The following is a 478,203-nucleotide window of genomic DNA, read 5'->3' on the forward strand; positions in this document are numbered from 1 at the left end:
AGCAGCTGGGGGAACACTGGGGGAAACACGTAAGTCCCACGCCATGGAAATATGTCCCTTGGTGAAATATGGCGTAGGAGCTAAAAACCATATCCGTGCGTGTTAAAGCAAACTTGAAAGGAGGCAGATTGAAAGACCCTGAGCAGACAGACAGGTGGTCACAGGCAGACAGGCCCTGCTTAATTTGCAAACAGACACCAGCAAAGCTTTATAGTCTCTTCTTGGAGCTCCTTATAGACAGTCTGAACTTGCACCCGACCAATCAGAAGTAGCCAGGACAGTTATAATCAATCACTGGGAATCTTCCAAGCCAATTGGATCTTGGTTTTCCTTTTGTGTCTCTGATTACTCTTGGCAGGGCTCCTGAACCTTGTCTAGCTTGAAGCTTCTTGTTTTATTAATTTTTACACCTGTGTGTGTGTGTGTGTGTGTGTGTGTGTGTGTGTGTGTGTGTGTGTGTGTGTAAAAAAAAAAAAAAAAAAAAGACACCGCAAACAGGGCCAGGCATTGTGGCACACACCTTTAATCCCAGCACTCAGAAGGCAGAGGCCGGTGAATCTCGGAGGACAGTCTGGTCCTCCCTCATACTGAACTTCAGGAAGCTATAGTGAGCCCCTGCTTCAAAACAAACGAAAGGGTGTGGGGGATACCTGTAAACAGCAAAGCTCTGTCGTGTGGGCGTTGAGGGTTTGATCGGTGTTGAGTTCATGTGGCTGTCCCCAGAAGTGGTATGGGCAGCCCTTCCCTTTGCCCACCCCGACTTTGTTTTTTTGTTTGTTTGTTTTGTTTTGTTTTAAATATACACATATATTTTAAAATACCCATCTTGGTGTATGTTCATGTGTTTCATTTGTTTAGGTCCCACTGATTGAACCCAGAGCCCTCATGTGTGCCCTCACGTGTGCTAACCCTCAGCTGTGGAGATGGGTTAGCCCCAGCACTGGCTTTACGTCAGAACTAGCAAGGAGATCTTGAAGAGGTCAAGGCGGCTATAGACTCCTCCCCGCCCCCATCCACACACACCGGACTCAGCTTCCTACAAGCCGACCACCTGCTTCCTACCAACCACGGCTCCTTTCCAAACTTGGTTCCTTCCTGCGGCACCAAACCTATTGGTTTCCAGATCTCTGTAGAGGACTCTGGAAGGGTCTGGCAGCCCGTTCAGGAATTACAGGATGAACTCCCAGAGAGCAACTCATTACCTACAAGAGAGCTTTCTCTGGAGAGGACCTCCCCTCCTCCTCCTCCTCCTCCTCCTCCTCCTCCTCCTCCTCCTCCTTCAGATTTACTTATTTTAAGTACACTGTAGCTGTCTTCAGACACACCAGAAGAGGGCATCAGATCCCGTTACAGATGGTTGTGAGTCACCATGTGATTGCTGGGAATTGAACTCAGGACCTCTGGAAGAGCAGTCAGTGCTCTTAACCACTGAGCCATCTCTCCAGCACCAGACAGTATATTTTACTGTTTCTGTGGATCTGTTAAGTCATAACACCAGCTATATAAACACACTGATAAACTGTGTTTCAATAAAACTTTATTTACAAATACAGTATTTGTCTCTGTGGCTGTGGCTTGTGCACCTTCTGCTTGGGGCACTTTTTTTTTTTTGTTCTTCCTTTTAGCCAACAATCACCACTTACTAGATCCTAGTTCATGTGCTTTCCCCAAGCCTTCCTGGATTGTCACATCTCTCCCCCATGATTCCAGAGCACCCAGTCCTGCTCCTGCTTGATGAGTGCCGTTTTCCTGGAAGCTTTGGGAGGAAAGCCATGTCTATGTTACTTGGCGTGGCAATTCTTTGTCCTAACACAGAACCTAGCACTAAGAAATAGTTGGTGCTCAGGTCTCCCAAGCGCTGCCCTGGACTCTTTAACCATTATAATTATCCCATAAGGAGGTACTACTGCTGCCCCCATTGTAGAGATAAGAAACTAAGCAATACCAGGTCCAGAGGAGTGAAGTATCTTGCCCAGGGTGATCTGCTGGTAGGTAGCAAAGACAGTGCTATATAAAAGTGCCTGAATCTTAGCTCCTTCCTGCATCCCAACCTGCTGTGACCAGTTTGGGAGGATGCAGTGTCTTTATGAGCCCCTGGAGTGTGGGGCAGGAATTATAATCCTGATGTGTGCCGGAGACCAGTGGCGGGCTAGCCTGGGAACTGAAGTCTATTTCTGGGCTCGCTGGGTGACAGGTGCTCTCTGGTGCTCATCGGTGGTCACTGTTGACAGAGCCCATCTCAAAAGTGGATCTGTGGCTTCTGCTTGGTGGACAAGCATCTCCTGAGTATTTATCCCTCCCTCAACTCAGTCTTCCTTGTTTTAGCTGACTTGGGGTACGGGGTGAGGGGAGGACTCATAGGTTCCTGGCCACACTGAGTTTCAGGGGCATGCCATGGTGATGTCTGCCCCGTGCCTTTAATTGCACTTTGCACTAGTTGGGAGAGGAAACTGAAACCCAGTGACTTCATTAAACAGGGAGGAAGCACTGGGCAGACAGAGCTGGCCTGAGCTTCCATTGGCCAGGCTCGAGCAGTCACTAAGGGAATCTTGGAAATTCATGGATGGTCAGATACTAAGTCCCAGTGCAGCCTGAGCTTTAAAAAAAAGCTGTTTTGGTTTGGTTTGGTTTGGTTTTTTCGAGATAGGGTTTCTCTGTGTAGCCCTGGCTGTCTTGGAACTCACTTTGTAGACCAGGCTGGCCTCAGAAATCCACCTGCCGGGCTGGTGAGATGGCTCAGTGGGTAAGAGCACCCGACTGCTCTTCTGAAGGTCCGGAGTTCAAATCCCAGCAACCACATGGTGGCTCACAACCATCTGTAACGAGATCTGACTCCCTCTTCTGGAGTGTCTGAAGACAGCTACAGTGTACTTACATATAACCAATAAATAAATCTTTAAAAAAAAAAAAAAAAAGAAAGAAATCCACCTGCCTCTGCCTCCCAAGTGCTGGGATTAAAGGCGTGCGCCACCACCGCCCGGCTTTGTTTTTTTTTTTTTTTTTTTAAGATTTATTTATTTATTATATGTAAGTACATTGTAGCTGTCTTCAGACACTCCAGAAGAGGGAGTCAGATCTTGTTACGGATGGTTGTGAGCCACCATGTGGTTGCTGGGATTTGAACTCTGGACCTTCGGAAGAGCAGTCAGGTGCTCTTACCCACTGACCGGCTTTGTTTTTTAATTTTTAAAATTGTATGTGTGTGTTTCATCTGCAAGCATGTCTGTGTATCACTGGCGCTCCTGGTACCTTCCTCCATGGCTTTGCTATCTTATTTAGAGACTGAGTCTCACAGAACCTGGAACTCAAGGATTCTGATAGCGTAGGTGACCTGCATGCCCTAGGGAACTCAAGTCTCCGCCTTGCCCCAGCACACACTGCTATGCCCAACCTCTCTGTGGGGGCTGGGGATTTAAACCAGGTCCCCAAGCTTGGCCAGCAAGCACTTCACACATTGAGCCATCTCTCTAGCTCCATGGTAGATAAGTTTTAAAAGCCATCAACTCAAAGAAACAGGCTGGACTCTAGCCTTGGAGATAGTTCCAGGCTTGGTAGACCTGATGCCTGGGCTCAGATGCGTCCACACTATTCATAGAACCTCACCTTTCAGAAAGGAAAAAGATGACTTAAGTTTAAGAGGGCAGACAGGATTCTTGGCAGGATGTGTGTGCGTTGAGTCTGTCCTCCTTCTAACCACACTCATGTTCAGGGTCACCAAGACAAGCACATGGGATAAGTAACAATTCTCTCAGCAGGCCTATAAACAGCCTCTGGTTCCCAGGCTAGACCACCGATAAACTTCAGCATGGTTTGGTTTTGTTGAATTATAAGAGGTCTGGAGAGAAGGACGGCAATGGCTGGTTTGCAGAGGACCCGAGTTCAGTCCCCAGCTCCCACATGGCAATCTGACAATTGTCTGTAACCCTGGTTTAAGGGGATCCAGCGCACCCCTTTGGCCTGTGTAGATACCAGGAAAGCCTGTGATGCACAAGTCTATGTGCAGGCAAATGCAAATGATTCATACACAAACAATAATTCAAAAATAAAAATAAACCTTAAACACTTAAACCAGTCAGATAGTCTTTGCCCATCTACATATTCCTAAGATTTTCCATCTAATGGGGGACTTGGGGGGCACACAAAGGTCTCATAAAATAGAGTAAGAAAAAGCAGTGCCTTGCTTTGAAAGGCCCAGCTAGGGGAGGGCTTCGTCCCCACTCCCAGCCCCTTCCACTCCAGGGGCTTGTAGGCTTATCCCAGTCATCTGAAGGGGAAATGGCTACTGCCCCCTCCACTCACCAGATTCTATTCCCCCACCTCAAACAGGAACACAGGGTCAGGGTGTTCACTTTCAAGCCCCAGATTCCGCATGCCACATGGGCAGCACACTGGAGACCGCAGCGTAGATCATTTCCTCAGACAGAGCGGTCGCTTCTCCCGCTCACTGGGGCGGCGCCTCCAGCAGCAGAGAGTGGCCAACGGTTCTCCCCACACCTGAAGCTCTCTAGTGTGGAGGGCAAAGCCATGCATGCTGATAGGCATTCAAAACCCAGCAATGGGGAGGCTGAGGCTGGGGTGCTCTGAGATAGAGGGCATCGTGGGCTACAGGACACACACATACACTCACTCCTAAAGAAACAAGACACGCACAGAAATCTTTGCCTCCTACAACCTTCCTAAGGTTAACCCAGCTGGAGGTTCTGCTTGGCAGACTACCCTTCCAGACTGGCTGATGCACACAGCCCTTCTCTGAAGATCCATCAGGGTCTCAGTTGCACATGCAGTCATCATGAGGGAGAACTGTTGGAATCTGACATGCCCCCTTTAGGTTTGGGTCCTGAATGCTTTCCTCCTCTGGCTTGTGACCTTTCAGAGGGAAGTTTCAGAGTCCCTTGAACACTCTCATGGGATCATTTGATATAGTGAGCTTTAAGAATGTGTGGTTCTAGCCGGGCGTGGTGGCGCACACCTTTAATCCCATCACTCGGGAGACAGAGGCAGGCGGATTTCTGAGTTCGAGGCCAGCCTGGTCTACAAAGTGAGTTCCAGGCCAGCCAGGGCTATACAGAGAAACCCTGTCTCAAAAAACCAAAAAAAAAAAAAAAGAATCTGTGGTTCTGGGGCTGTAGAGATGGCTCCGAGGTTAAGAGCACTGACTACTCTTCCAAAGGTTCTGAGTTCAAGTCTCAGCAACGACATGGTGGCTCACATTCATCTGTAATGAGATCTGACGAGCCCTCTTCTGGTGTGTCTGAAACAGCTACAGTGTACTTATATATAATAAATAAATAACTCTTTAAAAAGAAAAATCTGTGAGCCAGGCATGGTGGCGCACGCCTTTAATCCCAGCACTTGGGAGGCAGAGACAGGTGGATTTCTGAGTTAGAAGCCAGCCTGGTCTACAGAGTGAGTTCCAGGACAGCCAGGGATACACAGAGAAACCCTGTCTTGAAAACCCCCAAAAATAAAAGTAAAATAAAATAAACCTTGGAACTATTTTCTCCGAGGCAGCACACAGAAGTCTGTGGTCGCTAAACTGGGTAATGTGTAAGAGTTTCCCAGGTGGTTCTGGTTTTGAAAGCATCAAAGGGTCATGGAGAGCAGCTGAGCCTTGGCACCATGTGGCACGGTCAGGCTCCCTGAAGGGCCCCCAGGAGAGGCTATGGGTGGAGGTGCAGCCCAGTTGCAGCAAAGACCCCAACATCTTGGAGATCCACGTCCGTACTGTGGAATCACCACCACAGACAGCAAGCAGTAGCCGAGGCATGGAGCTGGCCTGAGCCTATGAGACAAGCTGTTGTCTGCTGCAGAGGGCAGAGCTGGCCAAGCCGCCCGGGTCCCGTGGAGCCCAGAGGACCATGAGTGATCCCGGAGGTCAAGCATTGAACTTTCCACACTTAGACTTTGATTTTGCTTTGATTCCTTCACAACTGTGTGCTGGTTCCATCCTCTGGGAGTAAAAAAGTATTTATCTTGATTTTACAGAGGTCCATGGTGTTTTGAAGAGACTGGAATTTTACAGAGACGTTGCAAAGTTTAGAGATTTTGGAATTTTTAGAGTCTTTGAACTTTAAAGGAGACTTTAGATCTCTCTCTCTCTCTCTCTCTCCCCACCCCCAACCCCCTCAGCTTTAAGTATATGAGTACACTGTCCCTGTCTTCAGACATACCGGAAGGAAGAGGGCACCAGATCCCATTACAGATGGTTGAGAGCCACCATGTGGTTGCTGGGAATTGAACTCAGGACCTCTGGAAGAGCAGTCAGTGCTCTTAGCTCCTGAACCATCTCACCAGCCCCCCAGATTTTTTTCTTAGTTTTAAAATATTTACTATTTTATATTTTTTGTGTATGAGTATTTTGCTTGCATGCATGTTTGAGTGTCTCCTGTGTATCTGGTGAGGTCAGGATTAGGGTTATGGGACTGGCGTTAACATATGGGTATGAGGTAGGTAGATGCTGGGACCCCAGCTCAAGTACAAGCTAACCCCAGCCAACTCTAGCTCAACTTTAGATAGTTTATAGAGACTTATTAAATATTCTTTTTTTTTTTTTTTTTTGGTTTTTCGAGACAGGGTTTCTCTGTATAGCCCTGGCTGTCCTGGAACTCACTTTTGTAGACCAGGCTGTCCTCGAACTCAGAAATCTGCCTGCCTCTGCTTCCCAAGTGCTGGGATTAAAGGCGTGCACCACCACCGCCCGGCTAAATATTTGAAATTTTAAAGGTGGTTGGGATGTTTATGTCATTATATAGTTATATTGTTTTATATTTAGCACACCTTCTTGGGAACAAATGAGAAAGGAACAAGTCTACTTGAACAGTGTTAGGTCTGTGTGTCCAGTTGGTGCTGGCTAGCTTTGCCAACCTGACACCAGCTAGAGTCATTTGGGAGATGGGGACTTTCAGTTGAGAACATGGATTCTGTATGATCGGCCTGTAGGCAAGTCTGGGGGAATTCTCATGTTTGAGAATGTAAGTGGGCCCAGCCGTTATGGGCAGTGCTGATGTGTAAGAAAATAAACAGAGCGAGCCAGTAAACAATGCCTGCCGGCCTCTGCATCCATTCCTGCCTCCAGGCGTGTGATGGGTACTCTTATGCCAACTTGACCACAGTCATCTGGATTAACTAAAAACCCAAGCTGCCGGGCACACTTGAGAGGGACGTTTCGTGATTGGATCATTTGAGGTGGGAAGACCCACCCCAAATCTGGGCCACACCTAGTAGCAGCCTCTAGAAAGGACATGGAAGAAGGAAGCTTTTGCTTTCTGCCTGCTCGGCCCAGGTCTCATATATCCGGCTGCTGCTGACTTCTCTCATTGGCATTATGGCCTACTTCAGAATTCTGCTGTAGACCAATGACCAGCTGAGACATCCAGCCTCATGCACTGAACAGCTATTGGATTCTTGGTCTCTCCCTCAGGTGTTAGCCGTTGCTGGACTGGATGGGTCACTGCTCCACTAGAGACCTTCGCCAATAGGTTCCCACTGCCTTGAGTTCCTGCCCTGACTCCTGGATGATGGATAAACTGTAAGAGGAAACCAAGCCCTTTCCTCCCTGGGCTGGCTTTGGTCAAGCTGGATTACAAACTAAAACAGCAGAATTTTAGGATATAGCAAAACAGTCTTTGTCATGCAGAACTCCCAGGATTCAGGAAGATGGCTGAAATGTACGGCATGTTCAAATTAAAATAACATACTCTATTTTGGATTATGTGTATCTTTCTGTGGATGTGTGCAGCAAAGTTCAGGTGCTTACAGGAACCAGAAGTGGGTGTTGGATCCTCCGTTGTGAGCTACCCAATGTGGGTACTGGGAACTAAAACTTGGTTCCTCTGCAAGGGCAGGACACGCCCTCAGCTGCTGAGCTGGCTGCCCAGCCCCAGCATGTTCTGACTGTATATGGACACTGGGATTTTGATTTCACAATTCTTCTCACTCAACAGTCTTCCTTTGGGTTTCCGCCTGCTACTTTAAGATGTAAATACCAACAAGGTACCCACACCTTTAGTCCCAGCTCTGGGGAGGTAGAGGCAGGTCGATCTCTGAGAGTTCAAAGCCAGCCTGGTCCACAAAGTAAGTTCTACACCAGGCAAAGCCGTAGAGCGAGACCTTTTCTCAAAACACTACCCTGGTTTTTTTTTTTAATTTTTTATTTTTTTGTTATCTTGGGCTAGAGGGATGGTTAAGAACACTGACTGCTCTTCTAGAGGCCCTGAGTTCAAATCCCTGCAACTGCATGGTGGCTCACAACCATCCGTAATGAGATCTGACACCCTCTTCTGGTGCATCTGAAGACAGCTACAGTGCACTCACATACATGAAATAAATGCTTCCCATTATGGGTGGTTGGCTCTTAACTGCTGAGCCATCTCTCTAGCCCAACATCATCATCATTATTATTATTATATGTCTCTAACTCAGTGTCTTTTTATTAAATGACTAAATAGCCATACAGTGTTAGGGGAGTGTGGCCAGGAACTGGGGGGCCACTTCTCAGTCCTCAAAGCCTCTGCTTTCTATCCCGCTGGTGTTTCGGAGGGAAGTTTTCAGGTAAGAAGTCTAAGCTACGAACAGTCAATTCTGGTCCCAGCTGTGAGCCTGCCTTCCAGAAAGGTGCTGTCACTGTGCACAGGTGACTGCTAGCAGGAGCCTACAGGAGCAACAATCACCTCCCACCTCACCCCGAGGAAAAGTGTGCCCTTGACCACGCCTATTGTCCATGACCCAGTGACAATGTCAGGATTGTTTACTTTGTGGGAAGGAGAAAGGGACACTCAGAGTTAACTGATTCTTTAAGACCCAACCAAAAGTGTTTCTGGATAGGACATGGAGCACTAAGTTAAGTACGGGGAGGGAAGTAACCTTAAAAAAGTAAGTTCTCCCCAGACAGCGTCTGGTTCACTGTCTGGGGGGAGGGGGGGCGGGCGGACGGACGCTAGACAGACGGACTGAGGACACAAGAAGCTGTTAGGTCTTCTGGCAGAGAGTCAAGGTGGCCAAACTAGACGAGCCAGTCGTAAACAGACCACCAGGCTTCTCCCCACAGCTGGGGTCCTCGGAGGAGGCCCGCCAACTTCCCTTCCCTGCCTGTCATGGGAACCAGAGGCTGCTGCTCTCCTTGCTTGGGAGGAAGGAACCTGGGGAGGGCCTTCCTGTACTCGCTCATCACACGGAAGGTAAGCAAGGGGGTTTCTTCTGTATAAAAACTGAAATGTCATCGGGTGATGGGGTAACAGGAAAGGGGAAGTCGAAAGGTACAGTCAGGACACCGAGGACCCAATGGGCAGAAGCACAGCCAAGGGTTCCCGTTCACTGAAAATGCTGCTTTGAACACACCCACCTCCCTGTGGGGTGTGTGACGCTGTCACTCAGGATTCAGAGGCAGGGAGGGCTGTCTACAGCCACAGAGCAAGTTCAAAGACAGCCTGGGGTACCTGTACCTCATCTTTTTTATCTTTTTGAGACAGGGTCTCTCTAAATAGCCCTGGCTGTCTTGGCACTATGTAGACCAGGCTGGCCCTGCCTCTGCGTCTGAGTGGTAGGTACTGAAACCTTGTTTTAAACAATAAACAAAATAAAACCCAGGTCTGCGGCTGTGGCTTGGTAGGTAAAGTGTTTGTTGAACATTCACAGAGTGAGGCGAGAAAGAAGCACAGCACACGACTGTAATCAATGCCTTTTATCTCTGAAAACGGAAGCGAGTGTTTTGACAGAACACTATGGCCACTCTATAAGAGTGGGTGTAGGAGCAGTTCACTGTCTTCCTCCGGTGCCACAGGGAAACAGAGGCCACCACAGCGTGTCAGGTGGGCACACACTACAGTCACTCCCGCCTCTCTCAACCACAGCCCCTCTGACTTCATCAACAGCCTCTACAATTGTTACGTAATTAATTCAACGGACCCCAGAACCTTTGTGAATCTTCACACAGTCCTCAGCGTAGCACACGTACAGACAATGCAGTGTGAGTCATTCCAGCCATGGTCTCTCCATCTCCTTATCCAACATTAAACCACAAGACAGACACAGAAACCTACAGAGACTCAGGAGCCCCGAAGCTTCGGAGCCAGCGGCCCCCATCTCGGTGGCTGAGAGAACCTTTTCTTACAACACTACCCAGTCAGTCCACACACTCTAAGCGGCTGCTGCCATACTATGCTCTGCCCTGATAACCTGTACATTTGCTGGCAGCCAGCACTGGGCCCACACCAGCACCAACACTTGCCAAGGCTTGCCTTTTGTGATCCATCTGACACTACCCAGGTCGTCTGCTTCCATAGACACGCACCATGAGGCTGTGAGGTTAGAGTAGGGCTAAGGTCTAGCTGCTGCCCTTGGAGCAGGCATGCCCAGGGCACGTCCAGTGCTGGCAAGTAGCAGCCTGATCTGGGTGGTGGGGCAGAGGGCCTGTGCGTGGCCAGCTATGGTCGATCTCTGAACTTCCCTTTCCACTCTGTTCTGGACCTTTCCCTCCGCTGCAACATTCAAGAGCCCTCGAGGGCTGGCTGGGCGCTTGAGACAGGAGGCAGCAAAGTAAGGAGGGAAGACAGGAGCGAGGGAAACAGAGGGCCTGGGGCAGAGGCTGTGCACACAGTGCCTGGGTTCAAGCCCCACACTATACCCAAGGGCCAGGCAAGCTGCCTCTGTAGACAAGGACTGTCAACACACAGGTATCCGCTCGCCTTGGGTGCCCTTGTCCAAACTGCCCGGAAGGGAACCACACTGCTGGAAGGGACAGGCACAACCATCTGTGGAGAACAAAACTGCAGAAACGCGAGCTAGTTCGGGTTAGAGTATAATCACCGAGTTCCCTCTGTGCAACCACCCAACTTCTAGGAGAGAGAGAGCAAGGAGAGAGAGAGACAGGACTTTTGATCGAAGACTCAATGGAATGGGGGCAGTGTGTGGTGGGTCCACGTGATTTCTCAAGTCTTCCTTCTGCACAGTCGTTAGACTAACGCCCAGGTTTGTGCTGTGAGTGAGCCAGCCCTGTGCAGGCGGCTGCACTGATTGTTCTCGTGAGTGTTTATACAAAATAATCATCTCATCTTCATTTAGTTTATAAACATACACAGTGCTGTCCCTTTTAAATTGAGGAGAGAAAAGAAAGAAAGAAAGAAAGAAAGAAAGAAAGAAAGAAAGAAAGAAAGAAAGAAAGAAACCCCACAAATACTGCAAAGTAGAAAAATACAAAGAAAAAAAAGCTACTTTCGGTTTTGGCAACATTAAAAAGGAAGAGACAGAGCAGAGGTGGCGCTGGCCCGGTCATCAGGTGTGTGAGGAGGACGCTGGGTCAAGTGGGGGGCTTGGTCTCTAAAATTCAGAACATCTGGCATTTCAAACGTAGGAAAGCTCAGCAAGTCAGCAGACCTGCCGAACACCAAAGCTCCCTGACGAAAAGCTCAGCTTCCAGGTTTGCGGAAATTTGGGAGAGGAACCGAGTTCTTACTGGAATGTGGCCTATCGCTGGCTGACAGATCTGACATGGAATGTCTCCAAATGGCAGTGTCTCCCTCTCTGCCCTCCCTGGGAGTGCGCGGAGGAGGAGCAGCCACCGTCCGTGGAGGTGGGCGGGCCTCAGGCAGCCATCTTCGCCAGCTGCTGCTCCAACTTGGAAATGCGCTCGTCTTGACTGCAGATTGTTTCCTTTATGGATTTGATCTCTTTCAGAATCTCATCCAACTTGGCTTCGTTTTGCTGAGAAACAAACAGAACAAGGTGACCAGACAGCAGCAACAAAGCGCATTCCCTTTCTGTTAACTCTGACAGCGCAGAGTGGAGTCTCACGGGGCCTCTCACACGCTTGGGACAGCCAGCTGCAGTCCCCAGGACACCAGGTCTTCCCAAGGCACCACGGAGCTTCTGAGACAGACAAGAGCCCACAAGCCAACTACAGTGCTTCAAAGTGGCTTCCCGGTCCTCCACCTGCAGCTGCTGGGCAGAGCCCTCACCGGGCAAGCCTGGGCACACCAGGGCCTGCAGCCCCCTTGCTCTGCTTCCTGTCAGGAGCAGCCTGCTCTGTAGGGGCTCGGATGAAGAGCCAGTGTCTCCTAAGAGCTTATTAACTGGAAACCTTACGGCACCAAGTACAGATGCCGCTTAAGGCACTGCTCTGCCTGGTTCTCCACACCCCTCCCGGCCATTCTCTCCTGAGGGAGCAGTGCCCTCTGGTGGTAGGTTCCTCAGACCCCTAAGCTCCTGGCAAAGTAGTTGTATTGCTAGCCCCACATCGTGAATCCAGTGCTATGTGTACCACTTCCTTCTCTAAGAACACTCCCTTCCTGCCTCCCTTAGCCCGGCAGGGGTCCTGTCCACTCTCAGACACACAGTAGGCATTACAAAAGCCAGTGCTGGCTGGCCTAGCACACCACAGTCACCCAGAGCCTTACCACACTGGCCGTGTCTGTGGGCTTCTTGGGGGCACAGCTGAGCTCGCTCTTCTTGTTTGCAGCCGGCTTGCTGTCCAGGATGTTCTTCTTGACCACCTTGAGGTCCCTGTTCTTGCCTGGAATGTACCCGTGCTTCAACGATATGAGGATGGGGTCCGCGTTCTTCCCCTCAAACCACTCCTCGGCCTCAAGGGCGGCTTCCGGCCCTGCCGTGTCAGGGTACAGGTCGTCTTGGAAGAGGTCAGACTGGAAGAGGCATGTGGAGAACGCTTGGTAAGCGAGAAGAAAGGCTGGAGCCCGAGTCCAGTGCTGCATGGATGCAGGACAAGCGTTCCCCACGGGATGTGTCTCAACCTTTACTGTCTCCCACAATCTGGAATAGCGGGAAGAGGCATGCACACCACAGGGACCTGAGTTTTCACTTCAGAACTGGGGACATGGAGCTGCAGAGACAGGGTGCTGCTGGCTTGTCTTGTGTTAGTTCTACAAAGCACTCAGAAGAGGGAACCTCAGTGAGAAAACCACTCCAACGGGCCGGCCTGTGGGCAAGCCCACGGTGCATTGTCTTGCCTGGTGACTGATGAGAAAAGGCACGCCTCACTGTGGGTGGGGCCAGCCCTGGACAGGTGGGCCTGGGTGCTGAGCTGGCCATGAGGAGCAAGCAGTGTCCCAGCATGGCCGCTGCATCTGCTCCTGCCCTGACAATGAGCTCAGCAAGGCAGTGTGACTGACAGCTGCGAATGTCGTGAAGTCTCATCACAGCAACAGAAGCCCTAAACTCAGGGGGCTCAGCAGTCACAGGCCTTCGCTGTCCTGCAGGGGACCTGGGTCTGATGCCTGGCCCCCTCATGATGCTCCTGGTTCCAGGGACCCCACACTTCTGACCTTCGCAAGCACCAGGTGGGCATGGAGACAGTGCACAGCAACACATGTAGGCAAAACAGCCATGCATACTAAGACCAAACCCAAACACTCAGGCACTTACCTTCCTGGGGACCGTCATGATAATGGGCTCGCACTTTCTCTCATGAAGCTTGAAGAATCTTCAAAGGAGACAAAGGCAAAGATACAGAGTGAGTGACTGACAGCCCCCAGACTGTTCCCTCCAGCACCCGTGGGATCTGAAGATCACCCCCACTGACCAGCTCAGTGGCTGCTGCAGGCTAGGAGCAGTTTGGTGTGCCCTCTACAGAGAAGAGCGACTGCCCATGCAGCTGGGGACTGTAAGCAGGAGAGGCCAGTGAAAGATGGCTGTAGCCAAGCCAAGTGCTGGGGACCGCACAGCCATGCCCCAGTGACTCTCCACTGTGTCCCCAGACAAGAGAGCACACACACACACCTCACAGGAGGCAGCACCTGCCAGTACAGGCACTGTACGTGGCACACATGGGAACTCAGGATAACTGCCGGGGCTGGCCTGCAGGCCCCTTCCACCTTCTTGTCATTCTTACGGCTTACTGCTACCTCTGCATGTGTTAGCATGTGAGTGTGTGTGCCACAGCACGATGGAGTCAGTCCCCTTCTCCTGCTTTTGCAGGACCCCTTGGATCCAACTCTGGCCATCAGGTCTATGTGGCAAATGTCTACCCACTGAGCCATCCTGCTGACCCTGCCTTCTACTTTTTATTCCAGACAGGGTCCCACACTGGCCTGGAGCACTGCCACACAGGGCAGGCTGGCTGATGGGCGCTCCCAGGCTGCTGTCTCCTCCACCTGCCATCTCTTTATCGCTGGGATTACCATGTGCACCACAGAGATAACCACGGGTCCTGGGACCTAAGCTAACCTAGGCCTGTAAGTAAGATCAGAGCTTTACCGACAGAGCAACCTACTCAGCCATCTACACAGACTTCTTCCCCCCCACCCCCCACGTGTTCCCAGTCGGCCTCGCTCCCCTCACAGCTCTCTGTCCCTGTCTGTCTGCCTTTACCCCTTCGCTCCTTCCCTTCTCCTGAATAATCCTCCTTTATACCAGGTCTGTGGCATGGTGTGGCCTCTCAGGTGACACCTTGGCATAAGCCTGCTGGGTACCGCCCTCCCACTGCAATACATTTTATATCACAGCTCTTGCCCACCTGTCTTCCAGGGACCATTGCCCATAGCCTCGACATGAAGGAAGTGAGCACACAAGACACTGAGCCCTGCTGTGTCCCAGCTGTGCTCCACTGCAAGGACAGGCCACAAGCCACAGTCAACTGCAAACACACTGAGGTAGTCCTGCAGCTGGCCTGCTGCGTCATGAACAACTGGACACGTTGGGTTCAATTCTTTACCTGGCAATTTCACACTTGTTGACGTCAAGGCCCCGCTTGGGCATGTAGCCCATCCCTCGCTGAGGCTCCTTGCTGCTGAATGTGTTGAGGTAGTGGACATATGGGGATTCATCCGTGATCTCAAAATAGCGGATACTGCTGTCACCCTGAGAACCAGAGACAAGTCAGTGCCCACAGTGATGCAGACATTTTCTTTAAGTGGGTGGTACTCACACCACCCAGAGTTCATGGAAACCTAACTTCAGTAGCTGTGCACTGCTCCTCTAAGCACATCTGCCTGAATTACAAGCCACTGTTTCCCCTTCTTCCTGAGAATTCTCCAGCACTTCCTGTAGAGGGCTCCCATGCCTCTCCTCTCCTGGGCCTAGAAATCAGGTCAGGGTCAGGGCAAGAGAGCGAGTGGCGCACAACTGCCCTGAGCACCAGCTTCAGAAGTCAAGCAAGCAAAGCCAAGCGGCTGAGAGCGCAGCTGCACACCCGAAGCCTTACTCCCGGGCCCCAGGAACGACAGGCAACCAGGGGCGATCAATACAGGGTCTCTCTAGAAGAAGCAGCAGCAGCGTTTCAACTGTTTCCTCTAACTCTGGACAGCACCAAAGGCTCTCAGGGCAGTGAATGAAACCCCATGGTTAGGCTGGAGAGATGGCTGAGAGGTTAGGAACACTGGCTGTTCTTCCAGAGGTCCTGAGTTCAATTCCCAGAAACCACATGGTGGTTGACAACCATCTGTAATGGGATGTACACTCAGGTGTACATGCAAATAGAGCACTCATTCATAGATAGATAGATAGATAGATAGATAGATAGATAGATAGATAGATAGATAGATAGATAGATAGATAAAAAAACAAAACAAAAGCTTGCGGTCATCATGTTTGAAGTGGTCAGCTATTTTTTTGGCAAGCTACCCAATGCCAGCAACCTAGTGTGAAAGAGGACAAGCTTTCAGCATGAACGTGCTCTTACACACACACACTCACTCACTCACTCACACACTTTAACATTAAATATGTCAGTTACACTGCCTAGCTTCTAGGGTTCTGAGGACGAGCCCTGGCCCTCTTCGGCTGGCCTGACAGCAGACGCCGTTTACCTTCCCACATAAGTAGATGATGCTGGTGTCCGGATCGTAGAAGGGGAGCAGCACCCCATTGCTAGTGTCCATTTCATGGAGAGCAATTGGTTCCTGCATGTTTTTCTGAAAATAAGTTAAAAAATACACATAAACACACACACAACACACATATATACATTTTAAAAATACCAGCAGAACTTCAAGTCTGAGCAAACACGGGTGACTTCGTGCATGTAAATACAGGTGACCTCATGCATGCAAACACTGTAAATCAAACTCCCTGACGATCAATGCAGACATCATTATGGGTCCACAACAAAAACCATCTCTTTTGAGATGTTTTCTTTTTGAAAAAGATTTTTGTTTTTAAAGGACAGCCTGGGAATTCCAGGCCAACCGTGTGTGTGTGTGTGTGTGTGTGTGTGTGTGTGTGTGTGTGTGTGTGCGCATAAGTGTAGTGTAGTTGCCTGCTGGGGACAGAAGAGGGCATCCAATCCCCTGGAGCTGCAGCTGTGACCATAGGTGACATAATGTTCTTGACCCGAGCCATTTCTCTCCAGCCACCACTTTCTCATTATAAAGAATGGCACGCTGGGGGTGGTGGCGCACGCCTTTAATCCCAGTACTCGGGAGGCAGAGGCAGGCGATTTCTGAGTTCGAGGCCAGCCTGGTCTACAGAGTGAGTTCCAGGACAGCCAGGGCTACACAGAGAAACCCTGTCTCAAAAAAACCAAAAAAAAAAAAAAAAAAAAAAAAAAAAAGAAAGAAAGAATGACACACATTGAGCAGGACTGTGTGCTCCGTCCCTGTGAGGTCTAAGCACCAGTGGAAACCCTGGAGCCCCTTGAGTGCAGGCCTAAGGTGCACTGCTTGCCTGAGCCCCACTGAGGACGAGACCCTCCTGCTAACTTAAGACAGCAAGAGCACAGAGAATCACACTGAGGAGCCTGTGACCCCCTCTGCCAGCCCAAAGCCCCACTCAAGCTGACAGAAACTTGGAAAGGGAGGAAACTGGCTTACTGGGTTCCAGAGCGCCAACTGCCGCTCGCTCATGCGGCTAAAGCCAGTAGTGAAGACGTTGCCGTCCGCCAGGAAGATGGCACGCATAGGCCTGGCTCCTTCGTGTGCTTTCTCCTTCTCCTGGGAAGGGGGCGGGGGAAGCAGATGCAGATTTCACACACTTACATTCACTGTGCAAAGCCCCCAACCCCACACACAGGCCCAGTCTGAGCTTTCCTGGGCAGGACCCTGAGGCCAAGGAGGTGCAACTGTCCCTCCTTATGAGAAAGCAGCGTCACTGAGTGGTCTGGTCAAAAGGGCTCTGGCACACATGTGACCTGCAGGCTGGGGGCAGCCCATAGGTTCTCCAGCCTCACAGGACACACAGAAGGCCACTCCTAGCCTTTCCTGGTTAATGAGCGTGCCCGAGTAGACACCCTTGGGATATGCTGGGTGGACAAACCGGACTTGGAAAGTCCCTGTGGTCGGTAAGACACACCGTGATTGCTGTCCACCCTACACAGTGCTGATAGTTAAGATGCACCATGATTGCTGCCCACCCTAGAGCCTGAGGGGATATGCTTCTGGGCTTCTCACCCACAGCTGCAGCCCTGACAAGACCGCGTGCATCTTCAGGCAGGGAATGTGACTTTGCTGAAGTCCTACTGGGTGTTAGAAGCTGAGTCTCTAAGCCGACAGTAGGAGCTCCTTCCTGCAGGCCTGTAGGGCACCTGGATAGTGTTCTTGGGTCAGGTGGGCATCAACTGGGGTGTGGTCAGTGTAGACCCCTGACAGTCTGGCTGAGCTCATCCAGGCCTGCAAAGCCCCGAGGGCACTCTAAGCTGTTTAAAGCACTGCTGGAACATGTGTGGTAGTGCGCACCTTTAATCCCAACACTTGGAGGCAGAGCCCGGTGCACTTCTGTGCTCCAGGCCAGCCTGGGCTATTCTGACTAAGGTCACCATGAGGGGACAGAGCTGAGCTAAGGCTGGACAACTAGAGAGACCAGAAACTTGGGCAGCCACCTCCCTACTCATTTGATGCCCACACTCCACAAGGACAGCGTGGCTTCTGTGTGGCAGCCTTCAGAGCCCAGGAAAGGCTACTGACCGGCCACCAGGGCTGTGTGCTGGACACACTCACCGCCACAATCTCCTGTTTCCTGGGGTCAATGACTCTCACTTTCTTGTCTTTGGATGCGGTGCAGATGAGACTACCGTTACGGCTCCAGCTCACATTGTAAATCATGTCTGAATGCATATCGTCCAAGTTGATGAGGGCTTCCCCTGTCCCCACGTTCCAGATGATAATGGCATTATCACAGCCTGTCACAAGCAGATCAGTCACCAGGTGGGAAGGGCCCACAGAGCATGCCAGAGAAAGCAGCCAGCCCCACAGGGACAGAAGCATGGGAGGGAAGGTGCTAGAGACAAGAGGCCCCGCCTACTAGGCTGGAGTGATGTGATCTCTGTAAATGAACACTTTAAAGCCAGCCCCATGAGAGCCTCTGTCAACCCAACAAGAAGCTCAGCACAACAGAAGTCCCCTGGGGGTCAGCTGGACTAATGGAGCCAGGCGGTCTGTCTCCTTGGCTTGCACAAGGCGAACAGGAAAAGGGTGAGCTGCATGGTCCCCACAGGTCCTTTCTGCCATGCTGCCCCTCAGCTAGCTTCCCAGCCCATGACCTGCTCTGGAGGTCATCAGAGGGCTGGGGGGGGGGGTCAACAGTGGCTAAGCTGGCACCTTACAATGCCTTCTGTATCAGTAGACGCCCGCCTGGCATTACATTCCTAACCTCACACACCACAAACAGCTCCTATCCTTAGTTACAAACTGATCTGGCCAACTTGCAGAAATACATTAAAACAAAACAAACCAGTATTGTTAAGGTGTAATTCACAATAACCATTACATATATCTAGGTAAGTTCTGACAAATGCCTATACCAAGAGAAAGCTTACTGCCATCACCCCGAAAGCTTTCTGTATTCATATATGCATGCGTGTGTGCTTGGCCCCGCCGTGTAAAGGCCAGAGGGTGCGTCTTTATTGAAGTAGCCTCTCACTGGCCTGGCCTGCCAACCCATGCCAGGGAACTGCCTTTCCTTCTCTGCTTCCGCGGCACTGGGATAACAAAGCTCACCAGCATGTCAGGCTTCCCTAACACAGGTTCTGAAGCCCTGTATTGAATGAGTCACGTCCCCAGCAGGCTGGGCCAGCCTTAAACTTACTGAGCCACCATACCTAGTTGATGTGTTGCTTTTAGGAAAAAGAAAGGGAGGGAGGGAAAAGAACGAATGCACGAATGAATGAATATAAAATTTGAGCAAAGGCAAAAATTTCTGTAAGATGAACTTGGAAATCATGCCACAAGAAGCGGGTGAGTAGAGAGACAGAAAGTGCCAGGGTTCACTGTGGAGCAGTCTAACAGAAAAATTCAAAAGCAGCATTGGTGTTCAGAGCCGGGAGCTGAGCAGACAGGCTGAACTTTGCCAGCAGGACAGTGTGGGCGAGGACAGCATGGCCCGTGGGAAGGCGCTGGAGCACACACATCAAGGTCCAAACCCAGGTGTTTGGAGTCTGCCATAGCTCCTCGGTGCTCCAGTGGGGTCCCACCCATCCCCCCATCACAGGGTGAGGGCAAAGCAGCCTCTGGGCTCCTACCTGCACTGAGAAGCACATTGCGGGCCGTCGGGTGCCAGGCCACGATGCCAACTCTTTTTGAGTGCCCTTCTAGAATCACCACAGGCTCGGTCAGGGAAAGGGTGAGTCCATTTTCCGGGATCTGCCAAACCTGTTGGAACAGGAAGGAGATTATTGGTCTAAAAGCCGCTGTCACCTTTGACTCCCAGGTCACTATGGCCACCCAGTGGCACTAAGGCGCAGGTGACGACTGTGTGCCTGATTTAACTGTAAATCTACTAAGTAAGCACTTGGGAACTTTTCTTTATCTGTGACCTGCCAGGCCAAGGGTGTCCTCAGAACCACAGGTTGTTCACTCTGACTGAGTAGTGTTCTCCTTTCTCTATGGTAAGATTTCCTTTCTACAGTGCGGTAGAAATATTCCCACATCCCACATGTAAACACAGCCCATGTTCACACTCGTGCGCCAGCAGAGGGTTTACCTCAGTGTTCTCTGAGGGATTCCGTCATTTTGTGCTTCTCCCTCACCACTGTCTAGTGGGTACTAGACAGCTCTGAACTATCACGTATTAAATATCATGTGAGTCACCACGTCCCACATTCCTTTATGAGATGGTGAAAATATTCAAAAACTTGTGTTGGTGGGTATATGCATTCATGAACATATTAGAAACCACCGAATTGTACATTTTAAATGAGCATATTCTGTATAAATTGTATCTTAAAAAAAAAACAACCTTACTTGCTGCTGTGTACTTCTGTGTATTTGGTTTTGTTTGTTTGTTTTTTTGAGACAGGGTTTCTCTGTATAGCTCTGGCAGTCCTGGAACTCACTTTGTAGACCAAGCTGTCCTCGAACTCAGAAATCCGCCTGCCTCTGCCTCCCCAGTGCTGGGATTAAAGGCGTGCGTCACCACGCTTGGCCTTCTTCTGTGTATTTGTATGTGTGCGTGTGTGCATCATGCCTCTGTGTGTGTGTGTGCATCATGCCTCTGTGTGTGTGTGCGTGTGTGTGTGTGTGTGTGTGCATCATGCCTCTGTGTGTGTATGTGCATCATGCCTCTGTGTGCGTGTGTGCATGTGTGCATCATGCCTCTGTGTGTGTGTGTATCACGCATGTGGATGTCAGAGGACAACGTTGTACAGTTGCTTCTTTTCTTCCACCTTTGCATGGCTTCTAAGGATTGAACTCACATCACCAGGCTTGCATGTCAAGTGCCTTTACCTGCAGAGCCATCTTGTTGGCCCCATCAATTATATCTTAACGAGGTATATACTTAAGAAAAGAGAGAAAGAAATCCATTTGGGGGTCTAGAGCTGGCTCAGTGAGTGAGCGCTTGCTCTACGGGAAAATCTTGAGCTTGGATTGCTAGCACCAAATAAGGAGCCAGCCGTGGCCATGCATGCCTGTGATTCCAGGACTTGCTGAGGCGGGGTGTGGACACAGGGGGACTCAGAGCTTGTGGGCCAGCTGGTGGGCTCCTTATTCAGCAAGGATGTGAATCAGAAGGGGGTGAGGTAGAGAGCAAGAGGGGCAACGCCCAGCCAACATTGTTAGTGCATTTACTGCGTACAGGCACAGACACACCAGCTGACTGACGGTGACAGGCAGAAGGGTTAGCACATCCAGACTGGACACTGTCACAGGGAGGGGAAGGGAAGGACGCGGCCGAGCGGAGGGAAGCAGACTCAGTGATGAACACTGGGAGCTGAGGGCTCTCTGCCTTGTTTCTTGCTTTATTTAGCGTCTTGCTATGTGGCCCAGTCTGGCATCAAATTAAAAACAACCCTCCCACCTCAAATTCAGAGGCAAGACCCCAAGCCTCAGCCATGCACCACGCCAGGCAAAGATGGAGGCTTTCAGAGTCAAGATACAAAACTACTCCCTAAGAACTGTCGCAGGTAAGTGGACTGGGCCTAAGGCCCAGAAGAGCATCACTGCACAGTGTCCGATCCACAAAGAGTGAAGGTTGACACAATTACCCTCTAAAAACCTGGATCCTCTCCAAGAACAGCAAGTGCCCTTTGTGGCCCAGCCATCTCTCAGCCTGACAATCATTATTTTTTGGATCCTCCTGCCTCAGCCTCCCGGGTGATTTGCATACTGTCATAGCTGGATTCCACTTGAAGCAAATAAAACATCTCGTGCAAATCACAGGAAAATAAACCAACCTCCTGAGGCCCAAACCTAGAGGTCACCTGATGTTCCAGCCCAGCTCCCACCATGTGGTGACATCTGCACAGGCAGCTGAGGCCAGAGGAGAAGGGGCGCTGGCACGGGTCTTGCCTAACTCGCCCTGGCACAGGTCTGCTCCCCTGGGAGCAGGGGCCACTGCTCTACTTTCCAGTAGGGCAGCGGAACCTGGCTGAGTATAATCACAACTGCAGCTGAAGAGAACGCACGGGAACAGGGGGATCACTCTGACGAAAGCGTGATGTTGCAGGAACCTTCATGAACGACTCAAGGGGTTGTTGTTTTTTGCTTCTAACAGCAAGTGTGGTAACTCCACGCTCTACCCCCAGGGGTCGCCCTTGCCTCGGCCTGCTTGGATCCCAAGGCCAGCAACAGTGAGCAGGGTGGCGGAGGCGCAGGGTGTCGTCAGAATCTGCACCCTGGGACTCAGGAGCAGCAAGGCTCAAGCACGAGCTTCCATTTCTCTAAACTTCTCCTTCGCCCATGGCTTGCTTCAGTAGAGGGGAAATGTCAATGATGAAAGCAGAACATTTGTTATAGGACAGAATTTTAATTTTTTCTTATTGTGTATTTTATGTACGAGCACTTTGTTTTCATGAACACAGAAGAGGCCACCAGATCCCATCAGATGGCTGTGAGCCACCGTGTGGTTGCTGGGATTTGAACTCAGGACCTTGGGAAGAGCAGTCTTAACAGCCCCATATGCCAGTGTCTTAAGTCAGGCCGGCTGGTGTCTGCAGTGCACGCTGAGCCGACTTGATGGCAGGTAGATGCACTAGACACAGAGACTTAGCTCCTTTCGCCCTGGGTCCATCACACATCTACTGAGGAGCCGCCACAAAGCAGGTAGTAATGGCTTGGAGGCTGAATGGGAAACTGAGCTCTCACAAACTGACACCCAAATACAGACGGTGCTGGAGTCACACAAACACACCCCAAGTGTGGGCCACCCATAGCAGCGCGCTCCACTGCCCTGGGGATGTGCATTGAGGCGGTCTCGGGGTATGCACTGAACCTGGGGTGATGGTGGACGGTGGGCATGCTAACGTGGCGATGTCCACTGTGTCCAATGCTGTGCTGACTGAAAATGCAAGTGTAGTCAGGACCACACCACAGGAGTTGGCTCCATAGGGAGTCTCTGAAGAAACAACTAAGAATGAAAAGAAGCAGGGGAAAGGGAAGAAACAGGGAAATCAAGTAGTCAGTTTCAACAGAAACCCACCAAATGCACAAAGCATCTTCTAAAAATCGAGCAAACAATGCCTGGGAGAGGCTGGCCGAGGGGCGGGGGCAGCAGAGATGTCTGGGAGAGTCTGAGAAACAAAATGTAAAGACACCAGAAGCCGAGTGATGAGAACAGAGCGAGATGTGAGCTGTGGGCCCTGCCACAGGCAGCACGCCTGCCCCCTGCTCCCCCCCCACTTTCTAGTGCTGCAGGCCTACTTACCACTGTCACTAACTGGCTCTCTGCCTGGAGGGGGCCTGCTACTTCTGGTAATGGCCTGTCAATGTCACTGAAGGTCTTGCTTGGGGACACAGAGCAGAGTGCCACTCTATTCTCATTCTTATGCACATGCTGGCAGGCTGGCCTGGGCCTCTGGGGCTGGGATGCTAATTAGCCACGTTAGCACTGAACCCTTAGGTGCTGGGAGCCAAACTCTGTGTTTATACTGAGGGAGCATGGCCTGGCTTACAGAGGGTTCTGGAAAGGTCAACTGAGCTAATGTTCTGCACAGCACTACCCTAATAGGAAGCTGCTCATGGGGAGGAACACAGAGCTACAGCTGGAAGGCCTAGGTTCTGGACACTGCCCTCCTCTTGGCGGCATGAACCTTCTGACAAAACTGTCCTCATCTGAGCCTGCGTTTCCAAGCGATGTGATGCGTCCTGGTCCTGTCTCCTCTGTGCCACTGCAGTGATCCAATACAAACATGCAGATCCAGGCCTTAGACAAGGCCGAGCACACCTCTGCTCTCCTGTGATCACACACACTTTTAGGTTTGAGCCCCAGAACTTCTGAGAGGACTCTGGTCTTGTAGTGAGCTCATTAGTACCCACTTACATCCCACATGTCATGTGTGTGAAAGCTCTTGTTTATGCCTGGGACAATTTGTGCTGATGCTGTCTGTGAGGGTTGGAGAGTTTTTCTCTGTTCCTGTGGTTAAAGACTGGGACCCCAACACCAATCTGCTTTCTCAGAAACACTCACTGAGCAGGGAGGCAGACGTCAGACTCACCCTCCACAGAGGGTCCAGAGCAACACCTCAGCACGGCAGGGACAAGTCTCTATCCTGTCTACTGAAAGAAAAAAGTCTTTGAGTCTCTAAAAATTCTATTGGATGACACATTACCATAGTAATGTTTTGTTTTGAAAGAAAGAAAGGAAAACAACCTAATCAGCCCCAAAGGGCTTCCAGATGAAAGCGGGGCTCAACCACTGCAAACCCACTGAGGTTCTGAAAACACGCTCGAGCACATGTGCGAAGCCTGCATGCTGTGTCCCCTCCACATGTGAACGGGAGAGCAGGGCTGCAGGAGGCAGGGCAGGGGAACCTGCTCCCATAAGCAAGCAAGGCAATTGGCTTAATGGTTTTATTTTTCAAACATGGCACAAATTTAAAATACACAAAGTGTTTCCAGAGCCCACTCTCCTATCTTGATCACCCGCCGGGAACTGACTACTGAGCAAGACACTAGAGTTACAGCCATGAAGTGCTTCCTTGCAAAAGGTCATGTTTTTACAGAGCCCAGGGCACTGATTTCAAAGGGAGCACAAAGGCGAGAAGGTCTCAAGACGCGAGATGAGGGACTTGCTGCAGAACAGTCTGGAGGCTCCACGAGGCCTCACGAGGTAGCACGTGGCACCTCTGCACTTTCTGGAGGGCAAGCTGAGCCTGGGACTGAGGCTGGATCTGCCGAAGGTCAACAGCCCGGAGGTGATCTGTACCCCAGACACACCACAGGACACCCCACATCAGGGCTTCTACTTCTGTTGTAATGAATAAAGTCTGCTGAGAAAATCCAGGATAGAACCACAGATACACCAGGTACCGTGCTTACCTTTGTTTACTTCTGTAAGATAAGGACCTATGTGGGAAGAGAGGTGAAAGCACTCGCTATGAATAGATAATCTGCGACTGCCTCGGATGGGACAGTGGGGACAGCTAAGGGATCCTTTCACCTCAATCTGAATCACAGCCTCTGCATCTGTGTCTGATGCTGTTCCCAGACAAGGGCAGCCAACAGCAGTGCAACCTGGCCTGACTGTTCTTGGAACTATTTCAATCACTGCCACTTACTGGGGCTAAGATTCCTCCGAGTAAAATACTGAGAAACCACAATCCGAAAAACTCCATAGGACGCTACAGAGTCAAAGAGCAGAGCGCACAATACCAAACCCTGGGCTGGAAGCAAAGGGCAGCTCCCGGGATGAGAGTTTACCTGTTGCCTGTTGGTGTCAGCACTGCTCCAAACGGCAGGCCCTGGCATGCAAGCTGCCCACCACACTCCACTAAAGGCTGCTTAAAGAATATGCCTTTCAAAGGAGAGCCTGGGCTGGCAGGGTGGCTCAGTGGGCAGAAGTGTTTGCTGCCGGCCTGACAGCAGGGTTCAGTTCCTGGAAGCCATGTGAGAACACGGCTGTGATAGTGTACTCCTACTGGAGGGAGACTACCAGCAGACAGGAGAGCTGCCTGGAGACCACCAGCCAGCTAATCCTGGAATATGTGGTGAAGCAGAGACAGGAGGCCCTACCTTAGCAAGGCGGAAAGACAGAACCAATTCCCAAAAAGGTGTCCTCCACAATAACAGGTAAAAATAAAATAAAATAAAATAAAATAAAATAAAATAAAATAAAATACAGAGAATTAGCCAGGCAGCGGTGCATGCCTTTAATTCCAGCACTCCTGAGGCAGAGACAGATGAATCTCTTAAGTTCAAGGTCAGCCTGGTCTAGAGCTCCAGGACAGCCAGGACTGCACGAAAAACTCTGTCTTGAAAACAAAAACAAAAATCAAACATCAAACCAAACAAACAAAAAGCTGGAGAAGCTGGGCAGGATGGCCCACTCCTGTCTGTAGTCTAGCATTTGGGAGATGCAAGCAGGAGAATCCCAAGTTCTAAGCTATAGGCAAATAATGGAGATTGTAGTCCCTCTAACACGGAGAGACACCACTCCAGCACAGTTCATAAAATGAACAGACCCATGTTTATAACTCAGTGGGCTTAAACGATCCAAAGGCAGTTTTTAAACTTTGCCTTACCCCTCAGCTCTGTGAGGGGCCGGCTCTGCTGTACTCCTACAGAATGTTGCCCGAGGTGTTCTTGCTGCCATGTGTCCGTGACGCGCCCTGCACTCACCACACAAGTCCTCATGCATGCCCAGCTCTGCGTGATCCTCTGTCCGCACGCCTGGCCTTACATCAGCTGCCCTACTGTCTATGTGGGGTGGAGGCTGAGAGTGCCCTGCACGCCTAGGAACTCCTCAGTTGGGCAAAGACCCTGGAGCTCTGCCTATCACCTGCAGCTCCAGGGACACTGCCACTTCCACCACTTCCACTAGCCAGTGTTTGAGCAACTATCCAGGGCTCTTCTGGTTTTTTGTTTTGTTTTGTTTTGTCTTTTTTGCTTGTTTTTGTTTTTGTTTTTAAAAAAACGGAGGGGGGAGAGGGGAGGGGGGCTTGAAAGTCTACAACCTCCTGCCAGTTTGAACTGTCCTTAGCACAGGGTGGAGGGGATGGTGGTGGAGGGCGGAGTCAGCAGGGACAGGAAGCCAAGCCTGTAAGGCTCCCTCCGCCCTGACACTTCCCAGCCTGTCAGCACGCTCACTCGGAGCCACTGAGTAGGTGAACAGTAGCCTCTGTGTGGCCCACACTTAAGACAGAAGGAAATTAGGAGATTTGGCCCAGAGCACTGTTCAACTAACAGAATGTTTGCTCTGCCAATGCAGGAGCAGCAATAGAGGATTTCTGTAAGACAGAGGTCTGAATTACAGCTGGTGTTGGAACTTCCCCAAACCTCAAATAAAAACAAAGCTGGTAACAGACCAAAGCACCCCAAAATCCTACAGACGGAAGCACCCTACTTCTCTGACCTAACGGAGCAGGTCGCTGACACACTCTGGCAATGGAGAGAGGGTTGCCTTTCTTAGCGGCCGCTGATCACTGGAGCCCCCTACCTCCACCCCAAGGACTAAAGAGGCAGGCGCAGGCTGAGCCTAATGTTCTCAAAACCCATCAGCAAGGGCTCCTCTCCCCAAGACAGCCAAGACAGGCATCGGAGAGAAACCAGGGTGAGTGGCTGACCCCATTTGAGCAGGTAGGAAATGGGGGAGGACCCCACACAAAGCCCCTCTTCTCTCCCCGCAGAACATAGGAATGGGAAAGGCACAACAAAGACAGGTCAGAAAAGCAAGGCAAGCCCCGTGTTTCTTAACATCAACATACTCTGTGAGAGCAACAAGTCAAACCAAGCCATCTTCTGGAAACTTCTAACAAACACACAGGGATTAAGTGTGAACACTCATATGCATATACTCACACATGCATACACTCAGGCATGCACAAGCATACTCCCACTCCCACAGAGAAAGAGGTGGACTGAAGGAGATGGCTCAGCAGTTAAGAGCACTTGTTGCCAGAGGACCCAGGTTCGATTCCCAGCACCCACACATCAGCTCACAACTGTTAACTCCTGTCCCAAAGGATCTAATGCTGTATTTTGTCTCTGGGTCTTTTGCAGGTCCATGGTGCACATAAACTCAGGTGAGCATACAAACACATAAGAATAAACACAGACTCGGGAGGCAGAGGTAGGCGGATTTCTGAGTTTGAGGCCAGCCTTGTCTATAAAGTGAGTTCCAGGACAGCCAGGGCTATACAGAGAAACCCTGTCTCAAAAAAAAAAAAAAAAAAAAAAGACCAAAAAAACAAAAAAACCCACAGACAGAACAAATAATGTACTCCAAATAAAAAATAACGACAAGATGCTAAGAGGAGCAAAGGCCCAAGGGAAGATGGCAACTGGGCCCCAGCTGTCATAAAGAGACCAAGAGGCCTGGTCTGAAGAAAGTCTAAGAGTGCTGGCCCTGGAGAAGACATCCAGCCCAAAGCACGGCCCACACCTGCTCTGTGGGCTACAGCAGTCAGAGCTATTCTCTGCACTCAGCTGCAAACACCTCCTGCCATTCATTCACCAGGTCACCTTCCCAAGTGCTCAGGCTGGTCTCCGAGGACAGAGACTAAGCAAGGGAAGCTGCAGAGACTGATGTATGGGGTGAGGAGAGTGGCTTGTAAAACAGAAGTCTCCATAGGAAGCCACCGGGCTGCCTTAGCGTCTCACACTGAGAACAGGGCTCAGCTGGTGCTGACAGCACACAGGCTATCTTCCCGCTGCCCACACCGTAAGATGGGTGCTTTCTAAGCACGCTATCACCGGGAAGGCCAGATGGATATCTAGTACACCAGAAGACTGTACCATCACTGCCACCACTGCCTTCACACAGGCCACAATGAGGTCACCAGCACTAGAGGGCCACGTTCCTTGTCCAAAGGCTGTAAGACTTGACTAAGCCACATTAAATGTGTGGTCTACACAAAAGTACAAGTTCTCCGAGGTAACTAAGATGTAAGAAGCAACAGGACCAGGAGCAAAAGCCAGGTGTGCAAATCAAATCCCACTGGGAGACAGAGGCAGGAGGATGTCTGTGAAAGTTCCAGGTCAGCCTGGTCTATATAGACCTTCCAGGCCAGAACTACAAAGAGTGTCCCAAAATAACAACAGCAGTCTGCAGCAAACTGACCAACACTGAAGACAAGGCCAGGTCACAGAGCCTCGGAGCTGGGCATGGTGGGACACACACAGCCTCAGCCCTCTGAGAATGGAGGCAGGACATTGAGGGCTTGAGATCAGTCTGGGCTGTAATACAAGACCCAATCTCAAGAAAACAACAAAAAGAAACCTGGTAGTTTGGGATAATTTTCCAGGATCAGGGAGGCGACTTGAAATTAGGGGGCTGGAGAGATGGCTTCATAGTTAAGATCACTATTGCTCTTGCAGAAGGCCTGGGTTCTGACCCCAGCACCCATGTGACAGATCATAACATAAACACCTGTGACTCCAGTCCCAGGGGATCTGATGCCCTCTGCTGGCCTCTGTGGGCACTGCACGCATGTGGTGAACACTCGGACACATATCGTTCAGGTTGAGCCTCCACCCCAGACAAATGGTGACAACTGGTGGGTGCCTGCATTCCCCCAGAGTCTGTTGTTTGTAACGTGGGAGGGGAAGCGACAGAGCTCAAGATGTTCACATCTACCTGCAGGAGGTTCCGCTTGCTCCTGCCGTAAACTGCAAACACTACCTGAACACCAACCTTTGAATGCTTTCATCCCGGATCTAGATCAGCAGTTCTCAGCCTGTGGGTACTGAGCCCCTCAGGGTCACAGACCAGATATCCACTACATTACGATTCATAACAGGACCAAAATTTCAGTATGAAGTAGCAACAAGAATAATGTTATGGTCAGGGGTCACCACAGCACGAGGAACTGTGTTAAAGGGTCACAGCGTTAGGAAGGTTGAGAGCCATGGTTCAAGATCTTGTCCAGAACACCAAGGACGGGCAGACACACTGTGGTCACAATCACCCCTAGCACTCAGACCAGCATGCACAAACATCACTTTCCATTTAAAGAACCTGGGATGTAGAGAGAACCTCCTGTGTAGTGTATGGCTACATCACCGACCAATAAAAATAAATAGATAAATACCCCTATGGCCAATAGGAAAGTGCTGAATAGAAGGGTATCTATCCCATAAGCAGAAAGGATTCTGGGATAGAGCCAAGCACTGAAGATTCATCCCTGGACACAAAGGAGGAAAATTCATGAGAGCTGAGCAGAGGTGACCAGCCACATGACAGAGTTTAGATTAAACAGAATATTAAGTTATGAGCTAGTCAAAGAGCGAGCCAAAGCTATGGCCAAGGTGTCTGTAAACATAACAAAGGTTCAGAGACACTATTTCTGAGAACAGGGATGCAGCTTACAATAAACACCCCACAATACTGGGGATGGGTGGGGGTGGGGTGGGGGGTACGGAAACAGCCAATTCAAAGGCTAGCAGAGGTGCCTTAAAAACAGGGTAAATGGAAGAATCTGATGCTTACTGCCCCGTCCTATTCCATCTGGAATACCAGGCAACTGAACAGATGGTGCAGTGCCCTGCAAAATTTGGCTCAACTTAGAAAACAGAAAAGCAGCAGCTACGAGAGCCACTCTGGGCTCCTTTACTGAGTCACCAGGTGTAGGAACAACGCTTCAATAGCTGTGCAGACCCAAGAGGACAGAACCACAAGTGCCTTGTGGACCTACATAAACTTCAGGATCTGCACATTTGCACCAAATCCAGACCAGGGCCCTGACCTGCTCCAGAAGGACTGTCAGCAAAATGCAGACTGCTGAAAAGCATGGGTCAGAAAACCAGCGCTCTACATCAGCCGCCCTGGAAGAACGGCGACAGGACAGACAGACTTAAAAGCTGCTGTGCTGTTTTTAAACTGCAATGCCCAGCTGGTGTTTAGAGAGGCCCACGTGAGTGAGTAGCATCTTACAGGAAGAGACACGTGTGACCTGAAGGGTGTGAAGGAGGGAATGTGGGAGGTAGGGTAAGAAGCCACCTGGCCCCCTCCATCCACCTACTGCTAGTGTTTTTGTGGAAGTTGTCTTGAAAGGTAAAGGTCAGCAAGGCTGGCAACAAAGAAACACATCAAACCCGTCTCTTCCACAGCAGTTGGGACTCTCAGCTGCAGGCCCTGGCAGCAGGTCTAACCTGTGCTCCTTTCCAGTAAGTAGCAAGCATATCCATTCATTAGTCACTAATCTAGCAAGCACACACACAGAAGGCACACACACAGAAGGCACACACACAGAAGGCACACACACAGAAAGCACACACACAGAAGGACTCCTTTACTGGAAGCATATTCAATATGCTTTCAGCTGCCAAAAGCCCACGAGGAAAATGTTTAAATACTACAGTCCAGGAACTAATTTGTCTATGTAAACTATTCCACTAATAAAGCATCGTAAGCAGTGTTTTGGTCTACAGACAACAGACAGAGTCTAAAAAACAAACAAAACAACAAAAGAAGACACCAGGAAAGACAAGGAGAGAAGTGTGCTTCTCCAGGCTCCCCGAGGTGAGACTGACTCATGGGGTTAATCTTCACTATTTCAGGGCAGCAGTGGCCCCCATGCCTCTGTCTAACCTCGTTAATGTATTGGTAAGTGTGTGCCTTAGGGCTTCTACATCTGTGATAAACACCATAACCAGAAGCAATCTGTGGCAGCAAGTGCTTCCTCAGCACGGCCCATCACTGAGGGGAGTCAGGGCAGGAGCCTGGAGGCGGGAGCTGATGCAGAGGCCATGCTTGCTCCTAATGTTCAGCCCGCTTTCTTATGGAACCCAGGACCACATTCCCAAGAGTGTGACTGCCCATAGTGATCTGGGCTCTCTGTCAATCATTACTTAAGACAACGCCCACAAGGCCAATCTGCTGGGAGCATTTTCTCAATTGATGCTCTTCCTAAATGCCTCTAGCTTGGGTCAAGTTAACGTTTGTGATGATTTGTGTATGCTTGGCCCAGGGAGTGGCACTATTAGGAGGTGTGGCCTTGTTGGAGAAGTCCTGGCACTATGGGTGTGGGCTTTAAGACTCTTGTCCTAGCTGCCTGGAAGTCAGTCTTCTAGCATCCTTCAGATGAAGATGTAGAACTCTGCGGGAAGCAGATGCGGCTGCAAGGGTCAAGATGTTTACTGCATTGCCCGCGCATTCGCAGCAAGGCTACATGCGTGGGCTGCCTGCCAGGCTGGACTGTTCCTCGTGATCCGCACCTGTCAGCCTATCGGTGACCGACCTGAGCTCATGTCTGGAGCGTGTGTGAATTCTGATTGGATGAGGTGGGGTAGAGCTAGAAGGAGGTCAGTCAGCACGATATAGTGTTTTAGCCCTTGCCCTAAGTAGAAGCTAGTTGTAGTAAGAGAAGCAGTTGTAAGGGGAGTTTTTTAAGAAAAGTTGGAAGAACAAGTAATGAAGCTGTTGCGTGAACCCGACTTGGTGTCCGTGTCGTTCCTGTCGCTACGGGAACGAAGGACCTGTAGCAGAACTCTCAGCTCTACCTGCACCATGCCTGCCTGGATGCTGCCATGTTCCCACCTTGATGATACTGGACTGAACCTCTGAACCTGTAAGCCAGTTGTAATTAAATGTTGTCCTTTATAAGATTTGCCTTGGTCATGGTGTCTGCTCACAGCAGTAAAACCCTGAGACAACACCCAACCAACCAGCACACACTGAGAACTGATCCAGGTCACCAATCTTGCTTAGAGGGAAAGTCACACTCAGGGACACAGTCCTGAAAGGCGCCCCGAGGCAGCAGTTGGAGGCTGAAGCAGGGGGATCGGCAGAGTCTAGGGGTGTCAGGATGGGCCACCTAGCAACAAAGCTTTCAAAACACACTTGCTGGTGCTGCAGAGATGGCTCAGTGGTTAGGAAAGTTGGCTATTCTCACAAAGGATCTGGGTTCAATTCCCAGCACCTACATGGGGGCTCACAACCATCTCACTCCAGCTCCAAGTACACTGTCCTCTTTTGGCCAGTGTAGGCCCCGTGTTTACACAGTGTGCCGACAGACATAAATGCACCCAGGTAAGTAAAACACCCACACGTGGAAAATAAAGGCTCTTCTCCAGCAGCAGAAGAAAACACCTTCCGGCATGGGCTCAGGACTAGTCCTTGCTCCTCCCCCACTCCCCGATCCCACCTTATCTCATTATCTGCAGTGAATGACAACACTTGCTGTGTGTGGTATCTTGCTGCACAGTGGATGACAACAGTCTTTTTCCACCTTTTTTTGGTAGGAGTTGCACAGTCAAATATCATTAATAAAGTTATTAGAAAATCATCTTACTTGCACCCAAATCTTCCCTATAGCTATCAAGTGTTGGTGAGCAGCCCCTCTCTCAGAAAAGAAATAGCACAACTCGCTGGCGCAGGGGCTTGTAAACAGCTCACCTCTCACAAAGCCATATGGTATAATCCACCGTATGGTATAATTCAATGACGCCAACACTGCTGGGACTCCTACACGTGTGTGTGCGTGTGTGCACACAGAGCTGAGACGTGCGTGTGTGTGTGTGCGTGTGTGTGTGTGTGTACGCGCGTGCGTGCGCACAGGAGCTGAGAGCAGGACGTGGGTCCCGTGGTTTGTGTCATGCCTCACCCTGGGGACTTACCATAACAGTGCAGTCCTCTGAGCCGCTGGCAATGACCTGGTCATTATGTGGACACCAGTCTATGTCCAGCACTGGTCCTGTGTGGCCACACACTGTAGGGTAGGATTTGTCAATTCGTCCCGTCTGAAAGAAGAGACAAATGGATCATGTAACACAGTGTGACATCACCGCATCAGCACCTGTCAGTCACTGCTACCCCAACCTCTTGCTGCTGTAGGTGATCACAGTCATTTTCACCTCCAAAATAGTCACTACTAACGGCACTCCATCAGTTACAAAGACCTAAACTCCAGAACCAAAATATTTAGTCTGCATTAAAAACATTGCAAAGAGAACTCGTGAGTCTTTTTACCCAAGTACAATTCTATAGCAGCAACATTGTTGTAGACAAGTTCTACAAGGGGACCCTTGGTATTACTCAAAATGTAAAATATAATTCCCTTTTTGGAAATTTATTTTATTTTAAATTCTGGGGTCTGTGTGTACAGAGGACCTGGAGGCCAGAGGCACAGGATCCTCTCAGAGCTGGAGCTATCGGCAGCTGTGAGTTGCAACCTGAACTCAGGTCTTCTCTGTAAGGTCAGTCTGAGCTCTCGACTGCCAGGCCCCTTCTCCAGCCCCTTCTCACCTTTAGTTAAGGAACAAGCTATTGGAGCATACATGCATGCCAGTGGTGTTGGAAATAAAGGGAAAGCCACAGCTGCCGTGCAGAGGCTTGAGGGCGAGGCTGGAATGCCTCGTCAGGTTGGACCTTACCACCCAGTTCCACATCCCAGTAAGAGGAAAATGTTTACTGTTACTCTAAGTCACTACAAGGCGCCCATGTTACCTGTTTGAATCTAACACGTCAACCTACCAATCTGGGACCAACTAAGACAACTACTGTGCCACCAACAAGCACACAGAAGCTCTTTCCTTTCACTGGTAGGGGTGGCGGTGGTTGGCTCCAGGAGCAGGCACGAAGGAGACTCCCTGCCCTGTGTGACAGACAAATCCACACACCGGTGCTGCTCTCTGACTGCATCCATCATTTTCCACATCGGGGCGGGCTTCTTGGCAATTTTTCAAGATAAGTAAATGCTGCTTGAAGTCTGACACAACCAACCATGGGGCTCTTCAGAGAGAGAGGGGTGTGCTAACCTGACAAGCCCACATGCTCAGCACCAGAGACATGGGCTTGAATCCAGGCCCCACTGCTTAGAGGTTAGCCCACGGGAAGCCAATAGCTCAGCACAGTTCATCACCTGCAGGAGAGGGGGCAGCGAGACCCATCTCCCAGGTTTATGGTAAGCTCCAACAAGAGAACATGTTTAGGGAAATCAAAAGTTCACATTATTGGGCTGGAGAGATGGCTCAGCAGTTAAGAGCACCAACTGCTCTTCCAGAGGTCCTGAGTTCAATTCCTAGCAACCACATGGTGCCTCACAACAATTCGTAATGAGATCTGAAGTCCTCTTCTGGAGTGTCTGAAGATGGCTACAATGTACTTACACATAATAAATAATCTTTTTTTTTTTTTTTTTTAAAAAGGTCCCATTATCCCATTATGGTGACCAGGATAAGTATATAGAGAGATGACTAATGGCACCTTGGACATAATGAGGGCTCAATAAAACCATCACTGTCAGTTCTTCTAGTGGAGTATTCACATTACCCCACCACTAACTCACTGGTACAGGACAGTTGTGAATTTCTGTTGATGAGACATAGGGCTGGATATATAAGGTGTGACCCTGTACTGTAGAGTCAAGGAGCAAGTGACAGTGGCAGTGTGTTGTCACAGCATAGGCAGGCAAGGGTTTCTGCTGAGAAGCAATTATGCTGAGGCTTAAAGATTCTCCTACCCTGTGCCTTTGGTCTAGGTTTCTTCAGAGACGACCCTTTCTGGGCAAAAGTCACTAAATACAGGGCTGAGGACCTGGCTCAGAGGTAGACTGCTTACCTAGCACACACAAGGCCTTGGGCTTAGTCCCCAGCACTGCAAACAAACAACGAACGAACGAACGAACGAACGAACAAGAGAGAGAGAGAGAGAGAGAGAGAAAGAGAAGGAAGGAAGGAAGGAAGGAAGGAAAGAAAGAAAGAAAGAAAGAAAGAAAGAAAGAAAGAAAGAAAGAAAGAAAGAAAGAAAGAAAGAAAGAAAGAAAACAGGGCACACCGGTTGACACCACATCCTGAAAGATTCTAGCAAAGCACAACGGTGTTCAGGCCATTTATAACCACAACTGTCCAGGCCATTTCCCATCTGCGGGCTCTCGGCCACCCTCCTCAAGCTGTTGAACATTACCCAGTTTTCCATCTGTAACAGAGTGCCGCCAATGACTTATTCTTTACCATTAGATGTGACAACCAAGGGCCAGTGTGTGTCAGGAATGTTAAACACACCAGCCTGTTCCTTCAAAGGACCCTCGCAGAAGGCTAGGCGCTGATGTGGTTAACCTGCTGACCTTTGCCCTGTCTTCCTCTTGACCATTATCATGAGCTTGTGCATCTATAGGATCTAGAAGGTCCTACATGGAAGGTGTCACATATGGTCAACCTATAGAACTCACCGTCGTGGAAGATGTTACATACAATTTACAGTTTGGAGATAGTCAGGTCCTCATCTTTACTGTGTACACAGGATTGAGTTAACTGTCCCCAGAGACGATTTCACTAACTTATGCTTGAATATACCTTTAACAATCAACTCAGGGTCAGACTCCTGAAGTCTAAGTCACCACCAGCTACTTGTTATGTTGAACCACACCGTGACCTCCTGGATCACTACTCTGCCAGACAGAACCTGGCTGCTAGGCTGGTGGCAAGCCCCCATCCACTGAGTCACCTCACTGGTCACCACTGATATTTTTTTCTCCACCGGAAGTTTTTCTGCTTTATTGTCTTGTCCCAGGCTTCTGTATCTCACGCCTCACCCCAGCAAGCCCCACTTGGCACTGTGACAGAAAACACAGTACTGAACTTGAACTCCCTGGAACAACAGGTAGCATTGGTCTGGGCTACGTGGGGCTGCCGAGGAAAGCCAGACAAGTTGGAATTGACCCTGGAGTGCCAAGCCTAGCAAAGTAGTTTAACTACACACGAGAAGTTTCTCTAGTCACCCCAGCTTAAACAGCACCAGCTACAAGCTAACAGGTAGGTGTCCACACGTAGCCTTTAAGTGTGTGAGACCTCTGAGAATAAGCAGAATGTCTGCCATTCCCACCTGAGGTGCAGCAGCCTGCAGCAGCAGAGGACCAGGCTGTACTCCCAGGATCCTGCCTAATGCTGAGGGACAGCTTGCACACTTCCGTTCGACTGAAACCCAAAACAACAATAAGCAAGGCGCTTGGCACTTTTAATCCCAGCACCTTGGAGGCAGAGGTAAGTGTCTATCTGTGAGTTCAAGGCTGGCCTGGTCTGTATAGCAAGTTCTAAGCAAGTCAACAGATATAAAACAAACCACAACAAGTAATGATAATAACTAGTGCTTTCTCAGGTGTGGACAAGACCACTGATCATATGGAAACTTAATTATTCAGAAATAAATGGAGGCACAGTACCCAAGAGGTGGCGATCTGAAATGTCACTGGCCATCAGTGCTAGGCTTGGATAGAGAAAACATTTCCCACTAGGGCACGGACTGTGCAATGAGCGCAACAGTAACCTGCGATCCCTGGCAGCCGGCCATCAGAAACATGGCGTTAATAACACCGGATACTCTGCGAGCAGCTGCTTCCTCCGGCTGTGATGTCACCATAAATCCATCCAACACACACAGCAGCGTCACACCACAGCACTGCACAAAGGCACTGATTACACACAGTGGGGAAGGCATGGGCAGAGGGAGGGATGGTGTTCTAAGTGCATGCAGACGGGATGGCAGCTCTCCTGTTCTCATGGTTTATAGCCTCAAGGTACCATCTCACCCATAACAAAGTCAAATTAACAATCAGACTTTTTACCAGAGTATATGCTATTAAGATGTGATGATGAGACCCAGCAAGACGGCTCGGAGGTGAGAGGTGCCTGATGCCAGGCCAGGGAACCTGAGTTCAATCCCAGCAACCCCTGCAGCAAATTTCCTTCCACCCTCCACATGTGTGTGCACTTGGTACCCACTGCAACTGGTAAACAAACAAAACAGCGCATCCTGCTGCACTCTGGTTACTATGACAGTGGACTAATGAGTAAGGACAAGCAGACATCACCGGGTAGGACACAGGGACCTTGGGGCACACAGTTTCCATGCACCCCAAGACACATATTCACTTGCCATTCCATGGGCAATGAGGGCCGTGTCTACTCTGAGGGTCTGCTCCATACCCTGTGATGCTGCAGCCTGCCTCAGCAGCATGTGTAAGTAACAGCGAGCCATTTAAAGCCGTTTTCCCAGTATCCTAAAAAGTGACATTTTAAGGACTTCTCTCCAATTTTCCGATTTTTATATAGAATAATTTCATTTTATTAATGCTGCTTCATTAAGGGTAAGTCACCTCAACCGCACCATCTAGTCAGAGTATAAAATTCTATTTATTAGTCATGTCTAAGGTGTGCATGCACGTGGTGGGTGTGCATGCCATGGAGGTCATAGAGAGGTCACAGAGCTGGGGGGTGCGTAGCTGACTGGTCTGGATTCTGGTACTGTGTCACTCAGCATCCATCCTTTTCTAGGATGGAAACTACAGCCGTTTGTGTTTTGAGCCTTCAATAAGGTTTTAATTCACTCACACGGTACACCGTGCCTGACCAGCCACAACCCCAAGTGGCTGAAATTACCGGGAGTTAGCGCGGTAACTGTCAAACCATCAACAAGATTCTAGAGGCTGTTCCAGGCCCTAGTTCATGAACTCATGGGACAGTGGTAAAATGGGTCGGGACCCTGGCACACGCGCATGAGTACCTGACAGATCGAGTGGCCTGCTCTGAGCCAAGCAACATGAACCCAAGGGAAAATTCAGCCTCGGAGGCGTGCAGACAGCTGGCACAAGGCAGAGGTGTAAGGGCACAGTTTCCACGTGGCTGGCCCGAGCTTACGGTGACTGCTCTGAGCCTACCCTAGCCAGCAACCCCCAGCAGAGCAGTAAAGCTGAGGCCAGCACTGCCATGCGCTTTGGGTCTGGGGTAAGACCTTTAAATTTCAAACCAAGACTCAGCAGGGCCTTTGGAGAGAGTGAGTGCTCGCCTGCCTCTTAACAAAGCCAAGTCAATTAGAGAGCATTTCCTGTCCCTGTCGTGGGCTTGGGAGGGTGGAAGACAGGGAAAAGTAAAAACAGAACGGAAACGTCAGCAATCATAAAGCCTTATCTAATGGCTCTAAAAACGGAGCGTCCTAACTGAGCTGACTATGTAAAGGCATTCCTCTTCAAGAACTTAAAACGCAGCCTAAGTCTCTAGCTACAATGGATTCCCCATCACTTCCGAGAGAAAACCATAGTGGCTTCCTCTGTGTCTAAGCCTGTGTTGCCTCTGCCTCACACTTCCCTCTTGGCACTAAGGCCACGCTACAATCAAACTGTCAATGTATACAGTGTATACAACACAGGAGATTCCTCAGACACTACCACAGAGGAGTTCCACCCTGTGAAGAGGGACAGGGGCGTTCTCACTCTCACAGACCCTCAAGCCCCAAGTCCTGTATTGTGTGCTCTGTGGCTTATACAAGATCATACAGAGTAAGAGCATTTCATTCCTCACACACTGTGCGCTCTCTCATCAGTCAGTCAGGCACAGTGGAACTGGTGCTAGGATGGACCAATGAGCAAAGACGGGTCCCTTCCAGCCCAGAACCATGTAGCATGTTAACGCTCTCCTAAGTCCTTGTCCAATGCTAGCAAAGGACTCCAATGACAAGCAGCACAGGTCCCCAGTCTCAGATGCTCTCTCAAGATGCTGAGATAGCCGCACAGCTCATCCTAGCTTCTATCCCAAAGTTCACGGTGAAACAGCCCCCCCCTTCCTCCCATCTTCTATGGACCTGGGCAGCTGCCTCACTTTCCTGTCTTTTTCCAGCTCCTCAGCTGTTCCTGTGCCTGTGTTCCACACTGGGCATGGCCAGGCACCTGTGAGGGTCCAGAGCACCAGGGCTCAGGACTCTTGGGAGAGGGACGGGCAGCCCAGCATTTCCAGATGTTTGCTTTTTAAGGGAAAGAATGAGGAGCAGGCCCATTGATGTGCCTGCATGTCAGTAACAGTTCATTTCTGGCTTTGGGGGAATAAACTGAGGACTCGTGCTCTCCAGCTTGGAGGATGGAATCAAACATGTGCTCGGAAGCAGAGGAAAGTTCCAGCCAAGCATAAGGGCTCCATTCACATGCGCAGGTTCAAAGGAGTCAGGAAAGGGCACCATTGAAGCCACTTCTTTTTCTCCAGCTTCCTTTCCCTATGACAGGGCTATTTATGTGAGTACATGTTCTGTGGAGATCTGTGAGCCTCAGCTGCTCCACAGGGAGGAGCCGTGGTGACTGCAGATGGCAGGGGTGGCCTCAGCTATGGAGGCGCACACCATGTGTGACTTGCTGATGAAACCCATGGAGGGAGCTCTGCTGGAAGGGAACAGAGGCAGCAGCCTGGGGGCAGGGGTGTTCTGGAGTAAAACACAGACTGAGGCTGACCTACTCTGAGGTGAGCCAGCATCTCAGGCTGAAGGGAGGTATAGCCTTGGGAGAAACCAGCCTGAAGTGTGGACACACAGGTACCCTTCCCATCAGAGGCATCCCCAGAGCTGGGTTTACCAACTTCCCTTTTCTTCCCTTTGTCTATGACACAACACAGAAGAACAGCGTCAGAACCAAGGTCTCAGCTGAACAGTCACAAGCATGAGAAGTACAGGTCTAAGTGGGGGATAGAGGGAGCGCCCCCATCATTAAGGAGAACGGAGGCTTGTCTAGTCCATTCTAGTGAGCAGGGGGAGGCGCAGCCTCTGGTACTCCAGAGTGGGAATGAGGAACAGGACAGTCCTGCCTTGGGACCACAGCAGGACAGTCTCTGTCTTGTGAACAAGCTAGAGGAGGAGAGTACAGACCCAGCTCTGTGGCCTGTGTCCCTCATGCAGGACAGAGCTCAGCCAGATGAACCAGCCGACGGACGAGCCTCATCCCTGGCCTCCCAGCTCAGCCTTCCCTGGACTCTACACCCAACCAACAGAGACCTTCATGTTGGCAAGAGCAGCTTGCCACATGTGTAGATGACATTGCAAAAACATGTTCAATCCAAACTGGGTGGACTTTTTAAGAACAACCAGCATGTGCTCAGAACCCTTTCTTGGCCTGAGTAGGGGTGGCCTGGCATGCCCAGCAGGGACTCTCTTGACTCCAGAAGCCCAGGAAAGAGTTAAACATCCTCTGCACTTGACATGGTGGCTTCTCACCACACACTTCCAGATCCCACCATTTTCCAAGCAGCTGTGCAGCCAATCAAAGCAGAGGAAGGAAATTATCCTGGCCAGCTGTCAGCCACTGAGCACTGATGGCCATATATGGTAAAAAGCACTGTCAGAGCTTGTCTGCTGCTGGGACGAGGCAGTGAGCGCAGTGTAGCAGAAGCTGGATGAGGTGAGGGTGCACAAAGGACAGGCTGCCTGCTGCTCATCTCTGGAGGAGTGGGGGAGGGGACACATCATCTGCTGGGCACACTCTGGGTGAGTCACAGCCCCGGGGCACACTGTGAGGTTCCTCGGCCAGCCCTCTGTGCTTCATTGTTAACTGGGGGGGGGGGGGGGGGGGGGGGGGGGGAAGAGCAGAGCAGCCCTCCTCCCTGCTCCTTCCAATGAGACTAGAGAACACAGGCACAGAGAGAGAAAGAAAGGGCCCTTCTGTGGCACTTCATGTGGTAATGAGGCCACGCAGCACTCATGTGGCTGGCAGCTCAGGACACAATTTACAAGTCATTGTTCTGCACCTGGTGCTCTCCCCCTGAATTACCAGACCATCCCCCAGCCTTTGGAGACCCTCACACTTCAGAGTTTAGGTGCTAAAGGCATCGACAGAAGCCGTTTCAGTAAGCAGTGAACTGGCAGGTCACAACACACCAAGAAATGGCATATAATAAAGCCTTCCACAGTGTCCCACAGCCACCCCTATACAGTGGATAATCAGCACCACGTCTCTCGGCCTGTTGGTGTGCGTATTCAGCAACACAGCAATGCCAGTCTGGCAGGTGCAAGCACAGTGGCCAGAGAGCAGCTCCACGGGAGGGAGCCTGTGAAGGGGGGAGCCCATCAGTGTGGCTGCCGGCCGGCAGGCAGGCAGACACAGCCCTCCCTCGACAGACAGCTGCCCAGACGGCATCTCTACCACGAGGCACAGGACACACTGAGGCTGGAAAGCTAGCACCGCTGAGGGGCTGCAGCACCAAGGCCAAGCTACTGCCTTGCTGAGCTTTCTTTCCAGGGACAGAGTGCACAGAAGGTTCAACCGCACCCCAAGTCCCTAAGGCCCCCAGACCTTCACATTGTGGAGAGAAATAACAATGATTTACACCGAGAAGTCACAGGAAGATTTAGACATGGAAGGTTGAGAAAACACGCCTGCAGCCTGGGACAGTCACTCCCCCCCAGACTCAAGTTCTGAAGAACTGGAGAGGCAGCAGTGCCCCGAGCTCAAAGATGACGCTTCAGGAAGGACAGTCTGCAGACAGCTGCATGGCATGGACGATGGAGTCTCACTTGTGTCTGACTCAAGCTGCTGCCTCCTCCCGAGATGGCTAAAGGGGAGACACCGGGCTCACTGACCTGGCACAGGACCTGAGCACTTGTCCTGGTTCTTCACCTGCTCTCAAGGAAAATGTCAATTTTACACAATTCATGGGGGAGGAGGAAGAGGAGGAGGAGGAGGAGGAGGAGGAGAAAAAGAAGAAAAATAACCCCCCAACAACAACAAATGTGTGATTTTTCTGCCATAAGCTACTTCTGACTCACGTGTTGGTTCATGACACAGAGATGATCATATCCATTTCCTCTAGCATCCCATTTCCCACATGCCAAGAAGCCAAGTTCCAGTCTGGAAGAGGTTGTGGCCACCGCCCTTGCCCTTCTCACACTGTACCCCCCCCCCCTCCTGGATGCAAACTCACAGAATCTGAAAGCTAACAATCTCCTTGTGAAGCCCTCCAGCCTCGGCTGGGAGTCAGCACTGAGGGCCTGAGTGCTTCATGCAGTCACAGGGTCAGCACTGGGCAGACCCAGGGCAGCTGTTAGAGGAATGTTTAAAAGCAGTTACCGACGCAAGCCCCTCCTGCCCACAGGCAGAGCTGGCAAAGCAATGGCCCTGCGGCCACTGGCAGCAGGGGTGGCGCTCGCTCCGAGCCCATACAAGCTGTAAGAAGCTGCCTATGGGGAAGTTGCCATCACGGGCAACTTGTCGGATCTAGATGTCCGTTTCCTCAAACAGTGAGATGACCTTGTCCTGCATCAAGACTTTGATTGAAGTCACACAACAGTGCTGTCTAAGGTCCTGCACACACGCTTCCTCAGGGCTGCCCAGACCCTCCTCATCGGTAGTCACCACTGTCAGGCAGAAACCAGGCTGCCCCAAGTTTTGTGATTCCTGGACAGTGACATCAAGACTGATGCTGTGCATTACAGCCTGTTGGGGACTGTCCACATGTATTGCCCCCATGATGAAGTGACTGACATCCTCAGGGGTGCCTGAAGTGGAAATTCCTAGGTACTTTGGAGACTCAGTTATGTCATGTGATGTTGTGCTGAAGCAGACACGGGTGAGAGGATGTTGTGCTGAAGCAGACACGGGTGAGAGGATGTTGGGCTGAAGCAGACACGGGTGAGAGGATGTTTGGCTGAAGCAGACACGGGTGAGAGGATGTTTGGCTGAAGCAGACACGGGTGAGAGGATGTTGGGCTGAAGCAGACACGGGTGAGAGGATGTTGGGCTGAAGTAGACACGGGTGAGAGGATGTTGGGCTGAAGCAGACACGGGTGAGAGGATGTTGGGCTGAAGCAGACATGTGATGTTTAGAAAGAATTTAAATATAACCACAGACAGTGACAAGGCTCTTGCATTGGTTCGCCTTGCACTCAGTTGCTGATCTTTGTATGTTGTAACTTCATAAAGAGTAACTCGCCAAAGAACTCATGATATTCTAGCAGCTCTGGCTGGTGAGACAGAGGTTAGCCACCTGGGGTGTGGCCTTCAACACAGGGCCCAAGGTCAGGCTGCAGGGTGAAACTGATGCAGCCTTCTGGACTGTTCCAGATGAATCCACTTGACGCATTCAGCAGGTCAAGGGTGGAAACTGTTCTCAACAATTTATGAAACATTTCCTGATTGCTTACAGGTGCAGCGCTGGCAACTGCAGGGGCAGAGGGACATACAAAGACAGCTCTCTGGCAGAAGGCAGATGATTCAGAGGGCAAGCAGCCCTACACTGTAGCAAGGAGCACAGGGGAGCACCGCCAGTGGCAAGGAGCATGGGGGGAGGGGGCACAGCTCAGAGAACACGCAGCCTCATGGAAGGACTTCCTTGAGTCCTCACAGTGCTTACAGTGCCCTGACCCGTGCTGGTGAAGGAATGACAGATTCCTTCTCACACAGAAAAGGGGGAAGTAGACATGGGCTCTAGTAAAGTGCTCTGGGACCAATAAGTCACTGTGGAGTAGGACAAGGACAGAAAAGAAACCTCAGGGCTCAGCCTGTGTGGGGGACAGGCAGCTAAGACATGGTTAGGAGGGACTCGCTGAGAGACACGTGAGGAGCACAGCGTCGTTCCATCCCAGGGAGGCTGGAGTTGCACCTGTGCCTGTTGAGTGGTGGTTTCAGCGAGACGCTGGCTGGTGCCTGTGTGTGGCTACACCCATGGTAAGCTTTGCTCTGACCTAGAATATATTCTTTGGGTTGCGTTTTTTTTTTTTTTTTAATTGTTTTTGTTTGTTTGGTTTTGTTTTTTTCAGATAGGGTCTCATCATGGATCTCAGACTGGCCTGACTCAGATCCTCCTGCCTCAGTCTTTGAGATCTCAAATGACAAGATCCTAGAATGGGTATTAAATCTGGAGAATGGCAGGAACTCACAGGAGGCATGCATCCTCCTACAAAGTGCAGGGAGTAAAACAACTGTGTAGTGTCCACTGCAGTGCCACGTGTCCCTGTGGGACCTCAGCATCATCTACCCCTTGCTCTCCTGTAAACACGGTGGAGCCGAGAGTCTGCTCTTTTCCAGCACAGGACAGGCATTTGGCTGTCTATTCATCCCTGGTGTTTGCAGCTCAGCCAATGCTGACAGGAGATGCTCATGAGGTGCTGCCCAGTGTTGGGGGTCTCACGGCTTCAGCTCTGGAGACACAGATGAAGAACCAGGAGGAGAATTCCGGTTACAGACTAGCTAACTTAAGAGTCAGGCGGCTGCACTTTGAAGACCTGGAGTATGTGACCTAAGTCTGTGGGAAAGGAATATTTACTAGGTTCAAATAATGATGTATTTTTTTTCTTTTAGAGAGTTCTCTCTGCATAGCCCCATTGTCCTGGAACTTGCTCTGTAGAGCAGGCTGGCCTCGAACCCACAGAGATCCACCAGCCTCTGCCTCCCAGGATTACAGGCGTGCAACGACTCACCCAGCTATGAATGATGAGTTTTACAACTTATTCCACGCAGGAGGGTCTCAGTCTTGGGTACACTAACCCTGCGGTGCTGGCACCTCACACAGAAGAGGCCTGCCAGATCATAAACCAGAAGCCATGCCAAAGCAGCACACAGCTGGATTAACATCTGCATGTCAAAGCAGCACAGAGCTGGATTAGTATCTTCACAGGGAGGACAAGGGTGTCTTCCTATTTTTTTCTATTTACTTATTTTTACAATGTTTAAACAAGAGAATATAATAACCCAGCAGGGCTCCAGGCAAAAAGCACTCGGGGCTGAAAAGATGGCTCAGCAATAAAAAGCTGTTCTTTTGGAGGACCAAGGTTCAGTTTCTGGGGTGCTGGAACAACAGCTGAGAACTCACATCCTGAGACACAATCACAGGTCTGTGAATCAACTGGGAATGGTTTGGGTTTCTGAAACTTCAGAGCCCACTCTCAGTGACAGGCTACTCCAAATCTCAAGCAGTTCCACCAACCAGGGACCAGCATTCAAATGAATGAGCCAACTGGATCATTTCCCATGCAAGCTACCGCTGGGAGTGACTCTGAACTCAGGTCTTCTACTCGGCCTGCCAGGTGGCAGGGTCATAGGTGTGCATTGCCATGCCTGCTCTGTGGCTGGGAATCAAACTCATGGCCCTGTGTGTGCTGGACAATCATCCTACTGGCTGAGCTACAACCCCAAAATTATGGTTTTAAAGCATGCTTTAAATTCCATTCAAGCTTCAGGGGCGTACACTATACAAGAAGACCCTATCTCAAAAAGGATGTTTATATTCACACACACACACACACACACACGCGCGCGCGTGTGTGTGTGTGTGTGTGCACTTACTCTCTCTATCTGCATCTGTTTTAAGGTCACTCATAACTAACCAGAGGGGTGTGGTGGTAGACAGCTTTTCATGCCAGGCTTGGAAGAGCACTCCCTACTGTGCATCCTCCCTACTGTACATCAGGCCCTAGCCTGGATGGGGTGGGGTAAAACAGATAATCAGAAAGCCACTTGTCTTAGTTAAGACTACTATCAATGTGATGAAACACCATGACCAAGAGCAAGCTGGCAAGGAAATGGCTGATTTCAGCTCACATTTCCAGGTCACGGTCTGTCACACAGGGCAGGAACCTGGAGGTGGGAGCTGACACAGAGGCCATGGAGGGGTGCTGCTTACTGGCTTGCTCAACCCTACTTTCTTATAGAACTCAGGACCTCCAGCCTGAGATGGCTCCACCCACAATGGCCTGGTCTCTCCCCTCCATATTATTAATTAAGAAAATGCCCTACAGCCGGAGCTTATGGGGGCATTTCCTCAGATAAGGTCTCCTCCTTTCTGATGACTCTATCTTGTATCAAGTTGACATAAAAATAGCCAGCACGACTCTTACTACTCACATACGCAGTGTAAGCAAACACTGTCAAAGACTTCAGTCTGAGAATACCTGATTTACACTTGTTGCCTGCCTATCAAATCACCCAAAATCCAACTGCTTAAGATAGGGGCTCTTACAGGCAAGCCAGATAACCTGAGATCAATGCCCTGGACCAACCTCGGTATCTCTATCTATATATCTATAGAGATAGATTAAATAAAAGGCACTGCCCATCTCACTGCAGGGACAAAGAGGCAGTATGCCACAAGGTTAAAGGAGCCCTGACCATGCCCATCCCATCATGCCCCACCCCACTCTAGACAGTCACTACTCAGAAAGCCAGCAGTCACTCCCAGACACAAATGACCTTTACAATCAGAATGGGGAAGGAAGGGCACCAGGGGGATGGGAGCCCGAGGTGTGGATCCTCCATCCAGGTGAGGAGCGCAGTTCTCAGAGCACCCCTCCACCTTACTTGTCTCAGGCAGGACTGGCAGGTTTTCTGAGGTCCAAAGTTCGAGGGTGCACCTTAAAGGAAGTGCTTTGTGCTGGAGTCTTCATGACCAGCAGCAGGGAGGGGTGCTTGCTTCAGCTGTGCGTCACGACTGAGCCAAGCAGACGGCTCAGGGGACTGAAGGCCTGCGTGGGCACTTGTAGCACGGGAGAAAGCTATCCCTCGTGCCAGTCAAACACAGAGCCATTTTGTGCTTAACAAGACAGCCTTGTCTTACTCATCCTCTGAAAGACTGGAGAACAAGAACACACACCAAACCACACCTGCAGAGATCACGGCAGATTGGCATGCCACGGCTTGAGCCGTGTTACCAAAGAGTTGGGGCGCATGCGGGCTGATCCAAGCCACCACACCTTAGCTGGGGACCTACTTACTCTTAAAGCAATGGCCTCTGACGAGCCAATGTGCTGACCGCTTGTGTATGTGCTGGTGCTTGTATGTGAGCACAGGTGTGCGTGTGTGTGTGTGAGCACAGGCATGTGTGTATGTCAATATATTTGTCCCTGTTACTGTTTCCATCTTGGATCTTGGAAGTCTTAGAAGACAGAGACTGTCTAACGCATTTATATATTCCCAAACTCTAATCACAAGACACTGAGATTACAAGTCTTTGCTACCCCTCCCCCCCCATCTTGGGGTGGGTGGGGTGGGGTTCTGAGACAAGGTCTGGCCATGTAGCCTGGCTGGCCTGGAACTCACTATGTGGGCTGCCTTACAAGTGCTGAGACTAAAGGTGTAAACCACCACACAGGGCCAATAGAAGCAATCTAATAGGATAAAGGTTAGAAAACAGTACACAATGCTGGGGTAAGGGTGCAGGGTGGCAGGCTATAGCTTGGTGGCACAGGACTTGATTAGCATGAGTCAGGCCTGAGGTTCAATTCTCCCCCCACCAGGGCAGAAATGCTGCAAAGGGCAGTGCTGAGCCTACAAACAGCAAAGCAACGCTGACACATGATGGTCAGACAACAATGAAACCTGACCTAGTAACAATCAAATATCAGCAGCAATGTAAAATCCACAACCCTCACTCAGAAACCATCTATTATTACAGGGTAGGTATTTCCTGCCAACAGTGAGGATGGTCCTATTTGCTTCAGCTACTGATGCTCCAGTGACCAGGCAGCAGCCCAGAAGGGCAGAAACATCAGGTCAAGTGACCTGGGGCTCGCAGCCAGGCCTTCCACCATAGCACAGGACTGACCACCACCCTCACCTGCAGGACAAAGCCACACAGACAGAATCATAGCCGAGAAAGGCCCAAAAGATAGGCACCTCCCAAAGCCAACATGTGACTGAGGCATAGTAACGGGGGGGGGGGGGGGCTGGAGGGATATGTGTGTATACGTGTGGAGGTATCTTCTCTTGCCTCCCCCACCCCCGTTTTGAGACAGTGTCTCCAAATGAATCTGAAGCTCACCAGTTGGATAGATTGGCAGCCAGAGAGCCCCTAGGCTCCTCCTGCCTCGGACCCCTAGTGATGGGGTTACGGACAAGCATCACTGAGCCTGGCTTGTCAGAGGATGTTGAAGATCCGAAGTCAGGTCCTCACGCTAACTCTACCCACTAGGCTCTCTCCGCAGTCAAGGACGAGTGGGCACTCTCATTCCGACAGAGATGGAGTGATACTGACTAATGCAGGCCACTAACCTAAGTAAGAACCACGTCGCCACACAGGTCTCTGCGAGCGCCGTGAGGGCCAGAGTCTCCCGTGGTCTGCAGAAGCACAGGCGGGCTCACAGAGCCTTTTGTGGATGTGGAAGCTGGAGGAACTGTCTGAACCCTGTGCAAGATTAGCCATTCAGAGTTTATTTTGGGCTTCTTAATTGGCTTGTTCCATTTCTTTGAAGAAAAGAATGTCTTGAATTCGTTCCTCAGTTTATAAAAAGAAAAATGCTTTAACTCCAGGCAGACCGTGAGTTCCTGACCTGGCTGACAGGCCGTGGCTGTCCTCTCAGCTGGCTGGCCTGAGCCCTAGCAACAAAAAAGTCAAGTTCCTGAGCACTCCCCACTACTAATAAAGGACTACACATGCTGGAGACGGCCCAGTGGCTAAGGACATGTCCAGATGGCGTAAGTTCTAGTCCCTGCACCCATAGCAGGGGGCTCGCAACTATCTGTAGCTCCAGGGGACCCAATTCCTCTATCGAAGCCAAGCACAGGTACTAACCAGAACAAGCTAGTCCCGGACATCTGAGAGTACAGGAACCGGAAGCTTCCCCACGTGATGTCAAGCTATGCTCTTGAGGTGGACGCTGACTTTCAGAACCCACGATCCACAGTGAGGCGTGCCCCAGTTTCCCATTGCGGCCTGTAGATTTTCAGCGCAAGGTGACGGCTGGCTGTACTCAACACCTGCACTTCCACGTCATGTTGTGGCACTACACCCTTAGCTCTGGAGCTCAGGACTTTTCCTCCTACAAGCTAAGGAGAACAGGCACACAAATGCTCCATCTTACACCCAGCTGGGGCGGCTCAGGAAAAGAGCAGTGCGCCCCTGAGAAGGAGTGCACACAGAGCCAGCCAGTCAAACAGTATAAATCCTGGGCTGTAGCTTACTACTGAGACTCGGGATAAACCGTGAATCCTGTGTTGGGTCTGTCTGTGTAGACACCTCCAGCACCCGCTACTCTGGCAGCAGGGCTGGGACCAGGGTCATATACACCTAAGCAACAGGACAACGAAGTCACAGAGCTAAAACCCATCCCTTGGGACATTTTCTTGAGCTTGTGGTCAATTTACAACTCAAAACCCGAAAGGCCACAGGCTGAAGAGATGGCTCAGTGGTCAGAGCCCTGGCCGAGGACCTGAGTTCCTTGTATCTCCAGCTCCAGAAGGGGATGTCGCTCGCTCACTCACCTTGTGCAGAGGGAGCACCAGGAAGGCCCCTCCCCCACTCGCTTCTATGATGATGGCCACGAATCTGGGGTTGACGGCACAAAAGGAACTGTCCCAGGTGACTCGGGAGACACGGATGTCGTCATAGCACTGGTCATTCTTCACCGCCTGTCCAAAGACGTGGCGGAACTTGCTCTGCCGCACCACTCGCCGCATCGTGTCTGTGAAAAGAGAGCAGCGAGAAGTGTGTGAGAGCTGCGTGCACCAAAGCTGCGCTTCCACACCAGGCAAGCTGGAAACAGCACCTCGGCACGGCCGGCGCTCCTGGAAGGTGCAAATCCCAGATCCTGTGCAGAAGAAGCGGGGAGAGCACGGCAAAACAGGTGGCAAAGCTCACAGCATCCAGAGGCAGAAGAGAGTGCTCACTTCAAGAGAAGGATCAAGGCAGGACCTGAAGGGAAATCCACCTTTCGGGGTGGGTGGGAAAACACATTCCACCCTTCCTACTTTGGAGATAGGAAACCACCTAAGCGAAGGAGCTTTGTGGGTGGGAAGCTGAAGGAAATCCTCAAACAAGACGTGATTTGGTGGCTTTCTCCTCAGCCTGCCAGGGTCGGTTTCCAGTTCTTCAACACCCTCCCTCACGCCGACACCAGCATCCCTCTGTCTGAGCACTGTGCTGGCTCCTGAGTCACTCCACACCACCAGCTATGCAGGCTCAGGAGCAGAGAGGCTGCTGCCCTGGCCCCCTGTGCTGCCCACAGAACTACCCAGACCGCCCGCTGGCTGCCAAGGGCCAGTGAGGAAATCTGACCTGAGGCTGCCACAGAAGTCAAGAGCCGGGTCTTAGAACAAGGAGCTGTAATTAAACGGGAAGTGGCTGATGAAGGCCTCAGGGACAGGGAGTCTGCCAGCTCCATTCTAGCCAACGTGAAGAGCTATACACTGGGCTACAAGCCACAGCAGCCAAAGCCTGAACTGCATGGCAGAGGCAGCTGGACAGAAGGAAGGGAACACGCCAGTGTGGAGGAGAAAAGAGACCAGGATGGAGGCTCAGGGTCAGGCAACTCAACTGCTTGTAGAGGAAGCTGGGCATGGGGATTGTGGGTGACAGCTGGCTGGGGCCCTGGGACCTCTCTGGGGAGCCAGATGGGCATGAACATGGGAGGCTTGGTGCTTCTTTCGGGCCCCAGGCCCCACACCTCAGGTTTCTAGCCAGCACTTGATGTAATTTTCCCGTCTGCTGCTGTACAGCATTCTGTTCAAAAAGACAAATGGAACTCGGATAAAGAAAGCTAAGTGGAGCCGGCACACAGCCAAACCCTGACAAATTCACAGAAAACTAGACCGCTGTGAAGAGAAGAGGCCAACAGCTGTCTGTCTGTGCCATGTGGGACCTGAGGTGGGCAATGCTATTTCTCGCCGTCTACATCCCTCCCACTGCTAGACACAGAGAAAGTTTATGCCAGAGCCTCTGTCCACCTTTGCAAGGCTTGTGTAGCAGTGTCCTCTCTGCACTGCTGGAGCATGTGGCTGGGCAGAGCTGGAAGCCCAGTGGCACGACCCCACACCCTGCATTCTGTAACCCAGCTGCTATCTGTCCTTCCCTGCTGCCTCCTGGGACTGTACACTTTGAATGCTTGGTACGAGATGCTAAGGGCTTACACTGGGCCAACAGCATTCACTGTGGAACAGTGTGAGTTCTTCCTTCAGCAGTGAGTCAGACACAGCTTCTACTGTGGCAAAGACTCAAGGAACACACCTCCATACTGGTCGCTCTCCAAAGCCACCACCTTTTCAGCCATTCTACAAGTCACCATTCTACAAAGGCTAGAGCCCCCACCAGCACATCCAGCAAGCGTTTCAAAAGATAAGGCTCAGTCAGCAGTTAGAGTGTTTATTGCTCCCTCAGAGCCCCCACATTTGGTACACACACACACACACACACACACACACACACACACAAGCACAAAACAATTTCAGTTAGCCGGATATAGTGGCACATGTCTTTAATCCCAGGCACTTGGGATGCAGACGCAGGCAGATCTCTGAGTTCAAGGCCAGCCTGGTCTACTGAACAAGTAGGCAAAGCTATACAGAGAAACCCTGTCTCAAAAAACAAAAAAAAACAAAACAAAAAAAAAAACAAAACAACTCAATAGAAAAGTATGCAAAAACAAAACCAAACATGTCTGCAGGTCTGTCTTGCTCGCGCTCTGCGCTCTCTCTCTCTCTCTCTCTCTCTCTCTCTCTCTGCCCCCCACCCCCCCACACACACATACACAGGGAGATGCACACATAGAGGGGGATGCACGGGCATACACACCATGTATAAGGAGAGAAAGGGAGCCCACCAGAGAGCAAACCCAACAACCAAGCTCAGAAGAGAGAAAGTGGGTGTCACTGAGTGACTGGTGTCACGGAGTGACCACTGTGGATGTCCCTACACTCACCGAGCATCTTGTGTGGAGCTCAGAAGGACAGAGGCGTGTTGTAAATCCCTAGCAGAAGCAGGAAAGAGAGCGTGCACACACACATAAACAGATACATATGCAGAAAAGAGAGCGTGCACACACATAAACAGATACACATGCAGAAAACAAAGTGTGCACACGCACATAAGGACACCTGCTGCACAGCCTGGTGACCTGAGTGTGGTCCCCAAACACATGTGAAAATGGCAAGAGAAAACCGCATCCACAGTGCTGTCCTCTCATCTCTGTACATGTTACCACACACACATACATACACACACGTGCCCCCACATACACACACATAGTATACACACAGACAGGTACCCACACATACACAGTGTACACACATAAACATACAACAACAACAATAATAATAATAATCACATTTTTAAAAAAGCACTTCAGCCCCAAGGTAAAGCCATACTTTCTCTAGTCAACTGACTTTCAACATGAAATGAAACCACTCACGGGGCATGGAGTGTCAACAAAGGGCGCTGACCCAGCAGGCCAGCCCTGAAAGCAAGCAAACAGAAAGATGCTGGTGATGGAATGGGTCAGGAGCCTGGACACAGGAACTGAGCCCACAAAGCCCCCAGGAGACACAGCAGCGAATCTTCCTGGCCCTGGACAGCAAAAGCAGCTCACGTCTGACACTGTGCAAGCAACATAGAGACGGAGCTGACAGGGCTCAATGAGACGGAAAACTGACCTCTCCAAGTCAGCCTCTGACCTCCACACGTACACCATGGCACACACGTCACAGCAACACACACTAACTAAAGTAAGTAAAAATATACACCGACATTTGCTGCAAACCCTAAATCGAATAAGGCATTCACTGATACCTAAAATATATAAAGAACTTATTGAAAAGGAGACAGGATAGATAGGGAGGACAATTTAAAATCCTCAAGGTAGACTTGCCAGGCATGCTGGAGGCAGGAAGATGAGGTATTCAAAGTCAGCCTCGGCTACAGGCAATCTTGCTTTTGCCTACTGTATGTGAGACCCTGGGTATATAACCAGCACCATTCCGCAAATGGGCTGAAGGCTCAAAGGGACATGCATCTGTCCAACGCACACAGAAGGTCTGTCACTTAAAAAGTGAAAACCAACCCCTCCATGAAAGGGTCCTTTACCCCAGCATAAAACCCAGCAGCCAGAGAATCGCTGATGTAGGATGGGCTGCTCTGGATCTCTAGGGTGTCGGGTGGGCTGAGCTTTGGAAGGGCCTTTCGGTGCCTTGTGCTCTAACAGATTTCCATCTGACCTGGCTCTTGAGAGAACTGAAAATGAATACATGACCTCCCCCTCCCCCAACTCCACTCCCACCCCCACAACAAAGGGAGAACCCTGAGTGCTGCTATTCGCTGGTCTAATAGATAAACTGCTCTTGCCACAGAGACCACTGCTCAGCGTGAGCGCATGCACCAGCACACCCTACGGCCCGGAGAGACCCTGGCAACAGTACAGTGCCGGGAGGCGGTACAGAGACCTACAGAGCCTAGCTAACCCTGTTTGTGTTAAGCCTATAGTAGGCAGATACAGATAAGTTTGGGGGCTGTGGGTTAAGAGCTAAAGACAGAGGGCAGGAGGCTGTTTCTTAGGACTCACTTGCCCAAGCACCTGGCAAACGCTTTAATCCCAGAACTCGGGAAGCAGAGGCCAGACTAGTTTATTATCAAGTTCCAGGACAACCAAGGACACGGAGCGTGACCCTGTCTCAAAAATAGGCAAACAAGACTTGTGTATGTGTGTGTGCGCCCGCATGTGCGTATCAGGCACACACGATGCCTGCAGAGGCCAAAAAGAGGGCATCAGATCCCTTGGAAATGGAGTTAAGGTGGTTGTGAACCTCCATGTGGGAGCTGGGAATAGAACCTGGGTCCACTGCAGGAGCAGACAGTGTGCTTAACTACTGAGCCATCTCTCTCCAACACCACAGGCTTCTCTTAAGGGTCATGAAATGTTCCCAAGCCTCTGTGGTAATGGTTGCACATGTCATTAGTTTTGTTTTGGTTTTCTCTATCTTACGCTTTAAGTGAATGCAATGCACGTACAAAGGTGTTTGTTTTTAATCTGCACAGAGTCCAGAACTGACTCTAGTCCTCACTGATTTGTAAACACTAGCAACTGTTACTTAAGAGCCCACTAAGTTTCCCTACCCGAAGGGAAAAATCCAACAACCAATGCCCTACTGACTAGGGGACATGAGGATAACTTCATAAGAAAGAACACTGGTAACCAAGAACTCTACAAAACTCTGTGTTCTCCCACCTCAGCAGCACTAATACCCTTTCCAAACAAAGAAAAATCTGAAAACGATTCCAAAGACTTGAGCTCTCTGTAAGAGCCACCAGTGTTGACATATGGCATTCAAAACTTCAGCTGGAAAACTAAGATGTCAAAAACAAACTAAAAAAAAAAATTAAATGTCTTATCAAACTTTGATTTTTTTAAAGTTCTCTCGTCTAAGTGATCAAACAACAAATTTTATTTTATTTTATTTATTTTTTTTTAAAGATAACTTTTTTTTTCCATTTATTTATTATATGTAAGTACACTGTAGCTGTCTTCAGACACTCCAGAAGAGGGTATCAGATTTTGTTATGGATGGTTGTGAGCCACCATGTGGTTGCTGGGATTTGAACTTGGGACCTTTGGAAGAGCAGTCGGCGCTCTTAACCACTGAGCCATCTCACCAGCCCCCAACAACAAATTTTAAAACTAAAATATTTTGTAAGGGAAGCCAATTCCCAACTGTATGAGAAAGAATTAATGAAGCAGTCCTGGACTAGGAGATCCAGATACAATTCTAAACGCCCTGCCAGAGAGAAGCTGCTCATGAGGTCAGGTTGTGAGCACTCCCCCCTGCACGTGACCTTTTCTTCACAGATGTTGAGAACGTCTCAGACGTAGTGGGCAGTGAGCCAGGCACGGAGACGGAGGCGGGAATTGAAGATCGGCCTGGAATTGGGAGCAAGACTCCAAAGATCAACAAAACGATAGATAGGCCAACAAGGCAGAGCTCGGCCAGTAGAGCACTTGGCACATAAGGAGCAGGGCCGACTCTGTCCCCAGAACTGCTGCAGAAGAGCTGGGATAACACACTGGTGACCCCGTGCCAGGGATCCATGCTGGCCAGAGCCAGTTCTGGGGGACTGTCAAAAAAAGGAAGAAAAAAAAAGGCAGGGAAAAACGCCCAAGAATGGCCCCCCTGAAAACACACATGCACCTGCACACTCACATGCACACACATACGTACACAAAACTATTTAAAAGGATAGCGTAGTTGAGCCATTGAGCAAATTAAGGAAAGGCTCAAAAGATTTCACAACAGATCCAAGCAGGAGACAGTGTAAATATGTCTTTTGTTTTTTTAAAGATTTATTTATTATATGTAAGTACTCTGTAGTTGTCTTCAGACACACCAGAAGAGGGCGTCAGATCTCATTACAGACGGTTGTGAGCCACCATGTGGTTGCTGGGATTTGAACTCAGGACCTCTGGAAGAACAATCAGTGCTCTTAACCGCTGAGCCATCTCACCAGCCCGTAAATATGTCTTTTAATTCCCACAAAATCTAGCTGGTGCACACCTTTAGGTCCCAGAACTTCAGAGGCAGAGGCAGGTGGATTTCTGAGTTCAAGGAATGCCTGGTCTACATGGTAACTTCCAGACCACCAAAGATTCTATGGTAAGACCCTGGACTTATGCACAGATGTGACGGCACTGAAAGAGGAAAAACAACAAAATACAAAAGCCAGATGTGGTATCACTCACCTGTAACCTAGCACTTGAAAGGCAAAGGCAAGATTAGGCTATCCTTGGTCACAAAGCAAACTTGATGTTAGCTTGGGTTACCTGACATGCCTGCAAGTTTTATGTTAATTATGGATATTTGAGAGGAAGGAACCTCAATAGAGAAAATGGCTTCCAGAGGACAGGGCTGTGTGCAAGAACATTTTCTTAGTGATCAATGGGGGAGGGCCCAGCCATTGTGGGAGGGGCAATCCCTGGGCAGGTGGTTCTGGGTTCTATAAGAAAGCAGGCTGAGCAAGCCATATGGAAGGAGCAAGGCAGTAAGCAGCACCCTCCATGGCCTCTGCATCAGCTCCCGCCCCCAGGTTCCTGCCCTGCTTGAGCTCCTGTCCTGGCTTCAATGATGAACTGTGACGTGGAAGTTCAAGCAAAAATCCCTTTCCTCCCCAGTTGCTTTGATCACCACATTTCTTCACAGCCAACACAACCCTGCCTATTACACCTGAAGAGCCAGCCAGGAGAGAGAAAGCTTGAGCCCCAGGCCCACGCTAAATGTCCTCTCTAGGGCCGGTGTCAATCTCAGAAACATGGCCATTTGTCTCTCCGCCCTGGTTTCTAGGTATAGCTGAAACCAAGAGAACTGATTACCCGGTAATCCGGGCTTTAATTTTGTTTCTTAGACAGGGTCTCTCTGTGCAGCCCAGGCTAGGACTCACACTTGCAGCCTTCCTGCTCCTGCATCCCAAGGGCTGGGACTTCAAGCCTTGCCACTAGGCTCCCAAGGTAGGTAGGCAGGCGGTATATACCTCAGCTTTGACTCCAAATAAAGGAAAGGTAAACTCTGAAAAGTCCTGTTCATTATACCTAACATGGGGAAACAAGAAACAGATTTGCTTGTGTTGCGGGAAGCATCCTAAGGAAGGAGCAAGACCAACCAGCAGGGACCCCCACGGCTTTGGGCGGCCTCTCCGGCAATGGCTCTGCAAGCCCACAGCAAGCGACATCTCAGGGTTCTGCGGTTACTGCACAGGGAGAACGGTGACGTTTGAGAAGGGAAGACAGAACGACACTGCAGTGGCAGAGAATAAACTGTCCCTGAAGCACCTGAGTAAACGTTCCTCCATCTGTCTCCTCCAGTCTCACTTTAAGAAAAGGCCCACCACCCCAGCGTTTTCCTGTTGACTGAGGCACTGTCTGTCTACAGAGTCACACAGACGTGCTTCTCTGGCCTGTGTGAGAGGAAACACATCCTGAGGGAAATACAGGAAAGCTCCCATCAGCAGAATCCTGCCAGCGGCTCCGCAGACGCCATTCCAGGGCATCAGTGAGGAATGCGCAGAAGACTTCCAACCCCCCCCCCCCCCCCCCCCAGCTAGCAGCAACCTCAGAAAGGCTCCAGAGACTCTGTGAGGGACGGCCAGGCCCCCAAGAAGCTGCTGTTTCCGTGACAGGCACTTTTCAACGCAGACTGGATGTATTATATTAAAAGAACAGTAGGGAGCTAAGAGGTGGCTCAGCAGTTAAGAGCACTGGCTGCTCTCCCAGAGGACTTGGGTTTGACTCCTGGAACCCACATGATCGCTCCCAACTGCCTGTAATTCCAGTTCCAGGGGACCCAACGCCGTCGGCACACAGGCGGTACAAAGACATGTGTATAGGTCAAACATATAAATAAACAGTAAAAACAAACAAACAAACAAACAAAAACTACAAAAAACAAACACAAGAGCAACACAACACAAAACAAAACAAAACAAAAAAACCAGTAAGGTATCAGCTGAGACAAATGTCTTAAACTCTGGAGTCTCTTTTAAGAAGAAATGTAGTGTCTTTTAAGAAGAAATGTAGTGACCCTGTCCACCCACGTGGGACAGATTCCCAAGAGAAGACGATCACAGTACATGCATGAGATTCCTGATGAAACACCGAGTCCGGTGCTCATCACTTCTGGGTAGGAGGTGGCTGGCCTTTAATTTGTCTGTCAATGATTCTCAAAGAAGCTTTATAAATCACACATTTTCACTGCATTCAACACTAACAGTCACAGGAGACATTTAAAGGGAAAAAAAAAAGGCTGTGTGTAGTAGCTCACACCTTTAATCCCAGCACTCTGGGGACAGAGACAGGTGGTTTTTATGTGAGTTCATGATTCAGCCTGGTCTACAAAAGTAGTTCCAAGCCAATCAAGGCCACACATAGTGAGGCATAGTTCAAAAAAACAAGACTTGCCTAACTTAATATAGATTCGTTTTTATGGTTTATGTGTATGGTTGTTTTGTCTGTATATTTGTCTGTGTACCACATGTATGCCTGGCGCCTGAGGTCAGAAGAGGATGCGAGATCCCCTGGAGCTGTAGCTACAGATGGTTGCAAGTCAGTATGTGGGCGCCGGGAATCAAACCCAAGTGCTCAGCAAGAGCAACAAGTGCTCTTAACTGCAGAGTATCCCGTACTCACTAATAAAAACTTTTAGAAAGAGGGCCACCTGCACAGCAAGTTACACACAGGCAGCTCAGCTAAGCCGAGGCTCTGGGGAGTGGTAGGAGGGAGCTGTGCTCTAAGCTTGCTGGACTTGCTAAAGGCAGTCCCGCTGGAGACTGCTGGCTCCCTAACACACATGCAGCAAGCACAGGGTAAGAGTCTGTGTGTTCAGCATATCACGACAGAGAATGCTAAGGACAGTCAAACCCATGAAAGCCTTCAAGTAACTTCTCTCCAGCCAGGGACGTCTGGGCCGACGCAGGTTTCAATTACACAGCCCAAAACAATCTGGCTCTAAAATGTTTCTAGAAACAAAGACAAGAAAATAGACTTAACCGGTGGCTGCGGGGCCAGCCTGGGCCACAGGAAGTCTGAAGGGGAATCGCAAAGCGCTTGCTTCCCGGATCCGCATTTTCCAGCGCTCTCAGCGACATCACACAGCTGGCTCAGAAAGAACGAAATACTGAGAGTCACAGTGACCCGGAGCTACAGAGCATGGCCAGTCGGCTCTCCTGCTTTCTCAGCACTAAAGTCCACATCACACGTCCCCTCTGCTTCTCAGTCAGTAGACGACACTCATCAGAGCCCTACCATGGGGTGCTGCCTCGACGGGCACAGTCCCACTTGCTGGCTCAGTGATCTTTAAATATGAAACGACAATGAGCCAACACTTTATGAGCATTGAGAACAAACGGAAAAGCCAAAATTCAGAATACAGTCTGGATAACCTATACTGAGATGAAGCAAAGAAAGCATTAGTCTCACCCACGGGAGTAAATCCTCGCTTCTGATTTTAAAAGCTCTGTTAAGTGTTCAACTGTCTGAGATCATAAAGCACTAGAAATAGTCACACACATGCACATGTGCATACACAGGCATGTACACAGACATACGTGTGCACACGCATCCACCAAAAATGCAATTCCTAAAGGCTACATTGTGCTAGCAGTTCTCTACACATTCTGAAGCTTCCTAGACCCTTCATATTTTACAACTTGTACTCATTTTAAGAAGAAAAAAAAAAGCTGGAGACTACCTGAGGTGAGACAAGAGCACTTACAGGGCAATCTAAGAAAACGACAATGTCATGCAAATGCCTGCCTTTTCGCTGTGGCAGGAACTGAAGCAGGGTGAGATGCCCAGGAAGCAGCTCTGAAGACCAAGAACTCATCTCACACCTGCATCCAGAGACCCTCTGAAGACCCAAGGGGCATTACAGACACGGTAAGTCACCTAAGCCGGAGCACACAGAGGGTCTGTAATTATTAAAGCAGGACACTAGCAAACAGCAAAGATGTGTGTTCACAACCCCTCCCCTTTCCTAATCTCTGCTTATCACCAGTATCTTTATGATAATAACTGCCTCTACCCCCTTGGCCTGCATCTGAAGACAGCTCAGCCTCTCCCTGCCCCAGAGAACACACGGTGGCAGCCCAGAAACCATCCATGGCTGCAGGCGTCTCCCAGAGGCCTCTGTGAAGAACCAAATTGATCCCAAGAGTCCTCAGGCTGAGTGCAGAACTTCTGCGGATATGAACAGCTCAGAGTGCTTCGGAACAGTCCTGCTACACTGATGACCTACTTTCCTTATCAACAACAGGGAAGGGAAAAAAGGCTGAATATGACTGTCCAAACTTGCTCGGTCTGTTCTGCATTACTTAGTCAATGAAGTTTCTCTCGCAATAAAATCTCAATAATTCTTTGGAAATTTTATTGTTTCAAGAAATGAAATGACGAGATTCCCTGATCTGAATAATAGGATAAAATAAGAAGGCATGTTTATAAAGAATGTTGTTAGGAGCTGGGCAGTGGTGGCACACGCCTTTAATCCCAGCACTTGGGAGGCAGAGGCAGGCAGATTTCTGAGTTCCAGGCCAGCCTGGTCTACAGAGTAAGTCCCAGGACAGCCAGGGCTACACAGAGAAACCCTGTCTCGAAGAAAAAAAAAAATGTTGTTAGGATCAGCCACAGATACAACTAGCAGCGTCAGAACACACAACGAAGCCAGGCGTGACCCAGGATGCTGAGGCAGGAAGGCTGGGAATGTGAGGCAGCCTGGCAATGCAGTCAGATACTGACTTAAAGACACAGACAACTTCAGCTGAACACGCCTGGTGTCTTTCCCCTGTGCATGCGGGGATGTATTTTTTTTTTTACTTTTATTGTTTTTTTTTTTTTTTTCAAATACAAATGTTACTATAAGTTTAAGTTTCATTTGGGTCAAGCAATGAAAACACCCAAATGTATTTTAACCATTATTCCCCCGTGATCATTCCACTTTAAAAGATTCTGATGCTGAATTGAATTCTATTTCACTTGTCTGAATTGGCAGCATTTTCTGGACCCAGCTTCCACCAGTGCTGGTCCTGGGCTTTGGCTCTCTAACTCCATTCAATTCTAAGTTTCCATGGGGTCACTTGGAGCACCAGGAGTGTTGCAAAGGCCCTCTTGCTTGGTCTCAGAATCCCCTAGCACTGCTCGCCATCCCTCTCAAAGCCACAAATCAGATGTGGTATTTTGGTTGATTTGTGTAGATGTCAGTGCTAAAGCAGCTAGTCCAAGTGCACTGCTTGTATTTATGTTTTAAAATAGTTCCAATCATGCTTTCTTAGTGAGCAATTCTGTGGCATAAGACTCTTATGGCACAAGATTCTTAACCTCTAGTTGCATCTCATTTTTTTTGTTAGTCTTTATCTTCTGAATAATTTTTTTTTCAATATTCCCAATTGCTAGTTGCCAAGGAGAATTTACAAGTGAAATTTGTTTAAATTGACAATGTTTTAGCTACAATATTTTTCTCACTGAGGACATTTAAAAGCTCACAGTCAGCATTTTAACCATTGGGCCACCATTCTTATTTACTATGTGTTCTTGAGACACATTATTTAATAATGTCTATTTTTATTTAGTGGGTGTTGTATAAATTTAAGTTTATTTATTGCAAACTTTGAGTATTGTTGAATAGAAGCTTTAATTTTGAACATGTGTCTTTATTTAGTTGATATCTGAGATAGCCTATCTTCTGAGCATGGTATTTATGAAAGCTATTCTCCTTCTAGAAAACTCCAAAATAGAAACTTTAAAAAAAAACTAATTTTAGTAAAAATGTCAGATTGTATTGTCCTAAATCATATAACTGGACCATACAAAATGGCAAGCGGGGATGTATGATGAGGAGTCACAGGACGCTGCGGGGGACCACAAGACACTGTGGCTCTGGTAACTGACAAGGTCATCCTTGACTGCCACCTACCTGCCTAAGTTATTCTGGTCCTCTGGTTATTGTTTCTTCCGCTATAAACTGGAAAACTGTTTATAATAAAATAGAATGAACTGTTTCTTTATCATCATGCAAAGCCTAAGTCTACACACTCTGTCCATCAGTCCACACCTCCCTAGGAAAACACACGTGGGTCACGGAGAACAAATTCATTTCCAGCATCTACAGGGTCACACACATGACACACTCAAATGTGAGTGAGGGTCCTTATCCTTCTAGTTCATTTCTTCAACAACAACTTTGGCCTCAGTCACGTGCCACACTGGACACCGCAGAAGACTGACAAGCACCTGCTGTCCCAGAAGCTAACGCCATGGTGGACGTGAACTGGCCAGGAGGAGGGTAGTGGGATGGGGCATGGCATCAAGGATGGCTTCAGGAAGCCTGAAGGTGGAGCCCAGAGCAAATGAGGGGAAAGTGGGGCAGGACATCAGCATGTCGGTTCACACGAGGCTCTAGGCCAAGTTAGGGATTTCACCTTGTGTACTGCAAAAGGTTGGGAGGCACATGCGCTAATTCCTCTCCTTCTCTCTCTCTCTCCTTCTCTCTCTCTCTCTCTCTCTCTCTCTCTCTCTCTCACACACACACACACACACACACACACAACTGTTGAGGAGCCCAGTGTCTGGCACAATCACTTTAGCATTTTAAAAGTTCCCTTGAATACAGCTGGAGACTGGACATTCAGGCAGGAGCTTCTGAGAGCTCTAGGGGATGCACTGTCTGAGCCAGAAGTACCAGTCCCAATTGAATCAGGAAAAAGGGATGGAGCCACAGGACACCACCAGCTGGATTTCAAACACTGTATTTGATAAGAGGGGCATTAAAATTGATTCTAGCATTAGAAAAAAAAGTATTAGTGTGACTGCAGAGGCATGTGTGCTACTGAACATATATGGGGGTCAAAAGACAACCCACAACCTACCTTGTGGGTTCTGAGGACTGACCTCAGTGGCCAGGCCTGCATGGCAAGCACTTTACCGGTGAGCTAGCTCACTTTTGATCCAGGCAGTGTACTCCCAGAGTGCACTCCACCTAGAGCAAGAGGCAAGGATGGCTGACCTCCAGGGTCAGCAGTCAAAGACCCTTCTTATACAGCCAGGTGCAAAAAACCATCACCTTTTCAGATGGGCAACTGCATCTGCCACTTGAGGCTGGGCTACAGCTCAGAGGTGAAACATCTGCTTAGCATGTGGGCAGCCCCAGCTTCAGTAGTCAACTGTAACACACACACTCACTCCTTTGCCTGAAATAAAGTGTATTGAAAGGAAATATACTGAGGAGACTACTTGAAAATAAAAATAAGGCTGGGCATGGTGGTGCAAACTTTAACCCCAGCATGAAGCAGAGGCAGGCAGATCTCTGAGTTTGCTCTGATCCAGAACAAGTTCCAGGACAGCCAGGGCTACACAGAGGGAGGGAAGGAGAAAGGGAGAGAGGAAGGGAGGGAGGGAGGGAGGGAGGGAGGGAGGGAGGGAGGGAGGGAGGGAGGAAGAGAGAAACGAGAGTTACACCAGACATTCACACAGACACACACACACACACAGACACACACACACACACACACACACGTGGGAAAGACAGACAGACAGACAACAGAGACAGACACTAAAAGAAAAATTCTCTAGCTGCAAAGAACAGTGGGAAGCATAGCATCAAGTGGCAGGAATACTCTCATAAGCAACCACATTTAGTCTGTAGGAAATCGCTAAGAAACGACAAGAAATAATAAACACATACAGATATACAAATATAGTCATCTTTTAAAGTTGCCAGAATGACATATAAACACCCACAAATACACAAACGCAATTATGAAACGATCCATTTTTGTAGCCATTTCTAACACTGAAACCCACCTTCCAAACCACAGTGTATAAAGGAGCTCTGAGCAGGACGCTGACCAGGTGAAGCAGTGATGATCGCCCTACCCAATTCACCCAATTCTAGGGCTGGACTAGAAGTCCCCTTGGGCTTCCCTGGTCCCTACTCCTCCAGGGTGCGCACGCAATGAGGACATTGGCTGCCCTCGTATTAAAGGCAGAGGCATTGCAGGGAACGCTGACCCTTACCTGGATGCACACTGGGCTGTTCCTGAGTCCACTTGGACAATGACTTCAGATGATCGAAAACGCCAGCCAGGAAGTGAGATTAGTTCTTGTTTAAAGCTAAACTCACTGGCCAGAGCTACGAAACAACACTGTAAGAATTGCTAGCTGGGTGAGGTGCTGTAGCCTATGACCTCAGAACTCCAGAGGCTGAACCTCAAGACCAGCCGACGCCACACAGTGAGTGTGAGGAAGATGGAGCACCTGCTCCAATCTCCAGCACACCCATGGGGTGGCTGTACATGCCGGAGCCCCAGCACAGTGGGCAGGTCCTGAGCGATCTCTGGCCAGCAAGCCTAGCTGCAATGGCAGCTTCTGGTTCAGGGAGGACCCTCTCAAGCCAGCAATGCAGAGAGAGACCAACAGAAGAGGACTCCTAACACTGCTCCGGCCTCCATACCCACACATGGCTACAGACACTCATGTGCACTGCCCAACATACAAACCCCCAATGCTGACAATATTCTGAATTTGTTCAAGAACTTAATCAAGTAAACGTCCAGTACCCAAACTGTGGGCTGGCAAGATGGCTCAGTAAGAGTTAGGACGCCTGTGGATAAACCTGATAACCTGCGTTCCTAAATTCCCCCTCCCAGATCCACTGGAGAAAAACAACTTCTACAAGTGGTCCTCTGACCTCCAACCTTCAGTGGCCCAAGTACTACGCAAATTAATACAGGTGATTTTTGTTGTTGTTCTTGCTTTTGTTTCTTAAAGAAAATAGATGTGAGTCTCTACGTACAGGTGTGGCCGGCAATTAGGTATTCTTCAGCTAACAAGGGTGTAGTATCAGCTGCTTGCCAGCCAGGGTATCCTGAGAAACAAAGGCACAAAAAAACCTGATCATTCTATACCTTCAAGAAATACAGACTATAATGGTACCAGTGTTCCCATTCTCCAACTAGAAAACAACTCATAGTTCGCTTAGTTTTTAATTCTTACTACCTTAAGGTGACTGCTTAGTGCTGGTGGAGACCACAGACTGGTCTCTGCCTTTGTAGCTTCATGTCTAAAGTATACTTTTTGGTTTTATTTGTTCGTTGTTGGTATCTTTGTTTTGAGACAGGGTCTCACTCTATAGCCAGACTGACCTCAAATCACTCTGCCTCTGACCCCCTGGTGCTGATACTCCAAGTATGAGCTGCTATTCCAGGTTACTGTGGGATCTTACACTCTACTCAAACACACTGAATGGCAACAGGTTCTAGTGGCACGATCTCTGGCAGTGTGAACAAAACCACCCACATTTGCACTATTTTTCCCCACTCACTCCTGATTTAGTCCAAACCAGCACCACCACACACCCTCAGACGCTGCCCTGCTCTGGACATCCCACAGCAGGGCTTCCCAACAGGCTTACTCATGTGCACCCACATCCAAAGACTACGCGTGCGAGATGTTTACAGAAGCTTTGTGCTGGGCTTTTAAATCGTGCCAAAGGCCTTGAGTCCCAGCACCCCAGAAGCAGAGACAGAAGGATCTCTGCGGATTTGAGACCAACCTGGTCTACATAGCAAGCTACAGGACAGCCAGGGCTACACAGAGAGATCCTGACAAGACAACAAGCTGGGCACTGATGGTGCACAGCTGTAATCTGAACACTTGGGAGGCAGAGGCCAGCCTGGTCTACAGTGTAGTTCCAGGACAGCCAAGACTATGCAGAGACCCTATCTTGAAAATAAACAAGTTAATTAATAAATTAAAAACAAATTAATAAATTAAAAAATTAATAAGTTGTACACTTTCAAGGTCAGCTAAACTGTAACAAGCTTTATAAACCAGAAACCACTAACTTGTCCCGGGAAAAATCAAGCTCCCGAGCCTTCCTTCCTCCACTCTGCACGTAGTGTCTGAAAGACAGCTTAGACAGCTGCTCCGGAGCCTCCGTAGGGGAGCACCGGAAGGAGTTTACGGAGGAGCAGAAAGCCAGGCAGAGAATGGGGTGCCTCTGGCACTGCAAGCCTCAGGTGCCACCCTTCCCTAATCCTCTTCCCAAAGGTGTCAGAAACCGCCGTGCTTCCCACGATAGTCCCCAGATGGAGAAAAGAGTGGGGAGGAGGACGGTCATGACCACCAGCAGACTCACTCCCTTACAGATGACAGGACACACAGCCTCCTCCCTTCCAGTTGCAGGGCACCTCTGTGTAGGCTCAGCCTGACCCCCTCATCCACTCAACTGTTCTCCTGAAACCTTGTTACCCTGAACACATACATACAGTTCAGAAAGAATCTATTCATCAACAAGGAAATCCTTTTTCAAAATTTTTGAGCTGGAAAGACGAGCCAACTGTTAAAGCACGCACTACTCTTGCAGAGGGCCTGAATTTGATTCCCAGCACCCATGTCAGGCAGCTCGGACCTGTCTTAACTCCAGCTACAGGGATTTAAAACCTCCAGCCTCTGTTGGTCTCATCACTCATACGTACCTGACACACACATATAATTACAAATAAATACAGTCAGGCAGTGGTGGCACAAACATTTATGGCTAACACTTAGGAGGCAGAAGCAGGCCAATCTCTATGAGTTCAAGGCCAACCTGGTCTACAGAGTGAGTTCCAGGACAGCCAGGACTACACAGAGAAACCCTATCTCTGAAAAAAACCAAAACAATAAATATTTTTCCTTAAAAAATCGTTAGCATGAGATTAACTGATAGACCATTTGCCTAGCACAAAGCCCAGGATTTGATTCTCGGCACTACATAAATGCTTATTTATAATCTCAACATCCAGGAGATATACACAAGAGGATCCTAAGTCTAGGGTCACCCTCCAGCACAGGGCATCTGTGAGTGGACTGACACACAGCCTGTCACTGGTTAGTCTGTGAAAATGATCATCAATAAGCACGAGAATAGCCTGAGCCATCTGCTTGGCTCCCACCACTCCGAGGAAAGGGTAGACACGGAGGGCTGCTCGGAAGAGGCAGGAGGCCTCCGGATACAGGTCCTGCAGAACAAAGCTAGGAGCTGGATCATGGATCCTCTCCTCTTCCACAGGGCTCTTGGCAAGCAAAACCCAGAATTCCACCACCACCATTAACAGTTTAACACTGCTGGGAGTTGAACAAATGCTCTCCCTGGGGTTTATAAAGCTGAATCTGTGTCTAAAAAGCCATCTGAGCCCCAAACACCCAAGTCAGTCTCCAGACTAGTCCTGAGTCAAAGTGGGCCTGCAAACACTGCCTGCCTCCAGACAGAGGAAGACTCCATGGGTCATAGCTAGTTCCCCTCACCATGTAGCTCAGCCCAGGGCACTCACGACACCTCACGCTGCATGAGACTGAAGTGGCAATCTTAGGGGGAAAAATCAACCCAAGACTTCCAACTTCCTGCTGAAGCTTTGCTGTGAAGTATCAGTGGCCAGCACAGAAGAGAACCCGGAACAGCCAACCACCCTACTCCTGAGAGGCTACGGGCCAGCTCGCAGACCCAGAGGAGAGACACTTGTCCCGAGAACCTGCTGACCCAAGTTTGATCTCTAGAGTCAAGGCAAGAGAAAGGAGAAAACCAACTCCACACGGCCGTCTTCTACTCTGTACCGCGGCACGGCACCGCACATGTACCCTGCTACACACATGTCATGCACTCACAAACACACACACGCAGTAAATTCTGAAAATTAAAAACAAGATAAAACCAGACAACACATCTTACCAAGCATCATCCAAAGAGTGGTGGCCTGCCCTTGGTTGGCTCCGGCACCTCTCTCGCTTGCCAAGTGAAACTAAGACGACAATGTTAAGCTAAAGATACTGCTAACCACAAAATGAGCTCGGTGGCTCACTTGGAAAGCAAGTTCTCATAAATCCCTCATTTGGCTCTCAGCTCTAGGAGGCCATCCTCACGGGCACACACCCTACAGGGACACACAGGCACACAGAAAAAAATATCAATTTTTAAAATAAAACCCGAAATCCCTCTGCTCAATCAAGTAAAATTTTAGTGAAAATGTACAGATACCACCCAAAGTCTTTATGCCCTTTATTTTTTTCAATACAGAAATTTCACTTGAAGTAGCTCTGGCCCTAGTTCTGTAGAGCTTGTCTACTTAATAAATTTCTAGAAATACTGCTAGATTAACTTATTTTTATTTTACAGGCATGAGTATTTTGTCAACATGTCTATCTCTGTCCTGTATGCTTGCCTGGTGCCCTGGGAGGTCAGAAAAATGCTTCGGATCCCCTGGAACTGGTGTCATATGTAGCTGTGAGCAGCCTTGTGGGAGCTGGGACTCAAACCCACTCCTTGAGGGCAGCCAGTGCTTTTAACCACAGAGCCATCTCTGCGGCCTTAGCAATCTAAAAATTTTTTTAAGATTTATCTATTTTTTATTTCTTTATTTTTTAATTGGTTATTTTATTTATATTTCAAATGTCATTCCCCTTTCTCGTTTCCCCTATTTTTTATTTCTATGAGTACACTGTAGCTGTCTTCAGACACACCAGAAGAGAGCATTGGATCCCATTACAGATGGTTGTGAGCCACCATGTGGTTCCTGGGAATTGAACTCAGGACCTCTGGAAGAGCAGTCAGTGGTCTCCAGCCCTAGCTATCTAATATTTTTATGGGAGAAGTGTTTAGTTCTGGAAAGGTAAATACTTGTACGCATGTCAGAGGCCTTGGGCTCTCCCTGCTCCATCCCTTCCTTTAACATAAGTGTTCATACATGTGTCTTTCCTACTATGTTAGGAAAATGGCCTGAGAGTCCATATCAGAGGCTGTATAGAAATACTTCACATAAGCAACAGACATAAATACTGACCAAATGATCTCAATTTTGGTCCAAAATGAATAATTGGATATAGACTTATTACAAGTGTTTAATTAGAGCTTTTTCTTAAATCTGAGGTACACTGCTTTTAGCATCTCTTTTCTTTGTGTGCAATATAAATGTTAATAAGGTTTTCTTTTTTTTTTTTACTGTATGTTATATTGAAATAGACACTGCAATAAAAACATAGTGAAATTTAAAAATACAAATAAACTTCAGCACAAATCTCCCTGCTTAACGGCGATGACAGCTCGGGTTCATTCACAAGTGCCCGGAGACACCACTGGGGCAACACACACTCTTATATGAATAAATCAGTCTCGATTCCTTAAGTCCCTAAGAATGAAAGGAATTAGAATCTTTAACTGGGAAAGAATGCTGACGGTTCTGAGAAGGAATTTAAGTGTGTCTTGTGTGAAATAAGCAAATAATGATTAACCCCTTCGTCCTCAGGAGAGCTGCTTCTGAATCCTGTCAAGCACCCATCCAGTGCCAAAAGGGAAAGCAGCTCGCCAAGTCCCCTCACCGCTCTCACCATGCTTGTCCCAGAATCCACTCCAGCTCTGCTCTCCTGGGGTGGCGGCACTCAGCAGCTGTTAGCACCTAGGGACTCACAGTGGCTCATCCAGCAAGCCACTGTGTGATTCACTCACAGGCAGGCTGTCTGGGCTGCCCCGTGGGAAGTGTGATTGTCAGTTGTTCCAGCAACAGCCCCATGTGCTGTTCCTACCCCAAACTCAACAAGACAAGCACCCTTTTTCCCAGCAAGACAAGAGATAAACTCATAATTAACAGGCCTTTAAAACATACAATGTGATCACAGTTTATCTTATTGAAAAAAAATGACTAATACTAACTGCCTTCAACCCCCAGCACCATTAATTAATTAATTAATTAATTAATTAATGAAAATCAGCCAAATGTGGCCAGATACACACCTGCCATCCCAGCACTCCAGAAGGTAAGGAAAATGGTCTGCGGGCCATCCTGGACTATAGAACAAGTTCCTGGCCAACCTAAGCAACATAGCAAGACCCTTCACAAACAAAACTAGGAAGTGAAGTCTGCAGCAAGACTGGCCCCACTGCCACATGTACCCAGCAAGTACCCAGAGTCCTAAAAACATGGCCCGACTGCCCATGTTTTAATCCAGGCGCAGCCAGAGTATGTGAGCAGGGCCTGAGGCAGGAAACTGCAGTGAGCCCTAGACCTGCTGTTTGTAGGTCTGGCAGAAGCACAGCGTGCAAGCTAGAAGGTGGCAGACATTAAACTGGGTCAGACACTAAAACTGGCAGGGTCAGATTATAAAAAGGAAACTGATTTTAACTTAAGGGCCCGTACTGTACGTCACACCCACCTTATCTTCACACTGCAAATGAAATAGGGGTGTGGGGGTACAGCTGAGCTCCAGCTCCTGGGTGAGTGCGTTGCAGAGGCTTCAGAGCAGAGCAGCCTGGTGTCTCCAGCTCTGCCCGTGAGTGCCAGCCACTAGGAAGCTAGAGGCTGGCAGCTGGGTTCATAGAGGTCTACAGCGGTACCTCCCAGGCAGCCAGGATGAAGACTCTCAGCCCCTAAAAGGACACACTCCTTAAAGAGTGGCTTGATACTGCAAGGTATGTCATTCACAGTTTAACTCTTAAGATTTATTTCATTGGTTTTATTTTTCTTCTTCTCTTTCTCCACATTTGGTTTTCTGAGACAGGGTCTCTCCACACACCCTGGTTATCCTAGAACTCGCTTTATAGACCAGACTGGCCTCAAATTCAGAGATCCGCCTGCCTCTGCCGCCCAAGTGCTGGGATTAAAGGTGTGCGCCACCACTGCCTGGCTGGCCCTTATTATTTTAATGTGCTTGTTGTGTACACATGCGCAAAGGCCAGAGGTGGTGGGGCCAGCCATATCAGAGCTCAATGAGTGCCTCAGTGCAAGCCTTCCCCACCCTGAGGTACCCAGTCAAGTACTTGGGATTAGGTCCTTGTCCTTAAGACAGACAGATGGACAGCTAAACAGATCAAATGACCACAAGCATAACACGGAGACAATGAACACGCGTTTGAATAGGCATCTCCAGACAGATAGGTGTGAAACCCAGGCCTCAGTTTCATCAAACACACACACACACAAACACACACACGTCCCTAAAGTTAAACATTCTTCCCTTTGTGCCCAGGCCAGAGGCTAGAGACACGACTCCCACGTGCTCCTACTGCTCTTTGAGAGATCCCAAAGTGTAGTTTCTAGAACCCATGACAGGCAGCTCACAACTGCCTATAACTACAGCTCCACAGTGGGTGCAACGCCTTGGGCTTCACAGGGGCGCCTTCTTTACAACCCTGTTGCTGCAGTGAATGAGAGATAATCCCCAACTGGTTCCTCCTATTGCAGAAAGATAGTATGGGAAATGTTTTTAATTAGACTATCAGAAATGAGCCTAGCTAAAGAATGTTTCCTGCGGTCAAGTCCTGCAAGAGACATTAAAACAGATAAACAGAGGATGAAAAGACCCCTTAATTTCAGCACTTAGGAGGCAGAGGCAGGGGATCTCTGTGAGCCCCAGGCTAACCTGATCTACATACTGAGTACCAGGACAGCCAGGGCTACATGGTGAGACCCCATTTCAAAATAAACAAGAACAAGGGACTCGAGGTTCACCCACTCTTCTGAGTGCGCCAGGCAGGCAGGCAGGCAGGCAGGTGCTGCCGCTGACCTGTGTTCATCAAGGCCAGCCTGTATGCGCCCAGTGGCTCAATCACATCAAACTGTTGGCCCTAGTGAAAGAGACTGTGTCAGAGGGAGGAAGCCCAGACAAGGCCTCAGGGAGAGGTCTCACTTCAGATTTGCAACTGAACACTTTTGACTTGGATGCCAGAAAGGCGCCCGCCCTCCATGCTCTTTCTGTAAAGGTAATAAAGATGTCAGCAACCAGGAACCTCACTGTCTTCAGGATCACCTCAGCTAACTTCTCTAAATTATCATTCATTAGCCCAGTAAAAACACCCAGTGGGCACTGGTGACTAAGCTATGAACAAGAAGGCAGAACCTCAGTGTATGGCATTCGTCCTGGCTTCCTCTACCTGCTATTCAGGGCAGGGGCAACATCGGCTAGTGTGAAAGAGTTGTCAGGGAGTCAAACCTCCCGAAGGACAAGAAGGACCCAGAAAGTGGGAGGGAGGGAAGGAGGAAGGGAGGGAGGGAAGCATGAGCAGGCACCTCAGGAGACCTGAGAGTGGCCTGGAGAAGACTCAGGAGCAACAGTGCGAGACTGAAGACATCACGACACAGACTGCAAATGAACCCTAGAGACCACATAAAGCTGGAAGTTGTCTTCTGACCTCCAAAGGCACTCTGTGTCATATGCGCCTACATATGTACACCATCCACATTCACACACACACACACGTACATATGTGTACACACACACCATTCACATACATGTACATCATTCATACATGCACATCATTCATACACACTCATCATTTATACACACGCGCACACATACATCCCACTCACAGGCACACATCACACACACGCATACTCATCATTCATACATACACTAAGTGAAATAAAAATAAATAAATAAATCTGAACTTACTTTAAAGGATGGGCATCTACAAGATTTAAAAGAGCAACCTTTTTTGTTCAATAGCCCTCTCCGTGATTAACTCAATCCTATCCCCCAACATCTCTTACATTTGGCTTTTAACTTCCATTAACTAAACTGCCAGAGTACTTGGGAGGTTGAGGCAGGAGGATTGGTGTTAGGATGAGGCCAGCCTGGGCTACAGTGAGACTCTGCTGCAAAACCAAAGAAAAAAGAAAAAGAAAAGAAAACCACCAACCAGACAGACAGATAAAAATGTGATTTAAGGTCTGAGTGAATAATTTCTAGTTTGCAAGAACTGACTACTTATGAAAATTTAGTTGTGTGCTTCAGTGGGCAATATCAGAAAAAAACTAACCCACAAACGGCAAACTGTGTGACTGAAAGGGTGTTTATAAAAAAATCTCTTAGAAAGTAAAACAATCTCTGTTTTAAAAACAGGTGAAGCATCTAAATAGCGAGGTCTCCACAGAAGACATGCAAGTGCCCACTGCTCTCACGAAACACTCATCACGATCGCGGATGCAACAGAAGCCAGACCCACAGCGTACTCCTCCCCACTCTGAGGCTGACTAGAACCAAAAGACAGAGAACACAGTGGTCACCGTGAAGAGACACAAAAACTGCAGCCTTCACTCATTGTGGGTTAAAAAACCGCCCAAAGCTGCAGCTGCTTTGGAAATCACAGTTCCTTTGGAATGGCAGTTCCTTCAAAGAGTTAAATACAGGCTTATCAGATAACCAGCAATTCCACTCTCAGGTCAACACTCCAGAGAAAAGAAAATACATTTTCACATAACGAGTGCTCACAGCCGACTTACTTGTAGTAACTAGCCCAAAAGGCAAACACCCAAATACCCATCAAGTATGAATGAATAAACAAAACATGGTATGGCCATACAATGAAATATTATTCAAGCATAAATAGAGTATTCCACATTCACTACAGAATGCATAAATCTTAAAGTATGCTGATAAAATGAGTGACAAAGACCACCTACTAAAGGCTGTACACATGTCTGTCTGTCCTAGGGTGACATATTCACAGAGGCGATCAGTGGAAGATCACTGAGAAGGAAGAAGGCTTGTGGGAAGCTGTAGTGCCCAGGGCGCTTCTCGCCTGGGTGGGGAAATACTCTCAACTGAGTTCAGTGGTTAAATGGCTGCACTGCTCTGTGACAACCCCACGCCCCCGTGAGCTGTGCACCTTAGGTGAGTTAAGTGCATGGTATGTGAGTCATAGCTCAATAAAGCCTCTGTAAAACAAAAAAGAGCCCACTGTGCGCTGTCAGGGGACGAAGCAGGTGCTAAAATAGTAGTGAGTCTTGCCCGTGAACTTCAGAATCTCAACTAGGGCAAGGAAAACCCAAAAGATTCCATTCCTCAGCATCTAGGTCCTAGGCTGTGCTGAAATATTCATGAAGAATTCCGTGTTTTCATACAGTAGCCATCTCTAGTTTAAAAGACACTGGCAAGTACCAGAAGAGTTCTGATAGCTCCCCGACACAGGGAAGCCATCGGATGGAGCACAAGCCCAGGGGCCTTCAGCACCGGGTCAGTAGGCTGAGTTTGAATGTAGCTCGCACTGGGCCACCCCACCCCCACCCCACCCCACCCCGGGAGAGGTCAGGCACTTCAATTACTCTGTTTCTAAAGCACCGGTTTGTGACATATCAAAATACTAAATGAATGTTGTGCTCTCGTAAAAAAACTGAGTCTTCCACACCCCCACTTATTTAGCTAAGAAACTAATAACATCATTTCAAACATTCTATCACATAAGCACTAGAGCGACTCCCCACACAGCTGGAGTGGATCCCAGAAATAATGTTTAAAAATGGTATTTAGCAATCCGGAATCTAATCCTAATTTATACACAGACACAAATACTGATTAGCGTGATCTGGTCGGAATAACAAATAACCATGAAAACTCTAATGCTTCTGCAGTGACATTTCTCCAGGATATTTATGTTAAATAAATTCATGACACTTAAGAGACTGGAAAGATGTGACTAAGATTAAGTTAGAAGCACTTGCTGCACTTCAAGAAAACCCACGGTCAGTACTCCACCTGGGCAGGTGGCTCACAACCCTCTGCTACTCCAGCTCCAGGGAATCTCATGTCGCTGGCCAGCAAGGGTGCACATATATGCACATAACCACCAACAACACCAACACACACACACACACACACACACACACACACCTTAAAATAATAATTTTTAAAAACCTTGTAAATTCATCAGGCTTTAATGTACTGTCCACAAGTAAAATACACATGCGCTCGCGCACATGCGCACGCACGCACACAAACACACACACACAGAGAAAACATGTTCTGATTTCTTAAAAAAGTATGTGTCTGTGTGTGTGACTGTCAACTACCAAAAGACAGAGCACTTGTAGAGCTATGATATAAAGCAATTCTGCTCTACCACATTTTTTTTCCTGTTTATATATGTTTCAGTTCTAGTTACTATTGCTGTGATGAGACACCAGGACCAAAACAGCTTGGGGAGGAAAGGGTTAATTCAGCTCACACTTCCACATCACAGTTCATCATCAAAGGAAGTCAGGACAGGAACTCTAGCGGGCGGGAACTTGGAGGCAGGAGGCTGATGCAGAGGCTGATGGAGGGGTGCTGCTTACTGTCTTGCTCCCCATGGCTTGGTCAGCCTGTTTTCTTATAGAACGCAGGACTGCAAGCCCAGGGGTGGCCCCGCCCACAATGGGCTCAGCCCTCCCACCATGAATCACCAATTAAGAAAAGGCCCCACAGGCTTTTCTATAACCTCAGTCTCACTTTTTCTCAACTGAGGCTTCCTCCTCTCTGATGACTCTGGCTTGTGTCAAGCTAGACAGAAAACCAGCCAGTACAATATGTAACCGCCGCCTAGATTCGATGTTTAATGTCAGGCTGGCTATCCAAACATCACTGCGTGTGACACACACTCCCCAAGTCTCCCTAGGTCAGTGTTCTCTAACATGTCCAGAACCAAGCACTGTGTTCAGCTGCTCTGAAGCTGCGGACAGACAGGAATATGAACTACCATTTGCCTTCACACCCGAGAAGGAGGCAGGAAGCAACTACTTGTACTTCATCATGTTCTTCCCTCTACTAGCAGGCCCTGGTGTCAGGGTGCTGCCAGACAAGGACAATAAGACGCTTTATTATATAGGGTGACTAAGAGCCTCGCAAGTACTGTTTTAGAATATAATCCCGGTAGGGAAGGCCACGGGATGGGAGTACAATTATTTCGTGCCAACCATTTCCAAAACTAAACATATTGTGGCCCTGCGAATAAGCACGCTCTGCGGTCAATTCTCTTTCAAATGCTTACAGGAAGCAATTCCGGGAGAGACGAACAACTTGCAATTTGCTTCTCACTCTGAATCCCACGACCGAAATGTGTAGAGCAAGCCGTTCTGACACCACAAAACAAGGGCAGCCTACATGAAGGCCAAATATAGGATGTGATTCTAAACCACGACGGAGAGAAAGCCTGCATTTCCTTTTCCAGCCTGCAAAAAAAAACCCTTTGAACACTCCCAAAAAAGGACGTCGGGGCCGGCACCTCCCTCCGGGAGGAAGCCCCTTTCTTCTCCGAAAGCCCTGCAGCCGGCTACTTCCCCCCAGCTCATTCACATCACTGGAGATAGATAGGGCTGCTGTGCGTACGCCCGCCGGGGGACCGGCGGCAGAGCTGGGCTGGGCGTCCCCACCCTCCACCTCTGATGTCATCCTAGCCATCTCGGCGCGGCTGAGCCCCACCTGCCCCGCGGGTCACTAGGTTCCGCACCCGGGACAGGGTTCCTCCTCCAGGCCACGCCACTGCAGCCCGCCCCCGCCCCAGGTCTTCAGGGTCCAGGAGGCCATGCACTGCGAGCCAGGCGGAGCCCCGCCCGGGCGCGCCCCGCACACCGGGGGTCCCCCGCGGACCCAGCCCCACGTGAGCGCTCGGCCGCAGGCTCTTCGCAGCGCTCAGACACCGCCTCACGGCTGCCGGGCCCACGGCTGCCCGCAGACGGCCATTCCCCAGCCGCAGCGCCCGGGGCATGCGCGTGCGCCCCGCACCACTCGGCGCCGCCGGCTCCTGTCAGCCGAGAGCTTCACACGCGGGGTCCCGGAGGCCGGCCCGCCCGCCCCGGGCTCGCTCCGGAGCTGCCCCGTCCTGAGCGCGCGCTGCTTACCAGAGCCCGGGTGCCTGAGGCGCCGCCGAAGTCCCTGCTGCAAAGCCCCGCGAAGCCTCCAACCGCTGCCGCCTCCCGCCTGGCACTGAGCGCCGCGCGGGGGAGGGGCGCGGCCGCCGCTGCCCAGGCCTTCGCGCGCGCGGGCCCCGCCCCCGCGCCGGGGCCGCGCCCAACCAGCGCCGCCGAACCACGCTTCACCACGCCCACTTCCGGAAGGTCCCGGTTAGATGCCCGGCTCTCCTTAGAGCGCCCCCTGTGGTGGCGCGGGGAGGTGCAAGGAGACTCGGAGCCCACGCCCGCTTTCCGGGGCACTTGAATGGCCGGGTGGCCACGCCCACGGGCTCCTTCCAGCCCCACCCAGGTCTTTAGAACCAGAGCGGGCGTTCTTAAGCTCCACCCACGGCCCTGCAGAGCCTCTCTATGAGGATGGTCGTTTGAGCGCATCTAACTGCCCACCGAGTCCGTGAGCAGGGCTTGGTTTCCCCCCGCCCCCAAAACCTAGCTTCCCCCAGTTGAGCGCCGCAAATCCCCGCTCGGATTTCCTGAAGACCCGGGGAACCTATGATCATCCTATTTGCTGTACCTCAAGCCCCGCCCACAGCCCTGAGCGTACTTAAACCGTAAGCCCCGCCCCAAGTTCTTAGCCCCACCTCCATCAGGGCTGGTTCAACCCTCTCACCCACGCTCTCTCCCACTACTCTCCAGGGCAGGGTGGCAACCCTTGGGCTGGACCACACCTATGAGAGAGAGCTAAGGAGAAGCAATGAAGACTCCCTGGCTAAAGTCCCTCCATATGAGCACGTGGATATGTGTCCTAGCCCTGTTACTCTCAAATGAAGTGACCCAGGGACCATTTCACTCACCTCTTTGGATTTCAGTTTCCTAATCTTGAGTGTAAGGTTATCCCACTATTAGCCAAAGCCCCTTCAGAAATATCAAGCTTTGAAATACCAAGATCTAAGGAAACTGCGTCCAGAGATCTGGGCCAGCTGAGGGGTTGGGCCATTTATTTCCCAAAGCAAGGCATCTTTACAATTCGCAGAGGGATGAATTTTCACTTTGTTTTAGCCTCAGAGATGTCCAGGAATCTGTGGTCGGCATTCAGTGGTAGAACCCCTGAATTCTTGTTGCAGGAATTAAGATAAACTGCCACCTCAAAACAGAAGGCACACGCCTTTAGTCCCAACACTGAGGAGGCTGAGGCAGGTGGATCTCCGTCAGTAGTTCCAGGCCAGCCTGGTCTACATACTGAGTTCCAGGACATCCAGGGATATGTAAAGAAACTCTGTCTCTAAATAAGTAAATAAAATAAAATTAGGCAAAGTGTGTGTGTGTGTGTGTGTGTGTGTGTGTGTGTGTGTAAATTATGTGTTGTGTAAATCTAGGTCTACCAGAATGAAGCAGCTTGCTCAGCAAGTTTTTACTCTCTGCAAAGCTCAATTTTTAAAGATTGGTGTGTTTATTTTACGTGTATGCCTCTGTGTATGTAATTACACCACCTGCATGCAGTGCCCTCATAGGTCAGACCAGACTGAGCTAGCCTGAATCTGGAGTGTCCGCAGGCTGTCAGAGGACTACTGTGGTTCCGGGAACCAGGAGTCCTCTGAAAAAGCAGGAAGTGCTCTTGATTGCAGAACACCTCTCCAGCGGGAGCTAGGTTTCTTTATCTGTGACTACAATAGCAGCCCCTCCCAGGCAGAGCTCAGTTTCTGGCTTCTCTCTCTCTCTCTCTCTCTCTCACACACACACACACACACACACACACACACACACACACACACACACGGCACCTATTGCTGTCAAGGCAGCGACTCAACTGTATGGAGAGTGGGTTGTGTTTTGCCTCTAAGCAGCTTATGCTAACTGGAGGGACTCAGTACTTCGTACCCGGCAAGATTTGCCACTCCACTTAAATGAGGTAGAGGCGGTAATGCTCCTGTTGCAGTCACCAGGCATATGGTGATGTAGAAAAACCAGTTGCTTTTGTTATGATCATTATACTTAATTAAACAAGGGGACAGACAGTGGGGGCTGAGTGTGTCGGGGAGTCCAGAGAGCACAGACTGCTTGAGAGAGAACTGAGAAATACAGAGAACACGAGCCACGCCTTTGGAAACAGAAGCCATCCAGCTGATGCTGCAGAATTGTCAGAAATTCTTTCAGCAACCCAGTGGCCATAGAAAGACTTCCCAAAATCCAGCAATAAAGATGAAGACATGGAGACTTGGAGGCATTGACTTGCCAAAAATTACCCTGCATGGACCAGGTAGAATCCTCATCTGTCTGACAGCACAGCCTGCTCTCTTAGCTGGTTAGTGATTACCCGGACGGCCTCAGGGGCAGGGGACGGAAGAGAAAAACCATGGACTTTGGATTCTGACAGGCTCGTTTAATTAAGAATGAACTTAAGTCCTTGTGTTACAGATATTAGACAAATCAGTTTCTCTTGTCTTATAGAGGTGTGTGTGTGTGTGTAGTGTACATGCAACTATGTGTGAAGTGGGTGTATGCATGCTGAAATCAAATGAGGACATCAGGCACCCTGCTCTGTCAATTTCCACCCTATTCTATTGAGACTGAGTATCTCACTGAACCTGAAGCTGGGCTGGAACCCTTCAAGAAGCCCCAGAAGTCCTCTCTACACCTCCAACAGAGCTAGGCGCTGGGGGGTGGGCAGGGCAGGGGCAGGGCTGGGGGAACTGCAGCTGTCTCCAGCATTTAAGATAGGTACTGGGGATTTGAACTCAGGTCATAAAGCTTGCACAACAAGAGCTCTTACCTGCTGAGTCCCATTTCTCTACTTTTTCTCCTCTCTATATAAAAATGCAAATGCTTCAGGAAGTAATTTGGAGGAAAGAAGAGTTTGAGGTTTCGTTTGTTTGTGACCATGAGGCTCTAGCCCAGGGCCTCTACCAGTGAGCTCACCCCAACCCTCCCAAATACCCCGACGCATGCATGTTGAGCACAGATACCTGTGCACATGAGGAGGCCAGAGGACAACATTGGAAGTCTTTATCACACCCTACCCTATCTCAAAAAAAAAAAAAAAAAAAAAAAAAAGCTTACCAAGTATTGACTACTGTTGTGTAACAGTTTCCTCCAAGATTGAAACATTTCATTCTTCTGGGAAGCTCCTTAAGCAGAAAGATAAACAACTTACAATGCTTCAAGGAAGTCCCTGAAACTGACCAGATTCATTTGCCCCACCCTGCTGGAGTAAGCAATAAAAGTGTGGTGAGTTTCTCTCAGCCAAGCCCAGCTACAAAGAAGACTCTGAGATCAGACCAGCTGCCTGGAAGAGGTTTAGACCAACCCAGGCACCTGGAAAGAGCACTCTAACCTGTCGAAATACCTGCAGGCTGTGCAGTGTGTTCCAGGTCCCCAACTTTGTGAGCTGTCATCCATGCTGGAATGGGCTTTGGTGATGTAGCTGTCTGTACTAGCTGATTTTGTGTGTCAACCTGATACAGGCTGGAATTATCACAGAGAAAGGAGCTTCAGTTGAGGAAATGCCTCCATGAGATCCAGCTATAAGGCATTTTCTCAATTAGTGATCAAAGGGGGAGGGCCCATGGTTGGTGGTGCCATCCCTGGGCTGGTGGTCTTGGGTTCTATAGAAAGCAAGCTGAGCAAGCCAGGGGAAGCCCTCCATGGCCTCTGCATCAGCTCCTGCTTCCTGACCTGCTTGAGCTCCAGTCCATGACTTCCTCTGGTGATGAACAGCAGTGTGGAAGTGTAAGCTGAATAAACCCTTTCCTCCCCAACTTGCTTCTTGGTTATGATATTTGTGCAGGAATAAGAAACCCTAAAACACTGTCTTTGAGTCCTTTCTGCTTCTGTAAGTAACCCTTCACACATATTCCTGTATAACCCCAATAAACCTCATTGTTCACCAAGCTGACTTTGGTGGTATCTATATTTGGGTCTGTCTTGGGTTCCCTATCTAGGATGCATAGACATGTGTGTTCTCCCCGGGGAAAAGTTTTGTCACACAACAGCTCAATTGGTTGGCCATCCAGCTCTAGGGGTCTACCTGTCTTCACAGCCTAGCTCTGGAATTAGAGGTGCATGCTACAAACTTTAATTTCTGCACAGGTGTTGGGAATCCAGGTTCAGTTCCTCACACTTAAGCACTTTACCTGCTGTGTGTGCTATCTTTCCATCCATCCGTCCTCCCCCCCCCAGTCTTTGAAGGATGAAATTATAAGTAAGGTACCCAATTCCCATAGATGGCACCACAGTGCAGGTCTCAAGAGCTGAACTTCCCGCTGCTGTCTGTTTCTGCTCCTAGTTTTATCAGATTTCTGAGTTCAAGGCCAGCCTAGTCTACAGAGTGAGTTCCAGGACAACCAGTGCTATACAGAGAAACCCTGTCCCAAGAGAGAGAGAGAGAGAGAGTTATACTGAGTCGGAGAACAACTGTGCTGGAGTCGAAAGTCCCACCACATGAACCTTAGCATGTGAGTTCACAGATGTGGAACCCATGAAGCATCGAGGATCAACCACGTATGTGTGAGGACATGTATCAAACTCCTGTTCACTGTGGAAGCACCCTTGCGTCGCAACAGGAGAAGCTAGGTGAATACACTTCAGTGCTCTAGACTAGCGATGTCATCAGAGAAACAGGGTGTGTCTAGCTGCAGGAGACATACTGCACCCCATCCAAGAAGCAAAGATGACTCCCAGACCCAACTTCTACTCAATCCATCATGGAGTCAATGTCTTTGGCCTTCGAGTGTTCACACCTCTAGGAAGATCTGTGGCTCAATAGAAACATGGTATGTGGTCTCAGACTACTCTCTGTGAGGGAGAGTAATCGGGTTACCAGAAGCTATGGAACTTTCTCAAGCAGGAAGGACTGCTCTAAAAGAATATGTGTTACTTTTGTTGTTGTTGTTGTTGTTGTTGTTGTTGTTGTTACTTTCTTTACATTACTTGTTTCTCTGTGTAGCCCTGGCTGTCCTGGAACTCACTCTGTAGACCAGGCTGGCCTCCAACTCAGAAATCTACCTGCCTCTGCCTCCCACATGCTGGGATTGTTACTTAATGGTGTATAAAGACCTCCTAGATGTGCTAGTCTCCTTGGAGACTCCAGGGTGCTAAAGATGTAGCTCAGGCTCCTGAGAACCAGACAGCCAACAGAGTGGAGTCAAGTTCAAGCAATAAGGTCTGAGAATCAGAAGCTTTTTTTTCTTTTTTAAGATTTGTTTATTTATTATGTGTAAGTACACTGTAGCTGTCTTCAGACACACCAGAAGAGGGCATCAGATCTCATTACAGATGGTTGTGAGACACCATGTAGTTGCTGGGATTTGAACTCGGGACCTTCTGAAGTGCAGTCAGTGCTCTTAACCACTGATCCATCTCTCCAGCCCATCCCAAATCAGAATGAGGATGCAGAAGACTAAAGCCCTAGCTCAAACAAGCAGAGGAAAGCTGGTTGTGGTCGCCCAGGCCCTTAATCCCAACAAATGGGAGGTAAAGCCCTGAATGTCCTCTGGACTATGTAATAAAGTCAACCTGGGCTAAGAGATGCCCTATCTCACAAACAAACAGGAAACAGGAAGATGGAGAAGAAATTCAACCTCCCTCAGGCTTTGTGTTCAGGCTCTTTCTGGGCTATATGATGTGTATCCACAGGGAAGATCATGCACTCTACTTCCCCCAGCCCCCATTTAAATGCTTATTTTTACATATGTCTGCATTTATTTATGTTTGTTTTTCAAGAGGGTTTCTTTCTCTGTGTAGCCCTGGCTGTCCTGGAACTCACTCTGTAGACCAGGCTGGCCTGCTTCTATCTCCTGGGTGCCGGGATTAAAGATTTGCATGGCTATTTCAATGTGGGTGGCATACACACTCAGCATCCAGCACTTGGGAAGCAGATGGAGGCAGGCAGATCCTAAGTTCCAGGGCAGCCTGAACCCATTGCCTCTGGAAACCCCTGGCAGACTCCCAGACACACCCAGAAACCGTATTTAATGAGCTACCAGGACATCTACTGTGTAGTCAAGTAGACACACAAGACCATGACGATGGGGCTAAGTTTTCTGTTCCCATTTCCTGTTCAGTGTTTACTCATTTTCCCCGCAAATGCCTTCAGTGAGCGGTTGGCTGTCAGTCAGACAGGAAAAGAATTCCATACATTCACAGTCCCCAAGTCCGGTGTCTCCCTTTGACGGTCCTCAGCAGAGCGCCAGATGGAAGGGGTTTCCAGATAATACAGTATCGCAGATTTTCCAAAACTTGAATGAGAATCTTGTCACCCAAATTGCTTGGTTGCCACAAGAGTCTCGTGACATCAGTAATAAAGCTAGCATCTGCATGCTTCACGCAAAGGTGCCCACTGCACATCCAAAGCACGGCCAAGCCTGCACTGCTCAAATAGGAAACCCCTGCCACTGAATAAGGAGAATTAATGCTAATTAATACAGCAAAGGCTTGCACCAGTGGCTCTCAACTGCAGGCCCTTGTGTTTCCTCCGCCTTTCCCTCCTTCCCCTGAGAGATATGCCGTGATACTTAGAGATATTTTAGGTTGTAGCAGGCAGAAGGGTGGGCCTGGATTCTGATGGCAGATCCAAGGACCACACCTACAAAGAAGTGTTAGGTCCCAAACATCAAGGGACCCCCAGCTATTCAGATGTAGGGAACCATACTGGGTCTTACTGGGTGAGGGACTTGAAAGAATATAGCTGCAATACCTTATACAGTCAGGGACCAACCACATGGTAGGAACAGCACGATGGCTCAGCAAACTGGGGCTTGCACATAAGCCCGAAGATCTCAATTCGATCCTGGCTCTCCAAGGTTGGGCAAGAGAGAACATAATTCCACCAGTGCACCATTGGTATGGATGAGCCTGCATTCACATACACACAAGCTTAAATAATTAATTTAGAAAAGGATGCATTGCCAGGCATTGGCAGCACGTGCCTTTAAAGCACTTGGGAGACAGATATAGGCAGATCTCTGGGAGTTCGAGCCAGCCTGGTCTACAAAGCAAGTCCAGGATAGCAAGGGCTACACAGAGAAACCCTGTCTTGAAAAACCAAACAAACAAACAAAGGAATCCCAGCCCCCCAGGGGGCAGAGGGCATGGGCTATGCTCTCCAATGCAGTACTGCAGCCTGCTGACCCAGGCTGTGACCTTGGCCTCATCAGCCTGTCTGACCAATGCAGCCACTTTGAAGCTCTGTAGAGATGCAGTGTTGGAGACCCCAAAGCCAAGCTCAAGGCTGCAGCTGCTTTGAGAACATGTCATTTGCTGGGGGGAATCTTCAGGGATAGAGCGGTACCCAGTGTGCCCCGCCATCTGGCCTGCCCCATTTAGTGACTGACAAAATGTACCATGGATGTTCAGCATTCTAAGAGCTTGTTCTATGAAGCAGGAACTTTGGATGAGACAGAATATTAAAGATAGCCTTCCCCACCACACTGATGCTAGAGGCCCTGAGGCCAGCATTGCACGCACCTTGTCTGAGTTCAGCCCTCCCACCCCTCAATACTATCATGAGGATATAATACTTCAGGGGTAAAAGCCAACAGTCTGACTGAAAGCTCAGACTACACAGGAATAAATCCTTATGACCATTCATTCACCAGTGATCCATCCTACCTTCTGATGCCTCACTGTCCTCATCTGTAAAATGGGACATTTACTGTGTGAGCTGTCCGGGACTCTGAAAGACTTCATGTTTCTATAGAGACTAGGTGCAGGAGAGATGCTCACAACCACCTGAAATCCCAGGTTCAGGGTGATTTGAAGACCCTGGCCTCCATAGACACCACCTGCATTCAGGAGTACATACATATGTGCACACGTGCACACACGAATATATGCATACACAGGTAAAACTAAAGAAGAACCATATAAAATCATGAGGGGATGGATAGACAGATGGTTCAGCAGTTAAGAGGGTGGTTCACTCTCCTAGAAGACGTGAAGTCAGTTACTACTACCCATGTCTCCCAACTGTGACTCCAGTTCCAGCCTCTGGCAGCAGTAAGCACCTGCAGGTGGATCTCTATGGGTTGAAGGGCAGCCTGATCTACACAGCAAGTTCCAAGCTATCCATGGCTACCTAGTGAGACCACAGATAGGTAGGTAGGTAGGTAGATAGTTAGGTACATAGATACATAGATAAATATGTAGATATGTAGGTTTATACATAGATAGATATATACATATATACATACATACATACATAAATAGATATGCAGGTAGATACATACATACATAGATAGGTAAGTATATAAATACATGGGTAGATACATAGATATACACATAGATTCATAGATAGATACATACATAAATACATAAATACATAGGTAGATACATAGATAGATATATACATAGATACATAGGTAGATACATAGATACATACATAGATTAGATACATAAGTATATAAATACATAGGTAGATATATAGATAGATACATAGATAAATACATACATACATAAATATATAAATATATAAATACATAGGTAGATACATAGATAAATACATAGATACATAGAAACATAGGTAGATACACATATAGATACATAGATATAGACATAGGTAGATACATTGATTGATAGATAGATACATAGATAGACACATAGATACATAGGTACATACATAGATACATAGATAGATTCCTTTTCAAAGAGAAACTTGGACAAGACCTGGCATGCCTCATGTGCTGAGGGAGCACTGGTCCCCACCATGAACATTGTCATGTGCATAAGGGACCTGAGCCTGCAGGAGGGGACTTCTTCAATCACTAGCTTCATTTTACCAAGTCAGTGCTGGGGTGGAATTCTGGAAGCTGCTCTCACAGACATTCACAGCCTCATCCTTTCGAGAAGTTCCCGGATGACCTGTTTGCCATCCAGGGTTTCTGCCCTAAGTCAATGGGGATGTACTGGTCAAGGTCCCATGAACCTGAGGGGATGGCAGCCTGAATTGACAGAAATCACACTGGGTTGTGATGGTTACCGGATACTTTCTTCTATAAAGAGTAACAGTTGTGTGTGTTGTGGACCTCCTTAGTGCTATATACCTCCCTACATCCATCCATTGCTTCATTAATTTGCATAATGATTCAACAAACAGTCCATTGTGGGCTCATTTTACAGACCAAGAAACTGAGGCTCCCAGTGCGGCTGAAGACATGTGATTCACACCACACAGCTGGATTCAAAGATTGATTCTGTCTTGCTTTGTGACACAGCCTCACCAAGGTACCATGGGATTGTCTAGTAATAATTATATGGTCACTGGGCAGGGTTATCACACTCTAGGCTGGGTACTAGCTCATGTTCATCTCCCATTGGATCCTTGAGATATATCAAACAGCCAGGCCTATGCTAGTGTGTGGCTTTAGCAGAAGCAGGAAGATCTGTGAGTTTGAAGCCAGCCCGGTCTACAGAGTTCCAGTCCAGGCAGGGCTACACAGAGAGATCCTGTCTCAAAAAACAAAAACAAAAACAAAACAAGAACCAAAAGAAAACTTAAACAGAGCCGGGCGTGGTGGTGCACGCCTTTGATCCCAGCACTTGGGAGGCAGAGGCAGGCAGATTTCTGAGTTCGACGCCAGCCTGGTCTACAGAGTGAGTTCCAGGACAGCCAGGGCTACACAGAGAAACCCTATCTGGAAAACAAACAAACAAAAGAAGAGGAAACTAAGTAAGGCTCAGAGAGGTCCAAAAACCTGTCCAGGGTCACACAGCTTGTAGGAAGTGTGACTGGAATTTGAACCCGGGTCCAACTGAAATGTCTGTGGCTTCCTTATGGCATCTGCCGCTTAGGTAAACAAGGTCATGTCAAATACCAAGGAAACTCCCACTCCTTTAAGTTTTTCCAAATCCTCTGATGTCTTGGATGCTGAGTAGATAATTCTTAGAACCTAATAATAACGAATCAAGGCCCTGATATGTCTAATATGAGGGGCAGAGAAAAGGAAGCCCCTATTTCCTTTTTGTACTGCGTATTCCTGCGGCGAGGTCACCAATGAAGCCAGATGTTTTTGCTTACTCTACTCTAGAGAATTCAGAGAAGAGAGGAATTAACTTAAAACAGACTGGGCTTGCTTGCTGCCCAGCACGGTCTATCAGATGGTTTAGCTGGGCACGAGTAACAAGCTGTGAACATCCTCTTGTGGACACGCTCACGGCCACAAATCAAAACCCACTCTCCACGAGGGAGCAGAGCAGAAAAGGGCGAGCGGCTACAGGGCTGCAGGGCTGCAGACGTGGCATCCAAAACACACCCTACAACACAGGAACTCCTATCAGAAGGTTATGCAATGTCACACATGGGACAGTCCCATGACAACAACAGGAAGCAGCAATCTGGTGACTGGGGGGACAGGGGTGGGGTGGGGAGAGACTCTGGAATGCTGGGTCATAAATCTTAAAGGTGCTCCAGTCTTTGATCCGTTATCTATTGCTGTAAAAGAACCATCTAAGCAGAGAATTGCATGAGGATCTGGACGTCCCACTGCAGTGGGCTTGGCTCTGGTGTGGTCTCTCCTGGGGTTGTAGTCTGCCTGAGGTTGTAGTCTGCCTGAGGACAGCAGAAGGCTTGAAGGCCCATGGCTTCTCCCAGGTGGCTCACTCAGCCAGGCTGATTGAGAAGCTCAGGAGACTGAGGCAGATGGGCGAGGCGGTTTGCTAGTGATTCCAGCGTTCTGGAGGCTGTGATATCTTTTACGACCTAGCATCACCGGTTCTATCTTGCACCCAGGCCAGCTTTGGCTCAATGTGAAGGCTAAGAGACCTTAAGGGTATACCCTAGGAGGGCAGCTTGAACACTGAGACCTGACATCAGTTACCCTCTGCTGAGGGCACACCCCTGGTTTACCGATGCTGAGGGCATGCCCCTTGGCTAACAGATGCTGAGGGCACACCATGCCCCTTGGTTTACTGACACTGAGGCCACGCACCCTGGTTTACAGTCAGCCACCTTGCCACTGAATCCTCACACCAAGCAGCCATAGAACAGTCTGGTCTCTTCACTTTCCTACAGGGACAAAAATCCCATCACAGGGTCTTATCATGACTCTATCCAAATTACTTTGCAGAAGTCCTGCCTCTAATCCACCGTACTGCGGTTGGGACTTTAACCTGTGGACTTTGGGGAGACACGTAAAAGTGAATGTTAGCAGGCGTAGTCTTCTTGAAAGTAGCCTGCCATTTCTGAAAATATTGCCCACAAAAGATGACGCAGGAAGCCCTGGGTTTGATTCCCAGTACTACATAAACAAGGCACAGTGGGGAGAACCGGCCATTTTAGCAACTCAGGAACTGAAGGCAGGAGGGTTAGAACTTCTAGGCCCTCTTTTTCCCCTTTCTCTTTCTGCCACCACCTCCACCACCACCACCCCCATCCCCACCCCCACCCCCACCCCCAATAAACCTTTCACATGTGGAAAAACAAACAAAAAACAAAAAAACCTCTAGGTCATTGTTGGCTACATAGTGAGTTCAAGGATAGCCTGGGTTACTTGAGACTCTGTAAAAAACAAAACAAGAGAAAAGGAGAAGAGAGAAATAGAAAACTATAAAGGAAAGCAAGAAAAAGACAAGAAGACAGGAATTCGGATTGTTTTAGGCAAAAGATATTCATGGCAACTTTAGTTTCAATAGAAAGAATGAAAGAGTTGTCTTAAAGAGGGTTAGTATTGTAATGAAATGCCTTGGGCAGCCGATCGTTGTGGCGCATGCCTTTAATCCCAGCACTCGGGAGGCAGAGGCAGGCGGATTTCTTAGTTTGAGGCCAGCCTGCTCTACAGAGTGAGTTCCAGGACAGCCAAGGCTACACAGAGAAAGAAAGAAAAAAAGAGAGAGAGAGAGAGAGAGAGAGAGAGAGAGAGAGAGAAAGACAGACAGACAGAAAGAAAGAAAGAAAGAAAGAAAGAAAGAAAGAAAGAAAGAAAGAAAGGAAGGAAGGAAGGAAGAAATGCCGCAAAGCAAGTTGAGGAGGAAAGGGTTTATTTGGCTTACACTTCCACATCATACTCCATCATTGAAAGAAGTCAGGGTGGGAACTCTAGCTGGGAACCTGGAGGCAGGAGCTGATGCAGAGGCCATGGAGGGGTGCTGCTTACTGGCTTGCTCCCATTGGCTTGCTCTGCCTGCTTTCTTATCAAACCTAAGACCACCAGCCCAGAGATGGCCCTGCCCACAATGGGCAGGGCCCTACCCAGTCAATCACTAATTAAGAAAAATGTCCTGCCCTAGCTTGACTCTAGCTTGTATCAAGTTGATATAAAAGTAGCCTGCAAAAAAAAAAAAAAAAAAAAAAAAAAAAAAAAAAGGGCTGGTAAGATGGCTCAGCGGTTAAGAGTGCCGACTGCTCTTCCAAAGGTCCTGAGTTCAAATCCCAGCAACCACATGGTGGCTCACAACCATCCATAACGAAATCTGATGCCCTCTTCTGGAGTGTCTGAAGACAGCTACAGTGTACTTACATATAATAAATAAATAAATATTAAAAAAAGAAAGTAGCCTGCACAACAAAGGCCACTGTGACACCATCTTATGACCCTGGCTGAGTCAACTCTGGCACTCCTCATAACGGAATAAGATTATTCGGCATGCAGATGTCCAGAAGAAGAGGACCACTATCCCTGTGCTTTGAGCAATGGTGATTTCTGCAGATGGGTACGTGTTGCATAGTGTAAGCGGAACACTGAAGGTCAGGGAGCCCCCGGGGTGGACCTAAAGGAAAACTTAGGTTTGCCTCTGTCTTCCCCTGATACTTCCTCCTCCATCCCCAGACAGTTGGCTTCCCGAGTGGCCTGGCATTTCTGAACCAGGCTGGCTTTTCAGATCAGAGGCTCAGCAGCCACCTGCTGGGTTTGCCCTCGAGCAGTGGACTAGCCATCTGGTTCCAGGGACCGACCATCTTTCATACACCTCTCTAATCTTCTCTGTCACCCACACCCATGAAGAACAGAGCAGCCAGGGCTGGGAAAGGCCAGAGGTCCTCCTTGTCTCTGGGTTATTAGCAGATGGGTATCCTCTGCTCTGGTCCCCACCCCCACCCCCACCCCCAGGCCAGTGGGAGACACCAGCCATGTTCTTGACCCTTAGCACATTAATTATCCTGGGATTGCAAAGAAAATGAGCTCTTTCTGGAAGAAATCTATGGCCCCATCTGGCTCAATATTCCCTAAGGCTCCCAGGCCTGAAAAAGCTTTTTGTGGCTTCAAACACAGGTTTCTTCCAGGCAAACTGCTGCACCCCAGTCAATGTCACTGGGCCCACGAGGCTGATCCAATAAGAGAGGCAGACATTAACTACCGAAGCACACACACACCCTCTGTCAGTCAGCAAGCTAGAAGTGACAAAGACAAAGGGTATGCTTTTCTGCTATGATCGTAGCACCCATGGAAGCAGCTGGTGGACCAGACCAGCTGTGCTGCCAGAAGGGTTGTCTCTGGCAGTGATGCTTCTTGGGGAAGCCACTTCAGCTCCATTTCCTGGGGACACAGCATTCCCCATTTCCTGTCCTCTGTCCTTGAGAAGAACAGGCCTGATGTGTTTATAAAAAAGATAAAGAGGCATTAGAATATGTTCTATGGGGGTGTGGTGAGCTGTGGGGGAAGGGGTGCCTCAGCGTCCCCATGTGGAGGCATCCCTTCCCCCAAGGGACACCCCCCGCCCCCGAGGGACCAGCCACACATGGTATAGTAATAGAATAGAGTTTATTCAGGGCATGGGGAGAGGAGGGGAGATAAGAGAGTAGTAGAGGCAGAGAAAGACAGAGAGAAGGAGAGAGTAGCGAAGTAGAGGCCAGCCATGACCATGTGGAGAGAGGGGGAAGGGAAGGGGGAGGGGGGGAGCAAGAGGGCAAGAGGCTAGAGAGAGAGGCAAGAGAGAGAAGAGGGGGCAAGCAGCCCCTTTTATAGTGGACCAGGTCTAGCTGGCTGTTGCCAGGTAACTGTGGGGTGGAGTTTAGACAGAATGCTGACAATGCCTACCTCTCTCTCTCTCTCTTTTTTTTTTTTTTTGGTTTGGTTTTTCTAGACAGGGTTTCTCTGTATAGTCCTGGCTGTCCTGGCACTCACTTTGTAGACCAGGCTAGCCTCGAACTCAGAAATCCACCTGCCTCTGCCTCCCAAGTGCTGGGATTAAAGGCATGCACCACCACGCCCGGCCTTACCTCTCTGAATGAGATAGCACTTAAGTTCTAAGCCAAGTGTAGGACATATTAAAAGCATTAAATTTTTTTTTTTAAAAAATGACCGCCACAATTATGTAATTGTGCTAAAGGGGAGGAAGCAAGAGGACGCACCTGTTGAAATTCCCACAAGTCCTTGCTCATTCTCAATAAGCTATTCCCACTGGGTAATACGAGGTGCTTTTTAAAATCACGCCGTGGCTTGTTTCCGAAAGATGAAAAAGTGTGGGAAGCAATCTGGAGGAGAGCCCACCAATGGACTCAGTGCTTGGGGCAACTGGCCCTTTACCCTGGGAGAAGGTGCTGCATGTGTGTGTGCATGTGTGTGTGCATGTGTGCCTGCCGAGAAACCCCAACCCCAACCCCAACCACAACGTCTTCATCTCTCCATCTCATAGCTGGTGTTTGTTCAGGGGGTCAACTGGAAGAACAGGGACGGGTTTTAAACACATAACAGATACTGTCTTATTTAGCAGCACACATGCCCGCTCATGCGTGCACTTGCACATTCACGTGTGCACACACATACCAGTATTGCCTACCAGCCTCAGCAAATCTTTTTCATCTCAAAGAAGGAAAAGATGTAGCCTTTTCTCCTTCGGCACCAGGATCTTCTCTCTCCGGAGCCATTGGCAACCGGGTCCCAGGTCTGGATGCGGGATCCGACCTGCATATTTATGTGCACTGGGCATGTGCACTGCACTGGACTCTTGACACCTGCCTGTCCTGCCCTATCCTAACTGCATCTCTTCTCTAGCCCATTCTCTCTGTCCCTGACCCTTTTCTTCTTTATCCTTGCCTGAGTGAGTGAGCCTACCATGCCTGCCTCAAAAGGCCTACAGCTCCAGGCTTACACCTCTGGCAGTACCTGCCCTCCTCCTTCTTCCCTCCTCCCCACCCCTCCCCCCTCCTTCTTCCTTCCATCTTGCTCCCTTTTTTCCCTCCTCACTCTTCTGTATTCTCACCTTCTCTCCCCTCCCTGCACCCCCCCATTCCCCTTCTCTCTCCTAGGGATCTTACCTGTCAGGGTTTAAAGATGGAGATGCCGGGGCTGGTGAGATGGCTCAGTGGGTAAGAGCACCTGACTGCTCTTCTGAAGGTCCAGAGTTCAAATTCCAGCAACCACATGGTGGCTCACAACCATCCATAACAAGATCTGACTCCCTCTTCTGGTGTGTCTGAAGATAGCTACAGTGTACTTACTATAATAATAAATAAAATCTTTAAAAAAACAACAACAACAAAAAAAAGATGGAGATGCCTCATCCTAAAATAATCTTGAAATCTCTTCCTTGACATGACAAAGCTGCAAGGTGACTGACCAGTTCATTGAGGGAATGAACAGTGCCCCAGGGAATGAATGCAGTGTTCCCCAGGGAATGAATGTAGTGTTTCCCAGGGAATGTATGCAGTGTCTCCAGAGAATGAATGCAGTGCTCCCCAGGGAATGAATGCAGTGTTCCCCAGGGAATGTATGCAGTGTCTCCAGAGAATGAATGCAGTGCTCCCCAGGGAATGAATGCAGTGCTCCCCGGGGAATGAATGCAGTGTTCCCCAGGGAATGTATGCAGTGTCTCCAGAGAATGAATGCAGTATCTCTAGGGAGTGAATGCAGTGTTCCCCAGGGAATGAATGCAGTATTCCCCAGGGAATGAATGCAGTGCTCCCCAGGGAGTGAATGCAGTGCTCCCCAGGGAATGAATGCAGTGCTCCCCAGGGAATGAATGCAGTGTTTCCCAGGGAATGAATGCAGTGTCCCCAGGGAATGAATGCAGTGCTCCCCAGGGAATGAATGCAGTGTTTCCCAGGGAATGAATGCAGTGTCCCCAGGGAATGAATGCAGTGCTCCCCAGGGAATGAATGCAGTGCTCCCCATACCTGAGAGCAGTCGTTTAAAGCAAGGCCACCTTGCACTGCCTCTCAGTTCCACACACGCTTGTTGTTCCACTTTCTGTCATGTTCTGGTGGTGCACATGAGGTCTTTGCCACATACGCATCTGGGCTTTGCAGGGAAGGATGGTGGCCACCCTTATCTCAGCCTCCCAACCATTAGCTGAATGAACGTTGCTTAATAAATGATCTGGTCTCAGGTGTTCTATGATAGCAACAGGAAGCAGGCAGCCCAAAGCAGCTCAGGGAACAAGCCTCACACACCCCACCCACCCACCCCCAGCTGCAGAGACCCAAATTATGACACACTCTTGCTTCCTCTACCCACCCTTGTGACTCCTCACAACCATCTCCTGTCTCCATCCTGCCATCTCTCTCACATGCAGGTCAGCTAACCACTCAGTGTTCTTTCTCAGGCTCTATGCTGGCTTTGGCTCTGGCCACCAACAAGCTCACTGAGTCACCTGAGCCGGTCCCCACTGGCTTCCTTCTTTCTCTCCAAAATGTTTCCCACCCAAGCCTTGAGTGCTGTCTCTAGCACAGTGCGCCTTCGACTCTTTCTGTGTTGGGGCCAGTGTCCTGTGTGTGTGCTGTCCTCTAGACACACATGTGGCTAAGGTCACTTGAAATGAGGCTCAGGTGACCAAGGAACTGAGCCATGAGCCATGAGCCATAGTTTACTTCTTTTTTTTTGTTTGTTTTGTTTTGTTTTTTGAGACAAGGTTTCTCTGTGTAGCCCTGGCTGTCTTGGAACTCACTTGGTAGACCAGGCTGGCCTCGAACTCAGAAATCCGCCTGCCTCTGCCTCCCAAGTGCTAGGATTAAAGGCATGCACCACCACCACCACCCGGCTTGTAGTTTACTTTTTGTAAAGTTTGGATGCACGGGTCTGGAGGGACATGCTGACCCTGCCCCGTGGAGTTTCGAGCCCACCCCCATGCTCCAGGGCCCCCATGCTCAACTCCAGTTTCCTGATAATGACCTACAACATTCATCACGGCCGGGCCTCTCCCATCACTTGTCCTGGACACTGTCAGTCACACTGGTTTGCTTAGAGTCTGTGGAAATGAAACGGGAGCACTAGCTCCCGCCTCCACCCAGAACATTCTCCCCTACACACAACCCCCACTCTTTTATCTCACTATTTATGGGTTCCCTTCTGGCTTCTTCCCCATGGTTTGGAAACTTTGTGTCATTGTGAGGGGCTACAACAGTGCCAGGCTGCCCTCACTGGCTGGCTGTCCACCTTTGATGTTCTCCAGAGATTCCCCAGGCTAACACAGGAAGGGGCTTTACGGGGAAGAGGGATGGTGGCCAGCAGGAAGGGCAGGACATGTGCCCATTTCCTTTAAGAATCAGCCATTGCGGGGAAGGCTACGGAAATGGTGAATAGCCTTGGAGAGAGAGCATGAAGCTTGGAAATCCCACAGGCAATGGAGCAGGTCTCCCTCTAATGAGCAATGTGTCTAACCTCCCGCCTTCCTGCGCTCCAGCCACAGCTGCCAGCCAACCCAAGCCACTGGCTGAGCTAGCAGCCTGTGCTAGCCAGACTCTCTTGTCCCCGTGGTAACCTGCCAGAGCTCTCTCTCCCTACCTTCCCCTTCCACCCCCAGGCCAGAGTCTGCCGGAGGGTCTGTTCTCAGCTCTTCTAAGACATACAGCGGTCTGGGATGTCCAAGAGCGAGAACCTGTCATCTTCATCCCTGGCGCCCAACAGGGAAGGTGATTCCCCACCCATGTGTAGACCGGGGAGACCCCTGCCCGGTCCACCCTAAGCACAGCTGGGCTGCAGGGAGAATGGTTAAGGCTCAACTGAAACCAGCAAGAGAAGTGGTTCTCTTTGGGCCTCCATCTCCCACAGTTGGCACAGCAGAGATTGATGCACTTACTGTATACTTCACACTTTCCTACATCCATCCTACCACCAGAGATGCCAACATCCTCACCTAGGAAGCATCACTCAGGATGACAGAGGGACTTGGGGACAGTCACATGACAGTGATGCTGCTGATAGGTAGAATCACACTCTCCTGTCTAATTGACTGGGTCCCCTTGAGCCACCTTTGGAGGGTCTCTACCCCCTCCCAGGTCATCCCCACATCTCTGTGACCATCCATCCAGAGGAGCTCTGCCGGAGAAAGACCAGTCACCACCACAGCCAGCACAAAAGGCCGCCACAGAGCACAGCCTTGTGTCCACCTGGGCTGGAAAAACATGAAAGTCCTGTGGGGAAAATCTCGGAGTGAGGAGGATGTTCAGGGTATACATTGGGAGATTCAATGCTTTCCAAAAAAAAATCTGTGTTCCTACTGTGTACATGTGACACTGAGTGTGGCCTTAAGAAGGGGATGGAAGCTGGGTGTGGTGGTGCACGCCTTTAATCCCAGCACTTGGGAGGCAGAGACAGGCAGATTTCTGAGTTCGAGGCCAGCCTGGTCTACAAAGTGAGTTCCAGGACAGCCAGGGATATACAGAGAAGCCCTGTCTCCAAAAACCAAAAAAAAAAAAAAAAAAAAAAGGGGGGGTGGAAAGAGAAGACCACACCCTTGGTCTCTAGTAGCTCATTCAGGGTCACTGAAGTTCATGCTCTCAGGTAGTTTAACTACACAGGTGTCTCCTTAATTTCTGTCACAACCCAGTGACCTATGCTCTTATCTACCCTAAGTAAGGAGTCGGAGACATAAAGTCTAGAAAGCACCATTTGGCCCAGGCCACAGAGAGGTCATCAGTACCGAAATAGAGCTTTAAACCCCCAGAGATGGACTTAAGGGCCTGAATCATCTGCTTGCAGTGTTGCTGAGACCTACCGTGTGCCGGTCATTGAGATCCAACTCTCCCTCAGACTGCATGTCTATTATTTATTTATATCTATTTATTTATTTTATTTGTGAGTACATTGTAGCTGTTAGACACACCAGAAGAGGGCATTAGATCCCATTACAGATGGTTGTGAGCCACCACGTGGTTGCTGGGAATTGAACTCAGGACCTCTGGAAGAGCAGTCAGTGCTCTTAACCACTGAACCATCGTCTCTCCAGCCCTGCATGCCTGTTTTTACAAAAGTGAGAACAGAGACTCAGAGAGGTTATGTGCATCCAGGAAGTGGCAGAGCAAAACTGTAACTCAGGTCTGCCCTGCTCCCCGAAACCTCTCATGACCAAGAAAGACAGAGAGATAAGCTCCTGCATTCATTTATTAGAGTGATCTTCTTTAAGTATTCAATTCAATTCAACAAGTATTTATTGAGCACATACTATATCTGGCACGGGTAGACCATGATAACCCTGCCCCAGCTGCTACCTTCAGGGAGTTCACTGTCCTGGGAATTCTCACAGGGTGCTCACACAGAAAGGCCATCTTGGCAGAGTTTAGAGGAGGTCCTTCCAGACATGGCTTATTGGAGGAGGCAGTTCTGTGATTCTGTCTGCCTCTAGTTGGTCTACCTGTGTAAGTCATTTGTATTCTAAGCATCCCCTGAAGGGGTGACCCACATTGTCCAGTGTGACTAAAGAAACGTCATCCTTAACTAAAGATCCCAGCCAAGCCCCCATCACAGCTGCAGCTATAGAAAGTGGGCTTGTCTCAAAAAAACAAAAAAAAAGTAAGAAAGAAAGAAAGAAAGAAAGAAAGAAAGAAAGAAAGAAAGAAAGAAAGAAAGAAAGAAAGAAAGTGGGCTTGAGAACAGGGTGATCATCACACTGTCCTAGTCAGGGTTACTATCAACGTCATAAACACCACCAATGCAAGATGGGGGAGGAGAGGGCTTACGGGCTTACTTGGCTTATGCTGCCTCATCATAGTCCATCACTGAAGAAAAGTCAGGACAGGAACTCAAGCAGAGCAGGAACCTGGAGGCAGGAGCTGATGCAGAGGCCATGGAGGGTGCTGCTTACTGGCTTGTTCCCATGCTTCTCATCCTGCTTTCTTAGAGAACCCAGGACCACCAGCCTAGGGATGGCCCCGCCCATAACGGGCTGGCCCCATCCATAATAGGCAGGGCCCTTCCCCATCGATCACTAATTAAGAAAATGTACAGCAGTTGGACTTTTTTTTTTTTTAATGGATCGCTTCAGGAATTTGAGTGTCATCCTTGCATAGGGGCCATGCTAATCTTCTCTGTATCGTTCCAATTTTTTTTTTTAATATATGTGCTGCCGAAGTGAACACAACTGCAATTGGATCTTATAGAGACATTTTCTCAATTGAGGTTCCCTCCTTTCAGATGACTCTAGGCTTCTTGAGTGGGTAAACAAAGTGGACAGCCTTGGAGCCCAGAAACAAAGCCCAACAGATGGGTCACAGACTTGGGGAGCAGAGGGTAGCCACCACCCCAGCTCACCTATGGCTTTTCAGAGTGAGGATTGACTTGGCTTTTTAGAGTGAGGATTGCCTGTGGCTTCAAGGAGCCATTGAGGACTTCTGGTACCTAGAAAAGCAGCTAAGGGATGGGACTGGGGATTATGGACTGTAGCGTTAGTGGCGCAGGCCGGTAAGGCATTAGACCCCAACCTAATAACGGACTGGCTAAGACTGGACGAATTGCAGTCTCAAGGCTAGCCCGGACAATTTTTCTAAGACTGTTAGAAAAATAAGGAGGCTGCCTAGCCTGTGTGAGGCCCTGGGTTCAATCTGCCTCCTTTCCTGTCCAAAATAAATCTACTTTGCAAGCCGGGCGTGGTGGCGCACGCCTTTAATCCCAGCACTCAGGAGGCAGAGGCAGGCAGATTTCTGAGTTCGAGGCCAGCCTGGTCTACAAAGTGAGTTCCAGGACAGCCAGAGCTGTACAGAGAAACCCTGTCTCAAAAAAACCCAAAAACCCCAAAAACCCTACTTTGCATATTCATGTAGCCATAGCATGGGTGTGGGCGGGGCGGGGCGGGGCGGGGCGGGGGAGTGTTATATCACCTCTCCGTGCCTCAGTTTCTCTCTTAGAAAACGTGTCACTGGACTGGAGAGATGGCTCAGCGGTTAAGTTCAAATCCCAGCAACCATATGGTGGCTCAAAACCATCTGTAATGAGATCTGAATCTGTAATGAGATCTGATGCCCTCTTCTGGATGACAGCTACAGTGTACTTACATGTAATAAATAAGTAAATAAATCTTTAAAAAAGAAAAGAAAAGAAAACGTATCACTAATACCTGTGACCTCATCACATGGGATCAACTCAGCCAGCCATCTAGTTTGACAGATCTGTGCAGACCCCTTCCAAGTCAGGGACTCCCGTTTAGTCTGCAGGTGTGTAACACTCCTCAGGCACGGGTCCTCCTGACTCCTCAGCACGGGTCTTCCTGGCTCCTCAGGCACGGGGTCCTCCCGGCTTAGGGTCACTCCTCCTCCATAACCTACAACTGACTGTCACCAAGACTGTATTTTATGGACTATCCATGAGAAACATCAGCAGCTCCTGAGACAACAGGGCAGTGAGTTGCATCTTGGAGAGACATAGGTTTGGGAAGTTCTGTGGGCGTGGCCGGGAGCGGGTCCAGGCAGGAAGTCAGGAAGCCTCTGGCCTGACTCAGGATCTCCTCTCTGGGTTTCAAAGAAGAAAACAGAGAATTAGCACTGGGTGTGGTAGCATCCATAAAGCCAACACTAGGAAGGCTGAGGCAGGGTAATTACTATAGACTTGAAGCCAGCCTGGGTTACAACGGGGTGAGACTTTGTCCCAAATAACAACAATATAAAAACAAAACAAAAAAGGTAGGCAGAGAGATGGCCCGGCTGTTAAGATACAGGCTACCTTCCAGAGGTCCTGAATTTGATTCCCAGCATCCACACAGAGGCTCATGAATTTCTGTGACTCCAGTCCCAGGGGATCTGATGCCTGGCTGACCTCTGGTATACACACACATACACACCGGCAAAATAGCCATACACAGAAAATAATAACTAATAAACACACTGCGATACAGCCTGCAACTCCAGCACTGGGTAAGTGGAGGCAGGAAGATCAGGAGTCCAAGGTTATCCTCAGCTATGCAGCAAATTCTAGGCCAACCTGGCTACAGGAGACCTTTTCTCCAAACAGCAAACCAAACTAAATCCAGAAAAGGAAAAAAAAAAAAAAAAAAAAAAAAGCAAAAGGGAAAAAAAAAATCCCAAAACCAAAAATAGAGAATTGAGAACTCTTCAGGAAATCTGCTTGAGTTAGATATGCAGCAAGCCTTGCTTCCCAGATAAATGTGTGTGTGTGTGTGTGTGTGTGTGTGTGTGTGTGTGTGTGAACTGTGCACATGTGTGCGGGAGATCTGGGACGTTTTTTTTTTTTCGGGACGTTTTCCTAATCCCTGCCCAGCTGCTGACTTTGTTCAGTCTGGTGCCCAGCCCGCCCAGGCCCTTCTTCGGCCAGAGCTCTCCTGCCAGGCGCCACCCCAGCCTTGTGTTGTGGCAGATGTTTTCGGATATACCATGGCAACCGCAGAACAGGATGTGCCTCTGCCTCTGGACGGCAGCAGCGCCAAGCCTACGCTCCCAGGCTGCCCTGTTCTCCTGTTCAGGATCCCTCCGGGGAAGAACTGCCCAGGACCTGGTTCTGGCTTTGAGAGTGGCAGATCCTGTACTTTGGATAGGGTCTGTCAGGACGGAGGTGTGCACATCCCTGCTCAAGGCTGCTTCTCTAGTGACCCTGTGTTTGTGACTCTTGGTCCTTAAAGGTAACGAGGAGGCAGGAAGCAGAGGATCTGGTCAGTGAATGGGTGGCCCATTGTTCTCAGACCATTATAGCTTGTCCTTGAAGGATGACTTGCGTCCCAACCTGGACCAACTACTTCACATTGTACATAAGACCGCAGCTCAGAGGGGCGTACTATGTGTTCATTGTCCAGTGATTTTCTTTTTCTTTTTTCTTTTCTTTCTTTCTTTTTTTAAGGTTTATTTATTTATTTATTTATTTATTATAAGTACACACCAGAAGAGGGCATCAGATCCCATTACAGATGGTTGTGAGCCACCATGTAGTTGCTGGAATTTGAACTCGGGGCCTATGGAAGAGCAATCAGTGCTCTTAACTGCTAAGCCATCTCTCTCCAGCCCATTGTGATTTTTTTCTATGTGTGCATGTGTGTGTGTGTGTGTGTGTGTGTGTATTTTTGGGAGGTGAGACAGGGTTTTTCTATATAATCCTGGCTGTCCTGTGATATATATATATATATATATATATATATTTTTTTTTTTTTTTTTTTAAATAGGATTTCCCTATGTAGCCCAGGCTGGTTTCAAACTCATAATCCTCCTGTCTCTGTCCTCCCAGCCATACAGCACAGAGCATGTGCCTGTGTGGAGTTCTGCATGTATTATTAGCAATCCTCATATGAGCAGACATTGCTGGCCCCACCGATAGCTCTGTCTTCACTACATTTTGTGTGCACAGCTGTTTTGTTGAGACAGGGTCTTAGTATGTAGACCAGGCTAGCTTTGAATTTAGGATCACCCCCCCCCCCTCCCTGGCCTCAGTTGCCTCAGTGCCAGGATCCACATGTGTGTGCCTATTTCAACCTCGGGCCCTACTTAGATATCCAATTTCAAGAACCATAGGAAACTTGGCTCTGATACAGCACTTTGGGGCGAAGAGCCCCCTCCCTCTTTTTCTTTACCTCTTTTCTGTTTTGTTTTGTTTGAGAAAGGACTCCACTATGTAGTTTTAGCTGGCCTGGAACTCACCATATAGTCCTGGCTGACCTCAGACACATAAAGATCCACCTACCTCTGCCTCCAGAGTCCTGGAATTAAAGGCATCCACTCCTGCCCCACCCTACACCCCAATTCTGCCAGAATATACCTTTTAAAAAATTCTTGCAATGGAATCTCACTTAGCCCAGGCTGTCCTGAGTCCATAGCCAAGATGAGCGTTAGATTTCTGGTCTTCCTGCCTCCGCCTCCCAAGTGCTAGGGTCACAGGTGGGCACCACCTCTCCTGGGTCCTCAGTTCCCTCCTGTCCTTAAGTTGCTAGTTGTCAGGCCTTGTCCCGACTGTGAATCTCCCTATCAGCTTGATGCTCCCAGCCCTTTGAACTGTTCCTGGCTTTTCTACATCTTCAAGAAGGTGGGCAGAGGCATGAGAGCGTCTCAGCCTCTGGGACAAGGTGAGACAAGCTTATCTTGAAAATGTGATTTCATGTAGCTCAGGCTGGCCTTGAACTTACTCTGTAGCCAAGGATGACCTCGAATCTCTGATCCTCCTGCCTTCACCTCTTCAGGGCTCGGCTTGCAGGCACATGCTATCATATACAAGTTACTGTTTACTCCCACCCCCCATCCCCACCCCCCACCCCTGCCATGGTGCTAAGGGTTGAAGTTCAGCCTTGTACCCACTAGGAAAATTCTTGATCCTTGAGTCACATCTCAACCTTGAGAATCGGGCTTTCAGTATTAGATGCGGGTACAGGTACGTCCTCCTCCGGCTTGGGAGTGAATAAATAAGATGCTATTGAACATTTTTATCTGCTGGAACAGTTTACCAAAAAAGTAATCTCAGGCTGAAACTGGGTTCTTTACATGTCTACTTTAGGATACATAGGCAGTTTCCCCTTAAAACATACTGAATACTGTGCTGGAGAGATGGCTCAGCGGTTAAGAGCACTGATTGCTCTTCTAGAGGTCCCAAGTTCAATTCCCAGCAACCACACAGTGGATCACAACCATCTGTAACGGCATCCGATGCTGTCTTTAGGTATGTCTGAAGACAGCTACAAAGTGCTGATGTACATAAAATAAATAAATCTTTAAACACACACGCACACACACACACACACACACACACACACACACGGTGAAGACCATATGAAAGAGGCATAGCCAAGGAGCATGGGGCATGAAGTGGTGCCGACTTCGTAGGGCCTTGGTCCATCTTCCCATAACACACAAAAAGACATCAGGGGCTTTAAAGATGGCGTGGTGGCTAAGGGCACAGTTGCTTCTCTGAAGCCCTGGGTTATGTCTAGTCCTAGTACCTGCAAGGCTAATACCCAATCATCTGTAACTCCAGCTCCAGGGGATCTGATGCCCTCTTCTGGCCTCCTTGGGCATCCACACAAAGACACACATGCACTCAGATAGATGGGCAAAACACTCACATGCAAAAAGAAACAAAACAAAACAAGCAAACAAACAAAAAAACCAAAGCTCTTGCCAAGACCAGCATCCTCAGGCTTAAACAAACATGGGGTTCCTCCCTGGGACAAAAACGCTTGCACTACTGCAAGCATGATCTGGGATTGTACCCAGCCAGCCCTGCGATGGTTACTCTGCAGATAAACCTAAGGGAAAGGCAGCCGGCTGAAGGACATTCTTGCAGGGCCAGGAGCGCATAGGTGATCTGGTCTTGAGAACACCCACATGCTGTTGGGGGTGTGTATGGATGACTGTGGGTGTTGTCTCAAAGAATGTATAGAATGTGGCTGTAACTAGCAGAGCGCAAGCTTGTAGCACTTTCTTATCTCAGTGGTTTCTCAGTATAGCTATCAGAATTTCCCAAGGCATTATGGGAAAAAAATACTGGGATCTGCCCCTGGACCAGCTGTTCTCAATCCTCCTAACGTTGGGTCCCTTGCGACCTTTAACACAGTTCCTCCTGTTGTGGTGACCCCCTCCCTCACCCCCAGACATAAAATTACTTGTCTTTGTTTGTTTGTTTGTTTGTTTTTCGAGACAGGGTTTCTCTACGTAGCCCTGGCTGTCCTGGAACTTACTCTGTAGACCAGGCTGGCCTCGAACTCAGAAACCCGCCTGCCTCCCAAGTGTTGGGATTAAAGGCGTGCACCCCTCCCCCAACCCTGCTCATTGTTACTTTGTAACTGTGATGTTGCTGCTGTTATGAATCATGAGGTAAATATGTGATATACAGGATAGCTGATACTCAACCCCAGTGAAAGGGTTGTTCAGTCCCCAAAGGGGTCTCAGCCCATAGATTAACAACTGCTATCTTAGACTGATTTGGGGCTGGAGCCCAGAGAAGTGCAAGTGGTATCTCTTGGCATCTGAGAAGGAGCAGGAGAGATGGCTGGACACTGCAGAGGGCAGTTGGTTCCCAGGATTCGCACGCTGACTCAGTGATTTCAGCTCCTCGGACACTAGGCACACATGCACACAGACATACATGTGAGCAAACCACCTACATGTATAAGATAAAATCCTAAAGTCTTTTTTTTAAGCCACATTTTTGAGGTCAGTGCTACAGTTGGATCCGTATTAGGTTTGTGGCACCAACCCCTCCCCTCCTTTCTCTCCATGTTCCTTCTTTCTCTGTCTGGGGTGGGTTTAAGGGCCTTGCGCATGCTGAATGAGTACATTGCCCACCAGGTTCTATGCCTGGCCATAACTCAAATCTCACTTTGTAACCTCCTGTACTGGCTGGTTTTGTGTGTCAAATTGACACAGGCTGGAGTTATCATGGAGAAAGGAGCCTCCCTTGAGGAAATGCCTCTATGAGACCCAGCTGTAAGGTGTTTTCTCAATTAGTGATAAGAGGGGGACGGCCCAGCCCATTGTGGGCGGGGCCATCCCTGGGCTGGTGGTCCTGGGTTCTATAAGAAAGCAGGCTGAGCAAGCCAAGGGAAGCAAGCCAGTAAGCAGCACCCCTCCATGGCCTCTGCATCAGCTCCAGCCTCCAGGTTCCTGCCCTGTGTGAGTTCCTGTCCTGACTTCCTTTGGTGATGAACAGCAATGTGGAAGTGTAAGCCGGATAAACCCTTTCCTCCCCAACTTGCTTTCTTGGTCATGATGTTTGGTGCAGGAGTACAAACCCTAAGACACCTAGGCTGGCCTGAGTCTCAAGACATTCCTCCTGCCTCAGCCTCCCAAGTGCTGGCGTTGCAAATGTGAGCCCCCATGCCCAGCTCTGGCTTCAGCCAAGTTTTTCTTTTTGAAACAAGGACTCAGTGTATCCTAGGCTGGCTTCAAACTTGCTAAGGAGCCAAGGATAGCGACCAACTCCTGGTCCCGGGGTAGTGGGCAAGCATCACTGCGCCAGGTTAACCTTTTGCTTAAGATTTCACATTAAATTATTCCCGGTTAGTTTTGGCTTACAGGCAAGTTGATCAGGGCTGCTCACGGGGCAGCTTCACTGTGGTGAGGTAATGCATTTATACTGATCGGTCTCTTGTGAGTCCAGTTGAGTGACAAATTGAGGGGACCTGATGAAGATTTTAGCAACTGTGGGTACCGGACTTTGAGTCCTCCTGATGCACACAGGAAGTCCAGAGTGTCTGGCATACCTAGCCTTTGGGTTGGGAGGTTGGGACCGAGGCCTCCTTCACCAGCAGTGATGCATTGCAGCCAACATGGGGAAGAGTGGGAGTCTCCCTGGCTCTTCTGGACTGCACAGTTAGGGCCAGGCAACAATTTTACACCGTGACAGCCTGAGTCTCTCCGTGACCAGGTGTTGCGTCTGGGATCCTAAATGGTGACTCAAAGACCACTCGGTGAGGAGTGTCACAGCTGATGTTAACTGAGGTGAGGTCTAGCAAGCGCAGGATCACGGGGGTTGTTTCCTTTGGGTGGATACTGGGGACCACTCTGGTTCCTCCCAGCAGCTCCCCCCATTTCCAGTGGTTTTCCTCTGCAACAGATTGCCTTGCCACGCACATAGCCCAGTGCAGAAACCTCTGCACTTATACTAAAAGTATAAACCATCTTGGGTACTTAGCTCATTATTTTAGGGATTTTTGGGGAGTGTGGGGGGAAGGGTTTTTTTTTTTTTTTTTTTTTTTTTTTTTTTTTTTTTGATACAGGATGTCACTCTGTAGCTTTGGCTGGTCTGGAAGTCACTGTGTAGAACCAGGCTGGCCTTGGGCTGAGATATCTGTCTGCCCCTGCCCCCCCCTCTCTCTCTCTTCTTTTTCTTTTTTAAAGATTTGTTTGGGGCTGGTGAGATGGCTCAGTGGGTAAGAGCACCTGACTGCTCTTCCGAAGGTCTGAAGTTCAAATCCCAGCAACCACATGGTGGCTCACAATAAATAAACAAACAAATCTTTTTTTTTAAGATTTATTTATTTATTATATGTAAGTACACTGTAGCTGTCTTCAGACACTCCAGAAGAGGGCGTCAGATCTTGTTACAGATGGTTGTGAGCCACCATGTGGTTGCTGGGATTTGAACTCAGGACCGTCAGAAAAACAGTCAGTGCTCTTAACTGCTGAGTCATCTCTCCAGCCCCCTGCCCCTGCCTCTGAAGTGCTAGGATTAAAGGCGGGCACCACCAGGCCCAGGGTGTTTTCTACCTATCCAATCCCAGCACTGGGAAGGAGAGCTCTGGGGTGATGCCCGCGCTGCTCCTCTGGGTCTAGCTCCTGCAACTTGTTGTGAAGAGTCTTGAACACAGTAGGTTCAACAAATCTAAAGAATAAAGGCACCCACGGCAATGACAGGAGAAGAACACATGGACATCTTGGCAAGTGCCACAGGCAAAGCATAGCATACACAGGACATTTATAAACGAAGTGTTTATTCTCATCACGAGAAGCGCGCAGACTATATATATATACAGTACACACCAACAGAAGTAAAAAAAAAAGTGCACTATGCCTCTTCTACTGAAAATTCACAGTACAAAAAGATACTGCCTTTTAAATATATAATATATATATATTAAAAAAGAAAACAAGGAGAAAAACAATTAAAAAAAAATCAAAGTTGTGACTCAACGAGGGAACCCGGTGCCAGTGGCCTTTGAAAGGTGAAGGATGCAGTCTGGTGAGGCTCCTCTGGGGTGAGCTGTACCCCATGATTTGCAGCAAGGAGCTCAGGACACAGGCAGAAGAGGAGGAGGGAGTGTGAAGGGTGTTAGGGGGTGGCAAGCCTCTATAAACTAGAGGGTGACCTTGAGGGGCTAAGGGGAGGTCTTGGACTGTGGTTCAGGGAGTACTGGTCCTGCACCACCCCTGTGCTACCTGGCAAACCAAATCATGTCCCTCACCGGCTACCTCGGGCTGCGGTGTGTGCTGATGCATGCAGGCATGGCCTGCGGGGACCAAGCAGCCGAGTTTCTAGCAGGCTCTGTGGAGTAGTCAGGACCCACAGTGTCAACTGCAGAGCAGATTAACACAAGTGGATGGGGGTAGGGAGGAACTCACGTGCTAATCTTAACCACCAGGACCAGACAAAAGTACCCAGCCTCGAAAGACGAGAGCTGAACGGTTGCGCATAAATACACAGTATTTGTAAACCATTATTAAGGCACTCAATTGTAAAAAGAATAATTACAGGGTAGAGGAGGAAGCAGCTGTCTTCTCATGCAGCAAGGCCAACGGCCAGGGCAACAGAGGCTGTGTCTAAGATAGGGACTGAAAGAGGAGCTGTGGTGTCTACTGCCAAAGGATCGCCCTTCTCCAGATGGCCCCTGGTGGCTCCTGCAGATGGGTCCAGGGTGATTTCCTTGCAAAGCTGGAGACCACAGTGTGTGCTAAGGAACAGCACACACCAGGTCTGATGGAGTAGGATACACTTACATGTATATAGATCTATAATGCACACACAAGGTCTATGTTCATACACTTATGTACATATATCTCCATACACACTGGACTCTCACACCTCCACAGTAAGAAAAACAAAGGGCTTTGGATAGGGGAACACCAATGACCTTCATCTGGTCTTATGATCAGCAGGAACCCAGCCGTTAGGATGGGAAGGTGGGACCAAGAGTCTCCCTCACCAGCAGTGACATTGCAGCCAACACGGGGAGGACTGGGAGCCTCCCTGGCTCTTCTGGACTGCACAGCTAGGGTCAGGCAAGTGGTCCTAGGTACTCTGGTTACCCTGAAGGGGTTGAACGTGCCTCAAGAGCCCTGCTAAGTATCAGCCAGCCCATTGGGGTTAGAAATCAACTCTCATACCAACCTTGCCAGCAGGTAGAAAGTAACTCCCTAAAGGGGTGATGTGTGATGTCTCTTGTGATCTTGTTCTTGCTAAGGAGAAATGGCTCCTGAAGAGTGGGAGATTCACAAGCTTTCCGGGGTGGTCCCTGAGATGGGTGCACAAAAATACAGGCTGGCTGTCAACACCTAATCTTTCAGAACTTAATTCCATCCTGTAGAACCCTCTGGGCTCTTCAAGGGCAGAGGATGCTGGGCCTGATCTTCAGCTAGAGCAAGCTGCTGAGCAAGGGGAGCAGAGGGGTGCAGCTATCTGGGTACCTCGGAGAGACCAGCATGGCTGAGCCGCATGGATGAGCTGTGTGTGGTTGGTAGGGCTTCTGCACTGAAAACATGGGGGTGAGGATCTGAGAAAGACACCTGGCTCTTTGTTCATTCGATCAGGCTCCCACCTCTGCCCAGTATCTTCTCCCTTACACTTCAGGAAGCCTTCTGTGTTGGTGTAGAGCAAGGCCCCCACATGGTTCAGACTTTGGGGGGGGGGGGGGCTATGTAAAGTTCCCGGGCCATCCAGCTGAGCAGAAAGCTCTTAGTTCAACAAGGGCATTCAGTGAAAATGGCAGTCATCAACGCTGCATAAATCCCTCTACCTCTGCTTGCTATGATTACACACAAAGCTAAAATAGCCAGGTGTGGAGCAGCTCCCAAAGCTAACTTTTTTATTTTTGGCGGGGCGGGGGAGGGGTGGTGGTCAGCGTCTACAAAGCTCTGGACTCAGTGATCCACTGCGTGGCATCACGAGAGTGTGCCACCAAGCCTAGCTGGAACAAAACTTTTCCTGAGACAATATGGGAGTTGCCACCGTCTTAGCTTAGCAGGGAGAGTTCCAAAGTAGCCTTTCCATTAAATGCCAATTCACTGTGTTTACAGAGAGAGCCAAGGAATGAACAGGATCCCGCCAGGGATTCCGGTCTGAAGATGGGGATCCGCCCCCCTGCTGTTCGCACCGTTGGCTGATTGGCCAGTGCTTCTCAAACAGGTGTAAGGTAGTCTGCTGGGAGCGAGAGGCCTGCCTGAGTTCATCCTCCTGTCCTGACTCTTTCAAAATGAAAGTTTTCAAAAATCCTATCGCTCTTGCAGATGGGATTAAGAAACACAGTGGAAGCCTATCATTACCAAATCTAAGGAATTATTTTGACACAGAAATTGACCCACCATGTGAAATTGAACTTGGCGATGTCATTAAACTTGGCCTTTTTTTTTTTTTTTTTTTTTTTTTTTTGCTTTTGTTGGCTGAGGGAAGAGTGGAAGAAACCCACAGGGTTTCAGGAATAAGTGGATGATCGCTTTTTAAGGTGACTGGTATTGACAGTAGTGGGAAAATAAATCCCTATAAAATAACATACATGTATTTAAAAAAAAAAAATCATGCCAGGGAGAAATGTTCTGAGACAGAGGTCACAAAGACCCCAGACGAATGAAGAGAGAACTGGCCCAGATCCTGGAGACACCCAGAGCGTTCACCAGGATGGCGGTCTCTCTTCTTCCTTCTTGCCCGAATCCCAGGCTGTGCCAAGGGACCTGGCTGCAACCTCCAAACCATCCGGACTCCGTTGGTTCTAACCAGTGTGGGAGGACCCCCATACGCATACTTCCGGAACATATCCTTGAAGACTTTGTGGTCTCACTGAGCTGTCTGGCTGAGCCAGCCAACTGCAGGAAGGAGCTGTGGTCATCTCCACAAGGACTCCATCTGCTCAAGAGGTAAAGGGGTAGGCTGGCAAGTTTGGAGTGTGGGAGGGAAGGAGTTGGTCTGTGATATCCAAGGAGCAAAGGCAGCCTTCAAATAGAAACCCCGTCTTCCTGCAGTGTTACAAGCAGCCTTGGGGCATCAGCAAGCTTTCTGAGAGGGCTCGCAGCAGACATCTGAAGCAGGTAACACCATCTCTGGCAAGGTTACTACTTCTGAGGTAGAATCTCACTTTGTGGCCCAGACTGGCCTTTAACTCATGGTGGACCTGCCTCACCCTCCTGAGTGTAGATCACAAGCCTGCGCCATTTACCCTTCAAAATGTAAACAACCAAGTCTGAGGCATGATGGGATTATACCTGTAATCTCAGCATTTGGAAGGCTGAGGCAGGAGGACTGCTGTGAGTTTGAAGCCAGCTTGAACTACAGGGTGAGAGTCTACTTCAAAAACCAAAATACCCAAACCAAACCCTTGAGAGACAGAGGCAGATGCATCGCTGCTGAGTCCGAGGCCTACCTGGTCTGCAGAGAAAGTTCCAAGACAGCGGAGGTACATGGTGAGACCCTGTCTCAAAAAACCAAAACCTAAACACATTAACAGAGCCCAAATGGATATGTGACCTCACAGGGCTGTGCACCATCGTTGGCTAAATACCAAGTCAAGGCTTTCTGCTGGTCTGCCTCTCTGCTTGTCTCTCTTCAAAATCCTTAAGGAAAAAAAAAATTTAAAAAATCCTTAAGCACCCTTTTCATGATGGGCACCAGTCGAGGCCCATGATATGAACCCAGAGCCCAGGCCTCCTGCTTCATTGAGCTAATCTGTGCTCACACCTGTGCTGTGGCCAAGCCTCCTTTGTCCCATCATTACAGCAAGGGGGAGCCGGAGGAGACAAGGAAGCAATATTCTATTCTCTCCACGGGAAGGGACTCTGGTAAACATCAGAGCAGCTTTTCAATAGACTCTCTCCTCTCAGACTGGCTCTGGGGAGGGACTTGTAAGAAAGTATCCGTTGCTGACGCTGCCTTTCCTCTCAGCAAGTGTGGAGATGGTTCCTACTGAGCCATCCTGGAGGGTTACCGTGTGGTCACAGCAGGATGATCCACACCCCAGGCCCACAACCTCCGTTAGCAGCAGATGAGGCTCGCAGTGCCTTCTCAGTGACTGGGTGACATAAGCTTGAAGGGAAGCCAACAGCTGAGGACCCAACCCCACCAGGATGGAGGATTAGACGGGGCCACTCTCCCTAAGTGCTTTCCTCTGATGATATCACCTAGCTGTTCTTGGGACAATCAGGTTCAAAGTCTTGACATTTCTGCGGGTCCCCACCCTCAAAAAAACAAAACAAAACAAAAAAAAAAAACAACAAAAAAAACTCCAAACCCAAAACCCCCCACAATTCTCTTGGAAAATCCCTTCTGGACATAGCATTGTTCTCAGAACGAGCCTTGGTCATTACCGTTTTATAAACAAAAATGCACAGTGAGCAGAGAGGTAGGCCTTGTGTTGCCCTCTGAGGATTCTCCCTCGAGGACGGGAATGAGCCGGGATCGTGGGCTGCAGTGACCTCGCCAATGTGGTTCCTTGACATGTTGCAAACTGTATTTTGTATGTCCGCACACATTTTCTTTTTCTCTCCACCAGGCTGGCCTAAAACTCACCATGTAGCTGAAGATGACTTCTAATCCTTCTGCTTGCACCTCCAGTGTTGGAATTTCCGTACGCGTGCGCAACCGTGCCTGGTTTTACGGTTTCTGGGCATCAAAACTGAGAGCCTGGTGCATGTCAGGCACACACTCTTAACAACCAAGCCGTAGCCCTGGCTTGCGTGTACATATCTGAATGTGACTCTTGGCTGACAGTTTCCAGGTTGCCCAGGTCCTACACCCGGGTGTCCCCCCTCACGGGATCTAAGTGGGGAAAGCCCAGAAGACTGAAGTCATTAACACAAATCAAGACATGAGAGTAGATCAGGACATGATGAAAACCTTACAGAGCTGAAAGCTAGTCAGCTTTTGTTTACCCTCGACGGGCTTTTCAAGTGTTCTGGGGCAGATTTCCCTGATGATTTAGAGGTTGCAGCGGGGTCCCTTGGCGCAGACTGGGGTTCGGGCAAGAAGGAAGAGGAGAGACCACACTTGGCGTCCTGCGAGTCAGCGATGGTGGATGTGTCAGCCTCGCTGGACAGGTCCTCCGTGGAGAAGTTGAGACTTCCCAGCTTGGCAAGGGAATGGGACCTTTTCAGCGGGGACGACACGGTGAGGCCTGCCAGGCGCAGCCGCGTCTCGATCTCCTGCGCCCGCTGCTTCACCAGCCCAGGCTTCCCTCGGACGCTGTGGATGCTGTCGCTGCTGGAGCTCCGGGTCAGGTTGGAGCTGATGGAGGAGGAGGTGGGGGTGTAACACACGGTCTTCAGGAAGTCCTTCGAGAAGTTACTGGTGTGATCTAAACGGGGGAGGGTAGACGTGGGGCTCTTCTGCAAGGTTCCCCCTACAGGCTGTTCTTCCGACCCAGCTTGGCTGCACAGGGCTGGGTGTGCGGGCTCCTGGCTACCCTCCTCCGGGATGCTGGCCTCCAGCCTGCAGGTGGCGCTGTCCCTGCAGGCAGCTGGTGAGTCTGAAGGCAGGCTCTTCAACCTCTCCAGCTCTTTGGTGTGCTTTCGGACCAGGCCTGCCTTCTGCAGTTGGATGATGGACTCCTGATGCTGCATCAGGTAGCTGTTGGTGGTGGGCTTCTCCGCCTCGTTACTGAACAGAAGCCTCAGGTCCTTAGCCGGCTTGGGATCTTTCTTAGGCGACGGTTCTTCCTTCGCCGACACCTCCATATTGGCAGCGTTCTTGTCACAGTGAGGATTCTTCAACTGGAGAGATTTTGGAAGGGCTTTTGAGGTCTCTCTGGAAGGCTCTAGAAGGCTTGCTGGTGGTTCCGGGGCAGCCCCGGCTCCAGAGCCACTGACATCTGGCTTCCTGGAGCCTGCTGGTAGTAGGAATGGAGAGGTGTTGGCTGGACCCGAGGCCGGCCTCTCCGGAGCTCGGGACCTGCTGCTCGCGTGGGCCATTGGGGAAGACGTGACATGGGGGAGGAAGGTTGGCTGGGTGCAGATAGCAGAGGAGCTGGGGTCTTCGTGTCGCTCCATGTAGGCCTCGGGAGTCCCACCAGCTGTGGGGTACATGCAGTCGGCACAGGATGTGTAGGGAGGCTTCACTTTGCTGAGAATTCCAAACATGGCATCGCGCTGTAAGAGACAGAGCACAGTGAGGCGGCAGCATGAGTGATCCCATGCGGAAGACCGAAGGCACAAAGAAGGTGTCCCTGGCGGGGGAGGGGAGGGCAGCTGGCACCGTGGTGGGGGAGGGGCACTGCTTTCATTTCATTTGTTCAGGATTACAGACGTTTTTAGGGGGCACACTGGATCATGAATAGAAGTTAGCACAGTGTAAGATGTCAGTCTTGACTTTCCACAAGCCAAGACAGTGCCCTGGGCAAATCTTAAGCTATAGAGTTGGGACAGAGACTCCCAGGACCCCCTTCTCGGTCTGTTTCCACCACCCATCAGGCTGACCCTTCCCTGGTCATGGTCTGGTCTGGAAAGCAGGGTACAGGCACTGGGGAGCAGAGCAGACTGATCGGGCTGGAGAGCCAGCTCACTGGTTAAGAGCATTAACTGCTCTTCCAGAGGATGTGAACTCAGTTCCCAGCACGGATGCCAGACAGCTCACAGCTGCCTGCAACTCTTTCTCCAGGGTAGCCAACGCCTTTGCCTTCTGTGTCCACTGACATTCGTGTGCATATATCTACACGCAGACACACCATTAAAAATAGCATCTAAACGCAAAACAACTAGGGGCTGGAGAGATGGCTAGGCTGTTAAGAGCACTGACTGCTCTTCCGAGGGTCCTGAGTTCAAATCCTAGCAACCACATGGTGGCTCACAACCACCTGTAATGGGATCTGACGATGCCCTCTTCTGGTGTGTCTGACAGCTACAGTGTACTCACATACATTAAATAAATAATTAATTTTTTAAAAACCCAACTAGAAAGAACTGACCAGAATTGACACCGATCACACCATGCAAAGAAGGTTCTCCTGGGCAGAGGGAATTTGCCGTTGGGGGCAACTGAGGTCTGAATACAGCAGAACCCTTCCTGGGGCGGCACGCAGCGTAGCTCAGGGACCCATGGTCCCCGAGATGGAGGGAGGGGCAGAAATGGTATTTGGACCATTACCAACACAAACTCACACATACGTAACTACATGTTATGCTGTCCCCCAAGGGACTTGCCTTTGGTCACTGGGGCATCGGTGAATAGGACAAGGACTTCTCTTTGTCCTCTCTGTAATTGGCGAGGAAAGATGTAAGGAGGGTCAAGGGCAGCTGAGGGAGCCAGCTCTCTTCCAGCTGCTCAACGGGGAGAACCCTCAGCTAGTGGGAAAGGCAACCTTGAAGATGCTGTGTTGGGGGGGGAGGGGGTGTCTCTCATAATTTTGCTACAAGTGCAGCCTGGGAACCTCATTCCACATTTTCAAGAGGTTAATGTCACTCTGTGTAGCCAACTCCAGACTCAGGCTCATAGGCTGTGTTCTTACCCACCGGCCTAGCCTGTCACCTCTCCCTCTGCTTAGAGTCCCCTGTGCTTTCCTGGGTGTCCAGGACACGGCACACAGCCACTCCAACCTGCTAGGGAGGCTCAGCCACCTCTGTCTTTCACTCACACCTCCCCACAGTATACATGCAGCTACCGTCCCTCACAGAGAGGGTTCTCTGCCCAGATCACAGTTCCCTGGTTCAGCACCGCTCCTCAGCCTGGGCCAGACAAATGATGATGACTGTTCTCATCAGTCCATGAATGGTGTGCCACATCTCTGGGTCATCCTCTGTCCTCTCTTGTGCCCTTGCTAGTAAGTTGGCCCATCCATGCGGGGCTCAGAGACACAGAGCAGGACCCCACACCAGCCTGACACACTACAGTGAATAAAAGGAGCCCGGCACACAAATGGCTGTACATATCTGGGTCTAGTTCTGCTAGGTTCTGGTGCCAAGTCCGCTGAGCCCCTACCCAAGCTGCTTTCCTGGTCACCGTGCAGTGACTCACGGTCAGGCCACTGGGGCTAACCACAGTACAACAGTCCCAGACAAAGGCATCTTGCGGCATCTGTCCTCTCTGAGGGAAGTGGTGGGCAGTGGGGGAGGCATGCAGTTCCTCTTTGGTTTGGAACATATTTCATTACTTAGAGGCCAGCAGTGAACTGCCTGGGGTGGCTAGACCTTTCTTTCTTTCTTTCTTTTTGTTTTGCATTGTAGCACAATGTTAAATACAAACCAGCTTTCTACCTCAGTGTCCCCACTGAGAGTCATCACTGCCTGTGGAGTGGCAGAGATGGTCAGGGAACACGAAGTTCTTGGTGCCAAGCCTTTGGTGAGTACCCGAGGGGCAGAGCCCAAGAGCGCTGCTCCCTTGACCCTCTGCAAGGACAGCCCTGCTTCTCGGTCACTGCCAGATGCTGGAATAAGGAAGAGGGGGCCTGGGACCAGTGACTTTCTGATCAGCCTGAGCTTGTAGCTAAGGCACACTGCACAACACCCCTCAGGGATGGCAGCTACAGGGGGACACAGCTCACTATAACTATGAGCTGGAAGACGGGATGCCTGGTGAAGCTAACACACATGCACTGTCATTCTGTTACAGCGGACCCCTTAGGAAAGAGATGACACCTCTGGGGGGTGGGGGTGGGGTGACCAAAAAGTTGGGGGGCTGTAGATGGTGTGGAGAGATGAATCTGGAACAGCCCCCATATCAACACGGCATGAACTGGGACAATGGCATGACTCAGGAGCCCCACCTTAGATAAGGGGGGTATTGCAAGGTTTGGGTGTCCCCTATACGTGTATCCACTAGCTAGGCACATGCTACAGAGGAAGGTATGGCAGTCCCCCACCCTCCGAAAGGAAGCCTGTGGGCTGGAGTGAGACCTGTACAGTGAGAACTACAGGCGGGGTAGAGGTGTCACGTCATGCTGTTCCCACAATGATCCCCAGCCTACCTCCAAGTCATCGGGACAGCTCCTCTTGCTGTTGTTGTTATTTAGGTTTTCCTGGTCGAGCAAGCTTCTATCGAGCTGGGTGGAGGCCCGCCTCCACCTCCCCGTTCTTGGGCTACCGTCCTTCTCCAGCTCCTCCACCTGAGGCAAGGAGTCACTGCGGGGTTTGGAGTTCCCAAACTCCAGTTTCCTCTTTACGTCCTTTTCACACAGCCTGGCACCTTCCTGGGGATGCTGAACCAGCTTGTGCACCTCCACTGGCTGAGACTCCTCCTCCTCTAACAGAGCATCCTTCTCGAGATCCTCTAAGTGGACCAGGCCACCCGTTTCATCATGGTGGGGAAGGAGGAGGGGGTCCGAGAGTCTTCGAAAACAACAGGGGAGAGCGGGTCCTCCTGGGGCCAGACTTCTCGGGAGCCCAGGGTGGGTGGTATCATCCAAACAGGGCAGCTGAGCGTCCAGGGCTCCGTCCAAGGTCTCTGGCAAGAACTCACTGGGCTCTGCGATGGTGTCATCTGTGGGCTGCTGGCGCCATAGTTTGTTATGCCGCTGTTTGCTGTGGGGAGAAAGGGCAGGAGGTGAGCGGAGAGCAGGTCCTAGCAGGCCAGAGAGGAGCCGCCAGTGTAGTCAGCGGGGGGGGGGGGGGGTGGGGGGGGGGTGGGGGGGGGGGCAGGAAGCCAACTTCCCTCTGTTCACTCCCAGGGATGAGACTCACCGCAGCCTACCTGAGCATCCTTCGGGACTGTTTACCATGCAGTAACAATGTAGCTGATACAGAGACAGTTTTGACCTGAGGTCGCCCCTCCCCTTCCCCCACCTTCCTGATGGTGCTCATCTTACTGTGTGAATCTAGTCACACCACGGAGGGCTCTGACTCCGTTTATACACGACCCCATGAGAGTAACAACCTTTTCACACCTACAGTGTGAGAAAACTCAGGGATCAAAGCAGAAGGTGTGTCAAGCTCTCTGCACACTGGGGTAATGAGGCAAACATGACCATCATCCCCTTGAAGATCCCAGAAAACTCCCAAGTATTTGTTTCAGGCAGAGACTACAGGTCTGTTCTAAATGATGTCCTCTTTTTCTTTCTTCTTTTTAAGGATCAAGGTCTAGCTGGAGAGATGGCTCAAAGGTTAAGAGCACTGGCTGTTTTTCCAGAGTTCAATTCCCAGCAACCACATGGTGGCTCACAACCATCTGTAATGGGATCTGCCGCCCTCTTCTGGTGTATCTGAAGACAGCTACAGTGTACTTACTTAAATAAATCTTTTTTAAAAAACTATTTATTTATTTTATGTATACACTGTTGCTGTCAGTACTCTTAGTCGCTGAGCCATCTCTCCAGCCCATAAATAATTCTTTAAAAGAAAAAGAATCAAGGTCTTTAGAGCTCAGGCTAGCCCCAAACTTATATAGCCAAAGCTAGCCTTGAGGTTCCTGATTCTTCTACTTCTTCCCTTCCAAGTGCTGGGATTATATGCCTGGCTTGAATGAATTCTGGTATTTTAAATTATTATTTTCATGTGGAGATAGAATCTCTGGCCTTGTGTCTGACTGCAGGCATTCTATCACTGGGCTCCATACCCAGCCTTATGGCATTAAAGAAGAAAAGAAGAAGAAGGGAAAAAAAAAGACAGGGCTGGAGAGATGGCTCAGCGGTTAAGAGCACTGACTGATTTTCCAGAGGTCCTGAGTTCAAATCCCAGCAACCACATGGTGGCTCACAACCATCTGTAATGGGATCCAATGTACTCTTCTGGTGTGTCTGAAGACAGTGTATTCATATAATAAATAAATAAATCTTAAAAAAAAAAAGACAACTTTTTTTTACTAATTCTTGAGAATTTCATACCATAGACTTGATCGTATTTACCCCAGCTTCACCACCCCAATTTGTGTCTTTTAAAACAACCCACTGAGTCTAGCTTATGCTGCCATTACTCATCAGTGTAGACCATGCCAGAGCATTGGGTGACCCACCAGGAGCCCCCCACAAGAAGCATCAACTGGCAGTGGCTGTCAAGTTAGGGGCAGGAGGCTGGTATCGCTTTTATGACACTTGTGAAGGTATAAGCCACAAATGAAAAAGAGAGAAAGAACTTAACAATGACAGAGGTAATCCCCAAGATTGCCTCCACCTCCTGAGGGCTTCAGGGTAAAATCAACACTGGGGTGGGCGGGCTGAGATGGAGAAGCAACTACAGCAATGGCCACTGCCCCTCAACCCAGGGTCTTATTCATGTCACAGTGGGTTGCCTTATGTACTCCCCCCACTGACTGTAATTCAGGTTTACACTGTGCTGTTGTGGGCCTGCAGTACAGGAAGGTGGCAGGTGAACTTCCTGGTCAGACAACCTTCACTTTAGTTCCCTACGCTAAGGGACAGCAATGCCTAATTTCCCTCTTCCTCCAGCTGCCTGGAGACCGGACAGACACTCTGAAACAGTGTAACAGCCTCTGCAAAAATGGTTACAGGGCTTCTCCCAGCCTGTTCACTCCTGTAGGAGCACCCTTGCTTCCCCAAACTTGCCCAAGGAGCTGAAGGACTCCGCCTCTGGATTCCTTCCAACTCTACTTAGAAATAATCCAGGAGGCTGCTTGTACAGACTGGACACGGAGCTGGGAGAAACTGAGTCCTCGGATACTGGTACCTGCCTCAGCAGCGTGGGACCTCCAGGGAAACCCTTACAGCCCTGACAGGGGTCCCTGCAACAAGTGCTTTCTCTTGTGACAGTCAACACATGTGGGTGTCAACCTCTCTCCTGGCACACCTGAATTCACTGTGTGACAAGAGACAAATTAACCTGTCAGCGGTGCCTCCCTCTGCTCACTCGAAATACAAGAAGCTCACCAGGCAGTGGTGGCACACGCCTTTAATCCCAGCACTTTGGAGGCAGAGGCAGGAGGATCTCTGAGTTGGAGGCCAGCCTGGTCTACAGAGTGAGTTCCAGGACAGCCAGGGCTACATGGAGAAACCCTGTCTCCAAAACAAAACAAAACACGCCCCCCCCCAAAAAAACAAACCAACCTAAGCAGCTGAATTTTACTTTTCTGTGGGGAGCAGATTTATCAGCTGCATGTGTGAATGTATGGGAAGTCAGCCTGCACAGGACCTGTACTGATTGCTTGTGCATCCTTAGAGAGCCAGGCCAGTTTTTAAATTGAGGTAAGGGTGTCACCTGGACCACTTCTATCTACACAGCCTGGCAGGACAGGTCCCAGTACTGCGGCCCTGCCATCTCTGTAACTGTTCAGAATATACACTACTCACCAGTCTCTAATTGTCCGCCACCGTAGTCTCCGGAACTGTTCATGGTACAGAAGGAACACCATCCACCACTCTCTCTCTGTCCTTTCCCTGGCCTCTGGGAAGATCGCATTCTCCATCTCTAGGGACCTCATGCAAGCATGGGGACCACACAGTTTTTCCCGAGAGCCCCTAAGTTTGCTCGGAATATACTGCACGTCAGAATTGCCCTTTGATGGGGTAAGGAGATGGGACCTTGCTATATGGCAGGGCCAGCCTTGAACTTCCGAGTCCGGCAATTTCCTAGCTTTAGCTCCCTAAGCAGCCTCGCCCACAATCAGGAGCTCCTTCATCCAACTGCCTCTCTTTGTTTGTTGATCCATTCATCCACCAATAGACTGGTGGGTGTCTTCTGCCTTTGGGCTACTGTGAATAACCCCACCATTGACACAAACAACCTGGGACCCTGTCATTTCTAGTCTTCTGGGTGCACCCTTAACTTAGAAGATGGAACTGGGCTTCTGGGAGACTGCGGGGCTCATTTGTGGTGAATCAGACCAGTGGCCTCTTCAGCCTCGAGTTTGGCATAAAGCAGGTACTTAGGAAATGGAGACACTCAAGCCCACACCACATACCGGGACATGCCTTGGATGAGCAGTTAAGTACTGTCCCTCGCCCAGAGAGACAAGCTTTCTACATGTGCCAACAAAATCAAAACGGATCGCTCCTGGAAACCGCTAATCAGAGCCCAAACAATAGTTGTTTTTTACAAGCCAGCTCCCGGGAGGCTGGCTGCCAGTTGTGGGAGCTCCTGCCAGGCCTGGCCCGCGTCGTCTGCCAGCCTGTGTCTAGGTGCTCTCTCACCTTGCATCCAGGATGCCTTCGTACTCAGACAGCTGCCTCATAAAGCCTGCGTTGGGCCGAGTGATACTACGTTTCTGCTTCACGTAGTTATACGCTTTCTCCAGGGGCCAGCCGAACTCCTTCATGGCGTAGGCAATGACTGTGGACGCAGATCGGCTGACGCCCATCTTGCAATGGACCAGGCACTTGGAATGATTCCTTCTGTGGGGATTGAGAGTAAGGATTAATAGTCCCACCCCCCTGTTACCTCACGGCTCCAACCCTTCTCTGTCTTAGGTCTAACACACCTTCTACAGGAAATATCTTTGCCATGAGATCTACTAGCACACAATGGGAGAACAGATGAATCTGCATGGCCTGGCCCAGCTTTCCAATGCGTGCTGCAGGAAACCCAGAATCTCCTCTGTTGCCACCGGGATAGGTGAGGCTACCTACAGTGGCCTCCTGGGCAGCTCCTGGACAGTTAATGGGAGTTCTACAAAAGCCACTGAGCTTTGACAGCAGATGGAGGCCCTGAATGAGCTATTGTCGGGAACCAGGGCCAGCCAGAGAGACGAAAACGCTGCGCCCTGGGGAGAGAGAGCGAGCCTGGAGGCATGAGAGCAATCTGGCCAAGAGAGATCAGAGCCAGGGGGAAGATGGAGCCGATCTGCCACTTTTAAGAAGGCTGTGCTGGCCCAGGCGCAGCTGATTTACGAGATACACAAGGAACAGTGACCCTCTCCTTGCTGGGAAGGTGAAGGCATGCCAGGCTGGCAGAGGCTGCAGCCGGGAAGCTAGGGTGGGGCCTGGCAAGCTCCTGTTTCCTATACCAGGTTTACAATTCCAGCCCCCGCTCCCCTACCCCCTACTTCGCAGCTCTAAACTCACAGGCAAGGAGTCTGTGCTCTGGAAAAGCAAGAAAAAGTAGGGTTTGGTAAGGATACACCTTGTAGCTTTGACTGGGAGGTTTCTAAGTAAGAAGGTTTTTCTCCACAGCGCGGGAGTGGGAGTTGGGGAAAGGGGGTGGGCAGAGTCTTTGCTTTGAACGCCAATACAACAGCTGCTCCAAAGGAGAGTAAGGAGGGGCCCCAGGGCTGCCCTGTTCTACCCCATGGAACTACCCCAGGAGAGGATACAGCCTGCATTCCTTGGGGGAACTGTCCAAGAGCCCTAAGACCAGCATATACCGGCCCTTTCCTGGAGAGAGCGCCCCATTGGCTTTTGGGTATTGAAGCCTGGCTGGTGTCTGCACTGATGCTGAACACTGGATTCAATGTCACACTCAAGGGCAGGTGGAAGAGAACGTGAGGGCGCCCTATGGAGAGGGCTGATTGCTACTTGCCCACTTTAGTGCCTGGTGTTCTGTAGCTAAAACAAAGGTCCACCAGACAGTCCTACCTCCCCTAAGATCCTGTCTGCCCACTTCCACTGCGAGGTTAGCTTCCTTATCTGGCCCGCCACTCATTCCTGCCGCTGCCGTCCCTCCCAAGGCCGCCTTCCCACACACTTACTTCGCTTTGTTTATGAAATGATAAGCTTCATTCCAGTGGGCAAGAAGGTCTGTGGTCTCCTCATCGTACACGCGGATGTTATGGTACGCAAACAAGCCGGGGAAAAAATTGTCTATTTCTCTAGTGACATTTAAAATGTAGTCAACTCTGAAAAAGAAGCAAAGGGCCCAGAGAGCCAGCCAGAATGAGGAACAGGGAAAACAAAGTAACAAAAACCTGCGGACAGAAAGTCAAAGGATGTGCAGACCACAAGGCATGGCTTTGGGAGAGAGGTTTGTTTGTTTTTTTATTTTTGCTTAGTGGTCATTTTTGCAGGAGTTTTATTCATAGGACAAGAATGTCTTACTCGAAAATAACCCATGTCATATCAAAACCCCCTTACTTATTAATACATTCAAGACCAGCTTGGGTTATAGAGCAAGATACTGTCTTAAAAACCAAACCTCTGCTCTTAAAAGAGTTAAAAGGCAGACTGTGCCTTCTGTAACTCTTGTCCTATTTGAGAGCATCTGCTAACCCAGACTCCACAGCCTCCACCCTTAACCAGTACACTCATTTCCTGAAAACCAAAACAATTTTGGTAACTGGAAAGGGTCTCAAATAGCTTTCACCCTAAGTAACAACATCTCAAGAGAGTTCCCTGAATCATGCATTTATTCCCAGTAAGACGAAAGCGTGAGGTCTGACCGCACGCTGGCCAGGCACTCTGCTGGGGGGGTGGGGGGTGGTGGTGGATACCTCTGACCGGAAGTTCTAAGGATATACTTTTAAGCTCTGTTTAGTCTCAGTTTTCAACTGCAGTTGGTTCAAGAAGGCCAGCTTATCAGACCACAGAACGGTGGTTTTGTGACAGCTTCCTTGAAGGGCTTAGCTCAAAGGTTCACTCCTGCTACTGAGCACTTCTCAGAGACAGGCAAGTTCCTGCCCAGCGATGACTGTTCGGTCACGAGAAGATTCCCACCAAGAACCAAAGGATTACCAGGGGTGGCTCAGTTCTCAGAGTTGCTGACTCGATACAAGGCCAACAGGGGTGTGTGTGTGTGTGTGTGTCCATGCAATGGTTTGTTACAGTAACTCTCCAACAATGGTTTTCGGCAATTCTTCTGGGGAGTGGGGCTGTGGGAAGGAGCTCAGAGCCTGCCTAGGGCCAGGCTGTCCTACATTCCCCGGTGTGACTCAGCTGCTCCAAGACCCCCACAATCACCTAAGACTCCAGGAAGGATCTACAAATCATGGGTTACTGTGTGTAGTACTCTGAAGCACATGAGCCCCTCCAGCCACTGCAGAGACCGGACAGAGGCCATGAGGCGGGCAGGCCAAGGCAGTGGCTACCTACGCTGCCTGGAGAGATGGGGAAGACGGGAGCAGACTTACCCTGAGCCCTGCAGCTCCTCCAGATTGGATGCATTCCACTCGGAGCCCTGGGGGACAGATCATACAAAGCTCTGTGAGTGTTCACACTCCAGTCTCAGAGCTGCTTTCGGCACAGATGGGGGACGTGACAGTGGGGCCTCAGCCTCAGAGCAGAAGGAAGGATGGAAAAGAACCAGGAGAGGGAGAGGAAGGAGTCTAAGCAGGTTCCTGAGGCCCTTGGGCATCACTGAGGGTGACAGAGAGGAAACAGAGCCTTGTTGATCCCCCAACTTCAGAGACGTTTGCGTCATGTCCCCCAGTCTTCTTATTCTGCCATGGGCATAGCCCACTGTGTCGTCCTCACCATTAGATACAGAAGGAACCCTGGGTCCCTTTCCTGGTAGGTATTTGATACTTTAAAAGTTCCCAGAGAAACCCTGTCTCAAAAAATAAATAAATAAAAATAAAAATAAAAAGTTCCCACCCTCTGACGCGGTAATTATGAATTTCAAACAGTGCTCCCAGGAACTAGTAACACAAATGACCACAGATCCCAATGATGGGCACTTCAAAATAAACCATCCCACTACACAGGAGGCAGAGGCAAGAAGATTGCCATGAGTAAAATAATCATCACGGTGGTGCAAGTAGGCGACACTCAAAGAAAAAACCAAGACAAACAAACAAACAAACAAACCAGAGAGACAAAGTCTACTTGGAACAGCACAGGCGCAGCCTCCTCTTTCTACACAGGCATCAGAGAAAGCCAGTGTGGGGCCCACGTTCCAATTCTAGCCCTATAAGAAACTGAACAACAGGGGCTGGAGAGATGGCTCAGTGGGTAAGAGCACTGACTGCTCTTCCGAAGGTCCTGAGTTCAAATCCCAACAACCACATAGCGGCTTACAACCATCTGGTGCCCTCTTCTGGTGCATCTGAAGACAGCTACAGTGTACTTATGTATAATAATAAAAGAAGAAAAAAAAAACTGAACAACAAACTAACAGCAAAATGCTGTGGGTGACAACCTCCCTGTGGGAGCTGGAAATATTTTTTTTCTCCTTTAAAATGATTTGTTTCTAAGTCTGTAGCTGTCTGACTGGATACATGGATACACTGTATCATTAAAAACGTCTCTATTTCTAGTCAAGGAGCACCGAATAGAAACACAAACAGCAACCAGGGATGCTCTTGAAAATGCAGCCACCTCAGTCCTGGCAAGGCCATCCCTGTCTCCATATCTCCGTCTCCTTGCCTGCCAACTTCCTCTCCCGAGCTTCCCAGGTCATCTGGGGCTCAGGGTTTGATCATCAAGCAACGTGAGCTGGATTTTCACATCTCAGGGGCAGCCTCGTGCATAAAATTCCTTTACTATCACTCATGGAAAGACTTCACAAGCGCCACAAAGGCTGTGAGTCCTTTGGCTGTGACCGCCACCTAGTGGACAGAGTGGAGGAGGCGGCTTTTCACTGTTCTCAGGGAGGCCAGCCAGCACACACATACCCTCTCTGCCTTTTCAAGTTATTCAAACCCAGACTCTCACATCTCAGTGGATATAGCCTGAGACCTGTACATGCAGGGAGAGTCACATAAAAACAAGAACATAAAAATCTATACATTCAATGCTCAGGAGGCAGAGGCAGAGGATCACAAACTCTAGGCTAGCCTGAGCTACAGAGTGAGCTTGTCTCAAAACCTACTTAAAGCACACACACACACGTGTGTGTGTATGTATACATATGTATGTATGTATGTATGTATGTATACACAAACATCTATTTATGAAGACTGAAGTTTCCCCTCAGTGGCTAACGCCATCGTCCTTCAATTCCCGTAAGGAGACACTTTCTCTTCTAGCCAGTTATGGCCCACAACCAGGCCTACAGAACCTGCGCTTGCAGGCTCCAGAATGCACTTCACTTAGTCATCCTAACCGCTCTATGAAGGAAGAGACAAGTTGACTCAGTAGAGTGGGAGGGCACAGGGCAGGAAGTTGGCCTTGATGTTTTGTTTTTGTTTTTGTTTTTTTTTTCCCTTTCTTCCTTTTTGTTTTTTCCAGACAGGGTTTCTCTGTGTAGCCCTGGCTGGCCTGGAACTCACTGGCCTTGAACTCAGAGATCCACCTGCCTCTGCCTTCCAAGTATGGGGATTAAAGGCATTCGCCACCACTGCCCTGCTTTGGCTGGGTCTTTCCATTCAACTTCATGATCTCCTAGCTAATTTTAGCAACCTGCTTGCCTCTGAAGATTGGCCAGTTGCCTTCTACGGATATTTACGGTCTGGAGACACCAAGCACAGGAGACGTGGGGGGAGGGGAAGAGTGCATCCTTCAGTGGGCTCAGAGAGGAACAAGTAAGCTACCTTTGTTTCTGGTAGGTGCTAAGGCACAGCCTCATCTGGGTTGTACGTGTCTCTGAGCATGGTCCCCAATCCAAGTCCCAAAATTAGGCCCCCAAACCCGGTCCCACTAGAGCTAGGCTTCTTACAAGATAAAGATGGTCAAAGATGAGGGAGGGCTTGTCCATCTGGCCCAGGATGAGCAGCATCTCGTTATCGATGAATTCCTTGAACTCCTTCAGGTTGCAGTTCATTTGCTTCTCCAGCTCATTTCGGATCTGTGGGCGGGACAGACAGGAGTGATGTGGGGTGGAGCCTATCAGAAGTGATCTGCTCCAACAGGAGCCCACTTCAGCACAGGCATGAAGCCACAGGGGGAACTGTGTGACTGGTTTACAAAAGAGTGTGAGTTTGTCCTCATTTTCTTTGGCCCAGGGTGATGCGTTTAGACACGGGTAGCACATCTGTGTGGGTTTCCGGAGTTCAGTCACTCCACCTCCAACTTAACCCAGCAGGAGGAAGTCCGTTGTCCTCAACAAAGAAATCTGTTTTTTCCTAAGGTTTTTTTTTTTTTTTTTCTATCGAGTTTAAAACACAGGTTTACAATTAAGCACCAAATATACTGCAGTGAGAAGGTAAAGTCGCTCCCCTGTAGGAGAAGGCACCACAGCGTGATTTTTAAAAAAGTACTAACCAGTGAAAGACCTGGAAGATTTAAGGCTGAGGTAGGAATTTGAGTTTGAGGTCAGCCTGGGGGGCCACAAGGTGAGTTCCAGGTCAGTATGAACTATAGAGGAAGACCCCGACTCAAAAATACCCCACACTAACAAACAACAAATAAATGGGCATTTCTCATGTTGCCACATTCCCAGCCCCAGTTAAGTATATAAATAAATAAATATAAACCAAAAACTATATATTTTTAAGATTTTTGTTTTATAAGGCAGGGTCTCACAATGGTAGCCCTGGCTAGCCTGGAACTCAATATGTAGATAACAATGTCCTTGAAGTCAGAGAACTTCTGTCCTGGTCCTAGGATTAAAGGTGTGTGTGCCCCAATGCCTGGCTTCTAGATTCGGTTGAGTGTATGCAGTGCACCATGTGCCTGCAATGCCCGCAGGGGCCAGAAGAGGGCGCCAGATCTCCTGGAGAGGGTTTTAGCAGTGAGCTACCATGAAGGCACCGGGTATGGATCTCAGGTGATCTGAAGGAGCAGCCAGTACTCCTAACCTAGGGGCCATCTCTCCAGCTCCCACAACATCTTTTACTATATTTATTATTATTATTATTATTATTATTGACAAAGGAAAAACTGACCAAGGAGAAATTGAAAAGGCATAGGGAAAAGCCTGAGGTTTACATCCCCTGTCCAGCACAAGGCCGAGGGGACACACAAATGCAGCGAGGGGACACACAAATGCAGTAGAGGACGCAGAAGACTTGAGGTTCCTTGGAGGAACCCAAGGACCTTCTACAGCTGTCCCCAGGGCTCAGGGAGGGCAGTCGAGCTGCCTATGGTCTTTTGCAATCAGACTAAAGCCAAACTCTAAGCCTGGGCCCTCCACAGACTTGGTACCACGGCAGAGCAAAGTGTGGGGGAGCCTCCAGGGTGCACAATAAATGCACACATAAAAAACCCAAGAGATCGTGAGCCTGCCTCTGTGGTGAAGACAAACTCACGTGTGTGTGTGTGTGTGTGTGTGTGTGTGTGTGTGTGTGTGCCTCCTATGGGCTGAGGGTTGGGGAAGCAGGGAGGGAGGGGAAGGGGAAGGGAAGGGTTAGGGGGCGAGGTAGGCGAGGGGGAGGGTGTCTTACTTCCTTAGAAGTCACATTTTCAAGGTCCTGGCTCATCATGATGCTCCGGAGTTTGGCTTTAATGAGGCGCTCAGTTCTTTCGCCCTCGGTTGGCCTAGGAGGAAAAGGTATAGGAAGCCGCTATACATTTAAACATCTATACTATATATGTATGTGTGTGTGTGTGTGTGTGTATATATATATATATATATATAGAGAGAGAGAGAGAGAGAGAGAGAGGAGCCCCCCCCCACGACCCCTCACGTCCTCACGGGTCTGACAGTGGCTTGCCCAGGTACAGGGTATTGTGGGTGTGTGTTCAGTGTGAGCAGACAGAGAAGACCCATCTACAGCCCCACAGGAGGAGTCAGTGGGTAGGGGACTCGCTCTCCGCATAGACCACCTATGGTAACTGCCAACAAACAGCACGGGCTGTCAGTCTCCATCTGACACTTCTACCTGGGGCCATCGCTGCATCCTCATCAAGTCCTCCCATGAAATCAAAGTCTGTGCACTCTGCATGTCTATATGCCAGTCCTGCTAATCAATTAACTCCCGGGACCATGGAGTGAAGACCTGGACAGTCAGTCCACTCCCCCTGCTGACTTCAAATGCCTCAATCGGCCACCATCCTTCCATCTCTTCTCATGGCCTCTTGGTTGTGTCTGGTCATCTGAGCAACTCTTAAAACCAGTATCGCGTTGCAGCAGACACCTCACTCTGAGGGAATGGAAGAGTGTGGCCTCAGGTCACTCTCAGTGCTGTGAAGGCAGACACAGCCCTCTGGATCCAGATACCCATGACGGCAGACTCTGCATCCACAATTCTAAGTAAACTTAGGATTGGCAACCTAAAGGGACAAGGCTTAGGCAGAGCATAAATGGGAGCAGGGTGGCATGTTCCTGTGGTGAGCGTATGAAGTGGGGAACTGCTCCCCACAAATGCACACATGGAGTGTATTGTGCATGCGCGTGCGGGCACACACACACACACACACACACACACACCCCTTTTAGAGCAGTGGTTCTCAACCTGTGGGTCACGACCCCTGTAGGAGGGTGACGTCAAAAGACCCTTTCACTGGGGATGCCTAAGACCATTGGAAAACTCAAATATTCACAACAGTAGCAAAGTTACAGTTATGAAATAAATTCATGGCTGGGGGTCACCACAATGTGAGGAACTGTATTGAAGGGTCACAGCATTAGAAAGGTTGAGAAACTCTGGCCCACAGGCACAGGTTCAGGTTAAACCTGTTCTGGAAGGGGGTTCTCAGTCAAGGGGCTGTGAGGGAAGCCAGACCCTGAGAGGGAGCAGTGTTGATCAGTGTGGGAGGAGCCTCAGCACCTACTTGTCCACAAACAGCGCGGGGGAGTCGGGCCGCGTGGACTCCAGGTCCTGCATGGCATTCCACTCATTGATGCAGCTCTGCTCCGAGCTGATGCAGCTCTCATAGTAGGTGGCCCAGATGAGCGCCACTCCTCCTGGGAAGTAGTTATGCCTCCGGGCCACTTCGCAGGCCTTGTGAAGCACTTGCAGGGCAGACCTGGGAGGCAGGAAGGAGAGAGGAACTCAGGATGGGACCTGTCCACAGGGGGGGGGGGGGGAGGGAGCGCAAGAGGGCGCAAGGCGGCTTGGGTTCTGTAGCGGTGGAAAGGCAATTCAGAAATGGCTCCCTCTTGGAGGCTCTGCTAGCGAGGTGTGTGAGGGACACACAGTAGCTAGAAACAACTGTCAACTCCCAGAGGCTGTATCAATTAAGCTCGCAGGCAGACAGGATATCCCTCACCGTTTCCAAAGGAATAAACAGTCGCCAGCAGCAGACCCCATCCCATAGCCCCTAACTCTCCCAAGCTGGTTGGGTCACATTCCAGCAACCAACTCTAAAGCCTTCAGGTCTGTAGGCAGGGCTGTACTGCAGGCGTCTAATGGCAGGAAAGGTCTTTAAGGAACAGCAGGGGCTCCTGAGTGCACTGCTGACCTGCGCCTCAGTGTGTAACATCTTGGGGGAGGGGAGGAGGGGGCTTTACAATATGTAAGCTTTATTTAGTTAGCCACTTTTATTTCTTTTGACAAAACAACAACAACAACAAAAAAAACAACTCAAAGCTGAGAATTTCTCAGGGAATGGGCTGCTGAGGGATGCAAAGGCACAGGCAAAAGGGTCCCCCTGTCGTCGTGTCCCTCCCCCCCCCCCGCCCCAAAGGGAGGTGAGAGCTCCTAGGATGTCCATGTCCCTCAGACACAGCAAAACAGCCCAACTGTCCTTAATTCTATCTGTCCCACCATCCTGGCAGGATGAGGAAATAAACTTGAGCCAAGTGTTTATTAAATTCAGTTTTGGTTCCTAAGAATTTAAAAAAAAAAAAAAAAGAAAGAAAGAAAAGAAAAGTGGATAAAACCAACCACGGCTGCCACAAACGATAATAATTAATAATGATAGTAACAACTTGGCCACAGCGATTATCCACTGGGGGCATCACCTGCGGGTCAGAACGCAGACTTCCTCAGCCCCGCCCACCTCAAATGGCCCTGATGAGCCCAGCCTAGAGTAGCAGAGAAGAGGAGCCCAGCACTAGCCAGGTAGCCTGTGAGTGAGCGAGCTCTCCCCTCCCTGGACAAGAGCAGTTGTTTGGAAACACGCTCATCTTAGCTGGAAGTTTTTCTTCCTTTATCCCAGCTCTTCTGTTTAGCCCGAGGGAGTGAACAGCTTTGAACACTTCAGTGTGACACTGGGTCTACAAACACGCTGAGCTATACCTACAGTGTATAGTGTGAGTGTGTGGCCCCAGGCTGGACACACCCATGAGAGAGCTGTAAGAGGAGGCTGGTCCAGGAAGCTGCGGCAGTGCCAAGTTCAGCCACCATAGAGGGTCATGCAACCTTCCCTGGGATCCTGGCCCTTCAGCTGGTGTGCTGTGGCCTGACCACCAAGAGAATAGCAGCCCAGCTTGCTTGCTTGCTTGCTTTCTCTTTTTTTCTTTCTTGTTTTTTTTGTTTTTGTTTTTGTTTTTTTTCCGAGACAGGGTTTCTCTGTGTAGCCCTGGCTGTCCTGGAACTCACTTTGTAGACCAGGCTGGCCTCGAACTCAGAAATCCACCTGCCTCTGCCTCCCAAGTGCTGGGATTAAAGGGTGCACCACCACCGCCTGGCTACAACTGGCTTTTCTATTCATTCTGTCGAGTAGAGAATACCTCTAATGAGTTCAAAGCTCCCCCCGCCCCCAAACACACTCACCACATGGCCTGGACAGACACTGGCTTGAATATGTGCATCCTGCCCGCTGTGCTCACACTGAACCCGCTGAGGATGGAAAACAGGCGATGAAGTGAGAGCTGAAGCTTCAGTCAAGTCACTCGGACTCTGGATTCAGTCCCTCCCCAGACTTGGGACCAGCAGGTTTTCTGCTGTCCAACAAGGGCAACCTGGAGTTTTGCTGTCTGCCAGGTGCATCCTTAGTACCCCAAAAGTGAATTACCCATAGTGCCCCCCTCATCTGTGCACTCTGGGCCACAGCCCCGGAAGAGTCTTGAGTACTCAATAAAGCAAGTAGATCCCATAGGGACAGACGTGTGTGTGTGTGTGTGTGTGTGTGTGTGTGTGACACCCCTGCAGTGACACTCCCTGAAGAATACCCAGAACGGGCCTGACCACACAGGGACACACCACTGAAGTGATCAGTCTGCCACACAAGATTATTCAAAGGTCTGGACTCTATTGGTGCTTTGGGGTACAGGGAAATGGTAAGTATATAAAACATTTGTTTTATGTGTATGCCTGCACAACTGTGTACCAAGTGTGTGCCTGTCGCACACAGAGGCCAACAGAGGGTGTAGGGTCTCCTGGAACTGCAGACAGGAGGTTGTGAGCTGCCATGTGGGTGCAAGGAACCAAACCCACAACTTCTGCAAGAGCAGCTAGTGCTCTGAGCGCCCACGCCATCTCTCCAGCCCCCCCAGAAAAGAATTTTTCAAAGTGTGTCCATACCCGTCCCCATCGAGGTGAATCTTGGTGTCGCTCCAGAGTCGAAGAACCATTCCGATCGTGCAGCTTTTGCTAAGTGGGAAAGAGAAGATGTCCGAGTTCGTGTCTGCCCCTGTGCAGGCAGGCTTCCCTCTGTCTCTTCACCACCTGCTGGCCTGGCATCAGCTGTGGGAGCTATGGTGGGGAAGGGCTCCCATCCTGTCTGGGCACTGTCCCACTCACGGCTGGATTCTAGAGGACACAGGCCTGGGGTGGCCGTTACTCCACAACTACAGAAGCTCTTGGGGTACCGAGGACCAGCAGCTGATCTCAGTGCCCCTCCCCCCACCGCAGTGGGGTGACCTGGTAGAGTGTCACACCCAACTGCAGACAAGTAATCAATGACAGCCCATACCAGGCTTTTGTCCTGGGTAACAGGAGATGGGAGGACCCCAAAGCTCCACTGCTCACTCAGACTCCTGTCTGTCTGTCTGTCTGTCTGTCTGGTCTCCCTTTTGTACTGCTGCCACTTCACAAACTAGTTCAATCCGGTTCTGTCTTGCCCACCCTAACGGTGAGCTGATACATTGGCGCCACTGTAACAGAGCCTTATCAGAGGGTCCCTCAGATGGTGAGGAAACTCTTGTGGCATTTAAGAACTGGCTCTTGAGAAACCGAGGTGATAGTGCCCGAGCAACACCACAGCCCTCAGGAATTTCTATCTTTGCCTTGAGGGTTACAGGCTCTGGGCGCAGGGGTAGTTGTGTGGGAGGGAAGGTAGGAGGGAGGGTAGGAGGGTGGAGGGGGTTTAATGTTATTCCCTCCTGTGCCCGGGTGACTCCCACTCCAGAGATAGTGTCTACCTCGTGCTATCCTGCCTTTCAGTATGCGAGGGAAAGGAAGTTTTAAGGTGGTAGTTTTCAACCTGTGGGTCGGGACCTCAAAGACCATTGGAAAACACCCGATATTTATGTTATGGTTCATTAACAGTAGCAAAAATCACAGTTACAAAGTAGCAATGAAAATCATTTTCTGGTTGGGGGTCACCACAACAGGAGGTGCTACATATATGGATGGGTTGTAGCATTAGGAAGGCTGTGAACCACTGGTTTAAGGCTTCTAGGTTAAACTAGAATAAGCCTCTGGGCTGGCAAATTCCCTGCTTTCGCTCTTGCTGGTCTATGCAGCATCTGCGACTAGCTCTACTCTCTCGATGGAGATGTGTGCTGAGCCTCACAGAGCTGGCCTCTTTTAGACACAGCAATAGGGAAGAAGCTGGTGACTAGGACACTAGTGAACTGATGTCTCTGAAGGACTAGGGTCTGGTACACTCGTTTATGACCATGACAAAGAATAATTTCATGAATTCACGACCACCTCCATGGCTGTCATTACCATGTAATGACATTCCCGTAGAACTCATAATGAAGTTAGACAGTGAAGAAGGCGGGCCGGGGGGGGGGGGGGGGGAGGGAATAACAAACAGGAAGTGGGGTTAGGAAAACTGCATCTTCACGGGTGACAAATGATGCTGAAGGGGCAGGGTGGGAGCAACTGTGGGGGAGGGGAGCAGGCTGTAAGTCCCTGTGGCCAAGAACAAAGAAGCTAGCTGAACCTGAGCCGGCCTGGAGGTGCAAGCATGCGTAGAACCCGCTTTGGTAGAGCTTTACACATTTGATAAAAAAAAAAAAAAACTGATGGGCAGAGGGTGGTACACACACTCCCGGTGTTCAAAGCATACCTGAACCAAAGCAAGAGCTAACTTCAGATCAGTCCCAAGGCCTAAGGAGAAGTCTGGAGTCACCATAGCTTCAACAGACTTTCTACATGGTCCCTGTATGTTCCCTCTCTGGGAACTCATAAGAATATTTGGGGGGGGGTTGTCAACATGTACTAAAGCCCCTAAAGCCCAAAAATCTCATGGTCAAAATTTAGGAAAACAGACAGAGTCTCCCTATGTTGCTGGGGAGTCCCAGGTAGAATATGAGTCTGGTGCTCAAGGGTCGTGAAGGCCAGTTCTGTCCTGAGCCACCCCTCCCCGATGAGATGCCCCCTTGGAGAACATGCATCCCAGTTGCCTCCATGCCCATGGCAGAAAAGGAAGTCAGTTACTCGCCGATCTCTCAATCTCCTATTTTTCTTAAATTTTACTTTAATTGCTTACTTATATGTACAGATGTTTTGTCTGCACACCAGCAGGGGGCATCGGATCCCACGGGACTATGGTTATAGGCCATTGGGAGCAGCCATGCGCTGGGAATTGAACTCGGGGCCTCTGGACAAGCAGCCATTGCTCTAACCTACAACTGCCCTGGGGTTGGCCCAGCAGCCAGGCTGTGGCTCTAGCACAGGGTCTCAATAGGGAGACACTGGCCTGAGTGTAGAACTCGCAGCAGAGTGGAGACGACCACAGGGACAGAGGGACCCAGGAGAAACAAAGCCAGGAGGCTGAGGGGTGGGGAGGAAGAGCAGGACATATCAAAGTGGGCGGGAACGAGGGTGCAAGCCCATAAGAGTTCAGCTAGATGCATGAACCTGGGTGCAAATGAACATGAGTAATGACCTTCTATGGCCTTGGACTGCACCAACAGGTCACATCTCTTGTACTGTACTCCTGTCACATGAGTGGGCCAACAAGTGCACACAGGATAAGCCCCAGAATGAGTGAATAAGCAAAGGTCACGCAGGAGAACTGCAAACACCAGGAGAGAGACACGGGATGTTCTCCAGCACTGTTGCCTCCGGTCCCAAGAAGCCACTCTTGGACTCCACCCTTGTGCCACAGAACAGAGCATCACAGTGACAGCCAGGTATCAGTAGTAAGAACTCCACCCGGGAGGACCAGGACACTGGCCCCTGGGATTCTAGACATTTCTCCCTCCCCTGGCTGCATACGATCCTGGGAGATGCTGGAGTCTACTGGAGCCAACACTGACTGTAAGGGGACTCCATAACACTGCCCAGGACAAACTGAGTGCCAGACCTGTGCTCTGCTCTGCAACACAACAGCGATGATCAGAGAGACCTGACTCCTATGAAGCTCCTACAGCGAGCGTCAAAAGGAGGGTACAGGGGGCTGGAGAGATGGCTCAGCGGTTAAGAGCACTAACTTCTCTTCCAGAGGTCCTGAGTTCAATTCCCAGCAATCCACATGGTGGCTGTGACCATCTGTCATGGGATCCGATGCCCTCTTATGGTGTGTCTGAAATCTTTAAAAAAAAAAAGAGGGTACGAGCTACAGGAGACAGTCCCCCTACGCACACACCCTGTTCAGGACTAGAATAGGTTACCCAGACCATCTCCATGTGGTAAGAAAAATTCTTGTCCCTGGAATTTCCTACAGAGCTGGGCCATCATCTGAAAAACTGTAATTGACACGTAAAACGTTAGCACCTTAGCCTGGGCATGGAGGCACGTGCCTGTAGACATACTACTCGAAAAGCTGAAACAGGGGGAATCATGAGTTATGTGCGCATGTACGTGCCGTGTATGTATGTAAGTGCGTACTCACACATGCGCTTCAAAAAAGACAGCTCCTCCCACTTCTGTGAGCCCCCTCTCTGGCAGTGCCTCAACAGCGCACCACACCCCCCACCCACGCAACTCAATACCATTCCTCCCTCTTGCAGGACGGCCGTCCTTCTGAGTACACCCGCTGTTCTTTCAGACCAGTCCCCAGCGCACAGAGCCACGGACAGCTCCGCTCCTCCCCTCATGCCACACCAAACTTTCTCACGATGCCAGAGGGCAGGGGAAGACGAGTCACCAAATGAGTTCATCACCCACTGATTGTATTCCCATCTATCATTCCACAAGTCTTAGTCACCAGCCTATGACACAGCAGCTTAATCATAAGGAGACCCAGCTGCAGTCATGTGATCTCCGGCTCGGTCTTCTTGTTATTGACTCCACGTGAAACACCTGGCGCCCTGCACACCCTTGCCCTCACTGTGCTGCCTACGGCCTTGGAATCCGTCTTGGAACCACCCGCCTGCCTGTACTATCACAGAAGCCTGATACGTGTCACTGCTAAGCCTCTTGCCTCCCTGGTAGTGACACAATTCTCTGTGCTGAGTTGACCGTGTGCTGTGGCATCACTGCTGACCTGGGGCCTGGCCTGTGGCCTCCAACACGGTGTGCCTCGTACGGTGTACAAGGAAAACCCCTCCACTTATTGATAAGTAGGGTAATGGGTGGAGAAAGCAAGCGGAGCGTCTGCTCTGACAGATCTAGGGTTCGCAACAACTTCCCACACTTGGCTCGCATCATACCATGGTAGGGTCACAATGGGATTTATTTGACCTTGAGGCTTGGGGAAACACAAGCCTTAAAGCTTTCACACAAGGACATGCCAAAAACAAACAGTGGGGCCCAGTAGTGGTGATAGTGGTGGTAGTAGTGTCTTTCACACAAAACCCTCAGAGCTTACTGTTGGATCACACACTTCAGGAAACATTCCTGTACAGGATGCCTTCACAGCTGTGAAGTATCCCTCCAATCTGTTCATGTCTAGAAGCTGGGTCCCCAAATCTGCGCCGTTTGAGGAGGTGGTATATTTATGAGCTGAGATCTGGTGGAAGATGGCGCCAGGTCCCACCCTCAGAAAGAGTGAATGCTAGCTAAGCCTAGCTCCCACTGCGGCTGGCTTCCTGTTTGCCATGTGATCTCTTCTGCGCAGACTCATGGCGGCAGGAAACTAAGGGCTGGGAAGACAGGCCCTATCCCCAGAGCCTTGCTGCTTCCCACCCCCCCCCCCCCAATCTTCTGTAGGGACTCATCGCAGGACATCAGGAAAACCTCTAGCCAACAGTGACCCATCTGCTCTGATGGGAACTGCCATTCCCCAAGACTCACCTCTCCTTACTGGAAAAGTCAACTCCCAGCAGAATATTCTCCTCGGTGTCCTGGCGCCCGCTGGTGTATACCACGACCATGTAGCGGACACGGTCGGTCCAGACACTCTCTAGGCGCACGGCCTGCAAACGGAGGTCACCTTGCTATAGTTTCTTCCCTTCCTCCATCCCCCAAACCAAGACCTCACGCCCAAATCAGGGAAGAAATGAAGACCAAGTGCTTGTGAGGAGGAGCTGAGAGCGCGTGTGTGCCTCAGTGCCTGACACTGAGGGGACAGCCAACTGCCTGCAGTCAGGGCACAGGAGGCATGTTCAGGCTGCATTCACGTGTAGTAGAGGTGCCACAGAGACCTGACACATCTCTCTTCTGGCCCCTTTGGGGAGCTAGGCAGAGAACCCAGAGTGTCACACATCCCAGTGATGCCTCTACCAAGGCGGAGCAGCCCTCCAGTGCCCTGACTTTGATAACAGTGTGAAGGAAGGCATCCTGATAGACAAGGTGCGCTGAGTGCCACACCCTCAGCTCTCACCAGCTTGATTCTGTCTTCACAACGCAGGAGGTTGATCATCACTTGCAGGTGCTGAGGCAGATCACCTGCGGGGCCGACAAGGAGAGGTTTAAGTGGCTACTCACCTCCTCCCTTAGAAAAATCACACCACACCACACCACACCACACCATGGAAGGCTGATTCCAAAGGCCTGGGTGATACAGTGGTACATTCAACAAAGACTTTGGGACTCGCAGCCCCTGGAACATGTTATCTATCATACTGGAGCAAACATTCCTTGGCAAGGCGTGGAGACAGAAACTGTAGTCGTGGCTGTAGGAGGCGTGCACCACGGGCTGAACTGCGAGGAAAAGGACTAAGTGCATTTGTCCTCTTCAAACTCTTGGGCGTTTTCCACACAAGCCAGATGTTACTTCTGCATCTGGGAAGTGTATGTGGGGGGGGGGGGATCTACCTGACCACAGACAACAGCTGTGAGCTGGGTGTCCAGAGAAACTATTTGAGGAAAAAACAATTGATTATTCTCTGTTCACAAAAAGGAAATTACTGATGTGTTCTCTTTTTCCTTCATTGCTAAGAGAAGTAAAAAGATAATAATCTAGGGCAGTGGTGGCGCACGCCTTTAATCCCAGCACTTGAGAGGCAGAGGCAGGCAGATTTCTGAGTTCGAGGCCAGCCTGGTCTACAGAGTGAGTACCAGGACATCCAGGGCTACACAGAGAAACCCTGTCTCAAACAAACAAAACAAAAAACAAAAAACAAAAAGTAATCTAAGCAGCAATCCTCCTGCCTCGGCCTGTTAGGATCTAGGACTGTGGGTGCACACCACCATTCCCAGCCAGAAAGTCATTTTTTTAACAAAAAATGTGTACGTTCCTGTGGTGAGGGTCTGTGTATATTTATGTGTAGTTGCCTGCAGAGTCCAGAAGGAGGGCGTTGGATCCCCTGGAACTGGAGCTGCCCAACAGAGATACTGAAAAGTGAACTTGGGTCCTCTGCAAAAACAATGCGCACTCTTAACCACTGAGCTCTCTCCCCTCAGACGCATATTCACTTTTGTCGGATAGAGTTTAAATAGCCCAGTCTGGTTTCAAACTCACAACCCTCTTAGGATGGAATTTGAACTTCTCTGGGAGGCATCCCCCTGGGATGGGGTATGAAAAGCATGCAGGGCCAGGGAGCACGTTCATTGGAGGTCGGTAGGGTACTCCCCTGTGTCTAGCTGCTGGGGTGCAGTGCTGCCATAAAGCAGGACATAAGAGCCCAGTTCTGCTTTTCCACACCCTGAGGTCTGTGTGCCCTCTGAGGAAAGGCTCGCCGGGAAGCTGCTCACCGGGATGATGGTGTGACTATTAACTCAGTAAAACTACCCTTTCCAACAGCGTGCAGCGCTCAAGAGAACTCAGTTATCCTTTTTCTTTTGATTCCCCTACAGGGAGCTGAAAGTATGGCTCCTCTGTGCAGCACTTGCCTAGTCTAAGGCTCTGGGTTCAGTGCCCAGCACTGCAAAAACAAAAACAAAAACAAAAACAAAAAAAACAAAAACAGAGGACAAAGTAACAAAGGGACCCTGAAACACATGCTGGGACCCCTGGAAGGACAGGGTTGCCTACTGAGGCAGATGGCCCAGGAAACCACAACGACCGGGCCTGCTGCAAAAGCAAGTTATACTTTTAAGGCACAGAGGTGTGACACTGTCCCGCTGCCCCGCTTGTCGGGAGGGGACAGCTCACAGTAAGTGTAAATAAATAAGTAAATAAGGTCCACAAAACACAGACAACAGAGCCGCAGAACACAGCCTCCCTCGAAGGCTGAATCTGGCCTAACCCCAGAGAATTAACCTCTGGCCACTCTCCACCGCGGTGAGGGAGGCAATAGGAAAAGGGAACACAGTGACGCCCTTTGCGGGTCATCTCAGGCCAGCCAGTGACCACCTCCCTGGCTGTGTGCATTCAAGGGAAACTAAGACCAGCTTTCCCAGGGTCTGATACCAAGTAGCTCCTTTGCGGATGCAGGCCAAGCTCACTCACATTCGGGATACATTTCACACACCACAGACACCAGCAGATGTGGAAGTGACAGGCTGCTTAGCTTTTTCACACCAGAAGTCACATACACCACTCGCTAGAAAGGCTGGCATGGGATGTGTGCGTGTGTGTATCTGTCTGTGGGAGCCAGAGAACAACCTTAGCTCATCAAGGAGCTTTCACCTTTTGTACGAGACAGGATCTCTCACTGCCCTGGAACATCATTAGCTAGGTTAGCTGGCCAGCGAGGTCTCAGGAGCCACCTGTCTCCACCCTGGGGTGACAGATGGACACTGTCACACCTGGCCCTTTCTGTGTGGGTCCTTGGGATTCGAACTCAGGTCCTACTCTTGAAGGAAGCGCTGTATCGACTGTGCTCCTGGAGTGCGTTGATAATGTTGATAACGGATTTCTTTTTATTTTGTTACTTTGTTTTTGAGGCAGGGTCTTGCTTTGTAGCCCCAGGCTGCCCTGGAACTCACCCGTTTCTGAGGGCTGGGATTACAGGTGTGAGCCACTACACCTGGCCACATGCATAATCACTAATTTCCCTATTATCCGAGGCATTGGGTGCCTGCTGCTAAAATTAGAGAACAGAGGTTCAGAAGGCACAGAGCCAGGTTTACAGAAGCGGGGCTGGCTCCAAAGCAAGGATTTTGTTTGTCTGATTGTTTTCAACAGAATGGCTTCACTAAGTAACACCGATATCCTGAAACATATACTGTGTAGCCTAGGCTGGCCTTGAACACACAGTGCTCCTGCTTCCACCCCACACCCTGACTTCCAGCCTGTTCCAAATCAAACATCGTTTCCATACATCAGGATGCCTCTTTGCGCAGGACGAGGACCTTCTTAGATGACAACAGACCTAAATCTTGGTTGCCCGGATCAGTAGTGTAAACACAGGTAGAGCTCTGGCGCTTGCCATAAACTACTGGGTGTGAATTACGCCTCGGCACTTAGACCTAAGATGAAGTTGGGTGAGCAGAGTCCAAAGGGGGAAAAATCATCACCGGGCAAGGAAATGTCCAGTTGCTTCCTGACACCAGGGCTCTTTTGAAAGGCAGAGGGGCCTCCCGGCCACATGGACATTCAGACCCCAACAGCTTCCCTCAGTAAGACCCCAGAGGCCATGATAAGTTCCAGAGGGCCCCTGTGCCCAGGCGCCTCCTGAGTTCTACTTTCAATCTGCCTTCATTTCTGGAGTCGAGTAGCCTAAGAAGACCAGCCTTGGTACTCGACAGGCACTACTGCTACCCATTTGTTTTGGGACCTACATTATTATGTATATCAATTATTTGGCTCTCTCCTGTCTTTTCCAACAAGTAACCATTATAGGATAAAGACATCCTGTCAGATGAACACTCATCGGTGTCACACCCCATTGATGCTCAGGTGAGGTACCAAGAACCTGGAGGCTGTCTTTGAAGGGACAGCTTATAGTTGTGATGCATGCTGGTCCATCTGTCCCAACCTCACCATAAACTGAGACATTCAGTTAACTGAGAGAGAACACATGGGGAGTCTTTGTACCCCAACAGCTGTGCTGCTCATTATGAACCCGCAATGCACCACTTCCCTGGCCCTAAGACCCAGCAAATGACTTCCCACCCACTGTGGCACGGGAGAGGTCCCATGAATGCTTCCATAGTCACCTGCATGCTTGTGAGGGTGCTGAAGACTCCGCTGGCCCTGTGGGCTGTTTCCCTGCTGTAGGAAGAGGGCAGCTCCTTTCACCATGAAAAAGCTCTCACTCAAGCTGGGAAAAACAAAAACAGAGCACAGTTAGAGCGACTTCGAGAAACACGCCACTCACGATACAGAGGGAACGCTTAGTGCGGACAGCACACGCAATGGGATGAACGGACACGCAACAGAAATAAGTGGTGCTGCTGCAGTGCTTAGGAACTTAAGATGCTACAATCCCCAAACCCCAAACCCCACCCGGTTCAGGTGAGCTACCCCAGGCCAATAGCTCCATCCTCCACAAGCCAGACAAGGCTCTTGGTGGAACACAGATAACCCCATCCCAGCAGAAGGCGGTGTGAGTCAGTCTGAACTTACACTCTGGTCTTTGCTTCTGACCCTCCACTCCCACCTGCTGCCTCCCAGACACTTGTTGCCCCGTCAGTGTTTCCTGGAGAAGACCTGAGAAGGCACACACAGACGGCCTCCCAGGGTATCTGCATTCTTAGGAATACCACCTGAAGGTTGGGGGCTGAGGGCAGGGCCAAAACCATCCTTAGTGGGGATGCCTTGTCTACTACGCCTGTGAGCCATCTCAAGCTCACCCACACAGAATTTGTCAGCAGGATGAGTTTTTGGCCTTTGTTATTTTAACTAATAAAAAATGTTCATATTTATATTCAGCCCGTGACTTAAGGAGTCAGAATGAGGGGCAGGTCTATGATTTTCATTGCTCTCAAGGCTAGCCTGAGCAAAGAGAGAGTGAAAAAGATCTGGGGATAGACAGCTCAGTGGCAGAACATGTGTTTAAGGTACAAAGACCCTAGGATCAATCCCTAGGGTCACAGCAGACACACACACACACACACACACACACACACACACACACACGCAGGCAGACAGATACACACACACAGAGATAGGCAGGCAGACAGACAGACAGACACACATTCAGGCAGACACGTACATATACACACTCAGAGATAGGCGGACAGATACATAGACAGGCAAACAGATATATACACATAGGTGAGCAGACAGACAGACAGACAGGGAGACAGACACACACACAGACACACCTGCGCAGGGAAAGAAGGATCAAAACAACAACAACCAGCCACAAAAACCAAACAACAAAAAACTTTCTTCCAACTCTTCGCTTATAATTTGGTTAAGATCCTCCCGCCCCTCTTCCAGGGCTGGTGAGACGGTTGGGTGGTTCAGAGCCCTGGCTGCTCTTCCAGAGGACTCAGGTTTAGTTTCCAGTTCCCACTCGGAGGGTTACAACCATCTGCAACTCCAGTGTCAGATGTGGCCTCTGAGGGCACAGCACGCAATCCTTAAAGCAGGTGAAACATCCGCATACATAACATTAAAAAAATTAGCATCTTAAAAAAATCCTTCAGCTCGTACAGACACTCAGACTGACAAAAGACAGAAGCCTCAGCTTGTAACTATTACCAAGCACTCAAAGCCTACGACCAAGCCAGGAACTGAGTGAGCCACAGGACACAGCACTGGGGCAGATCATCAGCACCCATCACCGTCTTCTCTGGGCTTCTTAGCAGTTCCCAGATTTCCCAACACATATCAACTTTTTAAAATGGCTAGTTTTGATTTTCAGAGAAACATAAAACTCACACTCTAACACACGTGTTAGCTTTCATCGGCTCTGCGAGAGGCCCTGTTTAAATGACTGAGCTGTAAGGTACCGTTCTCCTGAGTAATTGGCTAACACGGATGACCTGAAGGTCAAAACATGTTAGGAAAACAGTACTTTTAAAGAAACTTGGAATTAAAAAGATTCATTCCTGGAGAGATGGATGATATTATCTACAGCTTGAAAAGGCAAACTCCTCTTTGATGAGCCCCATGTCAGTAGCTAAACATGACCATTTAGAACTAAAGGACCCTGTGGCGGCAGCGGCTCCTCAGACAACTTGGCTTCTATAATGGTGGATCCATAGTAAAATCTGAACTCTTCCTGGCTAAGTTCTCATGGTAAGGAAGTGGAGAGATGGCTCAGCAGTTAAGAGCTCTGACTGCTCTTTCAAAGGACCAGAGTTCAATACCCGGCACCCACACAGCAGCTCTCCAGGAGATCCGACACACGGACATAGCTGCAGGCAAAACACCAAAGCATGTAAGATAAAAAATAAATCATAAAAGAGACTGTTCAACTGAACCAACAAAGCTCGGCTGGACTCTCAAGCAAGGGCTTGAGAACCTGACAGTGGGTCATGTGACACCCAGCCAGCTCTGACCCACACAGCACTTCCTCATGATCCTCCGTAGGCACACCTTCCTACCCCACACAGCCACCCACCTGCACTGAGGAAGTCAGGGTTACAGACCGGCAGGAATCCCTCTTCCACCGCTCCTGGGAGGAGTTCTCTCTGGCTCTCAATGGGCAGGTGAGAACCGGCCCAACCCTTCCCCACTCAAAATTTTAACAACAAAGCTTTCAGACTGATTGGAACTCTCCATGGACACCCATCCAGATCTCCCAGGGCTGAGACCCAGGGAGCGTAAAGCAGCCATCTGTGGATCAAAGCAGCCCAGGGGTAATTCTCAAGGCAGCGTCGACTCCTTTTGTTCACAGTTCAAAAAATAAAAAAAAGAACTCGGACAAAAAGGACTGGACTGACCAGAAACCAGAGCATTCTGGAAACTGCCAGACATTAACAGTGTGACCTTTGCCTTGGAAACCAAGAGCAAAAATTCCCCTCGGTTTCCCTTGCATTTCCTTAGGAAAAAAAAAAGGGGGGGGCGGGAAACATTGATAATGAGTGGGCGGGGCTCACCCCGACACCCGCTCTGAAGCCGGCTGTTCCTCTGTCTGATAAGGAAGGGGAGAAGTGGCCTCCCCCTCCACCCATGCAGTTCATTAGTGTCACTGGCTGGTTTTGTGTGTCAGCTTGACACAAGCTGGAGTAATCACAGAGAAAGGAGCTTCAGTTGAAGAAACGCCTCCATGAGATACAGCTGTAAGGCATTCGCAATTAGTGATCAAGGGGTTGGGGGCAGAGGGGCAGCCCATGGAGGGTGGTTCCAGCTCATTGTGGGTGTGGCCATCCCGTTATGGGTGGGTCCATCCCTGGGCTGGTGGTCCAGGGTTCTATAAGAAAGCAGGCTGAGCAAGCCAGGGGAAGCAAGCCAGTAAGCAGCACCCCTCCATGGCCTCTGCATCAGCTCCTGCCTCCAGGTTCCTGCCCTGCTTGTGTTCCTGCCCTGACTTCCTTTAGTAATGAACACTACTGTGGAAGTGTAAGCTGAATAAACCCTTTCCTCCCCAGCTTGCTTCTTGGTCATGGTGTTTCATTGCAGCAATAGAAACCTTGATTATGACAATTAGTGCCCTGGAACCACCTCAGTTGCTGTCAACAGCCAGCATGCATGCTGCAGGGAGCCCCAGTGCTCTGAGGTCTTCAAGGTCCCATGTTCTGGAAATAGATGGGGAGATAGCAGAACACCGGTGGCCAAAATGACCCTCCGCCTGAGACTTGAGATGCTGTGTGACAGACAGAAGGCTCTGGAGCATGGCCAGGTATGGAATCAACACAAACAAGATGGAGAACAAGATAAGGCCTGACTTCTGGCCGTGCCCAGTCTGGGCCACTGTTGGCACATAGCCGACTGTGTCCATAGGAAGCTGAAAAGCGCTGTCCTTTGCAATGGACAGGCAACACCTGGTTTTCTACACTGAACCCCTACCAAGAAGCTCAAGGTCAAGCTGTGGCGGGTGGCCTCGGCTGTGCCCCATCCCCGCCCACACCCCTGCCCCCTGCCCAGCTCTCTGTGACAGTCATGCCAGTAAAGGCTCATACCTTTTTCTGAGTGCCCAGGCTAAGAATGCATACCAGTCTGCCAAACCTTCATCCCAAATAGTGAGAAATCGTCTTTCCACAAGAGACTTTAGGGTCCTAAGAGTTACAGAAAGCCTGACTCAGGCAGAGGAAGCAGCCTACTCCACTGCTCTAGGAAAAAATTGCAACCCCTCCCAACAGCCCCTGCTCAAAGCTTTTATCGCCAAAGCACAAGTAAGTTCTCAGACACAGCCTGCTGCCCTCGGGAAAAACCTTGCAAGATCAAAGTTTCTAGAAGTCAAGAAGGTGAGACAAACACAACCCCCCAGTCCCCACGGCCCCACTCTCACACAGGCAGGAGTGTCCCCTGTGGCTTACGTACTAATGTGGGCTGGAGACCTCCGAACGGCAGAGGTACCGCGTTGGCCGGAGGAAGACACAGAAGTCAGAGAGATAGAAAAGATCCATGGCAGCGGCTGTCACATCCGCAGAAACCCTGCTGAAACACACGGTCCCTGAAGGGGCCCGGCCATCCCCACGGCACAGGCCAGCCCAGCCAGAGGCACTGGGGCTTTCCAGGGCGGCGGTGGAGTGCTGCTTCAAACTATGGTCCCACCCAAAGAGCAAGTGACTCTTGTGGCACTTGTCTCCTCTGATATGGCTTAAAAAGGCCCTTGTCCCAGCATTTCCTGATGAAAGGGATCTATTCACAGAAAGCAGAGCCGCTGAAGGTCCCCTCCAGTCACAGCACTCCCACGGGCTTTACTGCGGGCTTTGGAACAAGCGATGGATGTACACACGAGGAACCAGGAGGGAAAGCAGCTGGCCACCGAGCAGCAAGCACAAAGCACACCTCAGCCTAAAGACCCCATCCTGCGTCAAAACCACTCTCGGGAGGATGTCCTGGGCATTGCTTTCTTTCAAACCCCAACCCATACCACCCAGCGGGGTCGTGGGCGGCTTACACTTAGTCAAAAAGGGCATTTTTCAAAGGCAGCTTTACAGCCTAAGAAAATGCTTCAGTCACCATTTATAGCCACTCGAGGTGCCTGGTGACATTCTGGTCCCCTCAGCTGGGGACACTGCATGTGGGAAGGATCATGCGTATTTCTGTGATGATCTTTGAGAGGTGCGGTACGAGGTGTCCCAGCAGGCCAGGCTGCAAAGCCAAAACAAGTCTCTGACCTCAAAGGGGTGGAGGTGCTGAGAGCCTTAATTTACAGATTATGGGTGTGAGTCAGGAAGAAGTGGGGACCTGGGCCAGTTGCTGGCAAAGGAGCACTGAGCAGGAGTCCCTGGGAGATCAGGAGTCCTTGGGAGGATTCTCCTGGGAGGTCAGGAGTCACTGAGAGGATTCCCTTGGGAGGTCAAGAGTCCCTGTAGGTCTTGCCCGGAAGCTTCTCCCAGCTCCAAGTAATCATGCAGGGTCCCCACTAGAGTGGTAAGTGAATCACAGGGGTTCTTATTCAGCTGATGTGTAAACTATTGCTCATCCAGGAACACAGGCCTCACAGCTGGGAATGACTCCCTCCACTGACCCACACACGTCTCAACCCCGCCCCCTTGGCTCCTGGCAGCTTCCTTCTCCAGAAGAGTCCACACTAAGGCAAGCTGCTACCTCTGTACACACCGGCCATGGTGACCCACCAGTGTCACCAAGAACCCAGGATACAGATGGTGTCCCAGTCCCTGTTCCAAGCATCGAAATGCAGAACACACAGCAAGACCAAGGGATGGATCAGGGAAACAATGCCAATCAGGGAAGGCTTAGCTACAGAATGCTTCCATGAACCCAATTAGATGCAATGAAGGCGGTCATGCCACGCCCCCAACTCCTCCTGTCATGTGACTGTCCCTGGACGCTGAACAGAGAGTTTGGCTGGGAACTGTACACACTTTCTTTGGCCAAATACCTTCAGAGTTCCAAGCACTCATGACTGCTAGAGGAACTCAGACACTAGATGACACGGGATTGACCACAGTGACAGCAGACTGGACCTTTGGTAAGTCCCGCTGCTGACAAAAACGTTCTGGTGGATGTCAGAGGGCAGAGGCCTTCTTTCTGAGGCTCATCTTTATCCATCCCCAGGACAGTGAGGCAGACCAAGATGGCATCATTCATGCTGACTTACACCTCAGGAACAGGAAGCTACTTAATTTTAGGAATTTTTTAAACAAATCACCTCACTTAAAAAAAAAAAAAAAGGCACAGTATATATATAGCTTAAAGTCTAGGGCTCTCTAAAGAATAGGTGCTCAATGGGCTGGACTGCTTAAAGCTGAGGTATCGCTGGGCAGTGGTGGCACATGCCTTTAATTCCAAGTGTGTGTGTGTGTGTGTGTGTGTGTGTGTGTGTGTGTATGTGTATACATGTGTGTGCCATCACAGCTCACGTGTGGAGGTCAGAGGACAGATGGCTGAAGTGAGCTCTCTTCCCACCACATGGGTGGCAAACACTTTTGTCAAGGAATTAAGTTTACCGGCTCTACTCTAAGCTTCCGAGACAGGCCTGTGGTGCATCCACCAATCTGTCAGTACAAGAAGGTCTTGGCGCCCAAATGCATGGTCCCTGCAGGCACTCAGAGCAACCTTGAGGAGTGCTTTACAGTCTAGAGAGCTCGCCTCTCCACGGCTACACCTAATTCTTACAATTCCATTCTTCTGACAAAAGATCCATGATGGGGGAAGAATTTGCAGGTTGTAAAGCAAACAGGAGCAGAAGGGGCTGGAGACGCTCCCAGCGCCACATCCTTCCTGCTCCATCCCTAGGATGGGCAGGGCTGCCTGATCTGCAGCTGGTTTAGCCTGGTTTACACAGACTCGCAGTCCCAGTCCTGGCAAAGTGAAATTTAGGATGCAGAGACAGACAGACACTATTTGGAGACAGATGAGGGAAAGGCTGCGAATTGGAGAAAAATTCTTCCCAGTTTCTCCACAGCAGTCTCCTGATGTTCAGTGTCCCAGAGAACCCTCACTGCCCTAGACCGCTCCTATCTTATGCCTCTAAGCAAAACATGGCAGGGTCTGGTTCCAAACGCCTTCTTCAGGGTGTAAGAAAAGACATCTTCAACTCACGCTCCAAACTGCTCCTTGAGAGAAGGAAGGAACACGTGGATTCTAGGCAAGGCGTGGTGCTCCCGAAAGGGGTTATGGGCAGAAAAATGTTGGCCTGGCCAGTTGCTAATGTCTTTGCTGCAGGGCTAAGTATTGTTTGGCTGGAGGCGTGGGCTTCCCTCAGAGAGAAGGAATGTCCAGAGGCACTGTAGAGACAGTCAGAGACATTCTCCAAGCCAACCACACAGCCTTCCTTCACACCCAGCTGGCAGAGCTGGCAGCTAAGACTATCGGCAAGCTCACAAGAGCAAGACTTGTTTCTGCTTAGGTAAGATAGCCAGTGAGTGGGGTTCACAGATCTGCAAGCCTTAAGGCAGTCCATCCACGACGCTCAGGAGCTGCAAGGCAGTCTGCTACTGCAGCTCCTCCCTCATCGGGTACACCAGGCCCTGAGCCTCTGTACAGAGGGTTGAGGTATAAAGACTGCATTGTGTGGGAAATGCACGGCAGCAGAAGTGACCCAGCCAGCCAGAATCAACAGGCACGTGAAAGCAGTATTTTTGAAACAACTTAAAAATCCTCAGAAATGGGTGGTTTCAGCCGCCTTAGGGAGTCATGGCTTCCTAAGGTACACGAAGCTCCATGCCACACTCATTGGTCACTGGCAGGCAACCTTCCCAGGATTCCATTCTTTCCATCCCCAGGACCCCCGTTTGAGTCCAGCCTGGTCTACTTAAGTTCCAACAGGGGCTACAGAGTCTCAAGGAAAAGGAGACAGTGGCGGGCTGCCTGCTGAGTTCCTGTGAGCCCTCGAGTTCAGGCCTCAGCACTCCATCCTCCACTCAACCTGCAAGAGCACAGAACACAACACAACAGCGTGGGAATGTTCTGCCTGCCTCTGGCCCCACACCCAGGCTGCAGGGCTCCTCATCACTGTGGACGACATTCCTCCTTAGCCCTAGAGCGTCCTACCGTGTGTCACCACCCAGAAGTAAAACTCCAGCCACCTACCTCCAGCAGTCACAATTAGCCTTTCTGTGCACGTGCCATCCCCTCATCCGACTTTGGAGTCAGGCTCTAATTTATGATCTCCCACATCCCACAGGGCATCCTCTGCTGTGGTCCTCAGGAGCCCGTCTACTTCCGACTTCTCCAGGTCTCTACTCATAGCCTCCTTGCCCATCTCCACACAGGATGCTTGACATCTGATGTCAGGCCTTCTCACGGAAGCTTTCCGTGGCTGCTCTATCAGAGATCCACAGTTCTCTGTACCAGTGCCTTGTCCAAGGTCAAAACCCCAAGCTTTGTTCCCTGGCCCACTGGTGGTAAATTGTTGTCAACAGATAATTGGACTCGGTGTCCAAGATACATCCAAGGATCCCAGCTAGCAACATAAGTAACAGGTCTGAAACATGAAAAGGGAAAACAAGGGCCCTCACGGATATTTAATCAACCCACCAGAGGCCGGGATGTAGCTCGGTTGGTAGGATGCTTGTTGAGCAATCATGAAGGTCTCTGGCCCGCCACAAGCCAGGTGTGGTGATGCACACCACAGCTGTAATCCTGGCACTCAGTCGGGTGAGGGAAACCAGGTGATCAGAGTTCAAGGTCACCCCTTCAATACACAGCAAGTCTGGAGCCAGCAAAACAAGGATCATCATTAACAAACCAACTAAATTGGACAGTACCTAGATACGTCCGGATGTTAACATAATCTCGAAGTATCTTCCCCAGGATATGCTTAGTGGTAAATAAGCCAAGTGATCAATAAAATGAAATAAAAATAAAAATAGAAATAAATAAATAGCCGGGCAGTGGTGGCACACGCCTTTAATCCCAGCACTTGGGAGGCAGAGGCAGGCAGATTTCTGAGTTCGAGGCCAGCCTGGTCTACAGAGTGAGTTCCAGGACAGCCTGGGCTACACAGAGAAACCCTGTCTCGAAAAAACAAAATAAATAAATAAATAAATAAATAAAAGCCAAGTGATACCACCACTAGAGTTTGCATGGGTGTCCAGCAACCCATGGGTCAAGGGCTCAGTCTCTCTCACACTGCTGCAGCCCAAGTCTAGTCAGAAGCAATTATTAACACACTCACTAAAAGATCATATTACTAAATGATGGTCTCAGCCAAGCATAGCATTAATTCCAGCATTCATGATGCAGAGGCAGGAGGATGACTGGGAGTCCCAGGCTAGGCAGGGCTACATAGTGAGACCCTGTCTCACACAAACAAAGCAACAAGGACAGAAACAAATGATAGAAACAAAGTGTCCAGGTCATCAGGCTCAGACTGTTAAATGTCCAGATAGAAAGCACCTGTTACGTGCAAGGAGCAATTTGAAACAAAGTATCCAGGTCATCAGGCTCAGGGACTGTGGAAGGTCCCAGATGGAAAGCACATGTTAAGTGCGATGAGCAACTCTGAGCTGGATTCTCTTCTACAAAGGACATCACTGGAATAGCTTTTCTATAATCATGAAATTTTTCAAAATTAAAAAAATAAACCCCTTAGAATCCATGCTCCCCCCCCCCCCCCCCCCCGTAGTGAACCTACAGCTGTGCTACACCCTGGTCCATTTACCAGATCATCTTTTTTGTTGCTGTTTTGTTTTGTTTTCCCAAGCATCATCTCCCTTGCTATACATCACAGGCTGGTCTTGAACGCCTGACTTTCCTGCCTCCACCTCCTAAGGGCTGCAATTACAGGCATGTACACCACACAGACTGTCTGTTTTTAGTTAGCTATTTCCTGGCTTTGCTTTCCAATGCTTGGGTCACTGAGTGGTCTCTTGCCTGGGGCCCCCTTTTCCATTTGATGTTTCCCAGAACACAAGCGGGACCAGGGTGCTCTGCTCGCCCGGTGCTTCTCGGTCTAAGAGGGCTTTTTCCTGGTCCACCTAAGAACTAATTTTATCACTGTTTTGCTCTGAGGCCACCGTTTTGGGGCAATGGGAACCTAGCCCGCCCGAGCGGGGTCTCTCCCATTGTGAGGGGCAGAGTCCGGGAGCCTGTCAGGAAGCGACTCATCATCCCACACGTGCATGACAGCTGCCATGGCTGCAGCTTTGGCACCAACTACTACTACATTTACCTCCTAAGACCGCCATTACCCTGGCTAACTGGAATGATGGGGAGGCAAAATCGGCACCCAAGACACACACCTAAGGCAACCTGCTGGCTCGTCCCTCCTCCTGGGTCTCCCTATGGGTATCTATCTGCAGGTGTGTTTGAGAGGAAGAGCTCTCCCAAAAAAACTGACCAGCCTGAGCTCTTGTTTGGATACAGGTCTTGCTCTGTTACCCAGGGTGGGTCTTGGTTAGGCAAGTTCAAGTGACACTCCTGTCTCAGACTCCTGAGTATCTGGGACCAAAGGTTTGCTGGTTTTACAGATAATACCAGTCAGGCAACAGATGTTTTACTCAGGGCTGGGGGAAGGGTAAATTTTTCTTTCACTTTGACCACCAGAAAACTTGAAGTCAGATTCGAGGCCAAACTCTTGTAACTATCCATGCCCAGAGTTTCATTTTGACACCATGCACTTGTATGTGTGTGTCTCTGTGTGTGTGTCTGTCTATCTGTAGGTTGGAGGACATGAGTTAGCTCCCTGGAACCCAATGGCCCAAAGTTGGAAGGAGAGAACTGACTTCTTCAAGGTATCCTCTGACCTACACACACACACACACACACACACACACACACACACACACATTTACCCTAGATGTCAGGTTTGACAAGCATCTTGCCCTACTGACCCATCTCGCTCAAAGATGGCTCAAGGGTTAAAGACACCTGTTGCTGAGCTCAAGGACCCAAGTTCAATCCCTGGGATCCACACAGTAGAAGACAAGCCCTTCTTTAAATTGTCTTCTGACTGCTTCATGCAAGTTGGGCCATGTGCTTCCATCTGCAGATGCAGACAGGCAACAAACAATGTAACAATAGTAAACAACAAACAAACAAACACCATTTTGCTAGACCAGAAAAGAGAGGAAGAAAACAAGGTGAGCCAGAGTGTTTGTTTCCAAGTTCAAACCCCTTGGCCCGTGAGTCAGCAGAACTCAGGAGGAAACGAACCTAGCCCAGGGGTTCCCCTGGAAGGCTCCACCTGGCTGTGAATGTCTTCCCGGGTGAGATCACTGGGAGCTTTAGCTAGCAGGTGGCCTGAGTGACTGTGGATAACACTACAGAGGACAACAACAATCGTTCTTTCACACCAAGGCTGGATAACACCAGGTTCCCCTCTAAATCTCCCAAGAGCAAGGGACGATGAGAGGAGAGCAGATAGGTGGCACAACGTCACAGCCACCCAGGTAAGTTAAGGAAGTGGGACAGACCTCAACTTGAGGCCTTACTGTGCCCACACAGAGTCCATCTGCTGCCAACTGTACGTGCTTCTGTGGCATCCATTATTCTACTGAACCAGCCAGAGAGGGATCGCCACATCTACCCCGGTTGAGGAAGGCATCTCACACTGAGCACGCTGGGAACAGGAGCCTGTAGCCGGCTCCTATCGAATGGCTCCTTTTCTACCTTCACTAAGAAGGTCCCAGTCACCTCCTCCTCAGGCTTGAGGGCATCAACTGGGCCACCCGGTCACCACAGAGCTGCCGCCGGCACCCAGTTCCATCTACAGGCCTGCATACAGCAAAGATGAAAGCTGAGATTCAAGTCCTCCCTTTGTAATCGCTGTAGCTGTGCTGACAGCCCTGCTCCCATCTGAGTGTCAGCCAAGGACCTCCTATTGAAGCCCAGGGTCCAATTCCCCAGGGGCCAGACCAAGTCCCACAAGATTGGGTCATAACCTTGACTCGGGCACACACCAAAAATGTCTGACCTTGTTCACTGTGGGAATCAACACTCCCGAGAGTGTTATAAACCTAGAGGATGATTAAACACACACAGAGGGGTATTCAGTTCCTTAGCGGGAATAGTTAACATGGTGACCTCATGGAATGAGGCCGGTGACTGGTGACTTTAGGAGCCAGGACCTAATCTTGTCTTTGAACTGAAGTGACAGAGGCTGAATGGCAGACATCTCCTTTAGAAAAACTTGGGCTTCTTGGCACTTTCTCACAGCTCTCTTTCTTTTTAAGTATTTAATTTTTACTTATTTGTGTGTGCGTGCGTGTGTGTGTGTGTGTGTGTGTGTGTGTGTGTGTAATTGTCAAAGCATGCACATAGAGCTCTGAGTACAACCTGTGACAACCTGTGGAATTGGCGCGCTCCTTCCACCAAGTGGGTTCCAGGGATTAAACCCCCGGTGTCTCTACCTGCTGACCCATCTCCCCACGTTTCTCTTGTTTCTGAGACAGCATCTGTGTAGCCCAGGCTGACTCGGAGCTTTCGATCTTCCTGCCTCTATAACCTGAGCACTGTGATAGAAGGAATGTCACCGTCACTGTGCCTGGCTTCCCAGCCTCACAGGGGGATGAAAACCCAAGAGAGTCATGAGTGAAAACAGCCTAAAGAAGCACCTCTGTGAACACCCGTGCTCCAGGGGTGGGGGGGTGGGGGGGGTGGGGGTGGGGGATGAGAACAGTCCCCTGGTATTCTTTGAAAGTCTAAGGACCGGAATGTCAATCATTTAATGAACCACACTAAAGTGTAATTCATGTTAACTGCAGCAATGAATTTAATTAAGTGGTGGTAGACTCAATTTAACTCCTCACCTCTGCCTCATCCGTCTCCAGTATAGGATGTTGCTCCAGAATTTAAAAGTTTAATATATGTTGAAAAGAAATTCTGAATTTGGGAGCAGGGTTGGGGGAGGGTATAGGGGACTTTCGGGATAGCATTTGAAATGTAAATGAAGAAAATACCTAATAAAAATTGGACAAAAAAAAAAGAAAGAAAAAAGAAATTCTGAATTTAAAATAAAATCTTCCAAACTGCCAGGATGGTTCAGCTGTCAAACCTGATGACCCAAGTTAGATCCCCAGAGATGAGAAGAGAGGGACGTACACAGGAAGACACAAGCTGGATATAACAGATATGTCTGCACTGAGGGCACCATGCAGACGGGAAACACAGGCCTTCAAATCACAGTTCGTTCACAAGATGAACAGTCTGACATCCACTGTCCATCAGACACCCAGGGCACGCCAGGCACTGAGGCTCGGGTCAGGAAGAAGAGTCCTTCAAGCATCTCTGGCCCTGCCGGGCAAGCCTGACTTCTCAGGACCACAAACTGGTATCACAGAGCAACAAATGTATATGGCTCCAGTTACTTTTCTATCCAGCGGCCACTCGAGTGGCAGGTGACTGACACACTGACCCAGTGATATTCCTGCTCAGGCTATCTCCTTCTCAGGAGGCACGGACACAGAGGCCGTTGAACACCTCAGAGGACTTCCCCTGGCAGAGTATCAATAGAGGCTCCAACCCCTCTGAAATAAACCAGTGAACAAGGCAGAGGGAGATCTGCACGGGTGCAGGCCACAGGCAGGGTTTTCAAAGGGCGGGTAGCAAACAGTCTGCACTGGCCCAATGAGACACGGTGGAGCAGGGACAGAGGACAGCCACACTTCCGGCAGCTACAAAGAGTAGAATACCCTAGGGAAGCCCAAGTCAAGACCACAGGGGAAAGAGTGTGTGGGAACTGCTGATAGAAGGGATGAGGGAGTTCACTGCTTAACTCTGAAACAAACAAACAAACAAACAAAACAAACAAGCCAGACGGCCAAGCCTGCTGCCCTGACCCCAAAATCCACTGGCCAGGAGACAAGAATGACAGAAAAGGTTTAAGGAACGTGTTTGCGGACCTGACTCAGAAACACAAGATGGAAGAAGGAAACCCCACTCCTGAGCCACACTCTGGGGATGACACAGCTGTGTCACCTCCCCAGTGTTCCACCTGGCACAAAACCACCCGTGCCTCGTGCCAGCCTGTGCGGCTCTCAGGATCAGGATCCAGGATCCAGGAGGCACTGCCAGCAGGGCTACCTGCTCACCAACTCCCATGGTCTTAACCACGCTGCTTCCAGAAGAGGCCAGCCGCTAGGTACATATGAAGAATGCCAGGGGGTCACTGCAGGCTTGAGGGCCTCCCCTCAGTGTCCTTCTCCTTCAGCTGAGTGTGAGATAAAGCCTGGCATTTTCCAGAAGGTCTTCAGAGAAACTGTCAGAGTTAGAGCCTCCCAAGTGCTGGGATAAAGGCACGCACCACCACTGCCCGGCAAGGAGGTTTTTTCTAGTCTACATATGAGCCCCCCACAGACAAAGGCCAGAACCTCTCAGGGTAAAGAGCCTGGTACAGGGGCGGGGCTGGGATCCACACAGACTTACCTAACTCAGGGCCCCATACGCTCATCACCCACAGCGAGTTCTCTCTCATGTTTATAATTGATAAGAGTCCCATCTTTAGCCCCATCAACTATGTAAATACGGTGTGTGGGAAAAGAACCCGGTTATATCAGTAACAGAGGACACCGGAGGTGAGGGATATGACAAGAAGCACAGAGAGCTGCCACATGAGGGGCAGGTGACCCGCCTTCATCACAGAGAGACAAGAGGTGGACTACCTGCTCTCTCTGGTCCCAGGGAACCTATGAGTGAGTCTGCTTACTGAAAAAAGACCTGGCTTAGAGAAGCAGGAGCTGTCCTGTGGAACCCAAAAACAGCATTGCAGTATTGGGTAGGGGGGAAGGTATGGGGGGGTGGAGAAAGGCAGACAGAGATGTGGGGGCTGGGAGAGAGAAGCAGGGAGGACCATAAGGAGAGCATTAAAAGGTGGCCGGCTGTGGGATGGGTCTAGGAGCAGTATGGGCCAATGGCACTACCCAAGAGCCAGGGTCTCAAAACAAACAAACAAACAAAAAGACACAAAAGGATGTGAGACCCAGAAGACTAAACCGGGTCCAACAAAGTGCTGCAACCAGCGAGCCAGCCTAATCTCTTAAGAGCACCCCAGGAGAGCAAACCAGTACAGCTGTCCCTCAGTAGCATAGGGGAAGGGAGTGGGGGATACCCCCTCCCACAAAAACAAACACACGGCTGTGCACACTTTGTAGCAATTTGCACTACTACCAAAATAAGGGTTTAGTTAAAAGTCGCTACACTGTATTGCCTAGTGAAAGACAGTTAAAGAAAAAAAAAAAAGAAGAAGAAGAAGAAGAAGAAGAAGAAGAAGAAGAAGAAGAAGAAGAAGAAGAAGAAGAAGAAGAAGAAGAAGAAGAAGAAGAAGAAGAAGAAGAAAAGCTACTGGCCTTGCCAAAACCTTAGCCATAAACACATGCCAGCAACAATGTAGGGCTTAAATCTTCAATCCACAGCTGTTGACACTAGTAAGCAGAATCCAAGGCTACAGCAGTCCAACAGTAATCAAGACAGAAGAGGGCCAGCCAGCAGCATCTACTCCCACCCCACCCCACCCCACCCCACCCCACCAGCTTCCCAGTCTTTCCCTCTACCTTTGAGGTACAATAAAGGTTGCTGACCACTCAGGGTCAATCCAAAGCAAAGGGAAATCTCTCCCTTGAGCTTCTGCCTCAAATAAAACCACCTGGGCACATTTGTTTTGTTTTTCTAGGGAGTGGGATGGTCTGGGGGATGCAAATGAGCAGTGTCTGTGAAGAACAGCAGCCAGAGGCCAGACCTGGACCCAGAACTTCCTTGTTAGAAAGCAGGATGTTGTCCTCTGCCTGAAAAGGGAGGTGAACTGTCAAGGCTCTGAGTCAAGAAGCCTGAGAGGCAGGCTAAGAGGAAGAGCAGAAACCAGAACTCCCTGCTGCACGCCCGGACCAGGAGAACTCAGGACCCCACTCCTGGGGTTCTCCCTGGGGCCACAATGACTTTGGGATCCTGCTGTGAAAAGGGCTTAGCTCTTCCTGGATGGATCTGATAGCTCCTGGCAGCAAACTCAAAGAGGAGTTCTAGGTTCTGGTCCTGGGACTGCCTAAAGCCCTTTCAGTCAGGTTCCTTGTCTGTGGGTCCAAAAGAACTGACTCATCTGGACAGACTGACTGGACCCTGGGCTACCAGCCTGGAGGCACAACGCTTGCTCGAAAGTTCTCCCCCCTCCCCCCACGGCTGTCTTTGTTTTTAAGCAGGGTCTTGCAATGTAACCCCAGTTGCCCTTGAACTCTGTAGGCCTCAGAGAGCTTCAGTCTCTAGAGAGCTGGGGTGACAGGCCTACACCACCACACACAAATACTTCACTGGAACACAGAGGTGTCAAAGTACAGAGACACCAACCCCCATCCTATGTCAGGCCTCCCCAAAGTGCCAAACCAGGAAACTTTCTCTTTTATTAGTGAGAAGGGACCACAGACAGACACAGTTTCTTATCACAGTTCTAAGTTCTCGGCTATAAAACATCTTCAAGCATCCTGCTAATTAAGGGCAATTAAAGACAAAGCTAGCTCAATGCTCTCCCTGGCCCAGTGCCCAGAGAGGAAGGGATGGACGGGTGGAGGGTAGAAGGAATTCTGACCCCAGGGAAGGGTCACAGGAGCAGGGCACAGGAAGCTGCAAAGGCTCTGGGGGCCCCACCACCCTCATCAAGTTCTCCTCCCAGTTCCGGGCCTGCACCCAACACGCAGATTCCACTGGCTCTCCTCCTACACACACAGCCTGTGCAGCAAAAAGCAGCCCATTACTGCCCCCAGGAGCCAGTGTCTCCGGCCCTGGAACCTTGACCTGGGCCACAAGCTGCCTCAAAGCCAGGCATGAAGAGCCCTTTACACAGTCTACCGTGACTGGCAAGGCTCTGGTAGCTGTACTCTCCATCACTTTGTTTTCTGCAGGTCAGGGCTCCCCACCACCACCCACGGCATCTTCACAAATAGCATGTTTCCCGATCAAAGTGAGAGGCTTCCTTCCATCACTCAAATGCACACAGTCCAAAGACAGGCCAAACGTGTTTCTAGAGCTTCTTCAAGAGTTTGGCAGGAGCCGGGCGTGGTGGCGCACGCCTTTAATCCCAGCACTCGGGAGGCAGAGGCAGGCGGATTTCTGAGTTTGAGCCCAGCCTGGTCTACAAAGTGAGTTCCAGGACAGCCAGAGCTATATAGAGAAACCCTGTCTTGAAAAACCAAAAAAAAAAAAAAAAAAAAAAAAAAAGTGTTTAGGCAGAACACGGGAGAGCATTACTGAGCACAGCACTCAAGACAGTAACTAAGCACAACACTGGGCACAGATAGCACTTGGCACAGTAACTCAGCACAGCACTCAGTGGTGTGAATTGCCCTGCTACTGTTGTATTTATTCTGATGTTAATTCTGCTTCCCCAAAGAACAGTCCCTCTTGAGGAAGCAGATCTAACCCTGATCATATTCATGTGATCTCATGTGAATTTTCTTGCCATTCTAGCTACTCAATAAAAGCTAGACCCTATGATTGGGCAGTGGAAGGGAAAGGTGCAACAAGAGGTTCTGGAGAGTGATGGGAGAGAGTACAGGAAGAGGAGGAAGCCATGATGGAGCAGAACCATGTGTCCAGGAGAAACCACAAGTAGGGAAGGGTCTTATAGCTGGGGAATAAGTTAGTAGTTAGATCTGCCCAGTCTAGGCATATAGCTAGACTTCAGATGGGCAAAGAGAAGGAGGTCTGAATTTTTGGCAAAAAAAAAAAAAAAAGTCCAGATGACTTTGGTGTCCCCTACAGTAACTGGTGACTAATATCTTTTTTTGTTGTTGTTTTTCAAGAAAGGATTTCTCTTATGGCCCTGGCTGTCCTGGAACTCACGGAACTCACTCTGTAGACCAGGCTGGCCTCAAATTCAGAAATCTATCTGCCTCCAAGTACCAGGATCAAAGGCGTTTGCCACCACACCCACTTGGTGACTACATCTTATGGGAATTTTACAAAATGTATTATCATTTCATGTTTCTAGGGATTTTGCCTGCATTTATCTCTATGTACCTATGCACACATGATGACCAAGGCCAAAAGAAGGTGTCAGGTCATATAAACTAGAGTTACGAGTGGTCGTGAGCCACCACACTGGTGCTGGGAACCAAACTCAGGTCCTCTGCAAGAGCAGCCAGTGTTCTTAACTACTGAGCCATTTCCAGCCCTTAAGAACTGTCTCAGTAGGGAACTGCAACCCTATAGGTGGAACAACAATATGAACTAAGCAGTACCCCGGAGCTCTTGTCTCTAGCTGCATATGTATCAAAAGATGGCCTAGTCGGCCATCACTGCAAAGAGAGGCCCATTGGACTTGCAAAGTTTATATGCCCCAATACAGGGGAACGCCAGGGCCAAAAAGGGGGAGTGGGTGGGTAGGGGAGTGGGGGTGGGTGGGTATGGGGGACTTTTGGTATAGCATTGGAAATGTAAATGAGCTAAATACCTAATAAAAAATGGAAAAAAAAAACTGTCTCAGTGAGCTCGGCTACCAATCAATCCCAATCTCACACGACACTTTTAATCCCAGCACTCACTCAGGAGGCAGAGGCAGATGGACCACTGAGTTCAAGGCCAGCCAGGTCTACAGTGAGTTCTAGGACAGTCAGGGCTACACAGAGAGACCTCATTTTGAAAAAAAAAAAAAAAAAAAAAAAAGCAAGCAAAAAGAAGTGATGTTCTGACTTCAAAAGTAGCAGCTTGTCCAAAGCAGAATGAAAAAACAGAGGGCATAGTACAATGATTGTTAAACACAGACAGGAACTTCTGCAAGAAAATATATCAGGGGCGACGAGAGGGCTGAGCGGGCATAGGACCTTGCTGCCAAGCCTGAGGACCTGAGTTCAATCCAAGGGACCCACATGAAGAAATGAATGCTCCAAACTGTTCTCTGATACACACACACAGACACACACAGACACAGACACGCTCACACACATGTAACAACAACAAAGGAAATGAAGGGCACAGAAAAAATACAGTTATTTGCCTCCTTTTGCAAATGACATCCCATATCAAGGCAGTTACAGGCTGCTGGTGTTTAGTGGTAGAGCCTTTGCTTAGCCTGCTTGAGACCCTGTGTGTGCTCAGCAGTTCTTCCTCCCCCTAAGCAGGGAGTAGCCAAGCACATACGATTTTTACTTAATTGTTCATTTACTGTGGTGCTGCGGATGGACCCAGAGCCTTGTACGTGATGGGCAAAGGACACATCCCAGGTTTTTTGTTTGTTTACTATGTAGTCCAAGCTGGCCTTAAAACTGCAACCCTGCCTCATCAGCTCCTAGAATCACAGGTATGTACTACAACCAGTAATCTCTACAGTAGTATTTCACCACGGAGCTTGGGCTGGCCCGGAACGTGCTATGTAGAGCAGGCTGGCCTCGAACTCAAAGAGATCCAAATCCCTTCTGGTAAGATTACGAGCTTGTAGCTTGGGCTTCCATGAAGACACGGTTATAAAACCATTTTTCAACCGTACAACAGTGCTCTTCACCTACTTCCCGGACCTAAGGACAAACGCCAAGTGGACTTACCTGAGGTTCAATTTCCGTTCTTCATCGCTGCCAGCCTCCAACTACAGGGAAAGAGAGAGAAAGTGTGTGACCTCACAGCCGCCACTATTAGCTCTGACAGCAGACTCCCCGGTGCCCGGCAAAGATAAAGGCATCCAGGAAGGAGGCTGCCGTGTTCGAGACACACCCCCTGCCCTCTCCATGCCAACCTGATGTGTTGTTCCTCTGAGTCACTCTCGCTCCACATTTTCAGGTTTCCTAATGTTTATCCCTATTTCTGTCTCAGCCGCCTGAGCCGAGCCCCATGGGCTCTGTTTCCCAAGGCTCTTTCAAGCCCTAGACTAGACAACACACTGACTCTGAGTCTTATTCTGGTTTTGTTTTTACAGGAAACGGGATTACCGTCTTAAGAAAACCTATTTCTTTGTGGAGCCAGGCACACCAGCAAGCCCGAGGAATACCACTGAAAAACTCCATCCCAAAGAAGGTCCACACACCTGTCACCCTGGCTACTTAACAGGCTAAGGCAGGGGAACCGTTTGCCCCAGGGATCTGAGAGCAGCCCAGATAACACAGCAAGCGGGCATGTCCAAAACCAAACTGAAACGAAAAGCCACGCCAGACAAGACTTCGGCCATGGAAGGTATCCGGGCATTGAATTCTAAATATCTTAACCCCATCACTACTTACTCCCCTCCCCACCTCTCCTTTCTGGGCAAAAACACAAAATGAGAAGAAAACACAAGGTGGTCCAGGAGGAGTTGGCGTGTTTTTTTTTTTAAAGCACCCACTGTGTGGAAGAGAACATCAGAGCAGTGTGACAGCCAGGACAGACACAAGACTGACTGGGGACCAGCCAGCCAGCCAGAGGTCAAGGGCAGCAGGAACTGGATCCAGAGCTAAGGTAGGAAGGGAACTGGGCAGTATGGGATATACATCAAGAGGAGACCATTTCCACCAAGAATGAGTATTCCATAAGGTGTCCCCCTTATATGAAGAGTCTATGTACAACTTTATAGATGTACACACTGGGAATGGACCGCGTTGGCTCCTGGGCTGTAAAGGAGAAGGGAAAAACCAGGGCAGGCCCCCCACACATTGCAGCACTAGACAGAAGCAAACAGCAGCAGCGGATCACCACATGTAAGGACTCCTTCAATAAGGGCCACTGGGGCATTTTTTTGGAGGGTGCTACTGGCATCTAGTGGGCGGAGCAAGAGGATGCTGCTGAAGGAGAAGCCTCCACCTCTGAGTCTCAGGGTCAGCAGCGAGGCTGAGAAGCCCTGGTCCCAAGTGCCTGGAGACTAGCCTGTGCCCATGAAAAACAGACCTTGCACATTGGTCCAAAACAATGTTGCTATACACCTAGGGGAAACAGTTTATGTATCTCTTTCTCAGCTCCCCTTGATCTCACAAAGGAATTCAATAAGGTCAACAGGAAAAGGACAAATACGAGATAATTAAAGATCCAGAAAGTATGGGGAGGTGATGGGGGACAAAAGTAAGAGGACAAGATTGCTGTGGGACCAAGAGCTGTGATTTCCCTTGGTTTCCCAGGCTTCACTGCTAACCTAGCTCTGTCAGGAAACCGCTGTCTCCCTGACTCATAAAAGAAGTGGCATTTGGATAACAGACTGGGGGAAAGAGGACACGGGCTCCGCAGCCATTGACTTCTTAGTCACCATCTGAGGTTTTCCACTGAAAGGTGATGTAAGGTCAGGAATGCCAGAGAAGCAGAGAGAGACGGCATCATCCCCAAAGAAACAATCCAGGCCCATCCGAAGATCTGACTTGGAGAGAGAGAGGAAGCCAAGTGGGAAAAGGATGGGCGGGAGGCACAGCCAATCGGGATTCCAGTCTCCCAGCACAGGGAGCACCTGCTGTCTACTCTCTCTGCCTTGCTCCTGACCTGGGCACATCGGGAAGGCAGCTTAGCCATCCCAGGAACATCCCAGGTGACAAAGGCATGCTCAAGTTAAAGAAAAGCCATCTGGGATTTTAGGGTTTGTGTGTACTTGCAGGTGTGACTGGTATGTGTTCACATGTGCATGTGTGTGTGTATGTGGCTGCTGGCGATGTCATTGTCTTCCATATTGAGTCAGGGTCTCGCTCACCTTGCCCATTCTTAATTTCACTAGCCTGGCCATGCAGCCTGTACTAGGGGTTTCCTGCCTCCACCTTCCACATTCCTAGGATGTAAAAGTCAAGAGGGCTCTGGGCCTCCTCACACTTTAAACATTGGCTTTCTTCTGGGCTTTCTCTTCTGTTAATTGGTCATTGGGAGATCATCATATAATGATTTAAAATGGAGGCTGGAAGGGGGCTGCAGAAGAGAGCTCCGCAGTTAAAAGCATTTGCTGCTCTTCCAGAGGACCTAAAAGCAGATGCCCAGATCCACAACCTGCAGCTCACAAGCCCCCTGTAAGCCTAGCTCCACAGGATCCAACATCCTCTTCTGGTCTCCGTGGGCACCTGCATATGCCCAGAAGCAGACAGAGAGACAAACGCATGCACACACATGCATACACACCTTAATGTAATTTTTAAAATGTAGGTAGTGTGCGTAGTGCCAGGCACACACAAGGGTCTGGTTCAAACATTTAGTACTAAATAACATTAATAATAATAATAATAATAATAATAAAATGATTTTTAAAATGTCCTAATCAGTGTCCTGAAAAAAATTTACCCCCCATACAATGAATTCTTATAGAAAGGAAAGAAATGATTAGACCCAGTATGGGCAAACCTTGAGACCAGCACGCTTAGAGGGAGAAGCCAGACAGAGGCAACACTGCATATTTCCTGTTATATGAACTACAGCGTAGGCAAATGTAGAGAAGTAGGGGACGCCCCGGGGTGGGGGTGAAGCAAAGACAAGCGGTAACTGAGAAGGGCGGGGCGCTGAAGCTTCGGGACTGAGTGGCTGAGCGGGTGTGTCTACTAACGCTGACTTACATACTTCCAAAAGGTAAAGCCACAGGCTGTGAGTTACATCTCAACTAAAAAAAAAAAGATTAAAAGCCTAAAAATGTGTCTAATACAGGAACTGGAAGCGACCAAGTGTTAAATTCCCATAACATTATGGAAGTTGGCTAGAAATCCAGGCTGAGAGCCAGGTGTGGAAAGCTCTTCTGAACTGACAACATCTGAGACGCAGAGGCAGGGGGCCAGCCACAACTACATGATGAAGGAAGGAAGGAAGGAAGGAAGGAAGGAAGGAAGGAAGAGAATTTCGGCTGCAAAGGCCTGTACTGCCCCTCCCTGCTTCCCTATGCTCCTGTAGTTTCCTAGGAAGAACACAAGATAAAAGGCACTTTGTAAACTGTTGTAGGGGAACCGAGCTGTGTGGGAAGAGAGGCCTTACTACAATCTAACTTCTCAGTTGCCCTGCCTAATTGTGTGCAAAGAGGAGGCAACCAGAACCTTCTGCCTGCAGATAAAACTCATGAAAGAGTCTCAGACAGAAAGGGCCCTGGAGGCTTAACCTCACAGCCATTCTGCAAAGATGCCTGCCAGTCCCCGCAAGACGAGCCCAAAACGCACCAACACGGGCACGCAGGGGTGCTGAGCCAAGTCTCACGCAGACACACAACCCCGGGAGAGGGCCCAGATTCCAGCTGGCAACTTCCTGGGCCTGCGGGGCTAGCCCAGCACAGCGGGGCGTCCCCTGCAGCCGGCTGGGTCATCCGGGGTTTACTCCGAGGCCTTAAGCTCATCAGGGGAAGGGGGTGGGATGAGCCCGGCTGGGGTAGCACAGCCTGGGGCAGGCCGTCCTGAGGACCCGGACGCTCCGGTCCCCATCTACCCCGATTAAGCAGCATGAGCTCAGGCCCCGAGCGGAACCCGAGACCCTGCAGCCCAGAGCCGACCAGAGCCTTTCCTGGTGCCCTGCGATCTGGAAGCATCCCCCCCCGCCCCCCCACCTCCGCGACCCCAGCCCGGCGCATGCTCAGTCACCGGGACGCGGGGACGCCCGCACCCCAAGGGCGGACGCACCTCCGCCTCACACCTTGTGGGAGGGTGCGGCCGGGCTCACCTCGCTGTTGCTTGCGGAGGAAGACGCGGCGCTGGGCGTGGGAGAGCGCTGAAGGGTCACCAAGGCCATCGCGGCGCGGGCCCGGCCCGGGGCCTCCAGCAGCCGGCCGGGCAGCCGCGCCGGGCCCGCCCCTCGCTCCCTCCCTCTTCCCTCCTCCCTCCCGCAAACTCCCCACCCCCCACCCCCTTCCCCGGCTCCGGAGTCCGCCGGGCCCGCAGCGCTCGGGCAGTGATGCGCATGCGCCAGTGACCGGCCTGGGGCGGGCCCCGCCGCGCGGTCACGTCCACTCGCGCGCGCCCCCGCGCTGGCTGCAGCCGCCCGGCCTGGGCCCCTCCTCCGCCGCTAGACTCGCGGGCAGCGTAGGGAAACTGAGGCCTCCGAAGGCAAGGCCAGCAGAGCAAAGCTGCCCAGAGTTTGTAAAAGACTCACTCGTTTATTCTTTCAAGGAAAGTTACTCTGCTCATACAAAGTGCGGGGCCTCCCCCCACCCCACCCCACCCCCGGGACTGTGAAATCCGCTTGCAGAGTTGCTTTGCATAGGATTGGGGTGTAGCCCAGTAGCAGGGTGTCCCGCCGGCCTACTCAAGGTCCTGGATTCCAACGCCTGCACCACCAAGGGCTGATCTAATCTTCGAATTCCTTCTGGTGTCTAGAAACGCAGACTAGTGGGTGGCGAGAGGAAAGGCTTCTCGAAGGAGTAGTACTTGCTAGGAGGCAGGATTTCCGTGAGCTGGACTAACCCACGGAGGGAGAGAGAACTGTGGGCCGGCCAGAAGCTTGCCCGGGGACAGCAGTGGGGATAAGCGGGCGCGTTGCATTGGCTTTGGAAAGGTTGCCAGTGGGCCAGGGTGAGGGACCCCAGCAAGGCGGTACTGGGCAACTTGATAGAAACTTCTCTTTCACAGAGCCCCGACCCCTACTCTGGACCTCTTGTGGTACCCAAGCCTTGCTAATCACAAGTCTCCAGTCCCACTCCATCATCCTCAAAGCCCGAGAGGAAACCTGGCTCCTCCCTGCCTCTTCCACCGTCTTGAGGGTATCAACAGTCTCCATCCTCAAATAAGGATTGTCTTTCTTTTTAAATTTTTATTTATTATTATCTGTGTGTGTGTGTGATATGCGTATGAATACATGCATGAATCAAATTCAGGTCACTAGCCTTAGTGGCAAGGCTCCTTTATGTACCATGTAACCAACCCTTAAAGGGGATTTTCAGTGGGGTTACCCCGCAATGTAAGGAAGTTTCCAGTTGCTCGTATTTAACAGACGCTCCTGCTAAGTGCAAAGAGTCTCGGTTTTTAAAGATCTGAGAATGGCGCCATTAACTGCCCCCTATGTCGACACAAAGCATCCTCTGCATTTTCAGAAGGCAACTATGTCAAAACAGGACTGAGTATACTTTTTGTCTGTGAATTTGGTCCACAGTTTTTCAGCACTAAGTAAGACAGGTTTTGAATGGCAATACCCAGCAGGGCTCCCCTCTGTTTGGAGCTATTCTTTGGCTGATAGATGATCACGAGTGTTCCAGAATGCCAGCTTTGTGTGTGTGTGTGTGTATATCTGTGTATGTGTGTGGGTGTGCATGTGTGTATGAGTGTGTGTATATGTATGTGTATACATATATGTGTGAGTATGTGTGCATATGAGTGTGTGTATGTATGTGTGTGTGAGAACATATGCATGTCACAGTTTGACCACCTGCAGAGGTCAAGACATCTCTGCGGAGTCAGTTTTAAACTCATAAAGTTGTGGATGTCATCAATTAGAGCAGAGACGACCTTCTCAGCCCTCCGGGAGCATCAGGCTCAGGATTCTGAGACTTCCCAGTCTCGAAGCCTGTATGGTCTTCTTATGACTCACATTTGAATGTTTGGGGATCCCCAGAGAAGACAGCCCCTAGAGATGGTGCACTGATTAGTTTTATATCAACTTGACATAAGCAAAAGTCAGAGGAGAGGAGGGCATTTTCTCAATTGAGAAAATACCTCCATAAAATCTGGGCTTGTAGAGCATTTTCTTAATTAGTGATTTTTGGAGGAGGGCCCAACCATTGTGGGTGGTTCTACCCCTGGGCTGGAGGTCCTGGGTTCTATAAGAAAGCATGCTAAGCAAGCCATGGGGAGCAAGCCAGTAAGCAGCACCCCTCCATGGCCTCTGCATCAGTCCCTGCCTCCAGGTTCCTGCCTTGCTTGAGTTCCTGTCCTGACTTCCTTTAGTAATGGGCTATTGTGCCCTCTCCCCAGCTCTGAGCAGGCTAATCAGACCTTAATTGCCACAGTCAGTCTTTCACCAACCTGGGTGGAGTCTTCCGACCAGGGTGGAAGTCTCCTGCCTTGTCCACCAACAGCAGCAGACTGCCGCTGAGCTGCTGATTCTGTTGTACAACAGAATCCAGCCGAAACAAAGGATGGGTCTTTGGGTTTCCCCTATATAAACTGCAGTGCTAAAACTTAAACTTTGAGCCACGATCAGAAATCTTTTGTCTTGGTTTCCTTCTTCCCTTGCAGGCCCTTCCTGTTTCATTCCCAGCCTACCTTTCAGGTGTACCCAGTTCTCCGTGGCCGCTGGACAGATATAGGCTATGATGTGGAAGTGCAAGCCAAACAAACCTTTCCTCTCCAAGTTGCTTATGGTCCTGGTGTTTCATCCCAGCAATAGTGACCCCGACTAAGACAGGTGGGTCTGGAATTTTCCCATATCTCCCCATTCCATGGCAGGGGCCTGATCTAACGCTCTTGGTTTCACCTCTGCCTACACCCCTGCCACAGGGCCCTACACAGCATGCTCTCTGTGGGGCTAAAATCCTTGTCCTGCTGCCTTGGCCCTGCTACCTCATCCTGCTTCAGGACCCCTCCCCAAACCAGCTCCACCCCCTCTTACTTCTTCCTTCAGCTGAAAGACTCCTGGGCTAGTTGGACATCACCTCACCAGAGCCTTCCCAGAGCCCTGCCCCCAACTCCACACACACAGAGTGTCAGGCTGCATACCATGCCATTACCTCTGTATTAATCACCCGGTATCTTAGGCATTCAGCCAGGAATATTCCTGTGAAAGGGCTCAAGGAGCAGGCTGGGATTGGGCTGAGGCAGGGGTGGGAGAGTGCCAAATATTTAAAGACATATTCTCACAAATTAGTGACAGATACTATTTTGATTTGCTATTATTTTCGTGTGTGTGTGTGTGTGTGTATGTGTGTGTGTGTAATGGCATGCATATGTAGATGATCGTGGAGGCCAGAAGAGGGGTGACATACCAACAGGCAGTTGCCAGCTTTGGAGCTCTGCTCCTCTGCAGGAACAGCAAGCAAAGATGGCCAATCCACCTCCCCGGCCCTGAGATGGCATTTTAGCAAAGCAACACTAGTATGTGAATCTGCATGGACCCAAACATCAGAACATAAAGAGACAGAATCAACACCAGATTTGTGATTTTTTTCTTTCTCTCTCTCTCTCAGCAAGGTGTGTTATTGATTTGATTGTTTTGATCTGAATGTGGAATCTTGGGGCTTGAGAGATGGCTCAGTGGTTAAGAGCACTGACCACTCTTCCAGACCACTGGCTTCAGTACCCAGCACCCATAGGGCAGCTTATAGGCATCTGTAGCTGTAGTCCTGGGGAACCTGATGCCTTCATGCTGGCCTCCTTATGCTTCCATACACATAAAACGAGATTTTTAAAATTTTAAAGATTAAATCCTTTTTTTAAAGAAAAAAAGGAACATAGATTTACTAAAGAACAGCGAGACCTTCCAGGAGTGGGAGCGGCTGCAGGGAGAGATGCTCTAAAGGATGTGGCTTTGCTCTGGAGACCTGTAAAACAATAGGAAGGAGATGCCATGAAAACTCTCCTCCAGCATCCTCTGCTACTCTGCCAATGCAACGTTCAAGGAACCCAGAGGGGCACCAGCTAGAAGGAGTAACTCTGGAGACTCCGTGCAAACCATAGAATTTCTGTGTGTGTGTGTTTAATCATGTTTGACCTGAGCAAAGTTTAAAAAGCAAAATTAGGGCTGGAGAGATGACTCAGTGGTTAAGAGCACCCTCTGCTCTTCCAGAGGTCCTGAGTTCAATTCCCAGCAACCACATGGTGGCTCACAACCATCTATAATGGGACCAGATGCCCTCTTCTGGTGTGTCTGAAGACAGAGACAGTGTGCTCATATAAAAATCAATAAATAAAGCCGGGCGTGGTGGTGCACGCCTTTAATCTCAGCACTCGGGAGGCAGAGGCAGGTGGATTTCTGAGTTCCAGGACAGCCTGGTCTACAGAGTGAGTTCCAGGACAGCCAGGGCTACACAGAGAAACCCTGTCTCAAAAAACCAAAAAAGAGGGCTGGTGAGATGGCTCAGTGGGTAAGAGCACCCGACTGCTCTTCTGAAGGTCCAGAGTTCAAATCCCAGCAACCACATGGTGGCTCACAACCATCTGTAACAAGATCTGACGCCCTCTTCTGGAGTGTCTGAAGACAGCTACAGTGTACTTACATATAATAAATAAATAAATCTTAAAAAAAAAAAAAAAAAACTAAAAAAAAAAAAAACCAAAAAAGAAAAAAAAAAGCAAAATTATTTTCAAGTCACTAAGTGACCCAGCCTAGCCTCCAACTCAAGATCTTCCTGCCTCTTCTGCCAAAGTGCTGTGATTACAGGCGTGTACCACCGTACTCGGCAAGATTCATAACTACTAACAGCAGTGTGGGGGCTTGAGAGAGAGCTCAATCTATACAGTGCCTGCCAGGCTGAATCTTTTTTTTTAATACAGATTTATTTATTTTATGTATATGAGTACACTGTGGCTGTGCTGATGGTTGTGAGCCATCATGTGGTTGCTGGGAATGATGGTTGCTCTCTCTAGTCAGCCCTGCTCACTCCAGCCTCAAGATTGATTGATTGATTGATTGATTGATTATCTAAGTACACTGTAGCTGTCTTCAGACGCACCAGAAGTGGGTGTCAGATCCCATTACAGATGGTTGTGAGGCACCATGTAGTGGCTGGGAATTGAACTCAGGACCTTCAGAAGAGCATTCAGTGCTCTTACTCGCTGAGCCATCTCTCCAGCCCCTGGGTTTAAATCCTTAACACCTACTCAAAAGCAGGGTAGAGGAACATGTGTCTGCAAACCCAGACTTAGGGTTGGGGGAGCAGACAAGAGAATCCTTGGAGTTCATTGACCAACCATCAGCTTTGCAGAATTCAGTGAGGAGTCTTATCTCATAAAACCAGGTGACACGTGGTTGAGGAGACCTTACTACTTCTGGTCTCCACATACATGTAAGCACACCTGTACACACATGCAAACATGCCTGCACACACATGCAAACATGCCTGCATGTGTGCATACCACCCGTTACTGAGTTGTCAGTTCTTATCTACGCTCTATGTAAGGCGTTGCTTGGTACACGTGTTAGAGATGAGGTTTGGTAGCAGGTAATGTCACCAAGTTTCACCATCACCACAAGGTAGGTCCTTCTACCCCATCACTTCCTCCTGGAAGACTTTCCTGCACCTGGCTGGACCTGGCTGGGTCTGACTGGATCTGGCTGGACCTGGCTGGGTCTGACTAGATCTGGCTGGGTCTGACTGGATCTGGCTGGGTCTGGCTGGGTCTGACTGGATCTGACTGGGTCTGACTGGATCTGGCTAGACCTGGCTGGATCTGGTGGCAATGCTGTTTAAGGCCTGTTTTATGTATACTCTGGTTCTTTATGGGGTGTTTTGCCTTTTTGTGGGTTTTGTTTTTGTTTTATTTTGAGACTGAGTCTCACTATGTTGCCCTGCCTGTGCTAGAACTCACTATGTAGACCAGGCAAGCCTTGGACTCACAGAGATCTGCTGCCTCTGCCTCAGGGTTAGTATTGGGACTGAAGGCTTGCGCCACCAATCAGGTCTGGTAGGGGCTATGGGCTCTTGTCACACGGAGTGACTCTCATGAATGAGGAAGTAGCTACACAGAGTGGTTAAGCTGCTCGCCAAAGGTCACAGTACCAGGAACCGGTGAAGCCCTGTGGCTCTGCATCAGAATTCAAACAGTGGCTGTGCCTTCAGGACAGCTTAGGAAGGGGAAGGTAGGACAACTCTCATCGTTTTTTTGTTTTGTTTTTTGTTTTTGTTTTTTTCATTTTAGGAGCAAAGGGTTTGTGACTTCTTTAACTACTAGTTCAGAAATTAAATTCCTAGTTCCTAGAGCCCTGGAAGACTGAATCGCAGCCCATAAAGATGTGTATATTCCTAGTCCCCAGAGCACGGCACCCTGTGGAGACAGCACGAGGTGTGTTCAGTGTTGAATGAGTGTAGACAAGTCACCTCACAGAGGAGGCGTGCTGAGTTTATGGATGTTCAGTTGGGTTGAGGTTTGAGTAGGTGGCCCAGGAGTTCATGCTGAATGCTACTGTAGCTCCTGTAGTGGGGGTGGGGTGGGGTAAGTGAGGGTGGGAGAGTGGGAGTATGGTAGGGTGGGAGTTGGGGTTGGGGTATAGGATGGAAGTGGGATGGAATGGGGGTTAGGGGGTAGGAGAGGGGTGTAGGAAGTTAGGGGTAGGGTAAGTTAGGGATGGGAAGGGGAGTTTGTATAGAAGTCCTCTTTAGGGCTGAGCACTTAGCTGTTTCAGCTCTTTGACCAGTTAGTCGTCCCTACAATTAAATGTTGGCCATCCAACATTTATATCTGGCCAAGGTTGAAGGCAACACTAATCTATGCATATAAGCATAAATATTCAGAAGGTAGTTTGACAGCATGTCATTTAGCAAAGTGTACTGGCTGGTTTTGAGTGTCAACTTGACACAAGCTGGAGTTATCTCAGAGAAAGGAGCTTCAGGTGAGGAAATGCCTCCATGAGATCCAGCTGTAGGGCATTTTCTCCATTAGTGATCAAGGGGGGAGGGCCCAGTGTGGGTGGGGCCATCCCTATGCTGGTATTCTTGGGTTCTATAAGAAAGCAGGCTGAGCAATCCAGGGGAAGCAAGCCAGTAAAGAACATCCCTCCATGGCCTCTGCATCAGCTCCTGCTCCCTGACCTGCTTGAGTTCCAGTCCTGAATTCCTTTGGTAATGAACAGCAGTGTGGAAGTGTAAGCTGAATAAACCCTTTCCTCTCCAACTTGCTTCTTGGTCATGATGTTTGTGCAGGAATAGAAACCCTGACTAAACACAAAGCAAAAGTAGTAGGCTCCTCCCTATGACCTGTGACCTATGACCTCTTGAGCTTTTGACCAGGTTTACATCATCAAGCCTGAAATCTCTCCAAGACAAAAGCAGTTGGTCACCCACATAACGTCTGTGCCAGTATTGCTGGGTGAGCATATCTCACCTGGCAGGCCATCATGGCAGGGTGCAGGACCATCTCTGTCTTTGTCTTTTCTTGGCCACTGGCCTTCATGGCACCTTTCAGCACTGTGAGAACTACCCACCAGGGAGTTGTTTTCAGGTAAATTTCAACCTCACTGTCCTGTGTTCTGTATTCAAAGTGTGTTGTATCTTAGCAATTGGTCCTACCATTTAGTTCTGGTAGGTAGCCAAGAGCAATGGTAGATTGGTTCCTTGACCAATACCTCGTAAAGGGGTATCCCACAACTCTAGAACTGAGATTTTCATGTAATAACCCATCCCCGTAGGGTCCCTGTTAGAATAGCCCTCCTATTAGAAAACAATAATGTTTTAAGAAGAATCTATGTAATCTATAATATGGCATTGGCTGGAGAGATGGCTCAGTGGTTAAGAGCACTGACTGCTCTTCCAGAGGTCCTGAGTTCAATTCCCAGCAACCACATGGTGGCTCACAACCATCTGTAATGGGATCCAACGCCCTCTTCTGGTATGTCTGAAGACAGCTGCAGTGTACTCATATACATAAAATAAATAAATAAATTTTTATAATATAGCGTGTAGGTGGACATTGCAGAGAGGTTTTTTTTTTTAAACATTTTCTCTTTCTTTCTTTCTTTCTTTCTTTTTTTGTTTTGCCTGCATATGTGTGTGTGTGTGCAAGGGCATCAGATCCCCTGGAAATGGCATTACAGATGGTTGTGAGCTGCCGAGTGGGTGCTGGGAATTGAACCCAGGTCCTCTGGAAGAACAGCCACCACTCTTACCCATTGAGTCTTTCCAGCCCCAGTGGTTACATTTTTAGAAGTTGATCTTGGAGCAGCAATTAAATGAGGGCACTAGAAAGACATCCAGGAAAGCTGCTCGAAGGATCAAAAAATAAGAAAGGAAGCCAGACAGGATGGTTCGTTCCTGCAGTTCCAGCGCTTGGGATGCTGAGGCAAGAGGATGGATGTCTATAGTCCAGGTCTGTCTGGACTAACTAATGAGACCATGCCTCAAAACAAAACAAACAAATAAAAGGAGAGAGAGGGAGAGAGAGAGAGAGAGAGAGAGAGAGAGAGAGAGAGAGAGAGAGAGAGAGAGAGAGAGAGAACAGGAGCCAGGAGGCAGAGTACTTGCCCAGCACAGGAAGCCCTGGGTCTCAACCCCAGCGTTCACCAGGCAGCATGGTCCAGCACACCTGTAATCCTGGCACATAGGAGGCAGAGGCAGCAGGACCAGACCTTCAGGGCCATCCTTAGCTTGGCAGCAAGTCGGAGGCCAGTGTGGCTGCCGAGAGACTCTAACCGGACTCCAGGCAGAGGCCTTGTTTACTGGCCACATCTCCTTCCTACCACAACTTCTGACTTGAGAATTCTCTCCGGTTCTGTCCTAGCCTGAGTGTGTGTTGTTCATCAACCAGGCAGTGGATGGAAGGACCTTCTACTCTGGCTTCCATCTCTCTGGGACCTCTGACTTCAAGGGTTATCACTTTGAGCCTCTTCTGAGTGACCTGGGCAGGTAATGTCTCACTGGAAGACTGGAGGGAGAGGAAGAGAGACAGAGACAGAGATCCAGAGAGATAGAGGCAAAGAGACACCAAGAGACAGAGAGATAGAAAAACAGAGACAGAGAGACATTGAGACAGAGACAGAGTGATAAACACATAGAGACAGAGAGACAAACAGAGACAGAAAGGGAGATAGAGCTGTAGTTTGTCTAGTTTGGGCCTAAGGACATTCTCATTCAAACTTTCTGACTGGTCATGTCATAATTTCCAGTGGGCATATGCAGTAGAGTGGAACCAGCACTGGGTCCTTCGGCAGACACACACTTGGCTCTCAGGCCACTGGATCCCAACTCTGATGTGATGGTTGTGAAGAACACCACATACCTTAAAGGGCTGGTTTGGCCAAAGTGCTCAGAACTGCTCTCTTCTGATTGCTCAGACACAGAGCTCTGGGGGATAGGAATAAGGACCGGACACAGTGCAGCTCACTCTCATGAACCTGAGTCCATCAGAGTCACCAGGAACTTTGCAAGGGTTGCAAAGTCTGAGAGACTGTTCTAAGAGTGGGAAGCAAGAAGTGGAAAGAGGGATGTGTCTTAGGTGCTTGTTATTGTTATGTAAGAACAGGCTAGGGCTATACCTCAGAGGCACTGTGCCTGCCTAGCCTGCCTGTGGCCCTGGGGCTCTCTCCCCTGTTACAAGTACTTCCTTCACCATCCTCCTATGCAGCGGATGTTGCAGAAGTAGAAGCAGGTAGTAGAGACTGGACCATCACACCTCATCTCCCCTCCCTGGACCTCATTCAACATCCTTATCTGTTCAGCCAGATGTGTTGTGGTCACACCATCTCCTGGTTGGAGGTCTAGCCTTGGCAGTAGAAGGACCTGGGATCCTGCTCCTTCCTTCTGTCTCTGGGATACTGAAGCAGAGAGCCACACATCCTCACAGCCCAGGCAGGCATCTCTTCTCAGCCTCATCTGTCCAGCATCCCAGAACAGCAGTGAGCTAGCTGGCTGGCCGGGAAGGCCCTGTCCTGTGCCTTTGGCCCACGGTGGCCCAGGAAACGGTCCTCCCCTCTGCTGGGGTGCAGCAAGGGGCGGGTGTTGGGGGTGGGTGGCAGGGGGCGGGAGAGGCTCATCTCCAGCTGGCTTGTGCCTCTGAACTCCTCCCTCCCCCCAGGCCTGTCCACAGGGGCTTGGGATCAGCCAGAGAAGTCAGGCTGCTCACTAGAGCGAGGACACATAAGGTTCCTTGGCCAGACTGAGTCCTACTTCTGGAGGAACACAGTGCCCAGCCCCACCCCTTGCTCTGTGCCCCCTCCATTGCCGAAGACTTTGACCTTGTGTTTCATTCCTGGCTGGTGGGCAGAGGGCTGAAGTCAACACAGCCCAGAGAGTCAGGAGCAGTCCTGCTGGAACCTGCACCCCAGGTTATTTTTCTCCCGACACCTGGCACCAGTGGTAAGTGAAGATCTATGCTTGAGCTGAGACAGGGGACAGAAACAACATGGTGTCTTACCCAGAGTCCTCTCCATGTCAACAATCCAGGTTCAACATCAGCGCCTGAGATTGGTGACCCAAAAAAGGAGAGACTTGGGGAAAGGTCCCCCTGAGAGATGACACTGTACCTCCCCTGGCGTACATGTCAGAAGGGAACCCCAGGTTCAGAATGCCACCTCTCCAAGTCTCAGTTTTCCTTCTCCAGAACACGGAATCATTGACCAAAGTTTTTTTTAAATTATGCTATTGGTTGGTTGGTTGATTTGGTATGGGGTGGTGGGAATTCACATGTGCCACGCTCTGTAGGTGGAGGTCAAAGGGCAACTTTTGGGACTGTGTTCTCTCTTCCCACCATGGGGATCTCAGGAGTGGAACTTAGCTGGTCAGGTTTGGTGGCAGGCACCTTTACCAGCTAAGCCATCTTGAAGTCTCTGTGTGTGGGATCTTAACTCGTCCGTCTCACAGGGTAAATTTGAGGATTAGAAGATAGATGGATAGACAATGCCCAGCACTGAGCTGCATCTAATAAATACTCCCTAAACAGTCTTTATCAGTCTACTGGGGAGGGGGCTTGACTATTAATGTCTCATAACCGGTATCCCAATTTAAAGATAAACTGGACGATCAACCACACAAGGTACAGCCACATGGTGTGTGGAACCCTGCAGAACTGGCTTGTGTTCATCTTCTGTGCCTCCTCATTCCGGCTTTTTGGTTTCACTAGTCCTTCGTGTTCTCCATTAAGCGCACGTGACAGTCGGAGGCGCAGGCTGCCTCCTCTGATTGCTTTCTAGGGGACAAAGGTTATAAGCAAAGAGACAAAGAAAGTCAGTGCCGGCTGATGGCTGCTGTGAGGTACATTCAGGCTGAACTGGGTGAGATCTGGAGTCCCACACGGGCAGTGCGGTCTTGAGTTGTGCTGCCTTGGCTTCAACTTCTGTCGCTGGTTTAGGATGATTGAGGAGGCCATCTCTATCAGAGATGGGGAGCTGTGAGGGGGGAGGGGTTGCATTGTCTCCATTGTGTTTTGTGTCTTAGTGATGGTAGGGTCCAAATAGGCTCTCCTGTCCCATGCTTATATTGACTTTATAATCTCTTTATCTCTCTGTGTGTCTCTCTCTGTCTCTCTGTCTCTCTGTCTCTGTCTGTCTCTGTCTGTCTCTGTCTCTCCCATTCTCTCTCTCTTCTGTCTATCTATCTTTCTCCCTCTCTGATGAATGCTGTAACTTCGCTGGTTCATCTTCCAGAACACACACTCCAAGCATGCTTGATTAGAATAGCTGGCCATAAAGTAGAATTGCACCACTAACATAAAACTGTCAGCAACCACCAGGAAATGGTTGACTTAATAACAGAGCTATGCATGAACAGGCCCAGAAGTTCATTAGTGCATGCGTGAATGATGTTACCTGAGGTTAGATCATGGCTTGTATGGTCTGGCTCCTGTTCCTAACGAGGACCTTTATACGATAGGTACTTTAATAACAGCTACTCTCGTCAGTGTCAAATGTAAGGAAGGGCTCAGAGTCTTTCCTTCTCAATCCTCTCCCACTGACGGTCCCACAAATGATGCATTCAGGTTTCAAAACAGCCAGACATAGGCTATTTGTTTGCCCCTGCCTCATCCTTGGGTTTTTCAAATCATGTGACTAACCTGAACACAGGGAATCACAGTTGGGCTAGCCTGGGCTCTGCTTGTCTCGAACAGGTTGTCTTGGGTCATAACCTCAGTGGCCTCCACTGAAAATGGGTACATCTCCTCTAGGGTTGTTATGAAGATCTCAATAGGTTACGTATTGACAGTTCACACAGACACACAGACACACACATACATAAACTCACACAAAGAGGGACACACAATCACACATACAGATACATAGATATATATACACAGGCATGCCCACAAAGACAGACACACACACAAAGATACACATACACACAGACACATGGACACATGCACAGAAGCACACAGAGGGACATAAGACCACACATACAGATACATAGACACACCCACAGACACACCTACACACAGAGAGACACACACAAACACACATACAGATACACAGACACACACACAGATACACACACACACACACACACACAAGCTGGAAACCAGGCAGCTGCAGCCCTCCCCCAACAGAGACAACTCTTTTCCACCCCCCACCCCCACCCCCATCCCCACCCCCACCCCCACCCCCAGAAAATGATCCTCATCTCACAGCCCTGGCTCAGGTAAGGTCTCGCCTTTCCTTGGTTTCCTATCTGCACAGAGATATCTAGTTCCTCCTTGAAGTTCCGCACAGTTCAGAAAGCTCGGAAAGCTGGGACCCGGGTGGCGCTCGCCTCTCTCCTCCCCTTCCAGCTGGTTCCTGAGGCCATCATTAGAGCTCGACTTCACATGGCTCTGGGTTTGCCCTCCCACAGCCAAGCTTTGATACAATGTTTCTTCTTTGTCTTTTTTTTCCCCCCTTTCACTTTTGAGGCAGGAAGTTACTATGTAACCTCTGGCCTTGAACACGCAATCCTCCTGCCTCAGCCTTTTGAGCACTAAAATCACAAGTGTACACCACCAGGTCTACTTCTCCGGTCCCCCTCCCCTTCTCCTTCTTTTTCCTTCCCCTCCCTTTTCCCCCTTATCTTTTTGAGACATGGAATTGCTATGAGGCCCACACTGACCAGGAACTGGTAGCATTTTCCTGCCTCAGTGTCCTGAGTTCTCAGATTAGAGATGTCTTTCCCTGTCTAGAGCCCCCAAGCCCCATCAGCTCTCTCCCCCCAGCCCACCCCTGTCTTTTCCTGGGTTTCTCAGTAGTGTGAGCATGGGAACAGAGCATCAGAGAGAGCAGGTTAGGTTCTCTCTCCAGCTCCTGTCATGACCTCGAGCTGACGCTTCTTTCTGGGTGCCTCAGTGCCTCATCTGTAAACTGCTGCTTGTATGAGCTCCAAGCACCCAAGAATTTCCTCCTTGGTGTGTGTATCCACTGTCTGTCCCAGGCTGGGATGAAGGGAGAAATGGCTAAGAGCTGTCCTCCCACAGAGTGTGCTGCTGTAAGGAGCCGAGGGGCTTTGTCAACCTGCAAGTGTGCAGACAGCGGGCAGGCTCAGTTTACATGGAGCAGCTCCCTGGCTTCCTTGAACTCTCTTGGCTCAAACACTGAAAATGCACTGCCCGGGAGGGAGCACCCTAACTCTGGGCAGGCTAGGAGCTACTCTCTTATCCAGACGAGTCCAGGGACTCTGCCAGGCTCACACAGTCAGAGTGTCAAAGGTAGGCTAAGCTAAGCATGTCTGACCTGCTAATCCAGCACACTATGAGCTTCTAATATTGTGTACTATGAACTGTGTATTGAGTACTTAGTACTAAGTATGTGTACTAAGTACTTGTGCTGGGTACTATGTGCTGTATACTGAATACTTGTTCTGGGTAGTACTGTGTGCTGTATACTGAGTACTTGTACTGCTATATACTGTATGCTGTGTACTGAGTACTTATACCTGGTACTATGTTCTATGTATGGAGTACTTATCCTGTATGCTGTGCACTGTGTACTTGTATACTAAGTACTAGTACTGGGTACTTTATGCTGTGTACTGAGAACTTGTACTACTATATACTGTGTGTTGTGTACTGAGTACTTGTACCAGGAGTTCTGTATACGGAGTACTTGTACTATATACTGTGTACTGTGTACTTGTATACTGAGTACTTGTACTGGGTACTGTGTGTTGTGCACTGAGTACTTGTATTATTATATACTGTGTACTGTATACTGTGTACTGAGTACTTGTACTATCATATAGTGGGTACTGGGTACTTGTACTGTATATACTGGGTACTGGGTATTTGTACTGTATATACTGTGTGCTGAGTGCTGAGTACTTGTACTGGGCACTAGTTACCATGTACTGAAGGTCTCCCAGGCACCATAACAGGAACCACTGCAGAGCTTGGCATTGAATCCTCAAGACAGCTGATGAGACTGGAGCTACTCCTGTTTTGCTAATGAAGTGGTCTGGGGGAGAGAGAAGGGGGAAGAGGGGAGGGAGGGGGGAGGAGGATGGGGATGGGAGGGTCCGTTCCCTAAACCCCCAGCACCCAAGCACAGGCTTCAAGCTGCCACCTTCTGTTTATGGACTTGGTACCAATTTGGCGTCTGAAAGCCCAGCAGAGTCCAGCTTTTGTGGCCTGCCGCCACCCTCGCTTTGCAAAACTAGGCCATATTGAGAATGATCCGCTGTTCAGGGCCCCAGGCCCACGTTGCCAGGAGCCAGGGTCTGAGGGAGGCCGGCCGAGTGTAGAGGGGGCAAGAGTTTGGCCCTTCCGGACACACACAGTCCCCTTGTTCTGCCTCACAGGAGCTGTCTGAATAGAGCAAGGTCAAAAGCGGCTAGGCCTAAGCATCTGAAGGTGTAGCCCGCCCTGGAACCCACGGCAGGCCTAGTCTTCTGCCAGAAGAGCAAGTTCTAAGGGCAAACCCCGCGTCAGGCATGCACAAAGCCCCGTTGGCTAGCTGGCAGCGTGGCGCATAGTAGAGGTGCAGAATTTACTTGAATTGGAGTTAAATTCCAACACCAACACTTACTGGGGATGTGTGTGTGAGAGGCACTTTTCCATTCTGAGCCTCAGTTTCCTTATCTGTAAAATGGGACTAAAACAAAGCAGCTCTGACCTCGGAAGGACACTGGAGGCTTAGGTACAAGAATATGTGACTCTGGGCTGGTGAGATGGCTCAGTGGGTAAGAGCACCCGACTGCTCTTCCAAAGGTCCGGAGTTCAAATCCCAGCAACCACATGGTGGCTCACAACCATCTGTAACGAGATCTGACTCCCTCTTCTGGAGTGTCTGAAGACAGCTACAGTGTACTTACATATAATAAATAAATAATAATAATAATAAAACATTTAAAAACAAAACAAAACAAAAAAAAAGAATATGTGACTCTGTAGTTCTGGCACAGGAGCACAGTAGGTGTTTGCTGAGGTCAGCTCTCTGTAGAACTGGAGCTGTTTGGCCACTGGTGTCACATTTGTCCACCCCTGAGCTACGTCTGTCTAAGCTGCAGCTCAAGGAGCATGGTACCCAGTGCTGACAGCTAGCAGGGGTGAGCTCTGCTATTTGAAGCCAGTACTTCCTGACCACCAGACCACCAGATTACCCTGAATACCAGTGGCCAGGACCAACCTCGGTGGTGGGGCACCCAGGGAGCTGCCACGATTATCAGCCAAGTGACCTTAGGCACGTGATTCACACATGCACACCTCAATGCTTCTCCTTGTAAGCTGGGAACACTGAGGCTAGAAAGATGGCTCAGCAGTTAAGAGCATGGTCTGCTCTTCCACATGACCCAGGTTCAGTTCGGGGGGAGGGGGTGCTCCCAGCCATCTGTATCTCCAGCTCTTTTTCTTGCCTCCACCTGCACTCTGCATTGAGGTGCACATACACACATGTGTGTGTACATACACATATGTAGACACGTTTTAAAAAAGTGGAAATCATAGCTGGGCAGTGGTGGTGCACGCCTTTAGTCCCAACACTTGGGAGGCAGAGGCAGGTGGTTTTCTGAGTTTGAGACCAGCCTGGTCTACAGAGTGAGTTTCAGGTCAGCCAGGGCTCTACAGAGAAACCCTGTCTCAAAAAAACAAAAACAAAAACAAAACAAAGCAAAAAAATTAAATCGACCTTGAAAAAAAATCAGATGACTGCCTCTTACATTCTAGAATCTTGGGTTCCTGCTCGTCGGCACCAATGGAAGGGACTTGGCAGAGACTTGGCAGTTTATGGTGCTCCCTAAGCTGCCAGGATCCCACGGTGACGGTGGTGATGACAGGGACCCTCCAACTTCTCTCTTGCAGGCTGCTGTGATGCGCGTGGCCGTGATCGGAGCAGGAGTCATTGGGCTCTCCACAGCCCTCTGCATTCATGAGCGTTACCACCCAACACAGCCACTGCACATGAAGATCTATGCAGATCGATTCACCCCGTTCACCACGAGCGATGTGGCCGCCGGCCTCTGGCAGCCTTATCTCTCTGACCCCAGCAACCCTCAGGAGGCGTGAGTAGGGGTTCCATTGGTAATGTGGGGGCCCACGGAGCTGAGGCCACAGAGGGATCCTCTCACCACAGTCTTCACCACCAAGGACAAGTCCCTAGTGGAAGCCTTGACCTGGCTCACCATGTGTCCTAGAGCTTTCAGGTAGAGGGGGTGGGTTATAAGTGTGAGGTCATCTATGGCTATATAACAAGACTAAGACTATAAAATAACCAGGCAGGAAAGTCCACCTACCTGTAATCCCAGAACTCAGGAAGCAGAGGCATGGAGAGTCATGGGGACTAACCTGGTCTACATGGCAAGTTTTGGGCTAGCCAAGACTACATAGAGAGACTATTTTTAAAAGATATTTATTGCTGGGCAGTGGTGGTGCACACCTTTAATCCCAGCACTTGGGAGGCAGAGGCAGGCGAATTTCTGAGTTCGAGGCCAGCCTGATCTACAGAGTGAGTTCCAGGACAGCCAGGACTACACAGAGAAACCCTGCCTCGAAGAACAAAAAACAAAACAAAACAAAAACAAACAAACAACCCCCCCCAAAAAAAAGAGAGAGAGAGAAATGTCCAAAGCTCACAGCCCTCACACAGCAGCAAGTAACAAGCAAGGTAGATGGTGAGAGACAGCCCCAAGTCTGGACTCTGACCTTCCCACAAGGACCACAATAGGTACATGCACTCGAGTATATGTGTGTGCATGTGTGTGTGTGTGTGTGTGTGTGTGTGTGTGTGTGTGTGTACAGGAAATAAAGAAACACTGCTGAGGGCTGTGGACCGCCCATTCTGTGATGAATTCTGAGCACGCGGGCCTGTGCTTTGCTGTTCTTCCATACAGAGGGGTGGCTCTTAACTCCACAGCACTGATGAATCCAGAGAACCTCAAGGCCAGAGGATTGATGAAGCTGACTGACGAAGGCACAGACGGTCACAGTGTGCGCTTGACGATGTGGTGTGACAGAGCATATTCTGTCAACAGCAACCATGACAGTGATGAGCTTGCCTCCGATGTTCCTTTATTTTATTTTTGAGACAGAGTCTCACCACATAGCCCTGGAACTTGCTATGTAGATTAGGCTGTCAAACTCCCAAAGATCTGTCTGCCTCTGCCTCCTAGGATTTTAAAGGTGTCTTTCTCTATGCATGGCCTTGATGTTAGCTTCTTGAGGATCTGTAACTACAGAGAAAGAACTAGGCACCAGTCCCAGAGGCTTCAGACAGCACATACCAGAGAGCGCTGCCTGACTGGAGTGAAGCCTATGAGCTGTGTTCCTGGGGAGGTGCTCGGTACTGGGCTTGACCAGCTCAAAGCAAGGTCAAGGCCTTTGCAGTGTAAGCCCAGGCCCCAGGCACCGTCCTCAGGGATGCACAATGGGGATGTGTTTCCTCCTGGTTTTCTATCTGGGAAGCCAGGTGTGGGGGAGCTGTTTGGAGCACTGTAGGAATGGACTCAGTGGATGTCTGAGTGTTACATATGTCTCTGTCAGCGTCACCATAGTGCTGTTCAAACTGTGCATTCCGAGCAGTTGTGTGCCCAGGGTGTTTGGTGACCAAGACTCTGGTGCCATTTTGGCTAGGAATAAGTTTGGAGTCACAAAGAAAGTGACCAATATTCCAAGTGAAGTGTTCAGACAAAGCTAACTTTATCTTGATTAAGAAGTTGTACTCGCCAGACGTGGTGGTGCACGCCTTGAATCCCAGCACTTGGGAGGCAGAGGCAGGCAAATTTCTGAGTTCGAGGCCAGCCTGGTCTACAAAGTGAGTTCCAGGACAGCCAGGGCTACACAGAGAAACCCTGTTTCGAAAAAAGAAGAAGGAGAAGAAGAAGGAGAAGGAGAAGGAGAAGGAGAAGGAGAAGGAGAAGGAGAAGGAGAAGGAGAAGGAGAAGGAGAAGGAGAAGGAGAAGGAGAAGGAGAAGGAGAAGGAGAAGGAGAAGTTGTACTCATGGGCTGGAGAGATGGCTCAGCAGTTAAGAGCACTGACCACTCTTGCAGAGGTCCTGAGTTCAAATCCCAGCAGTCACATTGTGGCTCACAACCATCTGTAACGGGATCTGATGATCTGATGACTTCTTGTGAATCTTTTTTTTTTGTTTGTTTTGGTTTGGTTTTCGAGACAAGGTTTCTCTAAGTAGTCTTAGCTGTCCTCTATAGACCAGGCTGGTCTCGAACTCACAGAGATCTGCCTACCTCTGCCCAGTGGTAGGATTTAATTGAGTAGTCTAAACAGAATCGGTCAGTGCACAGGAAGCAAAGGAGGAAGGTGAGGGAGTCTCAGCTCCAGGTCATCAAGCCTTAGAAACAGCAGAGTCTTTGTATAACAAAGATTTTACTGAGCGTGTGTGTGTGTGTGTGTGTGTGTGTGTGTGTGTGTGTGTGTGTGTGAATACATTTACATAAGGTCTTACAAGGCAGGCAGCTAAGAAGTCGTTAATTCCTTGATGTAAACTCAGGTTTTAAATAGTAATTGGTGGAAGAGACTCAAGTATGCTCTCTCTTACACTTCCAGGGAGTGGAGCCAGCAAACGTTTGATTACCTGCTGAGCTGCCTCCATTCTCCAAACGCTGAAAAAATGGGCCTGGCCCTAATCTCAGGCTACAACCTCTTCCGAGATGAAGTTCCGGTGAGCCATGGGGCATATAAGCCATGGTATAGAGAAATTACAGAAGGAGACCATTCTGTGGGTAGAAAGAAAGGCTTATTAATGGGACCAAGTCACCAAAGCTATTTATGTGGGGGTGGGTGGGAGGGGTAGTGGGAGACAGAGAGAAGGGCGAGAGATTGTCTAGACTGACTGGAACCCCAAGATAATTGACCCCTGAGGGTAGGTTAAGAGACTCTCTTGGAGGACTAAGGGTGGTTCCTATTTTGCTTGTCTGATGAACAGAAGCCCACCTTTAGGCTTGTATACCCAATAGCAATCTTTCTGTTTACCCTGCCTAAATCCTTCTGTTTAGGACAATGTTACTGGCACTGCTATTTGGAGGGGGATTTGGACCTAAAGGGGCATAGACAGAGCTGGAGCCCTGAGCTGGAGGAGTACTCAGAAGTCATAGATTTATGGTCCAGATTAGTCTGTCTGTCTATCTATCTATCTATCTATCTATCTATCTATCTATCTGTCTGTCTTTTTTATTAGTATTTTCTTTATTTATATTTCAAATGTTATTTCCTTCCCTAGTTTCCCCTCTGAAAAACCCCCTCCCCTCCCTCCCTCCCTCCCTATCTATCTATCTATCTATCTATCTATCTATCTATCTATCTATCTATCTATCATTTATCTATCTATCTATCTATCTATCATTTATCTATCTATAATCTATGTAGCTATCATCTAGCTACCTATCAACTATATACCTATCATCTATCTATCAATTCATCTATCATCTATCTAATCTAATCTATCATCCATGTATCATCTATCTATCTATCTATCTATCTATCTATATATCTATCATTTATCTAATATATCAATCTATCACCTATCTATCATCTATTTATTTTGGTGGTGTTGAGGGTCAGGTCTTTGTATGTCCTAGGCAAGTATCTTGCCACAGAGCTATGCCCAGTCTCAGGTCCACTGAGACTTCTGTCTCTACTCTACTCCTGGTCTTACTCTGATGATAAGTGAAGGGAACAGACTTGAGGCTGACTATGTGAGTTCAGATTTCAGCTCTCCCTCCTTGCCGTGAGATTCAGACAAATTACTTGACCTCTCTCAGGTCATTGAGCCTGTCTGTAAGGATGCACAGCATCCACCCCAGTGGCTGGTTGGGAAGGTGAAACAACAGAGCCAGAGAAGCAAAGGCTTCAGGCAGTGTCTGTCCCAAGCCAGCATCCTCTGAGTTTCTGTTATTCCAATGATCCAGTCCACCTGCCCCTGTGAGCCCATCTCTGCTTCCTTCTCAGGACCCTTTCTGGAAAAACGCAGTTCTGGGATTCCGGAAGCTGACCCCCAGTGAGATGGACCTGTTCCCTGATTATGGGTAAGACTCCGGTCAAGTGAAAGGAAGGAAAAGGAAAAGCCATGACTGCTCCTAGGCAGTGGAGGAGAAGGTTTATTATAGATACATGAGTTAGTGTAGCCAGAGGCAGACACATCCGGGAGAGTCTAGAGTGGACATGGCCAGCATGAGCTGGGCCCCATGAGGAGCAAGGGGAGGGGGAAAGAAAATGGAGAGAGGGGGACCAGGTACAGCAGCCAGGAGACCAAAGGTGTAGATGGGGTATGGCAGCCATACCCTGTAACAGGTAGGGACTGAGGGATGCTGGGAGAACCTGGAAGCCAGGTCTGCTTTGCTATGTCCTGGTCTCGACCATTTGCACCAGGGTCTGGGACTTAACACCTGTCATGGGCAAAGACACTGGGGCATGACAATTCAGACAGGACCACGTAGAAGATGGCAAGATCAGGAGCTCCAATCTCCCCCCCCCCCCCCGTCTCTGCCCTGGACCCCCTGGTAGTCTTTCTGATGTCCAGCCCCTTCCTGTGCTCCAGGTGTGCTGGGTTTTGGGATGATGCCAACCAGCTTTGCACACTAAACACAGGTTATCCATGAGGAAGGGCTTGCTCTAGCTCATGTGGTGTTTGTCACGGCAGCTCATTATCACAATCGAGCAATGAGAAGGGGCAATGGGGGTTCCACCATGGCCTTTGAAGGAAGCACCTGTTGGTTTAAGGATTATTCTCTGGGTCTCACCTTCTCATCCCATCAGCTCTCTACACTGCCACCTCAGAGACTGAGCCTGTTCCTATGTCCCTTGAGGGACGTTCAACATTTAAACCAAAGCCCTCCACGTTGCTAAACCACTCTCAGATGAGGAAACGGAACTTCAGAGAGTCTGAGTGACTTCCCAGGGCCACACAGCCATGTGACCAAGCTCAGCCCCTGTGCTCCTCACTTGACCTCATCCCCCAAACCTCACATCTACTTGCATATCCCAGGATGTCATTAGGAAATTTCTCCTTGCAAAGAGCTAACCCTCACTGTTACCCCACAATGCTACCTAGTGGCTCAGCTCTGTCCATTTTTGGGCACTCAGAATAACACCAAGCCAACCTTCAAACAGCAGACTCTGACCTTTTTTTGTTGTTGTTGGGTTTTTTTGCCCGCTCTGACTCTAGCTACGGCTGGTTCAATACAAGCCTCCTTCTAGAGGGGAAGAGCTACCTGCCATGGCTAACTGAGAGGTAAGACCTTAATCTTCCTTTGAGAAGGAACCGATCCCAGGGACCAAGGTGAGAAAGAGTAGTAGACAAACTCCAAACTGAAGAAGACCTTGGGGGGTGCCACGTGGGAGCTGTCCCTGGTCCTGATCACTACTGCGGGCTGAAGCCATGGTTCTGCATCCTGCAGAGCATCAACCCACTTGGCAGATTTCGGTTGTTATACTTTATGCTCATACGATAGTTCAAATTGGATTGAAATGTTCTTCTAGATCTATTTACATGGTTTGCATAAATTTTCTTTAAAATGTTTCTCTTCCTTTCCCTTTTTCTTGTCGAACTGCTCTTGTCAGCGTCCCTAGAACGATGTTAAACGATGCAGGCAAGAATGGATGTCCCTGTCTTACCACTGATGTTTTAATATAGATCTTATAGCGCTGCACATTAGTGAACAATAGCTTGGGGATCACATGCATTTATATTAAAGTAGACTTTACATGTTCCCTATATTTTGTAAAGATTTTTAAAAACTCTGAAAATGAATGGAGACTCCCGTGGGTCTGGGAAGACTTTTTAAAATATGGCCCTCGGGATCCTATTCTGCATTTACTAAATCAAAACCCACAGGGCAAGGGTGCAGATTTGTTTTTCCTTTATCTTTGTCTTTTTGAGACTACATATCCCTGGCTGGCCTGGAACTCACAGAGATCCACTATCCCTGCTTCTTGGGTGTGGGGATTGATGAAGACCCTCATCTCACGTCTAGTAGGTTCAGAATTTTGTCAATACATTCTCTGGGTGAGTGTGGTTATCAGCCAAACTTGGGAACCGTGTTGCGTGAGACCTCTCCTGGGGAGACACATACATGACTACTTACCCCACATGGGGAACTCACAATGGACTAAAGTGATTGTTGCGTTGAACTCCAACTTGGTGAGCCAACGAATTTATTGAGTTAGTAACAGGAGTATGGGTAAGGGGTCAGTTACAGGAGTTGAGATGACTCAGTGGCTGTTACATCAAAAAAACCCATCCCAATGCAGGTGTGAGCTGCAACCCCGGAACTCCCTGCTCATCTCTGCACAGCTGCACAATGCGAGAATCTCCCCTGGGCTGCTCAGCTGGCCATTACTTGCCTAACCTTGGGGAGGGGCCTCGTGAATCCTGTGTGTTCTCTGACATGTGAAGTTTGTTACTTTGTGTATCTAAGAGAATCCCCACTCCTTCCAGGAGAGAATGTTACAAACCGAGGAAATTGTAACACAGCAAACCATTGCCCTGATGCTTACTACTCTTGTCCTTGGAACACTGGGACCCCTTGCCAGCCTTTTACCAGGTGTCCTACCATGATGAAATTGCATAGTTACCCTTCCAATTGTTAAACTTTCTAGGTTTATTTTTTAAAGATTTATTTATTTTATGTATATGAGTACACTGTAGCTGTACAGATGGTTGTGAGCCTTCACGTGGTTGTTAGGGATTGACTTTTTTTAGTACCTCTCTTCACTCCAGTCAATCCGGCTTGCTCTGGTCAACTCCACTCACTCAGGTCCAAAGATTTACTTATTATTATACATAAGTACACTGTAGCTGTCTTCTGACACACCAGAAGAGGGGGTCAGATTCCATTATAGATGGTTGTGTGTCCCATGTGGTTGCTGAGATTTGAACTCAGGACCTTTGGAAGAGCAGTCAGTGCTCTCACCCGCTGAGCCAGGCCCACTTTCTAGTTCTTTTGATGGGTTTTCAGATACAGAATCAAACCCATGGCCTCAGATCCTCTGGGAAGACATGCCACTACTGAGCCACATCCACAGAGCCCTTCTCTGGGTCTTTGAAAGACAGGGATGAGCCAGGCATGGTGGCGCATGACTTTAATCCCAGTACTTGGGAAACAAAGGCAGGCAGATTTCTGAGTTCGAGGCCAGCCTGGTCTACAAAGTGAGTTCCAGGACAGCCAGGGCTATACAGAGAAACCCTGTCTCGAAAAAAAACAAAAAACAAAAAACAAAAAAAAAAAAAGAAAGACAGGGATGGATGCTCCAGGGCCTACTCAGGTGTCATGCTCTGACAAAGGTGCATATGACATTGGCTCAGCTCTGCCTCCCCAACCCCAGTTCCCTAAAGTTCGTCCCTTTTGATATAAACCGACATGGTGACAACAGACTGTAATGAGAGACACAGTCTGGTCTTGTGTCCCAAAGTCTCAGTGAACAGCTCACTCCATGACCTTCAGGCAGACCCTTCTCCATCAGTTCAGTGATAGGCTGGAGCCGCCAGAGTAGGCCTTGCTTTCAAAGAGGTATTTTTCAGATCAGTGGCCCAGCTGGTGCTCATGAATGGAAAGACTTTACAGGGGCAACTGAGGGGAGTTAATGTCCCCACGGGAATGTCCCCTGTGCTGCCCTCTAAGAGGATGTGGCAGAGAAGTGAATTTGGGGGAGGTTTTGATCCGTCTTCTCATCCCAGGTTAACTGAGAGGGGAGTGAAGCTTATCCATCGGAAGGTGGAGTCTCTCGAAGAGGTGAGTGGCAGGGGTGTGAGGGGATGGAGGAGGGAGGAAGGAAGATACTCCCTGCTGCTGGGTCAAAGACCCCCTTCTTAGACTCTCAGGACCCCTGTAGGCCTGTCCCAGGCTCTGACCCCTGGAGGACTTGGGCATTCTGAGGGAGATGTCTGCCTTGATATTGGTGGTAAGAGAACAAGGGAATCGCAGTGGCCAGAGGGACTGGTTATATCTGCCCCCAGACATGTTTTAGAGTTGGATATGCCTTATCCTGGAGTCAGCTCTACTCCACTCTCCAGTCCAGACCCTTCTATGCTTCCTGTGACATCTGGGTTGATATTTCTGCAGTGTCCAGGGACTCAGCTCAGAGCACAGGCACACCATCACCACATGGTGATGAGGTCAGGGTCACTATATCCTAACAGCTCAGCTGACTTGACAAGTGCTCTGGCCATAGGCAGAGTTGAAGCAAGTGTCCTGGCAGAGAGAAGGCAAGAGGACAGGCTAAAAAGGGGTCTCATGGAGGGTGGTGCCATCTTGGCTGGATGTGAACTTTTCTTTAAGATTTCAGGAAAGTTCACTTTCATGGTACTTTCTATCCAGCAGCCTCTCCTCCGGATCACACAGTGTCCTTATGGTAGCCTGTGAACATCATTGGCTTTGTCAGCCAGGTGGTGGCAGGTGGCGCACGCCTTTAATCCCAACGCTTGGGAGGCAGAGGCAGGTGGATCTCTGAGTTTGAGGCCAGCCTGTCTACAGAGTGAGTTCTAGGACCGACAGGGCTACATAGAGAAACTCTGTCTCAAAAAAAAACAAAAAACAAAAACAAAAAAAAAAACAAAACAAAATAGAAGAGGAGGAAGAAGATGAGGAGGAGGAAGAGGAGAAGGGGAGGAGGAAGAGGACAAGAAAGAGGAGGAATGGAAGAAGGGGAGGGGGAAGGAGGAAGAGAAAGAGGAGGAATGGAAGGAGGGGAGGGGGAAGGAGGAAGAAGAGGAGGGAGGGGAAGAGGAAGGAGGAGAAAGAAAAGGAGGAAGGAGGAGGGGGAGGAGGAAGAGGGAGAGGAGGAGAATTATTGTCAAATGAGAGCAACTGAGACTTGGGGGCTAAAAGGGCATTTCTGTGGTCAGAAACCAAGTGAAAGTCAGTGAGGAGATTTGGAGCCAGGGTCATCTGATCCATACCTGGTCCATACTGGCACACCTCGCCCAAGTTCCCCACGGAGCAGGCAGCCGTGATGTACGAAGCTGGAGGACAGAGGGGAGAGGGCACAGCACAGTCCTTGCCCCTTCCTGTCCCTGACTTGTTCTTGCTGCCAGGTGGCAAGAGGAGTGGATGTGATTATCAACTGCACCGGGGTGTGGGCCGGGGCCCTGCAAGCAGATGCCTCCCTGCAGCCAGGCCGGGGCCAGATCATCCAGGTGAGGAGACTCTGTGGTCCATGAAGAGCTTGCCCTGTCTGCTTGCCCTGTGCCACTCCAAAGCTGGTGCCACTACAGGGTCCATGTTGATGGAGTGACTGCAGACTTAGAGGAAGGGACTTACTGAAGAAATAAGGACCAGCCTACTCCCTGCCCTGGTGTTCTGGGATTTTGTGCAAAGTGCATGTAGGGACCTTTTCCCCATGTAGGAACCATAGCACAGCCCTGAGTTACAAGAAAACAGAATCTTTATGAGGTGCTTATCAAGGGCCAGGTAAAGGCGCCTAAACACCTTTTTTTAGTTGATCAGTTAGTCTGTAGCACAGCCCTTTGAGATGGTCCTATCATATCACATCACCATCTTAACCAAAGCACAGAGATGTCAAATAACACATGCAAGGATGCAGCACAGAAAACAGTGAGCAGAGGGTTAGAACCCAGGTAAGCCAGCCTGTGGGAGTCACCGTTATCCTATGCCTCTTGTGCTATGTGGGGGTGTACACGCTTGCCATTTGTGGGCACACCAATGGGTGTGGCCATATGCATATACGGATGTGCATGCGTGTGTTTGTAGGTGTGCAGGGGTGTGTGTTCCTTGGGTGTCTGTTTGCTCTTTGAGCTCAGGTTTTCCTGTGGATATGTGGTGAGGGCATGGGATACTCCAGGGAGCATGGGAAGCTGCCAGGTGATCCTCCAGAAGTCCTAGGTCAGAGGGGTCACGAGAGAGCTGAGCACCGAGGGAGCAAGCAGAAGGGTAAACCGCTGACCTTGACCTCACTCCCTGACAAGATGCATCTGTCTTCACTAACAGGTGGAGGCCCCTTGGATTAAACACTTCATCCTCACCCATGATCCTAGCCTTGGTATCTACAACTCTCCGTACATCATCCCAGGGTAAAACTCCGACTGACCTAAGGTCATACAAGGGGCAACTTCATGGTGTCGTGACAGCCCATCCACCCAGCCGGTGTTTTTCTTCCAGGGTTTTATAAATAAGTTTAGGCAATGAAATCCCTGGATTGGCGAGATTTCGTCCTGATTAGACTTTACCTTGAACATTTCTTCTGGTAGCAGAAGTGGTAAGGCCAGGGCAAAGGGACTGAATACACAGGCAGTGACATCGAAAGTGGTTGGAATGTTGTAGAGGGCGTGGGAGAGCAATTGTTCATAATGTTGGTGGTGGCGACAGCGTTAGGGGATGGCAGGCTATTGGTGCTGAATTACGCCATTGTGGCAATGTTATCAGTGGGGAATGATAGTCCTGACAGGCACGGGGGTGTTTGAGTTCAAAGTCAAGGAGATCAACTAATCGATGGTGGTGGAGTGGGAACAGTATCCGCTATTGATGAAGACCAATCGGGTTTCTAGTGTGGCGGAGATGATGGTTTCAGAGCTGGTGATAGGCAGTATGGTGGTGTGGCGGTGTGCTGCCTGCCTTGGTGGTGATTTTATTGGCATGGTGGAGATGTCAAGCCGTGGTGATGTTGCTTTGGTGATAGAGACGGTGACAGGGTCGGTGTTGACATTGCTGGTGGTATCGAGGTGTTGATAGAGATGGTGGTACTGGTGATGATGGTGATGACAGGGATGGTGATGCTGGGGATAGTGACTGGGGGCGGGGGAGGCTGTGTGTGTGATGGAGACCTCAATGGGGGACCTCAGTGGGGTATGAGTGGGGTGTGTTTAGCAGGGGCGGCAATGCTGACAGGAGTGGGTGACTTGGAGGATGCGATAGTGAGGGAGAAGGAGAGGGAGAGACACCTCTGTCTGGAGGATTTCATTTTCCTAAGCCCTCTTTATTTTTATATAGTTCCAAGACAGTTACGCTCGGGGGTATATTCCAGCTGGGGAACTGGAGCGGGTTAAACAGCGTCCGTGACCACAATACCATTTGGAAGAGCTGCTGTAAACTGGAGCCCACCCTGAAGGTGGGGAAGGGGGGGTGCCCTCAGCCAGGGCAGTTTGGTCCTGATGGGAAGATACCTCCATAGAGATAAGTGGGCCAGTTAACCCCAGAGAGAGACTGGTATGTGGTACACAGTACATATACTGGGGTATACAGTAAACAGTACACAGATCAGGTGTCTTAGGGTTTTACTGCTGTGAAGAGACATCATGACCAAGGCAAGTCTTATAAAGGACAACATTTAATTAGGCCTGGCTTACACTTTCAGAGGTTCAGTCCATTATCATCAAGGTGGAAGCATGGCAGCATCCAGGCAGGCATGGTGCAGGAGGAGCTGAGAGTTCTTCATCTTCATCTGAAGGATGCTCGCCGAAGACTGGCATCCAGGCAGCTAGGTTGAGGGTCTTAAAGCCCACACCCACAGTGACATACCTATTCCAACAGGGTCACACCTACTCCAACAGAGCCACACCTCCTCCAACAGGGCCACATCCACTCCAACAGGGCCACACCCACTCCAACAAGGCCACACCTCCTCCAACAAGGCCACACCTACTCCAACAAGGCCATACATCCTAATGGTGTCACTCCCTGGCCCAAGCATACACAAACCATCACACTGGGTTATACAGTACACAGACTGGGGTACATAGTGTATGGTACACAATACACTGCAGCCCGTGAGAGTGCTTGGAAAGTCCTTGCTGTGCACTAATGCCACTCTCACTGGTCCTTCTGAGAGTGCCCCTCATAGGGTGGCTCTCAGTCCTCACAGAGAGCAGGTGTTCTTGCACGTGAGTCTGCATTTTCACATCTGCCTGATCTCAGTGACAAGAGCAGTGGGAAATGGTGTTGTGGTTGGTGGTGACCAAGTGCAGGGCTGGTGATGGTAACATGGTAACACCAGGACAGTGACTGGTGGTGGAGGCTGTCATTTCCATAGATGAACTAGCATATGGTGGCAGACAGTAAAGGATATGGCCCAGGTAGGTAAGACGCGCTGTGCAGCAGTTAGCTGGGTTTGGATCCCAGAAATCATGTAAAGACAGATACAGCAACCCACGTCTGTAATCCCCATGCACCTATGGGGTTGTGGAAGGTGGAGACCACGACTCGTCAGGCTTGCACTCCAGCCAGCCCAGCACACACAGTAGTGAGTAGAGCTTGTTTCAAACAAGGCAGAAGGTGAGGACTGATACCTAAGATTGTCCTCTGACCTTCATGTGCACACTGTAGCATGCACACACCTGCACAGGCACACTCATGCACGTATATACTTGCACACATATACACTTATACACACTCACACAAACCCACACATACACTCACACACAGTACACATACATATGCACTTATACATACACTTATATGAGCACATATACACACATACTAACATACAATACACATACATATTCTTATACACACACTCACACAAACCCACACATATACACTAACATACAATACACATACACATATACTTGTATACACACTCATGCACATATACACTTATACATACACTCATACAAACCCACACATACACACACACTAACACACATAACACACATTCATACACATTAACACACACTCACACAATACACATACATATACACTAACATACACTCACTCAACACATACATATGTGGGGCATTGGGCTATGCACAGATGGCCTGGTTCCAGTCGAGGCTAGATCTTGAACCCCTGGAGAACCTGATGGGTGGTAATTCTCACCGACATGGGACAGCAGGTGTTCAACCATGTCTCCTGGAACCTTGGCTCCTGTCAAAGTTACCGCCCCCTCAGTCTCCATAGGAGAAGCGTGGCTAACAGTCACATAGATGATGTCCCAAGCTTTTGACCTTCAGGCTAAACTCTTCTCCAGTTACCTAGCAACAGTAAAGATAACAGCCTACCATATGAGGGCCTGCTTGACCCCATCTCGCTCTCTTACTCTCTTTATTCTCTCCTCTCTCTCTTCTCTCCCTCTCTTCCTCTCTCTCCCACTTACTCTCTAGCCTTTCTTCTCTCTCTCCCTTTCCTCCTTCTCTCCTCTTGGCCATGGCCAATCTCTCTCTCTCTCTCTCTTACCTTCTCTCCTTTCTCCCTGCCTTTCTATAATAAAGCTCTAAAACCATAGACTGTCTCTGTTCATCAAGGCCTGCTGCGCTTACTCTTGCCTGTGTGGGAACCTCTCTTCCTCAGCCCTCTCTTTCAAAACCCCGGGGCTACAGGGTGTCTCTCCAGGGCCCCTGGTATCGGGAGCTGCCCCTTGTCCACCACCCCTTGTTGAGTGGGGTCAGTGGCTTAGGTGCCCACCTGGGGCCGAGTAGAAAGCGTCTGGCAGCCCTCTTGCATCCACCTGCCCAGAGCATAGAAGGAACTCTGGCTAGACGTGGGTTATCCTCCCCTCCTTCCCCTACACCCCCTTTTAGTTCCCACATATATATATATATATATATACACTTATACATACACAAACTCACATGTACACACATACTAACACACAATATACATACATATACACTTATACACACATTTATACTTACATACGCATTCACACATACCGATTCATATACACATTTACATTCACCCATACAGTCAACTCACACACACACAAACACACACACATACACACTCACACACTCACATATTTACACACTCACACTGTGGGATGACTGCTAACTTGTGATTAAATACTTTGGTGACTAGTACAGGAGGTAGCCATGAGATTCTAAAAGCTAACTCACAGTTGCTTAGAATGTCAGCCAGGACACAGTCTAGATAAAGGTGACACACTTTTTTTTTTCCCAGAATGCAAGAATTGTGGGTGAACTCACTGGCTTCCGGCCAGTCCGGCCTCAGGTCCGGCTAGAAAGAGAATGGCTTCATTTTGGATCTTCAAGTGCAGAGGTGTGTTGTGTCAGGGGAAGCGGTGTCCACCCTAGCTCCAGCAACAACAGCGTGGCCATTCCCCAGGAAAAGTCACATTGTGAGATCAGAGCTAGAGGTGGACACCCTCCCCTCTCCCTTTCCCCCACCTTCCTCCCCCCTTCCATAAATGGGGACACTGGAGACTTGAGATGGGAAAGGGCTGAGTAGAGAGACATGGTACTTTATGCCAGACCGCAGGGTAATACTCAACTTTTCAGGGTCTACTCTGAAGCCCTTTGGATAGGATTAGCTTTCTCAGTCCTAAGAGAAAAAAAAAAACCAAAAACCAAACAAACAAAAAAAAACCCCAGGACCTCCATTGGTGGTATTAGCAGCGTAAGCCAGACCACTGGTGAGGAGCTTTCTCCTCTTATCTCAGATAGGGGTGCATGGAAGGTATGTATGTGAATGTGTGTGCGTGTAGACAGGGGAGTGTGTAAAGATGATTGTGTGCATGTGTGGAAGGGGCTGTGTATGTCTCTACAAAGCTGAACGTGTGGAGGTGTGGCAGCGGACGGCTCTGACAGCAAGATTTTCTGGTCCTGCATTTCCTGTACTGATGGATGAAGCACCCGCACCTTTTAAGCAGAGTGTACGAGTGAAGTGACTCATCCTACACCTCATCCTACACCTACATCCTCAGACAGTGCCCTTAAGCTAGTCACAGGCCCTGCCCACCACCCCAGTAAGCCGCTGATGGAGCTCAGAACATCCCTGTTACCCAAGGCTCTATAGAAGGCCCCTGGTCTTCCTGTATAACAAAACTTTCCTGACCCCTCCCTGAGCTCCCTCCTGCACCTGGCCACCATCTCTCTTGTTTTTCCCAGGTCATCCACAACTATGGTCATGGAGGTTACGGGCTCACAATCCACTGGGGTTGTGCAATGGAGGCGGCCAACCTCTTCGGGAAAATTCTAGAGGAAAAGAAGTTGTCCAGGTTGCCTCCCTCCCACCTCTGAGGACTCTAGTGATCACCGTGTGCCCCAAGACGACACCCCCCCTTCGGCCAATGATATGTGATGCTCCTGGATGATGCTCTCTCCCCAGCCCCACCCCCAGCCACTCCCCAACCCACCCCGACCACTCCCCCAGCCCCGCCGGCCACTCCCCCAGCCCCACCCCTGGCTTCCTCTGGCAAAGGCATGAAGGGAGGAAATCTTGCTGCTCCTGCCACTCATCCACTGCTGCCTGGTCCTTCCAGTGCAGTGATTCTTGCTGGTCCTAACCAAGGCTTGGGTGAGATAGGCTGCGTGGTGCAATTCTTCTCAAGCCGTAGTGACTGTACTGAGGCTGGTGGTACCGGGTGGCAGGACCTGCGTTCAGACCTATAAGGAGTGGTCTGGATCTTTTGCTTAGAACTCTGACGAATGGTTCACAACACACTCCATGCGTATCTGTAGTGATGGGAGGAGGGGGTTAGGAGCAGGACGTTGGGGAGAGGAGGAGGAGTTGGAGGAGGAGCACTCCACTGGTCAACATTATTAAAACACTGGATATCCAAACTCTTCAGGATTGATCCTGAGACATGACTTCCCCTCATTCTCACCACCTCCAAGAACACTGTGGCCTTGAGGAGAGTTAATCTAGCTTGTATGTGTGAGAGGAGGGGAAAGGCAGGAGGGTATGGCTCAGGCCTTAGAGTAGGCTCTAAGGTGCTCTACCACTGAGTGGAACCCTGTCCTCTTGAGGTCTGAAATCAGAGAAACATATCACCTTGGACACAGTGAATATCTTCTTCCTAGCCTTTGTTAACATATTTGTCTATGTATGTGAGTGTGAGCATCCATGGTCATATGGATTGGGGACAGAGGACAACCCATAGACATCAGTTTTTTCCTTCCACTGTGTGGGATCCGGGGCTCGAACCCAGGTCATCAGGCTCAGCAGCAAGTACCTTAACCTACAGAGTCAGCTCAATGTTCTACCACCATTTTCTGAAATCCTCTTGCATGTGGAGAGAAACAGACAGCATTCCCACCAGTAAATGGAAGGTTCTGGAACACGGCTGCTTAAAATTAGGTCCCAGCCCCATTGCTGGGTTTCAGAGGTAAGGCAGTCTCTCTCTCTCTCTCTCTCTCTCTCTCTCTCTCTGTCTGTCTGTCTGTCTGTCTGTCTCCATCTTTTTTCTCCCTCTCTTTGTCTCTCTGTGCACATACGAGTGTGTGTTTCATTTTTGAGGGTGTCTCATGAGACTGTCTCCTCAAACTCAATACATTTCTGAGAATAACCTTGAACTTCAGACCCTCCTACTTCCACTTCCCAAGTACTAGGATTGCAGGTGTGTACTTAACTTTGAAAAAATAATGCTTCAAGAGTTCCTTTTTCTCTTGGGTAGAAATTATGCCCCTCTTCATGTAGCCCCTGGAGAACGCGCCCACCACACCACCCCTCAGTGTCTTTCCTACTGGATCTGGGTTGTTTGAGGATGAACACATGAAAAGAACCTGCTGGGGGAAGTGGGGGGGGAGGAAGAGGAGGGAGAAGAGGAGGAGAGGAGAAGCAGACGAGGCAAAGGGAAGACTGTTTCCTAGGAGAGCTGAACTGCCCAAGAATAACTTGAGACTCAAGAAAATGTGGCTGGGTGTGGTGGTACCCAGGGGAGGAAGATCAAGAGAATGTGGCTAGCTTGGGCTACACTGTGAAAGTCTGTCTCAAATATCAATAAAATAATGAGGAGGAAGAGGAGGAAAAGAAGGAGGAGGAGGAGGAGGAGAAAGAGAAGAAGAAGAAGAAGGAGGAGGAGGAGAAGAAGAAGAAGGAGAAGGAGAAATGTGGCTTTCAGAACAGGGTAAGGGGTGGACACCAAACTGTCCTCATGAAGAAGAGGCCACTGTATCTATATCCCATTAACAGAGTTGTCTCCTTTGAACTCAATGCTGCCCACCAGCCAGGCCATTGCACCTCCTAGAGAGGATGTTGTGTCAGAGTAATTCCTTAGATGGAACAAGTTAGTCGACTTTCAAGTAAACTGTCACTAGTGCACCGTGGCCAGTGACCAGATTTAAATCCCATAGTAATGTCCGTCACCAACGTTTTAATAAGAGATGAACAGCGCAGCGCACATTTGGCTTCCTTGCAATGTGTCCATTGAGCAGTGACCAGTTTCCTCCGGCCTTTAATGGGGCCTGGCGGTCTCCTTCCTCCCACTGCGAGTTTCCTTCCTGAATTTCAGAAGGCGGCTCATGTGTTCCGGAATCTGGGAGGATGCGTGGACAGCCCCAAGACAGACCTACCTACATCTTATCCTTCCTCCTCCTCTCTCTCTGAAAGGGAGATCCTTGTGCCAGGACAGACTCCCAGGGCCTGCCTCTGTAGGGCCAGCATTGCCCTCGACAGAAAGAAAGCAGAGGCAGACCCAGAGGGGGCAACAGGTTCCTGGTCCCAGGACTTAGTGATGCTTTGCCCTAGAGATCCCTCCTCAACCCATGCTGCCACCCACACAGGGCAAAGTCTGGAAGCCTGAGTAAACTGGGACTCGCCGTCTAGTAGGGCTGAGCGGGGAGCCCAGAAAGGCCTTAACTGCTCCAGGAGCGACTCTGGCTTCAGCCTCCCCATCGCCAGGCCTCAGTCTCCAAGTCAGGGAATGGGTTAACAACTTTCTGCGTCTGCTGCCTGGCGGGTATGTAGCTCTCCCCAGAAATATCACTGGACCCTCTGCAGCCAGAAACAGAGACTCCACAAGGGGCCAACAGGGGCTACTTGGCTCAAATTCCAAAGCACTTTCATTGGCCAGTTTCTACCCCCGCAGGTTGTGGAGAGGCATCTAGAGGGGCCCAGCCAAGGTAGCAGCAGGGGGTGGGGGTGAGGGAGTCTCAGGCTCCAGAAGAGCTGCTCCAGCCAGACACTAGCTAGCTTGCCTTAATTCCAAAGAATTCCTGAGGCCAGGGTGCAGGAGAAACATAACTGGACAAAATGGCGGGCGTCCCAGGGGTCTGGGCGGAGACTATCTATGGAGACCTTTGGGCAGTGGCTCTCCAAGGGTATGACTGGGTAGCAATGTGACATCTGCTCAGCTGGCTCTGAGCACCCTGGGACCCTCCCTCACTAGCAGCTTCCCCATGCAGATCCACGGTGATGTGCAGCCCATCCCCCACCACAGAGAACCCCCTGGAGTGAATGCTGCCCCATCTTCCTGGGGCGCATGACCCTCGATGATGAACATGGTCAAACACAGTGAAGACACAAAACCCTGTCGGTCCACATCGCCCTCTCGGGGGTGGGGGGGAAGTTCTTGATGTCGGCAGTGACCATAAGTGGCCCAGCTGGGCTCTGCCAGCTCTCTAGGCTCCAAGCTCAACTCCCAGGGGTCACTACTCCTGAGAGCCAGAGTCCGACCTGGGGACACCTGCGCTGTTTGTCCCTCGGCCAACCATCTCTTGGCCCCACTCCCGGTGGCTGGACTCCTGCAGTGCTCGGCCTTTGGTCTCTATGGGCAGAAAGCAGGAGGCCACGCCAGCCAGGAGGCAGCAGCCACTGTAGACAGCCAGGGTCAGGTACACGGAAGATTCCAGCATCACCTGCAGGGGGAAGAGGAGGGGAGATGCAGAAAGATAATAACGGCTTCTCAGAGCTGTGGGCAGCACGTATGGCACGTATGGGAGCACTCCACCCCCACCCCCAAAAGCATAGTTCCATAGTCCTCGCTCTAAGAGGCTGAAGTAGGAAGGATTGCTTGAGTTCAAGGACAGCCTGGGCTACAGAGTAAGGCCCATCTGACTTAAGATTCCCCACATCGCCAGGCATAGTGGGTGCCATCACCCCAGCGCTCAGGAGCAAGAGGATCCTAAGTCCAAGTTCTTGCTAAACACATAGTAAGAGTCTGTGTCAAAAACCCAAACCAACCCAACAAAAAAATCCAAAGTCATTGCTATGGTCTAGCCTGTGCCAAACTCCCCATCTGATGACAAAGGTCAGATTTCGGACAGGTCAGAGCTCTGTGCTCTGTCCCCGGGGGATCGGTATAGAGTGAAGACATCTAAAGAGACACATGCTGTCCTCCCTTGGGCTATCAGATTCTTTTGAGACAACAGTTCTCCAGAACTGGGAATTGGGATTGTGCCAGAAGTCTTGTGCCAGGAGGAAGAGGAGGTAGTGGGAGCCTGGTGCAGGTCAGAAGGAGCCTGTGCTCTGGGAAGAGATGACACAGAGTTCCGAGGGCTTACAGACTACCTATCAGCTGGTGCTGGTGGGAAGAGACACAGTGTGACGAGGACCACTGAGCTGTGTGAACATCTTTGCCTCTCTCTGCTTAAACCTAAATCTCACATCAGGACCCCAATGATGGACTTGGGGGAGGTCATCGGACCCCTTTATTGGTTTCTCTCCCCAGCATGGCTGTGGTGAGTGCCTGTCTGCTTTTCTTCTCTCTCCATCTTTTTAGTCGGCACACTGAGGATAGCTTGTTAGGATCCAGGCTTTGGCCCTGACAACTCGGGGGGGGGGGGGGACATTAGATGTAGAATGGACAACAATGCTGAGGATGGATGTCAGCACCCCAATTTGCTGAACCACCCAGAACGAGTAAATCTGCACAGACAGATTGCTGTTTGCTAGGGGTGGGAGCGAGCCCTAACGGATAGAGGGGCTTGGGGTGTGGTCATGAGACTGCTTTGGAGGTAGACAGAGTAGGGTGCACAGCATTGAGAGTGTGCGGATGCCGCTGAATGATCTGTTAGAACACAGCCCCTTCCGGTGCTGTTGGGAAGACCCTCGGAGACCCAGCTCCACGCCTCTGCAGTTTCTTCCCCCAGAAATGAGGTAACTCACCCAGATCATTCAGAACGGGAGACAGACACCCGTTTCGTTCTATTGCAAACTGGCGTGCGTTGCTTGTTTATGGGGGTTGATAGCTTAGCCCCCGAACTCTGCTCTCAAGTCTTCCTCTTAAGCCTCCCCAAACTAGTTGGGACCACCTGGCCATGCTACCCCACCAGTGTATGCAAATTACTCTGAGTCCTTTCTTTTCTGCTCAGGGAAGACTGAGCAACTTTGAATATTATTCCAGGCTTGTCTGAGTCCCTGCCTGTTGGCCTTGGGCCTTTTATTCTTCCGAGACACTGTTCCCTCCTGGGGTCAGTTGCTGGGAAATGCTGTCCGATCTATAGTCACAGCCGGCTGCTACCTGGATCTGTATCTGGGGCAACACTTGCCTGAGCTATGAACGGAGTAATGAGAGCGCCCACTCTCGCCATGCCGCTGCAGGTGCCCAAACCCAGCGCCCTCGTCGCCGTGGGATACACCTGGAATGTCAGGGTGTTAGTCGCAGGTCATGGGAAACTCAGGAACTCCTCACCCCTTCCCGCCCAGTACTGATGGGGTAATGCCCGTGGGCAGGATGGGAGCCAGGCAAAGGAGCTAAGAGGTTCCTCCAAGGCAGCGAGCATGAGGTTGGCTGTGGGCAGGAGCCCATTTACCTCCTCAGGTTTTGTTGCTGGGAGGTATTCCACAATGGATTTTCTTGTTAACAATGATGGGGGAGGGGTGTGTACAGAGGGCCTGCCTGTCATGGTCTGTCATAACAGAAAACAAAAAAACCTATGCGAACAGTTCAATAGCAATGGATGGATACCATGTATGATACACGACACACAGTTAATTACTGATGTATGTGTAATTGCCTAAGCATATGCTTGATACTCAATACAAAATGAATGTAGTACGAAGGGATTAGCACTTCAGCTGTGTGTGTGTATGTGTGTGTGTGTGTATTTGTTTGTTTTTCTGCTGGAGAACTTAGGGAACCTGACAATGACCTCTTTCCGGCATGTGCGACTTCAGCCACATCTTATGCTCCTTCCGCTCCTCCCGAGCTATCAGAAGCAGGGCACAGAAGGGCGCACTGCACTTCCTGGATATGCTGCTGTGAGCAACTTTGTATGCTGTGTGCATCCGTGCGTGCTTGCATGCACTTAGTGGCCAGAAGAGGGCGTCAGAGCCTCCGGAACTGGAGTTATAGGCAATCGAGAACCGCCCAAAGAGGGTGCTGGGAACCAAACTCAGTTCTGTGTGTGTTCATAACCACTGAGCAATCTCTCCAGCTCCTAGTCTGGGTTCTCAAAGGCTACACAGAAACCTATCACTCAGCTGGATCATCGCCTATTTAATTGGTTCTTCATGATCACCTATAGCCTTCCAGTTGAGGTTTAACCAGGCTCAAAAAAAGAAAAAAAAAATTGTTTTCAGTACTGGGGATCAACTCCAGGGCATTGAGCAAGAAAGGCAAACACTTCGGCTCAGCTCTCAGCTCACCAACACCTAGGAAGGCTGTCTCCAGAAAGGTAGGATGTGAGCTGCCCTGAATTCCGTTCACTTTAGCTCTATGCTCTTAGGCAGCCTCTGGAACTCTTACTCTGAGCTTAAAGCTTGTATGAGCAGGAAAAAAAAAAAAAAAGAGGGGAGGGAGATACAGGTGCCCGGACCCAAGAACCACTGAAATTCTGGGCAGACAGCATCCTCACCCCACCCCCACCTTCATTCCGTCCCCAGGCTCCACCCCTACCCCATGCCCCGCCTCCTACTCCTCACCCCACCCCATGCCCTAGGCCCCACCTCCCACGCACCACCTTCCACTCCCCACGCCCCACCCCCACCCCACTCTCAGGCACCTCTCCTACCTCAGGCGTGTAAACATAGGCTGCTTGGAAGCCTCCAGAAATAAACGCTCTGGCGATGAACAGTAAGAGGGTTAGCACATTTCTGGGGAGGAGAAAACAGCAGGAGAGAGGTAGGGGATTGTTTTGTGTCTGATTCTCTCTGCCATCCCACCTTCCCTGGAAGAACTGACACCTGAGTCTGCAGAGGTCCCCCCACCCCACCCCATCCTGGCCAGCACACCTGCACAGACACACCCCAAGCACTGCCATTGAAGATCAGCTCTTGCAGATAATTGGTCTCCATCAGGCACGCCCCCGCTGACAGACTGGAATGCCTGTGGTCCACAGCTGGGGTTGACTGAAGTCCCCAGCTGAGCCTCAGCGACAGAGCCCAGGCCTTGGGTTGTAGCAGGACAGTATTTGTCATTTTTAGACTACCCCAGATCCCCTATCCTTGGCTCTACTGCTCTTCTTGATAACCCAGAATACCAACTCTTCACAGACCAAGTTCCAGCCCCACCAGTGGCCCACTGATTCCCAGTCGGGATTGATCTGGGGCCCCTCAGGGATCACGTGTATATTCAGGGGCTCTTAGGAGTTGGAAAAGTCGAGAAATGAGTCTTCAGTATAGGGCCTGTTTGAAACAAGGTATCTTTCCATCAGACAAATCACCTTTAACACAACCTCTGTGGCCACTTTGTACTCTGGACTCCTTATATGGAACTTAAAGCTTGTATGAGGCTAAGAATGGCCCCCACAGGCTTATATATTCAAATGCTGGGTCATTAGGGAGTGGCTCTACTTGAGAAGGATTAGGAGGTGTGGCCTTGACTTCAAAAGTACAAAGCCTAGTCTTGCTTTCTCTTCCTGCTGCCAGCAGATGGAATGTAGAACGCTCAGCTCCTTCTCCAGCACCATGCCTGCCTGCCTGCCTGCCTGCCTGCCGCCATGTTTCCTGCCAGGATGATAATGGACTAAATCTCTGAAACTGTCAGCCAGCCCCAATTAAACTTTAACTCTAACCTTGAGGTTCTTAGAGACACATGGTCCCTTGCTGCCCTGGGCAGAGGCTTTGACCTTGAGCCTGACCCTCTGGCCCATCACGAGGTACCATGAGCCTAACTTAGTCCTGGTGAGGGTCTGGGGGCAGGGGTCCTCCTGACACCCACCTTCCAATGCAGATGAACAGCAGGAGGCTGCAGAGGGAGAAGATGATGAAACACAGAGCCATGGTCTTCTTGCGGCCCAGGCGGTCGATGACCCACAGAGTCACAAGGACACCTGCCAGGAGAGTAGGATGAGGTAGCCCAGCTGCTTCCTAATGACCCAACTCATGCCATCCTCTGCCCCTGAGAGTGGACCAGCCTGGAGAATCCATTAGCCCCAGGTTCTGGTCCAACTCAGCTTTCAGACATTCAGACTCTGGGCCAATGCCTGCTGCATCTCTGTGGGATTTGGTGAAGGGGACCTGGGAAGAGGCCACCCCCAGTTGCTGTGATTTACTCAGAGCAACCAGCAGACAAGTGTGTACTGTTTTAGGTCTCTAAGGGAAAGGATCATGGGTTAAAAGGCTACTGATACAGGCATTGACAGGAGCCTCAAGGATGGTGTCTGCTGCAACCAGGCAGCAGAACACCAGGGCTGAGACTCATACCTAGTTAGATCTAAGTCTTCTTGTTAATACTGAGTTGCCTTGTAACCTGGAGCTGGTCTTCTCTGAGCCTTGGTTTCTTTATCTATGTATGGTACTAGTAAAATGGTGCATCCTATTTCCATAGAGACAGCACAGCTTAGTACTTTTAATTGGTATATAATATAATATATTATTATTATATGATAATAATAATAATCATATTTTGAGAATATATTTATATATCTATTATTCGTCAAAGGGTCTTCTAAATTAAATACCATTGGCCACCTTTGATCCCAGCATTCAGGGTGTTGAGACAGGAAGATCTCTGTGATGTTGAGGCTGCCCTGGTCTACATAGTGAGTTTCAGGGTAGCCAAGACCACACAGTGAGACCTAGTCTCAAAAAGATAAAAGAAGCCAGGCAGTGGTGGTGCATGCCTTTCATCCCAGCACTCCGGAAGCAGAGTTCTGGTGGATCTCTGTGAGTTCGAGGCCAGCCTGCTGTACAGAGTGAGTTCCAGGATAACAAAGGCTACACAGAGAAACCCTGTCTCAAAAACAAACAAACAAATAAATAAAAAATGTTAGCAGAGCCCTATTTACCCACATTTAATTATTGCTTATTGGGTGTCAGGATCTATTCTAGAAAGGTGATGTGTGTTCTGAACAAAAGGAAACATAACAAGAAACAAAGAGTCTACATTTCAAAGCCGTCATGTCATGGGAAGCTAAAACCATCAAACAGGTGCTCTCCCTTCCTGATTCTACTGAGGGAGACATTTTAGAGTGGCTGTCAGTGGCACAGTTCTGAGCTCTGCCAGCAATTGGGACATTCAGTGTCTTAGGCAGATTCCTACATGGCCCTGGGACGAAGGTGTAAGTTCAAGGTGTTGTCTGTGGAGGTGACCCAGGCAAGATGGTGTATTGAGGACTCTGCCTGGCTTTGGGTGAGCAGAGAATAGTGAATGTGGAAAAATGGGAAGTGGTAGGAGGAGCCAAAGTGATGTTGGACTCCTTTCATTCCTTTTAATAGCATTGGTTCAGCACAGGATCTGAAATTGTCCTTCTCGGATGGGGAGGAAGCGGGGAATAAAGAAGGGAGGGAGGGAGGAAGCAGGGAGGAGGGAGAGGAAGGGAGGGAGGAGGCAGGGAGGAGAGAGAGGAAGGGAGGAAGGATGTTTAAGTTTGGAAGTTTGATGCCCCCCTTCCCACATATGTGGCATTTTCCAGTACATCTGGTGATTGGGGGAGGGTCCTCCGTGGCTCCGTCTCTCTACAAGACCTCAGCTGCTCCTTTGCTCTAGGCTACCCCTTCAGAATTGTTTATACAACAGCTTTCAGGAGCAAGGACATTGTCCCTCTGGAGCAATGACAGAGGACCTGGCAGCCGGTTACAAAGTCCTGTGCTGCTTCTTAAGCGCGAGGTTCCTTGGTGTCCTAGTTTTTTGGACATGGTTTGAGGGTGTGTGGCTAGGAATCACGTGCTTGGTCCTCAGTGTAGTGATGTCAAGATGGATAGTGGCTTCTTGTCGCTCCTTCCATGGGCCCTCTCTGCCATGCTACCTTCCATTAGGAGGTACTGGCCAGAGCAGAGCCAATGCTGGTTTCAGACCTGAGCACTAAGTCCACTTCTTTGTAAAGTACCTAACCTCAGGCATTTTGTTATAGTAACAGGAAAGAGTCCTGCACCGAAGGGGGGTGGGCGCCTCAACAGATCTTCTAGCTGCATCTTCCTTATCATGGATGCCTACTGCCCTTGCTACAGTGTCGAGCTGCAGTAAGGTTCTGTACACTGCCTTAGTCTTGCAACTGTGTGGCTGTTTGCTGCCACAGCCCAGGAGGTAGCCTGCATGCAGAGTCCTACCCTCCTGTCTCCACTGTTTTGTTTTGTTTTGTTTTGTTTTTTGTAATATGTAGCAAAGGGACATACTTATTTTGAATCCTGAACAGAGAGCCAGTTTCTCTGGCCTAGCCTCACCTGGGAACTCGGACAGGGTGGTCCACAGCAGGTCCATGTAATCCTCTTTGCTCAGGTACTCACAGGCCAAGCTGCATTTGGCTTCCACTGCCTTCTTCCGGCTGGAGACTAGGGTGGAGAGAGAGAGAGGGGCAGGGATGGTCGGTCACACGGTTCTGCACAGCAGTTTCCTGGCTCCTGTCCCTTCTTGCCTGTGAACGATGGGCTGGGTAGCCAACCGTAAAGAATTCCAGTCTCCAGGGTTAGGGGGTTGCGATGCTGTGAAGACAGGCTCAGGGAAGCGCCCCGAGCAGAAGACACAGCACTAGCGTGACCTCTGTGAACCTTGCTTCTGCCCACTAGTGAATTTTTATGCATTTTCTCCCATTTTGAGGTAGGCTGTGTTGGCCTAGAGAGCAGAGAGATGGACTGCCTAGTGGCCAATGGAATCCCAGGGCTGTGTTACATCAGACAGACAGACAGACAGACACACACACACACACACACACACACACACGCTAACACAGGCAGTACACACTAAGGTGACTACTGGTTTCTCCCATGTGATAATGAGCCTTCTGTATAATTAGCATCCCCAAATTGCCTGCTCCCACCACACCACGAATTGTCATCTGGGAAACCCAACCCCACAGAAAGACAACGAAGATGTCTATTAAAGCCTCTTCCAGGGAGAGTCTGACCGGGTCCTGAGATTCTTGCTCTTCCCCTCCCGGGACCTCATCTCCTGAGTAAGCCTCTCCACTAAAATATACCCATAAAACAAGGAGCCAGAAATCCACCCGTGTGGCTGTGGCGCTTCTGTCTCTTGAGAACCCACACCCACCCTGGGGGATGTGCCCATGTCCCTAATCCCCATGTCCAACACAATCATCCTGAAATACCTTACAGCACTAACAAGATCCAGGCTTCACCAGACCTCCTGGGATGCTACCCCCACCCCATCCCCGCCAGCACCCAGTCACTGGACCCCCCACTGTTTATCCCAGGAAATCTCTAGCTGGATGAAGGGAACATTTCCCTACAACTGATGCATAAAAAAAGTATTTATATGCATGCACACACATGTATAGGACACATACACGCATTCTCTCTCTCTCTCTCTCTCTCTCTCTCTCTCTCTCTCTCTCTCTCTCTCTCTCTCTCTTTCTCTCTCTGTCACACACACACTTGCATCTCTTGTATGGGGTTGCTTCCCTGCTAGGCTACACTAGAACTGCTTAACCCTCAAAGCCCCCTGGAAACTAGAAACATTTACTGTGTGGCTCTTTGACAGAAAGAGCCAGCCAACTGCCGCTGCCTTCTGACGGCGCAGTGGGGCCTCTGATTGGCTCAAATGTCCACTACCTGAGGATTGTCCCCTCTGCTCAGTCAGTTACCCCACCCCCACCCCACCCCCAACCAGATCTGCAACTGGGCATTTCTGCAGGGCTTAGCTCTGCTACTCATTAAACATCCCCAGTTAGCGCGGACAGTACTGTCTCTTCAAATTCGTATACCAGTCAGATCTTTCATGAGTGAATGATTGGATGAATTGTGCGAGATACTGAACCTGGGGCCTCATGTCTAAGTCATGCTTTACCACTGGGGTCCCTTCCCATCACCCAGTGTATAAAACTACCGTCCACAAGCCCACAGGTAGGGTGAGTGGGCAAACCCTGGAGAAACTTGGTTCCTTTATCTTCTGCCTTGACTTCAGTAACAGAGTTTCAGTGTTGCCTTCAAAACAGAACTGACCAGAAGGCTGAACACTGGCGGGGTGGGCGCACCGCATCAATGTATCCTGTGATTCCTACTTCATAGTGCAACCCTCTGGGGAGCTTTTAAACCTGACCAATGTGTGGGCTTCCCCCATGCTGACTGAACTGCTCTGGAGGTTTAAATGGCTCTGGTGCTATGTCAGAGTTCCCAGGTGATGGGTGTGGACGGCTGGTAGTGTGCTTGTCCAGGAGAGAGGCTCTAGGTTCCACCCTACGTGGAGAATTCCCCTGTGGGGCAGGGATGGAGCTCAGCTCTGACTGATTCATTCCCACGGGCAAAGGGCACATCAGCCACTTGCCCAGCCATCACACGCAGGAACCCGGGAACCATGCTTTGGGCCCTTTGGGGATAAAGGGGCCTTGGGAAGATTATTTCAGCTGTGTTTAGTGACTCTTCTTCGAAGCTGTTAGTGAAAGATGAATCAGGAGACTCCAAGGCTAAGATAGTCCAGTGTTTGGGAAATCTTCTGTAGACAAGCTCCAAACTGCTGAGTTTCTGACCAACCAGGAGCTCCCAGGAGGGACTCCAGGACACTCTACTGACCTATCCAAGCTAGGAGCCCTTTCTTGTCACACTTGTGTGTGAAGCTGGTGCCCATGTTCCTGGGAACTGCGGCTCCTGTCTGAGTTCCAGCCTGGCTCCTGCATCATATCGGGCCCCAGGGATAAGCGACAGAATCTAACCCATGGGATTTATGGAAACATAGTACATTCTGTTTTGTAGAATGAAATGTCTTCAATTTTACAGTTGCTCTTTCTTTCTTCCTTTCTTTCTGTTTTTGTTTGTTTGTTTGTTTGTTTGTTTGTGTTGAGGGGGGCTTGTTTCGAGACAGGGTTTCTCTGTGTAACCCTGGCTGTCTTGGCACTTACTCTGTAGACCAGGCTGGCCTCAAACTCACAGAGATCCACCTGCCTCTGCCTCCTAATTGCTGGGATTAAAGGTGAGCACCACCACTGCCTGGCCCTACAACTGCTCTTAGAAAACCCAATAGAAGCTGGGCATGGTAGCTTCTGTGTGTTCCAGGCCAGCCTGGTCTATGTAGAGAGTTCCGGGCTAGCCAGGGCTACATAGTGAGACCATATCTAAAAAGCATATAAAGCCCACCAGGGAGCTAGGCATGGTGGTTCATTCCTGTAACCCAGCTTTACCTAAGCATGGACTGCATGCTGATAATCCCAGCGCTAAGAAGACTCAGGCAGGAGCCTGATGAGTTGGAGGCCAGCCTCTGCCTTAAAAACAAAACAAAAATTCGGTATTTTATTTATTTAGCTATTTTTTTTTTTGTGGTGGGGAATGGACCCAGGGCCTTACACGTGCTAACTGGGGGTGCCCCCTTTGCTCTTAGAGTGGGTTCTCCTTGGTGGAGTGCAAGCAGATTATTCTCTCGTCAAGTGAGCTTTATCAGAGATGCCTCTGGCTATCCGTACACTCTGCTCACTCCAGAGCCCGAGCCCTGACAGGGTGGGACGGGTGGGGCACATGCCAACTCTGTCATCACCAAGTTGCCCAGAGTCTCCGGAACTTGGAATGCATGCCGGGACCATGAGGGCAGTAGCTTGTAGGGGATCGAGTGTGGCTGCTCGTGGGGTGGGGGCAGTGAAGGTGGGGGGGGAAGTAATACTTACTGCTGCAGACGTCTCCTGCCTGGAAGAGTTCCGTGGTGAGCAGAACCAAGCCGTAGTAAGAGAAGGCATTGGAGAACCTGCAGAGAGCAAGTGAGCACAGAGATGTCAGAGACATCCAGGCATCCGGGAGGGTCTGCTCCTTCCTTCCCTGGTCTTGCCAGAGATCTTTCTATGAACCATTCTGATGGGATGATTCTGTGTTGTTGGAAGGACCGAGTCAGACAGGGTGACATTCCCAGTGGCGCACACAGGGCCTTCTTTCTGGGCTGGCCCGAGGGAGTGAACAGGATTTTTTTTTTTTTTTTGAATTTCACAGTGTGGCACCACATTGTCATTCCTGCATGGAATCTGCATGCAGGGTGCACAGATCCAGAACACTCATAAGACAGCCACTCGGGGACTCAGATACAACCACAGGCCGAAGGTGAATTTCACTCGTGGTTATAGTGATGGTGGCAAGCAGCAGCTTCTCTGGTTCAGTCAGCCTGACTAAAGCAGAGCTGTTCTGATTGGCTAAAAACATTCCCATCATCCGTGACATCTCTTTCCTTTAGCCCAACCTGTGTTCTTGGCCACTGTAACTTCAAGCACAGCATTGCTATAAGATGTTACGTGGAAATGTCAGACGCAGAAGGTGGAGGAATCCTCGCTTGGTTCATGGTGGTGATACGTCCATTCTCTACCGTGGCCTTTCTTTTCTTTTTCTTTTCTTTTTCCTTTTCTTCTCTTCTCTTTTCTTTTCTTTTCTTTTCTTTTCTTTTCTTTTCTTTTCTTTTCTTTTCTTTTCCTTTCCCTTCCTTTCCCTTCCCTTCCCTTCCCTTTTCCCTTTTCCCTTTTCCCTTTTCCCTTTTCCCTTTTCCCTTTTCCCTTTTCCCTTTTCCCTTTTCCCTTTTCCCTTTTCCCTTTTCCCTTTTCCCTTTTCCCTTTTCCCTTCCCTTCCCTTCCCTTTCTCTTTCTTTCTTTCTTCCTTCCTTTCTTTCTTTCTTTCTTTCTTTCTTTCTTCCTTTCTTTCTTTAGACAGGGTTTCTCTGTGTAGCCCTGGCTGTCCTGGAACTCACTTTGTAGACCAGGCTGACCTTGAACTCAGAAATCTGCCTGCCTCTGCTCATTTGGTCAGATCTGAGAACTGAGCCTCCGAGTGCCATGGGATGTAAACCAACACTCAGTGGTGGCTCAACATGGGGAAATAGAAACAAGAGTTGCCAGAAGCAAACAAATAAACAAACTACTGTGCTGAAGATCTGCAAGGTTGACAGGCTGATATGGAAAGCCAGAATTATCCTAAGCTATCTGAATAGCCATGTGCTTGCCCACTACCTGCATCTGACCCAACATTCTCACAACTGTCAAGTAAAACCATTGCAATGAATTAACTCAGGGGACCACTTGCTTCTACCAATTAGTAGATTGATAGGAAGATAGATAGACAGATGATAGATGGATAGTTATATAGACAGACAGAAGATGATAGATTGATGATAGATAGATAGATAGAGAGATAGAGAGATAGAGAGATAGAGAGATGAATAGATGATAGATAAATAGATGATACATGATATATAGATAGATGACAGATAGATGATATATATAGATAGATGATAGATACATAGATAGAGAATAGATATAAATACATAGATATATAGATAGATGATAGATAGATAGATAGATAGATAGATAGATAGATAGATAGATGGGAAAAAAGCTAAGAATGCCATCAGATTGCAGTAACTGCTACTGGGAGACTTGGCAAATACCCTGACTTATGGCTTTCCTATTTTTGTGACTGTATTTCTTTATTTAACCACTTCCACATGGGGCCACGTTATATTTGCTTCTGAATAAACTGTATTCTCTTGGAGGTAAGAGCTGGGTTTAACATGGACAGGATTAAAATTAGCCTCTCACAAACGGCTTTTGGGATTCAAAGTCCAAGTGAATTACAGATTCTTTAAATATTACTTAGTTTCTTTTGAATTATAGATTCTTAAATTCTAGATTTTAGTTCTGTCCAGTGCCCCCCTTTCTAAAATCCACACAGATGCCACTTTGTACCGGGCACACAGCAGGTGTCTAATAAGTGCTCGGTGAATGGCTTTGGCGCTTAGGGATGCAGAGGCAGAACTCAAGGCTGCCTCTGTGCTTAGCAAAGTCTTTCTTCCCTCGTCCCTGTAATTGACCACGCTGGGAACACCTCTCCTCTAATCAGTGCCTCTGTTCAAAGGTGAAAGGAACGCTTGGAAGGAGGTTAAAAATAGAACACAAATCGTCCAGCCACCCAGCCCATGGCTGCAAGCTAGATCTGCTGGGGGGGGGGGGAGATGGAGGGAGAGATGGGGGGGACGGGGGGGGGGAGAGGAAGAGGGGGGAATGAAATTGGACTTTGGACTTGCTGCAAAGAGAAAACTAATCACTCTCTGTGTCTGCCCCCCTTCCAGTCTCCTCCCATGGCTGTCACTTAAGAAAAATTAAACTGGGGGATTCTGAGAATGGCCATGTTGGCCACAGCTTGGTTTTCAAGGATGGGCTGTGTACCACCAGTGGTAGCCAAGGCAACAGGTCCAGAAGGGAAGGCCCTGGCTGCAGTAGACAGTGACTTCTTGCAGAAAGGTCCCTTGGGAGTTTTCTTCCACTTTCTTTGGTTTCATCAACCCCATCATGTGGTCCAGGCTCCTGGACCCTCAACCCAGCTGCCCCATCTCTCTGCTACACAGGTTTTGTGCAGCCTTCCTGTATCTTTACTGTATCTACCTTAGAGAGCATCGTTAGGGATGGCTGGCAACGCGTTTTCTTGAAATTCAGAGACAGAAACGTCTCCTTTAAAAGCTACTTATCTGAGAGGCCCCACGTCAAGTTTAAAACACGAAGAAGTGAACAGATCTTGTGGTACCCGGATGCGGATGGATCAGTTGTGTGGTACTGACAGCCTAATCTCAACATTCTACAAGCAGAGGCCAGATCTTCATAGCAAGCCGCCTAGCTTCAAGTGAGAGACACTGCCTTGATTTGTAAGATTGTGAGAGACTGTGACAAATGCCTGATGTCATCATTTTTGGCCCTCCCATCTACACATATTCATACACGCATGTGCAAACATTTGTGCACGCACACATGCACGCAAGATAAGTAAGTCTCAAAGTCCCAATCGATCAAGTCTGGTGGCTGAGCTCACAGCGGGCAGCCCCAGCAGTTCCTAACAGTGTGTGGTGGGAGGGCCTCTCGGTGGGAGGGGCTCTCGGTAGGAGGGGTCATGATGGGAGTGGCTCACAGTGGGCAGCCAGCAGCTCTCACCATATAAACCACAGCAGCAGAGTTGTCCAACGAAAGTGGGGTGTGAAAAGGTCCCTCATTTTGCCTCGGTCTTCCTGTTTCAAGACAAGGATATATGGGTTATTGTCTAGCCTCCAGTGCATAGGACTCCGCTGGAGCCTGGTGTACACACACATACAAACACACACACACACACACACTTACACGCAGAGACACACAAATACACATACACAGAGATATACAGATACAGACACAAACATACACAGACATAGACACACAGATATGCACACACACATAGATACACGATACACAGACACACAAACACATACATACACACAAACACACACACACAGACAGACCCACAGACACACACACAGACACTGACCTGTCTGGAGATGATAAGCTTTCCCAGAGGCATGGGGGCTCCATTTTCCGTTGCAATCCGCTTTAAAGTAGCGATTGCCTTTTCCTGGTTCCCGGACAGCACATCGTACCTAGCACTCTCTGGCAGCCACTGGGAGTGGGGGAACAGGAGACCCAGGGTGTGGCTGGTCAGTATAGGACAGAGCACGCCCTCCTGGCCACCTTCTCTCATTTGTGTGGGCTTCTTTAAGCAGCAAGTCTCTGGGGTGAGAGACCTGGCTTTGAACAGAGTCCTCTGTAAGGTACTGGGTTATAGGACCCACTTCCCTCTGATTCCTCCTCGTTCAGGTGTTTACAGGGTTAAACGGGGTAACAAAAGCATGAAGCTGTCATCACCACTGTGGTTGCTTTTAGAGTTCTGGGGTCAGGTGGAGCAAATGAAGACCACCATTTCAAAAAATCTCCCCCTCAAGCCAGGGAGTGGGGGCGCATGCCTTTACCCCCAGCACTTGGGAGGCAGAGGCAGGTGGATCTCTATGAGTCTAGCCTGGTCTACAGAGTGAGTTCCAGATCAGCCAGGGCTACACAGAGAAATCCTGTCTCAAAGAAAAAAAAAAGTGACAACTTTAGACATACTTACGAAGCACAGAACAGCGAAGAGTAGTAGTGGAGCGGCCGAGAGCAGGAGCAGCCAGCGCCAGCCCAGGCTGGGCATCACAAACACAGCCAGAAGCACCTCGAACACGGTCCCTATGGCCCAGAAGACCTAGCATGGGAGAGTGAGAGTCAGTGGCAGGGTAGTGTGGTCCATACAGGTAGTGTGGGGTACGGTGGACGGGATTGGCGCATCCTGCTGTCGCCCCTCCCACGCTGCTCACGTAATACCCACGCAGCACCGCACAACAGGACACCACAGCGAAGCAGGAGGGAAGGATCAGTAGTCTGTGTCACAGGTATGGCAGGGGGCATGCAAGGGACTTTGAATTCTTTGGATGTTTTTTCCTAACCATTTTAGGTATGCACTGATATCGAGCACGTCCCGCCGGTCCTGCGGCCACCAATGCAGTGGACCACCAGCGGTCATTCTGTGAAAGGAAACTCTCTCCACGACAGTCAGCCCCGACTCTGCCCAGCCCCAACTCCCTGGAAGTCTCTGTGTTTTTCTCGTTGTCCTTTTTAAAAAGCTTTCGAGACAGGGTCTGGCTATGCAGCCCAGCCTAGATTTGAACTTGAGATCCTCCTGCCTCAGCCTCCCAAGTGTTGGGATGATGGGCGTGTTTAAAGATGCCTGTCCTGTCATTTTGATTTTGCTTTATTCTGACCACCTGCTTAGCAGAATCACATGGCACTTGTCCTTTATGTCTGGATTTCTTCAAACATAATGTCCTGGTGGCTCATGGACACTGTAGCTTGTTATAGTTTCCTGCCTTTTGAAGGTGTGATGCTACTATTACATATTGATATACCACATCTTCCCTGTGTGTGTATGGACTGACGGACAGGAGAGCTTCCATGGAGAGGGAATCTTGTGTGCAATGTATGCAAGTTTCACCTGTCAATAAAAAAAGCCTCTGGTCAATGAGCTGAGGCAGGCTTAGAAGGTGGGGCATCCGGCAGAGAGGGGGTGGGGCATTCTGGGAAATAGGTGCAGATGACAGAGGAAGACCGGTGTATGAAACTGAGGACCAGGTCACATGGCAGGCCGTAGAACAGAGCAATGATTCAGTTATGGGGTAGTCAGGGAAGGAGCCAAGGCATTTGGCCTAGGTGTTTATTCATAGGTAAGATGTCTCAGAGTCATTATCTCTGGAAACTTGGGCGTGGGTAGAAAGCCCTGGTTAGACTTCCGTTCTCTCTGCACATGACTATACATATTGTCTACTTTTGTCTTTTGTCTCCTGACATCAGCTTTCCTTCCCCACAGGCTCAGTCTCCACCCCTAGGGTCACCTCTCTCTCACACAGGCTCAGTATCCACCCTTAGGGTCACCTCTCCCTCACACAGGCTCAGTATCCATCCTTGGGGTCACCTCTCCCTCACACAGGCTCAGTATCCATCCTTGGGGTCACCTCTCCCTCACACAGGCTCAGTATCCATCCTTAGGGTCATCTCTCCCTCACACAGGCTCAGTATCCATCCTTAGGGTCATTTCTTCTTTTCACAGGCTCAGTATCCATTCTTGGGGTCATTTCTTCCTTATCCCCCAGGTTATTCTCCTTCCCCACCTACACCCACACACATACACACACACACACATACACACACCCACACACACCCACTAGGTTCCCTGCCTGTGGCTTCCCACTATGTTCTGCTAATAGAGAGTCCAGGGGATGAGAGGGAAGCCAGGGTGGAGGAGAAACCAGGACTGACTTACTGCCCTGCCTCCTCCCCTGCAGGGTGGTCTCTGCAGAGGGTCTGGGCTGCCCTTGGACCCTCCTGGTCCTTCTGGAGTGGGCTTGGTGACAGAAACTTCACTACTGTTGTTGTTTTAAAATCACAATTGTTTCTTTCTTTGCTGAGGGGGTGGTGGGAGTCACAATTGGAGAATTTTAGGGTGAAGTAGTTCTCCCCTTACATAACATGTAAGGAGACACAAAGTGTGATCACGTGGCAGAACAGGCACTGGTATGCCGAGAATCCTCTGCAGTCCCTGTATGGCTGGGCCTGACAGCTACAGAGTGAGTTCAAGACCAACCTGGGCAATTTTTCAAGACTGTGTCTTGAAATAGAAAGGACAAAAAAGGGCAGGGATATAGCTCAGTAGTAGAGCACCCACCCAGCATGTGTGAGAGCCTAGATCAGTGGTTCTCAACCTCTGGGTCATGACCCCTCTGTGGGGGTCAAAAGACCCTTCCCCTGGGGTCATATATATCAGATATCCTGCATATCAGACATTTACATTTCTATTCATAGCAGTGGCAAAATTACAGTTATGAAGTAGCAATGAAATAATTTATGGTTGGTAGTCACCATAGCATGAGGAACTGTACGAGAGGATACAGTTAGGAAGGTTGGGAACCACTGTCCTAGATCAACCTCCAATTGAAGAAAGACAGGGAGAAGGTGGGAGAGATGGCTCAGTAGTTAAAAGCACTAGCTGCTCTTGTAGAAGTCCTAAGTTCAATTCCCAGTAACCATAGGGTGGTTCACAACCAATGGAAAACAGTGTCCTCTTCTGGTGCATCTGGAGATAGCAACAGTGTACCCACATACATTAAATAAGTAATTAGAAGAAGAAAAGAAAGGGAGGAAGAAAGAGGGAAGGAGGACAAAGCATTTATACTATATATACATGTGCATAATTTTCAATTGAGTCTTTGTGAGCCTGTGGCTACATACATTTGAAAGCTGCTTCACAGTCAGTAAGAATTCCTGGGAGACCTGTCACCCCCTCCTTACCTCAATCAGCAAAATGCACTTGGCTCTGGCCTTCATGGGAAGGAACTCGGCGTACAGCGTCACCCTAGGTAAGTGAAGAGACAGGGGTTAAAGAGTGGGAAGATGACAGATTCTGAGTTCCCTCCCTCCAAAAGTGATCCGTGGATTCCTACGTTGGAATTTCCTGGTATCGTGGCTGAAGTCAGAAATTCAACCAACGGGTTCTTACTGTGTAGCTCATGGCTGACTTCAAACTCACTATCTTCCCGTCCTGTCTCCCAGCATGCACTATCATAGTCTGCCAGTGTGTGACTCCCTTGTCCCTGGGAAGCAGATTTTCACAAATGGCTCCTGCATTTTTATTTATTTATTTTTTTGTTGTTTTGTTTTTTGAGACAGGGTTTCTCTGTGTAACTCTGGCTGTCCTAGAACTCACTCTGTAGACCAGGCTGGCCTCGAACTCAGAAATCCGCCTGTCTATGCCTCCCAAGTGCTGGGATTAAAGGCGTGCACCACCACTGCCTGGTGGCCCCTGTGTTTTAAACCAACTCCCCCCAGATGACCCTCGAGTTCTGGCATGCTTTCGTCGAGGTCTGCAGAAACCACAGAGTCTGGAGAAAGTCTGGCTGTGGGTTTACGGGCAGCTGTGTTAGCAAGTTGATAAGGCTATGTTGTGTATGGCCTTTTGTCCCTCCATTCTGGGTTCCGGATGTCTGTCTGTGCATCCCTGGGGACAGCCATGGGGGGATTACATGGAATTGCTCCCGACAGTTGCATCTGGGGTGTGCAAAGCTACCCTGCTCCCTTGCTGTCAAGTTGTTATTCACTGATGGATGGAGTTGGTGTCTGGTAGTTTGCCAGGACATATTCAGATTTGCCAAGATCTTGTCCTCCACAGAACCTCTACCCACCTGCTGTAGCCTCTGGCTATTTCTACCTGAACAGACCACCATGGCATTGGTGACAAATGTAATTTTTAATTTGTCCTTCCTTTTCCATTTTGTAATCACATCCTTATTCTAAGAGTGAGCTTTTCTGGGGCTGGCGAGATGGTACAGCAGATAAAGGTCCATTCTGCTAAGCTCAGTGAGCTGAGTTTGGTCCCTGTTCATCCCTAGGACTCCACATGGCAGAAGGAGAGACCTGACTCCTACAAATGGTCCTCTGACCTTCGTAAACATGGTTATGTAGGAAGTCACCAGGAAGGTGCCCTGGACCTGCCAGTTTTTCTCCAGCTGTCTCTTCACCTGAATGGTGCTCTGTGGCTGCACACAGCGCTCCCTACTGCACACAAAAGCTATTGCTCTTTACTGTCTCCTGTAATCTGCTTATTCTCATGAAGATACTTGGAGCTTTAATGAGATTTTTGTTCTTTTTTTTTTTTTTTTCATTTTATAACTAAGATGTCACTTGTAACGATAGAGTTACAAATTAGAATCCAAATCTTGGGGCTGGAGATCGCAGCACCCATATGGCAGCTCAAAACAACTGCCTGCAACTCCAGTTTTAGGGGATCAGCTGTCCCCTTCTGACCTCTGCAAGTACTGCACACACACAGGTGCGTGTGCACACACACCTTCAGGCAAAACACGTATAAATATAAATCTTTTTTTAGTCCATCTTTTCCCTTTGATACTAGAGATTGAGCTCAGAGCTATGTTCAAACTAGGCACGTGTTCTCCCACTGGGCTATATTCTAAGCTACCAAATCAATTTATTTTGGAATTATTTTTAAATAATTGTTTTTAATTTTATGTGTGTGCAATTCCCATACTGACTAGAAGAGGGAGGTAGAGCCACATCCATTATTCGCTATTCTGCAGAGGGGCTGAGAATTAAACTTGGTTCCTCTTCAAGAGCAGTAAGCTCTCTTGACCTCTGAACCATCCCTTCAACCACAAACCAAACCCAATATGCTTCTCCACCGACGTAAAGTGAGACTACGCATCTCACAGTGACTTCTCCATCCCACTGTCCAGCATCAGTCAAGTTTGATCTGAATTGATTGGCAACTGGCCTGCAAGGTTAGGCTACATGAGACTTTGTGGCTTTGTCTTCCTGTCTTGGATCCCAGGTGGCTGTGCCTGGGTGAAGCCAGATGGAGCCTTTAAGTTCATCGAATCATCGAACGCATCTGCTGACTGAAAACTCGAGCAAGCCCCTGACACAGTAGTACCGCCTAACTGCCCAAATGCAGGCTGAGTTAAGTAAATCACTGTCTTAAACCCTGAGTGCTGGGTGGTTCATGACCAGCAACCACTACCTCTCCCCTTCACTTAATGAGCACCTGACTTTGATCAAGCCTCCCAGGAGCAGGGTTTTCTAATCAGCCAAATAGGGGCAGGGCTGGGATACACATCGTCTGAAGACGCATAGCATAGCTGTCCCGTGGACATGCTTCCCGGTACCGTCATTGTCGGCAATGAATACGGTAGCTCTTTTATCGAGAGCATCAATGTGTATTTGGGGGAAGGGAGCCCCTTACAAGTGATTTGATTTGCCTTCCCATTGTTGTGGTTTGGGTGCCTGATGCACATGCGCAGGGATTTTATATGGTGGCTCTTCATTCTCAAGCAGGAGACTTGATCCAGTTTTAGTGTCTAGGGGGTGGGGACTCAGGGTTGGGACTGAGGGTTGACCAGGGTTAGACAATAGCGTTAGGGTCAGTCCCAAGATTGAATCTGGGGGGAAAGGTGGGGAGAGTCTCACTAACCTGGAACTCACTGTGTATCCCAGGCTGGCCTCACAGCCGTAGGGATTATCCTTGGCTCCGCCCCCTCAATGCTGGGGTTATGGGAGAAAGACATCACACTCTCCTTTCATCCTGGTTGGCTTGCCAGGTTATGTCTGAGCCAGCTCCGCAGCTGTTACTAAGGGAGCCACTACAGATGCATCCTAGCTGTTACTAAGGGAGCCACTACAGATGCATCCACCAGCCTTGAGCCTGGACTATAAGCTGAGATAAACCTCCTTTCTTTATAACCTGTCCCGCCTGTGGCGTTGTGTTCTCAAAACAGCTGTTACCGTTACATTCTGGCTGTTGACTTATTTTTAAAATAACACCCCAAGACGCTGTTGTTCTGACTCTCTGGCTGGGTAAAGTTACTCTAAATGAATGGAAACTCTTAATATTACCTAACTACCTAAAAATATTGTCCCCTAAATGTCTCTCAATAAAGCACTTAAGGGAGCCATCTTTCTAACTAGATAAGAGTGCTGTCTAATTATGACATAATTAGGTTTATGTAAATGACATCAGAAGTGCCAAGGAGCCAAGGCCCTCTTGGGGCTTCGTATTTCTCCTGTAATTTGCCTGCGGGGTTTTTCCCCCCTCCTCACAGATAAAACAGCTACCTAGTTACATACGTGAGAAAGTAAGTGTGGATGTTTTAAATCTCACGGTGGCCATTAGCAAGCTGAGGGATGGGGGAGGGGCACAAGCCACTTCATTGTTTAAGGCACATTGGTGGCTTTGCTGAGCCCTATGGTGGGGCGAGATCTTTGTAAAGGCTTCGGCAGATCTCCGTGATTTTGCATGTAAAGACTGTCCATGCGGTGAGAGAACCACCTAGTGGAGATGTCGTTTAAAGGGTAAATCAGAGAAAGAAGTCTGTCTGGGTTGCTCAAAGACAAATGTGATGAGGTTTGTGTGGAGTTGGAGCTCGTAAGGAGAGAACTAATAGAAAATGAAATCGTGTGCTAAGACTTCTGGAAGACTCTGCAGCCTGAGGAGTGGTCACAGAAGATGTCCGATTTGAGCAATACAGGTGAAGATGATCAAGCTGTCCTAGGGTGGGGAGTCTCTCCCTAGACTAAGGAGGGTCTATTTACCTCCATCAAAAGGTTACACTAGTGGTGGAGATGGTTTGCTCAGCCAGGAACTCTCTGGGCAACTGGGTATGGTGGATGGAGACTCAACAGCTACAGCCACATCCACAGTGCCAATCCAGGGCTTCCATGACCCAGTGAGCCAGCAGGTGCAGCTGCAGAGAGCAGAGCCTTGGCCCCGGTGACCCTGAGCAGGTCTGAGCAAATTAAGTCAGGCTCACTGAATAGGTCAGACATAGAGAAGAGTAGGGAGGCTTCGGGGATATGGAAACATAGTATCTCAGAGAGACTGACCAAGGGTTAAGGTGAGCTAATTAAGTAGTGCCTCTGTGTACCCAGCCTCCACCTCTGGAGGAAGCAATTGATACAAATGGATACAAACAGATGGCACATGTGCACTGTATTAAACCTCACCTAAGTTTGACTTTAGTACCGTCTCAGTTCTGAGCTTCTGGGCTCTCCTGACACCTGCTGAGAACAGATGACAGCAGACATTCAGGTCATCTTTGTGATGGGACAGGGTTTCAGGGATTTTCCTGGTCACGTTGCCTTGTCCTGCCTAAACTCTGGAAAAGGTTCAGACATGTAGATGACATAATGCTAAGCTATGAGTGGTCCGCAGATTTGGAAAGCCAAAGGAGAGGCAAACAGGTACGGGGGTATTTCCGTTTGCCTTACGATCCTACTAGGGCTCAGTTAATTGAAAGAAGAAAAGGAGGTTGTTAAAATGATAACTGTGAAGAAGTCTGAGTCCAAAAGGTACCCTACATGGATGGAAAAGGACATAAGCCTCTTCGAAGCCATAAGATTACTGAATGGGAGCCTCGGTGACTAGGGCGGGCTACCTCCAAGTGAGCTATGGACCAGAGGAGCCCCTCAGGCCCCTCAAACCATAAAGGCTATTGCTACTGCTGTTGGCTCTGTGCAAGAACGAGACAGTAAGACCCTATCACTGAAGATACCACATGCTCGGACTTTGACTATAGGGCATGGAGAAATTAACCCGGAGCGAGCTGGAAACTCCCACTCTCCTGGCTGGCTTTCATGGTGTCAAAGGAGCTAGGCAAGCGGAGAATGGCCACCAACATTCCTGCTTGCCTATGGACCTTGTGTGCTGAAATACAAATGTGCCAGGCATGATGTGTCTGCTTGTGCAATAGTGGCTCAGCTGTCGTGGGTAAGAACAACTGCCTTCTGATTGGATTTAAGACCTGCTCTGCAAGAGGGAGTTCGTATCTGGTACTGCAATCCAGGATAAAGATCTATGGCTGGGAAGGTCATAGGATACAATGGAGAAGCCACTTCTATGGTTTTTCTAGACGAACGTGACGTTCCTGTCAATCTGCCTTCCACACGCGTGTTTATGCCTATAGATCATTATTGTGCCTTTTTGACTGGTGAAGCTCCCAAGATCAAGTGACTGTTACTATGGCATGCTAGCCTGTTTCTTAGCCATAGGTGGACAACTATAATCACTCCTTTCCAAGGCTCAGGGGTCCTTGGAGAAGATGAGGCAGAAAGAATTTAAGAGATGGGGGAAAGGGTGGAGTGTTGTGTAACAGTTTTCTCCAAGACTGAAACATTCCACTCTACAGGGAAGCTGCTTAAGCAGGAAGATAAACAGCTCCGTGTAGCTTCAGGAAGTCCCTGAAACTTACAAGACTCACTGCACCTCGCCCCTCCCCAACCCCCTCCCTGGAGTAAATGGTAAAATCTGAGCGTTACACTGAGAGGAGCGAATCCAAGCTGAACTGTGAGGAAGACTCCTGAGACCAGCTGCCTGGAAGAAAGAGAGACCTACTGAGCTGCCGGAAAGAGGTTTAAACCAACTGGAGCACCTGGAAAGGACACTTCTCCAACCTCTTGAGCTGCCTGCAGGCTGTTCAGTGTGCTCCAAGTCCCCAGATTTGTGAGCTGTCACCCTACCTGGGGTAGCCTTGATGATGCAACTAACCATCTTGGAGTCATTTCTGCACCTGTAAGTAACCCCTCACCCCTATTCCTATAAGTAACCCCAATAAAACCAAGATGGACTTGGGTGGTAAAGGGACCCTGGCCAGCTTGAATATGTTGAGTGTGGCTCTGGCAGGCCTTGCCCTTCTCCCCCATTCCCTCTGCCTTGCTAAAAACCCTTCGATTACATTCCTAAACTAGCCTCGAAGGTCTGTTCCCTTATATGGCCACTTCCTCCTCCGGAAGCTGACTTCCAAGGTCCAGCTATCGAAGTATTAAAGTCCAGCCATCAAACCCCCCTTTGGCTCACCTAATTAACATACCCAATCAAAACTTCTCACCGCACCCTGGCCCATTCTAACAGAGTCCTCCCTTTTTCTCTTAAAAGTTACACCTGCGAGGTCATTTGCCTGCTGTTTTTCTCCAGAAAGCAGCCACTTTTAACTTTTCTTGTGAAAACAGGTCCTCCGGTGTGGTTTGTGCCTAATTAAGGGTTCCAAAAGGGAATCCTGGCTGTGCAGAGGTCTCCTTCAGGTGGTAGCTCTACTTTAGTCTGTAGTGGGATCCCAGTCTGGGGTGTGTAGGTCTCCAGGACAAGTTCTGTCACACAACACCTGGTGTGCTCCCCTCCCTCCCTGTACCAGGGACTTTGGGAATGACACATCTCCCAGCCGCTGGGAAGAAGCCTTTCTTCATGAGGTGCCCTGCAGCCAATTTGGGGTGTAGTCTTTTCTTTGATCTAGTCACTTGTAAGTCTTCATTTACTCATAAGCTTCCAGAAGTTTCTCAAAGTTTCTGATTGTTTGAAAGTATCCTTCCTTTGTTTACAAGCTCTGCTAAAGATTCCTATCACCTCTGCGCCCCTCTGCGCTGTTTTCAGGAGATTTGTGAGCAGACATTTAGGGTAGCGAACATCTGCTGTAGCATCCAGGGAGGAGGAATTTGACCTGAGCCGCTACAGTTCCTCCAGCCACCAGGGGGCGCTGCTCGGTGGCCAGTGGTCCATATGCAGGAATTCTGGGAGCTGGGCTACAGTTGTGCCACAGGTCACCAGCTGCTGCCGGCCCAGATTGTTGGCTGTGTTCCTGTTAATGGCCTCTGCTTAGAGCTCCAGTGGTTTTTTAATTCCTGGATTGTGTGAAATCATGCTTTTCCACTCCAGGAAAACGTGTCGGGTGCCAACTCAGATAGATGTCAGGAGAAGTCATCATCGGGAAGTCAGGGGAGGGAGTGGAACAGGTTCAATGAATTTCCAGAGGCAGGAAGCCACGCCTGGGTGTTAGATCCTCATGGTCAGTCCCCCCTTCACACTACACTCTGTCTGTCATCCTCCTGCACAGGATTTGACTTCGTCAGTTCCTGTGGGAACTGGACTGGTGCCAAGCTCTGACTTCATAGGAAAATGTTTGTTGGTTTGTTTGGAAGCCTGGTGTCAGGTACTTGGACTGTCACTTAGCTAAGGACGACTCTGAGCTTGCAATCCTCCTGCCTCCAGCTCCTCAGTGCTGGGGTCACAGGTCTGAGAGACCACACTCGATTTGTGGGTGCTAGGGATCAAACTGAGGGCCTGCTGGGCAAACTTGAAGGTGGCCAAGTGTCTCGTCTGCAGCGATGCAGCCTTTGACAGGGCATGTGTAGAGAAAGGAACTGATGCAGAGAAAGGATCAGGGTCTCCCCTGAGATCACAGCACAGAGTCAGGATTCAAACCGAGGCCTTCTGGTCTACAGAGACTGTGATGTCGCCACACTGATTCATGGTGAACCTGCCCTTCCTAGATTGTCTCTCCAGACTGTCCCGAAGGAGCCCCAGCAGAGAGTTGTGATTGTAAAGTTCATGGTATATATATGTATATGTGTGTGTGTGTATGTATGTGTATATATATATATATAAATATATATATATGTATATACATATAATGCATACATATCACATGCTGTGTATATATGTGTATGCTATGCCACCCCTGGCACTGATAGTCTGAGGAATGGATAGGCTCCAGCTTGGACATGGAATGGAGCATGCAGAATATCCTTTTAAAACCAGCATTCCAGGCCAGGTGTGGTGGCACATGCCTTTAATCCCAGCACTCAGGAGGCAGAGGCAGGTGGGTTTCTGAGTTCGAGACCAGCCTGGTCTACAGAGTGAGTTCCAGGACAGCCAGGGCTACACAGAGAAACCCTGTCTTGAAAAACCAACATAAATAAATAAATAAATAAATAAACAAACAAACAAAAACCAGTATTCCCATTACAAAGGAAAGATTGTTCTAAAAGTTGAGAAGGCATTGAAGCTGCAGTGGTCTTTGCTGACATCATGGAGTCTGTGGGGGTGGATTTGTGTGGACTTGAGTTTAGCATCTTCCACCGGTCTTGGCTCACAGAGAAAAAGCTTTCATGCCGGGACTGTTCAAGAATCCCGTAAAGTTTTTTTTTGTTGTTGTTGTTGTTGGTGGTGGTTTTGTTTTTGAGACAGGATCTTATTCTGTGGCTCTGGCTAGCCTAGAACTTACTATGTAGACCCGGCTATCCTCAAACTCTTATAGAGTTCCATCTACCTCTGCCACCCAAGTGTTGGCATGAAAGGCTTGTGCCTCCACAACTGGCCAAAAGTCCCACACTCAACCGCAACAGCTTAGTAACTGCTGGAGGCCATGATGTATGGATGTTAACCGGGCCATCAAAGTTGGGTCTGGCTTGTTGTGACTTCTCTCTTAGGGCCTTTGGGCACTGCTGGTGCTGCTGTTAACTGAAGGATACTGATGCTGCTGGTGTTCTGTCCCACGTGGCTTCAGGTTCCAGAGGCCCTGCACGGCCATCCCCACATTCCAAGGCAATGAGGACACAGAGTCATCCCCCTTATCTCCAGGGTGCTGGCGCTGGTAGCTAGACCTGAAGCTGTTCAACTCCCTCCTACATAAATGATGTCGTATTTGATAGAGACGGGCATGCTCACATCTCGGTGTGCTGTAAACCACCTCTGGATGGCTGATAGCCCAGAGCAAGGTACAGATGCTATCCAGATGTCTGCTGTTCTGTATGCTTTAGTGACTAATGGTCTACATGCTCACTTCTTCCGTGAGGGTTTTTAAATCCAACATTGAACCTGTGCATGCAGTAGGTGGCTATGCCAGCCCTAGGTATTTACTTACGACTGGGGCACCCCTCCAATCCCAAAGCCCACCAGGCCTCGGAGCACCAGGATCCAGCTATACACGGGCGCGAAGGCGCTGAGGATGCCATAGTACAGGGTCCAGAGCACACTGATCTTCAGCCCCTGTGGAGAAGGAGACACAGAATCACAAGAGCCTTGAGCAGCTCCAGGTGGCACGTGTCTACAGGCAGCGAGAGTTACCAGTGAAGGGTGGCACAGCTCAGGCTGGGGCTCCTGCTTTGGGTTCTAGCCCTGCTGTCACATACGTTTGCTTGTTTGTTTGTTTGTTTGTTTGTTTTGGAGACAGGGTTTCTCTGTGTAGCCCTGGCTGTCCTGGAACTCACTCTGTAAGACCAGACTGGCCTCTGCCTCCAGAGCACTGGGATTAAAGACGTGTGCCATCACTGCCTGGTGCCATTTTTTAAAAAAAGATTCATTTATTTATGTATGTGAGTACATTGTTGCTCTCTTCACACACACCAGAAGAGGGCCTTAGATCCCGTTACAGATGGTTGTGAGCCATCAAGTGGGTACTGGGAATTGAACTCAGGCCCCCTAGAAGAGCAGTCAGTGCTTTTAATCGCTGAGCCATCTCTCCAGCCCCCCACCCCTTGTTTTTTGAAAAAGTTTCCAGTGGGCCTGGAGAGATGACTCTACAGTTACTAGCGCTGGCTGCTCTTCTAGAGGACCTGGGTTGGATTCTCAGCTCCCAATGGCAACCCAGTTGTCTGTACCTACAGATCCAGGAGATCTGACACCTTCCTCTGGCCTCCAAGGGCACTTAGACCAAAGCTAATCATGGACCCACCGATGACTGGAAAATCCCAACTTTGAGCCAAGACAAACCTTTATTTTCATAAGCTGAGCTGTCTTGGGCATTTGTCACAGCAAAGGGTATCTGACTGACACTTTGTGCCTGACACTGCCAGGGCTTCCAGCACGGAGACCTGTGCTTCAAATGAGCCAGGCCTTCAGTTTCTCCCTGTTACCTCCAACAGACTGGGACCTCCTCAGGTGTGACACAGGGCAGGTGGTAACTGAGTCAGAGAACCTATCTGGCCAAGAGTTACCATGGCAGACTCTGCGTCCCAGTCACTAGCTGATCCAGGTTTCAAGGGAAGCCACAAACCACTCGATGTTTATTTTTATGCAAAATATGTCAAAATGGAGGCAACTGATTGAACGTCCTATAAAACCCTGCGAGGGGTAAATAAAACATGGGGGCTAGGGTGTAGCTGTTAGGATGCATAATTCTCATGCAGCTAGGGTATAGTTCAGGCGCAGGATATACGATTAGCGTGCTGCAGACAGACTATGACATCACCCTAGCACTGAAATCTGGAACACAAGGGTATGTGTTTGTTCTCTGTATCGCCAGTTTGTAAAACGGACCCAGAAAGCCTGGGACGGGGTGTTCCTGGATTGCTTTCTGCTAGGAGGGCAATGTTCACAGATCACAGAGACTAAAGGTTCCTCGCAGGCAGAGAGTTCTAGTGTGTGTCTGGAACCTCCTTAAAGATGTCACTGTGCTAGGTGCAGTGATGTGCTCACTCACACGTGGGAGACCGGAGGATGAGAGTCAGGAGCTTGAGACCGTTTGAGGCCATCTTGAGTCCCTATCTCAAAACAAAAAACCAACAGCGTCTTTGTGGTGGAGTGGCCCAGTCACGCTACCCTCACTCCGGACCGTAGCAAAGACTAGAATGTTCTATTGTGCATCGGCAAAATCCTGTGCGTATCACACACACACACTTCATTTTGCTTTCTGGGACAGCCTCAGGTAGTAGCCCAGGCTAGCCTCGGACCTCAGGTAGCCCAGGCTAGCCTTGTGTGCTAGGGGTGATCTTGAACTGCTGACTCTCCTGCTCCCTCCTAAGTGCTGAGGTCACAGGCATGTGCCACCCACATTCAGTTTTATCCAGGGCTGACTTAGAAGATGGCCTGCTGTGTGCTAGACAAGTGTTCTACCCACCAAGCTATACTGCAGCCCAGCCGACACTTTCTGGTTAAACCCCAACCCCAAGTCACTCTTTGTCCTTTTTTTTGCCACCTTCATTTTGCAAGCAGGGAAACAGGCTCAGAGAAGTAGATGGACTTCCTGGAGGCTGCCTTGTTCCACAAGGGTGGGAGGGTGGGGTGGGGAATGGATCTCTCTCTCTCTCTCTCTCTCTCTCTCTCTCTCTCTCTCTCTCTCTCCTTTCCATAATTAACATAGCCCCCATGCCATAGGAACTTCCATAGAAACCAAAGCATCTCACTGTGTGCAGACACCCACATGGGCATGGAAACCTGCCACCTGGACCAGGAAGCCACTCTGTGGTTGATCTTGATGGTCGGTTTCCTGGTGTGCCCAGGCCCCTGGATGAGCCCGAGAGGCTTCGTAATCACAGCCTGCTCCTTTGTTCCTGAGTTTGGATAGAAACTCTGACTTGGAAGGAGAAGCCCTGCCTTTGGGGACTTGGTGGGGGGACACCTCTCCAGAATTTCTGGCTGGTCACACCTTGTTGGTGTGATGCTTCACTCTCCTGAGAGCAGAACACATTTAGGGGACAGCTGTCTACGCAGCCTCATTAACGAGGGACTGATGGGCTGGCTTCTCTGGGGGAGGTCAGGGTGAAGGATGTGGACTCTGGAGGGAAGCAGAGGCTTGTCAAGCCCTAAGAAGGGTAATAGACATTTATGGAATGATTTGTTTGTGCTGAGACCTGTGCGCAAGCCCCTTCTCTCTTTGGAATCACTCCGCAGGGAGTCTGAGCCATCTCACGGATGTGAGAGGATGGAGGGTCAAGGACTCTGTCCACAAGGAGCAGCAGAACCTGACCCCAGGCAGCCTGGCTCCCGCCCATGCTTTCCACAGAGAGCCTTCCTTCCCCTTTGCCAAGATGAACCAATCGAGAGGGAACTGGATGGAGCCTTAGTGGTCTCAGGTGCTGGGAAAAGGAGGCTTGGAATTAACTCTGCAAGTGACAGCAGTGTTGGGAGCCGCCATCTTGTCTCCCTCATCGCCACTCATGTGATAGACAGGAATATTCTTTGTGGTGCAGGCGCCGTAAGCATGCTGGCATCTGGACAGCATTCCTGGCTTCTAACTGTGAGATGCCAGGGAGATTATCACCCCCCCTCCCTCAGTTTGTGACAACTCAGTCTGTCCCAGACATTGTCAAAATCCTCTCCCATGTATTGAGGAGCAGTCTTCTAGAAGGTGCAGAAATGGGGTTAGAGTTCACAGATTTTGTAAATGTCACTATTGGAAAATCCCTCTATGAACTTTTAAAATCCAAACTCTTGGGTTGGTGAGATGGCTTAGTGGGTAAAAGTTCTTGCCAGAATGGACTCCCAAGATGTTATCTTCTGACCTCTACATATGTGCTATGGCACAGGAGCATGTGCGAACACACACACACACATACCCAGAGAGAGAGAGAGAGAGAGAGAGAGAGAGAGAGAGAGAGAGAGAGAGAGAGAAGCATTAAATGCAAAATAACTAAAATAAAGTTGAGGCCAAAACTCCTAGCCTTTTGTGATGGTTTGTACATGCTTGGCCCCAGTGAGTGGCACTATTAGGAGGTGTGGCCTTGTTAGAATAGGTGTGTCATTGTGGGCTTAAGACCCTCACCCTAGCTGCCTAGAAGTCAATATCCTGCTAGCAGCCTTCAGATGAAGATGTAGAACTCTCAGCTCCTCCTGCACCATGCCTGCCTGGATGCTGCCATGCTCCAGCCTTGATGATAATGGGCTGAACCTCTGAACCTGTAAGCCAGGCCCAATTAAATGTTGTCCTTATAAGAGTTGCCTTGGGCCAGGCATGGTGGTGCATGCCTTTAATCCCAGCACTCGGGAGGCAGAGGCAGGCAGATTTCTGAGTTCAAGGCCAGCCTAGTCTACAAAGTGAGTTTCAGGACAGCCAGAGCTACACAGAGAGCTACATGTCTTGAAAAAACAAACAAACAAAAAAGAGTTGTCTTGGTCATGGTGTTTTGTCTGTTCATAGCAGCAAAATCCTAAATAAGACAGCCTTCTTCTCTCTCTTCTACAGGACTGCCTATGATATTGGATATGAATCCTGGGTCTCAGTGGCGGGAGATGCACACTCTTCTGACAGAACCTCAACTGAGGACATCTGTGAATTTTTAGGTCAGTAAACTGCATCCCTGGGCCATCAGTGGGTCAAGTGCTTGCCTTATGTGGTGGTCTGAATGAGAACGGTTCCCATGGGCTCATATATTTGAAGGCTTGTTCCCCAGTTGGTGGAACTTTTTGGGAAGGATTAAGAGGTGTGGCCTTGTTGGAGGAGGTGTGTCACTGGGTGTGGGCTTTGAGATTTCAAAACCCTCTGCCAGTCCCAGTTATCCCGCCCCACCATCTTGTGTTTGTGGGTCAGATGCACGTTTTCAGTCACTGCTCCAGCTCCGTGCCAGCCTGTCTACTGTGATGGTCATGGACAGGGAGACTTCAAGGCACTTACACAATGAGGTCACATGGTCGGGAACAACCCTGAGTTCAGATGACTCATGACATCACTGTGACACCCTGCCTCTAGGGAAATGGTGGCTGGTGTGAAGTACAAAAAGGAATAAAAATGCAGAGAGCAAAAGGAGGAGTGTTGCGCACCCTGCCAACCGTATGGCACTCTTTGGGCCCAAGGTTACAGACTGGAGGAGACCATCGGAGACCCCAGTATGGTCTAATAAAGTAATATCAACTAAAGAAGGGAAGCACTTATCCAAAGCCTTGGAGGTACCAAGGGAGGAGTGTGGCAGGAGGCCAGTGAGATTCCAGCTGCCCTTCCCCTCCCTCACCCCATCCCCTAGCTCCTCCCCCACCCATCCCTCCTGTTTGCAATGCCATTTCGCCCCCCACCTCTCCCTCATTCCGTCCCCTCCCCTCCTCTCCCCCTCCCCTCCCCCACTAGCACCAATGGTGTTGTGTTTATTTCACATGAGGCAGGATATCTCTCTGTGTAGCCCAGATGGACCTCACACTTATTACAATCCTCCTGCCTGCGTCCTCTGGATGGTAGGACAACTTGTCCTACCCACCATGCCAATCACAAACAGTTAAACCAGGCAGTGATCCCAGCAGATCAGTGGGGTATGGACGTCAGGCTGGGGAAAGCTCCTGCCTGGAAGATTGAGACAGGACCTATTTCTCTAGGACAGTGGTTCTCCACCTGTGGGTCTGTTCTCTACCCGTGAGTTGCAAACCTCTATCTCCAAAAAATATTTATATTATGATTGGTAACAGTAGCAAAATTATAGCTAAGGAGTAGCCATGGAAATAACTTTATGGTTGTGGGGTCAGCACAACACGAGGACCTGTGTAGAAAGCTCACAGCGTTAGGAAGGTTGAGGACCCCTGCCCTAGGACAATAAACCTGACATCACCTACCATCTGCTGCTCTGGCCTCACATAAGGGGCACAAATTGGCATCGAGAACACCCCCTGCCTCTCAAGCACCTTCTTCAGTCCACAAGGCTGCACAGAAGCCACGACCCTCCCCTGCTAAAGCCTCAGAGCCTGCGCTGGGCCCCTATGGTGGCTGCGCCCCAGTGTGTGCATGTTGAGAAGAGGAGCCTTACAGTTTTCCTGCCATACTGGTCCGAGATGTTTCCCCAGAGCGTGGAACTGGACATCATGCCGATGAAGACCACCTGTGGGCAGACACACGGTTTCTGTGAGCAGCGCGGGACAGAGGGGACCAGCGACCCGCCTCTGACATCACCCCCAGAGCACCACAGAGCAGATAAACCTGCCGCTGAGCTGGGACAGTGCCTTTCTGTGTAGTCCGGACTGGCTTCAAACTCTCAGTCCTCCTGCCTCGGCCTCCTGAGAGCTAGGATTATAGGTGGGTGCCACCACAGCCTCCTGTAGACAGGTCCTCAACGATCACAAGGGGGACAGCTGTGCTATTCTTTTTTTTTCTTTTTCTTTTTCTTCTTCTTTTTCTTTTTCTTTTTTGGTTTTTTGAAACAGGGTTTCTCTGTGTAGTCCTGACTGTCCTGGAACTCACTCTATAGACCAGGCTGGCCTCGAACTCAGAAATCCGCCTGCCTCTGCCTCCCAAGTGCTGGGATTAAAGGCGTGCGCCACCACCGCCTGGCTTGGCTGTGCTATTCTTATGTCCATATCTCAGATGAGGATGCTGAGGCTCAGGAATGGAAAGTCACATGACCAGGCTCCCACTGCCATTGCTGTCTAGATTGTGACGGACGTGACGGCTCAGGACCTGGGGTTCTAGAGCTTTCTTACAGCAGAATTGCAGGGATGTTAGTTTTGTTTGTTTGTTTGTTTGAAAACAGGCTTCTCTTTATAGCTCTGGCTGTCTTGGAACTCACCAGGCTGGCCTCAGACTCAGAGATCCACCTGCCTCTGCCTGCTGAGTGTAAAGGTGAGTTTTGCACTTTTGTTTTTGTCATGGGCTTGGACTGTATAGCCCAAGCTAGCTGGTCTTGAACTTGAAATTCCCTGGTCACAGTTTTCATGTGTGCAGCACTATGCATAGCTTCTCTGTCGTAATCTCCCTCCTCCCCTCCCTCCTCCCTGACTCCTTTCTCCCCCTCTTCCCCTTCCTCCTCTCCTTCCTTCTATTCTCTTTTTTTGCTCCTCTCCCCCTTCCTCCCTTTCCTCCTCTCCCTCCTCCTCCCTTCTCTCTTTTTGCTCCTTTTCCCCCTCCTCCCTTTCCTCTTCCTCTTCCCCTCCTCCTCCCCTCCCTCTTTCTGCTCATCTTCCCCTAGCCCTCCTCCTTTTCTCTCACCACACTTCCTCTCCCTCCTCCCCTCTCTCCCTCCTCCCTCTCTCCCTCTTCCCCTCTCTTCCTCCTCCCTTTTCCCTCCTCCCCTCTCTCCCTCCTCCCCTCTCTCCCTCCTCCTTTCTGTGTAAGACTTCTTACTGACTTCTCTCACCCTTGGCTTTCTTTCCCACAAACAGAGAAATCACAGAAGGGCAGAACTCTTCCCATAGGACAGAGAGGGTCAAAGAAACAACATATGCAACCCCCCTGCACTGGGCCAGGCCCATCAAGGGTCTTCTAAGTCCTGGTTATGAGCCTACAACCTCATGAGAGAGACCAGCAGGAAAAGGTAGCTTTGTGCTGCTCTGTAGGGAGAGAGAGTGTGTGTGGGGGGGGACTGGAAGAGTCTCGTATTTTCTCCCCCTCCCCCATCCCCCACCCCTGTCACTTTCCAGCTTTTACAGCACTCTCCTGGGGAGGATGGTGTCTCCTGCCCGCAGCTGGGCAAGGTGAGGCTTGTGTGTATGTACACTGACACATGCTGGTGGGATCCAGACTTTCTGAGGCCTCCGAGGAGCTAAAGCGCTGGGCGGGTAGATCTGGCTCCTCACCTGCTGGGGTGCTCTACAGAGGAAGGGGGCCTACAGGAAGCCAAGTTGACATCAGCCTTTCCACCCAGGGCGACTGCGCTGGCAGGTTTTATGTCAGCTTGACACAAGCTACAGTCATTTTAGGAGAGGAACTCTGAGTTGAGAAAATGCCCCTACCAGATTGACCTGTGAGCAAGCCTGTGGTCCGTCCATCCTTCCTCCCTCCCTCCCTCCCTCCCTCCCTCCCTCCTTCCCTCCCTCCCTCCTTCCCTCCCTCCCTCCTTTCCTCCCTCCCTCCTTCCCTCCCTCCTTCCCTTCCTTCAACTTTTCTTTTCATTATTTCTCTTTTCTTCTTTGTTTCTTTCTTTCAATTATTTATTTTGGTGTTTCAAGATAGGGTCATTTCAAGACAGGGTTTCTCTTTGGGTGGCCCTGGCTGTCATGGAGCTCTCTCTATAGCCCAGGCTAGCCTTGAACTCACAGAGATCTTCCCACTCTGCCTCCCTAGTGCTGGGATTAAAGGCATGGACCACCACCACCTGGTTTTGTGGTACATTTTCTTTCCTCTTCTCTTCTCTTCTCTTCTCTTCTCTTCTCTTCTCTTCTCTTCTCTTCTTCTTTCTTTCTTTCTTTCTTTCTTTCTTTTTTTTTTTTTTTTTGGTTTTTTTGAGACAGGATTTCTCTGTGTAGCTCTGGCTGTCCTGGAACTCACTCTGTAGACCAGGCTGACCTCGAACTCAGAAATCTACCTGCCTCTGCCTCTCAAGTGCAGGGATTAAAGGCGTGCGCCATCACCACCTGGCTTTGTGGTAAGTTTTCTTGACTGATGATTAATGTGGGAGGTGCTGGCTCACCATGGGTGACCGCTGCCAGGTGACCTCGGTGCTATAGGAGGTGAACTGAGCCAACCGTGAGGAACAAGACAACAAGATGAGAAGCTACATCCCTCCATGGCCTCTGCTTCAGCTCCTGCCTCCATGTTCCCACTTGGAGCTCCTGCCCTGACTTACACAGTGATAGATGGCAGTAGCAAGGGTCTGTAAGCCGAAGTAAGCCCTGTCCTCCCCAGGTTGTTTTAGGTCATGGTGGTCATCAGACCAGTAGAAAGCCAACTGGGGTAGCTTGGCTCTTTTTTGCCGAGCCCTGGAGGTGGCAGGAGACCATCCCACAGGACACAGGGGGTAGGGTGGCAGTGTGGGGAGTCTGTGAGCTGCCAGGCCACCTACCGAAGTGAGCAGCGCCACCTGCCAGCTGGGGAGTCGCCACTCGCAATGCAGCTGAGGAGCCAGGATGCTCAGAATCATCATCTCCATGGCATCTGCCATCTGTGGGAGCAAGGGATAGATACCATGAGGCCACTGCGCACGCACCCCGCCTGGCTAACCCTGCTGCTTCCTGCACGAGGCAGCTGATGGGCTGGGTATGTTTTCCCCCCAAGTCATGCATCTGCTTGCTTTCAAACTTTATTTTTTTAATTTTGTATTCATTTCTCTTATGTGTAAGGATGTTTTGCCTGCATGTAAGTCTGTGCACCGTGTGCATGCAGTGGCAATGAAGGTCAGAGCATGCTGGATCCCCCTGGTATTGGAGTTACAGGCAGTTGTGTAGCACATGTGGGTGCTGGGAGTTTATGCGTGTGATTGTTGTTTTTGTGAGACAGGGTTTCATATTGTATCCCAGACTGGCCCAAACCACAATCTTCTTGTTTCCACGAGCCATCTCTGGCCCCTGCAAGTTGTCCTCTGACTACCACATACATGTTCACCATGGTGAACACACACACAGGCACACACACATGCACAATCATATACACATGCACACACAGGCACACACATACACACAGAAACATACACATGTACATACATACTCATATGCACATGCATACTTATATACACAAGTACACACGTTCATACAATCTCACACTCATACATACACGTACACATGCACACGTGTACATACACACAGACACAAACACAGGCACATACCTACTCATACACACATTCACACACCACACACATACACATTCACACACATGTGCATACACACATACACACTTGTACATACATATTCACATTCACACACATGCACACACATTCACACATGTGCACACACTCACACACAGCCTGAACTCACACAAATACACACTTGCACACATACCCATACACACACTCACACAGACATACATGCAGCACACACAATCACACACACACACATACATACACAATCACATGCGTGCACACACACACACACACACAATGTAGATGTGTTCCCCCAGTTGTATTGAGAGAGCATCACGTGTATAAAAGCTGAGCACACGTCTCCCCAGAGGCAGACAGCAAGGTCCTTTGTCTTTGGATGGCTGGCCACGTGTTCCTGGAGAGTTTGCATATTTAATGGTACTTAATGAACACCATGTTTGAATATATTAGCACATATGAAGGAGCCCCAGTTACTAAATGCCTCAATACTACTTTATGACTAGACAGAATACTGGAAAGTTAAGAACAGCTCTATACACAGGCCATGGAGCATGGGGCCCAGTCAAGGTCTGCCTCTACTTAGAGAAATGGCGGCGAGTCCGTTTAGAAAAACGCGTGCCTAAGTCACATCTCGAGTCCCGCCCAGAGAAGCAGCTGCAGCTGGATTAAAGGTCCATGTGCTTTGGGTCATGGCTAAGGGGTCCTTAGCAAGGGGTGTGAACACCTTGAATCAGGACACATTCTTCATTTTATTTTACTTTATGCAATACTGGGGTTGGAGCCCAGAGCCCAAATGGCAAATGTGTCTGTGCCTCTTTCCCTGGGTATGCACCTGAAGCCCTCACCTGACAGGAGTCATGAGCCCCCAGGAAGATCCACTTCCATAGCCAGATGCCCACTGGGGGATCGGCCGGCCATGCCCACCTTTCTCCCAGCATGCACCTGGGCCATCACCACACATCAGCTTTGCTGATTGACATTCAGGCAAAAGTTATATGTGGAGGGACAACTGTGTTATCCGTGTGGCTGTGGGACCCATCTTAGCAGCAGGGGGTCCTATGTGAAGCATTGCACCCAGATACTTATTTACCCAAGCCAAGCCTGTGAGAACAGAGAGCTTCCACTGAAATCTTCCAAACCCAATGGCTTCCACCGCATCTTCCACCATGAAAGTGTCTGGGAAGGAAAAGGGGGAGGAGAGAAGGGATCAACAACACATCTTGTATTTGTCATCCTGTGGCATCTGGGGTAGTCCCCAGACAGGTTAACTAACTGCAGCACATGCTGCTATAAGAGCTAACATCATGGGCTGGAGAGATGGCTCAGTGGTTTAGAGCACTGACTGTTCATCCAGAGGTCCTGAGTTCAAATCCCAGCAACCACATGGTGGCTCACAACCATCTGTAATGGGCATCTGATGCTGTCTTCTGGTGTGTCTGATGACAGCTTCAGTGTACCTACATACATGAAGTAAATAAATATATTTTTTTTAAAAAAGAACTAACATCATAACCAAAACCTTCAGTATCAGCACCATCATCACCACCATCAACAATATCAGCATCATCAGCATCACTGTTGCCAGCATTGCCCTTCTCAGCCAACCGTTCGCTGATGCAACTGTCATGGATTGTGATGTCACCGGACCTCCCGAAGTTCCAGCCTCCACTTCCGTGTCACCCTTTGGTACTCAGAGCCTTCCCAACTGCTCCTCCTCAAGAACTTTCTACCACCAGGGCTTTTCTCACCATCAGTGGGATTGGCAAACTCCTTGGGGACAGCGGCTCCATCATCCAGCTCGATGGCTTCTAGGCCCACTCGGACCCCCTCAATCTGGATGTCATGCTCCCCGGAAGCCGCATCGTCCTCTGACCGAGCACTCTCCCCTGTGCGTCGGAATTTCACCACCCTGGAGACGGAAGCAGACGTGATTGGGATGGCCAGGGTGCTCACCCGATGGCCTTGCTGTGGGGCCTTCCCACCCGAGGCAGGTAACAGGCTTTTCTCACCGTCCTGAGCTCTGGGCGGGTAGGCCTGGCATTTAGGTTGAATTTGGTCGGTGGGGGGTGGGGAACTGGAGTTCTGATCAGTTGACAGTTGGACGGTTGGACTCTGCACAGAACCAGCAGCCGGGATTCTCGTGTGTACGACTGTACCTTTGTCCTAGGCCTGGGTCCTGTTGTGACACAGAGTCATGCACTGCCTTAACGGTTCCCAGAATGCATCGGTGGGGATGTCAGAATGCGTATTTATACAGACAGACCGTGACAAGGTCTCCTGGCCTCGTGGGTCAACCGCTGTGTGTGTGTATGTCTCAGAGCGTCACCTTGAGGTGTGTCTTGGGGGCACTTGTTTGGGCCTTTAACCTCTGTCTGTGACACGGGTGAGGACTGGGTCACACTCAGGTCTTCTGCAGGGAAGTGGCTCTGTTTGGCCTTGATCTAAGGGGACCCAAAACTTCAAATTGGGAGAATTTACACTGAAACCCACATTCCTCCGTCTCTCGACCGTGGCATGGCCATAACTGTGTCCTGACCCTACTCTCCTTTTCTTTAAAATGGCCTCCAACCCTGAGGGCTCTTCTTCTCCACTCTCCCGGGCTTCTCCTCACTCCCCACTCTGCCCATTCATCTGGCAATGAGGGCATTTAAGACTCTGAGACAGAACTCTGAGCTGTGCCTCTCCTTCCTCAAACTTATGTATCCTCCCTGTCTCTCCCCCTCGCTCCCTCCCTCCCTCTGTCCCTCTGCTTTTAATAAAGACAGGGTCTCACTGTGCAGCCCAGGCTAGACATGAACGTCAGATCCCACCCCCACCTCAGTCTCTCTAAGTACATCACAGCTGTGCCTCGCCACCCCTGGTCCAGACTAGGCTCTGTCTTGCCTCTCTCGGGGGAAGGGTGGCTGTTTCTTCATCTGAAGCTGAGACCCGAGTGAGCTGTCTCCTTACAGCCTCTTCCTGCCCAAACACAAGGCCTCTGCTGCCAGCCAGCCCAGGTCAGAGGTCACAGCACCAACAGTCAAGAGAGCTCTACCTCCCAGCTCCCAGGGGAGAGAGCTGTGCGGTGCAAGAGGCTCAAGCCTGTGACTGAAAAATCACAAACAGTGGAGAGGCCAAGTGAGCAAATGAACCCGTGTTTGAAGAGGCAGAGGGGGTGGCAAGCTCGGTACAAACTGATGATGATGGTGGTGGTGATGATGGTGGTGGTGATGGTGATAATGGTGATGACTATTATTATTATTGTTATTATTGATACAGTCTCATGTAGCCCAGGCTGGCCCCAACTTCATCATACAGCTGAGGATAACTCTGAACTTCAGATTTCCCAGCCTCCACTCCCTGAGCTCTGGGGTGCCCTGCATGTGACACTGTCTATGCTGAGACTCAAACCCGGGGCTCTCACACGCTAGGTGAGGGCTCCCACAAATGACTGTCTTGTGGTGTTCAAGTCTTGACCTCTCAACTCTCGAGACATACCGTGTTCAGACATGGAATGTGTTTTCTTTTAGAAGCAGAGGGAGGTTGCCCCGCTTGGGAAGTTTCCAGAATACATTCATGCTGGATTACAGGGGTGTGAGGACAGCCAGAGTCTGCATCCTTAGCTACGCCGTGCTGGGAAGGGGGGCCAAGGGCCGGGTGGGGTGGTTAAGTTGAAACCTGTGGCTAACAGGTCTGTCTCTGGCGTTCCATGAACAGTGTGGGACCAGTGTGCTTTGTGCAGCCTGGCTGGCATTTTCTTCCTGCTCGGTTTGTGAGGCCGGTCTGTGAGGTTGCTGTTATCCCCATTTTACAGACAGGAACAGTGAGGCCCTGATGTCATGTGACATGCCCACGGACACACAACCAGGGTTCCAGCCTGGATCTGTGTGGCTCAAAGTCTCCTGTTCCAGGCACACTAGAAGCCTGACTCTCCGTACCCCTCACCCATGTCTGCCATAGCTCCATGGACTTCAAACCTTTGTGTGGAAAATTCTTTGCATAGAACTATTTCAAGCATATAAAATGCTCAGAAATCCCCTTTCTCCTTTCCACTCAACACTTCCGGAGGGCCGAGCCGTGCCGCGAGATACCACCAGCCCTGGGGTTCATTCAGCTGATGCTGCAGACTTGTCAGCATTCACAGACGACCCTCCCTCAGTCATACGTGCCTCAGTATTCAAGTTAACCCCCGAGAAAGAGGCCTGTCACCACCCCCGCCCCCACATCCTAACACATGGGCTGTGGTAACTGGGTCGAGTTTTCCAGAACAGCTAGAACTTCATTTCTTCTTCCCACTCTGTTTTCCACGACGTCAGATGCCCATAACATGACCCCGGCCACCCCAACCCGTGTAAATGTCCTGTTCAGCAGCATATGGAGAACACTCACAGCCAGTGGGCGCCCTTTCTCTGGACCTGGTTCACCTTTACATCTCAGACCCTGTCCCCTTGAGCCCCAGATCCCCACTGCTTCTACACCCAACAGATGTCACTCTGTCTCTGCAAAAATGAGTGCCCCAGGGAGGCAGTGAACCAGCAGGTGGTTAGTCCTGCTCCTAGTCAGTCCTCGGAACTGAATCTAGGGCCTTGTGCATTTACGAGGCAAATTCTGCATCGCTGAGATACGCCCATCTCTCTTTTTACTTTTAAAATTGTCAGTTTCACTAAGATACCCGGGCTAGCCTTAAACTCACTTGATAGCCAAGGCTAGCCTTGAGTTTGTGATCCTCCTGCCTCAGCTTCCTGAATGGCTAAGGTTACTGGCCTGAACCCCTCCCAAGCCCAGCTCCCCACTCCTTTGTAAAGGCTGAATACTATTCCATCCTATGGACAGACCGCTGTAGAGACAGACTTGGGCTGCTCCCATCTTTTGTTCCTTGTGAAGAAAGCTGTGACAAACATGGTCTTACAGATTTCTGAGCCCTTGATTTTACCTCATTGGGGGTAAAAACTGATAAATGTTTAAAATTTTGAGGAACTGCCAGAGTGACTCACCCATGGGTCCCTGTTTGGGCAGGCGCTCTCCAGTCATTGCTCGTTCCCATTTGAATGTGGACAGCTGACCAGTGCTCCTTAGCAGCCCGCCCACTGGGACTTCATCTGTGTTTTTCAAGTAGAGCTTTTAAATTTAAAATCGCATCTGTGTGTGTGCTCACACTGGCATGCCCACGCCACATCACGAGCTTGGAGGTCAGCGGACAGATTCCAGGAGGCCCTTCTCTCCTTCTACCACATAGGACCTGGGCATCAAACTCAGGTTGTCAGGGCTGTGGCAGGAATCCTTTCTACTGAGCTACCTCAATGGCCCTTTCTTTGCATGCATCGAGCTTTCCAGGGCTCCTCGGATGCCAACTTTGGAGCAATGTCGATGCATGTGCTTTTAAATGATCTGTTTTTCAGGTTTTCCCATGTTGCCTGTGCTGACCTCAAACTCACCATTCTCCTGCCTCAGCCTCTGGTGTGTGGGGATCTGAGTCGCGTGTTGGCATGCTTCTTGATGTCCTTCCTCATTCTGGGCAGCAGATTCTTTTGGTTTTTTTCAAGACAGGGTTTCTCTGTATAGCCCTGGCTGTCCTGGAACTTGCTCTGTAGACCAGGCTGGCCTCGAACTCAGAAATCCACCTGCCTCTGCCTCCTAAGTGCTGGGATAAAAGGCGTGCGCCACCACGCCCGGCTGGGCAGCAGATTCTTAACAGCTATCAAACTTGCAAACATTTTCTTGAGTCCACGACTGGTTTTTCCATCTGAATGTGTGATCGTTTGACACAGGAAGGTTTTTTGTTGATGTGCCCTAACATCTGGTTTTGCTTTAATTACTTGTGTCTTTGTCAAGTCTAGAACAGTCACCACCCTGGACCCTGGACTCAAGGCCATGACGTGATCTCCTGTTTTCTTTTAACTGTTCAATTGCACGTGCGCGCGCGCGCACGTGTGTGTGCGTGTGTGTGTGCATGTCCACGTGTGTGCATGTTCATATATGCATACCACGGCATACTTGTGGAGATCAGAAGACAACCTGCAGGAGTCATTTCTGTCTTTCTACCATGCGAGTCACTAAGATTGAACTCAGGTCATCAGGCTTGGCAGCAAGCACCTTTACCCACTGAGCCATACTGCCAGCCCCTCTTCGAAATGTGTATGGGGTTTTGTCTTTGATGAGCTTGGAGTTGATTTTTGCAGATGGTGAAAGTTTAGGGCTAACCCTGTTCCTCTCTGTCCTCTCTCCGTTAGGCAGTTAGTTGAGTTAGTTGTGCAGCCTTGTGGAAAGCCACCCATTTTTAGAGCCTCTGCTGGCTTCGTACTCCATTGAAGTGTGTGTTGAGGCAAGTGCCATGCAGGTTTGGCCCACATTTGATAATCAGGGCCCTTGAAGCATCTGTGGGCTTTGTGTTCTGGTGTCCTCCGAGTCTCCAAGTGAGTTCTAAGGTGGATTTTCTTGTTTTTGGAAAGGATGCAAAGTAGATTTCTGGGGCCAGAGATTTACTGAGAAAAGTGTCCTTCGGAGAACACCCACTGCAAACCGGGGACTGGGGGACAGCGAGAGAAGCGGGAGAGACTCCACCAAGTCCCTAGGGAGGTTGCAGCATGGAAGATCCCCATTCAGAGGTGTGAGGACCCACACACAGGCCAGTCTTTGGCTACAGCACCTCTGGTTCAAAGGCTGTGACTTCCAGACTAGATGGTGGCCTTTGGACATAGGTCGCTTTTTATTTGAGGAAGCCTCTAAGCTGCCAACACTAGAAACAGCTGGGCAGATGCTAGCCCAGGAGAGAGATCTGCATCCCCTATAAATAAGGTGATTCTGAGGTGCTACACAAATGTGAAGAGTTGTCGGTAGAACGCCTCAGTCAGCACCAAGTCACACAGCTAGTGATAAAGCTTGTTGACAGCCAGGAGCTGCTCAAGGCCCTGCTGGTTTGTGGGTGCTCATGAGCTGTGTGTGTGCACACGTGTATGTGTGCATGCATGTATGCACGTGTGTGTGCATGCATGTGTCTGCCCGTACCCATGTGCTATGGGTGTGCATGTGTATGCATATGTATATGTGCACATGTGTATGTGCACACATGTATATGTGTATGTGTGTGCACGCATGGGTACATGTTCATGTGTGTGCACACGTGCTTGTACATGCATGTAGAAACAATAGGCCCTTGTCAGATGTCTTTCTGTACCGTTTTCCACATTATTGCTTTTGATGCCTTTTTGAAATCTTAATTTATTTTTACTCTATATATGTGGGTGTTTTCCCTGCATGTATGTCTGTGTCACGCGCATGCAGTATCTGTGGAGGCCAGAAGGGGGCATCAGAGCTCCTGGAACTGGAGATGGCTATGAGCCTCCATGTGGGTGCTGGGAACTGAACCTGGATCCTCTGGAAGAGCAGCCAGTGCTCTAACCACTGAGCCACCTCCCTTACCCTTCTACCTTCTTTTTCTGGTGATGATCTTTCAGTGAATGTGGAGTTCAGGGCTGATCAGTGCTCCAGGTGTTTATCTGCCTGAGTCCACCTCCTGGCACAAGGATTATAGGTGCACAGTATATAGGAAATGGGAGCTGGGGCTCAAATTCGGGTCCACAGTTTGCATAGCAAGTGCTTTGCAGATTGAGTTATTCCCCTTTGCTCCCCCAGCCTCTGATAACCCTAATTTTTAGAAAAGTTAACTTCAGTTACCTTGATAAGCAACCTATGAGCTTGGTTCCAGATCACCAATTTGAATGCAGTGCTCCGAGGCATGAGGGACTTGCCCTGGGCCACCCAGGCTAAGGGAGCTGGGCTCCCAGCCCGGCTTTCTCTGCAATCACAACCCTTGGCTGGAGTCACTTGGCCCTTGGTCGGTGTCACCCCATGCATCTACAGGTGATGAGGCCTGAGCTGAGCTGGTGTGACCAGGCAGACCACCCCAACAGAGAGCCATGCATTCTCTACAGCCAGAAACCAAGCACACAGCTCAGTCCTGTGTGACATCCCCAGTCTGTCACTATGGTACAGGGGTCGCCAGAACCCTCTAGCTGTTTACAACGTACATACCTAGGCCCAAAGGTCTTCCCTGGGGGCTGAGAGTGTTCATTTTGAAGTTCTTCGGAGCTTATTGGAATCAGATAAGCATTGGTCATTTTCTGGGACCCTTCACCATGAAGCTAGGTTGCCAGAGAGACGCAGAGCCAAAGAACCTCCAGGTCCCCTATGGCCAAGCAGGTTGTCTATGGCTCACCCTCTACCCAGGAAGCCAAGGACATAGCCCTCTGACTAGTGTCCCACCAGTCTGGAGCGGGAGTGTCCCATGCAGCTGGACAGCACGTGTCCATTACAAGAGGGGATAAACTGCCTTCGACGGGGACACAGCAGAGAGAGTGTTTGTGAGAGGACTTGGGGAGGGATGCTGATATAGACCACAGAGGCCTTTGAAGCGAGGACCATCCTGAAAACTGGCTTTCATGCATCCTGTCTCGATGGGAGCATTTCCTAGCACCCATGGACCAAGCACGCCTGTAATGGATGGCCAAGTTCAGGCCACCGGTGGGTGGTGGGTAAACAGCAGGCTCTGAGAAGGCCTGAATGTTTAGGGGCCAGTATGCCCTAGACAGCTGGCCTGGGCAGGCTCTAGCCTGCCATGTCTGTGAACTACAGAGGCCCTCCAGTGATTAACACAGGCCACAGAGCACAGGGAATCTCCCCACCCAGATGAAGAAGCCAGTCAAAGAGAACTTGAGAATCTGGCACATGTATGCCACGTCCAGAGCTGGGGCTATCTGGAGAGACAGAGGGCAGGTCACTGGTTGCTAGGAGCCAGATGGTTGCCAAGCAACAGGGAGTGACTTCTTTTTTTTTTTTTTTTTTTTTTGTGGAGGAAAGGGTTTATTCTGCTTACACTTCTTTTTTTTTTTTCCATTTTTTATTAGGTATTTAGCTCATTTACATTTCCAATGCTATACCAAAAGTCCCCCATACACCCCCCACTCCCCTACCCACCCACTCCCCCTTTTTGGCCCTGGAATTCCCCTGTACTGGGGCATATAAAGTTTGCAAGTCCAATGGGCCTCTCTTTGCAGTGATGGCCGACTAGGCCCTCTTTTGATACATATGCAGCTAGAGACAAGAGCTCCGGGGTACTGCTTAGTTCATATTGTTGTTCCACCTATAGGGTTGCAGTTCCCTTTAATTCCTTGGGTGCTTTCTCTAGTTCCTCCATTGGGGGCCCTGTGGTCCATTCAATAGCTGACTGTGAGCATCCACTTCTGTGTTTGCTAGGCCCTGGCATAGTCTCACAAGAGACAGCTATATCTGGGTCCTTTCAGCAAAATCTTGCTAGTGTATACAATGGTGTCAGCGTTTGGAAGCTGATCATGGGATGGATCTCTGGATATGGCAATCACTAGATGGTCCATCCTTTCGTCACACTTCCAGATTTTGTCTCTGTAACTCCTTCCATGGGTGTTTTGTTTCCTATTCTAAGAAAGGGCAAAGTGTCCACACTTTGGTCTTCGTTCTCTTGAGTTTAATGTTTTTAGCCCAGAAACTTAGGATACCCACGATATAAGATACAATTTGCTAAAAACATTAAACTCAAGGGAGTGACTTCTAAGTGGGGATCAGGCTCCCATTTGGGGCAAGAGGGACTAAGCTTTGGGATACCTCACATGCCACTGTGTTTTACACTTTAAAATAGTTAAAACAAATTTTGCATTATATTTATTATCCTGAAATGAACACAGCCCACCTAAGCTCCCAAGTCAGGCTGGAGAACGTCTGTTCATTTATTCAACAAATAATTACTGACCGCACCAGCCCAAAGGGCACCTCTGGCTTTATAAAGGCAAAGGAGAAATGGGAGACCTATCCAATCATAGTCAACCTGCCCTAGGAGGGGTCTTGTATCACAAAGTCAGATAGCTGGCCTGGCACAGGCATGCACCTGAAGTCCCAGCCATTTAGGAGAAGCAGGACAACTTAAACTGAGCAGTGAGATCTTATCTCAAAACCCAAAACCAATTCACCCCCATCCCGTGTGTCCATCTGCGTATGTGTACATATGTGTGTGTGCACGCACGTGTGCCTGTATGTGTGTGTGATCTGCTATAATAGTCACAGAAAATGAAAATGAAATTTGTTGACGGCAGGTCTTGTTTAATTTTGTTGCTGTGATTTTTTAAAAACCCTGACATAAAGCAAGAGTTTATTTCAGATCGCAGTTACAGGTTATGGTCCAGGATTTGGGGGAATCCAGGCAGGAACTCCAGACAGCTAGTGCATGCCATACCCACGGTCAAGAGCAGAGATGAGTACATGCATGCTCCATTGCTACTCTCTTACATAGCTCAGGTCCCCCTGCCTAGGGAATGGTGCTACCCACAGTGGGCAGGGTCTTCACACACTAGTTAACATGGCGGCTCTTCACAAACATGCCAACCCAGTGTAGACAACCCGTCATTAAGACTCTTCCCTAGTGACTCTAGGTTATATCAAGTTCACAATCACAGCTGACCACTGCAGGGAAGAAATTTACATACATTTACATTTATATAAATATTTACATATGAACTTATTAATCAGTTCATTTTAGAGATAAAGGGAAGATCAGCAGACCACGCCTGAATCTGTTTTAGGGCCTCCCAACTCCTCGCACATCCTCTCCTCAAGGACTGTCAGTGGCTCCCTACCTCTGCAACTAACACTGATGTGTGAAACTTTTGGGGACTGTAACTGCACGGAGTCATTCTGTTGACAGTTCATCTCAGGGATCCATATGTATGTTGCTATGACGACTGTGATGTAGCATGACAAAGCTCATCACATACCAGGCCCAGGGTCGCATGGGTTATTTAACCTTCTTTTTCACAGAAGGAGACATTTACACTCAGATCTGCCAGTCACCCCATGACACACAGCAAGTGGCTGGCCTGGATTTCCGTTCGGCCATCCTCTGAGTTTCCATCTCTTCCCGGCTAGCATGCCGTTGTTGGCTGTTTACCTTGTCTAAAATTAGAAACGTTCTCCAGGAGGGGAGAGATTTTTGTATGCATGGAATATCCACTTAAGAATGCATGTCATGGGCTGCAGAGTTGGCTCAGTGGTTAAGAGCACTTGTTCTTGCAAAGGACCCCGGTTCGATGCCCAGAACTTACACAGAGGCTCGCCACCTCCTTAGGCACCAGGCATGCATGTGGCAAACAGACTGGTCAAAGGCCCAACAACCCAAATGTGTGCTGGTAGTGGATAGATAAACTTCAGCGTATCCATACAGTGGGATATTAGATTCTGTTTGCTTTTTGTTTTTGTTTTGTTTTGCTTTTTGAAACAAGATTTCTCTGTGTAGCCCTGGCTGTCCTACAACTCTCTCTGCAGACCAGGCTGGACTTGAACTCAGCGATCCGCCTGCCTCTGTCTGCCTCCTGAGTGCTGGCATTAAAGGCGTGCGCCCCTGCCACCACAACCACCACCACCTGGCTCCATACAATTTAGAACAATCTTAAAAGCATCACACTAGGAGACTGAGCCAGACCTAGGACAAGTGCTTTGTGATTCTGTTTTTATGAGGGGATCCAGAACGGGCGACTTTAGAGGTCAAACGTCAAACAGGTGGTTGGCAGAGACTGGAAGGGGGAGAATGTTTTTATCATTTGTTTTGTTTTTTGAGAGCAAGGTTCATTAAGTGGCTCAGGCTGGCTTTGAACTCACCGTGCTCCTGGCTCAGACTCCTGTTGCCTGTTGCTACAGTTAGAAGTACAGAATATCAGAAGAAGAGAGACGCAAAGCTTTGGGGAGGGATGTGGTGGTGGCTGCGTGCTATCCAGAGTACATACTGCCACCGCATCCTCCAAGATGCCAAAATAGTTTCATTCACGTTTTTCTACTATAGACACGCCCCCCCCCTTTTGCACATCTCCTCTCAGTAGACGTGCATCCCATGCCTTCTCACAAGCGGGTCTGCACTGGCCAGTGGAACTTCCTAGTTGGATGTGTGAGAACAGACCTCTGAGACCTGACCCCAGAGACTCAAGACATTTCACTGTGGTCCTGAGCCAGGCTTCCTGCCTCCCATAGGTGCTTGCAGAACGTAGGTTGAGCTGCACTCACACTTTGGTGGTCTGTCTCCTGCCTAGGGGTGGCTGGGTCATGGGTTCAAGCCTCAGCACCTTGTAAAAAGAGACTGTCAGGTCTTGGCCCCATCCTACAGAATCAACATGTACAATTTAACAAGGATTGCCCCGAGATGGCGGGAAATGGCAGTTCCTGAGCGGAGAAAACCATCCTGTTTTCCTTTTAGACTCGTGAGTGTTCAGCATTTCTAACTGGCGTGGCAGATTGCTTCTGTTCCATGGACTTCCTGAGCGCCTAGTCAGGTCCACTTTGCACCGTGGCATGCTCCTGGCAAAACTGTGCATATTCGTGGATGACTTTGTCCGTGAAATGGGAGCGATGGGCTGATGGGACCAATGTGAGGGGCGCACAGGCTCCGATGGGTGGGAACGACCCCTCCCTGTGCTCTCTGTGAACACACAGTTCCTCCCTTTGAGAAGGAACTCTGGCTCTTTGTCTTTGGGCAGATGTGAAAGAGAGGCCTCGGATGTCAAGTTAGACACAGCCAGCCGGGTTATATTTCAAGATCTGCTGGGCTCCCCCAAAAAACTGTATTTCTCATCTGTGTGAGCCCAGGTTTCCTCGGGAGGGGAGGGCGTGTGTGAAAGAAAAATCAAAGAGAAGCAGCGTAGGCTGAGTGACGGGGCCTCAAGACAGCCTGGCTCTGGCTGTTCTGATTTCTTGGCATTTAAACACTATATATATAAAAAAATAATTTACCAAAATAGCCAGCGATGTTTTTGTTTGTTTGTTTGTTTGTTTGTTACTTAAGGAAGGGAAGAGCTTGAGAAAACAGCTATCCTGTGTGATCTGCATTATGGGGAACCTTAAGTCAGGGGTCTGTGTCTCTGGAGGTGCTGGACTAGCAAGTGTCTGTCTATCTGTCTGTCTGTCTCTCTCTCAAGATTTATTTATTTATTTATTTATTTATTATATATAAGTACACTGCAGCTGTCTTTAGACACACCAGAAGAGGGCATCAGATCCCATTACAGATGGTTGTGAGCCACCATGTGGTTGTCGGGATTTGAACTCAGGACCTCTGGAAGAGCAGTCAGTGCTCTTAACCACTGAGCCATCTCTCCAGCTTTCCCGGAAGTTTATCTCTTCATCTGAGCCTCTGGCCCTTCTTCCTTGAATAGAGACTGAAATAACAAAGCTTGAATCGACTGTGATCATTCCAGGGTAGCATTTAGGGTCCTGCAGAGAGAGGGGGTCCACCTCGGAAGAGAGTTCTCAGTACCGCCACGGACTGCCTTGGCTTTCCTCTTCCTAACCATGCCATTCAGGAGCTGTGTGACCCAGGGTAGGTCCTGTCATCAGTTTCAGGGCTTTAAGTGGAGATCGAAGTCGAAGTCGGTGCCTTGCAGGGTTGCCATGGGAACCGAAAAGTACCACTGTGGAGACAGTGTCTTGAAAAGACTGGTAATTTCAGGGAATGTTGGGCCAGGGCTGGTGGTGTGCTCAGTGCTGGTCACAGAGTGGGACAAAGTTCACATGGCTGTCACCCCTGTGTTAATGAGATCACTGGAATCCCTTCCCCTACAAGGGGACTGAGCGCTCACAGCTTCACAAGACACAGGGATGCCTCAGAGGTGGCCTTCGGTGTAGTGCATGCCTGCCGGATAGGAGGGGGCCTGCCCTTGAGATCCTAAACCCACTTTTTAAGAAGCTAGGTGTGGGGGCACAGGTGACGGGGCTCTCAGATGTCAAAGAGGCTGGGATCCAGGAATCCAGCGTGGATAATTCTGGAAGGTGGTGAGAGAGGAAGAATGACCAGAGGGAGGCTGTGTGGGCACGAAGGGACTGTGGTCAGTCAGGGCTGTGGGGTAGAAGGTTGGAGCGTTCCTTCAGACCGCTGTGACTGCCTCTGCATTCTTCCAGTCTCCTGGGGGAGACACCTGTAAGTCAGGTGACTAGAATCCCAGTCACACACACACACACACACACCAACCTTGTCCCAGGTGCCTGTGTTGTTTGGCATTGGGGTCCCTGGAATGTGACAGTCATTGGTGACACTGCAATTCAAGCAATAGGAACTGACAGGTTCGCCAACAAATGGCCTTGCCTAGTCTCCTTCAGAGCCAGCATGAGACTCACTTTATTTTTATGATTTAATTTATTTTTATTTTATATGCATTGGTGTTTTGCCAGCATGTATGTCTGTATGAGGGTATCGGGTCTCCCTGGAACTAGAATTGGTGTGAGCTCCCATGTGGGTGCTGGGAATTGAACCCCGGTCCTCTAGAAGAGCAGCCAGTGCTTTTAACTGTTGAACTATCTGTCCAGACCCCTGGAGGGGGCCCTTAGATTGCTGTGGTAGGGAGGGACCTCTCTTTTCAGTTACTGAGATTCTTTTTTTTTTTTTTTTTTGGTTTTTCGAGACAGGGTTTCTCTGTGTAGCCCTGGCTATCCTGGAACTCACTTTGTAGACCAGGCTGGCCTCGAACTCAGAAATCCGCCTGCCTCTGCCTCCCGAGTGCTGGGATTAAAGGCATGCGCCACCACGCCTGGCTGTTACTGAGATTCTTTACTTTTATCTTTTTAATTAATTTATTTATTATATGTGTGTACACTGTAGCTATCTTCAGACACTCCAGAAGAAGGCATCAGATTTTTGTTACAGATGGTTGTGAGCCACCATGTGGTTGCTGGGATTTAAACTCAGGACCTTTGGAAGAGCAGTCGGTGCTCTTAACCACTGAGCCATCTCACCAGCCCCAGTTACTGAGATTCTAATGTGAAAGAGGAAACCACTGGTCAATCTGGATAGAGAGAACAGAGAACAAGTTGGGTGTGTAAGGAGGGAGACAGACGGGCTGAAAGCCCGAGTGAGAAGGCCCCTTATCAGCCAGAAACGAGGAGGTGATGGATGTAGTGGAAGCTATATAGACAGACAGGGACCCACATGACTGGATCAAGGGACATACCTAAGTATGTATGCTTTGCCTCGGTAGGCCGCTGACAAGCCTGAGTAGTATGGACTTATTACTCCTAAGGGTTTCCAGTTGATTGGCAGGTGAAGTGAGGTTTGGAGGGGCAGTGGTGACTGTACCAAGATCTTAGACACTGTGTGCACCAGGACCTTACACACTGTGTGCACCAGGACCTTACACACTGTGTGCACCAGGACCTTACACACTGTGTGCACCAGGACCTTACACACTGTGTACACCAGGACCTTACACACTGTGTGCACCAGAACTTTATACACTGTCTACACCAGGACCTTAGACACTGTGTGCACCAGGACCTTAGACACTATCCACACCAGGACCTTACACACTGTATACACCAGGACCTTAGGCAGTTCTCAGCACACAGGGCCATCCTGGTCTACAGAGTGAGCTGTGGGACAGCTCAGGCTACACAGAGACACCCTGACTCAAAAAAACCAAAAAATAAAAAAGATTTATTTTACTTTTATGTGTGGTGTGTGTCTGTGTGGGTCTGTGTGTGTCTCTGTATGGGCAGAGGCCTTAAGAGAATGCTGGCTCTCTGAGAGCTCCAGCCCCAGCCTTACAACCTGGGCACTGGGAACTGAACTTGCCCTCCATGAGACCAGCAGGCACTCCTAACACCCAAGTTAACCCCTTAACCCCTCCAGCCCTATGACTTTTCTTAAAAGACAGCCTGGCCTCAAACTCATCATCCTCCTGCCTCAGCTTCCCAAATGCTGGGCTTACCGGTGTGCACTGTTGTGCTAGACGCCAGCATGCATGTTCTTAGCCCACAGGCAAGTGTTTCCCTTCAGAGACCAAGAGCACAGAGAAAGTCGGTTAATCACTGGCTCTGCATCTTACTCAGTCCAGATGCTCAGCGCCCAGCAGGGTGGCTCAAGGTCCCTGAGTTCAGTAAGATCCTGAGAATGTCCACGGAAGACAGAAACTCACTGTTGATGTTGGACACTACGCCCTCGCAGGTCCCTCCCACTCCTGAATTCTGAGTTTGTCACTCGTGGAACTTTTAGTTTTCTGTGGGTTTTCCTTGTGATGCCTTATCACCCTGCGTCGCCTGAGGAGCACTGATCTTACATCTGAAAAACAGATGACTAACTTACAGTTGTTTTCATGATCTTCCTTACTGCGACACACCTGAGAAAAAAACAGCTTAGGGAGGAACGATTAATTCTGGCTCATGGTCTGAGGGGACACAGTCTGTGATAGCTGGGGAGAGGTACGTGGGCAGGAGCAGGAAACAGGGTCAAGCTCTAACCGCAAGGCCCAGCCCGGGTGACTTAGTTCCTCCAGTCAGGCTTCACCTTCTTTTTTTTTTTTTTTTTTTTAAATATTTTTAAAGATTCATTTATTTATTATATGTAAGTACACTGTAGCTGTCTTCAGACAATCCAGAAGAGGGAGTCAGATCTTTTTACGGATGGTTGTGAGCCACCATGTGGTTGCTGGGATTTGAACTCTGAACCTTTGGAATAGCAGTCAGTGCTCTTACCCACTGAGCCATCTCACCAGCCCAGGCTTCACCTTCTAAGAGCTGCAGAGTCCCTTAAAGCACACGAGGACTTGGAGACCAGAGGCTTCAACATGGGCCTGGCCCTGCAGCATGTGAGCTTCCCTTGCCGTCTGGTCTTCCAGGGTTCCCAGGAGAATCTACCACCAACCTCTGCTTGTGTATTCTACGGCGTGCCTACCTAGCCCAGAACTCAAAAGTCTTCCACACTTCCTACCGTAAACCAGCTCTGAAGCCTGGGTGCCCTCCAGTCAGGCTAAGCACAGCAGTGAGTCACTTCCGGGAGCCATTTCTCATGGCTGTCGTGAAACACAGAGGGGAAGCGACTTAGGGGAGAGAGGATTTACTTTGGCTTATGGTCTGAGGGCACACTGTCTGTCACTGTGCCAGGGAAAGCTCACTCACCTCTGGAGGGATGAGGAAGGGCAGAGAAGACCAGAAGCAGGTCCAGGCTATAAATGCCAAGGTCACCCCCCCCCCCCGCAGTGACCGCATCCTCCAGCTCAGCCCCACATCTGGATGGTGCCACAGATCCCCAAGTCCAAGCCGCCATCCTCAGACCAAATGTTCAAATAGATGAACCGGTTGGGACGTTTCACATCCAAACCAAATGATCACAGAGATTGGCCATTCAGGAGACTCATACCACGTTCTCTGTACTCTCTCAGGAGTGCCCACTCCAGGAAGCACTGGGCCCCCGAAGCTGGGTCTCCTTCCTGTCCCCATCTCACAGATGCTGAAGCCGAGGCCTGGGAGGAAATACACCTGCCCAACCATCCTACAAAGTCAGCAGGAAAGTTAGGTTTGAGCCCAGGGCTGCTTGAACCTGATGACCAGCATCGGCTCCCAGCTGGGCCATCAGCAGGGGTGGGGAGTGGGGGGGGGGTGGACAGCTTCCAAGGTGGTTCACAGTGGCAAGTTTTGTTTAAGCTCTCACTTGGGCAGCCCTGGCTGGCCTGGCACTCACAGAGATCCTCCTGCCTCTGCCCTCCCAATTCCTAGGATTAAAGGCATGTGCCACCATACCCAGCTGGAAGGTTTTCTTCTTGTGTCTACACAACGAACAAGGACTCTTTTGTTGTAAGACTGAGTTCTTGCCCGGTTGGCTCTCAGAATCTCTTGCTAAAGGCACACTGGGGATGAGGGATGGTGCTGGGACTGCTGAGGAAGCAGGCATGAGGGGTACGGTGGGATGGAAGTCAGGAATGGGGTTCCAGGTGAGATCGGAAGGTGTTCTGGAGGCCATGACTAGGTAACTTGTTGTGTAAGGGGTGCCCTCATGGGGACATGGACAATGTTGGGAGACAGTATCAAGAACTGTAATTGAAGCTGGGGTGAGGTAGGTTGTGGCATTTAGTGGGTGGAGACATGGCTAAATACCTAACTATGACATTAGGTCTAAAATGTCAATCATGTCAAGAAATGCTCCTGTTACGTGTCAGGGAGTGTCACTGTAAGGCCTGTTGTAAAGACTTGCCAGCCTCTGAGAGGTGGTGGGCCAGTGGGAGGAAGTTAGGTCATTCATTGGAGGCAGACCCCTCAAGGGGTTCCAGGCTCTCAGCCACCTTCCTGTCCTCTCTCTCTCTGCTTGCTTGATCCACTAAGTTGAGAGGCCTTCTCTGCCACACAGCCCTGCTGCAAGGATATATTTGTACCACAGTCCCAAAACAATGGAGACAACCAGCCATGGGCTATCCCAAGGCAAAGGAACCAATTGGCCATGGACTATCTCAAGACAATGGAGCCAGCTAGCTATGGGTTATTCCAAGGCAGTGAAGCTAATTGGCCATGAGCTATCCCAAGGCAGTGGAGCCAACTAGCCATGGGTTAAGACCTCTGTAACCATAAGCCAACCATCTCTCCTACTTTTAGGTTGTTTTCTTAGGTGATTTTGTTGGAATTACGGAAATCTTTTTAACCTATCTGAATTAAGGAGTGAAAGAGAGAGAGCATAGCAGTGGTGCCCGCCTTTAGTCCCAGCACTCGAGAAATAGAGGCAGGAGGATCTCTGTGAGTTCAAGGCCAGCCTGATCTACAAAGTGAGTTCTAGGGCAGCCAGGGCTACACAGAGAAACTGTCTTGAGAAACCAGAAACCGACCAACCAACCAACTAAACAAATAAAGGCAAAAGAGAAACAGCTAACAATCACAAAAGAACGCTGACATAATGCAGAATGCGCCAGGTGCACCCAGATAGAGCGGTTACACCAGGGGCCAGCACTGTGGGTAAAGGGGCTTGCAGCCAAGCTTGCTGACGGAACCAGCAGGCACCATTTTAAGTGAAATAAGCCAGGCACAGAAAGGCCAAAAGACAGAGTCTCTGCAGCCTGTCGATTCTGAAAGTTAACTTGGGGAAAAAGAATGTACCACTGGGTACCCAGGGCTGGGAGAAAGGAAGGGCTGAGGGGCAATCTCTTAGGGGAAATAAACTCAAGGGAGCTTGAAGATGGTTAAAAATAGATTTTGAGTGTTATCACCATAGGAATATAGAAGAAAAAAAGAAAGTAAATGAAATAATGGGAACAGGTCGAACTCTGTCTCTGAGTAACAATGTATCCGTTTAATGTATCCTTTTCGAACAGTGTGTTCTATGTGGGTGCTGTAAATGTGGGCAGATGTCAACATCTTTAAAGACGGTTATTCTGTCAGTAAGTAAAGTTCCTCGACTTAGTCAAAGGAAATGGGGGGGGGGGACAGAAGAGCCAGCGCAAGGAAAGGAATCTGGACTAGTGGGATGGCTTAGTGGGTAAAAGGAGCTTGCAGTCAAACCTGGTGACCTGAGTTCTATCCCCTCAGCCCCACAGGGTGGAAAGAGAGAACTAACTTCCAAAAATGGTTCTGCGACCCCCACACACATGGGCATACACATGTGCATGCCTGTACACTACATATAAAGTAAATAATAGTTTTTAATAAAATTATTTTAATACATTATTTATTAAATAATTAAATTATTCATTAAGTAAACAGTTTATTAAATAATGAAACTATTTAATAATTAAACTATTTATTAACTAAATTTATTAAATAATTAAATAATTATTTTAATAAAATAAATAATAATTTTAAAAAGTAATAGATGAAAGAGATTAAATAAATAAGGAATCTATGTCTGGTTTCCTTCCCCAGGTGGCTGGAGTCCAGCAGTTCTGTGTAGCTGTGTTATACAGCCCTGCCCCCACACTTGGAAAGCTTGTGGGTTCCCTTCCCTCTGAACCTTTCTCTGGAAAGACAGTGGCCCATGAGTGGTGAGGGCTGGGTTCAATTCCAGCAGCAAAATAAATGAGTCCATATATTGGAAGGAAAGGACTGGCAAGATGGCTCAGTGGGTAAGGAGGCTTGTGGCACAAGCCTGCAGATACAGATTCAATCTCTAGAGCCAGTACGAAGGTGGAAGGAGAGAACTGATTCCACAAAGTTGTCCCCTGGTCTCCACTGGCAGAACGTGTATGCTGTGGCGAACGTACCTAACACACACGTTCTGCCAGTAGTAATACAATAATAAAACTGTTAAGTGATTAAAGACTACAAAACAAGAAAGGTTAGCTTGGAGTTACCCTTGGAGGATGAACGGAAACTGCTTTTATTCTTCATTCATGCAAAATATACGTAATAAATTTTATCATCTTGCTGCTTATGATAGCGCTCACCTGTAATCTCTGAATCCATGATTATAGGAGGTGGGAGAGGCTCAAGAGCCAGGCCAGCTGTACTGGCTAGTTTGTATCAACTTGACACAGCTGGAGTTATCACAGAGAAAGGAGCTTCAGTTGAGGAAATGCCTCCATGAGATCCAACTGTAAGGCATTTTCTCAATTAGTGATCAAGGGGGAAAGGCCCCTTGTGGGTGGAACCATATCTGGGCTGGTAGTCTTGGTTCTATAAGAGAGCAGGCTGAGCAAGCCAGGGGAAGCAAGCCAGTAAGTAACATCCCTCCATGGCCTCTGCATCAGCTCCTGCTTCCTGACCTGCTTGAGTTCCAGTCCTGACGTCCTTGGTGATGAACAGCAATGTGGAAAGTGTAAGCAGAATAAACCCTTCCCTCCCCAACTGCTACTTGGTCATGATTTTTGTGCAGGAATAGAGATCCTGACTAAGACACCAGCCTTGGCTACATAGTGAGTTCAAGGCTAGCTTGGCCTGTAGGAGACTGCATCTAAAAGGCAACGTGAACAATTCCCATTTTAGCCATTTTCAGTGCTGAATGGTGCGGCGCAGTCACGTGACGCAGCTGCCGACAGCACCCTGCTGCACTGATCTTTTAAAATCCCCAAGTCTGTGTCCATTAAACGCTGCTTCCTGTCCCTGTTTCCCACCAACTCCCTGGCAAGCTCCATTCTACTCAGTATCTCCAAAAACATGCCTACTCTGGACTCATCTAAGCAACTTCACGAAGCACTTGTGACCCATGAAGACTGGCCCATTTCCTTTTACATCCCGCCCAGGTCATGCCACAACCTGGACCAGAATGCTTTTCCTTTTGAAGGCTGAATAGTATTCTGGTTACATAGATATACTATACTATCTCGATGTGTTGATGGATAAGAGCTGTCTTTATGGTTTGGCAACTATGGATGACATCACGATGCACTTGGGTGTGCAAACGGCTCCTCGAGACCATGTATCCATTTCTTTGGGGGTATGCGGTCATCAGTATCTACAGGAGCTGGTTCCAGAACCTTTGGTGGAAACCATAGTCTGGCTACGCGATATGACATGGTATGGGGTTTGCACACGGCCTCAGACATCTTGTGAGCTCTAGTGCATCCGCAATTACTTATAGTCCCTGTCCCTGGTCAGCATCACAGGCTGTGTTGCTAAGACAACAGAAACAGCCTGTGAATACTGACTGGGAGACAAAGCTCTTCTCCGTCTCGATCCCACAGTTGGTTGGCCCTGTGGATACAGGCCCCGGGCTGGTGGAACTGCTAAAGAGGGTAGATTCTTATTCTTGAGTTTCTGAGGCCCCAGGGCACCATTTCATGGTAGCCCAGCCACTTCCGGTTCCAAGAGGCACGGGGCGTAATTGTCACCTGTCCAGGGTCTCACTTCCTTCGTCTTCTGGTTTGGGTTTTTTCTTATGGTCACCAACGGGTGTACGTGAGAGAGGACAGCAGTTGTTCTGGAGAGTGTGCACAGAAGCTACAGGAAGCTTTTGAGCAGGTGACAGCATGATCTAACATCTAACAAAGTCCCTCTGGGAGCAACGGCGAAGCCATTCCCAGCGCCCCCATTGTCCTCTGTGGGGCCCTATGTACACGCGCATGCGCACATCCTCACACATAGGCCCACGCATAGAAACTTTTTTGAAAATTGAATCTAAAACCAAAGCCCTTCAGCTGGTGGGATGAGAACAGGCCGTTGGGAGGCAAGGGCATGAGTGAGAGACCAGCAAGGAGAGGAGTCCTGCTGAGAACAGATGGGACAGCGCCTGCGGGATCTGGTGACTGTAGAGAGCCCGCTGACACTGAGGCATGCAAGCAGTGAGGTTTCCTGAAGACCAAAAGCATGCGAGAGAGAAGAGCCAAAGTTGACCTCAACAGTTTGGCCCACGTGTGAGGGAGGTGTGGCCGTCATGGGAACCACTGAAAAGAGGAGGGGTCCCGAGTTCAAGTTCACGGGCCGGAGCAGAGCTTGGTGGCTAAGGTCATTTGCTGATCTTGTAAAGTACTATGGGTTCCTTCTCAGCATTGTGTTGTCGAGAGGGTCACAACCTCCGGGCCCTCTATTTCTCAGGGCTCCAAAGCCCTTTTCTGATCTCTTCTCAGCACGCATGGAACACACAGAACGCATGCAGGCACACATACAATCATAACACACATACATTTAAAAATGTATAAATATTTTAAAAGAGTTCAAATTCAAACACGTGCTGTCACCGCACTGCAGGCGGGCATTCCTGCAAAGGAGGTTGTAGCTGCTGCTTGCTTTATTTTGGGACCAGAATGAAGTTCAGCAACTCGAACCAAAGCAGGGGGTAGGGGTTGGGGGGGGGCAAGAAATGACAGAAGCATTTATCAGAGTCCCATGGACCAGTGTCCTTCCCTGCTCCTACAACAGGTCAGCCACACAGGGGCAAGCAGGCTCCCAGTGTCACAGATGAGCATCTAGCCTCTCAAAGATGAAGACAAAGACCAAAAACCACCCCGGTGGTAAGTGTCAGAGGCAGAATTTGAGCCCAGCACTTATGGGGGACTCAGATCCCCCGTAAGAGTGAGATGTCAGTAGAGCATGGAGACCTAACTTCACAGCATCCTTTAACTCCCGGAGTGCCCTGGCCCCATGGTCTTTTGCGAGACACACCATGCTCTTCCCACTCAGGACCTTTCCTCACAAAGCCTCTCTCTCTGGAATGCTCCACACAGGTATTGTTTCTGAACGGCTCCTACCCACACCTGGAAGCTCCTCTTCATCTCTTTGCTGTGGAGAATCACGATCCCCGAGCAGCCCTGGGTTGTACACGCATCTGAAACAGCTGTCACAGCTAGGAATGTGGCATACTCGATGCCCACCTTGTCTCCCAGGCCAGCGCTGTGTGGCAGAACCTGGCAGACCAGTGCCGTTACAGGAAACGTCTACATGTGTGCCCCACACAGAGGTGGTCCCTAGCTACAGGTAGCTATCGTGATGCAGTGTGCATTTGAAATCAAAGGGGCAGATTTTGTATATTTATTTCCTCTATGCATTTGTCTCAACCCGCTTTAACTATCAACAGGACACACAGCCTGAGAGGAAGGCCTTGGTTGAGAAGTTGCCCAGATAAAGTTGGCCTGTGTGCCTTCTGGTGGGGGAACGATTTTGATTGTTAATTGATGTAAGAAGGTCCAGCCCATTGTGGGCAGTGGCACCATTCCCTAGGCACATGGTTTTGAACTGCATCAGAAAGCCAGCTGGGTATAGGCTGGTCAGCAAGCCAACAACAGCAACCTGCGTGCTTCCTGCTGTACTTTGGTTGTGCGGTGATTTCCCTGAGTGGAAGTCATTCTTCCTGGACAACAAATGAGCTGCTTCAAGTTCCTGCCCTGACTTCCTTTGGGGATGGACTATGATGCAGAACTGAGTCCCCCAAACCCCTTTTCTCCTCAGTAATGCAGGGTGTCTTGTTACAGCTGCAGAAACGTAGGTAGAACAATATCATACCACGTAAATTATTTCACATGTAAATTATATAACTTATATTAAGCACATGTGGCCAGAGGCTACCATACTGTGACTGTACGACGGCATCTTCTTCAAGGCATATACCATTTTATCTTAGCCATCTATCCAATCCTTTGTACCAAGGATAGTATCAAAGTTAAATTATTGAGTGCCCAGGCCCGGTGGCACACATTTTTTCATCCCAGAACTCTGGAGGCAGAGGCAGGGAGATCTCTGTGAGCTCTGGGACAACCCGGTCTACACAGTGAGTCATCTGACAGCTGGGGATCGGTGGCAGAGCTCTTGCTTGGCATGCATGAGGCCCTGGGCTCCATCATCCCTGAAAAGAAAAAGCCCTAACCCAGAAAAGAGAAATCTCACAAGCCTGCCTCATACAATAAGGAAGATCAACATACAGACTTGCGGCTGCTCCATACCCCACATGCGTGTCACCTGCAGTCAGCAGGGGAACAACAAGAGCCATCCGTGGTCTCAGCTGGGCCATCCCAGAGCTATGTGACAGGTCCTCCAGGTTCACCAGAGGATTGCTTTCTTAGTGATGCTCGCCCTGCTCCCCTCCCCAGCCCTGAAATCTGCTTACAGGCTTATGGTCAATTAGCACCCAACCTCCCGCAGGACCGCGTCTGTTCCAGAGTCCACTCCTGCCAGCACTCTGGATATTTTTTTAAACCACATTGCTCTCAGGAAATCTGTTGCCTGCCATCTGCATATGATATATGCAGGGTATGGGTCTGAGAAACATCTAAGTCGTGATGTGTAACCCACTCAGATTCACACGGCTGTCTGTTTTCTTTTTAGCTTCCTCTTTTTTTTTTTTTTTTTTTTTTTTTAATAAACGGGAGGTCAGAGCATTTACAGGCTAATTCTGACTTCAGTCAAAGGTAGCCAGAGGCTTTCTATTTAAAAGGATGTTTGTTTTTTTTATTTCGTTTATACGTATGTGTGCCTGTATGCCACCTGTGTGCAAGTCACCTCGGAGGACAGAAGAGGTGTCAGATGTCCTGGAACTGGAGTTAATGGTGGTTGAGCTGCCCAGCATGGATGCTGAAGACCAAACTGGGTCCCCTGGAAGAACAGCAAGAGTTCTTGACAGTAGAACCCATCTTTCCAGCCCCTGGGGTTTTCAAGCAGCAATTTTGGGGAGTTCAGCAATAGTAATCTACATAGTTACCTTTTATAAATGTCTCAGGTGTAATGACAATAGGAAATAGATACTGTCTATCACTTTATATTGTCAAACATTCAGAACACATCTCCTTTAACCTCCAAGATAAACATATGAACCAAGTTTTTTTGTTTTGGTTTTTTGTTTTGTTTTGTTTTTGTTTGGTTTTTGTTTTTTTGGGTTTTTTTTTTGTTTTGTTTTTGTTTTTTTGTTTTTGTTTTTGGTTTTTTTTTTTTTTTTTGGTTTCTTGAGACAGGGTTTCTCTGTGTAGCCCTAGCTGTCCTGGAACTCACTCTGTAGACCAGGCTGGCCTCAAACTCAGAAATCCACCTGCCTCTGCCTCCCGAGTGCTGGAATTAAAGGCATCTGCCACCATGCCCGGCTATGAACCAAGTATTATGACAGCTATTCTTTCAGGAATTGAGCCCGAGTACCCAAGTGTGCTGACCGCATACTGAGCTGCAGTCCACCTGACCCCTTCTTCTGTCCCCATCTCTTCATAGCTAAGGAAACCAAGTCTTAGAAAGGTTAACTGACTTGAGGTCAAGATTTGAACCCAAGTCTGCCTGACTCAGAGCCAGTCTGCTCTGATAGTAAGCCATTTAACCTCTCCCAAGGTTAGTATCTGTTCTTCTATCTATAAAACATGGAGAGAATTGAGGGAGGTGGGTCCAGACAAAATTTCTCTTTGTATACCCATGGCTGTCCGGGAACATGTTCTTGTAGAGCTGGCTTTGAACTCACAGAGATCTGTCTGTCTCTGCCTCCCGAGTGCTGAAACTAACAGTGTGTACCCTCCTCCCCAGATAATGATGGTGATGGTGATGATAATGGTGATGACGATGATGATGAGTGTTTTTGAGACAGCATGTGGCTCAGGCTGGCCTAGAAGCTATCCAGACTCAGTCCCTCAATTGCTGGAATTACAGGGCAGGCCTGCATCTCAACCTAGCTTCAATTAATTACATATATACATATATAAGTTTCCCTAGTCTCATAATTTCTTTCTGTATATTTCACACCACGGATGGTACCCAAGGCCCTGTGCATGGTAGACAAGTGCTCATTTCGAGTGTGAATGAGACAAACCCTGGTTCCCCAGTTTTCAGTCTCTTTTAGCTATGGAAAAAAAATTAGTATGTAATGTCATGATGCCTACATTCTGGAAAGCTAAAGGCACATATGTCCTTTGCCATGATCACATGGTCTGCTGGGGTGTGAAAATTCATTCCACTAAAAGCTGACATCCCAGTACGTGTTCTTATTCTGAGCAACATTGTTTCAGTTTGTGGGTTGCCTTTGTATTCGGGGTGATCATTGGGCTCTGGGAACACAGTGTTTGAGCTCAGGGAGCGTGGCATGATTTCCTTGAGGAGGGCTGTCTGTTCTGAGAGTTATATTTTTTGCTTTGGGGTATTAGAAGCGGGTACCCTTTAGCATCGTGAAATGAAGCTGTCATTAGTTGGGGGGTATTTATGGATCTATTAACAGAAGCGTAAAAGTACAATTTTAATTCCTGAAAGCTGTGTAATGAAAAATAATTTGACCGAATTGAGAAGTAAATATGGCAACCCCCACAAACACTCAAGAGTCTCAGAGAGCCAGACCAGTCACACTAAAAGTCACTTGAGAGGGTTCCTCCGTGGCTTGAGGTTTGGGGGGGCACACCATTTTTAAAGTTACACATGCTAACAATACCCAGTCCTTCTCAACAGACCCAAGCAGAATTGACTTCCACCTGCCAGTTAAAAATTAAAACGGGAATCCTGGAATTTGCTTTAACAAAACACCATTGCTGTGGCAGGAAAGCTATCTGTAAATACCTCTGAAGGCCTCTCTGTCTTTTCCACTGCCTCTCTGTGGTTCCCACAAGATTCTCAGTGAAGTAGGTATCCCCAGAAATTTTCCAACCTCAAAGGAATGCATTCCTGGTGTGTCCAAGCCAAAGCATACTCCAGCTAGCTACCCCCCCCCCAACCTTTCATTCAGAAGACAAGAGTCTCAAGCCAGGACTCACAAGCCGTCTCATTCACGTGCTACACAAACAGCCTCTCCTCTAGGAAAGCATACGTGCTGTTTAGAAAGCAGTTTGCAACCTCACACCGTTCCTTTCCGAAAGACCTTGTAGGGGGGAAAAATCAGGAATTGCATAGTATAGGAGAAAGGCTGGAAAGGGACAGATGTCAGCCCTTGTCAATTCAGCCCACATTTCCAAACAGCATCCAATGCATTCTCACAGCCTAGACCTCAAACCCCCTTCGGGGTTGAGAGCGATTTCCAAGGGAAAACACAGAAACTAAGGATTCCCACAAGGTCCTGACAGATCTTGGGGGGGGGGGGGTAGGGAAATGAATGAGAAACAGAAGCTGGGCTGAGAAAATGGCTTGTCTCCTCCAGGCCCAATTCTTCCGTCTGTAACAGCATTTTCCAATCCAAGAGGCCGTGCGGGGATGCACCCCTGCAGGCTTTGCTCTTCTAAAGGGCGCCCTGCCAGCCTCCCTTCGCCCCCCGCGGTACTCACGGCAACTGCCTGAGCTGGAACAGATCCTCCTCCATGTCCGCGGTGCGCCAGGGCGAGCCTGGGCATGACCCTTACATGGTGGAGCAAGGGCCGGTGCTCCGGCTTTCAGCACCGGGATGCTGGACAGCTCTACCGCTTCCTCGCTGGGCAGCTAGCTGCTGGGGGAGGGAGCCCTGCCCGGGAGACAAAGCCAGCCGCTGCCACCGCCGGGAGACCGACAGGAGTGGGCGGAGGACGAGGGGAGGGCTGCGCGGTGGAGGGGGCGGGGCGAGCCCTGCTGCTCCCAGGAGCCCACGGTCCTCTGATTGGGGTGTCTGCGGGACACCCCGACCGTCCAGAAGAAGCCTCCCTCCCTGAGTATTTGTACGAATTGATTAATGTCCGTTTGATGTCCCGGAAGCTTAAGCTCTAGAACGGAGTATAGATTTCTGGAAATGTACTCCACGTATTACACTGCACCTATTAGGTGCCACCAGGCACTGTAGCACGCTGATGGCAGAACAGTTTGAAAAGATTGTTATCACAGAGCTGAGGGCCCAGAAAAGGATCCTGTTGGGTACTGAAGGCTAGAAGGCGGAAGGGTAACTCAGTTACTCAGCCAGCGTTGTGATCTTTGCGGCCTGTGATTCAGAAGTAAACAGCAGAGTCCCTGCCTTGATGCCCTTCCCTTTGAATGAAGATTCTCCACCCTCCCTTGAGCTCCTTGAATTTTCTCAAATGCATCTCAAGTGCCCAGAGGCATGTGCCTGACACATAAGAGCATGCTGGGTGAACATCCATCATGCCTGGGTGTGGTGGCACAGGAAGGGCGAAGCAGGAGGATCGTGAGTTCAAAGGCTGCCTGGGTTACCAGAAAGCTTGGGGACAGATGGGGCACATATCAAACCACATCTCAAAAGTTAAACAAGCCAGGCATGGTGGTACACAACTTGGATCCCCAGCAGTTGGAGACAGAGGCAGGTGAATCTCTGTGGGATCCGGGCCAGATAGGGCTACGAGGTGAGATGCTGTTGGGAGAGAGAGAGAGAGAGAGAGAGAGAGAGAGAGAGAGAGAGAGAGAGAGAGTTGTGCATAATCAGTTGACTCCATCCAAGACCATGAAGCCCCCTGGGTGTGGGTCTGCTGTCTGTACATTTAAATAGCTCCTCAGAAGCCTAGAGAACTCCAGGCTCTGGTGTGAATAAGTGGAGAAAGGAGAAAAATATTCACCTTCCAAGATGGTGACTTCCATGCTTCCCATGGACAAGAGCCATGACTGGATGGAGGATCACAGGGACAGAAGGAAGAGAGGAACGTTCTTTCCTAATGTTTTATAAGTTCTGTGTATGTGTGTGTACGTATATATGTTCATGCCTGTTGGGGGAGTAGGGTACCTCTAGAAGCCAGGAGAGGGTATTTGATTCCCTAGTCTTTGAGTTTCAGGCCCCTGATACAGGCCGTCTGGAAGAGCAGCAAGTGTTCTTAGCTGCTGAGCCATCTCTCCAGCCCCCACCACCTTTATATTTATAGTATGTGTATGGCTGTTTGACTGCACTTATAGTATGTGTGCCTCATGCACATGCATATACTTACAGAGACCAGAAGAGGGCGTTAGATCCCCTAGAGCTGAAGATACAGCTGGTGATGAGCAACCATGTGGATGCTGGGAGCCAAATTCAGGTCCTCTGGAAAAGCAGCCAGTACTCTCAACCATCTCTCCAGTCCCCTGTAAAAGAAGCTATTATTTGCCAGAAATGATTGTTGTCTCTGACGTTTACTGCCCCTGTCTGCTAACCTAGGCCTGGTCCTGGAAGCTTCTAGTCTCTGTTCAATCTAATCTAGACCTAGAAATGTTTTCAGCATCTGAGACTTGCTGCTGAATAAGCTCACCCTTTCTAGCTCTTTCTGAACTCTGGCTGGGTGGTCCACTCAGCAGTTCTGGCTCAAACTCCGCTCCAAGCTGATTGATTCGATCTGGTTTCTTATGGTTTCTCCTGAAACACTCAGCTTGGCTTCATACTAACTTTGGAAGAGATTTTTTTTTCTAATCTTCTGGCTCCTTCTCATTCTCTGGCTCATTCTGTCTCCACCTGTGTCTAGCTTGTCTTCTCTGCAACCTGTCTCTGTAAAGCTGCCTCTTCACCTTTTTCTCTGAGCTGCTCTCTATTAAGTCACCTCTATGTCCATCTCTTCTGAAAGTTGGGCATATCCTATTCTGTCAAATCTTTCTGTGATTCGTCACTTTGTCTGCCACTCAATTAGACTTCACTTTCAAGCATGTCTGCTTCCTTCTACAAACTAACTTTACCTTTATTGTTTGGGTATGCACTAAGAGTGTGTCTGCATTCCAGACAGAGGAATTAAAGGTGTGTACTAAGGCTGAGCCACACAACTAGAGAAAGGTTTTACCAGTAAGCAATGTAAGTTCAGGGTTCACAGTATCATCAAATTTCCTGCAAAGGTCCCTTCCCCACAACCATCTTGTTCATTCATTTATCTGTTTATTCATTTATTTATTTATTTTAGTATTAACAAAGTGGAAAAGGAGTTGGTATATAGTACAAGGACACCAATCTGAGAGATCCAGGCAGTCAGACAGACATAGATACATACAGACAGAATGACAGCACACACTTAAGAACCTCGGACCAGTCCTGTGATCCTCAGCCTTGATAGACTGAGGCAGGAGGTTAGCCATGAGTTTGAGGCCAGCTAGGTCAACAGAGAGAGACCTTGTCTCAAAAACATAAAAGCCAAGGGACGAGAGAGGTGGCTCCATGGTTAAGAGCACTTGCTGCTCTTCCAGAGGACCGGAGTTCAGTTCCCAGCACCCACTTTTAGGTGGCTCACAACTGCTTGTAACTCTAGTTCCAGGGGATCTGATGCTCTTCTACACACATCTGCACAGACGCACAGACTCACAGACACACAGACAATGAAAAAATTAAGTTAGATGAAGTGGAAACAACAAAAACTAGAAACAACCAAACAAAAACCTTGACAGTCCAGAGCAGGGTGTCTCAAATACCCAGGGTGTTCTTCACCTCTCTTGTTCCCAAGATGCATCACAAACATTCCCGTGGGACAGGTCCTGCTCCGTCCTCATGTGTCAGATGAGGGAACAGGTCTCAGAACAGGAACTAACTCGCACAGAGACACTCGGGCCAGATAGGGGTAGATCTGAAGCTACAGCTCCGTTTCTGGGGACTGTGCCCCTCAGGTTCCAGGCTTTCTTTGAGATTCCCAAGCAAAATCATGCTTTGTGGGGTTAATCGAACATGCCAAGTTACTGAAAATGTGGGCCAACTAAAATAAGTTGAAGACAGAAAATAAGTGTAGTGTGGTAGCTTGCATTGCCGTGGAAAATGCCCAGATGAACAACACTTCAAAGGTAAAAAGGTGTGCTTTGCTTTTTTTAATACCCCAAATTTTCAGAGATGTCAGTCAATGCTCATCTAGTCTAGGATGAGATGACAACAGTATTGTAGAAGCCAGTGACAAAGAAAAGCAGCCTGCAGCGACACAGCCAGGAGGCAGGGAGGAGCTGAAATCCACATGAACCATCAAAAGCAAAATACTGGGGCCTGGAGACCAGGACTCTAGTTCAGTTCCCAGGACCCACATCAAGTGGCTCACAACTCTCTGTAACTAGAGAACCACAGGTTCTGACACCCTCTTCTGGCCTCCTCAGGCACTGACCTGCTCGTGTGTGTGTGTGTGTGTGTGTGTGTGTGTGTGTGTACATGCCGTGTTCATATGTGTGTCGTTTCACGTGTGCATGCAGGGGGATGCATTTGTGTGTGTGACACTCATTACCTTCCTTGATGGTTCTCTTTAAGGTAACTAGTCCTTATTTGACCCATTTGCTAACCCTGACCTGACCTGACCCGTTTACTGACATTTTTACTTGAATCCAGAGCTAGCTGTTCTAGCCAGTCTGTCTACTCTCTTAGTTTTGGGATTCCTTGCTGTGGTGGTTTGTGTATGATTGGCCCACAGAGTGACACTATTAGGAGGTGTGGTGTCATTGAAGGATGCATGTCACTGTGCAAGTGGGCTTTGAGACCTTCCTCCTAGCTGCCTGGAAGGCAGTCCTCTGTTTGTCTTCAGAACAGGATGTAGAACTGTCAGCTCCTCCAGCACCATGCCTGCATGGATGCTGCCATGTGTCCCACCGTGACGATAATGGACTGAACCACTGAACGTGTAAGCCAGCCCCAATTAAATGCTGTCCTTATAAGAGTTTCCTTGGGCTGGAGAGATAGCTCAGCTCAAGCGGTTAAGAGCACTGACTCCTCTTCCGAAGGTCCTGAGTTCAAATCCCAGCAACCACATGGTGATTCACAACCATCCATAATGAGGTCTGACTCCCTCTTCTGGTGTGTCTGAAGACAGTTACAATGTACTTACATATAACAATAAATAAATCTTTCTTTCTTTTCTTTTTTTATATAGAGTTGCCTTGGTCATGGTGTCTGTTCACAGCAATGGAAACTTAACTCAGACACTTGTACCCGCCTCCGGCACACCAGGACTTCAGGGATTTCCCCACTCCCATCTAGCATGTATGGGTTCTGGGGAGTCAAACTGTGGCCTTTATGGTTGCAAACCAGTGTTTTACGCACTGACCTTCTCCCTACCCTGTCACGGCTTCCCTTTACCTCATATTTATTTGTCACAGCTTGTTCCACCCATGCTCAAGTCTGCCTCACCTCTGAGGTACACCAGATCCTCTCACCTCTGCCCTACACCAGATCCCTTCACCCCTAAGCTACACCAGATCCCTTCACCTCTACACTACACCAGATCCCCTCATCCCTGCTCTACACCAGATCTCCTCACCCCGTTCTACACTAGTTCCCCTCATCTCTACACTACACCAGATCCTCTCACCCATGCACTACCCAGGTCCTCTCATCTCTGCTCCACACCAGATCCCCTCACCCCTGCTCTACACCAGATCCCCTCACCCTGAGCTACACCAGATCCCCTCACCCCTGCTCTACACCAAATCCCCTCACCCCTGAGCTACACCAGATCCCCTCACCCCTGAGCTACACCAGATCCCCTCATCTCTGCTCTACACCAGATCCCTTCACCCCTGCTCTACACCAGATCCCCTCACCCCTGAGCTACACCAGATCCCCTCATCTCTGCTCCACACCAGATCCCCTCACCCCTGCTCTACACCAGATCCCCTCACCCCTGAGCTACACCAGATCCTCTCATCCCTGCTCTACACCAGATCCCCTCACCCCTGAGCTACACCAGATCCCCTCACCCCTGAGCTACACCAGATCCTCTCATCCCTGCTCTACACCAGATCCCCTCACCCCTGAGCTACACCAGATCCCCTCACCCCTGAGCTACACCAGATCCCCTCATCCCTGCTCCACACCAGATCTCCTCACCCCTGTTCTACACTAGTTCCCCTCATCTCTGCTCCACACCAGATCCCCTCACCCCTGTCTACACCAGATCCCCTCACCCCTGAGCTAACCAGATCCCCTCATCCTTGCTCTACACCAGATCCCCTCACCCCTGAACTACACCAGATCCCCTCACCCCTGAGATACACCAGATCCCCTCATCCCTGCTCTACACCAGATCCCCTCACCCCTGAGCTACACTAGTTCCCCTCATCTCTACACTACACCAGATCCTCTCACCTATGCACTACCCAAGTCCTCTCATCTCTGCTCTACACCAGATCCCCTCACCCCTGAGCTACACCAGATCCCCTCATCCCTGCTCTACACCAGATCCCCTCACCCCTGAGCTACACCAGATCCCCTCATCCCTGCTCTACACCAGATCCCCTCACCCCTGAGCTATACCAGATCCCCTCATCCCTGCTCTACACCAGATCTCCTCACCCCTGTTCTACACTAGTTCCCCTCATCTCTACACTACACCAGATCCTCTCACCCCTGCTCTACACCAGATCCCCTCACCCCTGAGCTACACCAGATCCCCTCACCCCTGTGCTACAGCACCTTTGGCAGCATGATTCCTAGCCACAGCTGAGTGGTTGAGGAGGTACACTTCTGTCCTCAAGGCATCTATTGCTCGGTTGGGGCTGGGATGCATGAAATTCTGGCTTCCATCCCCAGCACTGAATAACACTGGTTATGGTGGTGTGTGCCTAAAATCCCAGCAGTCAGGAAGACCAGGAATCCAAGTTGTTCTTGAGTTTAAGGCCCTGTCTCAGAAAATCATATACATGCATATATGATATAATATGTATGACACAATATGCAAACACTTGTTAGTAACTTCTTCTCAGTTATGGATTCAAATGCTGTTGAGTTATTATGTAACCCTATGATAATTATCTTGGCCAACTGGAAACACTCTTGAAGAGTCTCAGTAGGAACTGTCTATATCAGCTGGCCCTGTGTGTCTTTATTTTTATTTTTTGGTTGTTTGAGACAGGGTTTCTCTGAGCAGTCTGGGCTCTCCTGGGACTCCCTCTGTAGACCAGGCTGGTTTCAAGCTTAAAGATCCATCTGCCTCATCTCCCAAACTTAGAGATTCACCTAACTCTGCCTCCTGAGGGCAGAGATTAAAGGCATGCAGCACTGTGTATCTCAATTAATTTAATTGATATGGGAGACCAAGCCCACTGTGGGTGTTCACATTCTGTAGGCTGGGGCACCTGAACTGTGTCAGAGTAGAAAAGTTAACCTGTGCACCAAGCAAGCAAGGAAGCCTGTGAGCAGTCATATTATTGTTATTACTATTCTTATTAATATTAAAATTTCATCTTTATATTATAATCAATCATTTATCATCATCACTCTACTCTTGACTGTTGGTGTGCTGTGACTTAGTCCCTCAAGTTCTTGCCACTGTGGCTTCCCGACAACATAGAGTATAACTAGGAATTGTAAGCTAAAAGAAACCCCTTTGTTTCCTCAGTTGATTTGCCCAGATACTTTATCCCAGCAGCAGAACTAAAACCAGGACAGATTTCCACTGTACTCCCATGTGTGTTCTCAATGTAACCAGAAGCAAGAACCTGAGCACTTGTGCACTGATGCTTAAAAACAACACTAGTCACAGAAACCAAGAAGTGGGACCTGGGGTAGAGCTCAGCTGGGACAGTGAGCATCCAGCATTCCTGAAGCCTGAGGTTCCGGTTCCCAGGACCGAATGAAAAGTGGCTTTGATGGCACAAACCTTAAATCTCAGTATTCAGGAGGTGGAGGCGGGAGGTTCGGAATATCAAGATCGTCAAACCATGGCCATCAACAAAGAATGAAGTCTGATAGGAACTACACTTCAGATCCACCCTGAAAATGTTATGCTAAATGAAAAAAAGCCAGGCCCAAGGGCCAGATGCTAATGAATTCACACAGCACAGATGTTGAATCCATAAGGATAGAAGATGAAATAGACATCACGGAGAGAAAGAAACAAAAGATCCCTGTTTAATATGTGTGATTCCTGACTGGGGAATTTAAACGTTCTATAGGGAATGTCAGTACGTTGCTCACACTGCTGAGCTTCATACTTATAAACTGGGCCAGTGAGATAGGTCAGCAGGGAGTGGTGCTTGCTGCCAAACATGATAACCTGGGTTTGAACACGCATGGTGGAAGGAGAGAACAGAATTCCTGAGGCTGGTCTCTGACCTCCACATGCAAGTCATGACACATGCCTCCCCAATAATTTTTTAAATTGGCTAAAGATTGTAAGATGGTTCCGTTGCTGTGGAAAACAATCTAGAAGTGTCTAAAAAAAAAGAATTAGCATATAAATCTATAATCTCATTACTTGATATATATCTGGAAGGGCTGAAAACAAGACCAGAAAGAGAGGGTTATGTGCCCGAGTTTATTGCCAAGAAGTGGAAACAACCTGAATGTCCATTGAGACATGGACAGGAGAGAGAAACTAGTACTTACAATGGAATATTACTTTCCTGTAAAAAAAGACTTTATGCCAAGTGAGCTAAGACAGTCACCAAAGAACTCTGAGCGACTCCTGTCCTGAGACAGCCAACCTCAACCTCACAGGAATAGAAATAGAATGGAAATTACTAGAACAGAAGACAGGAAGGGGGAGTTACTCAACACACACAGTTCGGCTTTGAGAAGAGAAATGGTATAAAGATCTGCAGCACATACAGCAGCATGCCCACACAAGAGAGGAATCTAAAAATTCTAACACCTTTTTTATTGTATGTATGACAGAGGGAGATTTGCAGCTGATAAATATCTAGTTTGTTTCCATGTTTTGCTGTTTTAAAGAGTGAATTCACAAACATTTGTGTGGGACTGTTTAGGACTTTGTATAAACCTAATAGAAACAGATTTCTAAGACACTGCATTTTAATTTATTGCATTTGTGTGTCTGTGCACTTGTGTATGCATGTGTATATATGTGTGCACATGTGCATGCAAGTGTATGTGCATGTGTTTGCATGTATTTGTATGTATCTGTATGTTTATAGGTGTGTGTGTGTGCACGCGTGTATATGTGTGCTGTGTGCATGTGAATGCATGCATGTATGTGTATACGTGTATGGGTATATATACTGTGCATATGTGTGCGTATGTGTAGTGTGCATGTGTATATATATACGTGTGTGTGTGCGTGTGCATGTGTGCACATATGCATGTGTGTGTATTGTGAAGTGTGCATCTATGTATAAATGTGCATGCGTGTGTGCAGGTGTATGTGTGTGCATATACGAGTGTAAGTGCAGGCATATGCATGTGTATGTGTGCATGTGTTTGTGCGCGCGCGCGTGTGTGTGTGTTGCGCACCACAGCACACATAGGAAGGTCCTGATAACTTTGGTTCTCTTCTACTGTATGGTTCTGGGCACTGAACTCAGGGTGTGAGATTTGGGGGCAGCTGTTTTTACCTACAGAGCCATCTTGCTAACCCCACATTTTAAAAAATCAAAGCTAGAGCCATCTATTTTTAAATTTTCCAGTTTAATAACAGCCTTTCCACATGAACCAAGCTCCGTCCTGGAGGCGGAGCAAATGCGAAGGCTCATAGCTTCCGAAGTGGTCCCCGGGCCCCGGGAAACCTCCCTTAGCAACGAATCAGGCTGCGGTTGCTAGGAGCAAAGGAACCGGGGAGGGGTCGTCCGTTCACTATTTCAGTCCGGTGTGACTAACTTCCGGTCCGTCCTCCTGGCTTCTTCCCCCCTCCGCCGAAGCGGGGTCGCCACCGCGGGTTCCTCCACTTTGCGAGCCTCCTGTCTTGGGCTCCTCATTCCGCTGCGGCGGGCGGGCGAGCGGGGGGCGGCGGCGGCAGCGGTAGCGGCGGCGGCAGCGAGCGCGATGCTAAGTTCCCGGGCGCAGGCGGCGAGGACGGCGGCCGACAAGGCCCTGCAGCGCTTCCTGCGCACCGGGGCGGCCGTCAGGTGAGTGGGTGGGGGTGCGGGGTGGCGGTGGCGGCCGCAGGGCCTCCAGGCCTGCGCGGACCCGGCCGAGGCGGAGGCCGCGGCCCGGCGTCGCCTCCTCGTCCCTGCTGTGGCCGCGGCCTGCGACGCCCCGCAGCCCCTCGCGGTGACCCCAGACTCGGGCTCCGGGCACACAATCTGCACGCCGCTGCTCCCCCGCAGTTTGTCAGATGCCGGTCTCCCACCTCTGCCATGCTGGAGATTCTCACTTCTGCATCCCAAACCGCTCCGGTTCCCAAGCTTCCGAAGGCTCCCAGCCGCTGAGCTCCCCAGGCTGTGACAATTCCAGGCTCTTCGTTCCTGCTAGGACCCCCGTCTGCACCCCAGCCCGGTTGATCTTCCCAAGGCCTGGGGCCACACCCCCGTTGCTCACCCTGACTGCTGGGACCTGTTGCTTGGGTTGGCTACCTTGGATACCGGGGCAGGTCTAACAGCATCTTATCCGGCTCTGAAGCCCCCCACCCCGTGTTTATTCCGCCCAGCGGCCCTATTTTACCAGGTGGGAAGGAAGGCTTGATTGGGCCTTGCGGCCTAACAGCTGACCTGAGAGCAGGGCTGGTGGCCAGCTTAATCTCACCCTCAGGCTCACGTACCGTCTTCATGGTACGGTTCTGCAGAAGAACTAGTCAATCAACACCATGCCTCGGTTTCCCTCGTTGAGTGTGTGCCGAGCAGGTGTGCTGTAACTGGCCCCCTCCTTCTCCCGCTGACTGCTTTTTAAGCCAAGGTCTGTGCACATTCTATGGACTCACCCTGGAAGAACAAAAAGATTTGAAACTGGTAATTAGCTGTGACATCGGAGAATGCTGGCCGTTGTCTGACGATTGCTGTTGTCACTAGTGATCCTTTTCAGGGAGTGTTTATTCAGCTGAGACCAATATTCATGCAGGCAGAATTAGGGGGACAGATCTTAGTGGTAGAGCATTTGTCTGTCCTGCATAAGGCCCTAGCTAGGGTCAGTCCCTGGTACCAGGGGAGGTGATCAACTTCATATAGTCCAAGCATTAGGTAAGAACGTATTACACACATGTCCACATGCAACATATATGTGGGTACATGTTACACACACGTTGCACGTATGTGTGGGTTGCCTTACTTGGAGATACAGAACTTTGTATAAAATTGTGTTTTGAATTACTGCTGCAGTTTTCTTAATTGTGGGAAAAAAGAATAGTGTCCACCTTCAAGTCTAGCCTGGAACGAAGAAATCTTTAATCGTATGAACATATAGATGTCCTCTTGTGGTATTGTTTCGTATTCTCAAAGAGAAATCCATTTTTAAAGCCAGGCCTGGTGCCACCGCTCTGTCACGAATTGCTCATGAGCCAGGAGGACTCTTGAGTTCAGAGCCAGCCTGAGCAACAACAACAACAACAACAACAAAACCCTAATTAAGTAAATAGGGAGAGCTTGGGGAGATGGTTCAGGTGTTCGACTGCCTATTGCATAAGCAACAAATGTGAAAACCAGAGTTGAGGTCACCAGAAGCCATGCGAGCACCAGGTGGCCTGGCATATTTCCTGCATCGGGAGGGAAGAAGCATGAGAGAGTGATGAGCTGTGCCAATGAGCTCTGGGCTCCCCACCCGAATGAACAAGCTACAGAGTGGTGACAAGGACTCCCAGTGTCCCTCCCCCTCCCCCATTTTCTAGTTAAGTGCTCAAGTATCCCAAATTCCAAGGCAAGGTCTTATTGGTACATATTACCTTAGATTTCAAGCTTGCTGGTTGGAGGGCTTATTTTGATGTAACATGTCACCTTCCTGCCACTGTCTGTACCAGCCTGCTGTTGGGAGACAGAGTGACAGTCCACGTCTTCTCCTTTTCAGATACAAAGTCATGAAGAACTGGGGAGTGATCGGTGGGATTGCCGCTGCCCTGGCAGCAGGGATCTATGTTATTTGGGGTCCCATTACAGAGAGGAAGAAGCGGAGAAAAGGTAGGGATGGGGCCCTGCATCGAGGTCTTGGGTTTGACTTGAGCCTCTCTTGTCTGTTTGAGTGGTTGGCCCTCTTAGCTTTAAAGCGAGGACCATGGTCTACGAAGTAGAACTCCCCACCCTGTGGTGGGAAGGCTCTGTTTTTTTGTTTTTTTTGAGACAGGGTTTCCCTGTGTAGCCCTGGCTGTCCTGGAACTCACTCTGTAAACCAGGCTGGCCTCAAACTCAGAAATTCATCTGCCTCTGCTTCCCAGCTTACATGTGAGTTTAAGACATGCTTTGTGCTGGCCCAGTGGCTCATGCCTCTAACTCCAGCACTTGGGATGCTGGAATAAGAGGATGCTATGAATTTGAATCCAGCCTGTGCTTTATACAGCAAGTACCAGGCCAGAGTGTGACATAGGCAAGACCCCATCCCGAGGAGGGGGGTGAAAAAAGGCAGGCCATTGTGTTTCAAGTGGCTCAATTGTTGTTACTAGTGTGTGGTTATGTTTCAGTCCTGCAGCTGACTGATTACATCACAGCAGTGGTTTCTCTGAGAGACAGGAGGGAAGGAGGGAGTGGGAGAGGGGAGCTGAGGGGATGGTCATAGAGAAGTTCCCTGCATGTTTTCATGAGCACTCTTATGTTAAAGAGTTTCTAAACAAGGCCTGGTGGCCAGCCTGGGCTCTGTGTACTGAGCTCATGAGTTTTGGCAGAAGAGGAAATGAGGGCATCTTGTGAGCCAGTCAGTGCTGCTATCTCTGCAGGCAGACTGACCAGTGTCTTTCTCAGTTGCCGTGGGAAGAACAAAAGCACTGTCCCGGGAGGCAGTACAGTTGCCAGCTATTGTAGGGCACTGCTCTCTAACTAAAGGAGAGAGCGTCCAGGAGCGCATGAGGCAAGGAGGAAGGCATGGCTGCTGCTGCCGCTGCCGCTTTTATCCGTTTCGTATCTGCGCCGGGCACCTGGAAGGGTTTCAGAGAGAACACAAGACAGAGGCCCACACTGCGGCTCAGTCTACAGCATAGCATGTCCCGTGCCCAGGCTCGCTCAGGGTGAAATCCCGACTGAGGGCTCCATGCATAGATGCCGGGTCCCAGAAGCGTGAGGAAGAGGAAGGAAGGTCTCCCCAGTGATGCATTGTCCTCTTCCTCCCGCGCCCTCCCTAGGGCTTGTGCCTGGCCTTGTCAATCTGGGGAATACCTGCTTCATGAACTCGCTGCTGCAGGGCCTGTCTGCCTGCCCTGCGTTTGTCAAGTGGCTGGAAGAGTTTACCACCCAGTACTCCAGGGACCAGCAGGGGCCACACACTCACCAGTGCCTGTCCTTAACACTGCTGAACCTCCTGAAAGGTACTGGGGACCTGAGGGAACGACCATTTTCAGTGTCTAGCTGACAGAATAAGAGGCTTAGGGGAGCCACTTTGTAGGAAAAGACGTTGTGGGGGAGGGGTGTGCACTGAGAACCTAAGAGACAGCATCAGATTGGGAAAACAGTTGTATTTGTTGTGTGTGCACGCAGCACACATAGGGAGCTCAGGACAACGTTGGTTCTCATCTACTGTCTGGTCCTGGGGACTGAACTCGGGCTGTGAGGTTTGGGGGCTGGTGCCTTTACCTACAGAGCCTGCTCACCAGCCCTACTTTAAAAAAAAATTAAAAATGGAACTATCTATTAAAAAAAAAAACAACTTTCAGTTTAATAGGGGGTGGGGAGGGGAAGGGAGGAAGGGGGAAGGGGAGGGGAGAGGAGGGGAGGGGATAGCTTGACCTCTCCTGAAGGTACTTTAGCAGCATTCAGTGAGCCCGTGCAATGTGGTCAGGTCTGCCAGGCCTGCTAATCTCACTGCCACAGTTAGTGTCTGGGAAAAGATGTGGGCACTTTTTTTTTTTAATTTTTAAAAGATTAATTAATTTAGTCATTTTATGTGTGTGAATACACTGTGGTTATCTTCAGACACACCAGAAGAGGGCGTCAGATCCCATTACAGTTGGTTGTAAGCCACTGTGTGGGTGCTAGGAATTGAACTCAGGACCTCTGGAAGATCAGTCAGTGCTCTTAACCACTAAGTCATTTCCCTAGTGCTGGGATTCATTTTTTATTCATGTGTATGTGAGTCTGTGTGACCCTTCCTTTATCTCCCACTTGAGCAGCACTGAGCTGTGCTCCTGCACTGTGGTCAGAATGGCAGTCGCAGTCTGTGGCCAGTGGGTTCCCTGTTGTTTTGTTTGTTTTTGTTTTGTTGTTGTTGTTTTGTTTTGAGACAAGTCTCACTGTGTAACTCTGGCTGTCCTGGAGTTCACTCTGTAGACCAGGCTGGCCTCAAACTCACAGGGATCCTCCTGCCTCCGCCTCCTGAAACTGGCATTCGAGCCGTGCATCACCACACCCTGCTTAGATGAGTTTTACTGTTCATGTATCTGTGTGCATCTCTGGGTATCCATGGCCCTGAGAGGATGCCAGGTTCTTAGCTGGAGTCAGAGGTGGCGAGCCCCCTGATGCTGGTGCTGGGCTCTGAACTCCAGGCATTGTGTCAAACACTGCGGATCCCTCCTGCCCCGAGCTGCCTAACTCGCTAGTGACACTTTTTCAGCATCCAGGCTGTGTGTGCTTAGCCTATGGCTGCTTCTGTGCTTCATGCGCAGAGCACACTGTCCTCAGGGAAAGGAGCTGAGCGCTGGTGTACACAAAACTGTGACTCCTTAGCAGACCCACCTGCATCTTTCTTTTGTTTATGTTATTCGTCATCATCATCGTTGTTGTTGTTGTTACTTGGGAAGGGATCTTGTGCTGCTGCCAGGACTGGCCCCACCCTCGTGGGGTCAGGAAAGCCTCCCACCCCAGCATCCTCAGTAGCAGGGACTATGTGTGGCCTATGCACTGTGCCACACAGACTTTTCTGTTGGTTGGGCTTTATTGTGATTCTAAAGTGAAGCCTTCAGCTGCCCCTTCAGCACCTGGTGGTCAAGAGCACACAAGCAGGAGCAAAGGCTGCAGCAGTGGTCACCCTGGTAGTGAGTGCCTTCCAACCTTGAGAACTATGAGTTCAGACCATACTCAGCCGGCTTATAACATCCCTCTTTATCAGATGGTAATTTGTAACTTTCTGAAATCTTAGATTCATTCAACAAACATGACTTGCTCACTCCGCACTGTGTGAGGCTCCAAAGAACTTGAGAGAGCTGCAGTGTCACTTGTCATACTGTCACCTCTGCATGCATGTGTGGCACTTTCTTATGCTCTGACTCAGTTGTCTTCCTCTCTTGTACCCAGCTCTGTCCTGCCAAGAAGTCACCGAGGACGAGGTCTTGGACGCCAGCTGTCTGCTGGACGTCCTGAGAATGTACAGATGGCAGATCTCGTCCTTTGAGGAGCAGGTGAGCACTCCGACAGCAGGAGACCTGGGAGACAGACGCCTTTAACCTAGGGACTGGGGGAAGGGGTGCATGGACACGTATGCATGGGGGTGTGCACACGCCATGGGGATCGAGCCCAGGGCCCTGAACATGCTAGGCATGTCTTCTTGTTAGATCTCCTGATGTGAGCAGAGAGCCAGCGTCTCACTGCTGTCCCCACTAGAGAGGACACAGCACTTGTCACTCAGTAGGTAGACAGACGCTGGCACTGGGGCATTAGACAGTGGCCAAAGGGAAAAGCTGCTGGCTTCCCACTGATGCCCTCGGGTCGGGAGAGAGCACGGTTAGTGTGAGACGCTCTTTCAGCCCTCACCCTTGCTTCAGAGGAGGCTCAAACTGTCCCCAGACCTCACAGCCACGGGCTTCATTCGGGATCTTCTGCCCTCCCTTTTGCAACTTCACTGTGGTCTTTGGAGTCTGCTGTGCCGCCCTCCGAGGCCCAGGCCAGCAGACTGGGGCCCTGGGGTGAGATGCTCCAGCTGCACGCACCTTCCCCAGCTGCTCCTCCTGTCTGCTGTCAGCATCCCGACCTGGACTGAGGCAGGGAGGCAGCCCCTCCGCAGCTCTGCACGAGGCTGGAGCGGGAGGGTTCTGTCGCTTGTTCTCACTGATCTGCAGCCCTGTGGCATGTTTCCATCACGAAGTGTGTGACGAGTGTCTCTGTGACGAGTGTCTCTCTGAAGGTTTATCTCACTGGCTGCACTTGCGAGCTAGATGTGTTTCCGTCTCCATTTGGAAATGACCCTTAGCTATTGCTCTGACTCAGCCATCTTTCCTGTGTCTCAGCTGAGAGACTGGCTCCAAGGACATTGTGACTTTTTCTAAGTTCCACCTTCTGTCAAGGATGACTTATACCAAGTGACCCTTGGGTCAGTGCACAGCAGTGTGTGGGCAGCAGCGGTGCGGCCGCGGGAAGGAGGGGAGGAGGGGGCGTCTGTGTTCTCTTGTTCTTCAGCAGGCAGAGCGCCTGCTCTTGGCCATGCCCAGCACCTCAGCATCTAGTCAGTCCTGACCAGCTCACACTGACAGGCAGTCCACTCTGTGTCTAAACCAGGAGCTGTAGGAGATACACTGGCTCAGTCATTCCTGAGTGTTACCTGGGTGCACCCCCATGACAGCCTGTAAGGCTCAGAGAAGCAGAGTGACTTCCCTGTCACCTGCTGTGTTGGCAGCACTGAAGCACACACTCAGCTGCTGCGGTAATTTCTTACCCCAATAATCCGGCATAAAAACACACAACCAGTTATTATATTTATAAGTCATATGCCTGGATTGGGCAGAGCTATCACTAATCTATTCCCCAGCTATGAGATCCCTTGTTATTTGCGGCTTCTCCAGGCCACGTAGTTCTGCTCCATCTTCCTTTCTCTTCCTCTTCCTCCATCCTCTCTCCCTCCTCCTCTCTCTCTCAGACCTCCAGTCCCACCTTTCCCTTCCACTGTGCAGTCATCAGCTCAGCCTTTACTCGACCAATCAGAATGGGGAGGGTCAGTGAGGTCACCTGAGTGCAGCTCTTGTCCTCATGGGGGGGGCGGTCAGGAACCTGGAGGCAGGAGCTGATGCAGAGGCCATGGAGGGTGCTGCTTACTGGCTTGCTCAGCCTGCTTTCTTAGAGAACCCAGGGCCACCAGCCCAGGGATGGCCCCACCCACAATGGCTGGGCCCTTCCACATCACTCTCTAATTAAGAAAATGCCTTACAGTTGGATCTTCTGGGCACATTTTCTTTCTTTTTCTCTCTCTCTCTTTCTTTCTTTCTTTTTTTCTTCCTTTCTTCCTTTCTTCCTTTCTCTTTTGAGACAGGGTTTCTCTGTGTAGCCCTGGCTGTCCTGGAACTCAGTCTGTAGACCAGGCTGGCCTCAAACTCAGAAAACCACCTGCCTCTGCCTCCCGAGTGCTGGGATTAGAGGCGTGCACCACCACTGCCCAGCTGGAGATATTTTCTCAATTGAGGTTTCTGTCTCTCAGATGTCTCTAGCTTGAGTCCAGTTGACATAAAAGGAGCCAGCACAGAAGGGACACATTGTTGACATTATTTGCAGCTAAGGAAAGGGGGAGGGGCTGCTGCAGGGACCCAGCCCAGAATGGCATAGCTCAAGTCTGGCCTGGGCAGGGGCTGAAGAGGTTTGGAGTTTGGGTTGTGCTTAGGAGCTGGAGCCTTGTGGGGGAGGAAGGCAAGCCTGAGATTCTTGGGAACATGTGGAGCCCTCAGTCTTCTCTAGAAGGCCTTGTGCACAGGTGGGGTGGGGCTCCTTTACTCTGGCAGAGCTGACCATCAGAGGCTGGCTGTGGGCCTTGCAGAAGCTTACTCAAAAGCTCAGAAGCCGGGTTAGCTCTGTGTCCAGTGCTTGCCTGGTATGCACATGGCCCGGCTCTTCTCACCAGCACTGGATAGCCACAAATAAATAAAAACTGGCAGATCTGATGCCTGTGGCCTGAAGCTAAGCTCAAGTATGGGACTTGCTCTTCCTAGTTTACAAGTCACTCTGGTGCCCACCTGAGATGCGATCCAAGGTCTCAAGGCCCAGCCTGAGCAAGGGAGAGAAGGAGCTGCAGAGCAGCCGAGCAGGCTGCATCTTTGCAGAGGTGGTCTTTCAAGTCGATCTGTAGAGGCACATCCTGCCTGCATGGACACTTGTGGATATATTCTGAGAACTGCAGGCAGAGTCTCAACAGGTGTTTGTAGGTTAGAATCCATGCTTAGAATCCCTCACAGAGGCTGTGGTGCTCTGAATATGCCTAGACCATGGGAAGTGGCACTATTAGGAGGTGTGGCCTTATATGAGGAGGTATATACTTACTAGAGGAAGTGTGTCACTGTGGGGGTGACTTTGAGTTCTCCTAGTGCTCAAGCTCCACCCAGTGCAGAAGTGAGAGTCTCCTGTTACTGCCTTTGGATCAAGATGTAGAGCTCTCAGCTCCTCCAACACCATGTCTGCCTGCGCACTGCCATGCTTCCCACTGTTATGGTAATAGACTGAACGTCTGAAACTGTAAGCCAGCTCCAATTGAATGTCTTCTTTTATAAGAGTTATCTTGGTCACGGTGTCTCTTCACAGCAATGAAACCCTAAGACAGAGATTGGTACCAGGAGTGGGGTCTCCAAGGCGACTTCAGCTTACAGCCTGTTCCAATGTCTGGCATAATTACCAGCACCAGGCAGTTGTGTGTCATGGCCACTAGATCACCCACTAAAAAGGATTCCTGACGAACAGATGCAGTGCTGATGATGACATTGCCAGCTCTGAAGAAAATTCCACTGCAGGATGTGATCAACCAGCCCAGCAGCACAGATGTGGACAGGGGAGTCCTGGAGGGTTACACTGGAGAGAACACAACTTGGAGAACTTCCTCATTGTGCTGAGAGGCAGCACAGAAGCTGTGAGGGGTAAAGGGTCTGGAAAAGTCCCGAGACTCGGTCCCCAGGATTGTGTGTTCTTGTACCTCACTGACCATGGAGCCACTGGCATCCTGGTGTTTCCTAGAGATGATCTTTATGTCAAGGACCTGATGGAGACTTTTCACTACATGCATGAACACAGACTGTACTAGAAGATGGTGGTGTTTGTTGAAGCGTATGGGTCTGGCTCCGTGATAAACCACCTGCCCAGTGATGTCACTGTTTCTACAACTGCCACCACCAACCCTGCTACTATAACAAGGACAGGAACGTACACCTGGGTGACGGTACAGCATCAGCTGGATGGAAGATTCTGACATGGAGGATCTGACCAGAGAAGCGCTCGCTCCATAAGCAGTTCCCACACCAGCCCCAGCCACATCATGCAGTGTGGGAACAAATCTGTCTCTACCGTAAAGGTGAAACAGTTTCAAGGTATGAAGCAGAGACCCAGTTCCCCATCTCTCTGCATCTAGTCACCTGCCTTGACCTCACCCCCAGCCCAGAGGTGCTCCTGGCATCCAGGAAAGGAAGCTGCTGAGCGCCATCAACTTGAAGCAATCCCAGATCTCATCGGGACGATCCCGAGGCTTCTGGGTGCCGGGCACATCACTGAGGTCTGTGCACAAGATTCTCTCCTTGCTGGTAGGATTTGGGGCTCCTGCTGAGAGACTTGTGTCAGAGAGAGCTATGCTCACAGGATGCTGTGACACACTTCCTGCAATTAGGCCACACCTCTGCAGTTCCTGTGGGTCAAGCATATTCAAAACACCACAGGAGCCAATAGGCAGAGCATCGTAAACCCCACCAGTGGGTGAAGAGATGAGGGCAGACCCTTCCCATGGCCGCAAACCAGGGCTTCACCTGTGCAACCGTTAAGCTGCATCTTCAACCCAAACAACAATAGCAACAATTGTTTGTTAAGATTTCTTTTTGTAGCCGGGCGTGGTGGCGCATGTCTTTAATCCTAGCACTTGGGAGGCAGAGGCAGGCAGATTTCTGAGTTCGAGGCCAGCCTGGTCTACAAAGTGAGTTCCAGGACAGCCAAGGCTATACAGAGAAACCCTGTCTTGGAAAAAAAAAATCTTTTTGTTTTATGTGTTTGGTGTTTTGCCTGACGTCCACCACATGTGGTGGCCCTGGTGTTCACACAGGGACCACAAGAAGGCCTTGGATCCTGTGAAGCTGGGGTTATAGCAGTCGTGAGTCACCGTGTCGGTGCTAGGAACCAAACCCAGGTCTTCCCAAAGAGCAGCCGCTCTTATCCACTGAGCCATTTCTCCAGCCCCACAAAATTTTTAGACAGGCCAATCCAGCCACACCCTAACAGGAAAGGGTTCTTCAACATACTGCTTTGTGTGCATGAGCCTTGAGGACACTGTGGCCAGGGCATGCTTGTTCTGCTGTGTGCAGGGCCTCAGAAGCGCAGCAGCAGTGACTCTGCTTCCCTTCACGGGAGCTGCCAGGTTACCAAGGGCAGCAGGTAGGATGCAGGGGTCAGGAGCAGGGCGGGTGGTTACTGTCCGGAGGCTCAGTCGGGGATTGATGGCGGTGCTGGTCACACAAGGCTCTGAGTATTCTCAGTGCTGCTGCTGCACACCTGAGCACGTGGAGGTGCTTGATTTTGTGCTGCGTGCATCTTGCCTGCTCTTTTAAAGCAAGCCCCTGCTGGAGTTGAGGGCACGTCTCCTTCAGTTATTGGGACTCAGAGAAAGCAGAAAGCATTCTGCCCAGTAAGGGTTAGGTCTGTCTGCTGCACGTGGCCTGGGTTCTGACCCTAGCCTGGCCTTGTGAACCTGTCTTCAAGGAAGCTTTGTCCTTTGATAGGATGCTCACGAGCTGTTTCATGTCATCACCTCATCACTGGAGGACGAGAGAGACCGCCAGCCTCGAGTCACCCACTTGTTTGATGTGCATTCCCTGGAGGTAACGTCTCAGTGTTGGTCCATGCGTGCTCAGTAAGGACAGGGCACACAGTCTGTCAGTGTTCACACTCAGTAAGGACAAGGCACACAGTCTGTCAGTGTGTGCATGATCAATAAGGACAGGGCACACAGTCTTTGTCAGTGTTCACACTCAGTAAGAACAGGGCACACTGTCTTTGTAAGGCCAAGATTAGAGAGTAAGAGAATTAAGACCCAGTATCCGGGAGGCCGTGGCCGGCAGAGCCTGAGCTGCACTCCTGCTGTTGTGTTTGCTGGAGGCGGCAGGCTCTTTAAGAGGATTCATTGCTGCAGCCTGGGTTGTGTTTGAGGAGAGAATGGTTTCCTTTTCCTTGTTAATAGAGGGGAATAAGGGCTGCTGGGCTCTCTGAGTGAGTGCTCATCTTTCTGTAACAACATAATATTTAGGTCAGTGATAGGAGTTGACTGGGAATAGGGAAAAGATATCCCAGAGAGGAGTAACATGGTTTTGTATAAAGGAACTCATGCAGAATCCATCCAGAAGGTGGGTCAGAGCCACTTCAGAATGCTGGGCTGCGGGGAGCGTTGCTGCTGGTCCCGGAACTTGTAAGATTAGGGCGGTGAGGGTGGTTAAAGGGCTGCCGTCAGGCTCTCAGTCTCCTCTTTTCCCTACAGCAGCAGTCAGAAATGGCTCCCAGACAAGTCACTTGCCACACGAGAGGTAGGCGTTTTCCATTGACAAAATGCGTATTTAAAGAAATGAATGAAAGCAAACTGTGTACCTTTCAGATAGGACGGCACTGTGCCTGTGTCCTGCCAGTTGGACCTGGTGCACCTGCTCAGGGCCTGGTGCATGTGTCTCCTGCCCTGTGCCCAGCTGGGGCTGTGCTGGACCACCGTGCTTTTGCTTCAGAATGCTATAGCTTTCTTGAGAAATCTGCATTTCCTCCACACTTGAGGTCAGGGCAGCCTCTGGGCGGCAGCCGTGCCCTGCTGGTCTTTGGTCCCAGGCAGCAAGCACAGCCTCTCATCTGAACCTCAGTGGATCTGGGGGGCACTCACTCACCCATTTCCACAGTTACGTTTACAGACCAAGTGTGGGCTCACACCTGTAACCCCCAACTGAGAGGCTGAGGCAGGAGGATTTACTGTGTCTTTAAGGCTAGCCTAGGCTACATAGTTCCAGTTCAGCCTGGACTATAGCATAAGATGATATTTCTGTGACTCAGAGAGACTGGGAGAGATGAAGTGACTTTCCTGGTCACATGACTAGTAAGCAAGGTCAGGCCATCACTCAGGGCTGCTTGATTGTAGAGAGAGTGGTTCCCACAATGCTTTGTCCACCAGCCCCATCCTAAGCAAGGAGCAGCCCCATTCTCTAGAACTTGTTTATTCAGGTCGTTTCCAGAGCTTCCCTCACTCTCTGCAATGCCTGTGCCTCCTCCTGCCCTCTCTAACAGTGGGCACGTGTCTCAAGACCTTACTTCATCCTTAGGTCTGCTCCCATGCACGGCCAAGTGCGGAGGCCTTAAGGCTCTTCCGTGAAGATGGAGACTGGCAGTGCCCGAGAAGGCTCTTGCTGCACATTACAGGACCATTTTCCTAGAGGGGGAGCGGCTGCTCTGTGCGCAGGAGGGTGGCGTTAGGGTGAGCCTGGGGTGACTTGGTGTGTCATTGGTGCTTTGCATTCCAGGGTCCCCTCACCCCACGACCAATCACTGGAAGTCTCAGCACCCTTTCCATGGAAGACTCACCAGTAACATGGTGTGCAAACACTGTGAACACCAGGTAAGCGGCTGCCCGTCCCTATGCTCCCAGGGGGACTGCTTCAGTCATGATGCAGGACAGGGCCGTGGTGCTGGCTGGCCGTGTGTGTGCATGTGTGTGTGTGTGTGTGTGTGTGTGTGTGTGTGTGTGTGTGTGTGTCTGTCTGTGCGCTCAAGTGTGTGTGTGTGTGTGTGTGTGTGTGTGTGTAGGGGTGGGGAGGCGCACCATCTGTGCGGGTGTCCCCTGGTGCTCAGGCAGCATCTGCCCCAGGAGCAGCAGAGCTGCTGTCGACAGATTGCAGGTCCTAGGTCTTCGTGTCTGTCTGCTCTTGGTGGGCACAGCAGATTCGAGGAGTGGGAGGGCCTTGCTTTGCATTTGAAGGTCCTAACCTTTTTTATGGAAACATCTCAAAAGTGCAAAGAGAGTTTTACAACTGTTAGTCAGTCTTAAGACATCTGACACATCACACACGTGAGCGTTCTCTCCTGAACACCACAGGACCACTGATCTAGTTTCTGACCTGCTGGGTTACATGGTCTGGATGGTTGGACCTTCTCTTTTGGGGTGCATAGCGCCTCCTGCTGTTTAGAACCCAATGCTGCTGTGCCACATGGCCCTGACAAGTAGCCTTGTCTGCCATCACTTGGGGATGTTTACATTGTTTCCACTCTGGGGTCTTTGTGTGGTTGTTTTCTTAAATGAAAGAATACTAGGATCTGGCAGCTGCACGGTTCCCCAAGGCCTCCGTGCCTGTGCCCGCTGTGGTGTCTGACTCCTGAGGCTAGCCTGCCCTGCAGATGTATCCTTTACCTCTCAGCGAGGGCTTCACCTGCTTCCCTGGGAATAACAAGCAAGGCAGACTTTACACAGATGTGTAGAATGCTGAGTGCTGGTTTGAGACGTGCTCTAGTGACTGCCACAGTCAAGCCAGCGTCTTCTGAAGTCATGGCCTTAGCGCGCTCTCGCGTGTGTGTGTGTGTGTGTGTGTGTGTGTGTGTGTGTGTGTGGTGACAACCCATCAGGATCCTCTTAACATGCGTGAGTGATGACAATTCATCAGGATCACCTTTCAGTAAGTTTTACTTATGCTTATTGACAGTCACCGTTCTGGGCGCCCTGAAGGTTATGTCCCCATGCTACCTTCCACCTGGACAAGTTAGCAGTCTGCGTCTCTCTGAGTTTGTCATGAGGCGAGGTTCACCTGTGCAGTCAGAAAGCATAGTGCTGCTTGCCTTCTCTTGGGAGAACAGTCTCCATCGTGGAGAGGGGTATTCATCTACCCCTCTCCTTACCCTCTCCTCTGGGGGTGGGGGGCGGAGCTTGCTTCTGTGCCCTGGGCCAGAGCTGCTGTGGGCGTGGAGCCACAGTTGTCTTCATACTGTGCTGAGCTAGGCTACTCTTCCTTCACACCAGAAAGAGATTGGATCGATCATATGCTAAGTCTGTTGGTTGGTTGGTTGGTTGGTTGGTTGACTTGAAACAGGCGGTCACTGTTGTAGCCCAGGCTGTCCTGAGACTCAGTCCTTCAGTGTCCCATAGACAGGGACTGTAGGTCACCAGACATGTCTAGTTGTCTGTAGTTTTTTGAAGAATCTCCACTTTGATTTCTGCAGTGGCTGCCCAGTTCTTGCCACAGTGTGGCACAGTTGCTTTCTCCAGCCTTTGCCAGCACATCGTGTCCTTGTGTGCCCATGCCCATGTGTGTGGAGTCCAGATGGAAGTCTGAGGGCTACTTGTTTCTGGAGACATGATCTCTCACTGATCTGGTAATTTACTAAGTCAGCTAGGCTGGCCCCTGCCTGTCCCCACCTACAAGTGTGTGCTACAAACATGCCTGGCTTTGGTTTTTGGATTGTTTGTTTGTTTGTTTTCTTTTTTCTTTTATGTAAGTACGCTGTAGCTATCTTCAGACATGCCAGAAGAGGGAATTGGATCCTGTTACAGGATCCTGTTACAGGTGGTTATGACCCATCATACGGTTGCTGGGATTGAACTCAGGACCTCTGGAAGAGCAGGCGGTGCTCTTAACCGCTGAGCCATCTCTCCAGACACCCCCCCCCACCCGCCTTATTTTTTGTTAAAAGAATGTAGGTTCTGGGGACTAAACTCAGGTCCCTTTGCTTACACGGTAAGCGCTCGACCCCTGAGCCGTCCTGGCAGGCACTTCTTGTCCTTTGCAGTGCCTGTCAGCCATGTCTGCGCTTCCTGGAAAAATGTTTTTTTGTGTCCTTTGCTGATCTGTTTGTCTGCTTTCAGTTCCTCCCTCTCTCACCTCCCTCCCTCTTTCCCTCTCCTCCTCCTTCCTCTTTTCTTGCCTTTCTCTCTCCCCTCCCTTCCTTCTTTTCCTTTTTGGTTGTTTTTGGAGCAGGGTATCATGTAGCCCAGGCTAGCCTCTGGACTGCTGCTCCTGCCTCTGGGGTCCTTCCAGGTGTGGTATCACAATTGTCACCACACCTGGCTGCTTGTGTTTTTAAATGTCACTTGCCTTAGTGTTTGGGGGATGGGTGCTTGGCTCTCACCCCCATCAGGCGCATGGTTTGCAGAGGCTCTCTCTTGCTCTCTAGGTACCTTGTACTGGCTTCACTGTCTTGTGTTGGTTGACATCACCTGTGACTAACACGTTAATCTTTTTGAGAAGATTCATATATTGTGATTTGATATGTCCTGGCTACGCATCTCCGATTTTTCCCCAGAATTTATTTATATCTTGAAGGTGTTGCAAGTGGAATTAAGAATGTTGTATTTTCGCCGGGCAGTGGTGGCTCATGCCTTTAATCCCAGCACTTGGGAGGCAGAGGCAGGCGGATTTCTGAGTTTGAGGCCAGCCTGGTCTACAGAGTGAGTTCCAGGACAGCCAGGGCTACACAGAAAACCAAAAAAAAAAAAAGAATGTTGTATTTTCTGCTTGTCGCCACTTCATGGAGTTGTGTTGGTTGTTGATCTGTGTTATATCTTGAGATCTTACAAATTTTATTTTTTATTTTATTTTGTTTTTCACAGTATGGGGACTGAACGCAGGGTGTGCCCTTGTAAGTGAAAGGCCAACACTGTCCCTGAGCCACACTCGGTTCTGGACCCCTTGTGGAGTCTTTGCAGTAGCTGACCTGTCTAGATGGGAGTTGTCTGTCTCCCCGACAGCTCTCTGCCCTTTATGTCTTCTCTCTGCCTGTCTCTGGCAAGGCCACCAGCGTGAGGCTGAGTAAGGCGGTGATGGCCACTGTGTCTTCTAGGAAACACGTGACAGGTGTTCCCAAGGTGATGCAGCTTAGTCTTGTCACCTTTGTGTTGCACAGAGCGTTCCTTTTGAGTCCCTGTCGGGATGCGCTGTACGTGAATGTGCGTGTGCGTGTACGTGTGCGTATGCATATGGAGCCTGAGGCCCAAGGTGGCCGTCCTCCGCTGCTGCCCTGACGCCTGGGCTTTGAGGCAGGGTCTTTCTCAGAGCCTGGAGCTTGTGCTTTGGCTTAACTTGGCCATCAGTAAACCACAGGGATTGTCTCTCCAGCTCCGCAGCTGGGGTCCCAGGTGTGCCTGCCACACCCAGGGGGGAAAGCACTTGTCACCAAGCCTGACAGCCTGATTTTGACCCTGGAACTTACATGGTGGAAGACGACGACTTGACTCCCACAAGCACTCTTCTTACTAGTGCATGCATACTTTGTACATAGGTGTACTCATGTGCATACACACACACAGACACAGACACACACACACACACACACACACACGGTGGAAAGCCTTCCTTCCTGTTAACTTCTCTGCTGAGACTCTCTCTCTGTCTGTTGCCTTCTCACGATTCTGCTGCCCTGGATCACACTTGCAGCACGGGTGTGAGGTCTGTGGGGCCAGTTTCACACCAGGCTAGCTCTCGTGGTTAGTTATTTCCCCTCTCTCCTGTGGCACTCGGTGTTTTTATTACATATTCAATACAGTAGACTCTGGATTCCGAGGTCCCTGAGAAAATGAGCTTTCAGGCGGGGCACACACCTCTCCCAGCTATAAGGAGACAGGCCTGGGAGTCACAAGGCTGGGCCAGCCTTAGCTGCCAGTTGAAGGCCAGCCCGGGCTACATTTGACCCACATACCCACATACACCAAAAGAAGAGGAGGAGGAGAGAAGGATGGGGAAGAAGAAAATGGATTTTGTTCTGACAGGCAGTTAATTTGGCCCATATCCCAAACTCTTCTTTTTCTTAGACAGCAAATGCCCTGTTCTGTTCTGACTTCCGCTGTTGTGTCTGCCAGGACCCTCAGGGTCCTCTCGCACCTGTGTGGCTCTGTGGGCAGCTGTGGAATAGGCAGGTGTGCACAATTCAGGGGTTATCCTCTCTGACAACCCTGTCTGCCTGCCAGCCCTGACTCTGTCTTCTGCCATCTCGGTCTTGAACTGTGGCTGCTTCTCTAGCACCGTGCAGCGTAGGTAGGCAGGACTCACGCAGGAGCCTGTTTCTGCCCATGTCTAGCCATCCAAGACATCCTGCTTTTAGAGCTTTTCCAGTGGTTGCAGGTCTGAGCTACCCTGTCACCTTACACAGGGATGCTGCCTAACACAGCAGGACCATGCGTGCAGACATGCATGTGCCACTGTGCTACTGTTGTTAATGCATTTTCTCTCCACGGACGTCCACGAGTGTCTGATGACTCCCTAGGCTTCAGCTACTCCCGGTTTGGTGCTCTCAGTGGAACTGTTGGGCATCCTGGTACTGGTGCCAGTCCCTTAGATATTAAAAAAAAAAAATCCCCAAGCTTCTGGGCTAGGTACATACTCCAGGGTGATCTCCTGCTGCTGCTTAATGATGCTGTGCACGGTGTCCCCTCACTGTGTCCCTATTTGACTGCTATGCACTGTGTCCCCTCACTGTGTCCCCATCTGACTGCTGTGCACTATGTCCCCTCACTGTGTCCCCATCTGACTGCTGTGCACTGTGGCCCCTCACTTTGTCCCCTCACTGTGTCACTGTCTGACTGCTATGCACAGTGTCCCCCGTGTCACCATCTGACAGCTGTGCACTGTGTCCCCTCACTGTGTCACTGTCTGACTGCGGTGCACTGTGTCCCTGTGTCACCGACTGACTGCTGTGCACTGTGGCCCCTCACTGTGGCCCCATCTGACTGCGGTGCACTATGGCCCCTCACTATGGCCCCTCACTGTGTCCCCTCACTGTGTCCCCATCTGACTGCAGTGCACTGTGGCCCCCATGTCACCATCTGACAGCTGTGCATTGTGTCCCCTCACTGTGTCCCTTCAGCTGACTGTGTCACTGGCTGCTGTGCACTGTGTCCCCTCACTGTGTCCCCGTCTGACAGCTGTGCACTGTGTCCCTCTGTCACCGTATGACTGCTCTGTACTGTGTCCCCTCAATGTGTCCCACCACTGCGTCCCCTCACTGTGTCACTGTCTGACTGCTGTGCACAGTGTCCCCCGTGTCACCGACTGACTGCTGTGCACTGTGTCCCTATGTCACCATCTGACTGCTGTGCAGTATCCCCCATGTCACCGACTGACTGCTGTGCACTGTGTCCCCTCACTGTATCCCACCACTGTGTTCCCATCTGACAACTGTGCACTGTGTCCCTGTCTGACTACTGTGCTCTGTGTCCCAGTGTCACCATCTGTGACTGCTGTGCACTGTGTCCCCATCTGACTGCTGTGCACTGTGTCCCCTGTGTCACCGTCTGACTGCTCTGCACAGTGTCCCTGTGTCACCGTCTGACAGCTGTGCACTGTGTCTCCTCACTGTGTCACTGTCTGACTGCTGTGCACTGTGTCCCCCATGTCACCGTCTAACAGTGGTGCACCGTGTCCCTGTGTCACCATCTTGACTACTATTCACTGTGTCCCCTCACTGTGTTACCATTTGACTTCAAACACTAACCTGCAAGCCTGACGTGGTGGCACACACCTTTCTTTAATCCCAGCACTCGGGAGGCAGAGGCAGGCAGATTTCTGAGTTCAAGGCCAGCCTGGTCTACAAAGTGAGTTCAGGACAACCAGGGCTATACAGAGAAACCCTGTCTCGAAAAACCAAACACTAACCTGCTCCGTTTGTCTTTTGATTTCTGTGATATGTCTTTCAGAGTCCTGTTCGGTTTGACACCTTTGACAGCCTTTCTCTCAGTATTCCAGCTGCCACTTGGGTACGTACTGATCCTGTGGCTTATTTGAATCTATTCCAGACACCTTTCAGTCCAAAGGGCTTTGGGTGATTTGGTGTGGCCCAGGTACTAATTGTCATTCAGATGTGTGGCTGGCTAAGCCTTTTCCACTCTGATCTAAGGTCCATGTTGTGGGGAGAGAAGGTGACAGTTTATCTCACTGAAGACTCATTGGCCTTTGGACACTTGTGTGTTGGGCACACATCTCAAACTCTAAGATTGTAGCTCTGTGTACAAATGCAGGTCCCCTCAGCTCTGCTTCTCTCCTGAGCCCGTGTGAGTGCCCTGTTCCCACTACCCCTCCCCTCCTGAGCCTGTGTGAGTGCCCTGTTCCCACTACCCCTCCCCTCCTGAGCCTGTGTGAGTGCCCTGTTCCCACTACCCCTCCCTAGTGCATGTGCTCAGCTAGCCCTCTGAGCTGTTCTAATTGCCTGCCTCTGCTCTAGGGGCACCCACTGACACTGGACCACTGCCTTCACCACTTCATCTCATCAGAGTCCGTGCGAGACGTTGTGTGTGACAACTGTACAAAGGTATGCATTCCACAGTGTCACCTCCCACCTCCAGGGCCTTCAGACAGGGCCACAGGGGCTGAAATCCAAGGATATCTGGGGATACTGAGGTTCTCTGGAGCAGGGAGGGCCAAGATGTCTAGAATTGTCCCCAGAAGCTGTATACATGAGACTCCAGAGTGAAGTATACAGGGCTGGGAGGAAGAGGCGGGCCTGGGGGTTTATTTACTTAATAAAGTAGAGCGCTTTGTCTGCATGTATCTGTGTGTACCATGAGAGTGCCTGGTGTCATGGAATCAGAAGAGGGAATTGGATCTCCTGGAGCTGGAGTTATCTCTGGTTGTAAGCCCTATGTGGGTGTTTGGAACCAAACCTGGGTCCTCTGCAAAGGCTGCAAGACTGACGTCTCCAGCCCTCTCTCCATGGAATATTTTAGTATTTAAAAGGTTCCCATTTCAGTGCTGTGTTTCCTTTGCCTTCTCTGCTCTCTGAGGGTGGAGCTCACAGAGCTCACAGCCCTGCAAGCCGCCACTCCAGGGCTCCCCAGACATACTGTTGCTATATTGCAGATTGAAGCGAGGGGGACACTGACCGGGGAGAAGGTGGAGCATCAGAGGAGCACCTTTGTTAAACAGTTAAAACTCGGAAAGGTGGGTCATCCTCGCTTGTGCTCCCCCCACTCCCAGGGGGAAGGGAGGGGAGGGGCTCTGTCTGCCCCTGCACTGTCTAAGCACTTCCTTCTCCCTCTGCCTGCCCACCTGCAGCTGCCACAGTGCCTCTGCATCCACCTGCAGCGGCTCAGCTGGTCCAGCCACGGCACGCCCTTGAAGCGGCACGAGCACGTGCAGTTTAACGAGTTCCTGATGATGGACTTCTACAAGTACCGCCTCCTGGGACACAAGCCCAGCCAGCATGGCCCCAAAGCCACCGAGAACCCAGGGTCTGCCCCAGAAGTACAGGACGCACAGGCGGCCCCAAAGCCAGGTGTGTGTGTGTGTGTGTGTGTGTGTGTGTGTGTGTGATGAGACGGGGAGTGTTAAGTACCACAGGCCAGCCGGTTGACTTGGCAGTAAAAGCAACCTCATTTGGAGCCTTGGAGCCCACGTAAAGGTGGAAGGAGAGGACAGACTGCACAGAGTTGTCCCCTGACTTCCACACAGCGTGCATGCAGTAATGATAGTACATTTAAAAAATGTGAAGACATAAATAAAAGCTATCACAGATGGAAAGGCACACTTCAGGGCGACGCTGCAGGGCTGCCATCTTGCTTTGACCTTATACAGCATTTCAGAGCCAGCTTGGACTGCATTATATGATCCTGTCCGCAGCTAAACAGAAACCCAGACCAACTGTTCACACAGGTCAGCTGCCATCTCTATAACTCCGGCCCTTTTCTCCCACAGGTCTGAGTCAGCCAGGGGCCCCCAAGACACAGATTTTTCTGAATGGCGCCTGCTCCCCGTCTCTGTTGCCAGCCCTGCCTTCCCCGGTGGCCTTCCCTCTGCCAGTGGTTCCTGACTACAGGTGAGAGGGGCTGCCGACAAGCCCGGCCTGGCACCGGGACACACAGTGGGGGGGCAGTCAGTCCCCTCTTTCATGTTGACATTGTTTGTTACCTAGTTATTTCCAAGACATGAGTGTGTGCACATGTGTAAAGTGTGCAGAGAACTGTTTCTTGGGCCTCCAGCTAGGCAGTCAACACAAACCTTAGCACTTGGACGCATGTTGTACTCAGGGCACATCCTTGAAGTTAACAGCCGTAGTTAACAATTAGGTGTGCCTGTGAATGCTCACACTCACCTCCTGTAGTGTAACACACAGGGCTCTTTAAGCTTTGGCTTTGCCTACAAACCCCAGGTCTGTCATAAACAATTGGTGTTTTTCCCACCCATCAGCTCCTCCACATACCTCTTCCGCTTGATGGCAGTTGTCGTTCACCATGGAGACATGCACTCTGGACACTTTGTCACCTACAGACGGTCACCACCTTCTGCCAAGAACCCTCTCTCAACCAGCAACCAATGGCTGTGGATTTCTGACGACACCGTCCGCAAGGCCAGCCTGCAGGAGGTCCTGTCCTCTAGTGCCTACCTGCTGTTCTATGAGCGAGTTCTGTCCAGGGTGCAGCAGCAGGGGCGAGAGTATAGGTCTGAGGAGTGACAGGCCAGCCCAGAGCCAGGGCCCATGGTGAGGTCCACACTGTCCAGGATAAAAGCAAAGGCATGCCACGTGTACACGTGCAAGCCAGCCCTCTAGAGCCCTCAGCCTTCTGTGTATTCTGAGAGCAGGCTCCACAAGGGAGCCAGACCCACACAGCACTGCCAGGGTGAACTGGAAGATGTCCTGTGTGTCTAGAGCGTCTTACCTGACAGAGGCAATGAAAAGAAGCAGATCCCAGAAGCCACCTTTTCTCTGCTGTAATATGCTAGGTGTTCTCAGAGGGCAGCCTTTGGCTAGCCCCTGACATTTCACCATAGATATTTATTTTTAATAAGGAGGCCCGTAAATATTATTGACAAGAATTAGTGAAATTATTAAAGGCAACAATTGAGAAGAAAAAGTGCCTTTGTTTCCCATTGTTGTGAGACCAAGCGTGACCTGAGAGTCACAGCTGTGACGCTGGGAAAGCCTTGTCCTTCCAGGCTCCTCAGAGGCCAAAAGAATAGTTCAAGAATGCCTAAAACAGTGTGGTGGCTCAACCTGGCATCCCAGCACGTGGAGACTGAGGCAGGAGGATCACTGCAAGTTCTAGGCCAGCCTGGGCTCCATCATTAAAACCTTATCTCCTCCCAAAGCCTCAAGACACCTCCCACCTCTGGGGACGCCTTTTGTAATCTCGAGTTCCCTGTGCCGCCCACGGAGGACCAGGAGTGATCACTCTTCCTGAGCTGTGTCATCTGCACCTCTGATCCGCTTCGGAAGATGGCTCGCTTCCTGTTAGTAGTTGCCCACGACAGGGTTTACAGGCCAGAACCTGGGCAGGGTGACCTGACAGCTGGGGTAGGAAGAGCAGGCCCTAACCCAGGGTGGCAGTCTCTCTGGACCTTGCTTTCTCAGTCAGCCTACGGTAAGGACGGAAGCAGCATGATACCTGAGCAGAAGTGGAGCAAAATCCTGCAGTTTGGCTTTAGGGCCATGCTCTAAGAGTGTGTGACTCTCATGGTTTCAATAAGCAAACGGTACACTGGGCCTCTCCCCTTTCCAGACTAGCCTCATGGACAGCCAGGGGGGGATCGTGACGGCACTGACGTACCTAGATGTTAGCTAAGTGTGTAATTAAAAATGATACCAAATTCAAACTGACTCTTCTGGTCTAAGGTTTGGAACCTGACCTATCCAAAGGTCACTGAGGTAAGGCCAAGGATGTGTTTTCTCTGCCGGGGGTGAGCTGGCAGACATTCCAGATGTGCCTAGGCATCAGCTATGAGATCAGATCTCACTGTGCATACTGAGGACTTGAGACTCTGAGACTATGCTGTGCTGGACTCCACGACACAGCAGCCCCACAGACCTGGCTTCCGGGCTGAGATGAACACAAAAGCCGGCAGTCACTTGTGACCATAGAGCACCGTGCAGGGCTGTGGGCCCCAGGCACCAGTCCTGCTGCTCCTGAGGTGGCTGAGAGGACAATTGTGTGCGTGAGCCGCTGTAGATGTGTCACCCTGACCGAGCGCTAATGTCCTTCCTCATTTTGTAAATTATTACATTAGGTAATGACCAATGATGGCTCCTAGTTTTAAGTTCTTCACAGTAGGCACCTACTTCCCGGAGAAACGTAAGCTAAGCTAGTACTTCCGCCGTAGGCTGCCGAGTGTGGACTTGCTGAAGCCTTTGTACCTGCTGAGCACTACTGCAATAAAGACGGTTTTGTTAGGAAACAGCCAAGTGCGGTGCTTTAGTCCTTTATGTACCGCAGGCTACCTGTCAACTTGTGAAGATGGCCTGCCTCTGCCTCCTGGGTGCTGCCACGCCAGGCCTGACGGGTGGTCTTTTTGGTGGGTGTCCCATGGCATCCTCCTCCTGGGTGCTGCCTATGTTTTTATAACCTTTCCTGTTCTCTGTGGTAAAGCAAACACCAACTCCTTCCAGCTAAGAGAAAGCACAGAGCACTGACTATTAAAAATGGCTCTTAGGGGCTGGACAGATTTGTCTCCACATTAGTACCTGTGTTGAGCAGCCCACAACCACCCATAACTATAGTACCAGGTGATCTGGCACCTCTGGCCTCCCTGTGCATGCACATAACACACACATATGTCCACATATGTGCACACACATGCACACACCCCCCCCCAAATACAATAATAAATAAAGACATTTTATTTCTTAGTAGGTAAAATTTTCCGAAAAGTCAAGTTGACCCGCGGAGCCAGGACCCTCTTGCGGATGGGGAGACTGTGGTACCAGTGGGTGTTGGTTGGGGGGTTCATCATCAGCAGGCTTCCGTGTGCCAGCTGCAGCCTGACCACCTCCACTGTCCTCCGGGGCCTCTTCCCTCGAGAGTCTTTGTGCCGGAAAATGAAGTCTCTGCAAGCGCCAAAGGAGACAGACGCGATGGGGCTCCCCGGAGCCAGTTCTCGCTCGTCATCTCTGTGCTCGCCGATGTGGTCGCAACCATCTTTGTACCTACAGTGGGCAAGCAAGCAATCAGTTCAGAAGAACCTCGCTCCCTCAGCTGCTAATGGAGCTGCCTCACTCTCTTGCAGCCTGCAGCAGTGCTGGCTTCGCAACCTCGTAGCCTGGCAGGCGCACAGGTGAGCCCGGCCTCGGGTGTCCGTGCTGAGTGTGCTGCTTAGAATGAGAATGGTCTCTGCAGGGTCCTGTTTGCACACTTGGTCCCCAGCTAGTAGAACTATTTGGGACCAAGCAGGTGTGACCTTGTTGGAGTAGATATCATTGTGGTGGGGCTTGGCTTTGAGGTTTCAAGAGCTCTCACCAGGCCCTGTCTGTCTGTCTGTCTGTCTGTCTGTCTGTGTCACTTGTTCTTGCCTGCTATGGTGCCAGTGCCATGCCTGTCTGTTCCCCCTGCCAGGATGATCACAGACTCACCCTCTTAAGACAAGCAAGCTCAATAAAGAAAGCCTCAGCACAATGCTTTCTTTTTTAACAGTGGCATTCCTCACAGCCATAGAACACTTAATAAGTTGCTTCTTACAATACCTGCAGGCCTCACCCATCACATCACATAGCTACGCCTTCCAGGTTCACAGCCCGAAAGCCTGTCACAAGCTCCTCCCCACATTTGCTGACCACCCCCCCCCCCCCCCCGCAGTTCAGCCCTTCCCTCCACACCCTTCCCTCTCCATCTCCGATCTTCAGTGGCACCCACCGTAAGCCCCCTCTGCTCTACTCTGAACACTGGGTATCTCCGGCTCTCTAGCTAGTTACCAAGTCAGCCGTCCCAGCCCCTGGGAGCCTCCCTCTCACCACCTAAAGTGAAATGGCTTCCCCTTTAGCTCAGGCCTCGGAGCCAGGCTGAATCAAGACGCCCTGTTGGCTGCTATACTGGAACCCATTCTAGGTGCTACGGGCACCTACAGGGTTGAGGCTGGGGGTGTGTTGAGCATCCTGGCACACAGGTCAACTCCGTACAGCAAAGTACTTTGGACCCCAAATCCAGCCCTATCCCCAATCCTATCAGTATGTTTAACTTTCCCAGTAACAGGTCCAACCCCTCTCACATCTACACACAAGCTCTGTGAAGACTCCCCTCTTTAAAAAGAAAAAGATAATTGGGCATGAGTACAGTTATTCACGGAAGCCAGAGGTGTTGGATCTGCCAGAGCCAGGACTGGGAACTGAACTTGGGTTCTCTGCAAGAGTGGCACGGCCACCTGTCTAGCCTGGTGCACTATAGAAGGGTTGTCACAAAGGAGCACGGCTTTCCTCGGAGGAAGCCTTACCTGTTCACGAGTACAAAGTTGAAGGTCTGTCCTGTCACCTCGCAGACTCGATCTCGAACACGCTCTAGAACAGGAACCCAGGGCTTTGGTGTCAGGGTAAGACCAGAAAACGTGTACGTGAGGCCAGCATCGCCATAGGTCGCCTGCTTCCTGGGAACACTGTGCCACTTTCCGAACACCTGGACCTTGGCCAGTGCACCTGCGTAGAAGAACGGGAGTTCCACCAGTGACCCTTGGGTGCAGACAGCTCCGCACATTCAAAGGTGGAGAAGCAGAAACAACGTTCCCTCTGCTCACGTTGTAAAACGCCATGTTGGGAACCTCTTACCCTAAATCATTGTGGCTTGTCCCAAGTATTCACTCTGGTGCTGAAGTAGACAGAACACAAATTCCAAGCCAGCATGTCTCAACGAAAGAGAGAGATGCCTCAGTTGGTAAAGTGTCCACCACAAGGTATTGCTCAGTATGCCTCGAATCCCACTGCTGGAGGCTCACTGGCCAGCTGGCCTCACTGGATCTGCAAGTTCCAGACTCAGGAGAGGCCATGTCTCAGTGAGGAAGCGGTCTCCAGCTGGGCTTTATGTCAAGGGGCAGAAGGAATGCACATGAGTATACTGAAAATCCACTGGATTCTGTGGCTTCCTTGTGCAGACACATGAGACATGTAGACACACTATGTGCAGACACACAAGGCATGTGGACACAATAGCATTAAAACCAGCGGGCCACAAAAACAAAATAACATGAGAGCACCACAGGGGCTTGGGACAAAGGGGTTCTGTAGGAGTCAGGGTGATGAATCGGGGGTGTGTGAAAACAGCCAAAATGCATCATACACATGCATGAAATTGCTGAAAACAAAACATGGGTGACTTGTGATAAGTTATTTCTCTGCCACGGGTGAAATGGGCCAAGACAGATTAGATAATACTAAATGCAGTTTCTTGGGGCCAGTTCACTGGCCAGGGAATTCACCATAGGGGAGGAGGAAGAGAAATAGAAATAGAAAAAGAGCTCGAGTGTACAGAGAGAAGAGAAAGAGGAGAGACCACAATGTCTGGATCATATAGGGAAGAGCCTCTGGGGGAAGGGCTGCTCAACCCCTGGGCTGGAAACAGGGTTGGGGGCAGGGTATGTCAGGAAAGGACTTGTGTGTGGGGGGAGGAGGGGGATGCTGGAAGAACCTGGAGGCCTGGTCTGCTTTGATATACAAAATACACACTCCCTTTGTCCCTGGTCCAGAACCAAATCCTTCTAAGAGAAGGCCCCTGAGGCCATCATTCTCCCCTTCCTTTTTAAAATTTTGTTTTATTTTATGTATTTAAATATTTTATTTTGCTTGCTTGTGATGTCTGTGCCCTCGAAGGCTGGACAAGGGCACCACAGTAGCTGGAACTGGAGTTACAGAGGATTGTGGGCTGCCATGTGGGTGCTCAGACCCAAACTTGGGTCCTCTGGGACAGCAACTAGTCTTAACTGCTGACTCATCTCATACATTTATTTAATTATGGTCTTTAACAAAACAAAACAGGGTGTCGACAGGCAGTGGTGGCGCACGCCTTTAATCCCAGCACTTGGGAGGCAGAGGCAGGAGGATTTCTGAATTTGAGGTCAGCCTGGTCTACAGAGTGAGTTTCAAGGCAGCCAGGGCAACACAGAGAAACCCTGTCTCGAAAAAACAAAAACCACTGAGGCCTAACCTTCGCCTCCAGCTATTTTGAATCAGTATCACGAAGATCCCAGAATGGTTCGGTTTGGGGGTTTGTTTTGCTTTTTTTGTTATTTAGTTTTTTAACTTCCCAGGTAATTCCAATCAGTTGCCAAATAATTTCGTTCTAGACCTCGTGGACAGTTCGTATGCCAAACCATAACCTAACCTAACCAGAGCTGCCCAGACCGTGACCTAATCCGTCACAGCCGGAAGTTCACGCTTCTCCCAGGGAAGGCGCATCCTGTCCTCGCACAAGCCTAACGCACGTAAGACCTCCGCCTACCAGTAAAATACTCCACTTCTTGCTCCAACTCTCGGAAAATCTTGTCTGCCTCGGCTTTGCCGAATAGGACGGTGTAATCACAGCTCAGACCTTCCGCGCGAAGGTGTCGCCAGTCCGGGCTCTTCAGGTCGCCCGAGGCTCCTCCCGTCGGGGCGGGCTCCTCCCCTCCCCCTTGGAGGTCGCGGAGGTCTGGCCTCACCAGGAACTTGTCCATCCCGCCGCCCACTCACAGCTCAGACGCGTCCTACAAAGGAAACAAGAGCGCATTAAACCTCCTAGGAGGTGCCTGGCGGGCATCATCCAGGCGGGGAGCCTGCCCTGTAGCTTAAGTCTTCCTAGCACAAGCTGACCCGAACCACGCTGTCCTCACGCCCCAGGCGCCCATCGGTAGGAATCCCGGGCACGCATCCCCAGGCCCGCCCTGGAATGGAGTACTTTTAAAGACCCGTCCGTCCTCTTCGGAATTCGAGAGCTTTGGCTGCAAACGGCTGCCCAAACCCAAAAGGCTACACATGGGAAGACGCAAGCGCAGAGAGGCATGAGGCTCGCCCAGTTACCCAGAAAAGCAGGGTTGCCTCTGCCCTGCGGCCCCGCGGGGTAGGGGCTGGCACGGGCGAGCAACCGGGCTCCACCGGAGAGCCCGGAGCGGTGGGTCAGGTCTCTGCACAGACACACGCAGCCCCAGGAACCCTCACCCCGCCCCTCCCGCCTACGCGGGACTTCCGGGCACAGCGCCCCCTGCCGGTCTCCCTGCGCACCGCAGGATGCTGCCTTCACCTGATGGCTCAGCAAGGTTAGGCCTGTGGACCAGTTCTGGGGTCTACGAGCCTAGTGTGCTACAGCATACTGTCTGGGGGGCTTGAGGGCAGTGTATGAATCTGCACTCCTGACAAAGACACAGCATTGTCTGACCACTACAGTCGACATGGAGAACAGTTATACCATCCCATAGAATCCTTCCTCCCTTAGGTTCCGACATAATTTGTCAGCTATTCCTTGCTTGCTCTTCTTCACGATTCCACATAAATGTGATGGATTAGAGGCTGTATAGCCTTTTGCGTTTGACTTATTTCTGTAAGCACACTGCTTTTAGATATAACCGTGTTTTAAAATCTTTATTTTATTTTATTTATATGAGTACACTATTGCTCTCTTCAGACACACCAGAAGAGAGCATAAGATTCCATTACAGATGGTTGTGAGCCACCACGTGGTTGCTGAGAATTGAACTCAGGGCCTCTGGAAGAGCAGTCAGTGCTCTTAACCGCTGAGCCATCTCTCCTGCCCCTGCCCCCGTGTTTTTTAATCTTTTGGGGGGGTTGTTTTTGTTTGTTTTTCTTTTCTTTGTATGTGTGTGTGTGTGTGGTTTGTTTCGAGACAGGGTTTCTCTGTGTAGTCCCAGCTGTCCTGGAACTCACTTTGTAGACCAGGCTGGCCTCAGACTCAGGAATCCATCTGCCTCTGTCTCCCAAGTGCTGGGATTAAAGGCGTGCGCCACCACTGCCCAGCTGTGTTTTTTAATCTTTAGCTTCAAGTACAGCCATTTTATTTATATACTATGTATAAACATAGAGGACATTTGTACCGTTTTTCTCCTTCCATTGCTGGTATGGAAAGACCTGTGACAGTCATTTCTTGCTCCTGGTGGCACAGAAGAAAAAAAAATCACCATAAATATTCAAGCTCAAACTTTTCTGTGAATGCTGAGTTTACTTCATTGAGAAAACGCCCTGGTCCTCGACCAGAGGGAACGTGTTATATCTCTCTAAAGTGCTGCCTATGGGAGCACACGGTGCTCTCTGCTGTCACACACCAGCAGGGCACAGCAGGTCCTGTCTTATCCACGTTGTATTTTGGAGATGAAAACAAAAAAGGGGCAATGTGATAAACAAGATTTCTTTGTACAATATGGAAGTTGTGAGCAGGGTGACAGGCTAGGGAGTAGGGGGGGATGGGGAAGAGGATCTTACAGGGAAGAATCCTAAGCCAGCATTGAAGCTTTCCAGGTAAGGGACAAAATAACATAGCATGCGAAGATTTTAGCGGGACGCTGCGGAAAGGCAAACCGCCTGGAGAACTGCTAAATTGGGAGTCTAGTCAGTTCAGATTGGGAGGCTGTAGCCCAGACTAGCCCCTAACAGCTTGTGTAGCCAAGCCTTGTGCTCCTGATCCTCTTGCCTCCACCTCCCAGATGCTGGGCTCACAGGGTGTGTCACCACTCTGTGACACACGGCGGCATAGGAGGGTTTTTCCAGGGCAGCGGTCGGTCGAGGTTTAAATTACACTTGCAGTGGCACACGCCTTTAATCCCAGCACTTGGGAGGCAGAGGCAGGCGGATTTCTGAATCCAAGGCCAGCCGGGTCTACAGAGAGTTCCAGGACAGCCAGGGCTATACAGAGAAACTCTGTCTTGAAAAACCAAAAAAAAAAAAAAAATAAAAAAAATAAATAAATAAATTACACCTGCAAAAGATCACTCAGTAGAAAAGAGTAGCTGGGATTGTTATATTAGAGGGAAGGATATAACTGAAAGCTGCACAACTGAATGTATGTCTGACGTGAGTGTGGGAGGTAAAAAGTACAAGGGGGTGTATGGCTCAGTGGTCAAGCGGTTGCTCAGGATGCACAAAGGCCCTGAGTTCAATCCCCAAAGGGGACTGAAAAGGAGGGAGGGAGGTGTATCTGGGGAAGTGGAACATTTCGGGGTTAAAGGCCTTCAATCTTTACATCAGTAAGACTTGGAGAAAGCCCCGCTTTAGAGCTAGGACAGGTAGGTAGGTAAGCAGCAGGCTCCCCCTACCTCCTAAGCCCCACCCACCCGGGGGCGGGGCCTCAGCCCCTCCCACACATGCGCGCTGGGCCTCACCGACCCCTGCCCAGCCAGCCTCCCCGCCCCCAACGGGAGCCCGCGCAGGTGGCAGCGCGCCTACCGTGAGCACGGCTGCAGGAGTCCCGGAGGTCCGTGCTCGGCGCAGGCATGATCGGCCAGAAGACCCTATACTCTTTCTTCTCTCCGACCCCCACAGGGAAGCGGACCACGCGCAGCCCGGAGCCGGTCCCAGGGAGCGGAGTGGCGGCCGAGATCGGCGGCGATGCCGTGGTGAGACGAGCGGGGTAGCGCGGGACGCGGGGGTACGGCGGGGTCCCGGGCAGGAGCGCCACGCACGCCGCTTGCTCGGACAGACTGGGACACCTTAGGGGTTCAACACAGCCGCGCGCTGTCGGCCGCCGCCACGCCGAGGCACTAGCCAATAGGGATGGGGCACGGTCGCCGCAGAGCCAATCAGTGTGCAGCGTGCCCGCCCTGCTCCTCGCGTGGTCCAATCAAAAGCGGCAAGGGGCGGGAGCTGTTTTGCCGCGAAAAGCCCACGTGGAAGGTCTTGGGTGAGGCGCGCGGGGCAGCACCAGGCAGCGCGAGACTGCGGTGCTGCGGGTCCCGGGCAGGAGAGCCGCGCACCCCGTTTATCAGCCAGACTGGGACACCTTAGAGGTCCAAAACAACCGCGCGCGTCCACGGCCGCCATGCCGAGACATCTACCAATGGGGACGGAGCTCGGCCGCCTCAGAGTCAATCGGTGTGCAGCGTGCCCACCCTGCCCTTGTATAGTCCAATCAGAAGCGGCAAGGGGCGGGAGGTGTTTTGCCGCGAAAAGCCTGCGTGGGAGCGCAGACGGGTGCAGCGGGTCCCCTGCTCGGCTGGACCATGGGCGTCTTGGGGCGGCGGTCTTTGCGGTTGGCGCGGAGAGCGGGGCTCCGGAGCCTGACTCCCAACCCCGACTCTGACTCCCGGCAGGCCAGCCCCGCCAAGAAGGCCCGGGTGGAGCAGAACGAGCAAGGCTCGCCGCTCAGCGCCGAGCAGCTCGTCCGCATCCAGAGGAACAAGGCCGCGGCGCTGCTCAGGCTCGCCGCCCGCAACGTGCCTGCCGGCTTCGGCGAGAGCTGGAAGCAGCAGCTGTGCGGGGAGTTCGGGAAGCCGTACTTCGTCAAGGTCGGTGGGCTCGGGTCCAGCCAGCCTCCCCCGTCCCCTCCCTTTCCGTGCCACACTTGACAACGATGCCGGTGTGTCTGGGTTACATGAAGGGCAGGAAGGTGGCGTCGTGGCTTCGTTTTACGTGGAGGAGGGCGCATAGAAGTCACAGGACAACTTGGGGAAATATCTCACTATCACGTGGGTCCGGAGGTTAAATCAGGTTGGCGGGCTGGGCGCCAGCTGCCTTCGTGGCTTTTTGTAAGCCACCTGGTTTACCCCAAAGCCAACAAACCCTGGGGTAGTGAACAAGAGTGAATGAAATGACCTTTGGTCTTTTATTAGAAGTCAGGAAAGACGATCGAGGCCTTAGGCTGTAATCTCAACCCTTGAGAGCTGGGGGGCTGGAGGTGAAGGCCAACCTCAGATTCTGTGCTATGGGAGGCCCTGTCTTTTAAAAAGAAGAGGGGGCGGAGTTACTGTGAAATGAAAATAGTCCAGCCCAAGAGGGGAAAGGGTGCTATGCTGGCTTCAATTGTTTTTTTAAAAAAAGTTTGGGTTTAAATCATGCGCGCACACACACAAATAGACGAGGTTTCAAACACCTTTTATAAAATAGGTTTTCAATCCTAATTCTTAGTTTCTGGTAAGAATGGGCTTTTAAACCTCCTTTTATCTTTTAAACCAGCTAATGGGATTTGTTGCTGAAGAAAGGAACCACCACAAGGTCTATCCGCCCCCGGAGCAGGTGTTCACATGGACCCAGATGTGCGACATCCGAGATGTGAGTGGAGCTGGGGTCTGGCTAGAGAGGAATCTAACAGTGTTTCAGTTAAGCCACGGGCTGTTTCGTAGTGAGTGTGTGATGGTAGACATGGAAGGTGCCGGGTTTGGTTGTGTTCCGGGTAGAAAGCTGTGTGTGTGTCCAGCTGTTTAGTCTTTTAACCAAACAAAGAAAATGCATGTATACATTTGCTTGTGTGCTTGCTTATTATTATTATTCCCTTGTTATAGTTAGTGCTAGTTTATCTCAGTCTATTGAGTGTAGGCAACGCAGGACTGGAAAAGTGAGGTTATTTCTGCTCACAAGATGTGTTGGGAAAATTGTGGCCCCCATATACTAATAATCTCAGCACCTGAAGGTTGGAGCCCAGCCTGGGCCACTTGAGACCCTGATTCAATAATACAGAAGTCAAAAACAAGGGCGGTTGTATTTTGCACAGACTAGAAGGGATGGCCTGCAGGTACTAGATTCAGGTTGCCTACCTAGCTTGTGTCACTTCCCTGCATGAACGACCATCCAACCGAGTGGCTCATTCTGACCCACGGGTGACTTGAGTCCCTTGGTTAGCTCTGTCTTCCTTGTCATGGCTTCTTTGTCTTCCTCATCCAGTCTTTCTCAGAGCTGGTAAAGAGATAAAGAGAATGAGTAGGTCTCTCACAAGCTGAATAGTCAGCTTTCAACAACTGTCAGCTGGGCGTGCAGATCTGGGCAGAGACTGCATGACCTCAGGCTTAGAGAGCCACATCACTCTGTAACTGTTCCTCTCATCTGCCATGGCTTGAGCCAGGACCTCTGACCTGTGCCCTTTTTTTTATTTGGAGAAAGATCTACGTACGTCATCAAGACTGGCTTTGAACATACTCTAGTTCGGGCCTACCTTAAATTTCTGGTCTAGCTTGGTAGTGGTGGCGCACACCTTTGGTCCCACCACTTGAGAGGCGAAGAGGCAAATATAGAGGCAAATATAGAGGCAAATATAAAAAAAGATATAAATATATTTTTGAGGACAGCTTGGTCTACAGAGTTAAGTTCCAGGACCAGACAGAGAAAAACCCTCTCTCAAAAAAGTATAGGGTCTCAAACAAACAAAACCCCAACCAACAACAAAACTCTTCAGTTTAGTTTGTTTGTTTGTTCTGGTTTTTTTTTGTTGTTGTTGTTTTGTTTTTTTCCCTTTGGCAGTGCTGGGAGGGTCAAATTCATGGTCTTGGTTGCTGTGTTTCGCCATTGAGCCACACATGGGTAGTCTTGGGGTTTTAATGCCCCACCCTCACCCCACAAGTACCTGGAATTGTAGCCTGAGCAGGCAGCCCTGGTTCATGTCACACAGTACAGGCAGAGTCGTTCCCGGGACTGCCCCAGAGCGCTGAGAGACACAACAACAGAGAGAGAGAGAGTGTGTGTGTGTGTGTTGTCACCCTAGTGCAACTGGAGGATTACCCTTTCTTTGCACACCACAGCACACTTGTAGTCAGAGGACAGCTTAAAGGAGTTGGATCTTTCCTCTGCCATTGGGTTCTGAGGTTAAACTCAGGGTATGGGGGAGTGAAGCAGCTTTACCCACTAAACCATCTCAACCCTGGAGTTTACGTTTGTAAGCAACACATAGTGGTTGTTGTACAGAGTGTGGTGGCATTGTAGTCTGTTTGGCACATGCATTACTTCCGACTCTTCATTTTTTATTTTTAATGTACATTGCTAATTTGATGGCGTGTGTGTCTGTGTGAGGGCGTTGGATCCCTGTAACAGGAGTTCACAGTTGTGAGTTCCCATGTGGTTGCTGGGAATTGAACCCAGCTCCCCCGGGAGAGCAGCCAGGACACTTAACCTCTGAGCCATCTCTCCAGCTCCTGTCTTTGTTTATAATAAAGATTTGGCTTTTTTTTTTGGCCTGCATTTGTCTTTGCTGCACATGTATGCAGTGCCTGCGGAGGCCAGAAGAGGGCCCTGTGGGTGCTGGGAGGCGAGCCCAGGTCTTGTGCAAGAGCAGCCAGTGCTCCTAACTAACTGCCGCACCATACCATCTCTGTAGCCTTTATCTTTACATACTGGGAGCCTTCTGGTCCTCAATCGAACTTGTAACTATTTTTGGAATATGTAATTGTTATCAGCTGCGGTTACTGCAGGTTACCACTGTGTGCTGTGGAGCACTGGAAGTTGCTCCTCCAGCCTGCTGGCCCTGCCCCTCCTTCCCAGGCTCTGCTAGTAGCTGTTCTCTGACTGCTTCCATTTCAGTTGGTCAGGAGGCCTGAGTGGCGCCTATAGGCTCTCACCTATTGTCTGCCTTTGCCAGCTCTCCCGTGTGTCACCTGCCGTTACTCCAGTACGTGTCTAGGCCATGTGAACTGTGGAAGTACAGTATATGGGGCGCTCTTTAGGCAGGACTGTGTCATGTACCCCAGCCTTGCCCCTGCCTGTCACCAGCCCTCGTCTCCCCTTACACTGTAGGCAGGTAGGTGATCTCTGCTTGCCGGGGGCATCTTGAGGCTTTTGGTTCTTTCCTCTGTCATTGTTAGTGGCCCTGGAGATCTCACGGGTTAGTCAGTTAGGAAGCAGCTGACTGCAGGAGCTGTGAAGCAGGTGAGCGGCTGCCATGCTTCGCCATGCCTGACCCTCAGTGAACCCCACAGCTCACACCTCGGAAAGTGGAACACGAAGCCCTCATTCTTAGTTCTTAGACACCTAGGTGTCTGGCGAAGGTTTCTGTTAGAGAGCCCACAGGCTCAGGGAAACCAGGTGTTCTGTCCCCAGTTGTCCTTGACCTGCCACCGGAGTCCTAGAACAGGAAGGAGAAAGCCTGCAGCTGAATTTGAGGGTGCTAGACATAGAAAATTCTAGAAAGGAGCCTGGGCTACAAAGTGAGTTCCAGGACAGCCAGAGCTATACAGAGAAACCCTGTCTCAAAAAACCAAAAAAAAAAGAAAAAAAAAAGAAAATTCTAGAAAGGACAGGGACTGTGTCCAGAGGTTGACCTTTCAACACTTAAGAAAGGTACTCGTCCTTGTGGCTTGCCAGGCACTCCCACGCCTGTGACCTGGCCTCATTGTCTTGGTGCTGTGGAGTACCGGAGTCTAGATGCAGATCTGGGGAGGCTTAGGTGGCGTTCTTTGCCCAGCCGTGGTTTCCCATGAGGAGAGACAAGTGGACGGCCTAGACAAGCTTACTGTGACAACATAGGAAGTGGTGGTGTAGGTATAGGAGTGTAACCGTTTGACTTCATCTATGAGGGTGGCAGCCTGCACTCATGCGGTCCACAGGCTGCAGGGACCCTAATGCATAGGTAACAGAAATGGTTAGCTTGCTGCCGCCTCTTCCCCACTCCCACCCTGAGTGATGGCGTGGGCTAGGATGGTCCCTCCTTGGTGTGTTTCCTGGTGGCTCCACTTGTTCTGGGTTTTGTCGTGTGGGAAGTGAAGAGAAACACCACACTGCCCGGAGGCCGGATGTGGGGTGGGTGAGACTGTCACTGGGGATGCTGGTGTTTCCCCGGTCCCCTGCTGTTTTAAATCCTCAGCTGATCAGCTACTGGGCTCCGATGTCTATGTGTTTCTTTAACTGAACCTGGTATTGTCTGATCGTATTCACAGGTGAAGGTTGTCATTCTGGGACAGGATCCCTATCACGGACCTAATCAAGCTCACGGGCTCTGCTTCAGTGTCCAAAGACCAGTTCCACCCCCGCCCAGGTATACCCCCCCACCCCCTGCAGATGGCTTCCGGCAGGCTGTTCCTGGCATCCTGGCAGGCTATAGGTGGCATTATTGGTATGGACTGGGTCACCGAGGACTGGCACTGCTTTGGGCTTTTGTATATACACTTAGGAAGTAGGTTGTGAATGCAGGGCTCACTTAAGTCTTCACGTCACTGACCTGGTTTCCACTCTGCACGTAGGTGGAGGTCTGTGCCGGGGTGACCTGACAGGGCTGGGGTATTAGTCTTTGCCAGTGCTATGGTTGCTGATCCCTCCCAGGCTGGCTTTGTCTCTAACCTTTTCAAGCCCATCTTGGAAACTCAAATTTTACAAACTGCTGGGGATTCTGGTTGACTGTGCTTTTCTTGTCTCATTTTCAGTTTGGAAAACATTTTTAAAGAGCTGTCTACAGACATCGATGGTTTTGTTCATCCTGGCCATGGGGATTTGTCAGGGTGGGCCCGACAAGGTAACCAAGCCAGACTGGGCTTATCTGAGAACAATGCTGGTCCCAGCCCCGCCCCGGGTGTGTGTGTGTGTGTGTGTGTGTGTACATGTGTGTGCATGAGTACTGGTTTTGGTGGAAGGAAGGCAGAGACGATACATTCCCTGGAGCTGAAGTTATAGGCACTGTGTATCCAACGTGGGTGCTGAGGATTAAACTCCGGTCCTCTGTGATTATAGAGTGTGCTCAACTGCTCAGCCACCTCCGTCCCGTTGCTTATTTGTAAATCATGGCCACACTGCAGTGTGGGAGGGGGTAGGCTCTGATGAGGCTTTGGGGGGGGGGCGGGGGAAAGGCCTGTTACACCTGTTATCCTTGGCCGCTCCTGTTTCAGCTTGCTTGCTCCTGGCCGGCTGTTCTTGGCGTCTAACAGATTGGTTTTGTTGCCATCAACTATTTGGGACCCATTCTCTTTTCTGGTTCTTCGGTGTCATTTAGGATTTGTATTTTTCTGAACACTTAGTTTTTTAATACCTCAAACTAGAAGATGCCAAAAGGGCAGACATGAAACATAACACCCTGTGTGTGACTCACGGGTCCCTCCATGCCGCTCCTGTTGAAACAGTGTGTGTGTGGCCTGAGTTGGGTCCTGCCCTGGGTCTGTTTATGGGTAGTGTGGTAGTCTCTAAAGGATGGTCAGTTTGTCTGAGCCATCTCTAACCTTCCCCCCTGTGCTCACAGGTGTCCTCCTCCTCAACGCCGTCCTCACTGTCCGCGCCCACCAAGCCAATTCCCATAAGGAGAGGGGCTGGGAGCAGTTCACGGACGCGGTCGTGTCCTGGCTGAATCAGAACCTGAGTGGCCTCGTCTTCCTCCTCTGGGGCTCTTATGCTCAGAAGAAGGGCAGTGTCATTGACAGGGTATGTCTTCTAACTCCATTAACAGAGAGCCAGGCAGCCCTGGGGTGCCCGCTCATGTGCACAGCATAGAGTCTACCTGTGGCTCATGTGATTCCAGAACCTCGGAGGGCGAAGTGGGAGGAGTGCCCCGAGGGCAAGCCTGGGCTATGGAATGAGACTGGTAGTCACAGTTGGGTTTCCACTGACAGCTGAGTGACTTCAGACTCCGAGGGAATGGGTGCTCAGTGTGGTTAGCAGCGAGCAACAGAAGCGTCAACCTGCTGTGCAGTGGGGGCACCACAACCCTGGCACCCCTCGTTTGCGAGTTTTCCAATGCTTCATGAATGAGTCAGATGTCCTGCTTCAGAGAAACTTGGAACCTTATAGGAAAGCAATTCCACTGACTCAGATACGGCTTCCCCCAAGTGCATAGGCAGGGAACCCTTAGGGCAGAGCACTTCATCTTCTCCTCCCTGTCTCTGCATCACAATGGGTACTCACTGACAGAGCCTGTCACCTGTCACTGAGGTGAGGACCAGAGCCAGCCGTGTGGCTGAAGATGTCCCAAAGCTGCTGCACAGAGGCCCTGCCCTCGCTCCTGGGCTGGCCGCCAGCATTTGTCTGTAGCGATGGCTGTGGGTGGGTGTAGACAGTAGGGCAGAGGTGGGAGCATGGGTGTGGGGAGGAGATGGGAGGGGAGGGGGAGTACTCCCAGGTAAAGAAAGGGCTTCCAGGGGCCAGGCAGTGAGACTGAGCCTGGTGTGTCACACACATCTCTGGCTTTGAGGGGGAGAGCACTCCCCCAGTGTGATGTGAGCACTGGGTTTTGTGAATTCTGGGCATACACACACCTTAGGTGGGCGGGGCGGGGAGTTCAGGGCTGGCTGGAGGTGTGGTGACCGCTTTACACTCTGACCTTTTACAGAAGCGTCACCATGTCCTGCAGACAGCTCACCCCTCCCCGCTGTCGGTGCACAGAGGGTTCCTGGGATGCAGACATTTTTCTAAAGCCAATGAACTGCTCCAGAAGTCTGGCAAGAAGCCCATCAACTGGAAGGAGCTGTGACCCGCCCACCCGCCCACAGGCCGCATCTGTCCACAGCGGTGCTTTCAGCTGCCGCCGCAGCTTTTGCTGGTTAAGTTCTAAGTTCCTTGTGTGAGTGGAGAAATGACACGGATAGATCTCTATAGGACCATCATGAGCCAACCAGGACACAGAAACTGCAGCTCTGGCAGGCAGAACCTCTTGCCTGGCACTAGGTTTGAACTCTCCAGGCCCGGCCAGGTGGCTGTTGAGACACACCTACTTCTCAGACCAGCGGACACACCCTCGGTCCCGTGTGCTGCTCTGGGGTGGGAGGAAAGATCTGCACCTTTGGACCAGCAGTTTGGTGCCTGCTGCTGTCCGCTTTATCCTTTAGAGTTAGAGATTTCAAAGTGTGTGTGTGTGTGTGTGTGTGTGTGTGTGTGTGTGTGTGTGTGTGTGCTTCAAAAGGCCCTTTTGTCTGGAAAGGAACCCTTGGGTGTTGGTGAGTCCTGAGAAGTCTGGCTTACAACTGAATGAGCTTCCTGATCACAAAGGGGGCGGGGTTCTCCCTGGGTTCACAGTGGCCGCTCTCCACCCTGCGTCTTGCCTTTGCCTTTGCAGGCTCCGAAGTTGAGCGAAGCAGGAATGGGATAGATTTGTTTTTAAGTGAGGGTGGGTGGGTTTCCTGGTGGCGGTGGAGTTGTTTCCTCCTCTCTGCAGACAGCAGACTGCCGCGCTTGGTGTGTGTGGTGCTGGGGATCTAACTCCAAGGTGCTGTTTCTTAGGGGCTGAGTTCACACAAGTTGTCTTTCTGCAACACTGGAGAACGTTATTTTTTTTTACAAGGTAGGCAGGTACAGTAATTTCTTTTTCATGCTTTTCTGAAAGACAATCTTCACTGAGTTTACAAGCTGGATTCCGTGAGTCCAGCTGGTTAGAGCCGTGGCCTGCCTGACCAGGCTAATAAAAGATGGTTGACAATTGGCGGTGTGCCGACTATTCTTCAGTGTTTCACAAGCCCGAGCTCCTGCTGTCACCATGGCTACCACTGATTGCAGGAAGGGCGACTGTGTCCTTGCGCCCTGCTTGTAGCTCTCTGTGGTTCCACCCACTGCCCGCCAGCAGCTTGCTGCACTGCTGCCAAGGACTGGTTGGCCAGAGTAGGGGATCTGCTGGGACCCAAAGGGACAGCTTCCTGACGAGGAAAGTCACTTCTTTGGGGGTGTTGTTGGCTTGCCCATCCATCCTTGCCAACGTCTGCCCTGTCCTGTGAGCTTCTAGACTCTTCCCTGGGAATATGAAGTTCAAGTGTGACTCTGACCTGTTGGTTTGCTGTTTAGGCCTGGGTTGCTGAGTTCCAGCATACAAAACACACAGCCTTTACATTTTTATTGAACCTTAAGCAGCACAAAAGCTGGGCAGCTGCCTACCTTCTGTGCTGTGAGAATCTACTTTCCTACCAATAACCCCGAGTTATTACTATGTTTCATCTGGAATGTTCTTAACTCCAATTGGCCAGCCCCCAGGGCCATGCACACAGAACAGAAGAAACTCATGTTTCACAGGCTTGGGGGGGGGGTGGGAGAGGAGGAGGGAGAAGTTGCCATGGGTCATGCCAAGAGTCAAGAGAGTGTATATGGTCCTGTAGGCATCTTCATTCACCAGTGGGTATTAGCTTGGGGGCCACACTGAACATCACAATAGACAGTAAAAGACCCTCAACAGCGTTTGTGAGGAAGAAAGCAAAGTGCACCAAGGGACGGGGTGTAGCTCAGTGTGCGACGTCTGCACACCAGCAGGTGCGAGTTGTAGAGAGCAGCTATGTTAACAGTAGGGTTTGACATTGTAGACCAGGCTGGCCTCGAACTCAGAAATCAGCCTGCCTCTGAGCCCAGGGTGGCACCACACAGCACGCAGGCTGAGCCTCCTACAGCAATCAGAAAATGTATAACTGGCTTGCCTGCAGCCTGATCTTATGGGAGCATTTTCTCAATTGAGGTTTTTCTCGCAGGTGACCCTTGATGCTGTCAAGTTGACGTGAAGTAAAAACTAGCCAGCACACCCATGCGCAGACAGGTGGCTCAGTGGTTTAAAAGCTCCTGCTGATCTTCCAGGGGACTCAGTTCCCAGCACTCAAGCCAAGTGGCTTGGAACCTCTAACACTTGAGCTCCAGGGGAGATGGCGCCTGGATACCTGTACTCAGGTGCACACACCCACTCAGGGACTTGTGGAACAGAATAAAAACATCTTGGGCCAGGCAGTGGTGGCACATGCTTTAATCCCAGAGACCGACTTGGGAGACAGAGGCAGGCTAATTTCTGAGTTCGAGGCCAGCCTGATCTACAATGTGAATTCTGCCAGGGCTATACAGAAAAAAAACAAAAAATTCTTAGAACACAGAAGGGACTGGTGGATAGATGGCTCACTGAGGGGGTGCTGAGGACTTGAGTTGGTACCCGAGTCCACATAATGGAAACAGCTGGTGTGTTGTTTTATGAGTGCACACATAAAATAGATGGTTCATATGGAAGTGGCTGAAGAGGGCTTGGCAGAAGAGGACCCGGGTTCCATCCCAGCATTCATAGCGCATGGTTCACAGCTGTATGTCACACCAGAGAATACAACACCTGGACTCACCTGTCTTGTGTGGACATAAGCATCTATACACAGCTTAGAATAATAAAGTGAAATGAGTTAGTTGGGGGCAGGGGACTGGTAAAGACTGATGGGCAGGGGACCAGCAGGTAGGTAGAGGGCTCCTGCCAGGCCTGACCTGAGTTCCAGACGTTGGACTCACAAGGTAGGAAATCTGCTGAGCCCCACAGACCGTGTGTGGCATATGCACACAACTACTACACCACAAAAAGTGTTTTAAAAGTTTATAAGGGTGTGGTGATGAATGTCTTTATCCCATCACTTGGGAGGCCGGGGCTGACAAATATGAGTCCAAGGCCAGCCTGGTCTACATACCAAATTCCAGGACAGCCAGGGCTACATAGCCCCTGTTTCAACTAAACCAAGGTGAAGCCAGGTGTGGTTATATACGCCTTTAACCCCAGCCCTCAGGAGGCAGACACTTTGCCAGCCTGGTCTACAGAGAGAGTTCTAAGTTCTAGGACAGTCAGGATTACACAAAGAAGCCCTGTCTCATTTGCAAAGCAAAACCAAGCAAGTTCAAACTGGTATGGCACATACCTGTCACTCCCACAACTTTGCAGCCAAAACTTTAAAAAGTCAATGTAATGGTGAATAGATGAAAATAATACTTAGCCGGGTGGTGGCACATGCCTTTAATCCCAGCACTCGGGAGGCAGAGGCAGGCGGATTTCTGAGTTCGAGGCCAGCCTGGTCTACAGAGTGAGTTCCAGGACAGCCAGGGCTACACAGAGAAACCCTGTCTCGAAAAACTAGATAATAATAATAATAATAATACTTTAGAAACCACACTGGCTTTGAATTCATGGCAGTCCGGTCTCAGCTTCCCAAGTGCAGGAATTACAGGTGTGTGAGCCACCATACTTGACTGAACAGCTTAAAGGACATATGGCCCAACCCCAGTCTGCCCCCTAAAGAGACACAAGTGAATCACTAATTATATACAGGGAAAGTTCCTTGAGGATGTAGTAGTAGGTTTTGGGGGGGGGGGGTCTACTCTGCAGTTTTGTAGTTCAGCAGTGTCCAAAAATGACCAGGATGGCTGGGTAGATTGAAACCTTTTTTTTTTTTAAACAAATATTTCCCTTAGGTAATTTTATTCCCAAGTTGTAGTTGTAACAAGGTTGATTTATAATAGAGAATATATTTTATTTTATTATTTTTTTTATTAAAGATTTATTCATTACATGTAAGTACACTGTAGCTATCTTCAGACACACCAGAAGAGGGCGTCAGATCTCGTTACAGATGGTTGTGAGCCATCATGTGGTTGCTGGGATTTGAACTCTTTGGGAGAGCAATCGGGTGCTCTTACCCACTGAGCCATCTCACCAGCCCTGATTGAAAGCTTTTATTTAGGTTTGTAGCCATCTAGTTGCAAAACTGCTGGACTCAGAAATGGTCAGGAGCTGCGTGTACAGGAGTTCTTGAAGCTTGAGGGTGTTTGGATGGTAATGTGAATTTAATTCCATCTGAATGTGTCCCAGTCGCCTTTGTCCCCAACCCCAGCATGTAGTAAATGAGGATGCTGCCTGCTTGAGACAGATTGCTAAACCTCATATGCCCTGCTGGTGGGTGGGAATAAAAGGCCCAAGAAAAATGTCCCTAATTCTGGTCAAGCTGGAGGTAAAAGAAAAGTTTCCGGGTCAAACCAAAGCAATGCATGGTCTACACAGCCAGGTAGCAGAGACATGTGCTCCCCCCTCCCCCACCGTGTGTAGATCTCGCTGTCTCTGAGTAACACACTGTGGATAGCTATAATGACGATTCTGGGTTGTCAACTTGACCATATCTGGGATGAACTACAATCCAGAATTGGAGGGCCCACCTGTGATCCAGATCTTGAGGCTGGAAGACGCAGGTTTCTGACCTGGATCTTGGCATGGAGGTCTTGAGGCATAGTGGCCATGAAAAGCTTTGGCCTGGGCAAGGTAGGGCATGACTTTAATCCCAGGAGACTAAGGCAAAGTGATCTCTGAGTTCAAGGTCAACCAAGTCCCAGATTCAGTCGTAGTGGTACACACCTTTAATCTGGGCCACACCTTCTGCTGGAGGTCCCCATAAGGACATTGAACAAAGGAAGATTTGGTCTTCTTCACCGGCTTGCACTTACTTGCCGGCACATCTGTTGGAACCTACAGAAGACCAGCTGAAACACCCAGCCTCGTGCGACTGAGCAACTACTAGATCCTTGGACTTCTCATTCAGAGCTGACCGTTGTTGGGTTAGTCAGAGAGCAGACTATAAGTCATCACAATAAATTCCCTCAATATAGAGAGGACCCATAAGTCCTGCGACTGTAGAGAACCCTGACTAATACAGAAGTCTGTGAAGACTTACCTGAAAGAAATGGTCCCTGTCACCTCCCTTGGGAGCAAGGAAGTCAGTTATGCAAATACCATCCCGGGAACCTCAAGTTGTAAAGTAATTGTGTGAAAGTTCACTCCCTGATCATGACCTGAGTGAGCCCAGCAGGGCCAAGTCAATGCGGTTCTGTTGGTGAGTTCTTGATTCTCCGAATTCCCTGCCCTCTCCAGTGTTCTCCAGGGAGTAACGCCTTGGCTTTCCAATGGAGAAGCAAAAGCTAAGGGTATGTATGCGATGTGGCTTTTCAGCTTTGCTGAACCTTCGGTGATGGACAGGGTAACAGGGAGACAGTTAAGTTGGCCAGGCAGCCTCGGGGGACCTCCCAGCTAGAGCTGAGGAAGGGTTGGAAGCTTCCCTGGAGAAATCTCCGCAGAGCCCTGGTGTTTTAATTCGGGCCTCAGGCCTTGTAGCACCTCTAGAGTTCACTGATAAGCTGCAGCTGGTAAATCCACCTGCACCTCTTGCCCCCCCCCCCTCCCAGGACCATTTGGAATGTGCGACTCTGAATCTCAGGTTTGAAGAGAGCACTTTCTACTCAGATCCTTGTGTTTAGTGTAAAGAACTCAGTAGCCGTGCTAGCACTTCTGCTTGTCTTCTGGAAAGTACATCCTTTGAGACGACACAGTAGTACAAATAATGAATTCCATGTGGCCTTTTCAGTGTTTATATAGTGTGTGCGCAAATGCGCGTATGTGTGTGTGTGTGTGTGTGTGTGTGTGTGTGTGTGTGTGTGTTTCAGGAGTGGGGGTGGGAGGAGTCATCGTCGTCAGATGTGTCTAACGATTTTTCCTTTGGGTGTGCGTGATATCTATGCACACAGGTTTATAACCCTGAGCTATTACTTACTAGGTTTCATCCTGACTGCTCTTAGCTCCATTGGGCCAGCCCCCAGAGCCATGTTTTTACGGTTCAGCTAACCCATGACAGCTCCTCCTGTCCTGCACACTCTTCTGTTCCACGGCGGGTTCTTTCTTCTCCTCCCTCCTCCCTCCTCCCTCCTCCCTCCTCCCTCCTTGGTAGCATCTTTATTCACCGGTCACAGTAAGCTGGGGGCAGGGTCACTCAATATCTTAAGTTCGGACTCTCTAGTCTTTGGAGTAACCAGTCTGGATGGGTGGGTACCCAAATTAGCATTAGAATACAAGCAGCATTAGGCCAACCCACTGTGCGACCCTCACACAGTAGGCATTTCACCCACAGAGCCCCCAGCACTCTCAGGGATGTGCAGAGGATACTCTGAGGAACAGTCTTTGTACTAAAGACTGTTGACAGCCACGCAGCAATCCATGTCTGTGTCTGTGACAGCGTGGATTTCTCTTGGTTGTTTTCATTTGTTGTTGGTTTTTTTTTTTGTTTTTTGTTTTTTTTTTTTTGTTTTTGTTTTTGTTTGTTTTTTGAGACAAGGTCTCATGAGGTAGCTCTGGCTAGCCTGGAACACAACCTGTAGGCCAGGTTTGCCTGAGACTTCGGCAGTCCTACCTCTGGCTCCTGGTGGGATCACAGGTGTGTGGTGCTATTACCTGGAAGGAGGTAACAGGGGTCATCAAAAGGATCAGCCAAGTGCGGTGGTTCATGATTGTCATCCAGCACCCCAGAGTTCTGGGTTCCACAGGTTCTAGGACAGCTGGGGCTGTATGAGTTAGTTAGCTTAGGCTACAGTGAGATTCTGTCCCTAATAAAACACATTAGCAAGAAGAGCAGGTTATGGGACTGGAGAGATGGTTCAGTGGTTAAGAGCGCTGACCGCTCTTGCAGAGGTCCTGAGTTCAATTCCCAGCAACCACACGGTGGCTCACAACCACCTGTCATGGGATCTGATGCCCTCTTCTGGTGTGTCTGAAGACAGCTACAGTGTACTCATAACTAAAATTAAGAATTTTTTTTTAAAGAGCAGGTTACAAGCAAGGCACACTGGGAGCCCAGTGTTAGTGCCTTCTCAATCCTGTGGTGAATGGCAGATGAGAATGAGAGACCTCAAGGCCACGAGCAAGGAATGGTCTCCTGTCAGCCTGACGGAGCTCAGTGATCTTTCCACTCTCAACACCCTTCATAGGTCACTGGGGAGGGTACCAAGGTCCTGAAATGCTAAGTAAGCAAGCTCTCTCTCTCTCTCTCTCTCTCTTGGTTTTCCACGACAGGGTTCTCTGTGTAGCCCTGGCTGTCCTGGAACTCACTCCGTAGACCAGGCTGGCCTTGAACTCAGAAATCTGCCTGCCTCTGCCTCCCAAGTGCTGGGATCAAAGCATGGGCCACCACTGCCCGGCTAGCAAGCACTCTCTTGCCAGCTGCCCCCTCAACGGGAGAAGGAATGTGTTTGATGAGGTTATCCGAAATGCCTTCAGTCTCTCTCGCACGCACACAGCTCTTTCTAGCAGGTGGGCTTTCCAGGGAACCTCTCTCAGGACCCGTGAGTTCCTTTAACAGTCTAAGAGCGATGCTAGGCTACTGGTTGTCCAGTATTGGGCGTGCTTAGCCCTGAGACTTCATACAGGTGTATAGCCAGTGACGACGCAGCTTGAAGCAGACATGAGTAACAGCAATGACGGCTTGAAGTTCTCTTCTTGCTCTTAAGTCCACCGGAAAGAAACCTAGTGTTTGCTGATTTTGTTTTTGCCTTCCTGGAAAAGGAGCTCACAAGTGAAGTATCCCACTCAGGTTAGCAGGGGCTGCAGTGGGCAGACCATCCCCCTCACTGAATCTGTGCGCATCGCTGTCTCGTGGCACAGCCGTGGTCACAGAAATCGGTGCTGGTGTGTGGCTTCTGTTTCCCTGCCAGTCCCAGTCGGGGTTGAGACCTGAAGATGACCTTTGTCCCACATGCTCCAGAACACCCTGTGACAGCAACATGGGCCGGTTTCCTCTGCTCTTCTCAGCTGTCCCCAGCCAGCCAATCCGGAATAAGACAGCCTTGTTTTTTCTTTTAATCTACCAAGTCCCAAGATATTAGAGCTATTCCACGAACACGGGGTGTGATTCCAGAGGGTCTCGTAAAAACCTTGTTGGGGAGAAGTGCCAGGCCACCTTTGGGGGAACTTTCCTCCCTCCCTCACTGTGGACTCACGGGCCAGAGTGACCTTCCCCTTATTGCTTATGACACCTTGGCCCTTAGATGGCTCTTATTTAAGTCTCTAGGAATTTTGAAATAAAGGGAGCAGTGGGGTGGGGTTGAGGTGGCAGGACTCTCAGGGCCCCGGTGCAGCCCTCCTGGGCTGCTGGAAGATCTGTTTCCTCCCAGCCTGGGTCACTGCTGCCTGCAGCTCAGTGCCTTGAAGGTTAAATGCCCTGGGGGATATTTTTAAACAGCAGGGGCTGGTTAATCTAAAAGTGACATTTACAGTCACAGCGGAGAGCAGCCTGCCGGGGCAGCTTAGATCCGGGCCCCAGCCAACAAGGAGCTTGAAAAATGTCAACCCTGGAAACGCAGTTTGGAAGCCATGGGGAATGCAAGGCCAAAGTGTGAACACAGTAAGTGAGCCCACCCCTGCCCCCCGGGGGCCACGGGCCTCAAAGCCTTCCCTGTGGGATGGTGTGTGTGTGTGTGTGTGTGTGTGTGTGTGTGGAGAGAGGGCTCGTAGTGTCAGCCCCAGACAAAAGCAGCCACTTGAGAGTTTTAGGGGACACAGAGAGAACTGCTGAGCAGTCTGTTATAAAAGCCAGTCTCTGGTTCCGTGTTTCAGGTTGAATCTGCCGCTTTGCCCTATAACTGCCGTGACTATTATTTTAAAATAAAAAACGGACTTCCATGTAGGTGGCTGACCATCTCTACTTGCCCAGGACAGGGTGATTCCGGGGGACTCAGAATTATCTTTTATTGTGTCTTTGGTTGGTGTTTATTTACCCAGGATGTCCTGGAACTTGCCAAGCCATCTAGGCTGGCCTTGAACTCACAGCTGCCCTCCTGTCTTAAAACAAAACAAACACTGGCTGCTCCATTCCTCAGTGGAGGCCCAAGTCATGACTGGAGGTGCATGTCTGGGACTTCCTTCGTCCATGATTTGCTCCAGAAGCTCTGGTAGTGTTGTGGGTGTGCTTGTGTCTGTATAGGACTTGCGCGTGCACCTTTTATAATGTTTTGGGCTAATTCAGAAATGCCGGAGGTGTCAAACCTGATTCTCAGGCTGTGTGGGCTACGGGCATGCTTGTATTTTGAAATGGAGGTAGCCTCTGGATCTTCCTCCAATAGAATCCTGGCACTCTCCTGTTCTAATGTGGCCTCTGAGTCTTGAGTCAGGAATCTCACTTTCAGGGTTGGGTTTGTGTGTCCCTAGTGGGGTGTGGGAGCAGTCCGAAATCACAGCAACCTGAGAAGGGCACACACACATTCAGTCTTTCTTACTCTGTGTGTGTGTGTGTGTGTGTGTGTGTGTGTGTGTGTGTGTGTTGTGGCTGTGGGGTACAGCTTGGCAGCTAGGCTGTGCACCTTCATTCTAGGAATCCAGGGCTCCGGTCACAGAGTCCAGGCTGCTGAGGGATTGCTCTCTGTATGGCAGGTCTGAGCAGGGTGCTCAGTGAGATGACCTTGAGATTCCCAGGGCAGCGAGAAGTAACAGGTGCTCTTTATCCCATCCCTAGGTCAGAGCGCTAAGCTGCAGAGAATTTCCCCGATGGCTCTGGCCAGTCAAGTGGTGGATGGTGAAAGTCCCACCCTGGTTCAGCTTGCTCCTGCTCTTCTCTGAGCCCTCTTAACCACCCCACACCTGTGTGTTCTCTATAGGAGCAGCTACTCTCTAGGAAAGACCCTTTAGCTTGCCCAAGCATGGTGTCAGTCCACCTTTTTTTTTTTCTTTTTCTTTTTCTTTCTTTTTTTTTTTTTTTTTTTGGTTTTTCGAGACAGGGTTTTTTTTTTGTTTGTTTGTTTGTTTTTGTTTTTTTGTTTTTTGTTTTTTGTTTTTCCAGACAGGGTTTCTCTGTGTATGTAGCCCTGGCTGTCCTGGAACTCACTCTGTAGACCAGGCTGACCTTGAACTCAGAAATCTGCCTGCCTCTGCCTCCCGAGTGCTGGGATTAAAGGCATGCGCCACCACACCCGGCATCTTTTTTTTTCTTTCTTGAACATATCTGTTTTACACTTATTTATTTATTTGTGCAGGCGTGAAACATGTTGCAGGGTATTTGATCACATGGCGAACCCCAAGATTTGTGTTCCCTACTGAAAATACCTGTCCCTAGTTGTGTGGTTCAACCCATAGCACACACCTGTAATCAATCCCTCTGGCTGGAATACAGACTTAATAATCCTTTAATCCCAAACAGTGAAGGTAAAGTTACGTTTGTAGAAGGAAGTGATGGCTAATTGAGTGGCAGACAAAGTGACGAATCAGAGAAAGATTTGACAGAATGTGTCAGAGATAGGATACGCCCAACTCTTGAGAGAACAGACAGGAAAAAGAGGCTACTTAAGAGAGAAGCACAGGAAAGGAAGAGAGAGAAAGAGACAGGCAGTTGTACAGAGACAACGTGAAGAGAGAACAAGCCAGACACAGGTGAAGATCGAACGAGCCAGAGAATGAGAAGGAACCAGAAGATTAGAACAGATTAGCAGTTTCAGTTTGAGGCAGAGCAATTCAGGAGAAGCCGAGAGAGAGGAGCCAGATTGAAGCAGTCAGCTTGGAGAGGCAGTTAAGCCAGGACAGCTGAGTTGAACCAGCCAGTTAGAGATCAGAAAGAGCTAGAAAGGGTGAGCTTATTCAATAAATAGTAAGTCTCAGAGGCTGACAACATTCTAGGCTGAGATGAAACTGTACGAGGTCTAGAAGCTTCCATCTACTACATACACTTCCTGCATGAGGCCTAGGTTAGCAGACGAAGGCAGTAAGCATCAGAGACAATAAACAGGAGAAAAAAGTGACTTGTAGAACATGTGAAGGTCAGAGGGATCCAACCTGGACCCCGGGCTTGGCAGCAAGGACCTTTCTTTACCTGCTAAGCCTCTTTGTTGGCTCTCACTCATGAGGTGGACATGATTTGTGAATAAGATGGGTATCGAAGGATGGCTCTGAGCCCCTCGCTGTAAAAGCTTCAGTACTCAGGATTGTCAGGTCCGGGGAACTGCGTCACCTCACGGGAGGTCTTCCTTACTCTGAAGGACAGACGGTTGCAGCTTTACCTTACTACAGGGTAGGCGCAGTGATCGAGCAAGGTGGAGCCGGGCTGTGGACCAGTCTGGGATCCATGTGGCCTCTGGGGAGCACCGGAGACTTTGTGGTAGGACCTCTCAGAATCTTCTCATTGTGGGGCACCCGAGGGAGGGATTGTCCATGGTGCCACTTGGCAGAGATGAGGACCACCTCACAGGATCTTGGGGACCTCTGAAGAGTCATGTTGGATGTGTTCCTGGTTTCTATGCAGGGTCCTGGCAGACGGGGGTGTGGTATGGGCGGGAGCTGTGGGCAGGAGCTCAGAGTTCTGTGTACCTCAGTCTTCCAGGCTTCTAGTTGAATCAGGACGGGGGTGGGGGCCAGGAACGGAATAGAATTAGATTGACTGTAGGCTGAGCTAATACACTCAGCCCAGCTCAGTCCCAGCTCCCCTATTTCTGATGCTGTACCCTGTTTTCTCCTGGGGGACAAGGAGGACTCCTGGGCCTCATCCCATGTCCTTGAGCAACAGGGATCCAGAGCACAGAGGTCAAAGGTTCAGTGGATGCTGAAGTGGGATAAAGGGTGTGTGTGGGGTGTGTGTGTGTGTGTGTGTGTGTGTGCTCCCAGTCAGCGCTCCATGTCCTCAGGAGGCTTCAGTGGTGAACATCTCTCGTACCTGCTCTGGGCTTCCCAGTCAATACTGGATTTGCGATTTCAAAGGAAATGGTTTACACTGTTACATTGTGTCTCAAGTCTCTCAGTTAACTGGGAGTTCTGTAGTGAAGAAGCAGGCCCAGGTTTTTTTTGTTGTTGTTGTTAAGATTTATTTATTTTATGTGTATGTATGTGTACACTGTAGCTGTTGTAAGCCTTCATGTGTTGTTGGGAATTGAATTTAGGACCTCTGCTCCACACCAGCCCAAAGATTTATTTATTTATTATTATAAATAAGTACACTGTAGCTGTCTTCAGACACACCAGAACAGGGCCATCAGGTTTCATGACGGATGGTTGTGAGCCACCATGCGGTTGCTGGGATTTGAACTCAGGACCTTTAGAAGAGCAGTCAGTGTTCTTACCCGCTGAGCCATCTCGCCAGCCCAGGCCCAAGCCCAGGCCCAGGCCCAGGTCCAGGCCCAGGCCCAGGCCCAGGCCCAGGCCCAGGCTTTAAGCCTAAGTCTGATCTCCTGGAGCTCACTCTCCTGCCTGCGAGATCCATGTACACAGGACAGCAGCCCACACGGCTGCCACCTGGGATGAACCACGAAAGTCTGACAACCTACCACAGATGCCCTGAAGTGGGAGGAGAGGCAGGACTCCTGAAAGTTGCTCCGACCTACTCACTCGTGTCACATCGCGCACACACGTGCTCGGGTGTCACATGCGTGCTCATGCACATTCACACACTCACAAAACTGTGTGAAAGTCTGTTTTCTGAATGATGAGCCATGGGGGGGTTGGCGCTTTCATCTTGAGTGGCAGTGTGTCATCCTGACACATGATGCTCTTTTGACCCATCAATGCCCTAGGCCTCTCACGCCCCGCACCCCCACGCCCGCCATGGAAAGCCCTGGGACGATCCCCGGTTTACTCAGTACCACGCATGTTCCCGTCCCTGCTATTTCTCCTAGGGTCCTGGTTCATTTTGGTGGGGAAAGTACTTAAGAGTTACAATGTAGATAGTTTTGGCTCCCCTGTGTGTAATAGGCCAGCCTGGGGAAAGGGAGATGGGCTTGTGTAATGGCCCAAGGACTCTCAGTGGCTTGAACTTGATCTTAGATAATGTTCTCAGCATAGTGTCTGGAACACTGTAGCCCAGTTAGCATCAACCAGTTCTTCTGCCCTCTGCCTTCCTCACGTACAAGAAAGCCAGGATTTGGGAGCTTGGTGAGAACTCGGGCCCGCACAGCAGTGAAAGAGCACTTGAACCCTCCCCTCCAGGCACATCCACGCGAGGTGATGGGCTGTGTGTAGGGTTCTTGGGGTATTTGAGTTGGTTTGTTTTTTTGAGACAGTCTGGTATAGCCTAGGCTGGACCCAGGCTTGTATGTAGGAGAGGCTGGCTCCTTATCTTGCTCCCTCCACGGCCAAGTACTGGGATTATAGGCATGTTCCACCACGCCCAGCTGAGCTCCTGTTTTTGTTTATAAATGTTTCCATTAAACAATACTGGGGAGGTGTGTGTGCAGAAGTCAGAAGACAACCTGGGGAGCCAGTTCTCTCCTTATTCCACATGGGGTTCCAGGGACGGAACTCAGGCCGTCAGACTTGGCAGCATGCGTCTTTGTCTCCTGAACCATTTTACCAGCCCCAGATTTGGGGTTTTGACACACACCCTGCTCCCTCAGGCCACCCTGCTCCCACTCAACAAGGTGGAACTGGGATTCCAGCTAGAGTCCTCGGGCTTCGTCCTTGTACCTGGAATTTTCACCTCCCTGACCTTGCCAAGTCCTCATGGCCTTCAGAGCCCCCTTGACCTACACAGCCTTCCTGTTCTTCCGAGCCTCCCTCCCTCGTTGCCGCCCCCACAGCAGCCAGGGCAGCAGCCGGAAGCTGCAACACAAAGGTGCAAACAGAATCAGCACCAAAGATCTGCCCAGGAGGCAGCGGGTACTGGGCCCTGACCCGAGTGTCGGATCTAGAGCGGCTTGTAGGTTTGTGTATGGGAAGGGAAAGCCCGGGAACAGGCTGTTCTTCCTCAGGGAGGCCGCCCTTTAACCCTAGAGAGCTCTGTTCCCACCAAAACCCAACGCCACGCCGTCACCTCAGTCTCACCTCTGGAGGTTACTTCACTGCACACAGACTAAAAGGTGCAATAGTCCTGCCCCAGGAGCAGCCTGGGGGAGGTCTCAGCCTGATGGGAGAGAAGCCATCTCTCGTCTATACATTTACCAGGTAAAGCAAAGGGTGAGGTTCCCCAGGGGCAGCCAGGGAGAGGGCCTTGACTGTCACGGTGGTCACGAGTGCCAGCCTAAGCAGTTGGAGCTCCATCAGCCACCAGCCTGCTGTGGATGCTACCGCCACTGTCTGTGTCCTGCAGGCGGGGAAGTTAGGGCTCATGCTAACTCTCTGACAGTAGTCAGAGCTTGAAGGTCAGATGGGCTCTCCTGGCATTAATCGCGTGCCGGCTGTGTGCTGGGCACTGTGGTTGTGCCCTTCTGAGTCAACATGCCCAGAGTTTCCTGGGGTGTGAAGTCACATGAGTGTTAAAAAAAATTTGATAAACCGTTTTTTCCTTTCCAAGACCTGAATGACAACCCTGAGACCAAATATTTATGAATAAGTGCCTATGCTATAAGCTTTGGCTCATTCCCCAACTAGCTTGTAACTTATTTAACTATTCCAGGTCTACCACTCTCCTTCCCTCCCATCCCCTTCTTCATTAGCATTTCCTCTTCGGATCTTGAGTCTCTCCTTTTATTGGCTCACTATTTCCCAGAATCCTCCCTTCCTGCCACTGTCCTTTCTCCTACTTCCTGCCTCAGCTCATTGGCCATTGGCTTTTTTTTTTTTTTTTTTTTTTTTTGGTTTTTTGAGACAGGGTTTCTCTGCGTAGCCCTGTCTGTCCTGGAGCTCACTTTGTAGACCAGGCTGGCCTCGAACTCAGAAATCCTCCTGCCTCTGCCTCCCGAGTGCTGAGATTAAAGGTGTGTGCCACTACGCCCAGCTGGCCACAGGTGATTATTTCAAAGCGTTTCTCCCTACACCTGTGCCTTCTCCATCTAAGCTGCACCGGCTTTCTCATCTCTGATGCCCCAACACCTCCAACGCTGCCCATGCGCAGTGCTCCAGTGCCCAGGGGACTTCGCACCAGCCACAGCTGCTTATTTTCTGCTTGCTCCAGGCCTGTCTGCTGGCCTTCTCTGGAGTCCCATGCTCTGGCATGTGGTAATTCTGGGACTTATTGAATAATGTCCCTGATGCTGCTTTTTCTGTTGTTTGTGGGTTGTTTTTCTTTTGGGTCCTGGTCAAGCCCCACCCTGAAGCACAAGGCTGGCTTTGAGTGAGCATGCCGCAATCTTCCTGCCTAAGCCTCCGGGGTACAGGGGGAACAGGTTTGAGCTGCCACAATCAGCTCCTCCTAACCTGCTGAATAACTGAGCTCCACAGCCTGCAGCCTCTGCCTATTACGTATACTCTCCATGTGCGTCCAAGCTGAGTGACTGCAGGCAAGCCACGCCCCCTCCCCCGTCGCCAGAGTGCGAGTCTCGTCTTTAAACCCGTATAAGAATAATGCTTTCCAGGGAGCTGGAGACGGGGCTCAGCGTGTGTTGCTCTCAGTAAAGGAGTTTGCTTCTCTTGTAAAGGAGTTTGCTTTTCAGCGCCCACATCTGGCACTTTACAGCCCCCTGTAACTTCAGCTCCTGGGGGATCTGCTGCCCTCTTCTGGACTCAGCGGGGAAATGCACTCATGCTTAAACTTAGACATATACACATAATAATATATATATATTTTTAAAGAGAATACTCTTTGAGTGAGGTGTGATGGTGTATACCCATAATCTCAGACCTTGAGAGGCTGAGGCAGGAAGGCCAGTGTTAATTCAAAGCCAGCCTGGCTACATTGTCAGACTCTGTCCCAAAGAGAAGTGGGCGGGGGTGGGGATGAAGTGGGGGAACAAAACAAAAAAGTAAAGAGCACATGTGGTAGCCCATGCTTTTAACCCCAGAGGCAGAGACAGTCACATTCTGTGAGGTCAAAACTATCCTGGTCTACATGTCAAGTTTCAGGCTACCCAGGGTCACATAATGACACTTTATAAAGAAAAAAAGCCTTTTCTTTGTTTGGCAGAACACCCCTGGCTCCCTGAAGCCCTTTCCAGGAAAGCCCAAAGTGTGGGGTCTGTTCCTGCTCCTTTGAGTTCAGTCCCTTAGACAGTATAGATTTAGAGGCAAGCCACCAATATGACTTCCTTTGGAGACAAGAGGATTTATTTATTTTTAGTTATTTGTATTTATTTAGTTTGTGTGTATGTGTGTATATATGTGTGGGTGTGGTCATTATTGCATGCGTGTGATCGTCAGGCAATGAGCAGTTTGTGACGGCCTTTCTCTCCTTCCACCGTGTGTGCCCACGGTCAGAGCTGTCTGCCTGTTTCTGTTTAGGAGAACCACTAAGACTGTCACTGAAAGTGACCACACAGGGTGGGCTGATTCTCACAGTAATCCTAGGAGGTGGGTGCAGGTGAGGATTGTCTCTTTTCTAGGTGAGGGACCCTGGCTCAGAATGAGGTCAGAATCTGCCCAGGATAACGTTGTTCTTAAGTATCAGAGCATCCCACTCTCTGCCCCAGGCTCTCAGTGAAGACGGCACGGCACGTGTGCTGCATGCGACATTGGGCTTCTGGGTACTCAGACAGGAAGCATAGTGGATACCTGGTCCCCCTGCATCAGGCTGCAAGTAGGAGTGTCTTTGCAGAAATACCATGGCCTGCGATACCCTTGTCCCCATAGGCAGGGGTGTGGTTCAGCCATCCCCAGGGGCAGTGTTTACCCTAGTGGTTAAAGTTGGCTACGTGCTACCCTTTTGGCAGCCAGGGAGCCCTTGGCCACCCACTCTCTATTCTGATACTATCACCTCTTTTTCTATTGTGTCCAGTATGGCCCATCCCAAGAAAATGCTGCACCATGCGTTCTCCTCTAGACAGGTGCTCAAGGGCAGAGGACAGGGACAATCTTGTAATGTCGCTCACCTAGAGGCCACCTGCACCCATTGGTGGGAACATTTTGAACAGATTCCAGAGAAGCCGGCTTAGGCAAGGAGAACGGTTGCATGAGTGTGAAGTAGGTTTAAGTACGGACGTGTAGCAAGCCAGGAGGAGGTGGCTTTCTGTGCTGGCAAACCCCAGATTATGGAGAGAGAGCCAGGTGAGGGCTGAGCCAGCGCCAGGACTGTGGTGGCAGGTAAGTAAGTGTGCTGCAGGGAATTCCAACTCCTGGTGCCTCCTCTGAGCACTGGCCAAGCCCCTCCCCTGTGGCCTGATACAGCACACCACAGCCTCCTGCTGAAAGGTGACACTCAGAAGGCCGGGCTCCCTTAGTCACCCTGTGGGCACTTGTGAGACTCTCCTGAGAATGGAACTGGTGGCCACGTCCCCAGTGTTGGTAAGTGGCCCTAAACATTCAGGAGCTGAACCGGGTGGGAGAAAAAAAAAGTCTCAAGTAGAGATGGGGACTGTAGGATGCTGTCCCTGTCCCTCCAAGACCTTGACTAGACAGAGTGAATGTGTTATTTTGGGAAGGGGACAAGCCCTCCACCTGCTGCACCATGGTGTTGGCCACTGGCCAGTGCTTGCTGGAGCCTGGCAGCTTCCTGCATTGGGCATGGTAGGCTAGATGGCTCCGGCACCAGACAGTTGTTGCTTGGGTTTGAATGGCAAGAAGTAAAAAAATAAGCCTAGGGGGTGTGGCTGAGTTGAGCATTTACCTCATGTGCACAAGGTCCTGGGTTTGAGTATAGCCCTGGGGGAAAAAAAAGAAAGAGAAGAAACAAACTAAAAAGAACTTTGACCAGCAACCAGTTTGGGGGTCAGCTAGGTCAGGTCAGGGGAGAGCCACCTCCCAGGGAACAGATGCTCCCTGGGAGGTCAGGCCCTTCTCGAGTCTCTGCTGTTCGGACCACTGCCCAGCTGGTCTGGGCAGCAACTGTTGAGATCTGGTTTTGCTGTCCTTTCTGAAAGGCACACAGCCAGATGTGGTATCTCTCAGCACAGCTTGTGGCGCCTTGGGTCCTATAAGAATTATCTGTATCTATGTGTTGACAAGGGAAGGTGTGGGTGTTGGGTCAGTATCTGAGCTGGGCTGAGTGTTTGAGCTTCTCTGAGTCACAGGTGTCCAAGCTATGAGGTGGAAGCATCAGGTAAGGACAGGCTCGTGGAACGGTGATATTCTGGGATGGGAGGGATGGGGCGAAGAGGCTGAAGGCCCTCCGCGGGCACAGGTGTGTGGAAATTGAGTGTGTGCAATGCCAGGGCAAGGAGGGAAGTCTGCATTTTTTAAAAAAAATTTTTAGAGTGAAAAGCAGGCCCAGAGGAAGAGGTTGGCAGCTTTTTCAAACAGTTCCCCCACATGTACACACTTGGTAACCTCTGTCCTGGCGACCCCGGTCCTATGCTATAATGAGAGAGAGAGAGAGAGAGAGAGAGTGAGAGAGAGAGAGAGAGAGAGAGAGAGATAGAAGCTCATTGTAGTACACAGCATTTGGGAGGCAGCGGCAGGTAGGTCTCTGTGAGTTCAAAGCCAGCCTGGTCAACACTGTGAGACCTTGTCTCTAAATAAATACTTATTTAAGTAAACAGGGAGAAGACACCTAGGGTTTCCACGTGTGTAACCCTGGCAAAGCCTGGCATTAGAATCATTGCTTCCTGTCAGGACAGAATTTACATTATGGAGTGCGTTGAGGCCAGTCCCAGGGAAGAGCTGGTTGCTCTGTTCATTAGCGTCTCCAGGTTTGATCGTGGCAACTTGCTCCAAGCCCCAGTCACCAGCCACCTTTGCGTGTGCCCGTCTACTTAGGCTCAGCCCCCTCTCCTCTCACCACCTGCCTCTCCGGGTTAGTCTCCCTACTGCTGTGTCTGATGCTGGATGCTTTCTGAGAAAAAAAAAAAAAAGTTTATTTAAACTCAAAGTTCTGGAGGTCAAAGAGCATGGTCCTAGATTCTGTTTGACTCTGGTAAGAGCCTTCCAGTGGTCATAAGATGGTAGATGGCCTCCTCGTGGGCACAAATGAGGAGTGAGACAGGAGGCCAGCGGGATTTGGGAGCCAGGCTTACTTTTTTCTTTTCTTTTTTTTTGGGGGGGGGGCAACTCTTTCCCACAAAGACCTCTGTCACCCGGAGACCAGCACTAGTCTTTTCTGGAGTAGGCTGTGTCTCCTCACCAATGTCGTCCCAGCTGGGGACAAGCTCCCAGCACATGACCCTCTGGGGCACAGCATAGCCATCGTCCCAGGCCACCTGCTGTTCTAGGCAGCTGTCTGTTCTCCCAGGCAGCGAGCATTTCCTAAGCAGGTCCTGTGAAGTTTGCATAACGCAAAGCTTGCGCCATCTCCTGGGCTTCCCAGCCAGAGTAGGCACAAGGGCATCAGATCACCGAAGGTCCATTCCAGCTCAGTCTCTGTATTGCTCCCCTGCCCTGCCCTTTCCCCAGTAACCATTTAAATAGGTTTTCCATGTCTGTTATTTATTTATTTTTATTATATATTCTTTGAGACAGGGTTTCTCTGTGTAGCCCTGGCTGTCCTGGAACTCATTTTGTAGACCAGGCTGGCCTTGAACTCAGAAATCTGCCTGCCTCTGTCTCCCAAGTGCTGGGATTAAAGGCGTGCACCACCACTGCCTGGCTATGTCTGTTATTTCTAACATGGCACTATTTCATATGTACACATGTGGAACCTGCCAGTGTGGCCTTCCCTGGGTCAGGGTCTCTCTCTGGCTCCTTTCCTGTAAAACTATGGAGTGGCATCAGCTTGTTCCTCTTGGTTCCCAAGTGCACTTGCCGAAACCGGACCTCTAAAATGCAAAAGTCCAGCTTGGTTCATGCCATTGATTGGTGCTCAGTTTGTGCATAGGTTCATTCATTCATTCATCCATCCACTCATTCATTCATTCAGTTCCATTGTTAAACATTTACTACATGTTTGGTTCCATGTCAAGCACAAGGATACATGAGTAAATGGCCCTATGGGCCACCTCATTGTAAGGGAAGATGGAGACCTCTTCCATCCTGCATCTCCCCCAACAACCCCCAAAGTTACCATAATGGCATCTGTGCCTGTCGTCCACAGTTAAGGCAGACTGAGCCATGAGAGAAAACGGGACAAGAAGAGACCATGGCTATGTAGTGTGTCTGTGTGTGCCATGGGACTGGTCTCTCAGCAGAAGCCAGGGATGGAAGGTCCCTGATCCCTGTCACACCCTCCTGCCTGAGGAACCAGTTGAACCTCTGAGGATGCCAGGGTTGCTTCTGCAACCTTCTGGCAGTGTAATCTCCTGGCAACGCTGTCTGTTGGTGAACTCTCTTTCCTGAGGGCTTGTGTGAAAATGCACTTTCAGGATGGTGGCCTTCCTTGCTGATGCTTTTACAGGTTAGCAAGGGCAAGAGAGGTAATGTCCGAAATGAATGGAGCATGCGATGGAGCACACTGCTCACCTCAGCCAGGAAGGAAATGAGAGAAAACACTTGCTGGCTTTTGACGGCAGGGAGTACTCATCCAAAAATGATTCCGTGTGCCCACGTGTGCTCTCTCTGTCTTTACATCTCTCTCTTGGTCTGTTTCTGTTATGACCAGGCTGCGGGATGTGTCATTGTGCTTTCATTTTTAAATTATTTCGTATTTCTTTTCTTTTCTTTTCTTTTCTTTTCTTTTCTTTTCTTTTCTTTTCTTTTCTTTTCTTTTCTTTTCTGGTTTTTTGAGACAGGGTTTCTCTGTATAGCCCTGGCTGTCCTGGAACTCACTCTGTAGACCAGGCTGGCCTTGAACTCAGAAATCCACCTGCCTCTGCCTCCCAAGTGCTGGGATTAAAGGCGTGCGCCACCACTGCCTGGTCTTATTATTTTTCAAAACAAGAAGATGGGTATTTTGCCTGCATACCTGTCTGCATACATGAGTGCCTGATGCCCACGCAGAGCAGACAAGGGTGTTATATATGGAGCTGCGGTTATAGATGGCTGAGAGCAGCCGTGCTGAGAATTGAACCTGAGTCCTCTAGAAGAGCCACCACGGTTCTTAACCTCCAAGCGATTGCTCCAGCACCCAGGGATTGTATTTGAAGTGTGTGTGTGTGTACATGCACAGATCACCACATGTACAGACACATGCCAAGAAAAAACAAAAAAACCAAATTCAGTCCCTGGCTCACAGTTTCCCCACTGCAAAAATCATAGGCACCTGGGCGTTTGTTTCCACAAAAGGTTTACATTTTTCATTTTTTTTTTAAGATTTATTTATTTATTTCTTATATGTAAGTACACTGTAGCTGTCTTCAGACACTCCAGAAGAGGGCGCCAGATCTCGTTACGGATGGTTGTGAGCCACCATGTGGTTGCTGGGAATTGAACTCAGTACCTTTGGAAGAGCAGTCAGTGCTCCTACCTGCTGAGCCATCTCGCCAGCCCGGTTTACATTTTTAGAATGACATTTGTTTATTTGCGAGTGTGTGCGTGTGCACCCGTGTGCACAGAGGTCAGAGGATGTCTGTTCTCGCCCTCCACCGTACCGGTTTTGGGAACTGAACTTACCATATCAAGCTTGGCAGTGAATAGCTATTCCCTGAGCTGTCTCAACAGCCCGAATTTTAAAACAAATGTGATGAAGTCAAATATGTCAATTTCTAAAGTGTTGTCCACACCTTCTGAGCCACATCTAAGAATCCATCAAGCAACCATCTTAGGAAAGGGTTGAAAGTTTTCTTGATTTTCTTAGACTATAGGGCCTTTGGCCTGTTTTGAGTTGATTATGATGTCACATGGAGCAGGGGTCCAGCCTCATCTACTTGATTATGACGTCATAGAGAGCAGGGGTCCAGCCTCATCTATCTGCTTGTGACAAAGACATTGTTCCAGTTCAGCAAGTGGGGGTGATTCTTTGTGGCCTTGTCCCAGGCATGGCTTCTGTCTGAGTCTCACGTCTGTGCCCTCTGTCTCTGCTTCAGTACCATCACTCACTGTAGCGCCACAGTTACATATTTTCTTTGGGGATCACACCTGGGGCCTGTGCATGCCACAAGAACCCAGCTACTGGGCTGGTGGCCCTGTAGAAGACTGGGAATTGTTTATGATTTGGAGGAAAAAAAATTGAGACAGTGTTTCTTTTCTTTTCTTTCTTTCTTTCTTTCTTTCTTTCTTTCTTTCTTTCTTTCTTTCTTTCTCTCTCTCTCTCTCTCTCTCTCTCTCTCCTTCCTTCCTTCCTTCCTTCCTTCCTTCCTTCCTTCCTTCCTTCCTTTCTTTCTTTCTTTCTTTCTTTCTTTCTTTCTTTCTTTCTTTCTTTCTTTCTTTCTTTCTTGTTTTTTTCGAGACAGGGTTTCTCTGTGTAGCCCTGACTGTCCTGGAACTCACTTTGTAGACCAGGCTGGCCTAGAACTCAGAAATCCGCCTGCCTCTGCCTCCCAAGTTAAAGGCCTGTGCCACCACGCCCAGCTCTTAATTTCTTTTTAAGATTTATTTATTTTATGTAGCTGTACAAATGGTTATGAGCCACCATGTGGTTGCTGGGAATTGTACTTGGGACCTTTGGAAGAGCAGTCAGTGCTCTTAACCGCTGAACCATCTCTCTAGCCCGAGACAGGGTTTCATATAGCCCAAGTTGGCATCAAGAATCTCCCATCTATGTGGCCAACAGTGACCTGGAGCCTTCTGATTCTTTCTCTTCAGTCTTCCACATGCTGCAGTTCTAGACCCGTGTCAACATTCAGAGTCTTCTGCAGTCCTGGGGACTGAACCCAGGGTCTTGTGTATGCTGGGCAGACACAGTGCCTACTGAGCCCAGCCTCAGCCCTTCCTTCTTTTAAACATTGGTTTGCCTGTTGGAACACCTTGTAATCTCACGTCGATCTTTGTACCACATCAGGTGGTGCGGCTAGCTCAGCAATAGCAAGTTTTCAACTCCTTGGATACATTTGTGTGTGTGTATAATTGTAAATTGAATTTCAGCTTGCTAGTTGCTCATGTGTAGAAACCCGATTGATTCTAGTGATTTTTCAATCCTACAAATGAAACTATAGTAGTTCTCAACTTTTCTCTGTCTCTGCCTCTCTCTGTCTCCTCTGGATCTTTGGGGCTGTCTATGTGAGGCCAACCCGTCTACAGATGGCCTGTCTTTCCTTTCCCCAATTCATGTAGGTGTTTGCTCTAGGTAGAACTCCTGTACGGGTGGCTCTTCCAGTCTTTCTTGTCATTGGTTTTGAGGTTCCCGTCTGTTTCTGGTTCCCTAAATGACTTTTTTTTTTTTTTTTAAAGTCATGAAAAGGTATGGGATTTAATCGTGTGTGTGTGTGTGTGTGTGTGTGTGTGTGTGTGTGTGTGTGTGTGAAATGACTGTGTGATTTATCCTTTGTGCCAGTAATGTGACCTGTCACTTGACATTGAGTCACCCTTGATTTGCTTTTCTTTAAAAAAGAAACTTGATGACCTTAAAAGAAAATAAAGGCCAAGCCTCGGCCGTACCCAGAACTAGACCCGTGCCAGCAGTTCAGGGATCTAACTGCCAAGCCATCATGAGGTTTGCACGTGGCTCCAACTTTTCCAGGAAATCTTGAGAACTCTTCCCATTTCCCTAAAGAACATTTTGTTGAAATCACAAGGGAAGATGCTGTTTAGATACCTCGGGGATCTGCCTGAGCTGTGCGTTATGAACTTTGTAGAGTTTATGCCCATGATGGCATTGGTTCATTTATTTCTTCTTTACAAATGCTTGGGATAGCCTAAGGCCTCGCACAAGTCAGGCGAGGACCCTGCTGCTCAGCTAAAACCCTGGCAGGAAGATTTGTTTTCCAGATGTTGAGACGACATGTTCAGGTTATGATTTTTAAAAAGATTTAATCATTTGAGGTGTGTGTGCGCTCACATGTGTACAAAGCATGTATATGAAGGTCAGAGGACAACTTTCCTGGGTGTGTTGTGCCAGGAAGCGTCATGAACCACCAAAGACCACCAAGGGACTGATTCCAATGCAATCACATTAGGGTCTCGCAGTTCAAGCTCCAGCTTGGGCTCCCTGGCAACCCTGACACAGGAGAATGGGAGCCTCAAGCCCAGTTTCAGGCAAGCGGTTATAGAGGCAAGACCCGGCACACATCTGATTGGAGAGCCATTATGGTCTTTAACATAATTGGCTGGTGCTGGAAGCCAAACCCTAAACTTCACTTCTGTTTTCCTCCTGATTGGTGGTTGTTAGGAAGTGTCTTGTAACCTGGAGGTGCAGATTGGTTGGGGAATATCCTAGAAACTGGTGCTAGGTACCAGCCTGTTAGTTAACTCGAGTTCAACCTTAGGTCAGGTTCTTGAAGATGGAGTCTGAACCCCAAAGATCTGGTGTGTCAGGTGTTGGCTCTTCCCCCGTGTGGTTTTTGTTTTTGTTTTTGTTTTGAGGCAGTGTCGTTCTTATTTCTTCCACTGGGTCGCAGCACCCACACATTTCTGAATGAAGCTCCTGTCTCTCCTTCCTCCTCACTGTCTGAAGGAATGCTGGCCTTAAAGACATGAGCCACCACACGCAGCCTTTCACTTGGATTCTAGGGATTGAACACAGATCAGCAGCTTACTAGCATATTTACTCGCTGAGTCATCTCCCTGGCTGTCTTCAGACGCATCAGAAGAGGGCGTCAGATCTCATTACCGGTGGTTGTGAGCCATCATGTGGTTGCTGGGAATTGAGCTCAGGACCTTCGGAAGAGCAGTCGGTGCTCTTACCCACTGAGCCACCTTGCCACCCCCCACCCCCATCCCCACCCCCACCCCCATTTTTTTTTTTTAAATTTAGGATATTTCCTTCAGACAGGAATTATCTGCTCATCAGAGGGTAGAGCTGTGAGAGGAAGTGCAGAAGGAACATTGGTGTCCCCTCTTCTCCCCCCACCCCAGGCTTGCTCAGCCCTCAGTGATGGGCGGTACTCCAGAGCCCAAGGTTTTGTTGAGTGTCCCTTTTAGTTATGACCGACTAGGTCAGGTGTACTTTACCTGGATCCAGGATGCTCCCTGCAGGTCGAGAGGACAGCAGAGACACGGAAGGAGGAGACAGAAGCCAACCACAGCAGCGATACTTATCTCCCTGGGGAGTTGATTCCAGGAACATTTACAGATACCAAAATCCCTGCCTACAACGTGTGTTTGCCTCATGCCTACACAGAGCCTGTGCACACTTGAATCTCAGGGTGATTTATATATAGTTCCTGGTATGATGCAAATGCTAGGCAGAGAGCCATTAGGCTGCCTTGTTTACAGGAAAATGATAGAAAAGTCCGTGTGCGGTGCAGATCCAATTCTTCCAAATGTTTTCAGCACTACAGAGAAACTGTCAATGTAGCTAAAGCCATTTATATAGCATGCAAGTAATTTACACAGCATACAACTCATTAGCATAGCATGTAAGTCATTTACATAATATGCAAGCCATTTACACAGCACATAAATAATTTACACAGCACATACTTTACACAGCATGTAATTTACATAGCATATAAGTAATTTACAAGCATTTTAATCATTTACCTAGCACACAAGCCATTTGTATAACATACAAGTCATTTATATAATATATAAATCATTACATAGCATGTAAGTAATTTACATAGAATATAATCCACTCATGTTGTGAACAAATTAGCAGGGGCTGGAGAGACAGCTCAGTGGTTAAGAGCACTGGTTGCTCTTGCAGAGGACCCAGGTTCAGTTCCCAGTATCTGCATGGTGGCTCACAACCATCCGTAACCCTAGAACATCTGATGCTCTCTTTTGACCTCCAAGGGCACCAGGGACACAGGTGTGCATGCATACATGCAGGCAAAATACTCATATACATAAAATAAATCCGTACAAAAATAGAACAGGTCGATGCTGCTAGTGTGTTCAGGTGCCGCATGTTGTCACAGTCTGCCAGCATCAGGACATTTTCATCAACCCAAAAAAGAGATAACTCACGTTTTAGCTGTGACCCCCACCCCCACCCCCACTGTCCCTCAGTAAAGATTAATCGTTCTGTCTGGTATGGACTGGCTAGTGTGGAAAGCTTGAAGAAGTGATGTTAACCCGTGGTTACGATTCATGATTGGCATTCAGTTTTCTGGTTCATCCATATTGTAGTGTGGCTCGCACTGCACTCCTTTTAATGACTGAATACCGAGTAACGTTCTGTTGTGTGGATGAGCCACACTTTGTTTATTTATCAGTTAAAAGATGATACTTGAGGCCAGGCAGTGGTGGCGCATGCCTTTAATCCCAGCACTTGAGAGGCAGAGGCAGGTGGATTTCTGAGTTCGAGGCCAGCCTGGTCTACAAAGTGAGTTCCAGGACAGCCAGGGCTATACAGAGAAACTCTGTCTCAAAAAAGATAGTTTTTTTTTTTGTTGTTGTTGTTGTTGGTTTTTTTTTTTGGAAACAAGGTCTCAGTATGTATCCCTGGCTGGCCTGGAACTCTCAGGGATCCATCTGCTTCTGCCTCCTGAGTGTTGCTGGACCTTAAAGAATACTTGAATTATCTCCATGTTTTAACAAAGTCCTTAATGGTACCTTCTTTAGTTCTTTCTTGTGTGGCTTATGTTAAGCATGTGTTGGTATGTGATCTTAAGACATCTGAGACTATGTCCTTTATAAGGAACAGATATGTTGGGGGCTGGAGAGATGGCTCAGAGGTTAAGAGTACAGGCTGTTCTTCCAGAGGACCCAGGTTCAATTCCCAGCGCCCACATGGCAGCTCACAACTGTCTGCAACTCCAGTACCAGGGGATAAGACAAACACAAACATACATGCAAGCAAAACATTGGATTAACATAAAATAAAAACAAATACATTACAAAAAAGGAACAGATATGTCTATTTTTTTTTCACCTGAAACTGGAATTAGAGCTGATTGTGAGGTGCCATGTGGACCAGGTCTTGTGCAAGAACAGCCTGTGCTCTTAGCTGCTGAGCCATTTCTCCAGCCCCAAGAGCATAGAGCCTCCATTCCTGGTTTGAGTCTGGGAAGGCCAAAGTTGAAAAGCTTGTGTTTAATGAGAATCTTCGGTGCCTCATCCTGTGGCAGAGACAGATGGGCAAGAGAGCACGAGACCCACCCTGTGACAGCAGACCTTTTCCCACCGCCGTGGTTTTCCTGCTTGCTCCCTGTAGTACTGTGTCATTGCCGATCACACATGAACTCCGGGAGCACACATTCAAACCACAGTGTATACACATATCTAGGTTAGCAACGTGCCCTGGGCCACAGGCACGGGAAGCGCTGAGATCAGAGGAGAACCCCATCTCTGCTCATTGTACTTCGTCCAGTACAAGGGACCCCAATAGCCTTGCCCCACGCGCCGTGTTAGGAGAGAAGTCTGTTGACCGTAACTATAAACTCTCTCTTCCCTTGACAGGTTGCCTGAATGGTCTTGCTTCTCTTTCTGACTTGCCTGGTTTTCTCCTGCCTGACCTTTTCCTGGCTAAAAATCTGGGGGAAGATGACAGACTCGAAGCCGCTCACCAACAGTAAGGTGGAAGCCAATCTCCTTTCAAGCGAGGAGTCCCTTTCAGCCTCAGAGCTGTCAGGGGAACAGCTGCAGGAACATGGCGACCACAGCTGTCTGTCCTACAGAGGTCCCAGAGACGCCAGTCAGCAGAGGAACTCCCTGCCAAGCTCATGCCAGAGGCCTCCGAGGAACCCACTGTCTTCCAATGACACCTGGCCCTCCCCAGAACTCCAAACCAACTGGACAGCCGCCCCGGGCCCAGAGGTTCCAGATGCTAATGGGTTGTCCTTCCCAGCCAGGCCCCCGAGCCAGAGGACAGTATCCCCCTCCAGAGAGGACAGGAAGCAGGCACACATCAAGAGACAGCTGATGACCAGCTTTATCCTGGGCTCCCTGGATGACAACTCCTCTGATGAGGACCCTAGTGCCGGCTCCTTCCAGAACTCCTCCCGGAAGAGCAGCAGGGCTAGCCTGGGCACTCTGTCCCAGGAGGCTGCATTGAACACAAGTGATCCTGAATCTCACGCGCCTACTATGAGGTAACGGACCTTCTCTTCATACTGGGAATATGATTTAGGAGTAAGGTTTGTATCTCTGATTTTGCAGCGGGATTGGCTTCCTTCCTCGGCTCCTCCCTCTGATCTTCTAACGCATGTGTGTTAGAAGCCATGTTGAAGGGGTAGCCATGTAGAAGAGCAGAAGGCAAAGCCTGTCTTCTTTGCTTCTTGTTCCCTCCTTTCAGAATTACTGATTGTGCACCTGCTGTGTGCACCTTCTGTATGCACCTGCTGTGTACACCTGCTGTGTGCACCTGCTGTTTGCACCTGTTGTTTATACTTACTGTGTGTACCTGCTGTATGCACCTGCTGTGTACACCTGCTGAGTGTTCAGGGTTCCATGCCAGGAAAGTGGCTTTCTAGAGCTCTCAGCCAAGCTGGGCACGATGATCTTGTGGGTGACAAGTTACCAGTTAAAAAACTCCAGGTGATCACTGGAGGGAGATCTCCCTGCCTCCTAATGAGACAGCACTTCCTTCTTTCCCTCATCCAACAGTAAACTAATCCCCACTGGTGCCTAGACTGCAGAAGCTCAACTTCTGTCACCTACTATCAGCTGTATCGTCAAAACCAAAACCTGCAGTCACTGCAGGTGCGGCTCTGTGTGTGCGTGCGCATGTGCATGGGAGCGTGCCCATGCAACAGTGCAGGTGTGGAGGTCAGAGGACAACTCTATGGTCAGTTCTGAGAGTGGAGCTCAGGACATTGCGCTTTGCTGAGCCGTGTCATTGTCCTTGTCTTATGTTGAGGCGGGGTCTCTCACTGAGCCTGCTGCTCCCTGCTGCAGTACACTGGCTGATGGGTGAACCCCTGGGAATCCTTGCTTCCCCTGCCTCCCCAGAGCTGAGTCACAGATGCCTATTGTCACATCTGGCTTTAAGGAATCCAAACTTGGGGTCCTTATGCCTTTGTGGCATGCGCTTTCCCATGGAATCACTTTCTAGCCTCCCTCCCTCCCTCCCTTCCTTCCTTCCTTCCTTCTTTCCTTCCTTCCTTCCTTCCTTCCTTCCTTCCTTCCTTCCTTCCTTCCTCCCTCCCCCTTCCTTCTCTCTCTCTCTCTCTCTTTCTCTCTCTTTCTCTCTCTCTCTCTTTCTTTCTTTCTTTCTTTCTTTCTTTCTTTCTTTCTTTCTTCCTTCCTTCCTTCCTTCCTTCCTTCCTTCCTTCCTTTCTTTCTTTCTTTCTTTCTTTCTTTCTTTCTTTCTTTCTTTCTTTCTTTCTTTCTTTTTCTTCCTTCCTGTGTAACAGAAGGTGCCCTTGATTCTCTGATCTTTTTACCTCTGCATCCTGAATGCTGGGATTTCAAACATAGGCCATCACATCTGGCCATTTAAAAATTCTATAAAGTTATATAAAGTGTAAACAACCCCAAGTAGCTAGTAGTTATCATATCAGTGTGAATCTAAAACCTAGTGGTCGGGCTGGAGAGATGGCTCAGTGGTTAAGAGCACCGACTGCTCTTCTGAAGGTCCTGAGTTCAAATCCCAGCAACCACATGGTGGCTCACAACCATCCATAATGAGATCTGACGCCCTCTTCTGGTGTATCTGAAGACAGCTACAGTGTACTTAGATATAATAATAATAATAAATAAATCTTTAAAAAAAACAACAACAAAAACCTAGAGGTCAAGGAGGCTCTAACTGTGTGAATTGATTTACCAAGAAGGCAGACTTGACAAAGTTGTAACATTGTTGTTGTTTCCTGAATCTTAGAGTCTCAAAGGTTGTGAGGATTCAGATTCAACAAATTAATATTTCCAAGGTATTTAGCAAGAAAACAAAGCACTGACTAAATAGCCTGTTAAAAATGAAGGGAGCCGGGCGTGGTGGTGCACGCCTTTAATCCCAGCACTCGGTAGGCAGAGGCAGGCAGATTTCTGAGTTCGAGGCCAGCCTGGTCTACAGAGTGAGTTCCAGGACAGCCAGGGCTACACATAGAAACCCTGTCTCAAAACAAAAACAAAAACAAAAACAAAAACAAACAAACAAACAAACAAAATGAAGGGGGGGAGAGCTGGGTGTGGTCATGAGTGCCTGTGATCCCAGCATTTGGGAGCCTGATGCTGAAGGAATAGGAGTTCAAAGCTTTCCTAGGCTATATAGTGAGTTCCACGAGTCTCTGGATAGTTTATACAGCCAAATCCTGTTGTAGCAGGGGAGGAGGGAGGGAGACAGGCACAGAGGGACAGGTGGTGCAAGAAGGAGAGGAAGGAAGAGAACAAAAGAAAGAGACAGGTGTGGTTTCGAATACCTGTTTTCTCCCCAATCACGAAGGTTACACACAGTTAGGTTTGTTTAAAACTCCAGCTGTAGAGAGGGCTTAGTCACTGAATGTGTTCTGCTCTAATAGAAGACCCGAGTTTGGCTCCCAGCATCTCATGTCCTCTAGCTAGGCATGCTGGCACCCGTTTAATCCTTTATGACAGAACTGTGTCAGGAAGGACTGAGCCTGTGGCTCTTTTGCCCTTTGTAGTTTCTGAGGCAGAGGCAGACAGATTTCTGTGTGTTTTGAGGCCAGCCTGGTCTACAGAGTGAGTTCCGAGACAGCCTGGGCTACACAGTAAGCAAGCGAGGGAGGTTCTGTATCAAAACAACAACAACAACAATAACAACAACAACAACAGCAACAACAACAACCCTACCACCACCACCACCACCAGAGACCAAGCCTGCTCTGTCAGTCAACATTTTCTCCAGCGCGGGAATGAGTATTAAAAAGAAAAAAGACGCCGGGTGTGGTGGCGCACGCCTTTAATCCCAGCACTCAGGAGGCAGAGGCAGGCAGATTTCTGAGTTCGAGGCCAACCTGGTCTACAAAGTGAGTTCCAGGACAGCCAGGGCTACACAGAGAAACCCTGTCTCGAAAAACAAAACAAGGGGCTGGTGAGATGGCTCAGTGGGTAAGAGCACCCGACTGCTCTTCCGAAGGTCCAGAGTTCAAATCCCAGCAACCACATGGTGGCTCACAACCATCTGTAACAAGATCTGACGCCCTCTTCTGAACAGTGTCCTTACATATAATAAATAAATAAATCTTTAAAAAAAAAAAGAAAAACAAAACAAAACAAAACAAACAACAACAAAAAAAAGACAGACAACATTGTAACGTGACCCCAGTCAATTCTGAGACTGAAGGCAAATTTTATTTTCCAATCCACTTTTTGTACCATTTTAATTACATGCAAGTATTTTGGGCAAGCAGTACAATAAGGAACTAACAAAGCAGCATGGAATTGTATGTGCTGTGCTGCCATGACAGTTGTTTAAAAGGGCTCGTCATAAGGACCAAAATACTTGAGCCCACTTCCTCGTCCAAGCCCAAAAATCTTGCCTGAAGCCTAGTTCTTTTTTTCCACTCTAAGACTAAAACTCTTGCCTTACCTTACTTCTCTATTACAGCCTAATGTTAGATTCTTGCTGAAACTTCCTTCCTTATTATGCCCTAATGTCCGATTCCTGCCTGAAGCTCATTTCCTTGTCCTTGGCCAATGTCAGACTCCTGCCAAGTGGTACAGTTCTTACCCACTGAGCCATCTCACCAGCCCCTACTGTGAATTTCTTAAAGATTGTCCTGTCCCTGATATGATTATGTGGCCCTTGGCCTGAGAGATTCCATTTGGGTTTGGTCTGGGGGAGCCTGGAGATCAGGCCACATCAGCCACCTCTAGATATTTTACGTAACAACAGTGTGGGTCAGGCATTTGGCCGGCCAGACACTTGTGGCAAGCTGGAGCAGGGAGGGTGTGAAACTTGCCCATAGAAGACAGGTGTGTGAACAAGCCTGCGTCAGCAGAATCCAGGAGACCTCCTTTCTTCTCATTTTTCCTGTTCAGTTGCTGTCTCAGTCTGTTTTTTTTTTTTTTTACTATAACAAAATACCTGAGGCTGAGTAAATGGAAAGAATAGAGGAGGTTCACTTGATTCTGGGCAGTCCAAGAGCAGAGCAGACCTGTGACCCATCCTCACACAGAATCCTAATACGGCAGAGGCGCCCCAAGGGAAGACAAGCCAGAGTGATAACTCAGGCCTTTCTTCCTCTTCTTATAAAGCCATTAATGCCATCGCGGGATGGGGGATCAGATCCTCATGACCTCATCCAACCTTAATTCCCCAAGGCCCCATCTCCAGATATGAATTCAGGCTATGAATTCTCCAGCAGGAGAACTTCAGCCAGATGTGGTGTGGGTGGGATATACACACACCGTGGCCACTGCTAGCTAGTCCCCGAAAATCTTGAGGTACCCAGCCTCTGGAGAAAGAAATCTAGACGAGATGTTTAGCTGAGTGTTTTAGGCTTTTTCCCATTTCAAAGACAGATAGTGGCGGCCCAGGAGATGGTCTTGATATCTGTCCAGGACTCTGACCTTAGGACAGAGCTTTGGCAGAGATGGCTGTGCCTGGGGCTCTGTGGTCCTCTGTGGTTTCTGATCAAGCCCTGCGGCAGCAGCTCTGCTTCACCTTCATGGGCTTCTTCCTGCTGGACCCGCCGCAGCAGGTGGAAGCTCCTGCCCTTCCTGCCTGTCCTCCTTTTCCCAACCCAAAGCCCTCCTCTTTCTGGCTCCTTGTTTCTTTCACACTAAAGGTTTCTTTGTTCCCATCAGGCCTGACAGTTCTGCATCGAAGCTGTATGTTCTCTTCCTCTTCCTTCTCCTCCTCCTCTTCCTCCTCCTCCTCCTCTTCCTCCTGCTCCTTTCTTTTTCCCTTTGCTTTTCGAGACAGGGCTTCTCTGTGTAGCTCTGTCAGTCCTGGGATTTGCTCTGCAGACCATGATGCTGTCCTTAAACTCAAAAGTCTGCCTGCCTCTGCCTCCCAAGTGCTTGGATTAAAGGCAGGCAGCCACCATTGTGCCTGGCTTGGGACTTGCACTTGCAATGGCAGACATGTGCTTTGGTTTGGCTGTCTGTCAATATCTTAGTATTCCTGGAGATACAGAGGAAGGACTGGCCTTTTTACTTTGTAATGTGCCCAGCCATCCAGGGCTCCCTTACCCTGACCCACCTTTAAAGAATCCAGCTGCTAGCTTCTATACTATCTGCTCTGTGGCTCTCACAACTCTTGGTTCTGCCTTTTATGTCTTTATCTGGTTCCTTCTGTGTCGCCTCTCTCCTGTGCTGGGTAGCAAGTCCCTAAGTGTAGGGTCTGTCTTTCCTCACCACCATGTGCTGGCTGAAGGTAGGTAGGCTTTGAATATTGGCCAGATGCATGGATGAAACCAGCAATGTGTACCCTCTTCAGACAAAATCTGCATTGGGGGGGGGGCGTAGTAAATACTTAGACAAACATGGAAATCAATGGATGAATTGTTGGTGGATCAATGAATAGACGGATAGACATATGAGTAGGTGGGTGGATGGATGGTAGATGGATGGATGAATGAACAAGTGGTTAGATAGATAGATGAAACAGAGATGGACAGATGTAGGTTGATAGATAGACAGATGGATGGGTGACTAGATGGATGGACAGATAGATGGATGGGCAGATGGAAGGATGGATAAATGAATGGGTAGAGGAATAGATAGATGAATAGGTTGGTGGATATTGATTCTCTTTGGCCTTTCCCTGGACTTGGTTGGTCCTTGAGGGCTGAAATTCTCACACAACTCACACAGAAACAGAGTCAACAAGCACATCACAGGGTGTGGCAAAACAGCCTCTGACACTGCCTTTGTTCAGGGACACACCATGGTGTTGGCTGCATGCTGTGGGGTCAGCAGAGTGGGACAAGACAGGTTCAGGATCACAACACTGCAGTGCTATGAGACGGAGCGTTCTTTACTGGTGTGAGCCCCCTTACCCGCAGGCCTACTCATCCCACTGCACAAACATCCGTGTTATAATGAAGAGGACAGCTTTGCCTTTCTAGAAACCACGTTCCAAGTCCCAAAGCACACTGGGCCCTGAGAGTTCAAAGAGAGGACTCTGCGCGTGTGTCCTGTGCAGGAGCAGTCCTTAGCACACATGGGCACAGAAAATGCTGGGATTTCACAGTTGTACTTGTGTGTGTGTGTGTGTGTGTGTGTATGACTGTGTGTATGGTGGCATGTGTGTGGTTCTATGTGCAGTATGGGTGTTTTAGTGTGGGTGGTATGTGTGTTAGTATGTGTGATTGTATATAGTATGTGGTCATGTGTATGTATGTGCTCATGTGTGTGTATGTGGTATGTGTAGTACGTATATGTGGTTGTGTTGAGTGTGTGTGTGTGTGCCTATGTGTCACAGAGTGTGTGCAGAGATCAGAGGCCAACATTCTGGAGTCACTTCTCCTACCTTATGAGTCCTAAGGACTGAACTCAGGTTGGCTGAGGCTGACCTTGACCTCCTGACCTCCTTGCTTCTGTCTCCCAAGAGCTGGGGCCACAGGCTCCTGTTTCCATAAGCAGTTTACACAGCGCTGGAGACTGCGCCTGGGCTTCCTGTGTGTTGGGCAAACACTACCAGCTGAACCGGAGCACTACCCCTGAGTTTTCTTTTGGTGACAGCCAATTGTACAATGGTTCTGTAGATCAGAAGGTGCAGACAAGAGATTCAACCCAGGTCACACTGCAGGGTAACGACAGGCCAAGATTGTCAATCCACAGTTTTCTACCCCACAGCTAGCCACTTGCCATCAGGCCCTTGCTGACCTGTCTGTTTCTTGTCACTGACCAAGATTTTCCCTCTGTAATACCCAAAAGTTATATTTAGCTGCTCGCCGGGTGTGGTAGCACACGTCTTTAATCCCAGCACTTGGGAGGCAGAGGCAGGTGGATCTCTGAGGCCATCCTGGTCTTACAGAGTGAGTTCCAGGACAGCCAGAGCTACACAGAGAAACCCTGTCTCAAACAAACAAACAAACAAACAAACAAAAAATTTAGCTGCTCATAGGCCAAGAGAAAGGCTTAAAAATGAGGCAGGGCCACAGCCCCATTTGAGCTACTTCAATCAAAAGCACAGCTTTTTAGGGAAGGTGACTCATGCCTGTAATCCCAGCACTTTGGGAGGCTGAGGCAGGAAGGTCAGGAGTTCGAGGCCAGCCTCAGTTACATGAGATTCTGTTTGGGCAGTGGGGGGAGCTAAGGGTGGGGTGGAGGGTGGAGGGTGGAGGGATAGCATTTGAAATGTAAATAAAGAAAATATTTAATAAAAAATTTCGGGGCTGGTGAGATGGCTCAGTGGGTAAGAGCACCCGACTGCTCTTCCGAAGGTCCGGAGTTCAAATCCCAGCAACCACATGGTGGCTCACAACCATCTGTAACAAGATCTGACTCCCTCTTTGGAGTGTCTGAGGACAGCTACAGTGTAATAAATAAATAAATCTTTAAAAAAAATTTCAAAAAAAAAAAAAGAGTGGGGTGGAGAGATGGTGGGGTGGGGGCCACAGCCATTGGTGTTTGCACGAGGCAGAACAAGACACCAGGGTGTGTAGTACTCCATCCTTCCCATCTTTTATTCCTCTTTTTTTTTTTTAGAATTATTTTTTTAAAGATTTATTTATTATTATAAGTACACAGTTGCTGTCTTCAGATGCACCAGAAGAGGGCGCCAGATCTCATTACGGGTGGTTGTAAGCCGTGGTTGCTGGGATTTGAACTCAGGACCTCTGGAAGAGCAGTCAGTGCTCTTACCTGCTGAGCCATCTCGCCAGCTCCCATCTTTTATTCCTTAGTATTAAATACCGATAGAGGAAAATCCACCAGGGTGTGATGGCAACCACCGTAGTCGAGCCTACTAGGACAGCTAAGGCAAGAGGTTAGCCCAAACCCAAGGCTTTGCCTGGGCAGCTGTGGAAAAACCAAAAAAGAATTTGACCCCAGTGACTTCTCAGACTTGCGTGTTTCTGATGACCTTGGTGGCGTGGAGGAGTACAGATGGAACCACTGGGATGTGCTGCATCTGCCTGCCTCTTCACTTTAGGGTAGCGTTGGGGGGCTGAGGCAGAAGATCATGGTTGTAAAGTGTCACTACCAGGTATACCGAGAGTCCGGGATGTCAACATACCATAATGCTGAGATCAAATCTCTCTGTGTGCTGCAATTTGCTTTCTCCTGCCAAAAAGAATTCGGGCAAATTCACATCAAGTTTGCCCCAGCTGCTGCTGCTTGATCTCATGGTCCGGCTGTGTGAACCGCTGTCCCTAGAACCCCCCCCCCCCCCCCCCGTGAAAGTTGCAGGCGCCTTTCACGCTGTCAGCAGGAAAGTAGGCTATCCCCCAGAACATTGAGGGAGTGTCGGGAGTTCGGAGATAAAACCTCTCTGGCTGCCAGGAAGCTGCAGAGCAGGGCTCTTCTGTAGGATCCTGAGCTGGGCAGGGAGGGCTGTTTTGAGTATCTTCATTTCCCCCCCCCCCCCGTTTTTGATGCGGTTACTTTAAATTGGGTCGGTGGGAGGATGGATACTTTTGGATACTGGTGGGTAACTTCCAAAAAGAAAAACATTTCCCTTACCTCCCTCCTTCTCTTCTTCCCTCCCTTCCTCCTTTTTCTCCTTTTTTGAGGAGGAGAAGTTAAAACCACGGGGGAACCTTCTAGAAAGTCCTAACCGAGAATTTTGCTCACCCGTTTTATTTTCCTTCAAGTGTCTAACATACGATCTAACACATCTAACCTCGGAACCTGGGCAAGGGTCCCAGTTGTGGAGGCAGGGTGCTTAGTGCCCCCTAGAGGGAGACCCCGGACTTGGAGCTCAGCGCACAGTGCTTGACCACTAAGCCACGCCCCAGCCCCTCCCCCAATGGCTCATGGAGATGCTCGTTTGGATGATCTTCAGATCCTACTTAAGTACAGTCCTGTCCCAAGGATTCACGTCCATCTCTGGTCCACACCTTCCTCATCTGTGCTGCTAAGGAGCGGTGGGGATGAGACGGGGGCTCCCGGGCTTGTCCGCGTTTTGTTGATGCGTAACAGGGGTCCTGGTGGCCCCCGACAGTAAAATCGCTTGCCACCAATCCTGATAATTCAATCTCCAGGACTCAAGTAGTGGAAGGCGAGGACCAATTCCTACAAATCGGTTTTTTTTTTCTTTTTTCTTTTCTTAAAGATTTATTTATTTATTATATGCAAGTACACTCTAGCTGTCTTCAGACACTCCAGAAGAGGGCATCAGATCTTGTTATGGATGGTTGTAAGCCACCATTTGGTTGCTGGGATTTGAACTCAAGACCTTTAGAAGGTCAGTCGGTGCTCTTCCCCGCTGAGCCATCTCTCCAGCCCAATAAATCGGTTTCTTTATCTCCACACTTGCTGAGGAAGGGCCACTAACCGCCAATAAACAAACAAACAAACAAGTGAATGAATGAATAGTAAATAAATAAATAATAAATGTAACTTAAAAAGTCAAGTGCTTCTTGGAGGGATGTCTTAAGAGGCTCTGAAGCGACCTCCCTCTTCTGAACAGTTTTCAGTATTTTCCTCGGATCCCTCCTACGGGTGTCCAAAGTCTGGACGGCAGTGCAGAGGGCTGTGGAACCCACAACCGCCACCTCTCGGGAGGGGTTCTGGGGAGGGACGTGAAATACATCCTTGAGTCCTAAACTCAAGGTCAGGGGCAGAAGTATGGCGCAGGGACAGCCCTGGAGGAGGCGGGGTCTGGGCGGGACTAGTCCCTGGGGTGTGACCTGGAGTGGCTGGGAGCAGGATGGAAGGTTTGGCCCATGGGGCGTGGCCTAAGCGGATGTGGAGGGCGTGGCCAGGCAATCAGCATGGGTGGGATCTGGGTGCCCGGTGAGAGGTGTGGCCTGGGGAGGGCGTGGCCAGGCGGGCCTTGGTTTGGGTTTCCCAGAGTCTGGAACAGTTCGGGATGGCCGGGGAGGCTCGCTGTCCCGCGACCCACAGCTGTCACAAGCTGCGGCCAGGGCCCCTCCTCGAGGACGCCTCAACCTCCGCCTCTGGTGGCGAGCTGGTGACCCTGCTGTGCCTTGGGAGCCGGGCTTGCTCGCTTCCTGTGATTAGGGGGTGCAAACTGCACATCCCCCGCCCTGTTGGGATTGGCCCGGTAGGCTGGGCAACATGAGCCCTGCCAAATGCAAGGTCTGTTTCCCTGAGCTCGCAGGAAAGTAAGTAAGCCCGCGATTTTAATAACTGCTTTTGCAAACTTAACGCACCCCTCTCCGTCCAGGTCAACTGTCTGCCCCTTAGCACCTCGCCTTTCCCCCTTCTTCCGCCCCAAGAGATGCGAGCTTAGCTTGGCCGCTGCAGGAAGAATCCCACCGCTCAAACTTGCGGCCTAGGTGGGCAACCAGTGACGATGTTTGGAGAGCTCTGCCCACCACACAGCTGCCTCAAGATTGTTCCCTGGGACGCACTACTCTTCCCTCCATCTTCATCCCTTTGGCCTTGAGAAAATAACGTTTGTGGGAGGCAACACTTATTGAGGCTGAAGCCTTGGGAAAACCCAGACATCCTGAGCAGGCTTTGTATTTGAGGTCACTTTCTGAGCGTACCCCACTGTTTTCCTTTTCTCTTTCATTTTATTGCACTTTAAACCACTCACCAAAGGGATGCTGTATTCGCTGCTGAGAATTCAGCCCGAATAAGGGAGTGCGGTACACATTTATAATCCTAGCACTGCTGAGGCAGGAGGATTGAGTTAAGAGGCCAGCTTGGGCTATATAGGAAAACCCACACACGTAAAGCCCCTCCCCCCCCAAAAAAAGCCCAAATGAACAAACTAAGGAAATTATAAACACGAAGAGGAGTAAAGATATAATTCCACCTGGATCAACAGCTGATACTTGACAAATCTTGTTTTCAGAGCAGATGTTTAATTTATAAAATTGAACCATATTTATTGTAACCTATTAGTCTTTTTAAAAAAATTTATTTTATGTATTTGAATGCTCTATCTGCATATACACCTGCATGCCAGAAGAGGGCATCAGATCCCATTTCAGATGGTTGTGAGCTACCATGTGGTTGCTAGGAATTGAACTCAAGGTCAGGTTAGGAGCCAGTGCTCTTAACCGCTGAGTCATCTCTCCAGCCCCTTTTTTTTTTTTTTTCCTTCTTCTTTTTCTTTTCTTTTTCCCAAATTGGCTCTGCAAATTATGAGTTTATCTGCATTTATCTGGCCTGAGGGCAGTGGTTCTTATGCTTTTAAATAATTAAAAACAATCAAGAGAAGAACACTGTTCATGTAAAAAACAAACAAACAAAACTAGGAGGAATTCAAAGGCCAGAGTGCATAAATAAAGTTTTATTGGCACACAGCTTCACTCGCTGGTTTCTGGGAAGCCTGTGGCACATCTTGCTAGAAGTCCTCAGTAGTGACAGAGGGCAGACTTTATAACACCTGAAGTATCAGCTAGCTGTGACTTGCCATGCTTGTAGGTGTCAGCCAATCTCACATGCTACAACATCCAATCTCTCTGCCTCCAGAGGATTGGGATTAAAGGTGCACCACTGCACTCTTACTTAGCCCAGGCTGGCCTTGAACTCACCATTCCACCCAAGGGTACCTTCAACTCCTGCTGCTCCTTCTTCCTCTGTTTTCTGAGTGCTGGGATTACAGATATGTAGTCCCTGTTTAAAAAAAAAAAAAAATATATATATATATATATATATATATATACATACATATATATATTCTGAGTGCTGAGATGGATATTATACACACACACACACACACACATATATATATATAAAATGTACATATGTTGTATAGATATATAGCCTGCTGATGAAGCCCCCATGTCAGCCTAGCTCAGGGTCAGTGTGCTGTTTTCCTAAAAAGCCAAATAGTAAATACTTTGTGACAATACAGCCTTTCACAGCTACTCACTGCTGTTTCCTGTGGCAGTAGCTACCTGTTTATATGGGACTGGCTGTGTTCCATTAAAGGACCTTGAAATGAGCCGTTTGTATGATTTATTGTGTATCATAATATAGAATTCTTTGGACCCCCCCTCCCCCAGAACCACTTAAATCTGTTTAAACCATTCACAGCAGATTAAGATCGGCCCAGGGACTCTGATTGTTCACCCTTGACCTGGTATCATTCCAGAAGGCATCCGGAGGTTGTATGGCCTGAGAAATTCCCAAAGGTTGGGCTGGCAAGCCAGGGCAGCAGACAATTCCTGGAATCTACCCAGTGGAAGGGGAGAACTGACTTCTAAATGTTGTCCTCTGATTTCTTTCCACATACATGCAGCCCATCCACAAATAAGTTAAATTAAAACATTGAAATAGAAATTATAGAAGGTCTATTTATCTGGTATCATAGTTATATGTAAGATTTGATTTATTTCTATGTGTGTATATGATGTGTGTGTGTGTGTATGTGTATCTGTATTTGCTGTGTGTGTGTATGCATGTGCATGCATGGGTGCATGTGTGCATGTTATGTGCATGTGCATGCGAGAGTGTGTATGCCATCAGAGGCCAGAAGAGGGTGCCAGATCCTCTGGAAATGGATTACAGGTAGCTGTAAGCCACCTGATTTGAGTGCTGGCTTCCCAAAAGGAACAGCAAGCTCTCTTTAACAGCTGAGCCATCTCTGCAGCTCCTGGGATCCCAGTATTGAGTTGTCTGTAGGAAAGTAAATTCAGTGGCTTCCCCTGGCTCCAAGTCTTCTCCCTGCATTTCCATTACTGACAACAGAAACTCAGCACTCACACTGCCTTCCACCCATCACCTGGTGGTCAGGATGGTAGAGGGCAAGGGATTTGAGTGTTGGAGAACGCCAGGGCCCTGGACAGGGAGGCAGCTGGGACATTCCTATCAGGGACAAGTCTCCTTCAGTGTACAGCCTGTTTATCCTTTTCCAGATTCTTTGTTCTTCGGTCCTAGGACAGTACCCAAGGTCTGCTGCACCATAGGCAAGTGTCATATTGCTTAGTGACACACCCACCTCCCTAGATGCTTCATGTCTGCAGACTTGCCTGACCCACCCCGAGAATTTGTTTTGTTGAAACAGTCTGTCTATGCTGCTCAGGCTGGCCTTGAACTCATGATCTTCCCTCCTCTGCCTCCCAGGAACTGGGATTTCAGGTGTGCACTACCACTTCCCCCTTTGGGTCCCCTGAATATTTCATCCTATGAGAGGAGGCACGGGGTGTTGTAGGGGCATCTTGAGGTCACAGGGGCAACCGATTCTACATCAGAAACTTGGGGCGTTTCACAGCTGGAGCTCTGCTGGTGTCTGTGGCCATGCTGTGTATTTGCACAGGGTTGAGCAACGTCTCTGATCTCACCTCCATACCCACACTCATTTCCAGAGACGACCCTGCAGTGCTTCGCCTTTGTATCCTAGTCAATCTTTCCTACCTCAGTATGAAAATCTGAGGTGAGATAGAGTTGGGTTACCAGCCCAGCTCTGCTGTTTGTCAGCTGCGGGACTTGAGGCCAGAGGACCTCTCTGAACCCCTGTCTCATTATTCCGAGCAGGAGATGGCAGCCTTTTTTATCCGGAGCAGTCGCATCGAGAAGGACCAGTCTGTTGTTTGCCCTTGAAAACATTGATTTCCTTCCATCCCCAAACAGCGCTGCCCAGGTCTTATGCCCAACAGCTGACTGGGTCTGGTGCTTGGCAGCTCCGTTGTTGATCGCTTTTCAGAGTCATTTCCAAAGCCACCGTGGAACATTTTGGCCCTCGCCCTGTCCTTCCTCCTTCCGCCTAAGGTCAGGGCTTAGCTCTGGGCCAGAGGCACGGCACTTAGCAAAGGTTCTCCCTTACTTGGCTCCAGTGCTGGGGGACGGTCGTCTGTCTGGAGCCAATGTTGGTTGGCCTCCAGCATTGTCAGAAAAGAATCAAAATAGTCCAGTCCCTGGAGATGGAGCCTGAGACAAGGCCTTCCCCACAGTCTTGTATGTGCTCTGGGTAGTTGCTGGCTTCCTGGTGAAGTGATTCCATTACCGACCTAAAACCAGTGTGGTACCACAGATGGTTCTGGGCCTTGAAATGGTGATTTTCTTTTCCATCAAATCGTATAAATGTGTCTGAGAGTGGGAGGGGTCAGACTTTCTGACACAGAGAGGCATCAGCCTGTCAGGGAAAGTCACAGACAGGAGAGACTGGTGTTCAGATGGGGGTTTTGTGGAGTGGGCTAAGCAAGTGGCTTGTTGCTGCTCCTCTTGGACCCTGACCCAGCTGGTGTGGCTGCTCATTGAGGGTGTACCACGCGCCACACCGAGCCCTCTATGTTCTGTCTATGGATGGTCCAGGCCACCTCACTTAATCCTGAGCAAGTGTGCAGCCATATTGAATGTGGTGCCTGATATTCTCCCCTTATTCCAGGTGAGGGAGTTGAATGCTTCAAAGGGAAGTGGAGTGGCTGTGGCTTTGGAAACCAGAGACCTGGCTGAGGAGAGGAACGATTACTACTGTCTTCTCCCTGGGGTCAGCAGGACGTGGTGTGTCAAGAGACAGGATGTTCTCATGAGGGGACATTTGGGTTGAGAACATGGCTCAGACAGTATTTCAAGTTGGGGATCTGAGTTTGGTTCTCCCAAACCCATATCAAGATAAATGTCGCCGGGCGGTGGTGGTGCACGCCTTTAATCCCAGCACTTGGGAGGCAGAGGCAGGAGGATTTCTGAGTTTGAAGCCAGCCTGGTCTACAGAGTGAGTTCCAGGACAGCGAGGGCTAGACAGAGAAACCCTGTCTCCAAAAAACCAAAAAAAAAAAAAAAAAAAAAAAGTCTGGACTAGGAGGTGGAGGCAGGAGGATGTGCGGAAGTTACCACCAGCCAGTGCAGCCAAATCGGTGAGCCCCAGGCTAGTGAGAGATTCTGTCTCAAGGGGGGAGGGTATGTGGATGGCATTCCAGGGGATAGCACCCAAAGCTGTCTTCTGGCCTTCATACGCATGTTCACACGTGCACACACATGAACATACATGAACACACATGAACATGTATGCTCTGTGAGAACTAAAAGGGAACATTCACATAACTAGTATCTCAAGCAAACCCCGGGACACCGACAATGTAAGGGCCGGGATGGAGAGCCATGCTGCTTGGGTGGTTAGGAGGGTGGTAAGAGAATGAGTAGGTTAGTGGGCTAGCCTCAGAACTGCAACAAAGCATATAATGTAGTAGGTTAGCCTCTGAACTTCACCGTCTAAACGTCAGCATATAGTAGAGAGAAAAAAAGAGGTAAGGAGATGTTTGAGTCCCTGGTGTGAGTTTCTGGATGGAGAAGGTGGGGTTTGGGGCTATATCTCAGAGTTCTTCCCGTGTCTGTGTGAATTGGGTTTCATTCCCAGCACCATAAAGAAACAGGACACCAGACTGAGAGGACCTGACAGGCCCACAGCCTCACTGACAGAGACAGACGTGGCTGTGTACACCATGACACCATCAGATACAGGGGATAGAAGAAGACGAAGCTTTGAGATATGGGAAAGCCAGGCCGTCACCAAGGATCAAAGATTAAACCCCACTAACCAAGCAAAAACCCTTAGAGGCTCTGACAGGACAATGACACAGGCTTCGAAAACTCAGCACAGATCAAACTAGTGGGCTGAACCCCAGGGCAGAAAAAAACAAAACAAAACAAAACAAAACAAAACAAAACAAAACAAAACAGAACAAAACAAAACAAAGCAGTCTCCAAAAAACAGTCACCAAACACACAAGGTGGCCAAGCCTTCCCCCTCCTCTTCTCCACTTCCCTAGCTTTCTCAGAAAGCCACTTGAGGATGTCTTCCATGAAAACCACAGGGCACACCAGGGAGGAGGAACAGACAGACACAGCAGAGCATCCAGCAGATAGATAGTCCAGGGCTCCTGGCAGTGATAACCAGGAAGCCAGGGAGAGTCGGGATACCATCATTGCACGCTGCTGAATATACACAGTGTCTGATATGAAGCTGCCAGGGGTGTGCTCCAGCAAAGCAAGGAAGTACCCCCAAAAAGAGGGAGCCCCCCAGTCACCCCAAATTAGGATCCTGCTCTGAGGAAAGACAAAAAAGAAGGACAGACATCCATGGTTCCGAGGCCTTAAGAACAGCCATTCAGCAGTGTGTGTCTGTGTGTGTATCAGATGTAGAACACTGCAGATGTGAAATGCCAGAGCCAACAGCAATTTTCTTTCACGGGAGTTACAGGGGAAAGGGGCAGGGACCACCCTCCGCACTGTGTTCTGATGTGTGTGTGTGTGTGTGTGTGTGTGTTTAATGATTTGTTTTGCGCATGTGTACATGTGTGTGTGTATACATGTGTGTGTGTATATACATGTGTGTGTGTGTGTGCATATGCCGTGGTGCCCGTGTGGAGGTCAGAGGACAACTTTTAGGAGTTGGTTCTCTCCTCCCATCACGTGGGTCTTGGGGATTGAACTATTGAACTCAGGTCTTCAGGCTCGGCAGGCAGCCAGTGCCTCTACCCACTTAGCCATCCTGCCTCTCTGGTCACGTGATTTTTCGTTTGTTTTTCAAGCTTTTACTGAACCTCAGCAGTGAGTTGTCACCCATACTGACCTTCTCGAGAGGTTTCTTCTTCTTCTTCTTCTTCTTCTTCTTCTTCTTCTTCTTCTCTCTCTCTCTCTCTCTCTCTCCCCCTTTCTTTTATTTTTATTTATTTTGTTTTCCAAGACAGGGTTTCTCTTGTGTGGCCCTGGCTGTCCTGGAACTCACTCTGTAGACCAGGCTGGCCTCAAACTCAGGAGATCCACCTGCCTCTGCCTCAAGAGTCTATTTATTTTTATTATATGTGTATGAGTGCTTGCCTGCACATATGTCTGTGTACCATGCATGTGATCCATGGAGGTCAGAAAGTGGGTGTGTGTGTCAGACTCCCTGGAACTGGAGTTACAGCTGGGAGCCCCATGTGGGTGCTGTGAACTGAGTCCTCTGTAAGAGCAGCTAGTGCTCTTAGCTGGCGATTCTCTCCAGGGAGAAAGATTTGATCATGCAACAGGGATGAGGGTCACCACAGTCTAGAGGGTTTGGTGGGTCCCCTTCCTCTCTGCGTTTCCCATACAGACACGCACAGGCACACTGACCAACATGGAAGATTGCCTTTGGCTCAGAGGCTCCCTTCCGTCTCTATCCCAATCCACTCACTCTTTCCTTCATCTTAGTCTCTCTGGGGTGGAGGTTGGGGGTGAGGTGGGGGGGGGGTTGGGGGATTAGTGGGTTGGGGGTGGGGTAGGCGTGATCTTCAGCTAGACCTCTCTGGTGCTAGATCAACCTTCCCACATTTCCAGGCCCAGGGTGGGGAGGGAGGGTGTGTTTGGATGTTCAGGAAGGAAAGCAAAGATGTCACAAGGACAACTTCTGTACTGTGCTCTTTTTTGTGGGGGTGGGGTTGTTTTGTTTTGTTTATGTATATGTATACACTGTAGCTGTCTTCAGACACACCAGAAGAGGGCATCCAATCCCATTACAGACGGTTGTGAGCCACCATGTGGTTTCTGGGAATTGAACTCAGGACCTCTGGAAGAGCAGCCAGTGCTCTTAACCACTGAGCCATCTCTCCAACCCCTGTACTGTGTTCTTTAAAACAAAAGTTTTGTAAAATATATTCATGGAAGCTACAGGGGCTAAATTTGACAGGTGGTAGATGAAGAGTCAGAGTGTGTGGATCCCCCTTCCTGACCACAGAACACCTGCCCCTGCTGTAAGTTCCCAAATCAGGACCATGTCAATCAAGTAAGGGCTGAGTTATCTCAGGGCAGGGACAGTGGCACAGGCCTCCTAGGGTAGCACTGTCTGGCCTTGAGTCTTCTTGTTCATCCAGGTTTGTGTGTGTGTGTGTGTGTGTGTGTGTGTACGTGCGTGTACACAGGGTATTTCAGGGTATGTGAGTGTATGTGAATGTGTACAGGGTGTATGTATGAAGTATGTGAGTGAGTGTGTGAGCGAGTGTGTGTGTGTATGATACTCTCTGGCCACTGGCTTTGCCCGTACAGCTCCAGGCTCCTGTCCTGGGGACCCCAGGCTTCCTCCCTCACGGCTGCTATTTTTCCTTTGCAGGCCCAGCATGTCTGGACTCCATCTGGTGAAGAGAGGCCGAGAACACAAGAAACTGGACCTGCACAGAGATTTCACCGTCGCGTCCCCAGCCGAGTTTGTCACTCGGTTTGGAGGCAACAGGGTCATAGAGAAGGTAGAGACATGTCTTATAGGCTAGTGATTGAGGGGGCCGGGCCCTTTTCTTCTTGGAGGTCCAGCATCAGGCTTTTTCTTCCCACTTCAGAGGTCGAGGACGCCTCCTCTTGGGACATCTGTTTGGGCAATGAGTGCTTGCCTTTGGGAGCTTTTTACACACACACACAGCATGGGTGAATTAGCCCATTCCTCAGAAATGGAGACTGAGTCTCTGGCCTTGATCAAGAGGCTCCTGAGTGCTTTGGGGAATGGAGCCACTTCCTGGGTCGACGGTAGGAGAGCAGCGAAGCTGCTGCCAGCCACTTTCAGAGGTTAGGGCTTCTTAGAGGAGAGGAGACCACGAACTACAGTGAGCAGGTCCCTTGGTTATGTCTCCTGTGTTCATGACAAGCTGTGGCCCAGAGGTGGGATGCAGGTTGTCCAAGGTTAATAAGAGGAGTCGAAGGGATTTGAACGTGGCTTGATGGTTCCTCCGTCTTGCTCCAAACACTCAGGGTCTCCTGGGAAAGAACATTGCTTTTTTTTAAGATTTATTTATTTTTTTATGTGAGTACACTGTTGCTGTCTTCAGACACACCAGAAGAGAGCATTGGATCCCATTACAGATGGTTTTGAGCCACCATGTGGTTGCTGGGAATTGAACTCAGGACCTTTGAAAGAGCAGTCAGTGAGCCATCTTTCCAGTCCCTGTTTTGGATTTTTTTTGTTTTGTTTTGTTTTTTTGTTTTGAATTTTGTGTATCCCAGGCTAGCCTCAAACCCCAAGGATAAACTTGCCCTTGTGATAATCCCACCTGTACCTCCCAAGTGTGTGCCATGACGGCCAGTCTATGCAGTACTAGCCACTGAACCCAGGACTCCTCCACTTCTAGACTCTGTATTTTGGACTCATTAGGAGACTGTTTTGCTGCGGCGGACCGGGCTCAGTCAGCCCCCCTTAATCTGCAGAAAAAAATTTGGGGGTCCCGGTTTCAGTTGGGCAAAGAGTTGGTGACAATATTAACACAAGGGAGTGTGGTATCTGAATGTAATTTGTCTCAAAGTGAGCAGCAGTCTTATAAGTGACTTTTACACAAAACAGGGAAATGTGTACTTAAAAGCTAACAGGAACCAGCTGGGATAAAATTCAATGTTAACATCTGGGATCAAAAGCAGCCCCACCTAAGGTCAGCTTAATCTTAGAAGTCAGGGGTAAGGGCATCGTGCCCTTGCCGTAGTTCCTATTCTAGTCTATTGTATAGTCCACCTTCCCCATAGGCCATTGTAAATTCCTGTGTATGGGTGTAACTCAGCTATCTATAGTTCTAAGTATCTACTCTGGTTCCTCCCTAGACCCCAATCTTCCTTCTTCCTAGATAATGGTAAATTTTTGCATATGGGAGTAGCTTGCCCTGAGATTTCTAACTCTTATCCAGTAAAATACTGTAAGAAAGCATGCAAGACCCTCCACATTATTGCAGGGACAAATCTGGGGCATTCTAGCTATGGGGATGCCAAATTTCCAGGGGACCAAGTTTCCGTGAACTTTTCACCTCTGGACTATATCCAGGTTTTTGGGGCCTGTCACACGTGTCACTACTGGAATGGATGTAGCGTTTTGCAGCCGGCTCCACTGTGGCTGGTGTTTCGTCCTCAGAACATCACAGCTCACTAGCCTCAGGTAGCCTCTGCCCGGTGCTCTCACACTTTCTGACTTAGTAGCTGATCCCAGCTTGCCCTCAGTACTGGAGATTCATGAGAAAGCCTGTACCTGGAAATGAGAGTGGAGAGATCTAGCTCCCCCCAATGGGGCTCCAAGAATGTGTCTTCCCTTGCCACCTCCAGCCCTCTGAACCAAGCCTTGCTTTAGCAATGAGAAAGCCACGTTAGGCTGTACTCATTCCTTCCCAGTGGTGGCCCTCTCCAGTGATGCTCACCCTGAGTGATTCTCCTCCCCAGTGGTGCTCCTCCCCAGTGGTGCTCCCAGCAGTGATGCTTCTCCCCAGGGGTGCCCCTCCCCAGTCGTGCTCCCCTGCAGTTTTGCTTCCCTGCAGTGGTGTTCCCCAAAGACTTAGCAGGGCCATGCAGGAGAGCCAGGAGCCTTGGTCAAGGCCTGAGGTCACAGTGTGAGCTTGACTGGGCCTGAGTTTCCCCATCTGTTAAACAGAGGCAGTCACATCCCACACTTCAGAGGAGGCCAGGCCTTAGCAGCATGGCCAGGGTTGTGTAGCAGTGGGAGAGAACACAGGAAGGAACTGCTCTGTGAGTCAGAGCTTGAGACCAGAGGCCTAATTACCTGTGGAGATTGGGTATTATTTATTTATTTTAAAGATTTATTTATTTATTATATGTAAGTACACTGTAGCTGTCTTCAGACACTCCAGAAGAGGGTGTCAGATCTCATTACGGATGGTTGTGAGCCACCATGTGGTTGCTGGGATTTGAACTCCAGACCTTCGGAAGAGCAGTCGGGTGCTCTTACCCACTGAGCCATCTCACCAGCCCGGGTATTATTTATTTTGAGACAGGGTTTCATTCTGTAGCCAGGATATCTGTGACCTTGAAGTCTTTCTTCAGTTTCTAGACAGATTCTGCCTGGATTCTTTTTCTTTTTCTTTTTTTCTTTTTTTCTTTTTTTTTTTTTTTTAAGATTTATTTATTATTATATGTAAGTACACTGTAGTTGTCTTCAGACACACCAGAAGAGGGAGTCAGATCTTGTTACGGATGGTTATGAGCCACCATGTGGTTGCTGGGATTTGAACTCTGGACCTTCGGAAGAGCAGTCGGGTGCTCTTACCCACTGAGCCATCTCACCAGCCCCCTTTTTTTTTTTTTTTTTTGAGACAGGGTCTCACTGTGTAGCCCTGGCTGCCCTGGAAGTCTCTGTGTAGACCAGGATGGCCTCAAACTCAGAGATCTGCCTGTCTCTGCCTCCTGAGTGCTAACATTATGCCCAACTCAAAAGATTTATGTATTCTATATTATGAGTGTTTGTCAGCATATGTATGTATGAATGTATGTATGTATGTATGTATGTATGTATACATGTATATATATATACATATATATATACATGTATATATATACATACATATATGCAGTGTGCATGCAGTTTTCTCAGAGGACAGAAGAGGGCGCTAGATCCCCTGGAACTGGAGTTACAGATGCTTATAAAAGATCTGCTGTGTAGGTGCTGAGAACTGAACAACCCAGGTCCCCTGTCAGAGCAGCCAGAGGCCTACCGAGCCATCTCTCCAGGCCTGAGAGATGCTGATGGTCTTTCTTTAGTGCTGGGGGATTGTCTTAGTTAGGGTTTTACTGCTGTGAAGAGACACCATGACCAAAGCAACTCTTATAAGGACAACATTTAATTGGGGCTGGCTGACAGGTCCATTATCATCAAGGCAGGAGCATGGCAGTGTCCAGGCAGATGTGGGGCTTGAGAAGCTGTGAGTTCCACCTCTTGTTCCGAAGGCAGCTAGGAGAAGACTGACTTCTAGCCAGCTCGGATGAGGGTATTAAAGCCCACGCCCAACCAAACAAAAGAAACCCAACCAAACAAAAATGTATAGTTATTGCTAAAGGTTTGTGTGTGTGTGTGTGTGTGTGTGTGTGTGTGTGTGTGTGTGAGCACATTCTATACAGCACTGGATCTGTCTCCATCTCTGCCTCCAACTCGTCTGGGTCCCCGTTCCCCAAATTCATGACCTCTTCTGTAATTATTGTTACACACACAAACACAAACACACACACATACACACACACACACACACAACTGGGCTACTGGGTCCATTTAGTGTTATTTCTATGTGCAGGCTCCCAGAGCCTTGGGATGTTATGCAGGAAGGAAGGTTTTCTTACCTCTCCTCTCAGCAGCCATTGGCAACACACACACACACACACACACACACACACACACATCTATCTATCTATCTTGGAATTTGCTCTGTAGACCAGGCTGGCCTTGAATTCACAGAGATCCTTCTGCCTCTGCCACCCAGGTGCTCAGTGATGCTTTTAAAAATACCAAATCAGAGCATTGACAATGCAGAAGAAACCGAAGGGCCGTTTGAAGTACGGGTTTAGAGAGATAGGTTTTGAGCCCCTGCTCTGCTGGCTCTGTGACACTGAGGCGATGTCTCAGCTTTCCCGGTGTCTCCCTCAGGTGCTCATCGCCAACAATGGCATCGCTGCGGTCAAGTGTATGCGCTCCATCCGCCGCTGGGCCTACGAGATGTTCCGTAATGAACGTGCCATCCGGTTCGTGGTCATGGTGACGCCCGAGGATCTGAAGGCCAACGCAGGTACCTGAACTTGACCACTCGGCTCAACTCCATGCTATCCATCTCAGCCAGCCCTCACCTCCTCCACCCTGCCCAGACAGATCCCTCCTGGACCCTGGAGCTGTAGGCTCTCTTTCACTGTCTTCTTCTTATGTGCTCTTTTGCATGCCGGCATGCATATCATCCATTTTAAAATTTTAATCACCACACAGCGTAGCAGGTGTCATTATGGCATCTTCAAGGAGAATTAATTTTTGTTCATTCTCCTTTCCCACTTCTTTCTCATCCCCACAACCCCCCTCACTTCCATTCCCCATAACAGTTTCTTTAGCTGTCTTTCCTGCAGCCAGGTGTGTTGTTTTATTTGTTAATCTCTGTGGCTTATTTTCCTTTGGTCCTGTTGAAACCAAACATACTGTAAAGTCAGCAATTTGCTTTTTAGTGCTTTTGTAGACCCTCCCCCGCTCAGAGCCCACGATGCTCTTCCTGGTGCCAGCAACCTCATCTTTGTCCGCATCCCTCAGGAATACAGGCTCAGCTCTGCACAGACACAGCCTGCTTGTTACTTGGTCCCATTTAACAGATACCACAGTAGAGGCACAGGAATATAGGTTCATTGCTGGCATAGCAGCCTATTGCCAGCAGGGGGCACTCTCCTGTGGGGTCCTCTTGTCACCTCACACTGACATTCTCCACATGGTTTGGCTCTGGTTGGCTCCGATTTGTATACCTTGCCCTCTAAGTCTGGGCAGACAAGGTGGCTGTCAGGCTGTTTCCTAGATCCTCCCCAGTGCCTGATGCTCACTACTTGGCAGCATCAGGGAGGCGTGGCTTTTTCTGGCTTTCTTCCTGTCTTGGGATTCCACTGCAGACGTTTTTTCAGGATTTGGGGGAATTCCAGTCTGATACACCAACCTTCGACTTCGCATTGGGTTTGGATCTACGGGGCAGACACTGCTTGGCGATGTCCCTCCCCGTTACCCTTTGCTCTTTATCGTGGATGGATTTCTTTTTTTGTGTGTGTTTTTGTTTTTGTTCTTTTGATTTTTCGAAACAGGGTTTCTTTGTGCAGTCCTGGCTGTCCTGGAACTCACTCTGTAGACCAGGTTGGCCTCAAACTCAGAAATTCGCCTGCCTCTGCCTCCCAAGTGCTGGGATTAAAGGCATGCAGTAGGATACCCCCACATATATGGAGCCCTAGGTTTGAATCCTCATAACACACACAAAAAAAAACCCAGACGAAGTGGCATATTACTGTAATCCCAGTCCTTGAGAGGCAGAGTTCAGAAGTTCAAGGTCCGTCCTTGACGTCATAGAGTTGAGGCTAGCCTGGGCTTCCAAGAGACCCAGTGATCAAACTAACCACCAAACACCACTTTATTTAACAATAAAACATTAAGATGGGCCTTAAGTAGGACTAATAATACCCATCCCCGCCTTTTCCCTTTTATCCTAAAGCATAGCCATTGCCATAAAAGTAAAACTCTTGATTTTCTTCTGATTTTGTGGACGACACCCATGGTCACCGCACAGTCCCCAGGGCTGCCCTCAACGGCAGGATGCCTTGCACCTTACCAGCTCTTGTCTCTCTGCCTGCTTCTTCCCACCCTCTCCTGTTTAACTGCAGAGTACATCAAGATGGCCGATCAGTACGTCCCTGTCCCAGGAGGACCCAATAACAACAACTATGCCAATGTTGAGCTGATCATAGACATTGCCAAGAGAATCCCTGTACAGGTGATGGTTCACAGCTCCCCAGGGGTGGCCACGGGGCGGGGTGGGGATGGGGATGGCCTGATGGGACACAGCAGTGTGCTGGGTGCAATGCAGCAGCAGGTGGGGGTTGGGAAGATCCTTGTTCACGCCTCTCTGTGTTTGCAGGCCGTGTGGGCTGGCTGGGGCCACGCTTCGGAAAACCCCAAACTTCCAGAGCTGCTGTGTAAACACGAGATTGCTTTCCTAGGTAACGTGTGCCCTCCGTCGGATTGGGATGTGCGGAGTCAGAGGGTCTTTCTTGTGCTAGAGGGTGCTTTCCTCACGGCGCAGGATCAGTTTGCTTCCTTGGGAGGGGAAGGGGTGGGAGGCCCTGAGCGCGTGTTAACCTATGGCAACAGGAACCACTGTGGTTATCGAAATGGAGTGATGCTGTGCTGAGTAGCACCTGTGCTAAGTTTCTGTTGGTATTAAGGTACCAGCCAAGCTGGCCCGAGCATCACGTGTCTGAGAGGGCCGTATCTTTGGGCTGCTTTTTGCAGGACCAGAGCCTCCTCACTTTTTGTTAGGTAAAAATGACTCTGTGTCTGGTGGCAGTGGCGGTGGCGGTGGCGGCGGCTCTCGGGATTTTCACTTGTGGACGCATTAGACAATTTGGTATGCACACAGTTGGTCCTGTCACATAGGGCCTGCTCACTGTGCCACGCGCGGGCTGGCTCTTTGAGCCTTTAGTGTGCATCCTTCCTGCAGATGCTTGGTTCCTCCCAATGTGAGTCTTGCATCTGCTACAGAGCTCAGTTTTCGGTTTTCGCTTGGATAAGGTCCAGGTCTAGATGCTGGAAGCTGAAAGAAGGCCCTGAGCGAGGGAGAGCAGGCAGAGAGCTTCCCTCCATCTCCTTGCTCTCCCGAGTCTGGCCACCATACCGTGCACCCGGTCAATGCTCTGCCTGTCAGTGGCTGACCCTATTCCATCCTCCCTTCCTGCTACCTCAGGTCCCCCCAGTGAGGCCATGTGGGCCCTGGGAGACAAGATCGCCTCCACCATCGTAGCGCAGACACTGCAAATCCCAACCTTACCCTGGAGTGGAAGCGGTAAGGGGTGCAGACCTTCGGGGTGATGGGAATGTGTTCTGAAAAATTCTTTTGTGTGGAAATTTTAGACAAATGAGAATGTGACTACCTTATATGGAGCTTCGGGCATATACTGGTGGTGGCAGCTCATGTCTGTAATCCCAGCGATCAAGAGGCTTGGGTTGCACAGTGGGTCTCAGGCCAGTCCAGGGCTGCAGTGTGAGAGCCTGGTTTAAACACTATCACCACCTCATACTCACACCCACACTCCCACACACACACTCTGACACACACACACTTTAACACTTGCACTAACACACATATATCCACTAATACTAATATACATACACTAACATACATACATGTACATACACACTCTAACACACATACACACACTAACATTTGCACTAACACACATTCACTAATATACACACTAACACACACATGCACACTCACTCACACACACTTTAACAGTTGAGCTGGAGCTGCAAGTGTTCATAACCCTGTCTATGTTTCTTAAACATTGACTCCCATTCAGAGTCCTGAGACACTGGAGTGTGGCCGCTGGGCTGTGTTCCTGCTGTCCTGAGGAGGACACAACCCTCTTTGTCCCCTTCAGGTCTCACAGTGGAGTGGACGGAGGACAGCCGGCACCAGGGCAAATGCATCAGTGTCCCCGAAGACGTTTACGAGCAGGGCTGTGTGAAGGATGTGGACGAAGGCTTGCAGGTAGTGGCAGATGTGCAGGGTCTGCGTGGTCACCATCTGATACAAGCTTCCCTCCGCCCTGGGGTTGGACTTGTTCTACCTCTAAAGGGGTCTGTCTGTCCTTTTCCCCCAGGCAGCAGAAAAAATAGGATTTCCTTTGATGATCAAAGCCTCCGAAGGCGGAGGCGGGAAAGGTATCCGCAAGGCTGAGAGTGCAGAGGACTTCCCGATGCTTTTCCGACAAGTGAGTGCTTCCTGCCCTGCCTTCCCTGTCTTTGGGGTTGCTTCCGTCCATTCTTGGCTGATGGTTTCGATTAGCAACATCTCCTAAAGCCAGGTCCACGTTTGCAGGTGCTGGGTTTTGTTGGTTTATTTGTTGTTTGTGGTGTGTGTGTGAGTCTGAGTGTGAGTGTGTGTGTGTGTGCATGCGCTGTAGTGAGAGTTTGTTTCCTTAAAAAATACAGAAATATTATAAGAACACACTTTCATTTTAATCCCGGGTGTGGGCTGTGGGGTTGCTTCCTACTGTCCACAGCAGCGGACTATGATTTGCCTCGTGCAGGGGCGTGGTTTCACCAGCTGCACATCGTTTCTGCGATTGTGTGATACTGGGAATCCTGGGAACTTTTCAGAGGGTCTATAAATGCTAGCCCCCCCCCAAGGGTTGTTGTTTGTTGACTTTTGTTAAGTAGTCGAGTGCAAAGAAAAAAACAAGAAGAAGAAATGGGGTATCTTGACAGTGAAGATTAAACTTGCTCCAAGGACCTTGATGCCCCTAGTCAGCAGGAAGCAGTCTAACGATGATGTGGGTCACCCCCTTTCTGACCCTTGACTTTACTTAGAATCTCTTTCTCTCTTCTCTTGTGTTAGGGGGTTGGAAGGGTGGAGAAGGGTGGAAGAAAAAAAATCACCCACAAAGTAGCCAAAGCCAGCTACAGGACACCCTCAATTGCTGGTCCTCCACCTGTTTAAGACAGGCTCTCTTGTCTCAATATTTTTGCTGCTGTGCACACTAGGCTAGGTGCCTATGAACATGAGAGCTTCCATGTATCTTCCTGTCCCAGGATGCTGGGATTACAGATAAGTGCACTAGTGTTTATAGTTCTAGGGTTTGAACTCAGTTTCCCCACACCACTGAGCCACCCTCCCCCTCCCCAGCTCTTTTTTTTTTTTGGGTGGGGGTGCTGGGATGGTACCCCAGGTCTCTCACCTTCTAGGCATGCTCTCTGCCAGTGAGCCACACACCCACCTTGTGGTGTATTCTGAAGCGGATGGCACAGCGCTGCTCACAGCCCACAGCTCCTTTGCAGCCTTCCTTCAGATAGGCAGGTCTGTGCCTTGGGGTGGCTCCGAAACGGTCTCCTATTTGCACAGGGTATTTTGGGGTTCCTTTTAAAGTGTCTAGATGCTCGGTTTCCATGTGGGTATGATATCTGTGTTGCTTTTCTCTGCCAATGCCTTTGATCGGCAGTGTGCTCAAGTCTGGTACTCCCAGGCCATAGTCCCATAAGAGATGGTGTGTATTTGACTTGTACTGATAGGCCGCCTTTTTCCAGCGAGGTGTGCAGGAGACAGCTTGTGAGCCCTAGGCAAGCACTGTACCAGTGAGCTACAGCTCAGCCTTCAGCTGTGTGTCTCCGTCCACCTCCCTGGCCACGTTTGAGAGAAGGATTTTATGTTGCTTAAGATAACTGCAACTTTTTTTTCCCCTTAAGTTTTATGTGTAGGGGTGTCCAATTAGGGTTTTACAGCTGTGAGCAGACACCATGACCCAGGCTACTCTTACAAGGACAACATTTAATTTTGGGGCTGGCTTACAGGTTTCAGAGGTTCCGTCCATTATCATCAAGGTGGGAACATGGCAGCATCCAGGCAGGCATGGTGCTGGAGGAGCTGAGAGTTCTACATCTTCATCTGAAGGCTCTTGGCAAAATACTGATTTCCAGGCAGCTAGGGTGAGGGTCTTAGGCCCACTTCCATGGTGACACACCTACTCCAGTAAGGCCACACCTCCTCCAACGGCCACACCCACTCTAACAAGGCCACACCCCTCCAACAAGGCCACTCCTATTCCAATAGGGTCATACCTTCTAATAGTGCCACTCCCTGGGCCAAGTATATACAAACCATCACAAGGGCTGTTTCATGTGCCTGTATGTGTGGCAGTTTGTCTGTGCACCATGTGCCTGCATGGTGTCCACAGAGGCCAGCAGAGGGCCTGGAACTGGAGTTAGAAGCGTGGGTACAGGTTACACTAGTCCACATAGTCCAAGGCCAGCTAGAGTTACAGTGAGACTCTGACAACAAGAGAAGCTTCCTGGAAAGGGACTTAGTTAAGCCTGTACACGTTGTATGCCCTGACAATACACTTTAAGAACTTTCTAGAAAGCGTTTCTGTGGTCGCGCTCTGGGCACGTGTGAGTGCTATATCCCGACCGCAGTTCCTCTGCTGTGCTGTGCCTGCTGAGCTGAGCAGAACCTCAGGAAGTACGTCTAGAAACTTTGAACAGCTGCAGGGATGGGTCCCATCTCTCTCCACCCAGGTTCCCGCAGCCCAGAGGTGGATGTGGGCATGTTTTGTCTAAAGAAGTGTTCTATGTACTATAGAATGTGCGGAAGAAAAGTAGTTTGCACCCATACCCCACCCCTCTGTGGATCTGTATTTGACAGATAAAACTGCACATGTTTAAGGTGTTTAGTGTGACATCCCATCCTGCATATATTCCCTGGGGTGATTCTCACGGCCAAGTCAGTTTACAGACATGTCACCTCACATGTTTATGTGTGTTTGGGAAGAGTGCTGAGATTTATCTGAGTAAATTTCAAGTACATAATATGTTAATTACCTGCACCATGCTGCTGCACTCCCAGAGAACTAAAATCAGTGGGGTTCTGTTGTTTTTATGTTTGCTGTGTAGCTCAGCCTGGCCTTGAACTTTCCGTATAGCTAAGGCTAGACTTGTGTTCTCCATGTAGCCCAGGCTGACCCTAAACTTAGCACACTCTTCCTGCTTCAGCCTCATGGGTGCTGAGATTTCAGGATCTGAGCAGGGTATGGACATTGTATGCTATGTAACTAAGGAAATGGTGCCCTGTTTTATGTACGGTGTTTGACTTTAAAACGATGAGAAAGCATACCACGTGTCTGTTGGAATTAAAATGAAATCGAGGAGGGAGTGGAGTATGGGGTAGCCCCTGCCCATATCACGACTATTGTTGAACTTCCAGAAGCTTCCAGAGCTGGATCCTCTCTGATCCGACACCACCCGTGCCTCCCCAACAGGTGCAGAGTGAGATTCCGGGCTCGCCGATCTTTCTAATGAAGCTGGCCCAGAACGCACGGCACCTGGAGGTCCAGGTCTTGGCAGATCAGTATGGAAACGCGGTGTCACTGTTCGGACGGGACTGTTCCATTCAGAGGCGGCACCAGAAGATCATTGAGGAGGCTCCGGCCACCATCGCCGCGCCTGCCGTGTTTGAGTTCATGGAACAGGTAGGTGCCTTTGGAAGAGTGGGCTTAGTCGGCAGACCTGGCTACAGGCATGGTGGCTGGAAGGTGGTGATCTAGGCATCACACAGATGTGTCTGGTCGCTGAGGATTGCCATGTGGCAGGTCCTTAGTGTGCCCCTGGAAAGGGAACAGGTGCTGACATTCATGGTGACCTGAGATTGCCGTTGGCCTCTGTCTCTGCAGTGTGCTGTCCTCCTGGCCAAGATGGTGGGTTATGTGAGCGCGGGGACTGTGGAGTACTTATACAGCCAGGATGGCAGCTTCCACTTCCTGGAGCTGAACCCACGCCTGCAGGTGGAGCATCCGTGCACTGAAATGATCGCAGATGTCAACCTGCCTGCTGCGCAGTTGCAGGTGAGGACCTTCGAAGCCGGGCCCCAAGCATGTTGTGTGAGTGTGAGCACATGTGTTGTGTGTGAGTGTGAGCACATCATGCCGTGTCAGAAGATGTTTTGTAGGTTCTCTTCTTCCCCCACATGGGTCCTGAGGATTTGAACTCAGGTCATCAGGCTTGGCAGCAGTCACCTATATCAGTTGAGCCATCTCACTGGCCCCAAAATCGGTGTTTTTGGCATTCAGATTGAATGTCCATCAGTATGGATTTGCTCAGTTATTTCTTCCTGGTTCAATTCACACTAATTTCTGCAGAACATTCTGGCATCCTTTTGTTTTACTGAATTCCACCACATGCTCACGTGCACCAAGTGGAGGCCGTGACATGCCTGGGCTTTCCTTGTTGCTTTCATGAAGCCTCCGTGACCATCCAGCCAGCCTTGTGGTTTCTCTCTGTAGCTCCAAGGGGCTAGCCTCAGGCTTAATGGCGGAGCTCCTCCTGATATGATGCTCCTAGTTGAGTCTTCCTTTGTTCCTGCCCCCCCCCCCCCCGCCCCCCAGGCTATCCCTGTGTGGCCTGGAACTTGTGATCCTCCTGCATCAGCTTTCTAAGCACTGGACTTCAAGTGTCTGATACCGGGATCAGCTGACTTTCTTTCTCTCCTCTCCTGTTCCCCTGTGCATAGCACTGTCTAGACACTATAGGCTCAGTGTGTCTGAGAGTGTTAACTGAGCCTCCTCTTCTTCACATCCACTGTTATAGGCTCAGTATATCTGGAAGTGTTGACTGAGCCTTTTCTTCACATCCCTGTTACTCTTCATGTCTCAGGGCCAGGATCCTAGCACACTAACCTGTGCGATGGGTTCTTCCTTAGATCGCCATGGGCGTGCCCCTGCACCGACTGAAGGACATACGGCTTCTGTACGGAGAGTCCCCCTGGGGAGTGACCCCCATTCCTTTTGAAACCCCCTTGAGCCCTCCCATTGCCCGAGGCCACGTCATTGCAGCCAGGATCACCAGCGAAAACCCAGATGAGGCAAGTGTGGGTCCCTGTGTCTACACCAACTGCAGACTTGTGGCGAAGGGTGGGCCCTGGTCTTTGGTGTGGGTATGCTGGCACTCAGAATTCTCAGCTTATACCCAAGAAACTCTGGGTGGAAGCTATTGGTCATAGCTTTGGGCTTCAGCAAGCACTTCACATGGCCCCTCACTCCCATGGCCTCACTGGGTGGTGGTCATGTTCCAGCCTGCCGGGGTCAGGTAAGCCCTCCCAACTCGCCACACGGTTCCCATCTTTGGCTTGTGTAGCCAGGTTTGGAGCCCAAGTTCTGGGGTTTCTTGGTTTCTGTGCTCTTTGCTGTAGTCCTGTGTTTTAGGGAGCCTGTGGGAGGTCCCCTTGAGGCTTATTCTTCTTCCTTGGGTCTTGAAAACAATTTAGCTGGCTTCATTGCTTCCAAACCAACCCCTCATTGTTCTGGGGCTCACCAGTCTCTTCTGGTTTCTGTGTGTGTGTGTGTGTGTGTGTGTGTGTGTGTGTTATGAGTACACTGTTGCTGTCTTCAGACACACCAGAAGAGGGCATTGGATCCCATTACAGATGGTTGTGAGCCACCATGTGGTTGCTGGGAATTGAACTCAGGACCTCTGAAAGAGACTGCTCTCAACTGCTGAGCCTTCTCTCCAGACCTTCCTGTTTTATTTTTTAATCAAAGATTGTGTGTGTGTGTGTTTAAAACAAGGCCTTTCTATAATAACTCTGGCCTCAGACTCACAGAGATATGCCCAATTCTGCCTCCAGAGTGCTGGGATTAAAGGCATGTGCTACCATACCTAGTTTATTTAAAATTAATATATAATATATATTATATATATGTGTGTATATATGTTTATATATATATATATACACACACACACAATATACATACACACGTATATACAAATATATGTATATATGTGTGTGTATATATATACATATATATATATATATATACACATACATATATGTGTGTGTGTGTTTAGTTTATGCATATGAGCGTTTTGCTTGCTTGCATGTGTGTACACCATACGTGGGCCTGCTACTGGAGGAGAGCAAAAGAGGGTGTTGGACTTCCTGAACTGGAGTCACATATGTTCATGAGCCACCGTGTTGGTACTGAGAACCACATCCAGGTTCCCTGCAGGAGTGGGCAGTGTTCCTAACCACTGAGTGTCCTTCCCACTCTTCACTTACATTTTTAGCTATGAAAATGTCCAGTCTGTGAGTGCTGTGGGGATCGAACACAGGTCCTTCTGCTTGGGAAGTCAGTGCTATTTGCGGGACTGGGCTATCTCCCCAACCAAGTGCTCAGAGAACTGACTTCTGTTTCTCTTTTTCCTCTGTCTGGGCTCCAGGGCTTTAAGCCAAGCTCGGGGACAGTGCAGGAGCTGAACTTCCGCAGCAACAAGAACGTGTGGGGTTACTTCAGCGTGGCCGCTGCTGGGGGCTTGCACGAGTTCGCCGATTCCCAGTTTGGGCACTGCTTCTCCTGGGGCGAGAACCGTGAAGAGGCCATTTCGTCAGTATCTCCGGTTCCCTTCCCGTTCCTCCAACCCCGCTTCCCAGTTCTAGAAACATTCAGAAGTACTTGTGTATAGGCCTGAATACCTGAGTTTGACCCCAGACTCCACAAGGCAGCTGGAGGTGCATGCACACGCATACACACACATACACACACATACACACACACATGCATGCACACATACACCAAACTCCTGTGACCCATTTATACTTGCAACAGTGTGCATGCACCTGCACACACACACACACACACACACACACATGCACACATGCACACATACACCAAACTCCTGTGACCCATTTATACTTGCAACAGTGTGCATGCACCTGAACACACACACATGCATGCACACATACACCAAACTCCTGTGACCCATTTATACTTGCAACAGTGTGCATGCACCTGCACACACACACACACACATGCATGCACACATACACCAAACTCCTGTGACCCATATATACTTGCATCAGTGTGCATGCACCTGCACACACACACACACACACACACACACACACACACACACAGGTCCTTCCCTATGCATCACTTACTGTTTTAAGTACTGAAGTTCAAGAACAATTCTCTTCCTCTGTTGGAGACCTGTGGTGAAGAGCAGGGAGCCCACCAGGCCCCTGGGTCTTGAGTGTGCAAGAGAGCTAACTTCAAAGAGACCCTAAACCATTCAAAGCTGTCTAAACGGTGCCCAGCACTCGGCTCAGGAGAGGGTGGGGGCACCTTTAACACCTCATAGTTTGCACACCATCTTTACTCCAAGACTCAGTTTCTTCTGGGGTTCCTCTTCCTCCCTGCTCTCTACTCCACGCTTGTGACATGGCCTGTGATCCCTGCTTAGCAAATCCTGTCACAGTTAAACAGACTGAGAAACTCATATTAACCCAATACTCCCCCTGTCTTTCCTCTTAACATCTCCCTGCCTCTACACCAGTCCAGGAAGGTGAAACGCACTTTGTGTTGTAGTTAAGCATCCTGTGCTGCCAGGCAACCAAACCACTCTTCAGAGCGTAAAGAGCCCAAAGGCATCGAGAGTATTTCATTTAAAAAAATGTTAGACTCTGGTCTGGCTGTTTAACTGTGAATTGATTTAGGGTGAGAGTTTGACAGTTTTGATGGTGCTGTCCCTCTGTCAGCTTAGGCTAATTCATTTTAATCGTGTTCCGTGGCAAACTGAGGTCCTCCGGGAAAGTGGAGGGAGACTTGCAACAAATGAGACTTAATTAACGGAAGGAAGTGGGTGGGCCCGGCATGTTCCCGGAGAGGCTCAGACTGTGGCGCTGTCTGCAGCTGCTACAGACTTAGAGAAACTCCAGCTTATACTGCTGACAGAGTCTAGCAGAGGAAAGCACTTGCCGGACTCTGTGATTGGCTCCCTGATCCGTGCTATAGACAAACCCCTCTGTGGCAGTCAGTCTTCCTCAGTTGCGTGGCCGAGTTACATACAGATTTAGGTCCTGAGACTGACCTGTGGCTTCATGTGACCTCCCCATGACACACCTGGACAGAGCAGCCAGGGGACAGGCAGAAGTGGCTTTTATGAGACAGGAGATGGGAATAGACCAAGGGGAGGCCGAACAGGCGCTCAGTCAGAGAGGCCCCACCCCTTTCTTCGAATCATTACCTATCAGGATGATCTAAACTCTGAGACCTGTTGACTGCAACGGCATTATGTGGAGCATCCCTCAAGTACTGCAGGTGGCAAGGTTATCACCCCATTTTTCAGACGAGGTAACTGAGGCCCCGGGGTGGTTAAGTTACTCAAGTGAGGTCACTCAAGCCGGTCCATGTGCCTCCCGTGCGCTCAGACGCACTGAAAAAAACAAATCCCAAACTTCCCAGGAACCGTGGGTAAACGTGGAAACCAGTCCTGTGTCTCTCCAGGAACATGGTAGTGGCTTTGAAGGAACTGTCCATCCGGGGTGACTTCCGGACCACTGTGGAGTATCTCGTTAACCTTCTGGAGACCGAGAGCTTCCAGAACAACGATATCGACACGGGGTGGCTGGACCACCTCATCGCTCAGCGGGTGCAGGTAAGAGGCCGCTTTACCTCTCCACCCTCCCTCCCAGGGCGGGGTGTGGGTGTACGCAGAGATCCGTGCTTCCCGCGGGTACTGAGACCTGGAGTCTTTTTCTAGGCAGAGAAGCCGGACATCATGCTTGGGGTGGTGTGTGGGGCCTTGAATGTGGCAGACGCGATGTTCAGAACCTGCATGACGGAATTCTTGCACTCCCTGGAAAGGTAGGGCGCACAGTCTTCTCCTTGCTCTCCTGGGATGTGGGGACAGCATGGAAGGCAGGCAGAATGAGGCTTTTGCTGTTGCTGTTGTTCGGAGATGACTCTCGATCCTCCTGCCTCTGCCTCCTGAGTGCTGGGATCACACGCATGTGCACCACGCTAGGTGGTGGGCTTTGAGGGCGGGTCAGTCGCCACCGAGCTGGGACTGCTCTCCTGTGGCCTGCGGTTCACACTGCCTGGGAGAGACTACTGGTGGATATGGGGAGGCTTGCGGATCTGGAGGGCCCGTGGGGCAGGGTGAAGCTGGCGAGGAGGCTTCTGCTTGGATCACTGTTGGGCAGGACTGTCCTGCCTATGCATTGAAGGGTGACAGCGGAATTTATGTCTCCTGCCTATTAGAGGCCATGAGAGGCCATTCCCTGAGTGTCCCAGCAATAAGAACAAATTATCCTCTCTTTAGAAGTGACAAAGGAAAGACAAAATGTCCCCACAAAAAGCATGAAAGACAAAGCCAGTAGTGGTCACTTAACACCTATGATTGGCAGCCCATGTACTAGAGGGTGGCAGGCCACAGACTGGACATCTTTACCTCGTTTATTTATTTATTTAAGATTATTTATTTATTTATTTACTTATTATATGTGACTACACTGTAGCTGTCTTCAGACACTCCAGAAGAGGGAGTCAGATCTCATTATGAGATGGTTGTGAGCCACCATGTGGTTGCTGGGATTTGAACTCCGGACCTTCGGAAGAGCAGTCGGGTGCTCTTACCCACTGAGCCATCTCTCCAGCCCCTTTACCTCATTTATAAATACACATACATATATTAATGATTTACTCTGTAGACCAAGCTGGCCTCGAACTCAGAAATCTGCCTGCCTCTGCCTCCCAAGTGCTGGGATTAAAGGCATGCGCCACCTTGCCTGGCTCTATTCAGGTCATAGCACAATACCACAGAGCAGGAGCTTACAGTTCTAGAGGCCGTGACATCCAGGGTCACGGCATGGGTCCATTCAGTAGGTACCAGATCCTCTCTGAGATCTGTGTCCCACATTTGTAATAAGATTCGACTCCGCCTGGTTTGCTGATGCCCAGGAAGGGCCAAAGCCAGGTGATAGGCAGCTTGTTTGATACTGGGGATGGAGCCCAGGGCTTTGTACACAGGAGCACCTGTTCTGCCATGGAGTTCCACCCCAGCCTCCTGAGAACCGTGGAAGATGTCACTGAGTGAGCCCAAGGCAGTGCTAGAGGGATCTCTGCTCTTTCCTGGACTGATGGCAGGCACGGCTTTTCCTTCAGGGGTCAGGTCCTCCCTGCTGATTCTCTGCTGAACATTGTGGACGTTGAATTGATTTACGGCGGCATCAAGTATGCTCTCAAGGTAATTTTGAGCCTGCTGGGAGTTTGTTTCATTTCTTCTGTGAACCTGGAGTGGAGCAGGGTCTGAGCAGTGTGTCCCTCGGGACGCGCTGTGTAGTCCACGGTCTCGAATTCTTAACAGTCGGAGTATAGAGGAGGAATCTTGAGTGGAACCCAAAGAATGCTGTCTTTTATCTGAAATCGTTTGTGTATGTGTGATGTAGTACATGTGTATGTTATGAAGATACATGCATGAGGGTAAGCCTTGGGCTGGTATTCCACTGGGATGGAAGTGCGGAGCCTGGGCCATAGCTTACTGCACATGCCTCCCTTTTGGGCAAAGCTCTACTGCACATGCCTCCCTCCTGGCAGAGCTCTACTGCGCATGCCTCCCTCCTGGCAGCCCTCTCTGCACACACCTCTGTCCTGGGCAGAGCTCACTGCTCATGCCTCCCTCCAATGAAGCAGCTCTCTAGAAAGCCATAGTCCATGTTCAGGTGTCTCTCTCTCTATTCAGGTTTTTATAGCAAAGTGCCATAGAGCAGGGTCTTATAAAAAGCAGAAGGCATTACTCACAGTTCCAGAGGCTGGGACATCCAAGGTCATGGCATGGATCAATTCAGGATCTTCTGAGGGCCTGTTTCCTGGTCTCTAGTGGGTGCCTTCCTTTGCTGTGTATCTTCATGTGGTAGAGGAGGCAAGGCAGCTCTTTGGAGTTCCTTTAAAAATTTTAAATTGAAGCCAGGCGTGCACGCCTTTAATCCCAGCAGTTGGGAGGCAGAGGCAGGTGGATTTCTGTGAGTTCAAAAGACCAGCCTGGTCTATAGAGAGAGGACAGCTAGGGCAACACAGAAAAACTCTGTCTTGAAAAACTGGGGAAAAATTGTTTTAAATTGAATCTATTTATTCATGTGTGTATGCATATGATATGTGTGTGAGTGATGTACGTGTGTGTGTCTGTATGCATGCATATGTGTGCGTGTATGGGAATACCACAGCATGTGCATGAAGGTCAAACTTCAGGTGTTGATTCTTCTCCCACCACGTGGGTCTCAGGGATCAAACTCAGCTTGTCAGGTTTGAATCAAGCGCCTTTGCCCCTGTGTCATCTCACAACCCCGGGATCCCTATTATAAGACTACTCGTGACGCACGTACCTGAACCAGCGATCCCATTTCCTAGTAAGATCTCGTTTGAGGCTTGGTTTCGGTATTGGAATGTTGGAGGAACATACGGTTTAGTGGACTAGGTCCCTGATGAAGCCTCCACAAGACGCCCCACCCAGCGTACAAGCTGCAGTCCCTGCCAGCCACAGTGCTACATGGGCCCTGTGTCTGCAGCCTGAAGCCTTTGTCCACACTCAGGGCAGTAGTAGACTGCTAGTCTGTGCATCACCATCATGGGGATTCTGATGTGAGCCTGTCCCCACAGGTAGCCCGACAGTCCCTGACTATGTTTGTCCTCATCATGAACGGCTGCCACATCGAGATCGATGCCCACCGGCTGAACGATGGGGGGCTGCTCCTGTCCTACAATGGCAGCAGTTACACTACGTACATGAAGGAAGAGGTTGACAGGTGCGTGAGGGCCGCGCTGTCACATGGCCACATGCATGCGTGCTCTCCCTCCCACAGCATGGAGCATGCGCAGCTCTCTGTGGGCGTTGAAATACAAAGCTGGCCTCTGTGTAGGCCTGGGGTTCTAGATAAAGCATGTGCTGGTTCATTGTGGGGCATCTGGAGAGGGTCCCCTCCTGGCTGGAACTCCATGCAACTGGCAAGAATTAGAGGGGAAGGGACCCCAGGCAATGCCTTTATGGTTACCAGAGGATTTAGAGCCAAACAGGACAATAGCAACTTGGTGGCTCCATAATTTGTGGGCTAAGTGAGGAGGTGCCAGCTGCCCTGGGTCTGAGCTGCAGGGTCCACATCCCTGGAGGATGGGCGTGGAACAGATGCAGGATCCAGTGGCTGGTCAGTGAGCCACCGTGAGCAGCGTGCTCAGCTAGGGATGAGGGCATGATGTCACCACTCCTGGGCTTCCAGCCTAGGGCAGGAGATGAGGCACTGAACAACAGCAGTGGGAGGATGCTGGATGCTGCAAGCTCAAGGCATGAAGCATTGATTGCATGATGGGTCCAGCTCCCATTGGCTGTACCTTGCTGAAGTCACAGTGGTACTTGGATGACCCAGGCAGAGGAGGCCACCCAGACCTTCACCAAAGAGAACAAAGTGTGTGTGTGTGTGTGCGCATGCGCGTGCGCAAGTGCCTGTTAGAGCTCACTTCTGGAAGCTAGGTCAGCAAGGGGTACCTCTTTCTTAATCCCCAGTATTTTAGAGGAAGATAGGTTAGCATACTTACACCGTCTTGTAACCATGTTCCAACTACTAAGAATATTCAAGATTTCTCCTAGGCTCTCTGCCCAAAGGCCGGCTTCCCCAGTTTAATTAAAGGAAGGATTTGGAATCAGTTAAGAGTTATTGAATAGTTTTGATTGATTTCTTGATGGATTAATTTCCCTGTGGCAGGGCTTTGGGGGGGGGGTGGATTACATCAGTAATAGAAACTGATTTTCAGCTAGAAGAAATAAAGGCCCTAATGTCTCACAGAGGGTGACGGAATGCCTGCCTTGGGAAGGGGAGATTCCCCAAAAGTCTGGCGCCCTTGCTGGGCCTCATCCATCTCCCACATGCCCCCATCCCCACCCCCGTAGTTACCGGATCACTATCGGCAATAAGACTTGCGTGTTTGAAAAGGAAAACGACCCCACTGTCCTGAGATCCCCCTCGGCTGGGAAGCTGATGCAGTATACGGTGGAGGACGGAGACCACGTGGAAGCTGGGAGCAGCTACGCGGAGATGGAGGTAAGCAGCACAGAGCCTGCTCTGGAGCTATGGGTCTGAAACCCCATTCCTCAGCCAACGGGTCCCTCAGCCAGTGAGCCTTGGTGCACTCTTCGGCATGCAGGGTTCAGCCCAATTCCTTGTGATATTCAAAGGGTACTGTTTAAAGGAGCTCATCTCCTGGGAAGGAGCAAGAATTGCTTAGTGCCAAGTGGTGGTGTCACATACTTAGTCCAAGCACTCAAGAGGCAGAGGCAGGAAGATCTCTGAGTTCTGGGCCAGCCTGGTCTACGGAGTGAGCTCTAGAACAGCCAGGAATACACAGAGAAATCTCGTCTCAAACAAAACAAAACAAAACAAAACAAAAAAACTGCTTAGCCATGATAACAGTAGTGATTAAAACCACAGGCCATCACGGACTGAGCACTGACCATCCAGTGACCACTGACCTAAGCTCATTAAATATATGTGCATACTCACATATATGTGTGCATATATACATCTATACGCATGTATACATATATATGTGTATATATAAAAATAAAATATATGTATATATATGTATGTGTGTGTGTGTGTATATATATATATACATATATGTGTGTGTGTATATATATATAAAACTGTGCTAAGGACGGACCCAAAGACCCAAAACATGTCAGACAAGTGTTATAGCACCCCAACCCTGTTGTTTATAATGTTAGCAAGTTCCTGAGGCCAGCACACATGTGATTCCTGTTGTATGCATGAAGACATCAGACCCAGGAGGATGAGCTGAGGGTCTTGCTTGCGAGTACCCAGAGCCAAGCTCCAAGCCTGGGGCTGGCTCTCCGCTGTAATAAGCGAATGGCTGCTATAGAGAATGCCTTCCTGTGCAGGCCGGGTTTTTCACCTCAGGTATGTGAGGGAGAGGACTAGCCACCAATTTACAGAGGGGACACTAAGGCTCATAGACAAAGGCAGCTTTTGGAATTCGCAGAGAGGATAGATGGGGTTCTTGGGCACAGGGACAGCTGAACATGGAGTAGCCTGGTCCTGTGGATCCACGCCCACAATCTCATGTCTTAAGCATCTTCAGATTCCTGGTCAGGCAAATGAGTTGCAGGATAGACTTCAGGCAGGTGCTTCATTTTCCAAAGCACTCCCTGGAGCCCTCCCTCAACCATGGGCATGGGATTAAATGTCTGCTTTATACAGCTGGGGGTGGAGAGGGCAGCAGAGGGCAGTGGGTTGTTCAGCAGTGGGATATTGTCTTAGGGTTTTACTGCTGTGAGCAGACACCATGACCAAGGCAACTCTTATGAGGACAACATTTAATTAGAGCTCGCTTACTGGTTCAGAGGTCTATTATCATCAAGGTGGAAACAGGGCAGCATCCAGGCAGTCATGGTGCAGGAGGAGCTGAGAGTTCTACATCTTCATCTGAAGGCTGCTAGAAGACTGACTTCCAGGCAGCTAGGATGAGGGTCTTATAGCCACCCACACACACCTACTCCAACAAGGCCACACCTCCTCCAACACGGCCACACCCACTCCAATGAAGCCATGCCCACTCTAACAAGGCCACACCCCTCCAATAAGGCCACACCCACTTTAACATGGCCCCACCTCCCAACAGTGCCACTCCCTGGGCCAAGAATATAGAAACCATCACAGACTTATTCTGAGAAGTAGGTCCCAAATATGTCCTTTGTCGTGTGGACATTGTATAGCATATTTGCACAGACCTGGAAGATGTCAGTCACTTGAGGTGTTGCGGTGAGCTCCAAGCATGGGATATGAGAGTCTGCTGCCGACAGTGTCTCAGCGTTAAGTGTGTGCCACACTTTACCAGATGGGTGGTGCCGCAACCCATTCACACCGGCATCGCTGCCCCAAACACGCGACACCTCAGGCGTGGCTATGGTGTCATTAGGTTATCAATTGCCGGGTCAGCATCCTTTGAGTCACAGCATCCTTTGAGTCACGTGGCAAGGCCACCATCAGTGCAATCTATTACACTGTGACTGACTTTATACTAACTGCTATGAGTAATAGGATTTAACTGTGTTTCTGAGATTGAGGGCTTCCTTTGAAAATAGGAGGGGTCTGTAGCTGCAGCTAAGCGGTAGTTTGTCTCTCTGGCATGCATGAGACTCTAGGTTCCTCCACCAGCCTCAGCTTCACAAATCGAAAAGGGAAAAGCGGTCTCTGTGTCTGTGAAATGGGTGGCACACACACCTGCCTCCCTGGCTGGCCTTGTAGACGGAGCCCATTTCAGGATGGTGCCCTTGCCTGGTGCACAGCGGGCTGGGACAAATGACAGGTTCCTTGTCTTGTACATGAATGGCGCCCAGAGATTTGCTGTCACTGTGATGCAACCCCAGCTCCACAGCCTTTCGATGTCTCTGGGTGCCAGCCCGGGGAACCCTGACCTGTCCTCTCTGCCACACAGGTGATGAAGATGATCATGACCCTGAACGTGCAGGAGAGCGGCCGGGTGAAGTACATCAAGCGGCCAGGGGTTATACTGGAGGCTGGCTGCGTGGTGGCGAGGCTAGAACTCGATGACCCTTCAAAAGTGCACGCGGTATGTGGCTCGGGGTCCTAGCTACTTTGGCTGGCCCAGCAGGTCCCACCATGTCATCCTGTTCTGAGAGAGCAGACCATTGTCTCTCAATTCCTGTCCAGTCCGCATCATTCACAGACATGCTCTGCTCAGGCGATGATGTAACATGGCAGCCATGGCACTTGTTTGCTCCGTTCGCTTCCCAGATTTTAATCTTGCTTGGAGCAAAGACCAAGATCCCAGCAGAGGCCCCTCCTCTATGATGGCTGTGGTTTTCCCTCTATCTCTTCCCTCCTGCCTGGAGCCTGTTCCCTCTGGCTGGAAGGACCTGCCTCAGGCATGGCCTGCGCACTTTCGAGGTGACAGGTGATATGATTTCTCACCCCACCCATGACCCATGAAACTACCATTTGCTTTCTCTCAGTGCTGGGGATAAATCCCAGGTCCCGATCATGGTCGGCAAGCACTCCAGCATTGAGCTCCACCTGGCCCTTGGGTTTAACATTTTGTTAACTGTTACGGTTGTTGTTGTTGTTGTAGGTGGTAGTGGTGTTATGATTGTGTGTGTGTCATGGTTGAAGGATAACTTTGGGGAGTTGGTTCTCTCCTACTATGGGTTCAGACTTATATATAAAATATGTCCATATGTATATGTAATGTGTAGGGATAATCATGTCAGGTTCTGTGAGCGATCTGGGGCCACCTTTGAAAGATTATTTTCTTCAATTAGTATGTGCTATATAAACCAGATTGTATCTTTCATGCAGCTTTAGATTCGCAGGATTAGAGATCCTATGACGGGTTCTCATGTTCCATGCACCCCATTTCCCTATTATGAATCTAACAATATTTAATTGCTATTAATGTAATTATTGTGATTATATGATCCATTTGTCACAATGAAACCTCCATTGATGTGTTATTAACATAATACTCTACTCAGATTTCCATAGTTTTTAAGATGGTGATTAAATACACATAACTTAGTATCTTCACCCCCCCCTCTCTTTGTGTGTGTATGTATTATGTGTATGATATGTGTGTGTGTATGTGTGTGTGCCCATCTATGTCTACATGCTAGGGATTAGAACCCAGGGCTTTTTTGTTTGCTTTTTTTTTGTTTTTGTTTTTTGTGAGACAGGGTTTCTCTGTGCTGGGATTAAAGGCGTGTGCTACCACGCCTGGTTTTTTTTTTTTTTTTTTTTTTTGGCTTGTTCTTTTGAGACAGGGTTTCTCTGTATAGCCCTGGCTGTCCTGGAATGGAACTCACTTTGTAGACCAGGCTGGCCTCGAACTCAGAAATCCACCTGCCTCTGCCTCCTGAGTGCTGGGATTAAAGGCGTGCGCCACCACTGCCTGGCTAGAACTCAGGGTTTCATGCGTATTGGTTGTCATCCCCTGCGCTCCCCTGTTACAGCCTTGCCTTCTCCATTTTGAACATTCCAGGTGTTAAACTTGTGTGGTTGAGCAAACACCACCACTGCTCAGACCCTTCTTTTTATAAAACCAAAACCCATACCCTGGCAACCACTCCATCTGCATCTTCCCCTAGGGATCCATCTATTCTGGGCTCCTCCAATGACAGGAGTCAGGCATCTCTAGCCAGTTTGTCACTGGCTGACTTCACTTTGTGTAGAGCTCAGCGCTAGAGCGTGTGCATTGCATGTTCAAGGCCCAGGCCTGGAGAGGTGACTGTGATTAAGGGCAGTTGCTGCTCTCGTAGAGGACCCAGATTTTGATTCCTGGCTCCCATGCCAGGCAGACACAACCGGTGCCCCTGGCCTCCACAGGCACCTCACGCATGGGAACATACCCCGCTTTCGATACACACAACTAAAATCTTCAACCCAAAATAAATTTAAACATTTAAATCACATTAGTGAAGCCAGGCATGGTGGTGCAGGCCTGCAGTCTTAGTACTCCAGACTGAAGCATGAGGGATGTGAATTCGAGGCTAGCCTCTGCTGTGTTGTGAGACCGAAAAACAGCCAGAACCTACAAAGTAAACCAAGAAGAAAATAGGGAAATAGTTATTATCAAAAAGAAATTTAGAACAAAACCAGAACTAATTCCCTCTAAAACTGGAGTATAAGTCACCTGTTTTGTGTCATTTGCAAAGGAGATAATTTGAAAACCCTGGGTCCAGGCTAGAACTTAGCAATGTAGGGTTCCCGGGATGTTGTTGTCTCTTGCTTACGTCTCAGGTTTCAAGTGAGTAGGTCGGTGGTTTGTCGGGTCAGTGCTTTCTCCTGGTCTATCTGTGACCCGTCATCACATCTCATAGGCTTGCTCATCTGTGACCCATCCTCGTGTCTCACGCACAGGCTCCCTGGTCTGTCTGTCACCGTCCTCCTGTCTCACAGGCTCCCTGGTCTGTCCGTGATCCTTCCTCCTGTCTCACAGGCCCAGCCGTTTACTGGGGAGCTCCCTGCCCAGCAGACTCTGCCCATCCTCGGGGAGAAGCTACACCAAGTGTTCCACGGCGTCTTGGAAAATCTGACCAATGTCATGAGTGGCTACTGCCTGCCCGAGCCCTTCTTCAGCATGAAGGTAAGGGCCTGCGGGACCCAGGTGTACACAGGGCCCTGTGTGGGGCGCCATTGTCACAGAAAGGCGTCTTACCAGCTGAGGTGCTTTGGGTGACTCAAATTGACCTCTCTGTCTCCATTTCAATCTCGAGTGGGGAGAGTGGTCATTCTACCTGCTTGCTGCGGCTGTCTCTAAAAAAAACAAAAGAAAAGCAGCTGAAGAGGGCCGAGCTGGCTCAGTGACCCCAGTGCTGAGAGCACCCGTGTTTGGTGGGATGCCAGCACCCATGTGGGGCAGCTCCCCGGAGCCAATACCCTTTTCTGGCCTCGGAGGGCACCAGTGTTCATGTGCACAGCCCACATGCAGACACAGACACATGCATTAAATTTAAAAATAATAAAAATAAACTATAAAGGAAAATGGCGCCAGGCCTTTAATCCCAGCACTTGGGAGGCAGAGGCAGGTAGATTTCTGAGTTCAAGGCCAGCCTGGTCTACAGAGTGAGTTCCAGGACAGCCAGGGCTACACAAAGAAACCCTGGCTCGAAAAAGAAAATGGTCAAGAAAGATGTTTGGATTTTACTTGGCGCTAAGCAAGTGACCAACAGCATAAGCTTGTCATGTGATCTTATCTACCCCCCCTTCCCCCCCCCCACACCCATGCTGGCTTTCTAGTTACCCAGAGAGGGTACAGACTCTCCCTGAGTGGGGAGACTGGGGCAACCCTACTCTAGGTTACCTCAAAGGCTGCTGGGCCCAGATCTCCATGAGTCACGAGTGGCTACTGTCTGCCGGGAGGCTTTCTCCATCCTTGAGTGGGTCTAGTCGGGTGAGTGTCCACGGCAGACTGGGATGCCCATGCGAATATTGGTACTCATTGCAGACGGGGACGCCCATGCGAACTGTGGTGTCCGTGGCAGGCAGGGATGCTCACGTGAACGGTGGTGCCCACAGCAGACGGGGACACACACATGAACAGTGCTGCTCACGCATATAAGAGGTGGCTGACATGGTTGTCTCTCTGCAGCTGAAGGACTGGGTCCAGAAGCTCATGATGACGCTCCGGCATCCCTCCCTACCTCTGCTGGAGCTACAGGAGATCATGACCAGTGTGGCCGGCCGCATCCCCGCCCCGGTGGAGAAGGCAGTCCGCAGGGTGATGGCCCAGTACGCCAGTAACATCACCTCCGTGCTATGCCAGTTCCCCAGCCAGCAGGTGCGTTCCCCCGGCGAGCCACACCTACGCCCATTCCTGTGTCAGGCCTCTCCTAAGCTGGGCTAGCACCGAGTGTCGTGGGCCTGCGGTTTCTCTTTAACCTTTCCTGTAGAACTCCTGTATTTTCTCCCAAGGGCTAGGCTTTTGAGGCGCACCCCAGTCCCCAGGTCTCGCACCAGCCACTCAGGCTCACGGGGAGGTCTCGGGTGCAAATAGAGCTAACTCTTTCCCGCCCAGCTGGCTCAAGTCATTAGCTGTGGAACCTTGTCCCTGGGTCACCGGTTTTGAAGCCCCGTAGCTGTGAGCTTCATGCATCTTAGGACTGGAAACCATTAGTGTATATATCCCATTAGTATACAAACTAATACGTTTCCTGGCCCATATAGTTTATTTCCTCTGTTGGGCATTCCAAAGTCATTTCCCATACACCTCTACTGTTGCCACCTCCTCACCCACACACCTCCGCCACCAGAGAGGCTAAGTCAGGCCGTTCCTAGCGGTCAACCATTCTAAAGGCGGAAACTGTTTGTTCTGTTTTTTGCAGTGCTGGGCCTCAGGCACGCTAGGCAAGCACTCTACCACTGAGCTACATCCCGAGCTCCTGAAGGTTGGAATATTGCTCAGCCATATAGAGGAACGAAGTTCTGATTCATGCTCCCCCACAAATGATGAGCCTTATGCTAAGGGCAAGAGCTGCTCATAGGAAATGTCCGGAACAGGCGATCAGTGTAGAAAGGAAGTCTATTAGTGGCTGCCAGGGGAGGGGTGGGGGGAGGCGAGGACTGGCTCCCCACTCTCCAGATATACCACAGCTGGAGCAGGAAGGCAGTTGTACCCCAACCGGAATTGATGAGGCCCCACCGAGAGAGGGATTCGCTTGGAACTTTTCTGGAATTTCTCAAATTTTAGTTTTCTTTAAAAATCCTTTTTTTTTTTTTTTTTTTTTTTTTTTGGTGGGAGGTGAGATGGCTCAGCAAGTAGAGATGCTTGGCAAGGAAGTACAGTGGCCTGAGTTGGACCCTTACCCTCAGAACCCATGTAAGGGTAGAACCGATTCCAGGAAGTTATCCTCTGACCTCCACATGTACAGTGGTGCATATATCCTCATCCTCATATATACTACACACACACACACACACACACACACACACACACACACACACACACACACGTGTGCACATATGCATGTGCACGCACACACACACTAATTTAAAAAAGGCATGCCAATCGCACGAACTCTGACCCTTCCCCTCCTACGCTCACACGGTTGCTGGACACTCCGTCTTCTTCTTAGTCCTGTCTGGAGCGTGGATCGAACATCAATACAGTTTGACCACATCTTTGTGAGATTGTTGTCATTCTGGGCCCCTGGGTCCCCAGGAAGACATTGAAAGGGTGACCAGGGCTGTTACACAGAGGCCAGGTGGCTTGGGTTTTTGAGTGCAACCAGTCTGGGACCTCCCTGGGAGCCCATGGTGGGTCCCCTCATAATACTGCCCCGTAGCGACTGGATCATGTGGCTGGCAGTAGCCCGACCTGTTTTGTGTTCTCATCCAGATAGCCACCATCCTGGACTGCCATGCCGCCACCCTGCAGCGTAAGGCGGACCGAGAGGTCTTCTTCATGAACACACAGAGCATCGTGCAGCTGGTCCAGAGGCAAGTGCATCCCAGGCCCTCTGGAGGCCTGAGTAGCCTGTAGGAAGCCCTGACTTCAACCCCCAGCTCAGGGCGCAGGAGGCAGAAAGAGAGCCCATCCCCCATGTTTGGAAATATTATAGAAGAGAGAAAAAAATGTTGAGGGAGGACACACAGCACTTTTCAAACAGAAGGGAAATCTGCAGAAAGTATTTCGCAAATGTCTTCAAGTTTGACTTTTGAAAACAGTTTTGTGTGTTTGGAAGTTTTTGTTTTGTGGCTAAAATCTGCTAAAAATCCTCCTCTTCCTCCCTCCTCCCCTTGCACTATTGCTTGCAACCAGGGCTTCGTACATGCCACGGAAGTGCTCTACCACCGAGCTACATCCCAGCCCTTGGTTTCTCTGAGGAAGGGTCAGGCCACCCTCCAACTCATAGTCCTTACAGGAAGAGTGCTCTTGCAAGCATGGACCATCATGCCTGTGGTTCCTTCCCCTTCTTAAAGTCATAACGCCGAACTGAGACAGTCAGGTGTTCAGGTGAAGATAAGGCATGGCGACAGGGCTGCTTTTGGTTCCTCAGATACCGCAGCGGGACCCGTGGCTACATGAAGGCTGTGGTGCTGGACCTCCTGAGGAAATATCTAAACGTGGAGCACCATTTTCAGCAAGGCAAGAGATGCCACCCCACCCCCACTGGTGTCAACCACAAGCTCTGGGCGGGGCGAGGGGGAGGTGCCACAAGCTCTGGGCGGGGCAATGGGGGAGTTGCCACAAGTTATGGGCAGAGCAAGCAAGCAGGGAGGTGCCACATGTTATGGGCAGGGCAAGCAGGGAGGTAGGTGTCCTGAACTCACTCTTCTGGGTCTCCTGTGTCCCCACAGCCCACTATGACAAGTGTGTGATCAACCTGAGGGAGCAGTTCAAGCCGGACATGACCCAGGTGCTGGACTGCATCTTCTCACACTCCCAGGTGGCCAAGAAGAACCAGCTGGTGACCATGCTGATAGTAAGATGGGGCCCCAAACCCTGGGTGGGGGCGGTCAGGGGCTGGTCTCCCTCCTCCTCCTCTCTTTCCTTCCTCTTCCTCCTCTCCCATCCTCTCCCCACACTCTTCAGTTCTGTCATGGAACCAAGGTGCGACACATGTCAGGCAAGTTCTCTGTCACGAAGCCACATCCCCAGCCTAGTCCCCAACTATTTTCTAGAAAGGTCCAGAAAATAAAGACATAGACCTTGCACGCGTTTTGGTCTCCAACCTAACTGCTAAACTCTGTCATTGTTTATGGTGTGGCTGCACAATAAAACTTTATTTGTTATAATAGGCAGTGTCACAAAGCACCTGGCTCTGTGCCAGAACTTTCTTGGTTGCTTTTAAAAATCTTAATTAGTTTTCAAGATTACATATTAAATTCATTTATTATTGATGTTGTTATTACTAGTATCATCATTAATTCTGACGTTAGGGCTCCCTATGTAGCATAGGCTAGTCTCGAACTCCTCGTCAAAAGAAAACCTACTTAGATTCCCAAGGAGTTGGGACAATAGAAGTGTACTGATAGACACATTCGTGCTAACTTCTCTCCAACGCAGACTACTCCATACCTAGTGCAGTTTGGTACCCAGGAAGCTGGATTAGTGACATCCTTGGCAAAGGCCACTTTAGAAGGAAAGGGTTAGCTTTGGCTCTTGCTTTAAGGGTACAGCCCAGCATAGCGAGAGGCCATGGCAGCAGGTGCGCATGGCAGCTTGTCACGTGGCATCCACAGTCAGGAAGCAGACACAAATGAATGGCATTGCTCAGTTCTCTTTCCCCTTTGCATTTGGTCCAGGGCCCCAGCCTAGGGAATGGTGCTGCCACACTCAGTGCGGGGCTCCCCGACTCAGTTAACCTAATCTGGAGATGACCTCACAGACAGGCCCTGTGCTCTGTCTCCTAGTCAATTCTAGATCTTGCCAAGATGGCAATCATGATTCCCTTAGGTGTCACTGATGCTCCCAGTAGGGGCTTTCCAATGAGCTGTGGCCCTGGAATGGACTTCCTTCCTCATCTTATTTCTCAAGGTCTTTTATCTGTCACAGAGCATTAGCAACAATGAAAATAGAATACAGTGCCATTAACCGAATTGTGCAAGATCAGCTGCTTCCAGGACGTGAACAGGAAAGGAAAAATAATATTGTGAGCTTTTGTATGTGAGGGTGCCAACCTGGTGTTCTAATGCACACATGTGCATTGCACACTTGAATGCAGGTGTCCAAAGAGCCAGAAGGAAGGCATCAGACCCCCTGGGGTTGGAATGACAGGTGGTTGTAAGCTCACTGATAACTTAGGAACCTAACTCAGGTCCTCTGCAAGAACATTAAATGTTCTTTATGGCTGAGCCATCTCTCCAGCCCCTTACTGAGTACCCTTTGAATGGTGGCCCTCTTAGCCTAGCTGCTGGACAGCCCTGGGCTCTGTGTGCTCCTTACAGCCACAGGGCTGGGACAGTGAGAGCAATGCTGTAGCTGTCTGATTCTATTGTGAGGGAGAAGGTAACAGCCCATTAAATAGGAAAGCAGCAAGGGCTTTTACGATTGGGACAGCACATTTGCATAGGTGTGAGGTGACTCAGCCTCCACTCTATACGTGGCAGGGTGTCTTAGAGGACAGCTCGGGCTGATCTGGGTGGTGGATCACAGTGGCTCAGCAGCCCCCACATCCTCCTGTCACAGATCTGTCTCCAGTGGATGTTTAGGGAGTCCCTTCTCTGAGCTGTCCCCAGGCCCCTCTTACAGCGAAGACACTAGAGGAAACACAGGGACCCTGTGCACACGGCCCCATCTGCAGCAGAATAGCTCCTCCTCGCTCAGCAGAGGGGACTCAGACCAGGGCCAGGAGATGGCTCAGAGGACAGAGCACCTGTTGCACACGTGCGAGGACCAGAGTTTGGATCTCCAAAGTCCACGTAAAAAGCCGCTGGGGATGGTGGCCCACTTGTGATCTCAGAACTCCAGAGATGGAGGAGATAAGGGACCCCCAAGGCCAGCAGCCTAGACCAGCCAGATCCGTGAGTTCCTTAGTCCAGATTCAGGAGAGACCCTGGCTCAGAAAACAAAGTGGGGCACAGTGGAGAAAGACTTCTGGGGTGGGCTGGTCCCGTTCCCACACGCATGTGTATACACATGCATGCTCATTCACACACACGTGCTCCCCAGCACAGCCCCTCGGGCGTGAGGGCATATGTGGTGTGCATAAGTCAGTGAATGAATGAAATGAACCTACAGTAAAAAGAGGCAAGGGCTCCCCCCCAACCCCCGCCGCCCCTGCCCCAAAGACAGGGTTTCTCTGTGTAGTCCAGGCTGGCCACTGGCCTCTCCTTCCTGAGATTAAAGGTGTGAGCCACCATTGCCCAGGTAAAGGCGTTAAAAACAAAACAAAAAACCCCAAAAAACTGGCTAGATGTGTTTAGAGAGTTGAGGCTAGGGCTGGAGAGATGGCTCAGAGGTTTAGAGCACTGACTGCTCTTCCAGAGGTCCTGAGTTCAATTCCCATCAACCACATGGTGGCTCACAACCACCTGTAATGGGATCTGATGCCCTCTTCTGGTGTGTCTGAAGAAATGTACTCATACACATAAATAAATAATTCTTTTTAAAAAGAGAGAGTGAGTGAGTTGAGGCTAGATTCTCTCCCTCCCTCACCCCTTTACCAACCCTCCCATCCCTCCCCACCCAATCCTCCCCCCATCCCCTGCTCCAACCCCCCTCCACACACACACGCGCGCACACGCACACACACACACACACACACACACACACACACACACCAGTCAAGTGCTGGCCCCTCGGGCAGAGCAAAGTCAACTTTGGTTCTGTTGCTGCCCCTGAAGGATGAGCTGTGCGGCCCAGACCCCACCCTGTCAGACGAGCTGACCTCCATCCTCTGTGAGCTCACGCAGCTGAGCAGAAGCGAGCACTGCAAGGTTGCCCTCAGAGCCAGACAGGTTGGTCGGGGAGCACGGGGAGCACGGGGGCCGGTGTCTGTGGCTCTCCCTCCTCCCAGCTCCCGTCATCCCTGTCCTCTCTCCTCCTGTTGGCAGGTCCTGATCGCCTCCCACCTCCCCTCCTACGAGCTGCGGCACAACCAGGTGGAGTCCATCTTCCTGTCCGCCATCGACATGTACGGCCACCAGTTCTGCCCAGAAAATCTCAAGGTGAGCCTCAGGGACAGACCGTGGGTTTTTCTTACCCTCAAGGAGCCCCCCAGTTTTAGTGACATCCAGTTCAGAGTGGCTAGGATGGACGGTCCCAGGGAACATCAGCAGGCTCTGGGAGTTGTAGGTATGGAAATCTGTTTGCACAGGGCAGCAGGATTGAGTCTTTCCTGGCCAATACAGGGTTAACATCTTTCTTTCTTTCTTTCTTTCTTTCTTTCTTTCTTTCTTTCTTTCTTTCTTTCTTTCTTTCTTTCTTTCCTCCTTCCTTCCTTCCTTCCTTCCTTCCTTCCTTTCTTCCTTCCTTTCTTCCTTCCTTCCTTTCCTTTTTTCTTTTTTTTCTGGAGCATAGCAGGAGGTGGGAGCCCTTTGCAGTGGGAGTGGGGGATCTGGGGTGGGGGAGTTGGGATAGTTGTGGGGGGACTAGGGTAGGGACAGGGAACTGGGATAGAGGTGGGGGCTGGCACTGACTTTATCTTTCTGGGCTCCTGCCCGGGCCCTAGCTTATCATAAACTTCCAGGCACCCATCAGTGTTTGAAACTGGGACCCTGCCCTGGGCACAGTCACCCCGCACTCCTTCATTGTTCGCTCTCCCAAGGCTCTATGGGACACTGCAACAGTGACCGTGACTTGTGCCTGCGCCTCACCCCACCCCACCCTCCAGCTTCTGGGGCACGCCTACTCATGTTCTTTTTGCTTTGTGGCCCCTCATGTTTCCCATAGAAACTAATACTTTCAGAAACGACCATATTCGACGTCCTGCCCACTTTCTTCTATCACGAGAACAAGGTTGTCTGTATGGCGTCCCTGGAGGTAAGGAGAAACTGGGACACACACTCCGAGACCCTATGTTGTGCGCCTTGCAAATGTGACCTTTTCTCTCTAAGGAAGGGGTTTCTGTTCTCTCACAGGGGCTAAGTTGAGCTCAGAGATGTGAGGTGATTTTCTCAGGGCCACACAGACAGGGACAGAGCCAGGATTCACACTTCATTGATTTTCTTGCAAAGTCCACACCAGTAACACTGCCAGGGTACAGCTGGGCCACACCCCAGTGCTAAGCCAGATGCACCCTGTCCAAACTTCTTATCCATGAGCATTCAGTATCTTAAAGGCTTTTCTGTCTGGAGCGGAGGACACAGCCACCTCCCTTGTACAGGGAGAGGCTTGCCTGGCAGGGTGTCTGACAGGCACTCTGTCCCAATAGATTCCTCTCAGGATTGCAGTTTGCCTCTGCTCCTGCAATGAGGAACTGACGTCTCCTGTTCAGGAACTTCCTTGCCCCAGACTGAGTTAAGTCACTAACAGTCTTGTCTCACCCTGGACCTCCAAGCTCAGTGTCTCCACTCCCCTGCCTTGTCCTGCATCTTTTAGACTCTGTGGGTCACCCATGCCATGCCAGCTTTGCCTAGGTCTTCACAGAGACTGGTTTGGCCTTTTGAGACTGTGTCAGCTGCAGGGGCCCTCACTTTCGAGATCCAGCACACACCCCATCAGACGTTATTTTGACAAGGGTTATTTCCCAGTTGTATCTGTGAGGGTTTTATTTTGGCTTTTAAAAAGGTTTTTTTTTTTTCCCCCCTCTGAGACAGAGTTTTCTCTGTGTAATCCTGGCTGTCCTGGAACTCACTCTGTAGACCAGGCTGGCCTCAAACTCAGAAATCCATCTGCCTCTGCCTCCCAAGTAATGGGATTAAAGGCGTGTGCCACCACTGCCTGGCTCTCATTCCCTCCCCCCCCCCCCCATGGCAGCTTCCATGCTATAATGGCAGAATCTAGGGGCTTCCTCAGGAATGAGGTCTGCCAAAGTCTGAAATGTTTGCTCCTAGGCTCTTGAGAACCCCCCTTTCGTGTAACTTAGAGAGCCTGCAGCTGCCCTGTGCACAGAGCTTCGCCCTGGTCTCTGTGAAGGTTCAGCGTCCTCCCTCTGCTTCCTCAGGTTTACGTGCGGAGAGGCTACATCGCCTACGAGCTAAACAGCCTGCAGCACCGGGAGCTCCCAGATGGCACCTGTGTGGTGGAGTTCCAGTTCATGCTGCCCTCTTCCCACCCCAACCGGTAGGGACTGGTTTTCCTTGTTTCTTTCCTCTCTGTCTCGTCTTCGGGAGGATCCAGCAAGTATGCGTGGCTGCTGGGCAGACCCCTTCCCAGCCATAGGTCTCCTGCAGTCTTGCGTGCTCATCTGTGGAACGAGGACAGCCACCCAGTGTCATCTCCTGTCAGGGACCCACAAGTGCTGCCTTGAATGCCCATCAGTGGACGTGAAGTGACAACCTAATTAGTTAGTCACAAGGTAGTGTTCAAATGTGGGCCAGTGAGATGGAGCAGAGGGCAAGGGCACTGGCCTGCAAGCCCAAAGCCCTGAGCTCACTCCTTGAGACTCACATGATAGAAGGAGAAAATGGACTCTTGGAAGTTGTCCTCTGACCTCCACATGTGCACACACACACACACACACACACGCACATGCACACACACGCATACACTCACGTACTCACACACTCACGCACACACACTTATAAAAACAAAATGTTAAAGTGCTGAGTCGTCATGTGTGGGTCTTGGCTGCATATTATACAGGGCTCTACAACATTCTATCACTGCAGTGGACTGTGTTGTCCCAGACCACTGGGGAAAGTAAATGAGCTAAGACCACACCCCAGGACAGTGCCTGGCACAGGTGAAGCTGTGGTAGCAGTCTCGGGGCGGTTTTGGTTTGCACTCTTACAAACAGAATTGCTGTCCTGTAACACTAGTGGGGGGTGGGGGTGGGGAGTGTGAGAAGCCTCTATGTGTAAAGTATCTTTTATTCTCCTGATGTAATTGTTGTCTCCGAGGTTTACTGCCTCTGTCTGTTAACCTAGGCTGAGTGCTGGTTCTTCCGGCCTCTGTACAATCTTGTCTAGGCCTAGGATGTTTAGGCCTAGGATGTTTTCAGCCTCTGAGACTTACATCTGAATCAGCTCGCCCTTGCTAGCTCTTTCTGAGCTCTGGCTGGCTGATCCACTCAGCTGTTCTAGCTCAAACTCCTCTCCAAGCTGATTCAGTCTGGCTTCTCGTGGCCTCTCCAGAGTTGCCCTGCTTGGCCTCAAATTAACTTTGGCAAAGATTTGTTCTAATCTTCTGGCTCCTTCTCATTCTCTGGCTCACCCTGTCTCCAGCCTGCCTCTGAAAAACTCTCCCATTCAAATGGCCTCCTCTCTCTGCACTGCTCTTATAAGTAGCCTCTCTTTCCTCTCTTCTTTGGTGAGAGTTGGGCATATCCTGTTCTGTCAAATCTTTCTCTGATTCGTCACTTTGTCTGCCACTCAATTAGACATCGTTTCAAACACGGCTGCTTTCTTCTACAAACTTATTTTACCTTCATTGTTTGGGATTAAAGTTGTGTACTAAGGCTGAACCATACCACAATCAGAAACAGGTTTTTCCAGTTAACAGCACAATCTCGGGGTTCACAGTGTGATCAAATACCCTGCAGCATCTGTGCTCTTGGTCCCCTCAGCCCTTCCATCAGCTGACCAGAAGTGGCCTTCATCTCAGTTTTGAAGAAAAGAGTCCCTGGATCCCCTCTCTCCCACAGGCTGAGCATAGGAGCCAGGGCCTGAATCATAGTCTCACTGAGAGCTCTGTTGCTGGCGCCTGCGGCTGCTGGGAACCAGAAGCAGGACCAAGGGTGTGGCTTGTCTGTGTCCTCTGGGAGTGTTCTCATGGGGACGTCTGTCTGACCGCACACTGCTCATAGTCTCTTTAACCCCTCTTATTTCAGAAGCCCAGTAGAGTATGGAACCTTCTAGAATGTAGTTATATCTCCCCACCGAGATCCAAAGGTTCCCTCCCTGCCACTATCCCTGGTACCTCTGTCTTGGAGTCTCTGTGGGTTTCTCAGAGGCCTTGCTTGTGGCTAGAGTGGAGGTCATGTAACTTGGGTTCCAAGAGTCAGAACTCATATATATGAGGCAGGGTCCGTGTTTTCCTGAGCAGGTTTTCCTGGTTCTCTTGTGCTTTTGTTTTATTTATTATCTTTGTGCGTGAATGTATATGTGTATGTATGTGTTGTATGAGATGTGTGTGCATGTGTGTGTGATGTGAATGTGTGTGAGAGGGGTATGATGTATGTGTTCATGTGTATTTGCATGTATGTGTACATGCATGTGTGATGTGTGTGTGCGTGAGGGAGATATGCATATGTGTGACACGTGTGCCGGCATGTGTGTATAAGAAAGGTGTGCAGGTGTGTGTGTAAGAGAGATGTGTGTGCAGGTGTGTGTGTAAGAAAGATGAATATGCAGGTGGGTGTATGATGTATGCATAGGTGTGTGTGAGAGAGAGACATGTGCAGGTATATATGTGTGTGTGAGAGAGACATGTGTGGAAGTACATGTGTGATGTGTGTTACATGTATGCAGGTGTGAGATGAGTGTGCAGATGTGTTTGAGAGACACATATAGAATGTGTGTGTGAGAGGTGTGTGCAGGTATATGTGTATGGTGTGTGACGTGTGTATGCAGGTATGAGTGTGTAAGAGAGTGTAGGTATGTGTGTAGATGTGTGCAAGAGATGTGTGCCAGGTGTGCATGTGTGAGATGTGTGTGTAAGTATGTGTGTGAGATAGGTGCAGGTTTGTGTGTGTGATTGAAAGAAAGGTGTGTGGAGGTCAGAGGACAAGTCCCTGGGGCCTGCTCTTTTCTTTCACCCTTATGTGGGTTCTGGGAATGGAACTCACATCATCAGGCCTGTGAGGCAAGAGCCCTTCCACCCTTCCACAGCCCCTCCCTCAGGACTTTACAGGTGTTTCTCTTCCTGTTGCTTTTGAAAGAGCACGCCTTATAGATGAGAAGGAAGGCCCCCAGGAGGCGGCTCCAGCGCCCCGTTTTTTGTTTTTATCTGTTTGCTTTTTTAACCTTTCTTATTTTTTCTTTTTTAAAGGCCTGCAGTTCTTTTTGCCCCATTATGAGACAGGTCTTGTATTGATTCAGCTTTTTTAAGGATGGTAGTCTGTGAGCATGGGTGTGTGCATGTATGTATGTGTATGTGCAGTCAGTACCTGTGGGGGGTGTGTGTGTGTGTGTGTGTGTGTGTGTGTAATGCAGCATTTTGAAATTGTCCCACAGGAGTTGTTTTCTCTCTGACTGTTTTGTCTGAGCAGGACCGTGACTTCCCTAAGGGACATGGGGGTCACGTACTATTTCAGGGGGGACCTACATACATGCCCAGGCCTTCCCAGACACACCCAGAAATGCACTTCACCATTCTGCAGGGTGATTCTAACTCCAGTAAAATTAGAAAGGAAGATCAATCATTACCATGAGTTTGTGAGGTATCTGAGCTTGGTTGGCACATGGGCTTCTTATTGGCTTTTGCCCAGATAGGCTCTAACCTGGGTCTGGTAAGGCGGAAATAGCAGCGCTCAGGAGACAAGCAGCGTTTAAGGCCAGGCAGACCAACACACAAGACCCTGGGTTGGTTGGTTTGTTCATTTTGAAGAAGAAAATTCCCCGGCTCCCAGGAAAGGATAGAGGTAGAGGCTTGGAATCCACTATACCGTTGGCTACAGCAGCACAGGCCCAGCAAAGCCACATTCATTTAGGCAAAGGGGACCTTTCCCAAGTCCCCATACACCAGCCATGGGCCACCCTCACAACAGCCCTCCTTCCTAGGAAGGGCGGGGTGGTTCCAGCTTCTATGAACATTCTGTTTTTACACTTAATGGATTCATCCCTCCCATACCTGATTCCAGAGTCCTCACATGCCTGTTTTGGTTCCTGGGAACAGTGGCTCTCTAAACCCTTAACAGCCACTGACTTCATCCCAAGACAGGGGAAAGGATGAGGGGATTGGAGGCCTGGGGCAATCCTGGACCAAACTTGCCTCCTCCCCAGCTGCCTGAAGATGGGATCTCCAGGGGAAACTGAGGCTGGGAGCGTACCTCTTCTGTGTGTCTACGTTTGCCTCTCTGGATTTCCCTCGGGACTGTGGCTGGACTGAACTTGTTTATATGTGTGCATCACTCATTCATGTGACTAAACTCGCTTATGCGGTCATCATTCACTCATTCACTCACTCACTCACTTCCTGTGTCCTGAGGAGTCTGATGCGACCCCCTCAGCACCTGCCCAGCAACCTCAAGTCCTCCCTCGTAGCCCCCATTTCAGACCCTACCTATCTACGGAAGCATCTTATCCTGATCTGGCTTTCCAAAGCATCCGTCCCAGGAAGAGCTTTGAGGGCCGAGTTGGCAACAACTGCCCCAGTCTCCCTTTCTCCTCAGCCTCCCTCTCTCCTCAGCCTCCCTCTCTCCTCACCCTGCAGGATGGCCGTGCCCATCAGTGTCTCCAACCCCGACCTGCTGAGGCACAGCACAGAACTCTTCATGGACAGTGGCTTCTCCCCACTGTGCCAGCGGATGGGGGCCATGGTGGCCTTCAGGAGATTTGAAGAATTCACCAGGTAGGGTGTAGGGGCTGTATGGGCTTCTCCAGCCCCAGCCACTCATTCATTAACACTTGGGCTTGGGGAGACCCAGATTCGGGCACCGCAGTTAAGAATTACAGACTCGGGCTGGAGAGATGGCCCAGCGGTTAAGAGCACTGACTGCTCTTCTGGAGGTCCTGAGTTCAACTCCCAGCAACCACATGGTGGCTCATGACCATCTGTAATGGGATCTGATGCCCTCTTCTGGTGTGACTGAAGATAGCTACAGTGTACTTATATAAATAAATCTTAAAAAAAAAAAATTACAGACTCCTCGGGGAGTAATAGGAAAGGCTGGCCCATGGGACTTGGCTAGACAGGAGCCCAAAGTTCTAGCATGCTGTTCTACCACAGGGACTGGCCTCATCCTTTAGAGGCAGGGGTCCCTCAACTTTCTTCTGTCCTACCCCACAGGAACTTTGATGAAGTCATCTCCTGCTTTGCCAACGTGCAGACAGACACTCTTCTCTTCAGTAAGGCGTGCACTTCCCTGTACTCAGAGGAAGACAGCAAGGTAAGCCCAATGGACAGTGTTGGGGGGCGTGGCAGGCTCTAGCCCCGCCCTCTTGCCTCAGCCCCTGTTTCTCTCTTGCAGAGCCTCCGAGAGGAACCCATCCACATCCTGAATGTGGCCATCCAGTGTGCCGACCACATGGAGGACGAGGCGCTGGTGCCAGTCTTCCGTGCCTTTGTACAGTCCAAGGTATTCCCCTCGTGCCTCTGGGGTACCTCGGAGGACAGGCTGTCTTGACCTTTGTGTTGTTGCTGTCACAAAATACCTCAGGCTGGGAATAAAGTCAAAGGTTGATGGGGAGGGCAGGAGAGATGGCTCAGTGGGTAAGGGGCTCTCACTGCTCTTGCAGAGGATTCAGGTTCAATTCCCAGCACCCATGTGGCAGCTGGCAACCATCCACAACACTGTGGTACACAGATATACATAGGAGCATGACACTCATAAACATACAATAAATCAAGCGCAGATATAGCTAGATGGGTTTTGTCTTAGGGTTTTACTGCTGTGAACAGACACCATGACCAAGGCAACTCTTTTTTTTTTTTTTTTTTAAGGCAAACTAGGACACCTATCAACTGGCAGCCAAGCCTTTTTTTTTTTAATATATAGATTTATTATTATATCTAAGTACATTGTAGCTGTCTTCAGATGCACCAGAAGAGGGCATCAGATCTCATTATGGATGGTTGTGAACCACCACGTGGCTGCTGGGATTTGAACTCAGGACCTTCAGAAGAGCAGTTGGTGCTCTTAACTACTGAGCCATCTCTCCAGCCCCCAAGGCAACTCTTATAAAGACAACATTTAATTGGGACTGGCTTACAGGGTCAGAGGTTCAGTCCATTATTAAGGTAGGAAGCATGGCAGCATCCAGGCAGGCATGGTGCAGGAGGAGCTGAGAGTTCTATATCTTCATCTGAAGGCTGCTAGCAGAAGACTGGCTTCAAGGCAGCTAGGATGAGGGTCTTAAAGCCCGAACCCACAGTGACACACCTCCTCCAACAAGGCCACACCTACTCCAGCAGGGCCCCTTTTCCTAATAGTGCCCCTCACTTGGTGTAGCATATGCAAACCATGACAGGTTTTTACCCTGCTAATTAAAGTTCAGACCAAAAGTGGACACTCCTGGTCACCCCCACAAGACAGTGTGGCTGTGTCCTGACTCAGTTCAATCTGCTCTTGTGTTTTCTGTCCATAGCATTGGAGTCTGAACCCTTACACATATGCCTCATAACTTCCAGTGCACACAGCATCAGTATATAACACGGCCATTGAATTCAGACTGAGGATATAGCTCAGTGGTAGCGCTCTTGCCTGGCATACTATGGGCTCTAGGTTCAAATCCCGTTACTACCAAAAAAAAAAAAATCACAAAATGTACAACTTGATGCTTTTCAACTATGCACACTGTCAGTTTGAGAACATCACCTGAGAAGCAGAACCCCGAGCTCTCTCAACCTTCTCCCCAGCCCAGCAGAGGCAGCCACCGACCTACTTCCCGGCTCTGTAGACTCGCTCATCCTGAATGTTGGCTGCTAGGGGAGCCTTTGACTGGCTTCCTGCAGTTAGTGTGCTTGTGGAGTTCATCCATGTAGCAGCATACGTCAGCACACCAGGCCCTTACCAACCAAATAATCTTCCGCCGTATCTGTGCTTTTCAACGCAGAAGCACATCCTTGTGGATTACGGACTCCGAAGAATCACATTCCTTGTTGCCCAAGAGGTTAGTCCCAGTCCTTAGTCCATCGTCTTCCCTGTTCTCTGAGCCTCAGGCCGGGTACTTAATAATTATTCTCAAGGGTAAGTTAGAAGCAATTGGGACCATGTTTCCAGATGATTCCTTGTGGAAGCAGACTGAGCCATTTTTAACGATTACAAAATTAGCAGGGGCAGGGCTCGGAGTCTACTTTCACTGAATTGTCTTTTGCATGGATTTCTTTTGGCAGAGAGAATTCCCCAAGTTCTTCACGTTCAGAGCGAGGGATGAGGTAAGAGCGAAGGTGTTGATATTATTATTTCTGAGTATCCTTCATGTGCCCCCATGGGCATGCTCAGAGCCTAAAGTATGGGCCCTCACTTTTCCCTGGAATCATGCCGCCACAAGGATCCTCATGTATCCTTTAGCGAGCTTGGGCACACAGGGCTCCTGCTCACTTGATGTATTTTGCGTTTGCTGCTGTACTCAGTAAGCTGGCTGCCTGCTTTATAAGTAAATCTCTATTGGTACACAGATACAGCCGTTGGATTTGCTGTCATGATTTTCACAGTCACTGAGCCTGTATGGCTCATCACCCTAAAACTTTTTTGCTGACTCCCGTTCTAGAGCAGGTGGCCTTATGAGCTCAGCGCTTTGTATTTTGATGGTTCTGGGTCTGTTTTACTCGAGTAAACAACATCCTTATTTGGGGGTAGCGGACATAGGGACTTGTTATTTTTCTCTTCAGTTCAGTTTCCAAAACTGCCAGTTGATTCCTTTGAGAAACTTTCTTCCATAAAGAAGCCAGGTTCAGAAGTTGAAGAATAAGAGACGCTGACAGACAGCAGCCTCATGGCTCTGGCATGTCCTGGGGCAAGCAGGGCATCCTCAGGAGTTGCTTTCGCAATGCCCATGACCTGCAAACCCCTTGAGCCTCAGAGATTGCTAGTGACGAGGTACCCCAATAAGGGCTCGTTTCTGAGCACCAGGCTCAGCAACATGCAGCCTGGGTCATGCAGGCATGCTGCTGTCACAGTGACAAATGGACTGTCCTCTCTCTGGCTGGCCTACAGTTTGCAGAAGACCGGATTTATCGCCACTTGGAGCCTGCCCTGGCCTTCCAGCTGGAGCTGAGCCGGATGCGCAACTTTGACCTGACCGCTGTGCCCTGTGCCAACCACAAGATGCATCTTTACCTGGGAGCCGCTAAGGTGAAGGAAGGGTTGGAGGTGACCGACCACAGGTTCTTTATCCGAGCCATTATCCGGCACTCAGACCTGATCACCAAGGTAAGGTGACACAGGGTGGCTCCCTGTCCCCACCATAGTGCTTGTCCTTCTGCTCTGGCCTTCTCTTTTCAAATTCCCATCTGGGCTGCATTCTGGGGATCAGGAGGTATCCTGACTCCTTGCAGACACATCAGCTAGCGGTACTTCAGTCAGATTCTTATTTTCTGACATTTTCTGGGTAGAAGAGAGTGCTAAAGGGATAGAAAGATGCTGGCTTGTTCAGGGAATTTCTTGTATTTTCTGATCAATGACTGGTAACGATCACATTGTGAAAATTCAAATGTTATTACAAAGTCAAGCTGAGGGTGGGACGGCGTGGGTCAGGAGATGAAGCACTCACCGTTGTGCAAGCCAGAGGAGTTGGGCCCAGAGCCCACATGAAAACTACTCAGGTATGGGTTCCCTGTGATCCCAGCAGAGACAGGGAATCCCCAGGACAAGGAGGCTCACCAGAGTGAGCAAGCTTCAGGTCTGGTGAGACACCCTGTGCCCAGAAAGAGTGGAAGGCTGGGGGCACGGCCCACAGCTGCTTGTAACTCCAGCTGCATGGGATCTGTCACCCGGGGACTCCATGGTCACTGCATGCACTCACACATACGCCCCCCCCATACACACAATTTAAAAATTAAAAAAATAAAAGGAAGCAGAGAGCAATTCATAGAGGATACCATCAACTTTAGGCCTTAACACACAAGTGCTCACATGTTCCTTAGCACTGGTGTGCACACATGGACACATAGCACACACATACATCATACAAATATAATACCACACATACATATGCTTTTAAAAAAATCACGTGAGAGTGCCAAGCCAGATGTGGTGGCGCACGTCTTTATTCCCAGCACTCAGGAGGCAGAGGCAGGCAGATCTCCGAGTTCGAGGCCAGCCTGGTCTTCAGAGTGAGTTGATGATCTTTCTAGAACCAGAGTCCCAGGACAGCCAGGGCTGCACAGAGAAACCCTGTCTCAAAAAACAAACAAACAAAAAAAAGAGACCAAGAGTCCTTCAGTGGAGGGTCAGGCCTACTGATGATCCTTCTGGAGCTGAGTCCATCCCTGTATGGAATGGAAGGTCAGGGCCAGTGTAGGCAGGACACTCAGACAATTGTGGTTTTACTTGTGGGCAATGCTCTATGTGAACAAAGACCCATTCATGAGGCATCCCATTTAGTTACGTGCCCATGGACATACTGGGTATGTTGGGGATGGGAGGAGGGCTGATTTTAAAAAGATCAAATTGGCTACTGATGAATTTAAAAACTACAAAATTACATGTATGTATTATGTATGTATGTATCGGGGGTATATGCATGTACCGAGGGTGAGAGGAACCACCATAGCACATGTGTGGGTGCAGGAGGACAATTGTGGGGGTCTATTCTCTCCTACTGTGTGGGATCTGGAGACTGAACTCGGGCCGTCAGGCTTGGCAGCAAGCCCCACTACTCCCAAGCATACCCTGATGCCACAGTGTAGATGTCTGAGGAGCAGGGTGCAGAACACGGCTCACAGCCTCAACAGCTTTCTGCCCACAGCAATGCTCTGCCATCTCACCAGACACGCCAGGAAGAGGGGGAGCATGAGCTAGGTACAAGGCCACCGGCTGAGGCTAGCCTCCTTGCTCTCCCTTTGGCAGGAAGCCTCCTTCGAGTACCTGCAGAACGAAGGTGAGCGGCTGCTGCTGGAAGCCATGGACGAGCTGGAGGTGGCGTTCAACAACACCAGTGTGCGCACTGACTGCAACCACATCTTCCTCAACTTTGTGCCCACAGTCATCATGGACCCGCTCAAGGTTGTACCGCTGCGGCTTTCCTGGGCCCCGGGTGTGTTTTCCCACTGTTCTTCATGCCACATCGCTCTGGGGTCAAGTCTCCCGGTCCTCCAGGCCCAAGTTCTAGGATTGTCTCAACCAGGGTTTGACTGCTTCAAACAGACATCATGACCAAGGCAACTCTTATAAGGACAACATTTAAGTGGGGCTGGCTTACAGGGTCAGAGGTTCAGTTCATTATCATCAAAGCGGGAGCATGGCAGCATCCAGGCAGGCATGGTGCAGGAGGAGCTGAGAGTTCTACATCTTCATCTGAAGGCAGCTAGCGGAAGCCTGGCTTCCAGGCAGCTAGGATGAGGGTCTTAAAACCCACACCTACTCCAACAGGACCACACCTCCTACAACAAGGCCACATCTCCTCCAACAGGCCACACCCACTCCAACAAGGCCACACCTCCTCCCACAGGGCCACACCCTCTTATAGTGCCATTCCCGGGCTGAGCACATACAAACCATCACCAGGATGAACACATGTGGTTAGCTGAGAGTCAGGGGAGAACAGACCCGCTAGAATGTCCAGATGTTTGGGCTCAGACAACACGTGTGTCTAGAATGTCAGGCAGAGCTTATTCCCTCTCTAACTCTAGGATCTGCTGTTGTAGGAGAGAGCCTAAGGTCTGAGGCAGGGGCACTGTGCACAGGCCAATACTTCAGGAGACAGACCTTTAATTATTGGTGATTCTAGAACCAGAGAAGATGTCAGTATCTGTAGGAGTCACAGGACCCACATGGATGCCCTGGCCTGACTGGTCCACGCAGTCCAGAAGAAAACTGTGATGGCCTGGGAGGTAGAGAGAGATAGGGTGACTCGTCACCCCATCACTGAGGATATAGCTCAGCAGCAGAGCACCTGCCTGGAATGCACAAGCCCCTGTGTCCCATCCCCATCGGTGGTTAGCCGCTAATAGTTTCTGTCGCTGCTGGGCTCCTTGCCTCCTGCACGCTTCACTGTGCCCTTGACCGTGTGTGTGGGTCAGGCTCTGACGGTGCTGCGCTTCTTTGCAGATCGAGGAGTCGGTGCGTGACATGGTCATGCGCTATGGCAGCCGTCTGTGGAAGCTCCGAGTGCTGCAGGCCGAGGTTAAGATCAACATCCGTCAGACAACCTCAGATAGTGCCATCCCCATCCGCCTCTTCATCACCAACGAGTCTGGCTACTACCTGGACATCAGCCTCTATAGAGAAGTGACGGACTCCAGATCCGGAAATGTAAGGGCGCACCAGCTAGGGTCTTGAGCCCAGATGTTCCAGGCATCAGTGGAAGCCACCTTGGATCATGGCAGCTTCCAGTAGATGGCTTCAGGGCGTGGTGGATGTGGTAGTTTTCTGTTTGTCCATCCTCCTAAGCAGAACCATTGGCCCCCTTGGCAGAGTCCATCCTGGGGCCACGTCGCCGGTGGGCAGTGGAGTGTGTGGCCATTAACCGTGCAGAGCTCACTGCCACTGGTCCGACAGAGAGACATGTTTCCCCCAAACACCTTGCAGAAACGAGCCCCAGACTATTTTACATGTGCATGCGTGTATCAATACACATGTGTTCCTGCCTCTGTGTGTATCCACGCACTCTTTAAAGTTGAAATGATGAAACTCAAAACTCTCGAGTTGCAAAGGTAGTGCAGAACGAAATATTAGCTGAGGTCTACGCTAACCCAGCTTCCCCCAAGGACATGATGCAGTTGACCATAGCGTGCTACCTAAACTGTAAAGTGACACAGGTGTCCTTCTGATTGCTCAGGTACAGACCGCACGTAGATTCCCATGGTTCTTATCTGCATACCTTGTGGGTGAGGCTCTGTCTCCCACAGGCTCAGTTCCCACGCGGCAAAGGGCGTGATCTCTGCACAGTGGATCTGCCTCTCCACTGAACTTTTGTTGCCAGGACTCAGGTTGGGGTGGGACTCAAACCTAGGTCCACTAGAAGAGCAGCCAGTGCTCTTAACCTCTGAGTTGCCTCTCCAGCCCCTTCCCGTCTTCTTTCTTTCTGTCCAGATCATGTTTCATTCCTTTGGCAACAAGCAAGGTAGCCTGCATGGGATGCTGATCAATACACCCTATGTCACCAAGGACCTGCTCCAGGCTAAGCGATTCCAGGCACAGTCCCTCGGGACCACCTATGTGTACGACTTCCCAGAGATGTTCAGGCAGGTTCGTCTCACGGGCTCAGACGTGAAGCCTTTCCCCTCCTTCCATGGGAATCCATCCCTTGTCCTAAGTTATGCTTCTGAGACCGGTTCTAGATGAGGTCTTCCTAGGACGAATTAATTCATGCTGGGATGACTGACTTCATGGTACTTTCTCTCCCCGAGACAAATTGAACTTTAGCTTGTTAAGTGATGTGCTATATAGAAGCTTAGGAAGCAAAGGGAATCGGGTGGGGGGGGGGATCTCGTAATCAATAATGACGTGTGACAAATTGTTCAACATTTTAATCTTTGCTTCTGGGTTGTTTGTGTATTTGCGTGTGTATGTGTGTGTGTGTGTGTGTCTGTGTGTGTGCGCGTGCGTGCGCGTGCAACATCAGGTATTTTCTTTGTTCTCCATCCTGTTTTTTGAGATAGGGTCTCTCAGTTAACCTGGAGGTTGCCACCAGGTTTTCTCCAGTCTCCATCTCCTCAGCTCTATGGGATTAACCCTGGTCCTTATGCTTTTGAGGACCCCACTTTACTGCCTGTGCCATCACCTCCAGCCCCTACTTCTGATCTGTTTGCACGTTTATATGTTAACTGCTGCCTGCCAGCCCTACTCTGAGGCTAGGCAGACCCTGGAACGGAGGCGGGACATGCATGCATGTGCATATATATATATGCAGTGTACATTTTGCTTTAAAGTAATTAGTCCCTTGATAACCAAGAAGTCACAAAAACAGTACAGGGAAAAAAGAATGAGCCATTTCCCCAGGGACACATTCTGATAAGTCACAGTGTGCGGTGACACAGGAAATCGACACTGGTGCAATTGATACTGGCTTTGAGGAATCTTAGTCCTACCCTGATCCCAGTGTCTGGGATCCAGGTGCAGTGGCACCTGTCTGCAGTCTCAGCTGTTCAGAAGGCTGAGACAGGGGCATCACTCGATGGGAGTTAGAGGCCTGCCTATATAACCTAGTGAGAGTCTGTCTCAGAAGAAAATATTAGGTTTTTCTGACTATCCATTTAGACCAGCAGTTCCCAACCTGGGGATATAGACCCCTGCAGGGTTTGAACGACCCTTTCTCAGGGATTGAATATCAGGTATCCTCCATATCAGATATTTATATTGTCATTTATCACAGTAGCAAAATTAGACTTAAGAAGTAGCAACAAAAATAATGCTATGGTTCGGGGGAGGGGTCACCGCAACACGAGGAACTGTATTAAAGGCTCACAACATTAGGAAAGTTGAGAGCCATTGATTTAGATCCTGTAGAAAGGAAGGGGTAAGGGACATAAAGTATCACCCATCTGTGACACGCCCACCAGACCCAGCATCTGACTCCCCTGGCACACATGGGCACATGAGTGCAGGGTTTCTCTGTTCTTCTTCTTGTGCATGCATGCCGAGTTTATTCACACCATGTTACATGCATCCAGGGGCCAGCTGAGCCCAGAGGGTGTTGGATCCCCTGAAACTAGAGTCATGGATAGTTGTGAGCTTCCTAATGTGGGTCCTGGGGCCTCTGGAGGAACCATAAATCTCTCTTAACCATTGAGCTATCTGGTACCAAGCTGAGTCAATACTTTGAAAAATACATTCTGGCTGGAGAAGTGGCTCAGTGGGTATCAGGCTTGTCACACGGGAGTGACAGCCCGAGTTCAGACCTCCAGGGCACCCACATTAAAAAAAAAAAAAAAGCCAGGCATGGGAGAGTGCACGAGAAATTCTGAGCTCTTGGAGGCAGACACAGGGGGATTTCTGGGACTTGCTGGCAGTCAGTCTAGACAGTAAGTGAGCTCGGGGTTCAGTGAGTGTGTGTGGTGTGTGTATGTGTGAGAGAGAGAGACAGAGACAGACAGACAGACAGACTGTCTCAATAAAAGGGGATGGGGAGTGTGATTGAAGACCTGGCACTCTGACATGTCACCTCCAACCAGGAAGGGCAGCACTTTCCCTACCCACGACTACAAGCTTTTCCTCTCCCCCAGGCTCTCTTTAAACTGTGGGGCTCCCCAGAGAAGTACCCCAAAGATATCCTGACATACACAGAGCTGGTGTTGGACTCTCAAGGTCAGCTGGTGGAGATGAACCGGCTTCCTGGTTGTAACGAGGTAGGAGGTGAACGTGAGGCTGGGCCCGGCAGAACTCAGCTGGGGTCAGCTTGCTTTAGATGTCGTCTGGAAGAACCTGGAGGCATTTCAATTAGCCTTCATCTCATTCCCAGGTGGGCATGGTGGCCTTCAAAATGAGGTTCAAGACCCCGGAGTATCCAGAAGGCCGGGACGCCGTTGTCATCGGCAATGACATCACCTTCCAAATCGGCTCTTTCGGCATAGGGGAGGACTTCCTGTACCTGCGAGCGTCTGAGATGGCCCGGACAGAGGGCATCCCCCAAATCTACCTGGCAGCTAACAGCGGGGCCCGTATGGGCCTGGCTGAGGAGATCAAACAGATATTCCAAGTGGCTTGGGTGGACCCAGAGGATCCCCACAAAGTACGTCAGATGTGGGGGTGGCGGTGTGATGCTTACCTAGGTAGATCATCCCTAACCCAAAAGCCTCCTTATGAGAAACACTTCCGGATCCAAAGCTTAGGTATCAGTGTGACGTCCCAAACAGAAAGTCTCACCCAACTTCACTCGCTGAGTTTCAGTCAGAACGCAAGTACCTGAAGATGCTGTACGTGAGGTATCTGAGTAACACGGGTGAATGTTGTGTTTAGACTTGGTACCTCACTCCCTGGATATCTCATTATATGCAGATATGCCCGCCTGAAAAAAAATTCAAAATCTAAACTGCTTCTGACCGCATGCAGGTAAGAGAGGCAGAGCCCACATAGCATTGATAGGGTGTCAAGGTTCCTGTGAGACGGTGGGAAAGGGGCTGTAAGCCCACTGTCAGTTATGTAACTCAGATTCACTGAGACAGGCACAGTGCCACATGTGTGTCTGAGCCGTGGGGAGGCTGAGGCAGAAGGATAGAGTTCACAGCCAGGCTGGCCTATGTAGTGAGACCTGTCTAACTCACACACATGCACACACACACACACACACACACACACACACACACACACAAGCAACATCAAGAAACAAATGCTTTGGGACATAGTGATTATCAGGAAATGGCTTAAAAACACCCCTTTAGGGGAATGACAGCAAGAACTTGTAGATATGTAGGTGACATGCGATGGCTTCTAAATCCATGTGTACCCAGAATGCAAAGTGAGTGATGTCCCACACCAGGGCCTTAGATCATGTGTGTCTGCACATGTGGGTGCATGTGTGAGGGCACACATGTGCATATGTGAGGGTGCATGTGTGTCTGCACATGTGGGTGCATGTGTGAGGGCACATGTGTTTGTGTGTGCATGTGTGAGGGTGTACTGTATACATGTGTGTGTGCACGTGAGGATGCATGTGTGTGTCTGTGCACACTGTGTGTGTGCACGTGAGGATGCACGTGTGTGTCTGTGCACACTCTGTGTGTGCACATGGGTGCTAACGTGCATGTGTATATATGTAGGTACATGTGTGAAGGTGTGTGTGTGTGTGTGTGTGTGAACAGGTCCTCCTCTGCTTGGGATCTGCCAGGGCTTCTAGGCTAGGTGACAAGCAAGCTTCCAGGGCTCCTTCCTCTCCACCCCCTCTCCTGTCACTGTAGGCACTCAGCCCTGATGTGAGGCAGCAGGGTGGGGTGGCCACTCTCACACAGAACATGTCCTTTAGACAGTGACGCTGTTTCCCTACAGTAGAAAAAAGCACTTTGGGAGTCAAAAATTAATTTTCTATTTTAAAAAAATATATATCTTTAGGGTAGTCTCAGTTTAAACATCTGAAATCCAAAATGCTCTGTAACCTGAAACCTTTTGGTCACTAATCTCATCCCTAAAGTACCAAATTTTACCCACACCTGTGCTCATAGGATGGGTCCCCATGAAAACACACAGAAATATGACAGTATGTTATGGGGTTATATATAGGCTCTCCATAGGCCATTTATAGGTTACATATAGGTTATACCTTTAGCCTCGCAGTTCTCAACCTGTGGGTCACAACCACTGGAAAACACACATTTCTGATGGTCTTAGGAACCCTTGACCACAAATTTATTTTCGTTACTGCTTCATACCTGTAATTTTGCTACTGAGCTCAGTTCCTAAGATCAGAAATATGTGTTTTCCAACAGTCGTGGCCCACAGGTTGGGAACAGCTGCTGTACACAATAAGTGCCTACCAAACATGAATGAGACGATGTCTCAGTAGGTAGAAGCAAGTATTCCAAAACTGGACATACTTACATCTGAAACACTTCCAGACCCTCAGATTAGGGCTGTCCGACCTGTATACACTGACACACATGTACACATGTGGGCAACACATTTCCTAGACAGTATGTAACCAGACAGAGTGTGAGGCTGTAAGGAAGAGAGAAGCTCAGAGTAGCCCCGTGGTTGGCGGGTGGTGTGAGCCTGCGGTGTGTAGCTGTACAGCTGATGCTGTCCACAGCCGCCATGGACGTTGTTGGCACCTTAGACCATCTGGTGGTCGTGGAGTCCACGGAACAGGACCCAAGACTCACTGAAGTGTGTTTTTAAGGGATTTAGATACCTGTACCTGACGCCCCAAGACTACACCCAGATCAGTTCCCAGAACTCAGTGCACTGCAAGCACATCGAAGATGAAGGCGAATCCAGGTAATCTCGGGGTTGACAGTCAAGCCCTAGTGTAGTCACAGTTCACCTTAGCTGCCTGTGTGCGGTGCTAATATCTTAACCAATTGGGACAATCTCCTGGTTACCTCCAAATGATTCAGTCCTCCCTCCCTCTCTCCCTCCCTCTTTCTCTCCTCTTTCTTTTTCTCAGTTGAGCTTTCTAAGTACTAGGCAGGTGCTATACCGTTAAGCTATACCCTCAGTGATGCATCCTGTATTCAAAATAGCAGCTCATGTGGGGAAAAGATTGGGTTTTAAAGGTTCGCCTCTTCCCCCCTTCCTTCCATTCTTTCCCTCTCTCCTTTCCTCCCTCCCTTCCCCTTCCATTCTCTTCTTCTCTCCCTTCTTCCTTTCCTCCCTCCCTCCTTCTCTCCCTCCCTCCCTCCACCTTCCCTCCCTTCCTTCCTTCCTCCCTGCCCTGCCCTATCTGTCTTTCTGTCTCTCTGCCTCTCTTTCACTCTGTCTTTCTTGAGACAGGGTTTCTCTGTGTAGCCCTGGCTATCCTAAAACTCATGCCATAAAACAGGCTGGCTTCAAACTCAGAGATCCACCTGCCCCTGCCTCCCAAGTGCTGGGACTAAAGGTGTGTGCCATCACCACCCAGTAAAAAGTTCACATCTTATGACCAGTTATCCAAAAAGATACAGTGGTCCCTGGGGGACCTCTCTCCACAGACCAAAGGCTAGGCTAGTTTCCTGTGGGATGTGGGGTAGGGTGTGTCATTATCGACGTCCGCCTTAATCTTTAGGAAGCGTGATACCCAGGGCCCTGAGCCCCATCTTCATTTTGCCTCTGACTGTTTTGGGTCCCAGTGTTTGACTTTGCTCGACACCCCCCCTCCCCCCAACCCCAGACCTGTGGGAAACGTGCACTTCCTGTTTTTGTTTTGTTGTTGTTTTGAGAGGAGCCTTGACGTCAGCCCTGTTTGAACCTTGCAGATACGTCATCGTGGATGTCATCGGGAAGGATGCCAACCTGGGTGTGGAGAACCTGAGGGGCTCGGGCATGATTGCAGGAGAAGCTTCCCTGGCTTATGAGAAAACGGTCACCATCAGCATGGTGAGCGCCTTCCTGCTCTCTTCCTTCCTTTGCTTCTCTTCTGTGTGAGCGTGCGCATGCATGCACACCCGAGTAGAGGCCAGAGATCAACATCAGGCATCTTCTATCTATCGATTTTCACCTGACTTTGGGGGGAGCAGTGTCTCTCTGATTCAAGAACTTGCCAATATGCCTACAGCTGGCCAGGCAGCCCCCGGAGCCCCCTGTCTCTGCCTCACCAGCACTGGAGTTAGAGCTTCGAACTGCTGCGCCTGAGTTTTTTGTAGCCATTGAGAATCTAAACTCTCATACACGTCCTCAGCATTCAGTCTGCTCTTCTCAAAATTGCTGCATGAGAAAACAGGTTTCTTCGCCCTCCTCCAAGGAAGAGACTTCTGCTATTTATGCTCCTGAGAATAATACACCTGATTACACCGCCTTCATAAAGACAATCCTTAAATCCTCTGCAGACAGTGAAGATATACCAGCATAGAAACCTCTCCAGATGTAATGCTTCATTCACAACAGAGGTGTAGTGCAAGAGACACAGGAAATGGTGTATCCTAGAGGAGGACACCAGAGAGCTGAGACAGCCAACTGGGTAGCCCTAGCTTCTGAGTGTGGCCAGCTGTGAGAGCATACCTTTCCTCTTCTCCCTCTTCCGAGGATTCTGCCAATGTCCATCTCTGCTGCTTCTCCCACTTCTTGATCATCCATGCTTCCTCTAACATCTCTGTGATCCCAGCCATCATCATCTCTTTGGACGGCTCCCGCAGGGTGGCCTGGATTTCTGGGATCTTCACAAGACTCTGCGTTGCCTTCATCACCTCTGTGCTCTTCTGCAGAGAGCCAGCCACTCTCCGGGCCGCTAGTTGGTTTCTCACGCCCATGAGCACAGAGTTCATGTGTGCTTTGGATGCAGAGAGCTTGCTCACAGCTTTCCTTGACCTGATCTTCTCCTTGGCCAGAACCACACAGACTTCCTTTTGGCCCTTCCTTTGGCTGCATCTTTCTTTCTTTCTTTTTTTTTTTTTTAAAGATTTTTTTTATTTATTATATGTAAGTACACTGTAGCTGTCTTCAGACACTCCAGAAGAAGGAGTCAGACCTTGTTACAGATGGTTGTGAGCCACCATGTGGTTGCTGGGATTTGAACTCAGGACCTTGGGAAGAACAGTCAGTGCTCTTACCCGCTGAGCCATCTTTCCAGCCCCGGCTGCATCTTTCACAGACGGTTTTACTGTCTCTTCTCGTCTTTGGATATCTCTTATTTGCCTGTCGACAACGCTCATTTCCTTTCTGATCCTCAGTGGCCATCCTTTTTTTTTTTTTTTTTTTTTTTTTTTTAGTTTTTGGAGACAGGGTTTCTCTGTGTAGCCCTGGCTGTCCTGGAACTCACTTTGTAGACCAGGCTGGCCTCGAATTCAGAAATCTGCCTGCCTCTGCCTCTCAAGTTCTGGGATTAAAGGCGTGCGCCACCACTGCCGGGCTGACTGATTCCATTCTTTTCAGATACAAATCACGATGTTTACTCCTTATGACTATGACAAAAACACAGAATAATCAATTTATAAAGAGAGAAGGTTAATTTGGAGTTTCAGGGGGGCCACGAGATCTCGTGGTCTTGACAACTTGAGCCTCTTATGGGGACATAAGGCAGAGCATCGTTGCTCAACCAGGTAGCCAGGGGCAAAGGAAGCTGCTAGTCTCTCATGATTCTCCTGGTGACAGTCCTCCAGTCCCCCAGGGACCCTCACAGGGCCCACCTCTTAAGTTTCTACTAATTCTAACTGGGCCTCTGAGGAGCATTTCATTTGCAGATAATAGCAGAAGCCAAGCTAGAGCAGGTACTGGAAGAAAAGGAGACTCTAGCCAGAGGTGGTATATACCTGTAATCCCCACACCTGGGAGGTAGAGGCAGAGGCAGGAGGCAGGGGGATCATCTTTTAGAGAGTTCAACCAGCTGTGGCTGTGCAGTGAGATGCCCCTCTGTGTGTGTGTGTCTCCGTAGGTGACCTGCCGCGCCCTTGGAATCGGGGCTTACCTGGTGAGGCTTGGCCAGCGGGTGATCCAGGTGGAAAACTCCCACATCATCCTCACCGGAGCCGGTGCTCTCAACAAGGTGCCGTAGGCAAGGGCAGGGGAGAGGTGGTGTGGGGACCCGGTTACATCTCACTCAGCAGCTGTCTTTGCCGGTGTTCCACTGCTGTGAAGAGACGCCATGACCATGGCAATTCTTAGAAAGGACAACATTTAATGGGGGCTGGCTTACAGGTTCAGAGGTTCAGTCCTTTATTGTCACGGCGGGAAACATGGTGGCACACAGCCGTGATACTGGAGGAGGTAGCTGAGAGTTCTGCATCGGGATGGGCAGGAAACAGGAAGAGACAGTTGGCCTGGCTTGAGTGCCTGAAACTTTAAAGACCACCCTAGAGACAAACTTCTTCCAACAAGGCCACACCTCCAACAAGTCCACACCCCAGCAAGGCCACAACCCAGTGAGGCCATGCCTCCATCAAGGCCACACCCCAACGAGGCCACACCTCTAACAAAGCCACTCCCCCAACAAGACTTCTTCCAATCTGGCGATTAAAGTGGCGTCACTTTGCAGGAAACCGAGAAAAGCCCCACAAGTAACTCTGCATCTTGTATGCTTTGGGGCGCTTGTGTTCTGGCTCACCTGCAGTTAATTCCCCTTGAGCATGTTTTGTTACCTGCAGGATTTTCCACGTGGCTCTGGACTCTCTGTGTTTAATTCTCACGCAGAGCCCACGGAGATGCTCCACGTGTGGTTCTTGCAGCAGCACCTGGGTAGACCCACTACAGACCTGCTGCGGAACTCTTTAGCTGTCCTGATCTCAGGGGCGTTGATGGTTCCCAAATTAGACTGCATTTTAGAATTGCCTAGAGTTCTTAGAGACACAGAGACCACCAATGCCTGGCCCTCCCCCTGAAGACCCTGAAGGAATTGGTTTGAGTATAGCCTGCCAGCGTTTTAGAATCTTCCAGGTCATCCTGACAGGCAGCCATAGCAGAGGACTCAGCAAGAATGGGTGGCTTTGCTAACCATGCTATGTCAAAGCAGGTCCTGGGAAGAGAGGTCTACACGTCCAACAACCAGCTAGGTGGCGTGCAGATCATGCATACCAACGGGGTCTCCCACGTCACCGTGCCAGATGACTTCGAGGGGGTCTGCACCATTCTGGAATGGCTGTCATTTATACCGAAGGTGCGGTGTTCCCTGGCAACCTGAAGCCTGGGCGCCTGTGGGGGTAGGCTCCTCCCACTCTCCCTCTCAGATACCCAGCCTTGTGCGTTGCTTTTGGGGAAGCTCTGAAGTATGTTGTAAGGACGTGGGGATGTGGGTACGCTGTCTGCCGATCCTTTGAAAAAGGTGATGTTGGACAAAGCGAGCCTCAGACCTCACAGACAGCCTTCATCTGTTCCTGGCTTCCTCATCAGGAGCAGTAATCGTGGGGCAGCCTCCCAATCTTTCTGAGCCTTCGTTTTCCTCATCTGGGAAGTGTGTTACCATGGTGATGAGGGGGCCTGATGCCCAGGGCCTCCCCTGCAAGGCTACCCTGGACTATACTGATCAGTTATCCCTAGTCACCACAGGACCAACCCTGATTAGTTATCCATCGTCCCATGGGACTGCTCTAACTAGTCTTGACTAGGTAGGTATTTAGGTCTCCGTTTCTTCAATTGCTCTGCCTAGATAATGCTGGTCCCGAGTGGCTCCCAGACTCTATCTGAACTCTAACACACTTAAGTTTCAGAAAAAGGTAGACAGCAGTTACTACCGTTTTCTAGCTGGAGCAGTGGCTTGGAAGCCCCAGTGAGGGGCACTGTTGCACAGCTAGCAATGTGCACAGAGGGGAAAGTACTCGGATGCCACCGCAGGGACAGACTGGACGGCCCTGGCCTTCTTTTCTAGGACAATCGCAGCCCGGTCCCCATCACCACTCCTTCTGACCCCATCGACAGGGAAATTGAATTCACCCCAACCAAAGCTCCCTACGACCCCAGGTGGATGCTTGCAGGCAGGCCTCACCCAAGTAAGTCCCTAAGTTTGTTCCCGGGGGGGGGGGGAAGGGGAACCCCCAGACTTGGGGCTCTTTAGTGGATCTACCGTAAAGGGCCTCTTTGATGGAAGTGTTTATGTATTTCCCATCTCCCAACAGGGGGTGGGTATGTGTGAGGTCAAAGGCAGGACTGGAGACTGGACTCTGGGCTTTTCCTGGGCCATGGACCAGTACGGCTTGCAAACAGCTCAGTGTCTGGAGCCAAGGGTTTGAGTTCAGTGCTGGCGAGGTCTTCCCTCCCTAAGTGCTCAGTGATGCCACCTCCCTCCTGCCTCTTTCCCTCTGGCTAGACTTCACGAGGGAGAGTGGCTTCTTTCACATACACATATGACATCATTGTGCACGCACATGCACGCACGTTTTCTCCCTCCACGGGGAATACCTTTGTCTCTTAGAGGTATGCTCTATTACGAGGATCGCCCAGATGGGAAGGCTGAACTGTCCTGTCATCCCTGGCCCAGGTCTAGATGTTCATGTGCCTTCAGCTGTGTAGTTGTGCAGACAAGGGCCTCTCCACAGCAGAAGGATCCCCATGGCTTCTTTGTTTCATAGAGCTCTCCCTCCAGCGGTATCTCCCACTGTGTGCTGTGTCCTGTCAAGTCAGCCCTGAGTCCCAAGTCAGAGGCTGAAGCAGGAGATTCCGTTCCCAGGCATCCAACCTCTACTGTGCCCTTGAGTCCCCTGCTGCCAGGCCTTGCAGTTCTTGTCAGAATGACAGCCATTTGTCCCCACCATGGTCCCCAACCCCAGCTCTGGCTGCAGTACCAATGTGACCGTGTGTCTCTCTGGGACACGAGGTGGCCTGCTTCCTCTCAGGGATACTGAGCTGTAGCCAGTGGGCCAGAATAAGGTTCCAAGGTTGATGGTCCCTTCCTGGAATCTCACCTTGTGGGGAGAAGGCATTTTCTAACCCTGCCACCTCTGAGGAGGGGCATCTGGGGCTGTGTATGGGGTGTCAGCACGTCTGGCATTATATGAGCACTTGGAGGGAGTTTGAATACCCCCAGAAATGAATTCCCGTCTTGATGTAGCTTTTGTAATCATGGTTTTATTTTGTGTTTTGTTTGGGGGTTGTTTGTGTGTTTGTGTGTGTGTGTATATGTACTCTGTGTGGTCTTAAGTAGAAAAGAACACAGGCCTATTATAAGGTCAAAGCCATATCAGTGTACCCCGCCAGGCAGACCTGGGCCTCCCCAGCCCTCAGCCAGGGCCTCCATCCTTTTGCCCACAGCTCTGAAGGGGACCTGGCAGAGTGGATTCTTCGACCATGGCAGTTTCAAGGAAATCATGGCACCCTGGGCCCAGACTGTGGTGACGGGACGAGCAAGGTAACTCGAGACAGGTGGACTGCACATGTCTGCCCACCAGGCATGGGGCCTCTCAGGCACTAGGCTGGGGCTGCCAGGGCCCTCTCTTCTTGGTCCATAGGTTTTTCTGAATGCGAAGAACAAAATGGAGGAATGGGGAAATAGCTAAGAAGTGCTTGCCACGCCAGCAGGAGGGCCCGAGTCTGGATTCCTGGCACCCACATGAGAAGCCGGGTGCTGCATATGATATTAGAGCTAGGGTTAGGGAGTCAGAGCCCAGCCACGCTGCTCGCCACTCTCAGGTGGAGAGCTCCAGGTAATGACTGACCCTGTGCCATAATATGAGAAGAGAATGAGGAAGACAGCTGGTAGTGAACTTTACACACAGGTACACACACATGCACGCACACATGCACATACATGTGTGCATACTTACCCACACATGCCTACATGCCATACACATAGGCACACGAACACATGCATGTGTGTACACAGCATACACATGTATACACATGTACACACACATGAACACATGCACACACACATGTGCACATACACATGCATGCACGCATGCGCGCACTCACACACACACACAGTGTATGCTTATACACCTCACACAGACTCCAAAAATAAAAAAGTAAAAATAAAAATGCAAGCTGAACACTGAGGAAAGCTGGGAGCAGGAGGGGTGGTCCTCCCCATCCAGTGCCAAACAGTCATTCCTGAAAACATGCATACATGTAACCTCACATGGCCTGAGCGGGTTACAGTTAGGAATACATACGTATATGCGAATACATATATACATGCAATAGCATTAAAAGGAGAGGCCATGAGTTTAAAGGAGAGGTGAGAGGGGCATATAGGAGGGGTTTGATGGAAGGAGGAAAGAGAAGAGAAGCATTGTAATTAAATTAGGATCTCAACAATAAAGGAAAGAAAGCCAGTTTGGAGAAACATGTCATGGAAGGTGAAGCCACCTGTGCAGTGGGAGCCCACCTGGGCCTTAGAGCCTCTGCCACCTACTGTGGGGGCTGGGACCTTCGCCCCAGATCAGTCCCACAACCATAGGGCCCCCCAGGAGGTGTTTCCAGAGATGAACAGCCCACCTCATCATGTCATACCCATCTCTGTGCCACTCCAGCCACCAGGGCACTCTTCCCCTCCAGTGTGGCCCAGGCTGGGTCCTCTAACTTACCATTCGGATTCCCAGCATGATGTCATCGTGACATCACAGCCACAAATCCAGGCTTCACCATGCTCCACCTCTATAGCCTGGTTTGTTTCATGGAGATGTTAATGCAGTCCAAAGGATTGCTGCAGCCACAGGAGCAGTGCTGTGCTGGGCGCTTCATGTGTGTCACTGGGTCTCACGGGCAGTAGACAGCACAGTTATAGGCACAGGACCGTGAGATGGCTCAACAGGTCACATGCTTGTCCCACAGTTCAGTTCCTAAGATCGGCACGAAGGTGGAAGACAACAGACCCCAAAAGGCCCCTTCACTCATTCAGCACAGCACATGTGTACACACACACACACACACACACACACACGTTGTAAAGTCATGAGTCATTGGCCTTTAGTTATATGCCTCCTATTTATTTTTGAAACCCTTTCATACAATCCTTGAATGAACCCCTCCACCATGGAGCCCTCCCTAGGAAGAGACCACCAACCTGGTAGGGTAGCACGGGTAAAGGACAGAGGTGCAGCCGTGGCTCCAGGTGTTGATAGCCCAGGCTGACAGGTGGTGACATCATGGTCCCATCTAAGCCAGGCCCTATGGTACTTGATAATGCTCATCCCCTCCCTGGTTTTGAGTACCGGGGCTGGAACCCAGAGTCCCCCCTTGCCCCCGTGCATGTCAGGCAAAAAGCTGTATCACTGAGTTGTATCCCAACATCCTTTGCTGTGTGTTTCAAGGCAGTGTCTTGTTGTGTGGCTCAGGCTGGTTTTGAACTCTTGATCTTCCTGCCTTGGCTTCCTAAGTAGCTGGGTCACAGATCTATGCCACCAATCCTGGCTTGCTTCAGCCTTTTCCCTGTGTGACTCAGTTCGGTGCCCAAGCTGCCCAGGGTGTAACTGCTGGCCAGATGTGATGATTTAAGTCATAATTCAGGACGGGGAAATGGCTAGGTTGCAAAGCACCTGCCTGGCACATGCCAAGTCCCAAGCTTCATCCTAGTGCCAAAAAATCTGAAGTGAGAGGAGGATGCTGGGAACTGTGTGTGCATGGCCCGAGGGGAAGATGTCTCCTGTGGGTTCAGCACCGTCCTGCCCTGACTGTTCTCACCCTAGCGGGGCACCTACAGCTCCGCATGGTCCTTAGTGACTCGGTGCTGCCCCTTTGCCTTGCAACCAGCTCACCCCACTTCCAGCCCTCGTTGCCACCTGAACAGGCCTGGCAGCAGATGGGGTAGACCCCGAGGCCCTGAGCTCTGCCTGCAGGCAGCCCAGTGCTGAGCCCTTGTGTGTTCGCCTTGCAGGCTGGGGGGCATCCCTGTGGGAGTGATTGCTGTGGAGACTCGGACTGTGGAGGTGGCTGTCCCCGCTGACCCTGCCAACTTGGATTCTGAGGCCAAGGTGAGGGGCCGGGAGCCGTGACCACTGGGGACAGGAGTAGATCCTTTCATCTGGTTCAGAGAAGCCTCTGAGAGCCAGAGAGCAGAGGCCTCAAGTAGAGATTGGTCTGGGGGCTCTGCCTTTCTCCCTACCATATCTCCACGGGACACATATTCCAATAGTCTGGGTTTCTTTCCAGGATGGTAATGGTCCCCATTCCCCCTCTGCTTTACTCCTGTTCCTGGGAGCTGCAATGAGGTCTCAACTACTGTGTTGTCAGGCTGAGCACGAGAATAGGGGACCCATTGAGGTCCTAAGGTTATGGCCATGCTTTGGGTCTCTAGGGAGCCCTGGCTTTGGTACATGTCCTAGTAAGGGTTACTATTGTGGTAAAACACCATGAGCAAAGCAGCTTGGGGAGGAAAGGGTTAATTTGGCTTACACCTCCACATCACTGTTCATCGCTGAAGGAAGTCAGGGCAGGAACCTGGAGGTCAGTGTCTGACCTAAGTGACTCTGTGCACAGATCATCCAGCAGGCGGGCCAGGTGTGGTTCCCGGACTCGGCCTACAAGACGGCGCAGGTCATCAGGGACTTCAACAAGGAGCGCCTGCCTCTCATGATCTTCGCCAACTGGAGGGGCTTCTCCGGAGGCATGAAGGGTAAGCCGGCCCTTTCATATGTGTCACTGTGGTGTCTCTTGATAGTCCCGGGAGTTTCCTGGGGTCACGTGATGGGCCATGCAGAGAGGTCTGCTCTGCGAGTTCCTGGATGACCTGGGTAGTCCTGTGTGGATGAGGAAGGCGTATGTCCATCCACCTTCCTCAGAGCTGAGCTATAGTTGCAGTCTCTCTAAGTCACCAAGAATGTCCAGAGAGATAAGGTTCCCAGGTACTGAGGAGCTGAGGTGGGAGAGAGGCATATCTGGGTGACCTCTCTGCGTCCCCAGACCCTTCCTTTGTGAATGGAGAGGACCGCAGCAAGGGTCCCGTGCACTGGTCCCACCTGTAAGCTGTTGTCACGGTATTGTAGTGTCACCAGATCGGGTGTGGGGATGTGGAGCAGAGGGGGCTGCGTGTACCAGATAGGTGGGTGAGCTTGGGCGTCCCCATGCTTGAGTTGACAGATGAAGACACACTCACTCATGCAGGAGAATAGCCTGCCCAAGGTCACATGGGCCCTGAGGGAGGGGACCAGACCTGGACCAGACCAGACTCTCCAAGCCTCCCTCAGGAGCCCAGGGCAGAGAAGGCTGCAGGAGGCTTTGTGGGTGCGTCACTGGGGCCCGAGTCTCCTAAGCAGGCCTCGCTTTGTAGACATGTATGAGCAGATGCTGAAGTTTGGCGCCTACATCGTGGATGGTCTCCGCCTGTACGAGCAGCCCATTCTCATCTACATCCCTCCCTGTGCGGAGCTCCGTGGGGGCTCCTGGGTTGTCCTGGACTCCACCATCAACCCCCTGTGCATAGAGATGTATGCAGACAAAGAGAGCAGGTGAGCAGGTGTCACCTACAGTGTCTTGGCAGAGTTAGTTAGGGCTCCAGAGGACAAACCCAGACCAAGGTAAGAAGCCGGCCGCGGCAGTGTGCACTAACCTGGGCCCTGATGGTAGTGGGCGTTGATTGGGAAATCCCTGGGGCTTGCTGGCTAGTCCGTCTAACCAAATCAGTGAGAGACCCTGCCTCAAAATGTAAGGTGGACCCCTTACATTGACCTATGATCTTTACAGGCATGTACGCAGATACACATACACAACACACACAAAGTCATAAGGCGTTAAAAGAAATAAGTAAGTAAAGAGAAAACAAAAAGAGCCCAGGGCAGGAGTATCTGTCCTCAGCCCCTCCCCCTGTCCTCTCCTCTGTCCAGGGGGGGTGTTCTGGAGCCGGAGGGCACGGTGGAGATTAAGTTCCGGAAGAAAGATCTGGTGAAAACCATAAGGAGGATAGACCCAGTGTGTAAGAAGCTCGTGGGACAGCTGGGTAAGTGGGTCCCACACTCTCCACCCCCAGGTCCCACAGGCTCCACCCCCAAGCCACACAGGCTCCACCCCCAAGCCCCACAGCTCCACCCCCAGGTCACACAGACTTCACCCTCAGATCACACAGGCTCCACCCCCAAGTCACACATGTGCCATGCCCAGGTCACATAGGAGCCACCTGCAGGTCAGCAGAGGCGCCAATTCTAGTGCATTAAGGGTAAAATGAGCGTGTATCAAACTGTGAGACCCCAAAGCCGGCCCACATTTGCAATCGGCCCGTTCCACAGGATGCTGCAAGTGGCAGATGCAAGTGGGAAGTTTCGGTTTGTGTGTCCTCGGTGAGATGGCTTGGCAGAGGGACCCAGACATGAAAACGAAATTAATTTTCAGAGCTGTGTTCTGACCACAGCCCATCTCTGGGGCCGGGGTGGAACGTTCCTTTGTGGCAGGCTGTCTGCACCCAGAGGTTCGGGCTCTGGCGCGATTGAGGTGAGGGATGCTCATCCTGTAATCACATAATCAGCGCGCTGTCCCATATGCATGGCGTGACACGGTTGAATCAGTTGGGGTCCACGGGGGACACCAGAACATGGTGATGATAATGTCCCTTTAGAGTCCCCAGCCAGAGAGAAACACTTTTATAGATTTTATTTGGTGAATGCCTTACTTTGCTTCACTCCTCTGATGTCAGTCATTACGGTGTGTAACGTCCAGATGACCAGGGCCTCTGGGATTTGGCTTTGCACCTTCGTGACTTTGGGTTTGTGTAGAATTGGCATTTTTGTCTGGAAACATCTCTTATAAGGTTCTTTTCCTTTTTATTACATTTATTTTGTGTGTGTGTGTGTCTGTATGTCTGTCTCTGTGTCTGTCTCTGTCTCTATTTCTTTCTCTGTGTTTCTCTCTGTGTGTGTCTGTCTGTCTGTCTCTCTCTCTGTGTCTCTCTGTGTTTCTCTGTGTCTGTTTCTCTGGTGTGTGTCTGTGTTTCTCTCTCTCTGTGCATGTCTGTCTGTCTGTCTCTCTCTGTGTATGTGTGTGTGTATGTGTCTCTCTGTGTTTGTGTTTCTCTCTGTGTGTATGTGTGTGTCTGCCACAGCACGTGTGCGGATGTCAGGACAACTTGCAAGAATCTATTCGCTCCTCCCACCATGTGGGTCCCGGAAATCAAACTCAGGTCATTAGGCTTGGCAGCAAGCACCCTTTCTCTCCTGAGCCATCTTGCTGGCCCCCTTATTAGGACTCTAAGTGTGGATTTCCTTGTTAAACAGTGCTGTCTTCATCCCTACCCATCCCCTCCCCTGGCAGAACTGTGGCATGGAGTTAGCATATCTCCACTGTATTTATTATCTGTCTGAAAACAAGAGCTGATGGTATGCTGAAGCCCGGGGCAAGGCTGGGGTTTTACCCAGATGCTGTCTCGGGGCTGTGATTGCATTTCCAAGGCTGCAGGACAACTTAATTTAGGAGCAGTGTTGGCATCGCAGCCCGGACTCTCGCAGGGCAGGGCCTCTTGTCTGTGGTTTTTCAAATAAAACAAAAACCCAAGAAAATCCACCCCAGCCCCCACATGGCTACCCCTCACAGCCCCTGAAAATCCTAACTGCTGTCTGCTCACCTGCAGGGAAAGCCCAGCTTCCCGACAAGGACCGGAAGGAGCTGGAGGGCCAGCTGAAGGCCCGGGAGGAACTGCTGCTTCCCATCTACCACCAGGTGGCAGTGCAGTTCGCAGACCTGCACGACACCCCGGGCCACATGCTGGAGAAAGGAATCATTTCTGTAAGGGTTCCCCACGGCCCCCACCGGATGCAGAGGAATACAGAGGAGTTTGGGATGGATTCAATTCTGGGCTCAGGGGGCTGTGTGGGCGGTTCAGTCTGAGCATGTCAGTAGGAGCCGGCAGGCGCTCATCCCCCTACACTGGACATCCCCGCTTATAGGACAAGGTGGGCAGGAACCAGGTAGCCATCTTGGGGCACGGCCTTGGCCATTTCCCTCCCCCTCCCCCACTCCTCTGTGGGTGCTCAGGCGGCCATGTCCACAGGATGTGCTGGAATGGAAGACTGCCCGCACCTTCTTCTACTGGAGGCTGCGCCGGCTGCTGCTGGAGGCCCAGGTGAAGCAGGAGATACTCCGAGCCAGCCCCGAGCTGAACCACGAGCACACACAGTCCATGCTGCGACGCTGGTTCGTGGAGACTGAGGGCGCTGTCAAGGTGGGCCTGAGCAGGGAGAGGGAAGCCCCAGCATGCAGGCACCAGGGGTCTGGGGGCTGCTGGCTGCCGCACCTGCAGCAGCATCTCTGCCTGAGGTAGACTGTACCCATTGATCCCCAGGCCTACCTGTGGGACAGCAACCAGGTGGTGGTCCAGTGGCTGGAACAGCACTGGTCAGCCAAGGACGGCTTGCGCTCCACCATCCGTGAAAACATCAATTATCTGAAGCGGGACTCTGTCCTCAAGACCATCCAAAGGTGAGTAGCGTGGCGTGAGCTGGGTCTAGGTGGGGCTTGTGTCATGGCTAGCACATGACTGGTGAGGACCCTGCCCCAGACCTGGGGGCTGAGGATACTGGCTTCCTCCCTCACAGTCATTCTGTAGCCTCCAAGGAGGTGGCTCACAGGACACCTGGAACCCTGCCTGGCGTATAAAGCTGGGACTCAGGGGTATGTCACTCCTCAGATCATACCACACAACTGGAGACTAGAAAGGGCTATATATGCCACCTTGAGGCATTCTGTCTCCAAGTCAGAATCCCGTGTAGGATTGTCTGTCCCCTCTCTCTCTACCTCCTTCCCCCACTCCCCCCTTCCCTGTGTGAGCACAGCAAGAGAAACTCTGGGCTCTGGCCTACTCAAGAGCAACATGGTGCCCTGGACAAAGACACTTAGAGGCACTGAACTGAGTGACAAAAGTGACCCCGCCCCCTGTCCCCTTTATCTCTCCTTCCCTGTAGTCTGGTCCAAGAACATCCAGAGGTCATCATGGACTGCGTGGCCTACCTGAGCCAGCACCTCACGCCAGCCGAGCGGATACAGGTGGCTCAGCTGCTGTCTACCACGGAGAGCCCAGCTTCCTCCTGATGAGCAACTCTGGCCATCCCCAGGACCCTGGACGGTGGGATGGCCATGCGGCAGGCCTTCGAGGGACACGGGCTTATTTTGGGAAAACTCACGGAGCCACTCCAAATGTAGCTGCGGTTCCTGACCAGCGACTTCTGGACAGAAGGCCCCTGGGCCCCTGCTAAGGCGGGCCCAGCCTCTCCTCACCTGGGGACTTCAGGGTTTGTCCCAGTGGATAATTCTGCCACTGCCTCTCTGAGGCCAACTGAACCAGGCACACCGAGTTCCTTGTGGTTTTTGCCTGAGGTGGGGATCCGGTGTCTGATCACAAGACACTTGTTCTACCACGTTGGTTTGCACTCAGCTCCTTGTGTCCCTCAGCCGAGTAAATGGGCCAAAGAGAACGCCAGATGAGACCCAAGAAAACGTCTTTTTGTGATGAGGCTTATTAGACACTTAGCAAGAGCAAAAATGATTTCCTTTTTTGTTGTTGTTGTTGTTTTTCATTTAAGAGAATAAAGTGACATTTTATTCTCCAAGTGGCCCTAGTGAGTCAGGACAACCATCTGTCCCATTAGAGAGGTTCTCCAGAGATAAAGGACAAACAGACAGGACACCTAGCATTCAGCATGGCTGGAGGAGAGTTACTGCCTCGGTTCCCAGGCTCTGTAAGCCCTCTCTTCCCAAGTGGAGCAAGGACTGGACCTCCGTGCCTCCTGCAGATTGGCCACCCACAGGGTACTGAGTGCCCTACTGCCTGAGTGCAGAGAGGCTGTCCCTCACCCCTCCCAGAACCTCTGGCCAATATACTTCCTCACCTTGTGCCTTGATACCACGGCAGGAGCCAACAGCGCTGGACCAGTGACCCAGGGCTGTGCCTCGAACACTCTGGATCCGCTTACAGAGACTTTCCCAGCACTGCCAGGCACCGCAGCATCAGGACCCGAATGAGATGCTCCGGCCAGGGGTGGGGTGGGGATGTTGGGGTAGTGGAGAACCCCACTCTGTCGCTGCCCTTCTTGGGGGATAAAGGGTTCTTCTGGGCAAGGTCCTCTTGATGTGGAGGAAAGCCCAGACCGACACTGGCTGCCACCCTGACCACTTGGGTGCGCTGAAGAGGCTGCTGAAAGAGCTGCAAAATAAACTATTTTTTTTGAAGGAAGCTTCTGGCCTTGATTTATTCTGTGGCACAGAGGAGCCCAGCAGTTGGCAGGTGGGGGGGAGGGGGTAGACGGTTCTCAGCTCCCCTCAGAATCTCCCTCTGTCAAACACCGAAGGGAGGCCCAGGCAGCTTTCACACCAGTTCCCATCCCTTTCCATCACGAGGATGGCATGAGCTCAGAGAGGTCAAGACACTTGCCCACAGTCACACAGGATGGAACGGAAGGTGTCCAGTCTGTTTGACTGTCAAGCCCAGCCCCTTCCTTCTGTGACACAGAGGTGTGGTATGCCTGGACTGGTGATCTACACTTGGAATTGTCTGTCCCTGAAGTCTTGCCCTGCATAGGAACCCCCCCCCCCATTATCCCTAACCCAACTCCCCCCCACACACACAGCTTATCTGTTCATAGGGACTGCTCAGTCTTGACTCTCAAATATCAGTTACTACTTTTCTTCTGATCCAGCATCTTTCCCAGCCAATCAGAGTTCTCCAGCGCTGCAGGGTAGAGAGAACCTGTCCCACAGAGGGAGGTACCAGAGAGACCCAGGCCTATTGGTCATTTTTGGATGCCTGAATCAAGCCAGGCCTGAAGCCAGAAGGAGCCTGTTCGGGTTGTTTGTATTTAAAATGCTCTCCCTAGTTTGAAAAAGAGCCACAGCCCAGAAAAAGGATCAAGACTCTCCCTCCTGTCTGCCAACAGCTCCTCCACTAAGGTGCGGCACGTGAACCCCCATTCATTCAGAGTGTCGACTAACTTGGTCTAGTGCTGCGGTCATGTGGCTTCATGTGTGCCATGTGTGTGCCATGTATCCGTCATGATGGGAACTATTTGGCCATAGTCCTCTATTATATCACCCCTAGCTTTTACAGTTGTACTCACACACACTTGCACAAACACACACTCATGCACAACTCCAGTGCACACACTTCCACAGGGCACACTCACACACACAAGCATGTTTGCACACACTTGAGTGCACACACTCATGCACGCATGCCCGAGTGTGACACACTCACACGCACAAGTGCGTGTGCACACACATACTTGCATGCACACACTTGTGTGCACAGACATACACACTTGCAAACGATGATCCCTGAGCCTTGAGGTGAGGGGAGGCAGGGGCTGTGATACAGAGCTCTTAGAGCTGAGTAACTTACTCTCCGCACTCTGACAAGCTGGGAGTCGGTCGGCCACAGCCCACCACCAGAAGACGATGCTCTGATGAGGGTCGGAAGCCGAACTCATCCTGGATATAAAGGTAACCGGAGGGTTGTGTGATTGGATACTCTGTCCATTTAGCAAAATGATAGGGGCAGGCTCTCCCCTGGGGCCTATCCACTCCCTGTGAGTCCTTGACCCAGTTAACAGTTCTAGGCAGGACTTCAACCTTGAGGCTCACACCTTAAAGCTGATGAGGAAGGAGTGGGTTGTTCCCTACATAGCCTTCGTGCCACCATTGTGCCCGGGAGGTTGGAGGGGTGTATCTTGCCAGGCTGGTTGTAGCTCACAGAGTTCAAAGATGGGTAACAATGATGGTTAGTTTTCTTCCCCAGAGTCCACATGGCACTTCCTGTCACTCTCAGTAGGGAGGACACCTCCGGGTCAGGACCAGCCTGATTTCTCCATGTTGTGTCTTCAGCAATAAGGTCGCAGCATCAAGTTCTGTGGGCAACCAAGAGCAATGGCAGTGGCCTGCAGTATTTGATTGGGGTGGGGGTGTATATGGGCCCTCACTAGCCAACAAAGTCAAAGGGCCTGATTTCCCTTTTTTAAGGCTGAACGCGTTCCGTCATGTTCCTAGAACTCAGTAGTTTTCTCCTGTAGGAAGGAGGCTGCAGTTACTTCTGCCCTGGCTGTTGTGATAATCCTGCAGGGGAGGGGAACGCATGCATCTCCAGGTCCTATTTTTCCCTTTCTGTTCTTTTGGGTCTGTATCCTGAAGTGGGGTCACCGCTGGCTCCTTTGGTAATTCTCTGTCGACTCTTAGAGGAACCTCCTGGGTTTTCAGTGCCCAGCACCGAGATGCCAGCATTCCTGCCTCACAGGCGAAATACCAAGACACTGATGCTCTGCACTCTGCCTCACCTCCCTCCCTGCCTGCCTGACTTCCGCACTCCTCTCCCACCTCTCTCAGTTCCAGAACATGCCCAAGGCAGATCCAGCCCTTCCCAGAGGCAGGTGGGTTCACCCTCATCTTTCTTTCCTGGTTTTACACCATGACCCTGAGGTGAGTTGGGCTAAACTCTGGGCTCTGCTGTGCCTGGATCTGCCTCGCTGTGGCAGCAGAGCTCCTGGTGACTCCTTGTGTTCTTCTCTTGGATTCCCCATTTCCATCTGTACTGGCTAGTTTTGTGTCAACTTGACACAGCTGGGGTTATCACAGAGAAAGGAGCTTCAGTTAAGGAAATGCCTCCATGAGATCCAACTCTAAGGCATTTTCTCAATTAGTAATCAAGGGGGAAAGGCCCCTTGTGGGTGGGACCATCTCTGGGCTGGTAGTCTTGGGTTCTATAAGAGAGCAGGCTGAGCAAGCCAGGGGAGGCAAGCCAGTAAAGAACATCCCTCCATGGCTTCTGCATCAGCTCCTGCTTTCTGACCTGCTTGAGTTCCAGTCCTGACTTCCTTTGGTGATGAAAAGCAATGTGGAAGTGTAAGCTGAATAAACCCTTTCCTCCCCAACTTGCTTCTTGGTCATGATGTTTGTGCAGGAATAGAAACCCTGACTAAGACAAATTGGTACCAGCAGAGTGGGGTATTCCTGTGACAACCTGACCATGTTTTGGGGAGGTCTGTGGAAGGACTGGGGAGATGGTGCTTCTATTGGTTGAGCCTGTGCCACAGAGCACACTTGATTGATAAGCCACGGAGTAGGGGGCCTGGCACTTGGTATCTGAAGTTGTCTACGGTGCCATTTCTTCACCAGCAAAAATGAGGGTACTGAGAACTAAGCCACGACCTCTCCAAGGGCTTGTATGAGCTCATGGGGGTGACATAGCCTAACCTGGCATGTCACTGGTGATAAGGCAGGAATCTTTCTGCTGCCCTGTCCCCAGCTTGGCATAGCCCCACCAGAGCCTGAGACTGGCTTGTATAGGCCCAGCCCCACTCCACCCCTCCTGCCACACACACACACACACACACACACACACACACACACTGAGCCTCTACTATGGGAGTAGTTGACAGCTATCTGCAACTCATTCCCAAGATCCAAGATGCTAACTGGCGAGTGTTCATTCTGAAGGGCAGTAAATGTCAGTCTTGAGAATTTCGTTGATGTCCCCCGCCTGGGCTGATTCAGCGGGAATTTGGTGTCAGGGGGCCAGGTTTCTGTGCTGTGGTGTACCGTTGCCCCTCCCCACGCCCCCCCACCCCAAATCCACACTGAGTCACACAGCTGCTGTTCAGCCTTTATTGACAGCAGACATTCAGCACTACACCTACAGAGTCTTGGCACTACCCGGACACGGGGTCTTCACACTTAAACTGCATGACTTTCTGAGGGCCCGGCACACAGCTGCTGAGCAAGGCTGGCCGGCTGGGCTGGGCTGCACTGTCTCAGTGGGGAGACCTGAAAGATGGCCCCTGATGACAAGACCTCACGCTGCCCTTACAGATGGCTGGCCTGCCTGCTGGGTCTTCTGAACAACCTGGGGTTGTGAACTCTCAGGCATGGGGTCAGACATCAAGATGGAAAAGAGCAGGTGGAGGGGGCCCCCACCCCTCTCCCCAGTGGCCCACCTGCCTGTAGAACTCTCACTTGGAAAAATCAGTCACAGGACAAGAGGGTAGTGTGAGGACAGACATAGCCAAGAAGAGGCAGCGGGCACCGACAGGGCGCTACACTGGTGCTACAAAGAGTGGTGAGCGCTCGAGCCCAAGGTTCCCATCTTCCTGTTTCATGTCTCTAACCTGGCACAGACAGGTCTCTACTTTTTCCTCTTGTCTTAGCACCACAGTCCTCCCCAAACTTGATGCTATGGTACCTCCTCTCCCGTATATCCCCAGGAGCAGATGTGAGCCATGATAAACCCCCCAAAAAAGATCTGTCCTAATAGGAAAATGATGGGGTGCTACCCAGTCACCAAAGTGCTCGCTCGCTCTCTGAATCACAGGGGTGGGGGCGGGGGCTGCCTGAGCATGCTGGAGATGTGATTCATGACTCGGGGTCACTAGGGAGTTAGGTTTGCTGAGCAGTGGGGAGTCTAACATGGGTCTCTTTTTAGGGATCTTAGCTGGAGTCACAATAAATATAAATAAATGTACACACAGTCTCAATAGCATGGCTCTGGACACCCTAGGAGCAAGGGGCAGAAGTCTATGGCGGAGGTTAATCATGTCACTTCCAAGGCTGACCAGGGCCTTTCTCCAGCTGTAGGCCATGCTCTGAGGCATAGTCAGAGGTTCCTCTCCTAGGAGAATGTGTGTGCTCAGAGTTTCCCCTCCTGTGTCTCCAGGACACACTACTGTGTCCCAAGGTGGGCTCTGCCAGGAGTCAGGCTATTAAGAGCCGGGTCTCACCATGGCCATGCCTCTGTCTCAAGTCCTGCAGAAGATGGGGAGGTAGAGGGCTTGCCATCCCCGCCTTGCTTCTGTTGAGTGCCCCAGGAGTGTCCTGTGGCAGCATGTTGGGGTGCAGGAGGAACCACAAGCTGTCATTTCCCCCGTCAGCAATTGGCTCGAGACACGGTACAGCCAAGGTGCCCTTTCTTCCAGGCCGACAGCTCAAAGCAGAGCAATAGGCTTGTTCCCTGGTGTACCCAGGTACTGCGCAGAGTTGGCCGCTGATGGGGCCACACCGTCTGCGGCAGTGGAGTAGGCAGCATAGAGACCTGTCACCTGCACATCAGGGAAGGACTGGTCACTGTTGCCAGAGACAGGGGTCAGGCTTGGGGCTCCCAGGTCGCAGCCAAGCGGGGAGTCTCCAAAGGCCTCCAGCGTGTCTAGGCTGAAGCTGTCCTCCTTCATCTCTTCCCACAGGTTACCTTGCAAAGACAAAAGCATTTGGGTGAGCCGGCTTAGGGCCAATCAGCCCTGAGTTCAAATTCCCCCTCTTGGGAACAGAAGCAAAGACGATGTGAGGTGTTCTCACGGGGCAGAGCAGAAGCAGAGGCTCTGCCCAGGTCTTCCTTCTGCTGCTGTGTGCCCCTGGGAAAGCCACTTTAGTCTTTGAGCCACAATGTAAGACGGAGATGATCCAAACACCCACATATGAGCCACAGTGCACAGAAGTGTTTGGTTCTCGCTGGGCAGCAGCCTCAGGATCAGAGCCAGGGAGGACAGAGGAGCAGGGGGATGGGACATGCCTTTCCACAGCTGTGACAGACCTGACCGACTCACCTGCCATCCGGTTCTGTTCCCTAGTGAGGCTAGAACACAGCAGGCGCAGGCGCGCTAGGGCTCAGATGGGTTGGGAGCCTTTGCTGAAGCACACTTGATACCCTGCTTGGTTCTTGGATGTGTCTGTATTCATTGTCTCCCCCTGGACTGACTGAAGGGGCCCCTGTGCTGCAGTGTAACCCCACCTGACTTAGCGTGTGTAACGTTGAAGCAACTACTGACTTCTCTTTGCTTTAGTGTCCTTATCAGCAGAATGAAGAGGAGATGGCAGGGCTTTGGCAGGATGGGACAAGATGGTGTGTAGGAAGTGCTTGGTTGGTATTCAGCAGGTGCTCATGAGGTGTTAATAGGTAGGGTGGTTGTCATAGTGATGATGTGCATAGGCAGACCACTGCCACCAGGGCTCCCATCTCTCCCCTCCACCCTGCCCAACCCCCACCTCCTACACCTCACCCTGTAGAGCGAAGTCCATGATGCTGGGGTCCAGGGCGTCCACCTCTGTGTTCATGTCACTGTTGATGTTGAGGAAGTCCCCAGGAACCCTACCCATGGCTGGCTGCGGGAGAGGCCCTGGGCTGAGACTGGGTAGGGCATGAAGAGGTGGGGTCTGTGCTGGTGCCGGGGAGTCTGGGGCCAGGTGTGCCTGGGGCTGGAGCTGGTGGTGCAGAGGCACTGACTGCAGGGACAGGGTCATCAGTGGCTTTGGTGGGAGTTGGGAGATGGCCAGGCAGCTGTGGGCCATGGCCACCGTGGTGGCATGAGTTAGCATGGGGGCTTTAGGCTCTCCTCGTTTTCCAGGACGCCGGCAGCTTTCCGGGCGGTCTGAGATGAGCTTGTCCAACTCCTCTGCAGAGAAGTAGGAAATGTGACTCAGAAGTCCCTTCTGTCACCAGGTCCTGAGTCCCTGTGCCACCACCCATATGAATATAGCAACTGTCTGAGAATCTCGGTCTCCTCTTCCATGAGATGGTGTGATTTGGTCTGTACTGGGTTGCTATGGAGATGTGATGCCATCCCAAACCATTAAAAGACCTTTAAGAAACGGGAGGGGAGCTACCATGAATCCCTAACAGCCCTTCCCCTCCAGACAGGACCTCACAGCACAGACCCATGACCCTATGACTTTATTTTAATTCCTACCAGCCCCTGCAGAGGGGGCTGAGGCAGGGACACAGGTCCCAGGAGACAGCTAAATCATTAATGATTAAGGAGATCAAGCCACTCTGTGCAAAAAAAAAAAAAAAAAAAAAATGCTAACACTGAAACTCATTGCTATGGGCTGAATGGGCTCCCTTCTGTGAGAACAAAGAGCAGAAATCACTCTTTTTAAAAGTATGTGCATGTGTGTACATGTGTTTGTGTGTGCATGTGTTTGTGTGTGCATGTGTATGTGTGTGCATGCGTATGTGTGTGCATGTGTATATGTGTGCATGTGTATGTGTGTGCATGTGTATATGTGTGCATGTGTATGTGTGTGCATGTGTGTGCATGTATATGTGTGTGTATGTGTATATGTGTACATGAGTGTATATGTGTGCATGTGTGTATATGAGTGCATGTGTGTTTGTGTGTTTATGTGTGTATGTATGTGCATGTATATATGTGCATGTATGCATGTGCATGTATATGTGTGTGCATATATGCATGTGCATGTATATGTGTATGCATGTGTGTATGTGTGTGCATATGTATGTGTGTGTTTGTGTGTATATGTGTGTGCACATGTACATATGTGCATGTATATTATATGCATGTGTATGTGTGCATGTGCATGTGTATTGTGTGCATGAGTCTGTGTGTGCATGCATGCGTGTGCACCACAGAGCACATGTCCAGGTCTGAATACGACCTTGTGACAAGGTCTGGTGTTAGCTCATGCATCTCCACTGCCCACCTTGCCCAAGGAGCCCCAGGATTGCTGATGCGCACTGCCACACCCCCTTTACCTGGCTTCTGGGGCTCAGGACCAAACACTGCAATGTGTGCTTTCCCACCCAGCCCCAGGAATCACTCAAGTTCGACTGTTCCTTACTGAGCCATAAGGCGCCCAGGAGCTAGCTGGACCACTTTAGAGATGAGAATCTAGGCCAGATGACCCACCCAGGATTCCACAGCAAGCTTAGACCAAGGCCTGGGAACCCTGGGATGGGTGTCACACAGTTCCTTCTAACAGTCCCTGCTAAAACCCCTCTCCCCCTTACTGAATGGAGCATTGTTGCCTCCCATACCCACAGGGATGCCACCCCAGGGCTGCTGAGTGAGAAACCAGGGACAGCAGCTTTTTCTATTTCTCTCCATTCTCCCGTGCTGGCTGGCTTTTAGACTGGGGCGGGGAGCCATGGAAGGCTATGGAGGTGGCAGGTGCGTATGCATGTGCACATTCGTGGTGGGTCGGGGCTCACCAGGGTTGGCCATGCTGCGGTGTATGGCAGCGAGGTCCTTTCGTTTCCACTTGTGCATCTCCTCCTCCATCTTGTCGATGCGAGCCAGGTTCAGGGCCCACAGGCAGCCCTTGCGTGAGGAGCCGCTGGACTTGGTTTCCACCTTCTCGAAGCACTTGTTCAGGGACAGGTTGTGCCTCACGGAGTTCTTCCAGCCGTCAGGTGCTGTCTGCGGGGGGTGGGGGTGGGGAAGGGGAAATGGGTGCCCGGTAGATGCCTCAGGTGACACCCACTTAGCGAGTCTTTCCCTGCCTGAGCACACTCACACTCATGCCTGTCTGGGCAGGACACAAGGAATTCTGTCTATAAAAGCTGGGAAGACAAGAGGGAAGGGTGGGGACTGGGGCACACAGTAGCCCCTGCCCTGGGGTCTGTAGTTGGGCCACAATTCCAGGGCTTTCAGAGTGTCTTTTCTCATCTCCTAATGGGCAGGGTTTAGGGGAGACTGATGCCAAAGGCTATGGAGCTGCCCAGTAAGTTTGGTGCAAATCACTTTTCTTCTTTCCTTCCTTCCTTCTTTCCTTCCTTCCTTCCTTCCTTCCTTCCTTCCTTCCTTTAAACATTTATTTATTTATTTTATGTATGTGAGTACGCTGTAGCTGTCTTCAGACACACCAGAAGAGGGCATCGGATCCCATTACAGATGGTTGTGAGCCACCATGTGGTTGCTGGGAATTGAACTCAGGACCTCTGGAAGAACAGTCAGTGCTCTTAACCGCTGAGCCATCTCTCCTGCCTGCAAATCACTTTCAAATGTTCATAATTCATTGCCCGATAACCAGATACCAGTACCCAGCTCACCCAACCCATGCGTCCAGCATTTCTACCTGGGATAGTGTCCAGGCCCGAGATCCTGTGATCCGGACGCCTGGCTGCTTGGTGGTCTTTGGGGTTTAAAGTTTGCAGGCTGACTAATGGTCAATCCCACTCCTGCCACTCACAAGGTCTCCTTAGGTCCTTCTGAACTCGCCAGCAAAGGCTCCTGCTGAAGGTGGGCTTGACATCTTGCTTTCTGGCTCAGTGCTGAATAACTAGCCCGGCCCCTCCCTTCCTCACACCCAGAAATGCATGAGGCTCTGCTTCCTCTATCCCAGCCCAGTTCTATTGCCCATAAAACTGCGAGGCTAAGATGTGGTGTGGTGCAGAGGAAGCCAGGGAGAGGCGGGGTGGCTTCAGCGCGCCACCCTGGACCAGAGCCCTCACCTTGAAGTAGGGGAAGTGCTCCTTCATGAAGCTGTAGATCTCACTCACGGGCAAGCTGCCTGTTTTGCTGTTCTTCAAGGCCATGGCGATCAGACAGCTGGGGCCAGACGTGGGGATGGAAACAAGGCTCAGGTCAGGGACGGACAGCCTAGGGTCCCCTCTTGCCATGGGTTCTGCCCTGCTTGGTACCAGTCCCTCCATATTCCCAGTGATAGCTCCTTATTAGCACCTTTCCATGCCCTCCTCCCGTGCCTATCCCCCCGCCCCCCAATCTCAGCTCAGCTACAACAGTGAGCAGAGAGATCCCGTTTGCCTTTTGACTCCACTCCCATAGCCTTTTATTAAATTTCATCCAAGATGCTTCCTCCCAAAGCCTGAGATACACACTGCCATTTCTACGACTGACTTTTAATCTGAAGAAAGACCAAGCCATATAGTTTAAGGCCATGGACAACCAATATTTGATACAAAGTTGCCAGTCCCTCCCAAGAGTGGATCCTACCTGGGGACAACTCCCTTCAGAGTCAGCTCACACTTCCTGTCTGTCTAAGATGCCCCAAAGGCGGCCCTTTTGCTTCCCCCTGGGCAGTTGGATCTCACCTGTAGGAGTAGATGGGCTTGGGGTAGTGTTTGGGGTGTGGCTCCTGAGACGCATGCATTGCCCCGTGGGCCTGTGGGTAGGAAGGCCGAGCCGAAAACGGAGAACCATAGAGGCCGGCAGGAGGGCACTTCGCAGAGAGAAGAGGGCCGTGAGACAATCAGATGTAAGCCATAAACCCTAGCCCAGTTTCCTGTGTCCCCAGCAAGAATGTGTAGGCAAAGAGGGCATCTTGTCCCCAGGAGCCTGAGTGGTATATTAGGGCCCAAAAGGTTGGTACAAGAGGCTAGAGTGGTGGCTCAGCGGTTAAGAGCACTGACTGCTCTTCCAGAGGTCCTGAGTTCAATTCCCAGCACCCACATGGTTGCTCACAACCATCTGTAATGAGATCTGATGCCTCTTCTGGTGTGTCTGAAGACAGTGATAGTGTACTCACATACATAAAATAAATAAATCTTTAAAAAAAAAAGTTGGTACAAGTGATATTCCAGGATATTTCGTTTCCAAGCCTACGGTACCTGCTGGGACCCCAGAGGCAGAGGGAACGGGATTTGGGTAGCTGGGGAGTACAGCTGTGGCATTTCCTGGAGGCCCGATGATGCCTGGCCTCCTGCAGGGAACTGGTTCATCTGCTCAGCCTGGAGAGAGTGAGACAGCATGAGACAGAAGGTCAGGGACGGACGGACAGACACCCTCCTTTTTTCCCCAGCCACGCAGTGGCACTTACGCTGGCTCTGTGGTTGCCTATAGGGCTCAAGCCCAGCACACCCCTGGGGACCACGGCAGTCTGGCTGCGGCGGAGCAGGGGACGTGGGGCCGCACCCACATGCAGGTCTGCTGTCCCAGCCAAGGCACCTGTAGGAGGAAGGCACAGAGAAGCCACTCTGCTGGAAATGGTGGCCACAGTGGAGAAGGTCCGTCACACATCCCTGGAGTATGGGGGCCACCGTCCACCCCAGGACCAGGCAGGCAGGAAGTGCTTCCTGGAATGTGGTACATAATAGTGCGGAGCCTGTAACCTGTGTAACCTGGCCAACCTCAGCGTCTCCATTTCTAATTACCCCTTACCTGTTTACAAAGTTGTGATGGTTAAATTGGAGTACTACCTACCGAGTGCCTAATAAAAATCTCTATTAATGTGAGCTGATGGCAATGGTGATGATAGATTAGTTTGGTTCTTGTGCTTTATGAATTAAAATGTTAATTTAGCATTCATCTCCTCAAAAGCTTCATGGCTCCTTGGGGTCTCTAGATTAACATACAAGTGCTTTGTCCCCCTCTTCCTCCTGGAAGCTCTGCTAGTCAGCCTGCCAAAGATTAGGCCAAGAATAGCAGATGTACATCTGCTTCCTGTGCTGGGCCTGTGACAGACATCACTAATCCATCACAGATTCTCATTGCACCATTTCTAATCAAGGAAAAATGACCTGCCACATGCTGCCTTACTTTTCCAAGTATCAAACTTCAACTGCTTTAAGATGCCTCCTGTATGGACCATTGGCAATACCCCATAAGAATAGCTCTCTTTACTTTCCCTGCAGATAAGGAAACTGCAGACTGGAGGGGCAGGCACATCCCAATGCTGCATAACTGTCTTCCAGGGCTCTAGATTAGAGTTAGAAAACTTAATCAGCAGGCCAAACCTAGCCCATAGCCCGATTTGTCAATAAAGTTTTATTGGCACACAGCCATATCTATTCGTTTACATACAGTATGTGGCTGATTTTTCACTGTAAATATCAATACTGAATAGTTTGGATCTAGACTTTATGAATTTAAAAAATCTAAAATATCTTTTTCCAGCAAAGGCACTGTAATTCCAGCACTCTGGAGGCTGAGGCAGGAGGATCTGGAATTCAAAGCCAGCCTGTGATAGTTAAGAAGACCCTGTCTCAAAAGCAAACGAGCCAGGCAGTGGTGGCACACGCCTTTAATCCCAGCACTTGGGAGGCAGAGGCAGGCGGATTTCTGAGTTCGAGGCCAGCCTGATCTACAGAGTGAGTTCCAGGACAGCCAGGGCTGCACAGAGAAACCCTGTCTCGAAAAGCCAAATAAATAAATGAATAATAAATAAATAAATAAATAAATAAATATTTCCTCATCCTTCATGGAAGATGTAAGTCAGTCACTGTGGACATTGGGACACTGATGTCCACCTCTGTCCTGGCCTTGTGTAGCAGTGACATCTCAGTCACATCACTTTCCGTCAGCGCTGACTTCAGTCTACTCTCTTTGATGACAGCTCCCTGTCACTTACGGAGCACCTACGAAGTCCGGGATTCTCTCAGAACCTTCTAGAACAGAGGGCAGTACACATGTTTTCTAAAGGGTCAGACAGCAAAGGCTTTTCAGCCTTGCCAGTCACATGGTCTGCTGTCTCCATGTTCTTACCGTCCTCAGAAAATCTAAACCCCACTCTTAGCTCGTGTAAGGACGGGCCTCAGCTTGCATTTGGCCCAATGCGAGTTTGCTAACAGTGTGAGGTGTTTGACAAGTCCCAGGGTGTCTTCTTCCCCGGGGCTGGGTATATCATTAAGGTATATGGACATGCCCCCAGAAAGAGGAGACTCCTCCCACTTTACAGGTATGGACAGAGAGGCCAGAGAGACAGAAGGACCTCCCTGTGGCAGGGCTGGGGTCGCCTCCTCCCCTTCAACCTACCTGGGTGTGGATGTGTCACACCTGAACTGCCCAGGTCTATCCGCCCATTTGCCATCTGCTGCAGTCGAGGCACGTCCACGGCCGTGAGCCAGGACAGCGACTGAAGGTCCCCAGGGAGGTCGTCGTCACCCACGGGAGGCAGAAACCTGTTCCAAAAACCAGAATCTCAGAATCAAAAAGTTACTGAGCCATGATACCACCATGGAAAACCTCACATCGGGGATCATCTGAGGGGGGGTCGCCGTAAACCCCTTCACGCTGTGGTGTGTGACACACGAGAGACCCGTATTCTCCAGTCCCTCCGCAAATATGGCTCCCTGCATGTACCTGGAACACTCCCCAAACCTCCACATTGAAATTCAAAACACTTCTTTTGGATAAGGTATATGCTTAGTGTGTCCCTTTCATATGTGGTAAACTGAGACTTAGCACAATGAGTCACTTGATCAAGGTCATGTAGCACAGGAAGTGGGGGTCCAGGAGCAGGTGACACAGCTTGCAGCCAGGGATCTTCCTCATGACCCAGGCAGCTCTGGGAGCCTCATCAGGCATACCACTGACCAGCAGGCTAACACACACACACACACACACACACACACACACACACACACACACACACACGTCAATGCACAGCTTTCTGCAGCAAGAGAAAGGCTGTGCCCAACAAGACCCCAACTGGGGAGATGACACTGGTATCCCTGAAGTTCCATGTGCCGTGTGGCCAACAGCTTTGTGACAGGACCTTGTGTCTGCTGTCTGGGATGCCCATACCGTATCCGAGTACCATCTCGTCTGTACCAAAGTCTATCCACTCTGTTGCCAATTGGTCACTGCTTACATCCCCCACACTTGAGCTCAAACCAGTGTGTGACAGGGTCTCAGAGAGGAGCAAGGGGGAGCTTGTACCCTAGAACCTCAGCCTCTAAGTCCCTCCTGCACCTGTGGGGTTTCCCATGTGGCCTGCCGTCCCTCTGCCTGGCATCTCCGAGCTCCCATACTCTCTCCTCCCATCTCTGCTCTCTGTCCTTAGAGCAGCAGTCAGCAGCATCACCATGACCACCACTGCTCAGTCATCACAGGTCTGGGCCCTCCGCTCACGAAGCCAGTATCAGGTGACTATGAGCTGCCTCGCCCATTGGTTGCCTCATAGGAAAACAGGGCCTGGACATGACTGGTAACTAGCTGGCTGGTGTCAGTGGCAACAGTTGGCCAAGCTGCTGTCCCCCAGTGGCCCATTGTGCCACAAACGACTGTTGCCCCTGCGGCACGTGGCCCCCATTGTTCTAAATCTCAATGCCATCGGTTCTGTGTTTCCTCGTGGCCACCCCTTTGGCCTGCTTACAACTCATCCATCTGAGTGACAGTCCTGGCCCTGGCCTGGCCCATGCCATCTGTCCCCTAGCCTCCCTGGAGACTATGGTGAACAGGGGAGGGGCTGGCCCCACTCTCTCTCCTAGCGGAGATTAAGGGTAGACAGAGCCAGCAGACACGAAGACCGCAGCCACCAACCACTCCCACTTACCGAGATGCCCTTAATTAAAGTCAGACCCTGAGGGGTGTGTTGTCTCCACTTTACATATGGAGAAACTGAGTCCCTGACGGTCCTATCCTGCTTCCCATAGAGTGAGACCTGCCAGAGAGAATTCTTAATGGTGCTTCAAGGTGGTGGGTGGTGGGGTGGCGTTGTTGCTGTTCTGATGGTGGCTCCACTTCCCCAGCATCCCTCAGTCCACCAGATACTCAGCACCCCCACATGCTGCCTGTGTTTTTGCTGTCCCCTACCTGCCTGGCCTTCCTTCTCCTTCTCACAAGGCGACAGCCACACTGGGGTCTCCGTCTTAACCATCGAATGAGACAGTGCACAGTCACCTTTAGTGCAAGCGGGGCCTGTTGTCTATTCTTGGGGTTTGCTGTCACTTCGGGGGTCTGTGGTCTTCCTGCCTTGGCCATGCAGAAGAATGTCTGTCTTGTGTGCCAGCCCCGCTTGGCCCTGCCAACCCCACTGTGCTCCTGTGATGGAGCACGGGCTTGAAGCCCTGTTCCCTCCTCCCTTTTCCATACAGGGACCGGGGACTGGGGCATGGGAGGGCAAGGGAGTATGGACTCTCCTCACTGTCCAGTCCAGGAGCTCACCAAGGCACTCCTCTCCACAGCTGCACAGGGCTCACCAACTTGTGCATCTCCCCATCCAGAAGGCACCCCCACACAGCCTTGCTTCCTCCCAGTGCCTCATAGACTGTAAACTCTGGGTCCAGGACATCGCTACAGGAAAGACTCAGGATTTCAGGAACTATCCTGGTTTCCTGCCACCGGCCCTCAGAACAACATTTAACGCCCAACCTTGGTTTTCCAGTCTGGGTGTGGATGAGAATAAAGGTGAAGACACCTCAGATACCCCAGAAATGGTTTCTAGGGTGGAGGAGAGGTAGTTTGAGATGTCTCCTGCCATCATGAGAGGGAGAGACAGATAGACAGAGCCTATGACAGTGTTCACAGTAACTTTGCCCTCTATGGGACACTTGCAAAGGCAGTAAAAGTCTGGACTGATCCTGGGGCCTTGCAAGCCTGTTCCACTCACTGTCTGTCCTTGTGTTCTTCAGTGAGGAGAAACCCTGGGGTGACCACATCCCCAATGCCCACATGCCTGTGATCAGCTCTTCCCACCAGGACCCCTCCCCCCACTCTCCTTTCTGTGTCTTGTCTGTCACTGCGACTGACAGGCTCTGTGGTGAAGTCCTGGCTTCATCCTTTCTGCTGGATGATGTCGCGCACTTCTGATCCTTTCTAGGCCTAGGTTTCCACATCTGCATAATGGGGATAACAGCCATAGAGGCAGAGCACCCCTTCCCTCCTCTACACCCCACAGACCCGTCTCCTTCCCACATAATCGCTATCCCTCACCTGACTGCCCACGGAACAGCTGTCCATCACCGTACAGACTTCCTGCAGATGCCACTCGGGCGCCTGTGTCTGATGCTCACCCCATGCCCAGGTGACTCCCACGCACCATGCACTGGGGACTGGTGTCGCCCTCTGGCTGACTGAGTGGTCTGGCTCTGACCAATGAGCCATGGCTCCTAAGGGCTTCAGGGACGCCATGGGTGGATATCACTGCCACGGCCTTCAATGACCTCAGCTGTGGCTTCTTGGGGCCCCGAGCCTTCTGTTCGCTCATGGTGTAAGCCTTGCCATTTTTTCCCTGTGCCTCTCTCTGTTAGGCACCCATTTCTCTGATCCTTGCTAGTCCGTCTCTCATTGTCTACAAGCCTCTGTTCCTTGAGCCCTGCTAGTGTCCCCAGCAGGCACCACCCAGGTTTCTGAGGACCCCGAGGGTCAGGAGGATCAACAAGAATAAGACAGGCGCTGAACCTCCTACTGGGTGCAAGTGGCCCCAGGAGCCCCTACTACTGAAGCAAGGGGCTTTGTCTCCTCTACAGGAAGAGTCACAGAGCCCAGCACAGGTCTCTGTACATAGTAGGCATTCAATAATCACAAATGTACCCTACTTTCCTGATGTTCAACCCTCACTCTCTTGGGGCCCAGCATGGGTAGAAAACTCAGGTATTCCCCGTGGCTACAGCTCGCCTTGCTCAGAGAATCTGAGTGGGCCTGGGGATAGCCTGAGCATACAAAGGGGCTAGCCTGGGGAGGTAGGAGGGATAGCCTGAGCAAGCATGGGGCTAGCCTGAGCAAATAGGACTAGCTTGGGCATGCAGAGGGCTAGCCTAAGCATATAAGGGCTAGCTGAGCAAGCTGATTAAAGCACTGGTTCAGGGGTCCCTGGCATGACCCCTAACAGTGCATCCTTCTTAGACCCTGGGGATTTATCATTCACTGGAGTTATCATTAATTAAAGGGCTCCCAGGGCTCCCCTAATTCAGCGAGCCCTCCAAATATCACATCTCTCCATTCACACATAACACCAGGCACACTGTTTCTTACTGACCTCCACACCACCCAGACCCCTCTCAATTAGAGAAGGTGGGGGTCAAACCTGATTCGAACCCCACACACCCAGACTCTCAGTATCCATGAGTCTTGTCTGTGAGTGTCTACCTCTCTGTGCCTTAGTTTACCTGGCTGTAAAATGGGCATCCTCATGCCGCACCCTGTCTCTCAGGCCTGGTGAAGATCAGATGGCAGAGGAGAGAGGCACTTCCTGCAACTGAGGGTGCTCATGGGACTGGTTCACCCTCAGAGGAGTATGGACTCAGCATGAATCGGAGTCCACGAACACTGTCTAGGCCTCAGGGGATCCACACATACCCCAAACGGGCAAGCTGACTTTTCTTACATCTAAGCAGGTAGGCTTCTTAACTGACCCTGGATGGCCAAGGAGGAGAGCCTGTGGTATGGCCACATATCCTGTGGTCCTTCAGTCTGCATCTCCCAAGTCCCCTGGCCGCTAGGAGGAGGTCATCTCTGACCCTCAGCTCACAGACAGTGTGCCTGGGGGGCATGGGCAGGCTGGCTGTGGGGCTAAGCTGAAGGAGAGACCCTTGCTCTGCAGCCTCTCTCGTGGTCACTCTGCCCGCTTGGCTGAAACAATCCAGGACGTGTCGGGGAAGGGCACAGCCTCATCACGAAACTGTTGAAAAGGATTGTGTTGCTGGGGTCCCCATGGTGACACAGTCTCAGTCAAGGGACACTTTGGGAAATCTGAGCTGGTTCTCCTGGCTGGGGGTGGAAGGGAACGGGGAGAGGGTTCTAGACTCACACCTCATCAGCCTGCACACGGGCTGTCTCCTCAGCTGTACGCTCCTAGCACACTCACTCTGGCTCTTTCCGAGTCTGCTGCTTAGAGTCACCAAGCTGGTCCAGCCCTGCGGGTCCTCCCCATGAGGGCCGCCATCATTCTGGCAATGTGTCCACAGGTTTCTAGCCTCCTGTTGTGTAAGGATAAGGCCTAACAAGGCTGTGTGTTAGCCGGGCAGTGGTGGCGCATGCCTTTAGTCCCAGCACTTGAGAGGCAGAGACAGGCAGATTTCTGAGTTTGAGGCCAGCCTGGTCTACAGAGTGAGTTCCAGGGCTACACAGAGAAACCCTGTCTCAGAAAAAAGAAGAAGGCTGTGTGTTCAACACCCTGTAGACATCTCTTATATACCTTCTCATGTGGGAAAGAGAGGCAGGAAAACACCTTCCTCAGTCTCTACTGCCAACCCAGCTCCTAACCATGCTTCCTCCAGGAAGCCCTCCCAAACCATCTCAGTGTCTCTGAATTCTGACCTGCCCCTAACATTGATGCTGTGGTTACAACATCAACAGCTGGAGAATCTCCTGCGGATTTCCAGGAACACCTACTCCCTTCTAGCTGCTAAATGCCTAGATGACAAGATACACTGACTCAGCCTGCCGTTCCTTCACAGGACAAATATTTGCCCACCGAGGTGGACCGGACTCCACGGTGCTGTTCCGTGCCGCTGCTGATCACTCATGTGCTGAAAAGCCCAGTGGGTACCCAGTGAGGCTGAACCCGTGCCCGTGTGGCTGCGGTTCCTGTCGGAATCTCTATCCCACATGGTGGGCAGAGCTGGCACTGCCAGCATGCAGGAGAAGGCACAGCCTGTTTGAGCTCAGATCTCACCCCTACGTCTTTGTAGCTGTGTCACTTGGGCCAGTCGGTTCTCTCCCTTCTCTGTGCCTCAGTTTCCCCATAAAGAAAATGGAGTCGTGATTCTCACTGCAGGGCAGACATGAGACTAGGGAGGGAGGACTCAGAGACACAACATTGTGTGCTCCAGCCACGTTCTTAACTTCGCACTGTGCCTTCTGCTCCTCCCTTGGATGAGCCCCAGAAGGGGTGTGCCAGCAAACACTGGAGGGAGGGATGCAGAGCCACCAAGAGATCTTCAGGACAAGGAGGTGCCCCGCCCTCCTGGGCTGTGGTTGGTGAGAAACTGTAACAGTTCCACAAACCGTTCTTGTCTCCAGGATTAAGCCTTTGAGGGCTGTGTTTACCCAGCTAACATGTTCTTTGTGATACCTCTCAGAGTGGTTCACGGGGCGGGGGGAGGGGGGGTAAGGGGGGAGACAGTTAAATGCTACTTAGCACGCTTAGAAATTCCCTGCAAGACAGAGTGGGTATACCATGAAATGATGTGATTTGTGGGGAGAAGGGAGTGTTGTTACCATCTAGAACAATAGCTGACATGGGAGTGTGTGTGTGTGTGTGTGTGTGTGTGTGTGTGTGTGCATTTTGCCCGGGGTAGCATGACTGAACACCTCTCTTCCTTGTCTATACAGTAGCTAGGATGCTAATCAATATTCTGACCTCAAAAATGGAGGCTGCGAAGACGTTAGTTCCCCTGTAAGTCTACCCTGGAGGTTACAGCTGGTGGGTGGTGCCTCCCTTAAGAGGTTCGATGTTGCACCTCACACGGCGAGGGGCGTTTGAACCATTTCCCATCACTAGGCAGGATCTGTCTGCTTGCCCATCTATCCAGCTAATGCTGAACTAGCCGGTCTCTGCCTGGCACTGTGGTTCACTGAAGGAAACCACAGTGTGTGTGTGTGTGTGTGTGTGTGTGTGTGTGTGTGTGTGTGTAATGGGGGGGATGTGGGAGGAGAGCTTCTCTTTCCAGGATCTCTTCCTTCTTTAGGGCAGACCCTGACATTTTGGGAAGTTAACGAACAGGGCAAGGACTCTCCGTGGAATACCACGGGAGCAGGTGTGGGCTGGAGAACACGCCAACAGGCCTTCCCTTGCTCAACTCCCCCTCTGGAGAACAGGTGCCGTGTCTGACCTCTTGGAACTGAGCTCCAAAATAGGAGGCAACTGCTCAGAATTTCTTGTTCTCCTGCCTCTCCCCACACCTACGCCTGTGGGCAAGCAAGGTCTCTAGACTGTCTCCTCATCTGCAGATGGAGTTGAAGCCGGGGTCATTGCTGTCAGGAAGACAGGAAGACCACACTTGCTGGAACTGAGCAAGCACTTAGCACCTAGTACCAAGCAGGTACTTAAGAACTACTCCCTGACATTCTGGGAGAGGAAGCTAAGAAGAAACCCAGTTAAAGCTGTTGGAGCTCGAGGCTGCTCGCTCTGGGAGAGAGCCACAGATACTGGTGACTCACTCTGGTGTCAGCCCCTAGGAAGAGAGAGAGGTGACTGCTCTCCCTGTCAGGGCCTCTGCCACTGACCCCTGACAGCTGCCCCAGAACTGGGCGGTTGGCTGCAACCAGCAACGCCCTCCTGGAACGTGGGCTTTGAAAGTTAACTAACGGCTAAACTAGCCCCAGGGGGGCTGGAGCACCCGGCAGCTGCTCTGGTGGCCTGTATGGGGAGCCCCAGCGGTGGCTGGACTCGTAGCCTACAGGATTCAATCCTCCGAGCAGTCCCCAGAGACGCAGGAGAGCCAATGAGCAGCCGTAAACCTCTCCTGAGCTATTATTCTGGGAGAAAAATGGGAGTGTTGAAAGTAAATATGAAGTTTCCCTTCCAGGAACAAGTGCCCTTCTGGGCTGGCTGAACGCCTTCCCCACTGCAGGCACAAAACCCCCATGGCCAGCCTGTTGATTGGTTTTCAGAGATTTCATTTCACAGAGTGGATCAGAGAGGGCAATAACTTGTCTGGGGGTCACACAGTGGTGAGGTAATGTGTGACCTTTACCGGGAGGGAGATGCGGGTGAGACTAGAGTCTCTATGATCTCGGGGTATGTGGCAATTTCAGGTTTGAGGACTCTGAAGCATTGACTCTGGCTAATCCCTGGATTCATTCCCTTGCCAGATTGTCACAGGAATGCTGCAGCTCCCAGAATGGTTTGGGGGCAGCTGGTCACCACTTATCCTGAGAGTCACCATTTATACCGCAAGAGGTGGCAGTCTGAGGCAAAGGGCCCCCAGCAGTTGCAGCAAAGGTTAAGGCCGTCTGGATGCTTTAGCTATTCAACACATTGTGGCAAAGGTATGCCAGGGTCCAGGCACCTCCGGATCCAGTACTGATAGCATGGGGCCTTCGTCCAGTCCAGAGTCACCGGCTGGTTAGTGAGCAGAATACACCTGCCATTCCCTAAGGATGCTCTCTGTCTGCCCTTCCCTGGTGTTAGAGCCAGGCAGTGCTGCAGGCAGTTTCTGGTTGGCTCTGGCCTGGACATGTAGCCCAGCCTTCTGGGAGCCTTCATTGGGTGGCAGATGGGCGGGCATCCGGATTCGGGGATCCCACCCCACACTCGCCGCAGGCTCTCTGTGGTTCTGACTCCCACACATTCCAACATGGCTACGTTGGAAGCATCGACAACAAAACTAGTTAAGCAGCCTGTTAAAACTAGTTTAAACTAGTTAGAAGTCAGCCAGCTTTGCCGTGAATCCCTTGGCAGCCTAAGTGTGCCCGTTTATAATTTTCATTTTTATTTTTTTATCTTGTTTTTGGGGGGCACCGAAGACAGTCATATATCACAGCACGTGTGTGGAGGTCAGAGGACATCTTGGGGAGTCACGTCCCCCTTCCTGTCTTTTACAAGGGTCCCAGGGATCGAACTCGGTTCACCAGGCTCGCATCACAAGCGCCTTTACCCACTGAGCCATCGCACTGACTACAGTAAAGCTACCCTGGGAACATGTCAGGCCTGCTGGGTATCTGTTAATTTTAGGGTAGTTTCTCTTCTCCACTGTATTAAACCAATGATGCTTCAGATCACCACACTACCAGCAAGTAGCTGAGTCAGACATGGCTGCTCAGTTGCCATAGCAACCCCATTACCCCATCCTGGGGCCATTTAGCTCCATTTTACAGATAAAGAAACTGAGGTTTAACAAGTGCCACACAGCCAGAGAAGCCAGGTTTACCCAAGCTGGAGATGCTCATGCAGCCTTCAGCCTTCACTTATAGCAAGAAGGAAGCCCAGAGGACCTAGGGTTGGGTAAGGCTGGCCTCAGTTTCTACACCTGAGTGATGGGCTCAGCAGAGGCCAGGAATGATGGGTACGGTAACTGCTTTTGCACCTGGGTCAGGTGCTACACACACAGACACACGGAAACACAAGGGCACACGCACCACCACCACCCCAATAAGATAAACCCAGCTGTTTGAATCCTTGGCTCCTTTGTGTCTAGAACAGCAGCCTTCTTCTAATTGGAGGCTGCCTGCGGCCTCGGGAGGCACGGCTGGGGCTGCAGTGGGAGCCCGAGCCAGACAGCCCCTGGGTAAACAGGGCTGATCTGAGGTGACAGCCTGGCTTTCCCGGGGCAGCCCCCATCGTGGCCCCACTACTCAGCCAAGACATGGTGCTGGTTTTAGGGCCCTGGGAACCAGGTCAGGCCACTCCATCTCAAGGAAGAGAGGCTAGTAGGGGACCCTGTGACCTTCCTTCTCCTCCCCCCTCCCTCCCCGAGTCTCTGTGTGCTCTGCTCTGGGCTTCAGTTCTCCCACCTGTAAAGAAGGTTTTGTTTGGGTTTGGTTTTTGGCTGAAACCCCTAATGTCTTTCCACAAAGAGGGAAGTTCCATAAGGCTCCCCCACATTCCCCTGAACTTTGATCCTGCTGCAAGAACCATTCTTGGGCTTCACTTTGAGGCTTGTTGGCCCTTTGGACTCCAAAAGAGACCCTGAGGTCATCTAAATCACGGCCCCATTTATTTATACGAGGAGAAAACCAGGTCCAGAGTGGGCAAAGGACTAGCTAAAAGTCACACAGCTGGGCTAAGAACTCACAGTTGTGACCTACAACCTTGCAACATCCTGAGTGCTTTGGGGCACGGTGGGGTGGGGACCATTTCCTAGAACCCTTGCTGGAGTCACTGGATGGGGAGCAATAGCTGCTGGGGTCACCAGGCTGCCCATAGTCTGTGACCCACGAGAGATACACCCTTAGAGGGGACACAAAACTGCAGAGAGCTGCTCACTCCAAAGCTCACACTTCGTAGCTCACAGACAAGGCAGGCGCGCCCCCACCAGCACGGAGCCTGGGCCTCCTCACCTGTATTCCTGTGGAGAGCGCCCCCACCAGCACGGAGCCAGGGCCTCCTCACCTGTATTCCTGTGGAGAGCAGTGGTGGCTGTGCCCCGAGCTTCTGATCATTTCTGACATTCTGGACCAAATGCCACTTTCTATCATTTCCTTAGGGATGAAAAAAAAAAGTTAAAAAAGAAAAAGTTTCCATCAGCACTGATGTAGGGCAGAGACCCCCAGTTTCCCACAGTTCAGAAGCGACCCAAAAGGGTCACAATTGCAGGACAATCCCGAGGCCGGGGGGGGGGGGGGGCGGGGAGGGCAGGAGGTTAAGAACTAAGGACGGACAGTGAGTGAAATTCCAAGTTCTTTCAAATTCAAGGAGAAGAAGGGGGAGGGGGAGCCCCTAAATGGAAGCGCCAAGCTTTGGAAAACCCAGGCCAAATAGAAATCGGAAGAACTCCATTCGGTTCCAAGCCGCAATCCCCACCACTATTCTGCTATGAACGGCCTGGAAATGAAGAGATCATCAAAGCGGGGCTTGATGGGGCCAGGGGAACCATCCCCGCCCGGTCTCTCGCCTTGGAAGGAGACCCCACACAGGTGCTGGAAAATCAGTTCACGCACTGCACCACCCACCCGGCCACCCACAAACGCGACATTAAATAAGACTCGGGGAGGGGGACACCCCTAAATCCTCTAAGCCAAGCTTGAAGCAGGTGTGGGAAGCCTCCTGCCCTGGTGAAGCCCCCGTGGTTCCGACGGGGCGCGCAGCCCGGGCAGCACCGTGGTACCTGGAGCAGGTCCTGGGTTGGCTGGCTGGGGGCGGGTGGCGCTGCGGTAGGGGGGGACTCCCTTTCGCTCGCCCCTCGCTGTCTGCAATTTGGCCACCGTCGCAGCTCGATCCGTTTTTAAATTTCCCTCTCTGGAGCTGTCCAACTCTGAGCATGCGCAGTAGACGTGCCGGGTTGTTGGGGGTCCTTTCCCCTCCTTTTCCCTAAGGGTCAGTTACAGGGCAGGGTCAAGGAGATTTCAGCGGGCGGGCCCCAGCAAGTCAGCCTCGTGCGCCCCGCGGCTCCCGGCCCTGGGGTGGGGCGGTCACCGAGGGAGAGACACCCCTTTTCCAACTTTGCAAACAGGCGAGCTGAATGATGGGCAGGACTGAGATGTAGATGCTGCAGGGGACCTGGGGGCGGGGGGGGGGGGTGGGCGGAGGAGCGAGAGGCGCACGCACAGAACCAGTCCCCCACCCCCACCTCCTACCCCTACACACACCCAGGGAATGCGCCCGGGCCACCTGTGGCTCCGAGAAAGTTGAGCCCGCGCTACGCCGGGGGCCGCGACAAGGTCCAGGAGCGCAGAGGGGAGTGCGGCTGCGCCCTGAACGCCGAAGGCCGTTGGGGACCGTGACCCGCTCTGGCTCCCGCGTTGCTCTGGGCTCCTCCCCGCTCTCGCCGCGGGAAAGGTGGCGCGTAGCACGGGCTGCCCGGGACAGGACCCCGCAACTTCATAGCTCGCTCTGCAGCTCGCTCCAGTGGTCAAAGGCTGCGGGGGGCCTCTCCACCTGGGATGTCCCTGGCCCCGTGCCCCCATCCCATCCCTCCTCCTCCCGGGTCTCCTCGGCTTCGTATGGGGCCCAGGGATCCTGATGCCCACCGGGCAGCTACATCCAGCCTGCCCCTGCCCAGCCAACCCCGGCTGTGTCCCACGCTGGGTGTCCCTCACTGTGACCCGGGAACCCTTAAGTTCAGGCAGAACTCAGGCTTCCAGCGCTGGGTGCCGGGTACTCAGCACTCCGTGCCATGCCCCCAGGTGGTTATGACCTCAGTGCTCGGCCAGGGCTTCCTTGTGGCACCTGGGCACCCTCACTTCCTTCTCCTCTGCCAGAGTAATACGTAAACCGGTCACCTGGGGCTTGAGTTCACCCGGGAGAAACGTAGATTATATTGATCCAGGCTGTGGTTGGGGAACGCCTCAGTTTTCCTCTTCCCGACTGACTATGTTTAAAATCTGACTTGGGCTAGTCACAAAGATGGATGAAATACTTCACACGGTCTGTGTTACTTTGAACGTCCCCGGATGCTCCAGGACTAATTCACCTGTTTGGTTATCCCAAGCGTTTGTGGGTGTTTTAACTTCCCTTTGAAATAATCCTACTTTCCATTAAGATTGGATAGGGGTCCTGGGCTTGTGGGGCAGCGGGGAGGCGGGGAGGCTCTTTGTTGAGGGGTGGGGAGTTCTGTGTTCCCAAAGCTGGAGTGGTCATTAACGATGAAGCCTGTAAACTGTTATAGAAAGGAAGGCCGGGGGTCGGGGGGGTGGGGGGGGAGGGAGAGACTACTACCTTTGACTTCTCTGGGTTTTGGCTAGGGACTTTTTTTTTTAAAGAGTAGAGATTTTGAGTTCATTGCTTGAGGATTAGTTAGTAGAAATAATGATGCCCAGACACCACTGCTAGATATTCAGAAACCTCTTTATTAGACTGACATATCCGCACTGTGGTGTCTCTGCTTTCAGTCACCTGGTGACACTGGAACCTTGGCAGCGGTGCTATTATTCTCTATAGAGCACGTAGGGGCCAACTGTGCAATCAAGGCACCTGCTCTGACGACACTCGACACTCGTCTTGAGTCATGGGTGACCAGCACTAGCCTGCTTCCCAGTTAAATGACAAAGGACTCAGTTCACCTGTTCCCACAGCTCCCAGTGTGAAGAGGGGACCCCCCACCCCCAAGCCTCAGGCAAGGTCTGATTTTGCAGCCACACAAGATTCTTCTCTAGCAAGAGCCCCCACGGGGCCTAACAAAAGCCAGTCAGGGGCGGTTGCCTTAGGAACTGGGTAGGTGGTTTTTGTTTGTCCTAATAGGGTGTGTGTGTGTGGGGGGGGTTGATGGTCAGTTCTCAGTAGGCTTGGGGTACCTGTGGATGGGGAGAAAGCATTTGTCCCTGCTGTGACTGTGAGGTCTACAGGAGCTGAGGACATTTAATTTATCCCAAGAAGTGTGTTTAGACAGCATTCTCACTGAACAACCAACAAAACCAACTTGCCGGCAAAGTCAAAGCAGGTTTTCTTTATTTGAGAAGTTCAATTTTATTACAAGTCACCCACGAGCAGCTCTCCTTGCTTCTCCCTTGCTAACTGTTCTGATCCCTTCGTCGAGGAGGACCCAGGGACAGTGAGGACGGACGGACGATCTGATCCGCAGCATCAGGACCGATTCTCTCTTCCCAACCAGGAGCTGCCCGAGCTGCTCAGCCCCACTGAACTGCAGGGCGTGTCTGTGAACAGAATCACTAAGATCTTTCTTTACCCAGAACCGCCCAGGGTCACAGCCCCTGGCTGGGTCATGCACTGCACAGGATGGGCCTTCGAGGGTCGGGGTATATTTTTCCTGGCTTTGTCAGCTGCTGGAAGCAAAAACCGCTTAGGTGATGTGAGACATTTCTCAAGGGTAACACAATAGTCAATTTCCCCTTCAACATGCGACCGTGGCAGCGGTTTCTGATTCTGGTTTCTTAAGGTTCAGGGAGACCACGGACAACTGTGTGAATGAAATTCCTGAACACTGAAGCAACGGGCTCTTTCTGGGGGAGACGTGGGGGGCTCTTGTCTCTTTTGCTCCTTTGGCTGACCTGTGCACCAGAGCAGCGCATGGAGGGCCTGCTGCTGCTACCCGCAGTTCCTTATTTCTGTCTTTATGAAGTCCTGCTGTCTCCACCTAGACTCAGCTCGGTGGCTGTCCTATATACATCTCATAAAAAAGGCAGAGGTTCATTTATAAAGATCAATCCTGTTAGGGAACGGGGTTCGGAAAAGCACGTGGGACAAACCACAGGACCTTCTGTTTGCTTTCTCCGTTTAGCATGACCTCATTTGACTTTGTCGCCATTATCAACTTGTCCGAGGATTCCTGTGTGGTCTTTTTTTCTCTTTGGGATGTATTTCTTTTGAGATTTTCTCCCCCTTTGGAATCTAAAGAACAAAATGGGGGAGGAGTGGGCTTTTCCTTTTAGAACTTGAAAAAAGGTATTAAAATCATGGAGTTGAGTGTTTCAAGGACTCTTTTAGTCAGCCTAAACTCTCAGGCTTCTGGCAACCCTGGACTGTGTCTGAGCTAGCCTGAGCTATGACACAGCAGCCGAGAGACTCACAGGCTGGAAAAGGGTCAGCTCAGACCCTGCAGTTCAGCACCAAGTCCACGCAAGGCTTGGCAGCAGATTCCCCCAGACAGACAGAGAGGAGACCAGAGTAAAGGCTTCGGAGAATGAACTTCACATTGTAACTTCAGCGAATATAGTCTTGGTCGTGATAACGCCCAAAGCACCGAGCAGTTACCCTATTCGGCTTAACCTTAGAAGGGTGAATTAAATAACACCGAAACTGTAAAAGGGTGTCTCCATTCAAAACAGCCTCACCTTGGCCGTCTCTTGGTGGCTATTACTAAATGAACGTCTCCATTAACGTCTGTTAAGTGGCAGTCATTAGGCCCTGTAAGCCAGCTTCTGAGGCACCTTCCAAATCTCTACAGGCATGATGGGTTTGTGTGGTATAATCTTAGCTTGAAGCATTTTGAGGGCGGGAGTAACATGTCTTGTCATCTCCAGCACGGCGGCTTAGGCGGTTTAGCCCTCCTTTCCCAGCATTTCCTGAAAGAGCTTCCACCATCAGCTTGCAGGCTGAAGGGGCAGGACCTGATGCCTCTCAGGCACTTGGTGGTGAAGGCTGGGTTTCCAGGTGGCTCTGCAGGATGAGCCTCCCAGATAGAGGCAGCGATCGATCGATCGATCAGCATGTTTGTTTTGAGAAGGAACTCAACCTTGTCGACCAATAAAATTGGGTTTTCACTGAAGTGGGTGGGAAGCCGGAAGCTAGCTCCTTCGGGGTGATGTCACCATAGTTCCATGCTATTGATATCCTCTGGGTTCTCACCCTCAAGTCTCATCAGGAGATGACATTTCGTCATCAGTTGCGGGGACAACTGTCTTGCTTCTGAATTCCGTAACTGGTTTCATGTAGACAGTGTATCTACATGGTGATTTTTTTTTTTTTTTTTGTTCTCTTCACCATGTGGGTCTTGGAAATCAAATTCACAGAGTCAGGCTTGGCCTCAACTATGCTATTACCCACTGAGCCATCTTGCCAGCCCTAAATGTGTGCTCCCTCTTTGTTTCTGTCTCTATCTATGTGTCTCCTGGCTCCTCCCCCCCATCCCTCTCTCTGGCTCAGGCTCAGTCAGTCTCTCTCTCTCTCTCTCTCTCTCTCTCTCTCTCCACCCATCCCCCCTTTTTCCGTCCAGTGATGCCCCAAGTACTCTGTCCCTTTTCTGGGTCTTCTTGAGGAGACCACAGTACTATACATTTGCACTCATCTGTGACAGAGAGAGAGAGTTCTGAGCTGAATCTCTGCAGATTTTGCTATGTCGCATCTTTCTAGTTGACAGTGTCTGGGCACGGTGAACAGGTGCTATGTCACCCGTCTCCTGCCACCCTCTCTGCACAGGTGGCTTCTGACAGGCAGGACAACCTCAGCCTCTTTCTTATGGCCGTGGCTCAAGCCTGGGCAGATGAGCTGTTGCTGATGCAGATACGTGTGGGGTGGGGTAGGGTCAGTGGGGTGGGGTGAGGGGAGTCTCTGCTCCCAGCCCCTCCCTGCAGAGGGAGCACCGTGTCCTCATCAGGTGGGTGTGACTTATAGAAATGGATCCAAGAGGACCTTCTGCAAGCCACTTTACAACACAGTCACATGACCGCATCTCTCATGCTAGCCACTTGGTCTGTGAAAGTAAACATTTGAACATATCACAGACAGTTGAGGAAAATAATATTTGTATGCACAAGCCGCTTAAATAGAAAGTGGGAACCAAGGGAGCGTCTGAAAACACCCTCCACTGGCATTCTTGTTCTGCTGAGATCTGAAGTACTTAGACCAGCTGTTCTGAACCTGAGAAGCAAAACCCCTTTGGGGGGGTCGAATATCAGACATCCTGCATATCAGATATTTACATTGCAATTCATAACAGTAGAAGAATTATAGTTATGAAATAAACTTATGGTTTGGGGACCGCCACAACACGAGGAACTGTGTTAAAAGGCTGCAGCATTAGGAAGGTTGAGACCCACTGATGTGGATAGTGTTGTAACTTCTGGGACAGTGGAGACAGGTATGGTTTATGAAAAGAAATGCATCTTTTTCCTGCCAGCAGTCAGATCTTTTTTAATATCACAGACTAATTTGGGGACTGGTTTGACCCCCCATACATGGAACAACCTCAAACGGAGTTTGAAGATCTGCTCAAAATGCTCTCTCAAGCCTTAAAGCACATCTTGGTCTGGCAGTGCTCCCCTGTAACAAAGAGTCCTTTCAATACCAGCCTGTTCCCAAGGTTCTAGACTGCGCTGTTTGTATCTTTTCCCATTTGTTTCCAAAGTGAAGGTAAATAGTAGCATGGGAACTGTTTGCATGTAGCACCAGGTAGCATGGGAACTGTTTGCATGTAGCACTGGTTAGCATGGGAACTCTTTGCATGTCGCACTGGGCAGCCTCCTCTTTATTGCAAAGTAGCAGTCCCCGGCTGTTTGTTTTAGAAGTGGTAATGTCCCATTGTAACAAATTATACTTAAAAATCATTTAGTGTGAAATTGCAGATTAATCCCACAGGGACCGGGTATTAACAATCCCCCAGCCCTTTGGAGCATACAGATGGTGAATCTGGAGTTTACAATGGGAACAATCGCTGATTACATGCATGGGTGTAACGGACTAAAAAGACCTCCCCATCTCAGGCTGGAGAATATGGAGGGGGTCCTAGTGCCTGACCTGTTTGAGACACTCCAGTCCCTTAGAATGTCGGCTTTATCTCCTACTCCACGGGTGGATTCTACAGCTGTTCTGTGTCCTCTGAAGTCTTTCCAGTGAACGCACGAAAAGTGTTCTGTTCTTTGGTTGTGCTTAACCTTAATTCTCCAGAGTGTTGTTCAAATGTTTAAGCACAGTATCTCAGAGAAGCCTGTCATGAGATCATGGTAGATGAGTGAGCTGAGAGCTCCTTATGGGATCAGATACCCGCTGTTCACTGTCGGAAAGAGTCCCTTGTGTACTCTGTAGAGGGAGGTGGAGTTGTTACTGCCTCAGAAATTAATCAGTGCCTGACCTGAAAAAAAAAAAAGATTCTTAAGTACAACGGCCTGATTTTGAGACTGTCAACCAGCTGAGCCCCAACTGAAAATTCCTTGGCTTTCCTGATGTTGTGTGATGTTCTTGGATACAAAGCCTTGATTGAATATATATCATCTTAGAGTAGTAACCTGCCGGTGGTGTGTGCTGGAAATGCCAAATAAAGGCTGCTTTAAAAATGAAAGAAAAAAGCCGGGTGTGGTGGTGCACGCACTCGGGAGGCAGAGGCAGGTGGATTTCTGAGTTCCAGGCCAGCCTGGTCTACAAAGTGAGTTCCAGGCCAGCCAGGGCTACACAGAGAAACCCTGTCTCGAAAAACAAAACAAAACAAAACAAAACAAAAATAAAACAAAAAAAAAAAAAGAAAAAAGATAAATTAGGTGGATGGGAAGATAGGTGGATGGAATCAGGAGTAGATGAATAAGTGTATGTATGTATGTATATATGTATGTATAGATGGATGGATGGATGGATGGATGGGTGGGTGTGTGGAAGGATAGATAGATGGGTGGATGGATGGAAGGATGGATGTGTGGATAGATAGGTGGGTGGATGAGTGGGTGGATGGATAGATAGATGGGTGGCTGGCTGGCTGGCTGTGTGAGTGGATGGGTGAATGGGTAGGTAGTTAGGAGGGTAGATGTGTGAGTGGGTGGATGTGTGGATAGGTAGGTGGGTAGATGGGTAGATATGAATATAGATAGAGATAAAGATTAGCTGGAGAGATAAAACCTAGGCCATGTTCATGTTAGACAAGCACTCTACCGCTGACTACAATTCAACTTCACTTGGATAATTGTTTATGAGGTTTTGAGATCAGAGTAAAAACTTTATGGGTAACCCAAATTCATGTACAATGTCTGGGAGAGCTCAAGCCCTCCACCCTGATCTCCCGTTTGACTTAAGATGTAGAGGCAGAGGGACGATCTCACAGTCAGGAGCAGACACTGACAAAAGCAAGAGGGCTCTAAAGGGGCTGCGGATGATGTCAAGTGTTTGCCTAGCATGCTGGAAGGCCAGGCTTCCATCCCCGACACCGATTATAACAGGATGTAACCCCAGCTCCTGGGAGGCAGAAGCAAAGTGATCAGAAATTTGAGGTCATCGACTACATAGGTATTTGTGGCCAGCCTGCACTACCTGAAATCTTGTCTCAAACACTCTCCCCCCAAACCTTTCCTTCTGGCCCCCTTTCCATGATGGTCCTAAGCCTTGGGTGTGTTGATGCAGATGTCCCATTGAGTGACTAAGCCCCAGTTATCTTCAGCTCTGGGACCAGTGGCGAGTCTCTGCATTAACTGTTTTGCCGGCTGCAGGACAAAGCCTCTCTAAGGCTGAGAGAAGTTTGTGGCTATAAACATGGATATTTAGAAGCAGTTTGATGTATCCATTTAGCAAAAGTGTAGCAGCTTCTATTCTTCAACCTCTGGCCTCCCCACCCCTGGGTTCTGAATAGTACTGGCTTTGACTTGTAGGTCCGTGCTTTCCACATTGGTCTGTGCTCCCCATGTTGGCCTGTGCTCCTCATGTTGATCTGTATTCCCCGTGTTAGTCTATGCTTCCCACGTTGGTCTGTGCTCCTCACCTTGTTTTGTGCGCCCCCCCCTCCCGCCCCATGTTGGTCTGTGGTTAGTCCGTGCTCCCCACGTTGGTCTCTGCTCTTCACGTTGTTCTGTGCTCTCCACATTGGTTTGTGCTCCCCATGTCGATCCGTGCTCCCCACATTGGTCCGTGCTCCCCACATTGGTCAGAAGGTAGAGAGCCGCCCAAGTCAGGTACTCACAGCAGAGCGAACAAGGGCATCAGCGTCAGAACAGGGGCTCACAATACCCAGTCGAGATGACCGGAAGCAAGGAAGGGGAGGCAGTCAGCTGGGACTCCCAGGCCGAGCATCCGGCTTCCTGGCCCCACCTCAGGCAGTTCAGTAAGTTACATTATATGTATGGATGTTTTGCCTGTGTGTATATCTGTGCCCTGTGTGTGTGTGTACACGTGTGTGTTCATGTGTGTGTCCCTTCCCTGAGGAGAGAAGAAGAGGGCATCCCCTAGACCTGAAATTACAAATGGTTGTAAGCTGCCGTGTGGTGCCGGACACTGAACCTGGGTCATCTGGAAGAGCATCTGGTGCGTTTAACTGCTCAGCTATCTCTCCAGCCCCTGCAAGCATCTTTATTTCCTCTGTTGGAAATGGGCTACTTCCTAGCCGTTCTCAAAGACACAGAGTTTTAACCCTTGGGGGGGGGGGCTTGCTGTGTTCCCTTCTCCCTGCCTGTCACAGGGTTAGGGGATCAGCCTGACACAGGACAGAGAGTTTTAGAGGACAGTTGATGTTAACATGCTGGAGTGGGGGAGGCCTCTTCACCCCTAGAGTCCATTTTCAACGGCACACGATGATTTGCTAATACAGTATTACTGTCGCTTATCTCTGAAGCCAGGGATTTGGGGCCGTGGTGAGCCGGCTCAGGGAAAATGGCAGTTCCTGTCTTCCAGAACAATTAATTACCTCTCCAGAAGGGGCTTATGGCCGGGTCTCCAAGGGATGCCTGTAAGCATCAGGCTGATGCCAGTATGCCTGTCCAACTGTCACACACACACACACACACACACACACACACACCACCCACACACAGCCACACAACATACACAAACACACACACACACACACACACACACACACACACACACACACGGGGCACAGAGCTACAGGCAGGCAAAACACCCACTGCAGATATCCACACAGGCTGGATAATGTCTCCATCAGAGTAGTCAACAAAGCCTTTGCCTCAGAAACCAACTACCCTGTGGTATAGATTGTGGCAAGACTCATTCCTTGGAAAGCCTTTCTTAAAAAAAAAAAAAAAAAAAGATTTTTTTGTGTGTGTGTGTGTACATGTGTCCACACATGCACGAATGTGAGTATGTGTGTATGCGTATTTATGAGTTGTGTGTGCCCCAGGCATGTGAGTGTGTGTGTGCTCACAAGTGTGAGTGTATGTGTGTGTGCATGTATGCTGTAGCACATGTATGGATGTCAGAGGAGTCCAGAGTCTCCTTCATCATGTGGGTCCTGGGATTGAACTTGGGTTTTTAGGTTTGGCTGCAAGCACCTTTACCTCTCTCTCTGCTGTGCGGCCCAAGCTGGCCTGGTACCTAGGATCCTCCTGCCTTGGTCTCTTGAGCGTTCTGTATATAGTATGTATGTACCATGTCAAGTTTGAGGTGATACACTGAGGCAGAGGAGGCTCTTGGTCCAGATCCCTAACTGCAGTCTGCTCCTGGGAGAGATTTCAGCAAATTAACCAAGGCACCACCTGCAGGACGCTTGCCCAATCTTCACTGCTAGGGCCATGGAAAGCAGAATCAGCAATGATTCCACAGCAGAGGGCACAGGGAAACTGTCAACCATGAGCGCGACCACGTCCCTGGACCTTGCAGCAGGAAGAGGACATGGGTGGAGAAATGGCGGAATTTAAATAAGATTTAAATAAATATTCCCAACACTCAGGAGGCAGAGGCAGGAGAATTGTTATAAGCTGCAGGTCAGTGTAGACTACAGGGTGAGACCCTGTCTTAAAATCTCAACAACCAAAACGGCATGCACTGGCCTCTTAGTTGAGCAAAACACATCCCATGCTAACAAGGGGTGGGAGATCTGTGGACACTCCACACTAGCTTTGCGGCTGGCTGTATTCTGAAATCACTGCAAAACACGGTTAATTGAAAAATCAAAGACTCGACCTGCATCAATACAAACCCGAAGGAACAGAAAGCAAAACCACGAACAGACACCTACCCGTGTACACAGCGCAGACTGGAGGAGACTTGAGTGTCTATGGACAGGCAGAATTACAAGATGTGCCACCATGCACGCTGTGGAATATTACTTAGCTTTGAAAAGAAAGGGGATCCTATTATCTGTGGCAACGTGGGGAACCCTCAGGGACACTATGTTCACTGTAGCAAGCCAGCCACAAACAGAAACATACACCATGTCACTCCCACTGGTAGGTGACAAGAAACGGATCGGTGGCTTCCAAAGGCCACGGGAAGTGAAAAGAGGGATTTTATTCTGGGTTAAAGTGATTTCAGGCGTTTAAACTGAGATAACTCTGCTGCTCTTTGAATATCCCGAATGTGTGTCCGGTTCCTGAAGCACACACTTGAAGACGTTGGAGGTATGAAGCCAGGTCCAGGACCCCCGCATTCAGGAGACTGAGGCAGGAAGATGACACGTTCAAAGCCAACCTATGCTATATCATATCCCACTTTAAGAGATGGCAAATTTGGGGATGTTCCCCTCTACAATTAATTTATTTTAAAGCAAGTAAATGATATAACAGTTGTAGTGTCTGCTCACCGAGGAAAAGGTATCTGGGGGTCTCAGGCTCAGGGGTGATTCTGAGACATTTACTGTTGGGATGAACACAGAGCCCCACACTGGCTGGGGTCACGCCTTCACACTAAGCTCCACCCGGAGTCCTCGGGCAGCCTTTTAACTGATATTACTCTGTGTGTGTGTGTGTGTGTGTGTGTGTGTGTGTGTGTGTGTGTGTGTGTGTGTGTATTCACACTACAGGAGATGATGTGTGGCCATGGGCAGTGATTGGGTCTGGGCATTTGGCAACTCTGTCTCTCTAACCTTGTCAGGTTCTTAAATGATATTCTCATTATCTGGAAGTCTTCATGGTACACACACCATCTGGCTGTGAGCATCTGGGTGCAGCAGGGTGCCAGAGCCTGAGAGCCGCACCCCTTCTGGGGTGACTCCGGTGCTCTGTGAGCCAGTGGACTTCCTACTTCCTGTTTAATAACTACACTCGTAAGGGCTTGCGGAGCACGAGTGACCCGCACTTTGTCGCCAGGCCTCCCTCAGTGACCCCTACCAAGATCCCTGTCCCAGTTGGTCTGTCAGAGAAAGCTGAAGGGACTTCAGGAGCCATCAGCCATCATTCCTCTAATTGGGTCTGGTGGCTGGAGCCAGGCCTCGTTATTTTTAATTGGGGACCATCGTCCTGGAAGGATACAACATGCAGATCATGCCTGAGAATTTGTGGCTTGCAAGTTCAAAGTGAAACTGCAGTTGGAGACTTCCAAGGGCTCACACTGATTTCCAGTCCTCTCCATTGTCACCCAGGGACTGTCAGGCTAAAGATCGCCCCCGGGTTGGGCCAGCCTGTGTCTGTGTCCAGAGACCTAGGCATCTAGACACAGTCTTAGCCATTGTTAAGACTTCGTGAATATCACAATCCCTGGCAGTTGGACAGATTGTATCAATTAAGTATCATTTAGATGTGGCTCTGGGCACAGCATCGCTGAATGAATCAAACTTCCTTGTTGAATCAAAGGAACTTATTTTCACTGATTTTCCTAATTAGCTTCAGAACAAGTGACTCATCCGGCATCACCGGCCTTCAAGATTTGTACCAGGCAGACTAAGAAACCCAATTTGGAGAAGCTAGAGCCATTTGCCTACTTATTTGCCTAGAGACAGGGTGGAGCTATGTGGTCCAGGCTGCCCTCAAGCTCCGATCCCCTGCCCCAGCCTCTCCCAAATTGCAAGTGTTTGCCACTTTTCTCATCTCTCCCACTATTAAGAATTTTTCCCTCACAGTCATCTATTGGATGGAACACAGGGCCCCCAATGGAGAGCTAGAGAAAGTACCCAAGGAGCTGAAGGGGTCTGCAACCCTATAGGTGGAACAACAATATGAACTAACCAGTACCCCCCAGAGCTCATGCCTCTAGCTGCATATGTAGCAGAAGATGGCCTAGTTGGCCATCACTAGGAAGAGAGGCCCCTTGGTCTTGCAAACTTCATATGCCCCAGTACAGGGGAACGGCAGGGCCAAGAAGCGGGAGTGGGTGGGTAGGGGAGCAGGGCAGGGGGGAGGGTATAGGGGACTTTTGGGATAGCATTTGAAATGTAAATGAAGTAAATACCTAATAAAAAATAAGATTAAAAAATCTTTCCCAGCATAATAATCCTAATAAGTAAAATATTTATTGATTTCAATCTTTACTGAAACTATATATTAATGTTATACAATAAAAATATCTAAGCCTAGGAAGAGAGATAATAATTTTTATGACCAAATGTCTAAAATTTATTATAATGTTTGACTAATTTATTTTAGTATAAGCGTGTGTGTGTTTTGACTGCATGGATGGCTGTGAACCACATGCATGCAGTGCTCACAGAGGCCAGCAGAGGGCGTCACATCCCTCACAATTAGAGCTACAGGTGGTTGTGAGCTGGGACTTGAACACAGGTCCTCTGGGAGAGGAGTGGTCTCTCGTGCCCCTGATTTGTTGTATGCATTCTCATGCAAGTGTGCAGGATATGTTGAGTGTATCCCCCACACCCCTTTTGCCCCCTCTCATTCACCCAGTTTGTTCCCTGGGCATTTCAGTATCCTTTCGTGTCAAACACATACATGTGATTTTACGTATCTACCTAAAATCTAGGCCTGCAGATGGGAGAAAACACACACCTCTGAGACTGACTTAATTCCCAGAATACAATTCACTCCAGCTGCACCTAAGGTCCGTGTTCAAAAGATAGCTGTCCTTGGATAAAGCTGGATGCGGCTAAAGGACTTCATTTGGACCATGTGGTACCCGTCTTGTTAGTAAGCTCTCTGTCCCTCCGGATAAGCACTGGCCCTTCTTGGACAGTGTGAAGACTTCGGAGGAGGTTTGGGGGGGGCAGTGAAACATTTCAATACCCAATTGTTTTTTCGTTTTTTCCTTGCTGAAAATATTCAAAATTCTTCCTGGAGAGCTACTTTCCAAAGCATACCATGGCCGGATGTCAGGGAGGGCTGTCTGAAGGTGTTATAGGAACACAAAAGCTACCTCTCCGGTCTAACCCACCCTGAGCCCATTGGCTTCTGTCTCCATCCCCTTCCCCACCCCTTTCTGAGCCTCAGGAGCCATTCACCCAAGTTCTTCTCCTGAGAGATGAGGGCTTTTTTAAAAAAAAATCATCCATCCTTTAAAAAAAAAAAAAAAACGCCATCTTGGAAATCCCCGCTACGCAAGCGCAAGCACCAATTGGTTGAATGGATGGACTTCACTGAAGAGACGCCCGAATGAGATCTTTCTGAGCACCTTGTTTGTCCTAAGCAAGGAGCAGTAAGGCCCCTAAAGTTCCCAGCGGCACTTGCTGACTGACACCAATCAGAAACCAGAGGTGAAGACTGCCGGCTGCTTCAGGCATACAGAGCTCTCGCTGGCTCTCCTGAAGTACTCTGTATCTGTGTATCTGCAGGAATCTGTGTGTATACACACCTCAGCGTGGAGCCTTGGAACTGGCCCGTCTGGCAAACATTCTGCCACCGAGCTGAGGCCCCACAGTACAAACAAAAAAGTTTTAAAGAAGAACCACACACCTACAAAGTGAGTGGTTGTGTCTTCGCTTTGGGTTTTTGTTTTTGCATGTGTGCAGGAGCATGCGTGTGCAGAGACCAGGGGGTGTTGTTAACATTCCTCAGATGCCTGCTACCTTGTGTTTCGAGGCTGGGTCTCTCTTCCCTATAGACTGAGTGGCAGACAAGCCCGGGAAACTGCCTCTGTCTCTCCTGTACTGAACCAACAAGCAAGCTCCACCACGCCCAACTTCTGTAAAACTGCTTGCAGGCAGGGCAAGCGCTTGCCGGAGTCACATCTCCAGCCTGCCCTTGGGAGTCATGCTCTGTAGAGACCCCCAGACCGGGGTTACTTAGTTGTAAATAAGAAGTTCTTACACCTGAGGTTGGGTGCATACTGGCTCACACCACAGATGGGTACAAACAAGGCAGGGAGGTGAAAGGGGAGGGAGTTGGTTGGAGGCCACAGATGATGTCAAGGACGGCTTTGTTCTATACCATCTCAGAATCGGGGCTCTTTGCCTGTAACTTGCAAACGGCCAAGTTACACCTGTGAGGAGACGGTAGTCTCTCCGGAATTGGCTGTTGATCAGGTTATCAGAGGTTTGCAGCTGTAGTCTGGCTTATAAAACTGAAAAAGTCACAGAGGCACAATTCCATCTAGTGACTTCACAGTGGCCTCCGGTCCCCGACTCTATTTCCAAGTGGTTTTGTTCAGTTCTACTCTCTCTATGAAGCCTTCGTTCCTTGACTGTGCCAGACTTCTCTTGTCCATGTGACACCAAAACTGAGACACACCTGGAAAGAGGGCTCGTCTGCCCGTGGAGAAACTGGCCTCTATCCGAGGAGCCTGTGGACACGTCTGTAATCCACGTTTTTGATTACTAATTGATTTAAGAGGGCCCAGCCCACTGTGGGCGGCAGCATCCCTTGGCTGTATAAGAAAGGCAGCTGCGGGAGCCAGCAAACGGGGACTCCTCTGTGATCTGTTTCAGTTCTTGCTTCCAGGGTCCCAACTGGGAGGCTCTTTCCCTGGCTTCAGTTAATGATGGACTATAATCTGTAACATATAAGCTGAAATCAACTCTTCCCTCCCCCAAGTTGCTTTCAGCCGTGGTATTTACCATAGCAACAGAAGAGCAGGCTGGCCCAGGCTGGTGGCACTGGTGGCTGAGAGGGCTTGCATGCCCATTGTACCACTAACCAAGGGGAGGAACGATTTTTTTCCTGGATGTTTCTAAGGAAATGTATAACCATGTTTCCCATTGGTCCATTCCATCTTGTCTCTCAAAGGAGAGCCAAGCGCTGAGACTGAGCCAAGCACAACTAGAGGAAGGTAGAATCGTGCCCCACAGACATGTGTCTGGAGTCCTGGGGGGGGGGCGTAGGAAAAGGGGGCCATCAGCACCATTACCTTCTCGCTTCGGAGAAGATCAGGGCAGCCGTTCAGTCATGAGAGAAAGCCTGCCTTGTATGTGATGGATGGTAAAGGTGGACCTGGGAGCCATGAAGGTCGTCTCCAACACAGGCACCCTCACCTTAACTAACTGCAGCTTTGGTGTGAGGGTGTGGGCAGAGTCCCCGCAGGTGTCTGTGGAACCTGAGCAGGTGCCAGCACAGCTCAGAGGCCCTACCTTGTCAGCAGGCATCCGCCCAGAGGGACCAATCAGAGGTCAGCGGTGGCGTAACGTGATCCAATGGGTCCGGTTTCCACTTCTTGTAACCTCGAAGGGCCCTGTGTGTCCTCAGGTGGGCAGCCGCAGGCGCAGTCCCAGCCTCCCAGTATGAATTATTCACCGCTCTATACTTTGGCCATCTAGAATCTCCACGGACCTTGATGCAGAGTGTCGCGCGTTGCAGGATCGCCAGGCACTGCGCTGCCCGGCTCCAGCAGAGTAGTGGTTACAACTGCTCTCCGCCACTCTCTCTACAAACACCATGGGATCCAAGGTAATGGGGCCGGAGGATGGAATCCTCTCTTCCACCAAGTCTAAGCGACAGTTCCTTCCATCCCCAGGCTTCCAAGGCAAGAAAGGACTGGGTTCGCACCTGAAATTTCGTACTTGTTGGGTGAAAATTTTTGTTTCAGGTGATCAAGTAGATGACGACTCTTCATCATCCAAGGGATGAGCTGCCGTTTAGAACCAAAGAGCGGGAAGCTAGAGTGGTCACTAGCATACCGTCCAGGGCTGGGACTATGGGACAAGGGTGGTTTCTGAGGACTTTAGGAGTGGCTGGCGTGGCAGGGGGATGGAAGTGTTCTCTTACTTATTCTTTTAGTGAGCCACGCAGGTAGCTGGTGGTGATTGTGTCAGCCTGGATACAGTGGTCACTGACAGTGACCCAGTGTTGGAGAAAACCATTACGATTGGTGCCTAGACATGTAGTGTCTGTAAGTTTTTTTATCCAGACTGCCTGGGTCGGCATTGGGAAGAAGCTAAAGAAACCAATGGCAGAGACAGCCTCAATGTAGCATGCTGCTTATGTACTTACAAGGGTGTTTTTTGGTTTTGTTTTGTTTTTTGTTTTCTGTTCGTTTTCTCCCCCCACCCCCTGCTCCTGAAGAATGATCTCAGCATGTCTGTTTAGAGAACAGGATTTATTGATGGATTGTCTCCTCCTGGATAACCAAAGAGGGTCACAGAAACACTGGGATACGTAGTCAGAGCTCAGTAACCACACACAGGAGCCTCCCACACCAGGAACTCTAGCCAGAGCCTGTCATGGATCCATTCAGCTAATTATCCATTTCTATAGCACCAAATACTGTTGCCTTGGCAACCAGCACTCACAACAGGCTTTGGCCTGAGGCCGCCCAGGTGTGTGTATGGGGATGGCTTTCTGTGCCATGGCTGCAAACTGGCTCAGGGTGCTGAGTGCAGGAAGTGGCTTCAGAGGGTGGGCATAGCCTGATTGCTTGGTAGAGGGGAGAGGGGTAGGCATGTCCTCAAAGAAGGTCATGGGTCGCTTTTAATGTTGTGGCGGCTGTGAGTGTGTGTGTATAAGAGAGTGTGTATGAGAGTAAGTGTGTGTGTATATGAGAGTGTGCGAGAGAGTGTGTGTGTGCATATGAGAATAAGTGTGAATGTGTGTGTGAGAGAGGGAGAGAGTATATGTGTGTGAGTGAGAGTGTGTATGTATGTGTAAGTGTGTGAGAAAGTGTGTGTATGCATGTGATGAAGTGTGAATATGTGTATTATAGAGTGTGTAAGTGTGAAGGTGTGTGTGAGCATGTGTGTGTGTGTGTATGAATGTGTATGTGAGAGAATGTGATTATGTGTGGAGAGTGTTTGAATGTGTGTGTGAGAGCATGTGTAAATGTGGGTGAGTGTGAAGATGAGCGTGTATGTGTAAGACAGAGTCAGTGTGTGTGTGAATGTGTGTATGTGAGAGTATGAGTGTGTATGAGTATGTGTATGAGAGAGTAGTATGAGTGTGTGTATGGTGTGTGTATGTGTATGAGTGAGTGTATGTGTGTAGTGTTTGTGTGTGTGTATGTGTGTGTGTGTGTGTGTGTATTCTGCGTGTATGTCTGTGACAGGGCCCCTTTTGTTATTTCCCTCTGTGTGCACTACACCAGCTGGCTGGTGAGTGTTTGTTCTGTCTCCGCCCCCCTACAGCCCTACCCCCCAAGAAATTATGCTTTCTCCCTCTCCTTTCTTGAGTTCTGGGGCTCACCCTCAAGCTTGCACAGCGAACACTGTACGCACTGAGCCATGTCTGCAGCCTGAGACACGTCTCTTGAGTAAGCACACAGACCTGGCTCCCTTGCTTGCACTGTTTTAAGCCAAAACTCTCCTCCTTTGTGAATTCCCAGGTTCCCTTTGCAAGAGTCAAGCTTGCCACTGAAACCACTTGAAGACCTGCAGCTTCAGGAGGGAGGAGGTGACTGTCCCCACTCCCCTTCCCTAGTGCAGCAATCCCTGTAGATTCCTTTAGGAGAAGCCACCTCCTCCCCCACCCCCATCACTCACACCCCTCCCATAACAAGGCTGTAAATGAGCCTTGGTCACCAGAAACCAGGACTTAGGGCTGCAGTGGGAACCCAAATGAGCAATCCTGGCCCCTGCAAACGTCCACATCACTCATCTCTCATCCCTAACATCACCACCATGGTCCCAAAACCCTTCTGTCTGGCTAACCTTCATAGATATAGCATCTGTTGTCTAAAACTCATAAAAGCACCATTTTTAAAAGCCATCTTCGGTTGGGGGCGGGGCGGTATGTATATGATATGATGTGTGTGCGTGAGCCAGTCAGTGCCCGTGTGGTGGTCACAGTACAACCTCTCTGTTGGTCTAGTCTTCAACTTTGTTTAAAGCAAGGTCTCTCGTTCACCACCGTGTGTGTTAATGAGACCATGGCTGACAGACAAAGCAGAGGGGAATGTAGTGTGTAGTGGCATGGAGCTACCAAGAGCTTGTTCTACGGCCTGCGGTGGGTGGTGTTTAAGGGTGGGTGGCTCATTTAAATCTCATTTTTTTAATGGTAAATAGTCGGAACTGTGGATTTGGTAACAAGTTGGGAAGTTGTGTCATCCACTGAGCAGGAGACCGAGGGCTTGCAAGCATCCACGTCTGGTGGGCCATGGTGCTCCCAGCACATGGCTTGCTGTGACTAGAGGATATTTTATGTAACTTTAAAATATGGCAAACCAAAGGCAACAGTCTAACATTTTACTGAAAATAATTATAGACTCAGAAAAAGGTGTTAAAAAAAAAAAAAGAAAAGAAAAGGCCCTATACTCTGGCCCTGCTGGTACTTCACCATAATTATGCCTTAATCCTGAGTGAGGTTAAGACCATCTGCATAGTGCCTGCTTCGTGACACGTGATTGCATCTGTGGATTCTTGGGACTGGCCTACAGTGAAGAAGGGAGATTTCTATCCGGAGTATTTGGGAGCTGATTTAGCTCCTTTAAGCCTCTTGGGTTCCTCGTCTGGTAAGGGATTCTCTCGAAGGCAGTGAAGTCAGGGGCAACAAGTTGGGCTCAGGAAATAACAGGGTCAGATGAGCTTTACGCATGGTGGTGGAGACTTCACCTTTCATTTTGCAACTGGTTTTGGTGTCTAACTTAATTGATCGTACATATGTTTAACATTCTATGACATTACATGTGTGTGTGTGTGTGAGAGAGAGAGAGTGTGAGTGTGTGTGTGAGTTGTGTGTGTGAGCTGTGTGAATGTGTGTGTGAGTGCTTGCTCGTGTGCAGGCCACAGCAAATGTGCAGGAGGCAGAAAACACTTTCTAGGAGTTGGCTCTTCTAGTACCGATCTCCCAGGAATCTAACTCAGGTGGTTGGGTTCGTTAGCAAGCACCTCTACTCCCTGAGCTATCTTAGTGAGCCACATCCTAATAGTTTAGCATTATAGGATTGTACAAGGTCAACCCAAAAAGCAGGTCATTCAAGTATCGCCAACCAGACATAATTACTGTGTTCGGGGGGGGGGGGGGTTCGGGGGACCCATCACCCTTGCTACAAATAGCTGTGGATGGAAAGTCAGCACATCTCTAAGGTTTAGATGATGAGCTATTTCTAAAGCCCATTTGATCTTACTAGAACCCAAGGAAGAAATGGTTTGTAGGAAACAGAATCCCGACGCCTCAAGCAGCGAATTGGGAGATTGTTTAATTAGACCATTTTTCATTAAATTTATCATGGTGAGCACCGCTCCTGTGTGTGTCTGCTTCATAGGGAAGCCAGAGGAGTGTTTGCAGGGAGGGTTAGGGGCTTTGAGACAAGTTCCTTTGACCCACTGAGCCATCTCGCCGGCCCAGCATTCTTTACAAAGAAGATATTGGAGCGGCTCGTATCTGAAGCAGAGAGGGGCCCACCCCTCCCACCCTTTGGATCTTTAAGTGTCTCTCGTCGCCAAGGCCTGAGCGCACACTGCCTGGTGTTGTTCGAAGACTGATTTCCGTACCTCTGTCTGTAGCTCTGTCCCGGTGGCTGGCTATGGAAGCAGAACTGTGCTAGCAGGCTGGTGCATTTTCACACTGCTGGTGTGAAAGTCCTCTAAGTCGGGTATTTCAAATAAACATTTTATGTGGAAAGTTGGAAAGAAAGCCAGCCCCCCCACCACCACCACCACCCCAAGCATCATCTCACCATGGGAACCGAGGACACAAAATGACTCCCTAATGAAGCACGCTTTGATTAGCCTCTGATTAAAGGGGAGGGGGTGGTGGATACAAGATGCCAGTGGCTCACAGTCCTGCTAGGAGAGCCAGGTTCAGGCAAAGGTTGTTGAGGAGCCTACCTCTAGCCTCTGTGTATTTGAATACACACAGAGAGACTGTACATTTCTAGGGACCAGGAAACTCCCATGAGGCCTTGTAAGCATGGTGTATCGGCTGTTTTGCTCCAGGTTTTAAAATAAAACCATTACCATAATGATCATGGTCAAACCAGGCAGTGGTGGCGCACGCCTTTAATCCCAGCACTTGGCAGGCAAAGGCAGGCAGATTTCTGAGTTCCAGGCCAGCCTGGTCTACAGAGTGAGTTCCAGGACAGCCAGGGCTACACAGAGAAACCCTGCCTTGAAAAAAAAAATGCTTGTGTCCCTAGCAATTAGAATTATTCAAATTTCCAACCTGATGGTATTGTATTTTTTAACTTCTATAATGGAATACTAGAGGCTAGGTAACTCTATTTAAAAAACAAGAAAACCTGTTTTGGTTCTTGGCTAATGCCTTGAGAAATTCAAGGGCAGGGGGCTTAGAGAGAGATCACTTTGCTAGAGAGGAGACACCCATCCACCCCTGTCCCAGGCAAACCTCTTCCCCCTAAACTGATAGAAACCCCTCAACCCATTCTGAGGGCAGCTCTCTCAGTGACCCAGGGAGCACTGGGCTCCTCCCCTCGAATGTCTCACCACCAAAGCTCCAGTACACGACCCTTAAAGGACACAATGCACGCAGCCACCTTGCTCTCCAAGTTACAATAGAGAGTTAAGGTAAATCTTTGCCATAGCTGCTTTAGATACCACAAATCACTCTATCGTTCTGCTTTGGGGACAGGGAGGTGGCTCAGTCAGTAAAGTGTCCAAGTGTGAAGACCGGAGTTCAGATTCCTAGCGCCCACACAGAAGCTGGGAGCAAGGGTACATGTCTGCAACCCCAGGTCATACAGACATGGGTGGGAACAGGAGGGGCCTTGGGGCTCACTGGCCAGCCTGATTGTTGAGAGACCTTGCCACAAAGGAGATGGCTGATACCAGAGGGCTTCCACATAGACACACGTGAACACGCACATAAACACATTAAAAAGTCCTTAAGTGGTAACACTGGGGGCTGTAGGTAGAGTCCTTAAGATTCGTGATATAGCCGGGCGTGGTGGCGCACGCCTTTAATTCTGGCACTCGGGAGGCAGAGGCAGGTGGATTTCTGAGTTTGAGGCCAGCCTGGTCTACAAAGTGAGGTCCAGGACAGCCAGGGCTATACAGAGAAACCCTGTCTCGAAAAACCAAAAAAAAAAAAAAAAAAAAAAAAAGATTCGTAATATAACCAGAGGTCACCATGGACCCAGACAATGTCATGGTATCCACGCATCTACAAGCCAAAAGAAGGCATTAGATCCCTTTACGTGGTTGCTGGGAATTGAACTCAGGACCTCTGGAGGAGCAGCCGGTGGGTGCTCTTAACCGCTGAGCCATCTCCCCAGCATTTTAAAGCAATACAAAGGACATAAACCACTATCTTACCACACCCAAGCAGGAGGAGTAAGGCAAGAGGATCTAAAGGAATGGTGTTGTCCCTTTTAAAGACTTCCTTGAGGCGGTGGGCTGGAGCTACTGCTATGCGGATAAAAGTGCTTGCCGTTCAACCATGAGGACTTGAGATCAGATCCTCAAGGCCCGACAAAAGTGGGTGTGTGAGTCGCTAGCCCTGGGGCTGAGCGATGACAGGCAGAGGATTCCTAGGGCACAGGGGCTGGCAGGGCACTGACTTGCCCAGCCAGTCAGTGAGTTCCAGGTTTGATGAGAAATTTTGTTTCTACAGGGGGAGGAGGGGGGGAAAGCAGAGTGGCAGAGAAGGATATGTCATGTTGGCCTTATGGGCACGTGTGCTCACGTGTGCTCCCACGTGTTATACGTGCTCACCCATACAAACAGACTCATACACAAAGTCCCCCAGCGCTGTGGTACTCATACACGCATGGCTGTGTGGGTGTTGGCGTGTGCATGTATATGTGTGTGCTTTTATGACTACATGGTTGGTTTTTGTTGTTGTTGTTGTTGGTGGTGGTGGTGGTGGTGGTGGTGGTGGTGGTGATGGTGGTTTTTCAAGACAGGGTTTCTCTGTGTAGCCCTGGCTGTCCTGGAACTCACTCTGTACCCCAGGCTGGCCTTGAACTCAGAAATCTGCCTGCCTCTGCCTCCTGAGTGCTGGGATTAAAGTCTTGTGCCACCACTGCCCGGTGGCTATATGTATTTTTAATTGGTGGGTAGTACACATGTTTGGGGACTCTGTGCTGCTCTCTCTGCACGGTCGCTGGCAGATCCCCACGTCACCATCAGTTATAATTGGTGTCAGAATATTCCAGATCCTCTACAGCAGCTAGTTTGCAGTCTCCACTTGGGCGCTATCTGCCACTCACCCGGTTACATGTGCTGAACGTCTTCTTCCTTGCTCCCTCCCCGCTTCGTGCTTTTCTCCGACATTGGTAACCTCTTCTAAGTCTCTGACATCCAAGCTCAGCTTCCACCTGTAAAAGAGGTCACATGATCTTGTCTCTCTGGGTCCGGCTTATCTCACTTAACACGATGTTCCGGATTCCATCCGTGTTGCTGCAAGTGATGGGACTGCCTTTGGAGAGCTCTTCCCTGTCTCTGTCTTGTGTGTGTCTGTGTCTGTGTGTGGGTGGTGGTGATGGTAGTGATGGTGGTGATGCGGTTGTAGACTGAGTAGGATACTCAGCCATTGGCCTCCAGACCCCATATTACACATGTACCTTTACATACATGTGTGTCCGCACATATATTCAAAGGCACCATTTTTTAAAAGATATGCAGTCTACTAATTTTCCTTTCAACCCAAAGAGGTTGAAAGACTGAGGTAAAAGAAGGGGGCGGAAGTGGAGTCCACGGTGCTGGTCCACATGTGCCCCACTGCCAGCTTCTGTTCTGGGAGAGAGAAGTTGAGGATATCAGGAAGACACTCCTGAAAGCCGCCCTTGTTCACAAGTTTGCATGCAAACTGTGAGGCCAATGAGGACTTCTGTGACCTCAGGGAAGGCCAAGTGTGTGTCTAGAAATGACTGCCAACCTCCACAGGCTTTTTTTTAATCTTTAATTTTTTTCTTATTTTAAAATGATTTGCAGGTGCCCACAGAGTCCAGCAGGGGGCGTGGAGTCCCCTAGAGCTGGACTTAAACAGAATATGGGTGCTGAGAACCCTATGCAAATCCTCTGTGGGAACAGGGGCTCTCCACCCCTGAGCCTTCGCTCTAACCCCAGGAAGTCCTTCTCACTTAGCATGCTTTAGCGGAAAAGCAAACGAGCCTTCTTCCACGCCTTCCGCCCAGTACTTACACAGAGAATAGTAACAAGTAACACTTGTAACTATTCCCCCCACCCAAACCTGTAACTCCCAGGGGCCAATTAAGGCTCCCGAGCTGCTGCTGTTTTACCAGCAGCCGCTCTAATCCTCGAGGTAATTTGGAGGCCTCGTTCAGTTTGCTGATATTCGTAATTACGCCCATTGGTGATTAAGAGGCCTCAGCTGGATAGTAAAACGCTAACTGTCTGCTGGTCGTTAGATCAAAAGATAATCCTTCATTTCAGCTGCGGGGCTGCCTGCCTATCTGGGATCCGTCCTTGTCCTCCTTGAACAGACGTTTGGTTTCGGTTTAGTTGCCTTAGCACTCAGAACTGGGGAGAGCACCGTCCCTGGAGGCTTCCTGACAGAGACTATCTGTATTCGTGATGGAGCCCAGGCTGGCCTTGAACTCCACCTCCTCCTTTCTCAGCTCTAGGAACTCTCAGGCTCCACCAAGCCTGGCTGAGATTTAACTTCACAACTCCAAGGCAAGGGCCACAAAGTGTTTGCACAGGGTTGTGTCTGTAATCTCCGTTCTTTTGGTGCCTGCAACTTTAAGAACCGTAGAGTCAGGCACTGGGAGTCCTAAGGGAACCAGGCTAAGCTGGCAGGAAGCCTTCTCCACACACTTTGGCTACAAGGGCCCAGAGAGAGCCTGGCGTAAGCCATGGGAGCCAGGCTGAGTCTGCGGCGGTCTTACGACTCTTCAATGTGACAGCAGCTCAAACACATACCCCATGCACAGAATCACATACAAACACACCACACACAGACACAGAGTCAGGGACACAACTATACACACACCACATGCAACACACACAACACAGAGACGGAAACTCACAGACATTTGCACACTCTGTGTGTACACACACAGAGACAGACACACACCACACACACAGACACAGAAACATACACCATACGTACACACACAGATAGACACATGCACATGGCATATCATACAAACACTAGACACTTGCACAAACACATGCAACACAGAGAAACACACAAACACACCACACAGAGATGCATACAGCATTTGTTCACACACAGAGATGGACACACAATATGATATCACACACAAAAACACAGACACATGCACATATATACAATATACACACAGAGACAGAAATATACATATGTTATCACACACAAACATACAGACACATGCACATACTATACACACAGAGACACACACAGCACATATAGAGATAGAAACACACATACCATATGTAACACACACAGACACATACACATGACACCACACACAAACACACAGACACATGCACATACATACACTATATATACAGAGATACATACACATTGGACATATCACACACACACAAACACATAGACACACGTGTACACACACCATATCTGCACACACAGAGACAGACACGTACATATGACATATCTCCCTCTCACACACACACAGACATGCATACACACACACAGAGTCAGATACAAGGCTGGCTGCACTCTGCTGAAAACACACGGACGCTGAAACAGGAAGTTCACAGGCTTTTCTTGTGTCACCAATTACTTTTTCAGTCTCCTCCAGTCGTTTAAAAGGTGAGAGTGGCTTGGGCCTTTACGAATGGGCAGGGTCTGGATCAGGCTTCCGGGCCAGTTGGCTGACCCCGTCCAGAGCATGCCTGTCTCAGAGCATGCTGCATGCGTTCTGTCTAGAAGCTCACTGGCCTGGCTCGGTGCCAACAGCTTCATTAGGAATTTTGATTTTTCTCAGCATGTGCCACGTTAGCTAGCGTAGCCTCACTTGCCACTGGCTGATCACAGGCTGGGTTTGCTTATTAAAATGCTTATTATATTTGTTTAGTGTGTGTGTGCGCGCGTGCGCGTGCATGTGCGTGAGCATGCAGGTCAGAGGACAACTAGCAAGAGTCACTTCTCTCCTCCTAACATGTGGGTCCTGGGGATTGAACTCAGATCGTCAGACTTGGCAAAGATCATGATGGTCTTGATGAGATTTTGTGTGTGTGTGTGTGTGTGTGTGTGTGTGTTTTAAAGGCTCGAAATTTATTCCAATCTCTCTGACACGCAGGCTTCTGGCTTTGGATACAATTTCTCTCTCTCTCTCTCTCTCTCTCTCTCTCTCTCTCTCTCTCTCTCTCTCTGTCTGTCTCTCTCTTTCTTTCTGCAAATGTTTGGAATTTCGGGAGCAAAAGGAATATGCTTATAGCCCAGTGGGTTGACATCTCTTGCCGTGATAGCAAATTTAGGCCACCGTCGTTACTAAAGATGGTTTGCAGCCTCCGTACCCGGGAGGTGGCATTCTACAGGGACTGTAAGAAGTGGCCTTGGAGCTGTCTTGCCCGCTAACTAACCTAGCTCAGAGCAGGGTGTCTGGCCTCAACCCAGACATTTGAGCACTCGTAGGGAACCTGACAGGCGATTGTGTTATGGAAGCTGACGTGCTGAATAGTCTCCTTTTTTCTCATATTCTTCACCTGTCTCTTTGTGTTAAAGGGGGAGCTGGCAAAGAGGCAGAGGAGGGAGTGGACGAGGCGGGAGGGGGGAGGCAGGTGGGTGAAGTGTGGGGCGGGTCCCATGTGTGCTCCGATGTAGACGGCAGGCAAGAAAGGGCTGCCTGGACAAAACTCTATTGTTCGCTGTCATCTTGAAATGAGTGTCAGAGTAGGCGGGGGTGCTTTGACCGTTAACCGCACAATTTAGCCGGCCTGTTGTGTCCTGCGGGGCCCCACCTCCTTGGAGTCTCTCAGATTAGAAAAGAAGGCTCCAGCCCCTTCTAAATGGGCCATCTCTCGTCCTTTGTGCCCAGACTGCCCAGTGTGAAATCAACAGTGACGTTAAATGTTTTCTAATGAATCATTACTGAAAGGAAATGGAGGGCTATATGTGTAATGGATTGTAGCGCATTAAAATGTTTTATTTTGCTCACAAAAATGTTGTCCTTCACAAGCACCGAGATTGTCGAGATTGTCGTGATTGTCGCAGAAAGGCCTTTGTGCCGGGAACCGTTTCAATGGATTATCCCGCCAGTGTTTCCATCTGAGATGGGAATCAAAGGACGTCTTTGGCTAACTAATGTTTTTCAAGATGGCAGCCATGAAACACATTTAGTATTTAAAGTTGGGGTTGTAAAGGAATGTTTGAACTCGGGCGATTTTCTCACTTACGCTCCCCCCACTTTGGGTTTGGGAAAGAGAAGCGGCTCCCCGACCTCTGTCCATTCTGCAGGAGGACGGCTTCTCAGCCTCAAGCCTGAGACCCCGGGGATGGGGGCCGGGCTCTCAGTTCATTACATTCGGTCTGTCTTCTCCCAGTTCCTTCCTTTCTGGCTATCTGATGTCTTCTAGGACAGACCCTTGGTGCTTGGGACCGAATGTGGAAGAAATGGACGTTTCTGGAGCTTCCTGAATTGGTGCAGAGTTTCGGTGCTGTCCCATTGCTGCTTTGACAGCCAGTGTGTACAGGGTCTAGCCTGCCTCTCTCTCCCCGCTTCCTCTTTGTGTGTGTATGTCTTTCTCTCTCAACTTCACTAATAATGTGAGCGAGGTCCTGGAGTGGGGACATCAGTTTCCTGAGGCCCAGGCCACCATTCATGTCACATACACCTGGGTTCAGCACTCGCTGAGGACGTGTGAATTGGAACTTCAGTCTGTTAAAAAAAAAAAAAAAATCCGAGCTGCATCCTACTGTCCAGAAACCTCAATTCGCAAACCTCAAACATCTTCCATCTTGCTTTCCACCTTCAGACAGGAAGGAAATCATACTTAGATAGTATATAAAGAACAACTCTCTTATCAGAGCATTAGAGCCATTGCCAGATTTACAATGGGTCTTGGTTGCAAAAATGGAGCCGGAAAGCCCTGCTCTCTGAAGTTTTAGAGAGGAGGCAGTCTTGGGACTTTGTGGCAAATTGAAACAAAAACCCTTTCAGAAGGCCGGGGCAAGCTGATGTGCTTGCTTGCCCCCCAGGTCTAACTTTCCAGAGGAAACGAGCCTGCCCACCTCCACCTTCTCAGCTCGCTGGTACTGTTATACACAGAGAATGGGAAACGGCAGCGTAGCCCTCCAGAGACCAGGATCTTACCCGCCTCCCTCTCAGCATTAAAACTTTAACAGGGCAGCTTTTAGAGTCCTTTTATCATGGGATGTCACCTGTGTACTGGAAAGTATGTAAAATAAATGTGGGCCCTACTGGGTGGTTATAAACCATAGGCATGTCTGACGATCTGGGTCTAGACAGGGTGTCCTAGCACGCCAGCAAGCCTGTCAGTGCCCTGTCCACTGGCTCCCTCCATAGCCACCCAAGATGGTTACAATTTGTTACAGTTAGTGTTTTTCATATGCTGTACCTGATCTCTCTCTCTCTTCTCTCTGTTTCTGTCTGTCTCTGTCTCTGTCTCTCTCTCTCTCTCTCTCTCTCTCTCACATTTTCCCTTCCCTCCCATCTGTACTTGTGTCTGTCTCTATCTGTCTCTCATTTCCCTTTCCCTGTCTGTCTCTGTCTCCCTTTCTTTGTCTCTCTGTATCTCTCTCTCTATCTGTCTCTGTATCTCTCTCTCTCTCTCTCCAGCTCTTAAGAAAAGAAATCAGGCCAGCTCCATAGAGTAGAAACCTCCAACCAATGTTAGATAACAAGAAAAGCAATTTGTCAGGCACCTGTCATCCCAGCAACTCAGGAGCCTGAGGCAGGAGGATTGTGACTTCAAGGCCAGCCTGGGCTACATAGCATGGTTGAGACCAAGCGGTAGTGAATACCAAGGGCTGGCTAGGAGGCTAGCCAATTGGTAAGCTCCAGGTTCACCAAGAGAAACTGCCTCAAAGTATTCGGTAGGATCGCTGAGGAGACAGCCAGCTTTTAAGAGCACTGGTTGCTCTTGCAGGGGACCTGGGTTCAGTTCCCAGACCATACATGGTGGCTCACCACTGCCACTAAATCGATTGGATCCCACAGGGTGCATGTATACACATATAGGCCACATTTGTGCACATCAAATAAAAAATAAATCTTTGGAAAATAATGAAGCGGAGAACAACAGAGGGAGACCCATGCACACATGATTGCTTGAGTCTGCCTGTGTGCGTACATTGTGCGTACATGTTCTGGTTTAGGCTGGCCCTGTGATCAGTGGCAAAGTATTTGTGTCACCTGCACCAAGCACTGAGTTTGAGCCAGGGCCACAAATGATGATAATAGCTTTGTCTACCATGTGTGGTTTGGTTGGTGAGAGAAAGGACCCATCTCGTCCACACTCACACCAAGGTTCAGGTTACCAGACTAAGGACATGCCTCACGTCTATAAAGGACACCAAAGCCGCCTTTCCATGCTTTAGAATATATCACTTTTCTCTTCTGTGTTTATTTTTGAAACGGCATCTCAGCATGTAGCCTGTGGCTGGCTTTGGACTCATGGCTCCTCCTCCATTCTCCTCCCATGTCCTAAGGTAACAAATCTTACCATCAGACACAGCCAAGACTATGTTCTTACACTTAAAATGTCCATAACTGGTGTTGGAGTCAGGCCTCGGTGGCTAAGAGCACTTGCTGCTCTTGCAAAGGACCTGAGTTCAGTTCCCAGCACCAGCCTTTGACTCCAGCTCCAAGGGATGATGCGTTCCTTTAGCCTCCGAAGGACTCTCATGCACACTCGTACACAGTCATCCGATCTCAACTCATTTCTCAAAACCAAAAATGGTATGTTAGCGAGCTCTAGCGACAGCTCCTCGGGGTAAAGCTGGGTGAACAGGACCTCCCGACTTGTCAGACAGAACTTACCAGTGTTCCACCGCTAACCCTGAGAGTTGGGTTCATAAGAACACGATTTACATTATTATATAATGATAGGGTTTGCAGTAAAGCTTCATCCTTTTTATAAGCCGCCTCTGAGGTCAGTTATCAGAAGATGAACTCTGTGTCCGAGAGTAGATGTCCTTCCTCCCTCCCTCCCTCCCTCCCTCCCTCCCTCCCTCCCTCCCTCCCCTCTTTCTCTCTCTCCTGCCTCCTCCCCCCCTCCCTCCTTTCTTTCTTTCTTTCTTTCTTTCTTTCTTTCTTTCTTTCTTTCTTTCTTTCTTCAGGGTCTCGTTATATAGCCTGGACTCAAACTCCTTAATCCTCCAGTCTCAGCCTTCTGAGGACTAGGATTTCTTCTTCTTCATCTTCTCCCTCCTCCTCTTTCTTCTTCCTCTCTCTTCTCTCTCTCTCTCCCCCCCCCCTCTCTCTCTCTCTCTTTTCGAGACAGGGTTTCTCTGTGCAGTCCTGGCTGTCCTGGAACTCTCTCTGTAGACCAGACTACCCTCAAACTCAGAGGTCGGCCTGCCTCTGCCTCCCACGTGCTAGGATTAAAGGCTCACACTCTACCATGCCCAGCTGTGCAGTTTCCCTTATGTTGCTGCCTCAGGCCAGCTCAGCAGGTGGAGACACTTGCTGCCAAGCTTGATGATCTGAGACAGATCCCTGGAATCCACCTGATGGGAGGGGAGAGCTGACTCCTGGGACTAGTCCCCTGACTTCCATATGTGCGCTGTAGCATGTGCATCTCTCCACACAAATAAATGGATAAATGTAATATGAATGTGAACCATGCGCGTTTAGCTTGACACATACAAAGGCCCATCTGCCTCCCTCCGTGAGTTCTGCAGAGGACCATCCTTGGCTCCCTGGAGTCTAGGTGGCCCCCGAGCTGCGTCATGCATCAATGCCTTGTTGGATGGATGGACATTGATGAGAACAGTGGTACCTTCACTCTCATGGCTGCAAACAGCGGGGTGCTGATGTGATGTGTGTTTATCAGTCCTTCTATCACAAATACGGCATGCATTTTCCATCCCTGATGTGTGTGTGTGTGTGTGTGTGTGTGTGTGTGTGTGTGTGACAAGCACATGGATTCTGGGGTCAGACTCTTTCTGCTTTAATCTCAGCCTATATGAGCCAAATGACAAGTTCTCTTCTCCATGTCTGGTTTGATCTGTTCCCCGAAGTGCCCGCCACCCACTGCCGCTGAGTGGGGGTGGTTTTGAGTGAATTCATACGTACCCGTAGCCTGTGAGACTGTATGTGATGTGGCATTCCACTTAGACTGTGGTGTGAGAGGCGGTCACAAGTCTGTCACCGTGGGCCCTGCTTGTGTCTTCCCCACTGCCCCTGGCTGGAGAAGCTGCTACTGGTCGGTGCCCTGTGTCTCCACCCTCGCCAGCTTCTGCCATATAGCTTCCTGCCAATGTGGTGTGCTAATTCCTGTCCCAACACCACCTCCAGCAGGTGAGACTTCCCCTGATTCCACATCCTTGTCCTGTTTGGCAGAGCTGGAAGTGTCTTCTGTCGGTGTGCTGAGTGCATATTTAACATCCATGTTGTCCGTTTGACCATCTGCCCCCTTTCAGACTGAGCTCTTTGATTTTGTTATGTTTGATGTCGCTTTAGACTCAGTGTCTCCTCATTCTGTAGGCTTTGTTCACTCTTTACATTGTGTGTGGTGTGTGTGTGTGGGGGGGGGGTTATGTGAATGTGTGTGTGGTGTGAATGTATGTGTGTGTGTGTGGTGTGTATGAATGTGTGTGGGTGTATGGTTGTATGAATATGTGTGTGTAGTTGTGTGAATGTGTATGTGTGGTTGTGTGAACGTGTGTGGGGGTGTGTGTATGGTGTAAAGTGTTTGTGGGGGTGTGTGGAATGGGATGTGTGTGTGTGTGTGGTATGTGGTTATATGAATGTGTGTGTGTGGTATATGGTTGTATGAATGTGTGTGTGGTTGTGTTAATGTGGGGGGGGGTTGGTGTGTACATAGGGGGCAGTGTGTATGTGTGTGGTATGGAATGTGAGTGTTGTATGCATATGTGTGTGAATGTGTGTTTGTGTGTGGTGTGAGGTGTATGTGTAGTGTAAGGTGTGTGTGTGTGTGGTGTGAATAGAGGTGGTATATATGTGTGTAGTATGAGGTGTGTAGTGTGTGTGTGTAGGGAGAAGTGTGTGTGTGTGCTGTGTGGTGTGTGAGGTGTGGGTGTGGTCTGAGGTGTGTGTGTATATGGTGTGTGTATGTAGTGCATGCCTGCTCACCCATGTGTGTGTGCAAGTGCCCTCGCCTGTGTGTGTGTGTGTGTGTGTGTGTGTGTGTGTGCGTGTATGAAGAAACCAGAGCTTGACATCTGGAGTCTTCTCTGTAGCTCTCCACCTTAGTTTCTGAGACAGAGTCTCTCACTGTACCTGGAAATTGCCATTTCAGTCAGGCAGGCCGGCCAGTGGTTCTTGGGTCTCCCTTAAATTCTTTGAATAGTTTATTGAAGTAAATTCCTCATAGCATGAAATACCCTCTCAGTGGTGTCTGTTGCATAATATTTCCTACCCACCCCCTCTCTGGTTGCAGAACACTTCTACTACTCCAAAAGACAATGCCTAACCCACTAAGAACTATTCCGGCAGCCAGTAGGCTGCAGTGTCTCTGTGAACGTAACTACGAAATAGCGCGTAATAACTTAACAATGCCCTCTGCCGTGTCTTCTGTTATATTTATTTGTAAGTCATCTTCTAACATTAACGTTATTATTTATATGGTGCTGGAGCAGTTGCTCAGTCAGATGCATAGAGACCTTAGTTCAAAACCCCAGCCCCCATAGAAGACCAGGCATGGCAGAACACAACCTTGTAACTCTGGTGCTGGGGTTTGAGCAACCTGGCCCACCAGTCTCGTGGATATAAACTTCATCTGCAATGCATTTTAGCACGTATGGCCAAGTCACTGTCTTTCAGCAACATAGCTGTGATCCCAGGACCACACAAATGATCACTTCCTTGATAGAACTCAATATTCACATTTTCCCGATCATTAAAACCGATCAGAATCCACATCGGTCTTATGCTCTTATTGTTATCAAGTGTCCTTCATCTGTTGGGCTCTAATTGTATCTGAGGCTGGCGATAACCACTCAGATGCACTGGATTTAACGCATGTCCGTATACTGTGTGATCGAGAGCACACCATCACTCTTTGATGTGGGGATGCAGAAGAGAAGACGGCCCAGGCAGAGTTCCTGCCACAGGAAGTCTTCATTAGCCGGCCAGCGGCCACCCTAGATGTTGGGATCGCAGTGTAGCCTGAGCCTTTCTCAGGGTAAGCTTCTAGGTTGACATACTTCAGTTAACAGGAACAGTTAGCCAGAAGAACTACAAAAGCTAATGGAAAAAAAGGCTAGTGCCTTTGGAAACTTTCCTAGACTCCGGATTTTGACGGATTGAGTCCTTTGGTTGTGGTGGTGTTGTAGGCGGTGCTGGCTGCATGCTGATCTTTAATCCTGAATGGGATTTCCATCATGGAGTCGGTTGTGCTAAGGCGTTCGACCCTGTTACACCCTTCCCAAAACAATTGCTCTACGGAGGCTGGAGAGATGGCTCAGCGGTTAAGTGCATCTGTTCTTGCAGGAGACCTTGGTACAGTTCCCAGCACCCACATGGTGGTGCACAAATGCCTATAAACTCCAGTGCCCAGGGATTCAGTGACCTCGTCTGACCTCTTGAATACATTCAGACATACACACATACACATAAAAATAAATAAATAGTTTTAATCTGCACTTGAAAATAGTAGCTTTAAAAAAAAAACCAAATAGTTTTATGAAGCCCCCGTTAATGTGAAATGGAAATCACCTCTCTGTGGCATTCCTGTCAACAGGGTCATGAGAGCCTCACCACGACATGATCATGTTTCCCCTGCTCTTGGGAGCCTGCCAGAGAGCAAACTCACTGGGTCACGGAGTGACTGTTAGAGAAGCTGGCAGGACGGTCAAGGGGCCACACCGTTCTGTGTTCCCTGGGCTAATGGTGGAGCCTCTCTTTTCTGCCTTCTTCCCCAGGACTTGGACTTTTCTGACATGTTACATTGTTGCCACCTTGGTGAGGAGGAGGAGGAGGAGGAGGAGGAGGAGGAGGAGGAGGAGGAGGAGGAGGAGGAGGAGTCTCTCATTGTGCTTCCCATGTGAATTTGCCTCTCTTAACAAACAGGCTCACTGTAGAAGGCTTAGGAGTTTCCGGTGCTCACGCACACTAGGGCCACAGGACGGCTCCACGGGTAGAAGTGTTTAATGGGTAAGTCTTACAAACCTGAGTTCCGTCCCTGGAACCCACAGTGGAAGGGAGAATTGACTCCAAATGCATGTCGTGGTCTCTCACTCATGATGATGGTGGTAGTGCTGCTGCTGCTGCTGCTGCTGCTGCTGCTGCTGCTGCTGCTGCTGCTGCTGAGGGGGGGGGAGGGGATGATTTATGGTTAAATGTGCATTTAGTGGCCACTCCAACCACAGAGATCAATTATCTCAAGGGAATTGAAAACACAGAACTGTGTTCTGCCTGGTGTAGTATGTCTGGAGAACAAAGAACTGATTAAAACCCAAAGTGTTGGGCCTGGAGAGACGCTCTGCATTTAAGAGCATTGGCTGTTTTTGCAGAGGACCTGGTTTCAATCCCCAGCAACCACATAGCAGTTCACAGCCCCCTGTAACCCCAGCTCCAGGGGATCCAATGCCCTCTTCTGACCTCCGTGGGTGCCAGGCACATGTGTGGTCCACAAACATGTCTACAGACAAATCACTCCTACACATAAAATAACAAATAAAAATATCTCATAAAATCCAAACTGATAAATTCATGGAATCCTAAGCCTTCAGGAGGCTGAGGCAGGGAGACTGCTAACTTAGGACCAGCTCTGCTATAGTTTGAGACACTGTCTTAGAGAGAGAGAGAGACAGAGAGAGAGAGAGGGAGAGGGAGAGGGAGAGAAAGAGAGAGAGGGGGAGAGAGGGAGGAAGAGGGAGAGAGGGAGAGAGAGGGAGGGAGAGAGAGAGGGAGGGAGGGAGGGAGGGAGAGAGAGAGAGAGAGAGAACTAACCACACCTCAGTGGGTTAAAAATGTGAGGGTAAAAAGAGAAGGCTTAGGGGGTTGTGGGTAATACGATCATGATACATTGTGTATGAAGTCAAAGGATACATTTCAAATACTCCTTAGGAAACCCAAGTGCTCAACAATTGCCTTGGTAATAGGGTTGATACTGGTTTTTGGTTTTGGTTTTGGTTTTGGTTTTTTGGTTTTTCGAGGCAGGGTTTCTCTGTGTAGCCCTGGCTGTCCTGGAACTCACTTTGTAGACCAGGCTGGCCTCGAACTCAGAAATCTGCCTGCCTCTACCTCCCGAGTGCTGGGATTAAAGGCATGAGCCACCACGCCTGGCTGATACTGATTTTTAAGACTATTGTATATATAGCATGGGACGAAGCCAGTGAGAAATTTCTTGGGTCATTAATCTAGAATTTAAGTTAGGGAGGTAGGGGAAGAGTTTCAAGACTGGTACGATGAATGGCAAGAACCTCGGAAACTGACTTAACAAGTCCACAGTGTGGGCGCATGTACACATGCACGTGCAAATGTTTATGTGCAGATATGTGTGCAAATGCCCAAGTCTCTGGCATCATCTACCTACCCTCCCAATGAGAAACCCAAATCAGGATCAGGGTCATAAGTAAGATAAGCTTGAAATATCCCATGTCCCTGCTCCTCCCTCTCCCTCCTCCCTCCTCCCTCCTCCCTCCTCCCTCCTCCTCCAATATTTTATTTTGGATATGATGAGTACTTTACCTTCACGTGTGTCTGTTCATCACATGTGTGCCTGGTGGCCACGGAAGTCAGAAGAGGACGACACATCCCCTGGAGCTGGTCGTGAGCTACCAAGTGGAGGCTGGGACCTCAACCTGGGTCCTCTGCCAGAGCAGTGGGTGCTCCTAACCTCTGAGCTATAGCTCCTCAGCAACTGGGGACGCTTTTGAAGACCAGTGAGCTGTGTCAAAGGATCCAGGATCCACTTAGGAGAATCCCAGGAGTGAAAACTAGGTTAAGTTGAACGTCAGTGAGGACTCTTAACATAAGAGAAGAAGCACACCAGATATCCATGGCCTGTGGTAACCATGGAGCTCATGGCTGACTCTGGGTTGGCCCCATGAGGACTCACCCCCACCCCGAAGGTGTCTGCCTGCCTTCCCTGTACTGCACTGTGTGGTGGCTGCACACTCAACGGGGGAAGTTTCTCCTCCTAGGAAGTGTTCATCTGGGGCTTGAAGGGTTGGCTCTGCGGTTAAGAGCACTTGCTGCTCTTCCAGAGGACTTGAGTTCGGTTCCCAGTGCCCATCAGCTCTTCTTTGGGTTCTGATTTCAAAAGACCAATTGAAAAACCAATTGACCAAAAGACAGCAAGGAAGGGCAGAGATTGGGTTCCTCTGGCTCTAGTGAGCTAGTGTAGGGAGACATCTGCTGGCCAATTTTATTATTGTTTTTGTTTTCTTCTTAACTTTTTTGCTATAGAAACTTTTTTTTTAATCATGCAAACAGGATAGCACCCCCCACACAGCCCCACTTGCCACCGAGTTTCTATGTGTGCTCCCATCTCTCCCCCATCCCCCAAGCTCCCCCAGTTTTATGGCCTCCATCTCCTAAGACTCGATCAGGCACACCCAGGCTGAAAGCCACACACGTTAGAGACGTGTCTGATTCACAGCTCTATCGAGCACAGAAAGTTTCCATGGCCGCGCAGATGTCCTTCCCCTGGCAGCCCCCACCAGGCGACAATTGTTCTGAGTGTCCGCTGTAGATTAGCTCTGCTTGCCCCAGACAGTCACACAAATGCAGTCGCACGGGTGCACGCTCTTTTGTATCTGGATGCTTTCACAATGTCCGGGAGGGTCTTCCACGCTCTCTCGAACCCTTTACTCCGCTTTTATCGCCATGTTCGGTCTTCGGTGCAGATGGGCTGCATCCATTCTTCGGCTGATGGGTCTTTGGACTGCTTCCAGTTCCAGGTCATTCTAAATGAAGCTGTGCGCCGGCTGAACTTGGTGTCCCGGCCTTTTGTGGACCTGGGTTTACATTGCCCTTGTGTAAACACTTAGGGGTGGAAGCATTGATCAAAGGCTAGAGATGTGGCTGACTTCATTAGAAACTGCCAAGCTTCCTCTCCTACAAACAGCGCACATGGGATTCCGTGGCATTGGTCTTCACCTGATCTCCTCTGGTGGAATCATTTGGGGTTTTGGGTTGCATCTCCCAGTGGCCTTGAACACTTTATGTTGAGTATTTATTTCTCTGTTTCCCTTTGGAATAACATTTGTTTGGGTCTTTTGCCCATCTTTAAATGATTTGTTTTTTCTTATTACTGAGCTATGGCGTTCGCTCCTCCCCCGCACTCCTGTGTGTGCATCCATAAAAGCTATAGTCCTCCTCTGTGGCTCCTCCCCCCCATTGTCTTGCTATTTGTAATTGGGTCTGGGCGAGATGTTCCTGGATGCTTGGGCTTTTATTTAAGGAACTGAAATAAAGGCCAACATATATTCATGAAAGAACACACAACCTTTATTTAAAGGAAAGAGCCAGACAGCTCAGAAAGAAAATATACTGTGGTAGAGCACACTCTTAACCAGCACGTGAGAGACAGAAGCAGGTGGAACTGTATGAGGCTGAGGCCAGCCTGGTCTACATATTGAGTTCTAGGCTAGCCAAGGCTACACAGAAAAAGTGATTGACAGCAGGCCACGTAAGTGGGGCACTTAGGCCCAGGTTATTGCTTAAACTGCATTTACTGAAAGGAGTTTGATTTTTAGAAACAGCATAATTCTCTGCTTTAAATTGTTTGCTCTGTGTGGTGTGTGTGTGTGAATCTGAATGAATATATGTGTGTTTGCATATGTGTGTGTGTGGTATGTGTGTGTGAATAGGTGTGTTTGCATGTTTGTATATGTGTGCACATGTGAGTGTGTATGTGTGTGCTTGCAGGCTTGTGTGTATATGTGTGTGAGTGTTTGTATATTTGTGTGTGTACATGTGTGAGTGTATATGTGTGGTTGCCTATTTGTATGTTTGTGAATGTGTGTGCGCGTGTATGTGTGTGTATGTGTTTGCATGTTTGTGTGTGAATCTGTGTGAGTGTGCATGTGTTTGCATGTTTGTGTGTGTGTGTATGTGTGTGTGCTTGCATGCTTGTGTGTATATG

The 478,203-nt window shown here is 50.0% G+C and overlaps 10 protein-coding genes, 5 long non-coding RNA genes and 2 pseudogenes across 42 annotated transcripts in view, besides 1 other annotated feature; 11 read left to right on the forward strand and 6 right to left on the reverse strand.

Moving 5' to 3' along the window:
- The first annotated feature begins 8,917 nt into the window (after positions 1–8,917).
- Positions 8,918–15,757, forward strand: Gm52824. Its single transcript, XR_003955977.1, has 3 exons — positions 8,918–9,176; positions 14,022–14,183; positions 14,476–15,757. It is a non-coding gene; the product is annotated as a predicted gene, 52824 (long non-coding RNA).
- Positions 9,668–75,935, reverse strand: Coro1c (coronin, actin binding protein 1C). Its single transcript, NM_011779.3, has 11 exons — positions 75,840–75,935; positions 49,187–49,386; positions 32,868–32,990; positions 19,400–19,529; positions 17,880–18,061; positions 16,758–16,877; positions 15,756–15,860; positions 14,663–14,808; positions 13,375–13,432; positions 12,390–12,635; positions 9,668–11,697 (listed from the first exon to the last, which is right to left on the reverse strand). Exons 2-11 carry the CDS (start codon positions 49,379–49,381, stop codon positions 11,578–11,580), a joined length of 1,425 nt encoding a protein of 474 aa, NP_035909.2. The 5' UTR covers positions 49,382–49,386; positions 75,840–75,935; the 3' UTR covers positions 9,668–11,577.
- On the forward strand, positions 40,585–44,758 carry Gm42005. Its single transcript, XR_878693.3, has 2 exons — positions 40,585–43,660; positions 43,753–44,758. It is a non-coding gene; the product is annotated as a predicted gene, 42005 (long non-coding RNA).
- A 20,017-nt stretch (positions 75,936–95,952) lies between the features above and the next one.
- Gm22056 lies at positions 95,953–96,066 on the reverse strand (annotated as a pseudogene).
- Positions 96,067–104,322: 8,256 nt separating this feature from the next.
- Ssh1 (slingshot protein phosphatase 1) lies at positions 104,323–161,032 on the reverse strand. 5 transcript variants are annotated; one of them, NM_198109.5, is made up of 15 exons: positions 160,893–161,019; positions 156,875–156,915; positions 137,600–137,703; positions 133,938–134,002; positions 133,409–133,530; positions 128,579–128,647; positions 127,829–127,894; positions 125,943–126,137; positions 124,613–124,706; positions 122,947–123,075; positions 120,482–120,528; positions 119,108–119,254; positions 117,615–117,815; positions 113,505–114,057; positions 104,323–110,694 (listed from the first exon to the last, which is right to left on the reverse strand). In NM_198109.5, exons 1-15 carry the CDS (start codon positions 160,959–160,961, stop codon positions 109,468–109,470), a joined length of 3,129 nt encoding a protein of 1,042 aa, NP_932777.2. In that variant the 5' UTR covers positions 160,962–161,019; the 3' UTR covers positions 104,323–109,467. The 5 variants fall into 5 exon arrangements, with proteins under 5 accessions (NP_932777.2, NP_001350398.1, XP_030110283.1 ...); XM_030254423.1 differs by having other exon boundaries at positions 104,326–110,694; positions 160,853–161,032; NM_001363469.1 differs by lacking the exon at positions 127,829–127,894.
- On the forward strand, positions 142,548–145,835 carry Gm52826. Its single transcript, XR_003955980.1, has 2 exons — positions 142,548–143,439; positions 145,196–145,835. It is a non-coding gene; the product is annotated as a predicted gene, 52826 (long non-coding RNA).
- On the forward strand, positions 157,051–159,463 carry Gm52825. 2 transcript variants are annotated; one of them, XR_003955978.1, is made up of 3 exons: positions 157,051–157,106; positions 157,243–157,496; positions 157,638–159,463. It is a non-coding gene; the product is annotated as a predicted gene, 52825 (long non-coding RNA). The 2 variants fall into 2 exon arrangements; XR_003955979.1 differs by lacking the exon at positions 157,051–157,106 and having other exon boundaries at positions 157,123–157,496; positions 157,638–157,757; positions 158,411–159,463.
- Positions 161,033–166,863: 5,831 nt separating the features above from the next.
- On the forward strand, positions 166,864–192,904 carry Dao (D-amino acid oxidase). 5 transcript variants are annotated; one of them, XM_006530162.4, is made up of 11 exons: positions 166,864–166,958; positions 177,059–177,258; positions 179,757–179,871; positions 181,158–181,234; positions 182,374–182,439; positions 184,885–184,939; positions 186,241–186,342; positions 187,154–187,236; positions 188,153–188,270; positions 191,057–191,155; positions 192,004–192,904. In XM_006530162.4, the coding sequence occupies exons 2-11, from the start codon at positions 177,068–177,070 to the stop codon at positions 192,133–192,135; spliced, it is 1,038 nt and encodes a 345-aa protein (XP_006530225.1). In that variant the 5' UTR covers positions 166,864–166,958; positions 177,059–177,067; the 3' UTR covers positions 192,136–192,904. The 5 variants fall into 5 exon arrangements, with proteins under 5 accessions (XP_006530225.1, NP_034148.2, NP_001273326.1 ...); NM_010018.3 differs by lacking the exon at positions 166,864–166,958 and adding an exon at positions 170,964–171,165; XM_006530161.2 differs by lacking the exon at positions 166,864–166,958 and adding an exon at positions 172,002–172,059.
- A 1,237-nt stretch (positions 192,905–194,141) lies between these two features.
- On the reverse strand, positions 194,142–258,609 carry Svop (SV2 related protein). 2 transcript variants are annotated; one of them, NM_001359214.1, is made up of 17 exons: positions 258,381–258,609; positions 233,016–233,182; positions 232,755–232,915; positions 232,097–232,182; positions 230,254–230,352; positions 227,287–227,358; positions 221,706–221,830; positions 212,797–212,860; positions 210,035–210,160; positions 209,417–209,545; positions 209,053–209,126; positions 205,765–205,841; positions 202,382–202,489; positions 199,938–200,049; positions 198,790–198,871; positions 197,326–197,415; positions 194,142–195,693 (listed from the first exon to the last, which is right to left on the reverse strand). In NM_001359214.1, exons 2-17 carry the CDS (start codon positions 233,045–233,047, stop codon positions 195,487–195,489), a joined length of 1,644 nt encoding a protein of 547 aa, NP_001346143.1. In that variant the 5' UTR covers positions 233,048–233,182; positions 258,381–258,609; the 3' UTR covers positions 194,142–195,486. The 2 variants fall into 2 exon arrangements, with proteins under 2 accessions (NP_001346143.1, NP_081081.1); NM_026805.1 differs by lacking the exon at positions 233,016–233,182.
- Gm16108 (predicted gene 16108) lies at positions 232,674–257,113 on the forward strand. Of its 2 annotated transcripts, NR_166617.1 has the most exons (3): positions 232,690–232,997; positions 253,899–254,148; positions 256,666–257,113. It is a non-coding gene; the product is annotated as a predicted gene 16108 (long non-coding RNA). The 2 variants fall into 2 exon arrangements; NR_166618.1 differs by lacking the exon at positions 256,666–257,113 and having other exon boundaries at positions 232,674–232,997; positions 253,899–254,201.
- Positions 258,610–267,527: 8,918 nt separating the features above from the next.
- Usp30 (ubiquitin specific peptidase 30) lies at positions 267,528–290,739 on the forward strand. Of its 4 annotated transcripts, none has more exons than XM_017320581.2 (13): positions 267,528–267,744; positions 269,612–269,721; positions 270,873–271,055; positions 272,977–273,080; positions 278,346–278,444; positions 279,101–279,143; positions 280,116–280,210; positions 286,268–286,327; positions 286,792–286,878; positions 287,427–287,507; positions 287,622–287,841; positions 288,261–288,381; positions 288,753–290,739. In XM_017320581.2, exons 1-13 carry the CDS (start codon positions 267,662–267,664, stop codon positions 289,015–289,017), a joined length of 1,551 nt encoding a protein of 516 aa, XP_017176070.1. In that variant the 5' UTR covers positions 267,528–267,661; the 3' UTR covers positions 289,018–290,739. The 4 variants fall into 4 exon arrangements, with proteins under 4 accessions (XP_017176070.1, XP_011246459.1, NP_001028374.1 ...); NM_001033202.3 differs by having other exon boundaries at positions 267,562–267,744; positions 279,098–279,143; positions 288,753–290,153; XM_011248156.3 differs by lacking the exons at positions 269,612–269,721; positions 270,873–271,055 and having other exon boundaries at positions 267,665–267,744; positions 279,098–279,143.
- On the forward strand, positions 276,236–277,229 carry Gm17833 (predicted gene, 17833; annotated as a pseudogene).
- Positions 290,740–291,154: 415 nt separating the features above from the next.
- Alkbh2 (alkB homolog 2, alpha-ketoglutarate-dependent dioxygenase) lies at positions 291,155–298,462 on the reverse strand. Of its 5 annotated transcripts, XM_006530292.4 has the most exons (5): positions 297,685–298,462; positions 296,340–296,395; positions 294,755–294,998; positions 292,761–292,959; positions 291,155–291,483 (listed from the first exon to the last, which is right to left on the reverse strand). In XM_006530292.4, the coding sequence occupies exons 3-5, from the start codon at positions 294,966–294,968 to the stop codon at positions 291,177–291,179; spliced, it is 720 nt and encodes a 239-aa protein (XP_006530355.1). In that variant the 5' UTR covers positions 294,969–294,998; positions 296,340–296,395; positions 297,685–298,462; the 3' UTR covers positions 291,155–291,176. The 5 variants fall into 5 exon arrangements, with proteins under 5 accessions (XP_006530355.1, XP_006530353.1, NP_001346870.1 ...); XM_006530290.4 differs by lacking the exon at positions 296,340–296,395 and having other exon boundaries at positions 297,685–298,461; NM_001359941.1 differs by lacking the exons at positions 296,340–296,395; positions 297,685–298,462 and adding an exon at positions 295,312–295,447.
- Ung (uracil DNA glycosylase) lies at positions 297,595–306,550 on the forward strand. 3 transcript variants are annotated; one of them, XM_006530284.4, is made up of 7 exons: positions 297,595–297,854; positions 298,548–298,742; positions 299,410–299,505; positions 303,093–303,190; positions 303,576–303,664; positions 304,382–304,560; positions 304,808–305,449. In XM_006530284.4, the coding sequence occupies exons 1-7, from the start codon at positions 297,732–297,734 to the stop codon at positions 304,970–304,972; spliced, it is 945 nt and encodes a 314-aa protein (XP_006530347.1). In that variant the 5' UTR covers positions 297,595–297,731; the 3' UTR covers positions 304,973–305,449. The 3 variants fall into 3 exon arrangements, with proteins under 3 accessions (XP_006530347.1, NP_001035781.1, NP_035807.2); NM_001040691.1 differs by lacking the exon at positions 304,808–305,449 and adding an exon at positions 305,465–306,550 and having other exon boundaries at positions 297,664–297,854; NM_011677.2 differs by lacking the exons at positions 297,595–297,854; positions 304,808–305,449 and adding an exon at positions 305,465–306,550 and having other exon boundaries at positions 298,385–298,742.
- A 6,999-nt stretch (positions 306,551–313,549) lies between these two features.
- Acacb (acetyl-Coenzyme A carboxylase beta) lies at positions 313,550–417,990 on the forward strand. Of its 5 annotated transcripts, none has more exons than XM_006530111.3 (54): positions 313,550–314,054; positions 332,738–333,369; positions 351,279–351,411; positions 355,560–355,698; positions 357,305–357,414; positions 357,559–357,640; positions 358,384–358,482; positions 359,081–359,190; positions 359,303–359,413; positions 362,453–362,662; positions 362,864–363,034; positions 363,889–364,050; positions 365,406–365,569; positions 367,469–367,619; positions 367,725–367,828; positions 369,128–369,209; positions 370,619–370,764; positions 371,901–372,051; positions 374,465–374,599; positions 376,982–377,128; positions 378,134–378,322; positions 378,867–378,929; positions 379,880–379,980; positions 380,541–380,629; positions 380,842–380,966; positions 383,830–383,943; positions 384,040–384,153; positions 384,878–384,967; positions 386,091–386,209; positions 390,461–390,598; positions 391,037–391,136; positions 391,218–391,325; positions 392,803–392,859; positions 393,083–393,124; positions 393,906–394,121; positions 395,760–395,915; positions 396,960–397,163; positions 397,944–398,099; positions 400,076–400,198; positions 400,312–400,581; positions 402,682–402,779; positions 403,736–403,856; positions 405,847–405,957; positions 406,921–407,064; positions 407,773–407,893; positions 409,152–409,248; positions 411,715–411,811; positions 412,317–412,452; positions 413,107–413,284; positions 413,660–413,772; positions 415,393–415,547; positions 415,813–415,983; positions 416,104–416,240; positions 416,723–417,990. In XM_006530111.3, the coding sequence occupies exons 2-54, from the start codon at positions 332,747–332,749 to the stop codon at positions 416,847–416,849; spliced, it is 7,410 nt and encodes a 2,469-aa protein (XP_006530174.1). In that variant the 5' UTR covers positions 313,550–314,054; positions 332,738–332,746; the 3' UTR covers positions 416,850–417,990. The 5 variants fall into 5 exon arrangements, with proteins under 5 accessions (XP_006530174.1, XP_006530176.1, XP_006530175.1 ...); XM_006530112.3 differs by lacking the exon at positions 313,550–314,054 and adding an exon at positions 322,682–322,774; XM_006530113.3 differs by lacking the exon at positions 378,867–378,929.
- A 3,402-nt stretch (positions 417,991–421,392) lies between these two features.
- Foxn4 (forkhead box N4) lies at positions 421,393–441,647 on the reverse strand. 4 transcript variants are annotated; one of them, XM_006530121.4, is made up of 11 exons: positions 441,398–441,647; positions 440,917–441,119; positions 440,202–440,290; positions 430,238–430,383; positions 428,304–428,431; positions 428,095–428,214; positions 427,579–427,706; positions 426,979–427,075; positions 425,737–425,944; positions 423,788–424,180; positions 421,393–422,979 (listed from the first exon to the last, which is right to left on the reverse strand). In XM_006530121.4, the coding sequence occupies exons 3-11, from the start codon at positions 440,285–440,287 to the stop codon at positions 422,720–422,722; spliced, it is 1,566 nt and encodes a 521-aa protein (XP_006530184.1). In that variant the 5' UTR covers positions 440,288–440,290; positions 440,917–441,119; positions 441,398–441,647; the 3' UTR covers positions 421,393–422,719. The 4 variants fall into 4 exon arrangements, with proteins under 4 accessions (XP_006530184.1, NP_683737.2, XP_006530185.1 ...); NM_148935.2 differs by lacking the exon at positions 441,398–441,647 and having other exon boundaries at positions 440,917–440,990; XM_006530122.1 differs by lacking the exon at positions 441,398–441,647 and having other exon boundaries at positions 440,150–440,290; positions 440,917–440,931.
- Positions 441,648–456,481: 14,834 nt separating this feature from the next.
- Positions 456,482–478,203, forward strand: part of Myo1h (myosin 1H) — a 75,324-nt gene continuing 53,602 nt past the window's right edge. Inside the window, exon 1 of the mRNA NM_001164573.2 lies at positions 456,482–456,613. The gene's annotated coding sequence lies outside the window, so the exon portion shown is untranslated. The remainder of the gene's footprint in view (positions 456,614–478,203) is intronic.
- Positions 465,952–468,439: an enhancer, noted in NCBI's record as "VISTA enhancer mm1522". NCBI's record gives its function as "enhancer in: midbrain (mesencephalon)[6/7]" and the evidence as "EXISTENCE:transgenic organism evidence [ECO:0001131][PMID:17130149]".

Source organism: Mus musculus, chromosome 5 (genome assembly GCF_000001635.26).
Source record: "Mus musculus strain C57BL/6J chromosome 5, GRCm38.p6 C57BL/6J".
Taxonomy (NCBI): domain Eukaryota; kingdom Metazoa; phylum Chordata; class Mammalia; order Rodentia; family Muridae; genus Mus; species Mus musculus.

Excerpts from the sequence above, each read along its gene's own strand:
- Coro1c (NM_011779.3), bottom strand. The coding sequence starts at position 49,381 with ATGCGGCGAGTGGTGCGGCAGAGCAAGTTCCGCCACGTCTTTGGACAG. Across the intron at positions 19,530-32,867 it reads CAGAGGACTGCACTGTTATG|GTTTGGCAGATCCCGGAAAA; the intron begins GTAAGTCCCCAG and ends CTGTTCCAACAG. Across the intron at positions 13,433-14,662 it reads AACAAGTGTGAAATTGCCAG|ATTCTTCAAGCTTCATGAGA; the intron begins GTAAAGAATTGA and ends TCTCCTTTGAAG.
- Ssh1 (XM_011248193.3), bottom strand. The coding sequence starts at position 146,152 with ATGATGATCCTTGTTTTGCTGGCTCCAGACTTGCTGTGTATTGAAGGG. Across the intron at positions 127,895-128,578 it reads ATTCACCTCGATGGGGACGG|CGGGTTCAGTGTGAGCACAG; the intron begins GTATGGACACAC and ends TTCCATCCTCAG. Across the intron at positions 114,058-117,614 it reads GAAGGCATCCTGGATGCAAG|CAAACAGCGGCATAACAAAC; the intron begins GTGAGAGAGCAC and ends TTCTCCCCACAG.
- Dao (XM_006530162.4), top strand. The coding sequence starts at position 177,068 with ATGCGCGTGGCCGTGATCGGAGCAGGAGTCATTGGGCTCTCCACAGCC. Across the intron at positions 182,440-184,884 it reads CTGCCATGGCTAACTGAGAG|GTTAACTGAGAGGGGAGTGA; the intron begins GTAAGACCTTAA and ends TTCTCATCCCAG. Across the intron at positions 191,156-192,003 it reads TTGGATCTTCAAGTGCAGAG|GTCATCCACAACTATGGTCA; the intron begins GTGTGTTGTGTC and ends TGTTTTTCCCAG.
- Svop (NM_026805.1), bottom strand. The coding sequence starts at position 258,415 with ATGGAGGAGGATCTGTTCCAGCTCAGGCAGTTGCC. Across the intron at positions 202,490-205,764 it reads GGCAGGAGACGTCTGCAGCA|TCTCCAGCCGGAAGAAGGCA; the intron begins GTAAGTATTACT and ends TCTCCACCCTAG. Across the intron at positions 195,694-197,325 it reads TTACTCCGTTCATAGCTCAG|GTGATGCTGGAATCTTCCGT; the intron begins GCAAGTGTTGCC and ends TTCCCCCTGCAG.
- Usp30 (NM_001033202.3), top strand. The coding sequence starts at position 267,662 with ATGCTAAGTTCCCGGGCGCAGGCGGCGAGGACGGCGGCCGACAAGGCC. Across the intron at positions 271,056-272,976 it reads ACTGCTGAACCTCCTGAAAG|CTCTGTCCTGCCAAGAAGTC; the intron begins GTACTGGGGACC and ends TCTTGTACCCAG. Across the intron at positions 280,211-286,267 it reads GCAAACACTGTGAACACCAG|AGTCCTGTTCGGTTTGACAC; the intron begins GTAAGCGGCTGC and ends TATGTCTTTCAG.
- Alkbh2 (XM_006530292.4), bottom strand. The coding sequence starts at position 294,968 with ATGGACAAGTTCCTGGTGAGGCCAGACCTCCGCGACCTCCAAGGGGGA. Across the intron at positions 292,960-294,754 it reads AGAAGTGGAGTATTTTACTG|GTGCACTGGCCAAGGTCCAG; the intron begins GTAGGCGGAGGT and ends TCTTCTACGCAG. Across the intron at positions 291,484-292,760 it reads AACTTTGTACTCGTGAACAG|GTACAAAGATGGTTGCGACC; the intron begins GTAAGGCTTCCT and ends TGCCCACTGTAG.
- Ung (XM_006530284.4), top strand. The coding sequence starts at position 297,732 with ATGATCGGCCAGAAGACCCTATACTCTTTCTTCTCTCCGACCCCCACA. Across the intron at positions 299,506-303,092 it reads AGATGTGCGACATCCGAGAT|GTGAAGGTTGTCATTCTGGG; the intron begins GTGAGTGGAGCT and ends TCGTATTCACAG. Across the intron at positions 303,665-304,381 it reads GTCAGGGTGGGCCCGACAAG|GTGTCCTCCTCCTCAACGCC; the intron begins GTAACCAAGCCA and ends CTGTGCTCACAG.
- Acacb (XM_006530111.3), top strand. The coding sequence starts at position 332,747 with ATGGTCTTGCTTCTCTTTCTGACTTGCCTGGTTTTCTCCTGCCTGACC. Across the intron at positions 357,415-357,558 it reads CCAAGAGAATCCCTGTACAG|GCCGTGTGGGCTGGCTGGGG; the intron begins GTGATGGTTCAC and ends CTGTGTTTGCAG. Across the intron at positions 378,323-378,866 it reads GCCAGTTCCCCAGCCAGCAG|TGCTGGGCCTCAGGCACGCT; the intron begins GTGCGTTCCCCC and ends TGTTTTTTGCAG.
- Foxn4 (XM_006530121.4), bottom strand. The coding sequence starts at position 440,287 with ATGATAGAAAGTGGCATTTGGTCCAGAATGTCAGAAATGATCAGAAGC. Across the intron at positions 427,076-427,578 it reads AAGCCCATCTACTCCTACAG|CTGTCTGATCGCCATGGCCT; the intron begins GTGAGATCCAAC and ends GTCTGGCCCCAG. Across the intron at positions 424,181-425,736 it reads CCGCAGCATGGCCAACCCTG|AGGAGTTGGACAAGCTCATC; the intron begins GTGAGCCCCGAC and ends ACTTCTCTGCAG.